Raw genomic sequence first — 575,651 nt, 5'->3', positions numbered from 1 at the left:
TCAATCTATCCAATCAAGAGCCGAGAACCCCGGGCAAAGAGGTACAGTGTCAGTTTTTTTCACCCTTTAATGCATAGGATGCATTAGGGAGAAAAAATGCAAAGGTTTGTTATCCCTTTTTAAAATCTAAAAATTCTTTAATGTGCATAGTGTGGACACGGCTTCACTTGAACACTACCTGTAGCTTTGTCTAGATGGAATAAATAGGGCTATGGTGCATATGTTTGAAAAAGGAAACTGTTTAGAACCATGCTAGAATCGAAATAAGACTTGGTTTTCTTGTGCTTTTATGCTTGTGTAACGTGTGTGTGTGTTTGTTTGTTTGTTTATTTTTTTTTTCTGGACATGTGACATCACGTGGGGGGGGGGTGGTGTTTTTTATTTATATTATTCCCTGTGATGGTGGAAGTGTCCTAAATGCTTCAGCGAGCAGAACTTACTACTCCTCAAGCTTTTTTTTTTTCTGGGTGAGCAGGCAGCATGAGCTCCTAAGGAATGGGTCCTTGATGCTCTGAGCTTGCAGGAAGTGGGTTGAATGGTGCAAAGCATAATTTCTGCACTAGATCAGTTTTTGGTTATAGAGTTATTAGTTAGCCTATCTGCCTTGCGGCACTGGGGTCCTCATTTTGAATCCTGGCCAGGACACTGTCAACGCTTTGGGTTTGCATGGTCTCCCTGTGCTTGTGTGGGTTTTCCTGGTGTATGCAAACTTTCTCAGATGCCCCAAAGGCCTACTGGTAAGTTAATTGGCTCTTGTCTGAATTGGCGTGTGTGTGATATCAGGACAGTGAATTGTAAGCTTTTTTTTTTTTTTTTATATGGGCAGGGACTGATGTGAATATACAATTTGTAAAGTTCTGGATAAAGTGTTTGGCGTTACAGAAATTCCTGTAATTATTTTGCCCCTTATTCAGCTTTGCTTCATCTAAGTCTTGGCATTTCTGGTTGTGTCAGATCAGCAGTCATGTAAAGTTTGCCCATCAGACATCGAAGGCTCCATTCACACTTGGGTGTTATTTTTGCTGTGGTTGACACACAATAAATCATTGCAAGCTTGTTGCTGAAGCTCCTTTTGGGTGACCGCTTCACACATTGCGGTTTGCTGTGATTGCAGCATGGGTTGCCATTTAAGAAGTAATGGCATTGCAAAAGCTTACCACATTTTTCTGCAATTCCAGAATGCCCAAATGTCCTGGAGTTGGGGGGGGCGGGCGTTTGTGGTGAGCAGTAAGCCTCCTCTCAATGACTGGCATTGCTTGTTCTTTTTAGATGCACATCTGAGGCAAACAGTTGGTTACCATTCACAACAGTTTCACGTGTGTGTTGTGTTTTTTTTGTTTTTTAAATTGAGCCCTAGTTGGCAAATTTTATGGAGTGTATTTTTAAACATTTGATGTCCTAACAGTCACAAAATATCTGTTTTTTGAATGAAATCTATTCGGACTGAAAATGTATTGTGAATAAAATCCTCTTTATTTCTATACATTTCACTTTTTTCTTTTTTTGGGGGGGAGTACAGTGATGCATTTCTTGTGCATTTAAATAAAACTAAAATGTTTAATGCATTTGTGAAATATTTTATTTTACTGCTGAAGTCTCCTTTAGGATATTATGATGAAAACATGCAGACGTTGTGTGTGATTATAGCTATACTGTGGTACCTTGGATTACAAGCATAATTTGTTCCAGAAGTATGCTTGTAATCTAAAGCACTTGTATGTCAAAGCGAGTTTCCCCATAAGTCAAACGCAGATAGTTTGTTCCACGGTGACTTCTATTGTATGCAGTACTGCATGTTGCCAGAGGTGGAGGGGCGCCGGAGATGCTCGGATGCACTCGGGAACCAAGTGCATCCGACTGTCACCTCTGCACCTCTGACCAAATGCTGTACTTCACACTGCAGAGGCTTGATTCCTGCTTGTTTTTGCGAGAGAATGCACATAACCGTATTACTCTCCATCCAATGTATTTAGTGTGTGTGTGTGTGTGTGTGTGAGAGAGAGAGATCCCCTGTTAAAATGTCAGGTTTCTGTGATTTAAAAAAGACAAAGATACTGTATTTTTCGCACCATAAGACTCCCCCCCCCCCCCCCCCCAATAAGGGGGAAATGTCCCTGTGTCTTATGGTGTGAATACTGCCCCCCATTGCCGTGTCAGAATCCCAGCGCTTGGCTTCTCTGTGAAGGAGAGAGGACAGGATGTGAGGCGTATCCTGGCAGGTGCATACCAAGGGGGGGGGGGCATTTTGCCCCCGGGTGTCAAAACATGGGGGGGGTGTGTGTGTTAGTAGCTCCGCACCCAGGTCGGGTGTCACCCGCCAGAGGTGACACCATCCCGAAAGCAGTGGGAGCCCTTTTTTTTTTTTTTTTTCTTCAGCTGAACACCCCCCCAGCGCCGTGGTTTGGTCCAGTCTGACTTCCTGCTCCTTGCCCAAACTATGTCCCCAGTCCTCATTTCTAGCTGCTTCCTGGGTACATCTGAGGCTGAGAGCCAGCCAGGGGGGATTGTAATGGCAGTGTCCTCCGCTGCCTGAGGTGAGCTGTTGCTAAGGGGGTGGGAGGTGTGAGCTGGCATGCTATCCATTGCCCATCACCTGAGCTAATGTGATAGAATAGGCTTGAGGGGTGTTTGTGTCTGCCCTGCCACCTTGAGCTGATATGGGGGGAGGGAGGGAAGATTGCTGTGTCCACCACCACCAGATATAGTGTAGCTGAGCTGATTTGATAGGTGGGGTGGAATTGCTTTGTGTCCACCACCCACCTATAGTAGTAAATATAAAATGTTTTAAGTACACCATTTGGTTCCGATTTTTTTTTCTTGTTTTCCTCCTCTAAAACCTAGGTGTGTCTTATGGAGCAAAAAGAATGGTAAATAATTTCAGAACTTTTTCCACCTTTTAATGTGACCTATAAGCTGTACAACAAACTGAAATCCAAAGCTTCAGAGAGATCTTTGTTCAAAGGTATCAGTCAGGAGAAGGGTATGAAATAGGGCTGTTGCTGATCAAAAAATTTCTGTTTGATTAATCGTTTATTTATTTTTTAATCGACTAATTTCGATTAATTATAACGCACATACAGATCCAACTACTTTTAGCTGATCTCCTTGCAGGCTGATTTCCAGTGCAGCTACCAACCACTGGAAAAATGGATAGCAGGATACAAAAAACACACAAAGGCTGTGCTCGATGGGAATAGCATTAAAACTTTTATAGCCTTCAAGTAGGTAACCAAATAAATATTGCACTGGAGATGAAATGGATGTAGCTACATAAACTGTAAAAATTGTGCGAGTAATATCAAACGGTACCAACAGCAGTCATAAAAACATGTAGCTAAGTATGATACTGGTATAAAAATGTGTACAACGATACCGCTGCTGAATCCAGATGAGGAGAGGTTAAAGCGGGGGTTCACCCAAAAAAAGAAATTTTATTATTACATCTAGCAGAGCCAGCATAGTAAGGGCATTAACTTTCGGCTTTTTTTTTTCCCCCGTACATACCTTTTTTTTTTTTTATTCTGTTTTTGCCCAGGGGTTCCGATGACTGCGGGACTGGGCGTTCCTATCCTTCCGTTCGATGATTGACGGCTTGTGAAACAGGGGACCTGTTGCACAACACGCGTCACCAGATGTCAGGGAATATCCGAGCTGCGAGTCGGCACTATACGGCGCCTGCGCAGTCAGCTCTACACGGCGGGCGCAGGCGCCGTATAGTGCCGACTCGCAGCTCGGCTATTTCCGGAAATCTGGTGATGCGCGTTGTGTGACAGGTCACCTGTTTCACAAGCCGTCAATCATCGAACCGAAGGATGGGAATGCCCAGTCCCGCAGTCATCGGAACCCTGAGGCAGGGATAGGAACGCTCACTCCCGCAGTCATCGGAACCCTGAGGCAGGGATAGGAACGCCCACTCCCGCAGTCATCGGAACCCTGAGGCAGGGATAGGAACGCCCAGTCCCGGAGTCATCAGAACGCGGAAGCCCTGGACCAAATCAGAATATAAAGGTAAGTGCAGAGAAAAAAAAACCTGCCGAAAGTATATGCCCTTACTATGCTGGCGTTAATGTTAATGTGTTTTTAGGGTGAACCTCCACTTTAACATCAGTCCGTCGGCATGTAGATGTCCCATGAAGGGAACTATATCTCAACTCCCTGTGGATGGCTGTAGAATCCCAGGTTGATAGAAGGAAGTGTAACAGCCCTTGCGTGTGGCAGATAGTAAGGTCCCGCCGGCATGCAGATATTAAGGCACAGCAAAGGAGCCCTTCAGATGGACACGGCAAGCCCCCCTGGTGTCCGTGACGTTACTGGATCTCCGACAAAACTCCCGGAACCAGGCGGAGAGGTGAGTACCAATCAAAATAAATTTAATCGATTAAAACATTTACGATTAATAGATTAATTAAAAGTTAATTTGCACAGCCCTAGTATGAAATAATTTCCAAGGCATTAAATATACCATGGAACACGGTCATCAAGTGGAGAAAATATGGCACAACAGTGACATTACCAAGAACTGATACAAATTTATGAAAAGACTAGAAGAAAATTGGTCAGGGAGGCTGCTAAGAGACCTACAGCAACATTAACCACTTCCATACCGGGCCTATCCTGGCACTCAATGTAAAAATAATATTTTTTTGCTAGAAAATTACTCAGAACCCGTGTGTGTGTGTGTATGTGTGTGTATGTGTATATATATATATATATATATATATATATATATATATATATATATATATATATATATATATATATATATATATATATATAATCTCAACGTGTGTGTATGTATGTTCCAGCATCACGTCCAAACGGCTAAAGATATTAACATGAAACTTGGCACACATGTTACTTATATGTCAGCAACAAACATAGGTTTGGTGGTTTAACCCTTACCCACCCCCATTTGCCATGGTCGGGGTTTTCCTTTAAAGTCCCATTTCGATAACACTTGGTCACATGTTACTTATATGTCCACTTAAACTATAGGATAGTTAATTTATCCCTTAACTACCCCCATTTGTGAGGGTCGGGGTTTTTGTTTAAAGTCCCATGCAAATCAATGGGAAATGTATGTTCCCACATAACTTCTGTACGCCTGGAGATATTTCAATAATACCTGGTACACATATTACTTATATGCCAAATAAAAATATATGACCGTTAAATTAACCCTTACCTACACCCTTATATAAAAGATGGGTATATTTATATTACTATGATTTTCCTCCCCAAAAGGTTAAGATAGGAAGACCGGGCAACGCCGGGTATTCAGCTAATATATATATATATATGAATATATATGAGAGAGAGACGCAAAATTGTGCGGGCGTAACGTATCTGATTTACGTTACGCCTCAGCAACTTACACGGGCAAGTGCTGTATTGTCAAAGCACTTGCTCCGTAAGTTGCGTCGGCGTAGCGTAAATCACCCGGCGGAATTCAAATTCGGCGGGTAGGGGGCGTGTATCATTTAAATCAAGCGCGTCCCCTCGCCGAACGAACTGCGCATGCGCCGTCCGTAAAATATCCCAGTGTGCATTGCTCCAAATGATGTCGCAAGGACGTCATTGGTTTCGATGTGAACGTAAATGACGCCCAGCCCCATTCACAGACGACTTACGCAAACGATGTAACTTTTTTAAAATTTTGACGAGGGAACGACGGCCATACTTAACATTGATGCGCTGCACTTATGCCACCATATAGCAGGGGCAACATTACGCCGGGAAAAGCCTAACCTAAACGTCGTAACTTTACTGCGTCGGCCACGCTTACTTTCGGGAATTCGCGTATCTAGCTAATTTGCATACTCGACGCGGAGAAAAAAATGCAGTTTAGATCCGACGGCGTAAGAGACTTACGGCTGTCGGATCTAATGAATATCTATGCGTAACTGATTCTAAGAATCAGTCGCATAGATACGACGGGTCAGATTAGAACTTATGACGGCGTACATGGCGCTGCACCGTCGTAAGTCCTTTGAGAATCTGGGCCACAGTTGTTGTTTTTTTTCGGGGGGTGGAAATGATTTGTTTTTTTGTTTTTCTGCCAAGTATGATACCCAGAAGAAAACTAAAATAGAAAACGCAACTAAAAGTAACGACATTACAGGAGCACAATCGACGCAAACAACTGACGTTAAAGATTTTTGTTCAGCAATTGTGATCCTCACAAACATCACAAGTATCGCAGGGATTTTTGAACATAATTCAATCATCCACAAAGCTAGGAACATTGGAGGAAGAGGAGATTGGTCATTTTAGAAATAGCTCACCTATTGATACGGAAAGACCAATATCAGGAATTGAGGAAAAGGAGAAAGAAAAATGGGATATGAAATCATATATATGCTCTTTACCTACTAGGGCAGATATGGATCACTATGTGCATACCGTATTTATCGGGGTATAGCGCGCTCCCCTAAAGTTGCCCCGAATTCCTGTGGAAAAAAGTATTTTTTTTTGTACTTACAGTTTTGGTGTGTTGCGTGGCGGCCTCGTCGGGTCCGGTGTCTGTCTGCGGCTTCGGGTGTCCTCTTCGTCGGGTCCGGCGTCCGTCTGCGGCTTCGGGTGTCTTCCTCGTCGGGTTCTGCGGCGTCCTCCCCGCGCCGAGTTTGAATACTGCGCAGACATATACAGAGCGCAGTACACTCGTGTATTGTCGGCAATGCTCGGCTACTCTCGCGCTGACATCCATGACGTCAGCGCGGGAGGAGCCGAGACTGCCCGACAATACACGAGTGTACTGCGCTCGGTATATGTCGGCGCAGTATTCAAACTCGGCACGGGTAACGGTGTATACTGCGCACCCACGATTTTGCCCTGATTTTCAGGGCAAAATAGTGCGCGGTATACGCCGATAAATACGGTAGGTTAGAAACCTCATATAAAGAAGATCTGAAAGAGCTTAAAACATCTGTGCAGAATAATCAAGAAAAAAATAAATATGATAGATATGAGAATGGTAAAAATGGAATGAAAATTAATACAAGTAGAAGAAAAAATACAAGAACAGGAACAACATTTAAAATGAGCTATAAACACCATAGATGATCAAGAAAATAGAAATAGGAGAAACAACATAAGAATTAGAGGTTTGACAGAAACCGTGAGCTCAAAGGACTTGGAAACTACATTGCAAGATATTTTTAGAGGGCTAATGCAAAGCCCATCTGCAGCAGAAATCATAATTGAGCGTGCATATGAGTTACAGGACTAAGAAAAATAGACCCTAGTAGACCTAGAGACGTTATATGTAGGTTGCATTATCCCCAAACAAAGGATAAAATCACGGCGGCTACCCGTCAAAATAAAAATGTACAATACGAAGGGACGCAATTAATATTCTTCCAAGATTTGTCCAAACATACATTGGACTTAAGAACAGCACTGAACCCCCTTTTAGAATAACTTATAAAAAAATGATATTCAGTATAGATGGAAATTTCCATTCCAGCTGCAAGCTCAACATGAAGGATTAATATTTCTGCGAGCCCTCAGGTTACCAGATGTAAAACTAACAGACTGGCTTAAGGCATACGTTGAGATGGTCCGTCCCAAAAGAAAAGACTAGAATGTTGTTGGGAATTGGGATCTGGGTGGGGGTGGGCAGGAGGGGGGGCTAGGGGGATAAATATCACATGTGATTTCAATTTTGCACATAAATAATGCAATGAACACATTAATTCACTAGATACTTTATTTATTTTGGTTTAGGCATGCAATGTAATAGAGAGATTTATATATAATTCTTTGTTTATATATTTTTTTGTTTTTAATTAAGTTTAGTCAGAAACAATTAACTTTTTTTTTCACAGAATAATTTTACACCTATTCTCCACTGAAAATATATATACATATATTTTTTTATTATTATTATTTTCTCCCTTTCACTGAACCCATTTTTCTTTTGACATTGAATAATTATACACTTTTTTTTTCTTCCCCATACCCCCCATCCCTCTGCCCCCCTTTTACCTTTACCTCTTTCCCCCCACCATGGGGTCCCACTATACATGTTTAGTGACGGAGAATAGGCCTAATGATAAGAAGTTTGATTCTGGGAGTTAAAGGAGAAAGAAATGGGGGGAAAATGAGAAAGGAAGTTGTAAGAGGAGTACTGGAGAGAAATAGAATTAAAATAGAGATACTAAATAAATAAAAAACTGTTCAACCACTTTAAAAGGAAAATAATATGGCAGGATGACCTCTGAAAGGTTGCAGATAGGGTAAAGCAAGCAGCCCAGGTTTTCCCCCCAATAGGGATCATAGGGCCAGATTTGGATACATTTACGTTGCTCCACAGCAGTGTAACGTATCCCATTTACGTTACACCGCCGCAGGTTTACAGCGTAAGTGCCTGATTCACAAAGCTCTTACCTGTAAACTTGCGGCGGTGTAACTTAACTTCGCTCGGCGCAAGCCCGCCTAATTCAAATGGGGCGGGCACCATTTAAATTAGGCGCGTTCCCACGCCGAACGTACTGCGCATGCTCTGTCTGGAAAATTACCCAACGTGCATTGCGCTAAATGACGTCGCACGGACGTCATTTGTTTAGACGTTAACGTAAATGGCGTCCAGCGCCATTCACGGACGACTTACGCAAATTACGTGATTTTTTAAATTTCGACGCGGGAACGACGGCCATACTTAACATTGCTTAGAGCACCTAGGGCTCAGCCCTAATTTTACAACGTGTATCGCGACGGAAACGACATAAAGTTAGAGCGACGGGTAACGCGGATGTTCGTGGATCGCCGTAACTAGTCATTTGCATATTCTACGCCGACCGCAATGGCCTCGCCACCTAGTGGCCGGCATAGAATTGCATCCTTAAACCCGACAGTGTAAGTCAATTACACCTGTCGGATCTTAGGGCTATCTATGCGGAACTGATTCTATGAATCAGCCGCATTGTTAGGAAGGGCGGATCACAGGAGATACGCCGTCGTATCTCTTTTGTGAATCTGGCCCTTACTGAGTAGTAAGTCAGACTTGATTTAAGTCAATATTAGGTTTTGAAGAGTGACAGGAGACGTTGTAGTGAGTGAGTGAGTGTGTGTGTGTGTGTGTGAGAGTATAAAGTAAAAAATGTTTTCTCTTTTTCCTTTCTCCTCTCCCCCCCATTTTCTGTTATTCCCTCAATCATCTATGAGTAGGGTAACATTTTGTTATTTTAATGCAAGAGGCCTTAATTCCCCCTCTAAAAGATCTCAAATTTTAAACATATTTCATAAACAAAAAGATGGTATTATTCTGTTTCAAGAAACACATTTCCGTTCGGATCACATTCCTAAGCTAAAAAATAGTAACTACACCACATGGATTCACAATACATTCTCATAGTCAAAATTATGACGCGTCTCTATTGCGATCCACAAAGATATACCCCACCAGATAATAGAGAATTGGAAGGGTAAGGACGGCAGATCAATAATTATTAAAACCATATGGCACGATCTTTACCATAATCAATTTTTATTTGCCAAATTATGAACAAATCAAAACAGGGATAAAAGTATTTTTGAACACAATGGATAAAATAGAAGGGACAGTAATAATGGGAGGCGATTTTAATTTTGTAATGGACACAAAAATAGATACTACAACACATTCCTATAAAAAGAATAGCCAATTAAAATAATTTAAAGATTTATTGGAAGAGTATCAAATGGTAGATATATGGAGGGCCCAACACCGGACTGAAATTTTTATTTTTTACTACTCAAACATACACAATCATATCATAGATTTTTTTTTTATTAACTACTTGCTGACCGCCATATGCCTATGTACAGAATGGCACGGGCAGGCAGATTGGCATACAGGTACGTCCATTTGAATCTGCTGCCTCTCGAGTGCAGCCGTGGGTCCTGGGAACTCGATGTTCCCAGGAGTCCCGCGACTGTGGTCGGCAAGAGCAGAACGCGGGAATGCCTTTGTAAAAAAGGCATTCCCCTATTCTGCCTAGTGACACTGTCACTGATGACCGTTCCCGTGTAAGAACAGTAAGAATCACTTCCTAGGAAACACTTAACCCCTGCAGTGCCACCTAGTGGTTAACCCCTTCACTGCCAGTGTCATTTTTACAGTAATCAGTGCATTTTTATAGCACTGTTCGCTGTAAAAATGACACTGGTCCCAAAATGGTGTCAAAAGTGTCCGCCATAATGTCGCAGTAACAATAAAAATTGCTGATCGCTGCCATAACTAGTAAAAAAAAAAAAATGATTAAAAAAAATGCCATAAAACAGTCCCCTATTTTGTAGAAGCTATAACTTTTGCGCAAACCAATCCATAAACACTTTTTGACATATTTTTTTTTACCAAAAATATGTAGAAGAATACGTATCGGCCTAAACTGTGGGGGAAAAAAAAAGTTTTTATATATATTTTTTGAGGATATTTATTATAGCAAAAAGTAAAAAATATTGATTTTTTTTTTTTTTAATTTACACTCTTTTTTTTGTTTATAGCGCAAAAAATAAAAATCGCAGAGGTGATCAATTACCACCAAAAGAAATCTTTATTTGTCGGAAAAAAAAGGACGTAAAGTTTGTTTAGGGGCCACGTTGCACGACCCCGCAATTGTCAGTTAAAGCGATGCAGTGCCGAATCGCAAAAAGTGGCCCGGTCTTTAACCACTAAAACGGACAGGGTTTAAGCGGTTAATCAATTATCTCAGATGATGAAGCCCTCTACGGATATAGGGAATTTTCTTTGGTCAGACCACGCTCCAATATTTTTGGAAGGGGGTTCTGATCGTATTTAAAATACCTTTTGGAATATGGAGATTAAATGATAATTTGATTAAGGATAAAAAATGTGAAGATGATGTTCGACAAACGATACAGGAATTTATGCAGATTCATGAAACTTAATACCTCAATTTCCATGCAATGGGAAACACTGAATTGTGAGACTGTTCATCAAACATGGAACAAGACTAAAACAGGACAGAAGAAATCCCAATTATTGGGAGAAATATCAACAATAGAAAAGGTACATAAACAAAGCCTAAACTCATTGGATGCAATAATCTTAAAAGATAAACGCATGGAATTACAAAGTTTGTATGATGAACAGTCCCTGCGGCTGAGAGATAAAAACAGGGCACAATCATATCAATATGGGAACAAAACAGGGAAATTATTGGCCAGAACAATAAAACAACAACAATCCCAAACCTCTATAGTAAAAATCCTTAAAAGCACGGGAGAATTGAGATATGATCATATAGAAATAACTGAAACTTTTTATAAGTACTATTCCAAGTTATATAACATAAATACACAAAAAGATAAAGAAAGGGAGAGGGAAGAAATAAGCCAATATACTGTATTAAGGAAACAGCATTACCCACATTTTCGGAAGACATAATAGAGTATATGGAAAAAAAATTTCAATGAAAGAAATTCAACAAGCAATTTCAGCATTGGTCATGGGCAAAAGCCCTGGACCAGATGGATATACGCCAAGATTTTATAGGGCATTCCAGGATATATTAAAACAATTCCTGAAAACAACATTTAATTCTATTTCGACCGGATAAACATTTACACCACAGGGTATGGAAGCTTATATAACACTAATTCCTAAACCGGAAAAGGACCATACATTGTGTAGTAATTATCAACCAATTTCCCTTACAAAATAGGCTATATTCTAAAATTATTGCCAATCGATTGACACCTATTCTGCCAAAGTACCGTATTTATTGGCATATAACATGCACAGGCGTATAACACGCACATTCATTTTACGAGGGAAGTTTCAGGAAAGGGAATTGAAATAAAGAACTTTGAAGCAAAATAAGGGTCAGTGCGCATCAATGCAGCCTGATCAATGCCCATCTGCAGCCTCAAAATTGACCATCAATGCAGCTCAATCAATGCCAATCTGCAGCCTCCCCATTGCCATGAATGCAGCCTGATCAATGCCCATCTCAGGGAGGGGGCAGGATAAGCGCCGTCAGATTACATACAGCGAGTATCTCCTGTTTACTAGGTGGCCTCTTTAATTCAAAGTCCCGCCTCCTGGACCGGCTTCTATGATAGACAGAACACTGGTCCAATGTCAGCCCATGAGACGGAACTTCCTATTACAGAGGCCGCTGAGTAAACAGGAGATTTTCGCTGTATGTAATCTGACAGCGCTTGTCCCGCCCCCTCCCTGTTCTCTCCGAGGCAGCCCAAATTGCAGTATCGGCGTATAACACGCACACATTATTCCTACACTCAATTTGGGCGTGGAAAAAAAAAGTAAAAATTTCCCATGCTCAAAATTGACAGTGGGAAAAAAATGAAAAATGTTCCCACGCTCAAATTTGACCATGGGGAAAAAAAAGTAAAATTTTCCCACGCTCAAAATTGACAGCGGGAAAAAAATGAAAAATGTTCCCACGCTCAAATTTGACCGCGGGAAAAAATGAAAAATGTTCCCACGCTGAAAAACGTCATCCCTCTCCCTCCCCCCGCTTCTGCACTTTTTTTTTTCTTTCTCTATTTATTGTTGGTTTTTTTTCATGGTTTATACATTTCTTAGATGTGTGTTTGAGAGGGGGAGTGTACAGACCAAATATTTTTTTTTTAATGAAAATCAAGGAAATGTGTGTACATATGAAATGATTTAGATCCAAGGGGGTGGGGATGAGATGGAGAAGGAGGGGGAGGGTAATGAGATAACGGTGGTGGAAGGATGGAGAGTTTAGACTAGGAGAATGGAACAGTAAAGGAAAATGGGAGAAGGGGCCCCCATGGGATTCACCTCTCTTAAATGATAGGAACACCAAGGAAAGTGTAGGAAACTAGACAAGAGACAGTAACATTTAGACAAGAGATAGGGAAGAAGTTTGCATTCCAAAAATTGGAATGACTATATCTTATGTCTGCTTTCAGAAAATGTATACAGTATATAGTATATATATATAGTGATGCAATCTTCGGGCTTAAAATGTATTTATTTATTAATTTATTAAATGTGTGGTGTGCAAAACTTGCTCTGGAAGGGTTAAGGAAAGCTCTCCCACCCGTGTACTTTAACCTAAACAGGACTAGTAGCAGCATTTCAGCTAAATAAACTGCAGGAAAATACGTACATATTGTGAAAATATATGTAGATCTTGATGGGTTATTTTCACTACCTGGGAAATAAGGTAAAGACTAGTGTAGAACTTTCTTTTCCCCTTTTTTTTATTATTTTATTTCTGTAGATAAAAAAAAAATCCTGATGTTTTAGGTTTGAAGAATAATTCCTAGTTATCACTAGGTTATGTAATCGGTAGAAGAGTGTGTCTGCCAGTAGAGGGGAGCAGAGGCTTTCTTTTAAATTTTCTAATGGCATGTGATAGAGAACTCCAAGGTTAAGCCCCTTGTTATCTCTATAATCACTTGTAACATATTAGTAAACTGTTAAACTGTGCTTTAATGGTGTAGCGCCTGGATACTTTCATAGCAGGTGCTGCTGAAAATTTAGAGGGGGTCAGAGAGTTAGTTGCCTTTGACCATGTTTATTTGTATGCCCATGCTTGCTGCCTGGGGACTCTCAGGCCCCCCCAGACGGCAGGTGGCAGCAGTGAGGTCAGGGTCGTGTGGAGACTTCTCCCCGGCAACCAATCAGGAGGGTTGATCGCCTCGCTGTGCATGCTGAGGAGAGGGTTTTAGTGGGCGGACGCCATTGGTTTTGGGTTGTTGCCTTGCCGCCATCCACCTGGGCAGTCGTTCCACCACCCCCGTGTGTGGCCCTCCTGGCCGGGGTGTGTGTGTTGCAGTGTTCCTGGCTCCGGGGCCATGTTGGTCCGGAGCATTAATCTACCTCGTAGACTCAGTAGGTAGACTGAGTCTGCAATTTGCAAGTAGTCCTGGGCTGTCCATCCCGTGGGAGGAAGCCGATTGATGGAGAACCTGTCTTGGGGATATTGAGCACGAGGCTGGTGTCTCAGGAGAGGCCTACTTGCTCATCGAAGGACACTTCGCTTCTGAGAGGCTGGGTGATGGTCGCCTATCAGTTCCTGACATAACTAAAGCTGTTTGAAGGAGATCTGGGTGCTGAATCCAGTTGAGAAGGATTTTGGACCGAAACTATCTCCACCTTTAGGAGGGTCTGTGGCAGAGACTTCACCCTAAAGTTTCTGAGTGACACTCTGGCTGCTAGGCTGGTGAGAGAGGCCTATTCAGATACACTATACCCACCCATGGCTAGAGTGGCGATGAAACGTTGTCGTTGGAAGCAGGACTGTTTCCAGGAACCAGTTACACCTGAATCTGTCACCTTCCATTCCTTCTATCCCTTCACCTTTCTACTATTTACCATTTTTTTTTTTAATCAGAAACAAGTTTATTATATAAAAGTAGGGATACAATCACATAATTGTACACAGACAGATCAATATCATTTGCAGTGTACAGGGAAAAAAATCAGGATACAGTCCTGTACCAGCATATATCAATTTTCCGGCTAATACCAACATACCTAATTGGCATGCCTGCCAACAGAAACATAAATGGAACAGACATGAGAAAATGTTATACTTTACAGTACTGCATGTCATATGTAACATTGCCCTGGGAAACGTAGTCTGACTGTGTACAGCAGCATCACCCGGTAATCTCAGGAGGTAAGAGAAAGTTAAACAAACTGGGGTTAGAGATGAAAGGGAGGAGGGTAGATGGACAATAAAAGAAAGTAAGGATAAGGAAAGAGAAGAAAAAGAAAAGAAAAAGCTGTGGACCACCATCATATTCCCAGCATCTTTTTAGGTTCCCCAATAAGTGATGTAACATGCCCCACTCTCTCCCCACTCACAGCATAATCACATTCCCATTCCTTTGAAAAAAGACATTCTATCCCTGCAGCAATCTGTCTCTCACCAGCTGCAAGGGGCCTAGTCCCGGTACATCTAGCCAAGGCTGCCACATGGAATAGAACTTCTTTAAGGCACCCCGGTGTTGATATGTTAGTTTTTCACGTATTAAAATACTGTTAACCTGTTTCACCCATTGTGTACCAGTTGGCACCCTAGGAGTGATCCATAGTTTAGCAATCTCTTTGCGGGCGAGATAAAGCGATCGTAGCACTGCGGTATGACCATTCGGTGACCGATCAGGCAATTCCAAGGCGCCAAGGAGGCAGACCACTGGATCAGTAATAACTGGTATCTGAAACACCTGAGCTATGGTATCCAGAACAAATTTCCAATACCGAAATAGCTTGGGGCACTTCCACATCATGTGCAGCAGATCTCCAGTTTGTGCGGTGCATTTTGGACACAGGGGGGTGTCTCTGAAGCCCCACTTGTGCAACCTAGCCGGAGTCCTGTACACCCTGTGTAATAAATACAAGTGGGACAGTTTCTGAGCTGCAGAGACTGAGACTAAGGGAGCAGATGTCAGACACAACTCCCAGGTTTCCCCATCTATAGGTCCCAGGTCACGCTCCCACCCACGTCTACAGGGAAGTTTACTGGCATCATGCGTATATTGGAGTAGCCTTGCATAGACCCTTGAAATCATGCCCGCTCTGTCCTCCGTGGAGAGTACGTCTCTCATCAGAGAGTGCGCTACCACAACTAGTCGGGAGAGTCTACTTTCACACTGTACTGCGTGCCTCAACTGCAGATATTGATAGAATTGGGTGTTATGTAAGCCAAAGTCCTCTTTCATGGCAGCAAAAGTTTTAAAAACAGTACCAGAGAACAACTGGGTGACATAATGTATCCCGAGCGTCTCCCATGAGCCAAAGCCCTTCAGTATAAAGAGTTCTCCCAAGTATTTATTCCTCCATATTGGAGTGAACTGGCAGACCGCTTTAAGTTTAAAAATGTTTCTCACATACTTCCATAGTTTGTTCAGTAGGCCTATTGTGGGAAGAGCATCAGGGAACCGGGTAAGACCAGCCTCCAGATACACCAGCGCTGGGAGAGCCGAATCCACTGGGACTATCAATGACCTAATCGGATCAGAGCCATCTACTACTCCCCAATTACCAAGATGTTGGAGCTGTGAGGCTATAAAATAGAACCTAGAGTGTGGGACCGCCAAGCCCCCCTGGTCTTTTGTAAGCTGCAGTGAGTGTAGACTTACCCGAGCTGATTTTCCCCCCCAGATCAATTCCCTAAACTGAGAATCTATACGAGTAAACCATCTATGGGTGATCCAAATTGGAGAGTTGTGAAAGATGTATAGGAGCTGAGGCGCCCATACCATCTTAATTAGGTTGACTCTACCAGTCACGGACAGTGGCAATTTCTTCCAGGCTGAGCATTGTAGGCGAAGTTTCTGTAGCAATGGAGATAGATTTTTGTCTAGGTATTGGAGCGGGAGTGGTGTGACCTGTATACCCAGATAACGAAATTCATCCACCACAGCAATGTCCCTTGCACAATCAGGCAAAGGACCCGGTAGGGGATCTAAGGGCATAAGAACCGATTTGTTCCAGTTGATAGTGAAACCCGAGAGCTGACCGAAGCCAGCAATTAGGTTCATAACATTTTGTAAGGAGCTGTCTGTATCTCCCAAATATATCAGAGTGTCATCAGCGTAAAGGGAGACCACATCTTTCCTAGGCCCTCTCTGAAACCCCACTATTTCCTGCATATGCCTGATATGTATGGCCAATGGTTCAAGAGCCAGGGCAAACAGCAGGGGCGACAAAGGGCACCCCTGCCGAGTGCCCCTAGCAAGACGAAAGGGTTCCGATACCTCCCCATTGACACGCATTCTCGCCGATGGGGAACTATACAACAGCTGAACCCATTTCAAAAATGTGGAGCCCATCCCGAATCGAGTCAGGACTTCCCAGAGATAGGGCCACTCTACGCTATCGAACGCCTTGGCGGCGTCCAATGATAGAACCGCCCTGTTCCCTACATTATCCGGGGGGATTTGCAAATTCAGGAAGAGTCTGCGCAGATTCTGTGAGGTTGACCTCGTTGGAATAAACCCAGACTGATCTCTGTGAATCACCTTTTGTATGCATTTAGCCAACCTGCTAGCCAGAGCCCTGGCCAACAGCTTGACATCACACGTCAGAAGTGAAATTGGCCTATAGGAGTCCGGTGACAGGGGTTCCTTTCCGGGTTTTAACAGGACCACCACAAGGGCTTCATTCATGGATGGGGGAAGGAAACCTGTTTCAAGTGCTTGGTTATAGACCTTGAGAAGAGCAGGGAGGAGTTGGGTTGCATATTTTTTGTATACCTCAGATGGTAACCCGTCAGCCCCTGGAGCTCGACCGTTTTTCGAGTGTGCCAGTGCTTCTAGTAATTCCTCCTCAGTCAGAGGGGCATTGAGCAGGGTAACATCCGAAGCAGACAATGATGGTATGGGGTTTTTGTCCAGGAACGAATGAATTTCGTCCTGGGTGGGGTTAACTTTGGAGGAATAGACTTCCTGAAAAAAAAGTTTGAAGGCCTCTGTATTTTCATTAGTGGAATGGCAGGGAATCCCTTCGCGATTCGTTATCGACGCAATGTGAGAGGATGACTGTTGTGATCTAGCTAGCAATGCTAACATGTGTCCTGTGTTTTCACCCTCTTCAAAGTGACTCTGTTGTAGGAAAAAACTTTTATTTTCGGCTAACTGCATGGATAGGTCTTTAAGTAAGGTTTGTGTTGCTAGCCACGAGCGCCTATTATCGTCCGTGGGGTCAGCAATATATCTGGCTTCAGAGGATCGTACCTCCTCCAGCACCGACATTTCCCATTTCTTTGTGGAAGTTTTTACCTTGGAGATTTCCCTAATAAATTGGTCTCTGAGAAAGGCTTTAGTTGTGTCCCATACCACGTCTAATGTTGCAGTGTTCAAGTTTCGTTCAAGAAAATTTGTGAGGAGTTCCGGGATAGGGTCTGGATCTGGAATAAGCGATAGCCAAAAGGGGTTGAGCTTCCAAAGGGTATTACCCCTACGAGCAAATCATTCCCCAAACCAAGGTCAATTCTGGATAGGCACCCAATAGAGGCAGATTGGCAGGAGTAAACTCTGGCCTCTGGGTTATGAACCCTCCAAACATCCGTAAGGCCCATTTCCGATAGCAAACGGGCAAATGGAGTAGGCCCACCCCCTCCCTGCACCCCCACCCCTCCCTGTGCAGACAATCTATCCCTAGCAGTATCCAGACAATTATTAAAGTCACCGACCACTAAAACAGGTATACCCGCAAAGCGGGCCATGAAATCTGTCAATACCTTCAATATGCTAGATGAAAAGGGAGGGGGAATATATATTTCAGCCAAAATGCATTTAGTGCCGTGTATACAACATAAGATAAAGATATACCATCCATCGGGATCAATTTGCGTTTTCAGGACCGTAAACTGCGTGCCCTGTTTGACCAGGATACTCACCCCCCTCGAGTACACTGAGAAGGTGGCATGAAATTGGTGGCTAAATTGCCTTACCGCAAATTGGGGCGTGGAGGTCGGGGGGAGGTGAGTCTCCTGCAGGCAAATAATATCAGCAGCTATTCGCCTGACTGTGCGAAGCACGGCCAGGCGCTTAACAGGGTTGTTTAATCCCCTCACATTCCAGGACAGAAATCTAGTCAGTGCAGCCATTGTAGTTTAGGAACAGGTAAAACATGCATATTAATGACAATACTATAGTACTGGGTGGCAAGGTGGTAAGTCATTCTGATAAGGAAAACATGGCCACATGACCTTCGGCCAGTGCAAAAGATACGTATCAGGGTGGGGCAGTGCGACATTGGTAGCAGGAATGAGGCAAAGAACATCGTACAATAAACAATTGAGGCAGTCACAGGAGAGGGGCTGGAATCAGGGTGTGAACGGAACATGACGGGTGGTGATGTTCCCACAGCAAGGTTGTCCAGTAGATGGAGAGATAGTAGAAGGAAAAATAAAGTCATAGAACCACAGGCCAACATGGCCAAACTTATGTGCCCGTAGGCAAGGTAGGGCCTAAGCCAGATCCACATGGGGGCAACAGTGGAAGTGCACCAAAGCGTTCGAACTTCTCAACAGCTAAAACAAATAGCCCAAGTGGTAGAGTGTGGACTAAGCATCAGCAGCTTCTCCGCCTTGGAATAGGAGCAAACAGGTATCCATCAGCGATAATTAAATCAGTGTATTACCCGTCCTGTTGAGCGCGGCGTTGGCTGCGACCATCACAAAGTGAATGTTCCTCTCTGTCCAGCCATTGTGCGGCCGAAAACGGAAGGTCAAAAAAATGAACGGAGCCTAGAGCTTCCACTCTCAGCTTGGAGGGATATAGCATAGCATACTTCACATCCAGAGCTCTGGGACGACGTTTAACGTCTATAAACTTTGCACGTTGTTTTTGTAGCTCAGCAGAGAAGTCAGGGAAGCAGGAAATTTTTGCATTATCAATCTTCATGGCTTCAGGTTTGAGCATGGCGTTGCGTAGTATAGCATCCCTATCTTTATAGTGGAGCAGTTTGAACAGAAAGGGTCTTGGGGGGGGCCCCCGGTGGCAGAGGCCGGGAAGGCACTCTATGTGCTCTTTCAACTGAAAATAATGGAGTGAAAGCCTCTTTGCCAAAAGCAGTCACCAGCCAGTTTTCAATAAACTCTACAGGGTTCTTTCCTTCAGCTCTTTCAGGCAGACCAACCAGCCTCATGTTATTCCTTCTCATTCTATTCTCTAATTCCTCTAAACGGGATGAGTGCTGAGTAAGGAGATGGTTGTTGTATGTGACATCCCTTTGCATGGGGGCCATGTCATCCTCTATGGAGCTTATCCTTCCTTCTGCAGCAGAGGTTCTTTCCCTCAATTTTTGTGCATCCTGCCTCAGAAATGATATCTCAGCCTTAACCCCCTTAATGTCAGCAGTTAGGGAGGTGTTGCATGTGGTAATAGCCGCAAAAATGTCCCTGAGTGAGGGCTCACTATCAGAAGCAGGGCTGGGGAGAGACTGCGGCCTAGTGGGGTTGCCGTTAGGTGTACTCACGTTGCTCCACAGGAATTCCAGGCCTCCGCCATCATCCAGAGGGACTGTATCGTCCGCATCGGATGTTCCGCCGGGCATCTCGCTCTGTTTCTCTGGGTGAGCGCCGGGATCTGCAGCCAGTACTCTGGAGAAGAGCCTCTCCGCGCCATCCCTGTGTTTCTCCCTGGCTGTGCGGGGGGCCAGCGCGCCATCTTGGATTGCCATGCTGTCTGCAGCCCGGGCCGCATTTTGCTTCCTAGCCGCCGACATCTTCCTCGGATCTAGGAACGGAAGGCACCGGAATGATCAGGGCACTGCTCCGCAGCGATCGGGCACCAAAACCAGGCAGGACGGGCGACGTAAAGGATGGATGTCAGGATATTCGACGGAGAGAGCTGAAAGTGCGTCCGGTTACATCAGCTGCCTGGCCACGCCCCTCACTATTTACCATTTTTACCCCGTTGGGTAATAAAATCACAGAAAAGACACCTGTCATGTGGACATTGACTTTATTACAGCTCTCATCCAGTACCCCAGACGCGGAAAGATAGAGGTAACGTGCCACCCGAATCAAACCAGCAGCTTCTTAAGGGGTAGTGCTACAATAAGAAAACGGTATACCTGTTAAAATTTAGTTCATAAAATTAGTACATAGAAAAGGTTTCTGCTCAGGCTTCTGCCTCTACCAATTCTTTTACTCTGTTTACAGGCCATCTAATTGGTGATTTAGAGCCTCAGGAACACAGTTTATGTTCAGTTTAATAATACAGTGAATATTGCTGACCTTGTCCACCATAGGTTTGCAACATGCTGTTAATGCTCTGCATACCCCTGCCCGTACTGCTGTTCTACAACCAGTGTTATGCACTGCCAAGTGTTCCACTCCAACCTCTCTAGGGTCAGCCCCACTCAGGGCTATCTTTAATATTGATTGAACCCCGGGGAAAAAAAAATCATGGCCCCCCCCCCATGCAATTTCGCTCTCCACATGTTCTGAGACATACAATAAATATCAGCCAGACTTAAAATCAGTTTACTGTATCAAATCAGGCAGCGATTGCGATTGGTTGCCAGAAGTTACAGTATATCATTACCACTTACTGACTGCTCACCGATTGGTTGCTAGAGGTTACAGCACATCATCTCCTCACTGCAGAGGGGCATGATATACAAATGAAGGCTGCCTCTATTTACATATCAGTGCCGCCAGCCGCCGCTATTTACATATGACTGTTCCCCGATATTTGCATATGAATGACGGTTATTTGCATGTAAACACAGGGTCTGCATGTGAGTCATCTGTACACAACAATAGGGCAGAGCTGGGCAGCTTTAGTAGCAGCACTTTACACTGAGATAACGGGACACAGCACAGGACTAAAACTTCAAGGGACAAGGGAATTTAAACTAGGATAGTTGACAAGTATGAGGCAGCTGGTTTGGGCCCCACAACAATGACAGGGCCCAGGGCAGCTTCCCCTTTTGCCCTGCCTTAAAGATGGCCCTGGCCCCACTTTATCCACTGTCCACTGTCATAATAGACCCGGGGGTTCCTGCTGTCTCTGGCTGACCACAGGCTGTAAATGCAGACTTTTGCACTAGAATTGACTGTTTGTTAATATTGCGCAAAGCAGATTTTTTTTTTTTTGCAAGATGTCTGTTCCCCCAGATTTGCAATATAAACCGCACAACTACAATTAAACCTGGATGGCTTAAGACCATAATTTTAAATAACGATTTGTTTTAATTGCCAGGATGTGCCGGAACAGCAGTTCTTCTTTGATTTGAAGTAGTCGCAAGGAAATAAACGTCACTCAGATGTGAGGGGTCGAAATACTTTGTAAACAAAGTGCACTTAGTTTATAATAGAATTTCAGCTGGTGGATGGCAGCAATCAATACGTTTTTGTTTGAGTGATTCATAATCGGTGTGGTAGCATGGGGATATACTAAAAAAAAAATTGTTTCATTACTTTAAGTGTGGAATGGTTGGAACCCATTGGGGTGATTTAACCTTGCCTTCTGGCTTGGTGTCACCACAGACAGTGGAAGAATCTCCTAAAATAGGCACAAAAAGGTCAAAATCTGATGGGACGTTTCTTCACTTAGGACTTTCAAAAGAATGATTTATCACTGTGGGTATGCCATTATTGGGGGAGTTCTCACTTCCTGTATCTGTGACCTCACAGGAAATGAGGGGAAATCTCCTTTGTGCGTTCACTAATAGCTGCTTCACTCTGTGCAAAGCACAAATATTTGGGTAGAGTTGGATTTAAAAATTGGTTCACTGAATTCTACAGACATCACTTCAGCTTTATTTACTGCCAGTTTGTATTTTGACATTTGGCTAGAAAGTCCTTCTCAATAGTGAAAATAAAACCTGAAAAAAAAAGATATGATTTGTACTTTCAGTAGAACAGTTACACCCCCCCCCCACACACACACAGTCATTCCTGGATTCCTGGTTCTTGCAGCAGCCTCCCGATAACAGGCCACAAGCAGCTTTGCATCCCTTAGCAGCAGCTACTTGCTTGCTATGTCAATCCATTAAAAAAACAGCCGTCTGCAGCCACTATGGGCCTGTCATCACTTTTTAAATGAAATCTGGGGACATATTTATTTTTTACTAGTTATGGCGCCAATGAGCGAATCTATGCCTGTCGCCGCTGCCGTCCACCTTACAGCCTGTCAAGTCTTACTCTCCAGCCACCAGCTACTACTGGGTGTGGAGCGGAGGAACATCACTCCACCAGGGAAGGCAAGGAGATAAACAGGCAGTCGGCTGGCCGGGACTTGAACCAAGGCAGAAGAACATGCGAGCAGAGCTGAATGGGCATGCACCCGAAACAAGAAATATTCCCTCAGCAGAACACAGCAGAATTGAAACCAGAAAGCATAGAGTTAAGCTTTTGTGACTCATCAGGGGTCTTGGCCAATCACAGCCAATTTCACACTGAGTAAGAGTCTTGGCCAATCACAGCCAGCCTTACACATATTTTCTGTCTGGAAAATTCCCAGCACACTTCTAGAACTCATTAGACCAGAGAGAGGAGATCTGAACAGACACTCATCACTCAGAGTTTGGTTTTATGGAAGCAAGTGGCCAAAATAGGTATTTAATACAGTTATATATATTCCTATTGTTAATAGTGTGGTTAGAACTGTATACTGAACAAGTTGTGTGTGTTTACTTGTAGTTCCACCAAACCTCAAACATCAAACGTGCTATCAAACAAACATTACATTTCAATTCCAAACATCACAGCAAATGGTCAAACAAGCAAACGTGCTATCAAACTGCAAACAGCAATATAGAGTGAGTAAAACTATTGATTAAGCCTCAGAGAGATCATAAAGTGTTTAAAAAAGATAAAGTGAGAGTACAGATACTGAAGAAAGAAATATATCTACCATTTTATGTAGAATGACAAGATTGGACAGTTGAACTGCCATTTGTTATGCTTTATTCAACACATGTTTGTACATGGACTGCCTGCTGCGAAATTGTCAGTGTTATATATGAAAAAGCTGAAGTTAATAAAGAAGTTATCTCAAGAGTTTGGTGCGCTCTTTAAACCTACTGCTTCCATAGAACTGCGCTAGAGGGAGTATAGAGTTAGGCCTCTTTCACACAGAGGCGTGCAGCCGCGGTGACGGTATAGCCGCGCTATTTGTAGCGCGGCTATACCGTCGTATTTACCGCGATATTCGGGCGCTAGCGGTGAGCTTTTAACCCCCGCTAGCGGCTGAAAAGGGGTTAATACCGCGGTATTACCGCGCTTTCCCATTGATTTCAATGGGAAGGTGCGGTATAGGAGCGGTGAACACACCGCTCCCATACCGCGGTAAAGATGCGGCTAGCAGGACTTTTGGAGCGCTCCTGCTAGCGCATCGCTTCAGTGTGAAAGCCTTCAGGCTTTCACATTGAACACTATGGGGCATGATTTTTCATGCGGTATAGCAGCGCTATTTTTAGAGCTGTACCGCATGAAAAACGCCTCAATGTGAAAGGGGCCTAACAGATAGCCTTGTTTGAACTAAAAGATCAGAGAAATCAAAATTCTTCTAATGCTACAGCGCATAAAGGCACCTCATAGTGCTGCGCCTGCTACACTTGGTCCAGGGACAATGTCCTCAATCCGGGGACTGTCCCCGGAAACTAGGGATGTCTGGTCTCCCTACTCAACGTGTACATCCAGTTACAGGGATCTGCTAGATCCTGGTCACACTTTTTGCCACATTATTGAGGCCTTATTTTTCTCTGTTTACTGGATACTTTTATAATTAAAAAATTATTTTTCTTCTACCACTAGCACAACTTACCGCACCATGCTGGTTCTGTCTCGCAAGCCCAGAAGTGGAGAAACACCTTGTAGTCAGCATTGGAGAACATGTATGTTTCTGTGAGTAGCCACAGATGTTATCCATCTTCTGAATCCAGAGGAAGGGATGCGGGGCATCCTTCCATGTAGTTAGTAGATAGTATTGTCAATGCCCTGCAGACTTGATTGTGGTTTTTGTCGCATCTCTCCTTGGTGACGTTCACCACCAGGTCTTGCTGGATCTCGGCAAGTAAGGTCCTTCGAGACCTGGTGGTGAACGTCACCAAGGACAGATGTGTTGAAAATACTGTCTACTACATGGAAGGATGCCTCGCGCCCCTTCCTCTGGATTCAGAAGATGCATAACATCTGTGGATACCCATGTTCCCCAGTGCTGACTTACCAATTGTTATGCTACATCCATCTTCCGGATCCAGAGGAGAGGACACAAGGCATCCTTCCATGTAGTGGACAGTATTTCCAACGTCCTGCAGACTTGATTGCGTTTTTTGTAGCATCTGTCCTTGGTGACATTCACCACCAGATCTCACTTGGATGTTACCATTTGTTATGCTACATATTTTCCTGGGTCAAGTTGATGGACATCACTGACTGTTTTTAACAATGTCAAGGCTTATATATGCAAGCTTTAATCTATCAACAGAAGTGATTGGCTTTATTTAAATACACAACCCGTATGAAAGAAATGTACTTCTGAAAAACTTTGGGTGTTCCCCTTGCTGGCCATTATCCTGGCAGTTCAGGGATTGAGTAGAACCCACATATGTTTGACCCTTGCACTATGTTGACTTCTTTGTATCTCAGCCACTATTGCTGCTCATGTTTTTAACAATTTGTCAAATAAAATTTTCATAAATTTTTATATACTTTGATGTCATTTCACCTTTTGACTTTCATTACATAATAATAATATTTGGGCCAGTAAAGTCCCACTTAGGTGGATCTTTCCTATTGTCTTGTATTTGGGATGTGGCCCGAATTTACTGACCGACCCCACCTACTCTTTTCTTGACTCTAATACTAAGGTGGTACACCTCCTACAGAGTTCTGTTAAAATATATAGTATAATACCCAGCCCCACAGAAACATACATGTTCTCCAATGCTGACTAAAAGGTGTTTCTCTACTTCTGGGCTTGCGAGACAGAACCAGCATGGTCTGGTAGGTTGTGCTAGAAGAAACATTTTTTTTAATGCCGCTAGTGACACTAATACAGTGATCAGGGATGATAATGTACAATGTCACTGTGCTAATGACACTGGCTAGGAAGGGGTTAGCATCTAGGGACAATGAAAGGGTTAACTGTATGCCTAAAAAATGTAATGTGTGCTGCTTTTACTTACTAATCTGGCTGTTAGGGAGAAGAGACAGATTATTATGTGCATAGAATTCTGTGTTTACAAACACATAACTCTGATTGGAAGGGAAGGTTACAGCTGAAATCATTGGCTAAAATCTGCTGCAAAACTTGTTCTTTGTCCATGGGCCAGCAGGGGGCGTGCGCATGTGCCCCAAACACAGAAACAAGGTGGCAACGTACATGTACCTGCAACCTGCTTACAGTATATTTACTGTGAGCGGTCAGCAGGTGGTTAAAATACTTTTTAGTTTTTTCTTCCTTTTTTTTTTTCTACGGCTACATTCCAGTGCTGTGTGCTGGTAATACTAAGTAACATTCACACCTCTGCACAGGTGTCCCCCCACAGCCTTGTATTGTAGAGAGGTCTAGGGGGTATGTTAGATGAGGTTGGTTTAATGCTGATTACTGGTTTAAACTCTGGTGCGCGGGCACATTTGGCCTTCCTGCACAATTGCTGAAAGACTTTGAAAACCGATGTTGGTGCAATTGTTTACTTCATGTCTTTTAGAGTGTGTGTGTATTCTATTGTGTTCCTGTGGCATATAAATGAGTGAATTGCATTTTAAATCTCTCAACTTTTGGAATGCAGCCTTTCAATTCTTTGAGATCTGGTGATGTCACAGACAGGTGAGTTCCTGCTAAATGGAGGCCAAACATCAGCTAGGGTTAAATGGACTGATGAGAAAGGCTTTTCCTTGCGATGCATAGAATTATCCACTCCATATGTACAATTTTGCTGTTGACTCTGATGACTCACCTGTTGAAGTTGCGGGTTAGCCTGGTAACGTCACATAGAGAATTAGAATAATGAGCATCAGGGGAGATAATTTCAGTCTCTTGCCCTCTCCTGTTGCCTCAACTCTCACAGCTCATTATATCCCATTAGTTTAAGTCTGTACAGGCAGCTTAGGGCTGTTTGACATGATGACTTTAATTTTCTGAGGGATGAACACGTCCCTGTGATGACTTCATTTTTTCTGTATACTTTCATTTTACAGTATGTATGCATGCATGTGTATAATATAGCATAAAATTTAATGCAACGCTTTTAAAGTTTTACATTTTATGATTTTTACAACAAATGCATGATACAGTAATTGGTAGTATTGCAGGCCTTGTACATACAGGCTTTACCTACTAGAAGAGCAATATGTACAGCAAGCTTTTTTCTTTCTTTTTTTTTCATTTGGAAAATTTCAGCCAGCTCTGGGCAGCTGTGTTGAGGCTTTTAAAGCAGTCCTTAGTTAGTTTAAAGTGGAGTTCCAGTCCCCCAAGTCAATTTTCTTTATTTAAATACTTCCGTAATTCGTTCAACTTTATCTCCACAATTAGCTAGTGCCTATAGTGTGTTCTGATTAATTTCAATTTAAATAAAGAAAGACTACCTTGATCTCAGAAGCTGGCAGGGTCCATGTCCACTGTGGGCGTTTGAAGTCCTCTGGTATCTATTTCCGGAATTAGGTGCAGCTGGCTACCCAGCATTCACCTCCCGATCTCGCACATGAGCAGTAATGTCACCTCGTGGTGCTGATTCCTCCTTACACATTGCCATAGCAACGGTCTGGAATAAACGCAAGATTTCGTCACTAGGCGATTCGCAAGGACTCCTGGGATACATGACGCCCTTGTGAATCGCCTAGTGATGTAATCGCCTAGGCGGGGACTGCCGAAAGTGCATGAGGAAGAAGAATATAAATAGTATTTCCATTTAAAAAATATATAAAAATAATTTGCATTGGGAAACGGATGCTGAAAGGGGATACCATAGATAAAAAGTGCATAAAATGGGTGGAACTCCACTTTAAAGATAAAACACAGATTTTAATGAAGTGCCAACTGTCTTTTTAACCTTTTTCACCTTCACCGACACAAGGGTAATGGCAGAACAGCCCCACCGTGTGTCTGCATCCCTTATGCTTTCTGCTGCTCACTTTCTCCTTGTGTGCCCTCCTGTAGTGCTGCTCTCCTTTAAAGAGGACATGTCACAATTGGCGTATATTCTGTCACAAAGGAACATGTCATCCCTTTATGATGGTACAACACAAAATGTTATGCTTTATATTTAGCAGAAATTTTGTAAGTTTGTTTGTGTGCATTAATGATTTTAGTGTATTAATAATATTTTGATTACAAATTTGCACAAGGCCTAAAAAACCAGCAGCACTATTTTTTTTATTCTGTCAGTTCTGTGCTTTCAGAAAATGTATGGTTTGGGGGGTCTTTTACAAACTCTGAAAGTGGGAAAAATAAAGGTGAAAAAATTGTGAACATGGTCTGGCCACCTGAGATGAGAAATATAAAAAGCAGTATGGCAATGAAAGGGATAAATCACTTTAGTTATGATGTACTGTAGCACAGTAAAGTTTGGAATAATCGTTCTTTTCTAATACCTTTTTGGTCTGTATGTTTGCTCACTTTGTTTTGGACCTGTTCCTCAGCACGATGGTCAATATGATTTACATCCCTTCCTGCAGGATGTTCCACTTCCACTGAGTTGCTGCACTACAGAAGATATTAAAGAGTCCTTTATTGTGCAGGGACATGAGCAGAACATAGAGCTGCTGGACATACCCCAACATACAGATCTCAAGCAATTATGTGGACTAAATGTGCTCACTTCCTACCTTGAACACTAACCCTAGGTTCACACCTATGCGTTTTTTAGTGTGCTTTGCAGAAACGCACTACTGTCCATTTAACATGGTTTCCTATGGTACACGTTCATATGTATGCATTTTTCACCCGGTACATTTTTGGAAAGGGTCAGGACTTGTTTTGTGTGTGTAGTGGTACCCCTATGGGGGCTGCTGATAGACTCTATACCCCACTGGTTACATCGACTACTGCAAATCCCCTCTTACTTCTGACACCTTGGGTTCCATTCTGTAAGGTTGTGTTAGTAATTAGAAACTCACACAGAATCACTCAACCACTCAGATATGTTTACTGAGATAAAGAATGGACACAAAGAACGGCATTAATAAACACAGCTTGAGTATTTCTTGTAACTGGTATACAAAGGTGCTTAATATAAATCCTCTACCAGACCTATGTGAACAGCTATACAGAGAAACAAATATCCAACACCCTTAACACATGTGTTGGATACCTTCCCTCTGAGACCTCAGTACACAGACCAATAATCAATCATAGACATAGTCATACAATCCACAATATTACTTGAGTAATATTGGCTTTCCCTAGGTTGTAGTTCAATGATTTAGCAATAAGATGCGGAGCAGTGGCACTTAACAAAGAGGAGATGGCAAATGTTCTTTCAATTCCAGGTATCTTCAGCTAGTCTGGAGTTTATACTGCAGTGTAATTTGTAATCCAAAGCAAGGAGAAGACATAAATGAAAAAGTGCAAGATGATCTAATTGATGCTTTATGTGAAGAACTAGGTCCACATGTGTGTTCCTCTTTAACTGTAAATAAGAGTGAAGTACAGTACTGACTTCTAGACGCAATGGGAAAAAATAGGCCCCAAGCACCTGTTATGTGATATAAGAAAAAGAAAAGAGAGAAAACTGCGCTGTCAAGTGGTATAAGTATATAATAACTGCCTGCATGACAGATATACTGTATAAAGGCAAAGTGGAAATGGTAAAGTGCGGCGCTGAAAATGATAATTTTGATGTGATCAAAAAATATGAATAGATGAATAAGAAGGTGCTATCTATATGAATTGAACCATTAGACTGCACTAGTGTGCTGATTTCAATATACACACAGAAGATAATAAATGAATATTAATAAAACAACCAAATTTTTTGGCGCATAAAACATAAAAAACAAAAATCCTGATAAACAAAGTGTATAGATGTACAAAGAGATAGATAAATATCTATATTGAACATCAGGATTTTTTATGTTTTATGCACCATTAATTTATATATATATTAATAATTCATATAGATAGCACCTTCTTTTTCATTTATTCATATTTTTTGATCACATCAAAATTATAATATTTAGCGCCACACTTTACCATTTCCACCTGTTATGTGATGTCTGTGAAGACGTAGATTCACATCCGTGGAACTACAGGTATCACCAGCCAGTCTGTAAAATAACTACTCAGCAATACTGTTATCACAAACAGAATGGGCTGCGGCCGCTCACCACTGTGGACATCAGTTGGATGTAGGGTTCCAGACAGAATTCCCTGGTGTCTGTGTCCTGTGGAAATGGCGTGCTACGCTGCGACTCCCGGTGGGCTGAAAGGCACCAAACAAAAAAGTGTAGTGTTACAAAACACAACAGATGGTTTTTGACAATTCCTTTATTAAAAATTGTGTCTTCTATCTCCGGTCTTCTCCCTTTGGGGTTTCTTCTCCCTCTTCTCTCTCTATTGCTTTCTTCTCCCTCTGCTGTTTCTTTTCCATTTTCTCTCTCTGGTAATGTCTTCTTTGTCCACTGCTGCCCACTAAAAATAAAAAACATGGTCACATGGCTGACTCTGTTATGTCGGCTCCCACTGTCTACCATTTCTTATATAGTCATGGGACAGACCATCTGGTGACATCACCCGCAGATCCCACATCACAGATGAAATACAAAAAGTTGTTTGTTATGGTTTACATGCGCTTTACAGGTCTCAATTTTGAAAGTGTTATTAAACCCAAATCGCTGTAATCTATGCAAATTTTCATTGCAGCCTGTAATTTCTTAACTAGGCCCTAATTTCTCTCCCCTTTCCCTTCTTGCTTCCACCTCTAGGGTAACTATGCTGCCTTGCATGGACCCCTGGAGCTCTAGTATGCATGAACAATCCCAGCCAGATCTTTTCACTAAGGTGTCAACGCTGTACGCACCAGTACGCAAAGAACTCTCGGATATCTTTAACTCAAACCTCTTTCCTCCTCCCCTTATAAGGGGTTTGATGGAAGATTTAAAAAGGCATACTGTGTTCATACAGTGGTTAAGCAACACTGTAATTTGCCCCTATTTGTTAGGAAACGGTCGCACATTTAGTATCTGTAACAAGCATTTGATTATCTAAACGTAAGCATTAAGTTTGAATCTGCTATCAGTAATCACAGTAATCTCCCAGCGGGGATGGCTTCCCCCGCCGGAAGGACACAATGGCTCAGTGGGAAGGATTCCTCAATCAACACTGACTGTGTTGATGGGAATCCAGCGATTTGTTTTTGTTTTTTTCCTGCAACACATGGTTGCAGGAAAAAAAATTGTCCATCTATGGCCAGCTTTAGGAGTGTAAGTTAACACTCCAAGCAGCTGGCATTCTGTAACTTTGGAGAGAGTATTTAAGAAAAATTGTGGATATGGAGCTCTCCTTTGTTTTTTTTATTTGTTGTGTTTTGTTTTTTTCCCACTGGCTCTTAACTGATGTTTTCAGATTGTACAGCCTGGGACACCATTTTTCTATGTCGAGTTGGATTCTGGGGTGAAGCTTTTTCATTGAATTATGAAAAAAATCCCATTGCAGTTTGGACGGTAGTACCGTATTTTCCGGCATATAAGACGACCTTTTGTACTTCAAATTTTCCCTCAAAAGTCGGGGGTCGTCTTTTACGCTAGTACCTGTATGCGTGGCGGGCGTCCATTGTTCAAAAGCCTCCTGGTGCTGTTCCGTGATAGGCGGAACACTGTTTCCCAGCAGTGCCTCTGTTCAGTGTTCCGCCTATCATGGCTGTCTTCTCATATTCGGCCTCTGACAAGAGGACATCCGTGATAGGTGGAACACTGAACATAAGGCACTGCTGGGAAACTGAGTGTTCCGCCTATCGCGGAACAGCACGAGGAGGAGGCATGGATTTTAAACAATTAACACCCGTAATCTGATTGAAACTGCATGTCAGGGATAAGGTAAGGGATCATCCAGGTGAGGGATGTAATGGCACGGGAACAGTGCGGCATGGAATAACACAGGAACAGTGAGGCATGTAATGGCACGGAAACATTGAGGCATTTAATGGCACAGTACAGTGAGGCATGTAATGGCACAGTACAATGAGGCATGTAATGACACAGTACAGTGAGGCATGTAATGGCACAGTACAGTGAGGCATGTAATGCCACAGTACAGTGAGGCATGTAATGGCACAGTACAGTGAGGCATGTAATGGCACAGTACAGTGAGGCATGTAATGGCACAGTACAGTGAGGCATGTAATGGCACAGTGAAGCAAGGGGGTCATCTTATAAGGTGAGTATATCCCAAAACCAAGATTTTAGCTGGAAAATTAGGGGGTCGTCTTAAACGCCCAGTCGTCTTATATGCCTGCAAATACGAGTTTATTTTTTGTGTCCCTTACTAGTGCATCAGTCTGTAGCCCACTAAGTCCCCGTTCACACTGACAGACCGATAATGTCCGCCTGTCAGGTTTTCAGGCGGACTATCCATTGCACTCTATGGAGCATTATGATCATTAGATCCAGGCAGTCTGTAGAGGACACACGGACCTGGCATCCGTCTGTTCAGCAGGAGAGATCTCCTGTTGAGTGAGTGGATCTGCTGGCAGATTCCCTCAGTGTGCAAGGGGTCTGAAACACCCAGTATGGGCATTTTATTAGTCTGTATATTTAGTCCATTCTGCGCATACAACTCCTAGGCCTAAATTTAACTGGGTACATGACAAGCATCCGACTTGCATATGGCTCATACTTACAAACTTAGGGAGGCAACCAGAAGTGAGAGGAAATCTTCCCCTAGGAAGGGAAATTCACTCCTGTAAGATATTCTGGGGAAAAGGTGTCTCCACTGAAACTTTAATCACAAACCATGACAAACCAACATTTTCAAAATCCAACTGTCACAGGGACAGAAAGTGAGGTGAAATCTTATGACCAGGGGCACAGACAGCAAAACAAACATTACAGGGGTGTTAACCCTTCCCTATGCTATCCAAAAAATATAATATATACAGTATCTCACAAAAGTGAGTACACCCCATTTTTGTAAATATTTTATTATATCTTTTCATGTGACAACACTGAAGAAATGACACTTTGTTACAATGTAAAGTAGTGAGTGTACAGCTTGTATAACAGTGTAAATTTGCTGTCCCCTCAAAATAACTCAACACACAGCCATTAATGTCTAAACCGCTGGTAACAAAAGTGATTACACCCCTAAGTAAAAATGTCTAGCTCGTCTGCATTGTTGGGTCTGGTGTCTCTCACCTTCCTCTTGACAATACCCTACATATTTTCTATGGGGTTTAGGTCAGGCGAGTTTGCTGGCCAATCAAGCACAGTGATACCATGATCATTAAACCAGGTATTGGTACTTTTGGCAGGTGCCAAGTCCTGCTGGAAAATGAAATCGGCATCTCGATAAAGCTGGTCAGCAGAGGGAAGCATGAAGGGCTTTAGAATTTCCTGGAAGACGGCTGCGCTGACTTTGCACTTGATAAAAACACAGTGGACCATCACCAGCAGATGACATGGCTCCCCAAATCATCACGGACTGTGGAAAAATTTGCACTTAATTTGTTAATCAAGGTCCCAGAGTCTGGAGGAAGAGTGGAGAGGCACAAAATCCACGTTGTATGAGGTCCAGCGTGAAGTTTCCAGTGATTGTTCAGGGGGTTACACTCAGATGTAACTTTACACTCGATTTTCCTTCAGTCAGATCAGTCAGTCAGTGTCAGCGGTGGAGCAGGGCGCTTCGGACCTTCCGCTTACGAGCCTGCTTCCACCCAGACCTGGCAGTCAGAGACCAGGCAGCTGCTAGGCTAGACGCTCCATGAAACAAGCTCCCTGGAACCTGGAATCAGCATCTCGCTCTCCACAAGGACTCCTCTCCTCCGCAGGTAAGACCCTGCCTCTCAGGGCCTGATATCCTGGGGATCCACTGACGGCCGTCCTTATCAGGGCAGCCGTCACACAGACCCCACACTGCGGCTTTCTAGACTACTTTTCGCCGGCATCTATCGCCCGCACGGCCACCCGCTTTCTGGTGGTCCCAAATCACCCCCCCTGGGTGTATTTCCGGCGTTTTTGGGTGTTTTTTCACCCCCGCGCCAGCCTGCTTCATCTCGCGGCCGCCGCACCTTAGGAAAGTCCGCGGCTTCAGCCGCGGCCTACCGGCGCACCGCTCGTTTTTTCCTTACCCTTAATTCCTAAGCACAGTTTGCTTTGGCTATTCACCCCCACATCCCCAGAGGCCCCCTGTTCAGCAACTTTATCGGTAAATAGCTTTTTTACCACGCTGACAGCCCCCCCCCAGCCCGGGTCCTGTGCTTTGCCTGGCAGCCATTATTTTGGTACACCCCAGCAGCAGTGACACCCAGCATCCCCCCCCCTTTTTTTTTCCCCTCCACAAGCCGTTAGTTTTTTGATCCAGGGTTTTGTGCCGATCGCCGTCAGGGATCAGGAAGGAATTTTTTTTCCCTGCCGCAGCACATTGGCCAGCTTGCCCAGGGTTTTTTTTGCCTTCCTCTGGACCAAAAACCAAATCCCAATCCCCTTGAGCTAGGATTCTCGAATCCTCTCTCACCCTACGCCCGCACCCCAGCCCTTGGTGACTGGCAGCAATGGTTAAGTTGCGTTACTCTCCAGAAACCATTTGGGGTCTGAGACAATTCGCTACTACATTGCCTGCCGCCACCACAATAGCTTTAAAATCAGATCAACTTTTGAGGTTCGATCATCGATCGATCATCAAATATTTCAATCATTCAACACAGCTCAAGCACATATCATGTGCTTTGCTTAACACTAGATCAGCAGTTAAACACCGATCAGAAATCCATGATTTCTTACTTCAATACGATCTAGACTGCCTCTTTATTACGGAAAGTTGGCTGTCGGACGATTGCAACACCATTCTCGGAGAACTGGTGCCAGCAAACTATCGCATCTTAACGGAAAATAGAATAGGGCAAAGGGGAGGAGGACTGGCGGTGATTCATAAGTCGCATATTGCAATCATTAAACCGGTCCTCCAAAATCCTCTACCTTTTATGGAAACCCTTACGCTTCAACTTCAAGCTCACTCTCAGGAGACTGTTCATATTCTCCTCTGCTATAGGCCCCCTGGGCCAAAATCGCAGTTGATATCAGCATTAACGGAGTTCATTTCCACCTACACCCTTAGCGGTAAGCACCTTTTGCTGCTCGGGGATTTTAATTTGTGGGCTAACTCCTCACAGGATCCCATCGCGGATGCCTGCATCAACCACCTGGAAGGATTTGGACTTCAACAACTTATACACGGACCAACGCATGTTTCAGGTCACACACTCGACCTAATTTTCAGACATAATCTGAAAATTAACATTGTGGGAAATGAACCTTTGCCATGGACAGACCACCATGCAATCAGCTTCATAATCCCCAGAACTCCATTAGTCAGGAAAGTACCCAAGCCGGTGACAATACACTGGGCTAGATCTCAGAGGAAGCTCCACTCGGAACTCTTCAGATCTACCCTGGGAAACCGAATTGGGGCTATTCCTCCTCAATTAGCAGCCTCAGATACTTTGGATGCCATTAATGCAGCTCTGCTACAGTCAGCCGACTTAGCAGCACCAAAGCGCAAACTCCGCAGCCGGGAAAAAAAGTCCAGCTGGTTCAATAACCAACTGTCGCTATTGAAGCAAGAGCGCAGAAGGGCGGAAGCCTCCTGGAAAAGAAGTCCGTCAGAAGACCATCTCAACATCTACAAAGCAGTAACTACGCGCTATCACAAGGAAATTTTCAAAGCCAAAAAACTTCACTTCTCCAGGGTGATTAACAGCGCAATGAATCGCCCTCGCGAACTCTTCAGGATGGTCACCCAGACCATGAATCCGGGATGTCTAGAAGTCCCCACTTCAGACACCCAAGAGTTCTGCAATGAACTATCGGATTTCTTCATCGACAAAATCGAGAAAATTCGGGTAAGTATTCGGCAAAACAATTCTCCACTCAGCCCCGTCTTCAATCAAAACAACGACCGAACGCCTCTACAATCAACTAAGTTCACTTTGGAACCCATCTCCATCGATACAACAAAAAAATGTATTGGCCTGCTGCGCAACAGCACAGCACCGAATGACATCATTCCCACCAAGCTACTGAAGGAATGTGCCGACATCCTGGCGCCTCCGATCACGCAGCTTATAAATCAGTCATTTAAGGAAGGCATAGTGCCTGCCCTGCTGAAAGAGGGCACAATCCTGCCGATCTTGAAAAAAACTAATTTGGATCCTATGGACCCAACTCACCGCCGTCCCATAACAGGTCTAAATGCTCTGTCCAAGATAATGGAGAAAGTGGTGGTAAATCAGCTGCAACAGCATCTGGACACCCACAACCTACTCGATCCATTTCAATCCGGGTTCCGTCCCGGACACGGGACAGAAACGGCCTTACTGAAAATATGGGACGATGCGCTTGAGGCCGCAGACGAAGGAGAATCATGTCTCCTGGTTCTGCTGGACCTAAGCGCTGCTTTTGACACAGTAGACCACAAATTGCTACTGAGACGACTAACAGAAGTCGCCGGAGTCTCAGAAGATGCCTTACCATGGTTCTCCTCGTTTCTTGGAAACCGATCACAAACAGTGAAACTGGGATCCTTCACATCTGAAAAACGCACGGTGACATGTGGGGTCCCCCAAGGATCCCCCTTGTCTCCAGTGCTGTTTAATATCTATCTTCGTCCTCTCTTTGATATTATCAGTAGCCATGAACTACTTTATCACTCCTATGCAGACGACACGCAGTTGTATTTTCGCATCTGCCACAAAAAGGATCATCATCTAAGATTAGAGAAATGTCTCTCTTCAATAGAAAACTGGATGTCTAAGAGTTATCTCAAACTCAATAATGCTAAAACAGAACTCTTTATCTTTGATGCCAGGCGGAAGAAACCACCGACAACAAACTGGACACCATCTCCCATTCTGGGACAAAGCATCGCACCTAGCTCCAAAGTCAAAAGTCTGGGAGTCACGTTTGACACCTTCATGACAATGGACGCACAAATAGGGTCCGTAGTCAGCGGGGCGCACCATTTGATGCGCCTACTACGCAGACTGATTCCATTTATTCCTAAAGAAGACGTAGCAGTCGTGGTGGGAACAATCGTGAATTCCAGACTGGACTATGCAAATGCCCTTTACCTCGGGCTACCCAAGTACCAAATCGCTCGTCTCCAAGTCGTACAGAATACGGCCGCCAGACTGGTGACTGGGAAAAAATCTTGGGAATCAATCTCACCTTCACTGAGATCCCTTCACTGGCTGCCAGTGAAGGACAGAATTGCATTCAAAGCACTCTGCCTGACACATAAGTGCATCCATGGGAAGGCTCCCAGATATCTATGCGACAAGATCAAACTGCACAATTGCAGTCGCATTCTGCGTTCCACCGACCAAAATCTGGTCAAGGTTCCTATAACCAAATACAAGTCCAAAGGAGAAAGAAGGTTTGCTTTCCAGGGCCCCAGGCTTTGGAATGCTTTACCAACCAGCATTCGGTTGGAGCAAAACCACCTGTCTTTCAGAAGGCAGATCAAAACCCTGCTTTTTTGAAAGGCATGAGACTTAATCAACAAGCGCCCAGAGGCGATTCAGTTCGCATGTGCCGCGCTATATAAATTTTTCATTCATTCATTCATTCACCACAAGTCTTGGGCCATTGGACAGACAGGATGTGCTGTCAAAAAACTGACTACAGTGGGATGGATGTGCTTCTAGGCCTAGTGTGCCCAGTTTGAAATGGGAAAACAGGGGGACTGCAGGTTTTTCACACAAAGGCAGAAATAAAAAAAATATCCTGTTCTCTTTGTATCACAAGTATATGGTGCAACAAGCACATATCGGGAATATGAAATGTTGGGGTAACATTCTTTAAATCAGGAATTGCCCAGAGAAGCTTTATAAATATATGAAACTGATAAAAGTGATAGGTGTTTAAAGCACCTATTCTTTGGGGAAGAGTGGGTACCTATTTCTGGCAGGTATCTGCTTCCCTTTCTGCTGGTATTACCTAGATCAGTGATGGCAAACCATGGCACCCCAGATGTTTTGGAACTACATTTCCCATGATGCTCAACTACACTGCAGAGTGCATGAGCATCATGGGAAATGTAGTTCCAAAACATCTAGGGTGCCATATGATTTTACAGAAGTAGTTTTGGCTGCTGAATGGTCAGAGTGACTGTCAATCAACCAGCAATCAACCAGCATGGGGACTGGTTGACAAAAAAAACATGGCTGCCTGTAGCTCACACAGGAGGGTGACAATGCCTCTGCAGCATTATGAGGCGGTGAGTAAAGCCTGCTATGGATGGAGTGATTTTCTTTCCTGCAACCACAGGTTGCTAGATTCCCCCATCAAGAGTCAGTGTTGGTGGGGAATCCCTCCCGCTGAGCCATTGCATTCTCCTGGTGGGGATGGAGGAAACAGTGATTGCTGCTCTCAGCTATAATAGCCACTAGCAATAATCGCATATAAAATCAAACAGGCTGGTTGTACCCAATTTGATCGATCAGCTTGGGTACATTCAGCCTGCCTATACATTGTTCAAATCTCGGCTGGTCCCTGCTGAACCAGCTGAGATTAAAACTGTCTTTGGCTGACTTTAGGGTTGTCACAGCGGTGGCTGCAAGAACCAGGAGCCATTAATTAAGGGAGAGGATTTTTTTTTTCTATTTCATTAAAAAAAAGTGTGAAACCTAATGGCTGGTGTTATCCGTGTGCTAAGTGGGTACCAATAATCCCTATAATCTTCCAGTTGGCTACACTGTAAATGTCACTCGGTACATTCCCAGCATGCTCCAGATGTTCCGTCCATAATTTATAACTTCACTTGTTAAAGGACATTTCCTCTCTAGTGGTGAATAGCTTCATTGTTCTTCAGTAGTCTGGGCTGTAGAATTTGTTCTTTGGAAAGGAATCTATGGTATAGGCAAATTCCATAGCACATGCCACCCTAATGTCTTCTCTCGGCCTCATTTATGCACAGCCTCTATCACAGAGGATACAAGTCACCAGTGAGCTGACATCATACCGGGCTATGTTCTCTTGCTGTTGTACAATAGGTGCAGCCATGTTGTTATAATATTCATAGACTTTACAGGGCTTCTTCATACCACATGCTTTGGGCTGTGTTGGGCAAAGCAGTCCCAATACATGGATAAGTCTGTGTTTTGGTGTAAAAAATCAGGCAGGCCACATTTTATTGCACTGTAGCCTGCATCACCAGTGCATACCAATATATATGTGCTGTGGCATGAATAAGCCCTAAATGAGTATTTCATGTTTATTTTCACACTATATAGTTTGGGCCAGGCATTAGTTGCATACAGTAAGCAGCACTGTGTTCCGGTGTTCTATCAAATAGTACGCTCCGTCAAAAAGTGCCCGCGCATGCGCAGTACAGGAGGCCGCTCCAGGTGAACAGCTGGCGTGGCGTCACCATAGCGCATGCACACATCAAGCCATTTTTTCAACAGGAGATATCATTTGACAAGCAGAATTTAAACCTATGCAAACAGCAGAGGGATACCGTAGTTGTCAGATTGTGCCTCGCTGTTGCAGGGTGGGTTGTGGCAGTGTTGCAAGGTGGGTTTTGTCTGTGTTGAAACCCACCCTTAGACACAGGCAAAACCCGCTGTTCAACACACCAAACCTGCCCTGCAACACAGACAAAACCCGACCTTGAGCACACTGTAAACCCGCTCAGCAACAACGAGGCACAATCTGACAACTACGGTCTCCCTCTGCTGTTTGCATAGGTTTAAATTCTGCCTGTCAAAACCCTCCTAAGATGTGTGCATGCGCTATGTTGACGTCACGCCAGCTGATCGGAAAATCAGCTGAAGTGGCCTTCCATAATGCGCATGCGCGGGCACTTTTCAACGGAGGGCACTATTCGACTTCCTGTCTGCTTGCAGAATTAAAGAGAGTTGTATTTTTATCATTGAATGCGATGCTTCCTCGGATTTGCCAAGGTGGAAATTGTAATGTCACCCGTCCTCCACTCCTGCGCTCCTGGCATACATCCCTGAGGCTTCATTCACACCTGGGCGTTTTGGGATCAAGGCAGATTCATTGCGATTCTATCTGCGATCTCAAAACACACTACATTCGCAAAATTATGGGTACGGTTTTGCCATGATTTTTATTGCACGGCAATTGTGGCAAATCACATTGCGTGAATCTTGTCACCCAGAAAGTAGCAAAAAATATTATTTTGGGTGACACGCTTCAAGCAATGCGATTTACTGCAGATAAATTGCAGCAAAACCGCATCACGTTTTAGGTTCTACTGAAAATAATGGTGGGAAGAATCGCAGTGATTCTGCCACGATCCCAAAACGCCCAAGAGCTTGAATGCATACAGCCTATGACAACAGTTTAATACAGTGCTCAGTGTTTCAGCATTTTGACAGTTTGCTGGCAATGGTCTGGACGCTGCACCTGCGTTTCCCGCGATTATGCCGATGAGCATGAGGCCTAATGGCAATATATGATGCATTTTGATTTGATTTTTTTTTTTTTTTAAACCCTGTTGATGTGCGATTCTTTCAAAACAATGGAATCTGCAAACAATTGAATAGCCATGACTTCCCTTCCAGTCGGACTTGATCGGTCGGGGTGAACATTTTTGACCACCATTAGAGCGATGTCGTGCTCTCGGGACAGAGCACCTAAATGCAGGAAGGTCCCGTAAAATACGGGACAGTTGGCATCTATGCATTTGATCGGATTGAGTGATTCTACCTTTTTCCCAATGAGAAATCTTTGTACAAACGTAAAATGGAATAAAAAGACCACATTGCAAAAACGTAATATTTTTAATTACGTTTTTTTTTATCTGTGATGATTTTACTAATGCTGTCTTTTCCCTCTTTTTCAGCTCTTTGTTTTTTTTGACACAAACAGCCGCTTTGACCTCTCCAGCTTTTCTTTATTTTGTTACTTAACAGCAGTTGCTACGTTATGTGCAAGCCTGCAGTGTGCTCTGTTTGTCATTTTTTCCACCATACAGGGATTGCCTGTCACTGATTATAGAGCACGGCCTTCATCTGACATCACAAGACATCCTGAGTGTTTCCTCCTGGGGTGCGTTAACACCATTAAAAGATTTCAGCACATTTCTATATTTTTTTTCATGTATTTATACATTTTTTCGTTAAGAAGCAATTCATGGTTATTTGCACAGTTGGCAGACACATTCCCTCAGTGTCTGTTCATCGCAGCACCAGGGCTGTTTTAATAAACCTGCAAAAGGGGTATATAAAGTATAATTAAAGGCAAAACTGGAGTGGAGAGGGATTAGAACGCTTGTCAGTTTTTATTACTGCCGCTGTTAGGAAGATTCGCTTTCTCTATTTGTCCTAGTTACCATTATCATTGAACACGAAAGTAAAAGAAAAACACAAATTAGGTTGTCCCCAGAAAAGTAATAGAGGGGAAATCTTCCAATGGGGACCCGGAGGTTCCCAAGGGATTCTCTTGATTTGCAGGGATTTCCTCTCACTTCCTGTTTTGGCTACAGGGCAGAAAGTGAAGGGAAATCTCACCAATGGGACAAAGATGGCAAAAATAAACCTTACATGAGTTATAACCCTCCCTTACTTTTGCCTATAGTTCTACTTTAACCACTTAAGGACCAGAAGGATTTGCCCCCTTAATTTCCAGGCTATTTTTTGCAATACAGCACTGCATCGCTTTAACTGACAATTGTGCGGTCGTACAACACTGTACACAAACACAATTGATGTAATTTTTTTCCCCCACAAATAGAGCTTTCTTTTGGTCGTATTTGATAACCTCTGCGTTTTTTATTTTTTGTGCTATAAACAAAAAAATGCGACAATTTTGAAAAAAAATATGGGGTAGATTCACGTAGATCTGTGTTTCTTTGTGCGGGCGTAACGTATCCTATTTACGTTACGCCTCCGCAACTTTTACAGGCAAGTGCCGTATTCTTAAAAGAAAGTTGCGGCGGCGTAGCGTAAATAGGGCGGCGTAAGCCCGCCTAATTCAAATAGTGAAGAGGTGGGCGTGTGTTATGTAAATTAGGCTTGACCTGACGTGATTAACGTTTTTCCCGAACGACGCATGCGCCGTCCGTGGAATTTCCCAGTGTGCATTGCTCCAAAGTACGCCGCAAGGACGTCATTGGTTTCGACGTGAACGTAAATGACGTCCAGCCCCATTCATGGACGAATTACGCCGGTCTTATCTAATAGAAATCTATGCGTAACTGATTCTATGAATCAGGCGCATAGATACGACTGGCCGGACTCAGAGATACGACGGCGTATCTAGAGATACGCCGTCGTATCTTGTCTGTGAATCTACCCCTATGTTTTTTACTTTTTGCTATAATAAATATCCCCCCCAAAAAAACACGAATTGCAATAAGCATATATTAATTGGTTTGCGCAAAAGTTATAGGGTCTACAAAATAGGGGATATATTTATGGCATTTTTATTATATATATATATATTTTTTACTAGTGATCAGCAATTTTTTGCGGGACTGCGACATTGCGGCAGACGGACCTGACACTTTTTTGGGACCATACAATGTAAAATTCAGACATACATACACACGGCAGAACATTTTCAACCAACATACACCAAACCACATGTTTTTTCAGCTATTTACAGCCACCCTTTGGGCAACTTCTGCTATTGTTGTCTGATGTTTAGCATTCGGAGCATGCGTGTTTGTACTTTGGATTTTAGTCAGACGGATTTGTGTACACACGATCATATAATCCGATGGGACACATCTTTTGTCAGACAATTTGAGAGCATACACAGCCAACATTTGTTGTCGGAAATTCCGACAACAATTGTGATCGGAACCTGCATACTGGATAGTAACCAGCGTCCTACCCCAACCTTAGCGACCTGAGATGTGCCGTGGTCGCCCGTGAGGGCACGCCTAAAAGAGGGCATACCCTATGAAGGAGTGAATAAAAAAGGGGGATGGGTGGGTGAGCACCCGGAAACTGCGCCGACGTGTGCTGGGAGAAGAGGGCGAGACTAAGAAGCCCCACGCTCCTCCCACAAACCCAGGCAAGCCAATGGCTAGCCTTAACACTTGTGATCGGAACCTGCATACTGGATAGTAACCAGCGTCCTACCCCAACCTTAGCGACCTGAGGTGTGCCGTGGTCGCCCGTGAGGGCACGCCTAAAAGAGGGCAAAAAGAGACACCAGTTTAGGTACAGTAATAGTTTAATGACAAAGGAACAGAACATGCTTAAGCCAACAAAAGCGTGAAAGCCTGCCTAACCTCCGCGTGGGGGTCTGAGACGTACCACTGGAAACATGAGGATCGCCAACGGCCCATGTACTTAATGACATGGGCTGGGACCCCATGCCTGGAAGCTGCGGAGGCAGCGCCAATCCTGAATGAATGCCCCGAGAACCTAACCGGGTTGAATCCCAATCTGCCAATCAAAATCCTAACGTGGGAAATGAACTAGGAAGAGGAGAGGGCCAAGGTAGGAAAGGGAAGCAAGGGGCTCTCGGGTGGAGCCGCGGCACATGAACCCATGAGCCGGTCCAAGACCTTCACCGGACACCAGGTCATGTTGGAACTGTAAAACTTGACGATGAACCCCTGCCCTACCTTCCTCGTCTTATTATTGGGCAGCTGTAATGCAAAATAATCTGGCCACCTGGTGAGATCCCCTCTGCGGAGAACCGGGGATTGGGGCCCCGCCCTAGCTACCTCCCCTGGTCTAAGGAATCCGAAAAAACAGAGGAACACCGCCGCCTCCAGGACCAAGCTGGGACCCACCCCAAAAGGTGACAGGGCCAGCAAATCCGCCAACCCTCGCATCATGGACCCGGAGATTGGCAGACGTGTCACCACCGGCCTCCCTTGCGCCTTCTGGATACCCCTGAGCATGGCTCTGACGGGATAAGCCGCAAACATGGACGGTGATGTAGGTTGTGCCAGGGAAAAGTAATGCTGAATTCCTGCTAGGTACAATTTGATGGTATTATGAGACAGACGTAGACTATCATGGCAAAATGCCATGAAAGCCAATATATAACCGACATCGTACCCCCCGGTGCTAGGGTAACGGGACGTGAAATTACAAAAACACCTCCAAGCCGTGCCATAAGCCCTGTGTGTGTTGCAGGCCAACGAACCATGGATAAGGTCGGCTGCCCGAGACTCGAGGGTTCTTAGTCCAACCTCAGCTGGGCAAACGGCGGCACCGGCAAGCCCCTCCGATCCGCCTCTGGATGCTGCCGAAAGAAACGAGGGAAATCAGACCTGGACAGTGCATCCGCCGCCCCATTGTCCACCCCACTAACAAATTCCCCCCGAAAGTGAAAATTGAACCTGAGCCCCAACCAGGTCAGCCTGCGCATAAATGCCATGATTGCGAGGGAACCTGACCTCCCCTTGTTAATGATAGCTGCAGTGGCGATATTGTTGGTAAAAAACACGACCGTATGACCAGACCATGAGGGCTCCAGGTATACGCTGCGGCCACAATAGGGATGATCTCGAACAAAGCGGATGTCCGAGAAAAGCCCGGGATATCCGCCACCTCCAGAGGCCAGGGCCCAGCGAGTCACTGCCGCCCGAAAATGGCCGCGAAACCCACTGATGCGGCGGCATCGGAAAACACCCTGGGGGAGGCTGGGGTAGGGAGTCGGATGAATAAGGACACCCCATTCCAGTCCCTCAAGAAAAGATCCCACATGAGTAGATCCGCCCTGGCATCGGCTTCCAACCGCACCCTCGAGTTAGCGCCTCGGAAGAGCGGCAGGAGTGCCAGCAGGCGAGAAACAAAAGACCTACCCTGCGGGATAATGCGCATGGCGAAATTCAGCATGCCTAAGAGAGATTGCAACTCCCTCTTAGAACACACTGGGGATCTAACAAAGCCATGGATGACCCCACGGATCCTGACCAGCTTGTCCTGCGGCAGGCTAGCAACCATTCGTACCGTGTCCAATGTGATCCCTAGGAAGGTAACCGTGGTGGCTGGACCCTCCATCTTGTGGGCAGCCAAGGGAACATTCAGATCCCTGAACAGATCAGTGAGCGTGGCAAGATCCCTGGGTGCCTGAGCCGGGCTCTCCAGCAGCAAGGCAAACGTGTCAAACAGCCACGGCTACTTTTGGATCCGAATGTCAACTTGGTTGCAAAAAAGAACTGCCCCCGCCATTTAATGCCGTACCACTGCCACAAAGACGGCATGATAGGGAGGAGCTTGAAGGCATCGGAGACATCCGCCTTGGACAACCAAGCTCCCGCGCCTAACTGCAATATGTGCTGGATGGCAGAATCCACAGAAGCATACTTTAATGCAAACTCCCCTGACGGAACGAGGGAGTTCAAACTGGGAATAGGTGACGAATGAGGAGCAGACAGGTCGTACACCAAGCGATATTTATTTGAAAATTTACTTTTTACCACCCCCACAGGACTCACCCTCCACATCACAAACGGTGGGGGCAAAAACGGCCCAATGACGAAGCCCTTTGCCAACTCCACCCCTAGCAACTCATCAACTAACTCGGGGTTGGTGGTGGCCGATAACAAATTAGCACACTCGTGCGACTGCGCTGGAAGGGTGATAAGGCCAGTATGAAAACCCTCCTCAAACCCTTCCACCAAAAATCGCCTGAGCGCCTGGGAAGGGTGATTAGCCAACCAGAAGTTCAACCGCGGGATGTTCACTAGGCTTAGTCAGGAAGCCCCTGAGGGCTTGACCGGGCAAGCAGTTTTGGGGTGCGCCCTAAAACAAATCGCACAGACGTGCAACAACCTGCATTGGTTATAGTTGCATGTCGTGTAGTTGTAGTTATTACAAAGTTGCGACTTCCCTAAGACATGGATAGGCCTGCCAAGCTTGTCTACTAGGCCCGACGGGCCTGAAGAAGACCCGCCTGACCCAGGCCTGCTGGCCCCAACTGCCTCCAGATGATCAATATTAGGACACCAGTTAGCGGTGTGGGCGGCAGACTGGCAGGTGGCACACGTTTGAGACTTTTGGCTGGCAAAATGCCTGAAAAACAGTTCGGTGTCGATCACGCTCCAACATGACACCACCTGAAACTGAGCCCACATGGCCGCGACTTTGGCGGAGAAGGACCTGTGATAGTCGTAAAACGAGCTACCGCCATACTTGTGGGCCAAATCCACGATCTTATGTAAATAAAGGTCCAACTCCTCCCACCTGGCAGGACTAACCCCACAAAGAATGTCCCTAAAAATCCCGAAGGCCAGGACGAACTCGGCAATGCTGAGTTTGCGGTTTAACCTGGGATCGCGGGTCCTGAGGACCAGAGTGACTAAGCAGTGAGTAGTGACCTTCGCCCCCCCCTTGCATACCAATTCTGTACTCACTCTGGCCCTGCCACCCACCAGCCGGAACCCCTGACCCCGACCCTGAGCACCCCCCTTCCAACATCCTTGGTATAATGCGTGGCTCAGAGGGGACCGACTGACAGTGCACTGTGGGACTACAGGTCCCAGCAAGACCCATGATGCTTGCGGGGAACTACCGCTAACAACCGCCGCCCCCCAGCGATCCCCTGAAGCAGAGGCCAAGACTAGCTACCCGTGCCCCTCCCCCCTACCTAACTGCAGCACTTACCTTGACGCACCTGCAGCGATACTGCCACCTGCAGGGAAAAAACAGACACCCTGCACAAGGGGTGGAAGAAAACAAAATCATACCCAGCATTCAAAACCAGCCCCCTCATCCCCCCCCCCCCCCGCATCCACCTAAGGCTTTCATTACATAGCATAGAACATGGAAGCATCTATTCAATGTATAATAAAAGCAATGGCCAGGGATCCAACAGTTTGCATGTTCCCCAAAATTGCCGGTCCGAGTGACTACCATGCCCCCCCCCCGGTCCGTGTGACGACCAGCCCCCCCGGTCCGTGTGATGACCAGCCCCCCCCCGGTCCGTGTGACCAGCCACCCCCGGTCCGTATGACGACCAGCCCACCCCCCGGTCCGTGTGACGATCAGCCCCCCCAAACATACCTGACCCTACCAGGGCGAAGCAAGGGCGCGCGCATGGAAGGCCGGAGTGCCACCCAAAAGAGGAAGGGAGCAAGGCCACACACCCCCGACACGGGTGAACGGTGCTTGACTGCCCACGATGTCCGGCGATAACGATCGATCGAACGGACGGACGGACGAGGAGGAGGAGGAGGATCCCCGGAACCGGAAGTGACGCGTGCTGACCCCTGCACCCGGAAACTGCGCCGACGTGTGCTGGGAGAAGAGGGCGAGACTAAGAAGCCCCACGCTCCTCCCACAAACCCAGGCAAGCCAATGGCTAGCCTTAACACTTGTCCGATGGAGCATACGGACGGTCAGATTGTCCGACAAAACACGTCAGAACAATTGTTGTTGGAATATCCGATCATGTGTACGGGCCTTTAGAGTGCATATACATTGGAATAGCTTGTGGACTATGTTTAAGGCATTTGATTATGTTGGAACACTTCTAAAAATGCTTTTATGTTTCTAGTTCACACAAGAATAATTCAGCATGTTTCCATTGTCCTGTGGTGTGTTTCCAGGCTTATTTCTGTGTGGTCAGCACATGTGACCCAAGCTAATAATACTCCATGGAAACATTGTAAACGCATCCAAACACATGTAGACCGAAATGTATGACAAATGCACTGCTGGAAATTATTGAAGAACTCCAGTATGTACTAATAACATCTGAACAGCCAGAATAACACTTAGCCACTTTACAAAGCCTGTTCTAAAAAATAAAAACAAATAAAAATTATGAGGTCCCCATGCCTCCAGGGGCGGACTGACCATTCGGTCATTCGGGCAGTGCCCGATGCCTCTAACAACCCATGGGAAAGGTTAGAGTTCTGAGTCTCCTCTGTGGTTCTCTGATACTTAGTGTGCTTGATCCATAGTAAAGTGTAACAACTGGTGTATAAAGACAAGCAAAGAGCCGCACATGGCCTCAGGGCCACAGTTTGGAGACCACTGCAGTAGGCTATAAAAATGCTTGAAAAAGACTGTCAGATCTTATTGACATCATGAAGTCTGCCGGCATTAGGAATTGACAGTTTTTATTTATCAAGCCCTAACATACAGTAGGTTTCCTATAACATCTCATGGTGATTCTAATGACCTCAACTGCTCAAGCCCTAAGGAGGCCCTTCCCCCAAAAAAACGTTGGCTCAGTTTGATGCCCTTAACCAAAAAACATTTCACAAAGACTTCTGAATTATACAAACATTTGTACTAAGTGCTCCTTAATACCCATCCCAGAGTTTATCCCCTGCTGAGCGCTCTTTTTCTTGAACATGAGATCCAAAGCTTTTATCAAGACAATTTGTTCATTTTCCAGTGGGCTCTGAGGAAGTCCTGTGGATGATACTGGCCATCATTCAGCTTTCAAGGGGACAGGTGGCTGGCAACAGAGCGGCGTTACTGCGAGGCACAGCGCGGGAGAAAAGTGTTGCAACAAGAACTGCAGGTTTTAATTTTTTTATTTTTACAGATCTTGGGCAATTTAGTAAAAAAAAATATATCTATCTATATATTATAATATATATATATATATATATATATATATATATATATATATATATATATATATATATAAATTAGAAAATGCACTTTAACTAAAGTAGTAGGGAGAAGGTTCAGAGAAAGATTAGATTGTGGTTAAGTTTATAATGCATTTTATACTTAATTTTCTGTTGGCCACAACATATTGATATAATTGTTCAGTACTATGATCAGTTTGAATTTGTGGTCTACAATGTAAAAAAAAAATCGACCAGTTCCAAATTTTCCTTGCACAAGTGATTACACTGAAATCAAACCAGGCTGATTTAATCTCATTGGCAAGGTTTGCTTCAACTTAACAAATGATTTTTAACAACTTCAAGTAACTGTAATTTAAAAATTTACTATAAGGCACATATTGAGCAGGAACCATCCATCGAGTTAACCAGCCCCCATAGTATGTCTTGCGGGCCACTGTCTCTTTGCTTCGAAATTGTAAAGAAATAAACTATATAGAAAATAAGCCATTTTGAGGAGAAGGTGGGTGTATGCCAACCCCCGACTCAGAGGCATATCAGTGCCACAACATGTTCTAAGATGAGATAGGAACAATTACATCTCGGCATACGATTCCATTTTCCAAAAATAGAGATATCAACTCTGTAACGGCTACATAAATATACCTAAGAAAGTGCATTCAAAGTGTAATAGTCAGTGCACATCAGAGGAGGAAGTAATGGAACAAAGAAAAGGGAAGAGAAAGAAACAGAGCAAGAGAGTAACGAGATGAGTAGACTGAACCCACTTGATCCGACCACCAACCACCGCTCCCCTCAAGAAAGCCCACCTCAAGATGGCAACTGGCGGTAATTAATCCAGGGGCCTGTTTGTTGCCTACTTTTTTTGTGAACCATATTCCAAGAGTTATTTTGTGAACCGATACTGACTTTAGGGTCTCCGCTCCAGCATATCCCCCATTCGGTGTGTGTGTCCACTGAAGTTGCAGATCAGGCTAGGAGTCCACCCTCACTCCATATAATCCACAGAACAAATAGAGAAAAATCCCAGCCACCACACACCATACAAGCCCAGTGTGTATTAACTGATAGCAGCATCAGCCTAACTCCAACCAGGACACGCCCCCTGAGATGTTTTACTTCACGGGGGGTTAGTCATTGAGGTCAACAGATTTGCATTTACTGTCACGCTAGCATGCACGACAATGAAAATTACCTTATTCTCTATGGTGCCTGTGACAGACCTATCCGGGACAGAGGCTTTTGGAGGGGACTGAATGCTAGCCTCTTGCCTACAGATTATGAGCCCCTGGCATTTGGGGGAATGGTGCTCTTTGTGAGCTGTATGCCTGGGGACCCTTGAGGTGGTGTTACTTTGGCTTCAGGTCCATGTCCCCCCAAGACACACAGACTCTGTGAACCCTGTATATGCCATATTAGAAATAGTGACTGATTCATAATGTTGGGACACATACTGTTGGAAGATGCTGATGTCAACTCCAGCCACCTGTCTGTCTGTTGTCTGCTATAATGTAAATTAGTCTAGTATAACTTCTAAGAGTCTTTCACCCATTGTTGGTTGTGCTAATTAACCCTGCAATTGTATGAAGGAGTTCTGTATGATAATGTATATTGTAGTTAGGGAGTCACATCGGCTGCTTTAAGGGATTAGTTAATTTGCTTGTGTTAATTTATGTTTCTGGTTAAAGGTGTATTGTTAGAGTAATATGAGCAGGAGGGGGGAACCTCCTCCTCAACTGTATATAAGACTGTATTCTGGTTCTAATAAACAGTCCATATTCAGCAATCAAACGAGTATTGTCTTGTTTGTAGTTGTTAGTGGTTGGAATATCTGATATCTATATTCAGATTGGTAGGATCGGTATATGACAAAATCACTCAAGTGGAGTGTGGGACGTTTCGTTACAGTGCCTGTTCACATCAATGCAGCATGTTGCACAATGTTTTTTGGAAAGGTACTTGTGTTTCTTTTAGTGAAATAGTGTGTTTTTGGTCCCATAGGCTTAAATGGGACTGCATGGAAAGCGCATGTAAAATGCATGTACCATTTTTAGTGCATTTTTTGCAGAATTTTGGGGTATAAACTCTGTTTCTACCTCCAAGAAAAACCCATAAAGCATTAAAAAACATGTAATGGTGTGCCACAAAAATGCCATGAAAATCACATGATTATGCAGCAGCACTTGTAAAAGCCTAAGCTAAAACACAATTATACCTGTGGCTATTAATAGCTCATTCATTGCAGTCTGCACACAGATAATTATTTAAATTAGAGCTTTTACATTACCTGGCGAGATCCAGACTATGTTCTCTAATTTTAGCAGAAGTGACTAAACTACAAAGGAAATACATTGTGAGACATCAAAATTATTGTGAAATCGTGCTGAAGACACTTGTATACTTTCTGGAATAAAAGTAGGCATATCCTTTGAACCATTCCCTACTCCAACCAAAATTAAAAAAATAAAAAGTTTAAAGCAGAACTAATCTGTATCTGAGCACCACAAACTGAAAATGCTATCTATATCATTTTAAAATATTCAAAGTAAGCTTACCTATCTATCCATGTCCCCATGCTTTATTTGGTTGCAAAATCACTTTGAAAAACACCCCCTAGCATTTCTGGCTGTGGCCATCTTGAGTGAGGGCAGATAATTCATGTAGCATTTACTTCCTGGAATCCATTTGCCCTTAGCTCAGGCATGCAGGCAGGAAGGTGTGCTGGGTGTCCAGTGCACCCCTGTGCCTTTAACGAGGGGTGGTTCTCCCTCCAGACATACCTGTCCTCTATCTATCCATTATTATGCATGTGCTTGCACTGTGAAGGCTCTCAAAAATGTATAGAGTTAGGACTGCAGATAATACTGGGGTGCCGTGAAGTGGCTCTGTAGCTTATGCATATATTTGCAAATGTGTGCAAACTAAACCCATGTTTTTAATGCAAACTGTTAGACAGGACAATTTTGTTGTTTACAGGCTGGTCGGTGAGTTGAGCTGGGAATTTTTGGGGTTTTGTTTTACATGCATCGCCTTCCATGTGCTCCTTGCTGCGAAAGGCCAGTTATAGGTGGGGACAGTGGCCATTTGTTTTGTACAGGATGGTGTCATTAGCTGAAAAATACCCTCCAGTCCTCTGTACTGCAGTGGGGCAGCTCATACAGGCAATGTAACATACCTGTACATAGCGGCTTTCTTCTGGGTTCCCTCGCCCACTGGCTCAGCTGTGGCTCAGTCAACACATCCCAGCAGATTCATGGTCAGCACAATCAACACAGGGCTCTGTACAAAAGGAACAATCTCTCTGATTCTTATCCCTGCAAAGCAGGAATAAGAAAACAAAAAGATACAGTGGAACCTCGGATTGCAAATAACGCAGTTAACGAGCGTTTCGCAATACGAGCACTGTATTTCCTAAAATCCTAACTCGGTTTGCGAGTGTTGTCTCGCAAAACTACCGGATTCAGGCCAAAGAGGTGTGCAGTACCACATTTGGCCTGAGGTGGGGGGCGCCGGAGCCGAACGGAGCCGTTCGGAAAGGCCCAAGGACAGTTCGGCTGACCTCTGCAAACCTCGGAAAGGCTTGTGAACTGAGTCTTTCCGAGGTTTGCCGATGTCAGCCGGACTGTCCTCGGGCCTTTCCGGCCTTTCAGAGGCTCTCCGGCGCCCCACTGCCTCTGGCCACATGCGGTATTGCATGGCATTTTAGTTTCCATTGACTTCAATGGGGAAACTTGCTTCCATATGCGAGTACTTTGGATTAAAAGCATTTTCCTGGAACGGATTATGCTTGTAATCCAAGGTTCCACGGTATTTAGTAAAAAGCAGCAAACATTACTAACATTACACATTGTTAGGCACACATTTAACTCCCTGATTACCCAAGGTGTTAACTCCCTCCCAGTCAGTGACATTATCACAGTTAAGCCCTGTACACACGATCAGTTTGTCTGATGAAAGCAGACCGATGGACTGTTTTCATCGGCCAAACTGGTCGTGTGTGGGCCCTATCGTTTTTTTTTTTATCGGTTAAAAAAAATAGAACACGTTTTACATTTTTTTCTATGGATAAAAAAACGATAGAAAAAAACGATCGTCTGTGTTGTAGTCCATCAGTCCATCAGATTTATATAGGCCCCTGATGACGTCACAGTCCCAGCATGCTCCGGGTGGTGTCGTCACCACCCGGAGCATGCCGGGACTGTGACGTCATCAAAGGCCTATATAAATCATCGCGCACCACACACCCGGCATTACTTCGGGAGAGAGCATCGTGGCAACATCGAAAGAAGAAGGCAGAAGGCGATGAGGAAGACCGGAGCGGGCTGGCAGCTGCTATTAAAAGAGCTGCAAGAAGATAGCAGCGGCCAGCCCTGAAGAGAGCACCGGAGAGCAGGAGAAGAACCGGGGAGAGCGGAGAAGACCCCCCAAGGCAGAAGAAGACCCCTGAAGAACGGAGAAGACCCCTGGAGCTGGCTAATAAATTATTTTAAAAACCTGTGTTGTGTTTTTATTTTATTGACACTTTTCCTCCCGGTGAATGGGTAGGGGTACGATGTACCCCATACTCATTCACGTAGGGTGGGGGGGCCGGGATCTGGGGGCCCCCTTATTAAAGGGGGCTCCCAGATTCCGATAAGCCCCCCCACCCGCAGACCCCGACAACCAACGGCCAGGGTTGTCGGGAAGAGACCCTTGTCCCCATCAACATGGGGACAAGGTGCTTTGCCCCAAAGCACCCACCCCCCCATGTTGAGGGCATGCGGCCTGGTACGGCTCAGGAGGGGGGGGGGCGCTCGCTTGTCCCCACCCCCATTCCTGACTGGCCATGCGGCATGCTCGGATAAGTCGGATCATCTTGATCCGACTTCTGGTGCGACCTCTATTCAAATCAATCGGCTCCCATAGGGAACCATTGATTTTGAATAAAAACAGAAAAACACGGCTGAAAACTAGCACGGCAAAACGTGCATTGAATTCAATGCAAAACGCAGAAAAAATTGCGTTTAAAAACGCCGCTTTTTTCCTGTCGTCTTTACTAGCTTTACAGCCCGTTTTTTAAAACGTCCATGGAAAAAAAGCCTTATTGGGATTTTTTTTTTTTTTACCAAAGACATTGTAGCAGAATACATTTTGGCCTAAATTAATAGAGAATTTGGGCCAGATTCTCGTATACTGGCGTAAAACTATGCAGGCGTAATGTATCTCGTTTACGTTACGCGGCCGCAAGTTTTACGGGCAAGTGCTCGATTCACAAAGCACTTGCCTGTAAAGTTGCGGCGGCGTAGCGTAAATTCTCCAGCGCAAGCCCGCCTAATTCAAATGATCCAGGTAGGGGGCGTGGATCATTTAAATTAGGCGTGTTCCCGCGCCGATCGTACTGCGCATGCGCCGTCCCAAAAATTTCCCGCTAAATGACGTCGCAAGGACGCGGGAACGACGGCCATACTTAACATTGGTTGCCCCTCATATAGCAGGGGCAACAGTACGCGTCGCAAATGCTACGGAAACGTCGTAAATTCACTGCGTCGACCGCGCGTACGTTCGCGAATCTCGCGTAAATAGCTAATTTGCATAGACGACGGGGAAAACAACGTCGGCGACACCTAGCGGCGAAAAAAAAATTGCATCTAAGATCTGACAGCGTAAGAGCCTTACGCCTGTCAGATCTAATGGATATCTATGCGTAAATGATTCTAAGAATCAGTCGCATAGATACGCCGGGCCAGATTAGGACTTACTACGGCGCAAATGGCGTTGCGCCGTCGTAAGCCTTTTGAGAATCTGGCCCTTTGTTTTTAATCTGATATGTTTTATAGTAAAATAAACTTTTTTTTGTTTTTCAAAAATGTTGTCCTTTTTCATTTATATAATAAAAAATAAAAAAACAGTGGTGATTAAATACCACCAAAAGAAAACTGAATAAAAAAAGTGTTACATGCAGATACAGTGTTGCATGACAGTGCAATTGCCAGTTAAAGTAGCGCAGTGGTAAATAGCAACAAAATGGCATGGTCATGAAGGGGTAAAATCTTCTGGAGCTCAAGTGGTTAAAAAACGCATTCAAATCCATGTATTGCAGAAGCTTTTAGGCGCGTCAAGCATTTGAGTGTTAACACATTCCATTGGCAAGAATATTAATTTATTCTGTCTATTAGAGTGCAATACTCACAAATGCGCCTAGTGTTTAGATATATTTACACACATTTAAAATGCTTGTAAACACCATGGACACATAGGCTAAATAGAGGTGCGGCTAAATGCTGAAAAATAAAAATGCTAAACACCTGTAAAAGCAGTGTTTTTTAAGAATGAGGCAGTTTCTAGGCACATCTCAAGAACATAGGGCCAGATTCACAAAGAGATACGACGGTGTATCTCCTGATACGCCGTCGTATCTCTGACTTACACTGGTCGTATCTATGCGCCTGATTCATAGAATCAGTTACGCATAGATATGGCTAAGATCCGACAGGTATAACTGTGTTACACCGTCGGATCTTATTTGTAATTTAAAAATGGCGCGGGGGCATTCCCGCTGATTTACGCTGAATAATATGTAAATCAGCGAGATACGCCAATTCACGAACGTACGTGGACCCAACGCAGTGTTGTTACGACGTTGGTGATATATAAATAAGGTAAAGAAATAATACCTCTAAACTTTACACACAACTAAAACATCCATTAGGAGTGGACCAACACCCATTAGCACCGGCTTTTATGACGGGATGAAAGGTCTTCTTTCAGAAGGCTTTGTACATCTTTGAGTGTGAATAATGCAGTTCCCGTACTTGTTTTGTCTGCTTATCACCCTTAGCACTCACATATCATGTGAACAGTTTGCCTTGTTATTCTTGAGAAATAAGGAAACACGTTTTCATCTGTGGACGGCAAGAGATAGGCCGAACAACAATTTACTGGAATTCTCTCGCCTTTATTGACTCCCGCTAAGGCTTAGATCTCTTCCTCTTTGTCCTGGTGGGCTCTAAGAGAATTTGGGGAATTCTCTTGACGTTTGCCAGAACAATGTATTGTAAGGAAGTTGTAGAGCTGCAGAGAGAGGAAGTTGTAGAAATGTGTTTATCTAGAAGTTTTTATTAGCGTCATACGTAGCGGAGCCAGGAAATAAAACAGGACACTTTATGGATTTGCATAGAAGTAAGAAAAACGCGATGAGAAGCTTGTTTTTTTGCAGGATCATTTCATTAGATATGCATCTTACTGCTTACTTTTGGAACAATCAATTGGACAGGTTAGAATTTGTATTCTAGTCATAATCATCCCAGTTCACCTAAGAATAAAAGCCACTGACAAAGTCTGGTCACCTCCTTCCTCTTCTGTGGTGAACCAAGTATTTATGTTTGAGCAAGCAAAAAAAATTGCTGATTAGTTCATGGGAACACAAATTTTCAGGGTACTGAGTTTATTCAAATCAAGCCGGTATTGGGCCAGTACAATGGCTAAGTGGTCAGCACCTCCACCTTGCAGCACTAGGGCTGTCAGTTCAAATCCCAACCATAGCACTACCTGACTGGATTTTGCATTAATGCAAATAAGGAATTGGGAATGCAATAAGAAATCCACAGAACCTTCTTCACTAAAGGAGTGGCTCCAGCGTATTGACCGCATACCTGAGATGGAGGCGCTGATAAAGTTTCAAAGTACGCAGATATTTGGAGACCCTGGACAACCTTTCGAGGTTCACGTTCATATCAAGATCTACAACAGGCTGGCAATTAATATCTTAATATCTTATTACACCAACACGACTGAAAATCGTCATCTATAAAGTTGCATCCCTCTGTACACTTGGCGATGATGGATGGAAAGGACAGTTGGTGTTGTCCCCTCCCCATTCTTTAAATTCTATTTTCCGGGCGCTGGAGAGGCTGCATTTGATGGGCGCTGGCGGGCTGCATTTTATGGGCGCTTCATTAAAAAGGTGGGGTAGATTCAGAGGAGGGGGCGTGACCGGAAGCCGACCTGGACGGACGCTCTGCCTGAGAGCTCTCCACCAGCCTGCAGCTATTAGGCCAAATTTTCGGGGGAAATCTGAGCCACCCATAAGCACCACTCGATCCTCCTCAGCTATAGGATCATCCCAGCCGCCTTCGGGTGCCTCCTCATCCTTTAGGGACTATTTTAAGCTGCCCGACATGCCGCCAGGCAGACACAGAAAAATGGTTTCCTGACCAGGATGCACGCCCGCCTCTCCCGGGAGTTCCATGACTTCCTGGTGATTGGGGGAGACTTTAACCTAGCTCACTCCTCGAACTGGGACCGCCTGGTGGCGAGTCCCTGGGCCTCACAGACCCTAGCCCTTAGGGATCTAAGCTATTCCGCCAGCTCACTAGGAGACACGCGTTGTTTGATGCCTGTCGGGCTCTTCACCCGGGCGATTGCCAATATACGTTTTACTCTGCACCACATCGTACTCATACTCGTATAGACTACTTTTTCGTAAATAACAATACACTGCGCATCGCGGAGTCGGCCAGCATACTGCCCATATCTTGGTCCAACCACGCCCCCATCATGCTTTCCTTAAACTTAAGTGCTCCCCTCCGCCGGCCCTACAACTGGAGGCTGAATGATTTTCTCCTACAACACGCCCCCTCGAAACTGGAGCTGGAGGCGACCTTACAACACTATTTTGTCGAAAATAACACCCCGGATGTCTCCCCCTCCATCTTGTGGGCAGCCCACAAAGCAGTTCTTAGAGGACGGTGCCTGGCGCTTTCTTCAGCCATGAAGAGAGATGCCAATGCCGCCAGAGTGTTGGCGGTAAAGCAGCTAAAGGCCCTTGAGGCCCAGCTTCTGCTGAAGCCATCCACCGCACTCCTTAAACGGATAGTTGAGGTACGCGCGACACTCCGAGACCTCGCGATAGGCAAGGTAGAGAAAGCACTGATCCGACTCAAGCAACTTTAATACGATAAAGGCAACAAATCGCAATCGCTTTTGGCCAGGAAGCTAGCAGACCGGGCTCCCGCCTCCACCCCACACCAGATAAAAAATAGAGGAGGTGACCTGTTGACCCACCCCCAGGACATAGCAAATACTTTTGCGGACTTTTACACTGACTTGTATAACAAACCAGAGGTCCCACACAACCCCCCCTCGCCCGACCTGACAGCCCGTATGACACGATATCTCGAACAGGCCGGTCTGCCCTGACTTCAGGAGGCGGACCTACAGGACCTAAACGCCCGCATAACGACGGAAGAAGGCCCATAAATCCCCTGGCCCGGACGGGTTACCCTATGAGTATTAAAAGGCCTTCCTCCCCGTCCTGAGTCCCCACATGACCAAACGCATTTCTACACCAGACTCCAATTTTTGGCGACATGCATGGATCCTTCTTGACCTTTATACAGAAACCGGATAAAGACCCTGCCTCCTGCGCTAGTTATAGACCCATAGCCCTGCTTAATTCAGACCTTAAGATCTTTATGAAACTACTATCGATCCGTCTGAATGTTATTCTCCCCGCTCTGGTCCACAAAGATCAGGTGGGCTTTGTCCCTCTTCGCCAGGCAGGCGACAATACTAGGAATGTCATAGACTTGATAGATGTTGTCAACAGGGACGGGGCGGAGGCCCTGATTCTGAGCTTGGACGCTGAAAAGACCTTCGACCACCTGAGCTGGCCCTTTATGGTGGCTACTTTGCGACACATGGGGTTCAGAGGACCCTTCCTGTGGGCGGTACAGAATCTCTACTCTAACCCCACCTCCCAAGTTAGAACCCCTTTTGCCACATCACCCCTGTTTATGATAACCAATGGCACATGCCAGGGATGCCCACTCTCATCCCTACTCTTTGCCCTGAACCCCTGGCGGCGACCATTAGGGGGAATCCGAACATTAGGGGTATTTCGGTAAGGGGTAAGGAATTCAAAACGTACCTATTTGCAGACAACGTTATTCTCACCTTGACCCAACCCAGAGTTTCCCTGCCCAACCTTCACACCGCACTGGAGGAATACGGGACACTCTCGGGATACAAAACAAATGCATCGAAGTCCGCAGCCCTCCCAGTCAACATCCCAGAGACCGAGGTCTGCCATTTGCAGTCGAATTTCCCCTATACATGGGAACGCTCTTCCGTTAAGTACCTGGGGGTGCAGATCACCCCATCCTTTGGCTCCCTTTATCAGGCTAATTTCCCCCTTCTCTTCCGGACGGTTAGAGATCTCCTCCAAAAGTGGAAAGCCCATCACATCTCTCTCCTGGGCAGAATCAAATCTGTTAAAATAGTTGTCCTCCCCAAGCTCCTCTACTTATTTCAGACGCTGCCCATTCAAATACCGTATACCCACTTACGCAGACTCCAGAGCGATGTGCTACGGCAAGGGTCTTCAAACTATGTCCCTCCAGTGGTTCAGGAACTACAATTCCCATCATGCCTAGTCATGTCTTGTGAATGTCAAGAGTTTTACAATGTCTCATGGGATGTGTAGTTCCGCAACAGCTGGAGGGCCGTAGTTTGAGGATCCCTGTGCTACGGTATGTCTGGAACTTTAAAAAGCATAGGATACCCTGTACAGTCATGACAGGGTCGCGGGGGGACAGAGGCTTGGCATTCCCTGACTTTGTTAGATACTATCAGGCCGTCCAGTTGCGCGCAATAGTCTTGTGGTTCCCCCAGAGGTCCAACAACAAATGGACGGAGATAGAAAAAATCTGGCTAGCTCCGGTCCACCCAAATAGTCTCCTGTGGGATGCGAATGTGGAGGTAGACCCCCACCGCCTACTGGCATCGATGTCCCTGCTTCGCAGGCTCTGGCGCTAGCTGTCTTAACCGCAGCTAGGTGCCTAATAGCCCTCAACTGGAAGAAATCCACACCCCCATCTCAAGAGGCCCTCTACGCTAGGATCAAGGATGTGGAACTGATGGAGAAGATGACGGCCAGAATGCCTTTATGTAGAGCAACAATTTTTTTTTAGGTCCTCAGAGAGTTCTTTGCCATAAAGTGCCATGTTGAACTTCCAGTGACCAGTATGAGAGAGTGAGAGCGATAACACCACATTTAACACACCTGCTCCCCATTCACACCTGAGACCTTGTAACACTAAAAAGTCACATGACAGCAGGGAGGGAAAATGGCTACTTTTGTTGCTAGAGGTTTAGACATTATTGGCTGTGTGTTGAGTTATTTTGAGGAGGCAGCAAATTTACACTGTCACAAGCAGTACGATCACTACATTAAATTGTACAAAGTGTAATTTCTTCGGTGTTGTCTCAGGAAAAGATAAAATAAAATATTTACAAAAATGTGAGGGGTGTACTTTCACCCAATTTGTGTTGGAATAAATTGGAATATGGACCGCAAACTTATGGCGTGGTGCTTCAATTTCAGAGCCACTTATTAATCACTTATTAAAATATAAAACAAGGGACAGTTGTGGAAAAATTGGGACAGGCAATGTGAATACAAGAAGGATAGTTGGGATTTCCATTGTTTGCAAGTGCATTGTGGGTTCAGTTCTCAGAATGTCTGCAGCCAATTTAATTAACTCCACCAACATCGTCCGTCAGGTACCAGTTGAATCTCTTTGTGCAGAATAGATCTAATCAGCAACTACGGCAACAAAAGCGCCTTTAATTGCTTCCTCAGTTTTACAAGACACTTCCACAAATTCTGAACGTTGACTGTTCTCTGCCTCAGATCTCCAGTGTTTTGGAATTTTGGCTCCGAGGACCTGAGCACAATAGAACAATAATGCCGCATACACACCATCACTTTATGTGATGAAAAAAAACGACACTTTCTGTGAAGTAAAAAATGACGTTTTTGAAACTTCAATTTTCAAAGACAAAGTTGCCTACACACCATCGTTTTTCTCACAATGTTCTTGCAAAGTGAGGTTACGTTCACCACGTTTTACCATTGAAGCTTGCTTCATAAGTAGCTTCTGGGCATGCGTGGATGAAAAAACTTCTTAGAAAACGACGTTTTTTGCTACACGCGGTCAATTTCTGTGAAGTAAAAAGTGCACTTTTGAAAAACGACACATAAAATTGAAGCATGCTTGAATTTTTTTTGGTCGTTTTTTACAAGACATAAAATGATGTTTTCCCCCACACACGGTCAATTAAAGTGACGTTTTTGAAAACGTCATTTTTTTCCATCACATAAAGTGATGGTGTGTACGCGGCAAGAGAGTAACAAGTGTGTGTCTCATTCCTGAAGCCCTACTGAGGAGAAAATGTACAGCTCCGCGTTTTGTTCAACATTTGGTATCTTTCCATGAGCAGGCCTCACATCGGGCATCCCATTTAGGAGACTGATATAGCACTAGGAGAAATATTTAGCATTAGCATTAAAGGGAACCTATCTGGATAATAATATTGACTGGTGGCAAATGTCACCTTGTCTTTAAAGTGATCTTTTTTTTTAACATGTTTTATTGGAAGTTAAGTAAAAAAACTGAGAGAAACTTCACATTACAAGAATAGGCATAAGCAAATTCATGTACATCGGCACATTAGATAATATTCTCATTTAACAAACACCAACTAAACCTGGTCTTATCCTTTGTGTAAAGTATATGAATTAGAATTCACATGTACTGTAGCTCCGCACAGAATGTGGAATATCTCCTACAGACAGTTTTTTTCCCAACTCTGATGCCACGTACACACGATCGGAATTTCGGATGGAATAAAGTTGTTGCGTAAGTTGCGGCGGCGTATCGTAAATAGGCCCGCGTAAGCCCGCCTAATTCAAATTTGGAACAGGGGGGAGTGTTTTATGTAAATAACTTGTGACCCGACGTGATTGACGTTTTTCACGGACGGCGCATGCGCCGTCCGTGGAATATTCCAGTGTGCATTGCTCCAAAGTACGCCGCAAGGACGTATTGGTTTCGACGTGAACGTAAATGACGTCCAGCCCCATTCACGGACGACTTACGCAAACGACGTAAAATATTCAAAATTTGGCGCGGGAACAACGTCCATACTTAACATTGGTACGCCGCATATACGCCTCATATAGCAGGGGTAACTTTACGCCGGGAAAAGCCTAACGTAAACAGCGTATCTAGCTGATTTACATATTTCTAGGCGTAAATCAGCGTACACACCCCTAGCGGCCAGCGTAAATATGCAGTTAAGATCCGACGGCGTAACAGACTTACGCCGGTCGGATCTAATAGAAATCTATGCGTAACTGATTTTAAGAATCAGGCGCATAGATACGACCGCCCAGACTCAGAGATACGACGAAGTATCTGGAGATACGCCGTCGTATCTCCTTTGAGAATCTGGGCCTGTCAGACTAAATTCTGACTGTCCAAAACGCGGTGACGTACAACACTATGAAGAGCCAAGAAAAATTAAGTTCAATGCTTCGGAACATGCGTCGACTTGATTCTGAGCATGCGTGGGGTTTTTCTCCATCAGAGTTGCACACAGACGATAAGAATTTCCTATCGTTCTTTTTTCCATCGGAAAAAAATAAAACATGTTCTATTTCTAAACACAGATGAAAAAAAACTTTTTTAATCGGAAAATTCGATCGTGTGTACGGGGCATGAGAGTTTATTGTTTATTGGTAATAGTGAGATTAGAATTACATTGGACATCCTACACCTTGTTATATTTCCGTGGGCAACCCCTGTGTTAATACAAGACTTTAATATACGATAGAATGTGATTAACCACACAAAGAGAGATAAAAGGTGAGTCCATTTAAAGGCAATTTGTTTACGATCTAGGAATGTTTTTCTCAAAAGCATCCTCACATACCTAGGGCAAAGCTCCTCCTCCAATAACCCAATAAGACATTTCTAGTGTAAGTGCTACAGTAGAGTAGATTATAAAATAGTAGAGTAGACAATAAGGCTACAACCTGTGACTAGAGATGGCCTGCCGGTTCGCCCCGCAGTCGTTTTGAGGCAAACTTTGCGTGTTCGAGGTCCGCCAAACCGGCGGACATCTGGCGATGTTTTCGGCGGTCCGCAATGTTACATGGGTAAGAACTTTGACCTATGACACATCCATCAGGTGGTGCAGGACAGCAAATTGAGACATTTCAGCACATGGACATACCCCCTACCTTCTAAATAGACCTGATCTGGCGGCCATCTTACATTCTGCTTTTTGTCAGTGTAGGGAGAGGTTGGTGTTTGGAGCAGGGACAGGCTGTATTCAATCAAATAGCTATCTAAAAGGTCCACAAAAGTCCTTTTAAGGACTGGTATAGGTGTGCTATTTGCTGTGCACTATATAGGTGTTTAATACATTCATATACTTTTTGTCAGTGTAGGGACAGTTTGCTGTTTCCAGCAGGGACAGACTGTAGTGACACAAATCGTTACCTAACAGGTCCACAAAAGTCCTTTCAAGCACTGGTATAGGTGTGCGATAAACCAGTGGCCCCCAAAACGACAGATTTTGTAATATGCCTTCTAACACATATACTGCGCTTCTCTAGAGACTTTTGTCACAGGGTCATTTAAAAAATGACAGGCAGAGGAAGAGGCAGGCCCTTCCGCAGGGGTTGTAGGGGTAGGGCAGAAGCACCAGGCCGGAGCCAAAGTGGGAAGTGGCACAATGTTAATTCGATTACGTCAAAGGACGCACCAGACTTGGTTGAGTGGCTCGCCACCAACACCACCACCACCACCTCCACCATATACTGTCCTCTTGAGTCACAGTAATTATTTTCCGATCCGGACATTTCGGATGCGCAGCCATTCTTGGCATTGGATCAGGAAGAGGAGGTAGCAACAGCCGGCACTCCGCAGTCTGACGACAGTACTCAGATCAGCCCAAGGAGGTTGGTGCTTGCTGTTGCTGCCTACTCCAAGATCTCTATTGTTAGTGATGGGGAAGGTAACGTCGATGATGACGTGTCTACAGACGTCACGTGGGTGCCCAAATGAGAGGAAGAGGAGGGGAGTTCAGAGGGAGAGATGGACCAGCAGATAGGGAGGAGAAGCAGGCCGAACTTACATTGCACAGGAGGGACAAACCAGACTCCTAATGTATTAATGTATCAGGAGCGAGCCATCAACCATGTACGGTCACATCTGGCGCTCCCAGGAATTTTTGGGGCCTGTAATGGCCGACACTTACTTCTGTATCCGGTGAATGCCTAATGTACCACCAGCCACAGAATACAAAGTTGTTTGCTGTCCGGTGAACGCCTGTGGGCTAATTTTTGGGGCGGCACTTACTTCTGTATCCAGTGAATGCCTATTGTACCACCAGCCATGGAATATAAAATTGTTTGCTGTCAGGTGAACGCCTGTGGGCTAATTTTTGGGGGGGCACTTACTTCTGTATCCGGTGAATGCCTATTGTACCACCAGCCACGGAATACAAAGTTGTTTGCTGTCAGGTGAACGCCTGTGGCCGTGGGCTAATACTAATGCTAATATGTACTCTCAAAGTACCTGAGATATATTGCCTCTTCTACGCAATTAATACTTGTTACTACAAATACTATATGTACTCTCAAAGTACCTGAGCTATATTGCCTCTCATATGCAATTAATATTTGTTACTACTAATACTATATGTACTTTTTAAGTACCTGAGCTATATTGCCTCTCATATGCAATTAATACTTGTTACAACAAATACTATATGTACTCTCAAAGTACCTGAGCTATATTGCCTCTCATATGCAATTATTACTTGTTACTACAAATACTATATGTACTCTCAAAGTACCTGAGCTATATTGCCTCTCATATGCAATTAATACTTGTTACTACTAATACTATATGTACTCTCAAAGTACCTGAGCTATATTGCCTCTCATATGCAATTAATACTTGTTACTACAAATACTATATGTACTCTCAAAGTACCTGAGCTATATTGCCTCTCATATGCAATTAATACTTGTTACTACTAATACTATATGTACTCTCAAAGTACCTGAGCTATATTGCCTCTCATATGCAGTTAATACTTGTTACTACTAATACTATATGTACTCTCAAAGTACCTGAGCTATCATGGCCCTCATACCTTTCTATTAGTTTCCAGTAAAACTTGTGTATCATAAGTGTATCCTCAAAGTACCTGAGCTACACTATCTCTCGTATGCAATTAATACTTGTTACTACAAATACAATTTACTACGTGCTTGACAGAAATATAAAATACTTATAGGCCTTGTCCTAATTGTTGAACATGTTCGCTCTAACTTTTCTATGCTAGGGGTTGATGCTATTTCATAGCATCCCCCCTAGTGGCCTAAATACATCTCTACATGCTAAGGTTGATATGATGTAGAGAACCCCCCAAACTCCTGTTGCTAGGAGTGACGCCTGGGGTCCCTTACTGATAATCACCTGCATGTAGTGGTGTATTGGGATATTGACCTTGAACTAATTTTAAACGCTAAGCCTTGGCCGCATGTTGTAATGCGTCCATGCTTAGTAGCTCAACGCCTTTCTTTATGTGACACAGAGATGATGTATAGATCCCCCAAACTCCTGTTGTGAAGGAGTCACGCCTGGGGCCTAATAATGAGTTGTCGCATAGAGAATCGCATTGAATTCCTTGCTAACCGCAGTTGTGGTTCACTACGTTCACCAATGCTGTTACAATGTCTAATGTACCACCAGCCACAGAATACAAGGTTGTTTGCTGTCAGGTGAACGCCTGTGGCCGTGGGCTAATTTTTGGGGCCTGCAATGGCTCTTACTTCTGTATCCGGTGAATGCCTAATGTACCACCAGCCACAGAATACAAGGTTGTTTGCTGTCAGGTGAACGCCTGTGGCCGTGGGCTAATTTTTGGGGCCTGCAATGGCTCTTACTTCTGTATCCGGTGAATGCCTAATGTACCACCAGCCACAGAATACAAGGTTGTTTGCTGTCAGGTGAACGCCTGTGGGCTAATTTTTGGGGCCTGTAATGGCCGACACTTACTTCTGTATCCGGTGAATAGCTTAATGTACCTCCAGCCACAGAATACAAAGTTGTTTGCTGTCAGGTGAACGCCTGTCGGCTAATTTTTGGGGCTTGTAATGGTCGGGAATTACTTATGTATCCGGTTTTTCACTTAATACTTCTGGTGGGTCAGTGTCCATGTTGTGGGACTATTTGTGCACAGCTAGTAAGTATTTTGTGGCTGCAAATATGACCTGAAGGTTTTTAATATTCGCCTGCCATTAAAGTCAATAGGGCACGCTGCGAACTTGAGGTTCGCGGACATTTGCGAAAGTTTGCGGTTTGTGTTCGCGAACCGTCCCGTCGGATGTTCGTTCATCATTACCTGTGACCAATAGCGCACTATTGACAAACAGGATCATATCATATGATTATTGTCTGCCCCTGTTTGACTACACCTTAGAAAGTTAGAAGTAGCAATAAGGCCCTCCAGGGTGAGGTAGATTTGGTGAATATAATACAGTGGAGTACGTTTAATATTAACAGAAGGGAAGCCTGTGAGATGAGAAGAGCAAGACTCTGTCTATCCTCACCTGACAGGCTCGGAGAGGACTTGCCAGCACGTTGTAGCAGGGAGCGGTGCAACACTGATTTTAAGGTTCAATATTAGTTGGTAAAGGAAAAAGATTAATCCCTTAGGGTCTTGTGGTCCTCCATAATCCTGAAATAAGTGGAGTTGGGAAAAAGCAGGGTTTTCCCACAAAGACAATTCCAAAAGTCACATCTGTGTATGAGGCCAATTTAGCTTCTTTCCGCGCTGACCTAGCTAAGCTAGCCGAGTTAGGGATTGGTACCTTCTAGTGGCGGTCGCTCATGCCCTTATCCGTGCATCCGGCCCCTAATCTACATGCATGGAGCCAGACGCATGTACTTCTATGAGTTTTTTTTTAAGCACATGATTAAAGCCTGAGTCTCTAATTGGCTTAAAAAAAGGGTGGGCTTGTTGCGCAGAGCACTATTCGCTAATGCCTTCCTGCTTCTCCTCCCTGCCAATCAGGAAGCCGGCCCTGAGACTTGATTGGCCAGGGAGAACTCTCAGGACCCACTTCATGTTTGGCCGGGAGGAGAAGCAACGTCTGTCCGGCTGGGAGCGAGGAGAAGCCTCCTAAGGTAAGGCTGGATTGATCGCCGCCTTCCTGTTCGATTGCTGCTTTACCGTCTGATCGCCGCCTTCCCGTCCATCTCTGGCGGGGTGGTGGTGGCGATTGTTCGAGTGAGGGAGGCAGGTTTTTTTGCTGCCCTCCCCCCCCAAAAAAAATGTTGAGCACCAGCCACCACTGGTACCTTCACTTTAGGCAAGGGTGCAATAGAAGCCTCTAAACCAACTTTTGAATCTGAAGTAATACAAGTACACATCTGGTAATGCCATACCAGCGTCAGCCGTAAGACTTTTTAATGTTAAAATAAAAAGGTGTTATACTTACCTGCTCTGTGTAGGTTCCTACTTCGGCCCCGTACATACGACCGAACATGTCTGCTGAAACTGGTCCGACGGACCAGTTTCAGCAGACATGTTCGGTCGTGTGTACGGCCTACCGGACAATTGTCCGGCGGATCGGACAGTTTCCAGCGGACAAATGTTTCTTAGCATGCTAAGAAACATGTCCGCTGGAAGCCTGTCCGTCGAACATGTTCAGTCGTCTGTACAGACTCACCGGACATGTCCGATCGGCCGAAAGCCCTCGCATGCGTCAAAGTGATTCAACGCATGCGTGGAAGCATTGACCTTCCAGGGCCGCGCTTTCCCCGACTTGTTCATTCCCCGACTTGTTCATTCCCCGACTTGTTCATTCCCCGACTTAGTTGGGGTAGGCGGTACACTTTGGTGGGGGTGGGTCAGCCACACCGTGTGACCTTTGACCTCTGGGAACCCGCCTTCTGACCTTTGACCTTTGGGGGAGGTCCCTGTTCCAAGTCCTGAGTCCTAGCCATATTCTTCAATGGGAAACCCTAACCCAAAGCCAAACCCTAACCTTTGACCTATGAACTTTAACCCTAAGTGCATCTCCACTTAGTGATTCTCCTCACCCTAAACCCCTACCTTTCCCAGATCCCGCTAAGTTTGTTGGAAAAAAACATAAGTGCATCTCCACTTAGTAACTCTCCCCACCCAAAACCCCTACCTTTCCCAGAACCGCTCGGTTTGTCGGAAAAAAAGGAAAAATATTTTTTTTAGGCTCGCTTCGCTCGCTCGCCATGGTAGGGGTGGGCTTGTTGCGCAGAGCACTATTCGCGAATGCCTTCCTGCTTCTCCTCCCTGCCAATCAGGAAGCCGGCCCTGAGACTTGATTGGCCAGGGAGAACTCTCAGGACCCACTTCATGTTTGGCTGGGAGGAGAAGCAACGTCTGTCCGGCTGGGAGTGAGGAGAAGCCTCCTAAGGTAAGGCTGGATTGATCGCCGCCTTCCTGTCCGATTGCTGCTTTACCGTCTGATCGCCGCCTTCCCGTCCATCTCTGGCGGGGTGGTGGTGGCGATTGTTCGAGTGAGGGAGGCAGTTTTTTTTGCTGCCCTCCCCCTCCAAAAAAAATGTTGAGCACCAGCCACCACTGGTACCTTCACTTTAGGCAAGGGTGCAATAGAAGCCTCTAAACCAACTTTTGAATCTGAAGTAATACAAGTACACATCTGGTAATGCCATACCAGCGTCAGCCGTAGGACTTTTTAATGTTAAAATAAAAAGGTGTTATACTTACCTGCTCTGTGCAGGTTCCTACTTCCTCTTTGGCAGTCCCCACTGGGATTATCAGCTTCTCCTTTGTAGCAAAACAGGTGCTAGTGAGTCACGCACTCCCAAGCATCTGCAGGCACACACAGTGCCACCAAGCCACAGCTCCACTCACGTTAAAAGCCTTCTCCTCTTCTGGGAGTGTCCGAGTACTCTCTTTGTTGGCCCAGCTTCTCTGTTCCTCCCTTTACCTCCCAACATAACCTTTTATGTAGATGTCAGGGGAGTGAAATACTACAAAACAGTCATTCTTAGGGGTTGGTTTACTAAAACCGGAGAGTGCAAAATCTGGTGCAGCTCTGCATAGAAACCAATCAGCTTCCAGGTTTTTTGTCAAAGCTCAACTGATCAAGCTGAAGTTAGAAGCTGATTGACTACCATGTATAGTTGTACCAGATTTTGCACTCTCCAGTTTTGGTAAATCAACCTCTCATCTAGGGTTCCTCCAGACAGGGCCGCCATCAGGGGGGTACAGGCAGTACACCTGTAAGGGGCCCGGATGGCAACCCCCTTTAAAAAAAAAAAAAAAAAACCTAGATGGAAACTCCCCCTTTTTTTATTTTATTTTTCTAAAAAAAAATATATTTTTTTAATATATTTTTATTTAATTTTTTATTAAAGCGCCATTTTTTTTAGGGGTCTGGAGGTCCCCAAGGGCCCAGAAATCCCCAGGGCCCCGGATGACAACCCCCCTTTTTTTTATAAAAAAAATTATATTTTTTTATATTATTTTATTTCTTTTTTTCTCTTTTTATTTCTTTTTTATATATATATATTTTTTTTTATTAAAGGGCTATATACTTTTCTTTATTTCTTCTTTTTTGTAAAGGGCCCCCTCTTCTCAATTTGCGGCAGCAAGCCCCCCCCCCCCCGCTTCTCAATTTCAGGCGGCAGCCCCATTTGAACAGAGAGCGAATGTACATGCACTTTTTCTGGGCTATTTGCTATGCAATTTGTTTTACATAAATACACGTCTGTGTGTATGGGATAAAACTATGAGTTTTCTTTCAGTGGAGCGCGTTAATAGCTGGAGCGTTGCCTGAAGCCTGGACTAACAGCTATTTTTTTTTCTTCTATTTTTTCATCTAATTCTGGTTTTCTGAAGCAAGGCAGCTTTGAGGAGCTTCTATTGGTAGTTCTAAATATATTCAACACACATCATTAGTGAAAGAAAGATTTCTTTAGTGATACCGATGCTGCTTGCCAAGTTTCACTTGCCTAAACATTGACGAGTAAGTAAACAGACAAAGGAACGTAATCAAATATTTTTTTACATTTTGACCTACAAAATAGATCAGTCAATTTAACCACTTGACCTCTGGAAGATTTATCCCCCTTCATGACCAAGCCCTTTTTTGCTTTTTGGCACTGCGTTACTTTAACTGACAATTGCGCGGGCATCAACACTACCCAAATGAAATTTATATAATTTTTTTTCACACAAATAGAGCTTTCTTTTGGTGGTATTTGATCACCTCTGCATTTTTTTTTTTTAAATACCGAACATTTTGAAGAAAAAACAATTGTTCTGCTATAAAACCTATCCAGTAAAAAATTACAAAAAATAATTTTCTTCATAAATTTAGGGCAATATGTATTCTGCTAATTTTTTTTTTGTAAAAAATATCAATAAGTGTATATTGATTGTTTTGCATGAAAGTGAGGCCCCGTACACACGGTCGGACAAAACCGATGAGAATGGACCGAGGTTCAGTTTCATCGGTCCAAACCGACCGTGTGTATAGCCCATCGGTCTGTTTTCCTTCGGTCCAAAATTTTAAAACATGCTTCAAAACCGAACCGATGGACCGATGCCCGATCGGTCAAAACCGATGGTTAGTACAGAAAGCATCGGTTCAAAACCCGCGCATACTCAGAATCAAGTCGACGCATGCTTGGAAGCATTGAACTTCGTTTTATTCAGCACGTCGTGTGTTTGACGTCACCGCGTTCTGACCCGATCGGTTTTTGGAACGATGGTGTGTACGCATATCAGGCCGTCAGGCCACTTCAGCGTTGAACCGATGAAAACGGTCCGTCGGACCATTCTCATCGGTTTGGATCGACTGTGTGTACAAGGCCTGATAGCGTCTACCAATTATGGGATATATACTGGAATTTTTATTTATTGAATTTTTTTTATACTAGTAATGGGGGTGATCAGCGACTTATAGCAAGACTGTGATAGTCATGCCGGCAGTCTTACACTAACTGACACTTTGTGGGGACCAGTGACACTAATACAGTGATTAGTGCTAAAAATATGCACTGTCACTGTACTAATGACACTGGCTGGGAAGGGGTTAATATCTAGGGAAATCAAAAGGTTAAATACATTGGCGGCTGGTGCTCAAAATTTTTGGGGGGGCGCAAACGGAAAAAAAAAAAATTGCAGCCTCACTGTGCCCATCACATGCAGCCACTGTGCCATCAAACGCAGCCACTGTGCCATGCCACCAAATGCAGCCACTGTGCCATCAATTGTCACCACTGTGCCATGCCATCAAACACAGCAACTGTGCCATCAATTGTCACCACTGTGCCATGCAACACAGCAACTGTGCCATCAATTGTCACCACTGTGCCATGCCATCAAATGCAGTCACTGTGCCATCAATTGTCACCACTGTGCCATGCCATCAAACAGCAACTGTGCCATCAATTGTCACCACTGTGCCATGCCATCAAACGCAGCCACTGTGCCAATCTGCGCTCCGAGTATAAACATCCGGCAGCCGGAGAAAACCCTATTTTTTTTTTTTTGTGACTGTGGGAGGGGGGGCGGCGCCCGTGCGTCCCTATGGACGGGCCGCCACTGGTTAAATATGTGCCTAAAAATTCTTGGTGCGTTCACTGAGAGGTGCTAAGTTCTACTAAGGGATGTGCTGGGTTTTTTCCCCTGCTTTGTATGGAAACTAGAACCGGCTCATCCCTAGTGACAGGACAGAGCTGTGTATTGTTTACATTCACAGAGCACTGTCTTGTCATCCTCTTCGCTGACCAGCAGGTGGCAGTGGTCAATCATTGGCCGGGCCCGCTGATTGGCTTGTGTTGGGATTAATCACAGCACAGTCAGCGTGGCCCCTACCTGGAAATGCTTGATCATGTATCTAGCACGTTATTCTGTGCAGGAAAGCCACTTTGCTGCCGTACTTCTATCTGAGGCGGTTGGCAAGTGGTTAAAGTTGACCTATCCTCAAATCAGAACCCCCCTTCCCTCCACATACACACATACCTTTCCATCTCACACATTGTAAAAGCTAAATAAAGCAACTAAATGCTTATTTTTGCCACAGAAGACTGCTTTGTGATCCCATGGTGGCTGGCCATATGACTAAATGCCTAGACAGGCTTCTGTTTTACCAAATTGATTGTCAGCCTTGTAAAAAGTCTATGGGGCTTTTTCTAACAATTGGCAGCCAGTAGATGAGAAATGAACAGCTGCTTAGCGTTCCACATGAAAACACAACCTCTCTCTACCTTTCCGGTATTTAACTGAAAGCATGTGCTGTATACACCCATCGGCCACTTTATTAGGTACAATTGTTCAATCACTTGGTAACACAAATTGCTAATCAGCCAATCACATGGCAGAAACTCAATGCATTTAGGCATCTAGATGTGGTGAAGACGACTTGCTGAAGTTCAAACCGAGCATCAGAATAGGGAAGAAAGGAGATTTAAGTAATTTTGAATGTGGCATGGTTGTTGGTGGCCAGACGGGCTGGTCTGAGGATTTCAAAAATTGCTGATCTATTGGGATTTCCACGTACAACCATCTCTAGGGTTTACAGAGAATGGTCCAAAAAAGAGAAAATATCCAGTGAGCGGTGGTTGTGAGGACAAAAATGCCTTGTCAGAGGAGAATGGGCAGACTGGTTTGAGATGATAGAAAGGCAACAGTGACTCAAATAACCACTCATTACAACTAGGGTATGCTGAATACCATCTTTGAATGCACAACACATCGGGCCAGATCCAGAGAGAATTGGAACCGCGCAGTGTATCAGAGATACGCTACTCCGCCGTACCTTACCTGGCGGAATTTCGAATCCTCAACGATTTTGCACCGTAAGTTACGGCGGCGTAGTGTATTTCTGGCGGCGGAATTCAAATCGGCGAACAGGGGGCGGGTTTAATTTAAATGAAGCGCGTTCCCCGCGCCGAATGAACTGCGGATGCGTCGTCCAGAAATTTCCCGCCGTGCTTTGCGCGAAATGATGTCGCAACAACGTCATTTTTTGAACTTAGACGTGAGTTACGTCCATCCCTATTCACGGACGACTTACGCAAAAAATTTCAAATTTCGACGCGGGAACGACGGCCATACTTAACATGGCAAGTCTATCTATACGCCGCAAAATACCAGCTTTAACTATACGCCGGAATAAGCCGACTACAGACGACGTTAGAAAATGCGACGCCCGCGCGTACGTTCGTGGATCGTCGTAAATCGCTAATTTGCATACCCGACGCGGAAAACGATGTAAACTCCACCCAGCGGGCGCCGAAGTATTGCATCTAAGATCCGAAGGCGTACGAAGCCGTACGCCTGTCGGATCTTACCCAAATGCCGTCGTATCTTGGTTTGAGGATTCAAACTAAAGATACGACGCGGGAAATTTGAAAGTACGCCGGCGTATCAGTAGATACGCCGGCGTACTTGCTCTGTGGATCTGGCCCATCGAACCTTAAACTGGAACAAGAAACTGAGGCTACAATTCACACAGGCTCACCATAATTGGACAATAGAAAAAAAACATTGCCTGGTCTTATGAGTCTCGGTTTCAGCTGCAACATTCAGATAGTAGGGTCAGAATTTGACGTAAACAACATCAAAGCATGGATCCATCCTGCCTTGCATCAACGATTCAAACTGGTGGTGGTGTAAGGTGCCAATATTTCATGTAGATCATGATGTTCTCTACTTCAGGTATCTCAAGTCCACAAATAAAGTTCCAGTTCCAAGATATTCAAACTATATGCAAAAAGACAAAAGAAGGAGCACCAAACTTGTGTGTTAACCAAAACACCATTTACTTAGAACAGAGGTCTCCAAACTTTCTAAACAAAGGGCCAGTTTACTGTCCTTCAGACTTTACGGGGGCCGGACTGTCGCCATCATGAGTAGAAATTGTCCCAGCATCAGTTGGATTGTTGATGTCATTGGGGGGGGGGGACTGTGCCCCATCGTTGGAGTCATTGGGAGGAATAGTGCCCCATTGCTGGTGTCATTGGAAGAATAGTGCCCGTTCATTGGTGTCAGTGGGCCTCATTGTTGGTGTCATTGGAAGGAAGGGTCCCCCATCATTGGTATTATTGGGCCCCATTGTTGGTGTCATTGGGAGGAACTGTGCCCCGTTTGTTGGCATTAGTCAATAAAATACTGCCCCAAGGGCCAGATAAAAGCAAGCAAAGGGCCGCAGTTTGGAGACTACTGACTTAGAAGATAAAAACAGGTAATTGTACTCACAAAGGGATATTAAAGAAAGGCTCATAATAAATCTCCACAACAATGACAACCAGAAACACTGTGTATGTCTCTAAATGGACTGGGAAGATGCCACAAATGTCTGCAGATCCTAACACATTTCGTCTGTGGCCCCTCACCTTGAGAGCTCTGAAGAAGAGCGACCAGCTTCGAAACGTGTTACCTGTCCTGCTGTTTCACAGTCACCTCACCACTGTGCATGAGTGAGATCACACAGCACTTTAACGACTTGCCGACCACTGCACGCCTATTTACGTCGACAGAATGGCACGGGCAGGCAGTTTGGCGTACAGGTACGTCCATTTGAATCTGCCGCCCAGCGGGCGTGCTGCATGCCTCTCGAGTGTGCGGCCACGGGTCCCGGGAACTCGATTTTCCTGGGAGTCCCATGATTGCGGTCGGCAAGAGCAGAATGGAGGAATGCCTTTGTAAACAAGGCGTTCCCCTATTCTGCCTAGTAACACTATCGGGAACGGTCATCAGTGACGTGCCACGTGTAGCCAAGCCCCCTAACAGTAAGGCCCCGTACTCACGACCAAACATGTCTGCTGAAACTGGTCCGCAGACCAGTTTCAGCAGACATGTTTGGCCGTGTGTTGGCCCGAGCGGACCATTTTGGGACGGATCGGACAGGTTTCCAGCGGACAACTGTTTCCCGGACTTGTTTTAAAACAGTCCGCTGGAAACCTGTCCGCCCGGACATGTACGGTCGTCTGTACAGACCTACCGTACATGTCCTGCCGCCCGCATCCCTCGCATGCGTCGAATGACTTCGACGCATGCGTGGAAGCATATTTAAGGCGGCCCGCCCACGTCGCCGCGTCATTGTCGCGGCGACACCGCGTCATCGACGCGGCGACACCGCGGACACGCCCCGCGTAATGTTTACGCGCGGGCTTCTGTTCGATGGTGTGTATAGCCATCGAACAGAAGTCCCCGGGCAGTCCCCGGCCAGACATGTCCGATGGAAACGGTCTGCAGACCGTTTTCATCGGACATGTCCTGCCGTGAGTACAAGGCCTCAGACTCACTTCCTAGGGAACACTTAACCCCTGCAGCGCCACCTAGTGGTTAACCGCTTCACGGCCAGAGTAATTTTTACAGTAATCAGTGCATTTTTATAGCACTGATCGGTGTAAAAATGACAATGGTCCCAAAATGATGTCAAAAGTGTCCGATGTGTCTGCCATAATGTCGCAGTCACGATAAAAATTGCTGATCACCGCCATAACTAGTAAAAAAAATATATAAATAAAAATGCCATATAACTTTTGCCCAAACCAATCAATAAACGCTTATTGAGGTTTTTTTTGGTAAAAAAAAGGACGTCAACATTGTTTGGGAGCCACGTCGCACGGCCATGCAATTGTCAGTTAAAGCAACGCAGTGCCAAATTGCAAAAAGTTGCCCGGTCTTTAACCAGACAAATGGTCCGGGGGGGGGGGGTTAAGACTGGTCACGTAGGTGGGGAGGGGGCCAAACTTCTGTAATTCTTGTCTAGTTGAGAAATGCAGAAGTGAGAGCAGGTACATGTCAGAAAAGGGTACTTGCTCCCTGGGGGGGGGGGGGGGGCACCAATAGTGTTACAGTGGAAGGGAGGAGGAGAGGAAAGTTCATGTTTGTAAGTGAAGTTTTGCTTCAATGTCTGCCTAGAGTTCAGCTTTAAATATGTATGCAAAGCTATATTTGCTTTTGACATTGAGCACATGCAAAGAAAATGGAGTGAAAAGCAGTCTGGGCGACCCATAATCACACCAGATAATAATCCGACTGCTCCATTGATTGCAACATCTAAAAAAAATGTTTTTACATTGATGCCGAATTTGCAGCGGCCGGTCAGTGTCGGCGTCAGTAGGATCACCCCCCATACTCCACTGCTGCTGAGAAAGAGAAAATAAATCATTTTTAATGTCAGCAGATCTCTCTTCCCTGGGTGTAATCAGAAGGAATACATCTAGATAAAGCTGTTTCCTGTTTTCTAAAAAATCTCATACATGCGGTCTTTCTACGCCAACTGCCAATTGTACCGGGAGGAAGAACAAGATTTATTTACATTTATTGTTCATTAAATGGGCCTCATTTAAAGCCGCACTCCAGCCAAATATTTCAAATATTTTGTAGTTGTATATTATTGAGCATACTAGCTCATTACAGTATTTAATACTTACCTTAGAACGAGCCGTTGGTATCTCTGCCGGTCCATGCTGAGGGAGATGACATTTTCCCTTGGCGTGTCTTCCGGTTATCGCGGCTCCAGTGCTGTGAGTGGCTGGAGCCGCGATGTTGACTTCTTTCCCGCAATGTATGGCGTTTGCCAGGCCTTCAGCCGAAAATCCCCAATGCGCATGGGCCGCTGGCTCATTGCGAGGGGAATATCTCTTAAACCATAACGGTTTAGGAGATATTTTTTTTACCTAGAGGTAAGCCTTATAGGCTTACCTATAGGTAAAAGTAAAAAATTTGACTATACAACCAATTTAAGCTATATTGTTTAACCACTTGTCATCCTGGCCATTGTAGAATGACGGCCTTAAGGTGGCTCTACAATGTCGGCTCCTCCCGGCCACTGGGGGGGCTGGCGCGCGCACGCGTGCCCGCCGTGTCACTCATGTGCCGATGCGCGTGCCTGGCGTGCCCCGCGATCGGCAGTTACAGAGCCAGGGACGTGGATCTGTGTGTGTAAACACACAGATCCACGTCCTGTCAGGGAGAGGAGACCGATGGTGTGTCCCTTGTACATAGGGACAACCATCGATCACCTCCCCCAGTCAGTCCCCTCCCCCCACAGTAAGAATCACTTCCAGGGAACACATTAACCACTTGATCGCCCCCTAGTGTTAACCCCTTTCCTGCCAGTCACATTTATACAGTAATCCAATGCATATTTATAGCACTGTTCGCTGAATAAATGTCAATGGTCCCAAAAATGTGTCAAAGGTGTCTGATGTGTCCGCTGTAATATCACAGTCCTGACAAAAAAATCGCAGATAACTGACATTACTAGTATAAAAAAATAATACTAAAAAAAATGTCATAATTCTATCCACTTTTTTGTAGGCGCTATAACTTTTGCGCAAATCAATTACTATACGCTTATTGCGATTTATTTTACCAAAAATATGTAGAAGAACACGTATCGCCCTAAACTGAGAAAAACATTGTTTTTGTAAAAAAATTGGGATATTTATTATAGAAAAAAGTAAAAAAATATTGGGCCAGATTCAGGTACGAGTTACGACGGCGTATCTCCAGATACGCCGTCGTTACTCTGAGTGTGCGGCGTCGTATCTATGCGCCTGATTCTTAGATTTCCCTAAGATCCGACCGCCGTAAGTCTTTTACGCCGTCGTATCTTAGTTGCATATTTACGCTGGACGCTAGGTGGCGCTTCCGTATATTTTCGCGTTGAATATGCAAATTAGGTAGATACGCCGATTCAGAAACCTACGTGCGCCTAGCGCATTTTTTTACGTAGTTTACGTAAGGCTTTTTCCGGCGTACAGTTACCCCTGCTCTATGAGGCGTAGCCAATGTTAAGTATGGATGTCGGACCAGCGTCAAATTTTTTACGTTTTACGTCGTTTGTGTAAGTCGTTCGCAAAAAGGGCTGTGCGTAAGTTACGTTCACATCGATAGCATTGACTATTTGCGGCGTAATATGAAGCATGTGCACTGGGATACGTTCACGGACGGCGCATGCGCCGTTCGTAAAAAGCGTCATTTACGTGGGGTCAAGAGTAATTAGCATAAAACACGCCCACCTCTTCCAGATTTGAATTAGGCGGGCTTACGCCGGCACAGTTACACTACGCCGCCGTAACTTACAGCGCAACTTCTTTCTGAATACGGGACCTGCCGCTGTAAGTTACGGCGGCATAGTGTATCTGAGATACGCTACGCCCGCCGAAAGTTACGCTATTGTACCTGAATCTGGCCCATTGTGTTTATTTCAAAATTGTCGCTCTGTTTTTGTTTATAGCGCAAAAATAAAAAATCGCAGAGATGACCAAATACCACCAAAAGAAAGCTCTATTTTTTGGGAGCCACGTCACACGACCGCGCAATTGTCATTTAAAGAGTGACAGTGCTGAAAGCTGAAATTTCACCTGGGCAGGAAGGGGGTATATGTGCCCAGTAAGCAAGTGGTTAACTTCAGTGGAGAAAAGCAAAATCAGATGGATTACAAGATTAGCTATAAATAATTATTCCTGTTTCAACAGATAAGATGTTAAAAATGTATAAATTAAAAAATAAATATACTATATTATTATTATTATACAGGATTTATATAGCGCTGACAGTTTGCGCAGGTTTGGGCTGAACACTTTCAAATGTACAATTAAAACATACATAAATACAATTTTTAATAAACTTAAATAAAATAAAAAAAACACAAACAAACTTACCTCTCTTACCAGCAGGTGTCACTAGTTTATTTACAAAATGTCCATATGTTAGGTTTCTATTTTTCGAGGGTTTTACACAGGACTCTCACAGCTTTCTCCCAAGACGCATGAATTTTTCTAATTGGATGCAAATGGAAAAATGTGAAAATCCTGGGAAAAAGTTGTATGAAAACATTTGTAAATAGACCTTTTAGTGGAAAATATACTGAAAGGCAGTAGTGCTTACTAACCTCAATTGGCATAAAATGCCAGTCTGTTCAGATTTATTTTGTATCTGCAGATATGACTGTAAATTTACCATCATTCACCAAACTGTTACTGCAAAAAACTTTAAAAGTCTAAGTTTATTTTATTTGATTTTTTTAGCTGGTGTTGGTTGATACTGTGCCGCTGGACCAGGTTTGGATCGACAAAAGTTATAACCAATTTGCTTTTTAAGGGCTAGGTGACTATTAAGGCACTGAGGGGGGTCTATACTGATGAGGGGGTCTATACTGATGGGGGGGTCTATACTGATGAAGGAGGGTCTGCACTGAGGAGGGGTCTATACTGATGAATGGGGGTCTGCACTGAGGGGGTGTCTATATTGATGGAGGGGGGTCTGAACTGAGGGGGCGTCTATATTTATGGAGGGGGTCTGCACTGAGAGGGTGTCTATACTGATGGAGGGGGTCTACACTGAGGGGGTCTTTACTGATGGATGGGGGGTCTGCACTGAGGGGGTGTCTATATTGATGGATGGGGGGGTCTGCACTGAGGGGTTGTCTATATTGATGGAAGGGGGTCTGCACTCAGGGGGGTCTATACTGATGGAGGAGGGTCTGCACTCAGGGGGGTCTATACTGATGGAGGAGGGTCTTCACTGAGGGGTGTCTTTGCACTGAGGAGGGTCTATACTGATGGAGGAGGGTCTGCACCGGGGGTCTCTATACTGATGGCGGAAGGTCTGCACTGAGGGGTGTCTATACTGAAGGGGGGTCTGCACTGACAGGGGGGTCTATACTGATGGAGGGGTGTCTATACTGATGGAGTGGTGTCTATACTGATGGAGGGGTGTCTGCACTAAGGGGGTCTATACTGATGGAGGGGGGTCTGCACTGACAGAGGGGGGTCTATACTGATGGAGGGGTGTCTATACTGATTTAGGGGGGTCTGCACTAAAGGGGTCTATACTGATGGAGGGGGTCTGCGTTGGAAGGGAGTCTATACTGATAGAGAGGGGTCTGCACTGAGGGGGTCTATACTGATGGAGGGTGGTATATACTGATGGAGGAGGGTCTGCACTGAGGGGTGTCTATACTGATGGAGGAGGGTCTGCACAGAGGAAGGTCTATACTGATGGAGGAGGGTCTGCACTGAGAGGTGTCTATACTGATGGAGGGGGGGTCTGCACTGAAAAAGGGGGGTCTACACTGATGGAGAGGTCTCTATGCTGATGGAGTGGTGTCTATACTGATGGAGGGGGGTCTGCACTAAGGGGGTCTATACTGATGGAGGGGAGTCTGCACTGACAGAGGGGGGTCTATACTGATGGAGGGGTGTCTATACTGATGGAGGAGGGTCTGCACTGGAGAGCGGTCTATACTGATGGAGGGGGGTCTGCACTGAGGGAGGTCTATACTGATGGAGGGGGTCTGCACTGAGGGGGGTCTATACTGATGGAGGGGGGTCTGCACTGAAAAGGGGTCTATACTGATGGAGGGGGGTCTGCACTGGAGAGTGGTCTATACTGATGGAGGGGGGTCTGCACTGAGGGAGGTCTATACTGATGGAGGGGGTCTGCACTGAGGGGGGTCTATACTGATGGAGGGGGGTCTGCACTGAAAAGGGGTCTATACTGATGGAGGGGGGTCTGCACTAAGGGGGTCTATACTGATGGAGGGGAGTCTGCACTGACAGAGGGGGGTCTATACTGATGGAGGGGTGTCTATTCTGATGGAGGGGGTCTGCACTGGAGAGCGGTCTATACTGATGGAGGGGGTCTGCACTGAGGGGGGTCTATACTGATGGAGAGGGTCTGCACTGAGGAGGGTCTTTACTGATGGAGGGAAGTCTGCACTGAGGGGGGTCTGCACTGAGGGGGGTCTATACTGATGAATGGGGGGTCTGCACTGAGAGGGGTTTTATACTGATGGAGGGGGTCTGTACTTATTGGGGGGGTCTATACTGAGAGAGGGGAGTCTGTACTTAATGGAGGGGGGTCTATACCGAGGAAGGGGGTCTGTACTGAAGGGAGACTATGGTTGCATTTGTTTCCACACTGAGTGACACCAAGCACTTTCACCTAGCAGAAAAAAGGGTCGCTGGTTCGAATCCTAACCATGACACCATCTTCCTGGAGTTTGCATATTCTCCCTGTGCCTGCGTAGCTTTCCTCCCGGTACTCCGGTTTCCTCCCAAGGCATGCTGTTAAGTTAATCGGATCCTGTCTAATTTCACCCTAGTATGTGTATGTATGTGTGTTAGGGAGCTTAGGTTGTAAGCTCCTTGAGGTCAGGGACTGATGTGAATGTACAATATATATGTAAAATGGCGCTATATAAGTACCTGAAATAAATAAATAAATCTTAGTGACGCCACTGAATAACACAGGAAGTCTTACAAGGTCAATAGGTACTTTTTTGCACTTGTTAAACAGATATAACAAACTGGTAAATTTAACAGGGAGCAAATGCTGGACTATATCGTATGAAGTTGGTGATATTGGTGGTGGGGTGTGATATGTGACCATGGATAGGGTTAGAAGTCTATAGTAGGGGTGTTCAACCTGTGGTCCGCGGAGCCCTCTGATGTGGCCCGTGACCTCAAACCAGGAAGTGCATGGTTAAGCACCCCTGGCCTATAGGCTCCTGAGATATACATCTTCTATTGCATATATATATATATTCTGGACTTGGACCTACAAAATTGTAGAGTTGGTATTTTTCCCTCTGGTGCTTAAACAACTTTTGGAGCAGATCTCACTTTCCTTCTTAGCAGAAAATAGGAAAAAAAGACGCTTGTTTCCTGTAATTAATGTTTCCTTAAAAAAAAAAACTGAGATGTTTCCAAAATCGTCACATGCAAAGTTTCACATGTACAGCCACTGAGAAGAGCAACGCTGGTAGTTTTCACTCCTGGCTGAAAGAGCTATTAAAGTTTATGAATATTTTTAGATGGAACAAAACTACTAAGAAAAAAAATGATGGGTCTTTTTTTTTCCCTTTATCATGTACCTTATCCAGTTTGGGTTACCATGACATAGTGTAGATGCAAGTGTAGCCCCTTTACACCCCACCCTGGCCACCCACCATGGGGTGCAGTTTCACAGTCTTGGCTTTCATTGTGGAAAAGTAAAGATGATGGGCACCCATAACTTTTAGTTGAAAATAAAGAAATAACTTTCTTAGCCACAGTCCTTGGAGAAAAGGGCACATCTCACAAATGCTCTAGGACAGTGGTCTCCAAACTGTTGCCCGGTGCCAGATGCAGCCTTTGCTTGCCTTTATGCGGTCCTTGAGGTACCACCGATACAGGGCACTATTCTCCCACTGACACCATAAATGGTGCACTATTCCTCCAACTGACACTAACAATAAGGGCCTGGATTCAAGAAGCAATTGCGCCTGTGTAACCATAGGTTACACAGCGCAATTGCTTACTTGCCCCGGCGTAACGAATGCTCCTGATTCAGGAACCTCGTTACGCCGACTGCAGCCTAAGATATGCGCGGCATAAGGCTCTTATGCCCGCATATCTTAGGCTGCATTCTTGCGATGGCCGCTAGGTGGCGTTCCCGTTGTGCTCAGCGTATAGTATGCAAATTGCATACTAACGCCGATTCACAACGCTGCGCGAGCCCTGCGTACGCAATTTACGTAGTTTCCGTACGGCGGTTTTTGCGTAAGGCTGCCCCTGCGCTGGACGCCATTCACGTTCACTTTGAAGCAAATGACGTCCTTGCGACATCATTTGCCGCAATGCACGTCGGGAAAGTTTCCCGACGGAGCATGCGCTCTACGATCGGCGCGGGAACGCGCCTAATTTAAATGATTCCCGCCCCCTACGGGATCATCTATATTGCGCGCGCTTGCGCCGGGCATTTTGCCGGCGCGCCCACGCAATTTACGGAGCTACTGTAAAAAATGCGCAATTCTACCTGAATCCAGCCCAAGGAATTACTCCTCCCACTGACACCAACAATGGGGCATTATTTCTCCCACTAACACTGACAATGGAGCACTATTCTTTCCATTGACACCAACAAGGAGGGCACTATTTCACCCACTGACACTGACAATGGGATACTATTCCTCCCATTGTCACCAACAATGGGACACTATTCCTCCTACTGATACCATAGTTGCCAACATTTTAAAAAAAATTCCAGGGACACTTTGCAGCACAGCTATGAACATGCCGCCGCGCTCGCGACTTATCAACTGTCATTGCATGCATTTTGTAAACTAAACTTGCGGGGACGGTCGATGGAGTGGCGCAGGGTGACCTACGTGAGTGTGTGTGTTAGTACACCTGCATACACTAACATGACCTGCCCTGCATACACTGACTTGACTACACTGACCTGACCTGACTACACTGACCTGAGCTGTCCTGCATACACTGACCTGACTAGACTGAGCTGACCTGACTACGCTGACCTGACTACGCTGACCTGACCACACTGACCTGACCTGACTACACTGATCTGACCTGACCTGACTACACTGACCTGACCTGCATACACTGACCTGACTACACTGACCTGACCTGCATACACTGACCTGACTACACTGACCTGACCTGACTACACTGACCTGACCTGCATACACTGACCTGACTACACTGACCTGACTACACTGACCTGACTACACTGACCTGACCTGACTACACTGACCTGACCTGCATACACTGACCTGACTACACTGACCTGACTACACTGACATGACCTGTCCTGCATACACTGACCTGTCCTGCAAACACTGACCTGACCTGACTACACTGACCTGACCTGACCACACTGACCTGACTACACTGACCTGACCTGACCTGACTTGCATACACTGACCTGACTACACTGACCTGACCTGACTACACTGACCTGACTACACTGACCTGACTACACTGACCTGACTACACTGACCTGACTACACTGACCTGACCACACTGACCTGACCTGACCTACATACACTGACCTACCTACATACACTGACCTACCTACATACACTGACCTGACTACACTGACCTGACTACACTGACCTCACCTGAATACAATGACCTGGCCTGCATACACTGACCTGACCTGACTACACTGACCTGATTGCATACACTGACCTGACCTGACTACACTGACCTGACCTGTCAGTAGGTGGCATATGCTGGATGGCATGTATTGGTAATTAACCCCTTTGTGCTGCATTAGTGGTACCGGTATCAGAGTTTATGAACCCTTTGATGCTGCACCACATAGGGGCTAATTAACTCTGATACCGGTACCACAAATGCAGCACAAAGGGGTTAATTATCTGCCAGTGGTCACTAATGTATAGTAATGCAATAACCCCCTCCATGCTGCATATTACAAATACCAATGTAACCCCCCCCCCCCAAACAGTTAAACACTTTAGGCATGTTGACACAGTTAAAGGGGAGTTTCACCCTATAAAAAATTTCTAACACTGCATCCAGCCCAGTTGTGCATATAAAATTACACTGACCTTTTTTTTCCCGTAGATATCGTTTAGCCGTGGAATTCACCGCAGCTTCCGGGTAGGGAATCCCGCGGGAGTGGGCGTTCCTATTGACATGCCAATTGATTGACATGCTAAACGACGGCGCACACAGCGCGTCACGACTTCCTGAAGGAAGCTCGGGTCGGCTCAGCTCTATTCGGCGCCTGTGCACCGGCGTCGAATAGAGCCGACCCGAGCTTCTTTCGGGAAGTCGTGACGCGCTGTGTGCGCCGTCGTTTAGCATGTCAATCAATTGGCATGTCAATAGGAACGCCCACTCCCGCGGGATTCCCTACCCGGAAGCTGCGGTGAATTCCACGGCTAAACGCTATCTACGGGAAAAAAAAGGTCAGTGTAATTTTATATGCACAACTGGGCTGGATGCAGTGTTAGAAATTTTTTATAGGGTGAAACTCCCCTTTAAGCCACTGTGATAGTGACTTAGGTTAAGTTTTTAGCTTCTCAAACTTACTTGCACTTTGGCACAGGGCTTCACTGGCTCCTCGCAGGTCTTCACAGCTACACTCTCCTCAGCTCTTTCTTCCCGCCTCCCGGTCTGTGAATGACATCACGCCGGGCGGGACTAGGAAGCTCCTGTCGGGCGGAGATTAATCTGCCTGACAGGGAAGTGAAGGCATCGGTCCGTTCAGTCACAGCACACTCGCACCGCTCTGCTGCAGTGTACCCGCGGCCGGCGGGTGTCACGGCTGTCTTCAGCGGTGCGGAGCAACTTGGCAAGTGGCATTTTTAGCCTCCCCCCCCGCTCAGTCCGCCCCGCCCCCCACCTCCTGGCTGGTTCAGCAGCGGCCGGGCCGGCAGCTCCGCCTTCACCTCCTCTACACCGCAGCGCAATAAGGGGCTCAAAGAGAGGGGGATGGGCTGACAGAGGGGGTGGCTTACAGCGAGGGGTGGGCTGACAGAGAGCGGCAGGCTGGTGAAAGGGCAGATGATACAGAGACCACTGGAGGAGAAGACACACAACGCGCGCCAAGGCATGGGAGGCGGTACTCCGGGCGGCCGCGATCACCCACAGTCCTGTCCCGCCCCACGTCCACATGTGACCAGTCACCTGCTCCACCGGGCCAATCACGGAGCCATATGTCCACTGCACTGCCTGCACGGAACCCATTCAGCTAATCACAGGGCGCCCGCTGCTCGGCTCGCACAGGCTATATGTGACAGTGTAACGCTGATGGCGGCGGGCACCTGCCTTCTCCACTAGCCGGGACAAGTCCCGGCAGGCTAAATTAGCCGGGACTAGGTCCTATTTAACGGGACTGTCCCGTTAAAAACGGGACAGTTGGCAAGTATGTGATACCAGCAAAAGAGCACTATTTCTCCCACTGACAATGGGGAACTATTTCTCCCACTTACACCAACAATGGAACACTATTCCTCCCACTGATACCAGTGTTGGTGCACTATTCCTCCCACGGATCCAATTATGAAACGCTATTCCTTACCCTGATACAAACAATGGGGCACTATTCCTCCCACTAATACCAATGATGGGGCATTGTTTACTCATAGGCATTTTCAACTCACACTGGCCACAGTCTAGCCCCCTCGAAGTCTAAAGGATAGTAAACTGGTCCCATGGAAAGTTTGGAGACCCCTGCTCTAGGTTACGATAGGACTCCAGTACAGTACAATATACATTGAAATATAGCAGGAAGCCATTTCAATTCAATACTAAAACTCCATTGCTATTATTCTTTTAGTGGACATATATAGTATCTTTAGGAGAATTTACCAGCATTACCTGGGACTCCCATACTGGGCTGTACATTAATAAATCTTTAAGACATGTCCTCCAGGAGAATCTACCACCATTAACTGGGACTCCTATCCTGGTCCACACTCTTCAGGAGCAGCGTTATCTCTTTTCTCATGCAAGCAAACCTAGTACAATCTCATAGCTCCCAACTTTTTGAGATGGGAATGAGGGACACCCATCAGCAAAAGTATGCAGACATAGGACACACCTCCTGTCACGCCCCCTAAAAGGAAAATTGCACAAAAAACAAGATTGGTTAAACCCCCAAGCATGGGCGTCCGCTGAACTTTTTCCAGGGGGGGGGGGCATCATTTTACGGTCACCTATGCTCTGCTTCTTTTACAATGTCATGAAGGGGAGGGGCTTAGTCATTATCCCATAAAGCGCAGGCATGTGCCCATGATATGCAGCCTCACTGTGCTGATCAAATTACAATACAGAGGGTGTACAGTATATGTATATAGAAGGGTGGATGGTATTGGTATATAAAGGAAGGAAGGTGGGTATATACAGCTCTATATACAGGACATATGATGTATATCTGCAGTCAGTGATGATGGAGGAATACAGGAAGGAAGATGGGTGTATATAGCTGTATACAGGACAGGACAGATGATGTAATCTTTCCTATATCTGGCACCCCCCTTCACCTGTATATATGTCAGCCCCCCCCCCCCCTGTAAACAAACAGCCTCCTCCCTTGACTTGTACTCACAGCCCCCACTTGTAAGGTCACGGTGGTCTTCCTTCTCCCAAGTCCTGTTTCCACATGTCCCTTTGAAAATACATTACAGGCAGCAAACAAACATGAGGGTGCACATACAGGAAACAGCCAGAGGTGGCAGTAAAGAGCTCTGTAAGCTCCGTGTGGAGCCAACTCACACAAACACAGAGTCAGCACAGCTACAGATGCGAGCATGGCAGACCCTTGCTGATTCCAGGGGGGGGGGTCACTCGCCCCCCCTTAACCCTATAAGCGGACGCCCATGCCCCCAAGTGCTTTTTTTACCACTACTATTCCTTTTGGAATTTAAAAATTCAGCAATTTAGAAATCAAATGAAAGGTTTAGCGCTGGAAAACACTTTTTGATAGATAAAAATAAAAATAATCCTGCGCTTAGGATAATAATTAGAAAAAGCTGCTGCTAATAGAATCCCCAAAGGGGATACTAAGGAGAAAAAAAAGAAAAAAGAGATGGGGGTAGTGGCGCTGCATGGCCCTAAAGAGTGATCTGTCAAGGATCAACAAAAGAAATAACTATTGTCTAATTGTATGTGTATTAATTCCTCAAAAAACAATATTACATATAAAAAACTATTACATGCATATAAACTGTGATCATATAGTGCTATCAATATGGGTGAGCCTTAAATCACTGGTGGGTATAACAATATAGGCATCAATCCTTATACTATGACTACTAAAAGAAGGCTATAGGTGTAGGTGATAAAGTGAGATACTATAATGCAGCCCAGCAAATGCTGCTTAATGTTGTGCCATAAGTGACACATTCATTTTGTCAAGAGGACATTCCACATAACATAAAATTACATATAAAATACCTCAAAAATATATTAACCAATAATTAGAAAAACCAACTCCAAAAAAAGTCCAATAAAGTGATACGGAGGGCCAGATTCAGGTACCTGCACTGCGGCGGCGTAACGTATCTCGTTTACGTTACACCGCCGCAAGTTTTCAGCGCAAGTGCTTGATTCACAAAGCACTTGCCTGTAAACTTGCGGCGGTGTAACGTAAATGCGTTTGGCGCAAGCCCGCCTAATTCAAATGGGGCGTGTACCGTTTAAATTAGGCGCGTTCCCGCGCCAAACGTTCTGCACATGCTCCGTTAGGAAATTCCCCGCCGTGCTTTGCGCGAAATTACGGCGCCCCGACATGTTTTTTGAACGGCGACGTGCGTTACGTCCTTTCGTATACCTGGACGTCTTACACAAAAAAAAACAATTTGAAATTCGACTCTGGAATGACGGCCATACTTTAACATGACTGGTCTAAATCGAAGCCATGAAATAGCAGGCGTAAGTTTGCGACGGGAAAAGCCGACTAGCGACGACGTAAGAGAATGCGACGAACGCGCGTACCTTCGTGGATCACCGTAAACAGCTAATTTGCATACCCGACGTGGAAAACTACGCAAACTCCACCCAGCGGGCGACGGAGTATTACACCTACGATCCAAAGGCGTACGAAGCCATACGCCTTTCGGATTGAAGCCTAAAGCCGTCGTAACTTGTTTTGAGGATTCAGAACAACGCTACGATGCTGCAAATTTGAAAATACGCCGGAGTATCAGTAGATACGCCGGCGTATTACAACTGTGAATCTGGCCCTGAATGTCCAATAAATGATCAGTATTGAAGTTCCATTCATCTATATTCAAATCGGTGCGAGATCTCGCAGTGAAAGGTGTTATATAACACAACAGGTGATCTTGAAGTGACTACAGGTACTCCCCCACAAAGGTCCCCATTTATCAGCTCCAATAACCCCTCCGGGGGTATACAGCATATAAATCAGATATCCTGGGCTTCCACTGTTCTGTTCCTTCGCTCACCAGACTAGTTGTGTGCAGGCATAAGCTCAGAAAGTTGGCAACGGCAAGTCTCCAATTCCCTCAGAAAGAAAAAAGTATGGCTCCCATGGTGTAGTATCAAAAAAATATTTTTATTAACTGCCACCATTAAAAATGTGTACATAAAACTGAATAAAATCTAGCTGCTTCCTGTCTATCCAGGTATTTGCAGAGTACGTAAGCCAAGCTGGAGATCGCAGCGTGCGCTTCAACTGCGTTCCAGCTGACGGTACCCGGAAATGACGTAATGTGCGTAACTCCTCCTTACGCGTTTCGTCATAGACGTTGTCTATGACGACAGTTATCTATCTTTTTGATAGATAAATGGTGCATTTTATATACAACTATATAGATCAGACCAAAATGAGGGACAAATGACGAGGAATGAGGGACAGAGGGACATTGTTTCAGATCAGGGACAGTCCCTCAAAATCAGGGACAGTTGGGAGCTATGCAATCTAGCTACAATCTAGCTAAACCTCAACAGGCAGCCTGTCATGGTCTTACCTCTCTCCTGTCTCCTTCGTTTGACATGTGCTGGCGGCCATCTTGGTTTCTGGGTTTCTTGTAGCCTCCCACCCTGCGGCTCCTCCTTTCCACTGGGAGGAGCTGGATGCCTGGCTCATATATATAGGAGGTCTGTGGCTTCAGTTCCTTGCTTGGTCCTCCTGTGTTCACATGCTTCTAAGACTGCTGCTGCTTCTGGTTCCGATCCTGGCTTCGTCTGACTTCCCTGCTGGTTCCTGATCCTGGCTTCGTCTGACTTCCCTGCTGGTGTCTGATCCTGGCTTCGTCTGACTACCCTTCTGGTTCCTGACCTCTGGCTTCGCAAGACTCTCCTTCGGTTTCACCATCCGTTTGGACTTTTGCTTTACAGCTTGATTTTCAATAAAGCCTTCTTATTTTCACTTATCTCTTGTTGTACGTCTGGTTCATGGTTCCGTAACATTAGGACCAAGCCATGAATTTTGACGGTACAGGGCCATCCTCGCTACCCGCGCTGGTTGCCAGACTTGATCAGCAGGATTACCTGTTGGGTCAGTTCGCCGTGGCGTTGCAAACCCTGCTTGAACGCACGGCTCATTTCGCTCCCGTTGCCGATGGGTCGGTTGTCGCTCCTGGGCCCGCTCCTACTGCCGCTCCGGTTGTTGCGCCAGAGTCTACCCCGACACCTGTTGTTGCGCCTGCGGTGTTTCAGGGTATGACCGGTTCTGCCCCCCTTCCACAGCGATTTGGGGGAGAGCCAACTCAGTGCCGAGGTTTCCTTAACCAAGTGGGCATTTATTTCGAGTTGCTGCCACATGTCTTTCCCACTGAGAGATCAAAGGTGGGCTTCTTGATCTCGCTGCTTTCGGACAAGGCCTTGGCCTGGGCCAGCCCTTTATGGGAGAACAACAATCCGGTGGTTGCCGAGTGTGACGGTATCGGTATGATATCCCCGTCAAGCATTCCCTCCTCTCCATACAAGAACATCACAGGATCCCCCACACATGAGTCAAGACTGGATGCTGGAACCAAGACTGAGTTTAATGTTATAACACACAGCTTATATGTCATTTCCAAAACTGTTACAATGACAAATCTCCGCCCCCCTCACACTGGGGCTTCCATACAGATGAGTAGGCAGACACGACGGAGCCGAGTCTGAAAACACATTTTCTTTAGATAATGACATCAGTGGAGTTGAGTACTAGTTTTACTAAATACATTAACTAGACAACTCGACCCCGCATATAGAGAGATAATTACCACAATGAAGCAATCCGAATAATTAACACAAGCCACATAAACACAGATCTCCTTCACACAACACAATAGATCAATTAACCTTTAGAAATAGTGAGGGGACATTAGCACTTCAATAACCGGATGGTAATCACAATGGCAAGCAGGGAGAGCATTAGACTGAAGCATATAGGCAAATGTATCACACCGAGTTTTCCGGTTTTGTTGCTTCTCTTCGAAAGGTATTCGATGTGCCGGCTCGCGCCGCCTCTGCTGCGAAGCTCCTTATGTCCGTCAGACAGGGTTCACGATCTGTAGCCGAATACGCCATTGAGTTTCGTACCCTGGCAGCAGAGGTGGGCTGGAATAATGAGGCTCTGTTCGCTGCTTTCTCTCATGGTCTCTCGGATGCCTTGAAGGATGAGGTTGCAGCTAAGGACCTACCAGTGGAGCTCGAGGCTCTTATTTCTTTCCTGATTTTGATTGACACCAGACTCAGGGAGAGACCTTCCTTTAAGGAGAGCCTCCTAACAGTTTGGCGCCTACGTTTGCTGTCCCACCCGTGCCTCCCTCTCCTCCCACGCCTCCTGGGGTTGACTTGTCTGGGGGTGAACCAATGCAGCTGGGGTTTGCTCGCCTGTCCGAGGGGGAGAGGGTACTCCGGAGACGCGAGGGCCGATGCATGTACTGTGGTCTCGGTGGGCATTTTCGGTTGGCATGTCCGAACCGTCCGGGAAACGCTCGCACCTGAGATCCTGTCGGGGGCAGATCTTGGGTGGAGTCTCCTCGTCCCCGGTTTCCCGTGTTGATAAACCACTGATCACTGTTGTCCTCTCCTGGGTCGGGGGCTCGGTGACGACCCAGTCGTTGGTGGACTCTGGTGCTGGTGGTTTTTTCATTGATAGTGAGTTCGCTGCCGCCAATTCCATTCCTCTGCAGGCTCGAGGTTCCCCGCTGGCTCTAGAGGCGATAGACGGCAGACCCCTCCAGCCGTCACACGTGACTCATGAGACCCTTCCAGTGGGGATAGCCATTGGTGCCGTTCACAGAGAGTCGGTCTGCCTCCAGGTTATTTCGTCTCCACACTACTCGGTGGTCTTGGGGTACCCCTGGCTCCAGAAGCATAATCCGACTTTCGACTGGAGATCGGTCGAGATCCTCTCATGGTCACCACAGTGTGGGGCTAGTTGCATCCATGGGCCTGTCAAGTTGCTGTGTACTTCCTCGGACTCTCTGTTGCCTCCTGAATACGAGGAGTACCGGGATGTATTCGATAAGGTGTGCGCAGTTGCCCTACCGCCGCACCGCCCATACGATTGTGCCATAGAGTTACAACCTGGTGCCGTTCCTCCTCGCGGCAGGGTCTATCCACTGTCAGTTGCGGAGAATGAGGCCATGGAGGAGTACGTGATGGAGGCGCTGTCCCGTGGTCACATTCGCAAATCCTCGTCCCCGGCAGGGGTTGGATTTTTCTTTGTGAAAAAGAAGGGCGGTGAGTTGAGGCCTTGCATCGATTACAGGGGCCTTAATCGCATCACGATCAAGAACGCTTACCCGATACCCTTGATTTCCGAGCTGTTCGATCGCCTTAAGGGGGCCACGGTCTTTACCAAACTCGACCTGAGGGCGGCATATAACCTGGTAAGGATCAAGGCGGGCGATGAGTGGAAGACCGCGTTTAACACCAGGACCGGTCATTATGAATCCTTGGTTATGCCCTTTGGGTTGTGCAATGCGCCCGCAGTCTTTCAGGAATTCATCAACGATGTTTTCCGTGACCTGTTGCAGCAGTGTGTGGTGGTCTATTTGGATGACATCTTGGTATACTCTGAATCCATGGAGGCCCACATTCTGGATGTCAAGCGAGTGTTGCAACGGTTACGAGAGAACAAGCTGTTCGGTAAGCTTGAGAAATGCGAATTTCACCGATCCCAGGTAACCTTCTTAGGTTACATCATTTCCGCTGAGGGGTTCTCCATGGACCCTGAGAAGGTTTCGGCTGTCTTACAGTGGCCTCAGCCCAGTGGTCTTCGTTCCTTGCAGCGCTTTTTGGGCTTCGCCAATTATTATCGGAAGTTCATCAGGGACTTCTCCATGCTGGCCAAGCCTCTCACGGATCTGACCAGGAAGGGCAGTAATTCCCAGGTCTGGCCGCTCGAGGCCATCCGGGCTTTTGAGGCCCTAAAATCCGCCTTTGTGTCGGCTCCGATTCTGTCTCATCCCAACCCTGGGTTGCCCTTTGTCCTCGAGGTGGACGCGTCTGAGACGGGAGTAGGCGCCCTTCTGTCTCAGCGTAGAACACCAGAGGGTCCGTGTGACGATCCTGTCCTGTTATTTTTATATTTAATTAATTGGATCTCAACTGCGGAGGTTTCTCAGTGTAAACCAAAAGTCACTCTATAGTATGGTTAAGAGTTAATGGTTTATATCATCACAACCTCAGATAGAGCACCAGCATAATCAAGAAAGCTTATTAACTCATAAGCCTTTATAATGCAGTAACGGTTAAAGACACAGTCTATGAATAAGTAGGTATAAGGTTTTTGGTAGCAGTATTACTTAATGTTTCTTACTGAAAGCAGTGCAGATAGAGCCAACACATATATGTATATATATAGCACAAGCTGGGACAATGCACAAGTATATTCAGGCAGGACTTAGATATTGAGATATGCAATTGATAGACAAGCACAGTTCAGCATAGGCTGGAGATCTTAACAATTTGTGTAGAGATACTTGCGGTACTGCTGGTAGAAACAGAGATGGCTACATTCAGGTCTGCAGAGTGCTGGTACAGATGGGAAGCCTGAGAAGCTGATGGCTGAAGGGTGAGCTGATCCCAGTCCTGGATGGACAGACTGTGGGCAGAGGGCTGCAGGGAGCGCTGATCCTGGTGCTGGAGGGATGAAGAGAGTGTCTCCTGACAGCAGGTCCACAGGGCTTTGAGGAGCGGGTCCTGGGTGACGGCAGGGGTCCAACAAAATAGCGGAACACCCTGCCGTCATTGCTGCGCGTTTAAATAGCCCGCACAGCGCGGGAAACGAGGAGTCTCGCTGGGGGCGCGCTTCCGCGTTCCAGCGTGGAACGCAAGCCGCGGCGCACAGGAAGTGACACGCCAGAGTCAGGGAGACGAGCGCAGCTAACAGGATTAGGTAAGGCTGCGCTCGTCCTGTTCAAAACAACGCCAGTAACGTTACATACTCCCCTCCTCAATGGGGCACCACCAGTGCCAATAATAGGTGAAGGACGAGTGGGGTACCTCTGATGGAATTGTCTAATTAAACGAGGAGCATGAATGTGGGAAGAATTTTCCCAAGAATCTTCAAGTTGGGAGTACCCTTTCCAACGTATTAAATATTGAATGCCAGAACCTCTTTGTCTAGAATCCAGAATCTTTTCTACTTCGTATTCTGTCTCACCCAGAACTTCAACTGGTGGAGGAGGTTGGGCAGCCCTGTTGGAAAATGGATTGGGTACATACGGTTTTATAAGAGAGACATGAAAAACTGGATGTATCTTCCAATCAAGGGGTAAACGTAGTTTTACTGCATTAGAGTTAATTACTTGAGAAATAGGATATGGACCTATGAATTGACGACCCAACTTTTTCGATGGTAAATTTAGACGTAGATTTCTGGTAGACAGCCAAACCAGATCACCAACGTCGTAAGAAGGAGGTACTGACCTATGAAGATCATAATTTCGTTTTTGTCGTGTTTGCGCACTTTCTAGGTTTGATCGTATGATTGGAATGGTGTTTTTTAGGGTGGTGAGATAATCGTCTACTGCAGGTACTTCGTTAGAAAGAAATGAAGTCGGTAAACTGTTTGGGTGAAACCCATAGTTAGCAAAAAATGGTGAGAGTAGTGACGAAGAGCTGGTTGAATTATTGTATGCAAATTCTGCATGGGGAAGTAGTTGAAACCAGTCATCTTGGAGATGAGTGCAGTAACAGCGTAAATACTGTTCCAAGATTTGGTTAATACGTTCTGTCTGTCCGTTTGTTTGAGGATGGTAGGCCGTGGACATTCTATGATCAATTTTCAGTGCCTTACACAAAGCTTTCCAAAACTTGGAGATGAACTGAGATCCTCAATCGGAGATAATTTGAGTGGGTAACCCATGCAACTTAAGAACATTGTTTATGAAAGCTGTTGCTGTCTCTAGTGAAGTTGGAAGATTCTTTAAGGGAATAAAATGTGCCATTTTAGTGAATAGGTCTACAGTGACCATAATGGTATTAGCCCCATTCGATCTAGGAAGCTCGACTATAAAGTCCATTGATACAACCTCCCATGGTCTGTTGGGTATTGGGAGGGAGGTAAGTAGACCAAATGGCGGTCTCCTAGAAGATTTGTTGCTGGCACAAATCTCGCAGGAAGAAACATATTCTTGCACCATTTTAGCTAATTGAGGCCACCAATAGTGTCTTTTAACCAGATGTATTGTCTTGGTGATTCCGGGATGACCAGCTAATGGAGAATCATGTAATTGTCTAAGTAATAACAACCGTAATTTTGAAGGGACATACAATTTATTTTTATAAGTGTATAATCCGTCTGTTTGTTTTGTAACACCATTAGGAAGCTCAGAAGTATCTGTGGATATGGTTTGAGAGAGTAACTGTTTAAAGGAAGTAGTTATTCCTATGAATCGGTTATCAGGAATGATAGAATGAGGTGGTGACTCGGTAGAACGGTCTTCATTCATGCGGGATAAGGAATCTGCTTTTAAGTTTTGTGTACCTGGTCTATAGGAGATTTGAAAATCAAATCGATCAAAGAACAAGCTCCATCTCACCTGATGGGCAGACAAGGTTTTGCAGGCCTTCAGATGTTGCAAATTTCGATGATCTGTCAAAATAGTGATCGGATGTGTAGAACCCTCAAGAAGGTGTCTCCAATTGGCTAGAGCATCTCTGATTGCTAGGAGTTCTTTTTCTCCAATTGGGTAATTCCTTTCTGCACTGGTTAAAGTTCTGGAATAGAAAGCCACTGGATGTAAAGGTTCAGACCCATTTTGTTGTTGTGAAAGTACTGCGCCTAATGCGAAATGTGATGCATCAACTTCTACGGTGAAGAAGAATGAAGGATCAGGTAGTAGGAGAATAGGGGCAGTAGTATAAGATTGTTTGAGTGTCTCAAAAGCTGCTTGTGCCTCATTAGTCCATTTGAAAGGTGTGTTTTTACTTGTTAGGGCATTCAGGGGCTTCACAATCTGCGAAAAGTTTTTAATGAATTTACGGTAATAATTAGAAAAACCAAGGAAGCGCTGCAAAGCCTTCCTAGAATGGGGAACTGGCCAGGAGAGAATACAATCAACTTTTGAATTGTCCATCTGTATACCTTCTGGGGTGATTTGGTACCCAAGGAAAGAAACACTGGTCTGGTTGAAAACACATTTTTCGAGTTTGACGTAGAGGCAATGTGTTCTGAGTCTGCCTAAAACCCATCTGACATGCTTAGTATGTTCTTCAAAGGTGTCAGAATAAATCAAGATATCGTCCAGATAGATCACGACACAAACGTCTAGTAAATCACGAAAAATGTCATTAATAAAACGTTGGAAGGTTGCAGGTGCATTTGATAAACCAAATGGCATCACTAAGCACTCAAATAAACCGTAACGAGTTTTAAAGGCAGTTTTCCACTCGTCGCCTGGACGAATTCTGATCAAATTGTAAGCACCCCTGAGATCTAGCTTTGTGAAAATTTTAGAAGTTTGCAGCCTTTCTATTAGTTCTGGAATTAGTGGCAATGGGTAACGATTTTTTATCGTGATGTTATTCAATGAACGATAATCGATTACAGGTCTGAGAGATCCGTCTTTTTTTTTTACAAAGAACATGGCAGCACTAGCTGGAGAGGTAGAGGGTCTAATGAAACCCTTTCTAAGGTTGTCATCCAGGTATTCCTTGAGATAACCCAGTTCAGGCTGTGATAATGGGTAAATTCTCGCAGTGGGAATGGTAGCCTCTGGGATTAGATCAATAGGACAATCATAAATTCTATTAGGTGGAAGGGTCTCAGCTTTGGTTTTACTGAAGACGTCCAAGAAGTCCATTAAATAAGATGGAACACCATTGAAGTTTACATTATTTACAAGAGAGTTATGTGAGGGATAGCAAGTATGTTTGCAGTAAGGAGAATCTAAACAAAGTGAAGTTTTGGACCAATGAAAGGTTGGTTGATGGATGTGCAACCATGGTAACCCTAGAACGACCGGGAATAAGGGGGATGGGATGATGTCAAATACAAGATTCTCCATATGTACCTTATCACATGTAACTAATAATGGGGCGGTTTGAGACAGTACTGGACCAAAGGAAGATTCGGATCCGTCAATGAAAGTGACAGACGAGGGGTTTTGCTTTAACTCAGAAGGAATTTTATTTAAATTAACAAAACTCAAATCAATAAAATTGCCACAAGCACCAGTGTCGACCATCGCGTCAATGGTGGTCCTATCTTGGTCCCACTGTAAAGTAAGGGTGAGAAAGATGTATTGGTTAATATTTTGACGAGTTTTGGGTTTTGTCAAGTTTAAACTACTAATATTTAAGTTGTTACCTTCAGTTTTACTCCTTAGAATGGGGCAGGCAGAGACCATGTGGTCAGGGGCGGAACAGTAGAGACATAGATTGTTGCTTCTGCGTCTCTGTCTCTCAGCTGGGGTCAGTGGGCCCCTAACTGTACTAACTTCCATAGGAATCTCTTTGGGAGGTGATCTAGACCTCCTGATTGGTGCTGGTTGGTAGTAATTAGCTCGTTCAGCCTTTCTTTCTCTGATGCGTCTATCAATTGAGAGGGAGAGATGCATGAGATCTTCCAGGGATGCTGGAATTTCCACACGTGCGAGCTCATCCTTGACGGATTCGGATAACCCAATGCGAAACTGATTCCTGAGAGCTATATCTGTCCATAAGGTTTCACGACACCAGCATTTGAACTCTGAAATATAGTCCTCCACTTGTCTCTTTCCCTGTCTCAAATTTCTGATGGTATTTTCAGCTGTAAGCTGTTTGTTAGGGTCCTCATAGAGTAAAGACATCTCATCTATGAAGGTATTGAGGGCGCCTAGTAGATCGCTGTGCTCTTCAACATAGGCATCTGCCCAGACTCTGGGTTCTCCTTTAAGGTATGAAATTAAAGTCAAAATTCTGACTCTGTCAGAATAATAAGTCCGTGGACGTAAATCAAACATTAACCGACATGAACTGATAAATTGACGAAAATTTTTCCTGTCACCAGAAAAGCATTCGGGGGGGCAGACCTTAGGTTCTGGTCGCTCCCTGGCTTGAGCAAAATTCTGATCCCTGAGGGCCTCATTTTCTAAACGGAGATCAGCCAAATTAGCAGTAAGTGTATCCACACGTTGTGACAAGCCCACTAAATGGTTTGTTAGCTCCGCTGGATCCATAATGTTAAAGGTTCCGCTATTATGTGACGATCCTGTCCTGTTATTTTTATATTTAATTAATTGGATCTCAACTGCGGAGGTTTCTCAGTGTAAACCAAAAGTCACTCTATAGTATGGTTAAGAGTTAATGGTTTATATCATCACAACCTCAGATAGAGCACCAGCATAATCAAGAAAGCTTATTAACTCATAAGCCTTTATAATGCAGTAACGGTTAAAGACACAGTCTATGAATAAGTAGGTATAAGGTTTTTGGTAGCAGTATTACTTAATGTTTCTTACTGAAAGCAGTGCAGATAGAGCCAACACATATATGTATATATATAGCACAAGCTGGGACAATGCACAAGTATATTCAGGCAGGACTTAGATATTGAGATATGCAATTGATAGACAAGCACAGTTCAGCATAGGCTGGAGATCTTAACAATTTGTGTAGAGATACTTGCGGTACTGCTAGTAGAAACAGAGATGGCTACATTCAGGTCTGCAGAGTGCTGGTACAGATGGGAAGCCTGAGAAGCTGATGGCTGAAGGGTGAGCTGATCCCAGTCCTGGATGGACAGACTGTGGGCAGAGGGCTGCAGGGAGCGCTGATCCTGGTGCTGGAGGGATGAAGAGAGTGTCTCCTGACAGCAGGTCCACAGGGCTTTGAGGAGCGGGTCCTGGGTGACGGCAGGGGTCCAACAAAATAGCGGAACACCCTGCCGTCATTGCTGCGCGTTTAAATAGCCCGCACAGCGTGGGAAACGAGGAGTCTCGCTGGGGGCGCGCTTCCGCGTTCCAGCGTGGAACGCAAGCCGCGGCGCACAGGAAGTGACACGCCAGAGTCAGGGAGACGAGCGCAGCTAACAGGATTAGGTAAGGCTGCGCTCGTCCTGTTCAAAACAACGCCAGTAACGTTACAGTCCGCTGCTTCCTTGTGGGTTTTACTCCCGGAAACTGTCACCCGCGGAGTGCAACTATCAGATTGGTGACAGGGAGTTATTGGCCATAGTGCAGGCTCTCAAAGAGTGGAGGCACTTGCTCGAGGGCTCGGTGGTTCCGGTTCTCATCCTGACGGACCACAAGAATCTGACCTACCTTTCTGAGGCCAAGAGATTGACACCACGTCAGGCCAGATGGGCTCTGTTCTTGTCACGTTTTAATTACGTGGTCTCCTACCTACCCGGTTCCAAGAACATCAGGGCGGATGCCTTATCACGGCAGTACTCCGAGCTGTCCAGGGAGGAATCTATACCGACTTCGGTCATACCTCCGAATCAGATCCTGGCCGCCATTCGCACCAGCCTGACCTATCCCCTTGGTGAGCAGATTTTGGCGGCTCAATCTGGTGCTCCCTCTGGGAGACCCAACGGCAGATGTTTTGTGCCTGAGGAGTTGCGCACTCGGTTGTTGCGAACTTACCATAACTCCAAGACCGCGGGGCATCCTGGTAAGAATCAGCTGTCCTGGGCTGTTTCACGTCTGTTCTGGTGGCCTTCCCTATGTTCCGACATCGCCGCATATGTAGCAGCATGCTCCGTTTGTGCCCAAAGTAAGTCCCCTCGGCACCTTCCGTTGGGCCTGCTGCAACCCATAGCCACCGGGGAGCGCCCATGGTCACACCTGGGGATGGATTTCATTGTGGACCTCCCTGCATCCCGAGGCCGTACGGTCATTCTCATGATTGTGGATCGGTTTTCCAAAATGTGCCACTGTGTTCCTCTCAAGAAGTTACCCTCTGCACAAGAGTTGGCCACGATTTTTGCCTGGGAGGTCTTCCGGTTGCACGGTTTGCCCAAGGAGATAGTGTCGGATCGGGGGAGTCAGTTTGTGTCCAGGTTCTGGCGCGCCTTTTGCTCCCAGTTGGGGATTCATCTCTCCTTCTCCTCGGCCTACCACCCTCAGTCCAATGGGGCCACAGAACGATCCAATCAGGACTTGGAGCAATTCCTTCGTTGCTATGTCTCCGATCACCAGGACAATTGGGTTGACCTCCTGCCTTGGGCAGAGTTTGCCAGGAACACGGCGGTGAACTCTTCCTCTGGGACGTCTCCCTTCATGGCCAATTATGGGTTCCAACCTGCCGTGTTACCGGAGGCATTCTCTCCCCAGGATATTCCGGCTGTGGAGGATCACCTTTCCGTCCTACGCGCCTCTTGGGTACAGATCCAGAAGTCCCTTGAGGTCTCTGCGCAGCGCCAGAAACTCCAGGCTGATGGCAGACGAGCGCCTGCTCCTTCCTACCAGGTCGGAGACCGTGTATGGTTGTCCACTCACAACCTCAACCTTCGAGTGCCCACTCCCAAGCTGGCTCCTCGCTTTGTTGGTCCCTTCCGAGTGCTTCGCAGGGTAAACCCAGTAGCCTATGCCCTTGCGCTTCCTCCTGGCATGCGGATCTCCAACGTGTTTCATGTCTCCCTGTTGAAGCCACTGGTGTGCAATCGCTTCACTTCCTCGGTTCCTCGGCCTCGTCCGGTCCAAGTGGGCAATCATGAGGAGTATGAGGTGAGCAATATCCTGGACTCACGCCTGGTCTGCGGTCGGGTGCAGTTTTTGGTCCACTGGCGTGGTTATGGTCCAGAGGAGCGTTCCTGGGTTCCCTCCGCAGATGTCCATGCTCCTGCCTTGCTCAGAGCCTTCCATGCACGCTTCCCTCAGAAACCGTTTTTTGCACCGCGGAGGAGGGGCCCTTGAGGGGGAGGTACTGTCATGGTCTTACCTCTCTCCTGTCTCCTTCGTTTGACATGTGCTGGCGGCCATCTTGGTTTCTGGGTCTCTTGTAGCCTCCCACCCTGCGGCTCCTCCTTTCCACTGGGAGGAGCTGGATGCCTGGCTCATATATATAGGAGGTCTGTGGCTTCAGTTCCTTGCTTGGTCCTCCTGTGTTCACATGCTTCTAAGACTGCTGCTGCTTCTGGTTCCGATCCTGGCTTCGTCTGACTTCCCTGCTGGTTCCTGATCCTGGCTTTGTCTGACATCCCTGCTGGTGTCTGATCCTGGCTTCGTCTGACTTCCCTGCTGGTTCCTGATCCTGGCTTCGTCTGACTACCCTTCTGGTTCCTGACCTCTGGCTTCGCAAGACTCTGCTTCGGTTTCACCATCCGTTTGGACTTTTGCTTTACAGCTTGATTTTCAATAAAGCCTTCTTATTTTCACTTATCTCTTGTTGTACGTCTGGTTCATGGTTCCGTAACACAGGCAAACCTAAACGAGCAACTGCATCACAATTAAGTACACACTATAGAGAGAGATATGCTCTGTTCATATTTCATGTCTGAGGTTTACAACCACTTTAATCACTTAAGCCCTGGACCATTTGGCTGGTTAAAGACCGGGCCACTTTTTGCAATTTGGCACTGCGACACTTTAACTGACAATTGCGCGGTCGTGTGACGTGGCTCCCAATCAAAATTTACGTCCTTTTTTCCTACAAGTAGAGCTTTCTTTTGATGGTATTTGATCACCTCCTGTGGTTTTTATTTTTTTGCGCTAAAAACAAAAATAGAGCGACAATTTTGAAAAAAAATCAATATTTTTTACTTTTTGCTATAATAAATATCCCCCCAAAAAATATATATATATAAAAAAAAAAATGTCCTCAGTTTAGGCCGATACGTATTCTTCTACATATTTTTGGTTAAAAAAAAAATCGCAATAAGCGTTTATTGATTGTTTTTTTTGTGCAAAACTTAGGGCGTCTACAAAATAGAGGATAGTGGCATTTTTATGAATAATTTTTTTTGTACTAGTAATGGCGGCGATCAGCGATTTTTATCATGCTTGCGACATTATGGCGGACACATCAGACACTTTTGACACCATTTTGGGACCATTGTCATTTTTACAGCGATCAGTGCTATAAAAATGCACTGATTACTGTAAAGATTACACTAGCAGTGAAGGGGTTAACCTGTAGGAGGCGCTGAAGGGGTTAAGTGTGTCCTAGGGAGTGCTTGTAACTGTTAGGGGGCGTGACTTGCCGTGACACATCACTGATTGGTGTTCCCGATGACAGGGAACACGATCAGTGACAGTGTCACCTAGGCAGAATGGGGAGATGTTGTGTTTATACTCACATCTCCCTGTTCTTCAGCTCTGTGACCCGATCGCGGGACACCAGCGATGATCAGGTCCGCGGGGTCACGGAGCTCATGGCAGGGTCGCAAATTAAAGGGGACGTACCTGTACGCCCATTTGCGCAGCCGGGAATCGTCGTGCGCCAGTCGGGAATCGGTTAACCACTTGCGGACCGCCCACCATCGTTTTACGTTGGTACTTTGAAGAGGGATATAATTGTAATGGCAGCAGCTAGCTATCATAAACCCAATATCCTCTTCTTCAGCGGGCGGTCCACTTCAAGATAAAAGTGGTCTCTGTGGCGGATTCACCGCAAGATCACTTTTATCGGCGGAGGGAGAGGGGCCCCCCGCCACACTCCGGTGCCCTCCGCTGCTTACCGGAGCCGCCGGCAGTGGCGGAGGCGATCGTGTCTGCTCCCTGGCTTGGCATGGAGACGAGTGAGAGGAAGATGGCCCCACCTGTCTCCGTATCATTACAGGGCGGAAGCGACGTCAAAACGTCACTTCCGCTCATAGCTCTTAAAGGGACATTTTTTTTTCCACCGGCAGTGGCGGAGGCGATCGCATCTGCTCCCTGGCTTGGCATGGAGACGAGTGAGAGGAAGATGGCCCCACCTGTCTCCGTATCATTGCAGGGCGGAAGCGACGTCAAAACGTCACTTCCGCTCATAGCTCTTAAAGGGACATTTTTTTTTTCAAATGACATTTCATTTGGATTCATTGGATTCAATGGATTCATTGGATTTAATAGGGGGCAGGGGCAATTTCAAAGACAGACAATGCAGAATTAAAATTAAAAAAAATTTAATTACACACTCCCGCTCTGCCGTGCCTACTAGCATAGGGGGGTTGTATTTTTCCCATTATCTGTGCCTCCTTCTGATGATCATGTGCTGGTCGGAGCGGAGGGAATATTTCTTCAGTTTCGGGCGCATGTCCATTCAGCTCCACTCGCATGTTCTTCTGCCTTGGTTCAAATCCTGGCCAGCCACCTGCCTATCTCCTTGCCTTCCCTGGCGGAGTGATCTTCCTCCGCATCCAGTAGTAGCCGGGCCCGAAGAGTAAGATTTGAGATGTTGTGAGGTGGGCGGCGACGGGCAGAGAGTTGCTGATTGTTGCCATTACTAGTAAAGAAAAAATATGTCCCCGGATTTCATTTTAAAAATCTGGTCACCTTACCTTAGCCGCACTCCCATTTTTTAAGCGCAGCTGCTGGCGGGGAATGGATTGGCCACGAGTGATTGGCCCGTAAAGATGGCAGCTTTCTGGCAGGCTGACACACATGAATTTGAATCCTAGTCTGAACATGCCCATACCTCCCAACTTTTTGAGATGGGAATGAGGGACACCTATCAGTAAAAGTATGCAGGCATAGGACACACCCCTTGCCAGGGGCAGACTGACCATTGAGGCACCATGCCACTAGGGGGGCCCATCAGGGTTGCCAGGCTCAGTAAAACCAGGGACAGTATGTAAAAATCTGTGTTTTTTTTTTACATCTGTCCCTGATATGTTCCGAAAACTGACATGCTTTTGATGTGAAAATCCCGAGATTTTAGCTGCCCCGCCTATGCACTGCCTCCTGGCATGGTGGCCATCTGTAAACCCAGGGGCCCCATAATCTTCTATTGCCCGGGGGCCCCATGAGTTGTCAGTCTGCCCCTGCCCCTTGCCACACCCACTTAAAGGAGAGTTGTACAAAAAAACAAGATTGGTTAACCCATAGGTGTTTTTTTAACCACAAATTTTTCTTCATATTGGCTTATGGAATTTACAAATGCAGAAATTTAGAAATCAGATGAAAGGTTTAACGCTGGGAAACACTTTTTGATAGATAAAAAGTGAATTTTATATACATCTATATAGATCAGACAAAAATAAGGGACAAATGAGGAGGAAAGAGGGACAGAAGGACATTGCTCCAAATCAGGGACAGTCCCTCGAAATCTCACTCATTTCCTAAGGTTATCTAAACTTTTAGCTTAAATGTGTGGGGAAAAAATGATGCTCTGGAAGAGAAAGGGTTACATGGTACGATTATGGCTTGTGACAGTAATGTGTTTTTTCAATTATGAAACAACAAGTTCTGAGAAACTTGTGATTTTGAAACATATGGGGGGTGGATTCTTGAAATAAAGGTTAAAGGGGATAGTTTGTGTTTTGGGTGGGGCGACAGAAGGTTTGGTTTCCTAAGAATTCCACTCCCAGAATCCTTATCTCCGGGCCCAACTCAGAGACTTGAATCACAGGCAGGAATGAATGGCTGAGCTGATTAGGACATTGCACTAGATACTAATCTCAGGCGGTGTGGGATATATCATAGCTGGAGGACAAACACATGAGTAATAGAGATCAGTAACCCGGCCTCTTCTATTGAAATGGAGTTTACATTACAGTTCCTGAATGTGGGGCAAACCTAAGCGTCACACAAACAGTATAGTGTAAGTTCCTATTCTTTATTAGAAGGAACGGTTGACGTCTGGTTCTCATTTCTATGTTGTTATGTCGGAATATACTACGGGGTCGATGAACTGCGTTGTATGATATTACCACAATTTCCCAGCACTTCCGTCCGGAAGACATCAAGATGAAAAATTAACATGTGTTTTTTAACCACTTGAGTGCCAGTCTGTATAAACTCCTTCATTGCCAGGCCATTTTTCAGTTTGCAGTGCTGTGATACTCTGACTGACGAATTATAAAATTGTAGAATTTTATATGACTTTTTTGAGACAAAGCTGGTGGTATTAAATAACCGCTGTTTTTTTTTATTTTTTATACTAAATATCAGATTTACACTTGCCTTCCTTTTTTTTACGAGGGGGTGCTGATAAGCAGAGGCGTTGCTAGGGGGTGGCTATTGGGGCTATAGCCCCGAGTCTCTTGCTTAACCAGTGGGGCTTGGCCACGGCTGCGGTGGACAGGCTGGCTGCATGAGAGAGACAGAGGAGAGAAGGAAGCGGGCCGATGAACCTCTATGGGGTTCAGGTCAAGCGAGTTTGCTGGCCAATCAAGCACAGTAATCCCACGGTCATTGAACCAGGTTTTGTTGCTTTTGGCAGTGTGGACAGGTGCCAAGTTCTGCTGTAAAATGAAGTCGGCATCCCCATAGAGCTCGTCTGCGGAAGGAAGCATGAAGTGCTCCAAAATCTCCTGGTAGATGGCTGCGGTGACCCTGGACCTTATGAAGCACAGTAGACCAACACCAGCAGATGACATGGCTCCCCAAATCAACACAGACTGTGGAAACTTCACACTGGACTTCAAGCATCTTGCAGTGTGTGCCTCTCCATTCTTCCGCCATACTCCGGCTCCTTGGTTTCCACATGAGATGCAAAATTTGCTCTCATCAGAAAAGAGGACTTTGGACCACTGACCAACAGACCAGGTGTGTTTTTCTTTAGCCCAGGTAAGACGCTTCTGATGTTGTTTGTTATTCAAGATGGAATACGACATTTGAAGCCCATGTCCAGGATCCGTCTGTGTGGTGGCTCTTGATGCACCGACTCCAGCCTCAGTCCACTCCTTGTGAAAATCCTCCCCCAGGCTGCGGTCATCCCTGCTGCTTGTGCCCCTTTTTCTTCTACACTTTTTCCTTCCACATAACTTTCTATTAATGTGCTTTGATACAGCACTTTGGTTACATCCAACTTCTTTTGCAATTAGCTTTTGAGTCTTTCCCTCCTTATGGAGGGTGTCAATGAGGGTTTTCTGCACAGCAGTCAGGTCAGCAGTCTTTCCAATGATTGTGATTCCTACTGAACCAGACTGAGAGACCATTTAAAGGCTCAGGAAGCCTTTGCAGGTGTTATGGCTTAATTAGCTGATTAGAGTGGGACATTTTGAGCCTAGAATATTGCACCTTTTCACAATATTCAATTTTTCGGAGATTCTGAATTTGGGGTTTTCATGAGCTGTAAGCCATAATCATCACAATTATGACAAATCACGGCTTGAACTATCTTGCTTTGCATGTAATGAGTCTCTCTCATATATTAGTTTCACCTTTTAAGTTGCATTATTGAAATAAATTAACTTTTGCACGATATTCAAATTTTTGGAATTTAACCTGTATGTACATGGGAGGAGCCTGTGATACGTATGTACATGGGAGGAGCCTGTGATGAGAGGAGCCTGTTATACTTATGTACATGGGAGGAGTCTGTGATAATTATGTAAATGGAAGGAGTCTGTGATATTTATGTACATGGGAGGAGCCTGTGATACTTATGTACATGGGAGGAGCCTGTGATGGGAGAAGTCTGAGATACTTATGTACATGGGAGGAGCCTGTGATACTTATGTACATGGGAGGAGCCTGTGATACTTATGTACATGGGAGGAGTCTGTGAAACGTATATACATCGGAGGAGTCTGTGATAATTATGTACATGGGAGGAGTCTGTGATACTTACAGGTGAAACTCGAAAAATTTGAATATCGTGCAAAAGTTTATTTCACTAATGCAACTTAAAAGGTGAAACTAATATATGAGATAGACTCATTACATGCAAAGCAAGATAGTTCAAGCCGTGATTTCTCATAATTATGATGATTATGGCTTACAGCTCATGAAAACCCCAAATCCACAATCTTCGAAAATTTTAATATTACATGCAATCAATAAAACAAGGATTGTACATAGAACAATATCGGACCTCTGAAAAGTATAAGCATGCTGATAAGTTTTAAGCCTTACCCAGAAAAAAATGAGCTGGAAGCTGTAAATTGCAGCGTGTACTGGCTTTGTTTATATTCAATGGTGCAAAAATCAAATATAGTGAAACCTTGGATTGCGAGTAACGCGGTTAACGAGCGCTTCGCACTACGAGCATTTAAAAAAAAAATCCTGACTCGGTTTGCGAGTGTTGTCTCGCAAAACGAGCAGGATTCAAACCTCTGCGGTGTGCAGTACCGCATTTGACCAGAGGTGCGGGGGTGCCAGAGCCGAACGGAGCCGTTCGGAAATACTCAAAAATATAAATATTCCATTCCCGAGTATTTCCGAGGGTTTCCAAATGCAGCCCAACGGTTTTCGAGTATTTCCGATTCTCTCTGGCACCCCCCAACTCTGGCCACATGCGGTATTGCATGCCATAGAAGTCAATGTGGAACAAATTATTTCCGTTTCCATTGACTTCTATGGGGAAACTCGCTTTGATATGCGAGCGCTTTGGATTACGAGCATTCTCCTGGAAGGGATATTGCTCGTAATCCAAGGTTCCACTGTACCTATGATTTTAACTTATCTTTCCTTTTCAAAGTGAACATGGCAGCACCTCCAGAAAAATTCATTTTGGTCTGATCCATATAGATGTATATAAAATGCACTTTTTATCTATCAAAAAGTGTTTTCCAGTGCTAGACCTTTCATCCAATTTCTAAATTGCTGCATTTGTAAATTCCAAAAGCCAATATAAAGGAATAGTAGTGTAAAAAAAAAGCACTTGTGGGTTTAACCAATCTTTTTTTTTGTACAATTCTCTTTTAAGGGGGTGTGGCCAGGGGTGTGTCCTATGCCTGCATACTTTTGCTGATAGGTGTCCCTCATCCCCATCTCAAAAACTTTAAATGTGACAGTGATCCCAAAACTTTTTTGACTTTTGCAGGAACAGAGATTTTAATAATTAAAACTGGCCATTTCGGTGTTGAAAGTGAGAAACCCAGTGGAAGGCCTGTGTCTGTCTCTGTGCCTGCAAAGGCCAAACGTTTGGGGATCTACTTTGCTGCAAGCTTTCTCATTTCCAAGTAGTTGTGGATAATGGCACCAACTCTCCCACGTGATATTTCCAGATATGTAGCAATACTTTTGGCTGATTTTCGGCGTTCCCCTATGATCATGTAATGGATGGCTTTCACATTTTCAGGGACAGCGACAGAAACAGGCCTTCCACTGGGTTTCTTACTTTCAACACCGAAATGGCCAGTTTTAAAATGGACAACCCAACGTTTAAAGCGGAGGTTCACCCTCAATACAAACTGCAACATATTAAGACCGGCACAATACATACATGGAAAGTCCGCTATCGATAATTTTTTTAATTATTCAAATACCTTGATTCAGGAGACAATTCAAGGCACTTCTGGGTATCCCTCCTGCGGGACTGGGCGTGTCATTACATTCCAAGCGCCCCAATGTCTCCTGGGAGCACAGCGTCACGCTTCCCAGGAGACGAGTGATAAGACAGATTGACGAAATATCACAGGATTTTAGTCATCACGTGACCCATGAAGCAGGTCACGTGATGATGGGAGATCGAACATTTGCTTGTGGGCTTCACGCTGCCCACAAGCAAAATGGAAACGGCATTAAGAGCATTTTATAAAGTCAGATTTTATGCCAACAGAGTTTGCGGCGCAGTAGAGACATAAAAGAAGTGAGTAATTGTTTTTTAACATAACAAGAGTTTAAGGAACCAAAAAAAAAAAAAAACGTCAGGACCGCGGAACCCCCGCTTTAACTGTTGCATATGAAGGCCCACTGTCACCCAAAGTTTGTAAAATTTCATCAGAAGTGAGGTGCCCTAACGTTAACCACTTCATGGGATCTCCCATCCTGGGCTGGCGTCATATGACGTCCTGGGCTTCCCGAACGCCATGGGGGGCACGTGCGCCCGCCGCATCGCTCGGGAGCCTGTGCGTGTGCCCGGTGGCTGTGTTTCCACCAGCCACCCACGATTGCCCAATAATAGAGCAGGGGCATGGATCTGTGTGTGTAAACACACAGATCCACGTCCTATCAGGTGAGAGGAGACCGATGGTGTGTTCCCAGTACAGAGGAACACTGATCGGTCTCCTCCCCTTGTGAGTCCCCTCCCCCTACAGTTAGAATCACTCCCTAGGTAACACGATTAACCCCTTGATCGCCCCCTAGTGTTAACCCCCTTCCCTGACAGTCACATTTACACAGTAATCAGTGCATTTTTATAGCACTGATCGCTGTTGAATGTGAATGGTCCCAAAAAAGTGTCAAAGGGGTCCGATATGTCCGCCACAATGTCACAGTCACGATAAAAATTGCAGATCGCCGCCATTACTAGTAAAAATAAATAAAAATGCCAGAAATCTATCCCCTATTTTGTAAGTGCTATAACTTTTGCGCAAACCAATCAATATACCTTTATTGCGTTTTTTTTACCAAAAATATGTACCTTATCAGCCTAAACTGAGGAAAACATTTTTTTTTTTTTTTAAATTAGGATATTTATTATAGCAAAAAGTTTAAAACATTGTGTTTTTTTTTTCAAACATATCACTTTTCTTTTGTTTATAGCACAAAAAATAAGAACCGCAGAGGTGATCAAATACCACCAAAAGAAAGCTCTATTTGTGGGGAAAAAAAATAATTTGGGTTCAGTGTTGCATGACCGTGCAATTGTCATTCAAAGTGCGACAGCGCTGAAAACTAAAAATTGGCCTGGGCAGGAAGAGGGTGAAAATGCCCTGTATTGAAGTGGTTAAAAAAGCTAAAAAAAACAAAACATTTATTTTTTCTGATTGTATGAAATGAGGTAGGGAGGGATTTAAATTATGGAAATTGAATGAAGAGGGTGAATGTCATTTTAAATGCATTCTTCAATGAATTCAGAAAAATTTCAAAGCACCTCGAAGCAAGCAGGTAAGATATTAGGGCGAAGATTGCTGCACGAGTTATCACTTCTTAAAACACCTCTAAGCTTCAGGCCAGTGGTAACTACGTTTTTCTGATGTCTTCTGAGAATGCAGGAAGAGGTGAAGATCAAATAGTGTTTAAAGAATAAATATGAACTTCTGAGAAACTAATGCTTTAAATAGCTTTTGTTGTATGTGCAGCCAAACATTTTTATGTTTCCATTAATTTTTTATGAAATATTGTAACCACTTATGCCACGTACACACGATCATTTTTCGGCATGAAAAAAAAACGTCGTTTTTCGGCATGTAGAAAAAACTTATTTTTTTCCAACTTCATCATTAAAACGACGTTGCCCACACACGATCGTTTATAAAAAAAGCTCTAGCAAAGCGCGGTGACGTACAACACGTACGACGGTGCTATAAAGGGGAAGTTCCATGCGGATGACGCCACCCTTGGGGCTGCTTTAGCTGATTCTGTGTAAGTAAAAGACGATTCACGCTTTTCTGTCTGTTACAGCGTGATGAATGTGCTTACTCCATTATGAACGGTAGTTTTACCAGAACGAGCGCTCCCATCTCATAACTTGCTTCTGAGCATGCGCGGGTTTTTAATGTCGTTTTAGCCCACACACGATCATTTTTTTACAACCCGAAAAACGACATTGTTTAAAACGTCGTTAAAAAATGCAGCATGTTCGAAAAAAAATGTTGTCGTTTTTCAGAACCCAAAAAATGATGTGAAGCCCACACACGTTCATTTTAAATGACATTTTTTAAAAAAAGTCGTTTTTTTCATGCCGAAAAATTATCGTGTGTACGCGGCATTAGGCTCCAGAAGGTTTTACCCCCATCGTTACCAGGACATTTTTTTGCTATTTGGCACTGCGCTACTTTATCTGGAAACTACACGCACATTAGACATAAGCGGTTAGTTTCGCTCCGAATTAAAATTCTAACGATTCAGAGATTCGGATGTATCTGAATTTACGAATTTGAATAGTACCGAATTTAAACAAATTCGAATTAGAAAACTTTTCGAATTCAAATAATTTTCCAATTTCCAAAGAGAATAAAATAGAATAGAAAATAAAGGAATAGAGTAGAAAACATAAATTTCTTTATCGTACATCACGGGACACAGAGCGGCATAGTCATTACTATACGGGTTATATGGAGTACCTTCAGGTGATGGACACTGGCAATCTCAAACAGGAAGTCCCCTCCCTATATAACCCCCTCCCATAGAGGGAGTACCTCAGTTTTTTCGCCAGTGTCTTAGGTGTTGGTCATGAATTAGCTTTGCCTCCACGTCCTTGGGACCAAGGCAGGCTAAACGGATCTGTCCAAGGTGCCTCAGAGCCGAAGTGGACAGTACCCGGGCCCCAAGTCGTGGGGGTTTTGCCTATAATGCTTCTCCTTGGAGGGCTGGACCCTGGGCCCAGGACTTTGGGTTTTTTAAAAGTCAGAAGTTCCTGTTGCCAGGGTGCTATATAGGTCCAGGGCAGTAGGTGTTCCTTCCTGGACCCCAGTACCTGAAGGTCTAGTACGCTACCCACGGAGAAGGGGGAAGATTGGACCGCTTGCTATGCAATTGTCCTGCGGCTTGGAGCAGGTAAGGGGGGGCTTGCGGGACTTGGTTCGACGGCAGGCCCCCCGGGGAGATACTGAGGGATTAGCCTGGGTATGCTCTGCATTGGCAAAAAAGCTTCCACTATGTCTGTTTAAGACAGGATGGTCTTATTCTCCCCAGTAGCCGGTCCCCCTTATTGTGTGGTATTTTTGCTGTTGCAACCCTGCATCTAATGGGATAGGGGGCTATAAAGGCAGCCTAACCCATGACAATAGGTCTGTTGGCCTGAGTTGTCTTACCTGTCCAGGGTGTTCCACCGCATACTGTTCAAAATTGGAGCCTCCAGCATTTGGCATGCTTCCTCCCAGCGTGCTGCGGGTGCGGGTGCGCGCGTGTGTGTGCACATAGATATGCGCATGCGCGGAAGGGAGGAGGAGTCAACTACATCAGGAGAAAGGGGGCATCCCCTCCTCACTGTTATCTTCGGCTCAGTTGCAAGCTGAAGGGCTGGAGGAAGGACACAGAGCGGTGGTACTCCGAGGGTGCATGCTGACACCCGGTGGCGTATAAGAGTACTTCGGGTCCGGAGCTTGCTCCCCAGGGACCGTTTTTTTCTATAAAGCCTAATCTCTTGCAGCAGCTGGCAAGCAGCACAATATTGGGGAAAGAAGTAATACTGTTTTTTCCCAGCAGCTTAGGGGCATTAGGAGAACCTATTTACACTATCCATATTTTTGTTTTTACTCCTTGCTACAACAGTGGGTTGTTGTTTTGCGGAGTACCTCAGTATTGTATCATGGCTCCCAAGGGCTCAGGAACTAAGGGTGCAAAAAATGCTAAAAAGCAGAAGGGTTCCCCCTCTGATTCTGAGGATCCCAGTCAGGCTATGCCAGTTCTATCCTTACCTGATAATCCAGAGGAGGTCGCCTTGGATGAGCCATTGGGTGTGTTGGGTGCTTTGGCTGGCCCTAACCATCCCAACCCTGTGTTTGTCACAGAGGATATGCTAGCTACCTCTCTGAGTGGGCTAGAACAAAGATTGACAGCTCTGATTGCAAATTATTTTCCAGGCAAAAAGCGGACTAGCTCCCCATCGCCTAAACTCATATCCTCGGATGCTGAGATTCTCTCCCCTGAGGAATACGAATCTCAGGAGGATCAAGTGGAACAGAACCTGGAGGGTTCAGATATTGAGGAGTCCACCATAGAAGAACCATTTTCAGCCTCCCAGGTGGAGAGTCTGTGGATCCAGTCTTTAACAGACATGGTCCGTTCGGCATTTAAATTGCCTATACTAGGGCCTCAAGTCCCTGCGATGTCTTCTTTGGGCTCCTTAAAGGCGCCGCTGAGTAATGCGCTGTTTCCAGTCCATCCTCTTTTAGAGGATCTGATCTTTCAGGATTGGGTACGGCCTCTACCCTATGGAAGAAAAATTTGCAAAGAAATGGGCACTCCCGGCTGTGGACGCAGCCATCTCCTGCGTGAATAAATCCTTGACTTGCCCGGTGGAGAACATACAAATGTTCAAAGATCCGGTCGATAAACGATTAGAAACGCTCTTGAAGGCTTCCTTTACTATGGCAGGAGCAGTGGTGCAGCCTGCAGTAGCTGCTATTGGCGTTTGTCAAGCGTTAAAGGATCAGACAAAACAGATGTTAAAGGACATTCCGGCTCAGCAGGCACGAGAATTAGCCGACCTCCCCAGAGCCCTGTGTTTCGCGGTGGATGCCATAAAAGATTCCATCCAGCAGGCTTCCCGTTTGTCACTGTTCTTAGTACACATGCGAAGGCTCTTGTGGCTAAAGAATTGGTCGGCCGAGACTCCATGTAAAAAACTCTTAGCGGGCTTCCCCTTTCACGGAGGAAGACTTTTTGGAGAGGATTTGGATAAATACATACAGACGATATCAAGTGGCAAGAGTACGCTTTTGCCAGTCAAAAAGAGATCTCGAGGCCCCACGTTTAAGCGGCAGCTGTCTCCGGCACAGGGGCCTTCGGCCTCCAGGCAGTATCGACGGCCTCCTGCACGATCAAACTTTGGTAATAAGTCGCAGGGACAGGCCTCAGGTGGCAAGAGACCATGGTCTCGCAAGCCAGCAAAACCAGCCCCCAAATCAGCTTTATGAAGGGGCGCCCCCACTCAATCGGGTGGGGGGAAGGCTTTGATTCCTTGCAGAAGTTTGGAAGCCAATGTCCCCGACAAGTGGGTCCTTTCCTTGGTAGCCACAGGCTACAAGATAGAATTTCTGCAGCTACCCCTTCCTCATTCTCAGGAATCAAGAGTTCCAAAAGATCCGGTAAAGAAAGCGTCTCTGCTGGCAGCTTTGGATCGCCTTCTATACCAGGGGGTAATCATAGAGGTGCCAGCCCAGGATCGCGTGCGAGGTTTTTACTCCAACCTGTTTATCATACCAAAGCCCAACGGCGACGTCAGGCCAATCCTGGATCTAAAAGGTCTGAATTCTTACCTAAGGGTTCGCTCCTTTCGGATGGAATCAGTACGGTCGGCAGCAGCTGCCTTGCAGCAGGACGATTATCTAGCCTCAATAGACATAAAGGACGCATACCTACATGTACCAATTTTTCAGGGGCATCAAAAGTTCTTGAGCTTTGCAATCGCAGGACGCCACTACCAATTTGTAGCTCTCCCCTTCGGGCTAGCAACAGCCCCCCGGGTGTTCACGAAGGTCCTGGCTCCCATCTTAGCCAACCTAAGGACTCGAGGAATTTCGATCCTAGCTTACTTGGACGACCTCCTTATCACAGATCACTCTGCTTCCGGCCTAAATCGAGCAGTAGCCCTTATGGTTCAGTACCTCAAGGTATTCGGTTGGGTTCTAAACCGGGAGAAATCGGCCTTGCAACCCACAAAACGGTTGGAATACCTCGGCATGCTGCTACACACGGAACAGCAGAGAGTGTTCTTACCTTTAGCAAAGGTCAAAGGTATCAAAGAATTAATCCAGTTGGTTCTGGGCAAAAAAGAACCGTCCATTCGCTTATGTATGCGATTACTGGGCAAACTGGTAGCCACTTTCGAGGCAGTGCCTTATGCTTAGGTTCACACGCGAGTTCTACAGGCAGCCATTTTGTCGGCTTGGAGCAAAAAGCCACAAGCCCTGGATCTTCCTTTGACCCTCTCGTCAAAAATTTGTCAAAGTCTCTGCTGGTGGCTAAACCCTCAGAATCTTCTGAAGGGAAAATCTTTCAGTCCCATAATCTGGAAGATAGTGACCACAGATGCCAGTCTAAAAGGCTGGGGAGCGGTCTTGGACAGGCACACTCAGCAGGGGACTTGGGCGGAGTCAGAGAGACTACTGCCCATCAATGTCTTGGAAATCAGAGCTGCACGGTTAGCCTTGAAGGCATGGACACCCAAGCTACGAGGGTCTCCGGTGAGAGTGCAGTCCGACAATGCCACAGCGGTGGCATATATAAACCATCAGGGAGGCACGAGGAGTCGAGCCGCCCAAAGGGAGGTGAACTTAATTTTTCTATGGGCAGAGGCGCATGTGCCATGCATCTCGGCAATCTTTATTCCCGGAGTGGACAACTTACAGGCGGACTTCTTAAGTCGTCAGCAACTGGTTCCAGGGGAATGGTCTCTCCATCCCCAAGTCTTTCAAGAAATCTGCCAGAAATGGGGTTTCCCGGATGTAGATATCATGGCATCAAGATTCAACAAGAAGCTGAACAGGTTCATGTCCCGGACAAGGGATCCTCTGGCCTGTGGAACCGATGCGTTAGTTTGCCCTTGGCATCAGTTCAATCTACTGTATGCTTTTCCCCCGTTACAATTACTGCCCCGCCTGCTGCGCAGGATCAGGGTAGAGAGCAGACCAGTGATTCTGGCAGCCCCAGCATGGCCTCGGAGGTCATGGTACTCACTAATCGTGAGAATGTCAGTGGGAGAGCCGTGGACCCTTCCGCTGCGTCCAGACCTACTCTCTCAAGGCCCGATCCTCCACCCTGCCTTACGGCATCTAAATTTGATGGCTTGGCGGCTGAATCCCTGATTCTCAAGGGTAGAGGCCTGTCCAGCCAGGTAATTTCTACTTTGATTAAGGCTAGAAAGCCGGTCTCCAGGGTAATTTATTACAGAGTTTGGAGGGCCTACGTAGTCTGGTGTGAGTCCCAAAGATGGCACCCCCGCAAGTACACCATTGACAGAGTGTTACGTTTCCTACAGCTAGGAGTGGACAAAAACTTGGCCTTAAGCACTATCAAGGGACAGATTTCAGCCTTGTCAGTGTGGTTTCAGAGGCCTTTGGCTACTCACTCTCTAGTTAAGACTTTTTTGCAGGGGGTCTTATGCATTAATCCCCTTATCAAATCACTGCTTTGTCCATGGGACTTAAATCTTGTGTTGTCAGCTCTGCAGAAGCAGCCCTTTGAGCCCCTGGCTGAGGTTCCGTTAGTATTACTAACTAGAAAGTTAGTGTTTTTGGTTGCTATGGCCTCTGCTAGAAGAGTGTCTGAGCTGGCAGCCTTGTCTTGTAGAGAACCATACCTCATTCTGCATAAGGACAGGGTGGTTCTCCGTCCGCATCCGTCTTTTCTGCCAAAGGTTGTGTCCAGTTTTCACTTAAACCAGGATTTGATCCTACCATCCTTCTTTCCAAAGCCCACTTCTAGAAAGGAGGGCTTGCTGCATACCTTGGATATTATCAGGGCCATGAAGTCCTACCTTAAGGCTACAGAAAAGATTCGAAAGATGGATATATTGTTCATCCAGCCGGAGGGGCCAAAGATGGGTCAGGCGGCAGCAAAAGCTACCATCGCTGGATGGATTAAACAGTTAATCAGTCAGGCCTACGGCTTGAAGGGGTTGCCCCCTCCTTTATCAATTAAGGCCCATTCTACTAGGGCCATGAGCGCCTCCTGGGCAGCACACCAACAGATCTCTATGGCTCAGGTTTGCAAGGTGGCGACCTGGTCATCGGTCCACACGTTCACAAAGTTTTACCAATTGGATGTTAGAAGGAGGGCCGATGCAGCCTTTGGGCAGGCAGTGCTGCAGGCTGCGATTTGAGATCCTCGGGATCTGGGGCACCCTTGGTTAATTAATGAATTAATTAATTAATTTTGGTTGGATTTATTATGATTTAAATAGTTTATTTCTGAATTAAGTCTTATTGGTTGAGATGTCTCCCTCCCCTCATTAAAGCATTGCTTTCGGACATCCCGTATAGCAATGACTATGCTGCTCTGTGTCCCGTGATGTACGATAAAGAAAAAGGGATTTTTATATACAGCTTACCTGTAAAGTCCTTTTCTTGAAGTACATCACGGGACACAGAGCCCCCACCCCTCTTATGGGGAAGGTTTTGGGAGGCATACTGCTTGCTACAAAACTGAGGTACTCCCTCTATGGGAGGGGGTTATATAGGGAGGGGACTTCCTGTTTGAGATTGCCAGTGTCCATCACCTGAAGGTACTCCATATAACCCGTATGGTAATGACTATGCCGCTCTGTGTCCCATGATGTACTTCAAGAAAAGGATTTTACAGGTAAGCTGTATATAAAAATCCCTTTATTTTATTTTTTTATTCTACTTTATTCTTTTTGGAAAATTGAAAAACTATTTGAATTCGAAAACTTTTTAAATCGATTCGAAAACGAATTAATGAAACAAATCCCGAAAACAAATTTAACTAAACAAATTTATGTTAATAACAAAGCAAAACAAATGTTTTCATTCTGCACATGTCTAGCGCACATCCAAATTAATTTTATATCATTTTTTTCACACAAATAAAGCTTTCTTTTGGTGGTATTTGATCACCACTGTATTTTTTTATTGTATTTTTTTTATTATATAAATGATATACGTATACACTTGCATGTACGCGATCCAGCGCAATGGGGCCGCCCTACTGCAGTAAAAGGGCGGTGGGCTGTACGCAAGTGGTTAACTAAGTACAGCAGAATGTTTATATTTTCAAGGGTTCGGACGGTCCGCCACAAGAGTTGAAAAATCTGACCATAGGCAAGTGCCAGTGGCCAGTCAGGTGATTGATAAAAATAAAAACCCCCTCAGTATACAAGCAATTACGGTATATAACATGAGAGAAAAAGGGGTGTAGAACTCAAAGATATATAAATGGTGCTCGGAGAATGGGATTGTGACTATAGCCAGTCATAGACACATGATTTTATAGAATGGAAAATGGTTTCTGAAATGTTCCATACTATAACCATAAACATATGACTGGGCCTGCTCACATGATACTGTGTCAGTCTGTGCTGTTTTCTTGTTAAAGCGGAGGTTCACCCTAATTTCAAAGTCTTGCTTAATCACACCGGCTCAGTGTATATACTTAGGTTCAATAAGTTTTTATTGTCAATTTTTAGACAGACATAACAGTATCAACCAGGTCAAGCACCCAACAAAGTGTGACTCGATCAATAAAAGTAGAAACAAAAAAGAAAACAGTAAACAGTTACATTGTCATACCAAATAAGCAAAAAGGTACAAACAGATGTTAAGTAGGCACTTTGATGGTACAAACATATATAGGCAATGCAGTCCAGCATCGGGCAGAGACTACCCGTGGCCTGGCCGCCCCTCTGGGAGCCTGCTGCGGCCAGGAGCCAGGGCAGTAATATCTAGTACATTAATAAAGTCAGGGCTGGGATGCAGGGGGCAATTAGACAGCATGGGGAATGTACCGTACCCCGAGGTTCGGGTTAGTGTACCAAGCCGGTGGGAGACTAATGAAAGAACGGTATGGTCCGCTTGAATGGCCCTGGGGGAGGGCCGGGATACAAAAGGGAAAAATAAATAGAGATAGATAGAGAAGTTAAGTAAAGAGAGGGGCAGAGAAGGAACGAAGGGGGAGGGGGAGCGGCGTGCTCCTCTCCGTGGCAGTCCTCCACAACCTAGGAGGTGGGGTGGGCCGGGACGCAACAGGTGAAGAGGGAGTTAGGCTGGGTTCAGCCTGGATTTAAGCTTGTCTGAGGTAGAGTAATGCCTCCATATATCCCAGGTGAAGGAGAATTTAGCATGGGTGTCAAGGGACTTGGCCTGCAGCTCCTCCATAAGCATAATATTGTTCATCTCACATACCCATTCGGCTGGGATTGGGGGGGTAGGGGATTTCCAATGCCTGGAGACCAGTTGTCTGCCCGCGCTCAAACAGAATTTCAAGAGGGTGTGCTTTTGGAATTTAAGGGAGCCTGGGAGGATGGAAAGGAGGGCTATGAAGGGGGAGGGAGCAAGTGGTTTGTCATAGAGATCTGCATACATCTGAAAAATTGAATCCCAGAAAGGGCGGATTAAATCACACTCCCACCAGATATGACAGTACGTACCTGTGGCAAGGTCGCATCTCCAGCAAGAGTCAGGAGCGGATGGGAACATGACCCTGAGGGTGACTGGAACACGGTACCACCTAGACAATACTTTATAATTCTTTTCTTGAGCATAGCTCGAGATAGAAGACTTGTGGGTGTAGAAAAAGGCTTTGCGCCAATCTGCCTCGCTAATGTCTCTACCAAGGTCCTCCGACCAAGCTGCAGTAAACCTGGGTAAGGAGTCGTGGGTGTGTTCCAAGATCAGCTTGTAAATCTGGGAGAGAGTGTGTCGTGGGGTATCCGGGAGCGAGAAAAGCTGCTCGAAGCCCGTCAGGGGTCTATGGATCTGACCAGTGTCGCGGAGTGATTTGCAGTAGGCTGTCAGATGTAGCCGGGTGAGCCAAGTTACTCGGGAGGGTGTAGAAGGCGCAGGCATGGCGAAGGTCCCAGAGGAAGTATTTACAAAGCTTCAGGCGGTTGGCCAGGAAGCTCTGTCATAGTCGTCTATGGTTTGGGTCGACCTACTCTCCGGGAGGGCAGGGTTGTCGAACAGCGGGGTTAGAGGCCCCGGATCTCAGTGTATATACTTAAAGCAGAAGTAAACCTATCTATTTGATAGTTTAAAAAAAACAGTTAACATTCCCGGCATGCCGGAAATTCTAGATATCACATTTGCTTGTGCTCTCAACCAAACTGTTAAACCATCCAATGGTTGGTTTCATAACTGATCACATGTGCAGCATCGTGGCAGTTGCAGATTAAACAGAGGCCAAGATGGCAGCTTCCTTGGCTGAAAACAATAGGAGGGTTTACTTACACTTTAAAGTTGGCTATGCAAAAATGTATATAATAATGCCATACCGTGTTTGTCTTGTCCGAAGGAGGCACTTCCTGGTTCACCTCCCGTGGGAGTGGGCGTGTCGGTTTATCTCCGATCGCCCAAGGGTCTCCTGGGAGCACAGCGTGACGCTGCCCAGGAGACGATTCTGTACCTAACAAGAAGAACTATTGCGTGATCTGCCCCAGTTTCCCGGAAGTATTTGCTTGTGGGCTTCATAGTGCCCACAAGCAAGATGGATCCATACAGGACACTTTTTTATAAATTATTCTCTAAGGCCGAATGTCGATGCGGAGGGATACAAAAATGAGACACGTGAGTACAAACTTAATTATATGAAGAGCGGTGGATGCACCTAAAAAAAAAAAAAAAAAAGTTTCCCCACGGAACTCCCGCTTTAAATGGCGTGTTCAAAGACTTGTGATTTACAGAGCGTGTAAATGGTTTTCATTCTTATAGGCAGTTTCTCCTACAGATATGCTGCTCCAGACCTAAGATTCATATGGAAGCAGGCAGCGTTTAACCCCTTCACACCCAAGGGTAAAACAAATCTAAAAATCTAAGCTCAATTTTGCAACTTTGACATGTGTTAGTAAAACTGTCCATATCGTCACAACCATAGGCGTGTGCACAGGGTGTGCCAGGGCGCACCATAATCACCCTGTCTGGTGCAGATTCCCCCTGTTTAGACCCCTGATATTTCACCAAAGCCCCTTAAAGGGCCTTTCTAAAAAAATTGTAAAAATATAAAAATATAAACTTCTGACACATTCCACTGCCCTACTGTCACCATTCTCTGTCCCATTGACACCGTTCACTGCTTTACTGACACCAATCTCTGCCCTACTGACACCATCCACTGCCCTACTGACACCAACCTATGCCCTACTGACACCATCCACTGCCCTACTGACACCATTCTATGTCCCATTGACACCGTCCACTGCTTTACTGACACCAATCTCTGTCATACTGACACCATCCACTGCCCTACTGACACCATTCTCTGTCCCATACACACCATACACTGCTTTACTGACACCAATCTCTGCCCTACTGACACCATCCACTGCTCTGACACCATCCACTGCCCTACTGACACCAATCTCTGTCCTATTGACACCCTTCACTGCCCTACTGACACCAATCTCCACACTACTGACACCGTCCACTGCTCTACTGACACCAATCTCTGCTCTACGGACACCATCAGTATATATACATATGCACACACACGCAAATATGTTTGAGACTTGGAGTGCACACCCTAATGCAGGGGTGCCCAACCTTTTGAAGAGCGAGGGCCACTTAAGCAACTTGGTAACCAGTCGAGGGCCACAATGAGCGGAGCGGGCGGATGACAGATCACGGATACTCTATAGGCCCTCCGATCCGCCCAGATGGAAGGGGACGAATTCCCCTCTGTTTTTCAGATTGGTGGTAGGCGGGGTAAGCGGACATTTGTCGCTCTGTAGAGGTGAATTGAGGGTCCCATTTGGTTGGGCTGGTCGTGTAAAAAAGGGCCTAAGGCTGCTTTCACACTGATGTGCTGCGGTTTACCCACACCGCGGGTGCAACGTAGTGCACCTGTGTCTATCCTGCGGGTTAGCTGAACTTTGCCATAGACTCCGCCTGTGGCAAAAGCCGAGGCTGTAGAGGAAGCATCGGCTTATGGGGTTCTGCTCCGCAGCCACTTTCTTCCTCTACCACCAGCTTCATTTACAACACTGATGCTGTGGTATGGCGGGTCGCAACCTGCGATCTGGGCTTGCCAACCCACCATTCCAGAGCAGGAGGTTGAGGGCCACATCAGAGGGCTCCGCGGGCCACATGTGGCCCCCGGGCCACTGGTTGACCACCCCTGCCCTAATGCAATAGACTGTGCACAACTTTGTGTAGCCAGGTGGATTATACCTTTTTTTTTCACTACAAATTGGGCTTTCATTTGGTTGTAAAAGGTAATGGATATCTTCTGATTTCTTATTATTAAATTAAAACTGTCCCAAAACAGAAATATATATATTTATATTTAATTTAGCTGTATATTTCTTGCTATTATCATAATTTACCACCAAAGAACAACCCAAAAATAATTCTCCTGCTCCTGATGTTTGCAGTGATACCACATATGTGAATGTAAGTTAGTTGTTGACGAGCAGGAAAAGGGTAGGGTCGTATCTCTTCTGGACACCTTCCCGATTGAGCACGATTCTGTCTCCTCTCAACAGATGTTGTCAGTCCAGCTGGAGTCTGCTTCTTTCTCATTGATGGAAACTGAGTGCACCCAGCTGGGTAGCCTCACAACCGAGTTTATTATGAACTGCATTACTTCAATTCACGTTTTCTATTGCACCTGACTGTGTGAGTTATTGCCTCGGCACCACGCTGCACCACCCCTACATACATGTAAAACCAGTGGCTTCCCTTCCATCTAATCCACGCGCCCGGTCCCTAATCTACATGCGGGGTGCCGGACGCATGGATTCCAATGTTTTTTGTTTTTTTTGTATGCACATGATTAGAGCTTGAGGCTCTAATTGGCTTTAAAAAAGGGTGGGCCCGGGGCGCAGAGCACTGCGCCCTGAGCCCACACAGTTGTGTGACAATAGTGAATTAATATTCGCCATTGTCTCCCTGATTTTCCTCCCGGCCAATCAGGAAGCAGCTCTTGAGACCCGATTGAACAAGGAGTCTTATGCCGCGTTCACACGATCAGAAATTCCGACAAGAAAACCATGGATTTTTTTTCCGATGGAATGTTGGCTCAAACTTGTGTTGCATACACACGGTCACACAAAATTCCAACCGTCAAGAACACGGTGACGTACAACACTACAACGAGCCGAGAAAAATTAAGTTCAATGATTCCGAGCATGCGTTGAATTGATTCCAAGCATACGTGTTTTTTTTGCGCGTCGGAATTGCATACAGACGATCGGAATTTCCGACAAGAACTTTTCTTGTCGGAAAAATTGAGAACCAGCTCTCAAATTTTTGCTGTCGGAAATTCCGACAGAAAAAGTCAGATGGAGCCTACACACGGTCGGAATTTCCGACCAAAAGCTCACATCGAACTTTTCTTGTCGGAATTTCCGATCTTGTGTACGCGGCATTAGGACTTCCAATCGTATCTCAGGACACACTGGCCAATCGTGCCTTTCCCGTCCGTCCGGGGGGTTCGGATGTCGTTAGTTTAACACGTTGGTGGATGTCGTTAGTTTGTGTAAAACGCTCTTACAAAATCACAAGCAGGAACGCTCGTTCCCACCACGTGAGATCTGAATGGGGGGCGTTAGGGATTGCATTATTGCAGCATCACTGCATTTCTTCCATAATATGAAGAGAAAGAAAGGTAAAATGATCCCTTTGCTAGCTGAGGATCATGGGTGCTCAGGGCTGCACGCCTGCAGTCCATAGTAATTATATGTCTACAGACAAGTCAGCTATGAATAGCAATAGCTGGACATGATCTGCTGCGTGTTCTGTTTATACTGTGGTATGGAACATCTGGAAGGCCAGGCACTTGTTTTCCAGTGGCGTCTAAACAAACTGCTCCAAACAAACAACGTAACTGTCTAAACACACTGAAAATGTTCGCTCATGGTCACCGAAAACAGACAAAAACTCCCAGCCTTTCCCATCGCTTCGCTTTCTCTTCATCCTAAAAAAAAAATATCAGTTCAAAGTGTTGGAAATGGACACATGTGCTCTGAGTTTGCATGGGGCTCTATCACATGGGCAGCCGGGGGCATTCTTACCTCACCCGACCACCCACCTGCAGGCGGATATAGCAGCCGACGGAGACTGTACACGTACGCCAATTTCAGAACAACTTCTCAATACAAAATTCTATTTCTGCTGAAAAAAAAAAAAAAGAATCAGAAAGTGCATGATCACCTGAATGTGTGAAAGCCATTGCTTCCCAACCTCGAAAAAAAAAACTGATCCACCGTGGACTGGTTTTTAGTGGGTGTTTTAAACTGTTGCCCGTGTAAAGGCAGCCTTAGGCCCCTTTTACACGGATGGCTGTTCTGCCACAGTTAAAAGCAGTTTTTTTTCAGATGAAATTCAAGACTCTAGGCACAGCGATCAGCTGCATTTGTACAGTGCAATTAGCTGCGGTTGCGTTTAGCCGCGGCACGATATTGAATGGGGATCTGACTTGGATCCCTGCCAATACCAAGCACTGTGTATGGTATGAATCTTGAGGGGGAACTCTACGCCAAATTTCAATGCTCCGGGTGGTGACGACATAAGGGGGCGGGGTCACTGGGTGATATCCGCCCCCTTATGTCATCACCACCCGGAGCATGATGGGACTGTGACGTCACAAGAGGCCTATATAAATCGGTGCGCGCCACGCACCCGGCATTACAGCGGGAGGAAGCGATGTGTCAACATCGAAGAAGAGGGAAGAAGACGTCAGAAGACTGGGCCCCTGCTGGTAAAAGAGCTGCAAGAAGACAGTGGAGAAGCCCGGCAGAAGGAAAAAGGAGACGAGGGGAGAAAAAGAGACCCCCGAAGTCGGAAGAAGACCCCCGGAGCTGCCTAATAAATGACTTTTAAAACTTGTGTAGTGTGTTTTTATGACTTTTTCTTTCTCCAGGTGAATGGGTAGGGGTACGGTGTACCCCATACTCATTCACCTAGGGTGTGGGGGCCGGGATCTGGGGGCTCCCGGATTCTGATAAGCTCCCCGCTCGCAGACCCCGACAACCAACAGCCAGGGTTGTTGGGAAGAGGCCCTGTCCTCATCAACATGGGGACACAGTGCTTTGGGGTGGGGGGAGGGCATGCGGCCTGGTACGGTTAAGGAGGGGGGGCACTCGGTCATCCCCACCCACTTTCCTGACCAGAGCTGCGTGCTCTGTTAAGGGTTCTGGTTTGGATTAAGGATATTAAGGTTCCCCTTAATATCCATAGCAGACCCAAGGGCCTGGTATGCTCTTGGGGGGAACCCATACCGTTTTTTTATTTGAAATTTGGCTTGGAGTTCCCCCTCAAGCTTCATGACATAGTGCACTGTGATTATCTGTGGTTATGTGCCGATAGCTGCGCCAAATCGCACCTGGACGCATTTAATTCTATTTTTTCTATTCGCACAAAACCGCAGCTAAACGCAGTGTGTGAAGGGTGTCATAGGAAAGCATTGTGTGCTTCTGGCTGCGGTAAAATCCACAGCTAAAAGCACCATTCTATCCGTCCGTGTGAAAGGAGCCTTAGATTCAAATGGAATATAGAGAATACTGCAAAATTTAAGCATATGACTGAAGCTTCGAAAAGCCGAATATATACATTTAAGGGTGCTACTGTACCTGGGTTTGTATTTCTGCCCATCCAGTTATGAGATTTACACGGCTCTCTCACATAGCACATCCCTGTCTGGCAAAGTAGGACACCTGATTTTTCTCTTCTACAATTAATTAACAATTAGATGTCTTGTCCCTCCCCCAGCCTGTGATTGGACAGTCAAAAAATAAGCAGCAGGCAGGTGGTCAAGTACTTGCCGATACCGATACAAAATGAATGGGCTCAAATCACACTGCAAAGAATCATATGTGTATAGGAATAAATACTGCGCTGGTCAATTCAATCATAAATGGTATGAGACCAGCCACGAATGAATAAAAAACATAAAAATAACAAAATAAAAATAACCAGATGAAAAACAAAAAAACAAGCTGCTGCAACTCATATGTTAGATGGACATAAATACAAATGGCTGTGAAAAAAGCAGCGCAGCTTTTTTCACAGCCAAAGAATCATATGTGACTTGAACAAGAATGAGGTGCGATTCCTGCCCGAATTGTATGCGGTTTCCTGCACTGCTTCTTTGTGGACACAGGCTGAAGTCACTATGGCATGCTTTACCCGATACTTGTGCAGTCAGCGGTGATCAGTGCGTGGGGAAGTCACAAGCACCAATCACCGCTGTATAGATTTAAAAGTACCGTATTTATCGGCGTATACCGCGCACTATTTTGCCCTGAAAATCAGGGCAAAATCATGGGTGCGCGATATACGCCGATACCCGCTTTCCCGCCATGAGTTTGAATACTGCGCCCGCATATAGCGAGCGCAGTACACTCGTGAATCTTCGGCCAGTCTTGGCGCCTCTCGTAATGACGTCCTGACGTCCTGAGCGTACAGGACGTCAGTGCGAGAGGCGCCCGAGCCTGCCCGAAGATTCACGAGTGTACTGCGCTCGCTATATGCGGGCGCAGTATTCAAAGTCGTGGCGGGAAACGAGCGGGAGGACGCCGCACCCTCCGAAGATGGACACCGGACCCGCCGAAGATGGACACCGGACCCGCCGAAGATGGACACCGGACCCGCCGAAGATGGACACCCGACCCGCCGAAGACGGACGCCGGACCCGTCGAAGAGGACACCCGAAGCCGCAGAAGGACGCCGGACCCGACGAGGCCGCAGATGGACGCCGCGCAAGACATCAAAACTGTAAGTACAAAAAAACAAAAAATCTTTTTTTCCCACAGGATTGGGGGCCACTTTGGGGGTGCGCGTTATACGCCAGAGCGCGTTATACCGCGATAAATACGGTAATTTCTCTGCTTCTCTCTTCACCCCCCCCCCCCGCAGCTTTCAGCTGCTTTAAAATCAACGGTGATCGGTGCTTGTAACTCCCCCACACAGAGGAATTAGAACTTCACAACTTTTTTTGTCACTCTTGATATTCTAATGCCGCGTACACATGGTCGTTTTTTTTGTGATGAAAAAAAACTACATTTTTAAAAACGTAATTTAAAATGACCGTGTGTGGGGAAAACGTTGTTTTATGTCTTCTGAAAGACGACAAAAAAAAAATTCGAGCATGCTTCAATTTTTTATGTCGTTTTTCAAAACGTCGTTTTTTGTGTCATAAAAAATTACTGTGTGTAGCTAAAACGACGTTTAAAACAACGTTTTTAAACCCGCGCATGCTCAGAAGCAAGTTATGACGCAAGCTTGAATGAAACAGAGTTTTGCCGTACGTGCTGAACGTAACCGCTATTTGCTAGAGCATTTTGAAAAAACGATGGTGTGTAGGCAATGTCGTTTTTTAAAATGAAGTTTGAAAAACGTCGTTTTTTTCCATGCTAAAAAATGATGTTTTTTTTCATCACAAAAAACGTCCGTGTGTACGCGGCATTAGAGGATTTATCAGCACTTCGTGTGGGTTTAATTCAACCTTTGGTGGTGGATTATTGGCTTTTTTTTGTTATATATCCATTTTTTTTCACTTTATGTATTATCATAGTGATTATTTTAGCGCGGTATGAAAACACAGTTTTTATCTACACATCTGCAGATCCCGTGGTCAGTGGAGATTCCTCCATCCATGATATTTATCGTGGCTGGAGGAACCAATTGATTTCTCTCATTCAGCCTCTTTGGAAATCTAAGCGTGTAGGACTAGCCTGGTGCTTTATTTCTGATGTTTAATAGATATAAACTTGATACCAACCCTACTTGACTGTTATCAGTTTCAGGTGTATAATGAAGGACAAAGACACTTTAAAAAAAAAATCTGATTTAAGAAAAAAGACTGCAGTTCCCCTTTAAGAACGAAGTGAAATATTTGATGTTCCTTGTGTTGCTACATTCTGACCTTTTTTGTGAAACTCTGTAAGTAATGCATAAAAGCTGTTTCATGGCTAATTTTGAAACTTGTTTCACTGTGTCATTTTTTCCACCCGTTTTCTCCGACAATAGGCGCATTGTACTGTGTAAAATGCAATGAATTCAAATCAGATCACTTCCTTTTGCCGCTTCCCCTCCCCCCTTTTCTTGCCTTCTTTAATGGCTGTAGCACACCTGCAACGCAAAACTCTAGCTTACTGTATCATCCCCACCCTGATTACGGTACCTTCCTAGTATAGCCTGTAAGGGTGCCAAACTGCACAACATGATTTGGCTGCACAAGGTGAATTGTTTTAAAGGGAACGTTTCGTGGATTTGGACATTTTGAATTTTTTTTTTGCAGTGTGTTATCTTTGAGGTGTTTTATAATGTGATTGGGTATTCTTTGAAAATGAAGCTTTACCTGAGGTAGCGAGCCGGTGCCGTCATTATTTGTCTTCAGGCGAGTTCCAGAGGCGTGGGTGTGGGCCTGCGGACCACGGCTGAAAAAATGGGTGGAGAGGAGCCACAAAAATCTCCACCTCCACTGTATACATGTGCAGCACTACCCCCGAAGGAGCTGCTGGTTTGATTTGGGTGACATGTTACCTCTTGTCTTCTCGCCGTCTAGGGTACTGGATGAGAGCTGTAATAAAGTCAATGTCTTTTTTGGGCTTTTATTACCCAGCCGGGTAAAAACAGTAAATAGTAGAAAGGCGAAGGGATAGAAGAATTGAGAAATGGCGAATTCAGGGTTAACTGGCGTGGAAACAGTCCTGCTTCCAATGATAAATCTCTTCACCACTCTAGTCAGAGTGGGTACAGTGCATCTGGATAGGCCTCTCTCACCGGCCTAGCAGCCAGAGTGTCACTTTAGGTTAAAGTCTCTGCCACAGACCCTCCTAAAGGTGGAGATAACTTCCATCCAAAATCCCTCTCAACTGGATTCAGCACCCGGATCTCCTTCAAATAGCTACAATTGCAGCAGTAACTGACAGGCGACCACCGTCCAGCCTCTCGGGTATGAAATGTTCTCTAATGAGCGAGTAGGCCTCTCCTGCGACACCAGCCTTGTGCTCGGTATCCCTCAGACAGGTTATTCATCGACCGGCTTCCTCCACTTTGGACGGACAGCACAGGACCACTTGTAGGTTCGTAGACTCAGTCGGCTTACTGAGCCTACTAGGTAGATTAATGCTCCGGACCAACGTGGTTCCGAAGCTGGGAACACAGCAACACACACACCCCGGCCAGGAGGGCCACACACAGGGGTGGTGGGACGACTGCCCAGGTGGAAGGCATGGGGTGACGACGACCCACACCAATGGCGTCTGCCCCTTAAATACTCCTCTCCAGCATGCACAGCAAGGCGATCAACCCTCCTGATTGGATGCCGAGGAGAAGTATCCACACGACCCTGAATTTACTGTTGCCCCCCTACCGCCTGGGGGTGACTGAAGTCCCCAGACAGGAGGATAGGCACACAGCACAGCCAGGGCTGGAACAGAGGCCTTAAATTAAACCAAATTAACATGGTCAGAGTTAATTAACTCTCTGACCCCCCTTCTAAAGTTACAACAGCACCTGCCACAAAAGTAGCCAGGCGCTACACATGAGCAGGGCTAACAGCGTGGAGTCAGGGGCGGAGCCAGGGAGGTGGGCGGAAAAATTAGGTTTCGCCTAGGGTGTCAAAAATCCTTGCACCAGCCCTGGAAATGACACATACGTACAACAAATTTGAAAGGCTCTGGATAGGACTGGGTGTCATTATGGGGGGGTATGTAGTAGGTAAAGCTGGACCTGGTCATACATGGATCGACTACAATAGCTCAGCGGGAGTGATTCTCCCATTAACCTTAAATGTGTAAATGGGGGAATCAGGTCAGTTTTTTTTTTCTTTAAACTCGCTGGTTAAATGACAAAAAAAACGGAATCATCTAGGGGCTGCTTTGGGGGACTCTGTAGCAGACGTGGTGGTCCTGTAGGGGATAAGGTTTCTGGAGTCACTGGAGGGCTGAAGAAGATGAAAAGATAAGGAACTGTTTGTAGTCCGTATCAGGTGAGCAGCCTGGGGTGACAACCATGGCTTCTTATTTTCTAAATAGGTTCCTTTAAGCTAGTGCATTTTTGGTTCACTTACCTTTTCCTTCGATTTCCCTTCTAAATGTTTTCTTTCTTTGTTTTCTTTGTCTGAATTTCTCACTTCCTGTTCCTCTTCAGTAAGCTGTTCTGGCTGACTAACCTCCATGGATGATGGTGACAAGCTTACTGAGGAGAAACAGGAAGTGAGAAATTCAGATAAAGAAAAAAAAACATTTAGAAGGGAAATTGAAGGAAAAGGTAAGTGAACCAACAATGCACTGGCTTAACCATTTAATACCCGCACGCCGTCATATGACGTCCAAAACGGGGACCTGTTATCCTGGGTGGACGTCATATGACGTCCTGGGATTTGCGGGGGGATATCTCAATGATGCCTGCACCCAGAGGCATCATTGAGATATCATTTTTTAGCAGCGGCGATCCTGCGCACCGTAAGAATGATCATAGCGGCGGTTCTGCCGCTAGATCGTTCTTACAGGCGGCGGGAGCGGATATCCCCCCCCTCCCGCCGCCATCCGGTGCTTCTTCGTTCGGTGAGAGATGATCGCCGTCCACCGGATGTTTACCATAGAGATGACTGGTGACCAGATGGTCACCAGTCATCTCTATGACCGTCGGAGGCCCGGGCGCGATGTGATGACGTCACGCCCGGGTCCCCGTAAGTAAACAAACCGCAATTGCGGCTAGTTTGAATGAGATCTGTGAATTTTTTTTCATGATCTCATTCTTTCCAGCCTGGAGGAGAGATGTGGGGTCTTATTGACCCCGCATCTATCCTTAAAGAGGACCTGTCACACACATTTCCTATTACAAGGGATGTTTACATTCCTTGTAATAGGAATAAAAGCGATTGAAAAAATGTTTTTTTTTAAAAAAGTGTAAAAAATAAATAAATAAGTAAAATAAAAAATAAATAATAATAATAAAAAAATTAAAATGCCCCTGTCCCCGGTAGCTCGCGCTCAGAAGCGTACGCACACGTAAGTCCCGCCCACGTATGTAAACGTCGTTCAAACCACACATATGAGGTGTCGCCGCGTGCGTTAGAGCATGTGCAACAATTCTAGCCCTAGACCTCCTCTGTAACTCTAAACTGGTAACCTGTAAAAAATGTAAAGTGTCGCCTATGGAGATTTTTAAGTAACGAAGTTTGGCGCCATTCCATGAGTGTACGCAATTTTAAAGCATGACATGTTAGGTATCTATTTACTCGGCGTAACCTCGTCTTTCATATTTTACCAAAAAATTGGGGTAACATTACTGTTTTGTTGCCTATGGTGTCTGCTAAAAAAACATATATAATGTTTGGGGGTTCTGAGTATTTTTCTAGCAAAAGAATGATGATTTGTACATGTAGGAAAGAAGTGCCAGATTAGGCCCGGGAAGGAGGTGGGTTTTAAAGCCCGGTATTGAAGTGGTTAAAGGAACCTATTTAGAAAATAAAAAACGAACCTTTACAACCCCTTTAACAATAATACGTCACAGTGTGCATTCCAACAAAACAGTGATCACATTGTTCACACACAATGGGCCAAATTGTCTGATTGGTAGCGTATAAACAACACGCAATCACCGTTTTGTTGGAATGCTGTTACATAGTGATTGTTAAAGTTGTAACAGAATATATTATAGTATTTAAAGTGATAAGCACTTTCAGCAGCTGAGGTAATCACTTCTTTTCTGCAACAACTTGGATCAACTTGGTATATTCAGCCGGCCAATTAAAACCATGTATGGCCAGCCTTACTGAGTATGCAGCTTCCTTAGCTTTTAATCCTTGCCTGTGTTCCAGTTTACGTTAGTGCCATGACCGCTACCCCATTCTTCCTGTTTCAAGGTGGCGCCTTTCTTTTGCATCTCCCTATGGAGCCACTCTTGCACCGCAGGGCCTAGAACTTTGTCTCATTACACTGTGTACATCAATAGAAAGACACAGCCTTATAACCTAGGATGGCAGGGCACTACTCTTTTCCTCCCTCCTCCTCCCCCTGGCTCCAGGTAGTACTGCCCACTGGTAAAGTGGAGCTTCACTCACTCAATCAACATTGATTGATTCTTTTTAATCCTCAAGCTGCTAGCATTAGTGAATAGATAGGTAAGTATATCATATTTACTTGTGTAGCGCTACCCCCGAAGGAGCCGCTGATTAGTTTGGGATCGGCTTACTGAGTTACCTTCTTGGCTTGGTTTAGGGGTGACATCCGTGGGCTGGATTCAGAAAGATGCGCGCATCTTTCTGCGGGCGTAACGTATCTCTGATACGTTACGCCGCTGCAACTTTGGGCGCAAGTTCTGTATTCAGAAAGAACTTGCGCCCTTTTTTACGGCGGCGTAACGTATGTGTGGCGGCGTAAGCCTGCCTAATTCAAATGGGGATGTTGGGGGCGTGTTTTATTTAAATTTTACTTCACCACGCGTTTTTGACGTATTTTTTGAACGGCGCATTCGCTGTCCGTAAAATATCCCAGTGTACATTGCTCCAAATTACGCCGCAAGGACATATTGGATTCGACGTGAACGTAAATGACGTACAGCCGTATTTGCGAACGACTTACGCAAACGACGTAAAAATTTCAAAACTCGGCGCGGGAACGACGGCCATACTTAACATTAGCTACGCCTCATATAGCAGGGGTAACTATACGCCTAAAAAAGCCTAACGTGTACTCATTTTACTGCTTGATGCCTCACCTTTGCTTGTTGCAATTGTACCTCTGTTATGCATCATTCACCAAAACTAATTCCCCATGTTGGGACCTATAAAGTTAGTTATAAGACCTGTTTGAGGATGCCGACTAATCTGCTGTATCTACCATGCATCCAAGTTATCTTCAAGCTGTAAAAAAATTAATGTTATCATGCGATGATGTCCTACACTCTTGTATGTTTACTTGTCTCAATGATGTATGACACTCTTTTGTATGTATAAAAATTCCAATAAAAAACTTAAATGGAAAAAAAAAGCCTAACGTAAACTACGTAAAAAAATGCGCCGGCGGGACGTACGTTTCTGAATTGGCATATCTAGCTCATTTGCATATTCCTTGCGTAACTATACGGAAGCGCCACCTAGCGGCCAGCGTGAATATGCAGCCTAAGATACGACGGTGTAAGACACTTACACCAGTCGGATCTTAGGGAAATCTATGCGTAACTGATTCTCTGAATCAGGCGCATAGATACGACCGCCCGCACTCAGAGATACGACGGCGTATCAGGAGATACGCCAACGTATCTCCTATCTGAATCCAGCCCCGTGAGTGTAGATGAAAAGCAAGTGTCCAGACACAGAATGAGTTTTCAATGCTTTATTCCAAGGCCCAACTTGGCCAACATCAACATGGCACACAATAGAGAAAGGTTGATGAGCGTAGAGAAACTTTAGTATCAGGCCTTGGATGTGAAAAAGAGCAAGCCTGCTCTTAGCAATAGTGTAACTCAATTCTTTGCCACCCCTATCAGGGTGGGTAAAGTGCCCCCGAACAGGCGACTATCACATGCCTGGCAGCCGGAGCGCCACTTAAAGATCACTGGGAGGAACAGGCCTGTAGCGCCGGCCTGACTCAGAGCCTCTGGTACAGGCTTTATCAATTTGAGGTATGTGAGATCAGGATGAGTGAATCCTCCCAGTCAATTCAGATTTTTTTGTGTCACCAACTGACAGCTTAGGCATACCTGTCATGCGGCGTGGTGACCGGATCCCAGATGGTTCGTCTAGGCCTCCTGGACAACCTCTAGTTCTAGGTTCTCCTTGAGCCGATCCCCCATCGCACAGCTCCCAGCTTAGGATCCTTACAGCAGAAGGCTGGGACTCAGCAAGTCGCTGGGGCCCCTCTCAATATTAGGGTGAGGCTCTGCATGGTGCGTAACCTCAGTGAAGAACAGCGAACAGTGGCAGGTTGCCCCAGATATATCCCCCCCCAGCATGCCCAACGAGTGCAGAACTCCTCTGATTGGCTGCTGGGGAAGGTGGGTCCGTCAGAATCCCCCCCAGCGCCACCTGCCGCCAGGGGGTGATAACGCACCCCCAGAAGCGCAGACTGACCCATAGGACAGATTCCGAATTTGGCAACAACCCAAATCCCCACAAATTATGAATAGGAGCAAACCAATCCTCCCATTCCCCACCAATTTCAGCGCAACGCCCACACTAACAGCAAGGGGGCGCTACACTTGTTTTAAACTTTTTTTTTTATTATTTCTTCAGTTACTTCTAGGTTTCTTACCTAGGTAAATTATGTCATATATCCCATGAGTCTTCAGGAGAGGAGGAGGGGGTTTTCTTAGTTAAGCACACTCCCATGCATTCATGCTTGAGCTAGGGGAGATGGATTCCAGGAAGCAAATTCTACATGAATCATTTGCCCTTACTCAAAAAGGGCAGACTCGATAGACTACTTGGTCTTTTTCTGCCGCCACTTTTCTATGTTATGTAAGATAGCCATGGCCAGAAATGCTAACGAGTTGTTTTTCAAAGAGATTTCACAATAGAATAAAGATAGAGGCATGGATGGATGGGGGAGTTTGCCTTGAATATAAAAAAATGAATGTTTTTGGTTTGTAGTGCCCAGATGTCCAGATGCAGCAACGTTCTGCTTTAACTCTTTCCAGGGAAAACTACGTTCAAAGAAACAGTACTGAACGATCCGTACCTCGTTGCATTGAGCCCTGCTTCACACTGATGCGATTTGTCATGCAATTTGACATTTCAAGATCGCATGACAAGTTGCACCCTATTGCTGGCAATTAAACCATCCAAATCCTTGCGGCTCAAGTCACAGCGGCTTCGATAAAGATTTCTGTACAACTTTTTTGGGATTTCATTGTGACTTGCATTCTGTTAAATTAAGTCACGAGGCTCAATGAAATCAGAGGTGCAATTCGCACTGATCTGCGGTTTCGAAATCGTGTAAACGAGGGCTAAATGTTGTAAACTGCAAGTGCTGGGGTAAGAAATTCAACAAATAGTTTATTATGGAATGTATTATTGTGCTCAATGTGTTAAAGCGGAGGTTCACCCAAAAGTGAACCCCCTGCTTTTCGGAACCCTCCCCCCCTCCAGTGTCACATTTGACACCTTTCAGGGGGAGGGGGGTGCAGATACCTGTATAAGTACCTGCGCAGTCAAGGTCGGAACCATACCGATAGGAAGAACCATATCGGCAGATCACCGGTCACAGTCTCCTGTCATGCAAATTGGATGCGGAGAAACCCGCCTTAATATATGAACTAATACTGACAACCCGGCTACACCTTCTTTCTCCCTTCTGTAGGAGAGGCCGCGTGACAGCTAACGTGGGGATAGCTGGATCTCTGGTGACAGAGCGGAGCAGAGTTCTTCATTCCTGATCATGCTCCTGAGAGATGTTTAGAAGATTAATAATAGTTTATTGGCAGTGGTTTCTGTAAACAATGCTTGCTTTAATGCAGGGCGGGCACAAAAAACAAATAAACTTTGACATTCCAGTTTATGAGATCAGCTGATTGGCTTATGCAGCCATACCAACTTCAGAAACTGGAATTTAACTGTTTATAGTTTATATGAAAAAATCTAGGCAGCATTAAAAGCATTTTGTTCACACCACCAATATATATGTAGATTATATAAAATTTATGGTTGATACTTTTTGTATATGGAAAAATTCGAAATAAAGCCTAAACAAAAACAAAATTAAAATAAAAAAGCGTTTTGTTCAGAGTTCTTCTTTATCCACTTCAATAATGGGCACTTACACCCCCTTCCTGCCCAGGCCAATTTGCAGCTTTCAGCGCTGTCACACTTTGAATGACAATTGCGTGGTCATGCAACACTGTGCACATACTACATTTTTATCTTATTTTTTTTTTCACACAAAAAGAGCTTTCTTTTGGTGGTATTTGTTCACCACTGTTTTTTTTATTTTATTTTTTATAAATAAACAAAATAAGACCAAAAATTTGGAAAACCTTCTTCGTTTTGTTATAACATTTTGCAAATAAATAATCATTCTTCATAAATTTAGGCCAAAATGTATAATGCTACATTTTTTGGGGTGAAAATAACCCAAATCAGTGTTTATAAATAAGTTTGTAGGAAAGTTGTAAAGTCTATAGTAAATTTCTGAAAATCCAGGGCTTTTTTTCAGGGGGAACTTGGGGGAACTCAGTTCCACCACCTCTGGCTCAGACCCTTTGGTGCCTGCTCACCACAATCACTTGTAAACACAGAAGTCTGGTTTCTGTGTTTACAAGTGACAGCTCTGCACTCTGTGTGTAACCCCCTGAACTCTGCACTCTGTATGTAATGCAATCCTGGTATTTAATGCCCCTTTAAGACCCTTCTACTGTTTGTGAAATCTGAACGGGGTCGTGGTTGAGTTCCTGCGCCTATTTTCTGAGAAAAAAAGCTCTGTGAAAATCGATCAGTCCTGATATACTGATGGCTCCACAAAAGTACCCCCCAAATTATCCCTTTCTGGAAATTAGACAGTCCAAGGTATTTAGTAATAGGCATGGTGAGTTTTTTGAAGTTGTCATCTTTTGCCACAATTTTGGGGGAAAATGAAGATACAAAAAAAAAAATTTTTTTTACTTTTTTTTTTTTACATACTGTCACCAGTGCAATACAGAGTCATCATATAACTGGTGTGGCGGCGATCAGGGACCCATAAAAAAAAATCCTGATCACTTCCCCAGAACAGTAGAGTGTTACTATAGTCACAGTCACAATGTGCAAAAAAACACTGCTTAAAAAAAATTAAAGGAACACTTTGAAAACATATCAGATCTCAACTGTGAAAAAAATCTCATGCTGGATATCTATACTGACATGGGCTGGTTAATGTGTTAGGAATGAAAGGATGGCACATCATTTGATGGAAATGAAAATTATCCACCTACCGAGGGCTGAATTCAAAGACACCTCGAAAATCAAAGTGAAAAAATTATGCAGCAAGCTAGTCCATTTTGCTGAAATTTCATTGCAACAACTCAAAATGGTCCTCAGTAGTTTGTATGGCCCCCAAGTGCTTGTATGCATGCCTGACAACATCAGGGCATGCTCCCAATGAGACAATGGATGGTGTCCTGGGGTATTTCCTCCCAGATCTGGACCAGAGCATCACTGAGCTCCTGAACAGACTGAGGTGCAACCTGGCGGCACCGGATGGACCGAAACATAATGTCCCAGGGGTGTTCTTTTGGATTTAGGTCAGGTGAGCGTGGGGGCCATTCAATGGTATCAATTTCTTCATCCTCCAGGAACTGGCTGCATGCTCTCGACACATGAGGCCGGGCATTGTCGTGCACAAGGAGGAACCCAGGACCCACTGCACTAGCGTAGGGTCTGACAATGGGTCCTAGGATTTCATCCCGATACCTAATGGCAGTCAGGGTGCCATTGTGTAGCCTGTAGATGTCTGTGCATCCCTCCATGGATATGCCTCCCCAGACCATCACTGAGCCACCACCAAACCGGTCATGCTGAATGATGTTACAGGCAGCATAAAGTTCTCCGCAGCTTCTCCAGACCCTTTCACGTCTGTCAGATATGTTCAGGGTGAACCTGCTCTCATCTGTGAAAAGCATGGGGCACCAGTGGCGGACCTGCCAATTCTGGTGTTCAATGGAAAATGCCAATCGAACTCCACAGTGTCCGGCAGTGAGCACAGAGCACACTAGAGGACGTCGGGCCCTCAGGCCACCCCCATGAAGTCTGTTTCTGATTGGTCAGAGACATTCATACCAGTGGCCTGCTGGAGGTCATTTTGTAGGGCTCTGGCAGTGCTCATCCTGTTCCTCCCTGCACAAAGGAGCAGATACCGGTCCTGCTGATGGGTTAAGGACCTTCTACGGCTCTGTCCAGCTCTCCTAGAGTAACTGCCTGTCTCCTGGAATCTCCTCCATGCTCTTGAGACTGTGCTGGGAGACCTTCTGGCAATGACACGTATTGATGTGCGATCCTGGAGGAGTTGGACTGCCTGTGCAAACTTTATAGGGTCCAAATATCGCCTTGTGCTCAGGGCTGTGGAGTCGGAGTCGAGGAGTCGGAGGAAATTTTGGGTACCTGGAGTCGGAGTCGGAAAACAATGCACCGACTCCGACTCCGACTCCTACTAAATTTAGATTGGAAAAAAAAAAAAAAAAGCACGTTTAAATGTCCCAATTCACAAAAAGTTATAATTAATGACTTCTCTACTGTAAGAATAAAGACCAATGCATGCAGTGCCTCACGTAACCGCAAAACGAACACGTTAAGTGACCGTGAAGAAGCATGCTTTTCATGTGCTTCACTATATGGCACGCTACGCACAATTAGGAGCTGCGATACTTATACTTTCCATAGTGTTGTGTTCTGCTTTTACAGGGAACGCATGTTAGAGAACCAGTAAGTGTCCAAATAAAAAAATTCCAACAGAAGTTTCCTAAAGCACTAAAAGACGTTGAAAAGTATGATCGCTCATCAAAACTTTTACTGTTGAAGAAGCCACCCTTGTTTATCCAGAGATCGTTAGTGATGTGGCCAGAATAGTTACTGCAATGCCACCCACCCAAGTCAGTGTCGAAAGATTATTTTCAGCCCTAAAAATAATAAAGTCTGACTTAAGAGCCTCTATGAAAGAGGATCTGGCAGAGGCAATTCTCTTCCTTAGAACTCTACATTGAATTGATTTGCATTTGCTAAGCCTAGAACTACATTTCAAGATTAATATAAACCATTTATAGGTTTTACAGATTTTGTTTTTGGTTCATTATAGATAAGCTTTGTTTTTGTTCTAAAACAACCAAATAATGTGGTTTGTATTTTTGAACTGGTAAAGATCCTGTTCCTGATGTTTATGCCTGCTGCTACTATCCAGCCACTTGATTGATTAATATTTTTTTTTTTTATAAAACTTTGTTTTCATTGTGTTTGTCTTTTGCTTAAACTGTGCAATACAGTAGACTGTTGGCTTCCCAGCCAGTAGTCCTGTGGTAGGTTGCGTTTCTTTCCCTCAAGGAATGTATAAAATACATTCGCATATAAATACAGAGGAGTCGGAGTCGGGGAGTCGGAAGTACATAAAACTGAGGAGTCGGAGTCGGAACATTTATCTACCGACTCCACAGCCCTGCTTGTGCTACCAGTAGTGACACTGACCCCCCTCTGTATACACCCCTCCCCCTTTGCTACTTAACTGACCAGATCAATATCCCAGGAGTTCTGATTCAAAAGTGTTCCTTTCATTTTTTTGAGTAGTATATAAATATTTTTTTTTCATTTTTTTTTTATGTTTTTCTTTTTTATACAAATATTTTGCACATTGTGACCATAGTAACACACTGTACTGCTCTGAGGAGGTGATCAGGATTATTTTTTTTGCACACTATGATTGCTAATAACAGTGAACATCCCTGTTATAAACAACCATTTTTACTTAAAGGAGTTGTAAAGGAAAAAATTTTTTCACCTTAATGCAATCTATGCATTAAGGTGAAAAAACATCTGATGATGCCCCCCCCCCCCCCCCCGAGCCCCCATTTTACTTACCTGACCCCTCGAAAGTCCCGCGCTCGGTCCCGAGATCCTCTTCGCCGCTCAGCCTGGCCGCTGATTGGCTAGAGTGGATGGATTGAGAGCAGCGCAGCCATTGGCTGGCACTGCTGTCAATCACATCCAGTGACGCAGGAAGCGGAGGGGCGGGGCTGAGTGATACCGCTCGAGGTATCACGGGAGCGCGCCCGCGAGGACTTATCACCATGCGAGCTCTCTCGCATGAATGTGATGAGTTCTTGCGTGGAGGACCAGAGACAGCCACCGAGGGACCCCAGAAAACGTGGATCGGGATTGTTATTTTAAATATTTTTTTTTCCTTTATTGACCCTTTAATTGAATAATTCAGTGTTTACTATTGTGATTAGCTGTGATTTGCCACAGCTAATCACATGGTACAAATGGGCTGTGATTGACCCTGTCTATACCATGTGATCACTGTGACAAATCACAGAGATCTACACAATAGTACACAATGGATGGCATGAATGCCACCTATTGTGTACAATTGTCATGTGATCTGCTGTGATTGGTAACAGTGATCACATGGTACCCGCAGCGAGCACCATTCAGGGTCAGCATCTATTTCCTGGGCTGAGATTCTGACTAAGAGATGATCCAATCATGTAAATACTTTTGTCCGTGCAGTTCTTGGTTGTGTTCACAAATGCCTGGTACAGATCTGCCCCCTTTTACCTTGTTATTTACTGCAAAGTTACAATGTACAGTCTGATCACAGGGAGGACTAAATAAATGCTGCCTCATGCTTGCGGCAGAGAGATGGAATCATCTCAGTCTAGGCAAAGTCATTGGATGGCAAAACGAGGATGTTTTTTTTAATTCATTTTTTTATGACAAAGGTGGCGCTTTATTGAAAAAATTATATGGTTGCTGTATACTGTGACATGCCAGGAATTTATTTATGCATTTATTTATGCAGTTCCCTTTAAAAGTCTGACTCAGTAACCTTGTGTCTGCATAGTGGTAGACCTTAACCCAATAACTAAAACCTCATATAAGTGTTAACATGTTAACCACTTACGGACCGCCCGCCGCAGGAATACGTCGGCTGTTTGAAGAGGAATACTGTTGTTTTGGTAGCAGCTACCTACCATAACCCTGGTTTTCATCTTCTTCAGTGGGCGGTCCGCTACAAGATAAAAGTGGTCTCTGCGGCGGATTCGCTGCAAGATCGATTTATCAGCGGCGGTTGAGGGCTCCCGTCGCTCTCTGGTGCCCTCTCTGGTGCGATCACATCTTTCCCCTTGCTGTGTATGGAGTGAGGGGAAGATGGCCACCACCCGTCTCCATATCACTGCAGGGCGGAAGCAACGTCAAAATGTCACTTCCACCCATAGCTCTTAAAGGGACTTTTTTTTTAGAATGACATCATTTATTTTTATTGCATTTTAGTCCAAATAGGAGATCTGAGGTCTTTTTGACACCAGATCTTATATTTAAGAGGACCTGTCATGCTTTTTTCTATTACAAGGGATGTTTACAAACAGTGTAAAAATCAATAAAATAAAGTAAAATAATATTTTTTTTTTTAAATCGCCCCGTCCTGACGAGCTCCTGCGCAGAAGCGAATGCATACACGAGTAGTGCCCGCATATGAAAACGGTGTTCAAACCACACATGTGAGATATCGCCGTGATCGTTGGAGCGAGAACAATCATTCTAGCCCTAGACCTCCTCTGTAACTCAAAATATGCAACATGTAGAATTTTTTAAACGTCGCCTATGGAGATTTTTATGGGTAAAAGTTTGTCGCCATTTCACGAGCGGGTGCAACTTTGAAGCGTGACATGTTGGGTATTAATTTACTTGGCATAACATTATCTTTCACAATATAAAAAAATTGGGCTAACTTTACTGTTGTCTTACTTTTACAGTCAATAAAGTTAAACCAAAAGGATAAGTTTACTTTATGTAAATTAGAGAAAGCAAATATAGGTTTGAAACACAGACAAACAATTGCTATGTAATGGCACAATATGATTCTGCAAGGGCCCTTGCGGGAATCAGTAAATAACAATGATGACAATATCTGAGCTAAGAATGGTACCATTCAGTTAAACTAAACTAGTGTAAGCAATCTATGCCCGAGAGCTCCCTCTAGCGGGCAGTCCTGCGAAACAGCTAAGAAACGTCTCGAGACTAGAGTCCACGTTGCGGCCGATTGGTGCACGTTAGATTTATAATCTGCAAGTGGTGAACGATGAAAGGAAAGTGAATAGACAAGGTATCCTAAACAACAACGTTGGTGAACTGATCGCTCGTCAGCGTCGGTCACTTCCGTATAATAACTATAAAGTTAAAGGGCCTCTAAGTTTCAGCTAGAGGCCAACACGTGTCTCCAGCTTGTAGGTTGGCATTAAGGTAACTGTCTGAAAAGGAGGATTGGAAGTCGAGCATATGCTCTCTCACCCGACAGGCCCGATCCGCCTGAGTTCTCCTCAAAAAGGGAGCGTTAGTAGATCACTGCTCCACAGCACAAGGATTCCGGCATCAGGCTCTCTACTGTTTCAGTTGTCAGCTGGGCAGCCTCTCCGATCTCCTGGAACACGAGCTGGGTAAGTGGTCTTGCTTCCGTCTGGTTGGATGATCTTCTGGAAAAAGTTAGGCCCAGGCTTCAGGCCTAACAGCACGGCTGTGTTGTAAGCAGCAGCTCCGCAGAGGAGAAGAAGCAGGTCCCCAGAGAGAGAGATCAGCTACTCCCTTTCCTTAAGTAACCTCCCCCATAAGTCTGTACAGAGGTGTCACATGTTCCAATAACACAGGGCATTGTGGAAAATGTAGTCTGTTTCTCCTAAGAGTCAATGGAGTCCATATCTCCAACTACTTGCAGTCCCACAATGCATAACTTCTTAAAGGTATCGTACATATTTACAAGCGTGAGCAAAGTTCCAGCGGGATTCAGGCCTGTCATTAGACTCTGACAGGATGGCCCCGCTACATAATGTTATGCGAATTGGATGCGGTTAACGCCGCAACCAATTCGCATAGGTGTGAACTAGGGATGTCCCGATACCGATACTAGTATCGGTATCGGGACCGATACCGAGCATTTCCCCGAGTACTTGTACTCGGGGAAATGCTCCCGATGCTTCACCCGATACTTGGGCAGGCAGGGGAGTTGTAAATCTTCTCTCCCCCGTGCTGTTGACTCCCCCTGTCCGTTAGTGCCGTTCTCTCTCCTCCCCCCCGTCCGTCCGTGCCGCTCTCTCTCCTTCCCTTCCCCCGTCCGTGTCGTTCTCTCCCCGCCCCCCCCGTCCGTTCGTGCATTTCTTTACTCCTTCCCCCCCCCCCCCCCCGTCCGTGCAGTTCTTTCCTCCTTCCCCCCCCGTCCGTCCGTGCAGTTCTTTCCTCCTTCCCCGTCCGTCCGTGCAGTTCTTTCCTCCTCCCTCCCCCCCCCCGTCCGTCCGTGCAGTTCTTTCCTCCTTCCCCCCCCCCCCCGTCTGTCCGTGCAGTTCTTTCCTCCTTCCCCCCCCCGTCCGTCCGTGCAGTTCTTTCCTCCTTCCCCCCCCCGTCCGTCCGTGCAGTTCTTTCCTCCTTCCCCCCCCGTCCGTCCGTGCAGTTCTTTCCTCCTTCCCCCCCCCCCCGTCAGTCCGTGCAGTTCTTTCCTCCTTCCCCCCCCGTCCGTCCGTGCAGTTCTTTCCTCCTTCCCCCCCCCCCCGTCCGTGCAGTTCTTTCCTCCTTCCCCGTCCGTCCGTGCAGTTCTTTCCTCCTTCCCCCCCCCCCCCGTCCGTCCGTGCAGTTCTTTCCTCCTTCCCCCCCCCCTCCGTCCGTGCAGATCTCTCCGTCAGTCCGTGCAGTTTTTTTTGCAGTGCCGCTCTCCCCCCTCAATCTGTCAGGGGGAGAGCGGAGGTAGGAGCCGCTAAGCCCGGCTCCTACTTTTTCCGAATGAACAGAGTCGGTGGTCACCGACTCTGTCCATTCATATAACTGAGCATCGTAACCTCCTGTGTTTACGATGCTTCAGTTTATGAATGGAGGAGCTTCCCTCCATTCATTTCAGCTGAAGCAGCTGAGAAAGGGACTGGGGAATCTGTTTCCCTAGTCCCTTTCTCTGTCTTAAAGGGGAGATGGCAGAGGTCTGTTAAGACCCCTGAAATCTCACCAAAGCCCAACAGGGCTGATTAAAATAAATAAATAAATTGCAATAAATATTAAAAAATAAATAAAAATAAAATGTAAAAAAAAAAAAAAAAACACACACACTGACAATTCACCCCCCCCCCCCCTAAAAAAATAATAAATAAAAAAATCACTGTAAAAAAAAAAAAAAAATAGTGAAAAAAAAAAATACTGCCACTGTCACATGACATTTAAAAAAAGTATCGGTAATCGGTATCGGCGAGTACTTGAAAAAAAGTATCGGTACTTGTACTCGGTCTCAAAAAAGTGGTATCGGGACAACCCTAGTGTGAACCCAGCCTGAATGCCAATCAGTGTATAGATATCAGTGTTATATATAGGGAATAGCACTTAGCCTTGGTTCACATTGGAGCGATTTGGCATGCGATTTGACATGTGAAATCGCATGGCAAATCGGCGGCAATTGCCGACAATGGCACTACCCGAATCAGAGTGACGCCACATTTGCGACTCCCGCATTTGCTGATTCCCAAAAGTAGTTTCTTTACTACTTTTGGGTGACTTCTGGGTGCGATCTGTGCAACCCTCTGAAATCGCTGTCAAACTCGTACTGACTTTCATTCTCGCTGTCAGTGTGAACCCTGGGCTAAGTGAGTGTTATTCCATATATATATATATATATATATATATATATATATATATATATATTTCACTGAAATGTATACACTGAGTGCTTTTCCCTAACATTGTCATCTGTACACTAAGAATGTCTCTCTTACATTGGTGACCAGTATGGGTGTTGAAATGCAGGGGCGCATCAGGTTGACGTTATTGATGCATCACAATTCAGCCTTAAACAATTCTGTAACGATGCAGAGAACAGCCGAATCACGATTGCATCAGTGACGTCATCCCAGCGTGCCCCTGTCAGAGTCTTCCCCTCCCTCTTCCTCTCTATGTGTATGTCACACTCACACCGTGTCACGGATTTTGACCTGAAATGTTCAGCGGCCGCTGTAACAAAGTCCCGTCTCCTAGACATGCCCCTGTGATAGACAGCACACTAATCCAATGCCAGGAAATTGAAACGTGTGACGTGTATCATAGGAGCCAGTCTAGGAGGTGGGACTTTTTTTGACAGCGGCTGCACATCCTGGGCAATTCAAATCCAAGCTTCATGACACAGCGGGAGATTGTCGCTCTGTGTGATACAGTCACTGATAAGGCTGCATTTGATGGGCACTGGTGAGTGGCATTTGATGGGTACTGGTGAGTGGTATTTGATGGGCACTGGTAAGGATGCATTTGATGGCCACTTGTGAGATGGCATTGATGAGCCCTGATAAGCTGCATTTGATGGGCACCGGTGAGGCAGTATTTGATGGGCAATGCTTAGCTGCATCATTTGATGGGCACTGGTAATGCTGCATTTGATGGGCACTGGTGAGTGGCATTTGATGGGTACTGGTGAGTGGTATTTGATGGGCACTGGTAAGGATGCATTTGATGGCCACTTGTGAGATGACATTGATGAGCCCTGATAAGCTGCATTTGATGGGCACTGGTGAGGCTGTATTTGATGGGCACTGCTTAGCTGCATCATTTGATGGGCACTGGTAAGGCTGCATTGATGGCCACTGATAAGCTGCACTGGTTTTTGATGAAAACCATGAGCAGTAATCGTGATGCATTGTCAAATGGAACTGTTGACATGATAATCGTAATCGAATTGTGAGACCAGTGAAGATGCGCAGCTCTAGTGATCAGTGGGAAGAATGTTCCTTACATTGGTGGTCAGTCGAAAGAATGCTTCTTACATTGTTGGTCAGTGAAAATAATATAAATTAAAGTAAAGGAAATTGATGTTAAAAAAACAACTGAAAGTCTAACTCTTTGATGAAGGGGGGGGCGCCAAAAAAAAAGATTCTCGCCGAGGGCGCTGGAGACCCTATGTACGCCTCTGGTGCTGGAAACCCGTAATGCGAGAATGAGGCCTTTGTTTCTGTTAGGGTTGCCACCTTTTCTTCAAGTCAAACCCGAACACTTTAGCGGCGCACAGCATTTTTTTTTTATAGTGTAAAGTAAACTATACATATATTTTGCTATTAAATAACATTTCTAATCATATGAAGTTAATAACAAGAGTCCCCCTTTACATCTGGATACATAGATTTCCCCTTTTACATCTAAACTTGCAGAGTTCCCTTTCACTGTAAGGGGGGGCTCTTCAGACTTTGATGTGAGAGAGAACTCTGGTGCCTCTAACATAAGGGATGCTCTGGGAACCCTGATTGAAGGGGGAACACTGAGAACTCTGATGTACGGAGAAGACTCTGCTGTAAGGGGAAACACTGTGGCCTCTGGTGTAAAGGGGAACTCTGATGTAAGGGGTGCTCTGAGAACCCTGATTTGCCTTATTGTACTTATTTAGAGGCAGGAGAGAGAAGGGGTAGGGGGAAAAGGTGCAGATTGAGCCTTATCTCCTGTCTGTGTTTGGGGGGGGGGGGGGTGGTTGTTAATGTTGGCTTTAGGCACCGAGAAAGAGCAACAGACACTCTCAGCTTAGTCAACTGCAAACGGAAACCCTGCTAGGTAGCCATAGTCCGGTCTCAATAATGTGTCCGGGCTTCAGGCAGTCTGAAACCTGGACTCATGATTCCAAACCCAAACTGTCCGGGTGAATCCTGCACAGGTGGCAACCCTAGTTTCTGTGCCTGTATTTTGTCCTAAGCTGCATGCAGGCAGCCTAAAGAGGTGAATGCAATCATAGCGGCTGCACGGACTCAGTCGCATCTCAAAATCTGACAGGCCTGCAGAAGAAGATGTGTGTGTTTGGGATTGTGGACTTGTTTCTGCAAGCCTGTCAAAAAACAAGGACCTCATTCATGTATTCAGTATGTGTGCCAGCATCCGTGTGAATGAGGCCTTAAATGTCATCCAGGTAGGATTTCGATTTTGTGTCTCATGCCTGGTGAGGATCCAGAAATTGTCACTCCTTACAGCATTAAACTGATGGATGGTTGTGCTGGGATCATTCGTATCCTGCAACAGTTTGATCTGCGCTGCAACTTTTATCACTTCACCCGTATGCCAAGTGCTGAATGATGCACGCTCAATGCCAGTGGTTTTTCCATAAAGGTTAATAAAGTTCACAAGGGTCTAAAGTGCATTTCTGACGACCCTCTTGAAGTCTTTCTCAAGAACTGCAGCACACCTCCCCCGATTGTGTCTTAGGTGGTGCTTTTCCTGGAGGAAACTATGTGCTGTCAGCGATGCTGACTCTGGCAGGAAGTGAGAGGCAATGGAAAAAATCACTGGGAATTTCTGGAGTGAGTCATTAAACAGAACACACCTTATTTACATGCCTTCTGTAGGGTGCAGATTGCCTGAACATGAGTCATTGATACCGCTCATGATGTTCTTGATACACCCAAACCAATGAAAATGTTCTTAATAAATTCTGTCTCGTTGTCCTAGTAACAACTAGTATCGCCTGTCAAAGTTATTTTAAAGGGATCATTTAGCCCAATGTTTCTCAATTCCAGTCCTCAAATACCCCCAACAGGTCATGTTTTCAGGCTTTCCATTATTTTGCACAGGTGATTTGATCTGTTTCACTGCCTGAGGCCTAGTACACACGAGAGGATTTATCCGCGGATACGGTCCACCGGACCGTTTCCGCGGATAAATCCTCTCGAGGATTTGCGAGGATTTGGATCCGATGGAGTGTACTCACCATCGGATCGAAATCCGCGCCGAAATCCCCTCGCGATGACGTGTCACGACGTCGCCGCGATGATGACGCGGCGACGTGCGCGACGCTGTCATAAAAGGAATTCCACGCATGCGTCGAATCATTACGACGCATGCGGGGGATCCCTTCGGACGGATTGATCCGGTGAGTCTGTACAGACCAGCGGATCAATCCGTTGGGATGGATTCAAGCGGATAGATTTGAAAGCATGTCTTCAAATTTTTATCCGCTTGAAATCCATCCCAGGGGATAAAAATGATTTAGCCAATCTGCTACAAACTCGGTAAGTACCGCATTTTTCGCTCCATAAGATGCACTTTTTCCCCCTGAAAAAAATGGGGGGAAATGCCTGCGCGTCTTAGGGAGCGAATACTGACCAGGACCGCCGCCCTCGCCACCATGTTAGAATACCGGGCTCCCTGGCTGAGCCTGTCACAGACAGAAGACTGAGCAGGCCAAATGGAGTGCGGCCGCGGCGTCAGCTCGGGCTGCTCTGTCGGATGTGATGACGTCCTCGCCAGGCACAGGTAAGGCTGCATTGTATAACACAAGTCAAGGTGCATTTTATTGGCACTGGTCAGGCTACATTTAATTGGCACTGGTAAAGCTGCATTTCATGGGCACTGGTAAATATTTTAGTGCACCATTTGGTTCAGAATATTTTTTTTTCTTGTTTTCCTCCTTTAAAACCTAGGTGCCTTGTTTGGTCAGGTGCGTCTTTTGGAGCAAAAAATACAGTATATTAGATGGGTATTCAACCTACAACTGATCTTGAAAGTTTTTGGAGACGATGGAAAATTAAATCATTATTAAACTCTCTGTATAAATTCTAATTTCCCTATACTTCTACATAACAAGCCGTGAGTGCTCATTCGTGCTCTAAAGACATCTCCCTGAAGCCCTATTCTCCCTGCAGCCTAAAAACAGTGTGTAGGCAGGTGCAATCTACTTTCTCCATTGCAGGTGGCGCTGTTTCGCAGCTGCACTGCAGTTGGAGAGCAAGTCAAGAGGAACGCGGTTCCTCTATGATTTCCTGGGTCACTGAGGAAGCTATCCCATTGAATGCTGCCACCCCATGTGACTCTGGCAGCCATCTTGGGTCAGGCAGAGCTTTTTTAAGCCCTTGGCTCTCCATGTATTTTGCAAGTGGGTACAGGTACCCTGCCTGTTAGGGACAGAAATAGAGGCTGGGAAAGGTTCCTGATGCGGAGGCAAAAGCGCAGGGCTGGCAAGTTTTCTAGACATCTTCCTGCTTGAGTACAAGATGGCCAGGACCCATTCTGCCCCTCACAACAGGCACTGTCAGTTCAGCTGAATCCTGCACTCTACATGCTGTTGGATCTGTACATTTTCCTTGTTGGGCTGCTTTCCCACCAGGTTATTTGTGAACTGTCTGCATTTATTCAATACAAGTTCTTTCCTCGCACTGGGACTGAGCATGTTATTGCTGCCGCACCATGCTGCACCCCACCTACAAGTGCACCAGTCTCCCCACAGCCTGGGAAAATAATGCGCATACATGCTGTAAGTGTGTTGCCTTACAGCCCAATCTCCCCCGTTGCCAAGATTATAGTGCAAATATATGCTCTTGGGATGTCTCTTTTTGCAGCCACAGTCTCCTCGTAGCCCAAGAACATAGTATGCATGTGTACTATAGAGATGTCTACTTACAGCTCCAGTCTAACCACGGCCTGAGAACATACAGTAGTGTACGTGTGCTCTAAGGACAACTCCTTGGAGCTCCAGGCTCAATGGAACATAGTACCCATGTGTGCCCTAATAATGTGACTTCCCAGCCCCAGTCTTCTGCAGCCAAGAACATAATGCAAATGCATGCTCTAAGGACGTCTATTCACACCCTCAGTACATAGTACACATGAGTGCCCTAAAGATGTCTCCTCACAGTCCCTTTCTCACCACAGCTGGTATCATAGAACGCATGTGTGCCCTAAGGACATTTTCTCACACCCCTAGTCTTAGTCACTGCTGAGAACATACTGCACATGTATGAGCTAAGGATGTCTCCTTGCAGCCACAGTTTCTCCACATGCCCTAAGGATGTCTCCTTGCAGCCACAGTTTCTCCACATGCCCTAAGGATGTCTCCTTGCAGCCCCAGTTTTTCCACATGCCCTAAGGATGTCTCCTTGCAGCCACAGTTTCTCCACATGCCCTAAGGATGTCTCCTTGCAGCCACAGTTTCTCCACATGCCCTAAGGATGTCTCCTTGCAGCCACAGTTTCTCCACATGCCCTAAGGATGTCTCCTTGCAGTCACAGTTTCTCCACATGCCCTAAGGGTGTCTCCTTGCAGCTCCAGGCTCCCTGCTGCTAAGAATATATTGCACATGCGTGTGCTACAGATGTCTCCTAACAGCCCCAGTCTCTCTGCTGCCAAGATTATGGTGCGCATGCATGCTCTAAGGATACCTCCTTGCAGCCAAAGTCCCCTCACAGACTGAGAACAAAGTATGCATGCATGCCTAAGAATGTCTTCTCACGGGGCCAGTCTAATCACAGCCTGAAAACATTGGCCCAGATTCAAGAAGCACTTGCGCCCGCACAACCATAGGTTACGCAGCGCAAGTGCTTACTTGCTCCAGTGTAACGAGTGCTCCTGATTCAGGAACCTCGTTACACCGACTGCAGGCTAAAATCTGCGCGGCATAAGGCTCTTATGCCTCGCAGATTTTAGGCTGCATTCTTGCGGGGGCCGCTAGGGGGCGCTCCCATTGTGTATCAGCGTGTAGTATGCAAATTGCATACTACCACTGATTCACAAGCTTGTGCGGGCCCCGCGCAAGCCAGGTACGGAGTTTCCGTACGGCTACTTTTAGCGCAAGGCTGCCCCTTCTAATAGTAGGGGCAGCCAATGCTAAAGTATAGCCGGCCTTCCCGCGCCGTGAAATTTGAATTTCACGGCGTTTGCGTAAGTGAAACGTGAATGGCGCTGGACGCCATTCCCGTTCACTTAGAAGCAAATGACGTCCTTGCGACGTCATTTGCCGCAATGCACGTCGGGAAAGTTTCCCGACGGAGCATGCGCTGTACGCTCGGCGCGGGAGCGCGCCTAATTTAAATGATTCCCGCCCCCGGTGGGATCATTTAACTTGCGCGTGCTTACGCCGGGCAAATTTGCCGGCGCGCCCTCGCAATTCACGGAGCTACTGCTCCGTGAATCGAGGGCAGCGCAAAATATTTGCGGGGGCGCAGGGCAAAATCGTTGCCCTGCTCCCCCGCAAATATCGCGCAATTCTACTTGAATCTGGGCCATTGTGTGTTTGAGTGCTCTAAGGACCTTTCCTTGAAGACCTGGAACACAATGCACGTGTGTGCTCTCATGCCAGTCTGCCCGTAAACAGGGAACATATATGTCTGCCTACAGCCCCAATTTCCCTGCAGTCCAAGTCCATCCCATGATTCATGGCATGCTGCCATGCTTTAGAAAAAAAGGTGAACTTAGTCTTTAAATCTCTTGGCGTGAGTTTCTGGGTTTGCCCACCTGCTGTCAGGAACTGGATCACCTGCTGGTGGCACTGTGGTTCAGAGAGCAGAAGGACCCAGTTCCGGCGGTCACCACTGGGGATCTCCCAGTAAAGCTAAGAAGGTATTTAACCCCTTCTTTGACTTTCATCAATGCTTCAGTGTTTTGCCTGTTATCCATATACCTGCACACTGATCCCTACCTATGCCCTTAGCTTGTATTCAGTACCCTGTATCTCTGCTCCCTTTGTTCCCAGTCCCAATCATGCCCTGTTCATGTCAGCTTCCCTTCACTTGTACATAGTGTAGAGAGTTAGGTTGCTGGTTTGGTTTTGCTTCAATGTCACATTTATTTTTCACTTTTTCCTGTTTTGCAACATTTCCCACCCACTCTTATGCCCCGTACACACCATCACTTTATGTGATGAAAAAAAATGACGTTTTTAAAAACGTCACTTTAATTGACTGTGTGTGGGGGAAAACGTCGTTTTATGTCTTGTAAAAAACGACCAAAAAAAATTGAAGCATGCTTCAATTTTATGTGTCGTTTTTCAAAAGTGCACTTTTTACTTCACAGAAATTGACCGTGTGTAGCAAAAAACGTCGTTTTGTAAGACGTTTTTTCATCCACGCATGCCCAGAAGCTACTTCAATGGTAAAACGTGGTGGAACGTAACCTCACTTTGCAAGAACATTGTGAGAAAAACGATGGTGTGTAGGCAACTTCGTCTTTGAAAATTGAAGTTTCAAAAACGTAATTTTTTACTTCACAGAAAGTGTCGTTTTTTTTCATCACATAAAGTGATGGTGTGTATGCGGCATTAGAGGCAGTTCACACAGGGCCGCCTGACAAGTCGCGTCCCATTCTGTACATAGGAACCGTTCTAGTAGCAGCGACTTAAGTCGCTCCAACTTAGAAAAAGGTTCCTGTACTACTTTGGGGGCGACTTCCATTTACTTCAATACAGCAGTCATTTTGCAAGTCGCCTCTGAAGTCATCTGCAGATCGCCTTGTCGAGTCGTGAGGCAAGGTGATGAACTGGAACTCAATGTCCAAACAGGGAAGCACACGCGTTGCCACGGCAGGTGGCACACCAATTGTACCACCATTTTATTTATTCAAATGCACATACAAATTTGCACACTACATCTGGGGGTGCAGGACTGCACACGGTGTTCCAGTCCTTCCAGGGTTTTTGTATGCTTCCCTCAATAGGCGGACCTTCCACTGCCATAAAGCCAATTTTAATGGACAACCAGACTTTTTTTTTGTTTTTAGCCCAAAAAAAAAAATTCCTATAGCTTGCACTCCATCTGACCTCTAGAAGAAGATCTCCCCCTTCCATAACATATGCTGATAGCGTGAACTGTGTAAAGGCTGGAATGTGAACACTGGCTGACTCTCTTACAGTAAATTATAGATGTAGAGATCTATTCTCGCACTTAGAATCCAGGAGCCCCCGGATAATGCAAGTGCCTGAGTATAAGACCAGTTTCAAAACTTCCTACAATTAAATGCCTCTTTGGAAAGAACCTCATTCAAGAAAGCCTGTCATGAGTGAAATATAGGGCTATCATTACTGCCCTGATTCTGAAAATGCTAGTGACCTGGCTGGTATACTGAGATTGCTTTCTTAAGCCTAAGTACGATTGTTGGCAGGGGATTGTTTGTTCACAGACTGTTGTCGTAAAATCTTACCGTTAGTACGCTCCTTTTGACAATTGTTGTCCAACTTTTTCGGCCAAAAAATGTTGGATGACAGGCTAGTACTGATAGGTTAATTGGCTTCTGTCTAAAACTGGCCCTAGTATATGAATGTGAGTTAGGAACCTTAGATTGTAAGCTCCTTGAGGGTAGGGACTGATGTGAATGTACAATATATATGTAAAGCTCTGCGTAAATTGATAGCGCTATATAAGTACCTAAATAATAATAATAGTACATTTTCGGAGGACAACGGCTCCACATCTGATTTTTGTATGGTCAGTACACAAGTCCGTCACACAAAAGTCGAAAGTACAAACACACATGCTCGGAATCCGTGCTCTCTAAACACGAAATTAGCAGAAGGGGCCCAAAGGGTGGCGCTCAAGAGCTGAAATTCCTCGCAGTACATCACTACGTTCGTGTTTGTGTACCGCTAGTATACAAGACGAGATCCCGGCACACGCCCTTTTAGACAAAAATCAGACGCTCGGTTAGCCAACAATCAAAAGGCTTAAATCACTGAGCCAGAGCAAGTACATAGGGCCAGATTCACGTAGAATCGCGGTGGCGTAACGTATCGTATATACGTTACACCGCCGCAAGTTTTCATCGCAAGTGCCTGATTCACCAAGCACTTGCGTGAAAACTTACGCCGGCGGCCTCCGGCATAAGCCTGCGTAATTCAAAGGGGCGTGTGCCATTTAAATTAGGCGCGCTCCCGTGCCGGACCTACTGCGCATGCTCCGTTTTGAAATTCCCGCCGTGCTTTGCGCGAAGTGACGTCATTTTTTCGAATGGCGACGTGCGTAGCGTACTTTCGTATTCCCGGACGTCTTACGCAAGAAAAAAAAAATTGAAATTCGACGCGGGAACGACGGCCATACTTTAACATGTGCTGTGTAAAGTTAGGGCAGGTAAAACAACGACTAATTTTGCGACGGGAAACTATACTAGCAACGATGTAACGAACGCGAAAAACCGTTGTGGACCGCCGTAAAACCTCATTTGCATACCCGACGCTGGAATACGACGCGAACTCCACCCAGCGGCGGCCGAGGTATTGCATCCTAAGATCCGACGGTGTAAGAAAATTACACTTGTTGGATCCAAGGGCTATCTATGCGTAACTGATTCTATGAATCAGTCGCATAGATACTCTGAGAGATACGACGGCGTTTCAGAGAAAAAAAAGCCGCGTATCAGAGGAACGCCGTCGTATCTCTTCTGTGAATCTGGCCCATAGATAATAAAGTTTTAAATTATTCAGAACTTAGGCTCGGTTCACACTGCTGTGACCCGAAAGTCCTGCGACTTACAGTGTGATTTTGCCAGGTTGACTTTGGCGCGACTTTGAAGCAACTTCAGGGAATGCCTGTGTAATCTTCCTGTAATGTTGGATCCAATTCACATCATTTAAGATGAGGATCCGACTTCCATTAAAGTGTATGGGCACAAGTCGGATAGAAGTTGCCTTGAAGTTGTACAGGAACCTTCTCTAAAGTCGGAGCAACTTCACGACAGTGTGAACCGAGGGGGATAGCATGTCATGTTTTTTTTTTTAACAGCTCTGTCGGATATAAAATGTATCAGGGCTCTCTCTGTTGTGGGAGCCTGCTGCTGGGTGAAAAGGCTGAGTGCTGATAGAATACGAAGTTCTGTCTGTTTATTTAGGGGAACCATTAAGGGGTACCCTGTTAGGAACTGACCTGAATTTAGTTACTGACTAAACTCACTTATTTATATTATGGACTTGCTATACACAAAGCCCTATTTAGTGTGTCCAGCCAGGGTCACCACAGGTAGTCTCTGGCTTTGTGAACAGCCACGAATAGCTGCAGCCCCTGACAGCCAGTCTCTGCACTGTAGGGATTCAGCGGCTACAGCAATCTGCACACAACTGTCAACCCCAGCCACAAGAATCAGTTTATTCTTGCCGTTGGGATTCACGGTGTAGCTACACACATGTGCAAATACAGCCTAAAGGTATGCTGCTGAAGGACAAAGCCTTTCTTTTGAATGCTTTTAAGACCCGGTTCACACTGGTGCGACGTGCACTCCGATTTTGAGAGCACATGTCGCATGACAAATCGCGCCCCATTAAGTGCAATGGAATCGTTCTAATAAAGCCGCGTACACACGATCAGTCCATCTGATGAGAACGGTCTGATGGACCGTTGTCATCGGTTAACCGATGACGCTGTCTGATGGTCCGTCGCGCCTACACACCATCGGTTAAAAAAACGATCGTGTCAGAACGCGGTGACGTAAAAGACAACGTCGTGCTGAAAAAAACGAAGTTCAATGCTTCCAAGCATGCGTCAACTTGATTCTGAGCATGCGTGGATTTTTAACCGATGGTTGTGCCTACTAACGATCGTTTTTTTCACATCGATTAGGAATCCATCGGTTAAATTTAAAGCAAGTTGGCTTTTTTTTAACCGATGGTTAAATAACCTATGGGGCCCACACACGATCGGTTTTGACCGATGAAAACAGTCCATCAGACCGTTGTCCTCTGGTTAACCTATGGTGTGTACGAGGCCTTAGAGTGACTGGAAAAAAAGGTTTCTGCACTACTTTTGGTGCGACTTTGGCACGACTCATATTGACTTCTGTTAAAGAAATCGTATGCAAGTTGTGTCGAAGTTGCGCTGGGATGTCAGCTTCAAAGTCGCGCAAAATTTGCATCAGTGTAAACTGGGCCTAAGTTTAGATCTGGCATAAGTGTTCCCCACCTAACCTATCCACTTGTTAACTACCCGTGTCATTGTAAAATGGTTTGTCTCAACCCTCTAACTGCTACTTTTGCTAGACAACTTAGTCTGTTAAGGCCCCCTGGTTTTGATAGGTACCCAGCTCCTACTTGCGCTCGGGCCCCCAAGGCGGCCCCTCCCTCCCTGCAATTTTCTGGGACACGTCACAGGTCCAAGATTGCACGGTCATTCACAACGTGGAGCGCGACTCGCGCATGCGCAGGGCGCACCTGGCTGTGAAGCCACCAGCTGTCACAGTCGGGTGCTCACAGTAGTAATGCCAGCACCGTGGACGGGCAGAGAGGAGCGAGGCTTTGGGCGCCCGCATCACTGGACCGTAGGACAGGTGAGTGTGTGTTTATTAAAAGTCAGCAGCTACACTTTTTGTAGCTGCTGACTTTTAATTAACACAGAACCGGGTGGAACTCCGCTTTAAAATACTGACCTCTCCACCAGCTGCCACTTCTCCACTCCTTGTCCACTGCAAGGATTCAACCGTTAGATGAGTGGGATCCTTGATGCCACTACAGGCTGCTGGGTTTCCTCCTGCTGGTTTGTATGTCACAATAGGGACCCCTGAACACTGTGCATTATGCACTCCTGAACTCTGTGGGCTATGCACTTTTGAGCCCTGCACACTGTACGCTACACACTTGTGAGCCCTGAACTCTGTATGTTACACACTTGTGAGCCCTGCACTCTGTACGCCACACACTTCTGAGCCCGGCGCTCTGTACGTTACACACTTCTGAGCCCTGCACTCTGTGAGCTACACTCTCCTGAGACCTGCACTCTGTGCGCTACACTCTCCTGAGTCCTGCACTCTGTGCGCTACACACTCCTGCACTCTGTGCGCTACACACTTCTGAGTCCTGCACTCTGTGCGTTACACCCCCCCGAGTTCTGCACTCTGTGCGCTACACACTTCCGAGTTCTGCACTCTGTGCGCTACACACTTCCGAGTCCTGCAGTCTGTACGCCACACACTTCTGTGCGCTACACACTCCTGAGCCCTGCACTCTGTGCACTATAACATTAATGCTTTATTTTTTTCAAATATTTTATTTAAACCACGAAAAGCGAGTCACCACATAAACAATGTAGGGCATCATTATTACATATAGTACAGTTGTATATCAATATAAACAACAGAATTCAGAAGATTCAAGGTAAAATGGATATAACAATGATGGTGTACATTCTGTATAAGGCTAGACCAGGCACCACTAAATGGCGGACCTCGGTCCGGTTCCGGCCCCAGTAGCCATACCACTCGGACCACAGCCTCGCCAAGTAGTTGCCTGTGTGTCCTCTCCCTGACGCCGGCTCGCTCGCCTGCCTGGTGCTGCTATGTTCACAGCATGGCAGGTGTGCAGGTCTGTCCCTTTGATATGATCGTTGCACTGCTCCCTCCTCACAAAGGGCGGGACATTTTAAGTTAAGAAGCGGGCGATTGATTGCTGGGACCTCCCCGCTGCGTAGCAACCAATCACTCACCTTTAATGTGAAAAGTCCCACCCGGTGTCCAGGGCTGCAGTGCTTTCTGTCTTGTGTAAATAAGGTAGGGCTGTATAGGGAGGAGTGCTGTGCAAGACAGGAGTCTACTATCAAGGGGGGTCTGTAATGTGGGGGGGGGGGTCAGTCCTGTGATTGGGGGGGGGTCAGTCTGCAATTGGGGGGAGGTCGGTCTGCGATTGGGGGGCCAGTCTGTGATGAAGGGTCTGAGATGAGGGGCCTGTGACGTACATAGGAGGCTGCGATGTGGAGGATATCATTTGAAGTCATAGCACCAATATGACCCTCGGACCTCCGCTAGAAGAAATTTTTTCTGACCGGACCTCCGTGAATTTTAATTCACTACCCCTGGGCTAGACTATTCAATTTAGTCCTTAAGGAATAGGCTACTGGTAGTAAGTCCCAGAATCACCTACACTATTTTCCATTGTCGTGGTTTCAAGGAAAAAGGAGGATAGGTAAGGGCAACAAAAGGGAAGGAAAGTAAAGGAAGAAGGAAAGGGTGGGGAGAGAGAATAGAAAATGGAAATGGTGGAAGAAGGAGGGGGGTCCTGGGTTGGAGGCGGTAAGGCTTCTATTCATGAGTTGGCCATTCAATAGTCACGGGCCAAGTAAGGTGAGACCTTCATCAGAGAGGATAAACAAATTCCATAATCTCCACAGCTCGGAGCATCTTTCTTTTTTATGCTGTGCGGAGAGGATGAGATCTTCAAATGTATTAAGATCTCTTCCACCGTACGCAGCCAGCAGCTAATAGTCGGGGGTGATGCATCTTTCCATTTGAGAGGGACACATGATTTAGAGGCAGTGCCGATCCTGACCTCCCTGGGGCCCTAAGCAAAATGACATGGCACATTAAAAATGAGAAGCGGGGGGCGCTGACGACATTGACATGTCACATTAAAGAAAGTTGATAAGTGGGGGTAGGGGGTGTTCTGCTGTCGGAAATTACATCTTACATTAAATTGAGAAGCAGGGGGTGCTGACTTCTTACCTCTTCTCCCATGCAGCCAGCAAGTTTAGAAGCGGGGTGAGGGGGCGAAAATGACTTCTCACCAGGCGGGGCCTCTAGTAATTTGGGGGGCCCTTCACAGCTTTGCGGAGCCCTAAGCGGCTTGCATAGTGAGCCTATAGGGCGGATCAGCCCTGTTTAGAGGCATGCAACAGATGTCTTAGTATTGATTTGTTATATTTTTGGGCTGGAATAGAGGTAGCATGTAGCAAGAAAAATGCAGAATCATCTGGAATGGTGTGATCCGACGTTAATGCTTTATTAGCTGCTGGGAGTTGGGCTTTAAAATACACATGCAACTACACAATATGATGGAGATAGCACAGCAAAGAACACCGATTAGAACTATTTCCAGGATACTGTTAACAGTTCACCAACCAATTTTCACCTGTTGCTGATCATTAATATCAAAAATATTAGCAGAGCAGATACATTACAGTGGTTGTAAACCGCTGGACAGGTTTTTTTTTTTTTGGACCCTGCGATGCATACTAGCACATTATGTAAAACTTACCTAAAGGCGCTCCCATTTTCACCCGTCCTGCTTCCGAATTTGCAGACTCCGGCTCTGTGACTGGTCAGAGCCGTGATGACGTCACTCCTGTTCCTTCAGAGAGCATCCGCCAGTGATGTCACTGGCTGCATGTACAGTAAATATCTCCTAAATGGTGCATGTTTAGGGGATACACTACCTCTAGGTAACCCTTATTATAGACGTACCTATAAGGTAAAGGTTAGAGATGGAAGTTTACATCCACTTTAATGAAGCGTACTGATGCTGCTTCCTTCTAAGGAAATCTTCCAAAATACAAACATTCATAAACAGAAGCCAATTAGCTTATGCAGTGTATTAGAGATGCATTAACCATTAGAGTAAGGGGAAAGTCTCATTATGCGGCAGTTATTTTTGCACAGTTACCTCATTAGAGGCAGCGCTAAAAAACAAATGTATTTAATAATTATGTAAAATTTCAAACCAGTATTATGTATTTTTATATCCAGCCAGTAGGGGAGCTCTATGTTCCCTTTCATGTTTTCCTGGGACTCCTAAAGCACAACTTTACCTAGTTGTCTTTTAAAGAGATCCTGTCACCATGCCATTAATTTTTTAACAAAAATCTTTCAATAAGATTATTTATGCTTTTTGCATATTGTATGCATGCTACTTACCTGTAACATCCTCCCATGTGTAGATATTAGAAAGCTCTGAGACTGCTGCATGTGCATTTTTAATTTATTTTACACTGGAGCCAGTAAAGCAGTGCTTCACAACTCCTGTCCTCAGGGCCCACTAACAGGCCAGGTTTGCAAGATAACTAAAATACATCACAGGTGATATCATTTGCTGCTCATTGATTGCAAAAATCGAAATAAGCTGGCCGGCAAATTAAACGGAGCCCTTCCTCCTTAACGTGGTGACGATACTGCCTGTCCTTCCCAGACGCGTTTCGTCATCATCTGACGTTTTCAATGGGGGTAGGGCTAAGCAGTACTGCTTAGCCCTACCCCCATTGAAAACGTCAGACGATGACGAAACGCGTCTGGGAAGGACAGGCAGTATCGTCACCACGTTAAGGAGGAAGGGCTCCGTTTAATTTGCCGGCCAGCTTATTTCGATTTTAACAAATGCTGTTTTTACCGCGATGTTTGTGAGTACCTTTACCGTACTTTATTAAAACTTTTTTATTACTGAATTACGCTATGGTGCATCCTTCTCTTGTTTCCTAAATCTGCATATGGGAGTGTTATCTAAGCAAGTTCCTGAGTGCTGCTTCCCCCTGAGATCTGATGGATGAAAGGCCGCGGCTGGGTTATAGCCAAACGCACAGTTGGCTTACCCTCTGGTAAGCAGCCCCTCTTACTGGTGAAGGGATCACTTCAGTCAAGCCCTTTTTCTTCACTTTAGCAGTGGTCTGTTAAGGAATATCTGCATGAGTGTGCTTGTTGGAGGATTCGTTTTAACCACTTCCATGCTGTTTAACATTCACTATGGACTGATTAATTGACTATACATCAGTTGATTACATTATTGTAATATAGGGGTCATTCCTTAGAACTGGTATTTTTTGGCGCAGCTTCATTTGTTTTTTATCTTTTGTTTTTTATACAAGTGCAATATTATTTCTTTCTATACAACAGTGGTATGAAGATATTTTAAAATGTAAAGATGAAGATTGATCCACAATAAATCAATGAACCTAACATTTTATCATATTACTCATTGATACAAAACAAGGCAAAGATTGCATTTGACGTACTCAGAAGGTAAGCGTGACATGACTATCTTATATGTGCAGAGGGGTCACAGGATCTCCCCACGTTCTTTTCTTAAATAATAACAGTAGAAAAAGTATATAGTCAGAAATAGTATGGAAAGAGTAGAGGGGGAAGGGAAATTGGTAAGAGGGTGGTTGTGGCTCAGGGATGTAATTATGGGTAAGTTATGATCCAAGGAGGGATTTCCCTTCATTAGAGAGAATAAAAATATAATAAAAAGACTCCAGGTCTTATGTACTTCTCACAGGTATGTTGTACAGTGAGGACCAAATCCTCTATCCTATTCATATCCTCCACCTTCCACAGCCAACTCACTGTTGTCGGTGGGCATTGCTGTTTCCAGTAGAGCGGTATACAGGACTTAGCTGCATGTAATAAGTGCCATAGGATAGGTATTTTGGACAGATGTGGTAGGAAGAATGCCACGTCATCTGGTATCTTGTACTCTGTGAATTTCACATTAATGCGAAGCACATCTCCCCAGAATTTCTCCAAGCTAGGACACGACCATAAGATGTGCAGTAGTGTCCCCACATTCCCCCCCCCCCCCCGCAAAACCAACATCGTTCCGAAGTGGCAGGGTAACACTTGTGTAATCTGGAGGGTGTGAGGTACCATCTGGTCATAATGTTGTAATTAGTTTCCTGTATTTTAGTACGCAGGGATGATTTAAGTGCAAATCTGAAGATGCACTGTTTTTGTGTGTTTTTGTGTGACAGAACTTGCAGTTGAGGTCTGTCTCTGATCTCTCCAGACAGGGGAGACTAGGTTGTTCTGGGGGAGTGTTCAAGAGGGAATATGTTTTAGAGAGAATCTGAAATAAAGGCCCAGCCACAGAGCAATATTCTTCAAAGGTCGTCAGTTGACAAGAAAAATTCTGAGGGTCAGAAATAGAATGTAGAAAATGGTGCAGTTGTATTGCTTTCCAAAATGGAAGTTGGTAAGGGTCCGCAGGCAAACGCCCCACAGTAAAAACTTAGATGTATGGTCAAATCTCATGTTATGTAAGGGCATAAAGTCTGCAGGATGAAGGCCTGGCAGAAAGTTTGAATGGCCGAGGATCGGAGATAGTGGCGATTGTTTTGTTGTGAGGGAGGCTTGCAGTTGGAAGCGTTTCCTCCCAGGTGTGCTCTATACAGGTAACGAGCTGAGATTTTAAGAGAGTGCTCCTAGTCTCAGCTTGTTACCTGTATAAAAGACACCTGTCCACAGAAGCCAAATCAGATTTCAATCCCTCCACCATAGCCAAGACCAAAGAGCTGTCTAAGGATGTCAGGGACAAGATTGTAGACCTACACAAGGCTGGAATAGGCTACAAGACCATGGCCAAGCAGCTTGGTGAGAGGGTGAGAACAGTTGGTGCGATTATTCCCAAATGGAAGAAACACAAAATAACTTTCGATCTCCATGCAATATCTCCCCTCGTGGAGTTTCAATGATCATGAGAACAGTGATAAAAAACACGGGAGAATCTTGTCAATGATCTTAACCTCCCTGGCGGTATGATTCTTTCAGAAAAAAGGTGCTGAAAGCGGTACCATTATTTGCAAGGGGGTGTGTATTTTTTTACATACAGTACTGTAATCTATAAGATAACAGTATACTGTATGTAATGTGTTTGTTTACGTTTTTGAATTTGGCACCGTTCTCCGCTCCCGTGCGTCGTAACGTCGCAGGGAGCGGAGATCGGCGGCACAGGACGACGCTGTGTGAATCGAGCGAGGTCCCACTCGCTCACACAGCGCGGTGGCATCGCTGGATCCAGGGACAAGGTAAGTAAACACTGCCTGTGGATTCAGCGAGGCGAGCCCGAGTCTGACTCGGGGTTACCAATCCTAGCACAAAAATCTAACCCCGAGTCAGACTCGGGAATACCGCCAGGGGGGGGGGGGGGGGGGGTTAAGGCAGCTGGGACTATAGTCACCAAGAAAACAATTGGTAACACACTATGCTGTGAATGACTGAAATCCTGCTGCGGCAGCAAGGTCCTTCTGTTCAAGAAGGCACATATACAGGCCCTTCTGAAGTTTTCTAACGAACATCTGAACGATTTAGAGGAGAACTGGGTGAAAGTGTTGATTTTGGTCTCACCTGACCACAAGCTCTTTGATATCAACTCAACATGTTTGGAAACCCCCATCAAAAGTTGCATCAGTCACACAAGTGTGAATGCAGCCTAAGGGCTCATTCACATGGGCATCTAAAATGCTGCATTTAAATGCATACAGCATTTTATTTTGCACGCATCTAAAATGTAGCACTGTAGGAATCAGGTGTGTCTAAAAACAAAAATGTGCTTCTGGTTTAGCAGCGTAAAAATATATATATATATATATTATATATACATATATATATATATATATATATATATATATATATATATATATATATATATATATATATATATATATCTCAGGAGACAGCTGCATTTTGGGGCTGTACACATCTGAAGATTGTATGCAAGTAAAACGCATTATAGAAGAATTGTACACCTATAAATGCATCTGGATATTTTACACAGGAGCGTCTGCTGGCTCTGCCAACAAGAACCTGCATTCCATGCAGAAAATACACATGCCTGCGTGAGTTATGCCATAGTGTACAATATTTTGTTTTTTTTATAAAAGTGCAGCAACTACATTTTTTTTTTTGATCCCCATAGTTCATTATTTACTAACCACACCCTTTTAAAGCATGCAGTTTAATGCAACAATCTAGAAAACCAAAAGAAACTTTCAAACATTAACTTTGTTGGACATTTTAACCAGAAACAGGTGTGTCTCTGACTTCGACATGTATGGCTTAGGAGGCTTCCTGGAGGGAAGCAGGGGACATGTGTTTCCAATCTGTTTAGTAGGTTACTCCTAGCATTTAGTCATCATTTCCATTCTTCTAAAGAGTTGCTGGATGTTGTGGAGGGGAAAAAAAAAAAAAAAAGTTTCAAAGGCATTTTCCAACCATCACTGGGAGTCTCACTTGTAGATGCAAAAGTTTAAAGTGAAATTCCTTTTCTGTTTTCCCTTACTCTTCAGATATGTACTTAAAGCAGTTTGACCAACTTTTGGAGAGGTCGTCTTAAATGAAAGACCACCCCTTGTTTTTGGATAGTAAAACATTTTTTCTTCCTTCTAACTCTTTTATGACGTACAGCTTGTACGTCCAAATTCATCCGGTCTGCGGGGCACAATGTTATATCCTTCTTTGGCGAGCCCCTACTGTCTTCTGGGACCTGTGAGGATGAGGATGCGCAACAACGCGGGCTCCCTGGACAGGCAAGTGTCCTTATTAAAAGTCAGTAGCTACAGGGTTTGTAGCTGCCGACTTAAAAAAATAAAATTTGTGGGTAAAAAAAATAAATAAAAGGCCAAATGTGTCAGGGGGTCACCGTCACTTAAAGCGGAAGTTTTTTGGGGCAACTCTGCTTTGTGCTCGGTTCACACTTGTGCGATGCAGTACCAGCGTGATTTGCATCGCACCTGAAACGCCAGTGGGGCTGGCAGAGCTTGTGTGCAATGCTCAGAGCAGTGCTACAAGGGGAGGGGCGGCTCACACACAGACTAGCTGACAGGCGGGGTGGAGAGGGGAGAAGACAGAGCAGGGCTGTGGGTAACTGGTTAACAAAATGCTTTAAAAGTGTCCTGGCATTTCAATCCCACCCCCCCAACTTCCAATACCACAGAATAAGGCCCCTTTCACATGGGGCGGATCAGTAATGATCCGCCTCTGTATGCTCACCGGGGATCGCTCCGTATATCCCAGCTGAGCCGGCGCATGACAGGGCGGTCTCCGCACACTGTGCAGGGACCGCCCTGTCTTTTCTCCGCTCTCCCCGTATGTCCGTGTTCATCCGATCCGCTCTGCAGACGGAAGAAAAAAATAAAAAATAGGATTTTCTTCCGTCTGCAAAACCGGATGTTTGCGGAGGCGGACGATTACGGGTGTCAGCGGATGTTCATCCGCTGACACCCGCAATCACATAGGGACCAATGCATGTCCCTTTTTCATCCGCAAACGGATGGATGAAAAAGCAGACATACGGTCCGCACGTGTGGAAGGGGCCCAAGTATAACATTTTTTTTTTTTTTTTAGAAAAAAAAAAACACCACAACTTCATAAATGCTTTTATTTGACTTTGTAGCAACCTTTTGGTTTTCCCTTACAAAAGAACGTAGAGTGGATGAGGGAGAAGTAATGCAAGGAGCTACTTCGTGCTCATGTACTAACAAGGGGAATGTTGACAAGAGGAGAGATCATAGTGTGACAGACAGATGAGCTTGCGGATTTTCCTTTCACAAGCCAGGGTATAGAATAAAAAAAAAAAAAAAAATTATGCAATAATCAACTGCAGCAGAGAAAAATAAAAAATAAAATCAGGTCTCCTGCCCTCAGGTGGACTATAGAATAGAATAAAAAAAAAAAAAAAAAAAAAAAGATCGTTTCTACCCGTGTGGTTCAGTAAAGTATCAAACCAAAAATGAAATGTTAAAAGCAATTGAGATCTAAGAATTTGTGAACTGCATAATATTACATCTGTTTTGGGGTTTAGATATATTTTAAAGGTGATTAAAAAGGTATGGACACCAACAATTTGAAGTGGACCTTCCATCAATATACATGGTCCACTCTGCAAATATGCCTCCTAAAAAAAAAAAAAAAAAAAAAAAAAAAAATAAGTTCTGCACATGGTGATTTAGTACAGCACATTACCCAGGATTCAACCAATTAGGCTACTTTCACACTGGGGCCGCCAAGCATTAGCAGACTGCTCATTTTGGCGGTGCTCTACAGCGACTCGTTTTGTGGCGATTTGGGAGCCCTGTATACAGCGCTCCCAAAATGCCCTGCCCATTGAAATGACTGGTCAGTGCTTCCAAAGCGCCGCAACACGGATGCTTTAAACCCCTTTGGGCACTAGCAGGGCAGCACTTCCAAAGCGCCGCAATACAATCAGCACTTTTAACCCCTTCTTTAGTGCCAATGGTCCAGTGTGTTAGATTGATAGCAATCTTCAAAAAATGTGGTAATTACCGTGCTCAGCACCCTCCATTATTGTGCAGGAGTAATAAGCTTTTGGATTAAAACATTAAAAAGTAGTGACTTACTTAAACTTGGTGTTCAATTAAGAAAAGCCCGTTTACCACTTTGAGGAATATTAAATAGAGTGATTGAGCATAAAAAATTATGAGACCATAATTCATCTGGGTGTATTTTTTTTTTAATTAAGTACCAAATTATGTTCAACATAAGTTATACCTTTGATTAATATTTTAAGAAAGCGAAAGACAAAACAGACTAAACATAATACACAGAACAAAGCCCTTCATAGTATTACCATTTGAGATTACAATATATATATATGAATTTAACCAATCAACAAAATTGTGTACCTTGTATCATTGGTTTTATATTTCAAAAACAGTAACCTTAAAAAAAAAAACTGCTTGGCATTAAAAAAAACAAAAATACAGAAAATATAGCACAACTTTATTTTAGAAAAGGCCATTTGAACACTAAAATTGTTTTTGACATCGATCCCCTGCCCCACCCTTCATGGACCAAGTCCAATATTATACCATCTCCCGGTTGTTTCGGATTGCGCAACAAAGGACCATGCTGAAGATCATTCCAAAAATCTGCAAGAAAGAAAAATAAAAAATCAAAACAAACATCTACCATTCTGTCTTATATCTCATCACTATATTCAATAGAGCTACAAGTTAGTACAGCATCAGGGAAACCCATTTCTACCCCACATTCAAGTATCATTTGGGACTACATTTGTTATCCAAAATCTAAAAAGGTTACCCTTTCGTGGCTGGAGGTCATCACCTAGGTCAGTGATGGCAAAGCTTGGCACCGCAGATGCTTTGGAATTACATTTCTCATAATGCTCAACTACACAGCAGAGTGAATGAGCATCATGGGAAATTTAGTTCCAAAACATCTGGGGTGCCAAGGTTCGCCTTTACTGACCTAGGTGCTGAACCCAACAAAGTGAACCTGTGTCTGGATAATATACATACTAAAGCGGGGGTCAGCAACCTAAAGATCGCGGACAGGTGCCTGATAGATCTCGGTCTAGGCTTGCTGACCGGCCATTCTAGTAGGGATCAACCGATCATGTTTTTTCAGTACCAATATTTCGCCCACCTCTCAGGCCGATATGGTGTGCCAATATTCTATTAATTTAAAACATTTAAACATCCCTTGTGACAGTAATAGGTACCCTTTATGAGGGATTGAGGGTCTATAAGACCCCAAACCCCTCCTCTGCACTTGAAAGTATTCAAAAATGTCAAGATCTGTGTTTTTGAATAATTTGAATATAGAAGCATCGGCTTTATTCGGGTCTTGGGCTAGCTGCTAGACATGCCGGCTGGTTGCTCAGGCCTCCCGATGGGACCGGAGAGCCTGGGCAAGCGGCAGGACAACGTCCCCTCCCGCTGCTTGTAATAACAGCTGATTGGCTGCCAAGCCTCATCGGTTGTTATTACAATAAAGCCAAATTGTAAAATGCCAAAAATGCTGCTCGCAGGACTTTAACGTTTACAAGCGCCTTTTTTTTGCGCTAAAAGACGTCTGTAAGAGCACCTCAAAAGTAGAAGTAGGTGACCCGCATCATATTTGCAATAGTGTGAACCCAGCCTAAAGCGATATTAAATTAAGTCTGCTAGTCTCACACTAAGCTCCCCAAGCCGATAATGCTACTGTCCAAAAGGTGTCTGACTACTTCATCCAGAATGCAGACACCCTAAGGCCTGGTTTACATCTATGCAGGTTGTGACTAATAACTTCACACAGGTTTGTGACACTTTTTAATGTTTTTTTTTTTAGGGTGTATGTGTGTAAAAAAGTATGTGGAACCGAAAAGTCAACTTGCTGCAGGGAAAAAAAAAAAAAGTGACCCATAGGAAACCGTGTTTGTTGATGTAAAAGAGGCAGAGAGCACTACTGTTGAGGGGGTGATGTGAAGGGGTAGTGCTGGGGTGGAAAATTTTACTGACATGATCTTGTTCAGTTTATTGTTGAGTCTGGACCCAGTTGGTCCAAGTTTTTCATGTCCCACCACTCTCCAGAATTAAAAAGTTGAAGGCTTAAAGTGTCAATAAACCCAAAAATGTCTCTTGGAATTTACAATGATGTCCATTAACAGTTTACTTTTCTCTTGCCTCAACTTATATTTAGATCCTGCTGTGCCCAATGTCCTTGACAACATAACAGCAGCCAATGGGGTGGCTGCTGCATTGCCACTCACACTGCACATGCCCCATAAAGTCTCCTTTTCAACGTCTTCATATTGATTCCTCTGTTTGAACGTCTCCACATGACATTTTACATCAGCTAGAGGGGTGGCTCCAATGTTAGGGCTGTGGGACAGCACCGGTAGTAATCATGATTGATAGGGGATTTCTCTCCTTGGTTACCGGTCTCACCTTTCACAAAGCATAGTCTTTAGGGATGATTTACATATTGCTTTTGCTGGCAGCTTGCACAGGGAGCCTCTCTGGTATTATATTGCAGTGTAACACTGAGGTGTGGAGCTAGTGAAACAAAGTCACACGACCACAGTGTACAAGGCATCAAAAACATTTTGTTTTTCTAAAACATGAGACAGACATCCAGGTATAAGATTACATACACACAATATAAACACAGAAATGGTGATAGTGGGTCTAATGGCACTTTAGGTCCACTTGCCAATTTTCAACACAAAGATAAATAACCATATAGGGCTAGAATATGCCAAAAGTCAGACTGAGCTATACTTCTAAAACAGCTGCATAGATTAAAATTTCGCAAAAATTCTAAATCACAATTTCTGAAAAATGAAAATCAGAGGTCCACACAAAAATGGAACCTCCACTTTTCGGAATCCCCCCTCCGGTGTCACATTTGCCACCTTTCGGGGGGGGTGGTTTAAGATACCTGTATTTGCACCCACTTCTGGGCACAGACCTGCAGGGGGTCTACGTCACTTTCCGTCCCCCCTGATGTTTTCTGGGAAACAGACAAGTCCCAGAAGACAGGGACCAGTGAGGAAGCACATACGCAGTAGGGAACCAGGAAGTGAAGCCACAACACTTCACTTCCCGATTCCCTCACCAAGGATGGTGGCAGCAGCATCCGAGGAACGGGTCGGCCTTGGGTGCAGACATCGTGGGCACCCTGGACAGGTAAGGGTCCATTTATTAAAAGTCAGCAGTTGCAATATTTGTAGCTGCTGGCTATTAAATATCTTTTTTAGGTGGACTTCCGCTTTAAAGGGGTGGTTCCCCCTAAAACACATTGCTAACAATAGATTCGTAAGACCCGTTACACTGCGGGTAGGCTGGCCTTTTTTTTTTTTTTTTAGTACATACCGATATCTCCCCGTCTCGTTCCTTGTCGGTGGGCGTTCCTAGTTGATTGACGTTCCTCGGACGGGCGCGTACGTGACGTCACGACTTTCCGAAAGAAGCCGAACGTCGCTGCGCATGCGCCGTATAGAGCCGACTCTATACGGCGCATGTGCAGCGACGTTCGGCTTCTTTCGGAAAGTCGTGACGTCACGTACGCGCCCGTCCGAGGAACGTCAATCAACTAGTTCCGCCCACCGCCTAGGGACGAGACGGGGAGATCTCGGTATGTACGAATAAAAAAAAAAAAAAGCCAGCCTACCCGCAGTGTAACGGGTCTTACGAATCTATTGTTAGAAATTAGTTTTAGGGGGAACCACCGCTTTAGGAAACTTGTTCAAGCGATCCAGAAAGGACCACACAAATCGCCATTTGGCTTCAGGCTACAGTGGCAAATGCAGGCTGAAGAGTTATTTTATCAATGAAGCCAACATGTAGGCATGTGATCACTATGCCACAGGTGACCGTGTTCACATGACCGGGAACCGCCCATGTTGTCGGTCGTCAGTGGGAACTGGAGACATCTGTGACAGCTGGTATTTAGAGCCACCAGCTTTGCAAAAGTATTGGCTGGCAGCTTTTCAAAAGCAAGGACATGCACCAACATCTACCCAGTAGTTCTAAATGGCCCCCATTTGCTGAAGACTTTCTAGTTTCCCTTTCTCTTCACTGCAACATGAGGCTTTGACAGTCAAAATTCACACATGGTGAAAAAAAAAGTTGTGCTCACAAGTCTGGCAGAATTTGATGATTTCTTGGCAATTTTTCTGAGAATATGAATGATAAACATCTTTCACTCATGGTTAGCGTTTGGCTGAAGCCATTTCATTATCAAATAGCTGTTTACTCTTTTTAAATCATAATGACAACAGAAACTACCCAACTAACCCTGAAAAAAAAAAATGTTTACACCAGGGTATGTAAACTTTTGATCAGGGTTATTTGGTTTTTTTGTTTTTTTTTAATCATCACAACAAACCACCCAAATAACCCTGATCAAAAGTTTACGTACACTGGTGTAAACATTTTTTTCAGGGTTAGTTGGGTAGTTTGTTGTCATTATGAGTAAACACAGTTATTTGATAATGAAATGGCTTCAGCCAAACACTAACCATTAGTGAAAGAAATGTTTGTTTTATCATTCATATTCTCTGAAAAATGGCCAAGAAATCATAAATTCTGCCAGGGTATGTAAACTTATGAGCACAACTGTAAGTCTTCCGAATTAGAAGCAACAAAGATGTGGTTTTAAATGGCAACCAGGTGACCCTGACCATATGGAACTGGTCCCCGATGAAGGATATTTCACATTATGATGGCATCTTTCACACCAATTTCATAAGTAAAATTCTTTCTTATGCTCCAGGATTTGGGTTTATTACACTAGTAATGTGGCCATTTTTTCCCCTGCAACCCAGCTGTGGAAAAAGATGTCCAAGATCACTCGCATCAGATGAAGAAAATCCGGTGCATTACACCAAGATATAAACACAGGTAACATTTTACTACACGTCGATTGCGTTACAAAAAGAAAAAAATTGCCTGAATTATACAATTAGAACGATACTTCTTTCCCCCTTTTAAGAAGCTTGGTCAACTTTATTACTTACCATGATGGCAGCAATTCCAATTCCAACAGCTCCAATGATGTGGAATTTCGTGTTGAACACTGTTTCAATTGCTTTTGGACAGGACTGGTAGAAAAACAGAGAATGAATTTAAAAACTATTTTCTGCATACAGTATTTAATGCAAACAGTGTGCCAAATCTTTCATGATGATAATTTTACATGCTTGTCAGCAACCGCCTGACGGCTCACCCATCACATCTCATCATAGGCAGCATCTTTGCCAAGTGCCTGGTATTGGAATATAGCTAAAGGACCTGGACAGTTAAACGATAAGTTCACCAAATAAATGTTTTGTTTTTTCCCTGCAAAAAGTGAATTCCCCCCCCCCCCTCTCAGAAGCTTGCAAAACATTGAACCGGTGATCATTGAATCATGGGGGCAATGTCAGGCTAATGCAACTGAACCTGCACCCCCTGGGCTGTCCGTTTCAGAACTGCAGGAAGGGTGAATGGACTATGGGTGTGCCTTACACACTAGCAGTCCATTGAAACTGTGTGGGAGAAGGGGAGGAGATGAGGGGGTAAGGGAGACTGCTGCATAGTAACCGTTATAGGCCGGCCATACACTGAAATTCACACACACACACACACACACACACACACACACTTTCCCCAATTCTTGGGTTAATGCTACCATCTTCAAATAAATGTACACTGCCTGCACAACCCCCCCCCCCCCCCCACCATGCTGCCCAGGCATAACCCCTCTCATCTGTTTTTTTCTAGCACCCAATGAGAAACACACGAGAGAAAGAAAGAATCTGTGTCCTGTGATATTTTACAGGTAAAAAAAGAAAAAAAATTCTTAATACCATATATCACAGGGTACATTTTAAAGACTACTTGGGAGATGTCCCAAAGAAAAAAAAAAAGAGAACAGGGACAAACCCCACTGCAAAGCCGCCTACAAGACCTTTGGCACAAAACTTGCATCCTCAGGAGTGTGAGCATAAAATAAATAAAAAAAACACACGACTACACACACACACACACACACACACACACACACACGTGTGAAGAGAATACCAGGTAGCAATGACCAATTTGGACAACATTCTTTCCAGGGGCAGAGGGGGGAGAGAGAGCAGTGAAACTCCAGCTTAAAGCCTTTGGACACCTGTAGACCCAGTCATCTGAGTTTTCCTAAAGAGGAGCCTGCAGAACTGCAAGATTTGGGGAAGGGAGGAGGGTGAACTGGGATTTAGGCTTTTGCTTTCAGCCTGAGTAATGTTGCCTACGAAAAAAAAAAACTCCTGGTGGATTCCCCAGGAGTTACAAGTTTGACCCATCACTTTTGTCGTGTTTTTACCCACAGTCGCCCTTCTGGAGGAAGCATCCAAAGACGGTTCAAATAAGTATTTGACTTCAAAAAGGGCAGGTTTTTAATTTGCTTCTTGCAGAAAAGGTTTGCCAACAAACACCAAACTGCCAAATGGAATCCAAGGCTCTCAGAAAATCTTCCAGGAACTGCCGGATGGTAGGATCCTCTGGGTCAGACTCTCCAATTAGAGTACACATTTACCCCCCCAAAAAAACATTAAAAGGGCTTGGCCAACACCAAGCTGAGTGACCACAGGCTGCAGAGCCGCTCCAACCACAGAGAAGGATACCTTAAGGACAGACTCTAGCCTTTTATCAGTTAAATCCTTATAGACCAAAACTTCATCCACTGGGACCATCAGAGTCTCAAGTCAGAAATGGCCAGATCAACAGCCAGAGCACTCCACTTTAGACTTCCTCTGCCATGGGGTATTGACAAGCGAAAACGTTTTTTTTTTTTTAAACACACACACACACCTCTCCTGCATGTGAGGGTGCACTGGAAAAGACTTCTAGGCCGCTACTATGACCCAAAAAAAAAAAAACTGTGGTTTGGGGGGACTGGATTCTGAGAGAGGCAATTTCAGGCTAGAGCATACCACATTTGCCTGAAGCCAAATATAGTCCTGTGTCTGATATAGCCCATACCTCAAGATGCCACCTGGGGGGACTCATTTATAGAGGATTACTGATCAACAGTTTTCCTTTGATGCCTTATCCTCCCACAAAGATTGGAAGCGAGTGCCTATGTTTGCGCCTCAGGCGGTCAAACCAGCGAGAACCCCTGAGAGCTAATAGTGCAATCGAGATATGGCTCGGGAAAAAAACCCCAAACAAACAAACAAAAACAAAAAAAAAACACACTACATCTGACAGAAAGAAAGTGAAGGATTGTGTCCCTGAAACAGTGAAAGTAGCGCCGGGGTCCTTGCTGATTGAGGGATTTGGTAACCCACACCATCTCTCTGCCTACAGGAAGCCATGGTTCTCAGAGATAATAGGCCTGAGAACTCAGAAGGGAGTGGCTGCCCATCTGAGAGAAGCATCTGCTTATGCCAGATCACCTGGGTGATCCCAATACTGGCTGAGCTTGGTGCCCATATATAGACAGATGCACAGGGATGAGGCAGTATGCCACTGGATTAATTGTCTTGTATCCCCCTTATTGCATATTTTGTCAGGTAACTATACAGTTCCAAATGATATCTACCATGATATAGACAAATCCCAACTCCATAGCAATTGTAATTTATGAGTTTCTAAAGCCGCAGGACTTTAAGACCCAGCAGCGGCTATACTGCATATAAGCCCTCATTCAAAATGGCATCAGCTAGGCCTGAAGGTGCGCATTCTCTAAAAACGTGTTGCTTGTTCCCTTACTGCGTCCCGGGATATCATCGGCTCCCTGTCCAGGACCCCAGGAAGAGTCGGCAACCACCAGCACGGACCTTCTGAGTGCCACACCGCAGAAGTCATCTTGACATACAAGCTTAATGGTCGCTATTGCACTTTTGCGCTTGATGCCTTGCGAGTACCTGTATCTACATTTGTAATAAATGACCTTACCCACTACATTTAGATTGGCGCCTGTGTTTCCCCCTCACAGGATTGGCAAGTTGTTCTGGTAATTCTGCACTAGTTGCAACGCATAGCAGCTCTGAATGCACCCATTTGTGAGCCTGAGGCCAGTAAAAATGGTGTTTGTAATGACTTCATTGCGCAAGTGTGCTGTGCTGGACTTCCCCCTTTCGAGCTCTGCAACTGCCATATATAGCACACATAGAAAACCTGATAAGAGTGGGCCCCCACATTGGCAGTGTTCCCTGAGTGGATTGCCACATGTTCCACCAATATCAGAGTCACTCCCTATTCCATAGCTGTAGAGCCAGAAGGCCCAATCTTCACCCACCAAGATGGGCACAACTCAGAAGACCTTTAGAGATCTGGAACCAAGCCCTTAAACAGAAAGTCTTTATAGACACAGCAGTAGGCATATTGATCACCTAAGGAAGCTAGCTAAAAATGGAAGCCGAGCTAGGAGGGGGTTATGCATGGGTAGGGTTTCCAGTCTCTCTGGCCAGTGTATGAAATATGCTCAAAATGTCTGAATCAACTCACTGTATCCTTTGCTTATACTCCATTTAAACCGCTTCGATTTGGGACAGGTTTATTTTACATGAAATACGTTTGACTCCCTGCAGTTCATGTTTTAAAAGTGTACAAATACAAGTTACTGCTTGCTGGCAAATGTTATGACAAGAAGCGTAGATTACCTGCATTTCCAAGTTGGCGGTAGGGCACGTTTCTGTAAGTAGAGCTTCAAAATTCCCAGTGAGTCCACAACAGTTCAACTGTAAAATAAAATAGGAAAAAGTAATTGATTTTATACAGACCATACACACACTATGAGTGAATTACATTTACCCATTGTGTAACTAGAGGGACTATTAATTATTATTTTTTTTTTTTTTTGTGGATGGATGCTCCCTAGTTTCTAAAGCTGGCCATAGATTTTTCCTTTAGGCTTCATGTACACGGGACGTTTTTACCACCTCTTCTGAACGATTTAACTTGACAGATAGTAACCCACGTTTCAAAACGGTCTGTTTTGCCACGTTTAAAATATTATATATATATATATATATATATATATATATATATATATATATATATATATATATATATATATATATATATATATATATATATATATATATATATATATAATTTTTAATGGCCAAAAACACCTTAAAAAATAAATAAAAAAAAATAAAACACGGAACGCTGCTAAATGCGGGTTACCACATTTAAAAGCGTTTAGCGTCTGAAATTTTGGCGCCTGAACTCATTTTTTGCCTTCAAAAGGCCTATCAAAAACGCAACTGCCTAAAAATTACAGTAAATGAACCGTGTACTGTATAGGTAGACATAAGATAACATTGAATGAGTTTGGGGGCAGTTGAAAAAAAGCATCCAACTGCCTCTGAACGTCCGTTTAGCAGCAGCAGTGTACATGGTGCCTATAGTGTTTAGCAGGCGGGCTAAACTCCACACACAAAAAAAAAAAAAGTGGGGACTACACACAAAGGAGTCCTCCATCCACACAAGTGTTCTTCTCCGCTAGAACATTGTATTCAACCAGTGAGAGTCTCCATTGTCAGAATACACCGATCAGTTGTTGCAGGCGATTGGCTGTTTTCCAACATTCTTGTTCGACAGAAGCGGATCATTAGATTGACTTCTATCAAAACAGGATAAGCTACACATGGCTCGAAAGTCAGCTTGTTTTCTTCATAGCCCATCTTCTTTTAGGGGTACCTCCAACAATCCAGCTACATACACCATCTGGTGTAAAGCTAAACACACACAAAAAGAAAACAAAAAAACACACACACACACACACACACACACACACACACACACACACACGCCTGTCACTGGAACAGGAAAGTACAGACAGCAATAATCTCCAACTGCCCATTTTCCCATTTTCGGGGGGTCCAGAAGTCACAAGGACAGAAGTGAAGAAACATAACCCCAAACAGGAGGTCAAACAGGGATAAAAACTATCCAATGAAATAAAAAAATACACATACAAATCTTGGACTATGTGCCATGTCCCAAACTCCTTTGTAATTCCTGTAAGCACTTTTCCAGGCCTAATCGGCCATTATTAGTGCCCAGATCAGACACACTAGTTAAAATGTATACATTGTATTGTTGTATACAGAGTGCGTGTTCCATTATTTGTGTTGATCTCTGGCAAAATAAAAAAAAAAAAATTCTTACAGCATGTTGGATGGTCCTCATGGTCTCCTTTAGAGATGGCTCCGGATTTAGTTTGTACTTGCCATAAGTTTCTGTATAAAAAGTCTGCAGTTCTTGTACAATCTGAAAAAAATAAATAACATTTTTAAAAAAGTGAAATAAAGCATTCTGAAATAAAAAAAATAAAATGTAATTAAATTGTCAAGATCGTCCCCCACTTTACTCAACAGCTGTTTTCAGGGCCCTAGCAAAAAGGCCTAACCCCAACACTGGAATAACGGCTATAGGGGTAATTTTTCATGACCCATTCATATTTATACACCAACACGTGGTAAATGCACATTTTACAGTGCATCACGCATTGTTGGGTCAATTTGAACGACACACCAGTGTGGCTACACAATGCACTATAAAACCCATTCATAATGCACAAAATGTCAATCTGGTGCGCTGCACTGGAAGAATAAGTGCAAAATACTGTACACTATATTGTAACGCATACTGTATCAGCGCAATCTGAACGAGCCCCTTGTAGTCAAATGAGAATGCCCTCAATTTATGGCAATAAAAAAAAAAAAAAAAAAAAAAAGGACTGCATTAGGTTATTTTATTAGATTTATACATTAAAAAAAGGTATTAATATAGCGCCGTCAATTTACGCAGCGCTTTACATATACATTCACATCAGTCCCTACCCTCAAGAAGCTTACAATCTAAAGGTCCCCAAACCCATTCTTATACTAGGGGCAATTTAGACAGAAGCCAATTATCCTACCAGCAATTCTTTGGTGTGTAGGAGGAAACCAGAGTACCTGGAGGAAACCCAAGCATTTATTAATGTGAACTCAGATATTTACTGCCTGTGCTTGTTGGAGATTTTCACTCAGTTTTCTGAAATTTCACTAGACAGGAAGGAAAAATCTCTCTCCATAGACAACACTAGACAAAGGTACTAACATTTCCCCATCCAAAGCCCTTACTGGTGTTCCACCGTTACGTAAAACAATTTCATCATGGGGCAGCCATATCTGCTTTTTACAAACGTAGGATTTGCTTCCCGATTGTGGCCTATTCCTCCCATTTCAGCAGAAAGGGTCTGTCCAATTTGAAGACAAAAGACTCTACAGTACAGTAAAACCTTGGTTTGCGAGCATAATTTGTTCCAGAAACATGCTTGTAATCCAAAAGCACTTGTATATCAAATCATTTTTTTTTTTTTTTTTTTTTTTTAACAGGGTATAAAAGAGAAGAGTCAGTTTTTGTGATTCGGCACTGTGCCGCTTCAACTGACAATTGTGCGGTCGTGGGATGTGGTTCCCAAACAAAAATTGGCATCCTTTTTTTCCCCACAAATAGAGATTTCTTTTGGTGGTATTTGATCACCTCTGCGGTTTTTATTTTTTGCGCTATAAACAAAAATAGGAGCGACAATTTTGGGGGAAAAAAAATGCAATATTTTTTACTTTTTGCTATAATAAATATCCCTCAAAAAAATATATGTAGCGCCTGTGTACTTTCAGTATAGGTGCTATGTTAAATTTAAAGGGGGATGAGAGAGTTACTTTGCTCTCATCTGGTTAATTCCTGTAAATTAGGTTTCTGCCAGGCTGGGCTGTCCTGTGGTTTTTATTTTGTGTTCCAGAGATACTGTTCCATCTCTGGGGGACAGGTGGCACCAGAGGGGTCCAGGCGGTGGCGCCTTCCTGCCAGCAGCCAATCAGAGGGCTTTTTCCCTTGCGGGACATGCTGGGGGAGGGTACTTCTAGGGCGGACGCCCTTTTGATGGGTGGTCTGCTCCTGGTTCTGGGTGCGGCACCCACCATCAGGGTGTGCGCACATCACGGGTCCCGGCGATATGGCCTACCAGGCCGGGGCGCACGTGCTATGCGGAGTTCTCGGTTCTGGGCCCTCATGGCCCAGAGCAATTGAAGCTATGGCGGGGCCCCAGTCATCCACTGGGTCCCCAAAATTCTGAAGAAGATCCCAAGCGAGCTGTAATGTTCGATGGGGAGTCAGTCTGAGGCGAGCCCGGAGGCAGGGGATCCAACAGGGCCTAGACAAACCATCGGGGATCAAGGTAACCGGACACTGACAGTTTGTTTGATGGCAACCTGTCAGTCGATGACCATTTGAGAGACTACCTGAGGGAGATTCAGGCAAATTACAGTACTGAGAAGGATTCGCTCTATCCTCTACGTTCCTGAGTAGAGGGCCTGTGTCAGAGGTTCCACTCTGAATTCTAATCCTATTAAAGCCAAGTCGGTGGCAGAGACTTGTTCCTTCTCAGAGTTCCAAGTGATACCCTGGCTGCCAAGTCGGTGTGAGAGGCCTGTCCAGGTACACTTTACCCATTCCGGCTGGAGTGGCGACGAAGGGTTAAATTCCCATTGGAAGCAGGATTGTTTCCGCCATCCATAGGCCTGAATCTGCAAGTTCTCCTTTCACCAACCTATCTCTATTTACCTCAAGTTAATTGTTTGCCGTGTTGGGCAAAAATAAAAGCACAGAAAACGACACCTTGCTGTTTGGACATTCCGTCATTTGCTATCATCATCCCTAGACATATCACAGAGGTAACCCAATATGCTGACCCAGTCTAACCAGCGGCTCCTGCGGGGGTAGCGCGCCACACACAATAAATATAATATAATATATATATATATATATATATATATATATATATATATATATATATATATATATATATATATATATATATATATATATATATATATATATATATAAAAAAGTTTTCCCTCAGTTTAGGCCGATATGTATTCTTCTACTTATTTTTGGTAAGAAAAAAAAAAAAAAAACACACAAACACACACACAAAGCAGTTGATTTGTAGACGCTATAACTTTTGCGCAAACCAAATAGGGGATAGTTTTATGGCATTTGTATTCATTTTTTGTTTTTACTAGTAATGGCAGCAATCTTTTTTGTGACTGCGACATTATGGCGGACACATTGGTCCCAAAAATGTGTTCCTTGTCATTTTCACAGCGAAAAGTGCTATAAAAATGCACAGATTACTGTGAAAATGACAATGGCAGTAAAGGAGTTAACCACTAGGGGGCGCTAAGGGGTTAAGTGTGCCCTAAGGGAGTGATTCTTACTGTAGGGGGGCGTGGCATCATTGATCGTCCTATATCAGGGAACAGACGATCAGTGTCACTGCCACACAGAACAACGGGGAAGGTGTGTTTACACACACACACACACACACACCTCTCCCCGTTCTTCAGCTCCTGTGAGCGATCGTAGGACACCGCCAGCGATCGGGTCCATGGGTCCCGGACACGGTCACATGCGCGCGCCAGGCTTTTAAAGGAGATGTACCTGCATGTGCCTGTGCCCAGCCGTGCCGTTCTGCCGACTTATATTGTCGGTAAGGGGTCCTTAAAGCGGAGGTTCACCCTCAAAATTAACTTTCCAGCATCCTTAAAGCGGAAGTAAACCCATCAATTTAACAGTTTGAAAAAGCAGTTACATTCCTGGCATGCCGGGAATGCTAACTGTCGCATTGGTTGTGCTCTCAACCAAACTGTCAAACCATCCAATGGCTGGTGTCATAACTGATCACATGTGCAGCATCATGGCAGTTGAAGATTAAACAGAGGCCAAGACGCACCTTAGCAGCCGTCAATTAACTCATCTTTGCTTAGAAACGCCCATTCCCCGCTCGGAGCCGGAAAACAAGGGCTCATATAACGATAAGTACAAGTAAAAAAAAAAAAAAAAAAAACAACAACAGCATACTGCAGATGTTAGCAGTATGCTACAGCTAATGTCAAAAAGTGGATTTTTGGGTGAACCTCCGCTTTAAGTGGTTAAATGTAACCATACTGCTACACTTAGTGGCTCCTCTCTTCTTTTTTATACTCAGTTGTGACATGACGCTACTCTTATATCAAGACATCGCTTGTAGATCAAGACAAAAATGTATTAAACCATTTTGCTCATCTTGCAAAATGCTCTCAAACCAAGTTACTCTCACACCAAGGTTTTAACGGTATCTTATACCTTGAATCAGCCACACTGCTCCTGGGATGCCAACAACATTGTGATCTTTGCCTAGGCTTAAGGTCACATAAGGCAGCAACAGTCCCAGGTTTTTATTCAATAATAAATTTGTGCTTATTTATGTGAATTATAAATGTCAGTTCTACTTCAGTGTTACATCTAAAAACACTAAGGAAGGCATATGCATGTCATATTACCTCTATTAGCTACCTTTTTATTACAGCAATGAAAGCCAACATTAATGAGCACTTTAACATTCCACGCAATTACCAATATTAATTAAAATTGCAACCACATACCTTGTCCTTATTGGCAAAACCCCAAATTCCAGCAGCAATCTCAATGGCGAAAATAACCAGGAGAAAAGCAAAGAACTGTGGAAGGAAAAATATGACAGATCTTTCATTGTTTGGGTATCATTAGAAGTCTGACATGTGTGCTATAGTTCTGACAAAGTGAGTTGTTATGACATGTTTTGTCATGGTAACCTAAAGTCCTGCTTAACAGGCAGCTTTGCTTGTATTGGGCAGGTAATTCTGTTTTACGATCAGCCCTGACACAAAGTGCCTTTTTGCCTGGCATCAGGGGATCTTGAGAAACTGACATACTGTACATGCATGATAAGCATTTCCTGCCTCGGTGACATAAAAGTAAAAAGGCATCAAGTAGTGTTACTAAACCCAGTCCCCTGCATTTACGATATCTGTTCTCCCACAGTACACAGAACATGAAAATTCTATTATTTTAGTAAACATAAACTGCTAAATACCTTTTCTCATCAGCAGTATATAGCAGTTTTAATGTCCATCAGTGTCTGGCCAAGCACTGGTTAAAGCTTGTAGGAGTTTTCATTCGCCTCTGACTGGCCTATGAGGCTGCATGACCCCTGGCCCTCTGTCTGGACAGTGCCGATTGGCCCTGTGATAATCACATGCACCCTCTGAGGGGGGGGGGGGGAACCCTCTCTAGCAATATACACCAAACTGACCATGTGCAGAGTGCCTCCAAGGCTCTGTACTATCAGCAGATGATTGGGGGACTGTGGAAGAAGGGGAGGATCAGAGACGACAGGATCAAAACAGCCTTTTTACACAATGCAGAGGATTAGCCCTTAGGCTTTACTGCATATAGGTTGATTTTACTGGGGATTTAGTAACACTTTAAAGCTATAGAACACTGCTTATAAACAAAAATTACCAATCCTAGCATGCACTCAGACTCCTGAATTGCACCACAGCAACCGAGAAAACCAACCAACATCATGAGAGCCCCTGCACCAATTAGGATGTAGACGCCTGCAAGAAAAAAAAAAACGCACACATTAAAAAAAAGTTACCACGAGCATACAACATGTATTGTGTCCTACTAGGGATAAAGCCCCATTTACTTTTAAATTATTCAGGCAGAGTGAAAGCAGCAGAGGTTGCCTACTGCATTCAGAGCTTATAAAGGGATTCCACTACAGAAGAAGACCTATGTCCCCTGGTGTGTCCAAAATTCGTCTCCCCTTCCGATATGGGTCAAGGTGAGAGCTATATACTGTATAGGGCCACCCAAGTCAATGACGAGCATTTACAACCATGGCACAGATTTTTAAAATTGTTGTTCATCAAACTGCGACACCCTTTTCTTCTCACCTAGTGCCCTGAAACAAACAATGTAGGCCAAACAGCTAGATAGAACACAGTGGAAGGTGAGAACACTGTGGGGGTTAGTTACTAAAAAATTGGTGCACATAGAATCTGGTGGAGCTGTGCCTAGTTACCAACTGGCTTCTAGATTTTGCCAAAGCTTAAAAAGCGGCAGTAAACCCATCCATTCACAGTTAAGAAAAAAAAAAAAAAAAAAACACGTGCCGGAAATGCACAAGTCGTTCCATGTTTTACAATGATAACCATTTATATATGAGTGAATTAAAGTGGAGTTCCACCCATAAACATAACATTACTTCAGTAGTTTTAAAAAAATGTCATTAGTCCTTTATGAATTTTTTTTTTTTTTTAGATGCCTTCAAAGTGTTGTTGCTAGGCAGAATAGTTAATCTTCCCACTTCCTGCACCTAGGTGCTTAATGCTTCCTAACCTACACCGCACAGACTCCTGGAAATGTAGTGGGTGTAACTTTCCAGGAGTCTGTGCATTCCCCAGTCTCAAAGAATCATGTGACTTGGACAGCACAGGTGCTGAAACCTGATCTGACACTGCTTGTGCAGCACTGAGCATGTGCTAGATCTGCAAGGCTGACATCCAGGAAGTCATACAGTCTGGCTTCATGATGCCCACCACTTAAGATGGCCCCAGTCCATTTCTATTTTATAAAGTGTCTAAATGCTGTAACAACCTAACAAAATGGACCTTAGTTTACAGACTAACTTTACTAGAATACATTAAGCTTGTGTATTACAGGGGTATTTATATTTAAAAAATGAAATTGTGGCCGGAACTCCGCTTTAAAGTTGCAGCAACTTCAAAGTACTTAATGCACTACTTTGGTTCAACTTTCAGGCAACTTGAGGGCCATAGATGTCAAGGTTAGCCCTCAAAAGTTGCATGAAAGCCATACCTGACTGTTATACAATGTAACAATTGTCCATTATCACTGGTCAAAGCCAGAGTTGGCAAAACTTTGGAGTCGTAGACGCGTAAATGGAGTCAAATTATGTGGCGGAGAGCCAGCCTGACTGGCTATAAATTGAATGGATCATTTAGCCAGACCTTTTACTACATGGTTGTTGGTAGCTCAAAGGAGACTGCACAAGCCGACTCAGCGAATGTGGTCAGCTTTTAGAATCTTTCAGTTAGTCCTAGTATCAGAAAAGCTTGAATCTCAAGAACGGAATGCACTTACTATACAGGTATTGCCATTATGGGTTAGCTATTGACTAAAGCTCCAGAGCGGTCATGCTTTCTTAGATAACTAGAAAGTGTTGAGCCAAGTAATGTGTGCTAGAAAATCCTGGATTTAGTCTTACCAGTATAAAATGAACTGGCGCTGGAATCTGACTCAAACATGGGCTTGGTCTGGCCATCGAATCGGAGCCATAGTCCTATTGCCAGGACTGCTGTGCCTGCCAGCTGTGGAAAGACAAAAAAAAAATATTTGGTCAGATTTGATACTTCATTGCTAAAATAAAAGGATAAAATACAAAGACAATAAAAAGCAATGCCACAAAACCTGTAGTTTTCCCAGACATATCTGAAAAAATAAATAAAATAAAAAATTGCCTTCATTTCCAGCCTGTGTGAATTTCCTAAAGGCCACCTGTAACGGCACCCCAAATGGGACAGGGGTTAAAGCAGTTTAGGATATTCTATTCCCAGCTACTGAAACACCACAATCCGGCGAACACGACCCATAAGAATTCCCCCATTAACGAGACACACAGCTCTGTTTGAGGTTCATTATTGAGAAATACAGGCTTTTTATTTACAGTTTAGGATACTGTAGTAACCAAATGAACAATGACCCAACTCCACCCACAACATCACACACTGGTTCCTAATGAGCCCCAATACACATATTTTAGTAGACATCCTGACTCTGGCTCTGACCTAATTTACATGAGCCAATTAACTACAGCTGATGATTCAGACACCTGACCTTTAGGCTGTCTGTTAACTCACAATACACATTGGCCCAGATTCACAACAGAGATACGGCGTCGTATCTCATCGTTGTGCCGTCGTATCTATGCGACTGATTCTTAGAATCAGTTACGCATAGATATCCATTAGATCCGACAGGCGCACGTCTCTTACGCCATCGGATCTTAACTGCAATTTTTTTTTAATCGCTAGGTGGCGCTTCCGTCGATTTCCCCGTCGAATATGCAAATTAGCTAGATACGCGAATTCCCGAACGTACACGCGGCCGACGCAGTAAAGTTACAATGTTTACGTTAGGCTTTTCCCGGAGTAAAGTTGCCCCTGGGTCTATGAGGCGCAGCCAATGTTAAGCATGGCCGTCGTTCCTGCGTCGAATTTTGAAAAGTTACGTCGTTTGCGTAACTCGTCCGTGAATGGGGCTGGTCGCCATTTACGCTCACGACGAAACCAATGACGTCCTTGCGATGTCATTTGGAGCAATGCACACTGGGATACTTTACGGACGGCGCATGCGCAGTTCGTTCGGCGCGGGGACGCGCTTCATTTAAATGATACACGCCCCCTACCCGCCAAATTTGAATTCCGCTGGGCGATTTACGTTACGCCGCAACTTTACACGCAAGTGCTTTGTGAATAAAGCACTTGCCTGAAAAACTTGCGGTGGCGTAACGTAAATCAGATACGTTACGCCCGCCCAAATTTACTCCCATCTACGTGAATCTGCCCCATTATCAATAGACCTTCACACAATACAGGGTCAACTAGCACAAGCCACAATGAAAGATCCTTAGAAGTTAGTCTGGATTCAATACACATTTATCACAGTAGCAGACTTAATTACCACAATAGGCAATAGAATGCAATCACATCAAGCTTTATCGTACACTACAGCCAACACACAACATTAACCGCATTAAATGTGACTAGCACAGATCATAGTGGGGTTCTCATTCACCCTGTGCCCCTATTAGAGACACAGGGTGATCTACACATAAGAGGCATTGGGGAAGCTGAAACAGGAGTATCCAATACTTTCTAAGAGCTTCTGGGTCCCATGGGCCCTTCCGTTACACCACCTACAACTCTTTTATGCCAACAATCTATGGCCAACAGTAAAAATTGAAGGCTGTACACTGACAGCAAAATCTCAAAAGGGGCTTATTGGTCACATGAATAACGTAACAAAAATAGGCAATATTGATATGGACAAATCGCTGGAGCAGCGTCAGACTCCTGTATTATCTTCCTACAGCTCTGTGCCCATACCTTTGTAGAGGCTGTCCATTTCAGGGCTGCAGGGAGAGTATGCGACTACAAAAAGGTGCCAATCAGCGCTCTTGCTGTCCATTGAAAACTACAAGCTGTGGTAGGCGGACTTGTAGTTTCTTCATTTACAGATCTTTGTAAAGAAATGATGCGGCTGTGTGGGCAGAGCCCATCACGGCCATGCAGATTTAAAAATGAGATAGCAGCTGTGAATTCCTCTCCCACAGCTGCTGTCACGTTACTAAAGGTGACCCTATCCTTTAAATACCTTGGTTATGGGGAGGGGGGCTGGCCATGCCAAGCACAGAAGCAGATCTGTACTGGCATTGTCAGTGTGCATCTCTGGGATTGCTGATAAAAAAGTTACAGGGCCCCATGCTGAAGCTAAGTGTACCTGTATCTCCCATAGTCGGTTTTGCAGCCATTCTGTGTTGATTGACAGTAGCTCCCTATGTTTCTTCAGATTAGGCGACCCGTCAGAATGTGCAACAGAAGTGATGTTACATCGCCGCCATCTTGCCACACCCTGCACTCCTCCACAGCAAGGATACACTGAGAAGGGGGCAAGCAGACATCTTGTTACACCCACTGGAGTTTTGCATTTAAGGCCCCATTCACACGAGGCGGAATCCGTCGATACGGAGTCCGCCTGCTCCCGCCAGCTCAGCGGGAGATCGTCGGCTCAGCGGAGATCTGCGGACAGGATGACAAGTTCCTCTCTGCTCACTGAGCAGAGAGGGGCTTGTCGGGCACTGCTGTCTCCTATGGAGCGATCTAATGAAAACGGACAGCACGTCCGTTTTCATCAGATCTTACCCGATCCGCCTTGGACGGATGGGGACGTGTCCCCATACGTCTGTTTTTAGCGGATCGGGTCGGATGTCAGCGGACATGTCTCCACTGACATCCGACACTCCATATTGATGCATGGAGCGGCCGTTCAGGTCCGCTGTCAAAACTGACAGGCGGACCTGAACAGTCCCTTCGTGTGAATGAGGCCTTACACTTATCTTTAATTGTAAACCAAGTTAGTATAGTGAAATACAGTACTTAGAACTCCGTCTGACCATTTAGATTTTGAATTTTATAAAAGCAGCGTCAAGCCTGCTGATGTCACAGATTTTCTAATCTGACAGAAGTTCACTCCTTTTAAAATTCAACATCTAAACATTTACATGGAGTTTCAAGTACAGGCAGTTCCCGAGTTACGAACACAATAAGGACTGTAGGTTTGTTCGCAAGTTGCAACACTGTATTTGTAAGTAACTTCTTGGTCAGAACCCTGCATTTGTAAGCGTAATGTCTGTGGGATGTTTCGGGCGCTTATGTTATGTGGGGCTCTTCTGGCCATGCAGTACTGCAGTGTGGGATGTGTCCTGAGGTGTTTGGAGGTATCCAGGACCAGCGTGGCGCACAAGTGGCCACTCGTAAGTAGGAGTCGTTCGTAACTCGGGTGTTCGTAACTCAGGGACTACCTGTACTGTATTTCACTATTTATAAACTCAGTTTACTGTTATAAATGTGTGAAAGTGTAAAATGCAAAACTCCGGTGGGTGCAACACGATATCCACTTGCCCCTTCTTAGTGTATCCTAATTGTGGAGAGGTGTGCGGTGTAGCAAGATGGCGGCAACGAAACCTCACACATTCTGACAGGTCGCCTAATCTGACAAAACAACGGCAAGAGCCTCACTGTAAAAACTGCAGCAGACACAGACCGGGAATGTACTTCCCCACCTTGTGCAAAGTTATACTCTGCAGATACAACCCCCTACTATAAGGAAGAAGGGTGCCAAGGAAAGCTGGTTAAAGTATATGTGATTAGAGTTTAATACATGCTCTCATACTACTGGCTTTTGGAATACTTTTATGTTGAACAGGGCCCGGGATGAATCTTGCTGCGTTCATCTAACCAGTGAACTAAAATGATTCAGATTGCTGGATCGGAGGACACCAGAGCCAGCTCGAGAGCGTCCAATGAGTCAAATCGCTGTTCTCCACCCAGATTTTCCATCCAGATGACTCATCACTCCAGTTTAACAAAAGGAGCCATGTCTCTTGTATTCCTCTTACAAGGAAGGACACATCACTGTACAAACTGGTTCTACTCACTTTCATTCAACAGGTTCGTGCTGTGCCTGTGGGAAACAGATCTCCTTTGTAATTGTTACTAAACATACCACCACTGCCTAACAGATTCCAATACACCCTGTGAGCTTAAAGGCGACCCATACTGAGGAAATAAGCTACCTCTGCCGACCTTCAATTCTGAAAGTTTAGATTGCATGAATGTCATGTTAACCAATAGCTACAAAATGGCAGCCAATGCGTCTCTACCCTTTTCCTTAAAAGAAGTACCTCCCATAAAGCCGCAAAATAATGGGGCAAAAAAAAAAAAAAAAAAAAAAGATTAAATTAAAAAGTCAAATGCTATAACACACACACACACACACACACACACACACACACATCTGGGAGACCGAGCCATGGCGAAGTAGGTCAGCAGCTCAGGCCCCCTCTTCTGCCAAGCCAGTTTCACTATACAAACTCAGTTTACTGTTATAAATAAGTGTAAAATGCAAAAACTTCAGTGGGTGTAACAAGATGTGCGCTTGCCCCTTTGATAGAGTGGCCGGTATCAGTTTGTTTGGGCTGGGAAAACGCCTAATTTAGCTCATTCTACATTGAAACTGGATACAAATACTATTGGGCTGCGGTGTCAGTTACTGTACTGTGGTGTCTTTCCCTCCCAGAAAACAACCCTGTGGTGACCCTAGAGGCTGCTGTGGTGGGCTCCTATGCCACCCCCTGACATCCTGGTTTTCTGGGCACCTCATGCTCATTTTGCACTTACTGGTTTGATGAAAAAATACAATTGTGGTCTGGCACCACCAAGCATGGGCAAAATACTGTAAGCCCGCCACGCACCTCTTGGGGCTAACCCCACTCCGCTTCATTTGCGTATATTGCCTAATCCTCATACATGAGCCTCTAGAAGGATCGCAGCTCTTAAACACATCATTTCTAATGGCACGATAGAGTTTGACAGAACTTCAAAAAGGAATTTCAATTGCCCAACAGGATGTTGTTTCGGCATCTACAGCTTCGGCATGCGGTGCTCTCAATTCTCCACCCATGTCACCCTCAAATCTGACCCTCTGGAGCATCTTTTGACCTCCAGGGAGCTGGTGAGACCTCTGTCCTCAATTTACCATTGCTCACTCTGCTAAATTATACAGGCTATTAAATGGCAGGTAGACCTGTCAGATCCCACTGAGGACTGGGATAATTGCGTGAGCCACTATGGTCTCAGCCAAAGACAGGTTTGCCCAAGTAAAATTTTTGCATAGGGCTTATTACACTCCTGCTCATCTAGCTGGCATATACCCTAAAAAGTTAGTCTACTATGTAATAGAATTCAGTCAACTGCAGGGCAGGCACTCATCACATGGTGTGGGCGTACCCTAAAATCCAGGAGTTTTGGGCCTCTGCTGTAGAAGTAATCATACACGCGACAGGTCCCTTGGTCAGGACCCCAGGATGTTGTTACTTGGGGTGTTGGATACTGCAGAGCAAGGCTACGTCAAGCTCTTTTTCCTCCCATCACCGACGATACCCCCTACCATAACTTCTTGGTGTACAGCCATTGATACAGTGTTACCATTATATGAACTCGCCTATGAAAGTCGCAATTGCCCCAGGAAATTTGATAAAAATTTGGTCGGCATGGATAGACTCCTTGGGTATTTGAGCTGGGACTCAACTGGTTGTTTGTGGCATCTACTTTCATAATCCCCTATGGTTTCCATTGAATTTGTTTCGCCGCCCCCCCCCCCCCCTGGTTCCACTCCTCTATCCTCCCCCGCCCTGCTGGGATCATGCCATTTTAAACCCTTAACCCTGTTGAAATACTGTTTGGGGGGGGGGGGGGGGGGAACGATGACTATAAAACAAAACAAGTTTATGCTTTACATATTCCAATTTAGTTTCAGATGGGACAGCGAAGGTGAAAATGTAAGCGCCACCTGCTGCTTGAGCTAGGGATTTGGCAAGTCTTTCCCTGTTCCCCCAGGCATAAATGAGCATTTAACCCCTTGCAATGTGGAAAAGTCACATCAAGAACGTTTTTTGTTCTCCCCAGAGATAGACAGAGCACAGAAAAGTGAAGGCCTATGGATGGAAGTGCAGTAATATCACCCTAGGACAGGAAGTGTGAGGACTACAGATCCCCACCACTTCTCATCACATGGGGGGCTGAACACCACAGGTGTGAACTGGACTGAGTGACTGATGAATATCAGACACTTTATAGCCTCATGGGGGTGAATCTACCATGGTTGTGTGGCTGGAATCTAGTGCATGACAACCAGTCAGCTTCTACCTTTCATTTCTAAAGCTCGACTGAACAAGCTAAAGCTAAAAGCAGATTGGTTACATTGCACAGCTGCTCCAGTTCTAGTAAATCCCCTCATTGTGCCTAAAATAGCAACCAACACACAACAAGCCACACAGCAAAGTGATATAAAAGTCAGGTGACCGCTATCTGTACTTTTTTTTTTCAAAAGTAACAATTTTGTCCCACCAATGAGGGAATACTACAAAATACAAGACCCATACTAGAGTTGGGAAAAGAGTTTGAAAACAGACTTTTATATCACCGCCATCGAGCCTGAACAAGCCTTGGAACATTCTGCCAGTTTACGTAAGGCCCATTAGACTATACAACAGCAGCTGTATTATTACCATCAGCACAGCCTTTTATTATTGCCAAGCTCATAAATTGGATAAAAACACACGTCTGATCTGTTTATGGGAAAATGTTTTATAGGGAGCCGAAACTCACTAAAAAGGCAGTTTGGAAACTTCACATCTTTCTGCACGCACTTCTACTGAACACAGATTGCAGAGAATATTAGAAAGGCCGCGCTTTTATCTGATTGCAATGGGCAGCACTCCAAATTTATAAGCCAACCACAGTGTTCTTCACGATCAGCTTATTGTGTCGTTTATTTGTGGACGAAGGCGAAGACTGCTTTCACGTTTTTAACTTGTGATGTATATATTACGATTTATTTAGGCGGTTTCAAAGTTTGATTTTTTTCTTCCCACAAAAGCTTTTCTAGTTTGGCCTCTCAACCAGGTTTCAGCGAAACAATGTATTAAAAAATATTGTCATCACAGCTATTTATTTTTTAAAGCTGGCCATACATGGATCAACAATTCAGCTGGATCATCAGGGACCTCTCAAACTTCAATGCATGTGCGGGGAGGCTGGTTGCACAGAGGCAAAAAAAAAAAAAAAAAAAGGAAGTAGTTCCAGCACTTCATTCCCGGCCTGGCCAATAAATAGCCGTAGACCCCAAAGAAGCCAGGGATAAGATGTTGCATCGGTAAAGGGAAGGAAATTGTAGGGTTTAGCTCCACTTCATCCCTGAACGCTAGGATTCTGTCCATCTTGTAGTCCTAGATCCTGCTTCCAATGCTCAATTAAACTGCTATGAATTTTTTAATTGATGGTTTACATTTCAAATAAATGATTGTAAACCTGGCAACATCAGTTCCTTTGGAAAAATGCACTGTTCCCAGGTGCCAGAGTAAGGCAATACTATATGCTGGTGCCAGGGCTCGACAAGTCCTAGGCGCCAGCGAAATCACATCCCCGGTGTCCAGGTGCCGGCCTGCACATCCACTGCTGGCACAAACTCCTCCCACCACCCAATGCCCCGGACATCCACCTCCAGGTGCAGGGCAGCACTTCAGCACCAACCAGTGGCAGAACTACCAGGGTTTCAGTGGTCACACTTGCGACAGGGCCCTGGAGTTCCGGCAACTTTCAGCACTGGGCTCCACTCCTATAAGCCGAGCCTGCATTCCTGTGGTCTCTGCCTTCTCTCCCTCTGATCTCCTTTGCATGTCAGTCATTGGTTGCCAGCACACCCAGCAACAAGCTGCACACACTGGAGGGGAGGAAAAATATCTCTAGAGCCTGTGCCAGTAGCGTTAGCTGTAGAATGAGTTTTGCAGATTTTGCCCCTTTTATTTTTTGAAAAACGATACTCCCACAAAAGCTTATGGCTCAAAATGCTAATAAATGCAAAATAGCCGGTTTTTTCAGCTTTTATCAGAGTTAGAGCGTTTTTTTTTTTTAAATAGGAGTTTTTTCAGCTGTAAAAAAAGTACTAGTTCTGGTCTGGGGTTTACTTCCAGCCAGAAAAAAAACCCTGCCAAAAACCACTGATAACATGCTAGGGAGTTTACTGGCTAAAAAAAAAAAAAAAAAAAAAAAAAAACCCCACAAGTCTGAAACCAAAGACAGCAGCTGTAAAAAACATCCGGTGTGCATGAGACCTTAGGGTTACCAAAAACTATGAAACCAGAGGACAAACCTAAACAATCAAAGCAGGTAGGCCCTTGTACATAGATGGTAGTTCTAAAGGAGATTGTACAATCAGCCCAGGAGGAGGGGAGGACAAGACCTCAAAATGTCCACTTCATGCACTATAAACTTATTAGCCAACCTATTTTATTAAGCTACCTATAAAACCAAACAATCTCAGATTTTTTTCAAAATTATACAAAAAAAAAAAAACACACACCACACACACACACACACACACACACACACACACAGCTCTAGGCTTGCAGAGGCCTTAGGGCTCTTTCACACGTCCGTTCCGTTCGTCCGTTTTTTGGACGTCCGTTAACGGACCGCAATGCTTCCCTATGGGTTAACGTCCGTTAGCGGATGAGCATCCGCTAACGTCCGTTAGCATCCGTCTGCGTTAAGTTCCGTTTTTTTGGACGGAAGAAAACCCTATTTTTCTTCCGTCAAAAAAACGGAACGGACGAAAAATGGATGATCCGTTTACCATCCGATCCGCTAACGCCGTGTGCGGCATTTGGTATGAATCCAGAGGGGGAAGTCCCCGCCGGATTTTAAATAAAAATCCGGCATGGGTTCCCCCCCTCGGGAGCATACCGGGCCCTTAGGTCTGGTATGGGTTGTAAGGAGACCCCCCCTACGTCGAAAAAACGGCGTAGGGGGTCCCCCTACAATCCATACCAGACCCGTATCCAAAGCACGCTACCCGGCCGGCCAGGAAAGGAGTGGGGACGAGCGAGCGCCCCCCCCCCCTCCTGAGCCGTACCGGGCTGCATGCCCTCAACATGGGGGGGTTGGGTGCTCTGGGGCAGGGGGGGTGCACTGCGGCCCCCCCACCCCAGAGCACCCTGTCCCCATGTTGATGAGGACAGGGCCCCTTCCCGACAACCCTGGCCGTTGGTTGTCGGGGAATGCGGGCGGGAGGCTTATCGGAATCTGGGAGCCCCCTTTAATAAGGGGGCCCCCCACCCTAAGTGAATGGAACTTTTGCCTGGAGGCAAAAAGTTAAAGTTAATAAACACGACACAAGGGTTTTTAAAATAATTTATTAGTCTGCTCCGGAGGCCCCCCCCCCCCCCGTCTTCTTTATTAGCTCTTTCACTAGGGGGGGCTTCTTTGACGTCTTCGGGTGGGGGCCGCTCTTCTTCGCCGCCGTAGAAGAAAAAGAAGAAGGAGGAAACCCGCCGGGGGGGGGGGGGCGCTTTTATAAAAGCGACCCCCCCCGGCAGTGGAAGAGAACCAGACGGCGGCGAAGAGCGGCCCCCACCAGAAGACGTCAAAGAAGAAGCCCCCCCCTGGTGAAAGAGCTAATAAAAGAAGACAGGGGGGGGGCCTCCGGAGCAGACTAATAAATTATTTTAAAAACCCTTGTGTCGTGTTTATTAACTTTAACTTTTTGCCTCCAGGTGAATGGGTAGGAGTACGATGTACCCCATATCCATTCACTTAGGGTGGGGGGCCGGTATCTGGGGGCCCCCTTATTAAAGGGGGCTCCCAGATTCCGATAAGCCTCCCGCCCGCATACCCCGACAACCAACGGCCAGGGTTGTCGGGAAGGGGCCCTGTCCCCTTCCCCAGAGCACCCAACCCCCCCATGTTGAGGGCATGCAGCCCGGTACGACTCAGGAGGGGGGGGGGGGGGGCGCTCGCTCGTCCCCACTCCTTTCCTGGCCGGCCGGGTAGCGTGCTTTGGCTACGGGTCTGGTATGGATTGTAGGGGGACCCCTACGCCGTTTTTTCGGCGTAGGGGGGGTCTCCTTACAACCCATACCAGACCTAAGGGCCCGGTATGCTCCTGAGGGGGGAACCCATGCCGGATTTTTATTTAAAATCCGGCGGGGACTTTCCCCTCAGGATTCATACCAAACGCTGCACACGTGTAGAATTGGCGGGAATCCAAGTCGGATCTCCCGTCGCTTCTATGACGTGCTTGCTGGAATGTGCTTTTACTATTCCAGCGAGTGCGAGATGTCGGCACCCTGTCGCCGAGAATCAGCGCGATGCCGTCGTGCTAAAAACACATTCTCGGCGGCAGGCACTGTATGTTAAAAGCCCCCCAAAAAAAAAAAAAAACGGATGGAAAAAAGGATGGAAAAACGGATCAACTGATGAAAAAAAAAACTGAACTGACGTGTGAAAGAGCCCTTAGGCAAAAAATGAGGCCCCACTCACACCCATAATGGGAAAAATATTTCAAGCAATAAAAATTAACTGGGGCATGGGGTAAGGCAATCATAGGAGTGGGGCCAACAATTGGTGTGCTGCAGCCCATAGTGTTCAGATCCACAGCTCATGGAACATTGGCGTGATCAGTGATATATAAAAAAAAAACAAAAAAAAACATAAGAAAAGAAGAAAAAAAGGGGGGTTGTAAACACACACACGCTAACCTCCACTGTGCAGTTCGTTTTGAACAGAGTGGCCCCGATCCTTCTATTTTGAGGTCCCCCAACAGCACCCTTGGCTCCTCCCCACATCGGGAAACCACCTATGAGAAGCACTCTCCCAGGGAGTCTGCACATCAGGGTACTGGGCACACTTTCCTTTAAATGCAGAGTAGCGCAGGAAGCGGCTGTAATAAGTCCTTACTGTCCTCTCTCATGTCGCGCTGATCCCCGGATGCCCCACCCCTCCCGTCCATCTCAGGTGATGTTACAAGCATTCAATGAGAGGAAGGGGCCGCCAGGGAACAGCGCAACATGAGAGAGGACAGTAAGGACTTATTACAGCCTCTTCTTGCGCCACTCTGCATGTCGGCCAATACTCGACCTACCCGTCTGATTGACGTGTAGATTTCCAAGGAGCTGGTGACTTTGCGGCAGAACAGACTGGGAAACAACCACTGTTAAACACTGCAATAGGCAAATTAGGCGGTCGCGAGGCCCCTGTGAGGGCGAGGCCTTAGACGACCGCCTATGCAAACACACACTTTAGACAATGCAAAGTCCTCTGTTCCTGAATGTTGTGCCATCTTTCATGAGCAGCCTCATCTCCCAACAGATGACATAAACCAGATATTGTGCATGTGACCAATATCACAAAAGGTAGTTTATTTACCAGTGTTCTATCCATTTGTGCCTGCCACAATTTAATGCTATGCACACAGCGGGACGGACGGTATTTGTTATATTGTGCCTCGCTGTTGCGCCGCAAGTTTACAGCGAGGCACAATGTGACATCTACGGTGTCCCTCCACTCTTTGTATAGCTTTCAATTGTGTCCGTGAAATGGTATCTCCCGTCGAAAAACCCTCCTACGATGTGCGACTGCGCCATAGTGACGTCACTCCAGCTGGGGTGCTCTTCCGGGTGCACAAAGCGATAGAACACCGGGAAAGGATAGCGTCGTTGTCCCAGAACAGCATACAAATGTTAGTTTTCAACCACAGTGATGAGAAAAATTCAAAAAGTTTTCAAATGAAGGAATTTCTAACAGGGTTTGTGGTTTTCACTTAGGAAAGTCAGTTCGTTACAAAATTTTTTTTTAAAAACAAGTTTTAGAGTACTTTCAAAATGACATTCGCCAAGTCTTCGAAAGTACTGAGAATTTTCATACAAACAAACAAAAAATCTGCTAGTGTATGGGAAGCTTAATTCTCAATACACCAGAAGTGCGGCCCTTTTGTTCTCTGCAGAAGGACGAGGCACCTGAACAGCTCTTGAGGTAGGATTGCGCCAAGTCACTCCATCATACTTGTCTGCCCCCCTATCTCCTCACAAACACAAGACAGCTGTTGGCTGGTCTTGAAAACACATCAATTCGCCTTAAACGGCCTCCATAAAACACTTTCTGGCCCCAGACAACTGCAGAACTCATAAAATGACACGCTATGGAGAATCGTCTATTTCGGGTGTGGAGGTTTTCACAGCCACACCTGTTTGCTGTACAAATGATTTGCACCGTTTCTAAGTGCCATTTATAAACACAGCAGATGGATTATGGCAACCATGACACACAGGAAACCAGTTCACTCCGAGGACAACTGAGAATTTGTATCCGGGAATCAACTTTCTAATGTGTATCAGACAAAAGGGTTAATGCCTGTCAGGATTTTATAGAGGAATTCACTCTCTTGGAGACACCCATTACTCGGAATAAAGGGAGCCAACAAAATAGAAAACAGAGTGGAAATCTTCCAATGGGGACACCTGGTCCAGTCCAAGATGGGATTTCCCCTCTCACTTCCTGCTGTCTGTATAGAACAGGAAATAAAGGGAAATCTCTCCAAACACACACTTTGCTTTAGTTCTATAGATGCTACAACTTCCCCCCCCCCCCCCCACGTTAACACTAACCAGACTTTAACCCCTATTGCTGCCACAGGCAAGGCCATAACTTCAGGGTGTTTTTTTTTCCTATCATAGGACACACAAATCTAACAGGCCGACTATCAGCTGGAAGGGATAGGAAGGCCATCCTAATAGAAATTAGGAGATATTTCCCCTAGTCAGTCCCACCCCCTTCAGTTAGAACACAATGAGGGAACAAAATGAACCCCTTGATCGCCCCCTAGTGTTAACCCCTTCCCTGCCAGATCGGCCTAAACCAGGGATATTCAATTAGCGGACCTCCAGCTGTTACAGAACTACAAGTCCCATGAAGCATAGCAAGACTGACAGCCACGAGCATGACACCCAGAGGCAGAGGTATGATGGGACTTGTAGTTTTGCAACATCTGGAGGTCCGCCAATTGAATATCCCTGGCCTAAACTGAGGGGGGAAAAAAACTATTTTTTTTAGAGATTTTTGGGGGATAATTATAGAAAAAAAAAAAAATTATATTATATATTATATATATATAAAAATTCAAAATTGCCGCTCTATTTTTGTTTAGAGCGCAAAAAATAAAAACCCCAGAGGTGATCGAATATCACCAAAAGAAAGCTATTTTTTTTTCCGCCGCACGACCATGCAATTGTCAGTTAAAGCGACGCAGTGCAGAATCGCAAAAAGTGGCCCGGTCATTGACCAGTAAAATGGTCCGGGGCTGAAGTGGTTAAACCAAAAAGCAAACCTATTGCAACTTACCAATTCTTAGATGCGATTTTTTTTGGCACCTGGTGATCAACACCATTTTTCAAAAGAACAATCTCTCTAGCAAAATGCATCAGATAAAAAGATGAGAACCCATATAACACTAGCAGGGGTGCTTACATTGATCAGCTTTCATTTATGTAAAACTTTTATCCCAAAAAAGGAAAACAATTGTTTGCTGTAACTGCTTAAAAAGCATTAGCTGGTGTTTGGCTTCAATTTGTTAGTGTGTCTTTAAACCAGGGTGGATCTAAAAGCGATGAGGGGGAAAAAAAAAAAAAAGTTTTGATTTAGACCCCTTTCACACTGGAGCGTATTGCAGGCGCTATAGCGTTAAAAATAGCGCCTGCAATAAGCCCTTAAAAATCTGTCCCCATTCACTCCATTTGAAAGTCCGAGGGGCTTTCACACTGAAGCGGTGCGCTAGCAGGACGGTAAAAAAAGTCCTGCTAGCTGCATCTTTGGAGCGGTGCGTTTACTGCTCCTTCTCTGCTGCTGCCCATTGAAATCATTGCGCTGCTTCGGATAATGTTACGTTGAGTAAATCGATACCCAACATGTCACGCTTCAAAATTGCAAACGGCGACAAACTTTTACCCTCTAAAATCTCCATAGGCGACGTAAAAAAAATATGTCTAGGGCTAGAATTATTGCTCTACCAATCGCGGAGATACCTCACATGTGTGGTTTGAACACCGCTTTCATATGCGGGTGCTACTCACGTATGCGCTCGCTTCTGCCCGCAAGCTCGGCGGGACGGGGCACGTTCCTGGCTCCTAACTTTTTTAGCTAGCTCCTAGATTCCAAGCAAATTTGTCAAGCCCGGTTTTGCAATAGTTAAATTTTTGGTAAACTCATTCAATAAATCCAAGCTCTAGAAGTTGAGATAACATGCACTGCATTGATGCATTTACAGTAACCATGCGATGAAACAAAGTTCAGAAATATTCCTTTATCCCATGGTTTTGCAAATCTATGTACACTGCAAACTGTATGATTGAATCGGTTCTGATATCACTGTTATTTGTGTCCAAATCATAAAAAGATTCTAACTACCAGCAAGTCCTTACATTTAAAGAGCACCTGTCATTTCATATCCATCATGGCAGTGCCACTCCACTCACCTACTGCCGCAATATCCCTCACCTTGTTGTGTCGCTGCCACATCACCAGCCTTACCCTTAAAGTGAATGGGACTGTCGGCGAGTCCACAGCGGATCAGAGGAGGAGCTGCTGCGGGACAGATGCTCTTTAAAAATTATGACTTAAAAATCAAGCCTTTTTTACTAGCTATTTAAATCAAAGCCACCCCGATTTAAACCTGCTAGTAGATCCAACACTCCCCTTCAGACTGACAATGCCACTTGGAAAAAAAAAAGTGCCCTTATGCCCCATCCAGAGTGGGAGCACTCTGATACATGAGGTGTGTTACTAGCCAGTTCACCAGGTGAAAGCGATGGGAAAAAAAAAAAAAAGGCTAAAAAATAAATAGAAAAAGGAATGCAGCCACCATATCTAATGGGTTGGTTTTAGGGCCAGCTCACACTACATTCACTTTTACTGCAAGAAAAACACTACACATGGAAAGTAGATCATATGGTTTCCAATGGCATAGTTCACACCAGTGCAGTTCCAGAAAAGTAGAACATGCTGCTTTTTGCTTGCACTGGAACATAGAATGCGCACACACACACACACACACACACACGATGCCGATACAGTGAGAAAAAAAAAAATCTTGGAGGCAGTTGATGTAATATTTCCCCACAATTTTTAACCACTTCTCTACTTTGGCTGTTCTTGAGATTTGGTGTTTAAAAGACTAAAACTGTTTTTTTTGCTAGAAAATTACTTAAAACCCCCAAACATTATATATTTTTTTTCCCCTAACACCCTAGAGAATAAAATGGCGATCATTGCAATACTTTTTGTCACATCATATTTGCGCAGCGGTCTTACAAGCACACTTTTTTTGGAAAAAAAAAATCACTTTTTTGAATTAAAAAATAAAGACAGCAATACATTTGGCCCAATTTTTTTTATATATTGTGAAATAATGTTACGCCGAGTAAAATGATACCCAACATGTCACGCTTAAAAATTGCGCCCGCTCGTGGCATGGCGTCAAACTTTTACCCTTAAAAATCTCGATAGACAACGTTTAAAAATGTTTATAGGTTGCATTTTTTGAGCTACAGAGGAGGTCTAGGGCTATGATTATTGCTCTCGCTCTAACGATCGCGGCGATACCTCACTAGTGTGGTTTGAACACCGTTTTCATATGCGGACGCTACTCACGTATGTGTTCGCTTCTGTGCGCGAGCGCGTCGGGACAGGGCGCTTTTAAAAAAACTTTTCTTCTTTTAATTATTTTTATTTATTTTATTATTTTTTTACACTGGGAAAAAATAAAAAAAATTGATCACTTTTATTCCTATTACAAGGAATGTAAACATCCCTTGTAATAGAAAAAAGCATGACAGGTCCTCTTAAATATGAGATCTGGGGTCAAAAAGACCTCAGATCTCATATTTAGACTTGAATGCAAAAAAAAAAAAAAAATATGTAAATTTGGTCATTTAAAAAAAATAACAAAAAAAAATGTCTCTTTAAGACGCTGGGCAGGACTGATGTTTTGACGTCACTTCCGCCCAGCAATGCTATGGGGACGGGTGGGGTCCATCTTGCCCTCACTCGTATCCCCACACAGCAGGCTGAAGCACCCGATCGCCTCCGCCGCTACCGACAGCTCCGGTAAGCGGCGGACGGCGCCGATAACAGTGATTAGCGTTATCTTTTACAGGACCGCTCGCACTAAAGATGGATATCTCGGTTGTGGCAGCAGCTGCTGCCGTTGCCGAGATAGCCATCTTTAAAGTGCCACCGGGAAGTGGTTAAAGACAGAAATTAGAAGTAAAGAACATCAGATGTGGAGTACCCACAGCCATTAGAGGGTGACAACAGGCAGTCTGCCAAGCTCCATCTTCACACCACTTACTGCACAATAAGCAATGGAGTGCAGACAACTAGAAGCTCCCAAGAGACCTACTACCAGTAAGTAACTCTACAATTCTCCTTCAAGATCTACAACAAAACATTACAAGGGGAACATGGAAGTACACCGATAGTGGCGTTAGATACCCCAGAAGCGCAACTTTTAGAAAGGCATATATGCTCAGCGGCTGCTTTTGTTCTGCATGACTGCTCACTAAAAACAGGAAACACATTCCGAGGTTGCAAAACATTTTATATAGCATGCAAATATGGTTAACGTGTTGAGTTGTTATTCAACGATCAGAATGGGCAAGATGTGCCATCTAAGCAACCTTGACAATACAATGGATTGATGGGACCAGAAGCTCAGAGCATTACCCTCCTGGGACATTCAGACTGCAGTCTCAGGAGCTTACAGACAAAGTCTAAGCACCTGGTTAGAGGAGAGTCACACTATTTTAAGTTAGACATCTACTGTAGGTTTCATACAAACAGGGTGTGTAATAAAAAATAAAAAAATAAAACCAACACACACACTTTCAGCCTGTAAGCACACCTCTAGGTTAGCCCATGTGGCAATATATATATATATATATATATATATATATATATATATATATATATATATATATATATATATATATATATACATACATACATACATACACACACACACACACACACACACACACACACACATACACCTGTAAATGCCTATTAGAAGAAGAGCATTACAAAAAAAAAAAAATTATAATCAGCCAATTTAAGACCCCTGCAAAGATTTCCTGAGCCTTTAAATGGTCTCTCCGTCCGGTTCAGTAGGTTACACAATCACGGGAAAGACTGCTGACTTGACAGTTGTCCAGAAGACAGTCGGCACACCCTCCACAAGGGGAGTCAATGAGGGGGGAGTCACAAAAGATCATTGCTAAAGAAGCTGACTGTTCACAGAGTGCTGTATCCAATCATATTAATAGAAAGTTAAGTGGAAGAAAAAAAAAAAAAAAAAAGTGTGGTACAAAAAAAAGGTGCACAAGCAACAGGGTTATCCCTTGAGCAGCCTTGAGATATTGTGAAGCAAAGGCCATTCAAGAAAGTGAGGGAGATTCACAAGGAGGGGACTACGGCTGGTGTCAGTGCTTCAAGAGTCACCACACACAGACGTATCCAGGACATCTACAGCTACAACTGTCACATTCCTTGTGTCAAGTCACTCCTGACGTCTCACTACAGACGTCAGAAGCATCTTACCTGGGCTAAGAAAAAAAAAAAAAAAAGTGGTCCAAAGTCCTGTTTTCGGATGAAAGTAAATTTTGCATTTCATTTGGAAACCAAGGTCCCAGAGTCTGGAGGAAGAGTGGAGAGGCACAAAATCTAAGTTCCATGAGGTCCAGTGTGAAGTTTTTACATTCCGTGATGATTTGGAGAGCCATGTCATCTGCTGGTGATGGTCCACTGTGTTTTATCAAGTCCAAAGTCAGCGCAGCCGTCCACCAGGAAATTCTAAAGCCCTTCATGCTTCCCTCTGCTGACCAGCTTTATCGAGATGCCAATTTCATTTTCCAGCAGGACTTGGCACCTGCCAAAAGTACCAATACCTGGTTTAATGAGCATGGCATCACTGTGCTTGATTGACCAGCAAACCCACCTGACCTAAACCCCCATAGAGAATCTGATGTATTGTCAAGAGGAAGATGAGACACCAGACCCCAAAAATTCAGATCAGCTGAAGGCCGCTATCAAAGCAACCTGGATTTCCATAACACCTCAGCAGTGCCACAGGCTGATCACCCCCATGCCACACTACATTGATGCAGCAATTCATGCTAAAAAGGAGCCCTGACCAAGTATTGATTACATACAGGGACATACTTTTCAGTAAGCCAACATTTCTGTATCCATTTTTTTTATTGGTCTTATGTAATAATATACCGTATTTATCGGCGTATAACACGCACAGGCGTATAACACTCACCCCAACTTTAAGAGGGAAGTTTCAGGAAAAATACTTTCCACAGCCCCCTGCGTATAACACGCAGGCACAGTTTACCCTCTATTTTCAGGGTAAAAAAGTGAGTGTTATACGCCAAAAAAATACAGTAATATTCAGGAGATACTGAATATTGGAGTTTTACTAGCTGCAAGCTATAAATCAAAATGAAAAGAAAGAAATGCTTGAAAAATATATATCACTGTGTGTAATGAATATACGAGTTTCACTTTTTAAATTGAGTTACTGAAATAAAAAAAAAAAAAATAAATAAAAAAAAGTACTTTTGATGATATTCCCCTGTATTACACACTAAAGACCACTGTAAAAGTAATACATGTTTTACATCTATAAACAGGAACAAAAGATACAAAATCGGAACTTTGGACCCAAAAACGCACACCACCAGATATGGCTTTCACTGCGTAGATAACCTGGTCGGTCAAGGTTTCTGTTTACATTCATTGCACACATTCTAGTTTCAGTTTTGTATCTTAAAAGGGACACTCCATTTCACTAAAGCCCGCCTACACACCAGATGGTTTTATAGCAGCTTTTTCCGGATTATACTATTGCGACCTTGTGGGGGTGACTTGTGTCACCCCCAAGTCGTGCGACATCACAAAATTAAATGGAAGGGAGTCGTCGTATTTTTTTTTTTTTTACAATGCTTTCTTTTTTTTTTTTTTTTTTTTACACCAGGACAGGAAGTGTAAAAGTGTCAGAGATAACAGACAGCAATAAATGATGCGGGATGCTGATCTGTGATATCTCCCAAATAGGGTCAATCATTGCATCCCTTCAAACTTCACATAGCCTGCTCAGACATCTCAGGTGACATTTAGGAAACAGAGGGTAAAGGAGATGTCACGCCAAAGCCTAGAATCCAAAAGCACATTTCAAGGGCCAGCCTCCATCCCTTCCCCACTTTCTTTAGGGCTTGGGGGGTACTGAATAAGAGAGAAAAAAAAAAAAAAAAAAGAAGTAGTACTCCTTCTATAGTAGGGGTCGTCAACCTTAAAGTGGGAGAAGTCAAAGATCACTGGGCACAGAGTTGCCTCCTCACACCCGATTTAAGCCTCCAATTGCTGTACTACCATCCTGCAATCGCATGGGTTGCACAGCAACTGATGTGCTGCATTTTACATGCACCACAAGTGCAGCACTGAGCATTAGCAACATCCCTGGGTTGGCTGCAGGTACACTGTACTGCAACTGTGGTGTGGGTAAACCGCAATGCATCAGTGTGAAAGCAGCCCTATACTAACACGCCCAGTCTATTGCTTTACACGGACCTGAAAATCTCAACTTTCCTGCTACTGGCACCACTTGAGCTCCCTACTAGAGCTCCAACTTTACAATTAGTCCTTCCGCATTGCACTCGGTAGGAAGCTCTGGAGTGGCGGGTCAGCAAACCCAGACTGATCTACTGGTTGCTAACCCCAGGTCTATAGCCTTGTTCACACGAGTGTACTACATCATACACCCATGTAAAAAGCCATGTTTGTGTGCTTGGGGATGCACAGGCAGTCCCATTCATGTCAAATGGGACACAATGATTGAAACGGACAAAGCCGCTGCTCCCAATTTGACAGCTGTGTATGTGCTCAGCCCTGAACGCACACTGTCTGTATTCAGGGACATGCACCGCACAGCTGCCAAATTGGGAGCAGTAACTGTCCATTAAACCATTGCATCCCAATTGATATGAATGGGACTGCCTGCATGGAACATCTGTGCATCCCTGTGCGGGCAAAAAAAAAAAAAAATAGCCCGTACGCTGAAGTATGCCCTTGTGAACGAGGTAAATTACTCTGAAAAAACAAAAAAAAAAAAAACAAAGTTGCCATATTTATCGGTGTATAACACGGACCCAAAATTTAGGAGGGAAGTTTAAGGAAAAAATAAAAACTTACATTTTAAATGCCCATCAATGCAGCCTTATCAGTGTCCCCATCTGCAGCCTTGCCCAAAATTGCAGCATGATGGGTTTTTAAATCTTAGGGCCACCGGTATACACAGAGCCGGATTTCCTGTGTATTCGGCTCCTCTCGCAGTCCCACCCCTTGGCCCGACTCCTATGATGGACAACACTGGTCCAATGGTGGGACTGGGCGTGACTGCGAGTGGAGCCGAGCACACAGTACACTCGTCTATTTTGGCAGCGCTCACTCCTCTTCCCCTCAGTGACAGCGGGGATCGGCATATAACACGCACCCACGATTTCCCCCTTAATACGGTACTTCTAATCAGCCATTTTACTTGAGGTCTAGCCCAAAACAGTTACGTTTTTGGGATAGTGGGGAAGGATTAGAATCAGTCAGGTTTACACTGCTAGCCAAGTCTCCATTTACTGTGGACGCTAGGTGTTCTTCATGCTGTCATTACATTTCCACCAGGTTGTCCAGGTAGCTCTCAACCTCTGCCTACCCCTGTACTAACCAAACTTTGTTTTGTGTTGCCGTTTGAAGAGTTCTACTCACCTCCTGTCTGATAAAAATGTCAGTAGGACAAGAAGTGAAGCCCCCCCCCCCAATATGAAGCAGAGGTCTCTGCAGGAACCAGAGAACACACATTTCAGCAGTTATGGATGCAGGACTTTTCCCTTTCAGAAATGATGAACACCAGCAGCCGCTGGGACTTAGTGGTTGGGGCGATGAGACGCTTGGATAAAAATAAAAAACACTCAGCAGATGAGTTTACTTTAAATTCCCTCAGGGTACATAAATGAGAAAACACATATAGGCTGCTGACCTCCATCTGAAATCGTTAGGTCAGCAAAAGCTACCCACAAATTTTCTTATGAACAGTTTACGTTACAACAAACCTGTGTGATCCAAGCTGAGATCACACGGAATCGCTTCCTGGAGGCCCATGACCTGGCGAGCCGAGGACTGCTCCATTAACCTAATTAGTTACAATGGAAAACCTTTAAGTATGGAGGCTAATTGGTGAAAACCAAAAACCGTAATTGCAGCCACAACAAGATTGGGGGAAGGTATTATGAGAGATAAGAGAGGCATCTGAGATAAGCATAGAAGTGGAAGATCTACAGATGTCACAGAATTACGCAGCCTGACCACAATAAAACTGCACACACACAAAAAACAAACTGAGGGTATGCTAGCATGAGGTCCTCTTCTCTTTAGCTGTTGTCAAAGCAAAGGAACAATCTCCTGTGGGAGGTTGTAGAGGACTTGTTAATGCAAGTAGAGGCAGTCACAAGCTCCAATATGAGCCCATACAGTGGTTATGAACCCTGCCACGCCAAGCAGCGACTGCATCCAATCAGATGCAGTTACTGTTTAAGTATTCTGACAGCCGGAGGAGTCATCTTCCAATTCAATAACCAGCAGAAGAGATTTCAAAATGGAGGAAATCAACAGATGAATGAGAGAAGTCTCAGTGTATGGCCAGATTTACCCAACTACACCCCCCCCCCCCCCCCCCCCCCTTGTCACTGCATATCCACCTGTATAAACTCCATTGGCAGAGCTTTGCCTGGGGGAGAATGTCATTACCCCTCCCCCCACATTACAGGGTTTGGGCCTGGCTTGGCTGTTCAAAATGGTTAATTTCCTAATGGTTAGGAGAACAAATGGCAGCTGCCAATCGAGAAACATTTTCTCGGTGAAGTTCTTTTGAACAGGGAGACACACAGATCCAAGTTTGTCTGATCTGGCTAAGTTTCAATCCATCTATGGCCAACTTTAAACACGTGCCAACCCATTGCTTGAGAAAATGTGGAAACTGCATAAACACATTCAGGCTGTAAAGGTGCGGTAATCCTGTGACGTCTCCTCTCCCAGTAATTACTAACTACAATAGTCTTTTGAAGTCAACAAAAGGAAGAATGCAAGTACTCTAAGGAAGGGCAGAGACCACGACAAGTCAGACTTTGCCAATATTTACTTTTTAAAGTAAACCTCAGCTGGAAGTTCACATCTTTATCTGAAAAAAAAAAAAAAAAAAAAAAAAAAAAAAAATCTGAAAGGAGGGCCACTACTTGTTTTCACACACACACACACACACACACACACACACACACACACACACATATATACATATATACCCCCACACCACCATTGGCGCCGCTGTACTAACCATGCAAGGTTATTCAGCAATCTCCCCCACTGAGCTGTTGTGTTCCGATAGGGGGGACAGCCCACCCACCAGAACACTCTGGTCAGCACTCACTGCCATTGGCTGAGCGCGCCAATTGGGAGTCTGTTGGATGCTGGTTTTCCAGCATACACAATCACATCCGACAAAAGCTGGCTTTTTTTTTTTTTTTTTATGAACTGGTTGATACTGGCCAATCTGGTACCATATGAGAAAAATGTTCATGTTTGTCCCATTGAATAATTTTGCAAGATCAGATTATCATACGATCGTTTCGAAACCTGATCGGGTGCAGTCCTTCAGCCACAGGTTGAAAAGAACGAAAAAAAAAAATAAAAAATCTTGATCCCCCCCCCCCCCCCCACATCAACACAGTGAGTGTTGATGGGGGAATCCTTCCTGCTGAGACATTGAGTTCTGATGGCTGGGAGACCTCCCGCTGTCAGAATACAAGAAAGCCAGATTGGTGACTCAGATTTTCAGCCGTTATGCAATACAGCCTGGTCACCCCTCCCTGCTTCCCCTATAAGTGGACAGCGAAGTGAGCAGCAGACGGATGAGGACAAGTCCTTTCTTCAGCTCTCCTTCTGTCATGTAGAAAACGCAGATTAGAGGGAAGGGCAGCAATGGGAGCCAGTCTGCTATATAGACGATTACAAGAAGCTCATATGCAGACAGATTTAGGTACTTCCATTAGATGCAGTGAGAAAAAACATTTTTAGGATGAGTCATTATTGAATTAATCATTTCTAAACTCGCCTAGAGTTCCACTTTAAGTTGGTTCATTTTATAACATTTGTACAGTGCAGTCAAGGGGCCCGGCAGTTTTAAAATCATGGTGCAGTATAGACAAGGCGAGCTTTGTTTAAATGATGTACCTGTGAGCCAAACGCGATTGCTACAAAGCCTGGCCAAAAATAGTATTGAGTGCCGTGGGCCTTCCTTCATGTGAACTAGGATAGATAGAACACCCAGCGTGCCACCAATATCACAAGCTCTCTCTCATCCATGGCACATAAAAAATTAATGTTTCTTCTTATCTGACCACTGGGACAAGAAAATTTGAAGGCGCAGGATGGAGATTTTTTCCTTTTCTGTCCATGTACACCAGGGGTGCCCAACCAGTGGCCCGGGGGCCACATGTGGCCCGCAGAGCCCTATGATGTGGCCCTCGACCTCTTGCTCTGGGATGGCAGAGCAGCAGTTTTATGAATGAAGCCGCTGGTAGAGGAAGCAAGTGGCTGCAGAGCCACATAAGCCAATGCTTCCTGTATAGTGCCCCACGCCTGTCACAGGCGGAGTGATAACAAATGCATTCCGCCTGGGACAGCAACAGCCAGAAATACCCGCATAGAATTCTTTTGTTAAACGGCAAGTTTACTACTAAATTCACAGTATATATGGATATACATGTGTTTTTTAGTAGGTACGGCTGCTTTCAAACTGATCCGCAGGTGCCATGCAGCTGCGGGTTACCTGCACTGAGCCACAGACTTCTGTTATTACCTGCGGGTTTGTTGCACCTTCAGAAAGTGCGCCACAAGCGATTTGGGCAAATTGCAGCACATCAGTGTGAAAGCAGCCTTAAGCCCCTTTCATATGATCGGTTTGACCCAATCAGACTTACTATTTACCTCTATGGCGCAGCAGATGTATATGGACCTGTGTCCGTTTACACCCGCCTACCTAAAAAAAAAAATATATATATATATATATATGTATAAATAAATAAATAAAAGGGATCTGCCCCCCCTTCCATCTGGGTGAATCGGATTGGATCAGAGGGCCCATAGAGTAGAGTGGGCTGTGTGTGGACACGGACATGTCATCCTCCCGCTCCGCGACCAGTTACCAATTCGCTTAAGTGGCCCTTGCTCTTTAAAAGTTTGGGCACCCCTGATGTACACAGAAGGTTTTTAGCAGGAGCTTCAACCTCCCTCTCCTGAACGCAGAAGAATCTTGTTCAGAATAGAAATGTTGTTATCACTGGCCGCAAAACACAGAAAAATCGCGACACGATTTTGGTGCGGTTAAAGTAGGCCATGTGTACATAAAGCAGTGCGTGTGGTTTTTGCTCAGGAAACTTAATTCAAAAAAACTGAATATTAAAAGCAAAATACATTTTAAAGTACTTTTGATTGACGTTGGTCAAGTAATTGAATATGCTGAGAATTTTCTGTGACTACATTCATACAAATGGTCATTCAAAAACCTATTCGTTGTGACCAACTTAAAAAGGGGTTGTAAAACCCTTGTGTTTTTTCACCTTAAAGGGGTTGGAAAGGTAAATGTTTTTTCACCTTGGTGAAAAAACATCCGACAATATCCCTCGAGCCCCCATTTTACTTACCTGAGCCCTCGAAAGTCCTGCACTCGCCCCAGTCATCCTCCTCGTTTCTGAGCATGGCTGTTGATTGGCTACACTGGATGGATTGAAAGCAGCCATAGGCTCGCGCTGCTGTCAATCACATCCAATGATGCGGCGCGCCCGAGTGATACAGTGAGCGGCAATAGCCCACAGGAACTCAACACCATGCAAGCTTGCACACATGAAGGTGTTGAGTTCTTGCATGGAGGAGACGAGACAGCTGCCGAGGGACCCCAGAAGACCAGGTTCGGGACACTCTGCAAAACGAGCTGCACAGTGGAAGCAGGTATAACAGGTTTGTTTAACCAGTTCCCGACCCCCGCATGTACATATACGTCCACAATATGGCACGTACAGGCACATGGGCGTACATGTACGTCCTTGCCTATTAGCGGGTGGGGGGTCCGATCGGGACCCCCCCCCGCTACATGCGGAGGTCGGGTCCGCTCGGGGAGCGATCCGGGACCACGGCGCGGCTATTTGTTTATAGCCGCTCCGTCGCAATCGCTCCCCGGAGCTGAAGAACGGGGAGAGCCGTATGTAAACACGGCTTCCCCGTGCTTCACTATGGCGGCGCATCGATCGCGTCATTCCCTTTATAGGGAAGACACGACCGATGACGTCATTCCTACAGCCACACCCCCCTACAGTTGTAAACACATACTAGGTGCACCCTAACTCCTACAGCGCCACCTGTGGTTAACTCCCAAACTGCAACTGTCATTTTCACAATAAAGAATGCAATTTAAATGCATTTTTTGCTGTGAAAATGACAATGGTCCCAAAAATGTGTCAAAATTGTCCGAAGTGTCCGCCATAATGTCGCAGTCACGAAAAAAATTGCTGATCGCCGCCATTAGTAGTAAAAAAAAAAAATTTATAAAAATGCAATAAAACTATCCCCTATTTTGTAAACGCTATAAATTTTGCGCAAACCAATCGATAAACGCTTATTGCGATTTTTTTTACTAAAAATAGGTAGAAGAAGAATACGTATCGGCCTAAACTGAGGAAAAAAAATGTTTTTATATATATGTTTTTGGGGGATATTTATTACAGCAAAAAGTAAAAAATATTGAATTTTTTTCAAAATTGTCGCTCTATTTTTGTTTATAGCGCAAAAACTAAAAACCGCAGATGTGATCAAATACCACCAAAAGAAAGCTCTATTTGTGGGGGGAAAAAGGACGCCAATTTTGTTTGGGAGCCACGTCGCACGACCGCGCAATTGTCTGTTAAAGCGACGCAGTCCCGAACTGTAAAAACACCTTGGGTCTTTAGGCTGCATATTGGTCCGGGGCTTAACTGGTAAAAAAAAAAAAAAAATTTACAACCCCCCCCCCCTTTAATGCACAGGTGTCAAACACAAGGCCCGTGGGCCGAATCCTGCAGGTCCTTCTTTGGTCCTCCTCCAGACCCCTACTTTCAAGCTATGCATCCAGCTTCTTCCCAGCAGCAGCATAAGGAAAGAGGATGCACTGTTATGTAAGGGAGACTCAACTTCTGATGGTGGGGTGGCTCTTGACAAATAATGTAAGAGGAGGGGATGCGCTGGACCTCTAATCTTACAGATACAACCGACCCTTTTGAGGACAATCATAATGCGGCCCACGATGAAATTGAGTTTGACACCCCTGCCTTAATGCGTCCTATGCATTAAGGTGAAAAATTTGACACTCACCGGCCCCTTAATTTTACTCACCTGAGCCCCTTCGTTCCCTCGGCGGAGACACACTCTACCTCGCTGCCCTGTGTACCGGCTCTTGATTGGATAGATTGATAGCAGCACAGCCATTGGCTACCGCTGCTGTCATTCAAATCTAATGGAACCGGGGGGGGCTGTGTATGGACACACCCGCAAGGTAACCCCCACCCCGGTAGAGCGCTTCTCCTAGGGGTTTTACCGATGCCAGGAGAGGCTGCGAGTGGGCCACACTGCACACTAGAGGCAAGTATGATATATTGGTTGTGATATATATTGGTAAGTGATAGTTGGTGAACACACACACACACACACACACACACTACACCTCCCAGCGCCGCTGCACTTGCCTCCATGGGTGATGGAGCTTCACGATGCCACAGCCCATGGCAGCGGTCCTGTCATTTGGAAAATTGCACTGTTCTTCCTCTTTCCTTGGGACACCGGGACAGATCAAAACAGTTCTTATTGGCCAGTGTGGTCATGTGCCAGCCCCGACCAGTCAGTACTGATCTGATCATTCCCAGCAATCCTAAAAAAAAAAAAAAAAAAAAACACACTTTTTTTTTTTTTTTGAGACCGCAGAACTGCTGCACCAAGCTACTTAGACAGTGAAGCTGTACCACCCACAGAAGTGCAGAGGGAACAGGGAGGGTGTAGGGCGTTAGCTCACCTTTTCGGAAAAGATGAAAGATCACCCTGTTCACACCTGTGTGCCATGTCACACAAGAGAAATCCTCATTATGATCTACGAAGTTCATTCACACCCATGCAACACACAATTTTGGTGCCATATACCCAAATAGAAGCATACGTATGCAGATGCTTTAGTGGTCTTCGATTCCTCCCACAGAATCCTGGCTCTGCTTAAAAGGAGCAACCTCCCCACCATTAAAACTGTTCCTGTAAAACAGCCGCCCTTGCCCTTTAAGACACAAAAGGCAGCCGGTTCTGCCTGCACAATCCAGCCTTTACGAGGTTACGCTTGTGCCAATGTTTGCGAAACAATGAACAGACCTGTGGGAGGGACTGCAAAACAGCAACAAGCCCTTGCAAATTACTGCCAAGCACCAATGCTTCTAATTATGTGAAACAGACAGAAATAGAGCCGATCCCATGGCTGAGCACAGACACCGGGGATTTCTCTGCAGTCGTGTGCGATACACTGCTTCTTCCCAGCACAACAGACGTGTTTTCACATCTCAGCTCTTAGGTCTCTGTGTTCTAGCGAACAGGATTTTCCCCAAATATTCAGCTATCACATTACTGCACTCCGCCAACGACCATCTGTGTCTAACATGACCGCATAAAAAAAAAAAAAACTGCTATTAGACTTTTTTTTTTTTTTTTTACTTGTTACACAATTTGGCAACTCTGAAATGGAAAACAAAAATTTAAAGTAAAAGTACAAAAAAAAAATCCCAGCCAACTGAATCTAACCAGAAACCACCCGACACAGGTGTGCCCTTGCCTGTCTGACAGTGTCTACCTGCTACCTCCAGCCTGAAACTTCTGCCTCTAGTCACACCTGTGCAGAACCTCAAATTGCGCTGCCCATAGCATAGTTTGATCTCAAAATCAGCCAAATTTAAATTCGACTTTGGCCGTTCCCGCTTGACAAAAGGCATTTTAACAACACTGATGTCATTTTGATACATTCCAAATGCATAGATTGGCATGTCATCTGAAAGAACATTGCTTTCAATTCTGATGCGGCTAAAAATTGGGTCACGTGCGAGTTTGATTTTGTGCTGTGCAAATTCAGATCCATAGACTTCAATAAGACTGGATTTAAATCACAATGTTCACACTACTGCGACTTCAGCTTTTTTTTGGGTTCTATTGGCCAGACAAAAAAAAAAATAAAAAAAAAAAAAAATCGCAGCTGTGACAGATCCCTTCACAAATTCGTTAGAATCGCACTGTGAATTTTCACCACAATCGCACCCAAAAATGGATGCAATTCGCATCACAGCGGTGTGAACCAGCCCCAAGTGTACTGAAATTGTTGTGTCAACAAAATTGTTTTAAACATGTGTGGCGGTGTGACGCTTCCTGAACCCAGTGGAAGACGCAATCCTCATTTCCACTTAATAAAGAGACTATTCTGGGGAAAATGGACAGTTTCTGATCCAATTATACTCACCTAGTGGAGTTGCCCTACTGTTTAAGAAGCTGCAAATCACCAAACACTGTCACCTGTAAAGCTCGGTTCCCATTGGTGCGAAGCGGAAAACCCTGTGAATCCAGTGCGGGCTCCCGCATCGCACCTGACTTGCAGGCAGTTCACACGAACCGCTGCAGGTGTCAATACAATTAATGACACCCCCAGATCTGCAGATCATAGTGCGAACTGTCAATTCAGACAGGAATTGGAGCGCATGGGTGTTCAGATCCGATTCTGGTGCAGACCACAAAAAAAAAAAAAAAAAGTCCAGCACGACTTTAGTCCGAATGCGATGTCACCCATACAACCTGTATGGCGGAATTTGCATTGCGCAGACACGTGTTATTTGCACAGGAGTGCAGTGCGATTCACATGTGATGTCTGACATTGTACCAAGGTGAACCCAGCCTGAAAGCACCAGAATTAGAAATGGAGCTTACACAGTGTTGCGTTTCCCCACTCCGATGGAGGAATGGAGTGATGGGGCAGCACTGTGAAGTCAAGTACAAGCGAGTCATGGGTCAGCTTTCAAAAGACAAATTCTGGCCATACACACGTTCAAAAATCTGTCATTTGGATCATTTGTTGTTTTTAGTCCAGTTATTGGGCATGAATAGAAAAATCGATTTTAACTTTTCAGAGCAGAAAAATCGAAGGTACGGGTTGGAAAATTCTGCTGAATGAACGATAAATTGAAAGGTTAATGTGTTGTCTCGCTCAGACTGTTTGCACTAGACATATGTGACAAAAACACAAACACACAAACACAAAAACACAAAAACACACAAAAACACACAAAAACACACAAACCTGATGTTCATTGAACAATTTAAAAATCGATCAAAATTTGGTCATTACACAATGTTCATTACATATAAAACAAGTTTGAACGATTTTTCAGCGAGTGTATGGCCAGCATTGGGCTCTGTTCGCACTTGTGTGACTCCAAAGTCGCGGGGACCTCTTCAAATTCGCAAACATTCGAACAGGTGCCATAGAAAACAATGGGCTGTAACTTGTCATGCAACGGTCAAAAGACGCATGACAAGTCACACAAGTGACAGTGAAAGTGACAAGTCTTTCCCCCTAAACTTAAAGTGGAAGGGATTTTCTGTTACAAAAAAAAATCCCATGGAGTCCGAACTTAGGTAAGACTTCTACTTTTAAAATGTTTCAACTGGAGTACAGGTCCATATTATTATATGGTAAGGTCTTGTATTTTTAGTTTCCTAATGATAGGCTTGCAAAGAAAAAAAAACACCCACACACAACTAAGTAAACAGTAATAATAGATAATCTATACAGTAGACCAACATGTGTCAATTTTTCAGTGGCCACACCCTTTAGAAGCATGCAAAAATCTCAAGGCAACCCAGTGCAAAGGGTAAAAGGAAAAATGTTACTCATCAATGGGAGACCCAAGACGATGCACACAACTTTCCATGACCCTAAACCTACAGCTTACACTATTGGGTTTTGTTTACCAACACAATCAAACCCCAATATGATAAAGATCAGATCTATGGAGAAAGAGGCAGCACTGAGCCCCCCTTCTCCTCTGGGGGGGGGGGCAGCACTGAGCTCCACTATGGGGGGGGGGCAGCACTGAGCACCCACTTCTCTAGCAGGGCAGCACTCAGTCCCTCCTCTATATGGGGAGCTTAACTGATCCCCCACTCACCTCTATTGGGGGGGGGGGCAAAGCACTGATCCTTCTCCCTTCATTCTATAGGGGCAGCACTGAGCCCCCCCTTCTCCTCTGGGGGGGGGGCAGCACTGAGCTTCACTCTCCCCTATGGGGGGGGGGGGGCAGCACTGAGCACCCACTTCTCTAGCAGGGCAGCACTCCCTCCATTCTATAGGGGTAGCACTGAGCACCCCCTTCTCCACTATGGGGGGGGCACAGTACTGAGCCCCCTCCACTCACCTCTATGGGGGGACACAGCACTGAACCTCCTTCTCTAAAGGGGGCAGCACTGAGCCGCCCCACTTCATTATAGGGGGCACAGTACTGATCCCTCTCCACTCACCTCTTTTGGGGGGGCACAGCACTGACCCTTCTCCCTCCATCCTATAGGAGCAACATTGAGTCCCCCCCTTCGCTATGGGAGGGGGGGGGGGGTCGCAGCACTGAGCTCCGCTCTCCTTTGGGGGGGGGGGAGGCAGCACTTAGTCCCTCTCTATGGGCACAGCACTGAGCCCCCCCTCTCCTCTATGGCACTTAGTCCCTCTCTCCACTATAGGGGCAGCACTGAGCCCCCCCCCTTTTCCTCTATGGGCACAGCACTGAGCCCCCCCCCCCCCTCTCCTCTATGGCACTTAGTTCCTCTCTCCACTATAGGGGCAGCACTGAGGCCCGCCCCCCTTTTCCTCTATGGGCACAGCACTGAGCCCCCCTCTCCTCTATGGCACTTAGTCCCTCTCTCCACTATAGGGGCAGCACTGAGCCCCCCCCCTTTTCCTCTATGGGCACAGCACTGAGCCCCCCCCCCCCCCTCTCCTCTATGGCACTTAGTCCCTCTCTCCACTATGGGGGCAGCACTGAGCCCCCCCCCCCTTTTCCTCTATGGGCACAGCACTGAGCCCCCTCTCTCCTCTATGGCACTTAGTTCCTCTCTCCACTCTCCTCTATGGGAGCAGCACTGAGCCCCCCCCCCCCTTTTCCCTCTATTTACACAGCACTGAGCCCCCCTCTCCTCTATGGGGGCAGCACTGAGCCCCCCTCTCCTCTATGGGGGCAGCACTGAGCCCCCCTCTCCTCTATGGGGGGCAGCACTGAGCCCCCCTCTCCTCTATGGAGAAAGTCCTCCCCCAGCCCCGCTCAGTCCTGTATAGCCCGGCGTCCCCCCTCATGCCCGGGCTCACATCCTCTCCGTCTCCGGGGTCGCACACTCACCCAGAAGATGAAGTTGAAGCCGAAAAGTAGATACTTGACGCACTTGGTCCCTCCTTTGACAGGCATGGTGCCGGAGCTCGGGTGGCGAAGAGTGAAGAACTTGTTGGACAGACAGGGAACAACTCCGTACAGGGTGTGCCGGACTCTCCCGTGTTCAGCCTTCGCAGCCTATCAACCACTTGTTGCAGCGCCCTCTAGCGGTACACTCTCGGCTACAGCCAGGCACCACACCTACTAGCTCCCTCCTCCGACCCATAAAGGGCTGTTTATGAAAAGGAAAACCTGGCGGACTTAGAACAGAAGTGGGGCTGTTGGCTGGCCAATCAGCTTTCAGCTTGTTTTTTTGGGGAAAACCTCACTGGGCACTGACTGTAGGAAACTTCACATTTGCGGCTCTTTTCCCAGTTGTTTATAAATAGTAATATCTGAAAATATGACCTGCTATGGTATATTCATCTCATGTTTTCATGGAGAAAGCAACTCAACCTCCCCTTCCTTACTTTCTTTTCCTCTTCTTTCTTTCTTTCTTTCTCTTACTTCCTTTCTTTCCCTCTGTCTTTTTCTACCATTTTTCTTTCTTTGCCTCTTTCTTTTTCCTTCTTCCTTTCTTACTTTCCCTCTTTCTTCCTTTCTTCCTTTCCCTCTTTCTTCCTTTTTTTCCCCTCTTTCTTTCCCTCTTCCTTCCTTCCTTTCTTTCTTTCTTTCTTTCTTTCTTTCTTTCTTTCTTTCTTTCTTTCTTTCTTTCTTTCTTTCCTTCTTTCTTTCTTTTTTTTTCCTCTTTCTTTCTTTCTCTCTTTCTTTTTCTCCCTCTTTCTTTCCCTCTTTCTTCCTTTCTTTCTTCCTTTTTTCCCCCCTCTGGGCACTGACTGTAGGAAACTTCACATTTGCGTCTCTTTTCCCAGTTGTTTATAAATAGTAATATCTGAAAATGTGACCTGCTATGGTATATTCATCTCATGTTTTCATGGAGAAAGCAACTCAACCTCCCCTTCCTTACTTTCTTTCTTTTCCTCTTCTTTCTTTCTTTCTTTCTTTCTTTCTTTCTTTCTTTCTTTCTTTCTTTCTTTCTTTCTTTCTTTCTTTCTTTCTTTCTTTCTTTCTCTTTCTTCCTTTCTTTCCCTCTGTCTTTTTCTACCATTTTTCTTTCTTTCCCTCTTTCTTTCTTTCTTTCTTTCTTTCTTTCTTTCTTTCTCTTTCTTCCTTTCTTTCATTCCCTCTTTCTTTTTTTTTTCCCTCTTTCTTTCTTTCCCTCTTCATTCCTTCCTTCCTTCATTCTTTTCTTTCTTTCTTTCTTTCTTCCTTTCTTTCTTTCTTTCTTTCTTTCTTTCTTTCTTTCTTTCTCTTTCTTCCCTTCCTTCTTACTTTCTTTCTCTTTCTTCCTATCTTTCTTCCCCTCTTTCTTCCCCTATTTCTTTCTTTCCATCTTTCTTTCTTTCTTTCTCTTCCTTCCTTTCTTTCTTTCCCTCTTTCTTTCCCTCTTCATTCCTCCCTTCCTTCATTATTTTCTTTCTTTCTTTCTTTCTCCTTCTTCCCTTCTTTCTTTCTCTTTCTTCCTTTCTTTCTTCCCCTCGTTCTTTCTTTCTCTCTTTCTTTTTCTCCCTCTTTCTTTCTTTACCTCTTTCTTCCTTTCTTTCTTTCTTTCTTTCTTTTTTTCTCTCCATATTTCTTTATTTCCCTCTTTCTTTCTTTATCTCCCTCTTTCTTTCTTTCTTTCTTTCTCTTTCTTCCTTTCTTTTCCTCTGTCTTTTTCTACCTTTTTTCTTTCTTTCCCTCTTTTTTTCTCTTTCTTTCTTTCTTTCTTTCTTTCTTTCTCTTTCTTCCTTTCTTACTTTCCCTCTTTCTTTCTTTCTCTTTCTTCATTTCTTACTTTCACTCTTTCTTTCTTTTTTTCCCCTCTTTCTTTCTTTCTTTCCCTCTTCCTTCCTTCCTTACTTTCTTCCTTCCCTCCTTCCTTCCTTCCTTCCTTCCTTCCTTCCTTCCTTCCTTCCTTCCTTTCTTTCTTTCTTTCTCTTTCTTCCCTTCTTTCTTACTTTCTTTCTCTTTCTTCCTTTCTTTCTTCCCCTCTTTCTTTCTGTCTTTCTTTTTCTCCCTCTTTCTTTCTTTACCTCTTTCTTCCTTTCTTCCCCCCCTCTTTCTTTCTTTCTTTCTTTCTCTCCATATTTCTTTATTTCCCTCTTTCTTTCTTTATCTCCCTCCCTCTTTCTTTCTTTCTCTTTCTTTCTTTCTTTCTTTCTTTCTTTCTTTCTCTTTCTTCCTTTCTTTTCCTCTGTCTTTTTCTACCCTTTTTCTGTCTTTCCCTCTTTCTTTCTTTCTTTCTTTCTTTCTTTCTTTCTTTCTTTCTTTCTTTCTTTCTTTCTTTCTTTCTTTCTTTCTTTCTTTCTTTCTTTCTTTCTTTCTTTTTCTTCCTTTCCCTCTTTCTTTCTTTCTTTCTTTCTCTTTCTTCATTTCTTACTTTCACTCTTTCTTTCTTTCTTTTTTCCCCCCTCTTTCTTTCTTTCTTTCTTTCTTTCCCTCTTCCTTCCTTCCTTCCTTCCTTTCTTTCTTTCTTTCTTTCTTTCTTTCTTTCTTTCTTTCTTTCTTTCTCTTTCTTTCTTTCTTTCTTTCTCCCTTTCTTTCTTTCCCCTCTTTCTTTCTTTCGCTCTTTCTTTTTCTCCCTCTTTCTTTCTTTCCCTCTTTCTTCCTTTCTTTCTTCCTTTTTTTCCCCCTCTGGGCACTGACTGTAGGAAACTTCACATTTGCGTCTCTTCTTTACATCTTAACTAAGGTAAATAATACATTTAACCATTTCATCATCTTTCACATATATATATTATCATGTTCCCCCCCCTCCTTTTTTCCACCCATGTGTCCCTTATTTTAGGGTTTTTCTATATGAATGTAATAGTGGGTGGTTTTAAAGGTATACTTTTTATAACTAAAAAGCCAAATTAAATGTTATGAGATGTTTAACTCGTGTGTGTTCCTTTCCAGTCGCAATAAATCCTCTGAAGAAGACCTGCAAGGTCGAAACGTTAGGAACAGTTTATACCGCAATATAAATCATTAGCTGTATAACTGCAATATTGTGTACTGTTTATACATTACATGTAAATTCTGTCCTTGTGCCATGCCGCAACTTATTTTCTATTGTGTAATATAGTTTTTGCCCCACCTCTTGACTAAGTAATTTTTATACATGTGAATAAATACCAATTTTTACTACATTGTAATCTACTTTTTCCATCTGAGCTGCCAACAAAACCCAAATGGGAAAATCTCTCTATCACATTTGCGTCTCTTTTCCCAGTTATTTATAAATAGTAATATCTGAAAATGTGACCTGCTATGGTATATTCATCTCATGTTTTCATGGAGAAAGCAACTCAACCTCCCCTTCCTTACTTTCTTTCTTTTCCTCTTCTTTCTTTCTTTCTTTCTTTCTTTCTTTCTTTCTTTCTTTCTTTCTTTCTTTCTTTCTTTCTTCCTTTCCCTCTGTCTTTTTCTACCATTTTTCTTTCTTTCCCTCTTTCTTTCTTTCTTTTTCTTCCTTTCTTACTTTCCCTCTTTCTTTTTTTCCCTCTTTCTTTCTTTCCCTCTTCCTTCCTTCATTATTTTTTCTTTCTTTCTTTCTCTTTCTTCCTTTCTTTCTCTTTCTTTCTTTCTCTCCCTCTTTCTTTCTTTACCTCTTTCTTCCTTTTTTCCCCCTCTTTCTTTCTTTCTTTCTTTCTTTCTTTCTTTCTCTCCCTCTTTCTTTCTTTCTTTATTTCTTTCTCTTTCTTCCTTCCCCTCTTTCTTTCTTTCTTTCTTTCTTCCTTTCTTTCTCTCCATATTTCTTTATTTCCCTCTTTCTTTCTTTATCTCCCTCTTTCTTTCTTTCTTTCTTTCTTTCTTTCTTTCTTTCTTTCTTTTTTTTTCTCTACATTTTTTTATTTCTCTCTTTCTTTCTTTTTTTCCCTCTTTTTTTTTTTGTTTTCCTCTTTCTTTCTCTCCCTCTTTCCTTCTTTCTTTCTTTCCCTCTTTCTATCTTTCATTCTTACTTTCCCTCTTTCTTTCTTTCTTTCTTTCTTTCTTTCTTTCTTTCTTTCTTTCTTTCTTTCTTTCTTTCTTTCTTTCTTTCTTTCTTTCTTTCTTCCTTTCCCTCTTTCTTTATTCTCCAATTTCTTTAATTTCCCTTCCTTTCCTGACTAGTATTCCAATGTTTCTCTTCTCCATCAGTTTCTCTCAATAAGGCTAAGATAATATGACCTAAATCAGGGGTGTCAAACTCAATTTCACTGTGGGCCGCATCAGCATTATGATTGCCCTCAAAAGGGCCGGTTGTATCTGTAAGATTAGATGTCCAGCGCATCCCCTCCCCATATATTAGATGTCAAGAGCCACCTCACCATCAGAATTCTAGTCCCCCACTCTCCCTTATATCACAGTGCATCCCCCTTTCCTTATGCTGCTGCTGCGAAGAAGCTGGATGCATTGCTTGAAAGCAGAAAGTAAGGGTCTGGAGAAGGACCAGAGGAGGGCTGGAGCTCTCCTGCAGCTGCAGGAGAGGTGCGAGGGCCACATGAAATAGCCTGGAGGGCCGTATTTGGCACGCGGGCCTTGTGTTTGACACCTGTGACCTAAATGGTGATGGAGAGGGGCATTGATTGTTAGGACATTGGAGGCTAGAAGGTTGTAATGGTGTACAATAAAAACCTGTGGCTTTGTGTAACTAAAAGCAGGCTTTTACACATTTTTTTACGCATTTTGCCAAGGCATCCCTTAAGAAACCTGATGGCACCCCATGGTGCCTGGGCAACCCTGGTTGAAAAACACTGTCATAGACCATAAAGGTAATCGGAGAGGACCAGTCTCCAAACACCTCTGTTTTAAGCTGGTGGATCTGATGCTGGGCTTCCCCCATCAGTAAAAGCAATCCTGCAGTTAATCAGCAGCTAGGATTGCTTTTACTTTACAGATCATTTCCGGTTGCAAATTTTTAATACCGCTTTTGACAGCTGCAACCATAACTCTGCAAAAGAAGAAACGTATATGGACAGTCGCACTCCAATAAGTCTAAAAAAGACGTGCCCTTTATTGGGTAAAAAGAAATGCACTACAAAAAAAACAGCATACAGTAGTGCATTTCTTTTTACCCAATAAAGGGCACGTCTTTTTTAGACTTATTGGAGTGCGGCTGTCAATATACGTTTCTTCTTTTGCATGCTCTGTGAATTGCCGGCACCTGTTGGTTCCTGAGTGGACATTGATTGCCTTAGGTGTGCTCACCTGGAGCGGCAGTCTTTTCTATCTGCAACCATAACTCTGGTGTAACCACTTGCACATGTATGTAAGAGGTTACTGTGGTCAGCCGTTTGGGATTCCTTGCGGCTTCATAGACAACTGCCCAATGCGCATTCACAAGCCATGCTGTGCTTTGTGAATGGACATGGCGCAGGTCCCACATGGTTGCGGGGGAGGAGAACTTCACTGCAGCGATCCAACCCGAAGTGGGAGTGGGTACCTGTCAAAACCAGATACCTACAAAAATAGTAGGGTAGGATGGCATAAAGCGGAACCTCCCTTTTAGGCCCCGTACACACGACCGGATCTATCCGCTGGGATTGATCCGTGGATCAGTTCCAGCAGATAGATCCGGTTGTGTGTACGGCCTAGCGGACATTTCCCAGCGGATAAAAATCCAGCCGACGGATTCCCAGCGGATAAAAATTTCTTAGCATGCTAAGAAATCTATCCGCTGGAATCCAGTCTAGCGGACTGAACCGGTCGTCTGTACAGACTCACCGGATCAGTCCGTCCGCTCCCATCCCTCGCATGCGTCGTAATAATTCGACGCATGCGTGGAAGTATTTACCTTCCAGGGTCGCGCACGTCGCCGCGTCATCGTCGCGGCAACGGCGCGGCCACGTCACCGCGGATGTATTCCGGCGGACCGTTTCCAGCGGATATCCTCTCGTCTGTACGAGGCCTGATGGTAAAGTTCTGCTTCAATGATACAATACTGCATCTGTGTTATCTTCACATGAACACAATGGGGTTCTTTTTCACTCACATAGCAGCCTTGTGGGTCTCTATGGCTATTGTTACACCACTGATATTTGTGTAAAGTATTGGCTATACATACACTTCTTCTATTGTCTGAATAGCAGCAAATAAACCTCAATACGTCCTAGACAACATTGATATGGCCTTATCTGTTAAGGTCTTCTTTCCAGGAATGTGGTACCTCCACTCCTATCTCAGTTTCTAGTCTAGAAATGTAAACAAGAACTGGTGGTATTTCTTCATTCCAGTAGTAAAAGAGGTTTCTTTGATGTCAGAATTTTATAGAATGTGAAAACGGGTTCATATGACAAGGTGATTGTTATAATAATTACTATACATGCTTCCTTCTTGGCCCTGAACTAATTAAACCAACATTTCTAAATATTGTGTTGAAAAAGCTAAAAATGGTACCAATATTTGAGTTGAGTCTTGAGTTGAATACTAATGCCTTGTACACACGACCGGTACACACGACCGGTTGGTCATGAAAATCGGTCGTGTGTATGCTCCCTAGTAGTTTTCTCAACGAAAAAAACTGCCCGCACAAAAATTGAAACCAGCTTTCTTTTTTCTCATCGTGTTTCCCATCAGTCTTTTTCTGGTCACGAAAAACGGTTGTGTGTATGCTTTTCCAAGGGAAAAAAAAGTGCATGCTCAGAATCAAGTATGCAGCCCAAAGGGTGGCGCCATTTGAAAGGAACTTCCCCTTTATAGTCCCGTTGTACATGTTGTACGTCACCACGCTTTGGTTGGACGGTTTTTTTTGCATGAACGTGTGTATGTAATTCAGGCTGGAGAGCAATCACGTCAGGAAAAACGTTATTTTCCTGCCGAGAAAAATGGTCGTGTGTACGAGGCATAAGGATTAATGGAGTGATTTTTGCAAAACCGATTAGGTAGAAAAAAGATTTTTCTGAAGGCTAAACTCCTGGTATAAACCTAACTGCATAGTTACATTTGCCCATAATAGTTACATTATTGACATTGCTGCCCCTTCCTGCCACCTTGTCGAATCTGGGAAAGCCTTGTTCTCTTTTAAAAAATACAAGGCACTTTGGGAAATGGCAGCGGTGCCAAGCGAGTAACCCCCATTGATATGCAGTGGGGTAGGTGTACGGGACCTGAAAGATAGCAGTGATCACTGTAGTAGTGCCACCTATTATTGTGATTTCCAGCTTACACAATGATCCCTCAGGTATGAGATATGAATACTTACATTGGCCCAGAATGAACTTATTATACTATGCAATTAAGATCTCATCTGGAGTTCAGCTTTAATCGGACAGTACAGGAAAATGGATCTTAGTCTTAACCATGGGTTATGTGTAGCTACTTTCAGGTGACTGAACACTGGCAAGAAAAGACTGCAGCAACATCTCCTATATAATAGTGTTGCTCACGAATATTCGTATTGCGAATATTCGGCTCGAATATGGCATATTCGAGTATTCGCGAATATCTCGAATTTCGCGGCCAATATTCGCTATTCCGAATATTCGCATTTTTTCAATTTTATTTTTAAAACAGATCACATCCTATCGACGTCTAAAAGCATTGCTGGTATGATTAGAGACCCTGGGCCGAGTAGCTAAGCTGAGGCGATCCTTTTATGTTGCCGAATAAAAAAAAAAAAAATTGCGAAATTTCGCTAATGCGAATGCGAAAATGATTGCGAATTTTTGATAACTGTGGTAGGAGAACTCTGATTGGCTCTGATGCAAAAGAAGGGCGGAGAAAGTATTCTCGAATATTCGGAATATTTTATCAAAAAAAAAAATGTTGTGAAATATTTTGACAACTGTGGTAGGAGAACTCTGATTGGCTCTGATGCAAAAGAAGGGTGGAGAAAGTATTCGCGAATATTCAGAAATCGAATATTGGTGATATTTTATCGAAATTTCGCTAATGCGAATGCGAAATTGATTGCGAGATTTTGACAACTCTGATTGGCTCTGATGCAAAAAAAGGGTGGAGAAAGTATTCGCGAATATTCGATTTCCGAATATTCGCGAATACTTTCTCCACCCTTCTTTTGCATCAGTTCTCCTACCACAGTTGTCAAAATATTTCACAACATTTTTTTTTGTTGATAAAATATTCCGAATATTCGATTTCCGAATATTCGAGAATACTTTCTCCGCCCTTCTTTTGCATCAGAGCCAATCAGAGTTCTCCTACCACAGTTGTCCAAAATTCGCAATCATTTTCGCATTCGCATTAGCGAAATTTCGCAATTTTTTTTTTTTTAATAAAATATCACGAATATTCGATTTTAGCGAATATTTCACGAATATTCGGCTATATATTTGCGATATATCGCGAAATCGAATATGGCGTATTCCGCTCAACACCACTATATAAGCCCTCCCACTCCCAGCAAGCCTTAAGTTTTTGCTAGTGGCCTAAGGTGATGTGCTTCTTCTCTAATGAGAGAAGTTTACCTTATTTGAAAATGTTCTCAAGACTAGCCTAGCTGATCGAAAGCATCCTTTATGCTAGGGACATCCCCGGTTTCCGGGGACAGTCCCTGGATTGAGGACACTGTCCTCGGATCAAGTCTGTCCCCGGTTTTGTCCCCAGATTGGATTTAAGCAGGGACTTAGGCTATTTAAAACACAGTCAGTGCAGAATTAATTAAAAAACAAAATTCTGAATTGCACACCCCCGCCCTGTCGATCCTACTAACTTAGGGGGGTCTATTTTTTTCCATTATCTGTGCTCCTTTCTGATGATCATGTGCTGGTCGGAGCGGAGGGAATATTTCTTCTTTATCTCCTTGCCTTCCCTGGTGGACTGATCTTCCTCTATTCCCAACCCAGTAGTAGCCGGGGCCTGGAGAGTAAGGCCGCGTACACACGATCAGTCCATCCGATGAGAACGGTCCGAAGGACCGTTGTCATCGGTTAACCGATGAAGCTGACTGATGGTCTGATGTGCCTACACACCATCAGTTAAAAAAATTATCGTGTCAGAATGCGGTGATGTAAAACACAACGACGTGCTGAAAAAAATGAAGTTCAATGCTTTCAAGCATGCATCGACTTGATTCTGAGCATGCGTGGATTTTTAACCGATGCTTTTGCATACTAACCATCGGTTTTGACCTATCGGTTAGGCGTCCATCGGTTCAATTTTAAAGCAAGTTCTAATTTTTTTGACCGAAGGTTAACTAACCGATGGGGCCCACACACGATCGGTTTGGACCAATGAAAAGGTCCTTCAGTTAGTTTTCATCGGTTTTGACCGATCGTGTGTACGCGGTCTTAGACTTTACAGGCTGTGAGGTGGGCGGCAACAGTGACAGGCAGAGAGTCGCTGATTGTCACAAAAAAATATGTCCCCGGATTTCATTTTAAAAATCTGGTCACCTTACTTTATGCAGATGTCAAGATCAAAAGAGACATTGGCTGAGCCATGGGGGTCTGCACCCAGACCTCCTCTGGAAGAAGATGTAGGGCCATCAGGCTTCAGGCACTAAATCCTGCATGGGCACACACCTTTGCATGCAGTGCATTCCCCCGAGTTGGTTGCAGAGTGCTCAACAGGTCCAGGGCCACGGTCCATATCCCTGAAGATCCTCTCAGGGGTATGTCCATCATGAAGGGGGAAGCCATGGTAAGACTTATCTCTAACATTCTGATCCAACTGATGACGTTATCTGTAAGTTTTAAGTTTCCTTTCCCTCATTCTCAGTGTGCTGTTGCTCCAATCCCCCGGTGGCTTGTTGCACAGTTCAGTGAAAGTCACAAGGCAGGATCTCTATTCTATTACAGGTTGTAGAATGCAGGAGTTGCAAATCAACCCCTTTAGTCTCTCCCATACCTCACAATTTTTTAAGATTGGAATGAGGGACACCTATTAGCAAAAGTATGTAGGCATAGGACACAACCCTTACCACACCCCCTTAAAGAAGAATTGTACAAAAATAAATGAGTAGGTAAACCCACAAGTGCTTTTTTATTTTTTATTTTTACCACTACTATTCCTTTATACTGGGCTTTGAAACACTACAAATGTAGAAATTGGATGAAAGGTTTAGCACTAGGAAACACTTTTTGAAGGATAAAAAGTGCATTTTATATACAATTATATAGATCAAACCAAAATGAGGAGGAAAGAGGGACGTTGTTCCAAATCAGGGACAGTTGGGAGCTAGGGTCTCTCCTCCTGAGTCGGTCTCTAACTTTACTCTTGCAGCTACTGCGCTGCAAGAGGAACTAGACAAGGGAGGTTCTCCAACTGCTTCTGAGGAATTGGATCAGAATGAATTCTGCTGAAATCTCTTCAAAACCACCTCCACTTATACCCTATTTCAACTGGTACACTCATGTTTAGCATTAGAGGAGCCTGAGTCTGCTCACCCTAAGGTCTCTAGCCTAAGTGCTTTAAAAGACCTTCCCTCACATTAGTAGCAGAGTTTGGTTGTTCCTCACCCAGTTTTAACTACTTGCCGACCAGCCGCCGCAGTTATACGACGGCAGGTCGGCTCCCCTGCGCGAGGTCACGTAGATCTACGTCACCTCGCGAGTCAGCCACTGACTGATCCCGACACGCGTGCCCGGCGGGTGCGATCACCACCGGGCACCCACGATCGCTCGTTACAGAGCGAGAACCGGGCGCTGTGTGTGTAAACACAAAGCTCCCGGACCTGTCAGGGTGGGAAATTACCTATCGTCTGTTCATACAATGTATGAAGAGCGATTAGTCTTTTCCCCATGTCAGTCCCACCCCACCTTCAGTTAGAACACACCCAGGGAACATGATTAATCCCTTCCTTGCCCCCTAGTATTAACCCCTTCACTGCCAGTGGCATTTTTATAGTAATCAATGCATTTTTATAGCACTGATCGCTATAAAAATGCCAATGGTCCCAAAAATGTGTCAAAAGTGTCCAAAGTGTCCGCCATAATGTCGCAGTACCGATAAAAATCGCTAATCGCCGCCATTACTAGTAAAAACAAAATATTAATAAAAATGCCATAAAACTATCCCCTATTTTGTAAATGCTATAACTTTTGCGCAAACCAATCAATAAACGCTTATTGTGCTTTTTTTAATGAAAAATATGTAGAATACATATCGGCCTAAACTGAGGAAAACATTTTTTTTTTATATATATTTTTGGGGGATATTTATTATAGCAAAAAGTAAAAAATATATTTTTTTTTCAAAATTGTCGCTCTACTTTTGTTTATAGCGCAAAAACTAAAAACCACAGAGGTGATCAAATACCACCAAAAGAAATCTCTATTTGTGGGAAAAAAAGGACGCCAATTTTGTTTGGGAGCCACGTCGCATGACCGCGCAATTGTCAGTTTAAGCGACGCAGTGCCGAATCGCAAAAAGTGGCCCGGTCATTGACCAGCAATATGGTCCGGGGCTGAAGTGGTTAAAGTGGTTCTAAAAGCGTTCTGAGCATGAAGGTAAAAAAGCTTCTCTGTGCAGCAGCCCCCCCCCCAATACTTAACTCGGCCCCATCGTAATGTGCATGAGAGCCTCAGCTCTCCGGGGACTCCTTCTCTCCTCTTTGACTGAGACAACAGGGGGAGCCATTGGCTCCCCCTGTTGTCTATCACAGCCAGTGAGGCAATGAGAAAAGACAGCAGAAATTACAGCATTCTTACTTTACAGCATTTATTCACACCTGCCTAAAACATTTCCAGAGTACTGTATATGAAGAAAATAACTGGGTGTAAGAGTATTTTCTTCCCCCAAAAAAAGAATTCTTGTCCTCCCACAGATAGGTCTTCAATTTTGCCTGTCACCTGTACTAACCCTGTATATTGACCATGTTTCTGCCTGTTACCTGCCGTGATTCTTTGCCTGTTTGCTAACCAAGGGCCAGATTCACAGAAGAGATACGACGGCGTTTCTCTGAAACGCCGTCGTATCTCTCAGAGTATCTATGCGACTGATTCATAGAATCAGTTATGCATAGATAGCCCTAAGATCCGACAGGTGTAATTGTCTTACACCGTCGGATCTTAGGATGCAGTACCTCGGCCGCCGCTGGGCGGAGTTCGCGTCGTATTCCAGCGTCGGGTATGCAAATGAGGTTTTATGGCGATCCACAACGGTTTTTCGCGTTTGTTACGTCGTTGCTAGTCTAGTTTCCCGTCGCAAAGTTAGTCGTCGTTTTACCTGCCCTAACTTTACACAGCCCATGTTAAAGTATGGCCGTCGTTCCCGCGTCGAATTTCAAAGTTTTTTTTTCTTGCGTAAGACGTTCGGGAATACGAAAGTACGCTACGCACGTCGCTGTTCAAAAAAATTACGTCACTTCGCGCAAAGCACGGCGGGAATTTCAAAACGGAGCATGCGCAGTAGGTCCGGCGCAGGAGCGTGCCTAATTTAAATGGCACACGCCCCTTTGAATTACGCGGGCTTACGCCGGAGGCCACCGGCGTAAGTTTTCACGCAAGTGCTTGGTGAATCAGGCACTTGCGATGAAAACTTGCGGCGGTGTAACGTATATACGATACGTTACGCCGCCGCGATTCTACGTGAATCTGGCCCCATGTCTCTACGAGCACCTGAACTGGCCCTCTGCACATCCAGCTGGCTATGTTCCTGTGAGACACCAGTCCAGCCACCCCCCGTGGACAACTGCACTCCTGGAACCACAGGAACTCATTTGTTCTTCCTTCATATTGCCACCTGTACTTCCTGACCAGTGCACATGGCATTCCTGGGGGCAGCCAGGTTCCAGTAGGCTAGGCTTGCTTGGCTTATAGGAACTTCTATACATTACAGTACATTGGTTTTGATACAATTTATTGATTTATGTGATACACAAGATACAATGTCCAGTAAACAGTATATTCAGTCCAAACATTGAAAACTTCTCACACACATTGTATCGCCATAATCAGAAGGAGTAGCAGAATGTGTTTTGTGTTATAATTCTAAAGCCTCGTACACACGTACGGGATTCCCTGCGGTAAAAAGTCAGCCGGGAAACCCGAGGGGAAAACCGAGAACCTGCTCGGTAAGTTTTTCCCCCTTTACACGACCGGGTTTCCCAACAGGAAAACTGCCGTGAGGTCTTTGGTCGGGAATCCCGGCAGTGTGTATGCTCCATCGCAGTGTTTCCCATAGGAAAAAAGAGCTGTTTTTTTTTTTTTTATAGGGGGTTGCCATCCGGTCCCCTGCTGGCCCGGGGCCCACTACAACAGGGCCAGTTGTACTGGCTTATCAGCGGCCCTGAGCTTCAGCAGCACCGTTACGGACGAGCTGAGCAACCACACTTGCAGGACAACACATGGCAGCTGTGGTCCTAGCACTACTAATGGGTCCCCCACCACGTAGGAGGGCACGGGAGAGTATATACCGCACGCGCATGAATGTCTTTGGCATGGGTGATTTGGAGGTGTATCGCATTTTCAGATTCAGCCCTGCTGCCATCCTGGAATTAGCCACAGCCCTGCATGATGACATCCCCAGCAAGACACACCGCTCACATGCAGTGCAGCCACTGGTCAAGGTACTGGCAACACTGCATTTCCTTGCAAGTGGATCATTTCAGCGTACAAGTGGAGTCGTGGCTGGGATGTCACAATCCACCATGAGCAGATGTGTGCACCAGGTTGTCCCTGCAATCCTCCGACGCATGTCCCACCACTTCATCAAACCCACCCAGGAGCACCTGCGGCAGAAGGCAATGCGGGATTTCTACGAAATTGCAGGATTCATTGATTGCACCCATGTGGCACTACGGCCCCCCCGTGACACAGAGCACATATTCCACAATTAGAAGCAGTGGCATTCCATCAACGTACAGGTGATAGCCGATGCCCAATGCCTCATATGGCACGTCCGTGCCAAACACCCAGGGTCCAGCCACGACAGCTACATATACCGTCAAAGCACCATCCCAACAGAATTCGAACATAATGTGTATGGGAGCAGCTGGCTGGTTGGTGAGTGACATGGGTGTCAGGCATGACTGTCCGACCCCATGATGCAGACATCACGAGGGGCACATGCATGACTAACATCCTCCTGTCTTTTCCCTTCCAGGTGACTCTGCATATGCACTTGGGCCCCATCTCATGACTCCATTCCGGGATCCAGAATCCAGAGGAGAGAGAAGATACAATGATGCACACATACATACACGTGCAGTGGTGGAACGCACATTTGGCCTCCTAAAGTCCCGTTTCCGATGCCTGGATAATTCCGGGGGTACCCTGTTGTATTCCCCAAACTTTGTGTGCCAGATCATCGGTGCATGTTGCGTGCTGCACAACTACGCCATGAAAAAGGGCCTGGAGATTGACATACATGATCACCTGACCCCCGTACCACACAATCCCCCCCTAACCGAGGCTACCCCGTCTGCTGAGGGAAGAGCAGTCAGGAGATGCCTCGTGGTAGGCATGTTTGCACGTTAAACACACACATTCATCATGGCACAAGGAGAATGCATGCATGCACACCACTGTGGTCCCTGGCTCACACACACCACATCCACTTCACATTGGATTAGCCCAAGACCACCATGCAGGACTTGGGAGCAGCAACGCCGCGCCAAGGCTCCAATTATGTCACTGACCATTCATACCACATTCCCACAGTCGTGGGGATAACTTCTCCCCGACAACCCAGGGTGACACACCTTACTGGCAGGTATGTCACCCTCACATTCACACACCAGTCACACTGTAGCCTGCACTACTGACCGTGTGCAGTAATAATTAAAAAAAAAACTCCTCACCGGAGCATAACAAAAATAAAACTCCTCACCGGAGCATAACAAAAATAAAACTCCTCACCGGAGCATAACAAAAATAAAACTTCTCACCGGAGCATAACAAAAAAAAATCCACTCAATTGCCCCGTCGTGGTCTCCGCCTGATGCCACGTCTCTGGCTCCTCACTTGCCTGGGGGCAACTTCAGGTGGGGGTGAGGCAACAGCAGGAGACTCCTCCTTAAGTCTGCCACTCCTGGCAGGTTCTGGCTGCCTGCCCTCCAACGCCAGGGCTATGCGGGTGAGCACCGCGGTGGTCTCTGTGTGCATCCGCAGCTGGCGGGTGGTGGTCTGATGTTGCTGGCGCCTCCTGTGCCTCGCCTCCGCCATATTGGCCTTTACAGCCACTGTGAGGCTCTTGACCTCTGTCACCAGGCGTGAGGTCATGGCCTGCAGCTCCCCAACACAGGTGACAACTGCTGCAATTTGCATTAATATCCTGCAGACAGTCTGGTATTTCTGCTGAGGAGGCCAGGCTGTCTGCGAGACGCTTCATGTCCCGGGCAACAGCACCCACATGGTGGGTCTGGCGGGCCTGATCCCTCGCAAGGGTTTCCTGAATGGCCTCAGGAACACCCCTGGTTTTTCTGGTGGCCTTCCTGGGGGCAGGAGTGGCTTGGGGCCGTGTAGATGGGGAGGCCCGTGAGGATGGTCCCCTGATGGAGGAGGAGGGTGAGGATGGTACCCTGATGGTGGAGGAGGGTGAGGATGGTACCCTGATGGTGGAGGAGGGTTGAGAGGGTTCACTGATGGGGGAGGAGGGTTGAGAGGGTCCCCTGATGGGGGAGGATGGTTGAGAGGGTCCCCTGATGGGGGAGGAGGGTTGAGAGGGTTCAGGGATGCTGGGATTTTCATCCAGGATATAGAACGCGTCCTCCAGGTCCCCGTGCTCCTCCACTACTTCCTCCAGAGGAGAGGTATAGGCACTCTCATCCCTGGATGGCGTGGGTCGCCCTGCAGCGGACGACGGCCCAGCTCCCTCCAGCACATCTGTGGATGACACAAAGCATTCACATGTTGGTGAACCCACACACTTGTCACATATTCCCTTCCACCCCCACACATGCTACACACCGGATAGGAGATAAAACACACTTACCTGACCTCAAGGACTGGTCTCCGGAGTCGAACCCCTCCATGCCCTCCACCTGCTCACGCTGCAGGCATTGGGCGATCATCTCATCCTCCGGGGTCAACCGCACAGTACAGGCTGGTCCTCCTCCCGTGCACCTGGCATGCCTCCTTATCGCACCCAGCTTTTCACGGACCTTACGTTTCAGATCGTTGATTTTTTTTTGGATATCCAGGGGGCTCCTGGTTGCATTGCCCATGGCACTGACCTGCAGGCTGAGCTCCCTCAGGATCTCCTTCTTTCTAGCCTTGCTGGTCTGGTGACTGAGGGCACCATGGAGGTACTTGTCATGTGCCACTATGCCAGCAACAATATTAGCCCTCTCCTCCGGGCTAAAGTTTTTCTTCCTCCTCTCCTTCTTGTCTGTAGTTGCAGCAGCCGCCATCGCTTTGCAAAAGTACCTTCCCTAAGGGGGGGGGGAACAGGATGTACTTTTGCGCCGGACAGGCGCATGTCTGGGCGTATTTATAGGCTCAGCGTAAGCCAGTTGGCCAGTGTATCCCATGAAGTTGGGCCGGCGTAGTTGTGAGCATGCACACAGGGGAGCGATCATACGTCCACTTCATTGCGCATGCTCCGTTCAGGATACGCCGGGCGTATATCACTACTCCACGTTCCGACCATCATTTGCATAAGGTCACACCCACTTACACTTACGCTGACTTACGCCGACGAAATTAAGTTACGCCGGCTCAACGTTAGGAGCAAGTGCTTTGTGACTACTGTACTTGCCTCTCTGAGTTACGTCGGCGTAGCGCATATGAGATGTGCTACGCCGGTATAAAGATGCGCCGATCTACGTGAATCTACCCATTTATATTTTTTAGCTTTAACCCGGATCCCTGCATACTTAGATGTGCCTCTTTTAATCATCAACCATGTGAGTTGCTAAATGTTTTATTGCTACACTTAGAGGCGCCTCTCTTCTCTTTTATACCCTGTAGCTCCTGCTGGATTTTGCTTCTAATCCCCTTGGGGAGGCTTCCATTTGTGGATGGACATTTTATGATTACACAATCTATCACATTGCTATAATCTTTTTATATGCACTCTAAACCGAAGGACCTATGAATAAATGGTTGTGAAACGAATCATTTGAGTTTCCATTATTTCTTATAGGAAAATTTGCTTTGATATAAGAGTGCTTTGGATTGCTTGCAAACCAAGGTTTTACTGTATTCCTCTAACTTATTCCAGAGACAGTTGCACAGGTATCAGTCAGTCTTTCTTTCTATACTCAATTTATTACAGACTTTATATTACAGCTGTGGGTTCCACATAAATATGACTTTGCGTCAGAATATCAATAATCTTAGGTCAGGAGAGCAGGGGACACCAACCTGCGCCTGATTGAAGCTGCAGATGTTTGGGAAACGGCTTGGAAATACACAGACTCCTCTTCTAGATTTACAGAACTGTTTCAGATGATAGGACCCAGAGGAATACATTGTTTTACTCTTTTCAATAAATCTCCTTCAAATTCTTTCCTGCAAAAGCCGCTGGTACAGCTTATAACTCAGCAACAGAAACCTTGCTGTGTTCGCACAGTTTACATACCCGCATGTTGTCAGTGTGTTCAAATCACAGACAAAGGCCAACAAAAATTCAGGTGCTTCCCTGACACAGATTTGCTAAAATCCCCAATTGTTCACATTTGTTTTATTTGTTTTTCTGAAGCAAAAAGCATACGTTGTCCCTGGGCCTCAGCAGGGGTCAGTATCACTTCTTTCTGCATAGAAGAATGCAATGGCGGTGTGTCCATAAGGGCGCCACCCCCTCTCTCCTGCCACCAGGGGTCAAGTCCTGGTGAAAAAAGTGTGGGAACTCCCACCCAAGATCCACTCCCCCACCAAAAAAAATAAAAATGATACGCTCATATGCATAATTACTAAACCGCATGTTTTTTTTTCTTTTCGATCCACTGTACCTTAGTAATCCTTTATGTTACTGGCCGCTTCCTGTATATGGATTCATCAGGTAGTGTGCGGGTATTCCGTCACTTATTCGATGCCGCAATGTCTCCTGGGAGCTTTTGTCATTGTTCCCAGGAGACATTGCGGAGGTCTGCCGCGAGTTATCGCGGGATTTAGAAAGAAGCAAGTTCTTTCTAAATCCCGCGATAACTCACGGCAGACCTCCGCAATGTCTCCTGGAAACAATGACAAAAGCTCCCAGGAGACATTGCGGCATCGAGGAAGTGACGGAATATCCGCACATTACCCCGATGAATCCATATACAGGAAGCGGCCAGTAGCATAAATGATTACTAAGTTTCACCTGCCCCTGACAGTGACTCGAGCTGGGCATCGCCGATTAGTGAAGGATTGGCTCGGGCGGCTCAGCTGCTCTTGGCTGCTCTAGTCCTGCAAAGGGAACTGAGTTCCTGCTGTGAAAAAAGTGCAGGAACTCTGTTCCCACGCGTTTCCGCAGGACTTGAGCCCTGCCTGCCACCCCCTCTATCACCAATAGATAGATTTGTGTATTTCATGAATCTATCTATGGCTACGGTTGCCACCCACTATTCAGGCGCCTGAATTACAGCGGCGGGGGGTGTTTTTGAAGCACCTGATTAGAGCCATAGCCATAGGCTCTAATAGGTGTCAAAAAAGGTAAACAGCGAGCGCTATGCTTGGCGCTCTCGGTTCGCCCAACTGTGTAAGAAAAGCAAATGAATATTGGCTTTCCTAACACTGAACTGCCTCTCACTCAATTTAGGTGCTCGGGTCTGTTATCCATCTCCTGATTGGCTAAAACGACAAGTGCTGTGATTGGACGCTGATTAGGCATCCACTCATAGGAGAGGATGGGAGGAGCGGGCAGGAGAAGACATCGCTGACATAGAGGAGCATGTAGGACACCGCTCGCCACCCGGGCAGCATTCGATGGGTACAGTGGGAGCATTTGATTGCACAAGTGGCAGTAGGGTGACCACGTGTCCTGGATTGCCCGGGACAGTCCCGCATTTTGCTGGTCTGTCCCGGGCACATTCATTCCAGGACAATACAGTGTCCCGGAATGAAACTGACACAGCCACCCCCGGGCCAAACTGATGCCCCCAAAAAAGGCAGCCACATCGCCGCTTTACTCACTGACAGTACTTGTCCTGGCCGGGAAAGCCTGGAGGAGCACAATCCCACCCCCTGCTTGTGATTGGAGAAATCATAAATCCTGCCTCTTGTGTCCAATCACTGTGCTGTGATTCGTTACATCACAAGCTGATTTTTGGGAAGGGAGGGTTTCCCTGAATGGTAGTTTGGAAATGTGGTCACTCTAAGTGGCAGCATTTGATGGCACACTGGTAGCATTTGATGGGGCACAGTTGCTGCGTTTGATGGGCACAGTGGCCGCATTTGATGCTCACAGTGGCAGCATTCGATGGGCACAGTGGCTGCGTTTGATGGTACAGTGGCTGCATTTGATGGGCACAGTGGCTGCATTTTATGGGCACACTGGCTGCGTTTGATGGCACAGTGGCAGCGTTTGATGGGCACAGTGGAACCTAAACTGACACTAAACAATATCTTCATTCTCCATAAATAATCCATACTCCTGTAGCACACCCCCTAAGGTGCCGCAAGTGAACTGGGAAACCACCACCCTGCACAGCCAGGCACACTGAATTTTCAGGCACTCTTACGACAGAAAACAGTCTGTGATTTTTTTTTGTTATTTATTGAGCTTAATAGCTTGGATAAAAATTAAATGTAGCGCCAAACGAAAGAGAGCCACCTGTATGGCAGATCTATTATAGGTCAAGTGACACAGCGATCACAGACCATAGACAGCAAGGTGCTCTCCGTATACGAGCACCCACACTCTGGATGAGTGTTTTAGCTCGAATCTATTGGCACCAAGTTTTTTTAAAAACCTTGATGACAAAAATTAAATAATCACCTCAAGTGATACAGTGAAACAAGTAATCGTATGGTGAGTAGAGGGTCAACGGAATCCGGTAAGAGTACCCATCTTATTTCTAATTATTTGGAGATTGTATCTTGAAATACACATCCGATTCAAGTATTGGAGAAGGAGACCATATCTACAACAATTGTATGGTGTATGGACTACAACCATCAAATACGATTGGGACTGTTTTGCCCATAGTGAATTTCAGTCACTACCTGAATTTTTTATCATAGTTCCCATGTTCACTATGGAGAACGTATAAATGTTCACTTTGTTGTCACATAGATGACTCTTTAAAAGCATATTATTTATTTTAGGGGTCACTGACACCCCTATATAGGTGGTCTATATTCAGCAATATTTGCACACATCTATTTTGGTATCCTATGTAAATGTAGGATTTTTTTCACTTTTGACATCAATTTATACACTTATGTATGTTTGTGTATTTGTATACCCACTATATCACCTATGATGGTCATTTTTTAATATAAAACTTTGTGCCAATTGATTGCGGTTAAACACATCCACTGACAGTGTGTGTGTGTTTCTACATAGCACACATATTGTTGCATATGGTCTGTGATCACGGGGTTACTTGTTTCACTGTATCACTTGAGGTGATTATTTAATTTTTGTCATCACAGTTTTAAAAAAATCTTGGTGCCAATAGATTCCAGCTAACACACTCATCCAGAGTGTGGGTGCTCGTATACGGAGAGCACCTTGCTGTCTATGGTCTGTGATCGCTGTGCCACTTGACCTATAATAGATCTGCCATACAGGTGACTCTCTTTCGTTTGGTGCTACATTTAATTTTTTCATTCTGTTCACAATTATCCTTTTGTTGTGTTGGCGGCCTTATATTTTTCTGTTTAGTTTTGCGCAATATTTTCACTATTTTTATTAATAGCTTGGATAGGGATGGGAGGTTATGGGATTCTCACTTGACTTTTTTTTCTTTCAATAATTTTTATTGGTATTTAAAAATGTTTTACAGAAGAGGATAAAGTACAGTACATCGTATCATACAGCGAATAAATATTGTAAGATTTAGTATATGAATATATGAATGCTGTAATAATGTGAAATAAATCATATAAACATATGAATTAGAACAAGTAAGCTATTGAATTAGTCTTTTATATAAGTAATATTAGTAGTGGATTGTCATATAAATCTAATGAATGCTGTTAAAGAGTAAAAAAAAACATATCCAACAATTGATGAATATATAGGTAATATAACAGAATAGATAAGAGAAAAATAAGAAAACTGGAGGCATTCCGACCCTGGACACCCCATTGGGACTCACAATGTCCAGGGTGGATCCTCCATAATTCTCACACGACTTTATCAACTTCAGGGACAACTTCCTATATACAGTCTCTATATATATCTCCACTCAGAGGCGGCTCTAGGCTTTGTGAGGCCTTAGGCAAAATTTGACATGGGGCCCCCCCACTCACACCCATGATGGGAAAAATAATTCAAGGACAAGAGCTCCTTTCCCCACAACCCTGGCCGGTAGTTGTGGGGGTCTGCCGGCAGGGGGGGGTTTATGGGAATCTGGAAGCCCCCTTTAACAAGGTGGCCTCCAGATCCTGCTCTTTAATACATAAGGGGCGGGGGCCACCCGGTGATGTCACCTGCTAAACCCTCCTCCTTGTGACGTCATTGACTGAGGGCATGCTGGGTCATTGATGTCACAAGGGGTGGTGTCACCGATATTCACTGGTTGCTAGGGACGCTGGCGGCCCTGCTCCTGAGTCAGGGCCCTTAACGCTGCCTGTCCCTAAAAACCGGGGCAATGCATTAGGTAAGTTAGGCGGCCAGGAGGCCCCTGTGAGTGTGAGGCCTTAGGCAACCGCCTAATTTGCCTAATTAAAGAGCCGCCTCTGTCTCCACTTCTTCCTCAAGCACACACTTGCTTACAGAACCCAGCTGGATCACTGTGAAGATCTGACAGTCAGATTAAAGGCGATAGCCCATTACAACCCTAGGCCCCTTGCATGTGTAGCAAAGAAGCAGTGTCCAGCTTGTAAGACTCCTGTGGCTACTGATCCCAGCACCACCTCTTCAGGCACTGCCAACCTGGCTGCAGCTGCCCCTTTCACTAGCCCTCTAGGCTAACTTCTCCTTGCAGTCCTCCAGACTGACACTCACCAGCCCACCCAGGTGACTCGTAGGACATCTCCCAGAAGTGCTCACCTGCTCCTGTTGCCCCCTCTCTTTTCTCCCGTGCCTCCAGGTAGGGCTTCCTCCATGTATTTTGGTAGGAATTTAATTTCCAGCACCTGAGCCCCAGCTCAAGGGGCTGCTCCTCCCTGGCACGACTAATGCTTATTTATGAGGAGGCCTGCCCCCTGCCAGCCTTTTACTGTGGATTGGCTGAGGTCCTCATAAATATTCCAAGAAGCTCTTCCTAGCATCCACCCACTAGGTTTAGAACATTCTCCAATGTCCCAAAAAACAAGGGGAGGTACCAGAGAGACTTTTAGGATGTGTCATCCAGCCCTAAGTCACTAAACCCTGACCCAGATTCACAGCTCAGGCTTAGCCCTGAGCTAAACATAAACTATAACTAAAGGCAAAACTTTTTTATGTTTTGGATAGTGGAGAGTTTTTATTGCTGTCTGTGTCCCCATTAGGGAGATTCCCCCTCTCTATTTGTCCTTTTCACCATTATCACTAAAAGTGAAAGTAAAAGGGTTGTCCCCAGGGGAAATCTTCCAATGGGAATACTAGTTCTGGTGACCTGGGGGTCCCCAAAGAATTCCTTCAATTTGCAGTGATTTCCTCTCACTTCCTGTTTGCTATGGGACAGAAAGGGAAAGGAAATCTCCCCAATGGGACAAAGATGACGAAAAAAAAATTAAATAAAAGATCTGCTGTGCAAATGCCCCAGCATTCACACAGCCATAACGGGTAATACCCATAATGTGTCTAAGGTTTCTTTCCTATAATTGTCAGCTCCATCTAGTGACCATAATGCGGTATTTTCCAGACTGAGGAATTTCAGAAAAATACCCCATTAATGCCACTAGATGGCACTAATGAGCATAGGAAATAAACATATTAAACACATTATACAGATCATTGTGATGGCATAGACCAGGGATATGCAATTAGCGGACCTCCAGATGTTGCAGAACTACAATTCCCATGAGGCATAGCAAGACTCTGACAGCCACAAGCATGAACCCAGAGGCAGAGGCATGATGGGACTTGTAGTTTTGCAACAGCTGGAGGTCCGCTAATTGCTTATCCCTGGCATAGACATTGGCACAGGACATTTTTTATGAATAGACCCACAAATGTACTTGCACATGGCCATATGAAAATAGGGCAACTGGTACCCAGATTCATGCTGGCAGAATCTCACAGAAAGATCCTGTGTAAAAAGTGCTCTGTACACTGTATGCATGTAATGTTTGAGCAACGTTTGCATGTGTACAAGCAGGGCCACTGATAGGGGAGGAGGGCAGTCCTCCCAAACTGGAGTGAAGTGTGCCCCTTCATTTTCCTTTATAAAAGGTGCTACCACTCCAAAGCCCTCTGGTGCTGATAGCCAGCAGTTGCTCTCTCAGAATTTAGCATCTTCTCCCCAGGAAGGCAGAGGTGGTGGGTGGGGCTAGGTGTGTGGCCATCTTCACCCTTTCTCACACAGGTGGCTGTTGCACTTTGGCTGATGCAGCTGATCATCTCTTGTAGCAGACTTGCAGTCTCTGATCATCTCTTGTAGCAGACTTGCAGTCTCTGATCATCTCTTGCAACAGGTCTGCAGTCTCTGACAGCTTTCTGTAACATTTTAATGAAAGCTGCAGATATAAAAAGACTGAAAACAACTTTAGAGATGACTGTACAATATTACAGCATAGTGCCACTGTGACAAACTTGCACCCTTTGTAATAATAATAATAATTTGATAGCTGGGACAGTTTGTGCTTATCCAATAAGTGGCTGGATCTACTATAGAATGTCTCCTTTCATGCATGAAACTCTAGTCATCAACTAGTACACTTTCACCCAGTGTGCAAGGATTCACAGATCCATTTCCTCATATTTTCTGACATCCTAATTACGTCAATGATCAGGGTGTTTGCAATTGCAAAACAGATGATGTCCTGAAATATGCAGTAGCGGTCAGAAGGGGAATTTAGGGTCACCAAGGTCAGGATGACATCATAACCTCATTAGAGAATGACATGTGGTCACAGATATTAAATCAAACAAATGTGTTGTTTTAGATCTTTAAAGCGGATCTCCACTCTAAAGTGGAGTCCCGCTGATCGGCACCCTCCCCCCCTCCGGTGTCACATTTGACACCTTTCAGGGGGGAGGGGGGTGCAGATACCTGTCTACAGACAGGTATCTGCACCCACTTCCGGCCCTACGATACGGGCAAAGGACGGGTTTTTTCCTTACCTTCCGTCCGTCCCCCGTTGTATGCTGGGAACACTCGGCTCCCAGCACACAGCGGGAGCCAATCGGCGGGCGCAGCGCGACTTGCGCATGCGCCGTAGGGAACCGGGCAGTGAAGCCGGAGCGCTTCACTTCCTGGTTCCCTCAGCGTGGATGGCGGGGGGAGCAGCAGAGTGACGAGCGATCGCTCGTGCTCTGCTGCGATCGGCGCTGGACTCCAGGACAGGTAAGTGTCCTTATATTAAAAGTCAGCAGCTGCAGTATTTGTAGCTGCTGGCTTTTAATATATTTTTTTAGTGGCACATCCGCTTTAAGCTCTTAGGCCGGAATCACACTAGTGGTGCGGTGCGAATTTCAGCTCTCTTATCTCTGCAGAGAGATAAGAAAAGTGTTCAGCAGATTAGCAACATTTTAGATGCGAATTTGGAGACCTGGGAGAAGTTACAGGTGAGAGGGGAGTGGGGGAGAAGTGTATTGAGCTGAATGAGAGAAATTCCTGAAGAGAACTGAACACATCTGCGAATTCAGCTGCGTACCCATAGAAGATAATGGGCTTGAATTCGCACCTGAGCCGCACCGCAATGCCTAAAAGACGCACAAGGTTTGGCGGCAATGCACAGTGCGAATGCATCACACATATGTGAACCAGCCTCATTGAAAACAATGTATTTTAAAATGTTCTGCGAATTGGATGCGGTTTAAGCTAAGGTGACCAGATTTTTAAAATTAAATCTGGGGACATGTTTTTTCTTTACTAGTAATGGCGGCAATCAGCGACTCTCTGCCCGTCGGTGCCCGCCTCACAGCCTCTCAAGTCTTGCTCTTTGGGCCCCGGCTACTACCGGGTGGGGAGCGGAGGAAGATCACTCCGCCAGGGAAGGCAAGGAGACAGGCAGGAGGCTGGCCAGGATTTGAGCCAGGGCAGAAGAACATGCGGGCGGAGCTGAATGGGCATGCACCCGAAACTGAAGAAATACTGTATTCCCTCCGCTCCAACCAGAACATGATCATCGGAAAGGGGCACAGATAATGGGAAAAATACACCCCCCTATGCTAGTAGGCACGGCGGAGCGGGGGTGTGATATTCAAATTTTTTATATTAATTCTGCACTGACTGTCTTTGAAATTTCCACTGCCCCCTATTAAATCCAATCTGGGGACAAAACCAGGGACAGACTTGGTCCGGGGACAGTGTCCTCAATCAGGGGACTGTCCCCTGAAACTGGGGATGTCTGGTCACCCTAGTTTAAGCCGCACTCAATTCGCATAAGTGTGAACCTGGCCTTAATCCACTGTGGATCCACTGCTGTAATATGTCATTATACATTTAGGCCAGGTTCACACCTATGTGAATTGAGTGCGGCTTAAACCGCATCCAATTCGCAGAACATTTTAAAATACATTGTTTTCAATGAGGCTGGTTCACATATGTGCGATGCATTCGCACTGCGCATTGCCGCCAAACCGTGTGCGTCTTTTAGGCATTGCGGTGCGGCTCAGGTGCGAATTCAAGCCCATTATCTTCTATGGGTACGCAGCTGAATTCGCAGATGTGTTCGGTTCTCTTCAGGAATTTCTCTCATTCAGCTCAATACACTTCTCCCCCACTCCCCTCTCACCTGTAACTTCTCCCAGGTCTCCAAATTCGCATTTAAAACATTGCTAATCTGCTGAACACTTCTCTTATCTCTCTGCAGAGATAAGAGAGCTGAAATTCGCACCGCACTAGTGTGATTCCGGCCTAAGATATAAGTAAATAGGTTTAAATCAAAACTATATTTGTGCGCTTGCTAAAAAATATTATATATTATATACAAACTAACAAAAAATGATTAAAAAGGACTGCTGCATCTAAACCACCAATCTGGGCAGGATGTGCAACAAACTACAATAAAACAATATTTCAAAGCGCGCTGTCCTTATACAAATTAATACATCTCATAAGAAACACGGTAAAGTGCCTAAAACACATAATCAATATAATGTGTTGTTTTAGATCTTTAAACTCTTAATCCACTGTGGATCCACTGCTGTAATATGTCATTATACATTTAGATATAAGTAAATAGGTTTAAATTAAAACGATATTTGTGCACTTGCTAAAAAATATTATATATTATACATAAACTAACAAAAAATGATTAAAAAGGACTGCTGCATCTAAACCACCAATCTGGGCAGGATGTGCAACAAACTACAATAAAACAATATTTCAAAGCGCGCTGTCCTTATACAAATTAATACATCTCATAAGAAACACAGTAAAGTGCCTAAAACATATAATCAACTCATCATGCTCTGATCCCACAAGGAGATTACTGAACCACTTGCTGCATAGCAGCCACATACACCACGATCTGGAATACAAGAGCTCCCCAAACTCCAAAGCTGAATTAGACTCTATGGAGGGGAATAAAGTACAGAGATATATCCACATAGTGTAGTATTTCACCAATTGATTTTAATAAAACAATTAAATTATATTTATAATCTCCTAGGAATAAAACAGTATGTATCACAAACAGCCAGAAGATCCAAACAGTCTGCCCAACTTGCGGAACAACTTCACGTGTGAGGCCCCTCCCAACGCGTTTCTCTGTACAAGCGTCGTCTGGGGATCTGAGGCTCAACGAAAACGTATTGCACTCAATAAACAACAACCTACTAATCTTGATTGTACATATGATAGGATAATGCCTTGATGATGTTTGTTTCATTGTAGAAGAGGTTTTGTTTTACTTATTGTGCACTTACTTCTGAAATGCGACGGGTGTTTCTGTTTCTAATTGTTTTTTTTTTTAGTTGACCTTCACAATATCAACAGAAATTGTAGAACATTGTTCACGACCGTATACCACCCGTAATCTGCTTTTTAACTACATTGTTCAATAATACTGCTATTGTTACTTCCTACTACTATTTGTATAGCAATCATATGTTTGGGCCTTAAAGCCTGTTTAACAACTATGCATAGTTTTGCGGAAACACACTACAGTCCATTTAACATGCTTTCCTATAGATGTAGTTCACATCTGTGCATTTTATGGAAAGGGTCAGGGACTTTTTTCTGGTTTTCGGTTTCATAGGGCCAGATTCACAAAAGAGATACGACGGCGTATCTCCTGATACGCCGTCGTATCTCTGTTTCTATCTATGCGACTGATTCATAGAATCAGTTACGCATAGATATCCATAAGATCCGACAGGTGTAATTGTTTCACACTGTCGGATCTTAGGATGCAGTACCGCGGCCGCGGCTGGGTATGCAAATTAGGAGTTACGGCGATCCACGACGGATTTTCGCGTTCGCTACGTTGCCGCTAGTCTAGTTTCCTGTCGCAAAGTTAGTCGTCGTTTTGGGTGCCCTAACTTTAGTCAACAAACGTATTGCTGTCTACAGTATGGCCGTCGTTCCCGCGTCGAAATTTAAAAATGAACGTCGTTTGCGTAAGCCGTCCGGGAATACGGAATTAAGCTACGCGCGTGTCGCCGTTCAAAAAAAATGACGTCACTGCGCGCAAAGCACGACGGGAATTGTGAAACGGAGCATTCTCAGTAGGTCCGGTGCGGGAGCGCGCCTAATTTAAATGGCACACGCCCATTTGAATTGGCCCGCCTTGCGCCGGACGTATTTACGATACACCGCCGCAAGTTTCCAGGTAAGTGCTTTGTGGATCGGGCACTAAAACTGGAAACTTGCGGCGGTGTATCGTAAACGGGTTACGTTACACGGCCGCAAATGTATGTGAATCTGGCCCATAGACTTTAATGACTTTAATGGATGAAAAGTGTGTATTGAAAAACGCAAAATGCACCTGCATTATGCAAACTGCAACCTTCATAAGTGTGAATCAGGCCTTAAAGTCCCTTTAAGGGGATTTCTTTCTCCATTTTAGTATTCAGGCTGGATTCACACCTAGGCATTTTTAGTGCTTTTTGCATTTTGCAGATTTGCACTACAGAACATAGGAAACAATGTTAAATGGACTGTAGTGCAAATCTGAAAAATGCAAAAAGCACTAAAACTGCATGGGTGTGAATCCAGCCTAATGTCCTAAACATGTATATTAAGAATAGAAGTTTGGTCTGAAGGAGATTAGGCCAACATCTCAATTAGACTGGATTCACACCTATGCAGTTTTAGTACTTTTTGCATTTTTCAGATTTGCACTACAGTCCATTTAACATAGTTTCCTATGGAACATGTACTACAGAGCAAATCTGCAAAATGCAAAAAGCACTAAAAATGCATAGGTGTGAATCCAGCCTAATGCCCTGTACACACGTTCGGAATTTCCGATGAAAAAAAGTCAGACGGAATTTTCAGATATTCCAACAATGTGTGGGCCCCATCGGAAATTCTGATCGTCTGTGAGGAACTCTGATGGAGAAAAAAACATGCATGCTCAGAATCAAGTCGACACATGCTCGGAAGCATTGAACTTCATTTTTCTCGGCTCGTCATAGTGTTTTACGTCACTGCGTTTTGGACGGTCGGAATTTGGTGTGACAGTGTGTATGCAAGACAGCTTGAACGGAATTCCGACGGAAAATTCCATCGGATTTTATCCCAGGGGAAATTCCGATCGTGTGTACAAGGCATTAGATTGTAAGCACTTATGTGAATTGTTTAGCATTCTAGGTTCATTTTGGAATATTTAGGAGATATACTTTATGTACTATATGTCCAAAGGTTTGTGAACATCTATCACACCTACCGTGTTTCCCCGAAAATAAGACCTACCCCGAAAATAAGACCTAGCGTTATTTTCCAGGAGGGCTGCAATATAAACCCTACCCCGAAAATAAGCACTAGTTAAAATGTTTGTAACATCCTATAATCCACTCTATTACAGTAGTATATAATGTACAATGTGTGTGTTTCTGTGATTTAATTGTGGGGAAGAGAGCTCCGGTGGGTCACAGAAGCGCTGAACGAAGGTATTTGGCACAATTATATTACAGAAACACACACATTATACACTACTGTAATAGAGTGGATTATAGGATTTTACAAACATTTTAACTCCATTTACACTGGGGATTCCTGTCAGGCAGGGAGAGAGAGGGGGAGAAAAGACACCACATTACATGGTTAGACCTACCCCGAAAATAAGCCCTACTGTGTCTTTTGTTGCCAAAATTAATATAAGACCCGGGCTTATTTTCGGGGAAACACGGTACATAAGCTTACTGGACATTCCAAAATAGTAAACATGAATTATCACCCCCTTCTCTACTGGGAAGATGTTCTACAAATTTTGGAATTTGTGCTCATTTTGCCAAAGGAGCATTTGTGAGATCGCCGTCGGGTATTGTTGATGGATGAGAAGACCTGGCTTACAGTTATGTTGCAATTCATCCCAAATCTGTTCACTAGGGTTGACGTTAGGGCTCATCGAACCTTGTCTTTATGGAGCTCATGTTGTGTACAGTCATACTGGAACAGAAAAACCCCGGGAAGTGTTACCACAAGGTTGGAAAAGTACAATTGTCTAAAATGTATTTTTATGTTGTATCATTAACAGCACCCTACACTGGAAACACCTAAACTTAACTGGAAAGTTCTGGCTGTTTAGTATAAAGATTAAATAATAGCGTGTGATTTTGGTGGGAGGCTAAAGTGTAAGTTCCTCTGGTGCAGTGACCTGTGTAATTGGAATAATGTTCTCTATACTACACTGTGGTATATGTCATAGCTATATAAATCTATCATGATAACTACATATGTATCTGTAGCAAGGTATTACCGTTGCAAGCATATTAACGGACTGTAATTTGTGTTTAATAGAAGTTTGGCTCCCTCGGGTGTTTGTTACATGCTAATAGTATTAAAGCTTATTTGGTTCAGTTATTCATGGACAAAGCACTATGGGTATTGTGGTATCAGAGACATTGGGCCAGATTCACGTAGATCAGCGGATCTATAGATCCGCTCGATCTACGTGATTTAAGATCTGCTCCCGCAAGTTTGAGAGGCAAGTGGCTAATTCACAAACCACTTACCTCCAAACTTGCGGCGGCGGATCCTAAATCCCCCGGCGGAATTCAAATTCCGCGGCTAGGGGGAGTGTACTATTTAAATCAGGCGCGTTCCCGCGCCGATTTAAATGCGCATGCGCCGTCCGGGGGAATTTCCCGGCGTGCATTGCTCCCACTGACGTCACTAGGACATCAGTGGTTTCGACGTGAGCGTGACTTGCGACGCGCGTGTTTGTGAATCGGCGTATGCAAACGACGTTAGAAAATTCAAATTCGACGCGGGAAGGCCGGCTATACTTAACATTGGCTGCGCCTGATAAAAGCAGGGGTAAGTATACGACGGGAAAGCCGCTACGGAAACGTAAGAAGACTGCGTCGGGTCCGCGTACGTTCGTGAATTTGCGTATCTCGCTGATTTACATATTATTCAAGGTAAATCAGCGGGAACGCCCCCGGCGCCATTTTTAAATCGAAAATAAGATCCGACAGTGTAACACAGTGTAACACTGTCGGATCTTAGCCATATCTATGCGTAACTGATTCTATGAATCAGGCGCATAGATAGGACCAGTGTAAGTCAGAGATACGATGGTGTATCTGTAGATACACCGTCGTATCTCTTTGTGAATCTGGCCCATAGACTCTATTGCTGTGGGTAGAACTGAGACTACACTGCCCACAAGGCCACTGTACTACTGAAGTGCAATGTGCCACGCATGGCCTGATGGAAAGATTGTTTAAGGCAAGCGCGGTCTCAGCCCGCTCTCTCTGGACGCCACCTTTCAGCCAGCAGGAGGCCTGCGTTGAGGTCTGCTGTGAGTGAGCTTAGGCCCGAGAAGCCTGGGCCTAAACGTTATCAAGGGCAGATCGCCTAGCCAGAGAGGGATCCCTGCAGACGGTTTCACCGATCAAGCCGAAGGAAGATCGATCTACAGCTCACAGCATCCGGAGTCATCCACCCACCGGTACCCAGGGAGCGGCCGTGCGGAGGACCAGGAGCTCACGTTACAGAAAGACTCATCACTGAAGGAAGGTTCCGGACTGAGGAAAACCAGCGTAGCAATGCCTTGTTCGGTGAGTGGGCACTAGACCATCAACTTAGACTGTCATAGATTTCACTTGTGCTTGCTGCGCCGCAAGCAGGGACACACTGCCTTCTAAAAGCGATACGACGCATTCAGTTTTATCACTACATTGTGTGCATCAAGTGTTTGCCTTTTCTTCCATTCTGTTATTGGAATACAAATAAAGAAGTGCACCAACTAACCTAGCAGAAGATTAACTGAATCTTAAAGGAACAGCCGTCTGTTTTCTCTATTCCCACAAGTTGTTACTACAGGACACGCACCATTTGAACTGTCCACTAGGGTGGGGGGGGGGGGGGGGTGGCATTCAGTTGGGAGGCTTGTGGAATCTGTTTTTTTATAACTGCTTGCATCGCATTGTGATTGTAGCATTACCCCCATTGGAGCTGCTGGATTTTTGAGCGGCGTGTTACCTCGTGGCTCCTCCGAATTCTCTAGGAGCGAGTAATGCGTATGTGCATAAACAGAAGTAAAAGAATGTCCATGACAGGTGCTCTTTTGCTGTGCTCTTTATTACCCAGCCAGGGTAAAAACAATAAAACTTGTGGTGAGGAAAGTAAAGTTGAAAGGAGGAAGGATTGCAGATTCAGGCGTAATGATAGAAAACAGTCAAGCTCCCAAACGTAACACTTCTCTGCGCCACTCCCGCCGGAGTGGGATTAGTGTACCTGGACAGGCCGCTCTCACTGACCAGGCAGCCGGAGTATCACTCGGACAATAATAGGAATACGTCTCTGCCACAGACCCTCCTTGGTGAACTTGAACTTGGGAGAAAGTCTCTGCCACAGACCCCTCTCAAAGAGCCTCAGAAGATACCTCTGCCACAGGTCCCCTCTGGGTAGAATTCTTGGAGATATCTCTCCTTTGTTGAGTTACGTCTGGATCTCCTTCAACTTGTCGCCCAGGTACCGACTGACAGGTGATCAATCCCGCAGTGTCCGGCTACCTGTGATCCCATTCAAGCCTTATTGGACTGCCAGCCTCTCAATGGCGCTCCTCAGACCGACTCCCCACCGTACAGAACACAGCTTGGGATCTTCAATATAGGGAACCCAGTCGCTCACTGGATCCCCATCGCTGGTTCAGATGCTCCGGGCCAACATGGTCCCAGAACCAGGAACACTGCGTGGCACGCCAGGTAGGCCATAGTGCCGGGGCACCGTGATGTGACCACCCTAACGGTGGGTGCCACACTGGACAAAAAAGACCCAGAACCAAAGGCGTCTGTCCCATAAATACCCTTCCCCAGCATGCACAGCGAGGACAAACCCTCGTGATTGGCTGCTGGGAAGAGCACCCAAACCTCAACTCCACTGCTGCCACCTGCAGTACTGGGGTTGGAAGAACACCCCAGGACAGCAGAATGAACTCACAGCACAGCCAAGCTGAGACAGAGACCGCAATTTGCTACTAACAATCAGGATCAGAGTCTAACTACACTCTGATCTATATTTAAATTTGACTAGCACCAGTACTATTAAGTACATAGGCGCTACATGATTTTTGCTGTTTTATGCAAGATCTGGTGGAGAGGTGTCTCAGTGCTGACGTCATTGCATTGAGAGAATCCTCCGGGGGCAAATTGCAAATTGCATACTTACGCCGATTCACAAACGTACACGCGGCCGACGCTCGTTTTTTACGTCGTTTGCGTACATCGTTTTCGCCGTAAGGCTGCTCCTGCTATTAGGAGGCGCAGCCAATGGTAAGTATGGACGTCGTTCCCGCGTCGCGATTTTTAAATTTTGCGTCGTTTGCGGAACTCGTTCGTGAATGGCGCTGGACGCCATTTACGTTCACGTCGAAGCCAATGACGTCCTTGCGACGTCATTTACCGCAATGCACGTCGGGAAATTTTCCCGACGGAGCATGCGCAGTACGTTCGGCGCAGGAACGCGCCTAATTTAAATGATCCACGCCCCCTACGGGATCATTTAAATTACGCGCGCTTACGCCGGCCCTTTTACGATACGCCGCCGCAAATTACGGAGCAAATGCTTCGTGAATGCAGCGTAGCTCCAGTAATTTACGGAGGCGTAGCGTAAAAACGATACGCTGCGCCGCCGTATCAGTGCGCGCCCCTACCTGAATCTGGGCCATTGTTTTTTTTGTTTATACCGTAAAAAATAACACCAAAAGAAAGCTCTATTTTTGGGGAAAAAAGAATATTTGGGTACAGTGTTACAAAGCTGCGCAATTTTCAGTTAAAGTAACGCAGTGCTGTATCACAAAAAATGGCCTGGTCAGGAAGGGGGTAAAACTTTCTGGAGGTCAAGTGGTTAAAGCAAAAGATACTATTTTTTTTTTTTATCTTTTGCTTTTAGGAGTAAAGGAGAGCTTTGGGGTCTTAAAGGGACCCTTTAAAGGGACAATATAAAGATTCAAAAAATGTAATAAAATAAATAAAAAATATATATATTTTGGATAGAGTAAATGAGGGTTATAACCCCTGTCAATTTTTTTTCCTTTTTGCTATCTGGGAAGATTTTCCTTTACTTCCTAGCCTTCCACTGACTTAAACGCAAAAACGTTTGTCAACTGCAATACTATGTGAACACTGATCCCCACATGCCACTATGTTCTATCACTTGTGAGTCAGGAACGCACTGCTCCAAGGACTCTTTTTGGAATCGCACTCAAAAGTTTTTGCCTTTAGCCTTACTTAAAGCGGAGGTCCACACAAAACGTGAACCTCCACTTTTCGGAACCCTCCCCCCTCTGGTGTCACATTTGGCACCTTTCAGGGGGGAAGGGGGTGCAGATACCTGTATAATACAGGTATTTGCACCCACTTCCGGGAATAGACTCCCGCGAGAGTCACGCCCCCTCGCGCCCCCCCTGCTGTCTTCTGGGAAACACACTGGTCCAGTGAGGACAGGCCGTGCCGCTCGCGCATGCACAGTAGGGAACCAGGCAGTGAAGCCGCAACGATTCGCTACCTGATTCGTCACCGAGGATGGCGCGCTGGACAGGTAAGGCCCCGTACACACGGTCGGTTTGGTCCGATGAGAATGAACCGAAGTTCAGTTTCATCGTACCAAACCGACCGTGTGTATAGGCTATCGGTCTGTTTTCCTTTGGTCCAAAATTTTAAAACATGCTTCAAAACCGAACCAATAGACCGCTGCCCCATCGGACCAAAACGATGGTTAGTACAGAAAAGCATCGGTTCAAAACCCGCGCATGCTCAGAATCAAGTCGACGCATGCTTGGAAGCATTGAACTTCGTTTTTTTTCAGCACGTCGTGTGTTTTACGTCACCGCGTTCTGACCCGATCGGATTTTGAACTGATGGTGTGTACACATATCAGACCATCAGGCCACTTCAGCGGTGAACCGATGAAAACGGTCCGTCGGACCATTCTCATCGATTTTGTCCGACCGTGTGTACGGGGCCTAAGTGTCCATTTTTTAAAAGTCAGCAGCTGCATTATTTGTAGCTGCTGGCTTTCAAAAACATTTTTTTGGATGGACCTCCGCTTTAAAGTGGATATATACCCAGTGAAGTGAATAACATTAGATGATAAGAGAAAGAGCTAGGAACACACCACTCAAAGCTACCTGTGAGGATCTGATGAGCTGCTGAAGAGATCCGTGTGTCTGCCTGGTCCGCAGCCAGGGAAATCCAATTAAAACAAAGAAGAATGGCGCTACATCTGGAAGTAAAATCAAAATAATTTTTTCGAAAGTCCATAAAATCAAGCGAACATGACAAACATCAATCCAAAAAAGGTGCTCAGTGGACGCGTTTTCCCACAGACATGCTTACTCATTACTTATGAGTAAGTAAACACGTCTGTGTGAAACGTGTCCAGTGAGCACCTTTTTTGGATTGATGTTTGTCATGTTCGCTTGATTTTACGGACTTTCAATAAATTCTTTTGATTTTACTTCCGGATGTGCCTCCATTCTTCTTTAACCTCAGATGATACACAGAGATTAAACAAATCTCCCTACATAAGTTTTATTTCTACACTCTTTGTGTTAGAAATCTCATGAACATATTCGCCAGCACACCACGGATCGTATATAACGTCCAAAAAGTTTTAATGCACAGAAAACATCACAAGAGGTGCACCTGCCTGACGAAGAGGTCCTGTGCGGCCTCGAAACGTTGCACCTCTTGTGATGTTTTCTGTGCATTAAAACTTTTTGGACGTTATATACGATCCGTGGTGTGCTGGCGAATATGTTCATGTGGTTGATTGTTACAGTGCCTAGCTGGTGATCGCTTCAGCACCAATTTTTGTACTTATGAGCCATTTCCCCAGGAAGGTGTGCGATTGGAATATTTATCAGTGTGTTAGACATCTTTCTTCTACTTTCAGCAGTGGGTGGGGAGTCTTGGAATACACTGTGTAAGCCCTGGTTCACATTTAAGCATGCCAAATCGGCGGCAATTGCCAGCAATGACACCGTCCGAATCGGTGCGATGCCGCATTTTCTGCAATTCCCAAAAGTCGTTTCTGTACTACTTTTGGCGACCTCGGGTGCGATTTACATTGACTTCTGTGCAGCAACCCGCAAAGATGTCTCTGAAATCGCCCCTGAAGTTGGGATTGACATGCGGGAATGAAATTGTGCAAGTTCAGCTGAACTCGCCCAATTTTATTCCCGCTGTTAGTGTGAACCTGGGCTGAGAGTTAATTGGTGGAAAGGCACACAATCCTCCACATGGATAGAGGAACAAAGGATAATGCAGAGCTGTAGTCTGAATAGACAAGCTCTCTGCTTATCTACCTCTAAACTCCCTCCCCAACACAAATTTTCAGCTGCTGTTCTCTCATGTGTCGGAGAACTTGTCAGAAGTCACTCTACTGATAACAGAGGAACGGAGCAGCAGAAAGATACGGCACTTAGAGCGTTGGAGAGTGATAAGTAAACACTAGATATATATGTGCCTAGGTCAAATTTCATGAATGGGGTTCACAACCACTTTAAGTTATACGTTAAAGCGGAGCTTGTTTGCATCCTCCACTGCCACATTTGGCACTTTTTGGGGGGGAGCAGGTACCTAGTTTTGACATGTACCTGCTCTCACTTCTGGGTAAGATCACTGCGATGATCTCCGAGTATTTCCAGCTCCTCCTCCTTTCCCCCCACTGCCCTCTGGAACACACATAAGCCCCAAAAGACGTTGGGACCATTCAGAAAGTACAGCACGACTTGTGCATGAGCAGCAGGAAACTGAAGCCTGAAGGCTTTACTGATGGTTTTCCTTAGTTAAGATGCCAATGCCTGCACTCAAAGCCAATTGACGAATCAGCTTAGGGTGCCCATATCACATGATCCCTGGACAGGTACAGTACGTGTCCTTTTATTAACAGTCATCAGCTTCAATATTTGAAGGCGCTGACTTTTTTTTTTGCCCAGACTGGAGTTCCTCTTCAAACAGCTATATTGAATGAATAGGAGGAGAGCATGGTTACTTTAACACATTCTGTCAAACTCACGTGACTGCCTCTCCTCCAACAAATCTGCCGCACTAAGTGCCACTGGCATAATGCCATGCCTACATTTTATGAATGGGCTGCAAAAGGCTGAGTATATAAGGAGAGTGGGTAATGATATTCATTCACTGTTAGCAATCATCTCCTAGTCTTTATTTGTAGGGTTAGTAATATGACATTTATATGTGTTTCTGGCTGTGAAGGAATGAAGCTGTTATAGCTGCAAAGGGTGGGCCAACTCCATATTGAACCCTGCAGACTATTACTGGGATGCCATTAAAGTTAATGGGCCGGATTCAGATATCTGAGCGTATCTGTCCGGCCGGCGTAACGTATCTCCGATACGTTACGCCGCTCTGACTTTGGGTGCAAGTTCTTTATTCAGAAAGAACTTGCGCCCTTAGTTATGGCGGCATTACGTATGTGTTGCGGCGTAAGGCCGCGTAATTCAAATGGGAATGTAGGGGGCGTGTATTATTTAAATGTGGCTTGACTCCGCGTATTTGACGTTTTTTTTTGAACGGCGCATGCGCCGTTCGTGAAAACATCCCAGTGCGCATGTGAACGTAAATTACTTCCAGCCGTATTCGCAAACGACTTACGCAAACGACGTAAAAAATTCAAAACTCGGCGCGGGAAACGACAGCCATACTTAACATAGGATACGCCGCACATACCCCTCATATAGCAGGGGTAACTTTACGCTGGAAAAAGGCGAACGCAAACCATGTAAAAAAAAAGCGCCGGGCGGTCGTTCGTTTCTGAATCAACGTAAATACTAATTTGCATATTCCTCGCGTAAACAAACGGAAGCGCCACCTAGCGGCCAGCGTGATATTGCAGCCTAAGATACGACGGTGTAAGACACTTACACCTGTCGGATCTTAGGGATATCTATGCGTAACTGATTCTATGAATCAGGCGCATAGATACGACCGAGCGCACTCAGAGATACGACGGCGTACCAGGAGATACGCCGTCGTATCTCTTTCTGAATCTGGTCTCATGTGCGTGTAAAGCCAGGTGTCCCAATACTTTTGGTAACATATACACATATACATACACTGTATAAATGGGTCAGAGCTGATCTTTTTCTGCTATCACTCTTCTATGTATCTTTAGAACGCAAAGGGTTATCTTTGTTGTCTTTATGACTAATGCAGAATTATATTTATATGTTTTACATAACTTCCCAACAAAGTGTATTGTTCTCATTGTTATCGGAGAACACTACTTACATGGAACATTCTTCCAAAGGAATGCTGAGAGACAGCCTTCTTTATAAACTACTCTACATTTAGGTCACTCAGAGTTTTCGGTCTGTCTATAAAGAACAACACCTCCGTTAACAACTCCTTCACTGGCCAATGGCAGGCTGTGGGAAAGGAGTTGGTCAGGTTGATCTGCATGCTTGATATGATCTGTGTATTAGTTCATTAAATGATTGTATTCACGTAGTTTGCATGACAGCCAGGCACATCGTTTTCTGAAGGACAGTCTTAATTTTTTCTCATTACAAAGGAATATACAATGATTTATATATTTTCTTAATAAAATTAATTAATACAATTATTTCAATATTTTCTGCCCTCCTTTTGACCAGCAGGTGGAGCTCTAGTCTTCTTTTAAATTGTTCCTATAATGAGAAACCGCTTTTATTGCTTCCTACAACTTCATCACCAGGCGGGCATGCACAGTGCTTGCAGGGGCAGCTGCTGGATGCTCAGTTCCTAGTGACAAAAGCCTGCCCCCAGAACTACATCTCTCAAGAGCCCTTTATCTACTCTTAGGGCTCCATTTATAAAACATTTGTTCGATAAACATCACAGACATTTCTGCAGACTGGAGGATATGTGCTGTAGTTTTCTGAACTACCTAAATAAGAAAATATACTGCATTTTGACCACTAGATAAAGCTCACGTTAAGAGGAATTATTCTATTACAAACTCATTTTAAAAAAATGAGTCCAGTCTGCAGGAATTTGTGTGGCATTCTTCCAATTTTTTTTTTATAAATAGACCCCAAACAGTGTAGGCAAGCTCTTGCTATCCTGGAAAAGAGATTGGTATATACATGTGGAGTGGGACAGAGAGGGGTGGGAATACAATCATTGTTCTGTAGTCCACCGGTAAGGATTGCCAATTCTAAATGAGATCTCAGAGCAGCAAAGGCTCTGTGTTGTCAACGCAAACAGGAAGTCAGGACCACACTGGATTTATTGCATATCAGTATATATCTGTACTTGAAATGGGCCAGATTCTCCAAGATCCTGCGTTGGCGTAGTGTAAGCCATTTACACTACGCCACCGCAACTTACTGGAGCAAGTGCCGTATTCTCCAAGCACTTGCTCCGTAATTTGCGGCGGCGTAGTGTAAATGGCCCGGCGTATGGCCGCGTAATTCAAAGAAGGCGGCTTGTATTCAAATTAAGCGCGCCCCCGCGCCGATTGAACTGCGCATGCGCCGGGCTGAAAATTAGCCCAGTGCGCATGCTCCAGCTCACGACGGAAAACGCCAATGACGCCGACGTGAGCGTCATTGACGTAAAGTCGTATTCAAGAACGACTTAGTAAAACGACGTGACCGACAGAAAAAGACGACGCGGACCCGACGCCATACTTAACATGGCATACCCCTCATATAGCAGGGGTAACCTTACGCTTACGGAAACGACGTAAACGACGACGACGTGGCGCAAATTCGTTCGGGAATCGGCGTATCAGGCTCATTTGCATAGTCAAATGAGACCTGAACGTAAACGCCACCTAGCGGTCAGCGTTGTATTGCATTTAGGATCCGACGGTGTAAGTGACTTACACCAGTCGGATCCTAGCCTAATTCCGGCGTATCTTGTTTTGCGAATACAAAACAATGATACGCCGGCGGGAATTTCGAATTACGCCGGTGTATCTGTAGATACACCGGCGTAACTCTTTTGAGAATCTGGCCCAATGTCTTTAAGTATATAAACCATGGGGAAATGTACATTTATGGCAGAGATGTTCTGATTTTTTTTTGCCTTGACATGTTTTAACCCCTTGTTTACCAAGGTACATTTACGACTTCAAGAATTTAACACAAACTTGGTATTTTTTTTTTTAGCAGTCAGTTGGCTGTCATGTAAAAGTTATTTGGGTGGGTGGCCTAATGTCACAGTAACCAGAAGGTACTGCTGCCAGTGCCCAACTCCCCGCCCCCGTAGATGGTGCAGCCTGCCTTGGTTTTAGGGCTCTACTCTTCCCTTTGTGAGTCTGCAGCAGTGGTAAACTGCTATTGGATGATAAACAGGAGAAGATCAAGGAACATCCATTCCCTGATCTCCTCTACAACGGATAAACCTGGAAGTAATGAGCAATTCCTGCTTTTATTCCCTAGCTACTGTAGCCGTGTAAGCAGCTAACCAAATACCACACATGTACCACACGCTGCGATATTTTAAAGAGTAAAAGCAATAAATCTAGAGCCATAATTCATGGTTAACTCTAAATTGATACCTCGTAAAAGCTTTAAAAGAGTCACCAATGAACAATTTTGGGTACTATAGATTTTTGGCATTTCTTTGGAATATGCAGTTTTAGACCCCTTTCACACTGAGGGCGAATTGCAGGCGCTATAGCGTTAAAAATAGCGCCTGCAATCTGCCCTAAAAGTGCTGCTCGATTGTCTCCAGTGTGAAAGCCTGAGGGCTTTCACACTGGAGCGTTGCGCTAGCAGGACGGTAGAAAAGTCCTGCTAGCCGCATCTTTGGAGCGGTGAAGGAGCAGTGTGTATACTGCTCCTCCACCGCTGTTGCCCATTGAAATCAATGGGACAGCGCGGCTATACTGCCCGCAATGCGCTGCTACAGTAGCGCATTGCGGGCGATTTTAACCCTTTCTCGGCTGCCGCAAATCTGCCCATAGCGTTGGCGGTAAAAAAAGCGGCATTTTACTGCCGACGCTATGGGCGTCTCAGTGTGAAAGGGGTCTTAAAGCTGATGTAAATCCTCTCCTATACCCAGTGAAGTGAACGGCCTCAGATGATACACAGAGATGAAATAAATCATCCTACATAAGTTTTACTTATCTGCAGGCTTCCCCTTTCTCCACCCTTTGAAAAGTGCAGATCGTGTTAAAAATCTTTCTTCATCTATGAGCAGCAGAGAAGAGACTGCAGTTACAGTGAATAAGAGCTGATTGGAAAAACGGGACACACCCCAACTCAAGGGCCGGACTGAAAATAAAAACCAGCCATGCAAATAATTTCATAACGTCATGTTCAAAAAATAGAAATCCATGCATTTTAAAGCAAATTTGAAGAGTGTATTATACTCACCAGTGCTCATCAGCACAGCTTCATCAGTGCCCATCAGTACAGCCTAATCAGTGCCCATCAGTGCAGCTTCATCAGTGCCCAACAGCGCAGCCTCACCAGTGCCCATCAATGCAGTCTGATCAGTGCCCATCAATGCAGCCTCACCAATGCCCATCAGTGCAGCCTTACCAGTGCCCATCAGTGCAGTCTCACAATTTCCCATCAATGCAGCCTCATCAGTGCCAATCAGCTCAGCCTCACCAGTGCCCCATCAATGCAGTCTCATCAGTGCCCACGAATACAGCCTGATCAGTGCCCATCAATGCAGCCTGATTAGTGCCCATAAGCTCAGCCTCACCAGTGCCCATCAGCGCAGCCTTGCCAGTGCCCATCAGTGCAGCATTGTCAGTGCCCATCAGCACAGCCTGATCAATGCCCATCAGCTCAGCTTCACCAGTGCCCATCAGCACAGACTTGCCAGTGCCCATCAGCTCAGCCTCACCAGTGTCCATCAGCGCAGCCTTGCCAGTGCCCATCAGCGCAGCCTTGCCAGGCAATGGGGAGAGGAGAGAGACCGGTTTACACAGAACGGGATCTCTCACTTACCCGGGGTGCGGCCGCTGTGTCACACTAAGTCCCGCCTCCTGGACCGGCTTCTATGATGGATGTCCATCATAGGAGACGGGACTTTGTATGACGGGAAATCCGGCGGCACGTGTCCCACCCTTCCCTTCAGAGGCCGCCCGTGTACCCGCCCAGGATTGGCCCTGCAAATCGCCCCCAGGGCAGGCGGCCTACCGGGAAATCTCCCGATATCCCGATAAGCCAGTCCAGCCCTGCCCAACCCCACATAGGCAGAGGAACATGCAGAGCTGCAGTCTGAATAGACCAGCTCTCTGCTTATCTACCTCTAAGCTCCCTCCCGACACAAATTTTCAGCTGCTGTTATCTCATGTGTTGGAGAACTTGCCAGATTGACTCATGCTGATAACAGAGGAATGAAGCACCAGAGAGAAACGACACTTAGAGCTACGGAGAGACATAAGCAAGCACTACAAATATATGTGCTGAATTTGAATGGGGTTTATATACACTTCAAGGCTTGATATGTTTGGTATCTCTTTACACAATGCAACACAATAGTTTGTATTTTACCAGAAAATGTGTATTATATTGTGTATAACGAAAAATCATTTTAGTGCATTTGTTCCTGAAATACACAGTTGCATAAATATTGTGGAACATACAAAACTGCCACTGCTATGATTTTATTCTACATGACCACTGCTTTCAGAATGTATATGATTGTTTGGGGATTTAAAGTAATTTTCTAGTCAAAAATTAAACTTTTAACATGTGTCTGAGAAGTAAAAAAATTTATAAAAACGTGGTTAAAGGATATCTAAACCCAGTAACAAAAACGTAATATAGCTGCTTACCAGTCCTTAGATGCAGTGCATGCATTACATTTTATTTTCAGTAAATAAAGACATTTTCACAGGCACAGACAAGCACAAACATTGTTACCGTGTTTCCCCGAAAATAAGACCTACCCCAAAAATAAGACCTAGCGTTATTTTCCAGGAGGGCTGCAATATAAGCCCTACCCCGAAAATAAGCCCTAGTTTAAAATGTTTGTAACATCCTATAATCCACTCTATTACAGTAGTATATAATGTACAATGTGTGTTTTTTTTGTAATATAATTGCGGGGAAGAGAGCTCCGGCGGGTAACAGAAGTGCAGAGCGTGGCTATAACGAAGGTATTTGGCACAATTATATTACAGAAACACACACATTGTACATTATATAATACTGTAATAGAGGATTATAGGATTTTACAAGCATTTTAACTCAGTTCACACTGGGGATTCCTGTCAGGCAGGGAGAGAGAGAGGGAGAGAAGACCGCACGTTACATGGTAAGACCTACCCCGAAAATAAGCCCTACTGTGTCTTTTGTTGCCAAAATTAATATAAGACCCGGGCTTATTTTCGGGGAAACAGGGTATTTCCTTCTGTAAACTGCTAATACCCACCAGGCACTTGGCTCCACTAATTTGCCTGGCAGGGGAAGAGGCAGCGCAGAGCACCCAGGCCACATGCCCCACATCTCGTGTAGGGTACCCTGGATCCTCAGGGCCACAATTGTCCTCTCAGCAGCAGCTGGCATCTTTTCCCATTTCTGATGGGAATCATGTACAACAAGAGGAGAAACCCAGAGGAAAACACCACCTGCTGAAATGAACTGCGCTGTATTCTAATGTCATATAACCTAGAGGGGGCAATTAGCAAAGATTTGTGCTGGGGGTGGAGGATTTATGCTTGGAGGAGTGTTGGGGGGAGAAGGAGGTTTTGTGTTTGAAGGGGGGTTGGAGGGGAGAGGATTTGTGCTTGAAAGGGGGGGGGGAGCTGAAGGGGAGAGGATTTGTGCCTGATGGGGGCAGAGAATGTGTACTGGGCGGAATCTTTATGAGAAAGGACAAAGAGGAATTTTGGGCTGAAAGGTGAGGAAGATTTGTGGTTAGAGGGGGGGAGGGTGAGGGGAGGGGGGTTGTGCTAGAAAAGGGGGGGGGGTTTGGGGAGAGGTTTGTGCTAAAAGGGTAGAACATTTGTGCTAAGAGTGGGATTTGTTCTGGAAGGGAGATTGAAGGGAAAGTGGATTTTTGCTGAGGGGATTTGGAGGGGGAAGGATATTTGTGCTGCGGGGACTAGAGGGGGTAAAAAGGATATGTGCTGAGGGGTGAAAATTTCTGCTGGAAGAGGGGATTTAAGGAGTGGGGGAATGTTTGTGCTGTGCTGGGGAGGGGCATGTTGGGGGAAAGGAGAGGATTTGTGCTGGGATAGAAGATTGTGAGGGAGAGAAGGGCAGATTAGTGATGGATTTTTTTAATGAGGGGGAGAGTAGATTTTTGCTGAAAGAGTAAAATAAGGGAAAGTGTGTGTGGTGAATTTTGAACATTTCTGACCCTTGACTCCTGCATCCTATGTAATATTTACTCCTGACCCTTGCACTGTTTGTGTTATATACTCCAAAGCACTGACCAGCACTGACTGCACTCTTTGCATTACTCATCCCTGACCCCTGCACTCTAAAGTATTTATTCCTAAACCTGACCCTGGCTGCAGCAACCCATTATGTACTCCTGACTCGTGCACTCCATGTGATGCACACACCTGAACAGGCCAGGTTTGCAAGATAACTGAAATACATCACAGGTGATATCATTTGCTGCTTAGTGATTGCAGTATTCTAGTCTGCATCTCCCCAAGGTAATACATAAAACCTGGCCTGTTAGTGGGCCCTGAGGACAGGGTTGATGACCACTGCATTATATTGTGCTTCCTCTCCAAAGTGTTCATTGCCTTAAGGCTGCATTCACACCTTGGCGTACCAAATCGCGGCGTTTTGTCCCGCGAATTGCGGCGACAAATTGCGGCGTTTTGTACCGGGATTTGCGGCGACGAAACGCTGCGATTGTGAATGCAGCCTTACCCCCTCTATGGAGATGGTTCACATCTCCTATGCCGAACGCCGAAAGCCGCCTGAAAAAAAGGTCCGGGACTTGTTTTCAGGCGGCAGGCGTGGAGATGTGAACCATCTCCATAGAGGGCAATGTGAAATCATCCCTCCAGCGTCTCAGGGGCGGCTGCGGCGTCGCACTACAGGCGTATATACGCCTAGGTGTGAACAGAGCCTTACAGTTGCTGGTGGCTAAGCAGTCCCTGACTATTTTATTGAAGTTTTGGCATCCTTCGGCGTTCTTCTTTAAGGTAGGCTCAGACAAAGTATTGTCTCTCTTCTACATACCTCCCAACTTTTCAACACTGTACTGTGGGACATTAAAGTTGACAAGCTATTTTTTTTCGGACATTGAAGAAGTTGAGCGGGGGGGGGGGGGGGTTCGGTGCTGTCATGGGGATGCAGAATTTTTTCTCGGGAGGTCTACATTTCAGTTGTTGAGGGGGGGGGGGGCCCTGGGATGCCGATCTTTTTTGGGTCAGACATTCAAGTTGTTGAGGGGGGGGTTATCGCCGGAACAGCCATTATATGCATGTAAACGTCCTAATGTGTATGGACACAAAGGATAACATTGAGTTGCTTCTACAGGCAGAACACAAAACTCCTGTAGAAGCAACGTTTTGTATTCCAGTGTGCATGGAGCCTCAAGCTCCTCTCACCATTAACAGTTTGATAGAGTCCCTTGCGCTTAGGAAGATTGGCCCCTCCAGGCAACCGTAATTTAACCACACCTTCATTTTTTCCTGCAGGTCACTTTCTCCCCGAAGTGTCCCTCATTCTCAAGTTCTAAAGTTGCAAGGCATGCCTTTTTCTATTTTTGGGTTTAAATATAGTTTAAAGTAGTCATTGTTTAAAAATCCTATTGAGTCTTTGAAAGAATGTTCACCCCCTATCAGATGGTTCAGTCCAAAGCTTCAATTTGGGAAACATCAGCCTCATAGCAGGTTTAGATAACCCATATTGCTCTGAGAGCCTTTATTATGTGTAGCGCCCCCTTACTTTCAGTATGGGCACTATGCTAAAGTTAGTGGGGAATGGGGGAGTTATTTTGCTCCCATTCATAATTTGCTAAATTTGGGCTGCTGCCATTTCTGAACTGTCCTGTAGGTCAGTCTGCGCTCCAGGGGTGCCGATCCCACCCCTGGGCGACAGTTGGCGCTAGAGGGGTTCTGGCAGAGCCGCTTTTCCCCAGCAGCCAATTAGAGGGGTTTTCCCTCGTGGGGCATGCTGGGGGAGAGTATATCTGTGGCAGACGCCATTTTTGTTGGTTCTTCGCGGGTTCCAGGTGCGGCACCCACCTTTAGGGTGTGCGCATCCAACAGACCCCGGCGATATGGCCTACCAGGCCGGGGTCGCATGCTACGCGGAGCTCCATGTTGCTGAAAGGGGCCCCAGTGACTCGCTGGGTCCCCGGCTCTATTGAAGAGATCCCAAGCATGTGCTGAACGGTGGGGGATCGGCTCAAGGAGAACCCAGAGGCAGGTTATCTGAGGGGCTTGAACGAACCATCGGGGATCTGGTGACCGGGACATTGACAGGTACACTTCAACTGTCACCCGGTGACCCTGACTTAATTTACTGTGAGGATTCGCTCAATCCATTCAGCTCGTCCAAATACTAGGCCTGTGGCAGAGGTCCCTAGAGCCAGGCCTGTGGCAGAGACCTGTTCCTCCCAGCAACCTTAAAGTAGCGCTTCGGCTGCCAAACTCATGGCAGGAGTTTGTCCGGGGGCACTTCACCCACTCTGGCTAGAGTGGCGACGAACTGTGTTTATTACTACTGAGAGCAGGATTTCTCGCTTCATATCCAGGCCTGATACTGCAAAGTTCTCTACTGCTTCATCAACCTTTTCTCTCTACCTCCTGTTGATGTTGGTCATGTTGGGCCAACAATAAAGCATTCAGAAAACCTTAATTTATTGTCTGGACATTCGCTCACTAATCTACTCATCAACTTCACCCCTAGACAACGGTAAGAGGTAACTTAAAATGCCAATCCCAACAACAACCAGCGGCTCCTGAGGGGGTAGCGCGCTACATATGTATTAAATGATTATTGGTAAAACATAGAATGAATATACAGTAAAAAACAAAAAACAAAACATATATAACAACAGTTAAGCCAAATAAACTAGTAGTCATGCCTAGAGAATACCACCAGATGGACTGCACACTCACAATGTTTTCCTTTGGGGCTCTATAAAGGTTTCCCGTTGTGACTAAACTTCCTTTTAATGTTTGCCAGATACGCATATGCCAAGGCCTTGGAAATATTTTCGTTTGAAGAGAGTATTTTGGCATCTGTCTGTTTTGGTGAATGATGCGTTTCAAGGATTTTGACTTTATATCCTTTGTAAACAAAGCAAAATACACTTTTGTAGCTTTCATCACTATGGTATTGTCCACAGCTTGTTTTTTTTGTTTTTTTTAATGCAAACCTGTGCTTTGCCTATGTATAAAAAAGCAAGGTTTTCTTGAATTAGGGCTTTTTTTCAGAGAATAGGTGCAGGTACTCCCCTCTTCCAAGTCACCCCTTGCCTCCGAGCTCTGTCCCCTGGTTCCACCCCCTAATTTTTATGGAATTTGTATTGCCAGCAACAATAGACCCCCCCAGAAAGAAGAAATATCCCCAGCAACAAAACACCTCCCCCAGAGCAACAGATCAACCCTAGAAACAATAGACCCCTACCAGCAACAAACGATCTCCCAGCAGCCAACATTAATAGAACCTCCAGCAACCAGCAACAACAAGCTCCTTCCTCAACAGTAGATTCCTCCCAGCAATAATTGACCCCTTCCCCAGCAATATAAGACCCCCCAGCAACAATAGACACATATAAGGAAAAAAGTCAGCGCTTACGCCAAACACAATGTGACCCTACCAACCACACCAACCTAATTGCTCAGGGTAAAGGGAAATACAATTCTTTAAAAGCAACTTTGAAGGCAGCCCAGTGGAAGAATAAGAAGAATCTTCTGAGGTTGCTGGAGATAAAGCACAGGTGCCACTCTAAGTGCAGTGTATTGATATATCAGTATATTAGAGTGGCGCCTGTGCTTTATCTCCACCAACAATAGACCCCTCCCGAAATAATAGATCCATCCCAGCAGCAATTGAGCCGCCAGCAACAATAGACCCCTCCCTCAACAATAGATTCCCCCAACAACATTAGATCCCCCTGCAGCCAGCAATAATGGACCCTTCCAGCACACCCCAGCACCCCTTGCCATTACATACATTCAATGCTGGAGGTGCCGGAACTGCGTTCCCGCTGAAAAATGCCCTGGCTTTAATTGCTTCCCAGCTGCACAAATTCTCATTTTCTTTGCTCCCCTGTTGTTCTGTTTATCCACAGATATCAAGGAAAGGAAACCCTGCAGAAGCTCCAAGTTGCTCTACTTTGAGCTTACACAGACATAAATAATTTATCCTCACGACTGCATGACAAAATTGGGTCAATCACCAAGCGCCAGCACTGTCTCATGAGAAGAAGTGGAGTGAGCCACATTAGGGTGACCACGAGTCCCGGATTGCCTGGGACAGTCCTGCATTTTGCAGGTCTGTCCCGGGCACATTCATTCCAGGACAATACAGTGTCCAGGAATGAAACTTACACAACCACCCCCCGGACCAATCTGATGTCCCCAAAAAAGGCCACCACATCACCGCTTTACTTACTGACATTACTTGCCCTGGCCGGGAATGCCTGGAGGAGCACAATCCCGCCCCCTTCTTGTGATTAGAGAAATCATAAATCCCACCTCTTGTGCCCAATCACTGTGCTGTGATTCGTTACAGCACAAGCTGATTTTTGGGAAGGGGGGGTGTCCCTGAATGGTAGTTTGGAAATGTGGTCACCCTAAGCCACATGCTCCTTTATACTATACAAACATCAGGTTTTTCTCCGCTCCAGCTTCTTAAAGTGGAGTTTCCATCCCAAATTTTTTTTTTCATTATTGTGCTCATTAGACCTAAAAAAGTAAAAAAATAAAAAAAAATGTTTTTTACTCATCTGGAAATGCCTGTTGCTATGCGGTCCCACAAAATCTGCCTTTGAAATCACCTAGGATTCTGACATCATCTCCCTCTAATGCTCCTGGGAAATGTGTGTCATAATTTCCCAGGATGCAGTGCGCTGTCCAATTATCACTCCCCAACCAAGACTTCCAGGAAGTAAGTGCTTGTAGGCTTCACAATGCCCACAAGCAAAATGACAATGGTGTGGACATAGTTTTATAAACTATCTTTTTTGAATATCTATGCGGATCAGCGGCGGATTGTAAAATAGTAAGTGACCAGATTTATATTATAAAAACGCAGGATGAAAGGACATACATTTAAAAAACGCTAATTGTGGTTGGAACCCCGCTTTAATGGAGTGACTGAGTGATGTAAAAATGAATATGTTCTCCTGAGGACTCGGAGTAGGGGTAATAAAGAAACACTGTTGCTTTCATAACAGTGCATCTAAAAACATTGGGGGCACTCTATAATATATCAAATCAAATCAAACAAAATTCTAATCCAGTCAGTGCAATCCAGGGATTGTTTAAAATGAATAATATTCCGCCCTAGAGATATTTTCCTTGTTTATTAAATAATCAGTTCCTTTTTCTACAAATAAAATCTTACATTGCCTCTATTTTAAAAAAAATTGCTTGTGGGACTGGGAAAACTCTTTGGAATATGCTTTAGGGAAATCTTAATCCAAGTAAAAGAGCAGTTTCTACAAAAATTCTTCAGACAGCCACTGGACTGCTCTCCAATGGCTAATCTTAACAAATCGACCAAGGATTTTCCCCAACGTCTCTAAAATGACTGTTTTTTCTGGGGTACAATCAAAGTCATACTGCAAAATGTTGCTTGAACTTTTCCTTTATTTTTATATATCTCCACATTGCTTCTATCTTATGGGCTCTTGCTGCTTAAAATGTGGACAATTAGATGCTTTCTGGGCATGACCCAGAATTAAACATTTTTGGAACTCAGTATTGCAGTATGCTACCACATACTTAGCAAACTATCTACCACTGGCCCCTGAATGGCCCCTGAATGGGAGCTTTTTGACCCACTTCATACAATTTCAAGGGGCTGCTCAAATCCTCATTATCATATCCTTTGTAGTGTGGAAAACTATTCTACATAAGGGCATCTACCTCCCTGCCACTATCTTTTTATTTCTAGATAAATTATCATAGGCTTTTCGCATTGGAATGGGTGGAGGCTTCTTTGCATAAGGAATTACAGGTTCAAAAATTCTTCAATGTTTGGGAATCTTTCATCAATGGTATTAACTCAGACTCTTAACCAACGATCCCCCAATTGATTCTGAGGCCTCGTACACACGACCGAGGAACTAGACCGGCGAAACACATTGTTTTGCTCGTCGAGTTCCTTGTTAGACTGTCGAGGAACTCGACTTGCCAATTTTCTCCATTCCCGTCAAGGAAATAGAAAACATGCTCTCTTTTTGGCTCGTCGAGTTCCTCGACAGTTTCCTCGTCGAAAAATGTACATACGACCGGTTCCCTCGGCAAAAAAAAAACCAGCAAGTTAATATACACGTATTGAGATTTTTTTGTTACCAAAGACATGTAACAGAATACATTTTTCGACCAACATTTTTAAACATACAGTAAAAAGTATATATATTTTTTTAATTTTTGGTCTTTTTTATATCAAATCAAATACCACTAAAATAAATCTCTATTGTGTGAGTACAGTGTTAAATGACTATGCAATTACTAATCAAAGTAACACAGTGCTTAATAGCAAACAATGGCTTGGTCATGAAGAAGGTGAAGCTGAGGTGATTAAAATAAAAATAATAAAAAATCAATAATATCATAACACCACCATATTATTTTGTGCTCCACATCCACATCCAAGACTGACATTTACAAAATGTTCTCCTTGTTGGAAATCCATGGGGAATGGAAAAGTCTTCCAATGATGAAGAGTATTTTTTTACCAGTAAAAACTGATAAAACACCTAAAACTTACATAGAGTATGTGTAGCCAGCACTATTGATATAAAAGTGTTAGCAGCCAAATGATCACTGCCAAAGACCATTAGCTAAATTCAATTGCACTCTGTGTGGTTAGGGTGGCTTCTTGCAGGTCTAATATGCCTAATGGCATCTCCTTAGATCTGTGCTGACACGTTTCATCTCACCAACATTGTCTGAAATAAATAATATGGGAGTAGAGAAAAAGAAGAAATAAAAGGGAAAGGTAAACAAGGAGATTTTTCTCATCTACAGAACCGTCCCATGAGTACTTTAGTTAAAGGAGTTGTAAAGGAAACATTTTTTTTGGCTCAAATGACTGTTTACAGGGTATAGAGACATAATAGTTAACTGATTCCTTTTAAAAATAGATAAAAAACAATCATATAATATGCCTTTAGTTTCAGTTTCAGTTTCGTTTTTGCATTTTATGCTGCCTCTGTGCTGTATAGAGCCATAGAGAAGTGAGGGTTTGAAAACGAAACTAGAAGCTCCCAGTACTGTGGTCTAAAGGAAACAGACAACCAGGAAGTGTGCAGAACAGAGCAGAATTACAGCAACATCAGAGCAAAAACGAACAATAAGGACATGAAACCAGGACTGCAGTAAGCTAAAGGAAGCTATTTAGCTAAAAAATAAATTTCCTTTAGTGACCCTATAAATCAGTCATTGTTCTCCTGAAAAGTAGCTTATCCAAGGTTCCCTGTTCTTTCAAATAGGAGAATCGTATCTTATAAAGTGGTTGACCTTTTCTCATTTATTATTATCAACGATAATTTCAAATGTATCATTTAGAATCGAATGGAACGGGGACCTCCATGAATTAACTATTTCTATCCTGGCAGCCAAAAATATGAAGGAGATCAGTTTATTGTTGTGTTTCTGGATCTCCTCCAATGGTTGGTCTAGTAAGGTCATTGGGACTTTTTAAGGTTCGTCTGGGTCAAAGAGTATATCAAATTGTAGACTCTAATCCAAAAAATTCTGACCCACGGGCATGTCCACCAATTATGGTAGTCTGAACCATCCTGTCCGCATCCCCTAAAGCACTTAGGCTGAGGCACTGGGGACATATGGTGCTAACTTAATAGGTACAATATAGCAAGGTAGCAGCACTTTTTAGTGCTAGAGGTATTTATAAGAGATTTGGAGGGATTTTGAGCCAGGTTGTGCTATTCTGCTAAATCTTGGTCCTTGTTCAAGTCCCCCTCCCACTGCACCATATAGAGTAATTCGTGTAGATTTGAGGCCAGAGTAGAATATATCGCAGTAAAATTACCTGGAATCTTGTCAATATTTTTATATAAGTATTCCATTACTGACATAGTGGTCATATCAGAGCTACATTATGTTATATCGTCTGGAAAAAAATATTGATTGCTAGCTAAATTAAATCACACTCTCTGCTGGTGGGACTGTTTCCCACAGGTTGAACATGCATAATGGCATCTCCATATCTGTGTCTGACATGTTTCACCTCACCAACTTCGCCAGAGAGGCCTCTTTGCTGGTAAAGAGGTTTCCAACAGGTCCAACATGCCTAATGGCATCTCCATAGCTGTGCTGACACGTTTTACCCCACCAACTTCGCCAGAGAGGTCTCTCTGCTGGTGAAAGGTTTCCAACAGGTCCAACATGTGTAATGGCATCTCCATAGCTGTGCTGACACGTTTCACCTCACCAATTTCGCCAGAGAGGCCTTATTGCTGGTGTAGAGGTTTCCCACAGGTCCAAATGTATAAATGCAATAAGTTACAAAGCCATCCACAACTCTGCCCCCAGCTACATCACTAGCCTAGTCTCAAAATGCCAACCTAATCGTCCTCTTCGTTCCTCCCAAGACCTCCTGCTCTCTAGTTCCCTCATCACCTCCTCCCATATTCGCCTCCAGGACTTCTCCCAAGCCGCTTCCACCCTCTGGAATACCCCACCGTAATCTGTCAGACTATCTCCAAATGTAACTACTTTTAGGCAATCCCAGAAAACTTTTCTCTTTGGAGAAGCCTACCCTGCCTACACCTATCAACTGTTTTTTTTTATTTTCTTCATCAGCTCATGCTCCGCAGTTATTACCCTTTCGTATCACTTGACCCTCCCTCCTAGATTGTAAACTCCAACGAGCAGGGCCCTCTGATTCTTCCTATATTAAATTGTATTGTAATTGTACTGTCTGCCCTACTGTTGTAAAGCGCTGTGCAAACTGTCGGCGCTATATAAATCCTGTATAATAATACAAATATTTACTAGCATCTCCTCAGCTGTGACTGACACATTTCATCTCAACAATATCCCTGGTGATGCCTCTCAAAAGCTTCATCAGGGACTCCTCTATGCTGGTGGAATGGCTTCCCAAACCATCCAACATGCAAAATGGCACCTCCTAAGCTTCACCTAACTTGGTTCACAATGACTGATAAAGTTGGTGAGATGAAACACTTTAGAGAGTAATGAGGGAATGTCATTAGGTGCATACATGAACATTATTTGTCTTTTTTTTCCTTCTTTCAACAAAAAAATTGATGTTTTGAAACATGCTACTGTAGCTGGGTCCCAAATCTCTTGACATTTAAGGAAGAGATGGTCATATGGAACATATTGCATAAACTCCTATGCTTTTTAGAGCTAAACTATAAAAAAGTCTGCCACAATGCTTAACGGTGAATGAAAAATGGGCACCTTACAATATCTCTTGGTCAAAACAACATTCAAAGCACAGAAGTATGCTGGCTCACCCACTTCAAACAAGGCAAAGTCTGTTGTTTCCTTTGTAACAGAGAATGGCGACAGTCCTCAGGAATGCAGAATGGGTGATGATATATCTTGTTAGGGGCAAAGCATTGAATGAATTTGCAGGATAAAAGTCAAGGAAAGTAGACTGAAGGGGTATCTTTCACCAACATAGCACTTCCAACTACACAACAGGAGTTTCCTGGCGCAGCCATGCTGAATGTAGGCTTGAGAATCTTCAGCTCTTTTCCTACACATTTGATCTTGCTTCTTTTCACTACTCTCAATTCCTTATGTAAAAAACAAAAACAAAAAACATGTCAGGTTACTAGCCTAAACAAATAATTTCAGATTGAGGAACTAACAAGATAAAGGAATTGTCAGAGGGAATATTGTGATCTCTGTGAGAGGAAATAAATACAACGTACATGGACGTTTTATACTTACACATTATTTTGGTTGGAAAAATATTTTTGCTCCTAGGTTGAAATTGTAATGCAGACTTATCAGTAATTTTCTATGCCTGTCAAATCAATCTATGGCAATAGTATATAACTATAACATTTATCTAAAAACAATTTCTAAGCTTCAGTCATGTGAATCTGCCTAAACATGGCCATTGTTTGCCTTGTAGGGAGTACACAGGGATGTTGATGTCACTAGTCTGCTGCAGACAGGAGAAAGCATAACTTTAGTCTTCTTTCCTCAGCCATCACTCACTGAGACCGTACACTGTGAAGCCTCGTACACACGACCGAGGAACTCGACGGACGAAACACATCGTTTTCCTCGTCGAGTTCCTTGTTAGGCTGTCGAGGAACTCGACAAGGCAAGTTTCTCCATTCCCGTCGAGGAAATAGAGAACTTGCTCTCTTTTTGGCTCGTCGAGTTTCTCGACAGTTTCCCCGACGAAAATATACACACGACCGGTTTCCTCTGCAAAAAAATATCTCCCAGCAAGTTTCTTGCTGGTTTTTGCCGAGAAACTCGTCGTGTGTACAAGGCCTAACATTCTGAAAAGTCATAGAGACAGATGCAGCAGCTGGGGGCTAAGCTGTGTGGGACGTATACATGGAAAAGAACATAAATACTACTTTAAAGGGATTGGACTTTATGTGTCTGCATCACCACTTGGGCAGCATCCTAGTACAGAAAATAGATGAGCCTGGATGATGCCTGAACAGAGATGGATCCATATTTCTGTAGAGCAAAAAAGATCAAAGCTTTGAGAAGAGGGTCACTGTGATCTGTTTGCAAGATAATAAATACCTGTAAATAAATATTACACATACGCATTAATAAGCGTTGGCACACTTGATGTAACAAAATATACCTGACCCTAGGACCATTGAGACAAGTAAATATCAGATTTTGAAAAATTTAGCTTGCTGATAAATTGCCAGATTGCATGGAACAAATTCCTAGTTATTAATCCAGATTGCCTGTTGGTGGTTCAGGTCAAGTTTAGGCATGCAAATTAGACTTGCACAGGTCTTGCGCACTTTCCAGCTTCGTCAAATGTCAAAAAAACAGAACCAAAATGTGATAAAATCTGTTTAAATGTCACATAACATAATTCTTTTTTGGGACACAATTCTCAGACAGATCGTTATGTAACTTAGATGTTTGTACTACTACAAACAAATCATTCACACCAGTCAGTTCACTTTATCTGGTTGTTAATTGCAGTAAAGGATTGCCAGTAACAATATGAAGGGGGAGATGTAGGGTAGCCATGTATCCTGCAGATAGTCCTAATGAATGAGCTTGACACAGCCAAGTTGTCTCATGAACCTGGAGGTTGCCAGTAGCTTATATAACGGCTCAATTTCTGCAATAACTACAATTGCATTCAACTAGGGAATGAACAGTTTTATATATATATATATATATATATATATATATATATATATATATATATATATATATACACAGTATATCGGTAGTGTGAGACCCTACCACTATGAAAATGGGCATTAAACTGACACTGGATTTGCTCGAAGCGGCAGTTTGAGAAGCTCTGGAAGGATGATTGTAAACAGAGTGCAGTTCTGTGCTTTCTCCAGATTTAGTTGTTCTTGATTGGGGTTTGAAGGTTTCAAAGAGTATAGGCCGTCACGGAACCTTCGATCAGGTATCTACGCTTTTCTAATTGCTGGCAGCCTGTGTGAGTGCACTGGTGTGCAGTGGCGATATAAGCTTGATGAGAGTTACTGCAGTTGCAGGTGGAGTTGGAGTTGTCGCAGTTGTTGCAGCCAGGAGGGAGGTGAGCTCCTGTCTGGCGACCAAGGCAATATCCTCGAAACAACCCTCCATGTGGGAGAGGTTGCAGGCCATTGGACTGAGAGAGTTGGGCCAGCTAACAGAGTTTTGGAGACTAGAGCTGAGGCAAGTGGAAAAAGAGTCCAAAAATACCAGTGGATATTCTGCCTGTGTGTATGTCGGTCTGTCTGACATGCACAGGTGAACTTCTGTCGGATGTGCATGCTGGAAAACCAAAAGCCGACTGACTCCCAAACAGCACTCTCAGCCAATGGTAGAGAGCGATGATTGTAGTGTGTATCAGGCTTCAGAGTGGACTTTTGCAGCAAGGTACTGCAATTAGAGCTGAGTGAGCTTAAGAGCTTAAGAGTCAGGTGGCTCTGCATTTTTGTTTTGTGTGAGTCTGAAACCCCCTACGTGGGTGAATCGCATTTGTTGGGGTGCTATTTTTGCTAGTCTTTTTAATAAAAGTGGGCTTCCAAGGCCCTTAATTATAGTCCCTGTTTCTCTCAAATATTGTTTACAAATCTGAAATCTGTGTTAGTGAGCACTTCTCCTTTGCTGAGATGATTAGTGCAAATCGGTGCGGCTCTGCAAAATCGTTGTCGCACCGATTGGAACAGTGCCATTGCCTCCAATAGGCTGCAACTTGTCATGTGATTTGAGCTCTTAAATTGCATGACAAATGGATCCAATGTGAACCTAGGCTAAATCTGTGTTAGTGAGCACTTCTCCTTTGCCAAAATAATCCATCCACCTCACAGGTGTGGCATATCAAGATGCTGATTAGAAAGCATGGTTATTGCTCAGGTGTGCCTTTGGCTGGCCACTCTAAAATGTACAGTTTTACTGTATTTGGGGGGGGGGGGGGAGCAGTATCTGGTGTGACCACCATTTGCCTCACGCAGTGCAGCACATATCCTTTGCATAGAGTTGATCGGGTTGTTGATTGTGGCCTCTGGAATGTTGGTCCATTCCTCTTCAATAGCTGTGCGAAGTTGCAAGAACACGCTGTTGTATACACCGATCCAGAGCATCCCAAAAATGCTGAATGGGTGACATGTCCGATGAGTATGCTGGCCATGCAAGAACTGGGATGTTTTCAGCTTCCAGTAATTGTGTATAGATCAGTGCAACATGGGACCGTGCATTATCATGCTGCAACATGAGGTGATGGTCACGAATGTATGGCACAACAACAGGCCTCAGGATCTCATCATGGTATCTCTGTGCATTCAAAATGCCATCAATAAAATGCACCTGTGTTTGTTGTCCATAGCATACGCCTGCCCATACCATAACCCCACCGCCACCATGGGCCACTCAATCCACAACGTTGACATGAGCAAACAGCTCACCCACACAACGCCATATACAGTACGATGTCTGCCATCTGCTTTGTACAGTGAAAACTGGGATTCATCTGTGAAGAGAACACCTCTCCAAAGTGCCAGACATCAACGAATGTGAGCATTTTCCAACTCAAGTCAGTTACGATGACGAACTGCAGTCAGGTCGAGACCCGGATGAGGAGGACAAGCATGCAGAAGAGCTTTCCTGAGATGGTTTCTGCCAGTTTATGCAGAAATTCTTTGGTTATGCAAACCGATTGTTGCAGCAGCTGTCCGGGTGGCTGGTCTCAGACAATCTTGGAGTCGAAGATGCTGGATATGGAAGTCCTGGGCTGATGTTGTTACACGTGGTCTGCGGTTGTGAGGCCGGTTGGATGTGCTGCCAAATTCCCTGAAACGCCTTTGGAGATGGCTTATGGTAGAGAAATGAACATTCAATTCAATGGCAACAGTTCTGGTGGACAATCCTGCAGTCAGCATGCCAATTGCACGCTCCCTCAAAATTTGCGACATCTGTGGCATTGTGCTGTGTGATAAAACTGCACATTTTACAGTAGAGTGGCCTTTTATTGTGGCCAGCCTAAGGCACACCTGTGCAATAATCATGCTGTCTAATCAGCATCTTGATATGCCACACCTGTGAGGTGGATGGATTATTTTGGCAAAGGAGAAGTGCTCACTAAGACAGATTTAGCCTAGATTCACATTGGAGCGATTTGTCATGCAATTTAAGAGCTCAAATCGCATGACAAGTTGCAGCCTATTGGAGGCAATGGCACTGTTCCAATTGGTGTGACACTGATTTTGCAGCGCTGCACCGATTTACAAAAGTAGTTCCTGCACTACTTTTTCTGATTTCTGGTGCGACTTCAATAGACATCTCTGCATGAAGCCACACAGATGTCTATCAAGTACCAGCTGAAATTGCACTGACCTTGCTACTTTGACATCTCGCTACTTCAAGTGAAGTAGCACGATTTCAAAGTAGCATCAATGAGAACCAGGGCTCAGACAGATTTATGAACAATCTTTGAGGAAAATATATTTGAGGACAATATTTGAGAGAAATAGGCCTTTTGTGTACATAGAAAAAGTCATAGATCTTTAAGTTCAGCTCATGATAAATAGGGGCAAACACAAAAGTGTTGCATTTATAATTTTGCTCAGTATATATATATATATATATATATATATATATATATATATATATACATTTATATATAAAATATTTACTGTATGTACTGTATATATTCAACTTATAACTAGATGTATGTATGTGTCAATATACAGTATATATATAATATGTAACCTATAACTGGTTAAGCTGATTCACCATAGATAAGCTGTCAGAATATTCCAATGTTTGCTGCACATCTGCACACATTGGGGTTGATTTACTAAAGGCAAATAGACTGTGCACTTGCCCTCTGCAAGTGCAGTTACTCCAGAGCTTAGTAAATTGAGTAAATCTTCACTTTGCAAAGAATACCCAATCACATGGCATGAAAATAATAATAAAATAAAATAAAAAATTCCAAGGGATAAAAAACACTGTGCTAACAAATAAAAATAATAATAAAAATATGTTAAAATGTCCCCAAATTAATAAGGGGAATAAGCCGTCAGTACCAATTACCTAAAATTCCCAAAGTAAACAAACAATATAAATAAAAACAAGGTACAGCGCTAAGTGAACAATGATATAACCAAAAAATATGTGAAATAAAATTGGTGAAAAGCAAACAACTGTGACATAGAAGTTCCAAGTTATGAATAATGAAATCCATATACTGTGATCCACATCAAATTAAAGTGAATAGAAAGAAGTCCATAAATAGTTATATGCTTCAAGATGAGGTGAAATGAAATAAAATGAAAAATCTTCTTCCATCAAAAGGACACCCAAATCGTGAGATGTTTATAGTCTTCCCGAATAGACTGACTCCAGGCATATATGGTGAAGTGGCAATTCCAAAATACACTCGCTCCAAGAGGTGAGTAGATGATTCAGACTCTCATGGAATGAGAAATAAAGGAAGACCCCATAGCATAATACCGTTTGGAAGCGGGTTTAATAGAAAAGTAAAGTTGCACTTACAATTATGTTGATAAAATGGCGCGGTAAATGTAAGTGTATAGGAAAAGCGGCGTCTCCTCTGATCCTCTCCTGTGTGCTAAGCTCCGTGGTAGCGCGTCTCCGTAAAACAATGTGTGATGACGTTCCACTTAGCTAGGCCTACGCATTTCGTCATCAAAAGACATCGTCGGGGATAGGCTGAAAATAATAATTAACAAAAACAGCATTTTTGCTTGCACATGAATGGATGATGGGATTCAGCAGAGCTTCTGCTCATTTACTCTGAAGCAACTGCACTTGTAGAGTGCAATTTCATTTTGCAAGAGGCACAATCTACAGTATTTGCCTTTAGTAAATCAACCCCAATTCTACACTCTTCTATGGGTCTCTGTAATATATATTGGAATGGGTGCTCTTAAAGTGGTGTTCCAGGAAAAAAAATAATAATTAAAAGCCAGCAGCTACACATACTGCAGCTGCTGGCTTTTAATAAATGGACACTTACCTGTCCTGGAGTCCCTCGATGTTGGCACCGCAGCTGATGTTTCCATCAGCTGTCGGGTGCTGCCGCCGCCAATTTCGGCTTTACACTGGGAACCCTACTGCGCATGCACAAAGCCCTGCTCCTCTCTCCTATTGGTCCGGCGGCAGGGGGAGGATGATGACTGTTAGAGATTTTGAGTTTATTACTATTTTAAGTGATAAAAGTTTCTGAAATCTATATGAAACACATGAATGTTATAATGCAATAGAAATGTTAGTTTCTGAAGGTTATTGACAGAGGACAGAGAAAAGTCATGTGCTGTGTATGTAACTTATATTCTGAGGTACTGAGGTATTGTCAGGACAATGGGTGGAGTTATGTTACTTAATATACACAAATGGGTGTTACTTCTGTGAACAGTAGCATCACCTTCCTTGGAGCGATGCTAAATGTAAATAATGCTTAACTTAGCTTTACAAACAGTATAATAATGCCTCACAAGTAAACATGAGTTAGGAAGATGGCGTAAGGAGCCCCACACTATGGAGAATGTACCATCTGATATCTCTTCCTCCTTCTGAAGCTATCACCATACTACATGTTATCAGCTGTCATTATGTAAGTCTTATCTTGCTTATCTATCTGAAGAATGAACTCACACTTTCTTGAAAACAGCCTGGCTATTGAACTTTGGAACTAAACGCCTTAAAAGAAGACACTATAACACGTGTCTATTCCACTCTTACAAGGATAAAGCCCCGCGATGACGTCACGGGCCGCTGGCCGCTGTCAAAGACTAGAAGGTATCCTGGCCCCCTACCCCCGTAGGGGCCAACTGTGGCACCGGAGGGGGAATCAGATGAGCGGAAGTTCCACCCTTAGGGTGGAACTCCGCTTTAAGCTGGTCAAACACGGATCAAAAATTAGGAGTATGTTTTCTAAAGTGATTTCTAAACAAAATAAAGTGTGGAGGATGGGTGGGTGAGTTTGCACTGAATATTGGTGCTCAGATAAAGTTTAGTTCCACCCTAAAGTGGAACTTTATGCTAATAAATAAAAATGGTTGAACAGGCAGGATTTTTAATGAAGAGACATGCTATTGGGTTGATTTACTAAAGGCTATTACTTATAATAGACTTATTACTAAATAAACTGTACTCTGCAAGAGCAGTTGCTCCAAAGCTTGGTAAATGAGCAGAAGCTCTGCTGACTTTCATCATCTAATCATGTGCAAGCAAAAATACATATTTTTTTCTATTTTTTTTAAACATGGTTTTTACCTCCCTGGTGGTATGATTCTTTCAGATTTTAGGTGCTGAAAGTGGTACCATTATTTTGCATGCAAATTTGGCGTTTTACATTGTAGGCCTGTAATTCTTAGAAATAACTCACTTAAATCTGTCCAAACAAGAGTCTAGTAGACATCTCGGGTATGACAAAGTTTGAAAAACAAAATCATAAATTATAATATAATAAATAACTATAAATAATTATAACAAATAATAATGTAATTATAATACAAATTATTTAATAATGTAATCAAATCAAAAACACTGACATTTTCTCAGTTGCAGAATTGTAGCTGTCATTACTTGTATTGTTTGATGACGAATTTCCCCACAAATCACTATCGCTCAATTCTGCAAGTGATTCTAATTTATTTATCGCTGTTTTCTAGCTGCTCTAAAACCACTGTTGATGTAAAGGGACACTTTTTGGTTTCTATGGACAATCTCCAGTTTCCAGGCAGAAAGAACAGTTTTTATTATATAAAAGTGCATGTAGGACACTGGGAATACCACTAGGGACAGAGGGGATGTGTATTTATTTCATACAGTACTGTAATCTATAAGATTACAGTATACCGTGTGTGTATTGTGTGTATTTACTTTTTTGAATATGGTGCAGATCTCCGCCCCCGTGCGTCGTAACGTTGCAGGGAACGGAGCATGACAGTACACGGGCACTGTGTGAATCGAGCGAGGACACAGCTCGATCACACAGTGGGGAGGCATCACAGGATCCAAGGACAAGGTAAGTAATTCCCTGCCTGTGGACACTGCGAGCGATCCCGAGTCTGGCTCGGGGTTACCGCTTTTGGTTCTGAAATTCCACCCTCCTTCACTTACCTCATCCTTTGATTTTGCTTTTTAATATCCTTATTTCTTCTGAGAAACTCTCACTTCCTGTTGTTGTGTCTGTAACTCCACACAGTAATGCAAGGCTTTCTCCCTGGTGTGGAGTGTCATGCTCGCCCCCTCCCTTGGACTACAGGAGAGTCAGGACGCCCACTAACACACAGCTCCTTTCTCTATCTGCAACGTAGAGAGCGTCCTGACCAGGGCTCAAGTCCTGCGGGAACGCGTGGGAACGGAGTTCCTGCACTTTTTTCACAGCAGGAACGCAGTTCCCTTTGCAGGACTAGAGCAGCTGAGAGCAGCCGAGCCGCCCGAGCCAATCCTTCACTAAGCAGCTATGCCCAGCTCGAGTCATTGTCAGGGGCAGGCGAACCTTAGTAATCCTTTATGTTACTGGCTGCTTCCTGTATATGGATTCATCGGGTAGTGTGGGTGTGGGTGGGAGTTCCCACACTTTTTTCCCCAGGACTTGACCCCTGGTCCTGACTCTCCTGTAGTCCAAGGGAGGGGACGAGCACGACACTCCACACCAGGGAGAAAGCCTTGCATTACTGTGTGGAGTTACAGACAGAAGAACAGGAAGTGAGTATTTTTGAGAAGAAATAAGGACATTTAAAAGCAAAATCGAAGGATGAGGTAAGTGAAGGAGGACTGCACTAAGGTAAAGGAAAAAAAAATTGTATCTTTACAATGTAAAAAACCTTCTGTCAGCAGCAGCCCCCCCCAAATACTTAACTGAGCCAGTTTTACCTCCAGTGATGTGTCCTCATTGGCTGAAACAACAGCAGGAGCCATTGCCCACCCACTGTCCCTGTGTTTTGTTTTGTTTGGTTGGTTTACTTTATCTCTTTGCAGGTGCAATACGAGCAAAGGACGTAGTGGCAGCTGATTGTGTGGCAGTGGTTGGTCTTTTAACGGTGGAAGAAAATACGGTTGAGATAGAAATGTGGGGGGCTCATTGGTGGTATGTGCCCCTCTGGTGTATTCCAGTTACTAAGATTAGCTGGAATACGGTAAGGGTTGCACTGCGGGTTATCTCCGAGCTGGTGTGTCACGGTTGGAGGCCTGGTATGGTAAAAGGTCCTGCAGTGTTACAAGTGGAACAAGTTGGAATTCTGGGTGCTGTCATAAGACTAAGGCCTCGTACACACGATTGTTTTCCTCGACAGAATCCATCAAGAAACTTGGTGGCAGAGCTTTTTTGCCGAGGAAAACGGTCGTGTGTATGTTTTTCATCGAGGAAACTGTCGAGGAACTTGACGAAAAAAAAAACAAGTTCTCTTTTTCCTCGACGGGAGTCTCAATTTCCTCGTTGTGTTCCTCGTCGGGCTGGTTTTTGACGAGAAACACGTTTGTGTGTATGCTTAGAAACCCGCGCATGCTCAGAATAAAGTATGAGACGGGAGTGCACCTTCGGTAAAAGTAGCGTTTGTAATGGAGATAGAACATTTGTCACGGTGTAACAGACTGAAAAGTGCAAATTATCTCTTACCAAACTTTTACTTAACACGCAGTAACATGAGATTAGCAAAAGAAGCCCCAAAGGTTGTGCCAGTGGAATCAAATTCCCCTGCCGTCGTATGTGTTGAACGTCACCGCGTTTGAGAATGACGAGATTTGGTCTTGACAGTGTGTACGCAAAGCAAGCTTGTCAAGTTTCTCGACAAGCCTAACAAGGAACTCGTCGAGGAAAACGATGTTTCATTTACGACGAGTTCCTCGGTCGTGTGTACGAGGCCTCACAGGCTGATAAGTTGTTTTTGTTAATAAAAAGGCTGTTATGGCCATTTGTACTCCAATTCATGTGTGGTCTCATTAATTTAGTTAAAGCGGGAGTTCACCCATAAATTTTTTTTTACCCTTAGATTGATGCTCATTTTGTCTAGGGGAATCGGCTAGTTGTTTTAAAATCAAAGCTGTACTTACCGTTGTAGAGAGCGATCTTCTCCGCCGCTTCCGGGTATGGTCTTCGGGACTGGGCGTTCCTATTTTGATTGACAGCCTTCCGACAGGCTTCCGACGGTCGCATCCATCGCGTCACGAGTAGCCGGCTTTATACGGCGCCTGCGCACCGACGTTCGGCTACTTTCGGAAAATCGTGACGCGATGGATGCGACCGTCGGAAGCCTGTCGGAAGACTGTCAATCAAGAAGGAACGCCCAGACCTGAAGACCATACCCGGAAGCGGCAGAGAAGATGTATCTCTAAAACGGTAAGTACTGCTTCGTTTTTAAAAAAACTAGCCGATTCCCCTAGACAAAATGAGCATCAATCTAAGGGTAAACATTTTTTTGAGGGGGTACTACCGCTTTAATAGCAAGGGGGATGGTGAGTTCTCATGGTCGGGCAGACACAAAACAAGGTGGGACATCTTATCTACACTGGTCATGTAAAACCTCCATAAAAAATTACTTTTAGGAGAAACAGTAGTATATGTACTGAATACATACAATAATATACTCTCCCCTTAGGGTGAGCCATTGATGCAATCAAGCTAACCAAACCTGATTCTACTTCTAAATGACGTGTTTAGAACATAACATCAGCCATACAGAACAAGTAGGTTCCAGTATGATGTTTGCATCCAAAATTCTCATCTATATGAAAGATTGTTTAGATACAAACAGAGCCGGAGCTGCCTATTCACATGTAGATGATACACGAGGGACAGAGCTGGTGAGATCACATCTATTTATAGGAAAACAATGTCATATTTGACAGAGTGGTGACTCGGAATGCAGATTAAACCATCATGTAACTGGAGCCTCTCGCTGGATCCTTTCATACATTATCTGTTATTTTATTATTACACACTGGAGGGTTTGTATATAGGAGAAACACAGAGATGCTTCTAAATACAGACAAGCCTATTATAATGGCACAAGCAACTGTAGTGATGAGAGACATTAGAGATACATTTCTTGATTTGCTCGTTGCTGATTAACCTATTGTATCTGCCAGCGTACCTCTATATAAAATGTTTGGCCAATTGTTTAGACAAGTGCATAGAAGGCATTTGTACGTATTTATCTATATCCAGGGCTTTTTTTCTCAGGCCTCGTACACACGACCGTTTTCCTCAACAGAATCGATCAAGAAACTTGGTGGCAGAGCTTTTTTGCCGAGGAAAACGATTGTGTGTATGTTTTTCATCGAGAAAACTGTTGAGGAACTCGATGAGAAAAAAAGAGAACAAGTTCTCTTTTTCCTCGTCGGAAGTCTCAATTTCCTCATCATGTTCCTCGTCGGGCTGGTTTTAGACGAGAAACATGTTCGTGTGTATGCTTAGAAACCCGCACATGCTCAGAAGGGTGGCGCCAGTGGAATCAAACTTCCCCTTTATAGTGCCGTCGTACGTGTTTTACGTCACCGCGTTTGAGAACGACGAGATTTGGTCTTGACAGTGTGTACGCAAAGAAAGCTTGTCAAGTTTCTCGACAAGCCTAACAAGGAACTCGTCGAGGAAAACGATGTTTCATTTACGACGAGTTCCTCGGTCGTGTGTACGAGGCCTTAGAGTATAAGTGCAGGAACTCTGCCTCTCTGAGTCGCCCCATTTCTCCTCCCCCACCCACCTCCGAGGACATTCCTTGGCTCCACCCCCTGCCCACCTTCCAGTACTGCCCTTTATAGGGAATACAGAACCAAGTGTAGCGCCTGGTTACTTTGCAGAACCGGTGCTATGTTAAATTTAGAGGGGGTCAGAGAGTTAGTTAGCTCCGACCATCTTGATTTGTTCAGATTTGGGTCTCTGTCTCAGCTTTGGCTGTGCTGTGGGTCCATTCTGTCATTTCTGGGGTGCTGATCTCACCCCAGGTCGGCAGGTGGCAGCAGTAGAGTCAAGGGTTGGGCGCACTTGCCCAGCAGCCTATCAGAGGGGTTTGGCCTCGCTGTGCATACTGGGAGAGAGTATTTATGAGGCAGACGCTATCTTCCTGGGTCTCTCCTCGTGTGGCGCCCACCTTTAGGATAGCCAATTCATGCCGCCCCGGCAAATGGCCTTCCGGGCCGGTGTGCACGTGCGACGCAAGGATCATTGGCTTCGGCACCACGTTGGCCCGGGGGAATTGATCTGCCGTTTGGGGACGTTAGGTGGGACCGTCTGGCTAAAATAGACCCCCCTTCCCAGCTACAATAGATTCCCCAACACCCAACATCAGCAGACCCTTTAACACACCCCATCACCCCTTGCACACATTCAGTCCTGGAGGTGCTGCGTTTCCCTGCGTTCCCCCACATTCCTGCTGAAAAAAGCCCTGTCTATATCTATTTAAAGCTGAATTCCAGGTATAGATATTTTTGCATTGTTGCATTGCTCCAGCTTGGGCCAATGTAATTATGCATAGGCTATACCTGGTCGATCGTTGTGGAAGCAGAGAATCATTGTAGTAGTTGTCGCTGCTTCAGTGATCCTTGCTGCCTTCTGGGTCCCATGTTGAGCGGCCCCCTGCTGCATAGTAACCACAGGGGGAGGCTTTCTTGTATTTTTCTCAATGAATACAAGACATTTTGTGATTGGACAAAGTGGCGATTCATTGAGAAAATGCAAAGCGTTCTCTGAATGGCTCCCGTGCCGTACGTGCGCCCTCCTGTGGTTACTATGAAGCAGGGCAGCCACTATAAACAAAAAAAGACCGACAATTTTGAAAAAAATAAATACTGATTTATTTTTATTTCTGCCATAAAACATATCCAACCAAATGTTTAAAAAAAAAAAATACAATTTGTTCTGCGATATGTATTCTGCTATATATTTTTGGTAAAAAAATCCCAATAAGCGTATGTTGATTGATTGGTATTGAAAGTTTTTTTTATTTATTTTTGTACTAGTAATGGTGGCCATCAGCAACTTATACTGCAATATTGCAGCAGACAAATCGGATACTAACTGACACTTTTTGGGGACCAGTGACACCAATACAGTGATCAATGCAAAAAATTATGCATTGTCACTGTAGTAATGACACTGGCTGGGAAGGGGTTAACATCAGGGGCGATCAAATGGTTAACTAAGTGCCCAGCCAGTACTTTCTCACTGTGTGGGAGGTGCTTTGACTAGGGGAAGGCATTGATCCCTGTTCCTGCTTTGCAGGAACACAGGATCAATACCTTCCTTACTGAAAGAACAGCAATCTGTCTTGTTTACATAGGCAGATTTCCATTCTGCCTGTGTACTGTATAATTAGCAGGTGCCGGTGGACATCACTGGGCTCCTGTTGTGTGTGATCAGTGGCACGCGCATGTGCGTCCCAGACCCGGATGTGTTAGATCACTACTACTGCTACGGGCGCAAGTACGTTCGTGAATCGGCGTATCTCGGTCATTTGCATATTCGACGCGTAAACCAATGGAAGCGCCCCTTGCGGCCAGTGTAAATATGCGCCCAGGCTCCGACGGCGTAGGAAACTTACGTCGGTCGGATGAAGCCAAAATTCAGGCGTATCTTGTATTAAGAATCCGTTGCATAGATACGACAGCGCATCTGTTCACTTACGCGGCGTATCTACACATACGTTGGCGTAAGAGCTATGTGAATCTGGCCCTCTCTGTTTTTTTCTTTTTTAGCCTTTATTTAAATTTTTATTTTTATTTTTCTGGTCGGGAAACAGGCCAGGTTTTTAGTCGGGAAACAAGCCGACAAGAATCTCGACGAGAAAATAGAGAGCAGGATCTCTATTTTTCTTGTCGAGATTCTGGCCAGATTTCCAGACGAGAAACCTGAAAGCCTCGTACACATGCTCGGTTTACTCGGCAAGAAAGCTCTGCCAGCAGTTTTCTTGCTGGTTCTTGCCGAGAAAACCGAGCGTGTGTACGAGGCTTCAGTGTTTAATTCCCTATTTTCACCTGACGATCCTACTAGTAATAAACTTCCTGCCCCAGGGTGACAACACTCACAGCATACCTCACAACTTTTTGAGTTGGTGACGAGGGACGCCTATTAGCAAAAGTATTTAGGCATAGGACACCCCCTGCCACCACCCCTAAAGAAGAATAATACACAAAAAAAATTATTAGTTAAACCCAAAAGTGCTTTTTTTTTACCACTACTATGCCTTTATACTGGCTTTTGACATTTACAAATGCAGCAATTTAGAAATTACGTGAAAGGTTTAGCTCTGGGAAACACTTTTTAAAAGATAAAATGTGCATTTTATATACAACTATATAGATCAGACCAAAATGAGGGACAAATAAAGAGGAAAGAGGGACAGGGTTCCAAATCAGGGACAGTCCCCTAAAATCAGCGACAGTTGGGAGCTATGCTCACAGTACTGTATCTCCCATCACTTTTTGTCTCACTTCTTGTCTTATAGCCAAAACAATTAATTTAGGGGATCACTTGGGGACTCCAGGTAACCAGAACTAGCATCCCCATTGAAAAAAAAAAAAGTTTTGCCTTTTGTTAAACTTTAAACGCCTGATCATTCGAAATACCAAAAGCTCATCTTTTTTAATGAATGGGGAAGTTGGGGACAATACAAATTCGCAATGATCAAATCTGCTGTTACTAATTTATTTGTTTGTTAAATTGCAGGAAGCCACTGAGGTGCTAGAGAAAATTAAACAAAAAATGTAAGTTAACTTCTTTCCAAAAAGCCTAAAAGTTAAAAGTACTGTACCAGTTGAAAAGTTCCTGAAGTGCCCTCTGGTGGTTGTCATGGGTACAGACATTCTTTCTCTTGGAAAACATTTTTGGGAAGAGAGTCTGAAGCCTCGTACACACGACGAGGAACTCGACGGGCGAAACACATCGTTTTCCTCGTCGAGTTCCTTGTTAGGCTGTCGAGGAACTCGACAAGGCAAGTTTCTCCATTCCCGTCTAGGAAATAGAGAACTTGCTCTCTTTTTGGCTCGTCGAGTTTCTCGACAGTTTCCTCGTTGAAAATGTACACACGACCGGTTTCCTCCGCAAAAATATCTCCCAGCAAGTTTCTTGCTGTTTTTTGCAGAGAAACTCGGTCGTGTGTACGAGGCTTGAAAGAAAACTCTTCTAAGAGAAATACACAAACACTTATTGTCTAACTCCTTTTGGAAATGTTATTTGTCCAGCTGCCATAATGACCCTGGTTTCGATGAACTCTGAGTCCCAGATGTGGAACAAGAATGCAGGTTAGGAGGATATGTAATATTACTACGACTCCATTTGTGGCATTCTTGATTATCTGGAGCAGTGGAATCAAAGCTCCTGACCTGCATGGGACTGGCATTAATGTGAACCTGTTGCTTTGCCCCACACGGGAAAAGAACATATTCACTTTAAAGCAATGGTGTATGTCAATTTAAAGCGGAGCTCCACCCTCAAATATAACTGTACATCAGGAGTTTTTAAAAAATTTCATTAGTCCATTAACAAAAATTTTTTTTTTTTTACATGCCTTTAAACTGTTGTTGCTAGGCAGATTAGTTAATCTTCCCACTTACTGAACCGCGGTGCTTGTGCTTTCTAGCCTACACCGCGCAGACTCCTGGGAATGTAGTGTCCTAATTTCCCAGGAGTCTGTGCGCTCCTAAGGACAGTACAGGTGCTGTTTACAGCGCCATGTTTAATAAGGGCACAAAGCCCTTACTTTTCATTCATCTGCAGGACGAGAGAGAGAGCAGTGTGGGGATTCTGTTATCATCGTTGTCATAACAACGGGGCGGGACGTTCCTCCGTTCCTCCGCCGCCCGTTGTTATGACAACGGCACAAACAATAGCTGCTACGAGCGGCGCTCTAATGCGCATGCGCGGGATTTAAAGCTTACCCAGCATGCACATCTCGCCGGGAAGAGTGAAAACAATGTACTGGGCTTCAATTGCCCACACAGGAGATGGAAACGCCACATCGTTCTGAACAGCAGTGGAGGCAAGTTTTTTATTATTGTAGACAACGATGTGGTATGTTTGTTGCTCTTTAATGGGAACTTTATCTAAATAATATTTCAATGGCCAAAAAAAAAAAACGTGACTAAGATCATCTGGAAAACTGCAGTCTTTATTAGTATTGATGCTTTTTGTTGTTTCCATCTTACTACTGTTTTTTAAAATATTTGGTGACTATTTTAAACCTGAGCTTTCCATTTCCTGACGCCAACATGGCAGCATACTAGTGATAGAGCTCCGGCTCTTGACCACTCCCTCAGGACCAGTGAATAGCATAAAAAAAGGACTAGTTAGTCAAGAGGCTGAGCTCTATCACTAGTATGCTGCCATGGTTTGGTGTCAGGAAAGGAAAATTATGGTATTTGATACAATTTTCCATTTGACTTTGTAAACATAGATATATTACCTTGTAAAAATAGCAGTGACATTATAACTGAGCTATAGATAGCCTGTACAGCAGTGGTTCTCAACCTGGGGGTCGGGACCCCCTCGGGGGTCAAATGATGATTTGCCAGGGGTCCCCACATCCTGGGCTGTTCCTGAAGCCCACACTGCTCTTCCAGCCTTTTTGACTGATCAGCATTGCCATTCATCCCAATTCCCCGCCAGCACTGCCACTCCCCCCCCCCCCCACCAAGGAGCAAGAGAAGTAATAAAAATAGAGAATACATGGAATATAGAGGAAAAGAGCGGGATGAAAGAAAGAAAAAGGGAGAAAAAGAGCAAGAAAGACGGCTGGAGAGGGATGGGGGAAAAAAAAAAATTTGAATAAAGAGAGATAAAAGAGAAAGAAAGGAGAACAAAGAGAAAGAGTTGTACATCCTAAATGTACCATAAGGAGTTTTAATATTGTATGAGTGGAAGGGATTGCAAAATGTCCGTAGGTTTGGGGGTGCAAATTTCTTGTTTTGCCTTGGGTGCTCACAACCCACGCTACGAAAATAATTTTACTGTTAGGGGTCCCCACAACTTGAAATTTTTTATCAAGGGGTCATGGCATTAGAAGGTTGAGAACCACTGCTGTACAGGGAGCAGAGCTGTGGGAGGGATCCAGCAGGTCCCACCCACTACAAGCTGTTTACAGAGGGGATGGAGGTGCAAGACCAGTCACCCTGCACAGGGAACGAGAGCAGCAATGACTGGTCTTTATTACAGGAAGTTCCTGCACAGGTCAAAGTTCACACTGGATTACTGTACAGATCTGAAGAAAATACACAAAACACACCAAGACTCAAGTAAGGATACACGTGCCTCTTGTATTTAGACAAAATTTACTTATTCCATAATTCAGCCTCAAGCTACATCTGGCAGTGAATTTTCCAATGGAATGTCCATTACTTAGCCGTGGTTGCCAGTTTGTTGTGAGGAATGGAACATTATTGGCTTCATTTACAGAAGTATAGAATTGGCTGTGTTCACTGACTTCTAGAGATAATCCCATTCAGTAGCAATGTCTCTGGAAATATAAAGTGTATGTAAAGCCAAAGATTTTTTTAAAAGGAAATGGTAGAGGAGAGCCTTGAGGCCATTTTAAAATTAATTTATTAAAAACAACATTTTAAATTTTAATCTTTCAATTCTGACTTTGAAACTCTGAATTCAGATTTTTAATCCCACAATTCTGATTTTATTCATACAATTCGGAGTTTAATAAATAAATACATTCAGAATTGTGATATAACGAAGTCAGAATTATGAGTTTGGATAATTTCATAAGTCATAATTTTGTTTCATAAATGTTTTTTTTTTAGAATACAGTAAAACCTTGGTTTGAGAGCGTTTTGCAAGACAAGCTAAATTTTCTCAATAAATTTTGACTTGATATACAAGCGATGTCTTGATATACAAGTAGCGTCATGTCGCAACTGTGTATAAAAGAGAAGAGAGGCGCCTCTTAGTCTAGCAATATGGTTACATTTAATGAAGGTACAACATTTTGTAACTTAGCCTAAAACAGGCACATCTAGATATGCAGGTACCCGGGGTAAAGCTATCCACATAGACCATCCTCCACACCACCATCTACGTCATCCCTTCCACTCTGCGCTCCATGAGTGGTTCAAGCCTCGCTTTCAGATCGCTCTACTGCAGGGTAGTCTTTCTGGTCACGATTGCAGAATGACAGCGGTAAGAGCCGGCGGTGTGAAGGACGGTCTACGTGGACAGCTTTACCTCGGATGCCTGCATACTTAGATGTGCCTGTTTTAATCATCAACCATATGAGTTGCTAAATGTTGTACCTTCATTAAATGTAACCATATTGCTACACGTAGAGGCCCAGGAGGATTAATTCAGCAGAGCAGTTTGATTTGGAATCTTGCCTGAGAGCAGTGGGAGCAAGGAGGACATTTTGAGTATATCAGCACACCCAGGGATTTTCAAGGGGAGAGACTGTCACATGTTGCAAGCTTTCTAAAGTTGTGCTTAACCTTTTTTATACTTGCCCTGGGAGATCTTCAGAGCAGCCAGGAAGGCTAGTGGGGCCTGCAAGCGGTGTAGCTGGGAGCAGATCTATGCAAGGAGAGGATACACTCCTGCATGCAGATTGCCCCAATTTTTGTTATATTTCCAAGATGGGCTGAGAGCTCTTAATCTGTAATAAACTTTTGCTACTAATCTACTAAGGAGGAAAGGAAGAAGTTCAGGCTGATTTTGTCCAGAAAAAGGAAGTTGTCCCCTTTTTGTTGTTGAGATCGAAATAAAAGGGTCGGACTTTAGATGAGGCAATCCCTAGGATTAGGCCTCGTACACACGACCGAGTTTCTCGGCAAAAACCAGCGAGAAACTTGCTGGGAGATATTTTTTTGCCGAGGAAACCGGTCGTGTGTTTCGTAGAGGAAACTGTTGAGAACCTCGACGAGCCAAAAAGAGAGCAAGTTCTCTATTTTCTCGACGGGAGTCTGATTTGGCTCGTCGAGATTCTCGAGAAACCCGGACGTCTGTATGCTAAGAAACCCGCGCTTGCTCAGATTAAAGTATGAGACGGGAGTAAAAGTAGCATTTGTAATGGAGATAACACATTTTTAAAGCTGTAACAGACTGAAAAGTGCAAATCGTCTCTTACCAAACTTTTATTTAACATGCAAACACATGAAATTAGCAAAAGCAGCCCCAAGAGTTTAGCCAGTGGAATCAAACTTCCCCTGCCGTTGTATGTGTTGTATGTCACCGCGTTTGAGAACGAGGAGATTTTGGCTTGACTGTGTGTACGCAAAGCAAGTTGGTCGAGTTCCTCGACAAGCCTAACAAGGAACTCGACAAAGAAAACGATGTGTTTCGCCCGTCGAGTTTCTCGGTCGTGTGTATAAGGGCCTTAGACTCCATCCCCGATGTTTTTGAAACAAAATAATGTGGTGGGACTTTATACGAAGCAACACTGCTGAGTTGAATGCATCAATCAATTAAGCATGGTTTAATTAATACAAAGGAATACTTACATCATTAAATAGCAGAAAGTATTATACTGAATAGTAGCAACATAATCATATAGTTAATAACGTATAGTTATTAAACAGTAGCAATATATTAATTATCTCAACATAATTACAAATACTGCACATGAGGCAAGCAGACCAAAATTGTAATGATAATAACATGTAAACAATGATAGATTGATGCATTATGATAAACTGTATAAGTAGAAATATTAAAACATGATCACTGTGACATTGCATCATAAAAATCTCTACGCGTTTCGTGTTTAACATTACCACTCGTCAGGAGCAGATGCTAGATGTATCTATGATAAAAATTGAGGTTGGTAAATTGGTAAAGATTATATATATAAATGTAAAAAATATAATATATAAGAGAGAGGGAAAAACTTCCGAACACACTCACCTCATTGTAGTATTATACAAGCATACTACAATGAGGTGAGAGTGTTCGGAAGTTTTTCTTACCATCTGTGACTACTCTGGCCAATATGTTTCTTTATTACCTCTTACCACCTAGGGGCCACTCCCTGCTACCGGGGATGGATTTTTCTTCTCATCCCCGGGAGCTGCGACTCTTACTGGGGCCTCCCCTTCCCCTCCCTATTGTGGAGGGCGGGGCAGTCACTCGCTATGGGTCGGCCCCACGCCGACGTGCTGTGCGCATGACGTCAATTTGGACATTATGGCGCCGACACGCTATATATCCAGCTTGCGTGTTCCACGAGGAGGACCAGATGACATAACACTGAGTGACAGGAGCTGCTCAGGCGGCATAGCCGCCCTCCTTTCATTCACGCTGCGTGACGTTGGTGGTTTCCTTTGGCACACGGCTGGCATCTCCTCCCACTATGCACTGGATCAACACCCTGGCTCAATCCACTTACAATCTACTCTTATACATCTTGGATTATTCCTCTTCTTCACTCTCCTAGGTACCCGATGGGTCATCTTTTTATTATGTTCTATGTCTATCACACTCACCTTTCTTGATATTCACACTGGTATGGCCTTTTTCTTCAGTCCTTTGGCTGTATGATTCGTTTACTGTCAATACTTACTGTTATGCCCTGTACACACGATCGATCCATCCGATGAAAACGGTCTGATGGACCGTTTTCATCGGTTAACCGATGAAGCTGACTGATGGTCAGTCATGCGTACACACCATCGGTTATAAAACCGATCGTGTCAGAACGCGGTGATGTAAAAAACAACGACATGCTGAAAAAAACAAAGTTCAATGCTTCCAAGCATGCGTCGACTTGATTCTGAGCATGCGTGGATTTTTAACTGATGGTCGTGCCTACTAACGATCGTTTTTTTTTTTATCGGTTAGGAATCCAATTAAATTTAAAAAAGTTGGCTTTTTTTTAACCGATGGATAAATAACCGATAGGTTTGGACCGATGAAAACGGTCCATCAGACCGTTCTCATCAGTTTAACCGATTGTGTGTAGGCGGCCTTACAGTTATCCTTGGGGATTATATTCAAACTATACGCTACCAAGCAACAATCATACAGACTACAGTCAATCACTGGAGATCCACATTCACTTTCTGGTTACCTGCTGCCACCGTTGTGCCTTTGGTTTATACCACCTCAGCTCCTGGGGAGGAAGTTATCTGTATTTAACATATCCCCTTTTTATCTTTAATACTACTAAGATTATACCAGCATACTACAATGAGGTGAGAGTATTCGGAAGTTTTTCCCTCCTCTCTTATATATTATATATTTTTTACATTTATATATATATATATATTCTTTACCAATTTACCAACCTGACCATTCTATTTTTATTATAGATACATCTAGCATCTGCTCCTGACAAGTAGTAATGTTAACCGCGAAATGCGTAGAGCTTTTTACGATGCAATGTCACAGTGATCATGTTTTAATATTTCTACTTATACAGTTTATCATAATGCATCAATCTATCATTGTTTACATGTTATTATCATTACAATTTTGGTCTGCTTGCCTCATGTGCAGTATTTGGTATTATGTTGAGATAATCATTATATTGCTACGGTTTAATAACTATACATTATTAACTATATGATTATGTTGCTACTATTCAGTATAATACTTTCTGCTATTTCATGATGTATGTATTCCTTTGCATTCATTAAACCATGCTTTATTGATTGATGCATTCAACTCAGCAGTGTTGCTTCATATAAAGTCCCACCACTTTATTTTGTTTCCCTTTTTGTTGTTTGGACATCCCATAAATCCCTTCACCACATCCAAGTTGTTACCCCTAATAAAACATCAGAAACAAAGCTAAGGGACTGACTTCTTGTGTTTGGATGCAAGCAGGGAATGCGTGTTGCCTGGCTGTGCAGAAGTAGGGGAACCAGTCCCAAGAAGCCCCTGCCGGGGTAGTGATACAGTTATATGCTGGTTGCAGTAAGTCTTCTTATCCCAATTACTTTGATTAGATTACTGATTCATTTCTGAAGAAGGGAATCCCCTTTGCTCAAAGAGGCCCTGTCCTGGTTGGAGGTACTACCAACTTTATTATAAAACCCTCTCTTGCACTTAGCAAAGGTTTTGGTTCTCTTATTTACCTAAAGGTTTAGCGCAAAATGCTGTTTGGGGAGGGCCATTTCTCATAACTCCCTCCCTGCCAGCAAAGGGCTATGCTGTGAAACATTAGTACATAATCCATATAATGGTTTTGCCATTCATATCCAGCCATTAATCCTACACATTAGATTACCTGACAAACAGAAAGCCAGTCATGCACACAGAGGTGTTTTCCCAGCGTTATACAATGTGGAGAATTTTATAGAAATGAACGGCGTGGGAATTTTCTTCCCCTAATGACAGGAGCCGTTTTAATACATCCTCACATTGACCTGTGCTTAGATGTATATCATAGAATTGTAGTAGCTACACTGCTTACTTTACTATGTGTGCAGTTATGTTTACTAAAGAGGAAATACCCATAGGAATAGTATCATAGTTATTGTTCAATAAGTCATTTTTCATTGATGTTTAGTCTATTAAGTCATTATGACTCACTTGCTTCACTTAAATAAAAAGCAACAATATATTGTGTCGTTCTTTTCTTTTGGCTCCTCTATAGTCTTCATACCTCATACTGTATATAATATTAAAGCTAAGTGTTATCCTCGCCTTCTTCAACCAGGGTTCTTCCAGAGATTGCTAGGTGTTCCTTAACCACTTCCTTACTGGGCACTTAAACCCCCTTCCTGCCCAGAGGACTTTTTACGATTCGGCACTGCTTTGCTTTAACTGACAATTACGCGGTTGTGCGACGTGGCTCCCAATCAAAATTGGTGTCCTTTTTTTCCCACATATAGAGCTTTCTTTTGGTGGTGATCACCTCTGCGGTTTTTATTTTTTGCGCTATAAACAAAAATAGAACGACAATTTTGAAAACAAAAAATATTTTTTACTTGTTGCTATAATAAATAGCTAAATTTTTTTTTAATTTTTATTTTATCCTCAGTCTAGGCCGATACGTATTCTACAAAAAAAAACCGCAATAAGCGACTGGTTTGCGCAAAAGTTATAGCGCCTACAAAATAATAATTTTTTTTTTACTAGTAATGGCGGCGATCTGTGTTTTTTTTTGCGACTGCGACATTATGGCGGACACATCGGACACTTTTGACACATTTTTGGCACCATTCACATTTATACTGCAATCAGTGCTATAAAAATGCACTAATTACTGTATAAATGTGACTGGCAGGGAAGGGGTTAACACTAGGGGGTGAGGAAGGGGTTAAATGTGTGTCCTATATAGTGTTCTAACTGTGTGGGGGGAGGGGGTGTGACTGGGGGGGTGACCAATCTGTGTCTCTATGTACAAGAGACACGGATCGGTCTCCTCTCTCCCTGACAGCACCGTTGTCTGTGAGAGCCGGCAATGAGAAATTATCTCATATGTAAACATTTGAGATCATCTCTCATTGGCCGCACAGATCGCCTAGCAAACGGTCACTCCGATTGGCCGTTCACGGCGATCTGTGATTGGCTGTGTCCAAGGGACACGGCCAGCACAGCAGTTCCCCGCTGTGCGCTCGGGAGCGCGCGGGGAACGCGGAAAGGGGCGGACGTAAATTGACGGCGCCTCAGAGAAGTAGAACCACCCTGCGGCCATCAATAGTCGTGCGGCCGTCGGGAAGTGGTTAAAGGAGAAGTTTGGGGGTTTAAAAAAAAAATCTGATCGCTCAGTCACTGCTCTCCGCTCTGCCCCTCCAGCCCACACTGGAGCACCGGGCTGGAGAAAGGAAAGAGCGTCTGTCTCAGGCTCTCAGACACATGTCAAACTTATAAAAAGGGTAATTATTTCACTTGCAATCAATATAAGATCTCTTATAGACCACCAATGTAAGGGGGTCCTTTTCCCACTGACAATCTATGTAAGGGGACCCTTCTCTTACTGAGTCTGACTGACCACCAATGTAGGGGGCCCTTCTTTAACTGACAACCCACCTAAAGGGGGTAATTTCTCAATGACCACAAATGTATGGGACCATTTCTACTACAGACTACAAATGTAGGAGGCTGTTATATTGGAATTAAGCCCTAATCTCACCCTAACTTCTGGGCCTAATCTTAATCTATCCCCTGAACCTAACCTTAAATCTAAACAAAGTACCAATATTTAACCCTTAACTCAAATATCCAAACATGTAACCACAACCACTTCTCTCCTAATGTGAACTTAACCCCTAACTCTAATATTATAAACACAAAAACATGTATTTTTATAACAAATATACCATAATGGTCGTCCAAATAATTTCTGATGGCAGAGTTACTATGCTGTCATTAGTGAATTAATCTGTTGCTAATGTTTGGGAGCAATAGCTGTCCCATTATTCCATAGTTACAGAGACATTGGGGTTGATTTACTAAAGGAAAATAGACTGTGCACTTGCAAAGTGCAGTTGCTCCAGAGGGGCAAAAACAGTGATAAAACTTTTTTTTATATAGTTGGGTAGGGTTAAAGGCTATATGTTAGGTTAATATTCAGCTCTTTGAAAACCTATTTTACCAAGTTAAACTTTTTGTCCACAGATTGTTCAGTCAAAATTCTATTTTCAATCGTAGCTTATTTACTCACTATAATTGACATATTTTATCGAAATATTTCCTTTTTTTTTTTTAAATCTAAGTTTTGTCAATCTATGTAAAGGTTTTATGATTTATCCCATGGCTAAACTACAGTATACTTTTTATTTCTTTATTTCCATCTGTCACCTTTTAGGAAAGCTCCTAAATTCCTGTAAGGTGAAATCTCCAAACTGGGATACAAACAACATTTCTAAAACTACTAGCTCTAACTAAAGCACTAAAATACATATACAGTAGTTGTGTCCTGTCCATTTATTTGCCTTAGTTACCCAAATTAGAAAATGTTATAATCCATCTATGGTTTATGGGCTCAGTTCTCACCAAGAAAATCATCTAAATGGAGCTTGAATCTGTTCCCATGTTCTTCTATAATCTATGGGCATACTGATAGGTAACTACCGTCTACCTAGCTTATACCTTATGTGTGGTGATCTGTGTGACTATGGTAGGAACTCTATAAGCTCTTCAGGGGCAGGGACTGATATGAATGGTTTTATGTTCTATGTAGACTTGCACATTTTGTTGAAGTTTAAGAATGTATTATAAATCCATATTTCACATAAAATTTGTGGATTTTGGTTCTAACCAATAGAAACTAATATTTTGGTTATTGTGACATCACAGGAAACAATGGACGTAGATCCAGGTGGAAAATGTATCACTCTGATTGGATGAACACATCAGGAAACAATCACACTATAATTAAAATGTTATTGTTTGAAATATGAATAGCAGGAAATTATTGGTATGTTATTTTGAAAAGTTTAAATGGCAGGTGATAAGAATTTGGCAACTACTATAAATTAGTTAGTTAAAATAGAAGTAACGCAACCATTATCTATAGGAACGTTGGCTATATTTACTATAAGAAAAAAATATTCTATTATAACACTCCACCGTTTGACTCACATCAAAGTATACCAACATTCCAAAGAGAAAGATTTAAACACATACACAAATAATAGACTTTTTAGGAACATATTGAGAACAATTGATTAATTGTTTTTTTCATATAAGCATAAGAAATAATATCTTAAAACAAACAAAAAACATGGCTGAATGTTGGGCAACTGATTATATAACATACCCTTCAATATTACCCCTCATGTTTTATTCATACAAAAATACATTAACAATATACATATTTTCTTTGGTTAAACATTATATACCGGTATCTCTTTCCACCATATTGAATGTACTTACATATGTCTTCATTTATCAACAGTTTCAAAACAGCCAAATGTAAGCAGTTCAAGCAGTCTGACCTGGTGACAGTGAGGAGGAAACAGGAAGGAAAATACACCAAATTCTCCGCCCATGTGCCTTTAAATTAAAAATATATATAGAAGGCTCAATAACATTAATATATTAACCTGCTGGTATTTAATGCCCTGACATTAGATTATATGTTTTATCCGCCTGTAATGCCTTGTACACACGATTAGTCCATCCGTTAAAAAACGATCTGATGGACCGTTTTCATTGGTTAACCGATGAAGCTGACTGATGGTCAGTTGAGCCTACACACCATCAGTTAAAAAATCGATCGTGTCAGAATGCGGTGACACAACGACGTGCTGAAAAAAATGAAGTTCAATGCTTCCAAGCATGCATCGACTTGATTCTGAGAATGCGTGGATTTTTAACACTAAGAAGGCAGCCTATTCATTCACTAAAGATCAATGATAGCACTAAAATGCTGCTAATCCATTCAGTAGAGACCGTTGACCCCACTGGAAATGCAGACTATGAATCAAATGGAGACCAGTGACCTCATTGAGAATGCAGCCTATCCATTCACTAGAGACTGGTGACATCACTGAAAATGCAACCTATCTATTCACTAGAGACCAGTGACATCACTGAGAATACAATCTATGCATTTACTAGAGACCAGTGACATCACTGAGAATGCAGCCTATCCATTCACTTGAGATTGGTGACATCATTGAGAATGCAACCTTTCCATTCACTAGAGACTGGTGACATCACTGAGAATGCAGCCTATCCATTCACTAGAGACTGGTGACATCACTGAGAATCCAGCATATCCATTCACTAAAGACTGGTAACATCACTGAGAATGTAGGCTATCAAATCAATATAGACTGGTGACATCACTGAGAATGCAGCCTATCCATTCACTAGAGACTGGTGACATCGCTGAGAATGCATCCTATCCATTCACTAGAGACTTGTGACATCACTGAGAATGCAGGCTATCCAATCAATATAGACTGGTGACATCACTGAGAATGCAGCCTATCCATTCACTAGAGACTGGTGACATCACTGAGAAAACAACCTATCCATTCACTAGGGACCAGTGACAAGATTTGCGCTCCAAGGTCCCAGACTATGGAATGCTTTACCAACCAGCATTCGATTGGAGGAGAATCACTTGACCTTTAGAAGAAAGATCAAAACTCATCTCTTTTGATATCAAAGGAGACAGGAACAACGAGCGCCCAGAGGCGATTTAATTTGCATATGCTGCTCTATATAAGTTCTTCACTCACTTACTCACATCACTGAGTATGCAGGCTTTCCAATCAATAGAGACCAATGACATCACTGAGAATGCAGGCTATCCAATCAATAAAGACTGGTGACATCACTGAGAATGAAGCCTATCCATTCACTAGAGACCAGCCACATCACTGAGAATACAACCTATCCATTCACTAGGGACCAGTGACATCACTGAGTATGCAGGCTATCCAAACAATAGAGACCAATGACATCACAGAGAATGCAGGCTATCCAATCAATATAGACTGGTGACATCACTGAGAATGCAGCCTATCCATTCACTAGAGACTGGTGACATCACTGAGAAAACAACCTATCCATTCACTGGGGACCAGTGACATCACTGAGTATGCAGGCTATCCAATCAATAGAGACCAATGACATCACTGAGAATGCAGGCCATCCAATCAATAGAGACTGGTGACATCACTGATAATGCAGTCTATCCATTCACTAGGGACCAGTGACATCACTGAGAATGCAGACTATTCATTCACTAGAGACTGGTGACATCACTCAGAATCCAGGCTATCAATTCACTAGAGACCAGCCACATCACTGAGAATACAACCTATCCAATCACTAGGGACCAGTGACATCACTGAAAATGCAGACTATCCAATCAATAGAGACCAGTGACATCACTGAGAATGCAGCCTATCCATTCACTAGAGACTGGTGACATCACTGAGAAAACATCCTATCCATTCACTAGGGACCAGTGACAGCAGTGACTCTGCAGCCTATCTGGTGAGGAGTGACATTACCGAGAATATATGCAATGCAATAATTCAAGAATGTCACAGTCAACAACAAAAGCATATTACTCTACTTAAATGTAGAATAATAAAATCCTTGTTTATCTCACAAACAGCACAGAAGCACTGCAAATTCAGTATAAAAGATAGCATCCTTGTATTAGGAAAAGATGTGGAACAAGCGAGATAATAGAAGTGATATGTTTACCTTGAGTCACTGCCAAGTACACCCGTGTGACTTCATTCTGTCTCTGCTCTGTGCTTAATTGTCTACATTATCCCCGCTGAAAAGCTAATCAGACAAATATTAGCTGTGTACACTGAAATATATTTCAAGGTGTTAGGTAATTGCGTGTATGTCAGCAAGACGCTAATACTCTGCTACAATCCAATTACTTTTTTTATTATTCTTTTATCTTTGCATCTATTTTTATTTTATTTATTTATTTATTGCTTTCCTACATCCATATACACAAAGTATGCTGATCACAATATCTGCAATTATTATGTACTTGTATTGTTTATTTTTGGATCTTTTCTATATACAGTATATAGGATGCTTTAATGGCATACCTGTTTTGTTTTCATATTTGAAGAGAAAATACTCTAAAGCTTAAAGTGATATTAAACCCAAAAAACAAACATTTATTATATTGCAGCTTGGCAGTTCTTAGATGGCTGCATTAGTCTTCTTTTGCAGATCTAGCAGTTAAAGTGTTGAGACTAACCACTTACTACTAACAGTGGTGCTTGCAATAATCAGCTTTTATTTATTTATGTTAAACCTTTCTTCCAAAACTGCTTACAAAGTGATAGCTGATTTTTTTTTTTTCTGTGAACGTCAGGGGGTTCTCTCCATATGAGACAATACAAACATTATATTTCTCTTGGGGTATTAGCATTAAATGTTTTTTTTTTAAATCAAAGCGTCGTTTATTGAGCATAATATAAACGTGTTACAAAAAAAAGGGGTATAAAACGGTGCAACATGCACCACAAGCAAGGATAAAGTACAATGTCAATCATCAATCGTCTAGATACAGTAGAATATTAAAATAAAGGGCTAACCATCCGTGCAATTGCAGAACACAACCGGGGTCATAGCTAGCATACAAGTCGGGTCCTAGAGGTATGGAGAGGTAAATAGTACGGAACTTTATTCATCTGGGGCAACACAGGTGGAGGCTTCACCCAACCATCTATCCCAAACCTTATGGTATTTGTCGGGACAACCCCTGTGAACATAGAGAAGCTTTTTGTAGGGCAAAGGAGCATTTACAGCTCTAATCCATTGCTGAAGGGTGGGGGGGGGGGGGGCCCGCATCCACGTTTTCGCTATCTGAAGCCTGGCCAGGAAAAGTGTCTCTTGCAAAAAGACATTAAGATATTTCTCGGCCTCAGACAGCGAAAAGAGCCCAAGTAAACATTGGCGGGGGCTTAGGGAGAGCGGGGAACCCATACGATCGTGGAGAAATTGGACCACCTGGGTCCAAAACCCCTGCACACAGGGACAGTCCCAGATGAGGTGATAAAAGGAGGCGTTGGGAAAGTCACAGCCCGGGCAGTTGGGATTGCTACCCGGTCTATATTTCGAGATACGGTATGGGGTTAAGTACGACTGGTGTAGGATATAGAGTTGGGTAAGGCGGTCGGAGATTTTGGGGGAAACTAATCTACAATTAGCGAGAACTTCGTCCCAGTCCTCCACCGACACCGCCCCCAGCACGGGTTCCCAGCGGGACTTTGTCCGCTGGAGAGTGGCAGCTGCTGAGGGCGCGAGGAGATATAAATAGAGTTGTGAAATCAGTTTCTTGGGGTCCGAACCCAGCACGATGTCGACAGGCAGCGGGATCTCTAGCACTGGGATATCAGTGCCGAATTGGGTGGCAAGTGCATGGCGGAGTTGAAGATACCTAAAGAGCATATGGTTTGGTAGAGAGTGTGTGTCTTTGAGGGACTGAAAGGTCTTGACCGAGCCGTTAGCAACAACCTGTGTGAGGTAGATAATTCCGCTCTTAACCCAAAGACCACGGTCTGGGACCGTAGCCAGCTCGGGCAAGAGAGGGTTATCCCAGAGGGGTGTGTGAGAGTGCGGGGACGGCGCCTCGCCGACCAATAGGGCGGTTTGCCATATTTTGCGGTGGTGGAAGAGTGTTTGACTCCTGTCGCCTGACCGTTGGAAGCCGCGGGGCACACAGAAGAGGATCTGAAAGGGGTGCGAGACCGGGCCAGGGGCCTTAGAGCACACCATGGCCAGGTAGCGCCCCCTGTCCGAGTGGTTAATATAGTAAAAGTGGGAGAGCTGAGATGCCACATAATAGAGAAAGAGATCGGGGACCGAGGCGCCGCCTTGACTGGTGGGGCACTTCAGAACCCGCCACGGCAGCTTGTGCCTGGAGGAGCCCCATATAAATGAGTTGATAATGGATTCCATGGATTTAAAAATACGGGGGGGATATACAGCGGGGCATGCCAAAAGGCGTAAAGTAGCTTAGGGAGGAGAATCATTTTAACCAGGCTTATGCGGCCCATGACTCCGATGGGGAGGCGGGACCATGTTTGTGTTTTGGTTTTCAGGGTGTGAAACAGTGGCTCAATATTGAGGCGTATATAGTCTTGGGGACACCTAGTGACAAGGACACCCAGATACTTGATAACGTCCGTTCTCACCAGTGGAAGGGCAGCCTGCGCCGCAGTAGGAGGGCCGAGGTCCAGGGGAAGGATGTGTGACTTTGACCAATTGATCTGCAAACCCGAGTATTCCCCGAACTGAGATATAACTTGGAGAGCTGTTTGGAGCGAAGGACCCGCATCCGATAAGTAGAGGAGCATATCGTCGGCGTATTGGCTGAGTATCTCATTAACCCGACCGCATCGCAGCCCGTTAATCCCAGGATGGCAACGCAGGGCTATACTAAGGGGCTCCACGGCGAGGGCATACAGCATAGGCGAAACAGGGCAACCTTGGCGAGTGCCGCGCGAAAGGGGAAAGGGAGAGGAGGTTCTACCATTGACTCTAATGCGCGCCGTGGGGGCATGGTAAAGAAGCTGAAGCCACTTCACAAAGCGAGGGCCGAACCCGAATCTGCCAAGGCACTCCCATAAATATTCCCATTCGACCGAATCGAAGGCCTTGGCAGCGTCTAGGCTAACTACTACTCTAGCGCCCACCTCCGCATGCTGAGCCTGAAGGTTCATGTACAGTCTGCGAAGGTTGAAGGCAGTGTTTTTGTTGGGCATTAACCCAGTCTGGTCAGGGTGTATCAGACTAGTTATAATTTTATTGAGACGCAGGGCGAGGATTTTGGCTAAGATTTTCACGTCCAGTTGAAGGAGTGAGATGGGGCGGTAGGATTCGGGGAGTAGGGGGTCCTTGCCAGGTTTAGGGATAAGAACAATGAGAGCTTCGCGCATGGTGGAGGGGAGCGTGCCCGTGTCGAAGACATGATTGTAGAGCGCGCACAGCCTGGGGACGAGAGTGTCCTGAAAGTGTTTATAGAATTCGAGGGGAAGCCCGTCGGAGCCCGGGGTTTTGGAAGTGGGGAGGCTTGCCATAGCTGTCTCCACACACACAGTAGTGATGGGAGCTTCAAGCATAGATACTTGGTCCGCAGATAGCGTGGGGAAAGTAACATCCCGCAGAAAAGTGGAGAGCTCCTCCGCGGTATGTTGTGAGGTGGAGGTGTATAGCTTCGAGTAGAACGACCTAAATTCGTCAGCCACCTGGTCAGGGTCCGATAGTAGAGCCCCACACGCCGCCCGGAGGGACACAACCACAGGGGGCTTGTGTTCCAGATGTGCCATATAGGCAAGGAGTCGACCGGCTCGCTCTCCGTGTTCGTACATACGCTGCTTACTGAAAAAAATACCCTGACACGCTTTTTCAAGGTGAAGTTGGTCCGTTAGCCTAATTTGTAGCCGAAGTTGGGATGCGGTGTTGTCCGACGGGTCAGCGCGGAAGTCTCGCTCGAGGGTCCCAAGCCGCTCCTCCGCTTGGCGGAGCAGCGACTTGGACGAGGCCTTATGTCTATTGATGCGAGAGGATAGAATCATGCGCACGTGGAGCTTAAACGCCTCCCAAACTGGACCCGCCGCGGCAGAGCCATTATTTGTGGTGAAGAAGCGGTCCCATTCAGCCCCAACGGTGTCCAGGTCAGGGAGGACTCCCAGCCAGAAGGGGTTAAGGCGCCAGGTCTGGGCCACGGGGGGCGACGGGAGCTTGAGTTTGACCCAGTATGGGGAGTGATCAGAAAGCGACCTAGAGTCAAAACCTACCTCAAAGAGATGCGGGAGAAGGGAGGGGGTTACAAGGATAAGGTCTATGCGGGACATTACTGCGCGGGAGGGGGTGAAACAGGAGAATCCTAATTGAGTCGGGTGCCTATGCCGCCAGGTGTCGGTCAGGGCGAATTCAGCTAGAAACTTACCAAATCTAGTGGTCCCCGGCGAGGGACCAACCGGGGCGCTTGGACCCAGTCTGTCCAGGGACGGGGAAATGACCATGTTAAAGTCACCTGCCCAAATGGCAGGCACTGAGGGATGTAGAGCCATATAAGCTACCCCACGCTGAAGGGCCTCAAATTGAAAGGGGGGAGGGATATAAAAGGCGAGGAGGAGTACCTCAAGGCCCCCGATGGTGGCATGCAAAAATAAGTAGCGGCCCTGGGGATCTGACTGTAACTCATGGAGTAGGAACTGCTGTGATCTTGCCACCAGCACCGCCACCCCACGGGAGTTAGAGGTGTGGGGGGCCTGATATACCCACCCCACCCAGGCCTTCCTGAGGCATAGCTGTTTTTGCCCCACTAAATGTGTCTCTAACAAAACGGAAACATCTGCACGCATGGATTTCAAATGTGAGAGGACTGCCGAGCGTTTAACGCGGTCCCCCAGACCGCGCACGTTCCAGGTCACTACCTTAAGGGATGCCATGTGTAGGTACAATAAGAGCAGGGACTGAAAGACCGCCCTCCCAAAAGCCGGGAGGTGGCCAGCAGATCAGGGCACACCAGCGCCTCCACACAGTTATAGGAAGCATATATGGAAGCATAGAGTATCCGGTGGGAGTCACACATCCCCCGGGGGTCTCGCCAGCGACCGACCGGGGGAGGTGCGAGGCCCACCAGGCACTGAGGGGACCGTCTAACATGAGCAAGAGCACTGAGGAGTATTCAATAACAGTTGTGTGACACATTGACATTGACATTTGCAAGGAAAAAAAGAAAAAAAAACACAAAACATAAATAACAACTTCTTGGTCAGCATGAGAACCAAGTCCTGCAAGAACACTGGACCGGCATAGCAGGTTTAACACCCCACCACCCACCGAAAGTCTGGGGATAGGGGCCGGCCAGGGAAACCTCGGCTTAGCGGTGGTTGCCAGGGGTGATGACATTACCCTAAGTCCAGGACAACCAGCGCGATCAGGGGGGGCGACCAAACTGAAGAGCACACAGCGGTGCAAGGGGGTATCCGATTATGTGGGACACCTGTGTGGGTGAGCCGCCCGTGGCTCAAGGTAGGGGAAGCAGCGTCTGGGGGGGTAAGGTGAGGGGTGAGCTGGCCACCAGGGCAAACAAGGATAAGGGGGCAGAGGCAGGCCCAAAGGCAACACGGCCAACTCACGGTTAGGAAGTCTGAGGTGCAGGGACAACGATGCCAAGGAGAAGTATCAAGGTAGGCGCTGAGGGACGGATGGCCAGCACGTCAGGCAAGGGACGGGTGTTCAGGTGTGAGAAGATCCAGCGCCCTCTCGTCGCTCCAGCCAGGATAGAACAGCCTGCGGGTCCTCAAAGAACTGAGCCTACGACCTACGTCACATACGACCCGGAGCCGTGCAGGAAAAAGCATGGCGTATGGTAGGTGATGCACCCGAAGCTGCCGCTTCGCCTCCGTGAAGCGCGCCCTTTTCTTCTGAACCTCCGATGAGAAGTCCGGATAGACAGCGATGGTGATGTTACCAAGTGGGATGTTCCCCTTCTCCCGGGTGAGTCTGAGGACAGCATCACGGTCACGGTAATTGAGCAATTTAGCAATGAAAGTCCTCGGGGGTGCACCTTCAGGAGGGGGCTTGGCGGCTAGGCGATGGGCGCGCTCCACAACGAAAGTGGGGGAGAAGGCCTCTCTGCCGAAGGTTTTGATGAGCAGGTTTTCAAGGTAGGTAGGGGGATCCGCTCCTTCAGAACGCTCAGGGAGCCCCACAAAGCGTAGATTGCACCTTCGAAGGCGGTTCTCCATGTCGTCCTGCTTGGAGAGCACCGCCTGCAGCTGATGCTGCAAACTTTCCACCGAGACCTGGAGCGGGTGTAGGCCATCCTCCACGTGCTCAAGCCTGCGCTCCGTCTCCGACACCCGCTCGCGTAGCTTGTGCATATCGTGACGCATATGGGAGATGTCCACCTTCACCTCTTCGATCCGGGAGGTGAGGGAAGTCTGGCAGGCAGCAATAGCTTCCAGGACCCGGGCGGTATCGCCAGAAGGCCGGTCCTCTCCCCCCAGCAGCATGGCGGCGCCATCTTCCTCCCCCGTGTCCCGCTCACCATGCCGGCCTTTGTCCTGCTTAGCAAGGGCTCCGGGTCTCTTAGGGGGCGACATGTTGGTCCCGAGTATCGGGGGAAGGGGTGGATGTGCCTGCGATCGGTTGGTAGGGAGGATTCCCCCAGGATTCTGTTGAAAGGATCAGCCACGAGCGGAGCTCTCACTCAGCACGTCTTACTCCATGCGACTCCAGACCACGCCCCTCCAGACCACGCCCCCTAGCATTAATTGTTAGTTGCTTAAAGTGGTTGTAAAGCCTAAATCTTAAAGTATTCCTTGCATTAAGGTAAAAAAAAATTACGTTTCAGTATCCCCCCTCACTCTCCCTTTTACTTACCTGAGCCCTCATTCGATCCAGTGCTGTGCACATCTACAGCTCTTCTCTCCCCTCACTTCTGGGGCTTGCTGGCTTTGCTGGGGCCTCGGGAGCCATTGGCTCCCAGTGCTGTCAATCAAAGCCAGTGATGACGGAGCGGGGGGCGGGGCCGAGTCCTGCTGTCTGTGTTAATGGATGCAGCAGCAGGTCTCAGGTGCGGGCTGCTCCTGGCCCCTCCACTTTATTCAGTGCCCCCATGGGAAGCTGCTTCCCATGGGGGCACTGAATAGAGAGGAGGGGCGCAGACGGGAACCCGGAAAAAAGAGGCTGGCGGCCGCTCTGTGCAATTCCATTTTTACGTACCGTAGTTTCACGCTATTCCACGATCGTGCACAATTTTTAAACAAGACATGTTAGGTATCTATTTACTTGGCATAATATCATCTTTCACATTATACAAAAAAATTGACTAACTTTACTGTTTTTATTTTTATAAAAAAATATATTTTTTACCCCCAAAAAATGTGTTTGTATGACCGCTAATACAGTGTGACAAAAAAATTGCAACAATCGCCATTTTATTCTCTAGGGTCTCTGCTAAAAAAAAATGTATAATGTTTAGGGGTTCTAAGTTAGGCTGCATTCACACCTGAGCGTAGGGCGTTCGGTCGTTTTTTCGGGCGTTTTTTTTTTGCGCGTATTCATGCTTATTTGCGCGTTTGCATACAGCGTCTTGCGACGTTTTTGTACTTTGGCGTTTCTTATTTTAGCCAATAGGAAAAATTATCATCTTTTCATCACTTGTTGCTATGTTGGTAGATTTTTTTTAATCTTCTGCATGGGCGACAAGTTCTATTGATTAAAGCGACGAAACGCCCATAGCAAACGCCCGTTGTCGCGCGATACGCTCAATACGCGCGTTTCCCATTACTTTCTATGGGGGAAAAAAAAACGCTCAAACGCCGCTGTCGCGCGATTCGCGCGGCAAAAAAAAGGTCCGGGACTTGTTTGAGCTTCGCGCGACAGGCGTTTGGGCGTTCAGGCATTCAGGTGTGAACAGTCACCATAGGGAATAATGTTAATTCTCCCCTCTGGCGTTTGTGAGCAGTGCGCTTCAGGCGTAAAAACGCCTAGGTGTGAATGGGGCCTTATTTTCGAGCAAAAAATACAAATTTAAACTTGTAAGCAAAAAGTACCAGAAAAGGCCTTGTCTTAAAGTGGTTAAAACAGTGAAAAAACCCTTTCCCTTACCCACTACATCCAGAGTCAACAAGAGCAGTCGGCTGGTCTGGAATGCAACATCTGATCACTGCTATCACTTACTGGATGAGGCACCACAGACTGATGCATGACAGAGGACTTTAAAGGGGTTATAAAGGTTTGTTTTTTATTTTCTAAATAGGTTCCTTTAAGCTAGTGCATTGTTGGTTCACTTACCTTTTCCTTCAATTTCACTTCTAAATGTTTTTTTTCTTTGTCTGAATTTCTCACTTCCTGTTCCTCCTCAGTAAGCTTTTCACTATCATCTGAGCAGGGCCGGTGCTAGCGCAAGGCAACATGGGCACTTGCCTTACGGCGCCAGGGAACAGGGCGGAAAATTGACAGTGTCACTGTGTCAGTGTCTCTCTCGTCTCTGTTAGTCCCAGGATTACACACAGTAGGCATCTCCCGCTGTGTGTATTGGAGCTTAGTGTGTTAACTTTGGCCGTGCTGTGAGAAAAGTCCCGCCCTCCTCCTAGATCAGCTTGCTTGATAGGCAGAACAATGCGTCTATGACACAAGCTGATCTAGGAGGAGGGCGGGACTTTTCTCACAGCGCGGCCAAAGTTTTCACACCACTCCAATATGCCCTGATGTGTGTCAATATGCCCTGATGTGCGCCAAGTGTCCCGTGCCCTGATGTGCCATGTGTCCTGATGTCCCATGCCCTGATGTCCTGTGCCCCAGTCTGCTGTGCCTCAATGTTGTGTGCCCTGATGTGCTGTGCCCTGATGTACTGTGACCTGTGCCCTGATGTGCTGTGCCCTTTACCCTGATGTGGCCTGGTGTGCTGTACCCTGATGTTCACTGTGCCCTCATGTGCCCTGATGTGCTGTGCCCTGATGTGCACTGTACCCTGATGTGTTGTGCCCTGTGCGTGCGTGCACGCTGGGGGGGGCGGCAAAATGCACCTTTGCCTGAGTTGGCAAAAATCCTTGCACCGGCCCTGCATCCGAGCGGTGGTTAGTCAGCCAGAACAGCTTACTGGCTTACTGAACATCTTACTGAGGAGGAACAGGAAGTGAGAAATTCAGACAAAGAAAACAAAGAAAAAAACATTTAGAAGGGAAATGGAAGGAAAAGGTAAGTGAACCAACAATGCACTAGCTTAAAGGAACCTATTTAGAAAATAAAAAAACAAACCATTACAACCCCTTTAAGTAAGGATTTTGGAAGCTTTTTAAAACAAATCTATTTAATTATAATATAGGGTTTATACAGCTCCAACAGTTTGTACAGCACTTTACAAAATTGAGGAAGACAGTACGGTTACCATACAAATCAATGTAAGGGGGGTCAGAGGGTCCTGCTCATGAGAGCTTACAATCTAAAATATATAGATAGAAGTGGGTGGGGGGAGCATTTGGAATTATTTTTACTAGCGTTTGGCTTTAAAGAGAGGGTTTACCTAACTTCCAACTCTGTATATGTCCACCTAGGAGTTATGCCGCGTACAGACGGTCGTTTTTTTGTGATGAAAAAAAACGACGTTTTAAATCATGAAATAAAACGACGTTTTTGAAACTTCATATTCAAAAATTATGTTGCCTACACACCATCGTTTTTTCACAATGCTCTAGCAAAGCGAGGTTACGTTCACCACTTTTTTCCATTGAAGCTCGCTTCATAACTAGCTTCTGGGCATGCGCGGGTCTAAAAACGTTGTTTTAAACATCGTTTTTTGCTACACACGGTCAATTTCTGTGAAACAAAAAACGACGTTTTGAAAAACGACACAAAAAATTCAAGCATGTTCGAATTTTTTTGTCGTTTTTTTGAAGACATAAAACTACGTTTTGACCACACACGATCATTTTTAAAATGTCGTTTTTTTTTCATCACAAAAAACGTCTGTCTGTACGCGGCATTATGGGTGTTTTAGTCCACCTTCGCATGTTACAGATCCTCGTGTAACATTATCCATATTACAAAATGAAAATTCAGTAGGGAGGGCAGGAACCACTCATAATGTCCACTAAAGGTTCCCCTTTACAAACAGAGTCCAAGAGACATAAAATAAAGTACCAGGTGATTAATCTCCTCAGCATCTATTTAAAATGGAAATATAGGATATGGGTGGATGAACCCTTTAAAGCAGAATTTTAGTCTAACACCAACTAGTCTTAAAAATATTCCCTACCTTTTCCTCCTACCTATGCTGCCTACCCTGTGTAAAAAAATGTGTTTACTTGTCTTTTTTTAAGTCTGCTCTTGTCTGGTCACATGATCCCCTGTGGTAGTCAGTGGCAGCTGCAGGGGAGAGGAGGGAATGCTTGATAATGGCTGGGAATGTCAGGATCCATGACGTCACTCCCATGTTTCAGCCATTGTCGGTGCTCCCTCCTCTTCCATGCAGATGCCGGTGACTGATACAGGGGAGCCGGAGCACACTAAAATAGGCAAGTATACACATTTGTTTAAACGGGTTAGGTAGCGTAGGTAGCGGGAGGTGGGGAGGGAACATTTTTACGACTAGTTAGTATTGAGCTGGAATTCTACTTTAGGATCAGAAGCATCAGTGGTTGCAAGGCTCATAAAATCATTTCATGCTGTTTGCTGGTCATAGTTTAACCAAGCTAAACTGATTAACATTACAGAGATACATTAAATGCAAGAACACTAATAAGAGGCTATTAACCATTAACCAGAATCAGCTCTTAAAATGTTGTTGCAATGACAACATAACAGCTATCTTATTACAAAAACATATACAGCATGTAGCGGTTTCCCCAACTTCCAAGTGCCTAATGCCCCAGAGCCAGGGAGATCTGACATTTCTCCTCAGGGTGCAGGTTACTAGGCATAGTGGATGTGGTGCAAGGTGAAAAGATTGGGCGCCAGTCACTTTTGTAAAAATAAACAAAGAGAGAGTTTTATTTCTCTTAACAGATACGTTGGAGAGAGAGGTATAGGACACATATTCTCTCACAGTATCCTACTGTAGATCTTCCAGTTTTACTTACAGTAACCCACTGCAGATCTTCCAGCTTAACTCACAGTATTCCACTGTAGATCCTTAAGCTCAGCTCGCCCTCTTTCACTGAACTTCTTGGACTCTACTGAAGCTTTCCCACCACTCCACTGTCCCCGGCTAGTAAAGCGTCTGCTCCGGTACTCCTTCAGGACTTAATTCTTTACAAACTTACCTTTGGTAACAGGACTGGTCCTCCCGTTGTCGCAGCTGCTTCTCCTTTACCTCCGACAATGATCAGGCTCCCCTTAGGCTGAGTTTCTAGTACATGCGGTTCCAAACAAGAGTTTGGGCGATGCCGCAGGTGGACACCTGATGTAAGGAGGGGCTCCACTGGAGACACCTGATGTAAGGAAGACACCGCTGGGGATCACCTGATGTAAGGAGGACACCGCTGGGGATCACCTGATGTAAGGGGGAGACCACTTTTGTCTGTAATCTCCGCCAAAAGACAAAAAAGTGTCCCTATAGATAGTTTTTGCAATGTTGGCAACTATGGACATGTGTCAAAGATGGTGGATCCAAAGACAGGTATGTGGTGACTCTATCCAAGAAGAAGCAGGGCAGGACCCGGGCAAAGCATGGTGCCAATTGCTGTTCAAACACATGTGTAACAAGCATTTGGGATGCAGAAACATTATGAAGAGTGATTAAGATTCTAATACATTTTGAACCCTTTATTATTCAAGATGGACTTTCTTTTGCTACATCTATGTGAAAATAATGTAAAAAGTGTAAGTACACATATGCTTTATTTTTTGTCAAGGTCAATATATTTTTTTCTTTTTTAAAAGATTTTTATTTGCCAAACGTACATACAGGACATGAGAAGTTGTAGACAAAGTACAGTCATAGGCATATAAAAAAGCACATCAGAGTATATCTAATAGCAAACTCTGCCCTCTGTCTAATTCTGGGCTCAATACATTCTTTAGTACAAATGGCCGTTTTTTGTTTTTTTTAAATAGAACCAAAGTTTCGTATCAGGCATCTTGCGTGGTCATACAAAACCTACCCGCATAACAGCCTAAACTTTATATATAAAAAACATTCAAACATAATACCTAAACGTCATCTAACCACGGAGGTAACGTCCTCCGAACCTGCTTGTGCTGTGTGCTGTTATTCACTGAATCCCTTACATTCACCTCTCCCATGTCATATCAATCACTCATCAGATAATAACAAAAAAATGAAATCTTCTCAATTGTCAGTTTGTACCGTATCTTTAGAATCAATCCAGCGTCCCCAAACTTTAGTAAATTTCTTAGGACAGCCCCTGGATTCGTACGTCATTTTATAGAGTGTGACGTTTGCATTGACAAGGCCTTTCCAGGCAGCTAATGTGAGATGTTCCCTCTTAATCCAGTTGAGAGCAATTAGCTTTCTGACATAATAAAACAGTAATCTTAGTAATGTACGTGTATTATTGCTCATAACCTCATCCTCAATAACGCCACGGAGTCCTAACAATGGACTACAGATACGAACGTGTCAGCAATAAACTGGGTCACCTGTGACCATAAAGGCCGTATTCTATTACAATCCCAGACCATGTGCATAAAAGTACCCTCATTCATTAAACATTTATGACAAGTGGGGTTATCTTTCCTTCCCATTTTATAGAGCCTTACCGGAGTATAGTACATTTGATGCAGATATCTAAGTTGTATCATTTTATCTCTAGCAGAGATAACCGTGGGTGTATAAGAGGTCAACACCTCCTCCCACTGTTTCCCTGTAAGTTCCGGTATAATATTGGTCCACCTTTCTCTAAGTTTCTTTTCCCTTGGGTTTATTCTATCCATGAGTGAAATATAGTAGGTAGAGATCAATTCAGTGTGTTCAGAAGCAACAAGGAGCTTTTCCAGCTTGGAGTTTTCAAGCAGTACTTGTTCTGTCCCAAACTGAGCATGAGCAGCATGCTTCAGTCTGACGTACTGAAATGCCCAGGTGTCGGGCACGCCTAATTCCCTACGTAGTTGTGCAAACGTTTTTAGTTCCCCATTATCATATAGTTGGTGGAGATATGTGAGCCCAAACTTTGCCCACCCATACCCATCCTCCAGATGAAAAAACTCCCTCAAACAGGGATTGAACCACAGCGGGGCATTGGGTGAAAGGTGCAGAGGGGTGTCTGCTATATGTTTTATACAAACCTCCAATATACGTTTGGCCGTGCCAAGCATCTCTCTACCCCCAACCGTAGGGACCTCCCCCCTAAAGAAAAAATTCAATAAAGCTTCATAGGACGTTGCCACCGCTGCTTCGATCGCAATAGCAGCATTGTTCAGCTGTGGAAACATGCGCCGATGAATATGGACTAGTTGCGAGGCCAGGTAGTAGAGGCGCAGATCAGGCACTGCCAAACCTCCTCTCCCCACCGGTAGTTGTAGGAGTTCTAGGGATACTCTGGCCACTCCAGCTCCCCACAGGAAGGACGATAACAGGGAGTTAATGTGGCGGGAACGTTTTTTTGGGATATAAATCGGGGCATTAGAGAGCACATACAAGAATTTTGGCAAAAAAAACATTTTAAAGAGATTTGCCCTACCTAGTAACGTGAGTGGGAGGTCTTTCCATTTCTGGATTCTGTCACTAAAGGACTTAATGATAGGCCACAAGTTCAATTCTGTAAATGAGGTCACCGGTAGGCGAACAGTTATGCCCAAATATTTGAACTGGGGGACTACCGCCAGAGGACACTGAACAGGAAGCCGTAAATTAGGTTGGGGATATACGGGAAAAAGATTTGATTTGGACCAGTTAATTCTAAAGCCAGAGAAATCTCTGAATTCCCGGATCAGTGACACCGCCGCCAATAAGGACGCATCTGAGTCTCCCAAATACAGGAGCATGTCATCCGCGTACAATGACACCCGTTCCTCTAGATCCCCCGCCAGCAGCCCCCCAATTGAGCCATGAGTCCTAAGTTTAGCCGCCAGTGGCTCAATAGCCAGGGCAAACAAGAGAGGAGACAGGGGGCACCCCTGCCTCGTCCCCCTGTGGATCTGAAAGGTGTTTGATATAAGGCCATTTACTCGGATACTAGCCCGGGGATCCTTATATAATAGCTTAACCCAGGAGAGGAATTTTGGCCCAAAGCCCATCTTAACCAGAAGAGAGAAAAGGTAGTCCCATTCCACTGAATCGAACGCTTTTTTAGTGTCCAATGATGCTATCACTCTCTTGCCTGAATTCTCATGTTGAATCTGCAAGTTAACATATAGCCTTCTAAGGTTCATTTGGGTACATCTGCCGGGTATAAATCCTGTCTGCTGTGAGTTAATTAATTTGAGAATCACTGATTGCAATCTACTGGCCAAAATTTTGGCCAGTATTTTGACATCAGAATTGATCAGGGAGATTGGCCTATACGATTCACACTCCTGCGGGTCCTTCCCCGACTTGGGAATCACCACAATCAGGGCTTCACGCATAGATTCTGGGAGTATCCCCTCTCTCTCTGCTGCTGCAAAAACATTTTGTAAATGTGGCGCCAAGTTCTCCCTGTGTAATTGGTACCAGTCGGCCGGAAGACCATCAAGTCCAGGCGACTTACCGGGCTTAAAAGTGGAGATGGCTCCGCATATTTCTTCCTGCGTTATACAGTGCTCCAGGGTAGCACTATCTTCTGGGCTTAAGGAGAGCAGCGATATGTTGTCTAGATAGGAAGTCAGCTCCAAGTCTGTATGTCGGGTCTGGGACTGATAAAGAGTCTCGTAGAACTCCAGAAAGGTATCTAGAATACCAGGAGAATTTCGTACTACCTCCCCAGTGAATCGTCTGAGCTGTAGGACAGTGATTGGAGTATAAAGCGGTTTTGCCAAGAATGCTAGCAGGCGACCACTCTTATCCCCAAATTCAAAGAAAGATCTGGTATGACGCAATTGTTGTTTTGTCGCTCGTTCAGTCAAAAGCAATCTGTACTGTCTCGTCTGGTCCTGCCAATGTTGATAAGTATCAGAGGTTGGATCCTGAATATACCCCTGTTCTGCACTGGTCATCCTACATCCTGCATTTCGTATATCTGAATTTAAGGCTTTAGAGAAATCACCAGTTTCTTTAATAAACACCCCTCGCATAGTCGCTTTAAAGGCCTCCCATTGGTTATGAATCGAGGTCCCCGCTCTGTTTTCCCTCCAGTAGTAGTCAATAGCGGTCTTACATTTTATGGTAATAAACTCTTCCTGCAGCCAGCCTACATTCATACGCCAGTGCCTCCTCCCCTTTGGAGCACCCAGGTCCAAGATAACCTCCATTGGGGAGTGATCAGATAGGGCCCTAGGGAGATATCGAACGCTGGATATGATCGGAAGGCCATCCTTAGAGGACAGCAACAGGTCTATCCTAGACAGTGTCCTATGTGTCTCCGAGTCACAGGAGTATTCCCTGACTCCAGGATTTTTTGGACGCCACACGTCCGTGAGAGCATAGCTCTCCAACCATGAGGAGAGAGTATGATGTGATGCAGAGACACATACGTGTCTCTCAAGATCCACATCCGACACTGCGTTAAAATCTCCAAGCAGCAACAGTGGTCCTTGTGCAATCATCACAGTCTCTCTCAAAACACCCACCAATATCTTAGAGGAGAAAGGTGGTGGGATATACACGCAGACCAGCTTTAGGCAAACATTAAACATCTGACATACTAGTATAGCATATCTACCCTCAGGATCTAGTTTGACCTGTAAAATATGAGCCGCAGCCCTTTTTGTAACTAGGATGGCCACCCTTCTCGAGTATGTAGAGTATTCAGCGTGGAGTAGCCTCATGATATTTGCTTTTTTTAGGGACATAACCCTAGACCCCTGTAAATGTGTTTCCTGCAGAAGGATAATATGGCTTATACCTCTTGATAAAATCAAAAACAAGTGACCTCTTTACCTTCGGGTTCAGTCCACGCACATTCCAGGACAGCTGGCTTACTTTATCCACCATTCAGGCGTAAGAAAAGAACAGACAGGATAGCAATTAGGACAATACCTGAGCAGTCGGTAAATTGTGTACCCATTCTGGAGAGACCAAAACAAAAAATATCAACAGCACACAGCACAATCAAATAAAACAAGTTAACCCTTCCCATCCCACCCTGCACACATCCCCAACATGTTGTGTGCCTAAATCCCATAACTGGAAAAAACAGGTGACCTCGGGGGGGGGGGGGGGGGGGTCACAGGTCAGTGGTAGTAAAACAGCAGCTACATTGCATTATATAGCTTGTCTGGAAGGAGCTAAACAGCATCCATGACAATGTCCAGCCTATCACTGAGAGTCCCTCCAGTGCAGAGGAACCAACCAGCCAATGTAGCCGAAAGAAAAACCACTACAGGAGAAAATAGGTCGTAGTGAAAGTAGTAGCTGTCCAGGCAGTCCACCCAGGAACCAGAGAAAAAAAAAAAAAGGGGGGGGGGGGGAGAAAAGAGGACGGGGGGGTCCCGAAAGTAAACAAATCAGAAAGCAAAAAAAAAAAAGAAATTCACAGGGACTATTTCACAGTTAGTCAGCTTGAAGAACTGCGCGGGACATCGCACAGGAGAGTCTTAGTGTCAGAGAGTTATCATAGGACCATCCCACTTGGGAACAGAAAGGCACGTGCAGATCATGTAACACAGGTGTAAAGCAACCTCAGACTGTCAGTGGTGTGCTGCAGGGCTAGAGCGCCCCCTGGCGTCCATCCAGCGTGAAGCCTCAACTGGAGCATTGACAAAGAAAACTTTACCTCTATCCACAACTCTCAATTTTGCTGGGTATAACATACAGTATGTCAATTGCAGCTCCCTCATCCTTTTCTTCACATGAACAAAACTGGCTCTCTGCCTCTGTGTAGCTGCTGAGAAATCTGGGTATATCGAGATACGGTTACCATTGAATTGCAGGTCCCCCAAAGTGCGAGCCTCACGGAGGATACTTTCCCGGTCTCTAAAATGCAGGATCTTAGCTATCATCGGATGAGGGTGGGAGCCAGGGGGAGGAGGTTTAGATGGAATCCTGTGTGCCTGTTCTATAGCGAATAGACGGGAGAGCGTGGTGTCCGGCATATTTTCTTTAAGCCACAGTTCCAAGAAATCCTCAGGTTGTTTTCCCTCTGCCTTTTCAGGGAAACCTACAAAACGGAGATTATTTCTCCTCTGACGGTCTTCCATTTCTCCCAGCTTGTCACTGTGGGCAGCCACCTCTCTATGCACGGGTTGTACCTTGCCTTCTAAGGGGCGAACTACATCCTCCAGGTCACTAATTCTTTGCTCAGCCTCCGAGGCTCTCTCCCTGATATTCTGGACATCCTGCTTAAGGAATTACATTTCTGCCCTTATGCCATCAATGTGCTCTGTTAGAGTGGATTGGCAGGTGTATATTGCTTCCATAATCTGTTTCAAGGAGGGCTCTCCAGCATCACCTGCCTGCTCCGATTCCCCCTTGTCTCTCTGTGACATCCTGTCCAGAGAGGAGCCCCTTCTTGTTCCCTTAATCCTGCGGGGGAGCTGGCCTACCTTGCCTGTGGTGACGGGCGGGTGTTCAGTGCCGCTGTGCTGGGCATGGCTGGGGCCCTGCGTCTCATCCTCGTGGTCGCCGCCATCTTGGGATCCCCATGCAAAACGGGACAGGCAATCGGCGGCCAAGTCCATGGGTGCCGGCCCGTATTTCACCATCCCCAGCAGACCTGCAAGTTCCAGGCAGTGTCAGGGCGCTGATGCGGTACAGGATCCGTGTCTCTGACACTCAGGATGGCTGTAGGAGAGTTCGTCCCGGCCGGAGCTCCTTCTCAGCGCTGCTTTACATGTTGGCCGCTAGCTCCGCCCCCAAGGTCAATATTTACACTGTTGCGTAAGCACATGTGTCCAACTTCCCCATAATAAGTTTTTCCCCATAATAAAAATTGTGTCTTTATAGTTCATTTTGCTGTGTTTCAGTTTGTTAGGAGGCCAAAAGAGGTCAGTGGCAATGCAGCAAAATGCATGTTACATGCATTTTGAGGCATTGGCTGCAGGTATTAACAAGCCTTGGTCAATAGCTCTATCCACTCCAAATCCTGCCAAAAACACATAATAACGCAAAAAGGAAACGTATGTTGAAGCCTGACAATGCACATACCTATTGCACAAAAAAAAATGCACTGCTACACACACATAGATCTAAATGGGCCTTGCAGGATGGGAACACAAAAGCTACACTTAGCATTCCCTAGTTTTTCTTCCATGTTAAGGATATCTACATTATTACTATTATACAGGTTTTATGTAGGGCCAACAATTTACTCAGCACTATACAACATAAGGGCAGACAGTAAAATAAAATGTAATAGGAATCATAGAGCTTTGCCCGTTAGAACTTACAATCTAAGAGCGAGGGTCAAGAGACATAAAAGGTAATTACTTTGGGGGATAGGCTGATGGAGAAAATAAATGTATAGTTGTGAGGTGGGACTTTACTGAAGAGATGAGTTTGCAGGGATCGTCTAAAAGTGGTAGGCGCTAATCAGACAGATTGGGGTAGGGAGTTCCATCAGATGGAAGAGGCTCTGGAAAAGTCCTGGAGGCGAGCATGGGAAGAAGTGATAAGGGAGCTAGAGAGCAGGAGGAATGAGGAGAACAATTTTGTTGGTATTTTGAAACTAGGTTACTGATGTGACATAATGTGGTACACAAAGTCAGGGGTCTCTGTGTATTGATTTACAGCTGTATGATCCATGACCAGATCTAAGAGGAGAGGTCCCAGCACCCATCAGGCCCACATCTAGCAGGGGCCCTTGTGTAGGTGCACGTTCCGCACAAATTATTTGTTCCCCATCCCATTCTGCACAAATGGTATGTTCCCCCGTCCCATTCTGCACAAATGGTATGTTCCCCCATTCCATTTACCATACTCCCCATTCAGTTAGTGTCTGGCATCCACTCTGAGCAATGAAAGATGGTGTTACTACATGGTGGGATATGTTACCACAAAGCACATTTCCACATTTTTCCTGGAAATCTCTTTCAATGTCTAGAGCTGTGTTGTCCAAACATTTAAATCTCTAAATCTCACAATTCCCCAGCGACCCAAAAACATTTATATTTTATATTTGTTCAGAGTACTCTATTAGCTGGAGAGCTTTTATCGCTAATTCTGCAATTTAGTTGCTATCAGATCCAGCTAAAAGCTTATCTTCATCACTTATGTAAGACACAACAGGGTGTTAATTACTTTGCATTAGCTCAATCGACAAGAGTCAGATAGATCCATATATTTATTACATTTTATGGTAGCTTAGAAAAGGGAAATGAAACAAAGACTAGAAGACATGACAGTGAAGCAGATGTAGTAAGCATGAATATTCCTGGAAAAAAGAGGCCTGCATTCTCTAAAGAAGAATGGTTTATACGAAGCAATTCTTCTATGCTAAAATAATTATTTTGGGTAATGCGGTTTAAACTACAGCTACAGGACTTATTACCTGTAACACAGAGTGTATTCACGTATTATAAAAAAACTAGTATCACGTTATATCAAGGTATCCAGTAACTAACCTGCCCTCCCCCCCCCCCCCCGACACATTTTAATGTCAACTGGTTTTGAAAAAAATTCTACTTGGTATAAAGCACTAAAATAATTGCTTGTTTACAGGTAAACACAAACCATAGTAAAACTTTTCAATCTGAACCTTAGTGCTATATGCGTTCATGTCACATGGGTCTGTCTGGGCCACCAATAGAATTCAGGCCAGATAACCTCTCATTGCATCCCTAGTCTCCTGAAAAGTGTGCAAGCTTAAAAAAGTGTGTATGCCAATATTACACAGTCCAAACTGCTTCAACTTCATTGCCTCCAAACTAGTGAGGTACCCTTCAAAGAGGAGATCTTCAACTTCCAACAAAGGTATATTTTTACTAGTGGTCATGATAATGGGGAGTGGGGGGGGATATTCTTTCTGCTACGTTAACTTTCTGAATCTTTTTAGACCCTCCATAAAATGGAAAGCTTCTTTCATTTATTTACATTCAGTGTAAATAATTGCTTGTTTACAGGTAAACACGAACCATAGTAAAACTCTTCAATCTGTAACTTAGTGCTATATGCGTTCCTGTCACATGGGTCTGTCTGGGCCACCCATAGAATTCAGGCCATATAACCTCTCATTGTGGCCCTAGATATCTCCTGAAAGGTGCGAAAGCTTAACATAGTGTGTATGCCAATATTATACAGTCCTAACTGTTTTAAATTCATTGCCTCCAAACTAGTGAGGTACCCTGAGATCTTCAACTTCCAACAAGGGTATAATTTTACTAGTGGTCAAGATAATGGGGGGGGGGGGGGGGATATTTTTTCTGCTACGTTAAATTTCTTAATCTTTTCCGAACCTCCTTAAAATGGAAAACTTCTTTCATTTAGATCATTCTGTTAACAAAACACGTTAAAGGTCTAACAGATATGCAGTTGGCCTAGACATAGACATTTCACAGAGCAGTGAGTCACAGGAACTTCCTTCACTTTGTGAAATTATTTCCTAAGAAAAAATCCTTCCAAAGAGAAGTACAAAGCAAAGATGTTTCTTGGGAATGTGGACATTGTATGTTTTTCGGAAACATTAAGAAACATCAAAAACTATTTGTATGCTTGGAACCCTATACATAGATAAGCAGCTTAAATGATTGGGCGTGTTTATAAAAGTTATCAATGTATCTTGGGTAATAAGAATTTTTTTAATGGTTGAATCTTTTAAGCCTAATCTTGATCTTTCAAGCTTTGTCTATGGCTAAAACATATCTAAACCCATATACAAAATGTAATACACTAAAAATAAGAGAAGTTCGTTCTTAGCTATTCGCTTTCTTTGGCTTTCTAAAGAATTTTTAGTCATAATATTTTCAGGTAATTTTTGGTACCCCAAACGTTAAAATACTGGCACTGAACTAGAAATCCCTTCAGTCAATAGTTATCGTTAGGCCTCATGCTTTTACAGGTTTGAGCTTTATTTTTCTCTGCCTCTAAACTCCCCTCCATATTAACATACGTGTCCATGCAAACTATACAGTAAGGGCCAGATTCACAAACTGGTTACGACGGCGTATCTGCTGATACGCCGTCGTATCCCTGTTTCTAACTATGCGGCTGATTCATAGAATCAGTTACGCATAGCTAGTCCTAAGATCCGACAGGTGTAATGGACTTACACTGTCGGATCTTAGGATGCAATACCGCGGCCGCCGCTGGGGGCATTTCTCGTCGAAATCCCGCTTAGGGTATGCAAATTAGCACTTACGGAGATCCACAAAGCTTTTTCCCTTCGTTAAGTCGCCGTAAGTGTTAGTTTGCCATCGCAAAGACAGGGTACCTTTTACAAAGTGTAAAGTTAGTACACCATGTAAAAGTGTACCCGTCTTTCCCACGTCGCTGTCAACTTTTTTTTAACATTTTTTTTTCCCGCCGCATCTCTTTTTTACCCGTCGCGATTCACAAAACTCGGCGCAACATAATTTTGCGCAAAGCACGTCGGGAAAATAGCGTCGGGAGCATGCGCAGTACGTCCAGCGCGGGAGCGCGCCTAATTTAAATGGGACTCGCCCCATTCGATTGGGCCCGCCTTGCGCCGGACGGATTTAAGTTACACCGCTGCAAATTTCCAGGTAAGTGCTTTGTGGATCGGGCACTAACTTGTGTAATTTGCGGCGGTGTAACTTAAATCAGAAAAGTTACACTGCGCCCGCTGGCTGTGAATCTGGCCCTAGGTGTTTACAGGGGTTTAGAGGCAGGAAAAAAAACATAATTTATGGGTTTAGGAGAGGAGCTTTTGAGCATAAAACATAGGTAGACGCAAGTAAATCCATCTAAATAAGCGCTAACGCTAGTCGCTTTTAGTTTTTTTTATTTTAATTTAATGACCAGAATAAATACATTTTCTGGCCAATGAAATAAAAAAATTCCCAAACATTTGACGCACCTAAACAGCCTTGAAAAACCGCGGCTTAGCATTTTTACAGCTGCTCTTCTCCTGTCAGGAGCAAAGCGTTTAGAAAAGCCCCAGTGTTCAGAGGCCTTAGACTTCCTTTGTTGAAAAAGTTTGACAAGGAATACTAATGTCTGCTTTAATGATAAGGTTTAAAATGTCCATTACATTGCACAGCTATGCAAAGTAATAATCTTGTACTTACAAATGTTTGGAACATATTGATTAAATAAATAATGCAAAACCCTACAATACCAAAACATGTTTAGTGTTACATTAATTTTCTACTACATGGTTGTGTAAAGTTGCTCTAGATCCATCAGGTCTACATTTATCCAAGCCACTGAATACTTTAGTGAGCGAAGGACCTCATATCTCAGCCTTCATGTGATCTATGAGGTCAGGAAACTGTACAGTGTTTATGTACAGAATATATTGTAAAGATTTGCTTAGTAGTACCAAAATAAGAAAGTCTTTGTAAATCACTTAAATATGAAATATTTAATGAGAATAATTAATATTCACCACTTGTGTCCAGCAGCTTGGAAGGCTCTAGACTGGTATTCCGTCATGTCCTCCATTATTATCTCACCTGTTGGGCACCAGGCAAGGGTCACGTCACGTGAGAGGTTCCCCCTTGGGGTGTGTTTTGGACTATGCTAGAGAGCGACTAGGTGTCTCAGAAGCTCAATATCAAGTCAAGACCTACTGTATGATAGTGAATGCCAGTCTCAGCCTGGACCCCTGACAAGCCCTGCCCCCAATATGTTTCACTCCACCCACCAGAGCTTACTCATGGAGATTCTTTGGAGTATGCTGGGCATTGAATGGTGTCACTAACCCTAGCCCAGGGTAATACTTTGCCCAAAAGAGTGCTCATCAAACCCTGGGGACCAGGCAGAAGCTTTAGTCATGTAAAAACTCTGTGATGATCCATATGTGCCCAGTACCCTAGATACTCCTCTTTAAACTTCTTCATCTTTTGTTCTACACACTTGCTCTGATGTACAGAATTTGTTGAATTTGCAGGGACAGGCTGAGCCACTGCCCACTCCAACAGTCAGCGTACATTTGTTATCTCACTCCCAGTAACAGAATGGGGTCCCGGGGTTGTGGACCTCATACGCGCTCTCATTTAACTCTGCTCTTTCTGTACCAAGTTACCAGTTCTAGATCCAGGTACACAGAGCATTATGGGGCAGTGCCAAAGTCAGTAGACTGTAAATTCTCCTGAAATTCACAGGTTGGGATTAAAGTGGTTGAAACTAGGGTTCGGTACGGACTTTGGTTTTTTTTTGCTCCCGAACCTGAACCCGAATAATTGGAAAAAGTTTGGGTTCGGGTTCGGAGTTCGGGTATGTTTTGGCGCGCTGCACGGCAGCCAATCGCCATTTGTTTTACTACTGTGACTGGGAACTGATCACAGCCATGCCTACTTATGGCATGGCTGTGATTGGCCAGTGCAGCATGTGACCCAGCATGTGACCAGCCTCTATATTAGATCGAGGCACACAGCACAGATCGTCGCTCTGCTTTAGTTATGATAGGGAGAGGCTGCTGCTGTTGCTTAGGGACAGTGTCAGAGAGGTGTATCCTGCTTCAGAAATCTAAACAAGCACACTTTATTTCTTTGAGATCTGCATCATCTTATGGTTTATGGCTCGTCACTGTGCTTTAGTTATGATAGGGAGAGGCTGCTGCTGCTTAGGGACAGTGTCAGAGAGGTGTATCCTGCTTCAGAAATCTAAACAAGCACACTTTTTTTTTCTTTGAGATCTGCATCATCTTATGGTTTATGGCTCATCACTGTGTTGTAGCTATGGTAGGGACAGGCTGCTGTTGTTGATTGAGGGACAGTGTCAGAGAGGTGTATCCTGCTTCAGAAATCTAAACAAGCACTCTTTATTCCTGTGACATCTGCTGTGCTTCTTAGGCCCCGTACACACGACCAGTTTCCTCGGCAGAATTCAGCTTCCGACCGAGTTTCTGGCTGAATTCTGCCGAGGAAACTGGTCGTGTGTACACTTTCAGCCGAGGAAGCCGACGAGGAGCTCGACGAGGAAATAGAGAACATGTTCTCTATTTCCTCGTTGTTCTATGGGAGCTCTCGCCCCGCCGAGCTCCTCGGCGGCTTCAGGGCTGAACTGGCCGAGGAACTCGATGTGTTTGGCACGTCGAGTTCCTCGGCCGTGTGTACGAGGCTATATAGTTTAGTAATTTTGTTCAGCTATAGGGACTGCAATCTATAGGTGACTCTGTATATTTCAACAGCACTGCACCTGCCACCACCTGTGCACCTGTGATATACTGTGTGTGTCCAGTACATAGTTCAGGGACAGGTTCCAGAAATGTTCCTATAGGGACAGCAATCTATAGGTGACTCTGTATATTTCAACAGCACTGCACCTGCCACCACCTGTGCACCTGTGATATACTGTGTGTGTCCAGTACATAGTTCAGGGACAGGTTCCAGAAATTTTCCTATAGGGACAGCAATCTATAGGTGACTCTGTATATTTCACCAGCACTCTACCTGTCCCCTGTGATATACTGTCTGTGCAGTACATTGTTTAGAGGTAGGTTCCTGCTTCTTGCTATAGGTAGATAAATATATAGGTGAATCTCTGCCTATTTCACCAGCACTCTACCTGTCCCCTGTGATATACTGTCTGTGCAGTACATTGTTTAGGGCTGGGTTCCTGCTTCTTGCTATAGGTAGAGAAATATTTAGGTGAATCTCTGCCTATTTCACCAGCACTCTACCTGTCCCCTGTGATATACTGTCTGTGCAGTACATTGTTTAGGGCTGGGTTCCTGCTTCTTGCTATAGGTAGAGAAATATATAGGTGAATCTCTGCCTATTTCACCAGCACTCTACCTGTCCCTCTAGAGCTCTGAAATGCTGTGTAAATTCTGTACTTTGATCAGCTGTAGAGGGGAGAGTACTCCAGATAAACAAGTACAAGTTATGTAAGAGGATTTGTTTAATCTCTGTGTATCATCTGCAAATCACCTGAGCCTAGTCACTTTACTGGATATGGGTAGGGGTTTACAACCACCTTAAACCAGAAGCCTGGAAAGTCACTGCAAATTCAAATTTGACCTAAACCTCTCCCTAGTTATAGGGAGGCCAGGAGGGAGGGGGATTTGTCAGTCCCTCTGTTAAAATCTTACAATATTCAAAACAAAAGTAGAAAGTTTTGGCTTTAGATGTACTCTAAAGTTCAGTTAACCTTTAAAGTGTACTGTATCAATAAACGTTTTTTTTTTTGCTTAATTAATATACCATTACCAACATTTTGTTATACCTGTTTGATAAGTACCAAAAATACCTGCTTAGTGAGTTGCTAACTTCCAGTAGTGAGCTGACAATACGATGCCTCTGCTGCATGGAAATTCCCAGGAGTCTTACCAGCCCTGCCCATGTTGGCTACAAAACATCTCCCCCTCATGTTATGGAGATGAGGACAGCAAGTGGGTGCTTTAGAGTGCTAACTAGAGTTGAGCGAACATTTCTACCCGTGCAAAAGTTTGACCCGAATATCGCCTGTTTGCCGAGTGCTGCACAGTGCATTCTTAGCCCTGCTTGTGCAAAGCTTTGCCCAATCAGGGCACACTGAATAGCTGGTTGTTAAGGAGTGGGTCAGGAAGCCAGCCGCGGCATCCTTAACAACAGATGAGTCATCGGCTGTCAACGGACTTCCCTGCTGACAGTTGAATGAGAAAAGAAAAACATTGCAGACAATGGAAAAATGTAAAAAACATGCCAAAAAAAATGGTGTGGCCCCCTAAAATTCATACCAGACCCTTATCCGAGCATGCAGCCTGGCAGGCCAGGGAAGGGGGTACCAATGAACACCCCCCTGAACTATACCATCATCAGAATCTGGAAGCCCCATTTAACAAAGAGGCCCCCAGATCCCGCACCCCAGGTGAATGAGTATGGGGTACATTGTACCCTTACCCATTTACCCCCAAAAAAGTGTTAAAATAAATAAAGATAGGAAGCAATATTTGACTATTCCTTTATAAAAAAAAGTAAAAGATAATGACCCAGATGTAGATCCATCATCAATGAAAATGACAAGGCTACCGCCGGACCCAAAAACAGAAAATAAAGAGCTCCACCTGCGACAAAGGCTAATCGCTGACTGCAGGCCCCCGCCGTTTGACAGTTCTTATATAGGTAGGAGGCAGGGTCACCTAGTGAGCTCACCTGGTGGCACCGCCCCCTTGGGATGTCACCAGCATGCACTGGTCAGTGACGTCAGAGCATCACCTACCCTTTCCTGCATGCTCGGATAAGGGTCTGGTATGGATTTTTTTTTAAATTTTCTACACAATACCATTGCCGGCAATTTAAATGTCTTTTTTTTTCTTTAACCTGCCTGGCGGTCTTCCCGAGTCTGACACGGGGTTAGATTTTCCTGCTGCGAGCGGAAACCCCGAGTCAGACTCGGGCTTGCCTCGCTAGATCCACAGGCACAAGTTACTTACCTTGTCCCTGGATCCAGCGATGCCACCGCGCTGTGTGAGCGAGTGGGTCCTCGCTCGATTCACACAGTGCCTCCATGTGACGCCGATCTCCGTTCCCTGCGACGTTACGACGCACGGGGACGGAGAACGGCGCCAAATTCAAAAAAGTAAACAAACACCTTACATACAGTATACTGTAATCTTATAGATTACAGTACTGTATGTAAAAAAAACACACCCCCCCTGTCCCTAGTGGTCTGTCCTGTGTCATGCATGTCATTTTATATAATAAAAACGTTTCTTTCTCCCTGCAAACTGTAGATTGTCCATAGCAACCAAAAGTGTCCCTTTATGTCAAAAATAGTTTTAGATCAGCTAAAAAACAGCGATAATAAATTATAATCACTTGCAGAATTGTGCGATAGCGATTTGTGGGGAAATTCGTCATAAAAAAAAAAAAATAATGACAGCAACAATTCTGCAACTGAGCAAATTTCAGTGATTTTGATTTGATTACATTATTGAATAATTTTTATTATAATTATATTATTATTTGTTATAATTATTTATAATTATTTATTATATTATAATTTATAATTTTGTTTTTAAAAAAATGTCATACCCGGGATGCCTATTAGAAGCTTGTTTGGTCAGATTTAAGTGAGTTATTTCTAAAAATTACAGACCTACAATATAAAACGCCAAATTTCCTTGCAAATAATGGTACCGCTTTTAGCATGTTTTTTCTGACAGAATCATACCGCCAGGGAGGTTAATGTAAGTTTTGTTGCAGCAGGTTCTATACACAGTACAGATGCCCCATTTCACAGGAAGACTAATGGGACCCCCCATGTACTATAGTTAAAGGAATTTTTAATTCTTATTGTTTCACTTTAAGCATCATCAAAATCATTGCTCCTTTAACCAGTTAGCAACCGCCCTATAGACGAAATACGTCTACAAGGCGGTTGCTTAACTCTGGGAGGGCGTCAATGTACGTCCTCCCAGAGTCGCGCTCCCGCGCGCCCTGTGGGGCGCGCACACGGGAGTTTCCGTGACCGCCGGGTCCTCCGGACCCGGCTGATCACGGATCACGGTAAATCGCCGCTGATAGCGGCGATTTACCACGTGATCGCTCCGTCCAATGACGGAGCGATCACTAGTAAACAAACCGGCGTCATGTGATGACGCCGGTTCCTCCCTCTCCTCTCTGTACCGAACGGTACAGTGTGAGAGAGGAGAGGGGAGAGAGCGGAAGCAGCAGCAGCTGCTGCTGCGGGCTGGATCTGTGACACATGTAGTCACAGATCCAGCCATCCATCCATCCCTCCCTGTGCAATACTCTGCAATGCCCCCATACTCTGCAATGCCCCCATACTCTACAATGCCCCCATACTCTACAATGCCCCCATACTCTGCAATGCCCCATACTCTGCAATGCCCCCATACTCTGCAATGCCCCAAAATACTCCGCAATGCCCCGCAATACTCTGCAATGCCCCGCAATACTCTGCAATGCCCCGCAATACTCCGCAATACTCCGCAATGCCCCACAATACCCCGCAATACCCCACAATACCCCACAATACTCCGCAATACCCCGCAATACCCCGCAATACCCCGCAATACCCTGCAATACCCCACAATACCCCGCAATACTCCACAATACCCCGCAATACTCCGCAATACCCCGCAATACTCCGCAATACCCTACAATACCCCACAATACTCTACAATACCCCACAATACTCTACAATACCCCACAATACTCCGCAATACCCCACAATACTCCACAATACCCTGCAACGTCGTCTATGGGGATTTTTAAGTAGCAAAGTTTGGCGCCATTCCACAAGCGTGTGCAATTTTGAAGGGTGACATGTTGGGTATCTATTTACTCGGCGTAACTTCATCTTTCACATTTAAGCAAAAGAATGAAGAAAAAATACTAAATGTGCCAAATTTTATAACAGAAACAAAGAAAAATTATTATTTTTTACAGAATTTTCAGTCTTTTTTCTCTTATAGCGCAAAAAATAAAAAACCCAACGGTGATTAAATACCACCAAAAGAAAGCTCTATTTGTGTGAAAAAAAGGACGAAAATGTCATTTGGGTACAGTGTTGTTTGACTGAGTAATTGTCATTCAAATTGTGAGCGCACCGAAAGCTGAAAATTGGTCTGGTTATTAAGGGGGTTTACGTGCCCAGTGGTCAAGTGGTTAAAAACAATATTTTTTAAAACATTTTTCGCATTTAATTCTTCTCCTCAGTTATCATGATCCTTTTTATAAAATGTTCTTCCATATATCATTCATACTCCATCTCATGCATTCGTTCACAAAAAAAAAAGATTGTTCCTCTCTCTTTCCTCCCTCCTCTCCTCCCACCTCCTCCTCATTACTGTTTCACTCCTATAAAAATGTTATTAAGTTTACAGATAATGATCCCTAAGATTTAAAATATGTGGTAAATGTTTATAAATGAAGATGATTTTATTGGATGATTTTTATTGTGTAAACATTGATAAAATTGATAAAAAGATATTGAAAACAAAAACATTTTTCGCATTGATACATTTCCCCCAGGGCAATATCCAGGCCCCCATACCTTTTTTATGGCCAATAGCTTGCACATAAGCCTTCAAAATGGGAACGTTTGATTTTCCAGGTTTGGGTCCCGTAGACTTCAATAGGCTTTGGAGTTCGGATCCAAACTTTTGCGATGTTCGAGAGTTCTGGCGCGAACCAAACCGGGGGGTGTTCGGTCCATCTCTAGTGCTGACACACATACTAATCTTGGATGATAATGCTGCTTTTGCATGGATACAGCACAGTGAGTGAATGCTGTCAACCTAGGATAGGAAGTGTATTACTGAAAGGGAAAAAAGAAAACAAATGCAGCAACCAAACCTCAGGACTGGTAAGCTGAAATCTATTACATTTTTGTTCTTGTGTTTAGATACACTTTAATCAATCATAAATGATTAAAGTGCTTGTAAAGGGTAATGCCTCGTACACACGATCGAGATTCCCGGCGGTAAAAAGTCCGCCAGGAATCCCGGGGGGGAAACCGAAAACCTGCTTGGTCACTTTCCTTGTGTACACACCAGAGGTTTTCCCATCTGGAAAACTGCGGTGAGAGCTTTGGCAAGGAATCCCGCCGTGTGTATGCTCCACTGCAGTGTTTCCCAGAGAAAAACACCTCCAGGAATCGCGGCAGGAAAAAAAGAGAACATGTTCTCCTTTTTCCTGAAGCGATTCCCTGCCATGGATAATACATACGGCCAGTTTTCCCAGCCAAAAGCTTTCATGGTAGTTTTCCCGATGTACCTTCATGTATTCTATGCATGAATGTAAAAGCCTTCAGTATCCATCTCCCCCCTCAACCCCCCCCATTACTTTCCTGATCCTTATCCAGTGACGTGCACAAGAGCATTGTTTCTCCCGGGTCTCTACCTCCTCATTGATTGAGACACAATAGCAGGAGCCATTGGCTCTCACTGCTGTCAATCACAGTCAGTAAAGAGGGAGCAGAGAGTGGGGATAAGCCACGCTCAGTGTCTCTTATGGACACACAGAGGTGACTCAGGAGCGAGCATGCATGATTGTCCCCAAAACAAGCAGCTTGGTATGGGGCCACTCAGCATGGGGGAGGGGACAGAAATAGTAGTAGGGGCCCCGAGAAGAGGAGCATCGGAGCTGCTCTGTGAAAAACCACTACACATAGCAGGTAGGTAAAACATCTTTGTCATTTTAAAAAAAAATCAACACCTTTAGTACAGTAACATTTTAAGCTTGGAAAACCCAATATTTCAGGCTCTAAGAAGTGAGTTAAATGACTTGAAGGCCATAAACTGAGTAGATTAAGCAATGACATAAGGAACATTATGAAAGAGTACATATTACTTGGCGCTGTCTTGGAACCTCCATCTGATGTCTGGATTATTGTTGCATGACTCTTATCAGACTCGTGCAGTCGGAATAAAGGTTCACAAGAGGCCGAACAACATTTCTTGCAGTGTGTCCACTTCCCGGCCTAATTGCGTTAGCACTGTATTTCTTAGGAACACTTTCTTCTTAAGATGCAATCAAATCAAATCTATTGGCATTATAAGAGCATGTTTAGTGATATTGAAGGAGACAGGCAGGGAGAGCCAGTAATAGATAGTGTTTTAGGTTGTGTCTGGCTAATGGCTTTGGTTTAAATACATGAAAAATAAGCTTGGTAGATTGTCAGTTTAAAGCATCAGCTGAATAATAAATGGTGACAGGTATAAAGAGTGGAAGAATGGAATGTGGAGGTGATACCTGTAGCAACTAAATGGATTCCAGCGTTGGTGTTGATTACAAAATGACAGTTAACTGTCATTACGAAATGTTAGTTAACACTTTCGACCAACTACAGCCAAGCAACTAATAACTGAAATATATAGTTCACATGTAAATTGTTTTATCCTCAAGAAAATTTGCATTTGTGTGAAAAACTTGTGTTCAAAGTTAATCTCCAAATAGATGAAAAGATACACATGAATGCATATTCCAGATTTAATAACCCAAAATTAACAGTATTTTTTATGTAAGCAGTACAAGTCATTGAATTTGACTTGGGATATATCTTTTTTCCTTGTACAGCAAAGCTCAGGAGCCAATGAGTTAATGTACTGATTAGTTAATGTGCAAGGAGAATGCCTATGAGAAAGTGAAAAAGAGATGAGCTTGTCAGTCTGCTGTCTCTCCTTCACTGTCCAATTGCAGGTTGGGAATGGGGAAAACACTGTATTAATTAAAGGGGTTGTAAAGGTAAAAGAAAAAATCCCTAAATAGCTTCCTTTACCATAGTGCAGTCTTCCTTCACTTACCACATCCTTCAATTTTGCTTTTAAATGTCCTTATTTCTTCTGAGAAATCCTAATTTCCGGTTCTTCTGTCTGTAACTACACGTAGTAATGGGAGGCTTTCTCCCTGGTGTGGAGAAAGCCTCTTGAGGGGGGAGGGGGCGAGCAGGAGGGTCAGGACATCCACAAACACACAGCTCCTTTCTCTATCTGCAAAGTAGAGAACGACTCCTGACCCTCCTGCTCACCCCCTCCCAACTCAAGAGGCTTTCTCCACACCAGGAAGAAAGCCTCCCATTACGGTGTGGAGTTACAGACAGAAGAACAGGAAGTGAGGATTTCTCAGAAGGAAAAAGGACATTTAAAAGCAAAATCGAAGGATGAGGTAAGTGAAGGAGGAATGCAGTAAGGTAAAGGAAGCTGTTTAGGGATTTTTTTTTAACCTTTACAACCCCTTTAACTGCTGTAGAGAACAAAATCAGGCCCCCTTCCTAGAGGATTTACTAGAGGAAAATAGATTGTGCCTCTTGCAAAGTGCAGTTGCTTTGGGCCCCGTACACACGACCGAACATGTCCGCTGAAACTGGTCTGCGGACCAGTTTCCGCGGACATGTCCGACCGTGTGTAGGGCCAAGCGGACAGTGTTTCGGCCTAGCGGACAGATTTCCAGCGGACAAAGGTTTCTTAGCATGCTAAGAAACTTGTCCGCTGGAAACATGTCCGTCGGACATGTCCGATGGTTAGTACGACTCATCGGACATGTCTGCTGGTTATGACGTATAACCAGCAGCCCGAAATCCCGCGCATGCGTCGAATTGATTCGACGCATGCGTGGAAGCATTGAACTTCCGTGTCAGAGAACGTCGGTGTCTTCTACGTCACCGCGTTCTCTGTCCGTGGGGATTTTGGTCTGATGGTGTGTACACACATCAGACCAAAAGCTCCCAGCAGACATGTCCGATGAAAACGTTGAAACGCGGACCGTTTTCATCGGACATGTCTGCTCGTGTGTACAAGGCCTCAGAGCTTAATAAATGAGCAGAAGCTCTGATGAGTTCAATCGTCCAATCATGTGCAAGCAAAAATGCTGTTTTTTTTTTATAATTATTTTCATTTCATGTGATTGTGTATTCTTTGAAAAGTGAATATTTACCTTATTTACTAATCTCTGGAGCAACTGCACTTGCAGTGGGCAACTGCAAAGTGCTCAGTCTATTTGCATTTACTAAATCAATCCCTATGTAACTTAGAACTGAGGACAGAAATCCCAAACTTTGGGCAAGTAAAACATCTCTCTCTCTCTCTACACCTGCACACAGTTTTTGAAGGAACTTGGAAGGTAGGTTGTTCCAAACATCTAGGAGAGCTAACCACAGATCTTCTGTGGATGTAGGCTGCCTCAAATCCTTCTGTCTCTTCATGTAATCCCAGTCAGACTCCATGGGAGCCAAGCTATCACTATCACTCCTTGTTCTGAAGATAAAGATGGTTCTTAACCTCCCTGGTGGTATGATTATTTCAGAAAAAAGGTGCTGAAAGCGGTACCATTATTTGCAAGGAAATTTGGCGTTTTATACTGTAGGCCTGTAATTCTTAGGAATAACTCACTTAAATCTGACCAAACAAGAGACTAGTAGGCATCCCGGGTATGAAATTAAAAAAAAAAAAAAAATTATAAATTATAATATAATAAATAATTATAAATAATTATAACAAATAATAATATAATTAAAATACAAATTATTCAATAATGTAATCAACTCAAAATCACTGAAATTTGCTCAGTTGCAGAATTGTCGCTGTCATTACTTTTATTTTTTTATGACGAATTTCCCCACAAATCGCTATCGCACAATTCTGCAAGTGATTATAATTTATTATTGCTGTTTTCTAGCTGCTCTAAAACCATTTTTGACATAAAGGGACACTTTTGGTTGCTATGGACAATCTACAGTTTGCAGGCAGAAAGAACAGTTTTTATTATATAAAAGTACATGTAGGGCACTGGGCAGACCACTAGGGACAGGGGGGTGTGTATTTTTTACATACAGTACTGTAATCTATAAGATTACAGTATACTGTATGTATTGTGTTTGTTTACCTTTTTGAATTTGGCGTCGTAACGTCGCAGGGAACGGAGATCGGCGGCACACAGAGGCACTGTGTGAATCGAGCGAGGTCCCGCTCGCTCACACAGCGCGGTGGCATCGCTGGATCCAGGGACAAGGTAAGTAACTTTGTCCGTGGCTGTAGCGAGGTGAGCCCGAGTCTGACTCAGGGTTACCGATAGTAGACAAAAAATCTCACCCCGAGTCAGACTCGGGAACACCGCTCAGAAGGTTAATGACACTGGTTGTATGTTTGGGTTTATTGACCTGCTGCAGAATAAATCTGGAGCCAATCACACACCTTCCTGATGGTAGGGCATGATGGATAAATATCTGCCTGTATTCTGACCAAATCTCCAACACTATTTGCATAAATGTAGCCCCAAACTTGCATGGAACTTCCACTATGCTTCACTGTTGCCTGCGGACACTCTTTATTGTACCGCTCTCCAGCCCTTCGTGAACAAACAGCCTCCTGCTACAGCCAAATATTTCAAACTTTGACTCATCAGTCCAGAGCACCAGAGCCATTTTCTGCACCCCAGTTCCTGTGTTTTTGTGCATAGTTGAGTCGCTTAGCCTAGTTTCCACATTGGAAGTATGGCTTTTTGACCTCAATTCTTCCATGAAAGCCACTAGCCAGACTTCTCTGGACAGTACAGGTGGTTCTCAAAAAATTAGCATATTGTGATAAAGTTCATTATTTTCTTTAATGTACTGATAAACATTAGACTTTCATATATTTTAGATTCATTACACACAACTGAAGTAGTTCAAGCCTTTTTATTGTTTTAATATTGATGATTTTGGCATAAAGCTCATGAAAACCCCAAATTCCTATCTCAAAAAATTAGCATATCATGAAAAGGTTCTCTAAACGAGCTCTTAACCTAATCATCTGAATCAACTAATTAACTCTAAACACCTGCAAAAGATTCCTGAGGCTTTTAAAAACTCCCAGCCTGGTTCATTACTCCAAACCGCAATCATGGGTAAGACTGCCGACCTGACTGCTGTCCAGAAGGCCATCATTGACACCCTCAAGCAAGAGGGTAAGACACAGAAAGAAATTTCTGAACGAATAGGCTGTTCCCAGAGTGCTGTATCAAGGCACCTCAGTGGGAAGTCTGTGGGAAGGAAAAAGTGTGGCAGAAAACGCTGCACAACGAGAAGAGGTGACCGGACCCTGAGGAAGATTGTGGAGAAGGACCGATTCCAGACCTTGGGGGACCTGCGGAAGCAGTGGACTGAGTCTGGAGTAGAAACATCCAGAGCCACCGTGTACAGGCGTGTGCAGGAAATGGGCTACAGGTGCCGCATTCCCCAGGTCAAGCCACTTTTGAACCAGAAACAGCGGCAGAAGCGCCTGACCTGGGCTACAGAGAAGCAACACTGGACTGTTGCTCAGTGGTCCAAAGTACTTTTTTCGGATGAAAGCAAATTTTGCATGTCATTCGGTAATCAAGGTGCCAGAGTCTGGAGGAAGACTGGGGAGAGGGAAATGCCAAAATGCCTGAAGTCCAGTGTCAAGTACCCACTTTCCTATATTGAACTTGGCAGTGTATCATGAGCCATTTTTTTAAATTAAAGTCTTGTTAACAAGACAAAAAAAAAACATTATTTAGTCAAAGCTCCATTATTGTTTGCTCATCATCACCAAAGAATTCTCACATAGTTGCTAGTCGAAAGCTGGAGAAAATTAATCCCTAAATGGAATTTAAAAAGTATTGTATATTATTCATGAAACATCTTTTTTTAATTAAATCCGTTTTTACAAGACAAAAACAAAAAAATCTCTTTTGTCAAAATACCACAATCTAATTTTTGCTTGCTCATTGTAGCAATGAATGCTTGCATAATTGTTGGTAATTTGGAAAAAAATATTCTGAAAAAAGTGGTTTAAAGAATGATTTATTATAAAAAAAAAAAAAGATCTTTTTGAAAGGACATTCTTGTTAACAAGACCAAAACAAAACTTTTGTCAAAGATCCGCAATCCCATTTTTTGTTTGCTCATCATCAGTCATAGCAATGAATTCTCACATAAAATCCTTCAAAGTCTAATCACTCATGAACTTTTTTTTTTTGGTCGTTTCCTCTCATTGTTCCCGTCTGGCAATTAGACCAACTGATTTCTCTGATAGTGGTTTTACACCATTGTGTTTTGATTTGGACGGATGTAACACTCGCCAAGTTATCTTTCCTTTTAATGAACAAAAGTTCCTGCCTTCGGTATACATAAGAGCACTCAGTGACCACTCTGTAGTCCAGCAGTCAAAGCATAGAGTCTTTAGTCATATGGAAATTATGGGCTACTAGAGAGCATTGGGACTGTCATTTTGTTGGGAGTTTTCTCATCTCATACACGTCAAGGTAACTCAAAAATGTTTTTACCATTGTTAATTTTGAAGATAAATTTCAATCTAGTTTAAGTCATAGTCTTTTTACTAAAATGCCATTTTATTTTGTCATATTTTAGTCATCTGAATTGTTTTAGTTCTAGGCGTATTTTAGTTGGCTAAAATCTCCAGTACATTTTAATCGACTAAAAATTTTGAACTTTCAGTCTACTAAAATTCCCAGTACATTTTAGTCTACTTAAATCTAATGATTTTAGTTAAATTGAAAAATGTCTCTATAATTTCCAAACGCATTATATACTCCTTGAGTAAAAATCGAATTACATGTTATTATTAGGGTATTAAGGTTTGAACGTGCACTACAGACGCAGATTTTGCCATTGTGATATATAATCAGTGTTAAGTTAGACATCAAATTTCTATTTAGTTTTAGTCAAAAAGGGTTGATTTACTAAAGGCAAATAAACTGTGCACTTTGCAAAGTGTAGTTTCACTCTGGAAGAGCAGTTGCTTCAGATCTTAGTAAATGAGCAGAAGCTCTGCTGACTTCCATCATCCAATCATGTGCAAGCAAAAATGCATTTTTTTATTTCCCTTGCACGTGATTGGGTATTCTTTTCAAAGTGAAGCATTACTTCATTTACTAAGCCCTGGAGCAAATGCACGTGTAGAGTGCAACTGTACTTTGCAAAGTGCAAAGTCTATTTGCCTTTAGTAAATCAACACCACAGTCTTTTGACTAAAATGCCATTTTAGTTTTAGTTGTATTTTAGTTGACTAAAATAGTGTTTATTTCTTTAATTCCTTTAAAAAAATTACATTTTTAAATAGAAACATACAACACTACAGAATGTATTTTTTTATTAGATTTTGTTAGTTTTTTATTAGAGGATTATTACTTTGTTGACATTCTTACATTTTTAAATAGAAACATACAACAGTACAGAATGTATTTTTTTTATTAAATTGTGTTACTTTTTTATTAGAGAATTATTACTTTGTTGACATTCTTACATTTTTAAATAGAAACATACAACAGTACAGAATGTATTTTTTTTATTAGATTGTGTTACTTTTTTATTAGAGGATCATTACTTTGTTGACATTCTTACATTTTTAAATAGAAACATACAACACTACAGAATGTATTTTTTTTATTAGATTGTGTTACTTTTTTATTAGAGAATTATTACTTTGTTGATATTCTTAAAATCGTTTTTTTTACTACTGTTTATGTTATGTTTTATAGCACTGCACTTACAAGAGTTAGTATTTATAATAATAATATTGACATTTTTTATTGTTGTTACAACAATTATTTGTGTGCATCATATATATCTACATTGGCTTCAAAATGTTTTTACTTTTTTCTGTTTTTCATTTAGCTTTTGCAAAGTTTTTCTCTCTAGAAATATATTACAATGCATTTAATAAGTCAAAGAGCCATGTGCAGATCACAGTAACCCATAATAACCAATAGTCTTTCACTGTCTGAAACCCACATCAACCAATCCTCTTTTACCACTTTGACTGTTCCATGTTGATGTCAGGTGACCTGGTTGATGTCAGTGATTATTGCACTGTGTATGTCTTCAATGCAGTTTGCATTCCTTCACTCACCCTGCTTTTGTGTGCTGGCATGGACATTTTTTTCACTCTAGGGAAGACAATTTGTAATAACACCTCCCTACCAAAAAAATTTAATAATTCACGGAACTACAATTTTTGGAAATAGCTAATTTTTTTTATTAATTCCATACTTTGCTAATTATATATATAAAAAAAACTTTGAGCCTTCAAGCACTGACTGTGACGGTTTTTATAGTTTTCTGTTCCATGGGTGATATCGTGCCCCTTTCTCTTCTCTGAGCTTTTACGTCCAACTCTATTGAACTATGTTAACTATAACTCTGTGATTTTACAACTAAAGATTTCTATATGAAAGTCTAAAGAAGTATCAAATCCAGTAACTATGTGATGCTCAAGTCTCATGAAATAAAAAAAAATCCTTTACTATTTTTGACTAAGTCAAACCACTTTGCAACTTTTAAATAATTTCTTGTTTGTTAACAAGAAAGGGTATTCACAGAGGTTCTATCAAGTAAAATATCCAATTGTCGCTTCTCTATTTAATTATATCGTTTTCAAAGGTTCCTATTTTTAAATTTCACCACAATAACATAAACCAAATACAAGCTGTTTCTGTGATTTAATAACCATTTTATCAAGCATTACGCAAGTTAATGTGTCCTGTTTTCAATGCAGATGAGGGGCCTGCAGGTTATTGTTACAGTGCTGGTCTGCTTACTGACGCCAGGTAAGACATATACAGATAATATAATGACTATATAATTGATATAATTTCAACAAACACTTTTTTAGGAATACTTTTACACATGTGACCAACTTATTTATGCATTTATCTAAACAGACGATAATTTGTATCAGAGCAATACATACATCATGCGGGTACAGGTCAGGAGCTTTAGCAATATTCACTTAAAAAATCAGAATGGACAAATGAAAATGTCATTGCATATAGTGAGTTTTATCAAGGGCAGAGTTTTGGTGCCAGACTGGTTTGAGTATTTCTGGAAGCACTGATCTCCTGGGATTTTCATGTACAAGAGTCTCTTGAGTTTTCTCATCATGGAAAAAAAAGACATCCAGTTCTGCGGATGGAAATACCTTGTTGATGAAATATTTCAAAAGGTAAAACAAAGTATGTTAGAATGCACAACACATCAAAGTTTGAGGTATATGGGCTACAACAGTAGAAAAAGTAGCATAGTCTAAAAAAATCTTGATTTCTGCTGAGGCACACAGATGATAGGCCAGGTCTGTCACTGGATCTAAATCCAATTGAACACCTTTGGGATGTGGCAAAATTAGAGATTCGCAGCATTAATGTGCATCTGACAAATCTGCAGAAAAATCTGTTGCAAATATGAAAGTGGATCAGAATCTCAATTGAAAGTTTGTGAAATGTAGAATCCGTGCCACAAAGACTTGAGGCAAAGGAAGGGCCCTACTCAGCAATAGTATAGTGTTATTAAGACATTGCTTGGTGAATGTATTTCTTTAGATAAAACTTAGTACAATACAACATTTTAAAACAAGGTAATCACTTCCAACATTTATCCCAAAAATAAGCTTTTCATACGTTTGTACATTGTCAATACCTTGCAGATAATTACGGTATGACCCAACAGTTAACTTTACATCCAGGACTACTAATTTAAAGGAAAGACTGCATTTGTACTCTTCTTTACAAGTGACTATGGGTGCATAGTTAGCTACAGGGGCATTAAAGCGCTAGTAAACTGCAAAAAAAAATTGGGGACCCTGTAGGTAATGTCATATTGTGCTAATATGCATCGTATAATAGCATTTTATGACAGACTTACCTTAAAACAAAGCCCTCCAGCGGCATGCTACCACCGCTGACAGGGCTTTCATATTCACCCAGTCTTTTTTCCAGGTTCGCAGGCTCTGGACATTTAAATGGCCGAGCTGCGATGATGTCAAGGCTCTGGTACAGCTCTCTCAATGGATGTCATGCTGTTTTATGAGAGCGCAGTGCACATGCACCAATATTTATTTGTATCAGTATTTTCGAATCGCTAGAGTGTGCGGCCACTGGGTCCTTAATAGCCATGACTTATGTATGAATGTGAACAAACAAGTTCCGGCATTAAGAAAAACAGAAAAAAATACTGCATGGGACCCCTTCAATATGGGGACAAGGTGCTTTGGTGGGGAACCCCCATGTTGAGGGAATGTGGCCTGGCATAGTTCAGGAGAGGGGGTGCTTGCTCGTCCACTTTTCCTGGCCTGCTAGGCTGCATGCTCCCATAGGAGTCTGGTATGGAGTTAGGGGGGACCCCACGCTATTTAAAAAAAAATGGGGTGGGGTTTCCCTTAACATCCATACCAGAACTGAATTGCCTTGTACGGATTGGGGAGGGACCCCAAAGCTGTTTAGCCGCCCACTCCTTAATAACCAACTATTCACAATGAATTTGTTATGTATAGAATGAAACAAATGTATTTGTTTTTTTCATTATAACTTGATTTGTATTTGTCGCCATTCATTTCTATGCCCATTCGGAGATTAGTTTACTGAAAACAATTTTTTTTGTTGAATACCAAATGTAAACTAAACAAATAGCACATGTCTAACATGAGATTAAAAACATCTATACTACGTTTATCCAATGCTGCATATACCTGAACCCAATGTTAAGCCTACACACGACAAGAACCAGCAAGAAAACTGCTGGCAAAGCTTTCTTGTTGAGTAAACCGAGCGTGTGTACAGTACGAGGTTTTCAGGTTTCTCATCTGGAAATCTGGCCAGAATCTCGACGAGAAAAATAGAGAACCTGCTCTCTATTTTCTCATCGAGATTCTTGACGGCCTGTTTCCCGACGAGAAACCAGAGAGTGTGTATACTTACATGTCGCCGTGGAAACCCGCGCATGCTCAAAATGACTTTGACTCATGCACTGTAGCTTCCACAGCATAGGTAGGGTGAAGCAAGATGGCGGTGACAGCATCGAATGTGACGAGCGCATGCTCGTTGTACGCGATGATGTCACTGCGTTTTTGCCTTTTAAGAGAACCGCGGTTCTTTTGAAAGGTCTGTGTGTACACATTCAGGCGGCAAGAGATTCTTGCTAAGAATCTCTTCGGGAAAAACAATGTTTTTTTCCTATCGAGATTCTTGCCCGTGTGTACGAGGCCTAACATCTAAAAAAATATCAAACAACAAATGTAAATGAATATTTGAATAATATGGAGTTGTTTCAGATGCAGAATTGCGCTCAAACGAAATACTACATGGGCAGTTCAATGTAGTATAGTGTGGCCTAAGTTCAAATACCACCAAAGGCAGCACACATGTGGTATAAACACAGTTGGCAACTCTGAATACAGCAGCTTACAGTATATTCTGACAGGCTCCTAAGGACTAATATGACTCATTCACAAGGTAACCTAGGCATGATCCTAGGGCCACCTGGTCCCCTAGGGAGAGGGCCAGCTATAACTGCTGTGCTCCTGTCACACAAGCCAAATGTTGTCTGGTTTCTATTGAACCGGCGGATGCCACCCGATATTTGGCCTGTATGTACGGCCCTTAAGGATCATAGTAACTTTTATTGGGATAACTCATGCTCTAGTCTTCAAATAGGCTCAGGTATATTTTCTTATCATTGGAGTATCTGATTATTTATTTAATTTTGTGATCCTAGGAACTCCACTGGATGTATTTGGAAAGACAGATTGGTCATCGCTCTCACGATGCAGTCTCTTTGGTGAAAACCACATTAGGACATTTGATGGAACTTTTTACAACTTTCTTGGAGACTGCAGCTACATGCTAGCCGGAGACTGCCATAAACATACCTTCTCTCTTCAAGGCATGTATAAATAATTTACTTTTGGCTCATCTACATAGCGATATTTATCAATGTAAAAAAGGATTTACTTATTTAATGTACAGTAGTTTAAGTTGACAGCACCCTGGCCATGTATTTGTGATAAACAAATCCAAGGGAAAGTATTTCCCCAATGCTTAGCAGGGAGCTCCTCTACATCTGTCCAGTAATTCCCACAGTGGAACAGAATATTTCACATAGTGTAACAGAAAATGTTATAGCTAATGCTGGGCATTTTTCAATTTCAGTGGATTACAGATTTGGTAAAAAGAAGAGCATCTCAATGTATCTGGGAGAATACTATGACATTCATATGTTTTTTGATGGAACGGCAACTGAAGGAGAAAAGAGGTAAAAGGAACAGAAGATGTTTATGTTCCCTGTAATTTGTGTTATGAGATGCTGCAACATTTTTATTTTTTCAGTTGTGAAAGTGAATTGCATAGCATATTTGCACATTGTGGCATGCTTACCTATTAGTTGTTCCAGCACTGGAGGCTCCAGGCTTGAAGTCTCTGCTCCATGTTCTCCAAGTTATAAGCTGGCTACCATTCACAGCTTCACCAGATTTTGCACTCTCCACTTTTAGTAAATCAATGCCTACATATGATCTACCTAGATGACGTTATTGCTACAAACTCTCACGTCACCTAGTGGCTGATAAATAACATTTCTCAAATGGAGAACACCACCGGCTGGTACTAGACACCAACTGTATTACCTTGAGCTGAGGAAGTGTCAACTGATCTGTCATTATGACTGTGATGGAAGAGGTTAACTGCTCCTCAGAGAAACACAGACATTTTCTTCCTCCATCATACGTTGGAAAATGGCCATATTAGAAGAGTTTATTGAACTTTAAGCTTAAGGGGCAGCCATCTTGGAAAGCGACAGTGATAAACAAGTGCAGAAGGTTAGAAGGGATACAGAATGGAATGTTCTATGTTTTGGTACATTGAATGACAGTTGTTTTCATTAATGGTTGGCTGCTTTCCCGTCAATTTTAACAGCATTTCCATGCCGTATGCTTCTAATGGGATATACTTGGAAAACGAGGCCGGATATCACAAACTGTCTAGTCACGAACATGGGATAACGGTGAAGATTGATGTGAGCGGAAATGTGCAAATTTTGTTTTCCAATGAACATTTTAACAGAACGTGTGGCCTTTGTGGTAACTTCAATCAGTTTGCAGAAGATGATTTTTTGACTCAAGAAGGTAATTGGATCTTTTTTTATGATGTGAAGCACAGTGGTTGCTTAGTGAAATAACCTGACATGTATCATGTACATCTTCTTAAGCCCCATACACACTATCAGTTTTCCTGCAGGTTTTTCTCTTCAGGTTTACCAAAACCATGTATATGAGGTCAAACCTTAAATGCCCTGTACACACGATCGGTTCGTCTGATGAAAATGGACTGATGGACTGTTTTAATCGGACGAACCGATCGTGTGTGGGCCCCATCAGTTTTTTTCCCATCGGTGAAAAAAAATAGAACCTGTTTTAAAATTTTCGTATGGTTAAAAAACCGATAGAAAAAAACTATCGTCTGTGGGGAAATGCATCGGTCAAAAATCCATGCATGCTCAGAATCAAGTCGACGAATGCTCGGAAGCATTGAACTTAATTTTTCTCTGCACGTCGTTGTGTTTTACGTCACTGCGTTGGACACGATCAGATTTTTAACCGATGGTGTGTAGGCAAGACTGATGAAAGTCAGCTTCATCGGATATCTGATGAAAAAATCCATCGATTCGTTTTCATCAGACGAACCGATCGTGTGTACAGGGCATAAGAGTTTCAATTCGTCTGCAATCAGGCAGGCCCTTGCACTACATGGTTTTGGTAAACCTAAAGAGAAAAACCTGCAGGAAAACTGATAGTGTGTATGGGGCTTTAGTGTCTGGCCCACTTTTTATTAAAAAAACCTGGTCAGCACGAGGCCACTTTGTATGTGATAGAAGAGGTAATATACTTACCTTTCCAACCCTCACTTTTCTTAATATGCCGCCTCTTTGCTTCTTCCCAGTATCTACAAGTATTCAGATAGTTGGATGTGTGGAGTACCTTTTTCTCCCATCACCCACAGTGGTCCTTCCTACCAACTAGTTGTGTATAGAACTATGAACAAGCATGAGAAATTAATGTGCTTGAGGAGTTGTGTCCAGATGACCGGTGCTGATAACAGGCAGGAACTACAGCCCAGACAGATGACACAGGACGTTACATGACAGGAGAGAAGTAAGGAAGGATGAGGTTGTCTACTTTTAAAGAATGAGTTCCAATAAAGATTCCAAAATGACAGAGTAAAGCATAGGATGCATCTTGCATGTTTTACTACTTTCCAGGATGTCCAGTTTTCAGATTTTTCAATTTCAGTGCTGTTTTAATGCATCAATGCATTAAAACTTCACAATCCCAGACAGGAAAAGCAAATAATGGAAGTGCACAAAAGTAATGCACTATTTATATTTAAAAAATCTAAATTGCCTGGAGATATGCCTAACAGTGTATCTAAACGCAAAAACAAAAAATGTATTCATTGCAGCTTATTCGTCATAAAATGTGGTGGTTGCATTTTATTTTTTTGGTGTTTATGTGCAAATAGTAAACTTTTATTCTTAGGGTGACAATGCTCACTCAACCATTTGTATCTGGACAACAGAAAGCGGACAGGGCTAATTTGGGGTTTGTAGAACCTAGTAAAATTCTTCATATTTCTTTATTTATTGGTAAAAAGTATGAGACACAGCAAATGCTTTATGGGGGGATCCCCCTTATTCAGAGTTTGAGAAACAGATGGACCACATTAGAAGACCTGAATTAGGGCTGGATTGAGGATTCTGTATCCTATTAGGCCTCGTACACACGACCGAGTTTCTCGGCAAAAACCAGCAAGAAACTTGCTGTGATTTTTTTTTTGCTGAGGAAACCGGTCGTGTGTACATTTTTCGACGAGGAAACTGTTGAGGATCCCGTCGAGCCAAAAAGAGAGCATGTCTTCTTTTTCCTCGTCGGGAATGGAGAAACTTGCCTTGTCGACTTCCTCGACAGCCTAACAAGGAACTCGAAGAGGAAAACGATGTGTTTCGCCCGTCGAGTTCCTCGGTCGTGTGTACGAGGCTTCAGAAACAAAAATATATGGGTCTAATGCTTTTTACCAATAAACATTTAAAAAGACTTTCTAAGCGAGGGGAACAATTGTGCTGGGCACTCCTTACTGCAAATATAATAGTTGACTATCTGTTGAGCTATTTGTGCATGACGATCAGAGAGGTGTATGCTTAGGACCAGAAAAAGCTCCATATATTTCACATGTTGACCGTTGATTAGCCTCCTCCAGGTAGAACCTTCTCCACTCTACTAATATATATTCACTAGAAGTAATTCCCATCTTCACTACTCCAGTGCTATCACAGACAATCAATAGGACTATGGAACCCTGTCTATCTCCTTTTCACCATAACATGTAGGGGTTTGGTTCTGTTGTCTTCAGAGAACATAGTAACAATGTAAATGCATAGAGCACAGCAAAAAAGATTTCTGGCAGGATCTACAGGTATTTTTTTTTTATCTTATCAGATATAACAAAACACTCAATTAGATACTCAACAGACTAGAAGGGACTAAATCAGAACTTCATTGTTAGAGTTTGCATAGACTTTAACAAGTTAAAGTTGGCCCTAAATACTGTAGGTCAGATTTTTTTTTTTTTGCTCAACCAGGGGGTTAAAAAAAAAAAAAAGATCTGATTCCCTAATCTGCACTCTTGATATGAATGGGGGAATCCTCCCCACTGTAGCATTGTATTCTTAAAGCAGGAAGACTTTCCCACAGGCTGGTTGAACAGAAGTTGATTGGTAGATTGACGTCTATTCCACCACAGTTCCCATACATAGATCGAAATTCGGCCAGTCCCTGCTGAACTAGCCAAATTTTGATCCATATATGGCCAGTCTAAAGCTTATATGCATAATGCACTATTAGTGATTGGATTTACATGTGATTTAAAGGGGTTATAAAGGCATTCCATGCATTGAAGCAGTTGTAAAGGTAAATGTTTTTTCACCTTAATGCATCCTATGTCGAGTTCGCATGGTGGAAAGCTCTTGCGAGGAGGAGCCGAAACAGCCTCCGAGGGACCCCAGAAGACAGGGTTCGGGGACACTCTGTGCAAAACGAGCTGCACAGTGGAGGTAGGTATAACATGTTTGTTATTTTACAAAACAAATTATTCCTTTAAGATAAAATGCCTTCTGTGTGAAGCAGCCCCCCTCAGCCCCCCTAACACTTACCTGAGGTCCCTCTCTGTCCAGCGACATCCACAAGTGTCCGAGATTCTCCTTCCTAATTGGCTGAGACACAGCAGCGGCGTCATTGGCTCCTGTTGCTGTCAATTAAAGTCATCTAGCCAATTAGGGTAGAGAGGTCGCAAAGGCGGGGCTGGGTCAGGCCCCGTACACACGACCAGTTTCCTCAGCAGAATTCAGCTTCCGACCGAGTTTCTGGCTGAATTCTGCCGAGAAACCCGGCCGTGTGTACACTTTCGGCCGAGGAAGCCGACGAGGACCTCGGCGAGGAAATAGAGAACATGTTCTCTATTTCCTCGTTGTTCTATGGGAGAACTCGGCCCGCCGAGGTCCTCGGCGGCTCCAGGACTGAACTGGCCGAGGAACTCGATGTGTTTGGCCTGTCGAGTTCCTCGGCCGTGTGTACGGGGCCTCAGGGTTCTGTGTCTGAATGGACACAGGGAGCTGTGACTCAGCTCAGGGTGCCCCCATGGCAAGCTGCTTGCTGTGGGGGCACTGAAAAAGTGGGAAGGGACAGGAGACAGAAGAGGGACCCGAAAAGTGAAGGATCAGGGCTACTCTGTGCAAATCCACTGTAACAGAGCAGGTAAGTATAACATGTTTGTTATTTTTTATAGGAAAAAAAACAAGCCTTTACAATCACTTTAAGTTTACATAGAATTAGTTAATCAAAATACCGGCTCCATAAACCGCTAATGAAATCAATCATTGTCTGACTCTGAGGAGGCATAGTAGTACCAGTACAATTAGGCTGAATCTGTTCTGCTTCAGTGCAATGTTACTAATATTGGATTGTTAGTACAGTGGCTCTGACCTGAGCTGTCAGTTTGCTGGGTTGAATGAAAAGAAACTAGTAATATGTATGAGGCTTTAGTTTACCACAAGAGTGGAGTCCATTCAACCTCCGATCATGGAACCGTTTGTGCCGTATACTCTCAATTAGTACCCAGAAGGATTCGGAGTCACTGAGGTATTTGTGTTTGCTTATATAACATGGTTTAAAAAATGTAGTTGTGCTTTTAAATTGCATGAATAAGCAAAAGTTTATTATTCTGATCCTGAGTTCCCTTCCTTCCAGGAACGGGTCTATGGGGGTCCCATATGCATTGAGTAGATAATGAAAATTGGACAGCTGCCACAGGACCATGGCTACTGTCCAGAGTTATGAAGACATTGCACTAAAAGCTGCATGCACACCGTTCCTGACACTGAGCAAGAATAACCTACAGTTTACTATAGGCCCCGCACTTTGCTGTAATTAAAGAAAAATAGGGAGTTAAACATTACCTAGTTCCTCGCTTTCCTAAAAAGAAATAAAATAAGACAAAGGGACCTCTTGAAGTGAACCTACAGTAGCATCACATATTCTTTTTTATGTTACGTCACATGCATGCTAACTTAGTAATGTGCATGTTTAACGCATCTAGGAATGTATTACCTTTTACAATAGTCACAATACTCCCCCTGAAAATACCTGCATCTGCTTTTCTCTTTAGAAAGATGGCACCAGCTTTGTTTAGGCATCATCCAGGGCAGAATCTACTTCCTGGACTGAGATGTCAACTCAGAGATGACACAGTCATGGTGTCTGTGCAGTTCTTGATTGTGTCCACCAATGCCAAGGACAGATAAACCCCTGCTGTGGCCTATTACCTTGTAACTATAGCTACAAGTGTACAGCATTCAGTCTATTTTAATATGGGATAGGAGACTGAAGAAATGCTTCCCACTGCCTGCAGCTGACTGATGACACCATTTCAGAATAAGCTTAGTCACTGGAGCTCAAGGATGGCATTTTAACCATGAATGGCACCGTTTTTTTCTGAAAAGTTATAGGGGGTTATTTAAGAAATGCCAATCCGCTTTGCACTGCAAGTGCAAACTACAAGTGCAAAGTGCACTTGAAATTGCACTGAAAGTTCACTTGGAAGTGCAGTCGCTGTAAATCCGAGGGGTAGATCTGAAATGAGGGGAAGCTCTGCTGATTTTATTATCCAATCATGTGCCAGCTAAAATGCTGTTTTTTATTTTCCTTGCATGTCCCCCTCGGATCTACAGCGACTGCACTTCCAAGTGCACTTTCAGTGCAATTTCAAGTGCACTTTGCACTTGTAGTTTGTACTTGTAGTGCAAAGTGGATTTGCCTTTCGTAAATAACCCCCATACTGTTGCTGTTTATATTGACACGTCAGGAAATTATTAATGCAGATTTGTAATATGTTTAATATTTGTAATAAAATAAATAACAAAAAGGTCCACTTTTAACAATTCTTTTAAAAAAAAAACTTTGATGGTTACTTTTGAGGAGATTGAACAAATAATAACAGTGATAACCCAGCAGATTTACAATCTAAACCCTCAAATGTAGCAAACCCAGGCAAAACTAGCTGTTTTTTCTGGTCTTTTTTTAAGACTAATAGGCAATCTTTTATTGAAAAAAGGCTAGCACTGCCATGGGGAGCATATACCAAATAAAAAATGATTTAAAAAATTACAGGGCCAGCGGGGAGAGGGCAACATTGAAAATCCACAAATCCTTTAACCACTTTAAGACCACCTGCAGTAGTTGTACTGCGGCAGGTTGGCTCTCCTGTGCGAATCGCCGCCATTGTACGTCAGCTCACGCAGGCGCAGTTGTGGGCAGGAGCATGCCTGTGGGTCGGGAGGACTCGGTTTCTGCCGGCAACCCACGATCGCCTAGTACAGAGGCGGAATGAGGATCTGCCTTTGTAAACAAGGCGGATCCCCATTCTGACAGATGATATGACAGAGATCTACTGTTCCCAGTGATCAGGAACAGTGATCTCTGTCATGTCCCAGGCAGCCCATCCACCCTACAGTTAGAACAAACCTAGGGAACACAGGTAACCCCTTGATCACCCCCTAGTTTTAACCCCTTCCCTGCCAGTGTCATTTACACATTGATCAGTCCATTTTTATAGCACTGATCAATGTAATAATGTCACTGGTCCCCAAAAAGTGTAATTTGGGGTCAGATTTGTCCCGTTAATAATCGCAGATCGCCGCCATTTCTATTAAAAACAATAAATAAAGGTCCCTATATCTATCCCATATTTTGTAGACGCGATAACTTTTGCGCAAACCAATCAATGTACGCCTATTGGGATTTTTTTTACCAAAAATGTGTAGAAGAGTATATATCGGCCCAAACTGATGAAGAAATTCGTTTTTTTTTTTACATTTTTTGGGGGATATTTATTATAGCAAAAAATTTTTTTTTCAAAATTGTCGCTCTACTTTTGTTTATAGCGCAAACATTTTTAACCGCAGAGATGATCAAATACCACCAAAAGAAAGCTCTATTTGTGGGAAAAATTATATCTAGACTGCTATCTAAGGCTTGGCACTCTGATCCTCTGACTCTACACAAGCTGGTTATTTCAGTGCCATGTCAAAGCTGCACTGTTACTGTTTTGTAGCTATGATACACTCCCCGTCATCATATTCTATTAAAGTACTAACTTTTTTTTGTTTTTTTTACACAGGCATTATAGCAGAAAAGAGCTACGAATTTGCCAATTCTTGGGCACTACACGGGAGTGATAGGAGGTGCAAACGGATTTATCCACCCAGTAACACATGCAACATTTCATCAGAAGCAGCAGAAAAGGTCTGTCTCATTATCTTCTGTATATTCAGTCAGTGTACTTCTACTTGTATAAAAAAAAACTGACCCAAGTATGGCCAGCTTGAAGTATAACTAAAGGCACATTTTTTTTTTTTAATTTTGTATAGAGTGGAAAAGGATTGTCATTGACACCTGTTAGTTATTATTCTAAAGGGGAAGTTCCATGCGGATGACGCCACCCTTGGGGCTGCTTTAGCTGATTCCATGTTAGTAAGAGATGATTCGCGCTTTTCTGTCTGTTACAGCGTGATGAATGTGCTTACTTCATTACGAATGGTAGTTTTACCAGAACGAGCGCTCCATCTCATAACTTGCTTCTGAGAATGCGCGGGTTTTTAACGTCGTTTCAGCCCACACACTATAATTTTTTACAACCCGAAAAACGACATTGTTTAAAACGTTGTTAAAAAATGCAGCATGTTCGAATTTTTTTTTTGTCGTTTTTCAGAACCTGAAAAATGATGTAAAGCCCACACACGATTTCTAAAAAACAACGTTTTTTTCATGCCGAAAAATGATCGTGTGTACACGGCATTAGGCTTTAAAAAGTCTCTGTCACCAGACCTTTTATTTCAACAACAACCTTCCCATAAAATTATAAGTGCCCTTAACATATTCTATGCCCATTATTGACATGTAAAGACCTTCCTTCTGTAGATGTTATGTTGTGGTGTCAGTTAAATGATCAGACAAGCAGTTACAGCCAATGCAACTACTGTAGTACAGGGCTGCCTAATGATAGTTCCTCGAAGAGAACAGAGTATAGAAGAAATCACTAGTAATATATAGCACAGTACACTTCAGTCTAGTGCAAACACAGATACTTTGATTTCCTTTGGGGTAACACCTCTCTCAATGGGGTTGCTGGCTGTAGCTGGTAGCCTATGTGGTCAACTTTAGGCATCTCCAGACAGGCTCCACAGAAGGAGGGTGGAAGGAGTGTCTGGTCTGGGTGTCTAGGTAGCAACAGATGTGAAGATTAGGGGTCATGCCACTGAAAATGAAGTATTCTGGGGCCAGCTTGCGCAGTGCCCACCACAGTGACTGAGGCTTAAGATAAAGCTGCATGCTCTTGTGCTCCCATCCGGCATCATGCATACCAGGAATAATAAAGGAGGGCCCCACACAGGTTTTTAGTAAATCAACCCATTAGTGTCACCAGCTCAAGTGACACGCTATAGTATTCCCCTTCACTTCTTCCCTCTTGAACTACATAAAAAAGTTATGTAATAAGATGAGGGGAGGGGCAGAGGCGCTAGACCAGCACAGACAGTAATTAGACATGCCCTGAAGAGGAGAAGGCTGTATTATGCAAGAAGGGAGGGGCTGTGGTGGAAATTGACTCTTCCTGATGACGTACATTTTTTTGGCAAGTACTAAGGAACATTGCAAGTGACATTTTTTTTTATGGAAAGGAAACCTCTGCAGGTAGGCAATACAAAATAGTAGGGCTGTTACTGATTACAATTTTCGTGTTCGATTAATCTTTTTTTTAAAATCGATTAATCGAATAATTTCGATTAATTATAACCATAATGTCCGCACATCTCCCCCAGTAATGTACACATCTCCCCCAGTAATGTTCACACATCTCCCCCAGTAATTCCCCAGTAATGTCCACATCTCCCCCAGTAATGTCCACATCTCCCCCAGTAATGTCCACATCTCCCCCAGTAATGTCCAAATCTCCCCAGTAATGTCCACATCTCCCCCAGTAATGTCCACATCTCCCTCGTAATGTTCACACATGTCCCCCAGTAATCCCCCAGTAATGTCCACATCTCCCCCAGTAATGTCCACATCTCCCCCAGTAATGTCCACATCTCCCCCGTAATGTCCACATCTCCCCCAGTAATGTCCACATCTCCCCCAGTAATGTCCACATCTCCCCCAGTAATGTCCACATCTCCCCCGTAATGTCCACATCTCCCCCGTAATGTCCACATCTCCCCCGTAATGTCCACATCTCCCCCAGTAATGTCCAAATCTCCCCAGTAATGTCCACATCTCCCCCAGTAATGTCCACATCTCCCCCGTAATGTTCACACATGTCCCCCAGTAATGTCCACATCTCCCCCAGTAATGTCCACATCTCCCCCAGTAATGTCCACATCTCCCCCAGTAATGTCCACATCTCCCCCGTAATGTCCACATCTCCCCCGTAATGTCCAAATCTCCCCAGTAATGTCCACATCTCCCCCAGTAATGTCCACATCTCCCCCAGTAATGTCCACATCTCCCCCAGTAATGTCCACATCTCCCCCGTAATGTCCACATCTCCCCCGTAATGTCCACATCTCCCCCAGTAATGTCCAAATCTCCCCAGTAATGTCCACATCTCCCCCAGTAATGTCTACATCTCCCCCAGTAATGTCCACATCTCCCCCAGTAATGTCCACATCTCCCCCGTAATGTCCACATCTCCCCCGTAATGTCCACATCTCCCAGAATAGAAAGTACACTCACAGGCAGCAGACGATGACGTCAGTGCGCCGCTAATAAGCCGCCGGGTGTACCAAGATGGCCGTGGCTCCGGAGCTAGGCCGAAGCCGCGGCCTTTCCTATGGGCGAGACCGCAAAGCTCAATCCGCGGATCTCGTACTCAATCAAAATTATTTTGATCGATCAAAGAAATTAACGATTAATCGAGGAATTCATCGTTAATTTCCACAGCCCTACAAAATACCTATTTTTTCTGTGCTTTTACCTGCGACTTTTTAAGTTAGTGACATGGTCTCTTTAATACTAAATAGACCAATACTATAATTAAATTTTATAAAATAAGTGCACGCCCGTGGAGGAATTGTTGTGTTAGAATAAAATGTAAATAGAAGTCTTTGTTTATGAGCATCACTTCCAGGAATGCAGATCGCAGTCCTCTAAACACTCGGCTTTTCTGAGGGTGTCCACATGCCAAGCATTTCGCACAATAAGACTAGTTTTGCTGTTCCTTCTCCCTACGCAAATGGAATATTTCAATCACAGTGTTAGCAATCTATTTTCAGATTGGAGCAAGTAGGATCCGCCAACGATGACCTCGACCTCAGCTGCCCAGTATAGCCTCTCCTTGTCTATTATAACTTGTATACCAAGACAATATGTCATTCATGAGCTGACTTATAGATTCATTATTGACGTGTTTGGTGTGTCGGTATTTGAGAAAAATTCATAGCGTGACTGTAAATTGGCATTACATTCTTTTACCCCCCCCCCCTTAAAAAAAATTCGAGCAGGTAGATTTTCATTGTAGGTGAGACTCTTTACTTCTCTTCTACCATATAAGCTTCTGCCTTACCTACCAACAGTTTTCTTCTGCTGGTACACTGAACCACACAATTACAGGTTAGTGAACAATCTTGGCATGTCTTGGATGCAATGACAAATGAACAAATGTCCACATGCATGGGGTCACGTCATTTCGGGCCGTTCATTTAAGATGGACGAAGACACAGAATTTCCTGACGGGAATCGTTTGTTGGTGTAAAATCTGTGGACAGATGTTGGATAGCAGGCTTTAAAATTTTCCGTGGACAATTATCTGTTCTCGGATTTTCCAATTGTGTATACACAAGTCCTACGGACAAAAGACCAAAGTACAAACATGCATGCTCAGAAGCAATGCTCACCAAACATAACATTAGCAGAAGGTGCCCAAGGGGTGGCGCTAAAGAGCTGAAAACCCACGTAGTACGTCTAGTACATCACTATGTTTGTGTTTGTTGGCCGGCAATTGTGTGCTGTTTGTATGCAAGACAAAATCCAGGCACACGCCCTTTGGAAAAAAGTCCTACGCTTTGTCTGTGGAAAATCTGATCGCGTATACAAGGCTTTAAAGTAGAGTCAAATTCATGGACGTAACTGTTTCACAAAAAGGATGCATTCAAGGCATGCCACTGGTCATCTCAAACTTGCCTGTGTGCTTATGTTCACTCTCAACCAAACTTTCAAGCCCTCAAATGGTTGGTGCCATCACTGATAACAAGATTGCACTGTCCCTGGCTGTAAAGTAGGGGAGGTTTCAAATCCAATTTAAAATTGAAATGTGGCTCCTTGACAACTGATGTTCTAGTGGTAGCTCACTCTTATTATTAAAGACAGTACAGCCTGGAAATCACCACCTTCATTGTGGGGGACAACTGCAATTTGATTCCTCTAGGCGCGAGTAAAACATCCATGGCAGTTGGTATCTCTCAAATTTCGGGAGGGGAAATCCTCGCAGCACTCCACTCTTTAGGCCCCAAAGAGAAGACTATACGCCAGGAATTGTCTCAGATATTTAATCACTCAAATATCCATGATACAGAGGGGTTGATTTACCAAATGCAAAAAGACTGTGCACTTTACAGTTGCTCCAGAGCTTAGTAAATGATGTGTTTTATTTTTGACACTTTTTTTCAGGTGAATAGGTAGCGGTACAATGTACCCCATACTCAACCACATAGGGTGGGGGAGCCGGGATCTAAGGGACCCCCTTATTAAAGGGGGCTTCCAGATTCCGATAAGCCCCACACCCAAAGACCCCAACAACCAATGAACAGGGTTGTTGGAAAGAGGCCCTTGCCCTCATCAACATGGGGACAAGGTGCTTTGGGGTGGGGGGTGAGCATGGGCCCCCCCTGCCCCAAAGCACCCACCCCCTCATGTTGAGGGCATACGGCTTGGTACAGTTTAGGAAGGGGGCGCTCGCTCGTCCCCACCCCCTTTCCTGATCTGCTGGGCTGTCTGCTCAGATAAGGGTCTGGTATGGATTTTGGGAGCCGTTTTTTTGGCGTAGGGGGATACCCTTAAAATTCATACCAGACTGAAGGGCCTGGTATGTTCTTGGAGCAGAAACCCATGCCGTTTTTTTAACATTTTGCGCAAACTTCCCCTTCAAGATCATCAGAGCACAAGTCGCATGCAAGAGTCGGATCAGGCAAGACGGCACAAATTTCATGCTGCTTTTATCGCCTATGTCAGAAAACTTGTCAGAAGTTATCAGGGCTACGGAGCAGGAGAAGGCCACGCAACTTAGTGCTTTGAAGAGAGATAAAAAAACACTACAGATATATGTGCCCAGCTCAAATTTCATGAATCAGGTTTACATCCACTTTAACTTACTTTAACAGCTGTTCTGAGGGGTAAGATAAACCATTTAACACTGACAGGTGTTACAATGGTCAACTTTTTTTCATTTGTGTAAAATGGTAATCCTGAAGAAACTGTTGCCATAACTGCTTAAAAATTGTTAGCTGAAGTTCGGCATTAATTTGTTAGTCCAATACATCTGCTTCATCTAACACTACCCTCCCCCCAGATTGAAAATGCTACTGTCTAAAAGGTGTCTCCATTGCTTCTCCATGAAGAGTGGAGACACTGTAAGACAGGAAGTGTGTCACTGGACAAATCACTAGGTAAAACCAAAGGTAAAAAAAAACGCTAAAACAAAAAAACAAATGCAGCCACCCTATTTAAGGATTTTTAAGCTGCAGTATATTACTTATTGTTGTTGTTTTTGGGCTTAATTGCACATTAACCTTCTAAAACTCCTTCTGGAACAAACATACACGTCAGAGCTTTCAGCACCGGAAGCCAACAGCCCCTTGCCAAAATCACACAGCGCTTACATAATGGCGCTGACAATAAAGGCTCCATGATGATTCCGTCGCCCACAGCATTGTTTAGTAAATTTGTCTGCTAGGTACATTTTGGCATGCCTGATGTAAACATGAGTCAGAGGGGATATTTTAATTTACTGGTTAATAAGCTGTATAAAACATAATATTTACAGATTTTTTTGGAGTCCAGGAATACTTTAGGAATTAAACCATTCTTTTACATAAAAAAGCTTTGGAAGGATATACTGTAATTGTGTACAAGTGTAACTCTGCGCTACCCAAGTGTAAATAAAATGAAACAATTACTGTGATGATCAACGTGAGTGGTCAACTGGCTAGATAAATGGTGAAAAACAATAATATAATAATGTTGATGGATGAGCTGCTGCATCCACCCAATTGTGTTCCCACAATATGCAAACAGTATAACAATGTGAAAAATAATGATATAAATGCCAGTAAAGTAAAAATCCATCATATATGCAATTATACACATATACAGTGCTTCACATAATGTGGTCCATTACAGAAAAATATGAAATAATAAAATAAATAAAAGTTTGTTCTCCAAAAGCGATGTGCCAAATATAGTAAACATTTTCCCAATAAAGTGCTGTTTTCGTGCCTATATACAGTTGAATCTGTGTGCTTTTACCTGCTCGTGTCACCTCTATGCTCCCAGAACTCTCACCTTAAAAGACAATAATAATATGAGCCTTATGGTTGTAGTGCTGGAGTGATGTTATGTCAATCTCGGCTTGTTCCAGAGTATCCAGGTGATCTCTTAGTGATGATCCCTTAAAGACTCCTACTTCCACACTTATGCCTCGTACACACGACCGTTTTTCCCGATGAAAACTGAGAGGAGAGCTTTTGGTGAGAATCCCGGCCGTGTGTATGCTCCTAATAGTTTTTCAGACGGGAAAACTGCCCAAAAACCAGTGGACAGAACTAGCTCTTTTTTTCCCGCCGGGAAAACCAGCGGACATTTTTGCCCGGAGTTTTTTGGCAGTTTTCCTATGGGAAAAACTGCGATGGAGCATACACACGGCCAGGATTCCCGACCAAAGCTCCATCGCAGTTTTCCTGTCGGGAAAACCTCTCGTGTGTACAGGGGGAAAGACTTAGCGGGTTCTTGGGAAAAGTTCCCGTCGGAAATCCCACACTTGTGTACGGGGCATAAGTCTTTATGTTAGGGTAAAAGAAATTGATCCCCCATGGTGTAGTATTTTAAAACCATACATTTTATTAAAATAGTAACTCTTACATATAAGAAAGCTTTGTACTGTGTAAATTCAGTCACTTGCCAGTCTCTTGCGGTCCAGGATGCCCTACGCATTACGTCATGTGATGTAACGCATAGGGCATCCCAGACCGGAAGTGATGCAATAAACTGGCAAGTGACTGGATTTACACAGTATGCAAGTACATTGATTCAACTGTATGTATGCATGAAAATAGCACTTTATTGGGAACATTTTGAATATATTATCACTGTTGGAGAACAAATTGTAATTTTCTTTTAATGATTTCATATTTTTCTGTAATGGACCACAATTTGTGAATCACTGTATATGTGTATAATTGTATATATGATTTATTTAACTTTTCTTGCAGATTTATATAGCACTGAAGTTTGTGATACACTTCAAGAGCCTGCGGAACACTATTTTTCACATTCCTATGAATTGTAATTGGCTTGTGTGTGTCCAGGTTCTGTTGGAGCCTCAGATGAACACGGCTGACTTTTTTTTAGGCACTTTTTAGACAGGCCGTTAGATCAGGTCCACTGATAATTTTTTCAAGCAGACCTGGTTGGAAGATAATGTAAACCTATGGGTAGATGGATACAAAGGGATGTACATCCGACTACCTCCGGGTCTATTCAGGTCTGAAAAAAAAAGTGTCCATTTCCAATTTTCTAGAACTAAACATGATGGATCAGATGTATGAGAGGAAGAAAGAGAGAGGCAGCACCATCTGGGAATAAACACAGATGTTTTATTTAATTTCCATAAAAAGTACAACATGACCACATAGTACGCAGTGGTTCAGAAAACGTCTTTCACACTCCTGTGCTTAGTCATTGCTTCTGAACGAGTTGATTAACTAAAGGAAAATAGAGATTGTGCACTTTGAAAAGTGAAGTTGCTCCAGAGCTTAGTAAATAAGCAGAAGCTTTGCTGACTTCCATCATCCAATCATGTACAAGCAAATATGCTGTTTTTTTTTTTATTTTCCTTGCACGTGATTGAGTATTCATTGCAAAGTGAGGCCTTACCTCATTTACTAAGCTCTGGAGCAACTACACTTGCAGAGGGCACAGTGCACAGTCTATTTGCCTTTAGTAAATCAACCCCATAGTGTCCATTATATCCATATATTTCTGCAGTAATTCCAATATGTAAAGTTCTTCAGTGGTTTTGCACTAGTGCTCCTTCACCAAGATTTTCCAAATAAAAAGGCCATATAGTGTAGTATTTATTTAAAGTGGAGCTCCAGCACTCCCATCAAAAAAATTAAAAGTCTGCAGCTATAAATACTGTAGCTGCTGACTTTTAATATTAGGACCAGGGCTCAAGTCCTGCAGGAACGGAGTTCCTGCACTTTTTTCTCAGCAGGAACGCAGTTCCCTTTGCAGGACTAGAGCAGCCGAGCCGCCCGAGCCAATCCTTCACTAAGCGGCGATGCCCAGCTCAAGTCACTGTCAGGGGCAGGCGAACCTTAGTAATCCTTTATGTTACCGGCCGCTTCCTGTATATAGATTCATCAGGTAGTGTGCGGGTATTCCGTCACTTCCTCGATGCCGCAATGTCTCCTGGGAGCTTTTGTCATTGTTCCCATGAGACATTGCGGAGGTCTGCCGTGAGTTATCGCGGGATTTAGAACGAACTTGCTTAAAGAAAAACATGCGGTTTAGTAATTATGCATATGAGCGTATCATTTTTTTTTTTTTGGTGGGGGAGTGGGTCTTGGGTGGGAGTTCCTACACTTTTTTCCCCAGGACTTGACCCCTGATTAGGACACTTACCTGTCCAGGGATCCCGTGGTGTTGGCACCCCAGCCGAGTTTTCAATCGGCTCTCGGGTGCTGCTGCTGCCTCTATTCCAGGGGTCTCAAACTGGCGGCCCTCCAGCTGTTGCGAAACTTCAAGTCCCATGAGGCATTGCAAGGCTGACAGTTACAAGTATGACTCCCACAGGCAGAGGGATGATGGGACTTGTAGTTTCCCAACATCTGGAGGGCCGTCAGTTTGAGACCCCTGCTCTATTCCTTGTGGCTTCATATCTGGTTTCCTTCTGCGCATGCAGGAAGCGCACAGAGCTTTGTGAATGGCCCAGCGGCAGGGGAAGGAGGAGGGGGGCTTAACTTCTGGGGGACTTCGCTTCGGCAAGGTCACACAGAAGTAGGGACGGGTACCTGTCAAAAACAGATACCCCGCCCCCCGAAAGGGGCCAAACGTGGTAGCAGAGGGGGGAGGAAGCCACTCAAAGCTTCCCCTTTTGGGTGGAGCTCCACTTTACCATACCTAAAGTGAAACTATATAAAATAACAAACATGTTATACTTACCTGCTCTGTGTATTGGTTTTGCATAGAGCGGCCAGGGTCCTCCTCTTCTCGGGTCCCTCGCTGGTGCTCTTGGCCCTCCCTCCTGCCAAGTGCCCCCCACAGCAAGCACCCGAGCCGAGCCGTTGCTCTGTGTGTCCATTCAGACATGGAGCTGGGGCTAGGCCCTGCCCCCTCTCTTCTCATTGGCTCAATGCCTTTGATTGACAGCAGAGTGCAGCAGCTGTGTCTCAACCAATTAGGAGGGAGAGTCCAAGACAGCCGAGTCTCTTGTGCAACTTTGCTGGATCGAGATGGGGCTCAGGTAAGTATTAGGGGGCTGAGGAATAGAATGCATTAAGATAAGAAACCTTCCGCCTTTAGAACCGCTTTAACAAAATAGAAACACAAATCCATCAGAAGGAAAAACATTTTGCATATCTTTAGTTGCCTGAAGTTCAGCTTCACAGATGCACCCAAACCTCAGCAAAGAGATAATAGTTAGAGGAAGGTAGTAGAGGAAGGTAGTACAGCAATCAAAATGTAAAACAAAGTCCATTGAAGACCGATCTTACCTAACCAAAACAGTGTTACAAAATAACCAAGTTGAATTCATTTTTTTTGTTCCCAGGACTTCATGCAGAGATGTCAGCTGTTGAAATCATCTGCAGTGTTCGGAAAGTGCCATCAAGTTGTTGACCCAGATCCCTTCATTGCCATCTGTGAGAGAGACATGTGTGAATGTGCAGATGAAGTACACTGCCCATGCCAAACGTTCTTGGAATATGCCCGATCCTGTGCCCAGCATGGCGTAATTATCCACGGGTGGCCAAAGGACACCAGTTGTAGTAAGTTCAAACTGTCTAAACAAAAATGTAAAAAAGATGCATACTCCAGGGTTCCCCAAAAACCTCATACACATGGGCATCAAAATGATGAACTGCAATTGTAACCCTATCCTCCCAATGCCCAACTTCATATCCCCTGGTCCAAAATAGTATATTGGGGGATTCCGTAAAGAAAAATGCTTATTGACACACACACACACACACACACACACACACACACACACACACACACTGTGGCTCAGCTCAACCCCCCTGCTCCTTCCCTCATTTGATTGGCAGCAACAGGAGCCAATGGCAATGTATGAAGGTAAAAAAAAATAATAATCTGGGTTTAGAACCACTTTAAGTCCTGTAAGTTGCGAGATGGGGCTTTCATGTATCGGACTTGTTTTTCCAGCACATCCATACAGGTACTGGAACATTTTTTACCTTAAAGAGGTTGTTAAAAAAAAAAAACCCTGTAAGACAAAGACATCGCATACTAGCTCATTATGAAATACTTACCTTATAACAAAGCCCTCCAGTGGCGCTCGCACACCGCTAAGAATGCTGACATCTTCCCCGGTATTTCTTCCGGGTTTTGCTGGCTCTGGTGCTGTGAGTGGCTAGATCTACAATAACGTTAGTTGTTTACTGCCCTTCAAAAAAGACATGCATATTAGTTACACAGGGATTTAAACAGATAGCTTTATTGCAGACCTTTATTGCATTAGAATTGTATTATGTTTTTGGGTATAGCTTTATTGTGGATTTTTGATTGCATTATAATATAGTTTAACTGCAGAGTTTAAAATACATTAGGATTTTTTTTTGTGGGGGTCTATATATGCCTATTACTTAATTGGTGTTTTATATTAGTTCCTGGTTTTATAATTATATGCCTATTAGTTAATGGGTGTTTTATGTAAGTGCCTGGTTTTATTCATATACTGTATATATAAAAAATATTTTTTTTGAATTCTAATAATTGTATCAATCCCATTTATGAGTTTTCGTAATCCTATAATGATTGTCTGTTATTATTTACAAGAAGAATATACTTTGTGGCAACAATAGGGTTTGTCCGAACATTTTTTGTAACAACACCATGATAATATTTACCAGGCTACATAAATTAAAGGATTACGGAGAATTAGATTAGCAGAACATATATTTTATCATGGAGACAGGAACTGAATACAAACAAGTGCACACTGAATTTAGGCAGAACATCCTGTGATTACATTACCATAGATAACACACTATAACACTGCAGTGCCACCTGCCGGTAGACAGGTATAATGCTTCAATATATATACCGTATAGTCAGTTTATAAGAAACTATGCTGTTGTACTTCCAACAATACTCACCTAATGGACATTTTATTGTTCAAAGATATATGGTTTACACCATTATGGGATGGGCATTTGTTTATGGTAACTTATTTGCACATTAATGGACATGCTTTGTAATTTTTAAATTGTGTCCATACCAAGGTTACAGTAAACCAATCACCAAATATATTGACCCCAGCCCACTAGAGGTCAAATATGTACATAAAAATAATTAATCAACCTGCAGGGGGCCTTACACAAGACTCTGCCTTTCAACTCAATCTGACAGCGTACAACAGCAGTGCACAATTTGTTTCAATCAATAGAACTATAAAAAAAAAAAAAAAAACGGAAAGAAAATCTATGGAAAAAGGCATCCAAATGTTTCAGAGATGGCACCCATGGAATCAGCGAATGTCAGATATTACTTTACAGATATACACACTATTAGCCAGATTCAGGTAGAGTTACGCCGGCGTATCAGTAGATACTCCGAATCTGCGCCGTCGTATATTTAAGCGTATTCTCAAATTGAGCTACGCTTAAATGTTGCCTGCGCCGTCGTATCTTAGCTGTCTGTTTACGCTGGCCGCTAGGGGCGTGTACGCTGATTTACGCCTAGAATGCGTAAATCAGCGAGATACGCCTATTCACGAACGTACGCTTGCCCATCGCAGTAAAAATACGCAGTTTACGTAAGGCGTTTTCAGGCGTAAAGATAAACCACCAAAAAGATGGCGCAGCCAATGTTAAGTATGGACGTCGGAACCGCGTCGAATTTTAAAATGTTTACGTCGTTTGCGTAAGTCGTCCGTGAATGGGGCTGGCCGTAATTTACGTACACGTTGAAAGCAATGAGTCTTTGCGGCGTAATTTGGAGCATGCGCACTGGGTTACGTCCACGGACGGCGCATGCTCCGTTCGGTAAAAATGTAATTTACGTGGGGTCGTGCTTTATTTACATAAAACACGCCCACCTCTTCACAATTTGAATTTGGCGCGTTTACGCCGGCACATTTACGATACGCCGCCGCAACTTACGGAGCAAGTACTTTATAAATACTGCATTTGCCTCTCTGACTTGCGGCGGTGTAACGTAAATGACATACGCTACGCCTGCACAAAGTTAAGCCAGCGTACGTGAATCTGGCTAATTATTGGTTTCTACAGGACATGTGCCTACTTTCATTCCAGGTTTCTTTTCTCTATATTTCTCCATATAGAGCCCAAAAAAAACAGGCCACTATGGTAAAATATTTACTGGCTTCCTTTAATCTTCGTTATCTTAATTGTCCTACATGTCTTCTTTTTTTACAGAGCCAGAGTGCCCACATGGGATGGAGTACAACGAATGTGTGTCCCCGTGTGTTCAGACCTGCCAGAGTCTCAATATTAATGAGGTTTGCCAGGAGAGCTGTATTGATGGTTGTAGCTGTCCAGGTGAGCTTATATATCCAAACACAATCATAACAATGATTTCTACTAATTGATGGGTAAAGTGATTACTGTATAAAGGCACTCTAAAAAAAAAAAAAAAATACAAGTCACATTAGTCTAAAGCCATTTAACCACTTAAGGATCAAGCCTGTTTTTCAGATTTGCCGTTTACAAGATTAAAACATTTTTTATTGCTAGAAAATTACTTAAAACCCCCAAACATTATAAATATTTTTTCTAACACCCTAGGGAATAAAATGGCGGTCATTGCAATACTTTTTGTCACACCATATTTGCGCAGCGCTCTTACAAGCTCACTTTTTTGGAAAAAAAATCACTTTTTTGTATTATAAAATAAGACAACAGTAAAGTTAGCCCAATTTTTTTATATATTGTGAAAGATAATGTTACGCCGAGTAAAATGATACCCAACATGTCACGCTTCAAAATTGCGCCCGCTCGTGAAATGACGTCAAACTTTTACCCTTAAAAATCTCCATAGACGACGTTTAAAAAATTCTATAGGTTGCATCTTTTGAGCTACAGAGGAAGTCTAAGGCTAGAATTACTTCTCTAGCTCTAACGATCGCGGTGATACCTCACTTGTGTGGTTTAAACAGCGTTTTCATATGCGAGCTTCTGCTCGCGAGCTCGACGGGACGGGGCGATTTAAAAAAATGTATTTTTGTTTTCTTATTTATCTTTATTTATTTTATTACGTTTTACACAAAAAATATTAATCATATTTATTTAGGGCTGTGGAAATTAAAGCGGGGGTTCACCCGTACATAAAACTTTTTCCCCCTAGATGGATGCTCGTTTTGTCTAGGGGAATCGGCTAGTTGTTTTAAAATATGAGCATTACTTACCGTTTACGAGATGCATCTTCTCCGCCGCTTCCGGGTATGGGCTGCGGGACTGGGCGTTCCTATTTTGATTGACAGTCTTCCGAGAGGCTTCCGACGGTCGCATCCATCGCGTCACGATTTTCCGAAAGAAGCCGAACGTCGGTGCGCAGGCGCAGTATAGAGCCACACCGACGTTCGGCTTCTTTCGGCTACTAGTGACGCGATGGATGCGACCGTCGGAAGCCTCTCGGAAGACTGTCAATCAAGAAGGAACGCCCGCTCCCGAAGACCCATACCCGGAAGCGACGGAGAAGATGCATCTCGAAAACGGGTAAGTACAGCTCATATTTTAAAACAACTAGCTGATTCCCCTAGACAAAACGAGCATCCATCTAAGGGGAAAAGAGAAAAAAAAAACATCATTTGGTGAACTCCCGCTTTAACTATTAATTCATCGATTAATCTTTAATTTTTTTGATCGATCAAAATTTTGTTACCAACTTGAAGACTATAAAAGTTTTAATGCTATTCCCATGGAGCGCTGCCTTTGTGTGTTTTTTGTATCCTGCTATCCATTTTTCCAGGGGTTGGTAGCTGCACTGGGAATCAGCCTGCAAGGAGATCAGCTAAAAGTAGTTGGATCTGTATGTGCGTTATAATTAATCGAAATTAGTCGATTAATCGATAAAAAAAAAAACGATTATCTAACACAAAAATTTTGATCAGTAACAGCCCTACTTGTATTCCTATTACAAGGAATGTAAACATACCTTGTAATAGAAAAAAGCATGACAGGTCCTCTTAAATATGAGATCTGGGGTCAAAAAGACCTCAGATCTCATATTTAGACTAATATGCAAAAAAAAAAAAAAATGGTCATTTGAAAAAATGACAAGAAAATATTGCTTTAAGAAGCATGGGCGGAAGTGACGTCACTTCCGCCCTGCTATGCTATGGGGATGGGTGGGGGCCATCTTGCCCTCACTCGTATCCCAGCCGAGCAGAGGAGAGGACCCTCTCCCGCCGCCGATAACGGTGATTTTGCTGCGAATCCGCCGCTGAGACCATGGTTTATCGTTGACAGGACCGCTCACAAAAGAGATGGATATCTCGGTTGTGGCAGCAGCTGCTGCCGTTACCGAGATATCCATCTTTAAAAAAATTACGTATATATACAGTGAGCGGTCCTTAAGTGGTTAAATAACATCTATGGGTAAAAGTGAAAATGTTTTATTAATCTACCAGCATATAATTATTGCCCATCTCCAGACAAAACTTTTTTAGTTAGCATTAAACAGTGAGGATGGGCTAGATAGATGCTCATGCCTGTTTTTCTGTCTGTAATCCCATTATGGAAATTTTCTTCTAATTCCTGGTTGTCCACCAGGATGACTATCTGTAATGAGGACAAAGAAAGCAAATAAAGCACCTCTCTTAGTAATAAGGGTTAGGCTTCATGCACACTGCAGCTGCTAAACTCACGTTTAGTTTTTTTTGAAAGCAGATAAATCACGTTCAGGACCAGCATTTCAAACACCAAATGCTTGTAACTGCATGTAAACGTGTGTAAACGTTAAGATGGTATGGATTTTGAGGGGAAACCCTACGCCCAAAAAAAACAAAACAGTGTGACGTTGGGGAAATGGGCCTCTTCCCCACAACCCTGGCTGGTGGTTATGGGGGTGTGATGCAATTGCCTATATGCTTCAGTCTAATGCTCTCCCTGCTAACTTAATGCTGTTGGTTACAGGTAACAGGTGTTTTATGTGTGATTCATCTCTCTCTGTAAGGACTGTTCATATGTTAAATAAGGCTAGCTTTTGAAAGGCCTTTAATTGTGTGATAACCCTGTCTACAACCTAGTGATTCTCAGAGGTGTTAATAGGTGTCAAACTGGAAGCAGACGAAACGTCTGCTTAGGAAACTCAAGTGTGTGAAGGTGGTTTGTTGTGTAAGGAATGTGCAGTGATTAGACATGATAATTGTCGGTCGGTGCCGACCTGTCTGGAATGTTTTAGTAATTAGCCTTAGTGTACAGCTAGAAGAAGAAATCAACATAAATAACCCACGATCGACGATTTTTGAGCTGGTCCCAATTACAATCGACACCACAAAAAACATCATCGGAAGCCTCCGAGACAACACATCACCCAATGACATCGTTCCTACAAAACTTTTGAAAGAATGCACGGACATTTTGGCACCCACCATAACGCACATCATAAACCAATCATTCAGGGAAGGGATAGTCCCTAACAACCTCAAGCAAGGCATAATAAAACCCCTCTTAAAGAAACCCAACCTCGACCCGAAAGACCCAAACCAGCGCAGACCGGTAACAAGCCTCAACACGATCTCCAAGATCATGGAGAAAGCAGTAGTACAACAGCTTCAGCCACACCTGGACGATCACAAACTCCTAGATCCTCTACAATCAGGTTTTCGCCCAGGCCACGGCACAGAAACGGCTCTTCTCAAGATATGGGATGACGCCCTCGAAGCAGCAGATGATGGAGAATCCTGTCTCCTAGTGCTGCTGGACCTTAGCGCAGCCTTCGACACGGTAGACCACAACATATTGCTCACACGACTCAAGGAAGTAGCAGGAGTCTCAGACGCGGCCCTACCGTGGTTCGCATCTTTCCTAGGAAATCGCACTCAGACCGTGAAACTTGGAGGTTTTACATCAGAAACACGGACCGTTACATGCGGAGTCCCGCAAGGATCGCCCCTCTCACCCGTACTCTTCAACATCTACATCCGCCCGCTCCTCAAAATCATCAGCAAACAGGACCTGCGCTACCACTCCTATGCTGACGACACGCAGCTTTACCTTCGAATCACCAACAAAAAAGAACAATTTCATGAACTTGGAAAATGCCTCACACTGATCGACAATTGGATGACTGAAAGCTCCCTCAAACTCAACGGATCCAAAACAGAGCTACTCACCCTACACGCAAATAGGAAATCCATTTCTAGGACCACATGGATACCACCCACCATCCTCGGACAAACCATTGCGCCAAGCAACAAAGTCAAAAGCCTCGGAGTCATCTTTGACGCAGACATGACGATGGATGCACAAATAGGATCAGTTGTCAGCAGTTCTCATCATCTGCTCCGCATGCTACGTAGACTCATCCCCTTCATCCCGGAAGAAGACAGAGCTGTAGTGGTTGGAACTATCATCAATTCACGACTCGACTACGCAAATTCGCTCTATTTAGGACTACCGAAATACCAGATGTCACGTCTACAAGTCGTCCAGAACACGGCAGCCAGACTGGTAACAGGTAAAAAGCCGTGGGAATCAGTCTCCCCGGCCTTGAGATCCCTCCACTGGCTGCCCGTACAGGACAGGGTGACATTCAAGACACTCTGCCTCACCCACAAATGTATACATGGGAACGCTCCACAATACTTAAGCGAGAAAATAAAACCCTACGTCACCAAGCGCGTGCTCCGATCAACCAACCAAAACCTTCTCCAAATTCCTAAATCCCGCTACAAATCGAAGGGAGAACGCAGATTTTCGGTCCAAGGACCTCGGCTCTGGAATGCTCTACCCACTACCATCCGCCTGGAGGAAAACCATCGGGCCTTTAGGAAAAAACTAAAGACCCACCTCTTCTGAAGGACCGGTACGACTCTGGATGTCAAGCGCCTTGAGGCGATTAAGTTCGCATTTGCTGCGCTATATAAGTCACTCACTCACTCACTCAGTGTGTGATTGGGTTGGGTGGAGATTTCATTGTTGCTTCAATGTCTTGGACTGTATAAAAAGCTGAGAAGAAAAACCATTAAAGGCTGTGTTGTTCAAGCAGTAAGCTGGTCTCATGTGTGGCTTTCTGGGCGATTCCAGGGATATCCCTCCTCGTGGAAGATTGGGGTGATTTTCGTTATGGGAAGAAGGGAACGTTGACGGGGATATCATACCGATACCGTCACAATTGGTTGGTAGCAGTGGGATTTTTCCCTTCTATTCCCCTTCACACCCGGATTCCAAGCAGACACTGGAAGAACTACTGGAAGTTCGTGGAAGGATTGCTAGCAACAAAACCAAGCGGGTCATCATAGCAGAATCAATGGAGCTAGACCAGGAGGACGGGATTGCAGCAACGCCAGCAGTACAAGAGATGGAGACACCAGTGATTCAGGAGGAGGAATCGCCAGCCAACAAGCTAATGAGAGAGAAGCTAGCGTGGTTCGGCCCGAACCCAACGCCAGATGTGGTACTGAAAGTGATGGACATGTTAGTAAACGCAGAGCTACAGAAGGATAAACAAATAAGGGACGCAGAGCTACAGTTAAAACTGGCAGCAGTCCAACAAGCAGCCGCACCTTCTACGAACAGTGAGTACAGCACAGCAGACGCAAGGAAGATTCCGTTTAGCGCTTTTAAAGCTTTTGATGAAAAGGACTGTGAGATTGATAACTTCCTGGCGGATTTTGAGCGACAATGTAACCTGCACCGAATAGCTAGAGGAGACTGGGTTGCAATATTGTCAGGCAAACTGTCAGGCAAAGCTTCTGATGCTTTCCGGACCGTGCCAGATCAGGATATTCATAGCTACGCCCGGGTTAAAGAAGTGCTCCTGGCTCGTTATGCAGTAACCCCAGAGTCCCACCGACAGAAGTTCAGGGACTCACGCAAAACCACGAAAGACTCTTATGCGGAATGGGCATGCCAATTGTCCCGGTCGGCCTCTAACTGGGCTAACAGCAGCCAGGCCACCACCGCAGAGGACATTTTGCAACTAATGCTCCTGGAGCAATTTTACAATCACATCCAGACGGACGTCAAGGATTGGGTGAGAGATCGCAGGCCCATGACTCTACCAGAGGCCGCGAAGTTGGCGGATGAATATGCGGATACTCGCAAGACAAACCAGGTCACACCACGGGTACAACCCCCACAACCAATGGCGCCCTCACACCCACCAGCTGCTAGATACCAACCGCCTAACAGACCGATGACATATAGCCCTCGCTACCCACGCCAGGAGGACAACGAACAACGCTGCTTCCGGTGCAAACAGTTGGGTCACTTCAAGCAGAATTGCCCCATGAATGACAACACCAGGTCAAATTGGTCTCAACCTGGGTACCGCCCACCAGCAGCAGCCCATTGTGTAGACTCGGCTTGGGATCCCCAGGAGCTGGGTCAGGAAGAACCATTGGGCACCCCTTACGAAGCCCTCATGGTACAATCTGTTATTACGGACAACAGGGAACACCATTGTCAGCTGGTCATGGGCGACAGCCATGAGCCGGAGGGGCCTTGGAGGGAGCTGGGCAGAAAGAGGCACCGCCAGCTACCCTCCAAGAAGAAGAGGTCCTGGAAGTCATATAACCAGCGGACCTGGGAGGAGAAGAAGCGACTGGAGGAGATGGAATCGCAGCGGGCGCCCCAGATGCGGGCCGAGATGTTCGCCAAGGGCCCACCGGTGGCCCCTTACACCACCACCCAGTTCCTGATGATGAAGGACCACGTTGAAAGCCTGCAGGACATGAGCAAGCAGGATCTGATCCGTGAGTACATAGAGCTGCAGGAGTGCATAAGCCGCATGGAGGAGGAGAACAACCACCTGAGGTCACAGCGGGCTGACCCCCCCAGGCTCCATGAACTGGAGATGGAGCTGGAAAAGCTCAAAGAGGAGAACCGGCGGCTGCGGAGGGAGCAGGGGGTGGCTGACCTTATGGGGCTCTGAGTCCCCTCTCTCCCCCCCCCCCCCGGACTCTGAGCACCAGTGCTACAGCACTTCAACAAATATAACTTTTTCTTTTTATGAATCTCCTGTGATTGTCACTTCAGAGCCATAACCTGCCCCTCCCATAGCGGGACACCTAGATGGCGGCGCACAGACCCATTCGCCATCTTCACACTGACTTCTGGTGACTTTGCAGATCGCACAAAGACTTGGGGACTGACCGACGTGTGATCTGAAGACCCGGTGGCATACCTGAGTCTGAAGCAGTTGCCAAGGGAGGTCAGTCACGCCAAACGGAGTTAACCTCGGACTAAAAGCTCTGAACCCGTCAACCCTACTGGACCAGGGAAGGTCCAACCGGGTTTGCCGGAGCAGGGAGAAAAGGGGGGGCCATTGTGATGCAATTGCCTATATGCTTCAGTCTAATGCTCTCCCTGCTAACTTAATGCTGTTGGTTACAGGTAACAGGTGTTTTATGTGTGATTCATCTCTCTCTGTAAGGACTGTTCATATGTTAAATAAGGCTAGCTTTTGAAAGGCCTTTAATTGTGTGATAACCCTGTCTACAACCTAGTGATTCTCAGAGGTGTTAATAGGTGTCAAACTGGAAGCAGACGAAACGTCTGCTTAGGAAACTCAAGTGTGTGAAGGTGGTTTGTTGTGTAAGGAATGTGCAGTGATTAGACATGATAATTGTCGGTCGGTGCCGACCTGTCTGGAATGTTTTAGTAATTAGCCTTAGTGTGTGATTGGGTTGGGTGGAGATTTCATTGTTGCTTCAATGTCTTGGACTGTATAAAAAGCTGAGAAGAAAAACCATTAAAGGCTGTGTTGTTCAAGCAGTAAGCTGGTCTCATGTGTGGCTTTCTGGGCGATTCCAGGGATATCCCTCCTCGTGGAAGATTGGGGTGATTTTCGTTATGGGAAGAAGGGAACGTTGACGGGGATATCATACCGATACCGTCACAGGGGGTCTGCGGGCAGGGGGCTTATCAGAATCTGGAGGCCCATTTTATGAAAGGGAACCCCCAGATCCCAGCCCTTTGTGAATGAGTATGGGGTACATTGTACCCCTACCCATTCACCACAAAAAAAGGCAGTGTAGTGTAAATAAAAATAAGAAACGGTTTTGACAAGTCATTTATTAAAAATCTTCCTCCAGACTTTTCCCTCTGGTGTTCTACCTAAGGTGTTCTTCCTCTGGTCTTCTTCCTTCCATCTTCTTCCTCTGGTATTCTCCTTTTCTGACCCGGGCCTCTTCCGACACTGTCTCACGTCTTTGTGCGAGCTCCAGTCTCTGTGAGTTCTTATATAGCCATGGGGCACGGCCATCTGGTGACATCACCATGAGACCATGCCCTTGTGCCACCACGCCAATTTTTTTTTTTTTTGGTGTGGGGTTCCCCTTCAAGATCCTCAGAGCACAAGTCACACCAAAATGTCGGCTCATGATGACCTGACTTGGATGCAACTTTTATTCAACTCAATGGGCTGAAAGTTGGATCAGTAGACGGCTCTCATAGGGAACCATTGATTTCGAATAGAGGCAGAGAAACGCTGCTAAAAGGTAACACGGCTAAATGCGCATTAACGCCAATGCAAAAAGCTTCTAAAAGCGCGTTTTTGTAGCTGCTTTTTCCTGGAGTTGGTAGTAGCTTTGCAGCTTGTTTTTTCTAACGCCCGTGTACATAAGGCATTAGGACCACTGTTAGGCTTTTATTGCTTTGTTTTTCTGTTGGGGAGGTTTTTTTTCCGGTGTTACATAAATGTCAAATATCTCCAAGATTTGGACATACATCTGACTGTTAGTTCTTTGTTGTAATTTTTTTGCTTGAGATTTAGTGGTCCTTTAACTGTCTTTATTTTTCTTTACAGAAAGGAAAGTCCTTGATGGGTCTCGGTGTATTGATCCTTCTGAATGTTCCTGTGTACATGCTGGCAAGCGATATCCAACTGGGGCCACAATCACTCTGGATTGTAATACTTGGTGAGCTGAAGATTTTCCATTCTGTCTTCTGCAACTGATCTCCTTTTTGGTTCAGTTTTGTTAAAGGAACATATCTATTGATACATTTGATTTGACCATGATTGGAATATGTGCCTCTAAGGCCTCGTACACACGACCGAACATGTCCGCGGAAACTGGTCCGCGGACCAGTTTCCACAGACATGTTCGGTCGTGTGTAGGGCCGACCGGACAATTTTCCGGCCTAGCGGACAGGTTTCCAGCGGACAAAAGTTTCTTAGCATGCTAAGAAACATGTCGGCTGGAAAGCTGTCCATCGGACATGTCCGCTGGTTAGTACGTCTAACCAGCGGACCGAAATCCCGCGCATGCGTCAAATTGATTCGACGCATGCGTGGAAGCATTGAACTTGCGCGATAGAGAACGTCGGTGTCGTCTACTTCACCGCGTTCTCTGTCCGCGGGGATTTAGGTCTGATGGTGTGTACACACATCAGACCAAAACCTCCGAGCAGACATGTCCGATGAAAACGGTCCGCGGACCATTTTCATCGGACATGTTCGCTCGTCTGTACAAGGCCTCAGCCTCAATGCACACTGGCTTAAAAATCGCTGCTACTACAGGAGTTTTTTGTTCTGCCTGTAGAAGCAGCTCAATGTTATCCTATGTGTCCATGCACATTAGGACGATTACAGGCATATTTTGAGCTCAATGTTTAGAGGGAGAAAAAAAACCTTATGGTTTGCATTTATGATTGGAGCTTTCTGGCAGAAAGAACGCAAGACTCTCCTAAACTCCTTGAAACTTTGTACAAAAAACGCTCTATAGGAACGTGTTTTCCTGCCAAGGGAACTGGCTTTTTTCAAGCCCAGTGTGCATGGAGCCTAATTGCTACCATATGCTACTTGTGTATTTCACAATATAGGGAGCCATTGAGTCTGTATGTGTAGTGATTAACTTCTTTGACTAGCCCACCTTCAGATATATATATTTTTAATTATAAAAAAATATTTAAAAACATTATCGAGCACTACTTATTACTCATCCTCTCTATGGTCAAGGAATAACCTCAACGTCTTCCTCAGCCCTGAGCTTGATTGATGGCCACCCAGCATTATTGAACCCAATCTTATGAGCCTAGGGTGTCATGGATACACTTCATGCGGTGCGTCCAGGGCAGGACTTAGGGTGGTGGGGGCCCCTGGGCTTGAGTCACTTTCGGCCCTACCTTCTATACAATACTTTAAATAGAACAAAATGATACATACACAAGCTATGTTTTCTCCCACTTCAAAAGGGTATGCCTAGGAAAGCAAACAGCATAAAATGAATGTGTGTATGGGGATAAATAACCCAATATCACCACAAAGAGCCTGGCAATGAAAGAGCTTTCGCTGTACCTATCAGATGGAGCAGGATCATATAATTCCGTCGTACGAGCCGTCATGTCTGTCCATCGGTAGTCGCCGCAGCTATAAATAGTGTCATTTGAATGCCCGCACATGCACAGAACAATGACCGGGCGTAATGACATCATCACGACCGCGTCGCATAATGCTTAGTCATCAATAGTAAACATAGCGTTGTCCCGAAGGACATGATGTATACTGCGGATGGGCACAAAAAAATACTGACCAGGGCTCACAGGAGAAAGTTTACCAGCAGTTGGGGGAGAAGGGGAAGAAGACCCTGTAATGTCATGTGACTGGCTTAAAGAAGATGTCAGGAAAAAATATATGTATATAAAAATATGCAGGAAAATTCTGTGGGCAGGTGGGGCAATCCAGTTGGGAGAGGGGTTGTTGGTAATTTAAGTAATGTTACTAAATACACCCAGCAACTTTCCTAATTATCAATGCCAATTAATAAATGCTTATATCAGGTTGCACAGGTACCTTAAGGGACCTCCATGAAGAAAAAAATGTAATTTTGCAATTTGTCGAGCAACACATTATTCTCTAGCACGTCTGTTTGTTGTAGTTTCTGGTAATTGCTGCCTATACATGTCTGTATAACACAAAACTAACCACTTGCCATAATACCTACAGCTAATAAACATATTAAACTGCCATTCATAAATAAAAAGAGTGTTAATTTCCATTCCCATTTTATTTGTCATAATATAGAAAACCTAAATTAAAGCTAAACTCCAGGCAAAGAAGATAAACTCACACAAGAAATAAATATATGGGAGCTGTTTTACCTGTCAAAGGATTTTTATTACTGACCTGACCATCCATTCCTGAGATCTTCACAGCTTTACCGCACAGCAGAGCACTGTCAGCGTGTAACTGCCTGTACATATGAGGTACGAGCAGACAGCTTACACTGACAGTCTGCAAAAGCCTGCATTGCACCCACGATCGGCAATGCTTTGCAGGCTCAAAGTAAAAAATAAATAAATGCACATTTTTTTACCTATTAAAAAGATGTGCATTTATTTTTTTATTTTTTTACAAAGGTGACCTTATCTTTTAACACAAGGTAGACTGTAAAGGTAGTGCAACAATAGTTACCTTTCCATTTCCACTGAATGCCTTTGGGTGCATAGAATACATTCTATCCCCACTGTTCACAGCATGTGGTGGTGAAGCACGTACCTTACATACACAAAAATGTGCTCCTGCTGTAAAAAGCTATGTTGTTTACAAAGTCCAATAGCTCAGGCAGAAATATGCACAGTTGAAACAAGTCAGTGCAGTCCTCAATTCTTCACTGTATGGCTCTGTAGGTTCAATTAGAGGAAGCATGTCTAAAAGCTGCTGACGTAATTACTCTTTGTGCTTTTAAAGTGCTCCTGTTATTTATTTTTTTGTCGTCTGTTAAAGTTTATTTTTAAAACAATGATTACACTGAATATATATATATTTGAATACCTTTATTTGTATGTTTTTTTTAATCCTATCCAGCCAACTAACAGTGCTAAAGCGCTGCGCAAACTGTAGGCGCTACATAAATCCTGTATAATAATAATAATAAAGATGTATTAGAAAAGTTTTCCTACCTCCTTTCATAATTCTGATGTTGAAAATTTTTGACCGCAATTTTCCAATTAACTTTTTAAGCTAATTTACATATTTGTATTTAGCTCCTGCAGAAACGGACTCTGGGATTGCAGTGATAAAGATTGTCCAGGTCAGTTGTTGGGCTCGGAAAAAATCGGAATATTCTGTCCAAAAATTGTATGTAAAGCCAATGCTTTTTCTGGTCTAAAGTAGGGAAGGATTACAACCTGTCAGGTTATTTTATTGTCGGCATCGGGCTGGAGAGATTTCCATTCAATTCCAGTCCTGAAAACGCAACTGAAAGTGAGGGGAAATCCACTCTTATAAAGTTGTAACCATAATGTGCCCATTGGAACATTTCCTTTCATCTTGCTCTAATGATATCTCCAAAATATAGGATTACACCTCACTTTTCTATTTCATTGCACAAGTAGAGAGGATGAAGCTCCCCATAGGCACACAGACAGCAATGCAAAGTTGACAGAGGGTCTAACCCTTTCCCAAATTCCCCTTCTATCCAAAATGAATAAAAAAGTTATTATGATTGTTATATGAGGTCAGTACTTCAGAAGTAACTTTCCTCTAGAGTGACTATGGTTTTTTCCTGTAATGCAATAGGCAATTTGATAAACGTACAGTGTTTGGGTATTACATTTTCCACTACTACACAGAAAGTTTCCAAAGTAGGAGCCAGAACCCCCCCAGGCTGGTTTTAGCTTTTACATTTTGTTGAAAATTGCACACCTTAAACTACCATAATTATTTTAAATTTTATTCAACTCATTGCTCACACACACTACAATTACAAGAAAGGCAGGACTCAGCAATAAATTGCTTAAACACATTTTTACAAGTCAGAGGTGTGTTCTTTTCCCCTTGATAATTGATCTATGAGAAGATAAAGATAGTATTAAAGTTTTTATTCTATTTTCGACATTTTGTAAAAGACAGATGTCTGTCTCGCCTTAAAAACAATGAAAAATATTTACATACAGCATGAGTTTTTTTATTGCTACATTAGTGCCACCTGCAGTTACAATCTGGTACTGTTCCTCATAGCTATGTAGATATAATGACAATTTGTGGGAACATGATATCATAAATCTCACACTAGGTGGAGAATGACAATTTGTCAACTTCAGGAAATGACAGAAGAGATCAAGGGGGTCTATTTATAACTATTTCCACCTATGATTCATGCCGTGTACACAAGATCATTTTTCGGCATGTAAACGATCGTGCGCACATCATTTTTCGGGTTCTGAAAAACGACAAAAAAAAAATTCAAACATGCTGCATTTTTTAATGACGTTTTAAACAATGTCGTTTTTCGGGTTGTAAAAAATGATCGTGTGTGGGCTAAAACGATGTGAAAAACCCGCGCATGCTCAGAAGCAAGTTATGAGACGGGAGCGCTCGTTCTGGTAAAACTACCATTCATAATGGAGTAAGCACATTCATCACGCCGTAACAGACAGAAAAGCGCGAATCGTCTTTTACTAACACAAAATCAGCTAAAGCAGCCAAAGTGGCGTCATCCGAATGGAACTTCCCCTTAATTGTGCCGTCGTACGTGTTGTACGTCACCGCGCTTTGCTAGAGCATTTTTTTTTTAACGATCGTGTGTGGGCAACGTCGTTTTAATGATGAAGTTGGAAAAAACGTTGTTTTTTCTAGAGGCTGAAAAACGTTGTTTTTTACAAGCAGAAAAATTATCGTGTGTACGCGGCATCACACATTTTCTAGTTGAATGCAATTTAAAAATGTGTCAATCTTGGTTAAAAGATGTATGGATTGTCACTTGCCACAACGTCACCTGCCACACGTTGCGGATTGTCACTTGTCACACGTTGCGGATTGTCATCACGTCACCCGCCACACGTTGCGGGTTGTCATATGCCACGACGTCACCTGCCACACGTTGCAGGTTGCCACATGTTGCGGGTTGTCACTTGCCATGACGTCACCTGCCACATGTTGCGTATTGTCACTTGTCACACATTGCGGATTGTCACCACGTCACCTGCCACACGTTGCGGGTTGTCATATGCCACAACGTCACCTGCCACACGTTGCGGATTGCCACATGTTGCGGGTTGTCACTTGCCATGACGTCACCTGCCACATGTTGCGTATTGTCACTTGTCACACGTTGCGGATTGTTACCACGTCACCTGCCACACGTTGCGGGTTGTCACATGCCACAACGTCACCTGCCACACATTGCGTATTGTCACTTGTCACCACGTCACCTGCCACACGTTGCGGGTTGTTACATGCCACAACGTCACCTGCCTCATATTACATATTGTCACTTCTCACACGTTGCAGATTGTCACCACGTCACCTGCCACACGTTGCGGGTTGTCACTTGCATTGAAGGCAGGCAGCAGAGAGATAATGTAATCTCTCTGCTGCACAGTGAGGGCGGAACTGTGGTGATGCAGGAGGGCGGGCAGTGAGAGATGACATCATCGCTCTGCTCCCAACCCCCCCCTGCCTGCGAGTGTTCTGCCCTATCCTGTCACCAGTGCTGCCACGGCTGCACAGTAAGGGCAGAACTGTGGCAATGCAGGAGGGCGGGCGGTGAGAGATGACATCATCTCTCTGCTCCCCTCCGCGCTCACTGCTCCCAATATCTCCCCCGCCGCCTGCAAGTGTTCGCGGCTGCCCGTCACCACTAACAGCAGCGGCGCCGGCTCTCCTCACAGGCAGCGGCGCCTTCCCGCTCACTTGCTGTATGCTTCCCCCGCCAGGCTGCGAGTGTCCCTACAGGCAGCGGAGTGGGCAGAACGGGTTGGCTGGCGGGTGTCAGTTTGCCGCCCCCCTAAAAGTGCCGCCTGATACCATGGTACCACCCGGTCCCATCATAGGGCCAGCCCTGGATAGACACCTAAGAACGTCTTTTGGAATTGGAAGTGCGTGTGTGTACGTGCATGGAGAGGGATGGGGGGATTGAAGTGTATCTAAACCCAAAAACAAAAAATTGAAATATATGGTGGCTGCATTGTTTTAACTCAGGGATCTGAACCCTTTCTAAACTAGGGGCCATCCCAGTTTACTATCCTTCAGACTTTAGAGGGGCTGGATTGTGGGTAGTAGGAGTAGAAAATGTTATGGGAGTAAGCTGTTCTGGCTGACTAACCCCCAGCCAGAATGGCTCGGATGATGGGGGCAAGTTTATTGAGGAGGAACAGGAAGTGAAAAATTCAGACAAAGAAAAAAAACATTTAGAAGGGAAATCGAAGGAAAAGGTAACTGAACCAACAATGCACTAGCTTGAAGGGACCTATTTAGAAAAAACAAACAAAAAACTTTACAACCCCTTTAAGAGTACTTGTCTGAAGAGACTGAATTTCTGAAGATAATAGGACTGTAATTTAGATGATCAAAAAGTGCACTTACTTTGTCTACATAGCCTACGTCATAACAGGTAAAAAAAATCTATTTTAGAAAAAGAAATAAATCAGATTACTGCTTGCATTTTCTATGCCACACTGAAATAGGATAACCATGATCCTATTGGCTGTGGTGAGTGGCCCACGTCTTTCGTCTTTTACCCTGGTATCCTAATGAGCATCACACGAGAACAAATCTTGTAAAAAAGGTCTACATTAATATCTACCTGAAACATTTTATTTTGTATGTTTTTTTTTATGCTATGAAATCATGTTTTATACATTCATTCAAACTAAATGAAATGTTATCTTTCTGTTCAGGAGAATGTTTTGTCACAGGACAGGGTCACTACAAAAGTTTCGACAACAAATATTTTACTTTCAGTGGGATCTGCCATTACCTACTTGCCAAAGACAACACGGACAACACATTTTCTGTTACTATAGAGACTGTGCAGGTAAGAAAGTTTACTACTTGTGAGAAGCCACCAAAGCCCAAGCTCCAATAAAATGTAATGAACTGAAACCTGACTGGTCCTAAAAAGCGCTAAAAAGGACCAGTGACATACTAAGTGGGGGGCGGGCTGCCCCAGGTGCCACACACTGGGGGGTGTCAGCCCCCCCCCACGACTGAAGCAGCGGGCACCGGGCAGGCTTAAGCAGCTTGGAATTTTAGAGATGTAGCAGCTCAGGCTGGAGGATCCACAGCATGATGAACACATTATTTGCTGGAAGGGAGGGGTATGGAGAGAGGCAAGGAGGCGTACTAAGTGTGTGTGTGTGTGTGGGGGGGGGGGGTGCCACACACTGGGGCTGTCCACTGAAGCGGAGACAGCCTGTCAGTTAGTAATCCTGCCAACTCTGTGGCTGTTTACTCCCACGTTGACTGCGCCATGTACTGGTCAAAATGGGGTACTGCAGCGCACACATCCTGAGCTTCCTTGGTATCAGATGCAAATCCTGGTAAGTGACCCGAGCCAAAGGTTTCCATGGGTCCCTGAATGCTTAGGTATCCTGTCTGCATCTTCCGATTTCACATTGGCCTTGTGGTTTTGAAGCAGTTCTTCTTGGTCTCTCTCAAACAGCTACAAAATGCTTAAATCGGAGTTCCACACGTGTTTTAGTTTATAAAAAGTCATCAGCTACAAAAAGCAGAGCTGCTGACTTTTAATAAACCAAAACTTACCTGCCCCACGGTCCAGCGATGCGGCCGCCCAGATGCTCGCTCCTCTCCTCTGCGCCGTCATCGTAACTGTGGGCTCCCGGCCATGACAGCTTATGTCTTTAAGGCCGGGCACGCACTGCGCATGCACAAGTCTTGCTGTGCTCTCCTATTGGCAGGCCGATCTTCTGGGACCTGAGTTGTGTCCCAGAAGATCGCTGGCAGGGAGGGGACACCTAGGGCGAGAGGAGGAGTCGCCTCGGCGGCCAAAAAACGGATGGAGGAAGTGGGACAGGAAGTCACACTAAAAATAAGGTACACTCTCCCCCCCCCCCCCCAAAAGAATGACATGCCAAATGTGGCATGTCAGGGGGCGAGGAGTGCTGAGTATCTGAGAGTTGGAACCAACAATAAATGTTTTATTCTCTTTCTAGCTCTTTTTCTTCCATGTTTCAGAAGGAGCTCTATTTACTCCAGTCTTGGAGAAATCATAATTTTTTTAGATGTGCTTCCACATGCATTTCTAACTGTCTCTTCATCTTTTTGACAAATCCTTTGTTTTTAACAAAATCAGGGATTTCTTTCCCAGGGTCAGGGACTGTCCCCAGAAATTGGAGAAATCTGGCAACCCTACTCCAAAGTATCATTATATCTTTTTACCTTTGAACGGTTGAAACTCTTGTTATGTATTTTCTTCTCTCTGTGTCCCATTGCCAAGGTTTCCCTTCATGTCCACTCTTGGAGACACAACAGAAAGTGGGAATACATCTCCCCAAAGTAAAGAAGTGCTGCTGAGAGAGGTGGATTTTCCATCACTTACAGGCCTCGTACACACGTCCGAGAATCTCGTCAGGAAAACCCGTTGTTTTCCCTGACAAGATTCTTGGCAAGAAACTCTTGCCGCCGGAGTGTACTGACTGTCATTTCAAAAGAACCACGGTTCTCTTGAAAGGAAAGAACGCGGTGACGTCATCGCATATGACGAACATGTGCTCATCACATTCGATGCCGTCGCCGCCATCTTGCTTCACCCTACCTATGCCGTGGAAGCTTCCTCGCATGTGTCAAAGTCATTTCGAGCATGCACAGGTTTCCACGGCGACAGGTAAGTATACGCATGCTCGGGTTTCTTGTCGGGAAACAGACCGACAAGAATCTCGAAGAGAGCAGGTTCTCTTTTTTTCTCGTCGAGATTCTGGCCAGATTTCCTTACGAAAAACCTAAATGGCTCATACACACGAATGGGAATCTCGTCAAAATCAGTTTTCTTGCTGGTTTTTGCGGAGAAACCCGGCCTCAGTCCTATTGATAAAAGTCACCAGAGATAGAGAAGGTGAATTTCCTAAGTTCCGGCACAGACAAAAATCTTTAAAAAAACACTAGGGTTTTTTTTTAATCACATCCCTAATAAAATATAAGTTGAATAAACTTCAGCTTAAAACAGACTTGGCAACTGTCTTCAAAGCACTGTAAACACTATTGTATATTGTACTGAACTTGATGTTATAATTGTTATTCCCGGTACAGATCAATGTTGCATCAGATAGGGCATCCAAGCTGGAAAATAAAGTATAAATAGACCAGGATTTGATCTATGTCTGGGTACCATCACCATCCTTATTAAAGAGCACCTGTCATTTATCCTACTGAAAACAGTAATTTAATGGGACAGGCCCAATAACAGTTCATTCACCAACTTGCCTCAGTTATGTCTTCAGCTGCTACAGAATTGATATTCTATTAAGCTTAAGCCACACTGGGTTTATTTACTTAAAGGGGTTTTAAATTTTGTTTTATATTTTCTAAATAGGTTCCTTTATGCTAATGCAGTGTTGGTTCACTTTCTCCTCGCGCTGCCTCCTGGGAAATGGAAGCGGTGTCTTCTGGGACCTTGTGTCCAAGGAGACGTCCGCCCATTCACATAGCGCCACGCGGCTCGTGCATGCGCAGTAGGTATTCGGGCAGTGAAGCTGCAATGCTTCACTTCCCGATTCCCTCAGCTAGGATGGCGGCGGGGCAGCCGAGACCCGAGCGACTGCTCGGCTTCAGCTGCCGACATCGTGGGCACCCTGGACAGGTAAGTATCCTTATTAAATGTTTCCATAATAGCCAGGCTCAAAGTTACCAACCAAAAAAGCAATAAACCAAATTAACCTGTCTAGCTGTATGCATTAAAAACAGAGGTTTAGTTGCATGTATTTGCAAATACCGTGTACTGCAGTCCTAACTATTAATTTTAAATTCTCTTCAATAGGAGCACAGGAGTGCTAATCAATAGATAAGGGGCAGGTGATCACCTGACCATGCCCCTACCTATAGTTGGTCTAGCAAAAAAGAGCACTGGAAAAACAAAAGAAATGCAAGAGTGGAACCAAACATGCCTACCAAACCAAAACACCACCAAACTAAAGGTGGACCACATCAACCTGGGTCAGCTAGTCAAAAAATGACAATGCATATTTAACTGTCAGTGATAGATCTGTGGAGGCACTTTATTCCACTCCTGAAACGCATCTCCATCCCTGGATAGTGAAAAAAAAGGGGGGGCTAAGGTTGGGACTTTATATGAGGCATGTGATAGAACTACCATAGGCCTCCATCCCTGTAAATGGATAGAAGGGGGGGGGGGGGTTTTGGGACTTTAAATGAGATGCGTTTTTAGCAGTATTCAATTAAGCATATATATGGAATATAATTTTGTTTCCATAATAGCCAGGCTCAAAGTTACCAACCAAAAAAGCAATAAACCAAATTAACCTGTCTAGCTGTATGCATTAAAAACAGAGGTTTAGTTGCATGTATTTGCAAATACCTGTGTAAGCTGCAGGCCCCGTCAAGGCACTCCGTGTACTGCAGTCCTAACTATGAATTTTAAAGTCTCCTCAATAGGAGCACAGGAGTGCTAATCAATAGATAAGGGGCGTGTGATCACTTGACCATGCCCCTACCTATAGTTGGTCTAGCAAAAAAGAGCACTGGAAAAACAAAAGAAATGCAAGAGTGGAACCAAACAAGCCTACCAAACCAAAACACCACCAAACTAAAGGCGGACCACATCAACCTGGGTCAGCTAGTCTCCTTATTTAATAGGTGTCCTTATTAAAAGTCAGCAGCTACAGTGTTTGCAAGAACCATAATATTATAGCAACCCTGCCTGTATTAAATAATCCAATAATAAAGTGGTTGTAAAGGCTATAGGTTTTTTGCCTTAATGCATTCTCTGCATTAAAGTGATACTAAAGGTTCACATTTTTTTTTTTTTTAAATAACAAACATATCATACTTACCTCCATTGTGCAGTTTGTTTTGCACAGAGTGGCCCCGATCCACCTGCTCTCTCTCTCCTCATAGGACTCAGAGGCAGCAGTGGGAGCCTATTGCTCCCACTTCAGTCAATCAAATCCTGTGAGGCGGGAGCGTGGGGAAGGGCTGAGTCACGCTGTGCGTGTCAATAGGAGCACATAGCCTGCCTCAGGATCGAGCCCACATAAGTGCCTTCATAGCAGACAGATTGCTGTGGGGCACTTGGAAGGGAGGAGGAGTAGAGAGTGCTTGCAGGGAACCCCAGAAGAGGAGGTTTGGGGCTGCTCTGTGCAAAACTGTTGCACAAAGCAGGTAAGTATACCATCTATTATCTTATTTAAAAAAATAAACCTTTATAATTACTTTAATTATAAGAAACAGTTGCAATTATTACTATAAAACAAAGACATATGAGCATTTTATGACAGTTTGATGCCACGTTTATATTCCTTGAGCTAAAACCACACAAGCAGTAATGTATTTATACATTTTAAATTGACAGCAACAGTGCCACCTACTGGCCATATAATATTTACATGTCAATCATGTAAATGAAGGAGAGATCACACTACTTTTTAAATAATTGGGTTATGTGTGATTTTTATGTTTGTTTTGGGGAATAGCATTTTTCACAGTAAAATGTTTTGATGGCAAAAATATTATAAAAAAGATTGACATGACGTTTTATTTGTAGTGTGCTGATGACCCAGATGCTGTGTGCACCCGGTCTGCTTCTGTCCGTCTCCTGGACATGCATAATATAACAGTAAAACTGAAACATGGAGGAGGAGTGTCCATGGATGGACAAGATATTATGCTCCCACTGCTGCAAGGTAAATACACCCACACCATAGTATCTGTTGTTTGAAATATATTTACTTTTGTTGTCCAAGAAAAATACTTCTTGTATGATAATGATAAAGCCCAACTGTACTTTTAGTTTACGTCTTTTAAATTTCTTCCAGGTGCATCAAAACGTTGTGCAAAGTCTTAAAGCATGGCTAAAGTCCCCAATTAAAAAACTGTGAGCAGACAGGCTCTTTATTACAGAAGAGACACGTAAGGTCTATTCAGCAATAAAATAAACCTACCTGCCTGTTCATAGTCTTCTTTACAATGTACACTGAGCTGTGCATGCACAGCTCAGTTTACACTCCAGAACAGATCCTGTGTGCCTGGATGACTGAAATGCTGCGCATACGCAGGAGTGACATCTCCACATGCTTTCTATTTTAGCTGATTTAAACTTAAGGTTCAGTTGGGCTAAATTGTGTGCACCTTTTGTGTGATAAATATAAACATATGGGGCCGGATTAAGATACCTCCGCGTATCTGTCCGGCCGGAGTAACGTATCTCCGATACGCTACGCCGCTCTTACTTTGGGCGCGAGTTCTTTATTCAGAAAGAACTTGCGCCCTTAGTTACGGCGGCGTAACGTATGTGTTGCGGCGTAAGGCCGCGTAATTCAAATGGGGATGTAGGGGGCGTGTTTTATTTAAATTATGCTTGACCCCGCGTATTTGACGTTCTTTTTGAACGGCGCATGCGCCGTTCTTGAAAAGATCCCAGTGCGCATGCTCGAAAATCTGCCGCAAAACGTCATTTCTTTCGACGTGAACGTAAATTACGTCCATCCGTATTCGCGAACGACTTACGCAAATGACGTAAACAGTTCAAAACTCGGCGCAGGAGCGACGGCCATACTTAACATTAGCTACCCCTCATATAGCAGGGGTAACTATACGCCGGAAAAAGCCGAACGCAAACGACGTAAAAAAAAAGCGCCGGCCGGTCGGTCGTTTCTGAATCGGCGTATCTCCTTATTTGCATATTCCTCGCGTAATAATACGGAAGCGCCACCTAGCGGCCGGCCTGGAATTGCAGCCTAAGATCCGACGGTGTAAGTCACTTACACCTGTCGGATCTTAGGGTTATCTATGCGTAACCTGATTCGCCGTCCTATCTCTTTCTAAATCCGGCCCATGAACTATTATACTGGTCCTCATGCTGGTTAGAGCCAATGCCTGCAGCTTTCAGTCCTATAAAAAAAGATGTATTGCTCTGTATTGTAGCCGTGGTAGTATTACTGCAGAGAGCCTGTTGAGTCAGTAAAAAGCTACATATAAGTACAGACTAATCTCTCTTGACTTTCAACAGGTTCCCTCCGCATCCAGACTACAACACTGGCATCAATACAACTCTCCTACCGCGATGACCTCCAGATTGATTGGGATGGCCATGGAAAATTACTGCTCAAGGTGAAATGCATTCTTTCATCATTGATCAATCATTGATGACCTTACCTGAAAAAATGGGTTTATCACAGTGTTGGAATACAAAGCTTTAAGCAGTGCCTAACAACCAATCAGGTTCTCTCTTTCTTGTGGTAGCACTTTATTTAGGGATATAACGTATAACCCAAAAACGTAATGGTGAGGAGGGACTAAAGGAAGCAAAATGTCCCACCATTAATATTAACATAGCTCTATAATATTAGGTTGTATCTTTGCTATACACAAGAGGTTCTGAGGGTACAGTTGGTAAATGGGGTGAAAAGGAATGCTTTGCATGGCTTCACCCACTATCCTGAAATAAGTAGTAATCTCCAAATTAGGAATCTTTTATACATGAATAATCCCCCATACAGCCGTGGCCAAAAGTTTTGAGAATGACACTAATATACATTTTTTATTTTACGTTTAAGTCTGCTGCTGCCTTAGTTTTTATGATGGCAATTTGCATATACTCCAGAATGTTATGAAGAGTGATCAGATGAATTGCAATTAATTGCAAAGCCCCTGTTTGCCATGAAAATTAACTTAAAGCGGGAGTTCACCCATTAAACTGTTTTTTCAAACAATCCCCTTAGCTTCATGCTCGTTTTGTCTAGGGGAATCGGCTAGTTGTTTTAAAATATGAGCTGTACTTACCGTTTTCGAGATGCATCTTCTCCGTCGCTTCCGGGTATGGGTCTTCGGGAGCGGGCGTTCCTTCTTGATTGACAGTCTTCCGAGAGGCTTCCGACGGTCGCATCCATCGCGTCACTCGTAGCCGAAAGAAGCCGAACGTCGGTGCGGCTCTATACTGCGCCTGCGCACCGACGTTCGGCTTCTTTCGGAAAATCGTGACGCGATGGATGCGACCGTCGGAAGCCACTCGGAAGACTGTCAATCAAAATAGGAACGCCCAGTCCCGCAGCCCATACCCGGAAGCGGCGGAGAAGATGCATCTCGTAAACGGTAAGTACAGCTCATATTTTAAAACAACTAGCCGATTCCCCTAGACAAAACGAGCATGAATCTAAGGGTAAAAAGTGTCATGTGCGGGTGAACCCCCGCTTTAATCCCCAAAAAAATAACATTTCCATTGCATTTTAACCCTGCCACAAAAGGACCAGCTGACATCATATTGGTGATTCTCTCATTAACACAAGTTTCTGTGTTGACAAGGACAAGGCTGGAAATCACTCTGTAATGCTTATTGAGTTAGAATAACAGACTGGAAGCTTTAAAAGTAGGGTGGTGCTTGAAATCATTGGGCCAGATTCACAGAAAAAGTACGCCGGAGTATCTGCTGATACTCCGGCGTACTTTCAAATTTGCCGCGTCGTATCTTTATTTTGAATTCACAAACAAAGATACGATGGCATTTGGCTAAGATCCGACAGGCGTACGGCTTTGTACGCCTTCGGATCTTAGGATGCAACACTTCGGCGCCCACTGGGTGGAGTTGGCGTCTTTTTTAGCGTCGGATATGCAAATTAGCTGTTTACGGCGATCCACAGGTACGCGCGTTCGTCGCATTCTCTTACGTCGTCGCTAGTCGGCTTTTCCCGTCGCAAAGTTACGGCTGCTATTTAGGTGGTGTAAAAATAGACAGCCCATGTAAAGTATGGCCGTCGTTCCCTGTGTCGAATTTCAATTTTTTTTTTTTGCATAAGTCGTCCGGGAATAAGAAAGGACGTAACGCACGTCGCCGTTCAAAACATTACGTCGGGGCGACATCATTTCGCGCAAAGCACGGCGGGAAATTTCAAAACGGAGCATGCACAGTACGTTCGGCGCGGGAACGCGCCTAATTTAAATGGTACACCCACCATTTGAATTAGGCAGGCTTGTGCCGGACGGCTTTACGCTACGCCGCCGCAAGTTTACAGGCAAGTGCTTTGTGAATCAAGCACTTACGCTGAAAACTTGCGGCAGTGTAACGTAAACGGGATACGTTACGCCGCCGTAAAAGTACATGAATCTGGCCCATTGTTCTTCCTCTGTTAACCATGGTTACCTGCAAGGAAACACGTGCAGTCATCATTGCTTTGCACAAAAAGGGCCTCACAGTCAAGGATATTGCTGCTACTAAGGTTGCACCTAAATCAACCATTTATCGCATCATCAAGAACTTCAAGGAGAGAGGTTCAATTGTTGTGAAGAGAGCTTCAGGGCGCCCAAGAAAGTCCCGCAAGCGCCAGGACTGTCTCCTACAGTTGATTCAGCTGCGGGATCGAGGCACCACCAGTGCAGAGCTTGATCAGGAATGGCAGCAGGCATGTGTGAGTGCATCTGCACGCACAATGAGGCAAATCATTTTGGAGGATGGCCTGGTGTCATGAAGGGCAGCAAAGAAGTAAATTCTCTCCAGGAAAAACATCAGGGACAGATTGATATTCTGCAAAAGTTACAGGGATTACACTGCTTGGGGCTGGGGTAAAGTAATTTTCTCAGATGAATCTCCTTTCCAAGTTTTTTTGGGCACCTGGGAAAAACCCTGTCACGAGAAGAAAAGGTGAGCGCTACCATCAGTCCTGTGTCCTGTGCAAAGAATCCTGAGATCATTCATGTGTGGTGTTGCTTCTCAGCCAAGGGAGTGGACTCACTCACAACATGAATAAAGAATGGTACGAAAACATCCACCAAGAGCAACTTCTCCCAACTGTCCAAGAACACTTTAGTGAGGAACCACGCCTTTTCCAGCATGATGGAGCACCTTGCCATAACGCAAAATGATACCTGAGTGGCTTGGGGAACAAAACATCAACATTTTGGGTCCATGGCCAGAAAACTCCACAGACCTTAATCCTATTGAGCACCTGTGGTCAATCCATACTTACCTGGCAGGGGAGACACCATGATCATGAAGGTGGTTCTCCCAGGGCGAGGCACGGCTATTGCACACTTTAGGCTGTGCTGATCGTGGTTGTCTTCCCTGCTGCTTCTCGGCCTTTTGGCTGGGACTGGGTGTGGTATCTTTCCTTATCAGTTGTCAGCGGAGCGCTGAAGCACCTCCTACATGGGGAGTGTGGATGCATTCCAATGACGTCATTGCACCTGGAAGGATGGTTTCAGCAGGGACTACGCTGTGCTGCCCGACAGAATACTGGGGGCCGGCCCATGGTTGAGTCTGAGCCATCTGGAAGGGTGCTCCTGGTGAGGATGGGTACTGCGCTTGGTCTTGGTCTTTTTGCCGAGTTCTAGTCTGGCCTTCTGGCTGGCTGGTGTAAGTGCTATCTCTGTCAGCGATCCGGTTGGAGGAGCTGGTAATGCCCTGGGATAAGACGGGGTAGAGCCATGCAAATCCGCTGGGTTGACAGAGGGTCTGGAGGGGCTAGTATTGGTGGTGGCTGTTATCTGAGTGGCAGTTCTCCCAAAGAAAACCTTGAAGAGCTCTCTAGCTGGCAGGGGTGGAGGGCTGCACTGGCCGGTCGGGGGGTCGGATATGGAACGAAAAGCCTATGGTGCATGTGCCCCTGGAGTGGCAGTCCAGGGGTATCTGAAGATCACTGTGTGTGAGGGACACATTGATTTAAGATACCACGGTCACTGCACCAGATACACGCTTTTTTTAGCACCTGCCTCCTGGGCCGGGCCTTTTGGCTAGGACCGGAGGAATTTTTTATTCCTGGCCGGAGGGCCTGGTCATTGTTTCACCACAATGGCCACTTCTTTCACTCTCCTCTCCACTATCCCTTCCCCCCACTTTATTTTATTTAAGCCTGTGTTTGTCACTTTTTTGTCTTTTTTTGTTGTGCACGTTTTGTCACTGTGTGATTAGTAGGGTGCGGGTCCTCGGGCCAGCCCTGAACGTCTTGGGAGTGGCTGGACATGGCCTTCTGGCTTAGTTCGCCTGCTCTCATGGGGTCTCCCTTCGGGGGAGCCCCACCTAGTACTGGGAGGGTTCTGTTTCGGCAGTCCCTCCGAGGAAGTTGGGTCCGTGTCGGCTTCGGTTGCTCGGACCACAGTACCTCAGTCCCCGTCTGGAGCCTAACGCCCCGGGGGATCAGGGTTTGGGTCCCTCTTCACAGGAGGACCACTTGACGTTGCACCCGTCTGCACGTTTTTGTGAACACTCTTTATGTGTGTGCACATTTTTTCTGCACCGGGTGGAGTTTTTTGGGTGTGTTCACACGCCATAGGCTAAAGAAAAAAAGAAAGAAAAAAAAAAAAAACTGTGGTCAATCCTCAAGAGGCAGGTGAACAAAAAACCCCCCACAAATTCTGACAAACTCCAAGCATTGATTATGCAAGAATGGGCAGCCATCAGTCCGGATGTGGCCCAGAAGTTGATTGACAGCATGCCACAGCGAATTGCAGAGGTGTTGAAAAACCACAAATATCGACTCTTTGCATAAACATAATGTAATTGTCAATAAAAGCCTTTCGGAACATCTGACAAAAAGATCTAACACTGAAGCAGCAGACTTTGTGAAAATTAAGATTGTGTAATTCTCAAAACTTTTGGCCACTGTTGTATATCTCTTCATGCACGATGATTAGAACTTACTGCCTGAGCTTTATTGTTGTTTTTATTGCTGTCTCCATTTTCAGTTGTCTCCAGTCTACTCAGAATCCACCAGTGGTCTTTGTGGAAACTATAATGGAAATCAGCGTGATGACTTTCTTCCACCAAATGGGCTTGTTGAGGCCAGTGTGGAGGACTTTGGAAATTCTTGGAAGCTCAGCGGTGACTGTGTAGATTTGGTGAAACAAGACACAGACCCTTGCATTTTGAACCCCAAAAGAGGTAATGGTCACAAAGGGTCAAAACAAACTTCTAATCAGGGTTCTTTTTTTAGTGGGAATGTAGAGGAACACCATTCCAGCACTTACAGCACTGAATGCATGTAATGACAAGGGGTGCTGAAGTGTGCTGGAGGGTCTATTAATGCTGGCTGCTTGGGAATCTATTGTTTATAGAGGGGATACATTTTTGTGGGGAGGGGGTCTATTGTTGCTAGGGAGGTTTACTGTTGCTGGTGGGGGATCTATTGTTGCTGGGAGTTGGTCTTAAGTTATGCGAGAGGGGGGGGTCAGTCATTGCTGGAAGGGATCTATAGTTGAGGGAGGGTTCTATAGTTGTTGGCTGCTGAAGGGTCTATTGAAGCTGGCTGTTGGAAATCTATTGTTGCTATGGAGATCTATTGTTGCTGGTGGGGATCTGATTTTGCTGGGGGTGAGTATTAAGTTATAATTGCTGGAAGGAATCTACAGTTGAGGGAGGGTTCTATTGTTGCTGGCTGCTGGAAGGTCTGTTGATGCTGGCTGTTGGGAGTCTATTGTTGCTGGGGGGAGGGGGGGGTGTTACTAGCTGCAGGGGATCTATTTTACTGCTTTTCTTGTTATCATTAACACATTCCATACAAAATACTCAGCATTACGAAATGCTAAAAGTGGCAGTATTGGGAAGTGAGTAGGGGGTTGAACCAAGGAACGATGCTCAGGGTGGGTAGGGGGCGGAGATAATGGGTGACTAAGAAGGGATGAGTTCCTGCAACTATTCTCTGAGAAAAAAAAGCTCTGCTAGCCCTGCCTCTAAGGGCCCTTTCACACGGACGGACCGTTTAGGTCCGCTTGTCAGTTTTGACGGCAGACCTGAACGGCCGCTCCATGCATCTCTATGGAGCATCGGACATCAGCGGAGACATGTCCGCTGACATGCGATCCGATCCGCTAAAAACAGACGTATGGGGATACTTCCCCATCTGTCCATGGCGGATCGGATTGGGTGAGATCTGATAAAAACAGACATGCTGTCCGTTTTCATCAGATCCCTCCATAGGAAACAGCAGTGCCCGACAAGCCCCTCCCCGCTCAGTGAGCAGAGAGGAGCTTGTCATCCGCCAGCTTAGCAGAGATCAACGGACTGATCTCCTGCTGAGCTGGCGGGAGCAGGTGGACTCGGTAGCGACGGAGTCCGCCTCGTGTGAAAGGAGCCTAACACTTTTACTATTATGTTTCAAAATTAATTTTGATCCTCAAATGGACTCTCATTCATTTCCAGTTATAATGAGGCATAAGTAAAGTGTTTGTATGAGCATCAAGTTATATTTATGAACGGTAGGGCATAAAGAAAAACATTTGGTTTCTCAAAAAAAACTTTGGTGCTCCAGGTTAAAGAAATTCGTTTTTTTTTGCTTACAGTTTGTAAAAACATAAAAACGAAAAAAAGGGGGGTGAAGATTGGTTCTTGCAGATTGGCTAATGATTTAGTTCATTTTACTTTTACGAACTGGCCTGATTCAAACTTAAATCAAAGTACCGGTACATTGGTTGACTCATCTCTTGTAATAAGGTTGATATACGAAGATATTTTGGTAGCTTCTACAAATGTGTAGGTGTAAATCTTCACAAACTGTCCAAATTTTTTTTTTTTTTTATTATTGATAATGTGCCCATAATGATATAAAGCATTTCTTTTATGCTCTCTGCAGCCAGATTTGCAGAAGAAGCTTGCTCCGCTCTGTTGGACTCCATCTTCCAGCCATGTCACCATGAGGTCAACCCACTTCCATACCTGAAGAACTGCCGATACGATGTCTGTGCCTGCTCCAATGGAAAAGAATGCCTCTGCTCTGCCTTCTCAAGCTATGCCTCTGCCTGTTCCAGGAAAGGTGTACTTATAGAATGGAGAACACCTGAATTTTGCCGTAAGTTTGCCTATAAATGTTAGTATGTGATTTGTTAAAACTATTTACTGTATGTATCAGTGGCGGCTGGTGCTCCATTATTTTGGGGGGGCGCAAACAAAGCCCCAACCAACCCCCCCCCCCCCCGGTCACTCGCCCACAATAGGTCCTACAGATATATATACAGACAGACCAATAGAAAGACAGACAGGCATTGTGTGGAAATAGAGACAGATGGGATAAATATGCAGACAGATAAATAGACAGATGGAGAAATAGATAAACATTGGGTAGGAGGGGGGGGGGCAGATAGATAGATAGATAGATAGATAGATAGATAGATAGATAGATAGATAGATAGATAGATAGACAGATACATAGATAGACAGACAGACAGACAGACAGACAGACAGACAGATAGATAGATAGATAGATAGATAGATAGATAGATAGATAGATAGATAGATAGATAAACATACAGATAGATGGACAGACAGACAGACAGATACATAGATAGATAGATAGATAGATAGATAGATACATAGATAAACAGACAGACAGATAGATAGATAAACATACAGATAGACGGACAGACAGATAGATAGATAAACATACAGATAGATAGATAGATAGATAGATAGATAGATAGATAGATAGATAGATAGATAGATAGATAGATAAACACACAGATAGATGGACAGATAGATAGATATACAGATACATAGATATATAGATAGATAGATAAACATACAGGTAGATTGACAGATAGATAGATAGATAGATAGATAGATAGATAGATAGATAGATAGATAGATAGATAGACAGATACAGATAGATAGATAGATAGATAGATAGATAGATAGATAGATAGATAGATAGATAGATAGATAAACACACAGATAGATGGACAGATAGATAGATATACAGATACATAGATATATAGATAGATAGATAGATAAACATACAGGTAGATTGACAGATAGATAGATAGATAGATAGATAGATAGATAGATAGATAGATAGATAGATAGATAGATAGATAGATAGATAGATAGATAGACAGATACATAGGTAGATAGATAGATAGATAGATAGATAGATAGATAGATAGATAGATAGATAGATAGATGCATAGGTAGATAATCAAATTCACCTTTCCCCCAGCTTTTCACTCGTAATCTGCTGGTGAAGACAGATACATGTGCCTGGCAGAAGAGGTCAGCCACCAGCATATTACGAGTGAAAAGCTGGGGGAAAAGGTGAAGCAGAACCCCCCCCTCCTCCCCCTCCTCCCTTCACACAGTCAGTTCGATCAGAGCATACAGACTTGAAGCTGTGTGCAGTGCTGCTCGGCGGGACCCTGGAGAGGGGAGCGGGAATCCCGCTTCCAACTGGGGGGGGGGGTGCTGGTGGTGACGGGGCTGGTGGTGAAGGTAACTGCTTACCTTCAATGGCGCCGCTCCTCTGATGCCACAAGCACTCCAGAAACCGGAAGTGATTTAAATGGCACTTCCCACTGACCTCTACTTCGGTCCCCGCTGGCCAATCCCATCACACCACTAGGGCATTTTAACAAATCACTGGAGAGTGGGAGTGTGTGCGGGCGCACAGCTTGCGCCCTGCACACGCCCTAAACACGGGCAAATCAGCTTTCCAGCCTGCAATCAGCTGATTGCAGGCTGGGAAGCTTTCCATAGACCGCCGCATGTCCGGCGCCTGATCACTCTTAAAGTGACATTTACAAAAAAAAAAAAAAAATTTTTTTTTTTTATTAATTTTTTTTACAGCTTGGGGGGGTGGGGGGGCGGCGCCCGAGCGCCCCCTATGGACGGGCCGCCACTGGTATGTATACAGCCATTACTAAACAAAATCACTAAACTAGAAAAAATATATATTGCATTTTCAGCATATCACCAAAGGATAAAGAATTAGCAGTTTCAGCTGTAGTCAGATTACTGACTTTTTAGGGTCAGTAGGGAAAATGACAATACAATGGGGACAATATAGAAAAACAGGCCCTCGGGTCAAGTCTGGCTTTTTGATGTACCTGCTCATTCAGACACGGTCTCCATGCGTTATCTTTCAGGAAAATGTGTGGCACATCCGAATAATATAATCTGTGGAGCAACGTAAGAAATTTACCACCAAAAGACATATTAAAATGCAGTTTAAATTGTTGTGCCCATTCAGGGCAAAGTAACATGTTTTTGGTAAATCCCCGCCCCCAGCACTCCCCTGCTGCTTAAATGCCATGAGCCTAAGGAAATACATACCTCCCAACTTTTTGAGATGGGTATGAGGGACACCTATCAACAAAAGTATGCAGACATAGGACACACCCCTTGCCACGCCCCTAAAAGGAGAATTGTACAAAGAAACAAGATTGATTAAACCCACAAGTGCTTTTTTTACTACTACTACTATTCCTTTATATCGGCTTTTGGAAATTTACAAATGAAGCCATTTAGTAATCAGATGAAAGGTTTAGCTCTGGATAAACACTTTTTGATACTTTTTGAAAAAATGAATGAGGGACATTGCTCCAAATCAGGGACAGTCCCTCGAAATCAGGGACAGTTGGGAGCTATGGAAATATACAATACTTCTGCATATGGGCAGGGGCGCCATCAGGAATTATGGGGCCCCTTACACAGCTTCAGGCATGGGCCCTCCTGGTGCAGGGAACCGGGGGGGGGGGGGGGGTGCTGCGGCCTGAAATGAAGAAGCGGGGGGGGGCTGCCGCGAATTGAGAAACAGGGGGGGGCCCTTTACAAAAAAAGTAAAGAAAAATATATAAAAAAAGGGGGGGTAGCCATCTGGGGACCTCTGGGCCCTTTAATAAAAAGAAAAAAAGAAATAAAAAGTATATATATATTGGGGGGGTTGCCATCTGGGGCCCTTTAATAAAAAATAAAACAAATAAACCTCTGGGCCCTTTAATAAAAAAGAAATAAAAAAAATATATAAAAAAAATAAAAAAACATTTATAAAAAATATATATATATATAAAAATAAAAAATAAAAGAAATAAAAAAAAAGGTAAAAAAAGATTTGTTTTTATAAAAAAAAGGGGGGTTGTCATCGGGGGACCTCCGGACCGACCCCTAAAAAAAAAAAAATTGTCCCTTATAAATATATATATATTTTTTATAAAGAATAAATAAAAAAAGGGGGGTTGCCATCTGGGGCCCTGTGGGCCTCTGGGCCCCTGGGAACCTCTGGACCCCTTACAGGTGTACTGCCTGTACCCCCTGATGGCGGCCCTGCATGTGGGTAATGCTTTGCTGAATGGAAAGCTCTAACTTTGATTATGGAGTGTTTTGGACCCCTGTAGTGAGACCACTGCTTTCACACAGCGAGCAAAGGTCATTCTCTGGAGTCATGCTGGCACTGGCAGGGAAGAGGCATTTCTACTCAGATTGTGACTGCTTTCTAAGTTGTGGACACCCTTTAGAATTCAGTTTAGCTACTGCACCAAAATTATTGATGCTTGCACCAGGTTCTTGTACCAGTCAGAAATATGTACATGAATCTGTCAGAGGTCGGCACTGAGGTTGGAATGTCCATTTGTACTGTTGATATATTGGTAAGGCAATGCACTGACACCTTTGCAGGCATAGTGCTATGTGCTGGGTGTTCAGTGTGCCCCTGTACCATTAAGGAGGGGTGGGTTCCCTCCAGCCCATCTGCCCTCTATCTACTTATCAGAATGCTCGTGCTTCCACTGTGGAGCCTCTTAAAAGTTAGAGGTAGGGACTACAGGTAACAGGGTGCCTTGCCAGGGCCATTTGCAAATGTGTGCAGACTAAACCCCTGTTTTTATGCATACTGTTAGACTAAGGTGACCAGATTTTTAAAATGAAATCCGGGGACTCCATGCCCATCACCGCTGCCGCCCGCCTCACATCCTGTCAAGTTTCTCTCTCCGGGCCCCGGCTACTACTGGGTGGGGAGAGGAGGAAGATCACTCCGCCAGGGAAGGCATGGAGATAAGCAGGCAGGAGGCTGGCCGGCCAAGGCAGAAGAACATGAGAGGAGAGCTGAATGGGCATGCACCCCGAAAATGAAGAAATATTCCCTCCGCTAAGACCAGCACATGATTATCAGAAAGGGGCACAGATAATGGAAAACAATACACCCCCCTAAGCTAGTAGGAGCGGGGGTGTATAATTCAGAATCTTTTTATTTTTTCTGCACTGACTGTCTTTGAATTTGCCCCAGCCCCTGTTCAAATCCAATCCGGGGACAGACTTAGTCCGGGGACAGTGTCCTCAATCTGGGGACTGTCCCCGGTAACTGGGGATGTCTGGTCACCCTATGTTAGACAGGTCAATTTTGTTGGTCGCAGGCTGGTGGGTAAGAAGAGCTTGGACTTTTTCTTGGCCTTTTTTTGACATATGTTGCCCTCCAATGCTCCTAGCTGCAAAGGCCCGTTATAGGTGGGGGCAGTGGCTAACTTTTCATACTAGACACTCCTTCCTCAGTGTGGACACTGCACCCATCACACAGACAGGCCCCTGGCTGGCTTTAGCAAACAGTCCTTTCCATTTTTTTTATCTGTCCGACCAACCTTGGAACGCATTGGTTGTTAGAGGCAACAGACACAGGTTGCTTGTGTCTTTTCAGAGAGTGGACCATAATGTGATTCCTTGTTTCCACAGCGATTGTGTGCCCAGAGGGAAAGGTCTACCAGGAATGTGGAAGTCCATGCAATAAGACCTGTCGGTCCCTGTCCCACCCTGACACTAACTGCAGAGAGTTCTGTATGGAAGGATGTTACTGCCCTGCTGGTCTCTATGCCACCGAATTTGGAGAATGTGTACCTAAATCTGACTGCGAGTGCCACTACGATGGAGAGTTATTCCAGCCTGAAGACGTATTCTCAAATCACCATTCCATGTGGTATGTAATGCATACCTCCAAACTTTTTGAGATGGAAATAAGGGACACCTATTAGAAAAAGTATGGAGGCATAGGACACACCCCCTTGCCACACGCTCATAAAGGAGAATTATACAAAAAAAAAAAAAAAAAGATTAGTTAAACCAAGTTAATATCACTACTATTCCTTTATATTGGCTTTTGAAATTTACAAATGAAGCAATTTAGAACTTGGATGAAAGGTTTAGCACTGGGAAACACTTTTATGAAAGATAAATAGTGCATTTTATATACAACTACCGTATTTTCCGGCGTATAAGACGACTTTCTGGATGCAAAAAAATGCATCCAAAGTCGGGGGTCGTCTTATACGCCGGGTACGGTCTCCGTGCTGCCAGAGTGTCAATGATTTAAAAGACGCTCCTTCTCCTCAGAGTGTTCTGTGATAGGTGGAACACAAATCTTCCCAGCAGCGCCTCTGTTCTGTGTTCCTCCTATCACAGATGCCTTCTCATCCTCGGACGAGATGAGAAGACGTCCGTGATAGGCGGAACACAGAACAGAGGCGCTGCTGGAAAATTTTGTGTTCCGCCTAACACAGGACAGTCTGAGGAGAAGGCGCGTCTTTTAAATCATTGACGCTCGCAGCACAGAGACTGTTACTGCACCGCACATTCAGAAAAAAAGTGAGTGATGGCACTGTTTGCAGTTATTGCACTGGGGGGCAAGTTCAGGCACAGTGGGGGAAAGCTCAGGCACAGAGAGGGGCAATTTCAGGCAGAGAGGGGGCAAGTGATGGCACAGAGAGGGGGCAAGTGATGGCACAGAGAGGGGGCAAGTGATAGCACAGAGAGGGGGCAAGTGATGGCACAGTGAGGGGCAAGTGATGGCACAGTGAGGGACAAGTGATGGCACAGTGAGGGGCAAGTGATGGCACAGTGAGGGGCAAGTGGGGGCAAGTGATGGCACAGTTGGGGCATGTAATGTAATGACTCAGTGAGGAATGTAATGTAATGGCACAGTGAGATTTGAAAAAGCCTGTTTCTGTCAGCGGTTCTGGCTACCCCTCAGCTTCCAGAAAGACTAGTAAGAAGGGGGTAGTCTTATACGGCAAGTATATCCCAAAACCAACATTTTTCCTGGAAAATTAGGGGGTCGTCTTTTACGCCCAGTCGTCTTATACGCCGGAAAATACGGTATATAGATCAGACCAAAATGAGGGACAAATGAGAAGACAATCCCTCGAAATCAGGGACAGTTGGGAACTATGATGTAATGGATAAATCTGAGATATTTACATGACATAAATCCAAAGCAGTGTAAAAAATACACCATTAATATATATCTGTATATTATTCCAAAGGAAGAAGATAGTTCATGTGATGTGATGTGCAGACAGTGATAAAACAGCACCACCCAGTGGCAGCGAAGTAACTTAAATACTAATAACATTATTAGCCGGATTCAGAAAGACTTACGCCGACGTATCAGTAGATACGCCGTCGTAAGTCCGAATGTGCGCAGTCGTATCTATGCGCTCATTCTTAAAATGAGATACACCTGAATTTTGCCAAGATACGACCGACGTAAGTCTCCTACGCCGTCGTATCTTGAGTGCATATTTACGCTGTCCGCAAGGGGCGCTTCCGTTTATTTACGCGCCGAATATGTAAATGAGCTAGATACGCCAATTCATGAACGTACTTGCGCCCGTCGTTTTAATCTACGTCGTTTACGTAAGGCGTTTTTCCGGCGTTAAGTTAAACCACCAAAAAGCTGGTCTAAGTCGTTTAGGGTATGGACGTCAGAAGTGCCGTCGGATTTTACGTCGTTTACGTAAGTCGTACGTGAATGGGGCTGGGCGTAAGTGAGGTTTCACGTCGTACGCATTGAGACATCATATCGTAGGGAGTATTTGCAACGTGATTCTTCGCATGCGCTCGCATGCGCCGTTCGTTCGGCCATGCATTCACATGGGGTCACGATTCATTTCAATACAACACGCCCACTACCAGCCTACTTTGAATTACGCGGGCTTACACCGGCCCATTTACGCTACGCCGCCGTAATTTAGGGAGCAAGTGCTTTGTGAATACTGTACTTGCCTCTCTATGTGAGATGCGCTACGCCCGCTTAAACATACGCCGCTCTACGTGAATCTGGCTATTTCTCTTTTCTTTTCTTTCTGGGGTTGCTTATCCCAGGCTTCACCCTTTTTAACTAACGTGATCATACTCTTCAGGAACAGACCCAGTGCACTGAGTGTTTGTCATGCAAGATAGAGAGAACAGTGCTCTGCACAATTCAAAACAGTTCAGTTTCAATCCTTTGAACCTTGAGACAGTCAGGATAATGATTTCTGATTGGTTCCTGCATGTTGCACAAAGCTCATTGCTGGTAATGTAGTAATTTTAATTATCATTGCCTCTTTCAGTTACTGTGAAGATGGATTGATGCATTGCATTGCTACTGACATCCCCGGCTCCTATTATGCAGATGCATATTTTAGCCAATCTGCCAGAGGTAAGTATTGTGTAAACTGATGAAAATCGACCACTGTAAAGAATCATAAGTCACTGGAACAATATATACCATCCTCTGACTATACAGATTACACAGCAACCAAAGGCAGTAGCTTGATCAATGAATTGTAATGCTTTCCAGGAAACACTGCAACTGTGCTATATGTTATCTTTGAAGTGGCGTTCCAACCACTCAGCTAAATACATTATTGAAGTGCCTACATCAGTGGTGTATTTAGGTTTTGTGCTTCCCTAGGCTTGACTAAACTCATGCAACCCCTAATTTAAATATGATCCACCCTTCCTGTCAACAAGGTCACACCTCTTCCTGTTTAAGACCTGCCCTGAAATTTTCCAGTGGGGACACTAGTTCTGAGGACCTTGTAGGGGGGGGGGGGATTCCCTTTATCTGCAGAGATTTCCTCTTACTTCCTGTTTGGCTATGGGGCAGGAAATGAAGGGAAATTAACGGATGGCAAAAAAAAATAAAAAAAATAACAGGGGCTATAACCATCCCTTACTTTATGGGGGCACCAGACCAATGTGTCTTGTAGCCCAGTCCACCTCATAAGACTCGCGCTGCGCTAAAAGTGTAGTGCAAGCCGGCGGGGACTCTTTTCGTGCTGCCCCTGCAAAGTTCTGCCCTAGGCCTGGGCCTTGTGGGCCTTGTTGGCCTAGGCCATAATACATCATTGGCCTACATACAGTATATGCAAACCAGTTACATGACTTTAACTGCTTATGTGATCAGCTTCTACTGTTTACTTCATCAATTTGTATTACATTCTACATGCCTCAGTGTCCCAAATACATATTTGTAAAGAGAAAAAGTATGGCCACGGTAAGGCCTTACCACCATATAAATAGATAACCCCATTACTTAAAATGATCTTGTGACATCATTTGTGCTCTAAAATCTTGGAATTCCAGAGAATGTTCTGGCCAGGTGTTCCCATCTCCACCACGGAGCTCTCTCTCAGACAGACAAAGTGTGTAATGCTGTGTAGCGCTACCCCTGAATGAGCTGCTGGTTAAAATGGGTCTACTGTTCTCTGCCACAACCAAGTACAGATTTCCCCTTTACACTACAGATCATCCCCAGTATAGATCCTCTACCCCTTTCTTGTACAGCTCTCCTCAGTAGAAATCTTCCCACACAGTAGAGATCAATCTCCACTTATTACACATCGCCCCCAGTACAGATCTCCATCCAGTACAGATGCCCTATATAGGTCTTCCTCTAGTACAGACCCCCCCCCCCCCAGTACAGTGATCCGTAGTCCCTGTCACTGGTGCAACTTCTCACAGTATAGACACCCCTCCCACTAGTACAGCTCCCCCAGTACAGATCTACATTCCACCCCCACCATTACAGCTTCCCCCAGTAGAGATCCCCCCAACCCCCACCAGTACAGCTCCCCCTAAATACAGATCTCCCCAACACTAGTAGCACCAGTACAGCTCCCCACAGTACAGATCCCGTCTCTCCACACTAGTACAGCATTTTTCAGTACAGATCCCCCTTTTCCCTGGATATTTGAGCGAAGGGACGTTGGCCATGAACTTGGGATGCATACACACGGCAGAACATTTCAGCCAACATTCACCAAATCGCGTGTTTTTTCAGCTCTCTATCACCACCCTTTGGACAACTTCTGCTAATGTTGTCTGATGTTTATCATTGGTTCGGAGCATGGGTTTTTGTACTTTGGATTTTAGTCCGATGGATTTGTGTACACACGATTGGATGATCCGACGGAACACATGTTTTGTCGGACAATTTGAGAGCATGCACAGCCCACATTTGTTGTCAGAAATTCCGACAACAATTGTCCGATGGAGCATACAGACGATCGGATTGTCCAATAAAACATGTACGTCGGACCATTGTTGTCAGAAAATCCGATCGTGTGTATGGGCTTTTAGAAGAAAACCTGTTAGTGTCTGCAAAAGATTTGAGACTGGGGCAGAGGTTCACCTTCCAGCAGGACAATGACCCTAAACATACATCCAGGGCCAATCTGCCCAATAGGCTCACTATGCAAGCCGCTTAGGGCCCCGCAAAGCTGCGGAGGGCCCCCCAAATTACTAAATTACTGGTGAGAAGTCATTTTCGGCCCCTCACTCCGCTTCTCAAATCGCTGGTTGCATGGGAGAAGAGGTAAGAAGTCAGCACCCCCCGCTTCTCACTTTAATGTAAGATGTCATTTCCGACAGCAGAACACCCCCTCCCTCCACTTCTCAACTTTAATCTTTAATGTGACATGTCACTGTCAGCAGCGCCCCCCCTGCGCTTCTCAACTGTAATGTGACAAGTAATTTTGCTTAGGGCCCCAGGGAGGTCAGGATCGACACTGATCCAGAGCAACAATGGAATGGTTTAAATCAAAGCATCACCACACTTACACGCACTCAAAATTGGGTTAACATGCATGCACTTTGACCACGCGGTCTCTAAAAAGAGAGGCGAAGGACTAACGGGGCTGGTTGGACTAACGGGGCTGGTTGAGCGGGCTAGATCCTCTCACTCCCTAATAGGGAGTCCCTCTGCCCCGTTGGGCTCCAAAGCGGAGCAGGTAGGGTGGGCTGTGTGGGAGGACCCCCTCACACACGCACCATTGCCACCCGGGGCATAGAAAAAGGTGGCAGATTGCCTCTGGGGGAGGCCTGCCTACTCCCAACTCCTGCAGTCCGGCTCCTCTCTCGAGTACACGCACAAAATACACTTTAAAAAAGAAAAAAAAAAGAAGAGAAGGGAATCAAAGGAAAAGGTAAGTGAACCAACAATGCACTAGCTTAAAGGAACCTATTTAGAAAATAAAAAACAAACCTTTACAACCCCTTTAAGTTAATAGAAACTTGTACTGAGGAAGACTTCCAGGCCAACCTCACCATCTGCAACTGCTACCTACCTGACCTATGACTTTGCTCTGACTTTTTTTGCATACACCTTTGGGGTCAAGGACTTTGAAACTACGGAAACAAGAGAGAAAGAGACCATAACTGCCAATCAACTAGCATGTTCAGAGGATTAGTAATGGCAGACTAACCTCCATAATATCTCTCTCATGACTGGACTTCCTTCATAAATCCATATGGTCATCTGCAAAAATTCTATTACCATTTAGGGGCCGTCATCCTGGAATTGGGGGGATCCAGACCATTCTGTGCCTTATTAGGTTTCTTACTCATGTAAGCCTGAATCAACAAGGCAATAATAGCCTGACATTTAGTTTTAAGCTGAGTTCATGTTATATGAGGCATAAAAATATGGAGACACATAGATTTATGGCTATAGAAGATGGCTAGGTCAGCGACTGTAAAAAAAAAATGGCCAAAGGGGACACTGAATTGAAATCCATCCCTGACTGTAATGATTTCATAAGTTTAACAAGCACACTAGGAATTGTTCCTGAATTGTCATGGTACGCCGCTAAAGAGCAGAACATCCAGGGCGTATGGCTGCGTTCACCAGTTCAGAATGTTCTAGAATTATACAGCTCCATTTTATTACCGTGTTTGCTGACTGACAGAACATCCACATGACACCCAGTCCCCACGGGTGGAAAGACTTCATTTCTATCCAAGAACACGTAAATAAAACAATGCATTATATCACATGGTCCACGTTGAAGGTTAACAAGTGTGTGGCCTGAATGATGAAGCACTGCTAGAGAGGATTATATACATACTGTATATCAAGGTTGATAGGAACTTTTGGCTTGAAAGGAAAGGTCTAATTTTAAAGCTGAATTATATGTAAGGCTGGGTTCATACTTATGCGAATTGGAAGCAGGGTTCCTCGCATCCAATTCGCATGACAGGAGATGGTGACCGGCTCTCAATGGAGCCGGTTTACACATCTCTGGGGCTGAATGAACCGGACCCCTGCTGTCAGCCGCATCCGAATCAAGTGTGAGCCCAGCCTAAAGGAGCTGTTTTTGCTGCCAAAGGATTTGTATTTCTGTACACACGGTCGGTCCAAACCGATGAAAACGGACTGAAGGACCTTTTCATCGGTCCAAACCGATGGTGTGTGGGCCCCATCGGTCAATTATCCTTCGGTCAAAAATGTTAGAACTTGCTTTAAAATTGAACCGATGGACGCCTAACCGATAGGTCAAAACCGATTAGTATGCAAAAGAATCGGTTAAAAACCTGCGCATGCTCAGAATCAAGTCGATGCATGCTTGGAAGGAAGCATTAAACTTAATTTTTCTCTGCACGTCATTGTGTTTTACGTCACCGCGTTGGACTCGATCGTTTTTTTAACTGATGGTGTGTAGGCACATCAGACCATCAGTCAGCTTCATCGGTTAACCGATGACAACGGTCCTTCGGACCGTTGTCATTGGATGGACTGATCGTGTGTACGTGGCCTCAGAGTTTTACACAGCTCTGCCACACAGCACAGCAGGGTAGGAGACCTGATTTTTCTCTTCTTTACCTTAGGAACATTTGCAGGTATTGTCCTTCCCCCAGCCTGTGACTTTACAGTGACTGTAATTGGCCAACAAATAATCATAGCACAGTGATGAGTTCATCTCTCTGTCGTTCTATTCTCTCCTTCTATCAGTATGTTGATAGTACGTGAGCTCTGCAGCTCTTTTTGCTTCTTCTGCCTTTCCCAGTTTGGACTCTGCTTTACACTGACTGCAAGGGGCTGGGACCAGGTCAAATCCAGGTTCAAACACTGAATCACTTTAAAAAATAAATTTAAAGCTCCATTCACCCTTGTGCAACTTGTCATGCAACTTTGGTCATTGAAGTCGCATGACAAGTCATTCCTCATGTTTTCCATTGATAACCATTCATATATGTGCGACTTAAAGTTGCAGCAACTTCAAAGTAGTTCATGCACTACTCAGTGGCGGCTGGTGCTCAAAATCTTTGGGGGGGGGGGGGGGCGCAAACAAACGGAAAAAAACAACATAAATTGCAGCCTCACTGTGCCCATCAATTGTTGCCACTGTGCCATCAAACGTAGCCACTGTGCAATCAAACGCAGCCACTGTGCCATCAAACAAAGCCACTGTGCCATCAATTGTCGCCACTGTGCCATAAATTTTCACCGCTGTGCCATCAAACGCAGCCACTGTGCCATTAATTGTCATCACTGTGCCATCAAACGCAGCCACTGTGCCATCACACGCAGCCACTGTGCCATCAATTGTCGCCACTGTGCCCATCAAATGCAGCCACTGTGCCATCAAACGCAGCCACTGTACCATCAAACACAGTCACTGTGCCATCAATTGTCGCCACTGTGCCATCAATTGTCGCCACCGTGCCATCAATTGTCGCCACTGTGCCATCAAACGCAGCCACTGTGCCATTAATTGTTGCCACTGTGCCATCAAACGCAGCCCCTTTGCCATCAATTGTCACCACTGTGCCATCAAACGCAGCCACTGTGCCATCAATTGTCGCCACTGTGCCCATCAATTGTCGTCACTGTGCCCATCAATTGTCGCCACTGTGGCCATCAATTGTCGCTACTGTGCCCATCAATTGTCGTCGCTGTGCCCATCAATTGTCGCCACTGTGGCCATCAATTGTCGCTACTGTGCCCATCAATTGCTGCCAGTTTCCGCCGGAAAAATGCCGCCAGTTTGCCACATAAAATGCCACCAGATTGCCCCATAAAATGTCATCAGATTGCCCAAAATAAACGCCAGATTGACCCCCCTGCCCCACACTTACCTTTTTTGGGTCAGCCATCCTCCTCCACGATCCCTCTATGTCTTCTCCCGCCCTCGATGTCGCTTCAGTCAATCAGGTAACCGGTAACCAGACCCGGTGAACCTGATTGGCTGAGACGCGTGTCAGTGTTAACCAGGGAATGCACAACCAAAACACACCCACCTCTGTTATTCAGATGGCCGGTGCTCAACAGGGGGCCGGCCACCTGAATAGTGGGCGGCAGCTGCGACAATACACAGATTCATGCAATGCATGAATCTATGTATTGTTGAGTGACAGTGCAGGAGAGAGGGGGCGGCGTTCCTGCGCCCACTATGGACGCACCACCACTGGCACTAATTTGGTCCAACTTTCATGCAACTTGAGGGCCATAGACTTCAATGTTGAAAATTATGAACACCTCTAAATGGGATTGCCTTCAAAATCCCATTTATAGGTATTCATAATTTTCATATATACAGGGATGATGGCAATTCACACGCCAAGCTGTATGAGTCTTTAACTTCTTCTAGACTTCAATGTTAACCCTCAAAAGGTGCATGAAAGTGGAACTTGAATGTTATACAATGCAACAGTTGTCCGTTATCACTTGTCAAAGCCAAAGTCATATCCAAGTTGCACCCATCCAAGGTTGTGTCAAAGTTGCATCAAAATCTGTGCAACTTTGGAGTCATACAAGTGTGAATGGAGGCCAATGGTGCATTAGTGAATACATTATTTTGTCTTTTGTATCTACCTGAAGTTCAGCTTCAAAATAAACCAGCCATGGTTTAACTATTATTGCTAACCTCCGTTTGAAATTGTAAATTGCCTGGCTGTTAGTTAGCACTGACATGGTGATCACATGGCTTTTTTTATGACACAAAGCCAATGAGATTTTCTGGTTTACAAACAATCTGTGTGTCAGTTTGAGGCTTATTTCTGTGAAATCTTGGAGAAGACTAAATTGTTCATTTCATATCCAATAGCGCCCTACCTAACTATTTTTAATTTGTTTGTAAATTCCAGTAAAAAGAAGTTTGGTGTGCCGACCTCCAATGAGGAAAGCGGTTTGCTCACCGGATGATCCAACCATAAGAGGAACCGAATGTACCAAAACTTGCCAGAACTATGAGTTTGAATGCCCAAGATCCTCCTGTATTTCTGGCTGCCTGTGCCCTGAAGGAATGGTAAGAACCTCCAGAAATGTTATTTTCCTTTACATATACAGCATGTAGAGCCGTACTTAACATAAGGACTAGTGCCCACAGTAGCAAACGGGAACCAGAAGCCTTAAAGGAGAAGTCCAGCCTGAGCTCGTTTGACTGGACTTCTCCTATGGGTCACAGGAGTGCAATTTGTTTTGCACTCTTGTGGCCCATTTTGAGCAGAGAGCGGACTGAGGTCCATTCTCTGCTGAAGTCACAGGAATCAGTCCAGGCACCGCATCATCACAACAATAAAGTCTGGATCCGCCGGCTGCCTGGACTGATGCCTGCCCCAACCGCTCCCCGCCCTTCCACAGCAGCTACAAATACACTGTAGCTGCTGACTTTTAATATAAGAACACTTACATGTCCAGGGATCCCGTGATGTTGGCACCCCAAGCCGATTCGTCCATCAGCTTCGGGTGCAGGCGCCAGCATTGCAAATAAGGGAAGCCTCCAGGCTACCAGGAAACCTCAACCCTACTGAACACCTTTGGGATGAATTGGAATTCTAATGGCAAGTTACATCTTTTCATCCAACCTCAGTACCTGACCTCACAAATGAATGGGCACACATTCCTACAGACATACTTCAAAGTCTCTGTGCCTCTTTATGACTATAGGAGCTTCCAATCTTCTGGGAAGGCTTATCACAAGACTTTGAAGTATGTCTGTGGGAATGTGTGCCCATTCATTTGTGAGGTCATGTACTGAGGTTGGATGAAAAGATGTAGCTTGCAATCAGAATTCCAATTCACACCAAAGGTGTTCAGTAGGGTTGAGGTCAGGGCTCTGTGCAGTCTACTCAAGTTCTTCCATCAAACTTTCTTTTTAAAAATCTGGCTTTATGTACAGGGGCACAGTGATTCTGGAACATAAAGGCTCCTTCCTCCAGCTCTTTAAACAACACAATTGTTTAAAATGTCTTTGTATGCTGTATTATTACCAGTACCCTTTACTGAAAACACCTGAACTCAATATTTGGAGGGGGTCCACATACAGTTGGCTATATAGTGGGTAGAATTGACCCAAGAAAGGGAAACAAAGAAGATCTAGGCAATGCCCTCAAAGTCACCAGGACAGAGAAAACTTGGAAATCTTCCTAACGGGAACATAGGCAACTTTCAAACAGAGTAATTCATTAATAAAGCTTCAAGCTCATAGTAAATTTGCCTCAATTTATCTCAAGCTGCTACTGGATTTCCCTGTGGCTGTCTTTGTAAATCTCCCCCCTCTGCTTCGATTTATCCTGTAGTTCTTCCAACCTGGAATTTTATATCACACAGCCTTAGTCCACCGAATTAGTGGGAATCTACAATAATTAAAGTTTTTCCTTCCAGTTGACAGATGGAATTAATCCAGAACACATACAGTACAAGTGACAAGTGATTTATAGTCTTATGGAGGTTAAACTCAAAAGCACATCTGGTTTTGTGTGCGGTTCCCCCGTTTTACAGATGCGTAATGTGAAGCACGCCGAGGTCAGCAGACTTGTTATAGACGTATAATGACCGAGTTCACAGCTAGTCCCAAGGGCCTCTACGTTAAGGAAGATTTTCTCTCTTGTAGTGAAATATTAAGGCATGATGTTGGATGTGTGTTATAGTCATTGGCCCGGATTCACAGAGAGCGGGTGCACATTAAGCCGCCGTAGGGCAAATAATATACGCTACACCGACGCGGCGCAGAGAGGCAAGCATGGAATTCACAAAGCCAATGCTTCCAAAACTGCGCTGGGTTTCGAAGGCGTAAGTCGGTGTAGGTGGAAGTGGGCGTGAGCCATGCAAATGAGGCGTGACCCCATGCAAATGATGGTCCGAGCGCCAGACAAGTACGTTTAACGAACTGCACATGCGTCGTGCCGTGGACGCATTCCCCTGCGCATGCTCACAACCACGTCGGAAAAACTGCCTAAGATACGCCGGATCACTGCCCACGCCATGAACGTATCCTACGCCCAGCCAGACTCATGTCCAACGTAAACTACGCAAAATACGCCGGCTTGTATTCCTTGGTGCAGACCTTTGCATGTCTGCTGCTGGGTTACACCTCCTTTATGGGGCTTAACTTTACGCTGGACGTTTAACTTACGCACACATCGCGTAGCCTGCGTTGGGCGCACTTACGTTCGTGAATCGCCGTATTTACCTCATTTGCATATTTGAATAGAAAATCAATGGGAGCGCCACATGCGTCCAGTCTAAATATGCGCCCACGCTATGCCGGCGTAGTCAAGTTACGTCGGCGGGATGAAGCCTATTTTTAGGCATATCTTAGTTTGTGGGTCCGGCGCACAGATACGACGGCGCATATTTGCACTTACGCGGCGTATCTTGAGATACATCGGCGCAAGTGCTTTGTGAATCCGGGCCATAGTTTTTAGTTGCCCATAGCAAGCAGTCAACCTTTCTCTGTCTTTTCTACAGTCCATGGTTTACAAAATGAACAAGGGTCCTAATTGGTTTCTATAAGCAACAAGGATTTTATTTTACTTAACACCCCATAAATGAGCCTGTCTGAGCCTTTTTGTGTTATTGCGTTCTTATCCAAAACAGAAGATATTTTCTTACAGAAACCAATCAGATCAAGGCTGGGTTCACACTATTGCGAATTTGATGTGGGTTTAAGCGCATCCAATGTGCATGTCAGGAGATTATGACTGGCTCTCAATTGAGCTGGTTCACACATCTCCGCAGCGACTCTGAAACCAATTACACAGGAGGCTTGTGCGTCGTCTGGTCCATTTTAGGTTCGAATTCAGCCAAAAATTCGGACTGAAATCGGACCTGAAATAGACAACAGGTATGCATCGGACCCCTGTTGTGAGCCGCTCCATACAGCAGTGTGAACCCAGCCTTAAACTTCCAGAGCAGGTCCAGTTAAAATATAAAGTAAAATATAATGACCTATGTTGTCACCAAAAATGATGGGAAAGAGGGTACCTGAAAAGCCAATCCATTATCATCCATCATTTTTCTGACCAATTAAATGTTAACTTTTTTTATCCTGAGTTGTTTTAGAATAATGCATTCTATTCTGCCCATTCCTATTGGCTAAAATAGGCAACTGAAATTCCTTTATGTAGAATAGATGATTTATTCAACACAACCTTGCAAGAAGCAATGATCAAATGCAAAATAGTGTAATCCAAAGCAGGGGCGGACTGACAACTCATGGGGCCCCCGGGCAATAGAAGATTATGGGGCCCCAGGGCTTACAGATGGCCACCAGCATTACAGAGGCGGGGCAGCTAAAATATCAGGATTTTCACATGAAAAGCATGTCGGTTTTGGACATATCAGGGACAGATGTAAAAAAATTAGGGCTGTTACTGATCAAAATTTTTCTGTTCGATCAATCGTTTTTTTTTTAATCGATTAATCGGGCTAATTTCGATTAATTATAACGCACATACAGATTCAACTACTTTTAGCTGATCTCCTTGCAGGCTAATTCCCAGTGCAGCTACCAACCACTGGAAAAATGGATAGCAGGATACAAAAACACACAAAGGCTGTGCTCGATGGGAATAGCATTAAAACTTTTATAGTCTTTAAGTAGGTAACCAAATAAATATTGCACTGGAGATAAAATCGATGTAGCTACATAAACTGTAAACATGGTGCGAGTAATACCAAACGGTACCAAAAGCAGTCATAAAAACATGTAGCTAAGTATGATACGGGTATAAAAATGTGTACAACGATACCACTGCTGAATCCAGATGAGGAGAGGTTAACATCAGTCTGTCAGCATGTAGATGTCCCATGAAGGGAACCATCACAACTCCCAGTGGATGGTTGTAGAATCCCAGGTTGATAGAGGGAAGTGTAACAGCCCTTGCGTGTGGCAGATAGTAAGGTCCCGCCGGCATGCAGATATGGAGGCACAGCAAAGGAGCCCTTCAGATGGACACGGCAAGCCCCGCCAGTGTCCATGACGTTACTGGATCTCCGATGGAACTCCATGAAGGCCCAGAAGCCGGCGGAGAGGCGAGTACCAATCAAAAGAATTTTAATTGATCAAAAAGATTTTGATCGATCAAAAAAATTAAAGATTAATCGATTAATTAAAAGTTAATTTGCACAGCCCTAAAAAAAAAACACAGATTTTTTCATACTGTCCCTGGTTTTAATGAGCCTGGAAACCCTGATGGGGCCCCCTAGTGGCATGGTCAGTCCACCCCTGATCCAAAGAGACCAATCAAATAGCAATGTGCCAAATCACAGGTTCAAAGTTGAACTTTATATTACTGTAAAATAATGCTAAGAGAATGAGTATCTATAGAAGCTTTTATTTCAACGTATTAACTGCACAAGCAATGCTAAACTTAAAGGGGTATTCAAATAGCACAAAGCAGTGGGGTAGATTCAAAGAGCAATTGTGTCTGCGTAACCATAGTTACGCAGCGCAATTGCTTACCTGCGCCGGCGTTACGAATGCTCCTGATTCAGGAACATCGTTACGCCGACTGCAGCCTAAGAAATGACTGGCATAAGGCTCCTTATGCAGTCATATCGTAGGCTGCATTCTTACGTTGGCCGCTAGGTGGCGTTCCCGTTGTGGTCAGCGTATAGTATGCAAATTGCATACTAACGCCGATTCACAACCCTACGCGAGCCCTGCGTACGCAGTTTACGTAGTTTGCGTACGTCGGGTTTCGCGTAAGGCTGCTCCTGCTAATAGCAGGGGCAGCCAATGTTACGTATACCCGTCGTTGCCGCGTCGCAACGTTTAAATTTTACGTAGTTTGCGTAAGAAAATCATGAATGGCGCTGGACGCCATTCACGTTCACTTTGAAGCAAATGACGTCCTTGCGACGTCATTTACCGCAATGCACGTCGGGAAAGTTTCCCGACGGAGCATGCGCACTACGCTCGGCACGGCAACGCGCCTAATTTAAATGATCCACGCCCCCTACGGGATCATTCAAATTGCGCGCGCTTACGCCGGGTATTTCGCCGGAGCGCCAACGCAATTTACGGAGCTACTGCTCCGTGAATCGAGGGTAGCGCAGATAATTTGCGGGGGCGCAGGGCAAAAACGGTGCCCTGCGCTTACGTAAAAACTGCGCAAATCTTACTGAATCTACCCCAGTGTAACTATTAAGGGGGCTTTTCCAGGATCCTTACAATGAGTTTGCCGCAAAGTGCATCATGCAATGAAATTAATATAAACATATCACACTGCAACCAAATGCAGTGGTGTGAATGTAGCCAAATGTTTTTTTTTTTTTTTTTTAAGAATGATTTTCAGAGACCCAAACTATTGCCAACTAAAATATTTTTGGTAGGCATAAATTTCTTTTTTACCACTAGGTGGCAGTCCTGTGACAGAAACCATCATTTTGTCTGAAATGATAGCTATGTTTTCTTGATCTTCAAAATATTTTCTTAAGATTGTGAGAAAGGAAGGGAGACATATAAGGCTTAGAAATCCATGGTTGTGAACACAAACAGCCGTGGCAACTACAATAGACATACTTCATTACGACTTAGATTTAACAAATTATATTAGAGACTCTGCAAAGTTCTGTTTTAAATTTCACAATGCTCTTACTGCAGTAACAATGACGCGCATAATAGAGCACTTTTTAACATTCGGGTCGGATATCCAACTATTGCTGGTTTGGAAATCTTCTGAAATATGTTATGCAACAGCCTAGGCTTTCCTTTGTGTGATGATATAGAAACCAGGCTTGTTAAACTCTGCAAAACGCTTTCAGCAATCGACAGGAAAATGTCCTTGTCATTTTTTTCCAAAACCATATGGAATTTCAACCCTCCTCCACCCTAGGCAATGCGAGTAGAAGTTCTCCCCCCCCCCTCCCCATCCCTACCCAGAAACCAGTCACAGGGCACAGCGCGTCTAGCGCATGCACAGTGGGCAGCCAGCTGTAAACCCGCAAAGGACTAATTACTAAAAGTAATTAAAAAAAAAATAAGGGCTCATTCAGCATGTTGTGGTCAGCATTTGGACGGCTCTTTGGAGAACTTTTGACAGGTGGTCAAAGGCATAATGAGCTAATATGCATCACATACTAGCTCATTATGAAATACTTACCTTAGACCAAAGCTGTTGCAGCGGCCTCCGCACACCAATGTGACCGGCGACATGTCTCCCGGAGTTATTTTCGGGTTCGCGGGCTCCGGCGCTGTAATTGGTCGGAGCCGCGATGACGAGTGCAGGAGTAAGGCCTCGTACACACCATGGGTTAACTAGAGGACAACGGTCTGATGGACCGTTTTCATCGGTCAAAACCGACCGTGTGTGGGCCCCATAGGTTATTTAACCATCGGTTAAAAAAAGCCAACTTGCTTTAAATTTAACCGATGGATTCCTAACCGATTGGTCAAAACCGATCGTTAGTAGGCACAACCATCGGTTAAAAATCCACGCATGCTCAGAATCAAGTCGACGCATGCTTGGAAGCATTGAACTTCGTTTTTTTTCAGCACGTCGTTGTGTTTTACGTCACTGCGTTCTGACATGATCGTTTTTTTAACCGATGGTGTGTGGGCGCGACGGAACATCAGTCAGCTTCATCGGTTAACCGATGACAACGGTCCTTCAGACCGTTCTCATCGGATGGACTGATCGTGTGTATGCGGCTTTAGCCTTATTATAGGTTTACCTGTAGGTAAAAGTGGTGTAACAGGGTTTACAATCACTTTTCCCTCCCATTACCATGTTGCAACCACGTGCATTTCACACGTCTGTGGGGCACTCGCAGAGCCGCACTATTCATTTGAATGGATCTTGTTTGCCAGGGGTATAATTTCTGCCATGGCTGCAAAGCATAGCATCACAGACATGGCATGTGCACACCCCTAGCCACTGCCTATCTTGCTAAAGGGGGTAGTGGTTGGTGGGCAGTAAAAGCACAGCACAACTGTGGGGTTTTACTCCCCCACTAGCCGCACGTGTGAATGAGGACGCATTCACACAGGTACTCTGGATTTAGGGTGACCACAATTCCAAACTACCATTCAGGGACACCCCCCCTTCTGAAAAATCAGCTTGTGCTGTATCGAAGCACAGTGATTGGACACAAGAGGCGGGATTTATGATTTCTCCAATCACAAGCAGGGGGCAGAGATTGTGCTCCTCCAGGCATTCCCGGCCAGGGCAAGTGCTGTCAGTGAGTAAAGCAGTGATGTGGCAGCCTTTTTTGGGGGCATCAGATTGGCCTGGGGGTAGCTGTGTCAATTTCTTTCCGGGACACTTTATTGTCAGACCTGCAAAATACGGGACTGTCCCGGGCAATCCAGGACACGTGGTCACCCTATCTGGATTGCTCATACATCTGGAGCCGTCTGTTACTCTAAGTGGACTAAGTGGCAGAATGTTCAGGGTAGCACGCCTGGCAAATTAGGACCTGCAGTTGTGCTCATACATATGTTGCGTCCAAATAGAATAACATGAGCTGACTGCAGACGTCAGACTCCAGGCGTCTCAAGCCACATAAACAAACCACTGATTCACACTGTACAGGCCACAGCACCCATGTGAATGAACCCCAAGACCTCATTCACACTCCGGGCCTTTTCTTTCACTTGCGAGTGCCGTGACTGGAGGCCCCTGAGCCAATGGCCCCCGGAAGTTAGAGGGGCAAAGATGGATGTTGCCGGGACATTGCGGGCTTCATTTGCAGGTAAGTGGCACATAGTGTGCTAGTATGCAATGCATACTAGCACATGATGATTTTTCTTTGCAGGGAACTAAAGAGAAAGTAAAACCCACCAGGGTTTACTTCCTCTTTAATACAGTTACCGTATTTATCGAGGTATTGCGCGCACCTGCGTATAGCGCGCACCCCCAATCTAGAAGGGAAATTTTAGAAAAAAAAAATACTTACAGTTTGAATGCCCCTCGTTGGTGTCTTGCCCGGCATCCATCGGCGGCCTTGTCCGGTCCGGCGTCCATCTGCGGCCTCGGTGGTCTCCTCCCTCGCTGTCTCTCAGTCGAATTCCCGCTTCCCACGCTGAGTTTGAACTGCGCCGCCGACATATACCGAGCGTAGTACACTCAGGCACGTTCGGCCACGCTCGGCTTCTCACACATAAAGGCTAGGAGGCGTCACAGAGCGTGACTGCGAGCGAAGCCGAGCCTGGCTGAAAGTACCCGAGTGTACTGCACTCAGTATAAGTCGGCGGCGCAGTTCAAACTCAGCGCGGGAAGCGGGTATCGGCGTATATCGTGCACCCACGATTTTGCCCTGATTTTAAAGGGCAAAAAAGAGCGCAGTATACACCGATAAATACGGTATATCTTTTAGATTTATTAAGTATTTTGTATTTGTGTCCGCTATGAATGATTTTACTTTTATCAAATATGTAACTTGATCGTGGGGGAGACTTTGTCAGTTAGGTTGTATGGGGCCCTGTGATTTATAACAACTGCTCTGGCACTGGATCCCTGGATAAGTGAGTGGCTGTTTATTAAAAGTCAGCAGCTGCAGTTTTTTCAGCTGCTGACTTTTAATTTTTAAACAAATGATTGAAGAACCACTTTGAGTAATGAGGCATTAAGTGGACAGCACTGGGGCAGCTATAGAAATGCCCCAGACCAGGAAAACCCTGTACTTTGTACAGCAGGGGTGATAAAAAAAAGTAATTGAAATTCTCTCCTTCTCTGGGCCAGTACTCACAGTCTTAATTCCTAACTTTTTGAGATTGGAATAAGTGACACCTATCAGCAAAGCTATGCAGGCATAGGACACACCCCTGGTCACGCCCCCTTAAAGGGGAATTGTACAACAACAAAAAAATTGGTGGTTTTGAGATCTCCTGAAAGGTGTTATACAACAGCCTCAGTTTTCCTCTATGACTGTGAAAGTGTAGGGTAAGGCACAAATATGGCCTGTGGTATTTCCCCTAGCTAGCCACTAGATTTCCCCATAGGTGGATTGTGAACTAGGACTTTAGGAGTCACTGGAGTTACGTGGCAGCCCAGCTCTGGTAGAGTGGCACCATGTAAAGGAGGTGGTAGATAAATAAAGTTTAGCGGGAAGCTAATAGAGTAATAGCTGTTACTGGGAAAGTGGTCACCTGTATTTTCTGTGGTTGGACCTTCAAGGCTCAGGATGTATTCACCAGGCTTTTACTGTGGTGGTTCTGCTTTGGAGGGGAAGTCTGGTGGTGCTAAAGGATTACTCACATCACCCTGCTGGATACTGGACTCTGGGACACCCCTCCTGTAGATACCGTCCTCTCCTCCTAACTCTACTGTGTGAACTCTACTATGGACAGTTTGTAACTTTAAAGCTGTGTGCAGTAACACCTTGTGAAAGGCATACTTGTATACTATGTTATTAATTTACAGTGGGGATCGAAAGTTTGGGCACCCCAGGTAAAAATTTGTATTAATGTGCATAACAAAGCCAAGGAAGGATGGAAAAATCTCCAAAAGGCATCAAATTACAGAGTAGACATTCTTATAATATGTCAAAAAAAGTTAGATTTTAGTTCCATCATTTATACTTTCAAAATTACAGAAAACAAAAAAATGGTGTCTGCAAAAGTTTGGGCACCCTGCAGAATTTATAGCCTGCACTGCCCCCTTTGCAAAGCTGAGACCTGCCAGTGTCATGGATTGTTCTCAATCATCGTCTGGGAAGACCAGGTGATGTCAATCTCAAAGGTTTTAAATGCCCAGACTTATCTGACCTTGCCCCAACAATCAGCATCATGGGTTCTTCTAAGCAGTTATCTAGAAAACTGAAACTGAAAATAGTTGACGCTCACAAAGCTGGAGAAAGCTATAAGAAGATAGCAAAGCGTTTTCAGATGTCAATATCCTCTAATTAAGAAATGGCAGACATCAGGAACAGTGGAAGTTAAAGCAAGATCTGGAAGACCAAGAAAAATATCAGACAGAACAGCTCGCAGGATTGTGAGAAAAGCAATTCAAAACCCACGTTTGACTGCACGATCCCTCCAGAAAGATCTGGCAGACACTGGAGTTGTGGTACACTATTCCACTATAAAGAGATACTTGTACAAATATGGTCTTCATGGAAGAGTCATCAGAAGAAAACCTCTTCTACGTCCTCACCACAAAAATCAGCGTTTGAACTTTGCAAATTAACATATAGACAAGCCTGATGCCGCGTACACATGATTATTTTTCGGCATGAAAAAAAAATCGTTTTTCAAAAATGTCATTTAAAATGATCGTGTGTGGGCTTCACATCATTTTTCAGGTTCCGAAAAACGACAAAAAAAAATTTGGTTAAGATCAGTGCGTGACAGACAGCCCAGAAATCTCAAAGAACTAGAAGACTTTTGTAAGGAAGAATGGGCAAAGATACCTCAAACAAGAATTGAAAGACTCTTGGCTGGCTACAAAAGGCGTTTACAAGCTGTGATACTTGCCAAAGGTGGCAGTACAAGATATTAACTCTGCAGGGTGCCCAAACTTTTGCAGACGCCATTTTTTTGTTTTCTGTAATTTTGAAAGTATAAATGATGGAAATAAAATCTAACTTTTTTTGACATATTATAAGAATGTCTAATCTGTAATTTGATGCCTTTGGAGATTTTTCCATCTTTCCTTGGCTTCGTTATGCACATTAATACAAATTTTTACCTGGGGTGCCCAAACTTTCGATCCCCACTGTAGTAAACTCTTGAATGGTCACTTTATGGCATAGTGAGGTATGGAAGTAGGAGTGGCGCTACCTTAATTAATACATGAATGTAAAGCAGGGGTCAAGTCCTGGGGAAAAAAGTGTGGGAACTCCCACTCAAGATCCACTCCCCCACCAAAAAAAAATGTATACGATCCACTGTACCACTGTAAGCAAGTTCTTTCTTAATCCCGCGATAACTCGCGGCAGACCTCCGCAATGTCTCCTGGGAACAATGACAAAAGCTCCCAGGAGACATTGCGGCATTAAGGAAGTGACGGAATACCCGCACACTACCCGATGAATCCATATACAGGAAGCGGCCAGTAACATAAAGGATTACTAAGGTTCGCCTGCCCCTGACAGTGACTAGAGCTGGGCATCGCCGCTTAGTGAAGGATTGGCTCGGGCGGCTCGGCTGCTCTAGTCCTGCAAAGGGAACTGAGTTCCTGCTGTGAAAAAAGTGCAGGAACTCCGTTCCCACGCGTTCCCGCAGGACTTGAGCCCTGATGTAAAGTGCAAAACTAATAATGTGGATAATGGATTTACCCTATTGGTGTAAAGTGCACCTGTGCTTGATATGTGAAAAGACAAATGAGATAATACAATATTAGGGTAAAAAGGTTAAATACAAGTACAATAGTGCACATTAATAATTATAAACGTCCATGTGCTACGTATGTGTTATTAGTGATATCCCAATCCAATAAGATAAAAATAAAAATAAGTATAAATATAAAAATAAAATGAAAAGTGCTTTGTGCTTTGTGAACATCTATTTCCATATTTCACACAGTGACCACTTCAAACTGTGCTCCTGTGAAATACGGAAATAGATGTTCACAAAGCACAAAGCACTTTTCATTTTATTTTTATATTTATATTTATTTTTATTTTTATCTTATTGGATTGGGATATCACTAATAACCCATACGTAGCACATGGACGTTTATAATTATTAATGTGCACTATTGTATTTGTATTTAACCTTTTTACCCTAATATTGTATTATCTAATTTGTCTTTTCACATATCAAACACAGGTGCACTTTACACCAATAGGGTAAATCCATTATCCACGTTATTAGTTTTGCACTTTACATTCATGTATTAATTAAGGTAGCGCCACTCCTACTTCCATACCTCACTCAATTGATTATCTCACTTAGGTTAAATAAATTACGTAGGGGCAGCTGCTTAATTAATCAAATTTAAATATAAGGGTGTAGAAACCCCATATATATACGGTAATCACTCACTGACAATATTTGTTTCCATTGCGCGGATTCATCCACACTATTTCATACTTTATGGCATAGACTTCTCTTTCCTCTAACCTGCACAGGAACAATTCCCCTGAAACAGACCTTCTCATTGTGGTTACAATTGAGACCATTACCTGTAGCTTGTCAGTCATAACCTGGCCACACCTAGTCATACCATTGATTTTTGGATTGGCAGCACTGCTTCTGCTGCTAAAACTCTCCCATTGTGAGCTGCAGTGTCTGGGAAGTGAAACACAACAGATACAAATGAAGACTTGGCTCAGTCAGGGAAGTTAAATAAAGTTTTTGGTTTAAAAGAGAAGTTTGAAAAAAAACAAAAAAAACAAAGATACGTACTTACCCAGGTTGTCTGCAGCATCGGTCTGATGCTGCATCTGTCCCCCCGTTGTCTCTAAAACCGAATACTAAGAGATCAAAGACTGCTGATTGCTCAGTTCTCGGTCCTCAGTGAGCAGAGAGCTGGTAACTGTCAGTCACTCTGCTCTGCCCCTAAAACGCTCGCTGGAACACCAGGCTGTAGAGGGGGCGGGAGCAGTGTGCTGAGAGGCAGAGCCAGCTGCCAGTCAGGAATCTGGGTTGATCCTGACATTAAAGTCTGGTATTTTTTCAAAACCTGGACCGGCTGAGTGACGTCAGCCAACAGTGGACTTTAGCCCGCTGTTGGCTGAATACAGGTCACAGGAGTGCAGAACTAATTGCACAACTGTGACACACAGGAGAAGTAGTTTAATTTATGAAGCCTGTCTATCACATAGTAACTGGATTGGGGACTTTTTTTAGACTTTCATTCAGAAGTCTATTTTTGTATTTGAACAGTGAGAAACAGTGACAGTACTCTATTGGTTGAATTTCTAGGTCCGCCACAATTTCAAGTGCATCTATCCATCCAGATGTCCATGTACTCATGCAGGAAAGGAATACGCTCCTGGAGAGTCAGTGGAAATTGACTGCAACACATGGTTGGTATACCTTTTTTCTTTCTTTTATTAATGTATATTTCAATGACACATGGCATAAAACTTTAAACAGAAAAAGGAATTATTCACATCAGTTCCCCAGAAGTGTTTTAACATATTGTACCTATTAAGAATACACAAACAGCCTGATGCCTGAAGAAGGAATCTAAGTTATCTTGAAAGCTTGCATCTTTAATAAAGTGAAACCCAACTCCAGGAAAAGTCTTACTTATTTTTGCCTAGGGGATGGTAAAAGCTCTTTAAATTACCCCCATGTTTTAGCAATGGACTGTCCCTCAACATCCTCACAACCATTGCACACACTGTTCCATTCTCACAAGTTCCATTATCACAGGTTTTGTTTGACCTTCTGAATTACTAGTGGAAGATGCTTCTCTGCAAGGAGACTTGGAACTCCTTAGGATTGCCACACTGGCGAGAGATGACAGGCAAGCTACAGGGGGAAAAAAATGCTAAATTGCAAGAGCATATTTAGAACCAGGTAGAATGTCACAGCAGGCAACAAACAGATAATCAGGAACCAGGAGGGAAGTCAGGGCAGGTAACAGACCTACAAAGTCAGGAACTAAAAAAAAACAGAGCAGACAGCAGACAGACATATTTAGGAGCATGGTGGGAGGAGAGGGCAGGCAACAGACATATGTGGTCAGGACCCAAACTGGAAGTCAGAGCAGGCAGCAGACAGACATAGTTAGGAGCTAGGTAGGAGGAGAGGGCAGGCAACAGACATATGTGGTCAGGATCCAGACTAAAAGTCATAGCTGGCAGTAGGCAGATATAGTTATGAGCACAGTGGGAGGAGAGGACAGGCAACAGACAAATGTGGTCAAGACCCAGACTGAAAGTCAGAGCTGGCAGCAGACAGACATAGTTTAGAGCCAGGTGGGAGGAGAGGGCAGGCAACAGACACATGTGGTCAGGACCCAAACTGGAAGTCAGAGCAGGCAGCAGACAGACATAGTTAGGAGCTAGGTAGGAGGAGAGGGCAGGCAACAGACATATGTGGTCAGGACCCAGACTAAAAGTCATAGCTGGCAATAGGCAGATATAGCTATGAGCACATGGGAGGAGAGGACAGGCAACAGACAAATGTGGTCAAGACCCAGACTGAAAGTCAGAGCTGGCAGCAGACAGACATAGTTTAGAGCCAGGTGGGAGGAGAGGGCAGGCAACAGACACATGTTGTCAGGACCCAGACTGAAGGTCAGAGTTGGCATCAGACAGACATAGTTAAGAGCCAGGTGGGAGGAGAAGGCAGACGACAGACATATGTGGTCAGGATCCAAACTGAAAGTCAGAGCTGACAATAGACAGACATAGTTAGGAGCAAGGTAGGAGGAGAGGGCATGCAACAGACATACATGGTCCGGACCCAGACTGGAACTTAGAGCTGACAGCAAACAGACATAGTTAGGAGCCAGGTGGGAAATCAAGGCAGGCAGCAAACAAAAATAGTTATTAACAAATTGGGAAGTCAAGGCAGGGGGCAGAAAGAAACATTCATAAACCAGGTAGGAGGTCAGGGTAGGCAGCACACAGACAGGAACCAAATGGTAGGTCAGAGATGGCAGAAAGGAGATGAATAAAATATACAATGGCAAGCATTAGCATTCACTAATAAAATATTATACATTAAGCTCATCATAATCACACACATATATGCTTCAATAAAACTAGAAAAGAACTATAATTACCCTTTAATCCCTTACTGACTACAAAATGTAGATATACACTCCAATTCAGGTACACCATACAGGGTGGGAAGAGATCTACTCTTCCACAATGTGTTAGTGTATGTGTATTGTGTACCCAAACACATTTGTAGAAGCAATGGCCACAGAATTGCATTCTGGAGTTTGCAGGAATATATATATATATATATATATATATATATATATATATATATGCATACACATTCACATGCATCACATCAGCAGTCACAGTAAATTGTGCAAAAATTGCAATAGCATGACACAGGGCACAAAATACCTCCAGTCATGAAGGGGTTATTGGACGGATTGATCAAATTGTATTTATTATTGCACGGTATTTTCCTCAGTACAAAACGCCTTGCTTTTATGAATGCTTGTGTACAGCTGACTCCCCAGTCACCATAATAAACAGTAAACACACTTCTGATAATGTCCCATTTACCCTAAATCTGCTGTTAATTTGGAAACATATCAGGAACAAATAACCTCTAAATTGCAGAGAAAACATTGTTGCTCAACTATAGCCCTATTGTATTTCATGACCGGCCTTTTGGGTACGATAATGCATTTTGTTAAATGCATCTCATAAATTCGGAACATTATTAGGGCGCAACTGCATAGTTCAGCTTATTTTTAAATAAATAGTTCTCTACAAAGGTAACTAAACATCTGTTGTTTTCTATAGTGTTTTTTCTACATACATTCTATGGAGGGAAACAGCAAAGAAGGTCAACGAGAGCATAATATTTTCAAGTGCTCATTAATGTAACCCCCCCCTCCCCCCACCACCAAAAAATCCTAGATTTAAAGGGAATGTAAACTGTTTTCTGACAGACTTCCATGGCAGCATACAGTACGTTTGGGTAACCCCGCCCTCGCTCCTACCCCATCGGACCCCACTTCTATACATTTTCAGGCTGAGGCAGAGGCCGCATTCCTTTTTTGTCCTCCTCTCTCATAAGGACCATTTTGTATGACATTTCCTACCTTCTGGAATTCGTGGGGACCCCAGGGCTTAAACTGTGCTGAGAAGGATCCTTGTGGCTTTCTGCCCAGTACTGGTAGTGTTTTTATCCATACTGGGTGGCAATCTGAGGTGGCCTTGGCATTCTATAACAACAAAAGATTTGTTCCTCCCATATGCAGGACCACCAAAGATAACTGGTTCCATGCCATCAATATTGGGATACTTCTAGCATGCTCTCAAGCTACAGCTCAGGCCGCGTACACACGACTGAGAAACTCGACGGGCGAAACACATTGTTTTCCCCGTCGAGTTCCTTGTTCGGCTGTCAAAAAACTCGTCGAGCCAAATTTTCCCATTGCCCGTCGAGGAAATAGAGTACATGCTCTTTTTTTGGCTCGACGAGTTTCCCGACGGGTTTCTCGGCGAAAAGTGTACACACGACCGGTTTTCTCGGCAGAATACGTCTCCCATCAATTTTCTTGCTGGATTCTGCCGAGAAAACCGGTCGTGTGTACGCAGCCTTAGAGTAGATATTTTATTGAAAGGCAGAGCCGGAACAGGACTGAATTAGTCCCTGGCTTCCTATATTTTTTGGAAAATGCAACAGTGAGATCCCCCTGTTATAATTCCCAACTTAGTGCCTGCCTGTGTCTGTTCCTTCTATTACATTCTACACAATGTAAAATATCCCCCCCCCCCCCCCCAAAAAAAAAAAAGCCAGACTGCATGGTAAAAGCTTAATAATGGGCACAATGTGTGTGCACTTGCAAAAATTTAGTGCTGAGATTTTACCAGCAGAGTGGGAACAGTATAGTGTGGAGTGGGAATTCGCCCCCTAGAGGGCAGGCTAGAGACCACAAGCCAATAAAGTGGTTGCAAAGGCTCAAAGTGATTGTAAAGTCATTTTTTTAAATATAACAAACACAATATACATACCTGCTCTGTGCAATGGATTTGTTTTGACAAACCTTTTGAAAAAGGGGGCCACACCCCAAAATGCATAACCACGCCCATTGTTATTACATATTAGCTATTAGGTGCATCAAGCAGTAGGAGGGGTCTGTTATTGTATACAAAGTCTTTCCACCATGATAGAAAGAGCACCTCTCCCTCATTCTCATAACTCTAATATAGAGAAGAGTCAAGGGTCAAAGTTCTACACAATAATTGTCATATTAACATGTTGTGATCGTCTTGATGCACCTTGTTGGTTTGAGGATTGCCATATACCTCCCTACCTTCATTCTTAAAGCCCATCTCTGGGCTATTTTCATTTAATTGGACCCCCGACCTATGAAAAAAATACAAATAGCAGCCCAAACTGCAATACTCAATTTCAGACTGGAGTATACTTTTTCCACCACAAGATGTCCTTGGTCATTCAGAAGACTGGGGACACAACATGAGTGTACGGCATCATTGGCTTCACTACTGCAGCTTCATGCACTTATGGTGAGTGACACTTATGAGTTATGGCACTGATATAATCATGTCATCACTACTCTCTGCATCATTGAGGACTGGCCAGCATCGGAAAGAGGATCCCACAGCATCACCAGCCTGAAAATTTCAGAAAAGATGAGTATAAGAATCGAATAACAGATAGCTTGGGAGACCTTCAGAGGGGGTTGGGAAGGATGTGATTAGGGGAAAAAGTTCAGCGTTCAGATGTCGAACATTACTTTTGGGTTTCAATGCTTTCTGGGTCACAGGCCTTGAACAAACATATAACAAGTGATATCAACATGAAGTTAGAGTTCTTGTTCTGTTCATCATTGGAAAACCTTGGTCCCAAAACCATGGAAGTTTAGGAGCAAGTAGCACTGTATTATTATAGGTCGGGGTCAAAACAAGCCAGTAGTTTTTAATTTTATATGTGTTTTTTATTCTTTCAGTGTTTGCAGAGACAGGAAATGGCAGTGCACAAACAAAGTGTGTGATGGCACATGTTCAGCCATAGGAGTATCCCATTACTTGACATTTGATGGTATGAAGTATAGTTTCCCAGGTGACTGTCAGTACGTCATGGTTCAGGTAAGTGTTAATATGACGTGGCATTGTCTGAAGTTGTGTTAGGCCTTGTACACACGACCGAACATGTCCGCTGAAACTGGTCCGGACAGTTTTCCGGCCTAGCGGACAGGTTTCCAGCGGACAAAAGTTTCTTAGCATGCTAAGAAACTTGTCCGGTGGAAACCTGTCCGTCGGACATGTCCGATGGTTAGTACACCTAACCATCGGACCGAAATTCCCTGCATGCGTCGAAGTGATTCGTCGCATGCGTGGAAGCATTGAACTTCCTGGTTCGCGCACGTAGCCGCGTCATCGTCGTCGCCGCAACGTCACCACGTTTTCTGTCTGCGGGGAATTTGGTCTGATGGTGTGTACACACATCAGACCAAAACCTCCCAGCAGACATGTCCGATGAAAACGGTCCGCGGACAAGGCCTAAGAGAATGAAAAAACAATATCACACTAATATCACACTAATGGCATTCTGGTTTATTTATGAATGTCTATTGCATGGTGGCGTGTGTATGCCGGAGTGCATGCCATATGTCAATAAACCTCCGGTCCCTATAAAGGTTTATTTTATTTGCCAATAGATGTTGAAGTATTAAAATGTACTGGTCATCAAGCTGTGTGTATTTGATAGTCATTTACATGAAACTGAAGGTTAATAATTCCTAAGGGCATTACTGATAGTAGCAACATGATGGGGCTTTAACCATAAATGTCCATAACAATGTATCAACCGAACAGAAAAAACAAACAAACACATATTTGCTAAAATATAAAAAATATCCAGGCAAGCCTTATGATTAAACAATCCACCAAAATGTACTTTTATATGTGGCTAACGCTATCATGACATACAGGAAATGCTCTAAGGTTGACATTCTGTTTTTCTTTAGGATTACTGCAATGGAGAAACTGGATCCTTCCGTATGCTTGTTGGCAATGTGGGCTGTGGTTTCACGGGAGAGAAATGTTCCAAAAAAATTACGATTTACTTTAGAAATGGTGAAATTGAGCTGGCAAATGAACAGGTCTGTATTGCAGATAAACAGATAAACAAGCATTCTTAAAATGTATGTAAACCTTAAATCTGTTTTTTCTAGTACGTTTGGCATTATGCCTCACTGTATACAATTTTCTTAATGTTGAATTCTAGCCGTCTCTTCAGTCTTGCACAGTTGTACAAGCTCCTCTCCTTTACTGAAATTACTTACACTTAGTTCACTGCACACTGTGAGCATTCACAATGTGCATTAGAAACTCCAGCAAGTAGTGGTGGCTCATCCATTAGGGGCGCCTGGGCACCTCCCCCTCTCTCCTTGCCACCCGCTATATGCAGTGGATAGATCCATGCAGTGGATAGATTCATTCCCTTTTCATGTGTCCAGCTCCTTTCAGGGAAATGGGTGCATGAATAACATTGGCACCTGATTAGAGCCAGAGGTTCTACAATGCTTCAAAATAGGAATAATGAATATTCGCTGTTGCAACACTGATCATCCTCCCGGTCAATTGGGAAGCAGGTATGAAAGCCGTACCAGCTCCGACCACTGCTCTCACCGCTCCGCATCCAGAGTAAGCACAGCGGTGGTGGGGGGTTGTCTGGGGGTGTTAGTGTCACGCGCGTGGGGGGGGGGTTGTGCTAGTGCTGCTCCACTGTTGCCCTAGGGGCGGTTGTTTGCATCCCTCCCCCCCAAAAAAAAACACCAGCCGCCACTGCCAGCAAGTCAGATAGTGCCCTCCTCATTTCTTGGCTGGAGAAAGTCCAGCATTATCTAGTTCTTTTCTTCCCAACCATACTGACTTTAATCTTTTCAATTATGGAGGCTCAGCATAATTCTTTTGGGGAGAGACATGGTGAGACGCAGCCCTCTCACAGTCCCACATCTGGAGGGCAGATCTCAGAGCGTTCAACAACTTGCAGTCACCTGCTGTTGTTTTCCAGTCTCAGATTCCATGGGTTTGTTTTGTTGAATGTTTTCTGGAACTATAACAGTCATGACTCAAACCCAACGGGATAGCACTCCAGCCAGAGCCACCCTTCCATCCATCTGAGGTAATAATCTAGCTTTCCAATGGTGTGGAATTTGACTCCTGATTCCAACATGGCATCCACTGTAGATCTAGTGCTGTGGGCCCACTCTCTCTCAAATTTCTTCCTTGGGGCAGAGCTCTTCTTCCTTACTGCCACTTGTAAGCAATGGACTTCCAGAATTCTGAGTACTCCCAGTACAATGAGCAAGAGACCACCAGGCTCTTGTTCCATACTGTTGCACCCATAGGCAAAACTATCAATTACTCTTCTTATGACAACCACCTAACTATCCATCTCACCACCTTCCTAATATAACTTCACACAGGGTGCCCCTCTCCTAGCAGGAACAGGGCTTACACTTAACCCACATGGCTTCTAAGCAGAATCTCACTCTCCAGCTCTGGAGACATCTAGGGGCCAACCAAGGGAACTGCAACAGGACACACACATGCCCTACTCTACAGCACTTCCTGTTGCAGGTGGACAACACTACATCACTGTCTATTAGTTAGCCCGCTGTGCATTCTTCTTCAATTTGTCAGTGAGCTACCTATCAGATCTATAAGATAGGCAAACAAACGGAGAACTGAAGAAGCAAACACAACAGGCCTACTGTTGTCAGGTTTATGGTTTTCATACACTTTAAAAAGATTTTGGTTGGTTGGTAGTTTTGCTAACATTTTCTAGGATTTTAGCTGGGGGGTCTGGACTGACAATATTTTTTTACGTTATGATGTTTTTACACGTTCCAAGGCATCCACATATGAGTAAACTAACATAAGCCACTTACACTACTGCAAAGCAGAAACATTACCCGTGTTTCATTGAAGGCGGATGAAGCTTGGATGTTGTACAGGGGAATAGGAAGTTCTGGGAAGTTTTACATGTGTCCATTAACTGAAAAGCCCCTTATGTTACTTATTCCACTTTTATACAATATTGACTTTTTTCTTTCGTTTTTTGAGACTGTTTGTGTGTGAACTACATAATATGCAATTTTTTTGTTGGTAATTACTCCTCAGGTCACCATTAGAAAACCTCTGAGTGACGAGACTGGTTTTGATATGCTGCAGCCTGGGAACTTCTTTATCCTCATACTTGGAAGTGAAATATCTGTAACTTGGGACAAGGGGATGAGAGTTTACATCACTTTGAAGGAAACCTTAAGGGTAATAAAATGTCAATTCCTATTGCTTTTACCCAGTTTTAGCATGCATCTACAAAAATATAAAAGGCCATTTTATGGCTTGGTTCAGCTCAGCTTACAGATAATAATTTACAGTATATGGGACAGAATGTAAAAAAAAACGAGAAGATGCTTTGGGGCTCAAAAATAGAAGTAAAGAAAAGAAACACAAATGCTTGGTCAACCACAATATCTTCTTGTTTTTGCTTAATTTTCTCTTATAACAATAATGAACAACTTAAAGGAATTTTGTTTTATCTGTTTTATAAGTGCACAACAAATACCTAGTGACTGTGATATCAAGCAAGCTTTTCTGTGCTCTCTGCCTCTGTGGCTTGTTATCTGTTAGGCCGGGTACTCACGACCAAACATGTATGGTGAAAGCGGTCCGTCGGACCGTTTTCACCATACATGTCTGCCAGAGGGCTTCTGTACGATGGTTGTACACACCATCGTACAGAAGTCCGCGCGTAAACAATACGCGGGGCGTGTCCGCGGTGTCGCCGCGTCGATGACCAGGTGTCGCCGCGACAATGACGCGGCGACGTGGGCGGCCCGCCTTTAAAATGCTTCCACGCATGCGTCGAAGTCATTCGACGCATGCGAGGGACGGCGGGCGCCTGGACATGTACGGTAGGTCTGTACTGACGACCGTACATGTCCGAGCGGGCTGAATTCCAGCGGACTGTTTTAAAACAAGTCCAGGAATATTTGTCTGCTGGGAAAAGGCCCGGCGGGCAAATGTTTGCTGGAATTCGGCCCGCTCGCGCCTACACACGACCAAACATGTCTGCTGAAACTGGCCTGCGGACCAGTTTCAGCAGACATGTTTGGTCGTGAGTACGGGGCCTTACAGTTGTTCCTGGTTCTTTCTGTGGACTTCAAAACACCCCCATCCCTATGTTATGGAAAGGGTAGAGGGAAATATGTTCTGAAGTCCTGCTCTAGGGTGACAACAATGTACCTCTATAGATATAGTACAGTGGGTGAGCACTGTCACCTAAAGACAGGACGTGTGTTACCTGCAGGATAGCAGGGTGCACATAAGGGAAATAAAGCCTGAAAACTACTAATGCAGGTCTTGTAAGCTGTAAAATAGTACATTTTTGTTTTTGGAGTTAAGTACACTTTAACGTTCACCATACACTTTGGTAGATCAAGCTGTCAATGCTTCTGTTTCTTGACTTGGACATCCAACTGACAACAAGTTTATCTGTCCACAATGACAGCCAAACGTAGCAGACGTTTGGCATCTGCTCTGATATATAGGGGAAGATACCAGGGACCATGGCCATCATATGACTGCTTCATCCATTCAATATTTGTCAGATACAAAAGTCAGGATAGGCTCAGCAACCCAGAGCACATGTTATATGCAAATGCTGACCTTTCTTCATTACTCATATATTGGGAATCTATAATAGTTTTAGGTCATTCTAATTGGTTTATTTATTTTTTAGAATAATAAGATTATGTGTTTAGCTGTTTTTGAACAAATAGTCTTTTATTCATATATAAAAAAAAAGATTCCGAGAGCACTGTAGGTAAACTAAAAAGAGCAGTGGAACTAATCCCATTTCAGGCAAAATCCCTCTGATCAAAACTTCAGATAGAGAAATGGAGGTGGATGGGAGGGATGCAAATGGAGTGGAGGAGTCCCTGCTCTGATAGTTCATTTGCTGTGTGTGTAGATTTCAGTTTGAGCCACTGAGCACTGTGAACAGGCCCTTTCCAATAATAGAGGGGTTTGTGTGCTCACAGGCCCCAGCTATAGATCTTATACCTGTTTTAAATAAATAATCTTTGTTTTACAAAGTATTTCTTCATGTATAAAAAGTGATTCCGAGAGCACTGTCGGTAAGCTAAAACAGTGAAACTAATCCTATTTCAGGCAAAATCTCTCTGATCGAAACCTCAGATGGAGCAATAGAGGTGGATGAGAGGGTTGCAAATGGAGCGAAGGAGTCCCTGCTCTAAAAGTTAATTTACTGTGTGTGTATATTCCAGATTGAGCCACTGAGCACTGTGAACAGGCTTTTCTAATATAGGAGTTTGTGTGCCTACAGGCTAAAGCTATAAATCTTATAGCTAGCTGTTCTAGAACTGTTTTAAATAAAAATTAAAAAATGTTTTACTAAGTATTTCTTCATATCTAAAAAAGGATTTCGATTGCACTGTAGTCTAAAAAACAAACAAACAGTGGAACTAATCCCAATTCAAGCAAAATCCTTCTGATCGAAACCTTGAATGGAGCAATAGAGGTGGATGGGAGGGATGCAAATGGAGCAGAGGAGTTTCTGCTCCTCATTTATTTATTGTGTGTACATTTCAGATTGAGCCACTGAGCACTGTAAACAGGGCTTTTCAAATAGAGTAGTTTGTGTACTTGCAGGTTCCAGCTATAAATTCTCTCTTGATCTTGAATAATATTATTCAGAGGACATTTCTTTAATTCAGGGGAAAACTAGAAACCAAGTATTACTACCAAGCTATGAGCAAAGTACATATGGTTTGGTATATAGTGCATGATTCATCTTTTTAGCACACTTGAAAGACTTTATTCCCCTACAGGTGCATGTGTTCAAATAACCCATTAAATATAATACACAAAATTAATAAACTCTACCTTAAAGCTGCAAAGTTTGGCTGCATATGATCATTTAAAGTGTGATGGGTTTGTGATATAGGTGTCATGTCTTGGTCACAATTCATGTGTTGTGTCACAAACTATTTTTCTTGAAGTGTTAAAACGAATGTCAGCCAAAGTGTGACTGTGATTGACAACGGAGCAGCTCTCTCACTGTGCTTGACCCGACCTGTGAAACACACACCGCAATTATTCATTCCCACTAAGCTGTTATTTATTACTCCTAGAATTGGCTGTTTCTGACCCTGAGTTATTTCTGAGTTGAGTGGCCTCAGTATCAGCTTAAAGCCTAGTAATTTTCCTCTATTTCCCTGCTACATTTACAATTGAAAACAAACATATCTTAATTTCAAGTAAATTTCATGTGGGGAGTGCTGTCCTTATTTCCCTTCTCAAGAAGTGGCAGTGGATGGTCTTTACTGCTACATAGGAGAATATTCACACATTATTCCATGCATGCTTAGACAGTGAACCAAGTCTGAGGGATAATGCTGAGCCTAGGGCATCTTGTTGCCCAATGTGCAGCCCAGTGTACAATCTCAATAGGCCTTAGGTGCCGAGATGAGTTAAATCCCATGTGCGGGAACTATGTCATTTTGGGCCAGACAGCCAACTTGGCTGTAGACACTGAGCAGAGAAGACCAAAGATGGCAACAGCAATGACTAGGAAAACTGCGGATATCGCATCGCTGGAGAGGGCAATTTGAGAGGTAAGTGCAATGGACTTCGCTTTTAACAATTTTACCATCAGTGTCTGACCTCACAAATGCGCTTCTGGAAGAATGGTCAAACATTCCCATAGACACACTCCTAAACCTTGTGGACAGCCTTCCCAGAAGAGTTTAAGCTGTTTTAGCTGCAAAGGGTGGGCCAACTCAATATTGAACCCCACAGACTAATGCCTCGTACACAGGATTGATTTTCCTGGCGGTCAAAAGTCCGCCGGGAAAACCGAGGGGAAAACCGAGAACCTGCTTGGTTGCTTTTCTCCGTGTACACACGGCCGGTTTTCTCGACAGAAAATGTAGAGAATCGCGGTGGGAAAAAAAAGAACCAGTTCTAATTTTTTTGCTCGCGGTTTTCCCGACCAAAAGCAAACATGGCAGTTTTCTAGTTGGGAAAACCGATCGTGTGTACGAGGCATTAGACTGGGATACCATTAAAGGCATCCCAATACTTTAACCACTTCCAGACCGCCGCATGTATATGTACGTTGGCAGAATGGCACGTACAGGCACATTGGCGTACCTGTACGTCCCTGCCTAGACGTGGGTCGGGGGTCCGATCGGGACCCCCCCCCGCTACATACGGCGGTCGGATTCCCGCGGGGAGCGATCCGGGAAGACGGCGCGGCTATTCGTTTATAGCCGCTCCGTCACGATCGCTCCCTGGAGCTGAAGAACGGGGAGAGCCGTATGTAAACACGGCTTCCCCGTGCTTCACTGTGGCGGCGGCATCGATCGAGTGATCCCTTTTATAGGGAGACTCGATCGATGACGTCAGTCCTACAGCCACACCCCCCTACAGTTGTAAACACACACTAGGTGAACCCTAACTCCTATAGCGCCCCCTGTGGTTAACTCCCAAACTGCAACTGTAATTTTCACAATAAACAATGCAATTTAAATGCATTTTTTGCTGTGAAAATGACAATGGTCCCAAAAATATGTCAAAATTGTACGAAGTGTCCGCCATAATGTCGCAGTCACAAAAAAAATCGCTGATCGCTGCCATTAGTAGTAAAAAAAAAAAAAATAATAAAAATGCAATACAGATATCCCCTTTTGTGTAAACGCTATAAATTTTGCGTAAACCAACCGATAAACGCTTATTGTGTTTTTTTTTTACCAAAAATATGTAGAAGAATACGTATCGGCCTAAACTGAGGGAAAACATAATTTATATATATTTTTGGGGGATATTTATTATAGCAAAAAGTAAAAAAATATTGCATTTTTTTCAAAATTGTCGCTCTATTTTTGGTTTATAGCGCAAAAAATAAAAACCGCAGAGGTGATCAAATACCACAAAAAGAAAGCTCTATTTGTGGGGAAAAAAGGATGCCAATTTTGTTTGGGAGCCTCGTCGCACGACCGCGCAATTGTCTGTTAAAGCGACGCAGTGCCGAATTGTAAAAACCCCTTGGGTCATTTAGCAGCATATTGGTCCGGTCCTTAAGTGGTTAAACAATATAGTGCATATTGAGTTTTTTTTTTACAGGAATCTCTATTTAAAAAAATTTGATTATACATTTATTAAACTTAAAAAAAGTGTTATATTTACACGACTAAATCCTATGTTAAGTTAAGTGATTTATACTGTATTCTAGTTCTGCTCTTTGTGATAACTGACATACTGAAGAATTTGAGCCCAATTTCCATATTTATTCCATTACTTATTTTAGTTTAAAACTTTGAAGTAATGCAAATGAAAATCATTTAGTATATATAATGCTGGAGTTCTATAAACCAGCCTGCTTTAAAGATAAAAAGAAAAGAGAACAAAACAACTCTATAATTCTCACATATAAGTTGAAAAAATAGAAATGTAAGAACAAAATATCTTAGTTGTTTGAGAGAGCCTGCTATTTTGCTCTAATAATAAAATAACACTCACTAAAATGTTTTTTCTGTTGGTTTAACCAATGTTGACTTGTTCTACTCCCAGGAGAAAGTCTGTGGTTTGTGTGGAAACTTCGATGGAATTGAAAACAATGATTTAGTAAGCAGTCATAATCAGGTCGAAATTAATCCAAGCAACTTTGGAAATTCCTGGAAAGTGAATCCTCATTGTGCTGATGCTGCAATGGTGAGTCCAAAAATTAGATAATTCTGATATTTTTATATAAAAAAAAAAACATTTATGTAAAGGCTTTTGTTATACAAATATAGTTTTAGAGCAGGAAGACAGATCACACAGTGGATTGAAATGTCCTAGAAGCAGCTGGCTAACACTAGCACAACATTTAACTGAAAAATACATTTTAGGTGGATCGACCCTGTAGTATTAGTATTAAAGAGCATAGTGGGTCTATTCTTTATATACCTGTCATGTCTTGCTGTCATGGGTGCTGGAAATAAATCTATGTACTCTGTACATTTCTGCATAATATGCTAATGCTATAATCAATAATTACAATTTACAAATTACAATACACATGTAATGGGAGGGCCAGTGGAACCCAGAATCCCTTAAAAAGTATGGGATACCCTTATTTCAGCTCCCAATGCACTGCTTATGTCTAAACCACCCTTTGTCAAATAGGGGCATAGGGTGACTGAGAAAATATATCTTGGACTACTTAAAATGTGACAGTAATATTTATCCACAATATCTCCCAGGATATATGTAAAGACTATTCTTGATTTGTTTGATTCCGAACTCAACATGTTAATTGAAAGAGGCTGATGTGTTCAACTCCAACCACCTGTCTGTCTGTTGTCTGTTATAATGTAAATAAATCTATGATAACTTCTATGAGTTTTTCATTGTGGCTTGTGCTAATTGACCCTGTAATTGTGTGAAGGAGTTCTGTGATGATTGGTGATAATGTTAATTGGGTCTTCTGAGCTACAAGACAGCAAGTCTAGTCTAAAGGTCATGTCATGTCATGCCTGTAGTCTTTCAATAAAGATAGATATTCCTGTTTGACCTCCAACACGGAGCTTTGTCTCGTATTTGGGGGAGAATTATTCGTATGGGTTTCTCCTTCGGCTGGTTGGAGTGTTGGTAGCTGCCTTTGTGTTCGGGAATGTAATATCCTAAATGACTTTAACCCCTTTCATACACGGGGTGTCGTTACAACACACTTCTGTTAGACATCACCCCTCCCCAGATGTGCAGCTTATCTGAGATTGTACCGATCTCCTCCAACCAAGCAGCCCCGTCACCTCACTCACAGTGACTAAAATCTGTATGTTGTTACTGGATACAGGAAGCTCAGTACTTATAAACCAATGCTTGTTCTCCTCTCAAGACCTCATTTCCTTGCGGGCTTCTCCTGCCAAAAGTATGATGGGACCGCGCAACAAGGTGAAATATAAGGTTCATTTTAGAATAAAATAAAAACTATAGCGGCGCAATTTAGAAGAATATTACAATAATATGATGCTAATAGATGGATTAAAAACAATTAAAACAAGCTATATGTCATTGGAACTTCGCTTAGCCTTTACCTACCAAACAGCACCACCTCTGCTGGGCAATGTTAAAGTGGTTGTAAACCCACAAAAAAAAACCCCCCGCAACACAAAGGCATAATGAGCTAGTATGCATAGCACAGAGAATGTAGGTTCCTTGCAGAGCATGGATAATTCTGTGTAAGTGCTAAGTGTTATAATACTGATTATTCTCCTTGTACAGTTCTCCACTGCGGTGTCAATGCCACTCTGCCAAGACAATGTTCTGAAACAGGCAGCAGTAGAACACGCCTGCAGCATCCTCATAGGTGACATATTTCTAACATGTGAGAAACTGGTATGTATATATATATATTTATACACACAACTGAATCAGCTTTAAAATAACAATTAGTCTAGAAATAACACATCAAAACAATTAACTTTTTTTCTTTTAATTGCTACTTTGTTCTGTAGGTAGATCCAACACCATATTATGAGATTTGCACGTATGACACTTGCACTTGTGAATCGATTGGGGATTGTTCATGCTTTTGTGATTCTATAGCAGCTTATGCACATGCATGTGCACAGAAAGGAGTGGTCGTGCAATGGAGATCATCACAACTGTGTCGTAAGTACAAAAAAAAATTAATGTTTCTTTCCTACTGAATGTACTGCTTCAGACTTCATGACCACAATGTACCGGCACAAAATGTGACAAGCAACCACAACTAACGATGAACAGCTGGTTACAGCAGGCACGGTTGATAAAAATTTAAAGGAGCATTCCAAATAAGACTGATATTTCTTTGATGGAAGGACCTTCATGGACATAATCCGCCACTGTGACAGGAGCTCCAGTAGCAAAACCTCTTTAGCTGAGTTCTTAATTGTAATCAAATCTGTACTTAGCACATGCAGGGGAAAGTAATAGATTTGTTTTAATTCCTATCCAGCAGCAATATTCATCTTTCCTTTGCTCTCCTTCAGCTCTGTTCATCAGCCAGGAGTGAGGACAGGAGTGCTGTCTGCCCAGTCCTATGTGTCAATGCTGGTCACTAAACAATAGACATGTGCACACTGAAATATTTTGTTTCATCCAAAAAATTAATTCATTTAGTTTACTCCCGAAATGTTTTTTATATTTAATTTTGTTTCATTAAAAAATGCATTCTTAAATCCGAATGAATTAAGGTCAAATCTGTCATTGAAGGCTTATGGTGTCTGTTGAATGTTCTAAGAATATTCGACGGAGCAGCTAAACTGTACGACACCACAATTGTACATTTCTGGTCGAATGTTCCGCCTACAAGCTATTGTAGAATTCTAATGTTGTATGACACTAGTAATAATTATATTTATAAATTATTATTACTAGACAACCAAAATTCGAATTCTTCTATAGCATTTGACCGGAAATGAATGATTGCGGCGTCGTACAGTTTACCTGCTTGTCGAATCTTCTTAGAACTTTCGACAGACACCATAAGCCTTCAATAACAGATTTGACATTTGTATGTTTTTCTCTGCTTTGTCGAATCTTCGTCGTTCACGTCGAATGGTCTACCCCCAACACTGTCTCTATAATGTCAAATGTTTTCTCTATATGTTGAATCTTTCCTCTCTATGTAGAATAATCTTGGACTAATAGAGTTAAGGTTAGGCACATTCGACCGCAGATTCGATAGACACAGATTGCTATTGTCAGAATCATGTCGAATCCCCTATCTATATCAAACTGTTGTAGCAACGAAAACGAAAATAAAGCATTTTTTTATGTTGGATCTTTCGGACGTCATTGGATTCGATGTGAAAGTAAATGACGTCACATTCCTATTCACGAACGACTTACGCAAACGACTTCATCCGATGAAGCTGACTGATGGTCTGTCGCGCCTACACACCATCAAATAAAAAAAAACGATTGTGTCAGAACGCGGTGACGTAAAACACAACGACGTGCTGAAAAAAACGAAGTTCAATGCTTCCAAGCATGGGTTGAGTTGATTCTGAGCATGCGTGGATTTTTAACCAATGCTTTTGCATACTAACGATTGGTTTTGACCTATCGGTTAGGCATCCATCGGTTCAATTTTAAAGCAAGTTCTAATTTTTTTGACCGAAGGTTAAATAACCTATGGGGCCTACACACGATCGGTTCGCTCAATTTGCATTTTGGAAATTGATAAAAATAAACAATTAAAATATATATTTTTTTTGTTTAATTCTTTTTTTATTGAAATAGGTATAACATCTTAAAGTACAACAAGCATCTGAACATGTAGTACCCCACGGGGAACTGAACAAGATATGTCAAGGAGACAAATTAATTCCATAGTTCTCAAATTAGTGGGACTTGTTGTACAGAACACTTAAGTAACATATGAATAACATTTCAGGCGTAGAGTCGCCAGAAGGGTGGAACAAATAAGGAAAAATAAAGAAATAATAATAATAATAATTAAATTAAATAATAATAAAAAAAAGCAATAAAACAGTAAATTGCAAGTAAGTGCAATAGTGGAACAATGGGCCAGATCCACAGAGCAAGTACGCCGGCGTATCTACTGATATGCCGGCGTACTTTCAAATTTCCTGCGTCGTATCGTTGTTTTGAATCCTCAAAACAAGATACGACGGCTTCCGGGTTAGATCCGACAGGTGTACGTCTTCGTACGCCTTCGGATCTAAGATGCAATACTTCGGCGTCCGCTGGGTGGCGTTTTCCGCGGCGGGTATGCAAATTAGCGATTTACGACGATCCATGAATGTACGCGCGGCCGTCGCATTTTCTAACGTCGTCTGTAGTCGGCTTTTTCCGGCGTATAGTTAAAGCTGGTATTTTGCGGCGTATAGATAGAATTGCCATGATAAGTATGGCCGTCGTTCCCCGCGTCGAAATTTGAATTTTTTTTTTTTGCGTAAGTCGTCCGTGAATAGGGATGGACGTAACTCACGTCTAAGTTAAAAAAATGACGTTGCGACGTCATTTCGCGCAAAGCACGGCGGGAAATTTCTGGACGACTTATGCGCATTTCATTGGGCACGGGGACGCGCTCCATTTAACCACTTCAGCCCCGGACCATTTTGTTGCTAAATGCCCAGGCCAGGTTTTGCGATTCGGCACTGCGTCGCTTTAACAGACAATTGCGCGGTCGTGCGACGTGGCTCCCAAACAAAATTGGCGTCCTTTTTTTCCCACAAATAGAGCTTTCTTTTGGTGGTATTTTTTTTTAACAAAAAGATTTTTATTGATGTATAAACAGAGTATATATACAGTTGCCAGACATTGGTTATACATAGATCAGCAGTAAATGCAATTTAGAAACCTGAAAGCAAGTTAAAACAACACATAAGGTGAACGTCTATGCGTGAGCGCGTACTCCCTGTATCCAAATTGACAAGAAAGGAAAATGGTACATAGCTGGAGATAAAGAAAAAGTTTTTTTAGAGGGAGGGAGACGAAGTGCAGATCTCAGATTTCAATAAATACGACAACATTTGTATACCCCAAGTAACCCCCAGGACCCCCCCCCCCATACAGAAACACACATGTTGGGGACAATAGCAATAACACTCATTCTACACTTGATACGGATATAAGTTTCCCTAACAGGGCAAGAGGAGGAAGACCTCCACCACTGTACCACGAGATGTGTATTCAGGGGGAAAGAGGGATGGGGTGGGGTGGAGGTGGGGGGGGGGAGAGGCCTCCATTGCCGGATCCAAGGATCTTCGTGGCTCCTGCCACCGCCCCCATGTGACCCAGCGTGGCTCCCAGTGCAACCAGCCCCAAGACCCAGGAACACAGAGGAAATGAAGGGGGAGGAAAGGGGTGACCAGGCCATCCCGAGATGCCTTCCAGCTAGTCTAGCTGCAACTTTTCTGCCTTTACCCAGGCCGCCCAAACCTTTTTGAATTTCCCGGGGCAGTTGCGACCCATATATGTGAGTTTATACAGAGGAAGGGCCGCATTGATCAGTGCCCTCCACTGCTGCACCGAAGGGGGATGGGCCTCCCTCCACTTTAAGAGAATTGCTTTCCTGGCATAGAAAGCAGCGAAGAAGATGAACAATTTCTTTGACTGGGTGCCCGGCAGTGTATCAACTATACCTAAGAGCAGTGGCAGGGGTTCACAGGGTACACTTATCTTACTGACGGATTGAATCACACTCATCACCCCCTGCCAAAAGGCTTTCATTGCGGGACATGACCAGACCACATGGAAAAAGGATCCCTCCTGTTCTCCACATCGTGGGCAGGTGGGGCTCCGCTGCGGGTATATTTTGGCCAGGCGCTGGGGGGAGTAATAAGCCCTGTGCAAGAATTTCAGTTGGATAAATCTATCCCTGGCAGACACCACCAGGGTAAGATACTGTTGTATCCCTTCTTCCCAGTCGTCATCAGCCAGTGTTGGAATGTCCCCCTGCCACACCGAGTATAGCTGAGAGACCTTAGAGGTGTCCAGTCCTATCAATAGCGAGTACAAGGCGGACAAGGGTTTAGTCTCGTCCTCCGCCCTCAGCAAGCGTTCCACCCCTGTAGTCTCCAGAACCACCAGGTCAGGGAATTGCGATTTAAAAGCATGACGCAGCTGAAGAAACCGAAAGAACATCGGGTTCGTGAGTCCCTTCCTCTGCTTCAATTCATCAAAGGTGAGTAGCCTACCTGACGGGGCTATGTCCGCTAGCGTCTTTACCTCAAAGCGAGCCCATAGGGCCGGGTCAGGTATGGTGTGGAAATGTAATAGTCGCGGGTTCCCCCATAGCGGAGTACGCGGAGAATAGCGACCTGGGCCCTGAACTACATCCCATACCCGCAGGGTAGTCTTCATAGAGGGTGTGACAGACGGGCTGGACCTAGGTCCCCTATAAATCAGATTGCGGAGTTCAGAGTAGGATCCCAGAAGCGCAGCCTCCAGAGTAGCAGCCGGGTTGGCCGGTTCCTCCGAAAGCCACCACCTGAGTGTGACAAGGACAGCCGCCCAATAGTACTTCTGGAAGCATGGCAAAGCCAGACCGCCAAGAGTGACCGGCAACTGCAGGGTGGACCTGGCTATTCTAGGAGTGCCTCCATTCCAAATGAAGGAAGTGATCACGGCATCCAGTTTCTTGAAAAATGTGTTGGGAATAGGGACGGGGGTCTGTCTAAAAATATACAAAAACTTCGGCAAGACAGTCATCTTGACCAGATTGACCCTCCCAACCGGGGTAAGGGGTAGTGTCTTCCAAGCAGCGCACCTCTGAGTCAGGAGGGACAGGACCGGGGTCAAGTTGAGGGGGATAAACTGTCTTAGGTCCCTGTGGATCTCCACCCCCAAATACCTGAATTGCAATACCTGTCTCAAAGGGGTGCCCGCCGTGACCGCCGCCTCTGGAGACATTAGGGCGAAAACGACCGACTTCCCCCAGTTAATGCGAACGCCGGAAAACCTGCCAAAAGTGTCGATAAGCGCGAGGGCCGCTCCAAGGGAGACAGCGGGTTCCCTTAGATACAACAGTGTATCGTCCACGTAAAGAGATATTTTTTCGTGGATCGGGCCCACAGGAATACCGCGCACCGCCGGGGAGGAGCGAAGGAGGATCGCCATAGGCTCTATAGCCAGAGCAAATAGGCCAGGGGATAGGGGGCAACCCTGCCTTGTACCCCTGTTTAGGCAAAATGGTTGGGAGAGAACCGATCCGGTACGGACCCTAGCAGTGGGCGCCCTATAGAGGGCCTGCACCCATGATACAAACCTGGGACCAAAGCCGAACCGACGCAGGACCTCCCACAGATACGGCCACTCTACTGAGTCGAAAGCTTTTTCCGCATCCAGGGAGGCCACAACGTCGGACTCGGCCAGGGCCCCTTGAGCACCCAAAACCGTGTACAACCTACGGAGGTTTATATCCGTGCCCTTTCCAGGCATGAAGCCGGTCTGATCCTCATGCACCAACGTCAAAATAACCGAATTAAGACGCCTGGCCAGAACCTTAGTGAGGATTTTAGCATCTGCATTCAAAAGCGAGATAGGCCTGTATGAGGCACACAACTCGGGGTCCTTGCCCGGCTTAGGGATCACTACGATGACGGCCTCCGCCATAGAAGGAGGGAGACTGCCATCTTTGAGAGACGCAACCACCATAGCCTGAAGCCTTGGGGCCAGCAACTCCCCGTGCTCCTTATAAAATTCTGGGGGAAGGCCATCCACCCCAGGTGTTTTCCCCGCCTGCAACTCCCCCAAAGCCTGCTGCACCTCCTCAAGGGTTATTCCACTGTCCAGGCGGGTACGGGCCTCATCCGAAAGGCTCGGAAAGGTTAGTTGTCCCAGAAAGGAGTCCAGCTCCTCTCCAGTGTAGTCAACCCTGGACGAGTATAGCGCCTCGTAGTAGGAAGCAAAGCATGCGTTGATGGCCACAGGGTCTACCTCAACCAGTCCGTTAGTATTTTGAATCCTAGCTATGGCAGTAACGGGTTGCTGCTCCCTAGCCAACCAGGCCAAGAGGCGCCCCGTCTTCTTCCCCTGCTCAAAGATGCGCTGCGTTTGGGCCAACTGTCTCTTCCCCGCCTTGGCCACCCTAAGAAGCATAGCTTCCCGATAGGCTGCCTGCATGTCCACGTATGTGACTGGGTTTTGGGTCGCCACATATTGGGCCTCTAAGTCTTGGGCTTTAGCCTCAGCTTCCTCCAAACAGATAGTGGCGGCCCTGCGCTCCCGAGAAATAACAGTCTGATAACACCCCCGTGTAAATGCTTTGAATGCATCCCACCTGTTGCCCTCCGTCGTGGATTCCTCATTGTCACCCCAAAACTCAGAGATGCGTCTGGGGATCTCCGCCGCCACTCTCTCATCCGAGATCCAGTAGCGAGAAAGTCGCCACAGTCTCTCCGATGGGGGCGTTAGGGTCTGTATTGTTAGGAGCACGGGCGAGTGGTCCGAGATACCTCTGGGGAGTATCTGCACCTCCCTGACCCTCGAGAGCATTCCCCCACTGGCATACACTAGATCTATCCTAGACATAGCTCTATAGGAGGTGGAGTGGCAAGTATAGGCTTTAACATCCGGGAACTTCCAGCGCCAAACATCAGTAAAACCGTACAAGGAGGCCTATCGCCGCAGGGGAGAGTCAACGGTAACATCAGAGGACAGCCTATCCATGGATGGGCTTGGGACCATGTTGAAATCCCCTGCAATGATGATATTCTCCGTAGGATACGTGGCCAATATAGGAATCAGGGATTTCAGGAGGGATATTGTAGCCGGTGGCGGTATATAGATACCCAGAATTAGCATTTCAACCGTGTCCACCACAGCATGCAGGAGCACGTATTTACCCTCAGGGTCAGTCTTAACGTCTAGCAGGGAGTAGGACAGGGACTTGTGGATCAATACGCTAACCCCCCTAGCATAGTTGGAGTAGGTGGCGTGGTACGAGTGACCCACCCATTGCTTTCTCAAGCCTAGAATCTTCCTTCCCGTCAGGTGAGTCTCCTGCAGGAGGCATATATGGGGAGAGTATTTCTTGAGGTAGGCCATAACCAACGATCTTTTTATTTTGTCATTTAGCCCGCGGACATTCCACGAGACTAGCCTAATGGGAGCCATTGGGGCAGCTGGGATAATAACAGTGGAGCCAGCGTGGGAGAGGGTACCCCCCCGACCACACATAAACCGTCACCTCAAGAGCATTGGGCGCCCAGCCTAAGCGCCCCGAGGAGGCCGAGCTAGGCACCCAAGGCATATTACTGCATGTATTAGTCTGGCAAACAAATTGGCAACTCATAAAAACATCAAATAATAAAGAAAAAAACATGAAAACATAACCAAACCGCCCCTCCCCCCCACCCCGCACGTCCGGGAAAAAGACCGGAGTGCATAAACCCCAAACCAACCCCATCAAACAGTAGGAAGGTCTCCTATGGGAGCAACTGGCAAGGCGACCAATCCAGAGGTACCAGAAGAGCAAAAACCCGGCTCCGCAGCAACCTCGGAAGAGGATACCGCTCCCAGACCCATACAGAGCACTGGATAACATTGGATCCACCCATAGCATAGTGATTGAAATATGATCATCTTAAACGAATGTAAAACATAAAAAATTAAAGGCACAAAACGGTTCTCCTAGTCTACACTAGGGGCACACACTTAAACATTATAACGTTACAACCCATGTCCCGGTCAGCATCAGCTCGGAAGAGCCCCACCAAACCCCCCCACCCCCCAACTGTTCCCACTCCCGATCTGTCCTGAGTCCCCCATCCTCTAATGCACCTCCACCAAACCTGAGGTCCAGCAGGCCGGCACCAACAGTGCCATGTGTGTTACCCATGGAGGGTCATGCGAGGGAACAGGCAATGGACAGGGGGGGAGGAATTGGCGGGGGCCTCTGGCCACGCACGCCATAAAGGCACAGCTCTGTCCCCCATTCCACGTGGCAGGTAGCGAAGAGAGCAACGTTCATGTGCAGCCACTTTTAAGGGGAAAAATCAAAATAAGAGGGGGAAGGGAGCAGGGTGGGGATCACATCCAAAACAACACAGTTACCGATGCCGGGGCAGGGTGTCCAGCCAGTGAGAAGCTTCTTCCGGCGAAGTAAAGTAGCGGGTGGACTCGCCGTCAATGACCCTCAAGCGAGCCGGGAACAGCATACTATATTTCAGGCCTTTAGCACGGAGCAGCACCTTGACATGGTCGAATGTCCTGCGAAGCCTCTGGGTGTCCAAGGAGTAGTCCGGGAACATCATCAGCCGCGTGTTTTCAAAGCGGAGTTCCCCCACTCTCCTGGCCTCTCTCAGCGCCAGATCCCTGTCGCGAAAGTTGAGCAGATGGAAAATAAAGGTGCGCGGGGGGGCCCCAGGCACGGCGCGGCCCGGTGGCATCCTGTGGGCCCTCTCAGCCACGAAGTGCGGGGAAAATTGGGCCTGTGGCAGCAAATTCCTGAGCAGAGTTTCAGTGAACGCCGTCGGGTCTTGGCCCTCCGCCCCCTCCGGGAGACCCACCACACGGAGATTATTTCTCCTGCTGCGGTTCTCGCTGTCTTCTGCCCGCGACTCTAGGGCCTTCACTCTCACCTGGAGAGTATGTATGGAGGCACGGTGATCGCGGATGGAGTCCTCCGAATCCCCGACCCGCCGCTCCGCCTCCCCCAGCCGCTCCCGTATGCCATCCAGGTCCCTCCGCAGGAGCCCGAGGTCCAGCTGCAGGGTGTCAATCTTACCCGTGAGGGTGGTCTGGCAGCCTTGTATCGCCAGCATGAGCGCCTGGAAGCGGTCTTCCTCCGATGCGTTTGCCGGGGGAGGCGCCGTCTGGGATGCCATGTGCGCGCGGCCTACAGGAGTCAGCGGCAGTTTCGGCTGGGGACTTGCTTTAGTCGTGGAGCCTCCTTTCCGTCCAGAGCCGGCCTTGCCCTTACGCATACCCGAGTGCCTCCAGCTTCAATCAGGGTAAAAGGTAGTGGTGGATCCCTGGAATAACGGGTAAACGGGTCGTGATGAGCGGAGCTCCTCTAGCACACGTCCGTCTAGGTCGCCATCTTGGCCACGCCCCTCTTTTGGTGGTATTTCATCACCTCTGCGGTTTTTATTTTTTGCGCTATAAACAAAAATAGAGCGACAATTTTGAAAAAAAATTCAATATTTTTTACTTTTTGCTATAATAAATATCCCCCAAAAACATATATATATATAAAAAAAAAATTTCCTCAGTTTAGGCCGATACGTATTCTTCTACCTATTTTTGGTAAAAAAAATCGCAATAAGTGTTTATCGATTGGTTTGCGCAAAATTTGTAGCGTTTACAAAATAGGGGATAGTTTTATTGCATTTTTATTAATTTTTTTTTTTTTACTACTATTGGCGGCGATCAGCGATTTTTTTCGTGACTGCGACATTATGGCGGAAAACTTCGGACAATTTTGACACATTTTTGGGACCATTGTCATTTTCACAGCAAAAAATGCATTTAAATTGCATTGTTTATTGTAAAAATGACAGTTGCAGTTTGGGAGTTAACCACAGGGGGCGCTGTAGGAGTTAGGGTTCACCTAGTGTGTGTTTACAACTGTAGGGGGGTGTGGCTGTAGGACTGACGTCATCGATCGAGTCTCCCTATAAAAGGGATCACTCGATCGATGCAGCCGCCACAGTGAAGCACGGGGAAGCCGTGTTTACATACAGCTCTCCCCGTTCTTCAGCTCCGGGGAGCGATCGCGACGGGGCGGCTATAAACGAATAGCCGCGCCGTCGTCCCGGATCGCTCCCCGAGGTAAGCCGCACGCAGCGGAGGGGGTCCCGATCGGACCCCCGACCCGCTAGAAGGCAGGGCTGTATATATACGCCCATCTGCCTGTACGTGCCATTCTGTGGACGTAAATAGGTGTGCGGCGGGCGTTAAGTGGTTAAATGAAACCCGCCCCCAACCCGCCCAATTTCAAATCCGCCGCCAGAAATACACTACGCCGCCGTAACTTACGGCGCGAACTCGCTGAGGATTCGAAAATGCGCCAGGTAAGGTATGGCGGCGTAGCGTATATCTGATACGCTGCGCTCAACTTAATGTATGTGGATCTGGCCCAATGAAACAATTGGTCGGTAGCAGAATATGGTCTGAACAGGAGTATTTAGCATATAAAATATATATATTGAAAGCATTCTTACTTTACAGCATTTCTTCACAGCTGAACAGTACTATATATATATATATATATATATAAATAGGTATAAACAGTATACAGCGGGGAAATTAATTATTTGATCCCCTGCAGATTTTGTAAGTTTGCCCACTTACAAAGAAGTGAAGGGTCCATAATTTTTAACGTAGGTGTATTTTAAATGATAGAGACAGAATATAAACTAAACATCCTGAAAAAACACATGATGCAAATTTTATAAATTGAGTTGCAGTTCAGTGAGTAAAATAAATATTTGATCCCCAAAACATGACTTAGTACTTGGTGGGGAAACCATTGTTGGCAAGCACAGAGGTAAGATGTTTCTTGTAGTTGGTTACCAGGTTTGTATATATCTCAGGAGGGATTTTGGTCCACTCTTCTTTACAGATCGTCTCTAAATCCTTAAGGTTTCTTGGCTGTCGCTTGGCAAGTTTCAGCTCCCTCTATAATTTTTCTATATGATTAAGGTCTAGAGACTGGCTAGGCCACTCCATGACCTTAATGTGCTTCTTCTTGAACCACTCCTTTGTTGCCTTAGCATTATGTTTTGGGTCATTATCATGAGTAGAAAAAGGTTCTCATCCAAGATTTTACAAAACACGGGCCCCCCAATGTGGCAAAGTCTGCCTGTACCTTTAGCAGAGAAACAGCCCCGAAGCATAATGTTTCCATCTCCATGCTTGACTGTAGGGATAATATTCTTAGGGTCATAGTCAGCATTTTTCTTCCTCCAAACACGGCGAGTTGAGTTAATATTAAAGAGCTTAATTTTGGTCTCATCTGACCACAGTACTTTCTCCCAACCCTTGTCTGAATCATTTAGATGTTCATTGGCAAACTTCAGACAGGCCTGTACATGTGTCTTCTTGAGGAGGGGGACCTTGCGGGTGCTACAGGACTGCTCGTCCAACATCAGTGCCTGACCTCACAAATGCGCTTCTGGAAGAATGGTCAAACATTCCCGTAGTCACACTCCTAAGCCTTGTGGACAGCCTTCCCAGAAGAGTTTAAACTGTTATAGATAGCTGCCAAGGGTGGGCCAACTTAATATTGAGGGATGCAATTAAAGTTTATATATATATATATATATATATATAACTGTAACGGCCACCACCGTTTACGATATTCCCATTCCATCGCCCACGTCAGCTTATCTGACACTCCACAATCCGACAGGCACGATCCATCCCATTTCCCCAGAAAGACAGAGACTCACGCAGCTCTGGTACTGGTTTCAAAATGTATGAACCCTTTTAATGGTAACTTAGCTTTTTTATATACAGTTTTAGAAACCAAGTGAACAATGAATCAACTCCACCCACAAGGCACTTCAATACACACTCTTAGACAATGACATTCAGTTGAGTTAATTATCCCTCAGACGTCCGGACTCCGATACTAAGTGATTCACCTGCATAATAGACATTTCTATGTCAGACGTTTTGGCACCAATTTAACATGACCTAATTACTACAGCTGAGAAGTCAGACGTTATGACTCTCACCACATAGTATCATCAATAGACTTTTCACACAACACACATAATTGACATGCTAATTCCCTACCCCTGAAAGGAGACATCTGACCTTTAGACTGCTAACTCACAACACATATCTATCATCAATAGCATCTTCACACAAACAGTGTTATTAGCATACATAATGAAAGGTCTTGGAGCAGACCCAATTAACACCTCAAAAGCATGTGTCCCCCCATTGAATGAAAACACTCCTTTTGGAGTCAGACTTTAACAACTTGTAATATCTCAAGATATCCTGCAATATATGAATTATCATTAATGTCCAATCTCATGTAATCCGAGATATCAGTTCTCAGTCACCCTATGCCCAAAAGGGGCACAGGGTGAACCTAGACCCAAGAGTCATTAGTGACGCTGGCACAGGAGTAGCCCTCATCCTTCAAAAGTCTCTAGGTGTCATGGGTCATTCCGTTACAATAATGTTCAGGGGATTGTGGATTGGTTAGTGCATGTGTCAGGTTTTATTACTTTCTTTTTCTCCTGCCCCATCTGCATCCCCTCATTTATTGTCCTTGTGTCATCAGGATCAGGATAGAAAATGAGGGGAATTCTCCCCAATGTCTATAGATGTGTTTGCAATGTGTTCATTACCAAACATGTTGACATTGTATAAGGAAAAGCTATCACAAATTTGGAATTGTCATTAGTTAAATGTATGATCTTAAACTTAGATTTTTCATATGCAGAGCACAAGGATGGTGTACCAGGCTTGTAAGTGTTTTCTTTCCCCCCTGTACAGCTCAGAGTTGTGAAGAGAAGAATCAAAAAGAACTGGAGTATGTGTGTGAATGGAGGTATAACAGTTGTGCACCAGCTTGCCCAGCAACCTGTCAACATCCTGAGCCCTCAAACTGCCCTCTGAAGTGTGTTGAAGGGTGCCAAGCACACTGCCCACCTGGTAAGTTTTTCACTTTTGCACTGTGCATTATCGTATTGCATAATGCAGGGAGATTTGGTTGGGTATTCTGAAAATAAAATTATTTATATGGTATATATTTGTCTTTTATGTATTTTATCATTAACCTTTATTACAAAGACTGAATGATTCTATGATACTTTGTTTGCAGAACTTGAGGGCATTCTAATAAGAAATGGTGACAGCTTCTTTCCAAAACATACATTTAAACATGTTTCAACTGGAGGGTCGGGATGGAGATGTTCCCTCCTATGAGTCATCCAGCCGTGTATGTGCAATTTGCGAAGAAAACCCAGCACTGCCTTTCTCTATGCCTGGGTTCAAACTGCAAATGGATGCGGCTGACAGCAGGAGTCCGGTTCATCCCTGCTCCCCGTTTCAGGGACGAACCAGGAACCCAAATTTTTGCCTGAATTTGGACCTGAAACGGAGCCAAAGATCCGCAGGACTCCTGTGCAATGCGCTCGGCAGCCACCCCAGAGATGTGTGAACCGACTCCATTGAGAGACTGTCACAATCTCCTGTCATGCAAATTGGATGCAGGAGATAAAATGGAGAGTAAGCCTAGGTTCACATTAAAATGATTTGTCATGCGATTTGGGAGATCAAATTGCATAACAAGTCGCAGCCTATTGGCGGCAACGGCACTGTTCCAATTGGTGAGACACCGATTTTGTGGTGCCGCACCAATTTGAAAAAGTAGGGCCCAGGGCTGTCTTAATGAGAGGGCGCACCTGGGCACTGCCCAGGGGCCCCAGCTGCATTGGGGGCCCCTGCACTTTCCCCAAAGCAGATGGTCCTTGAGCCCACGCTGCCCCGAATTTGGGGCCCCCGTGATGGCACTGAGAGTAATAGATGCAAAGGGGAGGCAGTCTGCCTCCTACCTATTTTATGTCTGTTTACCTGCAATGTCATCATTGTAGGGGCCCCAGAGCATTACTTTGCCCAGGGGCCCATGATGCTATTAAGACGTCCCTTTCACACTTATACGACTTGTCCCACGATTTGTGATGGCAAAGTAGCATGACAAGTCGTTTCCCATGATTTCCAATGACAATCATTCATATTAGTAAGACTTCAAGTCATTCCGACTTCAAAGTGGTCCCTGCACTACTTTGGTCCAATTTTGATGCCACTTACACAAGCATTCCCTGAAATCGCGGCCGCGAACCGCACCAAAATCGTGGTAAAGACACACGGCTTTAAAGTCGCAGTAGTGTTAAAGGGGCCTAAGGTTTGAGTTCCTCCTCAGCTTCATCAGGCTGTGAACGTGTTCTGAATAGCAAATCAAATAGTAACCCTCTCACAGCATAATGTGAAAAGAAAAAAATTGCAAAGCACAAAAATTACTAAAAGCACTGTAAAACAAGAACTCATCCAGCTTGCTCTAGGTATTGTGTAAAAAATCACCTTCAAAGTTCAAAACAGACACATTGAAATCACACACTGATATTACAACTTGTTTTACCAGCTTTCTGCATAGCATATGTTTCCTAGCTGTTAAAGACAACCTCTAGAGTCTTTGCTGTGATCTTTGAGAATGAATTACTTTATACTACAAGCTGCTAAATGGGTCAATGAGGGTGTGTTTTAAAGCTCATGTACTGCTTGTTAAGAATATGCTAAAACTTTAATGACCACACCCTGGATGTTGTTGCACTTTAAAAGAGAAGTATAAAGCCTCGTACACACGGCCGAGGAACTCGACGTGCCAAACACATCGAGTTCCTCGGCCAGTTCAGCCCTGAAGCCGCCGAGGAGCTCGGCGGGACGAGAGCTCCCATAGAACAACGAGGAAATAGAGAACATGTTCTCTATTTCCTCGCCGAGCTCCTCGTCGGCTTCCTCGGCCGAAAGTGTACACACGACCAGTTTCCTCGGCAGAATTCAGCCAGAAACTCGGTCGGAAGCTGAATTCAGCCGAGGAAACTGGTCGTGTGTACGGGGCCTTAGATGTATTTATCTCATATTCATACTTACCTAGGTGGATGCAGCATCGAACCGCTGCTACATCTGTCCCCTGGCTCTTCTTCACTGAGAATCAAGCCACCGAACACTGCCGATAGCTCGGTTCTCTCACCTCCCCAATCGGAGTTCTGCTTGCTGTCAGTCAGTCAGCATCTCTCCTGTTCTGCTCCTCCATGCTCACTGGTGCGCTAAGCTGTTAGGGGACGGGAAGCGGCCGTCTCAGCTGCTCACTGCCATCAGTCCAGGTGCCTCGGGGATCCAGACTTCCTAAGACGGGATGATGCGGTGCCTAAACTGATCCTGGTGACGTCAGCAGAGAGCAGACTTCAGTCCGCTCTCTGCTGAAAACGGGTTACAGGCGTGCAAAACGAATTGTACTCCTGTGACCCATAGGAGAAGCCCAGCCGAATGGGCCCATGCTGGACTTCTCCTTTAAGCCTAAGTTCACATTGCTGTGGGTTAGAAATCGTGCAAATTCAGCTTAACTCACATAATTTCAACCCGGCAATGCAGTCTGTATTCGGGGGCAATTTGACAGACATCTGTGCAGGTTCCTGCACAGATGTCTATTGAAATCACACCCAAAGTCACCAAAGGTAGTGCAGGAACTACTTTTGGCAATTGGTGCGGCACCGCAAAGTCGGCGTCGCACCAATTCGGACAGTACTATTACCAGCAATAGCTGCCGATTTGGCATGCGATTTGGCATGTCAAATCGCATGCCAAATCGGACCAATGTGAACCTATGCTCAAGGACATTTACATCTCTCACTGCAAACAGTCACATAAGTTGGTTCTTAAGGCAGTGGCTTTGACACCTCTGTTCTACCTTTAGGGCCCTTTCACACTGATACATTTTTTCTGTTTCAAATCCTATGGAACTTTTCACACCACTGCGTTACAGGTGCAGAGCGTTTTGAAATGTCTTGCATCCTGCATCTTTGGTGCGGTTTTGAAAACTGCACCAAAAACACAGCTTCCCATTGAAATAAATGGACATTGCAGTAAAATCGTGGTAAAAGAGCGGCACAATTTTGCTTCTTTGAGTCACATGTCCATTTTTCATAGGTGCAGGCAACTCAAAAACGCACCAGAAACACACAGCAAATGCATCTGAAACACAGCAAAATACCGCGTTTTATAGATGTAGGTGCGTCCTCGAGTCACCAGGCCCTCTTGAGAGACCTGCCTTCATTCTGGCTCTCCTCAGCACAGGTCCTCCCCTGGATCTTCTCCATTTAGCTTGGCGTCTTCCACACCAAACAAGACCGCCTAAGGACCACCTCAGGATTAGTTGGCCCCAGACAGGTTTCTAGGCCTCCTTGCAGAGCTCACTTCAGCAGCATGTCCTCAGGCCAGGAGGGCCTGAGGCAAGAGAGTGAGCACATGGCCCAGCTCAAATTTATATCCCAGAATGCACCAGCAGCCAAGAATCTCCTACTGGGCTGGCTGGAAGTAGACCTAATATTCATAACTCAATCCTAGTTATACTATCTATCTATACTGGCCTGTGGTACCAGTGACACCTACTGGCAACAGCGAGAAATGCACTACCTGATTGAGATTAGGGAAAGACCATATACTGTACAATCAGTCTGAGCTGCCTACAGCCCAGCCAAAAACTACATTTACATGATAGCCCCAGTTTTAGGACCAGGGGGCTACATTCACATATAACAAAATCCTATAAATACTAACTGCAATAATATGCAGAAAGCTGACGATCTTTAAAACAAACTGTTGATGCAAAAGAGAATTTTCAATCTTTTTGGTAGATGCATGCAGGCTAGCTACACCACACTTGCGCATGCAAGAACAAAGTCAAAAACTGTTGACAAGGACTCTTGACAACAGTCTCCAAGAGATGTAACAAGCAGGAGAGGCAGCCGTCTAAACTCCACCTTATTATAGAAATGTCACTTTTTAGTGGACTGTCCCTTTAACACCATGATGAATGGGTCCCCCCTGTTGCCAGACTAAAGGTTGAATCCTAAATGACATGCTGGCTTCTTCACTGCTTGTTCTCATATGGTTGAACATCTAAGATAAGGATCACGAACAGTGGAAACACTATGCAAATGTTCTGCTCGCAAGCTGCCCCATTATCAGCAACAGTTGAAGGAAACCGTATGAAATAATTTGTAACAGCCGAACAGATGGCTGTTTAATAGAATGGATAAATATTGCTGGCTGCGACTTCTGAAAACACATTCCAACATCCATAAGTATTTGTGAATAACTTTTTATAGGGTGGGGAAGGAATGCTTTTACTGGTTATCTAACTCTTTTATTTCCCCCTTTTAATATAATTATAAAAAAAAAAAAAAGAATAACTTGCATATTTTTCCAAGTTTTACATTTTGTATGAGCATATTTAGAGCAGCTATACATTAATAGTGTTTAGAAAGTAATTACAAGCAGTGCTGGGACAAGTTCAACCAGCGCCCAGGGCAAAGATGCCAAACTTCGCTCTCCCCCATTCATGATGTACATCCTTCGCCCATCTATCACTAGCTTGTCAAAATCACTGCCGCTATCTCTACTCCTGTCAGCCAGAAGGAAGGAGCCCTCATCCCTATAGTAAACTATTGCGCCCAGGGCAGCGGGTCCTCCTGCCCACCCCCTGCCCCAGCCCTGATACGAGCCTATACAAAAGCATTGCAAGTACTCATAAAGGCTCCCCAACACACTGGAAGAAAATATTTTTCAGCCTGCTGATTTACAGTGCTAAGGTGGAGTATTAACTTTTACCAGGTTGCTGTCTCTGATCTCAGTGGGAAATATCCACTCACTCTAATCTACTGGTCCTTGTAGCACCAGGACAAGAAAAAAAAGAAACTTTGATCCTCATTATCGAAAAACGCAGAGAGCGTAATGAGGTGCAAACTTTCTCTCCACTTTCTGACATTGTGATTGCCAGGACAGGAAATGAGTAGAAATCTGTGGGGACACAGATAGCAAGAAAAAAATTGGGAGAGATTCTCACCTCTCCCAAAAGTGATAGAAAATATAGAGTAATGGTTAAGTATTAGGGTTAGGTGAAATACTATTGGTTAAAGTGGTTTTAAAGGCAGAAGTGTTTTTACCTTACTGCATTCTCTGCATTAACCACTTCAGTCCCAGACCATTTGGCTGGCCAAAGACTAGGCCACTTTTTGCGATTCGGCACTGCGTCACTTTAACTGACAATTGGCGGTGGTGCGACGTGGCTCCCAAACAAAATTTACGTCCTTTTTTCCCCCACAAATAGAGCTTTCTTTTGGTGGTATTTGATCACCTCTGCCATTTAAATTGTTTGCTCTATAAACAAAATAGTTGCTATAATAAATATCCCCCAAAAATATAAAAAAATTACTTTTTTTTTCTCAGTTTAGACCGATATGTAATCTTCTACATATTTTTGGTAAAAGAAATCGCAATAAGCGTTTATTGATTGGTTTGCGCAAAAGTTTTGGGGGCAGATCCACATAGATCTGCACCCGCGCAGCGTATCTGAGATACGCTACGCCGCCGTAACTTACCTGGCTTTGGTTTGAATCCTGAAAGAATTTGCGCCATAAGTTACGGCGGCGTAGTGTATCTCTCGCGGGGGAAGGGCGCGGAATTCAAATGCGGCGAGTAGGGAGCGTGTTTCATTTAAATGAAGTGCGTCCCTGTGCCGAACGAACTGCGCATGCCCCGTCCGTCAAAACTCCCAGGGTGCATTGCTCCAAATGACGTCGCAAGGATGTCATTGGTTTTGACGTCCAGTCCCATTCACGGATGACTTACGCAAACAGAATAACATTTTTAAAGTTCGACGTGGGAACGACGGCCATACTTAACATTGCGTACGCCACCAGATAGCAGCTTTAACTATACGCCGAAAAAAGCCGAACGGAAACGACGTAAAAGAATGCGACGGCCGCTCGTACGTTCGTGGATTGTCGGAAATAGCTAATTTGCATACTCGCCGCGGATTACGATGGGAACGCCACCCAGCGGACGCCACAGAATTGCATCTAAGATCCGAAGGCGTACGAAGACGTACGCCTGTCTGATGTAACCCAGATGCCGTCGTATCTTGTTTTGAGGATTCAAAACAAAGATACGACGCGGGAATAGTTTTATGGCATTTTTACTAATAACTTTTTTTTACTAGTAATGGTGGCGATCAGTGATTTTTATCGTGACTAAAGCTCTGCTTTAAGGTTAATTTTAGAGGTTAGTTTAAGATATAGCGTTTTGGTGAGGGTAGGGTAAGTGATAGGATCAGTCTAAAGCTGGCCATGCACAGATTTTTTATTTATGTTTTCATTTGTCCTGCAAACTCAGTAAATAATAGCTAATAGATTCCTCTATACAGTAGATGTCCGAATCTCCCACTGCAGATATTGCGTTCCCCCGATCATTGGCTACATCTGATTGGATGCAGCTGCTGTTCGGCCAACAACTTTTTCATCTAGCTTCTTCCAATTTACAATCGATAATATCAGGCATGAGGCTGGTGACAGCATCACTAAGTAACACATTACATCTAGTTCATCAGAAGCCAGCTTTAAGATTAGGTTAAAGTCAAAGGTAAAGGACATGTGAAGAAACAATTCATTAGTAAAGAAACAATCCAAAGTAACCTAGTATTAGTTTTATGGAAGTAGTTTTAAATACATTATGGGGTTGATTTACTAAATCTGGAAAGTGTAAAATCTGGTGCAGTGGTGCATGGTAGCCAATCAGCTTCTAACTTCAGCTTGTTCAGTTACGCTTTGACAATAAAATCTGGAAGCTGGTTGGTTTCTATGCAGATCTGCACCAGACTTTGCACTCTCCACTTTTAGTAAATTAACCCCTATGTACATTACAGTATTTCAACCAAGGTGATTGTTTCTTTGATTCCATATAAGTTATGTCTAAAGGCAACAGGTCCTTTGACTCCCTTGCTGTCTTCCAGCAGAGACATTGAGGAAAACAAAGCTGAATTTATCTGTATATACAGTTATCATTGTTTTTACCTGGTTGCAGAGATAACATAGCTTAGGTACTGTGTATTTCCAGAATGAGCATCTATTCGTCATTAATATATTTTTTTCCCCTCAGGTAAAATTCTAAATGAAGTATCAGAGTCATGTATTGACCCCAAAGACTGTCCGGTATGTGTGGTCGGTGGTCGCCACATCCCACATGGAAAATTTGTATTCCTGAACCAAGATGACTCCAAAAGCTGTCAGCAATGGTAATGTTTCAGGCTTCTGTATGGGGCCCAGCCTTTATTTTTAATAGAAGAATGACTAAGGAAATAAGTCTTCTACTCTCCTTATTTGCCTATGTTTTCAAAAGGCAAAATTTAAGTGGAATTCATTATTGGAATGTTGCTTTTTTTATCTGCTTTGGGGAAATTTCCTCTCATTTCCTGGGAACCAACTGTCTACCAATTGTCATCAACCAGTGAGAAATTTGACCAAGGGAGCACAACCACCAAAAAAAACATGTATTTTTAATAGGGTAGGGAAGGATTAACCTCTATAAGATTTAATTTCTATCCGTAATACCACTTTTTTTTCCTCACTTTCTTTCCTGATGATAGGTAGTCTTGCAAACAGGAAGTTAGACAAAATCACCCCAATATGAAAAGCTGGTAGCAAAAAACAAAAACAAAGATAAATTAGCAGATAGTATGTGACATTTGTTTGAAAAAAAAAGGAAAAACACTATGCTACATATTTTTATTTGTATTTGTATTTTTGCTGTATTTGATCAATATATGTGTTTAGCCACTTTCATTTGTTATCTCGTTTTTTTCTGCCATTTTTTTCTTTCTATAAAAAAAATTATAATAATTAAATATGATAATGATCTTTATGAGAGTCAATATGTTCAGGATAGATGGAAAGAGCAGCCATTTAAAGCCAATTGTACCAAAAACCTCCAGAGACTTCAAAGCATCAAAGAGGCAACATTTTCACTGAAATTGCAGGGAAATGTGAGCTATATTTTGATTATTCCCTTTACTAATTTTTATCACTGATATCAAACCAGTACAAGATAAATTCCTAATGGTTAGTACAATTATTTTTCTTTGTATTTGGCACGGTTTTGATGAATAAAAGAGCATGTATCGCTACAACCTGTATAAATATTCTATTTTATATGTCTCCAGCCAATGTCTAGATCAGACTCTACAGTGTATTCCTTGTCCGATAGACCACACGATAGACCACATAACAAAGACAAACAGTTCGACCCAGGAGACTTCTCCTGAGGAGGAGGAGGAGGAGGAGGAAGCTCCAGTCCCACCAGGAACTTATAACTGTGAGAAAGCTATGGACTTGGTTTTCCTGGTAGATGGCTCCTCAAAACTGTCTGAAGCTGAATTTGAAATTGTGAAGGACTTCATTGTCAGTATCCTGGAGAAAATCCGAATCTCTCAAAAGCGTATCCGTGTTTCTGTAGTCCAGTATCATTCTAATCTCACACCAAAATTATTTCATCTCAAAGATAAATTAAAACTTGCTGACATGGTTGCTAAAGTAAAAAACATGAAATACTATGGAAGTTCCACGGCTTCAACTTTTGAGGCTCTTAAGTATGTTTCACACTATGTTTTTCCAGAAGCTCCAAGGGACAACGCTCCAAAAATGATTATGTTACTGTCAGCCAGCAAAAACCAAAAGAGCATCGGCAGCTTAATGAAAACTGTACTAAAGCGGAAAATCACTGTAATTCCAGTTGCCATAGGCCCTAATGCCAACTTAGAAGAAGTCAAATTGATTCAAAGTAAATCAATTCACAACAAACCCTTTATAGTGCCAAATGTCAACAACTTACCAAGCTACAAAGATGAGATTATTGATTATTTGTGCGGTTTAGTCCCAGAGCCAACAAAGAAAACTCCTACACCCTCTACTCCCACCAAAGAGTCAATTGTTCCTGCACCGTTACCTCCTGGTAAAGAATTATTCTTCCTAATTGAAACTTCTAAGAACATCACAAAGGAAAACTTTACTCAGACATTAAATTTCCTTGAGAAGCTGGTTTGGGAAATGGATATGAGTAAAGAAGTCATATATATTACCATTATCCAGTATTCATACACAGTAACATTGGAATACAGGTTTACAGGAAGAGAATCAAAACAGGATATGATTCAGAAGATCAAACAGATTAGATACAGAAGTGGAAATGCTACCAATACAGGAAAAGCCTTGCAATATATAAGCCATGAGAGTTACAGAAAAGGCTATGAAAGCTCCAGCCAAGTTCCTCGTCTTGTCTACATGATACAATCCAACCCTCCTACTGATACGATAACAAAACCTGGGAACATGACCGTTACTCCTATCATGATCGGTCAGCCTATACCAAAAATTGACATCTTTGATAGTTCCTTATACGTGGAAAGATACGACCAGCTTCTTAACATAACCAAGAAGGTGGTTAATTCTGTTGCTGAACCTGTTCCACCAACACTACCCCCCACCCCCAACATAACCCCAGGTACAGTTCTACATGTCATTTTCTACTGATTTATTTGTTTATAGCACTGTACTGTAGATAACATTTTTTGAATTATTTGAAATATACTTTGCTTTTTTATGCATATTTCAGCCCAAGAGCTTAAACTACACAGGGCACCTGTTTTCCCTCCAGAAATATGTAAACCAGTGCATTTAGTAGTTAGTAGTACACAGTCTCATTCAGCTGGTTTGTTTTGTAATGTTAAAGCGGGGTTCCAGGCATCATTTTTTATTTTTTTTTGCAAGCTAAAATAAATCACATTAAATAGTCCCTAAAATATATTAATAGCTCCCCAATCGTTCCAGAAATCATTGCAAACACTTGCCTTATATCCTCCAGCTCATGTTGTGGCCGTATCCATCATATGTGTGGGCATGTGATGCCCAGTTCCTTTTTCTTCCTGGTTTTCAGGGAGAGGTGCATGCTGGGCGACTTTTAGGCACAGTAATGCCCAGGGACTCTTTGAAAATGAGTGTCATAATTTCCCAGGAGGCAATGGGGTCTTAGGACAGGAAGTTGAACCACCAAGGACCAGGAACTAGGCAGATTACGAAATATGCCTGATAACAGCCAGATAGAATTGAGTTTTTAATATTTTTTTTTTTACATTAAAGGCAAGCAGTTAATAGAAAATTCATTTTTTGGGTGAAACTCCACTTTAAAGAGGTTACACTGTTCATCCAAGTAGCTTCCTCAGTTGTGAGTTCCAGGAATATAGCCCATCATTTATAGCCACCCAACTAAGTCACTATAATCCGACCACCATTAAATGTGTGAAGTCAGATGTTGATCATCTAAGAACAGGATGGGTGGTAAAAAAAAATTGTGAAATCACCCTTTACTGATGAAATAATCCAAATCCATGGTATCATGTAGTCTGGGAGCTGGAGATAGGTGCTCGCTATCAAAGCAGCCGTCTTCTTGCTAGCTGGGGTTTCAGGTGGCTGTGCGCCCTGTTAAACATTGCAGCCAGTGTTAGGAAGATGGGACAAATGTGTGTTTAACTGTCAGCTGCCTGTTGAAACCAGGGAATGGCTGTGGGCCAACCCCATACAAATTGTGAAATGGCAAAACGGCAGGACATATCATGTTCGCATGTCGATACCACATAGTGCAGCAGTAAAGAGGGATTTCAGTGTAAAATTCCCCTTCAAGCAGGCATGCAGGAGTCGGCATATCGCCTCCCAATCACCTGCTAACCTTGGGTCAGCCTCTGCTGCTGACAAAGTGAATCACTGTGATCTATGTAAAGAGCCTTTCATGCAGATGGACATGTAATTAAGTGCTGCAGCATGCAGTATATATATATATATATATATATATATATACATTTATCGCAATGGGAGGACATAGTTCTACTTTAAATACTGTCCATTATGCTTTGTTTCAAAATATGTGCTCAAATATTTCCATTTTCCTTTTTTTCCCCCACTGTTCTAGTGCCATGTATGAGACCCATGGATGTGATATTCTTACTGGACGGCAGCATGAACATCATGAAATCAGAGTTTGAACTCATGAAAACCTTTGTCAAGAACTTTATTTACAAGGCACATATTGGTAAGACTGGCATTAGCATTAACATATTTAGATTTTAAAATAAAATGTTGTAGTAGCGTACGTGTGTGTATATATATATATCTATATATATCTATATATATATATATATATATATATATATATATATATATATATATATATATATATCTATATATCTATATCTATATCTATATATATATAGATATATATATACATATCTATATATATACATATATATATATATATATATATATATATATATATACACACATATATACACACACATCACCAGTAGGTAAAAATAGTTATCTATGCAAGTAATCAGGTGGATCCCCCAAAAAACGACTGAACAAATCAATATATAAAACAAAAGGGGTTACAGCGCAGTAGGCATAAACTTATAGCCAGTCATCCAACAACTTCAGGCATCCTTGCCCTTATTTAGTTACCAACCTGCACCATGCAGTAAAAATGGAGATATGAGTGCTCAGGTCCTAAATATTTTTATATATACAACACATGAGATACTAAGTAGGCCATCTATTAACCCTTAGCTATAGCAAACGCTTGCTTATACATGGGGATTCTTGGTTCACATATATTGCAATACTGTACCTGTTAAAGCTGGCCAACTGCATCAAAGTGATCTGTCTCTGACCAGTCACTACTCTATCCGGCAGATTTTCCAACTCCACACGAGAGGATTTATCCGCAGATACGGTCCAGCGGACCGTTTCCACGGATAAATCCTCTCAAAGATTTCCGCAGATTTCGATGCGATGGAGTGTACACACCATCGCATTGAAATCCGCGCGGAAATCCTCTGCCGATGACGTGCCGCGCCGTCGCCGCTATTATGACGCGGCGACGGGCGCGACGCTGTCATATAAGGAATTCCATGCATGCGTCAAATCATTACGACGCGTGCGGGGAATCCCTTTGGACGAATGGATCCGGTAAGTCTGTACAGACGAGCGGATCCATCCGTTGGAATGGATTCCAGCAGATGGATTTGTTGTGCATCACAGCAAATATCCGATCTGCTGGAATCCATCCCAGAGGAGATTTCTCCGCGGAAACAGATCCGCTGGCGTGTACACACCATAGGATCTATCCGCAGAAACCCATTTGCTGGGATTTATCTGCGGATGGATTCTATCGTGTGTACGGGGCCTAACTTGCTAAAATAGAACTCTTGAGTATGTGGCTATTACGTGGCAAAATGTGGCAGACACTAGTGGAGATGAAAAAAGCTCTGGATTAAAATAAAACCATACACATCTACAATGGTTTAATACACAAAGTTTAGAAGGGTGGACAGCACAAGCAGGTGAAAATTGTTATCTGTGTAGGTAACCAGGTGGACCCCTGTATAAGAAAAACACCAAACTGATTACTATTTAATACAAAGGGGTTACAGCACAGTAAGTCAACTTAAAACATATCCAAACCCAACAACAAAAATGTAATACGTTGCAGCTTACCAGTCCTTAGATGATGTGGCTGCATTAGTTTAACATTCTCAGGATTTTGCCCCTCTATTATTTATCATTATTTATTTAATATTATTTTCATTTGGTAATCTTGCAAATAACATGCTTCCTGTCCTAGGGTGACTATGCCCACTCAATATTTTATATAACTTTGGCCAGTTTAAATTAGAAACCACACTGCATTTCACTTTAAATACATTTTTTTGTGTTTTTGTTTTGTTTTTGTGTTGCAATTTTTTTTAGTTGTACGTTCCTTTATTTCATTATTTATATTTTTATTAAAAGGACCTGAAGAAACACAGGTGGCAGTTCTTCAGTATGGATGGACACCTCAGCTGGACATTGCATGGACAGACCCCCAGAACAAGGAAGGCTTGATAAAGATGGTGGATACTATGCAGAAAATGGAAAGTGGACCTAGCAAAATTGGTAAGCATTTTTGCTAAAAAAGAGAATACCAAACACAACCCACCTGTACGGCATTTAATTGTCCAGGCTGAGTAATCTGGGCTGCTGGGGGATATTTATTATATCAAAAAGAAAAAAATATAGATTTTTTTCAAAATTTACGCATTTTTTTTGTTTTTAGCGCAAAAAATAAAAACCACAGAGGTGATCAAATACCACCAAAAGAAAGCTTTGTGGGGGAAAAAAAGGATGCAAATTTTGTCTGGGTGCAGCATTGCATGGCCGCGCAATTGTCAGTTAAAGCGACGCAGTGCCAAATTGTAAAACGTGCTCTGGTCAGGAAGGGGGTAAAATCTTCTGGGGCTGAAGTGGTTAATCACATGTCCTATGCCAGTGATGGCCAACCTGTGGCACACGTGCCGCTGCCGGCACGCCAAGCCCTTTCTGTGGGCACGCCATGAAATTAGGAAATCACACAGTGAAGCACCGAATCGTCCACACCGCACCGCAAACTACATCTCCCATAGTTCTGTGGGCTAGCGGTGACGTGCCCAGTGGGAGTGACAATCAATAAGCGCCCGGGGTGACGAGCGCAATCATAGAAGCCGTCTCGTCCACACTTCTAATAACTGCTCCGCCCACCACCGCGTCTCAGCTAATCAGTATCGCTGTAACCCGCCCTCCTCCTGCAGCCCGCCACATTTGACAAGAAAATGCAGGCAGAGATGAAAGCATGGCTGAGCTGTATTGAGGCGGGCAGGAGTGTGCTCTGCTCGGCTGTCCTCTGCACTTACCATGTTCCAGAGCCTTCTTCTCCTCTGTCAGGAACTGGAGCTGCTATGACTCTGACAAGGAGTGAGGCAGAGCCGACTTTCTGTGATGTCCCCCCCAGGCCCCCCTCCCCCTTCTCCGGAAGCAAAATTTACAGTTTTAATTCTGTGTTGGCACTTTGAAAGAAATAAGTTGGTTTTGCATCGCGGTTTGGACACTCGGGCTCAAAAAGGTTCGCCATCACTGTCCTATGCTCTTTGAAGGTTCTCCTTTACATCTGTTGTGCTACAAATAGAACTAATTGTCGTAAAGAAAGGCCACTGTCCCCCTGGAAGAAATAAAATCATCTGAAAAATGTAATTAACATAGTCTGCCAAAAACCTTACAAGCCGTGCTGTGCTTTTTAGGAATAAAGTGCCATGGATCCACCCCGTAATAAATAGTTACATTGTAAAATTTCGATTTTTTACAAATAAAAAAAAAAAAGGTTATAACACATCCGTTTATAAACTTTAAAAAATGAAGCCTATTATAGTTTCCCTTTAACAGCCTTATAACTTCTTAATACAAAGTAATCTGTAGATCATGGTATCTATATAATGCCGCCAATTAGGAGCAAAGGACGTACTTTAGCAAGAGAAGAAAAATCAGCATTCCATTATCTATTGGCAAGTTTACTAACAGCAGCAGCAATACTCTTCTGAGATATTGGAATTCTGTAGTGCTTAAAAAGTGCATTTTTATGTATTAAGCTAAAGCCAAAGTGATATATATTCATTTAAAACATGTCATTAAAGAGTCTAATTCAGTTTTATGGAGCACATAGAGGACGCCAAGTGTAAAACATCTGTAAGCAAGACTTAATGGGTTGGCAAATGACTGAAATGCTAAATTAAAGTGATTTACATGTTTTGTACAGCTTATTTTTTTCCAGTGCAGATAATAATGCTACATAAACTAGATGTTGAATGGGAATTTCCATTGCACCTTTTGGTAGAAAAAAAAAATAGTTCAAAGTGGTAGGTTTTTTATTCTTAATTCCAGGCAAACCACTAAACCTACAGGTGATTGTGATAGGATGGTTTACTCTAAAGCCTCGTACACACGTTCGTTTTTCTCAGCAAGGACCAGCAAGAAAATTGCTGGCAGAGCTTTCTTGCCGAGTAAACCGAGCGTGTGTACGAGGCTTTCAGGTTTCTCATCTGGAAATCTGCCCAGAATCTTGACGAGAAAAATAGAGAACATGTTCTCTATTTTTCTCGTCGTGAGATTCTCGCCGAGAAACCTGAGAGTGTGTATACTTACCTGTTGCCATGGAAACCCGCGCATGCTCGAAACGACTTTGATGCATGCTTCCTAGGCATAGGTAGGGTGCAGCAAGATGGTGGCCACGGCATTGAATGTGACGAGCGCATGCTCGTTGTACGCGATGACTTCACCACGTTCTTTCCTTTCAAGAGAACCGTGGTTCTTTTGAAACAAGAGTCTGTACACTCGGGCGGCAAGAGATTCTTGCCAAGAATCTCGTCAGGGAAAACAACGTTTTATTCCTGACGAGATTCTTGCCCGTGTGTACAGGGCTTCAATGACTATAACAAGGTGCATTCTATATTAAGGTGTGTTCACACTACAGTCACTTGGCTGACAGTTTTCAGGCATATTGCAGCCAGTTCTGTGCCCTGCAAAATGAATGTATCCATTAACACTTGGAGGCTGGGAGTCGGGTGAAACCCACCCTACCAGCACACAGAACCCACCCTCTTCTGTCTGTTTTGCAGGAGAGCTAGCATACTTTCTAACACCCTTTTTTTTGATGTAACAAAATGTAATGGCCCATGTATACTGTTAAGTTTTAACGCACATAGTCCAATGTGCTAAAATCTATGTGGCTTGGTTCTCCATAATATACATAAGGGTCTAAAAACGTAAGTCTTGTGAGCTGCTATATTCTTATTTTAAAACCTCAGCAGCCACTCTCATCTTGTTCAATGAAAATTGAATAACACAAGGCATGGCGCTATTTAGTGCAGAGGTCTCCAAACTGTGGTCTGAGGGCTGGATGTGGCACATTGCTTGCTTTTATCTGGCTCTTGGGGCACTACTTCTCCAACTGATGCTAATGATGGGGCAAAATTCCTCCCAATGACACCAATAATGGGCACTATTCCTCCTACTAATACCAATGACGGGGCACTATTCCCTTAACTAATACCAACGATGGAGCACTATTCCTACCATGAATACCAATGATGGGGCACTATTCCTCCCATAAATACGAATGTAGCATTATTCCTCCCACTAATACCATTGATGGGGCTTAATTCCCCCTACTAATATTAATGATGGGGCACTATTCCTTCCATTAAAACAAATGATGGGGCAAAATTCACCCAACTCATACCAATCATGGCTCACTAATACAAATGACAGAGAACTATTCCTCCCACTAATACCAATGATGGAGCACTATTCCGCCCACTAATACCAATGATGGAGCACTATTCCGCCCACTAATACCAATGATAAGGAACTATTCTCCCTACTAATATCAACAATGGGGCACTTTTCCTGCCACTGACGCCAGTAATGGGCATTATTCATTCCACTTATACCAATGATGGAGCACTATTCCTCGCACTAAAACCAATTATGGGGTAAAATTCACCCAACTGATACCAATGATGGGCCACCAATACCAATGTTAGGGCACCTTTCTCCCTATTAAAATAACAATAAATAATGGGCTATTGCTTACTCTCATTGACAGAATGGCATTTTCTACTCCCAGCCCCCCCTCAAGTCTGAAGGACACTAAACTGGCCATTTGTTTGGAAAGTTTGGAGATCCCTGCTCTAGTTTAAAATCAAACCAATATTACCTCCATCATATATAAATAAATGCATATGAAAATAAATAAAAATGAAATTACAACATTTTGTGAGCAAATCAATAGATCCAACATCAAATGAAAGAAACAAATAAACAAAAAAACGTATAAATGTCTCTATTTTTCTCATACATGTCTCTGTTTTCTTTGACAGAGACATTTATGAATTTATTCAATTTTTTTCATTCAATGTTGGTTCAATAGATTGCTCACACATTTTTGTAATTTCATTTTTATTTATTTTCCTATGCATTTATACATAGGGGCCCATTAATAAAACTCATTGGATGAATGCCACACACATTTCTGTATTAAAATTTTACATAACTAGAGGATTTAAGACATAGTGAATGATCACAGTTATCAACACAGTGGTGGACATTAACATTTAAAAACATTTTTATTAAATAATTTTCTTTCTTTCTTTTTATATTCTATAGGAGATGCACTGCAATATGCAGTCCAGAGTGTGATTTCGGAAGTGCATGGAGCAAGACCTCTCTCATCTAAGATCGCAATTATCCTTGTTGCTGACAAATCAGATGATCAAGTTAATGATGCAGCCAGCTCGGCTACAGCAAACAGTAATATTCTGACCTCTTTATTTTACTCCTTAACAAGGAATTATTCCCACAAATGCACTAAAAATACAAGTCAGAAGTTATCTGCAGCTCCTAACCTTTTCCCCAGATTCCTTCAGATTGTATGTGGTCAGTGGTGGACATACCCATTCTGCAGTCTGTAGGGTTTAAAGCATGGGTCTTCAAACTACGGCTCTCCAGTTGTTCAGGAACTACATTCCCATCATGCCTAGTCATGTCTGTGAATGTCAGTGTGTTACAATGCCTCATGGGATGTGTAGTTCTACAACAGCTGGAGGGCCGTAGTTTGGGGATCCCTGGTTTAAAGGCTTTTTAATATGGTAAGGAATGGTGGGACTTTTGCCCCAGGTATTTTAATCCAGGGTTTGTAAAACACTGGATTAGGGCTGGATTCAGATACATTGGCGTATGGGCCGTCCATAAAATATCCCAGTGTGCATTGCTCTAAATGACGTTGCAAGGACGTCATTGGTTTTGACGTGAACGTAAATTACGTCCAGCCGTATTCGCGAACAACTTATGCAAACGATGTAAAATATTCAAAACTCGGCGCGGGAACGACGGCCATACTTAACATTAGCTACCCCTCATATAGCAGGAGTAACTATAAGCCGGAAAAAGCCGAACGCAAACGACGTAAAAAAAAAGCGCCGGCCAGTCGTTCGTTTCTGAATCGTCGTAAATCCTCATTTGCATATTCCTTGTGTAAAAGATACGGAAGCGCCACCTAGCGGCCAGCCTGAAATTGCAGTCTGACGGTGTAAGACACTTTCACCTGGCGGATCTTAGGGATATCTATGCGTAACTGATTCTCTGAATCAGTCGCATAGATACGACCGGCCAAACTCAGATACGACGGTGTATCAGGAGATACGCCATCGTATCTCTTTCTGAATCCGGCCCTAGATCTTTGCTTATCTCATGATCCCCAACTTTCTCCTGCATATACACACTGGAAGATTGGTTGATGTTTGAGGAAAGAAGGCATATTAAATTAGGCAGTTTCCTTAGAGACACAGTTGCTACAGAGGACTCACAATATCATTCTTGTGGTAAGGACTGAAGAGGACCTTCCCTTCCTGTTTCTAGTAGCCTTAAGCTGTTTATGCATTCCCATTTGCATTTGCTTTTATGGCGAGAAAAGCAGGCAGAACACAAACAGATGTCTATGTATACAAGACCTATAGTCTAAAAATATTTCTTCTACATTTTTTAACAGTACAGGCGGTCCCCAGGTTACAAACAAGATAGGGTCTGTAGGTTTGTTCTTAAGTTGAATCTGTTTGTAAGTCTGTTTGTAAGTCGGAACAGGTACATTTTTTAGGTGTAGCTCCAGCCAGAAAAATGATTGTTAAGCTTTTTGGATAGCATAGGGAAGGGTTCACACCCCTGTAACATTTGTTTTACTGTCTGTGCCCAGAAGATTTCACCTCACTTCCTGTCCCAATGACAATTGGGTTTTGAAAATGTTGGGTTGTTGTGGTAAAGCCTCAGTGGAGGTACCAGTTTCCCATAATATCTCTTACAGAGTGAATTTCCCTTCCTAGGGGTAGATTTCCTCTCACTTCCTGTTGCCTCTCTTCGTTTGTAAGTCGGATGTTTGTAACTAGGGGACCGCCTGTAGAGGCAAAATAGTGCTATAGAAATGGTGCCATAGACACTACTGAAAGAGCTTAGAAAACTGAAATTACCAGCTTAGTCAGGCCAATTCTCTTACTCTCTCTGAACTTTGATACTGGCCTTTAGTAAAACTATATAATCAATGGAGAGGTATTCATCATGTGACTGGCATCGGAGGGGTGAAGATTTACAAGGATTCTAGCAAAAGTTTCTTTGCTTTACCTTTTTTGTATTTGTAGAAAAACAGGTCTAATTTATGGGCGAGACATTTACTTTGGTCAATCAGTGCTGGTTACAACACATCAATTATGTAAGGGGCATTGGTATGAGGGCGCAGGTGGAGTAAATGGGTTGGTTAATGGTAAGATTTGGTAGGACACAGAGGGTGTGAGTAAATGGGTTGGTTAATGGTAAGATGTGGTAGGGCACAGAGGGTGTGAGTAAATGGGTTGGTTAATGGTAAGATGTGGTAGGACACAGAGGGTGTGAGTAAATGGGTTGGTTAATGGTAAGATGTGGTAGGGCGCAGAGGGTGTGAGTAAATGGGTTGGTTAATGGTAAGATGTGGTAGGGCATTTAATGAAATTGTCTATAAGTGTCCTTGGAGTTCCTGCCAGTGCCAGAGAGGGACTCTTGCTGGGTGGAACTATGGCAGGACAGAATGCATGTATAAGGACCAGCAGCAAGAAGCAACAAAGAAGGGTCCAAACTCTTTCTCTGGTCCGTAACACCTAGTGTATACCATAGCCTCCTTAATCTGGGACTATTAAAATTATGTAATGCAGTAGTTGTTTTAGGTGTACATGTGCCAGGCGTGCTTGGGCACACCCCAATCACTAGGGTTTCCGACCATCTGGAGGGCTGGCTTTAGTTGTCTAAGCTGAGTGTTGTGAGACTCTCCCTCACACTTCCCACAGCCACCACAGTTCCCCCCCACTTGCACAGACCTGAGAGGAGAGAGGACTCAATCTGCTCCTCCTGCCTCTACCCCTCTGGGTCTGCCCATCTACACTCCAAAACCCAGTGTGCTGTGTCTCAGATACATCATGCCAACATCATGCCAGCTGTTGGCATGATGTATCTGCCAACAGCTTGCAGATACATCATGGATAAAAGGTGCTGATGCCTGGGCCTCCATCCAAAGGTGAGTGAGCTCATCATCCACTGTATGTGACTGAAGTCTCCCCCTCCCTCCCTTATCTCTCCTGCCTCCTAGCAATTGAGTACACTAAGGTAAGGGGGACTCAGATGTAAGGGGTGCTCTGTGGACTCTAATGTAAATAGGGCTTTGGGAACCCTGGTTTAAGGATGCAGATGGGGGCTTTGGTGAGCAGAAACCCCCTTACACCAGAGTTCCGCTTTACACCAAAATCCACATAGTTCCCCCTTAAAAAAAAACGTGCTGTGGGCCACTAAAGTGTTTGGAGGAAATGTGGCAATCCTCACACAGACAGCAATTAACACATAGCTTCTAATGCTACGTACACAGGACATTTGAAAATCTCTCTCTCTCTCTCTCTCTCTCTCTCTCTCTCTCTCTCTCTCTCTCTCTCTCTCTCTCTCTCTCTCTCTCAAGCTTGTTGCTTGCATTAGTCAAAAGTGCAAAGATGAGACTAATCAAAATTATGCATGTATTGTTTTGGCTTGTTTGTCATGTTAAACCACAGGTCTAAAATTATCCCTGACTTCTCTTTTTTTTATCCAGGAATATCTGTTTTCCCAATCGGAGTTGGATCCCGCTATGACGAGCATGAATTATCCATCCTAGCTGGGCCCTCTGCTATCAACAAAATCACAAAGCTGCAACTTTTTGATGACCTGCCAACTATTCTCCTGCTGGGAAATGACTTTATAAACAAGCTGTGCTCTGGTAAGTCTAGCGATGTGTATACAATGCCCAATAAAGGCCTGTTTTTGGACATTAAGGGTGATATTAGACCTATTCTGCAGGTAACTGATCTGTGTATAGGTTTACCTCAATCTAGAATTTAAAGAAAAAAACTGTCTGAACAGCTGAGATTGAAGATGTGGCTTTCAAGATATCGTATTCATGTATATGGTTCCTCGTCACAACTCGTTATCAACAGTAACAAACCTTTTACTAGTAAAAAAAAAAAAAAAAATGCCATAAATCTATCCCTTATTTTGTAGATGCTATAACTTTTGCGCAAACCAATCAATAAACGTTTATTAAGCTATTTTTTTTTTACCAAAAATATGTAGAAGAATACGTATCGGCCTAAACTGAGGACATTTTTTTTTTTTTAAATTGTGATATTTATTAAATCAAAAAGTAAAAAATATTGTGTTTTTTTTCAAAATTGTAGCTCTTTTTTTGTTTATAAAAAACAGAAGATGCAATCAGCGCAAAAATATTACAAAAATAGAACCCCCCCCCCCCCCCTTCCTTCTTATGCAAGCTGAACACTAAAATAATAACACAAATTCCAGTGACAAAGATAAAACGAAAAAAAGTGCAGCGCAAAGTGTAAAACGAAGAAATAATGAAATAAAATCTAAGCGTGAAACATCACGGTAATTAATAATAATAATCATCAGTGAAGTCCATAAAACAATTACCGTAAGTGTAAATGAATATTAGGTGATAAGCATGTAACAAGTGAAAGAGTCCGTAAGAGATAATCCACCAGTGAGAAGATCCACAAAAGGTGACAGTCCCTCCACCCAAGGCTCTCTAGGTACTCTCACGGTGAGTCTCACCTCCAGAAACAGACCCCTGAATTACCAGGTAGTCAAAACAAGCAGATAACCAGATCGACCAAATCCTCATAAGAAATCCTCCTTTATACAGGTTGCTTTAAAACTCCTCAGAGACAGCTAGTATTTCTCTAGGCCCAGCAGGCAGAGTATATGCATAGGAAACAGAGGGAATGATCTAAGTGCTCACCGTTTGTTAAAAAAGGCATCGGCATTTATTTAAATTCAAACTACTTACAAGCAGATAGGCATACACAGCATGTAGTAAAAACGTGGGCCTGACAGCAGAGCGGGTGACATCATGAACGGCTGCTAGAAACCCCCGTACGCGTTACGGTCAATTGAACTTCCTCAGCGGGGCGCAAAAAATATATCCTGCAAAGGTGATCAAATACCACCAAACGAAAGCTATATTTTTAGGGGAAAAAAACATAAAGATTTTATTTGGGTACAGTGTTGCATGACCACGCAATTCAAGTCATTCAAAGTGCGATAGCGCTGAAAACTAAAAATTGGTCTGGGCAGGAAGGGGATGAAAATGCCCTGTATTGAAGCTGTTAAAGGAGAATTATAAAAAAAAAAATAGTTACCTACTTCAGCCCCGGACCATATTGCTGCTCAATGACCGGGCCAATTTTTTGCGATTCGGCACTGCGTCGCTTTAACTGACAATTGGTCGTGCGACGTGGCTTCCAAACAAAATTGGCGTCCTTTTTTTCCCACAAATAGAGCTTTCTTTTGGTGGTATTTGATCACCTCTGCGGTTTTGAGTTTTTGTGCTATAAACAAAAATAGAGCGCCAATTTTGAAAAAAATGAATATTTTTTACTTTTTGCTATAATAAATATCCCAAAAAATATATAAAAAAAAAAAAAAATTTCTCAGTTTAGGCCGATACGTATTCTTCTACATATTTTTCGTAAAAAAATATGGCAATTAACGTTTATTGATTGGTTTGCGCAAAAGTTTTAGCGTTTACAAAATAGGGGATAGTTTTATGGCATTTTTATTAATATTTTTTTTTTACTAGTAATGGGGGCGATCAGCGATTTTTATCGGTACTGCGACATTATGGCGGACACTTCGGACACTTTTGACACATTTTTGGGACCATTGGCATTTTTATAGCAATCAGTGCTATAAAAATGCATTGATTACTATAAAAATGCCACTGGCAGGGAAGGGGTTAACACTAGGGGGCGAGGAAAGGGTTAAGTATGTTCCCTGGGTGTGTTCTAACTGAAGGGGGGGTGGACTGACTTGGGGAAATGACAAATCGCTGTTCATACATTGTATGAACAGGCGATAAGTCATTTCCCCCCCTGACAGGACCAGGAGCTGTGTGTTTACACACACATCTCCCGGTTCTCGCTCTGTAACGAGCGATCGCGGGTGCCCATCGGTGATCGCGCCCGCCGGGCACGCGCGCCAGGATCAGGGACCTAGGTCTGATCACCACAGGGTGACCCTGATCCTCTTCTTCTGGGGTCCCTCAGAGGCGCTCCTCCTCTTCTCGAGTGCCCACATGGAGAGCTGCATTCCATCGGGGCACTTGTGCGGGTGCGCTCCTGAGTCCTGCTGTGTCCATTGACAGAGACAGCAGGAGTAGGCCCCGCCCCCAGCTCCCGTGTCACTGGATTTGACTGTCAGCAGCGGGAGCCAATAGCTCCTTCTGCTACCAATCTATCCAATGAAGACCTGAAACAGCGGCTGGGCTGGTCCCCATTGCTGGAACGATCGGATTCAGGTAAGTAAAAGGGGGGCTCTGGGGGGGCGGCTGGTGCACTACAAAAGGTTTTTCAAACCTCAAGGGTTTATAACCCCTTTAAGTAAAAATATAGCACACAAAGTAAAAAATGAACTGTTGGGAGTGAGCTTTCTATCACAACACTGCTGGAATATGCTGGTAGAATCAATTGTTTTCTCTTTATTCACTAAGTTACCTTTAGATATAATATAATTATTATTCTTTTTTTTTTTTCAGACTCCATCAAAGTGTGCACTGATGACGATGGAAATCAGAGAAAGGTACTTTGAGATTGCGATGGGTGAGATTTACTAATGTAGCTCTGCATAGTAACCAATCAGCTTCTAGGTTTTATTGTCAAAGCTTAATTGAACAAACTGAAGTTAGAATCTGATTGGCTACCATGCACAGCTGCACCGGATTCTGTGCGCATCAGTTTTAGTAAATTTCCCCTTATGTGTCTTTATTTGAAAAAAAACTGTAACATGTAAGTTGCCACTAAACTTCTTCTGAAAATGCTAACTTCTTGACTATCTCTGGCTTTAGTACTGTCGGTGACAGACAGTGATGGACAAGATAAGGAGTTTACAACAAATTAAAGGGGAGTTCCACCCACAATTTCACTTTTTAAATATAAATACCCCTGTAATACACAAGCTTAATGTAGTCTAGTAAAGTTAGTCTGTAAACTAAGGTCCGTTTTGTTAGGTTGTTAGAGCATTTAGTTAGTTTATAATCTAGAAATAAACTGTGGCCATCTTAAGTGTGGGCATCATGAAGCCAGACTGTATGACTTCCTGGATTTCAGCCTTGCAGATCTCGCACATGCTCAGTGCTGCACAAGCAATGTAATAGGTTTCAGACAGGTTTATTTGCAAGGACTACTGGGATACATGAGACCTATCCCAGAAACCCTTGCGAATAGCCCTGTGACTTAATAGCCTAGGCTAATAAGAAGGAGGAAGTAATGAAGGACTACAAAATAAAGGTATTTACAAGCAACAAAATAAATAAAAATTGTCCATTCTGAACACTATGAGATTAGGGCATGCAGCACAGACAAACATAAAAAAAATGGGTGGAACTCCACTTTAAGTCAGAGTATATTCATGTGTATGATCTCCATACTTGATCCAGGTCAACATTGGGGTCTTTTTATCAGCATGCCAGCCAGGCAACTAGCATTTTCATCATCTTGTGTTAAACAAGATTAGAAGCTAGGATAATATTTACCAGTCTGACACTGTTGACAGCTGCAAAGATCTAACATTTTGTTATAGGGCCACCTAAAACTATAGGGTCCTGCCATACTTACATAGCATTTTCCAGAGGTTACCAAACTATATTTACAATTAATTTCCAGAAGAACTTCCTGAGTGTTTCTAGCTGCATGAAATACTGTATAGTCAGAAAAAAAATGTGGCTAGATCCCAATGCCGATCCTGACCTCCCTGGGGCCCTAAGCAAAATGACATGTCACATTAAAGTTGAGAAGCGAGGGGGGGGGGGTGTTCTGCTGTCGGAAATGACATCTTACATTAAATTGAGAAGAGGGGGGTGCTGACTTCTTACCTCTTCTCCCATGCAGCCAGTGAGTTGAGAAGCGGGGTGAGGGGCCGAAAATGACTTCTCACCAGGTGGGGCCTCTAGTAATTTGGGGGCCCTCCGCAGCTTTGTGGGGCCCTAAGCGGCTTGCATAGTGAGCCTATAGGGCGGATCGGCCCTGCTAGGTCCCATAACAGTTTAACAGTTTGCTATGGCTAAAGCCTGCCATAGACGATTTGAATCTCGGCCGGTTCAGCAGGGACCGGTTGATATTCGAACCATTTATGGGCAGGTTGTTTATACCCAAGTTGATCGAGCGATCAACTTGGGTGCAGGTAGCCTATCGGACTATTCATGTGATTATTACCAGCAGCTATAGCCGCTGGCAATAATCACTGTGTGTTCTAACTGGTGGGGTGACAGATCTTCTCTCCCCCTGCTGGGGGGAACACAATATTTCTGACTGTGTTGATGGGGGGGAATCGTTCAAGAGTTACAGGAAAGAAAATCGCACTGTCTATGGCAGGCTTAAGGTTATGTACTTGGATAGATAGATGGATAGATAGATAGATAGATAGATAGATAGATAGATAGATAGATAGATAGATAGATAGATAGATAGACAACAATTAAATGTGGTCCCCCAGCAAATGCAGAATATATTCTCATTGTGTTAGAGGAAGATCAATTAGAGAGGAATACTTATCTTACTTCACACTCCTGTGGTCTTCCTCCCCACTTTTTTCGGTAGTGACAGTCCTTCAAGGCAGATTATTTTGGGTTATATCACTACCCCTGCTTTGACATCATTAATCACAACGCAGGACCAGTAAGTGTAGCATGTGCATGATGACATTGAGGTCGTGTCCATGTTCCTGGGTAAGTATTCCTTCCAGTGGTCATCAACCCTGTCCTCGGGGCCCACTAACAGGCCAGGTTTGCAAGATAACTGAAATACATCACAGGTGATATAATTTGCTGCTCAGTGATTGCAGTATTCTAGACTGCATCTCCCCAAGGTAATACATAAAACCTGGCCTGTTAGTGGGTTGATGACCACTGCCTTAAACAAAACAAAACAAGCATTATTTTTTGTAGAATTTTATTTTATTTGGCACGGCCTGAGTTGAATTTTTTTATCTGCAGCTTTTGTTTTGAAGGTGCATTTGATGGTTCATTAAATATCTTCTTCCTCTTCTAGGCCGGAGAAAGTTGGATCCTTTCAGACCAGTGTCATACTGTCAGATGCCTGCCAGATGGTTCCACCAGTCTAGAAAGTCACAGAGTGAACTGCATGAAGATCCCAAAACCAATATGTGACAATAACCTGCCTGCCATTAAAGTTGAAGAGACGTGTGGCTGCCGCTGGGTGTGCCCATGTAAGTGTTCATCTTTGTCTCTTATAAGGTCAGGGCACCAGCAGTGATTGCTGCACCTGCCGAATAAGATCAACCATAACTGCTTCTTATTCATGCATGCTGTGCTTTCTGCCCAGACAATGCAGTAGCGTCTGTATGCTTGATATCAGCTATTGCTCATACTAAGAAACCAATCTGGCCTGACTAGTTGGAGTCAGTTATAAACACTGCTCTAGGTTGGTAACCTAAGTGGGGTTTTGAAACTGCACATTTTTATTAGACTCGGGCACACTAACATCATCATATACAATGCAGGACCTGCAGTCCTGCATTGTAAGGGAAGATGCTGAATGCCCACTATACAACCTGGAGCATCAGGGAGTGGGAAAGAGCTCCTGCCACTGGGGAAGAGAGTGATAAAGTGAGTATAGTTAAATTTTTTGTTCCTTGTAGACAAAAGGAACATGTAATCCCTGCAGTGCTGGAGGAAGCCCATTTCATGGGTTATTTTATATTTAAATTATGTTACAACTGAAACTTGTTTACTGTTGTCACCAGACATCTTCCAATGGATGTCTCTGGAACAGGAAACACAATTACATTTTCCTATGGGTCCAAAAAAGTAAAATGATGTACTTTAAAGTGGTTGTTAACCTCAGTCATGAAATCTGAACTAAGCACATAGCAGTACTACATCTGTAGTGTTTACTTATCTCTCTCCAAAGCTCTAAGTGTTGTTTCTCTCTGGTGCCTCGTTTATCAGCATTAGTTACTTCTAAGAAGTTTTATCGACACATGAGATACATTTGTGATGGGGAAGGGAGCTCAGAGCACAGCTTGTCTATTCAGAATACAGCTCTGCATCCTTACTTTGTTTCTGCGCAGTGTGTGGAGGGAGTTCCTCCAATTAGCTCTCACACAGGGTAACTGCAGCTCTTCATCTCCTCCTCTCTGTTCCTCACATATGCAGAAGGATTTTATCACAAATCCGCACTTTTGGAATGCAGGGAAGAGATGGCTGCAGATAAACACGTAAAACTTATGTAGGAGGATTTTTTTATCTCTGTGTGTTACCTGAAGCTATTCACTGGGTATATTAGAGGATTTACAACTGCTTTAAGTAAGACTCATTTTCTTCATACAGGACTATGTGATTCAAGGTTAGGATACCCCTAGGCAAAATGGCATCTTGAAAACTGAACTAGTCATGGCATAACCATGTACACCTAGGTGTTGATTTACTAAAACTGGAGCGTGCTAAATCTGGTGCAGTTCTACATAGAAACCAATCAGCTTCCAGGTGATCCAAGTCTTATAGCTCTCTTCTGCACAGTTCCTCTGTTATCAGCCTGAGAACTCCTGACATATTTTTTGACTTTTTAGACAACAGCAGCCTGAATCTTTTGTCAATCTTTTGTCAAAGGAGGTTGCTAAAATAGATTAGCAGAGAGCAGCTCCTATTACAAAACAGCTCTGAGAGTCTCTGCCTATGATAAGAGGGGGTGTGTGCCTTTCCTCCAATCAGCAATTTTATCTATCTTGGCTGTATGCCCAGACATCACACTTTGTGTTAAACAGGAAGAGAACATCTCCTAATAGGATCTCAACTTTCTAAACAGTATATAAATGTGAAGACAGCAGATATAAATATAAAACCTATGTAGGGAGATTTGGTTAATCCCTGTGTATCATCTGTTTACTTAACTTGGTGTATGGAGGGTTTATATTCACTTTAACTGAACAAGTTAAAGTTAGAAGCTGATTGAATATCACGCACAGCTGCACCAGAGTTTGCTTACTCCCGTTTCTTGGAGAGCTTCCTCCTAGGCCTGATTCACACCTAGGCATTTTTTGTGCTTTTTGCATTTTGCAGATTTGCACTACAGTTCATTTATCATGGTTTTCTAGTGAACATGTTCTGCAGTGCAAATCTGCAAAATGCAAAAAGCACTAAAAATGCATTGGTGTGAACCAGGCCTTAGACCCTATACAAACTATACAACTTTTGTTGTCTGATTTACTTTAGATTTACCATAACCATGTAGTGTAAAGGGCCTGCTTGATTGCATACAAATGGAAACTTTTAAGGTTTGATCTTATATTATATGGTTTTAGTAAATCTGAAGGAAAAAAAAAATCTACAGAAAATGTTATAGTGTGTATCCAGCTTGAGGCTGGCCATACATTATACAATTTACTTGAATACATTTTCTTTAGATTTACCAAAACCATATAATATAAGGCCAACCCCAAACACTTTCAATCTGAATGCAATCATGCAGGCCCTTGTACTACATAAATCACAGGTGTCAAACACAAGGGCCGCGGGCCGAATTCGGCCCTACAGGCCATTTCATATGGCCCTCACAGCTGCAGGAGAGCTCCAGCCCCCCTCTGGTCCTATTCCAGACCCTTATTTTCTGCTTTCAAGCAATGCATCCAGCTTCTTCCCAGCAGCAGCATAAGAAAAGGGGGGTGCACTGTAATGTAAGGAAGAGTGGGGGACTCAACTTCTGATAGTGGGGTGGCTCTTGACATCTAATGTAAGGGGAGGGAATGTGCTGGACATCTAATCTTACAGATGCATCCGGCCCTTTTGAGGGCAATCATAATGCTGATGCGGCCCACGATGAAATTGAGTTTGACACCCCTGACACAAATGAAGGAACATTTTAAGGAAATTGAACAAGAAAATTGTATAATGTATGGCTAGCTTATGGTAGGACTGTTATTAAAAGTATAAAATGGCTGACAGGTTCACTATATATATATATATATATATATATATATATATATATATATATAATATATAATTATATTCAAGCACTTATTTTATCTAGCTTTCTTACTTTTTGTATGACCAGAAGTGCCTAAACTTGTATGTTGAAGGTCATTAGGTTCCTGTATTCTTTGCATTTTGTTTTAATAGGAGGTGGAGCATCATTGGTAAGGTGACATTTTACCAAGCAAAGTATTAATAACGTATTTCTTACTCAGGTGACAGTTTAGGAAAGATACTGATATTTTTCTATTACAACAGTCTTTGGCTTGTATATTAACACTTTGCCTCCTCCCCCTAATAAACCTAGTGCTAACCTGATTATATAGAATCTCATTCAGCACCATTCTGAATAAAATACTGGCACCACCAAGGCCAAAAATCCCATATTATGAAATATTGAAAGCTCTGTTTAGACAAAAGAGTTATTCAAAATTCTTGGCACCATTTGCAGTGCTACGCTCGATGTCATCAAGGATGTCAGTAACTCCTACATTCTTACATACATTCTGCTGATTCTACTGTTCTGTACTCATAATATATTGTGCCAGCAAGGCCAATGGATTCCAGTAATACTGCCTCTTTATTAAAGTGCACTGTCTATACATTTAATGGTTTTGTCCAGGGCGTCATGAAACGACAATGAGTACCATTTATTCACTTGTGAAGGGTAGCTATACTAAACTGTTGAAAAGAGAACGTAAAGTAAAACACACATTCAGTAACAAATGCAATGGCAATTTTTTGGTGAACCCTTTGGAAGAAACATGGCTCATTACAAGCATAAACATGAGTAAGAACAAATATCAATCAAAGAGGACCTTGCCCAATAAGAATTGTGTATCAAGCTCATACAGGCAATGCCACTGCTTTATACAGTTAGTAAAACAGCATATACAGTATACCCAATAATAACAGCAAACAAAATTTTAACAAAAATCCCTGTGTCAGCCACAGAGAAACTGGGAAAAGCCAGCCTTTATAACCTGCCCTTTATGCCTTTTCAATCTATACATTCTGGACAATCTCCAGAGGTCATGAAACCAATAAAGCCATGATAGTAAACAAAGCAGGGAATTAGACTGGAAACTCGATAGAAGCTGGGAAGTTCAAGATTTGCACTCTCACCTCCAGCATTTACTAGTTCCCCAATCCCACCCCTTTAGGGAAAAAGAGCTAATAACACCCTCCTCCCCATAACCATAAATAATTCACTTGTTTAGAAAGGTAGTAATAAAAAAAAAGCACCAGTAGGTACGAGTCATGGCTTTTTTTTAGCTGAAACTCACTGAACTGAAGCTCTCTTGCCTACCACTATCACCTGTAAACACAGAAGTCACCTACAGTGGAGGTACTAGGGCCGGTTGGGTGATTCAGCTTAATACAGCAACAAAAGTAAGATATGTGGATGATGGTGGAGCTTTTAAGGAAGGGGGGTGCATGGCTGGAGAGGTCAGAGCTGAAGATGGGTTAAAGTAGGATTTAGATGTAAGTGTCTGTGGAAGAAGGCTGAACTCTGCACTCTCTTTGTAGTGCACCCCCGAACTTTGCACTCTGTATGTAATGCACTCCTGGTGTTTAATGCCCCTTAAGACCGTCCAACTGTTAGTGAAATTTAACCACACTATTAACCCACTATGTGATGAGGTTTGGAGGGTTCCACTGTCTTAACTGAAGCAACAATACAGGAAGATAACATACATTTCTTAGGCAAACCCCTCCCACCCACAGAGCTGATTGTTGTTTGATTGACCACTGGAAAGCCTCCTGTCCTGGAGGCAACTTGATGTTGCCTTGTACTGTCCTGGAGGCAACTTGAAGTTGCCTTGTAAGTTGCCTGAGGATTCATACTCAAGTCGTGTCCAAGTTGCCTCCCAAAGTCGTGTTGCCCCTGTGTGAATGGGCTCTAAAGGGTAAGGAAGGTTTTTTGTTTACCTTGTTTACTATGACAGTTGTGCATCACATAATAACCTAATTTGGGACCTGTTTAGATTTTTATACAGGAGCCTTTAGTTGTACCTTTACTCTTTGGCTGAATATTTGCATTAAACTTTTTTTTCTGGTTCCCTTTCCAGGTACCTGCAAGGGAAGTTCCAACAGACACATTGTAACCTTTGATGGTCTAAACTTTAAACTCATCAGTAATTGCTCTTACGTGTTGTTTGATGACAAAATGAACAATGTGGAAGTCATTTTACAGAACGGTGAATGCAGTTCACTGAGCCATCAGACCTGCATGAATTCTGTGAAAGTGAAGCAGGATCAGGAAGAAGTAACACTGTTCAACAACATGCAGGTATAGTAGTAGTGAGATTTCCAGGACAGCATACTAAAAAAGCCAACCAAAAAATTAATTCTTAACAAAACTTAAAGCAAAGATATAAAAGAGGCACCAAGTGCTACCAAAGCATAGGTCATGGCCAAGGTTGCCTTTACAGAAATATGTCAAGATTTGAATATATCTTTAAGAGGCCCGTATCTTTAAAACATTTTAATGAGTTATTCTCTTCTTGTGCGTTTTAATCTGAAATCCAAGCAGATAAAAAAATGCAAAATGAATGCAGATAATCATTCATTCATTATTGAATGTATTTGTTTTAATGCCAAACAGTGTAATGGCGCATACACACGGTCAGAATTTCCAACAACAAATGTTCGATGTGAGCTTGTTGTCGGAAAATCCGACCGTGTGTAGGCTCCATCGTAGATTTGCTGTCGGAATTTCCGACAACAAAAATTTGAGAGCTGGTTCTCAAATTTTCCGACAACAAAAGTTGTTGTCGGAAATTCCGACCATGTGTACACAATTCATTGCCTCGGAATCATTGAACTTCATTTTTCTCGGCTCATCGTTGTGCGTCACCGCATTCTTGACGTTCGCAATTTCTGACAACATTTGTGTGATCGTGTGTATGCAAGACAAGTTTGAGCGAACATCGGTCGGATAAAAATCCACGGTTTTGATGTCAGAATGTCCGATCGTCTGTATGCGGCATAAGGCTCCATTCGCACTAGCGCGACTTTCCGTGCGACTCTGACCTAACATTATACTCAATGGATCTAAGTTACATCAAAAATCACACCAAAGTAGCGCAGGCTCCTTTTCAAAATCGCTGTTACTTAACGGGCCCCATTGAAAAGGAAGGCAACAACTTGTCATGCAACTTGTCTTGTTCAAAGTCCCATGACAAGTCACACAACTATGAATGGAGCCTAAATCTCTGAATATGGCTTGGTATCAGCAGCTTGTATTTCCTGTACAGGTTAGTTCGAACTATGAGGGAGGGAGAAGCAGAAAAAGGAGGAAGCATGAAGACAGGAGAGAGAAAAGAGTGTCAGGCCCCATACACACCACCGAGTTTCTCGGCAGAATTCAACAAGAAACTCGATCGGAGCTGGATTCTGCCGAGAAACTCGGTCGTGTGTACACTTTTCGCCGAGGAAGCTGACGAGGAACTCGTCGGGCCAAATAGAGAACATGTTCTCTATTTCCTCGTTGTTCAATGAGGAAAGTTGGCTCGCCGAGATCCTCGGCGGCTTCAACACCGAACTCGACGAGGAACTCGATGTGTTTGGCACGTCGAGTTCCTCGGACGTGTGTACGGGGCATCAGAGAGATGAGCTCATCAGTGTGCTGCTTCTCTTTTCACTGTCCATTCTGGGGCTGAGCTGTGTGGTAGAGCTGTGTAAATCTCAGGACTGAATATACAAAACTATAAATAGAAATACTCTTTCTAGTGAAGTCTCACCATGTGTGCTATCATCTCATTTGATGGACATCTGCATTTAGTTAATCAAGTAACAAGTGGGTGATTAAAGTGGTTGTAAACCCATTACAACCACTTTAACCTACAGGTAAGCCTAGATTAAGGCTTACCTGTAGGTGCAAGAAATATCTCCCAAGCCTAAAAGGTTTAGGAGATATTTGGAGAAAGGACAGGCACCGATGTCTACAGCGCATGCATCATAGACAAAGGCACAGGCGCACTGAGCGTGCCATTTCCAATGGCGATCGTGCCGTGACTGACGGCTCCCGTGCCAGTCACAGCACCGGAGCTGCGATACCCGGAAGTCACTCCGGGAGAGATGGCAGCGACGGAGGAGGGGAACGAGGACTGCTGCGGGGGCTTCCATCTCAGGTAAGTAATTCATAATGAGCTAGTATGCTATTTTTTTTAGAGAGGGTTACTTCCTCTTTAAAGTGGAAGTAAACCCATCAATTTAAAGGGGTTGTAAAGGTTCATTTTTTATTTTCTAAATAGGTTCCTTTAAGCTAGTGCATTGTTGGTTCACTAAACTTTTCCTTCGATTCCCTTCCAAATGTTTTTTTTCTTTGTCTGAATTTCTCACTTCCTGTTACTCCTCAGTAAGCTTGCCCCCATCATCCGAGCCATTCTGGCTGGTGGTTAGTCAGCGTGCTCACCCCCTCCCTTGGGACCACATCCCTGCGGGATGACATCATCACTGTGCTGTACATAGCCTGTGCAGACAACAGAGCTGTGGGAGGGACTCAGCAGGCCACACCTACTGCAGGCTGCCTGCAGAAAACGACAGGAGGGGGCGGAGACAAGACCAGTCACCCTGCACAAGGAGAGAGAGCAACAGCAACTGTTTTTTATTAGAGGAAGCACCTGTAAAATAACAAAGTGTCACACTGGATTACTGCACAGACATGGAAGAAATACACAAAGCACACCAAGTTTTCATCTTGTATTTACACATTATTTGCTTATACTTGAGTACAGCTTCATTATTTTGACAGTTTTAGAAAATTACAATAACTGCAGAATAAAATGCACAGGTAATTTTTAATAACAATAAATTCTAATATGGCTTGTGTAGCCATTTTTTTTTGTTAACAAAAGTGTTTTCCTTTAAGTGAACTAAATTGGGATTTAGCAATAACTCACAGACTGTAGTCAGAAGTCTCCGGTTTGCAGGTTTTTATTGAGTCCGGGACATGTAACGTTATCTTGTTACATAATAAAGAATCTTAGAGGGGCTGTTGCTCAACACACAGCACCCAATATAACATCATACAGAACTTGCTGACTTCCCTGCGACCTCTGGCAGGGTGACTGCAGCAAGTGAGTAATCTCTGCTAAATAATGATGCACTGCACAAAATATCCCAAACAGCCAGAAAATAATGTCTTACAAAGCGCTAAGGAAAACATTGCTTTACTACGACAACTTAGATTAAATGGATTATTGCCAGTTTCTACGAGTGCATGTTCATGTTTTTTTGTGTTGTATTATTATGAATGTGTAGGTGTGGTGTTGGTAGCACTATTGATTAGAAGTGTACGTACAAACAACACTTTTTTTTTTTGTATTTGAATAGAGTGGGAAGGGTTATAATTTCTTTCATTGCTTTCTGTGTCCCTGCTAGGGTGACCTGGTGATCATTGTCACTGAAAGAGAAAGTTAAAGGAAATCCCAAATTTTCTTTTAGCACCAGAACAGGAATAGAGGAAAATCTCACTATGCAGACACCCGTCATAAGTGTCTGAAGCCCTGTACACACGGCCGGGATTCTCGTCAGGAAAAAAACGTTGTTTTTCCTGACGAGATTCCTTGCAAAATGTTCTTGCCGGCCGAGTGTACACACGTACGATTCAAAAGAACCGCCGTTCTTTTGAATGACACGAACGCAGTAAAGTCATCGACTACGACGAGCATGCGCTCGTCACATTCGATGCCGTCGCCACCATCTTGCTTCACCCTACCTATACCTTGGAAGCTACCGCGCATGCGTCAAAGTAATTTCGAGCATGCGCGGGTTTCCACGGCGACAGGTAAGTATACACACGCTCGGGTTTCTCGGCAGGAAAACACTGCCGAGAATCACGATGGTTCTCTATTTTTCTCGTCGAGATTCTGGGCAGTTTTCTCGACGAGAAACCTCAAAGCCTGGTACACACGCTCGGGTTACTCGGCAAGAAAGCTCTGCCAGCAGTTTTCTTGCTGTTTCTGGCTGAGAAAACGTGCGTGTGTACGAGGCTTAAGAAGTGATTTAATTTTCTTAACCATTTTTTTTTTTTTACCAAAATCATGTAGCAGAATACAGATTGCCCTAAATTACTGAAGAATTTTTTTTTCCATTTTTTTATTGGATATGTTTTACAGGGCAGCCATCACAATATTTGGGGGCCTTTACACAGCTTTAGGCAGGCCACCCCTGGAGCAGAGAAACGGGGGGCTTCTCTCTCCTGCAAGATGATAAGCTGGGGGGGGGGGGGTTGTGGGGGCCCTTAGAGGTGTAATGCCCATACCCCCCTGATGGCAACCCTGATGTTTTAGAAAGTAAAAAATTTTTTTTTTTTTTTTTTTTAATTGTGCATTTATTATTATTTGTGCATTTATTATTATTTGTGCATTTAATATAATTTTTTTAACAAAAGGTGAGCATAGCCTTTAATGCAGCTCACATTAACACACAAAATAACACTACCTTACAGTGCGTTGCCTTAGAGAAAAGGGAACATGTCTTATTTTTTGTGCATTATTGTATGTTGTCAGCTCATTCAACATGAGTGTCCTGCAAGGTGGGACACCTTAACGCATGGCAGTGTGTTACATTCAGACCTCGTACACACGACCGAACATGTCTGCTGAAACTGGTCCGCAGACCAGTTTCAGCAGACATGTTCGGTAGTCTGTACGTCCGACCGGACAATTTTCCGGCGGATCAGACAGGTTTCCAGCGGACAAATGTTTCTTAGCATGCTAAGAAACATGTCCGCTGGAAGCCTGTCCGTCGGACATGTTCGGTCGTCTGTACGACTTACCGGACATGTCCGCTCGGCCGAAAGCCCTCGCATGCGTCAAAGTGATTCGACGCATGCGTGGAAGCATTGACCTTCCAGGGTCGCGCACGTCGCCGCGTCATCGTCGCGGCGACGGCGCGGCCACATCACCGCGTATCCTGTATGTGGGGATTTTGGTTTGATGGTGTGTACAACCATCAGACCAAAATCCGGCAGCGGACATTTCTGATGAAAACGGTCCGGCGGACCGTTTTCATCGGACAGTCCGTCCGTGTGTACGAGGCCTAACACATTTGTGTTTGCACAACACAAATTGGAGGGAGGCTTAATCCTTGATATTATAAAAATGTTGCTTTATATAAACCCCTGATCATATTCGCTTATTAGGAGACTTTTAAGGGCTTGTTTATACCATATGCAGTTGTGTGGATTTTTTTTTTAATCGCATTCCGAAGGCAAACATACCATTGTGTTCAGTTACAGGTATTTAAAAAAAAGTACTGCATGTAAAAGGAAAATGTGTTTTCATACTAAACATAGATTTTTGTAGCAAAGGAAAAAAAATTACACCACAAACTCATTACAAACACGTTTAAATGCATGTGAAGTGGAGTACTCTGAACGTGGGCATTGTGGTGTAAACAAGCCTCAAGTGTACAGGGGTATTGATGGGTTTTACAATTCTTACAATAAATTAAGATTTTTTAAAAGGGATCACTGTTTTAGACCAAATAATGTGGCATTTATAAAAAATATTAAATGTATTAAAAATCTATGTTTGTAACCTCTAAAAAAAAAAATTAACTATTTTTTAAAGGTATCTGTCAATGGAAGATCAGTCACCGTGCCACATCACAGCAGTGTGTTTGAAATTGATGTATATGGAGCTGTCATACATGAAGTCAAGATTCCTAAACTAGGATTTGTGTTGACATTTACACCATCAATCAATGAGTTTATGCTGCAGCTTAATCCCCACGTGTTCTCTTCAAGTACATCAGGACTTTGTGGTAAGTACTGCATAGATAGATAGATAGATAGATAGATTGATAGATAGATAGATAGATAGATAGATAGATAGATAGATAGATAGATAGATGGATAGATAGATAGATAGATAGATAGATAGATAGATAGATTGATAGATAGATAATTTATTGTCATTGCAATATAAATTCACAATAACATTTCTGTCCTACTCCACCCATAAACAAACCATAAAAACAATACATCACACGCTAATTTATAGTACATACAGTAAATCAAACCAATATAAAAAATACTAAAACATTCCCTTTTAGATATAAGAACACCTGTTATAACACTATGGAAAGAATTTACCTCATCTAGTTGACTAGACTGCTTGTTCCCTCCCGGATACATATAGTAAAGAAAGGTTCCTCAAGTTGGGATTTTAAATGGACCCCAAGCAGTAATTGATATAAAATGTGCAAGTTTATTCAGAAGTATAAATGACATACAACAAGACAAAAGTTGCCGATAATGAAAACAAAACACATGGATGGAGAAAAGATATAAGCTGAAAAAGAACCCCGTGTGCTGTCAACCGACAAAGCTTCCAACGCGTTTCAAAAACACATACAGTGTAGATCTTCTTCAGGGAATATACGGACTTGAAAACTTTAAAAGCTGAGACTTAAATCCGAAGTGTAAACATTCCACTGACAATAGACAAACACTCAAGGGATGAAGAGTAAGTGATCCGTCAGGGCTAAACAAAAAGGATGCCAGCCAAGGTATCATGGACCAGTATTGTTCCATATATTAAACTCGATTACTTAAAGCGGGGGTTCCTCGGGTTTTCGTTTTTTTTGGATCCTTCTGGCGCTCTTACCTTTGGTAATCGGCAACTCGTGTGTTCCAATCGTGTAGCCGCAGCATTGTTTTTGTCCCGCAAACGATACTTTATAAAATTCATAGATAGACGTTTCCATCTTGATTGTGGGCACTCTGAAGCCCACCAGGATGTCCTTCCGGGATACGATGAATGCTGACGTCCCAGCATTCACCGCTCTATCCCACGCATGTGCAGTGTTGACGGCGAGCGTCGCCGTCAATACTGCACAGTTGCCGAATCACGTGACCCGAGAGATATCGCGGGATTACAGTACAGCGCGTCTCCTGGGATTCTCATCACTCACTCCCAGGAGACATAGCGCTTGTCAGGGAAAAGATAATACACGCCCACTCCCGCGGGGAATGGATGACTGACACAACACTAAATGTGGCATTACAAAGGTAAGGAATCGGATAAAAAATAAAAATGAAATTTAGGGTGAACCTCCGCTTTAATGGGTTAGCTGCAGCATATCTCAGCTTTTGCATGAGATTATAGCCTATGGGGGGTGTGTAGCCAACCAAAGCTGTATTCCTTTAGTACTCGATAGACTCAGTCATTAAAGACAGCATATCCAGAGATGACCATAGGAAGGTCTATCCTATGGTTCAGATCCTTGTAGCCTCTTGTATAAGGAGTGTAATGGGTCCCTACGGTTATCCTTGCACTGCATGTCATTTATACTTCTGAATAAACTTGTAAATTTAATATCAATCACTGCTTGTGGTCTGTTTAAAATCCCAACTTAAGGAACCTTTCTTTACTACCTGTTATAACAATAACAATGTTTGCGTAGGCCTTAACCTCAGCTCAAATCAACTCTTCCACTAGTCAACTAGAGGACTGCTTTTTCCACCCAACGCAGCCTTGGAAAAGGCATGACAATCGGGTGGATGTGGCTTTAGCTCTGATTGGACTGGAGGCTTGAAATTATGAGGCTCAGAAAGAGCTTCTTTGTGTTGTCAAAATATACATACCTCAAGATACTATCTGTGTTGTAATTACTACTTGTTTAGAGCAGGTTTACTGTAATGTTGCACTCTTCTGGTTAAATCATATTAAAGAAAATTTCATTTTTTTTTTATTCCTTGCACAGGTGTATGTGACCACAACCCAGGTAATGATTTCACACTAAGGGATGGCTCGGTAACTAGAGACAGTAACCTTTTCATAAAGCAGTGGACCTTGTCTGACCATATGGGTAGAGTATGTGAACCTATAATAGAAGATGTCTGTACCCATCCTTCCAGCCCCCAGTGTAACATCCTGCTCTCCAAAACATTTGAGGCATGCCACTCCAAGATCCAACCCAGCACCTACTTCTCCCTGTGCCAGGAGAGCAGCTGCCATGGACAAGACTTCTGTGATATCATTGCCGGATACAGCCACCTTTGCCGAATACACGGCGTGTGCGTAGACTGGAGAACAACAGACCTTTGCCGTGAGTACACTATGTCTTACTTATCTGCAGAAAAACATGACTGAAGTAGCAAAAGCATGATCTTTAAATAGCCATATCACCGCTTACGGTAAAGAACTTGCAAAGAACTGGTTTGCTTTACTCTGCAATCCCTAGCTACATGTAGTTACTTTCCTTCACTCCTCCACTGCTCCATTCAGTGCTGGGAGCTGAACGAAAATCTCGGCATTTCCAGGTATAAATCTCATACCCATCAACTGTCAGTCCAGAAAGAGTATGACACTTCCAGTGTCACCTCTGTACATTATAAGTGACACCAAATATTAAAGCTGAAGTTTAGGTATAGCAATTTTTACATAGTTACATTGGTCCAGCTGAGACAAATGTAAGTTTGCATGAATCAAATCTATGGGATCTGGCAGCACAGGTACCAGGGTGGCCATCACTAGTCTCTGCTTTGTATTAATTGAGAAAATCTAAAGTGTTCCCTAAATGGCGCCTCTGCCAAGTGAGTGACCTTTTGTGTTCAGTAAGGGTTCTAGAAGCCAGTGGAAATTGCTGTAGCTGCAGTAATTTCTAGCCTTTCTTGTAGTAGTGCAATAGTACAAAGGAGGCGCTCTGGTGTCAGGGATCAGCAGCAAGGATGGCCAAATCTGCGTAGCTACACTAGTAAACTAGTGTTACTATGTTGATGGGGAAAAAGGCCTCATCCCCACCACCCTTCCCCCCCAGATCCTGCCCCCCTATGTAAATGGATTTGGGGTCGTACCCCTACTCATTCACCCAAAAAAGTGTCAACATTTAGAAATGTTTTTAAAAAAAAACTGTCCAGCAATGTCTATCCTTTCTCGATCACAGCGTAAACGGACCGAACAATCAAAATCCAACAACTCCGCCTGAATCTTTTTGGCGATGACACATGATGTCAGAAGGGGGTGGGTCACCCATTTAAGTCACTGAGTTGCCATGCCCTCAGCTATATAACAGCTGTCATCGCGAAGAAGATTCAGTCAGCGGGAGCCATGGAGGAGGAGTTGTTGCGTTTTTTTGGGGGGTTCGTCAGCGTTATCGAGGATAGATAGACATCGTGGGACAATTGTTTTTTTAAAATAAAAGACTTGTCCTAAATTGTCTACATATTTTACCCTAAACCCATTCACATGGGGGGGGGCTGGGATCTGGGGGTCCCCTTGTTAAAGGGGCTTCCAGATTGCGATAAGCCCCCTGCCCGCAGACCCCGACAACCACCGGGAAAGGGTTGTGGGGATGAGGCCCTTGTCCCCATCAACATGGGGACGAGGTGCTTTGGGGGCAACCTCAAAGCATTCTTCCCATGTTGAGGGCATGTGGCCTGGTAGGGTTCAGGAGGGGGGCGCTCTCTTGTCCCCCCTCTTTTTCTGCAGCCTGCCAGGTTGCATGCTTGGATAAGGGTCTAGTATGGATGTTGGGGGGGACCCCTAAGCCATTTTTTTTATTCTGGCGCAGGGTTTCCCTTAAAATCCATACCAGACCTGAAGGGCCTGGTATGGATTTTGGGGGGAACCCTACGCTATTTTTTTTAATTTGGCACAGGGTTCCCCTTAATATCCATACCAGACCGAAAGGGCTGGGTATGGATTTTAGGGGGACCCTCACACATTTTTTTTTAAATTTTGGTGCTGGGTTCCCCTTAATATTCATACCAGACCCAAAGGGCCTGGTAATGGACTGGGGTTTTTCATGTTCTTGTCCCATAGACTTTAAAGGGGTTGTAAAGGTACAATTTTTTTTCCTAAATAGCTTCCTTTACCTTAGTGCAGTCCTCCTTCACTTACCTCATCCTTCGATTTTGCTTTTAACTGTCCTTATTTCTTCTGAGAAATCCCCACTTCCTGTTATTCTGTCTGTAACTCCACACAGTAATGCAAGGCTTTCTCCCTGGTGTGGAGTGTCGTGCTCACCCCCTCCCTTGGACTACAGGAGAGTCAGGACACCCACTAACACACAGCTCCTCTCTCTATCTGCAACGTAGAGAGCGTCCTGACTCTCCTGTAGTTCAAGGGAGGGGGCGAGCACGACACTCCACACCAGGGAGAAAGCCTTGCATTACTGTGTGTAGTTACAGACAGAAGAACAGGAAGTGAGGATTTCTCAGAAGAAATAAGGACATTTAAAAGAAAAGTGAAAGGATGAGGTAAGTGAAGGAGGACTGCACTAAGGTAAAGGAAGCTATTTAGGAAAAAAGAATTGTACCTTTACAACCCCTTTAATGGTGTTCGACTGGAACATTGGGCTCATCGCTATTCCGTAGTAAAGGTAAACTGTTATTAATGTTCTCATTATAAGTTATTTTGGATTGCCAAGCTTTGTTTTTTTTTTTTTAAAACATCTCACTTTCCTATACCTGCACACATCATTGTCGCTATTTTCCTTTATTGTCCTCCTCTGCAAACCCCCCTTTCATCTCTACCATAAATCCCCTTCCCATCCCTTTACCACCTATTGTTGTAACATCATGCTACCACTGCTGAAGTTTTAAAGTGGTTGTAAAGGCAGAAGGTTTGTTATCTTAATGCATTCTATGCATTAAGATGGAAAGCCTTCTGTGTGCAGCAGCCACCCTCAACCCCCCTAATACTTACCTTTGAGCCCCATCTCTATCCAGCAATGTTGCACGAGAGACTCGGCTGTCTGAGGCTCTCCCTCCTCATTGGCTGAGACAGCAATGAAGTACTATTGGCTCCGCTGCTGTCAATCAAAGTCAGTGAACCAATGAGGAGAGAGAGGTGGCAGGCCGTAGCTCAGTGTCTGAATGGACACACAGAGCTACGGAGCTGTAGCTTGGCTCCGGTGCCCCCAAATCAAGCTGCTTGCTGTGGAGGCACTCAACAGGAGGGAGGGGCCAGGAGCGCCAAAGAGAGACCGGAGAAGAAGAGGATCTGTACTGCTCTGTGCAAAAACACTTCACAGAGCAGTTACGTATAATATATTTGTTATTTTTAAACAAAAAAAATGTGAGACTTTAGTTTTACGTTATGGGCCTGTAAAGTCTGATATACATACAGCCAATGAAAATGGTCCATACCACCAGGCAGTAATGCAGACACCCAGAGAAGGTCCCAGGTAACCACACATTTAGGCAAGTAAAAATGATATTCAGTCAAGTTTAGTTTAGTTTTTTTTATTTCTGCATCAATTAGCTGGGGGGGGGGGGGTATTGTTGTTTGTGGGTAGCGGGATCCCTGGCCAGAGTTGAACTTCAATTCTTTTGACTGGGATGTGTTTTAAAAAAAAAAATAAAGTATTTAAAAAAGAAAAAAAGACAGTAGTTTAGTATAGAGAAGCAGAGATTCTTTAATACTGTACAGTATCTTCTGGATTTTCCATTGCCTCATATGACACAGCTAATATCCAGCATTCTTTTTAAAACACATTCAGTCTCAGCATGTTTTAGGTGGAATCACCCATATTAAATGGGGTTTCCCTTTTTTACCCTTTTAGAAGTGTGAGCTCTACATGACTGATAAGATAATAACACCTGATGCCATCTGTCTGCACTAGGACAATATACAGTAAGCCTTCTCATTACAGGACACCCCTGAGTAAGATAGCATGGCTGTGTCACCGCTTGTATCTCAGCCTAATGTGAATCACCCCAGTGGAAAAAAAATATCTGTATAGGTTATAAGTATCTAAAAGTCCAAAATCGGAATATGCTCTGCATATATATATATATATATATATATATATATATAAAATATAATACACAACAACTTTCAAAAGGTCTTAGTCCTATAAAAAATAATATATCTATATCTAGATCTATCTATCTATCTATCTATCTATCTATCTATCTATCTATCTATCTATAGATAGATAGATAGATTAAAAAAAATCAGGGAAGTGTATTCCCTACAGTGCAGCTAGGTTTTGAGTGTAAACCCAGGAGCAAAAATATATTATATATTTCAGCTTACCAGCCCTTAGATGTGGTGGCTGCATCAGTTTTCTATTTTCAAGTAAAAAAGTTTGCTCCAAGTACAGAAAATACCCTTTCTTCTTATCAGAAATGCAGCGTTCTTCTCATTTCCTGCGTGCTGAACTAATTCTGAATTTATACAGACATAAATGCAACAACCATTCTCATATATATTAATGTGATTAGTGGTTCTGCCACTAGGTGGTAGTGTGTGTTATGTTTAATACCTTCAAAATTTATGAAACAAAAATAAAATAAAAATACCTGCCTAATATAATATTCCTCCTGGTAGAAATACATACGGTAGTTACAATGTAATTCCCTGTCTCTGTGTTATTGTTGATTTTAATACAGTCGCTCAGTTCTCAGAGCTCTGTGAGCAGAGAACCTCAGACTGTCAGTCTTTGCTTTGCTCCCTCCTCGCTCATTGGAGCGCTGGGTCGTGGAGGGGAGGCGAGGGGCGGCCGGCTCAGGCTCTCAGTGGGTCGCTGAGAGCCTGAGCCGGGTGTCAGTCTAGGCACCTGGTGGATCCTGACTTTGTGTATGTGATCATGTGGACCTTGTACCGACTTCTGTGATGTCAGCAGAGAGCAGACTTCAGCCCGTTCTCTGTTTAAACCGGGTCACAGGAGTGCAAAACGAACTGCACTCCTGTGATCCATAGAAGTACAGCAAAACGAACTTTGGCAGCACTTCTCCTTTAACCAGGGGCGGACTGACAACTCATGGGGCCCCCGGGCAATAGGAGATCCTGGGGCCCCCTGTCCCCGACCATGTGTTCCCACCCGTACTCAAGCCACACCCACACAAATCATATTGTACTGCCCACACTACATGCGTTCGTCACAGAATTTCTCTACACTATGTTCAAAATAAAATGGTAATTATAGAATATAAATAAAAATAAACTTATATTAAAGAAAGTGCAACAACGATACATTTCCAAAATGAAAGTGATTGTAAAGGCTCTCTTTTTTTAAAAAAAAATAACAAACATGTCATACTTACCTCCACTGTTCAGTTCGTTTTGCACAGAATGGCCCTGAACCTGGTCTTCTGGGGTCCCCGCGTGGTTCTCACGGCTCCTCCCCCAATCAGATAACCCCCTAGGAGAAGCGCTCTCCCAGGGGTTACCTTGAGGGACATTCTTCCCACTGACCCCCAATGCAAGGAACATTCTTCTGGTGACCACCAATGCAAGGAAAATTCTTTCTGGTGACCACCAATGCAAGGAACATTATTCGCACAGACCACCAATGTAAGGAACATTCTTTCTGCTGACCCCCAATGTAAGGAACATTATTCGCACAGACCACCAATGCAAGGAACAATTTTTTCTGGTGACCCCCAATGCAAGGAACATTCTTTCTGCTGACCACCAATGTAAGAAACATTCTTTCTGCTGACCACCTATGTAAGAAACATTCTTTCTGGTGACCACCAATGTAAGAAACATTATTTCTGGTGACCACCAATGTAACGAACATTATTTGCACAGACCACCAATGCAAGGAACAATTTTTTCTGGTGACCACCAATGTAAGGAACATTCTTTCTGGGGACCACCAATGTAGGGAACATTATTCGCACAGACCACCAATGCAAGGAATATTCTTTCTGGTGACCACCAATGCAAGGAATATTCTTTCTGGTGACCACCAATGCAAGGAATATTCTTTCTGGTGACCACCAATGCAAGGAACATTCTTTCTGCTGACCACCAATGTAAGGAACATTCTTTCTGCTGACCACTAATGTAAGGAACATTCTTTCTGCTGACCACCAATGTAAGGAACATTCTTTCTGCTGACCACTAATGTAAGGAACATTCTTCCCACTGATGGTTCTTTTTGTCCAAGTGTACAGATATATCAGTGTTGTATACAAGGAATAGCTCTCAATATACAGATATCAGTGTCAGGGAAAACACTCAGTGTATAGATGTCAGTTATACACCAAGTGCTATTCCTTATGTGTTACACTGACATCTATACACTGATTGTTTTCCCTGTCACTGATATCTGTATATTGAGAGCTTTTCCTTGTATACAACACTGATATATCTGTACACTTGGACACTCAGTGTACAGATATCCGTGTGTCATGGAATAGCTCCTGGTAGATGGGCACTGGGAAGGAAGGAACACTTAGCCTGGCTGATGATCACAGACACTAACCTGCTGCTCCAGACAACAAGGCAGGTCAGGTGACTGTCTCCGACATGATGACTGCACTGTGTCTTCCCTCTCCAGCCTCCAGCTCTCTCACTGGCTTTCCCCCGCGGCATGGATGTATACTGTGGCCCCGCCCCTCTGCTGAATTCCCTAGGAGGATAGGTGGCCAGAGCGCCTGTCACTGCAATAATCCTCATGGCTCCATGATCGCTCTGTAATCCTGGCCAGCATCTAGTCCTCTCATACAGCCTCATCATCTGCAGGCAGGGTTGACATCACTCACTACCTCTGCGGTGCACAAACTTAGCTAATCTTACATAATAAACTGTGGGCACATCCAGGGGCAGACTGAGCCAGCCCGGGCCCTCCCACCACCGGGGCCCTCGGGAACTGCCCGAATGACCGAATGGTCAGTCCGCCCCTGCCTTTAACTGATCCTCCTACCCTCAAGGTAAAGAAGATGAGGTGAGGAAGATATGTTTGAAGTGCAGCCTGGGTGACAATCATGGCTCCCTCCATAGATACAGTGGAAAAGTGAACAGTGTTGCCCAGGGACAGAAAATTGTGTTATTCACATAATTACCACGGTACAGTAAATAAAAAAATGCCTTAAAAAAAATAAAAACTGATAAGCCAGAAAATATTAAATTTTTGTTTAAGGGTTTAGATATGCTTTAAGTGCCGGTTCACACTGCTGCACTGTGAATTTGTTCTGTTTTTTCAGTCCATTCTGAGGTGTGAATTTACTGCGAATTTACCACGTTTTTACCGCGATTTGAATGCAAATTTCAGGAGTGGGACATAGCTGTCATTTATGTTCTAGCCAATGGAATCATAATGTAAAAAAAAAAAAGGGTGTTAACTTCCAGGGTTTGTGGAGAATAGTGTGGTGGAATTCGCACATATGTGAACCATCAAATGCGATTCCAGAACGATTTACATTGATGTCTATGGAGACTGTAGGCCAGATTCATGTAGAATCGCGGCGGCATAACGTATCGTATATACGTTACACCGCCGCAAGTTTTCATCGCAAGTGCCTGATTCACCAAGCACTTGCGTGAAAACTTTCGCCGGCGGCCTCCGGCGTAAGCCCGCGTAATTCAAAGGGGCGCGTGCCATTTAAATTAGGCGCGCTCCCGCCCCGGACCTACTGTGCATGCTCCGTTTTGAAATTCCCGCCGTGCTTTGAGCGAAGTGACGTAATTTTTTCGAACGGCGACGTGCGTAGCGTACTTTCGTATTCCCGGACGTCTTACGCAAGAAATTTTTTTTTTTAAATTCGACGCAGGAACGACGGCCATACTTTAACATGGGCTGTGTAAAGTTAGGGCAGGTAAAACGATGACTAACTTTGCGACGGGAAACTATACTAGCAACGACGTAACGAACGCGAAAAACCGTCGTGGATCGCCGTAAAACCTCATTTGCATACCCGATGCTGGAATACGACGCGAACTCCACCCAGCGGCGGCCGAGGTACTGCATCCTAAGATCCGACGGTGTAAGACAATTAAACCTGTCGGATCTAAGGGCTATCTATGCGTAACTGATTCTATGAATCGGTCGCATCGATACTCTGAGAGATACGACGGCATTTCAGAGAAACGCCGTCGTATCTCTTCTGTGAATCTGGCCCTAAATTCGCAAACGCTCTAAACTCGTACAAGACCCTTTTTTTTCCATTGCATCGCATTTGGAGAGAAATCGCGAAGCATAGATGTGAACCACCATCATGGAAAACAATTACTTTTTGGATTACATGCGAGTCTAGTTTGTGTTTAATGCATCGCATTCTGTATCAACTCGCACAAGTGTGAACCGGCACTTAATCATGGAAACATAAGGAAGGTGCAAAATTCTCCTAGTCTTATGCCCTGTACACACGATCGTTTCATCTGATGAAAACGGACCGATGGACTGTTTTCATCAGACGAACCGATCGTGTGTGGGCCTCATCAGTTTTTTTCCCATCGGTGAAAAAAAATAGAACCTGTTTTAAATTGTTCTTATGGTTAAAAAACCGATAGAAAAAAAACGATTGTCTGTGGGGAAATCCATCGGTCAAAAATCCATGCATGCGCAGAATCAAGTCGACGCATGCTCGGAAGCATTGAACTTCATTTTTCTCAGCACGTCGTTGTGTTTTACGTCACCGCGTTGGACATGATCGGATTTTTAACCGATGGTGTGTAGGCAAGACTGATGAAAGTCAGCTTCATCGGATATCTGAAGAAAAAATCCATTGGTCCGTTTTCATCAGACGAACCGATCGTGTGTACAGAGCATTAGAGACATATAGAATTCAGCTTTTGTGTATCCAGGATCACACAAAGCCTAAATATGGTCCTCATCTTCTGTACGTCACTTCAAGTACGCAATCCCAGCAAAGTTTCAAAGATACATCGATGTCATCCAGTTAAAGCAACTGTAAATATTTAAAAATAGAATATCAAATTATCAAAGAGAAACATGATTTTATATTTATATGAATTAAATGTATTTTTTTTTCTCCATAATGAACTACATACCAAATTAGTCTTTTCTGTTTAAAGTTCAAATAAAACACACATGTATTTTTTTTATTTTTTAAGTTTCTTTTTTTTTTTGCACATTAAGGAATACATGATATGTGCATGACACGCATTGATCAAAATCTGTGTAATTATAATGAACTGCATGTGATTGCAAAATATTGTATTAATTCTCCTCTAGAGGAAAATGTTAATGCGAGCAGATTTAAAACATAACTCCAGGCTACACAAATATTGTGTAGGTGCGATCACATGCGATGTCTGTTTAATGCGACTTCAGCCATACAGTTGTATAGGACACGATGACGCGCGCGGGAGCCCCGTTTCCGCCACGGTCTCTGAAGGTCCGACACTGTAAGCTTGACTTTATAGAATTCATGCACCGATGATGTCATCAGCTGCATGCACTCTGAATATCATAAACAGTGCAAAGGGTTTAAATTAGGGGGTGCACGAGTTTAGTCAGGCCTAGGGCAGCACAAAACCTAAATACAAAACTACTGAGTAAAAGGGGATGTTATTTCTTGTATGGGGTTGATTAGTGTGTAGCTGCATTCGCACCTGAGCATTTAGGGCCAGATTCACAAAAGGGATACGCCGTCGTATCTGCTGATATGCCGTCGTATCCCTGTTTCTATCTATGCGACTGATTCATAGAATCAGTTACGCATAGATATCCCTAAGATCCGACAGGTGTAATAGTTTTACACTGTTGGATCTTAGGATGCAGTACCGCGGCTGCCGCTGGGGGGAGTTTGCGTCGTAAACCAGCGTCGGGTATGCAAATTAGCAGTTACGGCGATCCACGAAACTTTTTCCCGTCGTTACGTCGCCGCAAGTGTTAGTTTGCCGTCGCAAAGATAGGGCACCTTTTACAAAGTGTAAAATTACTACACCATGTAAAAGTATACCCGTCTTTCCCACGTCGCTTTTGAATTTTTAAAAAATTTTATTTTTTTTCCCGGCGCAAGTCTTTTTTTCACGCCGCGATTCACAAAACGTCGGTGCGCCGTAATTTCGAGCAAAGCATGTCGGGAAATTTGCGTCGGGAGCATGCGCAGTACGTCCGGCACGGGAGCGCGCCTAATTTAAATGGTACCCGCCCCATTTGAATTGGCCCACCTTGCGCCGGACGGATTTAGGATACACCGCCACAAATTTCGAGGTAAGTGCTTTGTGGATCGGGCACTTAGACAGAAAATTTGCGGCGGTGTAACCTAAATCGGTTACGTTACACTGCGCCCGGGCTACGTGAATCTGGCCCTTAGTTTTCAAGCAGAAAGTTGCGTGTTTTTACCACAATTTTGACACAATTTTTACCACATGTTTGCCTCGTTGTTGCTGCGATTTTGTACAGGTCAGAAGGTCACCAATGTAAAAAAAAGCAGAAAAACTGTATTCTGCCCAAAAAGAAGCTCATGTACTTTTTTTGAGCTTCAGGCGTTTTGCTTCAGGTGACAAAACGCTCAGATGTGAACAGGTGCCATTGAAATTAATAGGATTTTGCTTGTTGGGTGTTTTAAGAGTTTTTTTTTTACGAGCTGAAAACGCTCAGGTGTCAATGCAGCCTATATAATACTGACCTCTGCACTGTACAACACATATTTCTGACCCCTGCACTCTGTTACACAGTACTGACTTCTTAACTTTACATTACTTACTTCTAACCCCTGCACAGTGCGTTACACAATATAAGTTGCGTTGCACACTCCTGACCTAGGCCCAGATTCACAAAAGACTTACGACGGCGTATCTCCACGTACGGCGTCGTAAGTCCGAATGTGCGCCGTTGTATCTTTGCGACTGATTCATAGAATCAAATACGCCTCACTGTTGCCAAGATACGAGCGGCGTAAGTTTACGCTACACCGCCGCAACTTACGGAGCAAGTGCTTTGTGAATACTGCACTTGCCTGTCTAATTTGCTGCGGCGTAGCGTAAATAGGATACGCTACGCCCAACTAAAGATACGCCATTGTATCTGAATCTGGCCCCTAGGGTTTACCTGTTAGTTACTGGTAAACCCTGCACTGTGTATTACATACTACTGGCCAGTGAATGCCGCAATACTTACTTGACCCTTCGGCCTAGTACACACGAGAGGATTTATCCGCGGATACGGTCCAGCGGACCGTTTCCGCAGATAAATCCTCTCGAGGATTTCAGCGGATTTGGATCCGATGGAGTGTACTCACCATAGGATCGAAATCCGCGCCGAAATCCCCTCGCGATGACGTGTCGCGCCGTCGCCGCGATGATGACGCGGCGACGAGCGTGACGCTGTCATATAAGGAATTCCACGCATGCGTCGAATCATTACGACGCATGCGGGGGGATCCCTTCGGACGGATTGATCCGGTGAGTCTGTACAGACCAGCGGATCAATCCGTTGGGATCGATTCAAGCGGATAGATTTGTAGACATGTCTACAAATTTTTATCTGCTGGAACCGTGAAATTCCCGCGGATAAATATCCGCAGGAATGTACACACCATAGAATCTATCCGCTGAAACCGATCCGCTGAGATTTTTCAGCGGATGGATTCTATGGTGTGTACGGGGCCTTACACTCTGCATTACATATAGTACATAGTATGTAATCTGAGTGCAGACATACTACTACCCTCTGAACTATGTGTTACCTACTACTGGCCCCTGAACTCCTCAAATCTTCCTTGCTTTTAATGGGTGCTTGCTTGGACTATCTCTTCAAAAAAAAGCATGCTGGACCCTGGTGATCTATGATAGCTTTCATGTTGTTCAGGTAGATCATCACCTCTCCAGGGTGGCTTGCCCCTGATGTACACTATTTATACTTTTTTTTGCCCCGTGGTTCAAATGTCTAGTATATCCACACAAATACACAAAAAAAAACAAAAAAAACCCTTCTTTATGTTTCAGCCATGAACTGTCCAAGTACCATGGTGTACAACCACTGCCGCGTAGGATGTGACAGGGACTGCACAAGCATCCACAATGCAACAGACTGCTCTGACCACCCAACAGAAGGCTGCTTTTGCCCAGAAGAAAAAGTAACGTTACATGGAAAATGTGTCTCGGAAAGTGCCTGCACCCAGTGTGTTGATATTGATGGAACTCAACATGAGGTATGTCAAGATACTTGTCACATTTAAAGAAAAGTTCCAATCTAAACCAAAAAGGTTGTTGTTTTTTCAGAAACTAATCAAGGATTATACTATGTGTTGAGCTTATATGCAGAAAATGCTTAGTGTAGTTCTTCTATAAGAAGCTCTGTGGGTCAGTATCGGGTTGATTCACATAAGGCAAATAGACTGTGCACTTTGCAGTTGCAGTTGCTCCAGAGCTTAGTAAATGAGGTGAAGCTTCACTTTGCAAAGAATAACTAATCATGTGCAAGAAAAAAAAAAAAACAGCATTTTTGCTTGCACATAATTGGACGAGGAAAATCAGCAGAATTTCTGCTCTTTACTAAACTCTGGAGAAACTGCACTTGCAGAGCGCAACTGTACTTTGCAAAGTGCACAGTCTATTTGCCTTTAGTACATCAACCCCTATGTGTCTATACTTATGCAAGCTCATCTGAGACAATTACAAGCCAAGGGAGAAAGGATTTCTTGTGTGTAGCAGATATGCAATAGAGGACATTCTGCCCTCCTGGCAAGGATAAAGAAAAATTATGGAGCTGCTTGGATCAATCTTGAAGTGGTGAGGGCTGAAGGGGTTAAAGGATGAGTAAAGATAAACATTTTTTTTTAAAATAACAAACATGTTATACTTACCTCCACTGTGCAGCTCGTTTTGCACAGAGTGCCCCCGAACCTAGTCTTCTGGGGTCCCTTGGCGGCTGTCTCAGCTCCCCCTGCAAGAGCTTTCCACCTTCATGGGAGCAAGCTCGCATTGGTGGAAAACTCTTGCAGGCGCGCCTCCTGTGATACAGCGGCGGCCATAGCCGCCGACTTATCACTCGGCCCCGCCCCCCAGCGCGCCGCGTCATTGGATGTGATTGACAGCAGCGCCATCCAATGGCTGCGCTGCTTTCAATCCATCGAGTGCAGCCAATCAACGACTAGGCTGAGAAGTGAGGAGGATGACGGGGACGAGCGCGGGACTTTCGAGGGGTCAGGTAAGTAAAACGGAGGATTGGGGGGGGGGGGGGCGGGACAGTACTGTCGGCTGTTTATTCACCTTAATGCATAGGATGCATTAAGGTGAAAAAACATTTACCTTTACAACCCCTTTAATAACATGGCATTACCAAATCTGTGCAGCTATTATCAATCAATTACTACACATAATAAGTATACATCAACACAAACAACCGAAAACCACAGTAAAATACAGGTGCATCTCAAATAATTAGAATACCATCAAAAAGTTAATTTATTTCAGTAATTCAATTCAAAAAGTGAAACTCATATATTATATAGATTCAGTACACATAGAGTGATATATTTCAAACATTTCTTTATTTTAATTTGATGATTATGGCTTACAGCTAGTAAAAACTCAAAATTCAGTATCTCAGAAAATTTGAATATTGTGAAAAAGTTGTGAATTATTGTAGACTCATGGTGTCACACTAATCAGCTAATTAACTCGAAACCCCTGTAAATGTTTCCTAAATCGTTTAAGCGGAGGTTCACACAAAAAGTGAACCTCCGCTTTTTGGATCCCTCCCCCCCTTCCGGTGACACATTTGGCACCTTTCGGGGGGGGGGGGGGGTGCCGATACCCGTGGGGAATCCAGCCTGTGACGTCACCTCTCAGTCTGGTTCAGAAGGTTACACAATCATGGGGAAGACTGCTGACTTGAGTTGTCCAGAAGACAGTCATTGACACCCTCCACAAGGAGTGTAAGTCACAAAAGGTCATTGCTATAAAAGCTGGTTGTTTACAGAGTGCTGTATCCAAGCATATTAATGGAAGGTTAAGTGGAAGGAAAAGGTGTGGTAGAAAAAGTTGCACAAGCAATAGGGATAACCGCAGCCTTGAGAGGATTGTGAAGCAAAGGCCATTTAAGAATTTGGGGGAGATTCACAAGGAGTGGACTACGGCTGGTGTCAGTGCTTCAAGAGCCACCACACACAGACGTATTCAGAAAATGGGCTCAACTGTCACATTCCTTGTGTCAAGCCACTCCTGAACCAGAGGCAACATCAGAAGTGTCTTACCTGGGCTGAGGAGAAAATGGTCCAAAGTGTTCTTTTGGGATGAAAGTACATTTTGCATTTTATTTGGAAATCAAAGTCCCAGAGTCTGGAGGAAGAATGGAGAGGCACATAATCCAAGTTCCATGAGGTCCAGTGTGAAGTTTTCACATTCAGTGATGATTTGGGGAGCCATGTCATCTGCTGGTGATGGTCCACTGTGTTTTATCAAGTCCAAAGTCAGCGCAGCCCTTTAACACGAAATTCGAAAGTACATTGTGCTTCCCTCTGCTGAACAGCTTTATGGAGATGCTGATTTCATTTTACAGCAAGACTTGGCACCTGCCCACACTCCCAAAAGTACCAATACCTTGTTTAGTGATCAAGGTATTACTGTGCTTGATTGGCCAGCTAACTCGCCTAACCCAAGTCCCATAGAGAATCTGTGGGGTATTGTCAAGAGGAAGATGAGAGACACCAGACCCAACAATGCATACAAGCTGAAGGCTACTATCAAAGCAACCTGGGCTTCCATAACACATCAGCAGTGCCACAGGCACTCCATGCCACACCACATTGATGCAGTATTTCATGCAAAAGGAGCCCTGACCAAGTATTGAGTGCATACTATACTGTACATGGACATACTTTTCAGTAAGCCAGCATTTCTGTATTAAAAATCCTTTTTTATTATTTATGTAATATTCTAATTTGCTGAGATGTTGAATTTTGGGTTTTCACTAGCCTAAAGCCATAATCATCAAAGTTAAAAGAACAAAATGCTTGAAATACAGCAAGGTCCATATACATTTAGACACATGCACGATTTTTTCAGGTATTTACCAAAACATGTTCAAGCTATAAAATATGTGGGGGACAAATAATGAAATAGGGTAGAGTACTACACAGTGACTAGTGAAGATAATACTGTGTAACATAAAAATAACAATGAATCACAAAACAACGGTTCTCAATAAAAGTCCAGTGCTCTGAAAAAAGTCCAAATCCGGCACAGTTCTGCCGTGTATGGGTGTGTTTCATCAAAAGTCAGTCTCCAACAGTGCAAGTGTTGTATAAATAATAATACACAAAATACACACTTTTAAGGAAAAACACACGGAAGGTAGTTCTAGAGAAAGTATATATAAGACCCTTGAATCCGGAGTGTGAGTGGGATAGAGTAGTTGAGCCAACACCAAGATTACATATATACACCTCTGGTGTGCCCAGCTGCTCACCTCAAGTTGATCGCAATATCTCCAGATCAACCTGGTCTGGATGTTTATGGTCCACAAGTAGAGAAATCTCCGTCCAATGTGTCATATGAAAAAGCAAAAGTAAAAAGACAACAAAAAGCTGATGGTGAAATAACGTCACAACGGGGGCTGTTAATTGGGGTCTTGACGGGTGGGAGTGCACTCACATGTAGGTGAGAGATCTCAGGCTCATCTCCACGAGTACCGAACTCGTAGGTCCCTCTATATTCCCTCTATTTTCTCCCCCACTAGGTCTTGGAGGTCGTGGGCTAACTGTTTGGTCTCTCCAAGGGTTCAGCGTGTGTGGAGATGTCTCAGCTGTTATGGGCTAAAGGTGACTCCTATTCCTTTTTCAATGCCTAAGATGCAGCGCTCGCATGGCATGATGATGGAGAAGAGGTGAAAAAGAAATATCCATAGTGTAACCCAGTCAGCGGTACAAACAGTTTTATTAAAAACAGATTAAAAACTCACATAAAAAGTTCAGGAACTCAGCAACAATCCCACGAGTGGCGAACTCGTATGCCTGTTCGTCGGATGCTGGGGTGTATCCTGCCTGCCAATCCCGACGCGTATCGTCACGGTCACGTGACTTCCCCTGATGAAGTCACGTGACCGTGACGATACGCGTCGGGATTGGCAGGCAGGATACACCCCAGCATCCGACGAACAGGCATACGAGTTCGCCACTCGTGGGATTGTTGCTGAGTTCCTGAACTTTTTATGTGAGTTTTTAATCTGTTTTTAATAAAACTGTTTGTACCGCTGACTGGGTTACACTATGGATATTTCTTTTTCACCTCTTCTCCATCATCATGCCATGCGAGCGCTGCATCTTAGGCATTGAAAAAGGAATAGGAGTCACCTTTAGCCCATAACAGCTGAGACATCTCCACACACGCTGAACCCTTGGAGAGACCAAACAGTTAGCCCACGACCTCCAAGACCTAGTGGGGGAGAAAATAGAGGGAATATAGAGGGACCTACGAGTTCGGTACTCGTGGAGATGAGCCTGAGATCTCTCACCTACATGTGAGTGCACTCCCACCCGTCAAGACCCCAATTAACAGCCCCCGTTGTGACGTTATTTCACCATCAGCTTTTTGTTGTCTTTTTACTTTTGCTTTTTCATATGACACATTGGACGGAGATTTCTCTACTTGTGGACCATAAACATCCAGACCAGGTTGATCTGGAGATATTGCGATCAACTTGAGGTGAGCAGCTGGGCACACCAGAGGTGTATATATGTAATCTTGGTGTTGGCTCAACTACTCTATCCCACTCACACTCCGGATTCAAGGGTCTTATATATACTTTCTCTAGAACTACCTTCCGTGTGTTTTTCCTTAAAAGTGTGTATTTTGTGTATTATTATTTATACAACACTTGCACTGTTGGAGACTGACTTTTGATGAAACACACCCATACACGGCAGAACTGTGCCGGATTTGGACTTTTTTCAGAGCACTGGACTTTTATTGAGAACCGTTGTTTTGTGATTCATTGTTATTTTTATGTTACACAGTATTATCTTCACTAGTCACTGTGTAGTACTCTACCCTATTTCATTATTTGTCCCCCACATATTTTACAGCGCAAGTATTTCACTTGACACATTTACTTCACTTTAGTCTATTGAGGTAGACTTTCATATATTTGCAGCAGTATTTTTTAGTTTCCAGTTCGCCCCTCCCCCTCCCCCACCTTTCAGACAGCGCAGGAGTTCACGCTTAACCATGTTCAAGCTATAGTTTTATAATGGATATGGACTGAAAGTGCACAATCATAAGTTTAATTTGAAGGTATGTACATCCAAATCATCGGAAGAAGGGTTTAGGACTTACAGCTCCTAAAGCCTTGTACACACGATCGGACATCAAACAAAATTTCCCTTCGATTTTTGTCCGAAGGGACTTGTCCAGTCACACCCATAGCATCCCTCCCTGTTCAAGGGACTATGGCCCCATACACACGACCGAGTTTCTCGGCAGAATTCAGCCAGAAACTCGGTTCAGAGCTGAATTCTGCCGAGAAACCCGGCCGTGTGTACACTTTCGGCCGAGGAAGCCGACGAGGACCTCGGCGAGGAAATAGAGAACATGTTCTCTATTTCCTCGTTGTTCAATGGCAAAAGTCGGCCCGCCGAGTTCCTCCGCGGCTTCCACACTGAACTCGACGAGGAACTCGATGTGTTTGGCACGTCGAGTTCCTCGGACGTGTGTACGGGGCCTAAAAGTAATTGGACAATTGATTTAAAAGCTGTTTCATGGGCAGGTGTGGGCTACTCCTTCGTTATTTCTTCATCAATTAAGCAGGTAAAAAGTCTGGAGTTGATTCTAAAGCCCCATACACACGATGAGGCCTCGTACACACAACCGAGTTTCTCGGCAAAAACCAGCAAGAAACTTGCTGGGATTTTTTTTTGCAGAGGAAACCGGTCGTGTGTACATTTTTCGACGAGGAAACTGTCGAGGATCCCGTGAAGCCAAAAAGAGAGCATGTCTTCTTTTTCCTCGATGGGAATGGAGAAACTTGCCATGTCGAGTTTCTCGACAGCCTAACAAGGAACTCGATGAGGAAAACTATGTGTTTCGCCCGTCGAGTTCCTCGGTCGTGTGTATGAGGCTTCAGACTTTTTGACAACAAACTTCAAAATGAGCAGGTTTTCAAAAAAATCCGACCACGTGTACGCTCCATCGGACAAACTTTTTTGGTTTTCATCGGACAAAAGTTCCCTCTGCAAACAGACAAACTTTTCGGCAACAAAAGTCCTACGGTGCAAAGTCCTGCCGTGTGTACAGAAATCCATCGGACTTTAGTCCGAAGTACAAATACCCATGCTCAGAACCAATGTTAAAATCAACCAACAATAGCAGAAGTTGACCAAAGGGTGGCAGTAAAGAGCAGAAAAAACATGTGATTTTGGGAAAGTTTGCTGAAAAAGTCCTGTTGTGTGTATGCATACCAAGTTTGCAGCCAACGCCATTCGGACAAAAATCCACAGAAAAGTTTGTTTGAAGTCTGATCGTGTGTATGGGGCTTAAGTAGGATGCATTAAGGTGAAAAAACATTTACCTTTACAACCCCTTTAAGCACCCAGTTTTGTGCAAATGTACCTGAGGAATCGGATCTGCAGACATCCCCAAAGAGCGACCCTCCTTCCCCCTTACTTCCTCCCCTACTACAAACCACACCCCCCTTTTTTTCCTCTCTTTACTTTGTTCTATCCTTTTTCCCCCTACTTAGTCCACGAAAGCTGCCTTGCTATATCTGGTAACTAACGATATGATCTTGTGCGGTAATTACCCCAGCTCAATCTACGTCAAGCTCCAAGTTGAATATTATGTTAGAATGTTTCTCTTCTTACATGATTCTGATTATCTGGCTCAATTACGTCTGTCTTTTGGCTCTATGTAATGCAATTTCTATGCTTATACATGTGTTGAAAAATATGGAAATATGATGCAGTTTCCGATTCTTTGATTAAAATGTTTAAGTCAATGTTTCATACTATTCTCTGTAAGAAGTGTTTCCATAGATAAAAAATATTTATATATGTGAGAAAAAATATATATAACAGTCCAATGATGTGAAATTCATGCATGAAGAACAAACTTAAGCCTCGTATACACAATCGGATTTTCCGCAGACAAATCCTCAGATTTTTGTCCGAAGAGCGTTGGCCAGGAACTTGTTTTGCATACAAACGGCACACAAATGTCGGCCAACAAACATGAACGTAGTTACTTACTAAGTGGTTTTTCAGCTCTTTAGCGCCACCCTTTGGGCACCTTCTGCTAATGTTGTGTTTGGTGAGCATTGCTTCCGAGCATGCGTGTTTATACTTTGGACTTTTGTCCGATGGACTTGTGTACACACGATCAAAAAATCTGACAACAGACCGTTGTCCACGAAAATTTTTAAAGCCTGCCATCTAACATTTGTCCATGGAAAATCCGACAACAATTGTCCGATGGAGCGTACAAATGGTCAGATTTTCCGCCAACAGGCTGTCAACACACAATTCCCGTTGCAAAATCCGATTGTGTGTACGAGGCTTTAGTCAGTTCAAATGAAATAGAGCAATTAGCCATTCACCAATCTAGTGAATATATTGAAGAGATGACCAAACACCTTGTGCTTATATTGAAGAGATGACCAAACACCACAGGAAACAATGACCTCTTACCAGATAAAAATTGATCCCTATAATAGAGATCAAGTAAGCATGTTGGTAACAAGCCTCCAGATAACCGGCAATGCCTTCAGCAAACCGCCATCTTAAAAAAACTTGGGGCCAGATCCTCAAAAGGGATACGCCGGCGTAACTGCTGTTACGCCGTCGTATCCCTGTTTCTAACTATGGAACTGATCCACAGAATCAGTTTTCCATAGTTAGGCAGAAGATCCGACATGTGTAAGGGACTTACACTGCCGGATCTTAGGATGCAGTACCGCATCCGCCGCTGGGGGCATTTCGTGTCGAAATGCCGCCTCGGGTATGCAAATTAGCACTTACGGAGATCCACAAAGCTTTTCAGCTTCATTTTTTCTCCGTAAGTTTTAGTTTGCAAACGCAAAATTAGGGCTGCTTTTACAAAGTGTAAACTGTTTACACCTTGTAAAAGCAGACCCTTCTGTCCAGCGACGCGATTTTTTTTTTGTTTTGAATTTTTTTTTTTTTGCCGTATCTTTTTTTTTTCCCGACGCAACTTTATTGACCCGTCGCGATCCACAAAGCTCGGCGTAACGTAATTTCGCGCTATGCACGTCGGGAAAATGACGTCACGAGCATGCGCAGTACGGCCGGCGCGGGAGCGCGCCTAATTTAAATGGGAATCGCCCCCATGAAAAGAGGAACGCCTTGCGCCGGCTGAATTTAAGTTACACAGCCAAAAATTTCTAGGTAAGTGCTTTGTGGATCGGGCACTTAGGTAGAAATTTTAAGGCAGTGTAACTTAAATGGGAAAAATTAAGTTACGCCGGATCTTTGTGGATTACCCCCTTGGTCACTCCATAGGTCCGCATGTCAGGCCGGACAGCATACACATAACACTATGTTAACTTTTATTAAAAATGAAAGGTACTTACAGATGTAGATAAAAAATCAGCATGTAACATAAAGTAACAGTGCCTCACCAGCATCACTTGGCAGGCACGATGACGTCACTGGTCGAGCCACACACCAATCAATTACTTTTACAAAACTCTACATTAGATACTCCTGACCTCTGCATTCAGATTACATACTACTGACCTCTGAGCTCAGATTACATACCTCCGAACTTGTGTTCATTAAAAACCTAACTTGAATATAAGCATTTTTGGCTGGTCCTCTGGGTACTAAGGGCTAAATGTTTACTTAGTCCAGGGGGTAAGGAGTAGGCATAAATACGTATCTAGGTTCACACTGTTGCGGGTGTGGGAGTGTAAATCACACGCAGTCCTGCACCTGCAAGACAAAACGGGCTGCTTTTATGTAGACACGCGGGGTGCCATTAATTGTTAATGGCACCCCTACACATGCAGCACATTTTTGGGTGTATGAAACCATGTGTGGTTGCATTTTAGGAAAGGGTGCAGGAACTTTCCCCTGTATTTCCAGCAGGTACAGCAGTCTATTCAAATAAAAAGGCTTCTGTACCCACGTAAATGTGGAACGCAAGGAAAGCAACAGTGAGAACTTAGCCTTATGCCTCTCTTCTCTGACAGCCAGTGCTCTTCTCCATTCCTGCAATGTGGGTGAGCCCTCAACAGCCTGACAAACAATGCAGGACCACTGGTCCTAGATTGTACCTGATTATGTCATCAAGGGGGTGGTCGCACAAATGTGATGCGGTACAGCTTTTGAAAGAAAGCCCAAAGAAGCGAAGAATAAGGTTTCTGTCTATTTCTTATCCCCTAGACAAGGGGTCGCCAAACTTTCTAAACAAAGGGCCAGTTTTTTAGTGATTCAGACATGAGGGGGGTTGGGCTGTGGCCAATTGGAGTAGAAAATGTCCTGGCATCAGTGGGAGTAAATAATGCCTTATTTTTGGTATTAGGGAAATTATTGGTGCCCCATCGTTGGTGTTAATGGGAGGAATAGTGCCCCTTTTGTTGGTGTCAATGGGAAGAACAGTATTGTCCATATTCCCATTGCACACGTTCTTGGACATCATCAGTAGCGGGTGATGTAGCAACTACCTGCTTGTCATGAAACAATGCACATATTTGCCAGCACACTGGGAATCATCAAATATCGTCCAAAACTTTTATTACAGAAAGTGGGAGGAATAGCGCCCCAATGTTGGTGTCCGTGAGAGGCATAGTGTCTCATCGCTGGTGTCAGCGAGAGGAATAGTGCCCCATAGTTGGTGTCAGTGGGAGGAACAATGTCCCATCGTTGCCGTCATTGGAAGGAATAGGGCCAGACAAAGGCAAGCAAAGGGCAGTAGTTTGGAAACCACTGCCCTAGACTACAGAAGCTTTTTCTCTTACCCAGAGATGAAGCCACAAAATGCCAAGCAGTATTAAACTCAACAATGTAATATATTACAGCCTACCAATCCTTAAATGTCGTGGCCGCATACGTTTTTTTTTGGCTTTAACCCCCTTTATTTCACATGGTGATCCTGCCAGCAACAGACTTTCTGTCTTAGAGTGTTTGGATTTTGGATGCAGTAAAGCAAACACCTTTGGACAGAAGCATTATCAGTCTGAGGAGAGGGTAGTGTTATGCCGCGTACACACGATCGTTTTTCATGACGAGAAAAATGCAATTTTTTAAATTGGTCATTAAAAACGATCGTGCATTTTTCTCGATGTGAAAAATAGCCATTAAAACTTTAGAACATGCTCTATTTTTTCTCGTCGTTTTTCATGTCGTCGTTTTTCACGTCATGAAAAACGGTTGGGTGTAGGCTTTAACGACAGAGAAAAAAACGCACATGCTTAGAAGCAAGTTATGAGAAGATAAATGTGCATAATCAGCCCAAAGGGTGGCACCAATCGAATGGACCTTCCCCTTTATAGTGCTGTCGTACGTGTTGTACGTCACTACGCTTTGCGCTAGCATTTTTTTTTTCACTATAGTGTGTATGCAAGGCAGGCTTGACAAGAATCACGTCGAGAAAAAAGTTGTTTTTTTCCATGACATAAAAAATGGTCGTGTGCGTGCGGAGCTTTAGACTCGCAGATTTAGATGGATTTGATTAGCAAATTACCTTCAATTACCTAACACTTTATAAGCACTTTATAAGCAGTTAATTAGCCAGATTCAGAGAGGTTTACGCCGGCGTATCAGTAGATACGCCGTTGTAACTCTGAATCTGCGCCGTTCTAAATTTAAGTGTATTCTCAAATTGAGATACACTTAAATCTAGCTAAGATACGACAGCGGGCGCCGTCGTATCTTAGCTGTCTATTTAGGCCGGCCGCTAGGGGCGTGTACGCTGATTTATGCCTAGAATGCGTAAATCAGCGAGATACGCCTATTCACGAACGTACGCTTGCCCGTCGCAGTAAAGATACGCCGTTTACGTTAGGCGTTTCCGGCATAAAGTTAGTCCAACAAAAAGCTGGCCCAGCCAATGATAAGTATGGAGGTCGGTCCCGCGTCGAATTTTGAAATTTTTATGTAGTTTGCATAAGTCGTCCGTGAATGGGGCTGGGCGTCATTTACATTCACGTCGAAACCAATAAGTCTTTGTGGCGTAATTTAGAGCATGCGCACTGGCATATGTCCACGGATGGCGCATGCGCCGTTCGTAAAAAACGTCAATCACAACGGGTCACGATTCATTAGCATAAAACACGCCCACCTCTTCACAATTTGAATTAGGCGCGCTTAGGCCAGCACATTTACGCTACGCCGCCATAACTTAGGACGCAATTGCTTTGTGAATACAGCACTTGCCTCTCTAACTTACGGCGGCGTAGCGTATATGCGATACGCTACGCCTGACTAACGCTAGGCTCTCCTACCTGAATCTAGCTAACAGCCAACAGTTTTACAAAAATAAATAAAAGCAGATCATCGTAGGCACCCCTGTCAGTGAACAATGGTTTGTGCTAACCCTCTAACAGCTTGGTCTATTAAAAAAAGTTGAAAAATAACAGACTTACTGGCCAGATCACCAAGTAAAGAAATAAAGGGAATAAGCCTAAGCAAAGCAGATGAATGCATCCACCACATGTAAGAATTGGTAAGCTGCAATTTCATATTCATTCTTGGTTGCGGATTTAATAAAAAGCTGACGGGAAGTTCAGCTTTAGCAGCTGTTTAAAACAACTGAATATTAAACAACGTTTTTTTTTTTCTTCTTTTAATTAGAGATTGGTTGACAGGCAATTTCTGTAAGAGTATACATTAGGAAGTTACTCATGTATACATTAGCAATGATATTATCTCTCTTGCAGCTAATTAATTGTTAATATCTTCTATTTAGCATCTGGAACGCTGGATTCCCAACTCTCAACCATGCACTATCTGCATTTGTCTGGATAACAGGATGATTAACTGCTCACCCAAGCCGTGCCCAACCGTCGAACGTAATCCAGCCAATACATATCTGTTTCTCAGAACTCCTGGTTAAGTGATGAAGTGCTAACAGCCTATTAATGTCTCATTTTATTTCAGCAATCACTTGTGGCCCTTGTGAAATTCCAAAGCTGAAGAAGACTTCCGATCAATGCTGCCCGGAATATGAGTGCGGTGGGTACTTTGTTATTAAACCCTTTCAATGCCAGACGTGCTGGGTGTATTTTTGGTTTTCCGTCTCTGGTCAGAAGGCTGGTTGTTATGTCAGATGTAGTTTGTGTTGCATTTAGGACCCCTCTGTGTTGTCACAAAACCATGTACAGGCGCTAGCATGGGACTCATTGAACGAGTGAGTAACTTGTATAGCGCTACAAATGCAAACTAAATCGCCTCAAGGCGCTTATTCTATCCAGTGTCGTACTGATCCTTCAGAAGAGGTGGGTCTTACGTTTTTTCCTGAAGGCCCGATGATTTTCTTCCATGAGGATGTTTGTTGGGAAGAGCGTTCCATAGCCACGGTCCATTCAAGGGTGTAACTATCTACGTCGGGCCCTTCTAGCAAATTCTTCAAAACTGAACCCAAGGCAAATAGATAAACTACTAAAAAGGGAGCTCTGGTACCTGTCAAATATTTTTTAATTTCTCTATACAGTGGAACCTTGGTTTACAAGTAACACGGTTAACAAGCGTTTTGAAAGACAAGCAACTTTTTGAAAATAATTCTGACTCGGTTTGCGAGTGTTGTCTCGCAAAATGAGCAGAATTCAAGCTAATGGGGTGTACGGTACTGCATTTGGCCACAGGTGCGGGGGGGGGGGCGCCGGTTCAGAGCCATTTGGAATTACTCAGAAACACTCGGAAATACTTAGTTCCAGAGCGTTTCCGAGCCTTTCCAAGGGTTTCCGAGATCAGCCGAGCTGTCCCGAGTATTTACGAGGCTCTCCGGCGCCCCCCACCTCTGGCCACATTGCATGCCATAGAAGTCAATGCGAAACAAATTATCTTAGTTTCCATTGACTTCTATGGGAAAACTCACTTTGATATGTAAGTGCTTTGGATTACAAGCATTCTCCTGGAACTGATTATGCTTGTAATCCAAGGTACCACTGTATTCGTTTCTGAGGTTTACATATCTCTGCCTCACTACTCACCCCTATATATCATTATTATTATTTTACAGGATTTATATAGCGCCAACAGTTTACGCAGCACTTTAGAATGTAGAGGGGGGACAGACAGTACAATTACAAAACAGTTCAATACAGAAGGAATAAAAGGGCCCTGCTCATGGAGCTTACAATCTAAAGTAGGGTAACCAGACATCCCCAGTTTCAGGGGACAGTCCCCTGATTGAGGACACTGTCCCCACACCAAGTCTGTCCCTGGTTTTGTCCCCAGATTGAATTTAATAGGGGACAGTCAGTGAAGAATTAAAATAAAAAAATTACCGTAGATTACGCTCCCCATCCAGTAGTAGCCGGGGCCCGAAGAGTAAGATTTGAGAGGCTGTGAGGTGGGCGTCAACGGGCAGAGTCACTGATTGTTGCCATTATTAGTAAAGAAAAAATATGTCCCCGGATTTCATTTTAAGAATCTGGTCACCTTAATCTAAAGGTATATATAGTTAAGTAATGCCAATGGGTCTCCTTCCTGCCCCAGCCTATGACTGGACAGTGAATGAAGAAGAAGCACAGTAATAAATGAATCTCTTTGTCACTCTATTTTCTCCTGCTATCAGCATGTTCCTTGTCAGCACATGAACTGATTGGCTCTTTGTGCTGCTTCTCCTTCTCTCAGTCTCTCTCTGTACAGTGGGATGCACGATTTTAATATAGAATCAAGTTAAAGCGATAGTAAAGTCTATAAATATTAAAAATGTTTCCCCCTGCAAGGCAATATCATAATGAAATCATTATGAAAGACTTACCTTAAAATGAAGCCCCCCAGCGGCAGACTGTTACTATTGCAGAGGCTCCCATCTTCATCCGGTCTACCTTCAGGATTTGTGGACTCCGGCCGTCTGACTGGCCGAGCAGTGATGACATCACTTCCTCACATGCGTGTGGGAGTCTCGGCCACGGCACACAGCTCTGAAGGAACAGCACGGGTTTACCTTACCTTTAGTAACGTCACCGGCTGCTGCTTGCTGGAATATCTCCCAAACGGTGCATGTTTAGGAGATATTCATTGTACCTACAGGTAAGCTTTATTATAAGCTTACCTGTCAGTAAAAATAAACAAGGAGCTTTTACAACCACTTTAATATACCAATACTGTTATATTAAAATAGTTTAAATTACGTATTGTAATAAATCTAAAGGCAAATTTTTATTTTTTTACATTTTGGATAGAGTGGGCAGGGCCCGCTTTTTTCCATCTGTGTCTCATTAGGAGATTTCCCTTCACTTCCTATCCTGTGGACTCAACAGGTAGTGACAGGATATCATTCCAATGTGGGGGAAATCCCCTTTAAGGCTTCATTCACACTTTGCGTTTCTGGAATGTACAACAAAGCACAAAGAAAATGTGCATTTTGCTGCAGGTTCGGAAACATGCTGAAAACGCGCATTGTGCTTGCGTGCTCATTAATTGTCAATGGCACCCCAAGTGCAGTTAGCAGATGCGTTTTGCCAAGTGGGAAACACGTAACAAATGCAACAAAATATTCACTGCAAAATGTGCCACGTTCCATGTGCAAAAAGATTCTGGAGCTTCTTTGGCTCATTTGTCATCCATAGGGCAGCCCATTCAAGAGAATGGACTGCCCTATGCGCGACGCATGGAAACAGGCAAAAAAGAGAGCAGGATCAAAAGTTCCCACTATGCAAAGATGTGAATGTGGCCTTGGGGGCTCTTACATACTTATGCAGAGGCCTGTGTTTTTCTTCCAGGTAATCCCGCGCATGCTCGTGAAGAGTTCGACGCATGCGCGGTAGCATACAAGTTTAGTGTGGGGTGTAGCAAGATGGCGGCGACGGCATCGAATGTGACGAGCGAAGGCTCGTCGTAGTCGATGATCTCACCACGTTCTTGCCATTTAGAAGGATGGCGGTTCTTTTGAATGGCCGTCTGTATGAACGGCTTGGCAAGCCACGCTTGCCTGGAATCCCGTCAGGAAAACCAACGCTTTTTTCCTGACGGGATTCCCGGCCGTGTGTACAGACAGGGCTTATGAAGAAAAAAAAAGTGAAAAAGTGCAATATGCATAAAAAAGGGTATCGTCCCCTCCCAGCCCTCACACTGTCGAAACCATGTTTTTTTACTGTGTGGGACATTATGAACTCCAGTTTTGGGCGGACATCTATATTCTTTTCTTCATATGATACGTTCATATTGAATCATTCAAAAATCGAATATCTCCCTCCCAGGTTATAAAACACTTTGTTTTGTTCAGTGATTTCTGTGGGTTCGGAAATGTCTAGGCTTTGGCAGATGCAGAGCACTTCCACCGTAATATTTCAGTGGAAAATATTTTTGTCATTAGAACTGACTCAGTGTCTATCTTGTGCAGAGGATTCCAAGAATGACACGTCAATCGCTAAAGCACGCCAAACACTAATTCCACTCAGATAATAAAGTACAATCTGTTGTCAATGTGTGTGGCTTTTGTTTGTTTGACATTCAGCTTTTTTCATAATTTCGTTTTTACACGTACCTTGAGGCCAGCAGAAAAATGAAAAAAAAAACCTTCAGTACCTGCCTTCTAAAGACACGTAGGGCCCCAAATGTCATAAATAGGCAAGGTTCTTGCTGCAGTCTAATCTATGGGCCGGATTCAGAAAAGAGATACGACGGCGTATATCCTGATACGCCGTCGTATCTCTGAGTCCGGCCGTCGTATCTATGCGCCTGATTCATAGAATCAGTTACGCATAGATATCCCTAAGATCCGCCAGGTGTAAGTGTCTTACACCGTCGGATCTTAGGCTGCAATTTCAGACTGCGGCTAGGTGGCGCTTCCGTATGTTTTACGCAAGGAATATGCAAATGAGGATTTACGCCGATTCAGAAACGAACGACTGCCCGGCGTTTTTTTTTACGTCGTTTGCGTTCGGCTTTTTCCGGCGTATAGTTACCCCTGCTATATGAGGCGTAGCTAATTTTAAGTATAGTCGTCGTTCCCGCGCCGAGTTTTGAAATTTTACGTCGTTTGCGTAAGTCGTTCGCGAATACGGCTGGGCGTAATTTACGTTCACGTCGAAAGCATGACGATTTGCCAACGTCATTTGGAGCATGCACACTGGGATTCAGTTGCGGCCAGCGCATGCGCAGTTTGGTCGGCGCGGGGACGCGCTTCATTTAAATGATACACGCCCCCTACCCGCCGAATTTGAATTTCGCCGGGTGATTTACGCTACGCCGCCGCAACTTTACAGGCAAGTGCTTTGTGAATAAAGTACTTACCTGAAAAACTTGCGGCAAAGTAACGTAAATGAGATACGTTACACCAGCAGAAAGATCCGCTGATCTTTCTGAATCTGGCCCTGTGTTATTAATTATATGTAGACCCCAAACAGTGAATGTAGGACCTTCTTTGGGTTTCTCATCCCACAATTTGATGGCCTTTTGGTTAAACCACAAAGCTTGGATGGAATTTGTTTTTGTTTTCTTTATATAAAAGGTATGACTTTTTGGGTGTCTTTTTAGAGCAGTTTCGATTATTTTTTTTTCATTTTGTGTTCTTTGTAGTTTTTCTTATAGTTTTTTTCTGTTTTGGTATTTGATCTTTTTTGAGTATTGCTGCTCTTACTGTTATATTTTACGTTTAAACTTTAAAAAAAATATACATGTTTAAAACACTTTTAGCAGCTTGCAAAAAGTATTAGTTTCCCTTTCAGAATAAAAATGAAAAAGCAAATTAACACCTCACACTCTCGCCAACCACCCTCCCTCGCCCCCAATCCCCCCCCCCCCCTGGTCCCTGCTGCATTTACCTTTATGAGTGATACAGTTTCACCATTCATGCAACCCGATTCCTGGGGTTTGAAAACCATACTGTTCTTCCTCTTTTGGTTTATCAAGACAGTGAAACTGTATCACCCACGGAGGTAAGAACAGCAGGGACCAGTGAGGTATGGAGGGTATAGGGCAAGGTTTATCACCTTGGGTGGAGGAACCCTTGGCAAAAATTTGAGATCTTGGGGAACCACTGAAATAATGGTCAGATCTACAGCTTGTAATTCTTTTTTTTTTATTATTCTGCACTGACTGTCTTTGAAATTGCCCCAGCCCCCTATTTAATCCAATCTGGGGACAAAACCAGGGACAGACTTGGTCTGGGGACAGGGTCCTGTGGGGCCACTGTTTTGTGCATGCTCCCAGGAGCATGCTGGGGCTAGAAATAATGGGACATATAGTCCTGAGGAGGGGGATTTTGTAACTTGTGATAACCTCAGGTCAGTGTGGTCAAATGAAAGAAAAAAGTTTATCCCTTTTAAAACACTGCAAGTACACCAAAATAAATGGATCTAGAAATGCAGCATGCTTCTAACTTCCTGTGTGGACTGGCAACACAGGGCTTGAAATTAAACTTTCCTTACATTATTGCCCTGCCTGCTAGTCTCCAGAACTCTGCCTGCCCCCCACCTCCCTGTGTTCTGCTTCATGAATACATTGATTTGATTCTCAGTAAAACAGTGCTGCTGCCTTGAAGCCCAAGAGCCTGTCTTGTGTGTAGGGAAGGGGCTCTTAGAAGATGTAGTTCTGGAAGCATGCTTGCATCCGTAGGAACTGACCTCCCAAAAGTCACCCCTGAAAGAATTTTTCAAGCCTGGTGGTGGCATTACAGGGGGCAATAAAAGCTGTGTTTTGATACCGGAAGTAAATGAAAGAAAAAAATCATGCTGGAGCATGCTCTAGAGCAGTGGTTCTCAACCCTACTAGTGCCGTGACCCCTTGATAAAAAATTTCCCAAGTTGTGGGGACTCCCAACAGTAAAAAAAAATTGTAGCATGGGTTGTCAGCACCCAAGGCAAAACGAGTAATTTGCACCCCTAACCCACAGACAATTAGCGCTCCCTTCCACTCGTACAGTATTAAATCCCCTTATGGTACATTTTAGGATGTACCACTCTCTTTGTTCTTCTTTTATCTCTCTCTATCCTAATTTCTTTATTTTTTGCCATCTTTCTTGTTCTCTCTTATTCTTTCTCTCCTCTTTTCTTTGTTCCCCCTCTTTTCCTTTTCCTTCCATGTATTCTCTATTTTTACTCATTCTCTTACTCCTTGGTGGGGAGTTGGGATGAGTGGTAGTGCTGGGGAGAGTTCTGATCAGCCAACTTAGGGGTGTTCTTGATCAAGGTCATCTGCTGATCCGAGAACTGTCGTAGGGACTTTTAATGGCATCTATAAGTGTTATTCACTGTGTCTTCAGGTTCAAGTGTCTCGTAGCAGTGACACCTATGCCGAAATCAGGATATAGGGTCTCCTCCAGCCCCTCCCACTTCACATTCCTCACCACCTCTAGTCTCTGCCCCCCAACCATGCTGTGAACAGAATGGACGGCTGCGAAGAGACTGAGTGGGGGGGTGTGGGCTCCAGGAACAGCCCTGCTGGGTGGCCGTGAAAAGGCTGGGAGAGCAGCGCAGGCTTCAGGAACAGCCCAGGATTCGGTGACCCCTGGCAAATCGTCATTTGACCCCCGAGGGGGTCCCGACCCCCAGGTTGAGAACCACTGCTCTAGAGGCAGGGGTAATTTGGGTAATGCCTGGACATACACTTTATGTAGTCCACCCCCATCCTTTTCCCATGGGCAGCATGACAGCCAATGGCTTTATTTACATAACAAGACAGCCTGGGCTAAGAAGCATCCCCCCAAGTGCCTAATATTCCCTTTAAAGGGTTATTTTTCCTTTATTAAAAAAACTGCCTATGCAGGTAAGTTGCATCAGTGGATAAAACTAATTGTGCAGCTTTAAACGCAGTTGAAAAATACACTTGCTATAAGTGTAGGCCTTTTAAATAACTCCCAAAGCCCAAAGTCTAAAAACTAACACAGATGGCATCATCCTATCCTGCCTTGTTGCTAGGATGTAGCTAAGAGATTCCCTGCTATTACTGCTTCCCCCCATCCCATCATCACAGGAGCAAGCTCTCACACACCCCACAACACGTGTGGTGCCCACTATCTCCTCTGTTACAGCATCACTGAGCTCAGAGCTCCTGCGACAGGGAAGAGAGTGTATATGCAGAAGGTTTTAAAGTAGCTGGGAGTGCCATAGAAGCATCCTAGCAGCAAGACAAGATGGGGGGGGGGGGATCTCTGGGAGTTTCTCAGTCAGGCTTCGAGAGGTATGTAAATGGCCTACACCTGCTGTATTTGACAAAGATTCATAGTTTGTTTTTATCCACACGTGCCCCTTACCTACATAAGCACTCCCCACTTTAAAAAAAAGTGCACTTCTTAAAAAACGATTCCCCCTGTATGCAAAATGTGTTAATTTTCTCATTAATAGCTGTCAGTTCACATATGAGAATCACTGAATCACTTTTTTGCATTCCGTCAGTCTGGCAGGAATATATTATTAAATTTTTTTTCTTCACACGTTTTCTTTGACAATTCATAATCATTTCTACACCTCTGAATATCCTACTGCTTTGTTATTAAAGACTTGGGCGAGACTTTAGAGAAGGACCCGAGGGTAAGGTGAGGATTTGTGTTGTATTTTATATACAACGAAAGGTTGCATCCTGTTCCTACAGGTTAATATTGTCGGGCTACTTGATGTTTTTCTCATCCTGGATGGTAAATAGACCTCTTCCCGTGAGGTTGCCATAACAATGAACAAAGCAATATTATTTCGTAATTTCAAAAATCACTCCTTACATACAAACATTTCAGAAGTCTTCCTTAATCCCTTTATTTGACAAATTTTACCTTCCTTCCTCTCAGATCTGTTGGAAAATGTTTGTCATGTAGACATGCAGAGTCTTAATCTATTGGCTAGGTGTGAAACCAAGGCCCTCCAGGCTCTACTTGTTATGTTGGGGCTTTGTTGAGGACTGTCTTTGAGCCTAGTTGGATTATACTCCTTTGATTCTTTGTATGTTTTACATCAGATTTACTTCAACACCTACATTTGCTTCCTAAGAGCCCATTTCACTTCGTTTTTTTCGAGAGATTAAACCAAAAGAGACACTGACACTGTACAAACAAACAGCTAAGAAGGTACTCTACTAAAGAGGTCCCACCACTAAAGGGACCTGTGGTGGTAAAGAGCGGAAAAGGGGACTGTCCTCAGGAAACAGGAACAAGTGGTCACCTTACTTTAAAGCTGAACTCCAGCCTTACTATCAGTCTTACACACTTGTACAGACTCCTCTCCTATACTGGGAATGTTCACTCTAATTTCTCCGCACACTGAACTACAGATTCTCATTTCCTGGCTGGAGGACTTCCTCCATCATCTGACACTTTCCTTCCAGGCATGACTGCCCCTTTCATTAGCTGAAATTAAGTTCTTTCATTCATGGAGGCTCAGCATGAAATGTGGACACTACTTAGGGTGGTCTACACGCAAATGCAGCCTGCCTAGGAACACCCACTTTTTCAGACTGACAGCCACCCATTAAGGCATTTGGATATTTTCATAACTCTTTTCAAAGAGCCAATCCACTGCTTGCATCAGGGCTGAGGGGAGTATTGAGGCAATGTTCTGTAAGGTTTTCAGGAAGCTATGTACTGCACCCTACCCACCCCTCCTGCTGTCATGATCTGCCTGCATCGAATACAGAAATACAGAGACCCAGTGATGACCATAATATAAAGCTGAAAAGGTTTTATTTGAAAATGTCATTAGCATGTTATTGAGAGGGGGCAATGACACAGGAAAAGCAAAATATAAGCTGATTGAGCTTCAACTTCAAGTAATTGATAATGACAGCTTGAGAACTACACTTTAGCCTCGTACACACGTACTGGTTTCCCGGCGTTTTCCCGTGTGAACGAGGCTTAAGGGAACTTCCCAGGAAGTGTCGGTCCAGTTGGTACAATTCATTTTCCTTGGGGTTTAGTTAGCTGTACACTTAGAATCAGTTCACACTGGGGCGACCTGTCAGGCGACTCAGCCGCCTGACAAGTCGCGGTCCGCAGTAGTCAATGGAACCGTTCTAATAGGAGCGACACAAGTCGCTCCGACTTAGAAAAAGGTTCCTGTACGACTTTGGGGGCGACTCGGGGCGACTTGCATTGACTTCAATACAGAAGTAATTTTGCAAGTTGCCTTGAGATCGCCTTGCCGAGTCGCCCCCAAAGTTGTGCCGCCTGTGTGTGAACCGACTCTAAAGATGCATTATTGTTTATAAATCCCTTTTACATATTTATACCATTATTAGGGGCACCAGAGGTGTGGATTTAGTCTCAGGCCTGCAAAAAAATTATTTAGAAAAGTGTGTGTGCATTTGTGTGTGTGGAGATTTTTTTTTTAAAATAGAATTATTCTTTGACAATCCTAATCAATGCTATGAAACCCAATATGTCATTTTGTTAACATTGCTTTTTCTTTATTTTTTTCCACAGTTTGTGATAAGAGTACCTGTAACTTACCTCCTATACCACACTGTGATGATGGAATGACACCCGTACTTACCAACCCCGGAGAATGCACGCCGATCTATAGATGTGGTAAGCTTCATGTATATAATTCGTTTTTTTATTTACCCTAGCGATATACTGTGTGTATGTAGAGTATGTCTCCACCAGCTTTGTACATCTAGAGAGTGACATTTAATGCCCATTCTTTTTTTCCAAAATAGCTCAAGCTCTGTCAGATTGGATGGAGAGCGTATGTGAACAGCAATTTTCTAGTCTTGCCACAGATTCTCAATTGGATTTAGGTCTTGACTTTGGACCATTCTAACACATGAATATGATTTGCTCCAAACCATTCTATTGTAGCTCTGGCTGTATGTTTAGGGTAGTTTGACCCGCTAGAAGGGGAACCTCCGCCCCAGTCTCAAGTATTTTGCAGACTCAAACAGGTGTTCTTCTAAGATTGCCCTGTATTTGGCTCCATCCATCTTCCCATCAACTCTGACCAACTTCCCTGTTCCAGCTGAAGAAAAGCATCCCCACAACATGATGCTGCCACCACCATGCTTCAAGATGGGTATGGTATGTTCAGGGTGATGTGCAGTGTTAGTTTTCCACCAAACATAAGGATGTTTTACCAAGCCTTTGCGCCATGATTCATGGCGAATCGGTTGGAGCAACGGCCGTTTTGGCATTTACTAAAGGAATGCACTGGCAATGCAGCACAATTCCTTATTTACTATAATGCCGAATGCGCCCAGGAGGGGGCGCATGGTGCGCCCCTATGGACCTGGCACACGGCATCTCGAAATGAATGAATAAAAGTGTTTGGAAGTGAGTTTATTATGGGGGGAATGTGGGATGATGTGGGGAAGTGTAGTGATGTGTTTGTGTAACATTTACGGCCTAAAGTGAAAGTGACTTTTGTAAAAACGAGTCACTGCGCCTGCTAGACATTTAAACCTACGGGAGGTTTATTTTTGTACTGCGCATGCGTGAGCAAAAATTTCGGACATTCAGGCACGCCGCTTCACTACGCCGGCAAAATATCAAGTGGCGTAGCTGCCTTTGCGTGGCTTGAAGCGGCGCACCTGAATGGCCGAATATTTTTTAGGTTACGCTGACCATGAAGGGAAACTCTGTGCCAAATAAAAAAAAACGGCGTGGGGGTTCCCCCAAGATCCATACCAAACCCTTATCCGAGCACCTTTAATAAGGTGGCCCCAGATCCCCCCCCCCCTGTGTGAAATGGTAATGTGGTACATTGTACCTCTACCATTTCACAAAAAAAATAGTGTCAAAAATATAAATAAAGACAAGAGCCGGTTTTTGACAATTACTTTATTAATGTCTTATTTCCGCTCCTCTTCTCCCATGTTCTTCTTCCTCTGCTTCTTTCTTTCGTCTTCTCGTCCGCATCTTGCATCGGCTTCTTCTTTTGTGCATTCGGGTTTCTTCCTCCATCTTCTTTCTCAGCTTCTTTCTTTCGTCTTCTTGTCCGCATCTTGCACCGGGTTCTTCTTCCCCGAACGACCTGCTTGCAATTGAAGTTTCCACTGTGTGACGTTCCTGTTCTTCTGACAGTACTTTTATCACTGAGGATGCGGCGTCATCCGGTGACCCCGCCCCTCTCTGACGCACATGTACTACACTTTACTTCCCTATGGCTTACCCTGTGGCGTCAGAGGGGGGCGGGGTCACCGGATGACGCCACGTCCTCAGTGATAAAAGTACTGTCAGAAGAACAGGAGCGTCACACAGCGGGAACTTCAATTGCAAGCGGGTCGTCCGGGGAAGAAGAAGCCGGTACAAGATGCGGACGAGAAGACCAAAGAAAGAAGCAGAGGAAGAAGAGGATGGATGAAGAAACCTGAATGCATAAAAGAAAAAGCCAGTGCAAGATGCGGATGAGAAAACCAAAGAAAGAAGCAGAGGAAGAAGAAGATGGAGGAAGAAACCCGAATGAATGCAGAAAAGAAGAAGATGGAAGAAGAAGCGCGGACCCCAAAGCATCCTCCCCATGTTGAGGGCATGTGGCCTGGTATGGTTCAGGAGGGGGGGGTGCTCTCTTGTTCCCCCCTCTTTTCCTGCGGCTGGCCAGGTTGCATGCTCAGATAAGGGGTCTGGTGTGGATTTGTGGGGGAACTCCACGCCATTTATTTTTTTATTTGAGGTGGAGTTCCCCTTAAAATCCAGACCAGACCTGAAGGGCCTGGTATGGATATTTGGGGGGAACCTCATGTCATTTTTTTTTAATTTGACGGCGGGGTTCCCCTTAATATCCATACCAGACCTAAAGGGCCTAGTAATTGAATTTAGGGGGACCCCACACTTTTTTTTTTTTTTTTTTAATGAATGAATTTTCTCTGAATTGCTGGGAGCCGACAATTCATTATAGCCGCGAGTCATTTTTAAATGATTTTTTTTCCGTCAGAATGTCATTTTGTGCAGGGACAGTTCTAACCACGGGAAACACGCGCTAATTTACATGCATATTATACACCCCCCCAGGTACGAAATTAAAAGGAATATTTAACTTTTATTGTTGCACTTTAAGCATTATTAAATCCACTGCTCCCGAAAAACGTCCGTTTAAAAAAATAAAAAATGCATTGATACATGTCCCCTGGGGCAGGACTCAGGTCCCCAAACACTTTTTAGGACAAAAACTAGCATATTAACCTTTGAAATGAACACTTTTGATTTCTCCCATAGACATTTAAAGGGAGTTTGGCGGCTTTACATATTTATTATTGCATTGCGCCCTCTGCTGCACCGGTTTATACGCTCAATTAAGGATTTATCCTATCCGGCGCACCAATTAAGCCATGAACTGCCGCAGCACATTGTTTTTAGTAAATCAGCCCATAGTGTTTTGCTTTTAGGTCAAAAAGTAAAATTTTGGTCTCTTCTGACCAGAGCACCTTCTTCCACATTTGCTGTGTCCCCCACATGGCTTCTTGCAAACTGCAAACAGGACTTTTTATGGCTTTCTTTCAACAATGGCTTTCTTCTTGTCACTCTTCCATAAAGGCCAGATTTGTGGAGTGCACGACTAATAGTTGCCCTGTGGACAGATTCCCCCACCTGTGGATCTCTGCAGCTCCACCATGGGCCTCTTGGCTGCTTCTCTGATTAATGCTCCCCTTGCCGGCCTGTCAGTTTAGGTAAACGGCCATGTCTTGGTAGGTGTGCAGTTGTGCCATACTCTTTACATTTTTGAATGATAGATTGAACAGTGCTCCGTGAGATGTACAAAGCTTGGAATATTTTCTTATAACCTGTCCCTGCTTTAAACTTCTCTACAACATTATCCCTGACCTGTCTGGTGTGTTCCTTGGCCTTCATGATGCTGTTTGTTCACTAAGGTTCTCTAACAAACCTCTGAGGGCTTCACAGAACAGCTGTATTTATGCTGATATTAAATTACACACAGGTGGACTCTATTTACTAATTAGATGACTTCTGAAGGCAATCTGTTCTACTAGATTTTAGTTAGGGGTATCAGAGTAAAGGGGGCTGAATACAAATACACGCCACACTTTTCAAATATCTATTTGTAAAGAAAAGTGAAAACCATTTATCATTTTCCTTCTACTTCACAATTATGTGCCACTTTGTGTTGGTCTGTCACATAAAATCTCAATAAAATAAATTTACGTTTTTAGTTGTAAAATTTCAAGGGGTATGAATACTTTTTCAAGGCACTGTATATATTCACACACACACACACACACACACACACACACACACATTATATATATATATATATACATATACATATATATATATATATATATATATATACATATACATATATATATATATATATATATATATATATATATATATATATATATATATAATATCACTCTAAAATATATTGTACTTCTGCAGTAATTACAGTTACAGGCATATTTGATATCATCATCATCATCAAGAAGTTTGAAATTACATTATTTTACTATTAGTCTATCACAACACACATACAGTTTATAATATACTGTATATTTTTGTGTGTGATTCTGCATTTATCCCCATTGATCTGGCTGGTATTATTTAGGTAAACCTAATACTTTAACTGCCATAAATAGGGATTTCTGGAAAAATCCATGTTCCGCTGCTTGTTACAGGGCTCCGTTTACTAAGAGACGTCTTTCAACAGTTGACCTTTTGGTTTGAATTTGCTTCATTTTATATGTTGCTGTGAAAAGCGTTCATTCCCTTTATCCCAGTGTATTATTCACCAAACCCCAGTTCCATACCACCAGCTTGGCTGAGGATTTGCTCCACACATTCCAATGCAGTGAGCTTCCACAGCGAGGCAATAACACCACAAGCAAGGCTTTTCACACGGGAAAGTTGGGAAAACTCCAGAGATCCTGGACCAGCGGACAAGCATATGTTACTGAGTGTACACTAGACTGGCTGTCAAATACTACAGCTGCTCCACCAGTCACACCTACTGAAAATGTATATCTATGTATAAAATCAGGAAACATTTTCAGCTTTGAAAGTCTGCGAACCCATGAAATCGGAGCAAAAGGGAAGCTCTCGCCTTTAGGAGACCCCAACCGGGCCTTATCTCTGACACTAATTAGGGAATTTGGTTGCTGTGGGCAACAGTTCCAATTATGACCTGATGTACCTCCTAGCTTTAAGAGACAGAAAACATGATACTCTGTAAAGGCAAGCAGTTTTAATGAAAAACACGCCCCTGATTACTTTGTCATCAGAGTGAACAGATTTCATCACGCGTGTTACTGTCTGATTGTCCGTAGGATCTACCAACCGGTTAGCTCTCCTGCTCTGCTGCACTGGGGTTGTTGATTTGAATCCCACCCAGGGCACTTCCTAGAGGTTGAATGTTCTTCCTTCTCCCTGTGCTTGATGTAGATTAAAGTGACATAAAAATCTGTTTTTTAAAAAATATATATATATTCAAATCGTTTTCTTAACTCAAAATAGTACATTATATTGCTCTCAGACTCTTCCAAACTCGTTTTTAATTTCATTGCTGCTTTGATCTGACTTCCAGTTAGAGGGTGGCTATATTCGTTCTCTATGGTCCCACGGCTGGAAGCCACCAGCACTTGTTCGCTCCCGAGATGAACTGGTGGCTACTATAGACTATGGGATTTGTAGTGTGCATAGAGTAGTGCACACGACTTCAAGTATTTGCACTGCTCGTTCTAAACACAATGGAAGTTAGGGGTGGAAATCAGAGGCTTAGGAGCTTAAAGGGGACATTAAAAGGGGGCAAAAAGGCACAGTAAGAGACAATTTCAAATAGATAATAGAAAAATAGATATTAGGGCCATTAAAGTAGAATTCCAGGATAACCCTAACTATCCCTAAAAATGCTCCCCCCCTTCCTAAAACCTATGCTTACTAACCTGTTTAAGAAAGATGCATATACAGTACTGTGCAAACGTTTTCGGCAGGTGTAAAAAAATGTTGTAAACTGATGCTCCGTACACACGTATGGGTTTCCCGGTGGACTTTTTACCGCCGGGAAACCCGAGGGGAAAGTTGAGAGCCTGCTCGGACAGTCTTTCTCCCTACACACGGCCGGGTTTCTTGACAGGAAAACTGCCATGAGAGCTTTGGTCGGGAATCTCTGCCTTGTGTATGCTCCTCCACAGGCTTTTCCCATAGGTAAACCACCGGGAATCCCGGTGGGAAAAAAGGAAACATGTTCTTATTTTTCCGGCCGGGATTTCTGTCAGTTTCCCTCCATGGAGCATACACACGGCCAGTTTTGCCAGCCAAAAGCTGTCATGGCAGATTTCCCGAATGGAAAACTGGTCGTGTGTACGAGGCATAAGAATGATTTCAGAGAAAGAAGTGCAAACCCTCAATTTCTTTTGCAGAAATGCAACCCCAAACTTGCAAGGAATCTCCACCATGCTTCACTGTTGCCTGCAGACACTCATGTTATTGTACTGCTCTCAAACTTCTCCTGAACAAACTGCCTCCTGCTCCAGCCAAATATTCCACATTTTGACTCATCAGTCCAAAGCACCTGCTGCTATTTTTCTGTACCCCATTTCTTATGTTTTCATGCATAGTTGAATCACTTAGCTTTTTTCCACGTCAGAGGCATGGCTTTTTGACAGCAATTCTTCCATGAAGACCATTTATGGCCAGATTTCAATAAGACGGTAAATGGGTGTACCTGAGTCCCACTGGTTTCTGCGTGTTCTGATTTAATGGTACCAATGAATATCTTCTGATGTTGAAGAGAAGTAAGCAAGAAGTATCTTTCAGCTGCTGCGTTAAGTTTCCACTGCTTCCACAGTCCTCAGCCTTGCCCGTTTCCTTGTGCTTCTTAAAGAAAGCTTGAACAGCACATCTTGAAACTCCAGTCTGCTTTGAAATCTTTGCCTGAGACACATCTTGCAGTATAACTACCTTGTGCCTTGTCGCTGTGCTCTTACCATGGTGAATGGCCTGTGACATGAAACTGTCTTTCACAACCTCATTTTTAGTGGCAGAGTTTGGCTCTTCCTCACCCTGGTTAAAGTCTCCGACACTTATTGAAAGTGTTACTAAACCCACAACAGTAAAATCAGTCTTAAATGCATTAAAGCTTGCTTGTTATATTCACTGCATCACTCACTGTGTTTATTCAAACTGTGTTTACTATGCTTCCGTTTATGAATAAACAGAAGCCTCTGTACAGAGTGCTTCCTGTTCATCCGTCTGCAGTGCAGCTGAGGCTTCAGAGAAAGGATTGGAATCTATGTCCTCAGTTCCTTTCTGTCTCGAAAGTAAGACATCATTGCAGGGGTGTAACTATAGGGGTTGCAGGGATCGCAAATGCGACCCGGCCTGATGCTTCAGAGGGGCCCTTGCGGCTCTCCTGTCAGATTTTTCTGCTCCTTGAAAGGAGGGGCAGAACAGTGGATCGGCTTATAGAAGAACCCCTCCATTATGCTTCTGGCTCCTGCAGTCGCTGAATGCCTGAGGGAGGGAGAGGAGAAGAAGTAGGCTTTCAGCGGCTGCAGGAGCCAGAAGGATAATGGAGGGGTTTGGTTCTTCTATAAGCCGCTCCACTACACCTCCTATCCAGCATGGTCCAGGTCATCCACCTCTCAGCTCCACCCCCTCGACTCTGGCTCCCGCAACTCCAGGCTGCCACTCCCGGGTATGTCTTGCTTCCATGCCAAGTGCACAAATGCATTCCCTACCCCCCTTCTGTCACAGTGCCCCCCTCCTGTCACACTGCCCCCTTCCTATCACACTGCCCCCTCCTCCTGTCATACTGCTCCCCGGCTGTCACATTGCCACCTCCCTGCTGTCATACTGCCTCCCCTGCTTTCATACTGCCCCCCCACTGTCATACTGCCCCCCGCTATCATTCTGCTCCCCCCCTACTGTCACACTTCCCCCTGATGTTATACTGCCCCCTCCTGTCACACTGCCCCCTGTCATACTACCCCCCATCCTGTCACACTGTCCCCCTCCTGTCATACTGTCCCCCTATTTTCATACTGCACCCCTCCTGTCATACTGCCCCCCCAGGCCCCCTTCTGTCGGGGGGGTGGGGGCCCTTCATGGTTTCTTGCACCGGGGCCCTAAAGGTTAATTTTACGCCTCTGCATCATGGGTCTGTTTAGACCCATAATATTTCACAAGCCCACCAACAGGGCTGTGAAAAAAATATATAATTAAGGGATCATTTACATGGATTCTCTGGCCCATACAGTGGTTTGTTCATGTGGCTGGATCTGCCTGTTACTCTATGGGTACCCAAGGACTGTAAAAAATACAGTCGCAGGTCCTAATTTGACAGGTGTGCAGGTTAGAGCCGACTCGCTATCTGTGTTTGGGGCCGTACACCTGCACCCACATCCATGTCAAATTAGGACCTGTGGCTGTGTTCATACAGCAGCTGTGACCCCATAGTGTAACATAGGCTGCCTGCACACAGCTCCAGCTCAGGTATTCAAAGGGTCTACTTTCACCAGGGTTTGGCAAATGCTGTAGAAAACACCTATACTGGGCTGATGTTTATAAAGCTCTGGGGAGGGAATTAAAAAAAATAAAAATAAAGGATCTGTTGCAGATGTTGAATATGTCACACCTCAGATCTGATCCATAAATATAAATCTAAAATAGGCTTTACTTTTTGGGCTTCCAGTATTGTTAATCTGTGCACTGCACACTTATGGGTTAAAATGTGTTGACACATTTGCCAACTATTATATTTAGCAAAAATGTTAAAGATTATATTGTGTATGTGTCTCGGTTTTGATCATCCATAGTCTTCTTGACACCTTTCCGTGTTATGTATAAAATTTCTAAATTGATTATATGCCTCTAGATTATGTTTTGTGCCCAAAACTCAGCTGGGAGCACAAAAAAGCTGCAGAGAAATTTCTTCTCCAGAAGATGGCGCTGTTTCTTCTATCTCAGTGATGGTTTTCAAAATCAAGTGTTACTGTACTGTTTTAGGAGGCATCTGTATGTGTCTAATATGTGTCTTATGTAGCGTAATGTAAAAACTTATATAACAAAAATATGTAAACTATTCTGTGATATGTAAATAGTAAATGGTCCTTAATAATATATTAGTGACATTTTTGATGAACTTACAAACCTACTTAGTAAGGGAAAAATAAATGTACAATGACCCACAGCATCAAATCAGAATTAATCTTTCAATCCCGGGGCGAATCCTTTTGTTTTGACTTTCATAGATAGAAGATAATAGAGGAAAGTATTATTGTTGGATATGTTTCATATCAGTTCATTAACTTGTAGCCTTAAAGTATATCTAAGAACACATTGATAAAACTATACTATATGGACATTAAAAAGTATTCACACATTCTTAACAAGCTAGAAAAGATCTCACTGACCTCTATATATGTTTGTAATATTAAATAATTAATTCTCAAAAATCTTAACAAAGACTAAAGTCAATTTTCTGACAGCTTCTAAAAACACCTACTGTTTGTTTACATTAGATGGATGACATCCTGCCAAGATTCTAGTGCAATGAAAAGTAATAGGAATTTTTATTTTTTATAAGTGCCTCTGTTGGGAAGATTGAAGACGCATTTCTCCACAATGCATATAGCTATAGAGGAGAGTGGGGGCTTGATTTAACCACTTCCCGACCGCCACATGTAGATATACGTCGGCAGGATGGCACATACAGGCACATGGGCGTACCTGTACGTCCCTGCCTAGACGTGGGTCGGGGGTCCGATCGGGACCCCCCCCCCGCTACATGCGGCGGTTGGATTCCCGCGGGGAGCGATCCGGGACGACGGCGCGGCTATTCGTTTATAGTCGCGATCGCTCCCCGGAGCTGAAGAACGGGGAGAGCCGTATGTAAACACGGCTTCCCCGTGCTTCACTGTGGCGGCTGCATCGATCGAGTGATCCCTTTTATAGGGAGACTCGATGGATGACGTCAGTCCTACAGCCACACCCCCCTACAGTTGTAAACACACACTAGGTGAACCCTAACTCCTACAGCTGTCATTTTCACAATAAACAATGCAATTTAAATGCATTTTTTGCTGTGAAAATTACAATGGTCCCAAAAATGTGTCAAAATTGTCCGAAGTGTCCGCCATAATGTCGCAGTCACAAAAAAAATCACTGATCGCCGCCATTAGTAGTAAAAAAAAAAAAACTATCCCCTATTTTGTAAACGCTATAAATTTTGCGCAAACCAATCGATAAACGCTTATTGCGATTTTTTTTACCAAAAATAGGTAGAAGAATACGTATCAGCCTAAACTGAGGAAAAAAACTAATTTTATATATGTTTTTGGGGGATATTTATTATAGCAAAAAGTAAAAAATATTGATTTTTTTTCAAAATTGTCGCTCTATTTTTGTTTATAGCGCAAAAAATAAAAACCGCAGAGGTGATCAAATACCACCAAAAGAAAACTCTATTTGTGGGGAAAAAAGGACGCCAATTTTGTTTTGGGAGCCACGCCGCACGACCGCGCAATTGTCTGTTAAAGCGACGCAGTGCCGAATTGTAAAAACCCCTTGGGTCATTTAGCAGCATATTGGTCCGGTCCTTAAGTGCTTATCACGTTCAAATGTTTACATACTTTAGTGTGCATAGTCTGGGAACAGGTTCAATTTAAAGACGTTTAAATACATTTCTGTAAGCTTGGCAGAACAGCAGGTCCACCAAAAGACTTGCAAAAAATAAATCTTGGATTTTGAGCATTAAATGTAGCTCATATCCAAAGACCAACTTTACAAAATTGCAAGTGTAACATGGACTATACAGTGCCTCAGATACCCTCTGTTTAAAAAGCCTCAAAAGTGGTTAGCTTTAATTATAATGCCATTTGTTTTATGTTCATAGAGTGCAAAGTGGAAGCATGTCCTGTACCCCCAACCTGTCCATCCCATAAGAAGCTGACAACGACAAGCACAAAGTGTTGTAATGAGTATGAATGCAGCTGTATGTGTTCCAACTCCACAAATACCTGTCCACCTGGATACATCTCCTCCATTCTGACCGATGATTGTGGCTGTTATACCGTTACCTGTACTGCAGATCAGGTGAGAAGTGCTGCCATTTTTTACAGCAAGGAGAACCCAATACTGTTAAAGATGATTTCTAATTAAAATATGAGAAAATATTTACAAATTAAACCTTATACTGATACTTATATGTCCATTAATAAATTCCACATGAAATATTGATAATCTTAATAATTTAATTTCATACCAAGTAAGTGCAGTAGGTTTTTTCAGCTCAGTACTGTGCTGTGAGATAGGCCTGAAAAGCAGGGAGATCAGATTAACTAGACTGCAGGGTGGTACTGAGGAGGAACTTAGCCCCTCCCTATGGAAGACAGGACAACCTGGCTTTGTCATTCTTACATGGGATCCTACATGCCTTAAGAAAGCCACCCCTCACTCAGCGTTGAAAAAAAAAAAAAACATGTGTAAAGTCTTATGCCCCGTACACACGATCGGAATTTCCGATGGAAAAAGTCAGACGGACATTTTCCATCGGAAATTCCGACCGTGTGTATGCCCCATCAGAGTAATTCCGATGAATTCCATTGGAGTTTAGATAGAGAAAATGTTCTATTTTACTCTGTTGGAATTCTGATGTGAGTTTGGCCAGGCAAAAGCCTGATCGTGTGTACGGGGCATTAGACTTCAATTTCTTAAAAAAAAAAAATCCAAAGCCTACATAGAAAAACCTCCTGCCAGTATGATGCAGAGAACAACATTTTCAAGGTGTATAGAAGCAGTGGTCTATCTGCAAAGATCTGGCACCTCCCTCATCTAAGTCTGAGCTTGCGCTTTCCAATGACCATGAGGTTTACTAATAGCAGAGCTGCAGGTCTGAGTCAGCAGGTGGTGTGTGGGACTTCTGTGGAGATACCACTGCTTCCACACAGAGAGAAAGGGTCATTCATTACTACATTATGCTGCTTGGAAACCGGCCCATTCTTTTGGGGTTGTAGCTGCTTTAAAAAAAAAATTATGTAGCTGTAACACTTTGCACAATAATTCAAGCGCTATAGGCTAAGCATGTGGCATCTTAGACCTTAGATTGTATTTAGCTGTATTTAAACGTAAAGTTCCTTTGGACTTTAAAATGGGACCAGGCCAAACATGTTGCTTATTTTGAGTAAGTTAGCACAAAGGTAAAAACCTCTCTCCGTTTTCTTCATATTTGCCTTTGTCTTCATTTGGAAGATTTACCCATTCTTTCTGTCCTGGTAACTGATGGTAATTGGAAAGGACAAAAACTACCTTTTTTACTGTTTAAGAAACAAGAGCCAAGGTGGAATGTTCGCTCAATTTGGGGGACACTTCTTCACTTACTGTCATGTCAAAGGACCGAAAGTGAGTCAAAATCTGAAGACAACTCTTCCCCACATTATTCAAAGCTAGAAAAAAAGGTTTTGGATAAAGGTCTATGTTAAATAAAAGCAATTAGAAAAATGTACAATTATTTCACTTCTGAAAACTGTCATTTGTTTGCAATGTATAGGTCTGCGTCCATAAAAATATTGTGTATCGCATTGGAAGCCTGTGGGAGGATGGATGCCAGGCCTGTAAGTGTACTGACCTAATGGACTCGATCACAGGACTCCACATAGTTGAGTGTGTTAAAAAGCAATGTAATACAAACTGCGGCCCGGTAAGTACTTTAGTATGATTATGCCTAGAGATACTGATATTTATTGTATAGCTTTTATGTTGGCAGTAAGATAGGACAGGAACTAGACAAGACCTGATATTTGCCATACATCTTCTCACTCTTTCCTCTCCCCTTCCAGTGTTAGACTGACAGAACTGCTAGTAACTTCAGTTAAATGGAGTTCCAGACATATAGATAGATATATATTGGAAATACAAGTGTGATTTCTTTTGCCTATCAAGTAATAATATTCTGTTCAGTCAGTCTTTTGATCCTGGTACCTCTGCCAAGAAGCACAGTTAGGTGCTGGTCCACCACAGCGATTAAAGTGATTCATAAAAGACATAGTGATGGGGTCTAGTTCATGCCCATTTCTCAATGCATGGTTGCTCCCTCACTGCTCCTTCTGTGCTAGCATTTGCAAAATACGTTGGCACATGGAGTATGAGTTAACCCATGTGGGCAGGTTGAAATAGTTATGCAGGCGCTGTCCCAGACGGGAGGGTAGACATTAATGCCTTAACCGGTTCTCAGGTCTTTTGGTGGGTTCTTCTCTGGGTCCAGCCCCCTATTCTATCCACTATCTAATAACATGTGGTATATAAATATTAGACAGTGATCCGGTAAAAGAGTTCCATCCAAGGGACAGAGTTTGGGGAATCCCCCGCAAGGGGAAATTCAGAGGGAGGTAAGAGTGGGAGAAGGATGCTATCCCCAACTGTTCAAAGGTAGAGCTATCGGAACTTGGGGTTTGCCCTGAAGACACCAGCACTGGTCTATGCCTGTAATTGCTGGACTACATCTTTACAGGCATGCCGGGACAGCACTGAAGCCTGTAGTTTGAGTTAGGGAATTGGAAATAATAATGCCTTTGTCTGCTGGACTGTGAAAAAAATGTTACAGTGAAGGTGTACATTGTCCGAAAGTTGACTGGAGAACATTTGCAGTGCAAGTGTACATGGTGTACATTCATCTCTGAAGGGGAGGCCTGGCTTAAGGTTGAGTATTCCCCCACGAAAGCCTCAGCCTTGTCCAAGAGCATAGATGAAGACGACAAAAAAACTACCCCATGTGTGTGAAGTAAAGTGACTCTGTATTAGTGCCTAACATAGCCCATAAGAACCCACGCAGGGAAGGCCTCTCATGTGACCAGTGAGTTAAAGGGAAACATGGAGGCTGTGACAAACAACCACTCAGCTACTGCTGTAGACCCTCACCTGCCAGCTGGTCTATACACAGAAATAAACAAAAACCAAAAGGTTGACGCTGCGCTAAATTAAATATTGAATTATAAATGTAAATAGCTGCTAGCACTAAATTGTGTACAACAGGATTGATGATGTCAGTCCCTCTCATGTGACAGTGTTTGAATTTGTTGATCAGCAACAAAAAGCTTGTAGTACAACTAGGTCACAGGATAGACTTGCGCATACTCTATTACCTGTGACCTGAATGAGCAAAGTAGTAGCATTTCTTTAAGCAATACAGACTGGTCCAGGATTTACCCCAGCCTGTGACTAACCAGAGAAGGAGCAGCAACACACTGTCATCCTTCTGCTCTTTCCCTGTGTAAACCTGCTCATAGATCACACCATACCAAGCAGCAGACCCGGTTTGGCTCCTAGAGCTATCCTTTCCCTTTTCAGCCCTAATGTGCTGCATTGCAAGGGTTACAGGAATCTAAAATTAAGAGATCTCGGTTTTAATGCCTGTGTCATGCAAAACGAAATAAAGTATTTTCTAATTCAGGCATGCCTGGATCACATTATGTTTAATTTCTGCCTGGAGTTCAGCTTTCAAAGATATTTAAGTGCTACATAGTGCTAATGTTGTTATCTGTCTTGAATAAGCATTCATCTTGAATTTTTTTTTGCTGGTCAAATGTTTCTCGAAAAGTGGAGTATTCGGATCAGATAGCACTTGGATTAGTTCTCAGTGGGGGCCACACTGGTCTGCAGCCAGGGGATCTGTTCCGACTTCTTTTCAGGGTTTACTGCTGCCATCATGCTTTTGTGCTGATTTGCATGGAGAGTATATCCCTCTTCCGCTTTTAGATGAGAATACGCTGCCTAGACCTTCAGTCTTTAGGCAAAAAGTGGAGATCTAGTGCTGGGCTTTCTTATTAGACAGTTTGATATAAATCACAAGTAAAGTGTAAAAGCACACTGGGGGGAGAACCTCTGGTGGAATCCAGGATGGAAAACGACCTAGGGGTCCTAGTAGATGATAGCAGCAGCTTGGCATTGCATGCCATGGCTGAGCCTATCAAAGCAAACCGAATATTGGCATGCATTAAAAGGGGGATTAACTCCAGAGTTTAAATGATAATTCTTCTGCTCTACAAGACTCTGGTTCGGCCGCACCTGGAGTATGCTGTCCAGTTCTGGGCACCAATCCTCAGGAAGGATGTACTGGAAATGGAGAGAGTGCAAAGAAGGACAACAAAGCTAACAAGGGTCTGGAGGATATTAGTTACTGTATGAGGAAAGGTTACGAGCACTGAACTTTATCTCTTTGGAAAAGAGACGCTTGATAGGGGATATGATTTCAATTTACAAATACCATACTGGTGACCCCACAATAGGGATAAAACTTTTTCGCTGAACTTTTTGGCCACTCATTAAAATTAGAAGAAAAGAGGTTTAACCTTAAACTACGTAGAGGGTTCTTTACTGTAAGAGCGGCAAGGATGTGGAATTCTCCGGTGGTCATTGATGGTTTCAAGAAACTATTATATAAGCACCTGAACAACCACAACATACAGGGATATACAAGATAATACTGACATATAAAATCACACACATAGGTTGGACTTGATGGACTTGTGTCTTTTTTCAACCTCACCTACTATGTAACTATGTAATGTATTAAATATTTATCATATGAAATCATATCAACTATTAGTGTATATGTAAAGAAAAAGAAAAAAAAGGGTTTTCAACAGATCAGTTTCTATTCTTGGATACGATGGCCACTTATCAGATATTTGCTCGGAGATAGGCATTTTTTTTGATCAAGCACAACAATTTCATTGATCACCACGTTAGCACTGAAACTAAAGTTGCATATCTGACTATGGAATCTATAACAATTTGCTGAGTTGCCCAAATGAAATTAAAAGAAAAAAAAAATTATCTAGTTAACAAAATCTTAGTGTGCGACTTTCGAAAAACCCATTGCCTTGTAAACGGAAAAATGACTGGCTGTTATTTAGGAGCAAACGAGGTGCCAGGTCCGGGCTTGCCGCGATATAGGCACAAGTCTGAACGTTTATAAACACGGATAGTTCCGCTTGATTAATTCAGCAGCCTGTCTCCGAGAAAGCCACCACTTTGTCTACATGGTTGGAGCTCACTAGAGAAGCTTAATGTGGGCTTGATTTAAGTTTATAATCTATTCCAAAGCACTTCTCGGCTAAAAGTGTGTTGATTTTACTGAGAATGTTTGGGAATATCTGCAGGGGAACAATGAGTACGCTGTGTTTTATGACCTCTCTTTCGCAAGTGCTTCAAAGTTTTTCCTCTCTTCCAACACGTTGTAATTGGAAAAGCAGCACAGTGTAGAAGGACCGGGTGAGACACTTAGACCGTGCATGGTACATCTCCTTGGGTGGTCAAGGGTGCATGTTATTATGTGTGACGGTGCCTTGGGGTACACACAGCCCCTTGCCATTGTTTTGTGCTGGTTAATTTACTGTGCTGTCAGAAATAAACTACAGTTCATTCTTTAGGATTTTCATTGGCGGCATTTTTTTTCTAATCTGCTTTGAGTTTCTTACAGTATACATTTGGCTGAAAATTATATTGGTATGAGAAATAATTTATTTAAAATAACCTTTAGGAAAATGGGCGCAATGGGTGCACAGGTGGATTGTCAGTGGCAACCAATCAGAGCCATTCTTGCCTGCAGTAAAAAGGTGATATGGGGAATTTGATTGGCTGCTTTATTTTATATAAGCCATAGTTTTTATAAATGCAATTTAAAACCTGAAGGCAGAATCCAAGGACCCAACTAAATGCAACTATGGGGCAGATCCACAAAAGAATTACGCTGTCGTATCTATTGATACGCCGCGTAATTTTAAAGTTCCCACGTCGTATCTTTGTTTTGTATCTACAAAACAAGAAACGACTGCATCTGGGATCGATCCGACAGGCGTACGTCTTAGTACACCGTCGGATCTTAGGTGCATTTTTCCGCCGGCCGCTAGGTGGCGTTTCTGTCTAATTCCGCGTCGAGTATGCAAATAAGCTAGTTACGGCGATCCACGAACGTACGTCTGGCCAGCGCATTTTTTTACGTCGTTTGCGTTCGGCTTTTCCTGGCATATAGTTAAAGCTGCTACATGGTGGCGTATTCAATTTTAAGTATGGCCGTCGTTCCCGCGTCAAAATTTGAATTATTTACGTCGTTTGCGTAAGTCGTTCGCGAATAGGGATTTGCGTAGAATGACGTCACCGTCGTAAGCATTGGCTTGTTCCGGTTTAATTTCGAGCATGCGCACTGGGATACCCCCACGGACGGCGCAATGCGCCATTCAAACAAAACGTTGTTTACGTCGGGTCACAACGTATTTACATAAAACACGCCCCCATCACATAGTTTTGAATTGCGCGCCCTTACGCCGCGCATTCTTTGAGGATTTGAAAAAAAGTTACGGCGGCGTAGTGTATCTTAGATACGCTACGCCCGGCGGGAATATGCGCCGCGCTACGTGGATCTGCCACTTTGTATTCATTAATAGATAATAAAATGCATTTTTTTAATTAAATCAGTGTAAGTTATTAATTATCAGCATCTTGGAGTTTTTGTACAGCAGACAGGCAGAGGAAGCATCAGCTTCAATAACTTGTGTGTTGACAAGAAATATGCTCACAGGTGGAACGAGCAGAGAGAGATGAGCTCTTCTTCTTCAAAATCCAGTCACAGTCTAATGCCTTGTACACACGATCAGCCATTTTTAAAGGGGTTGTAAAGGTTTGTTTTTTATTTTCTAAATAGGTTCCTTTAAGCTAGTGCATTGTTTCCTTCGATTTCCCTTCTAAATGTTTTTTTTTCTTTGTTTTCTTTGTCTGAATTTCTCACTTCCTGTTCCTCCTCAGAGAAACAGGAAATGAGAAATTCAGACTAAGAAAAAAAAACATTTAGAAGGGAAATTGAAGGAAAAGGTAAGTGAACCAACAATGCACTAGCTTAAAGGAACCTATTTAGAAAATAAAAATGAACCTTTACAACCCCTTTAAGGCAGTGCATTGTTATGGGGCCCAAAGCAGCTGCCTCATACTTGCCAACTATTCCAGTTTAAATTACCTCATCCCTTGAGGTTTTAGTCCCTTGCTGCGTCCTGATATCTTAGTGTGAAGTTCTGTTACTAATGCTGCTCAGCGCTTCCCTATTGTTGTGTACAGATGACTCACCTGCAGACCCTGTGTTTACATGTAAATACTGGCATTGATATGCAAATAGTGGTGGCATTCATATGTAAATAGAGGCGGACCGGCAGCAGTCATATGTAAATAGAGGCGGTATGCATATGTATATCAAGCCCCCTTGAGGTAATTTCCACCATCACCTATACTGAAGGCTGCCCACTGGGGAGATAAAGGGACATGTTTGAAAGTCCTGCTTGCAACTGTGGTCATTAAAGTGTCACTAAACCCAGTAATATGAAAATAGTTCATCTGCCTGCCCACAGCTTATAAATCTTCTTTTTACATTAAAATATTGCTACTATATACCCTTTTTGGCTGATCTGTATACCACGGTCACTGATAAACTGTACAGTTTCTCCAGTGCTGAGAGTTCAGGCAGGAGGAGATTTCCACTGCAGCTTGTATAGCATGTGCGCTGTCAATATCATGTGACCTGGCTAGTTCAGCTCAGGGACCCAAGAAAATGTTTGCCCAGGGTCCAATCAATATTAAAGACGGCCCTGCAGAAATGTCTATGTTTTGCCCTCCACCATCCAAAAAAGGGGACACCATGTGCAACTGAGGGCAAGACCGCACTCACCGTGTCACGATCAGGCATCAGGCTCAGAGGCCAGTAGCTATAGCAGTTGAAGACAGGTGTACAGACACTTCTGGCAGATGACACAGGGTCACCTGAGGTGCAGAGTCTAAGCGCTAACCGGTGTTCACCAGAGCTCCTGATGGTGGAGATGGATTTTACTGCTTGTTAGCACCAGGTCGCAGTCCTCAGGATTGCCCCACCAGGAGGTGAGCAAGCTGGGGTACAATAGCAGATAAGCAGATAAGGATGAAACAGCAGCATGGTCAGTAAACAAGCCAAGGGATCAATCACGAGTGGCTGCAGGTTGGGATCAAGCAGAAGAGTAGTCAAAGAGCAGGCCGAGGGTCAAACACAGGTGGTTGCAGATTGGGATCAGGTAGTTGAGAAGTCCAGGAACAGGCCGAGGGTCAAACACAGGTGGTTGCAGGTACAAATGGCAGCAGAGCAGACAAATCGGAAGGCACTGGCTGGGAAGGCACAATAACCTGGCAAAGAGGAAGTGCTGAGACAAGGCTTATATCAGGAAGTTTGTGGGAGGAGCAAGGGGTTCAAGGTTCAAGGCAATCAAGACACAAGGCAGGAATGTCCAACGGATCAGATGGGTTTGTCTAGCAGATCAGACAGGGAGCTGTCCAGCATCCCAGATAGCTCAGTGAGAAGGTTCACTGCCAGACACAGCCGAGGTCCCAGGTTCAAGTCCAGGTCCTGACACACCGCCTCCATAGCTGCTAATGCAGCAAGTTTTTGGGACATCCAGCTCCATCCATCCACCTGGGGTCCTGATGTCACATTGTCCGAACTGGCAGCCATCTGTAAGTTCACTGCTGTACACATTTTTATTACTTGGCATTTGATTTTTTTCTGGTGTGGCTTGTTGTGTGAGAATTGGGGAAGGGGAGGGGCGGTGCATGGTGCAGATGGTCATGGGAGAGGTTCGGCGGCTGTTGTTGGACCTCCTGATGGGTGGGGGATACCAAGGAGCGGCTGGGTGGCAGGGCCCCAAAATAAATGAGTTTGTGTGGTCAGGTAGGTCAGTGTAGGAATCAGGTAGGTAAGTGTAGTGGTCAGTGTGGTAATCATGTAGGTCATAGTAGTGGAAAGGTAGGTCAGTGTATTGGTCAGGTAGGTCAGTGTAGGAATCAGGTAGGTCAGTGTAGTTGTCAGGTAGGTCAAGGTAAGAATCAGTTAAGTCAGGGAAGGAATTAGGTAGGTCAGTGTAGGAATCATGTAGGTCAGTGTAGAAATCAGGTAGGTTTGTGTAGGAATCAGGTGGGTCAGTGTAGTGGTCAGGTATGTCAGTGTAAGAATCAGGTAGGTCAATGTAGGTATCAGATAGGTAAGTGTGGAAATTGTGTAGGTCAGCGTAGTGGTCAGGTAGGTCAGTGTTGAAATCGGGTAGGTTTATGTAGGTATCAGGTATGCCAGTGCAGTGGTGAGGTAGGTCAGTGTAGTGGTCAGTTAGGTCAGTGTAGGAATCATGTAGGTCATTGTAGTGATCAGGATAGGTCAGTGTGGAAATCATGTAGATCAGAGTAGAGTGGTCAGGTAGGTCAGTGTAGGAATCAGGTAGGTTTGTGTAGGAAGCAGGTAGGTCAGTGTAGTAGTAAGGTTGGTCAGTATAGGTGTCAAGTAGGTCAGTGTGGTGATCAGATATGTCAGCGTAGGAATCAGGTAGGTCAGTACTTTTGGAAGAGACTCAGGGTGTGCTAAAAGTACATGGGTTAAGGGGCAAAAAATACTTACATTGCCCTGGGCACTGACAACCCATGTTATGCCACTGCCTGGTAGTCAATGACCTAGACAGAAGGTGATGGGATATCCAAAATCTTACAGTTTTTACTGGAATAGAAGTGAAATGAAATATTTCAATGGGAAGACATGTTCTGGTGACATCTTTCTATGAGGGGATTTTCAAGAACAAATTAAAGTATTTTCTTGTGATTTTGTAATATAACAGTAATATTTTTATACCCAGCACTCAGTGTATGAAGTGCTATGCAAAACTATGGTTGGTGATTTCTTTAGTGCAGGATACCTAATTGACAGAAGAATATTGATATTGATTAATAGTTACACATAATATATTCACAATGATGTCTCTGCATAAGTAAAGAGCTTTAATGAGATTTGTTTTAGAACATACAATATTAAAGAAGTGCATTTTACACCGTGTTATTGATTCCACTGAGTATCAGAGAGCATTTTACACTGTAAAACCACTAAGAACATGAAAAAATGTGATACTGGTATAGCCAGATTCACCAATTAGTTTACAGCTCTCTTTTACTGGAATAGAAAAGTAAAAATATTACCGAAGGAAAACTTTTTTGTAGGTTAGGATAGAAAGGTTAAGGGGGTTAAAACTCTGCTGTTTGTGTCTCTGTTAGGGTTATTGACCCTCTTTAATTGTCACGATCATCAATGTCACAGGTAGAGCTCTCGAACATCGCAAAAATTTGGACCCTATAGTCCTATGGGACCCGAACTGGAAAAATAAAAAATTAATATGCAAGTTATTGGCCATAACAAGGGTATGGGGTCCTGGCTACTGCCCTGGGGGACATGTACTAATGCAAAATGCAAAATAAAACGTCTAAAAAGATTGTTTTTAACCGCTTGCCAACCAGCTGCCGTCATTATACTGTGGCAGGTTGGCTCTATTACGCAAATCGCCGTAGATGTACGTCGGTTCGTGTAATAGATAAAGTGGGCGCATGCAACACAGTGCTGGTGCCGTTGCGCGTGACCAGCGGCCGCGATGTTCGTCGGCCACACGCGATCGCTCCACAGAGATCCAGAAGGGGGATCTGTCAATGTTAACAAACAGATCCCTGTTCTGTCAGGGGAGTAGAGAGAGATTGTCTGTTCCTAGTGATCAGGAACAGTGATTCCTCTCTTCCTCCAGTCAGTACACTCCCCCACAGTTAGGAACACCTCCCAGGGAACACATTTAACCCCTTGATCACCTCTAATGTTAACCCCTACCCTGCCAGTGTTATTTATACACTAATCGGTCCATTTTTATAGCACTGATCGCTGTATAAATGTCACTGGTCTCCAAAAAGTGTCAAAAGTGTCCAATCTGCATGCCGCAATGTTGCTAAAAATTGCTGATTACCGCCATTACTAGTAAAAAAAAATAATACCAATAAAAATGCCATAAATCTATCCCCTATTTTGTAGACACTATGGGCCAGATTCAGGTACGGCGGCGCATATTTGAGTCAGAGAGGCAAGTGCTGTATTCTCAAAGCACTTGCCTCCTAAGTTACGGCGGCGTAGCGAAAATGGGGCCGGCGTAAGCGCGCGTAATTCAAATGAGGATGAGGGGGCGTGTTTTATTTAAATGAATGGTGACCTGACGTGATTGACGTTTTTTTACTAACGGCGCATGCGCCGTCCGTGTACATATGCCAGTGTGCATTGCGGCAAAGTACGCCGCAATCACGTATTGGTTTCGGCGTGAACGTAAATTACGTCCTGCCCCATTCACGGACGACTTCGCAAACAACGTAAAATTTAAAAAAATTTATGCTGGAATGACGGCCATACTTAACATTGGCTACGCCACCTAGGGGGCAGCTTTATCTTTACGCCGGCATACCTCTTACGGAAACGGCGTATCTTTACTGCGACGGGCAAGCGTACGTTCGTGAATCGGCGTATCTACTCATTTGCATATTCTACGTCAAACTCTATGGAAGCGCCACCTATCGGCCAGCGGAAATATTGCACCCTAAGATACGATGGCGCAGGCCGTTGTATCTTAGGTAGGTTTAAGTGTATCTCAGTTTGAGCATGCACTTAAACATACGACGGGCTTGGATTCCGAGTTACGTCGGCGTATTTACTGTGAATCTGGCCCACTAACTTTTGTGCAAATCAATCAATATACGCTTATTGAGATTTTTTTTTACCAAAAATATGTAGAATACATATTAACCTAAACTGAGGAAGAAATTCGTTTTTTTTATATTTTTTGGGGATATTTATTATAATAAAAACATTTGTTTTTTTATTTCAAAATTGTTGGTCTTTTTTTGTTTATAGCGCAAAAAATAAAACGCAGAGGTAATCAGATACCACCAAAAGAAAGCTCTATTTGTGGTGAAAAAAAGACAAACATTTTGTTTGGGTACAGTGTCACACGACTGTGCAGTTGTCAGTTAAAGCAGGGCAGTGCTGTATTGCAAAAAATGTCCGGGTCATTATGGGGGTAAATCCTTCCTGTCCTTAAGTGGTTAAAGGAGCAGTGATATTAATGATGCTTGTGAAAGTGAAACAATAAAAAATGAAAAATTCCTTTAGGGAAGTCTCCTTAGTCTGCCTGTAAAGAGGTGCATCTGTGCCGTGTATAGAACCTGCTGCAGCAAAACTGACATATATGTATAAATAAAAATAAAAAAATACATTTACATTTTTCCTGCCAGCTTTCTTTATTTTGTAAACAACGGCTTGGGGAGCCAGTCTGTATGATGAGGTCACAATTTAGTGCATTCGGAACAAGATTAGAGATTTTTTGGGATCAGTTCTGGTGTCTCTTTGGCAGACTTTGGACTGAAATAACACATTTTTACACCACAGTGGGAAAGTCTTATGTGAAGAGGCCAAATTATAGTACAGTATAGGCCCAAGTTCATGCGGAAACGTGACTGTCAATTTGTTGTTTATCAGTGTTATCCCCTCTCTGTATGCTCATGTTCCTACCTTTCCCAACCTCAGAATAAACATCAGAATCAAGTAATGGCTGTACATCCTCAAGAAGCAAGTGGCTGACACTGTGTACGAATAATTCAGCTGACTCCTCAATGCATGATGCTGGGGCTATGGCAGGAGTAGCTGTGGACAAGGAGGCAGAATAAGCCAATCTTGCAGCTGTGGTGGACTGCACACAAGTATCAGCTTGGGTCATAGAGTATGAGGAGGATGGTTTGGTAAGCCAGTCCACCTGAGGACTACATGCTTGCCTGTGGACACAGATGCTGCTGGCCCCCTCATAGTGGCATTGGAACATCTGCCTCTCCTTGTTGACCTTGCAAAGATGATGGGGACGTTATTACCCAAATTTAATAGAAACTGGGAAATGTATGATTGGGTGCACGTTTTTGAATGAAAAGCGATGCACTTTAAACTGAGGAGCCTTGGGCAATTACATCATATGTGGCTAATCAAGGTGATCACATGCCTGACGAAGGGGTCCTGCGCGACTCCGACACATTTTTTGTTATTAAAACCTTTTTGGACGTAGTTTGACGATCCTTGGTGTGCTGGCGAATATGTGCGCTTAATCAAGGTGGAGGTCACTTCCCTAGCACTGAGATGATAGTAGAGAATATTTTATGAAGTACGGATGGGTGATCCATATCATCATAGCATTTTATAGTTTTATTTTTTCCTTAGATGGGCTGGTCTTATCTATTTTGTATGTTGATATACTTTATAAGTCTTTTGGATGTCTTCTTCCAAGAATGGTATCACTTTCCCAGCTGGCCAAAAAATTAGTATTGTGTACAGATTGCTGTAAAGCCTGTAATACCTGGTATATTAAGGAGATAGTGTGAGTAGGGTCTTTGGATCAAGGCTGTTTTTTCTTTTTCAGGGAATTGTAAAAAATGTATTACATTTATGTAATTTTGGCAATGATTTAGTTGTGTGGCTTGTGAAAGTTTTATTTAAAATTTTTGTGGCACAAAAGAAGAAAGAGAGGTTAACCTTTATGTAAGATGGAATTGTGCAGCTGTTCTTATTCATGTGTGCAGTGCACCTGAAAACTCTATGTGTACAGGATGACTCAGGGCTTTCTGTATTATTACAACCTAACCTTCAGATTAATTACACTCCAGCCGCGTGACGAGCACCTGGATCCCTGTGAAAACCTAATTTGTGTTTGTGTTTTATTCGGGTGACAAAGCCAATCAGCAGACAGTAGTCCAAACAAGGCAATGTGGAAGTGTGCTGGCCAGTAATCTCGATGTCTCTTTTAATAGGAACAAGCATTTTTTATAGAAAAAAATAAATGGCACATTACAATAGAAAGGAAAGTCTATTTTTGCACCTGTACCTACAGGTAAGCTTATAATAAAGCTTACCTGTAGGTACCATAAATATCTCCTAAACATGCACGGTTTAGGAGATATTCACACTGCATACAGCCGGTGATCACCAGTGCATGCTCTCTGAAGGGAAAACATACCCGTGTCTTCCCTTCAGAACCCCATGCCGTGGTGACGTCGTTACAGCGCGGCCAATCAGATGGGCGGATCACGCAAACCCGGGTGAAGATGGAAGCCCTCTCAACGGTGACAGCGTGCTTCGTTCTAAGGTAAGTATTTCATAATGTGCTAGTAAGCAATGCCTTTACCTGGCAGGTACGTTTTACTACCCCTTTAAAGTGGTTGTAAACCCACTTAAAAAAAAAAAAAAAAATAACACCTACAAGACAAAGGCATAATGAGCTAGTATGCATAGCAAGTCAGACTGGCATTTTTTTCTAGGAAAGTCCGACTGTGTGTAGCCTCCTTGTACACACGGTCGGACAAAATGTCCGATCGTGTGTTACAGGCATTAGGGTTTACAACCAAACAACAAAAATGTAATATATTGCAGCTTACTAATCCTTAGATGTGGTGGCTGCATTAATTTTCTTTTTAGGCCTATTTTCCCCTTTATTTGAGCTGGTGATCCTGCCAGTAACATACTTCCTGTCTTAGGGTGGAAAGCAGCATTATCAGTCTTGGCAGAGGGTAGTGTTACACTAGCAGATTTAGATGGACTTGACTAACAAATTGAAGATGAGCTCCAGCTAACACTTTATAGGAAGTTACAGCCAACAGAGTTTTCCTTTTCGAATAAAGGTTTTACATAAATGCAGTAAATAAAAGCTGACCATTGTAGGCATCCATGTCAGTGTTAAATTGGTTGTCCTAACACTCTAACTGCTGCTTTGTCTGCACAGCTTGGTCTTTCAAAGTAAATTGAAAATAAACAGATGTACTGCCTGGATTACCAGGTGAAAATAAGAATTAAGGGCCAGATTCAGGTACCTGGGCCGCGGCGTAACGTATCCCGTTTACGTTACACCGCCACAAGTTTTCAGCGTAAGTGCCTGATTCACAAAGCACTTACCTGTAAACTTGCGGCGGTGAATCGTGAAGACGTCCCGCGCAAGCCCGCCTAATTCAAATGGCGCATCTACAATTTAAATTAGGCGCGCTCCCGCGCCGAACGTTTTGCGCATGCTCCGTTCGCAATTTTCCCGACGTGCTTTGCGCGAAGTTATGGCGCCCCCACGTGTTTGTGAATGGCGACGTGCGTAACGTACTTACGCCGTACTTACGCCAAAAAATAAATAAAAAATTAACGGGAACGACGGCCATACTTTAACATGGCAGGTGTAAAGTTAAGCAATGAAAAAAATTGCTTAACTTTGCGACGGGAAAAAACGACGTTACGCACGCGTGTAGGTTCGTGGATCGCCGTAAATGCTAATTTGCATACCCGACGCTGGAAAACGACGCGAACTCCACCCAGCGGCGGCCGAAGTATTGCAGCCTAAGATCCGAAGGCGTACGAAGCCGTAAGCCTGTCGGATCTTAGCCAAAAGCCGTCGTATCTTGTTTGTGAATCACAAATTAAGAAACGACGCGGCAAATTTGAAAATACGCCGGAGTATCAGTAGATACTCCGGCGTATTTGTTCTGTGAATCTGGCCCTAAAAGCCTAGAAAAAAAACCTTATGTAGACACATCTAAGAAATGGTAAGCTGCAGTTTAAAGCATTTTTGTTTTTGGGTTTAATACTACTTTAGGCTTGGTTCACACTAATGCGGGCTGGGCATCACACGTTTGCTCAGGCACGGCAGCCCATGCATTTCAATAAACAGGCAGGAAGGCTGCCGCTCCAGGTGAGCACACTAGAACAATCAATGTCCACTCAGAAACCAATGGGTGCCGGCAATGCACAGGATATGCAAAAGAGGAAAGATATGGACAGCCGCACTCCAATTTCTTAAAAAGACGTGTCCTTTATTGGGTAAAGGAAAAATGCACTACAGGTATCAGCACACAGTGGGAAAAACACCTGACGCGTTTCGCATTGGATATCAATGCTTAGTCGTAGCTATGACTAAGCATTGATATCCAATGCGAAACACACAAAAAAAGGTATATGCACCTTTTTAAGAACTCAACTGCAGGAAAACCGCATGGTCATGACTTTTCCTGCATCCGTAAACGTGTTGTGGGCTGAAATGCGTGGGGCTGCCATTCAGAATGAGCCCTGTGTGCCTTGCAAGAGCAGTGCGATCCCGCAACTGTAATGCAAAGCCGTGCGAACCGAGCCTTAAGGCAAAATTGTATCATGTTCCCAAAGTGTATTTGCTTTTGGGTTCTCTTAATTCATATTGCTGTAGTCTTCCTCATTTGTTCTCAGTGTGTCTGGATTGCTATTTTTACTTCGCTACTTACATGAAAATGCTAAAAATGCATTTTTTTTGTAGCAAAAGCAACGCAACTGTATTTCTTTAAAACTGGACTCCAGGCAGATGAAAAAATACGAATGAAAGTAGTTCTGAATTCATTGATAAATCATTACATTTATTTTGTTTCATGCAAAAGCAGTGTATGGCTTGGTGCAAATTTCTTTCCTGCAACCATGGGTTGCAGGAAAGAAATGAAGAGAGCATAGGTTTAGGGGACTTTAAATGAGGCCAATCATAATGAACAATCAATTATATACATATAATAGTTATTTTATTGCATGATAACAAAATACAATATAGTAGACAATATACAGACATGATGGAATGTGCGTAAAAACATTTAATTAGTCATATTGACTAATTCATCATAGTACCATAGGACTATGTAAGTTTAAATAACATTTCATAGATAAAACCAAACACCAAACTTCATAACAAGACAATCCAAACATATGTTCTAAGCATCCTATAACTCTACATGTTTCATGGATTGGTCTCCATCTTTTCAGGAGTAGATGCAGAAAAGGGAATCTAGATTTATTATATGAAGAAACTAAAATAATTAATATATGTGGTGGGCATATACCAGAAAGGTTATTAAAGGGGTAAAACCCTAAGGCCTCTTTCACACGGAGCGGACCGTTTTTGTGTCCGCTCCGTGTGTGTCCGTCGGCTCAGCGGGGATCCTCCGTAATCCCCGCTGAGCTGTCGGCGGACAGGGCGGTCCCCGCACACTGTGCAGAGACCGCCCTGTCTTTCCTCCGCTCTCCCCTATGGGGAATCGGATGAAGACGGACCGTCTGTCTGTCTTCATCCGATACATTCCGCCGGACGGAAGAAAAATAGGGTTTTCTTCCGTCCGAAAAAACGGATCCTGACGGACGCGGATGGTTGCGGACGTTAGCGGATGCTCCATCCGCTAACGGACGCGATCCCATAGGGATGCATTACAAGTCCGTAAACGGACTTGTAATAAACGGACGAACGGTCCGCTAATGTGAAAGGGGCCTTATACTTACATACTAGCTCAATAAAGAAGAGGAAAGGAAAATTCTGGCATCCCTGTACATTGTATATGAGGGAAGCATCAGAGAGCGTCCGCAGGAAAGAAACTTGCTCGATATGATAAACTTCAATAAAAATCTATTGTTGAAAAAAAAAAATATGATAAACTTCAATAAAAATCTATTGTTGGAAAAAAAAAACAGACAGTACTGAGAGGGGATTCAGCAATTGTCTTCACCTAACGGGGGAAGCCGTACCTATAGCAGCCACTAGCGATAATTGCAAGAGAATCGAGCAGGCTGGTTGTAGCCAAGTTGATAGATCGATCAACTTGGTACATTCAGCCCGCACATTAACTGTTTGAATCTCGGCTGGTTCCTACTGAACTGGCCAAGATTCAAATCTGGTATGACCAGTCTAAGTCCCTAAATTTGACTTGGCATCACTCTCTTGAAGTTCCTGTACACCAGAGCTAAAAAGGGGGGAGAAAGAAGCAGCACCACTTAGTTCATGTACTGACAAGGAGCATATTGTTAAGAGAAAGTAGAGTGACAGAAAGATGATCTTATCACTGTGCTGTTTCTCCTTCACTGTCCAGTTACAGACCGGGAATGGGTCTATGACAGCCTTGGCACAAAGGTGGTGGGTTGAATGATGCCAGCCATGATTCAACCCAAAAGAAAGCAGTATTTCTTGAGACAGCTCCAGATTGAAGGTGAGTTTTGCAGCAGAAAGCTGCTTTGTTATTTTATCTTTTAAGGCAAACAGTTGAAAATACATGAATTTTTTCATGACGGAAATATAAAAAGAGGAATATCGAATGAAGGAATAACTTTTGTATGAAAAATCTAAGTGCATTTTGATAAACATGAAACAAGTCAAATAAAGTCATGTATAAAACATTGTTTATGATACAAAAATAAAAATCAATGCCAAATTCTCTCCTGGGATCTTAAGAGATTGCAACACCAGCAAGTAATAACCCGGGTCATAATATGTAAAGGTACTTCTTATCCTAGGTCACCGATCAACTCTAACTCTGCACGACATTTTAGTCGTTAATTTTGGTAAGAGAAGAACACCATGCATCACAAATCTTATTGTATTTTTTGGGGCAATGAGTTTTTCCTATAGCAATATGTGGTTCATTTAGTAACACTTCAATTGCACTTCAAGGTGCTTTAAATGCAGCTAGTACAGCTTGATGAATCTGGACCTATAAAGCAGACAGGAAAACAGAGAATAAAAACTACTAATCTACACTAAAACAGTACATATAATGGATATACTGAAATACTTTGTAGTACATGCTCCTTGAATTTAAAGAGACTATTTTGTGAAAAATTATAACTTGTTGAAAGCAGTCAATATGAAATTAGATATTTTTATTTTTTTTACTAATGAGCTTTAATCTTTTTTAGGGTTTCAGATATGTGACGCAGGAAAACGAGTGCTGTGGGACATGTAAGCGGGCAGTGTGTGAACAAGAGATGCCTCACTTTGCAGGACATAAAGGAGATTTTGATGAATCTGAGAGCACAAGCCATTTTTATAGTGTAAGTAAATTTATTTTTGATTTTTAAAGAGAAACAAAACTCTGGAAGCTGTGCTCAAAAGAGCAAGCAGAGAGCAATAGAAGGGGAGGGAAATTAAGTGGGCCCCCCAGGTAGATTACTTACAAGAAAGCATACAGCTAGAGGCACATTGGCAGGGACCACGGACCACCGAAAGACATCACTGTCGGGAGCTGAGGGGACTGGTCCAGAGGCGACACACATCACAGGGGCGGCAAACCAGGCGGATCCAGAAGCACAGGGCATATCTACCACTGTATTCGAATCAACGACATGCTTTGCTCAAAGTCCCACCTTGTGTTCTTATTTCTAAAACTAAAACCACTGCCTTGTTGATGAGTAGAGCTCTGGGTTTGTGGACATACCAGAAAGCACCTTCCCTAGTGGTCCTGCTACCCAGACCTGTGTTGGTTAACTATAGCGCCCATTGTAATCTTTTATAATAGTTACTAGTAATTTGAAGGTTTTAGGACTGCAGAAAATGATTGATATGATTGATTGATACAGTATATATATATATATATATATATATATATATATATATATATATATATATATATATATATATACACACATACATATACTGTGTGTATATATATAAAAATCTTATGATAATATTTAACAAAACAGCCCATCAAGCTTAATTTTACAAGCTGACGGAAATAGAATCATGTACATTTCACCTCTACATTGATCATTTTGGCTTGCTGCAGGTCGGTGCACGGTGGGCATCTCCATTGGATCCTTGCATCTTTAATGAATGTACACAAGTGAATGGAGAAGTGTTTACTCTTCAGAAGAATGTGTCTTGCTCTGACATTGAGACCAAGAACTGCCCAAGTGGTTATGAACTGAAGTGTGTTCATGGAGCAGAGTGCTGTCCCACTTGCCGTTGTGGTGAGTCTCCATTTTTTTTTTAAATCTGTTACCTTGACATCTATTTTGTGGGGGAGGCAAATATTTGTTAAAAATATCTGTGATTGATATAATTTTGTTTTTAAATTATATAAAAATAACAGGACTAATTTTTTTATAATCATTATGCACTTAGCAGACTTTTTACACAACAGGGAACCATTTTAATTGTAGCCAGGGATTTGATGCTGGGTGCACATCCATATTTACCCCTGTTTTTGTCCCTGTCTGAAAGTGTAGTGTGTTTTAAATCAATCAAAGTCCCTTCTATTGATCATTGTCTGGTCTGCGGAAATTCACAGACCAGTTACTTGAGCAAACAAAAACATTTTTTTTTTGGTTAGCACCCAGTTATGCACTACAGTGATTTGTTACATGTCAGACTCCCTGCAAGGTAGTTGATGTAAAGGCCAGTAGTTGAAATGAAATGTATTACTTGGTAATGGTGACATCATCACCACAAGATATATCTGTCATTTCTTAGAGATTGGGGAAATTCATAAGTAATTTACATAGAAATAGCACTACAATACATGACTAGGGTTTTACAATTGTTCACAACCCCTTAGCAAAAGGTACCACTACCTATACCCAAATTATCCCCCTTGTACTCAAATGATGAGAACAATACCATGGAGACATTTTGGCCGCAGTGCCATTTATTAACAAATTACCAAATGGTAACATTTCTTTCAAATAATAATAATAATAATAATAATAATAATAATAATAATAATAATAATAATCATACTCAAATAACCATAACATAAAGGTTGCTGATCTTAGGAGGTACAATGAACCAACATCAGGTTTGTGTCTGCGTAACTACTTAAACATCCCTAGCCACACTACCCTAACTCGGATAGAACCCAACTTTCCACAAATACCACCTAGTTACAACTTCCCAGTTAACCCACCATTAACTGGGATACAACAGAGGACTCCATGCCTTAGATGGGTCCCTACTTTGAACTATTACAGAAAATATGAATGTCTCGGATGACCGCAACCGCCATTACATTATGACCAACACTAAAAGAAATCCAATGCAAAGGGTGGGGAGGGTGGGAAGTTTATTTTACGTCCATTGGTTCCAACGGCTTTGCCGCCTCTCCCAAACCCACCCAGTATGCCTTCTGCAGCTCTCCTATTCTCTACAAATTGACCAATCCTGGTATTTTTTTTTACTTTGAGCCTCTCTTAAAAAAAAATACTTATTTATATGCAGTCTAAAGAGGGTCCAGCTGGGGAGAAGCCTGTATAATCCCAGCTGTCTTAGGACCAAGCTGTCAAACTGACATCCCAGCCATAGTGATTACACTGCAGTTTTTATTATTTATGAACTACTTTTATTCCCAACAACAAATTTGGTAAGCAAAATATTAATACAAATCTGGCTCTTTTTTACCATACCAATAGTTACAAAACCATCTCCACCTCCACCTCGCTTTATTGCATGTCATTTCTGCTCCCTACACCAGCTCAGTCACAAAGAAAGTGGGCATGTAAGCTCCATTCATCTCAGGCCAGGGGTACACTTTGGCAACATTGCCTTATGTTCTAGAGGACCCTGTTTCTGTAGTTGATTGTACTAAGTAAAATGTTTTGAAATTATAATCTGTATTTCTCAGATCGCATCCCGGGCTGTCTTCTCAATGGAACTATTATTGGGGTAAGAAAAGATTTATTTAATTAAAGCTTTATTTAAATAAAGCAAAAGTCATCTGTTAACTGGATAAAAAAAAGGCAGAAGCAGTTTGGGGGATATACAATTCATATTTGTGTCATTAATAAGTTTTACGTTTTTAATGGGCACCTAATGCCTCGTACACACTATCGGAATTTTCGATGAAAAACGTCAGACAGACTTTTTCCATCGGAAATTCCGACCGTGTGCATGCCCATCAGAGTTTTTCCATCGGAAATGTTCTCTTTTCCTCCGATGGAATTCCGTCGGAATTCCGATGTGAGTTTGGTCGGTCAAAAGCCTGATCGTGTGTACGAGGCATAAAGAAACTTTTTCTTTTCCAATATGGGTATAGTAAGGGAAGCAGACAAACAGAGGGCGAATCTCTCTGAACTGGGCACAGACATCAATAAAAACGGACAGGTGTTCTAATCCATCTCCACTCTAATTAAAACTAAAAGTTTCAACTTTAGTTATACTTTAAACAATTTCTAATCCATTCGAGTTTAGTCTGTCAAACCTAAAGTGACACTACAATTCTATTCATGTACAGTATGTATTCTTAATTTTTATAGCAGGTATCTTTAGGTGGTTTTACATAGGGTTAAATATCTTCTATTGTACCTCGAGAGACATGAAATCCAGGAAGCTCTAATATGCAAATACTGACTTCAGTTAAAGCAGAGGTTCACCCTAATAACATGTATATCTGACCAACTTCCTTACATTCGTAACAAGTATAGTCCGCAATTTTTATTTATTTTTATGCTTTACGTACCTTGTAATCCACCTTTTCAATCTACTTCTCCCCGCGGGAGTAGGTGTTTCTATGCCTAGGGGGATTGTCATCTGGGAGGTCGCCCAGATGACTGACGTCTGTTCCCCCGGCGGTTAAGGCCCCCCCCCCCGTATTGCGTAGGCGCGCACAAGTTACGGGTTTCCAAAAGAAACCGAACATGGAGAGGTCAGATATACATGTTATTAGGGTGAACCTCCGCTTTAAGTGCTTTCCTTCACCTTTGATGCTTTCAAATTTATCAGCCAACCCATTCATCACTTTGTTCAATAGCATGGTTCAGGAGGTAGAAAACAGGGTTAAGCACCAGCTTCTTAGGTGGATTCAGTATTTCCCAAGGTTTCCATGCTCCTGTAGCTCTCTAGAAGATAACTAAAACCATGTACTTTGAGGTTCATATTATGAGTGTTTTTTCTGCTCTTTTCCCCATGTCCGACTGTTCTTACCATGGAGAATCTCATTCTTTCTAATTGTCCTTGTTCACACTTTTTTTTTTATTGAGAGTATTGAGATGTTTTTAGTCACATTATCTTCATTAGGTGTGCATGTAAACACATGATATGCATGTTTTCATGCATTTTGTATATCTGAAAATCTTCTCCTCCTTCAAACTGCTCTTCTCCCATTTGCTCAAAGGTTGATGTATGTGTAAAAACGCTTGTAAAACGCCTGTAATACGCCTGAAAAAAATGCTTCAAAATCCCCAGGAATATGCTCTCCTCAGGTGTGAATGCAGGATTAAGGCTACATTAACATATGAGCATTTTGTATAGCAGTGGTGGTGTCAGGAACGTTACTTACCGAGGCCGAGATGCCAAGGTGGACCAGGAACTGGATAGCCGAAGCTCACTGGAGGCTGTTCAGAAGCACACAGGAAATAGTCTAAACAGAAGGTGCCCACGGGAAACAAGGTTGGAGATAATACCAGGAACGAGCCTGGGTCAGGGGCTGAAGCAAGCAGAATATCCAAAGTCCAAAGCCCAAGGTCAGGGAATAAAGAGATCAGGTAGTCCAAGTCCGAGCCAGGGTCAAAGGGTTACAGAAAGCGACAATCCAAAAGCAGGCCAAGGGTCAGGTAAACAAGATATCCAAACAAGGTTTTCAGCAACAAGGTAAATCCAGAAGCTGTAACGAACCAGCCATTTGCAAAGAGGAAGGGGCTGGCTTAAATAGGCCGCTCAGGCCACTGATTGGTCCAAAGTAGCACGAGTTCAGAACCAGGCTCCGACGGACAGCAAGAAGAATATCACTGAGCAGTGGCTCAGAGGCAAAGACCTGGACCAGCAACGGAGAGGCCCTGGGTTCAATTCCACCCAGAGCAAACTGGGGGACGACCACGCCTCGCTGTCTGTTTGGCATGGTAGCGATCGTGACAGTTCCCCCCCCCTTAAAAACGCCCTCCGGGCGTTGGAAGGAGCTTCCTCATAGGCACAGTCTGTAAAGTCCAAACCACCCTCTTCACTAGAGTAGCTAAACACATCGTCCGACAGGAGAGATATGTTGCCATAGGCATCCATGCCATACACACAGTTCTCATCCAAACCATGGGGAAACAAAGCACCAACAACAGAGTCCGAAGACTTTTTCTTTTTCTTTTTGGACTTCGTTGCTTTTGAAGTTCTGGTAGGGGGTGCACTCACCGCTTGCAAAGCTTGTTCAAACACTACTAGATCCTGCTTACGGACCATAATACCATTTGAGGCATATGTACAGTCAGGTGGAAGAACTTCACTTGGGGACACCGGAGCTGAAACTTCAACTGGGGACACTGGAGCCGGAGACACAGGAACTTCAACCCGAGACACTGGAACTGGAGACACTGGAACTGGAGACACAGGAACTGGAGACACAGGAACTGGAACTGGAGACACAGGAACTGGGGACACAGGAACTGGAGACACAGAAACCGGAACTGGAGATACTGGAGCCGGAACTTCAACTGGGAAGGTAGGTACAGTTTCTGAGGTATAGAAAAAACTCCCAATAGTACCCACCTGAAGAACCTTTGGCCGAGATGGACGAGTTGGGCAGAGAGATATAAGGTGCCCGCTAGCACCACAATAAAAACAAAGTCCAAAGCCTCTCCTCCGCTCTCTTTCTGTCTTAGATAGGCTGGACCGGATGGCCCCGATTTGCATGGGTTCCTCATCCTCCAAGGTAGGCGTGTGTGCATCCACAGGAATGTCAAGACTTTGTGGTGGGGGAGCTTCGTGGCTGGGCACATACAGAGCTTCATAGCTTGGCACATACTGGGCTGGCTCGATGTCATAACTGTACTGGGGCTTCCTGTCCCTGGATACCCGTAGGCCACGTGAACTGAGAGCAGACCTGGAAGTGCTGGTCTTCTTGGAAACAGGAATGTATGAGTCCAGAGCAGACATGAACGTTTCCCAGCTGTCCAAGACTGGACTCTTTTCCTGCAACAGCAGATGAGCCCATGATTTGATCTGCCCTGTTAGCAAGTTGATGGAAGCACGAACCTTAACATAGTCCGTGGCATAGGTCCTAGGTTTAAGGGTAAACAACAGCTCACAATCAGTTTTAAAACACAAGAAGGATGCACGGCTACCATCAAATTTCTCTGGCATGACAACAAACGGCTCAGAATATGCTGGTTCCGGGGCTGGGCGTGCTGTCCCTTTAAATATTTGAACTTCTTGTTGTAGCTCCAGAATGGTATGGTTCAGGCTGGAGACTTGCAGAGCCAAGGAGGTGAGCATTTTGTACGAGTCCGTGGACTCCATGTTATTGGTCAGTCCATTATGTAAGGGCTTACCTTCTTGCAGTTTTTGAACGGCATCAGTCAATACAGACACCTGTTGACACAGGGCTTCAAAGGGTGAGCGTGCCCTGTCGGCCTCAGACATCGGGGCTGGTTCGTATTGTCAGGAACATTACTTACCGAGGCCGAGATGCCAAGGTGGACTGGGAACTGGATAGCCGAAGCTCACTGGAGGCTGTTCAGAAGCACACAGGAAATAGTCTAAACAGAAGGTGCCCACGGGGGCAAGGTTGAAGATAATACCAGGAACGAGCCGGGGTCAGGGGCTGAAGCAAGCAGAATATCCAAAGTCCAAAGCCAAAGGTCAGGGAATAAAGAGATCAGGTAGTCCAAGTCCGAGCCAGGGTCAAAGGGTTACAGAAAGCGACAATCCAAAAGCAGGCCAAGGGTCAGGTAAACAAGATATCCAAACAAGGTTTTCAGCAGCAAGGTAAATCCAGAAGCTGTAACGAACCAGCCATTTGCAAAGAGGAAGGGGCTGGCTTAAATAGGCCGCTCAGGCCACTGATTGGTCCAAAGTAGCACGAGTTCAGAACCAGGCTCCGACGGACAGCAAAAAGAATATCAGTGAGCAGTGGCTCAGAAGCAAAGACCTGGACCAGCAACGGAGAGGCCCTGGGTTCAATTCCACCCAGAGCAAACTGGGGGATGACCACGCCTCGCTGTCTGTTTGGCACGGTAGCGATCGTGACAGGTGGCTTTTCACATATTAGTGCATAAATGCCTGTAGCTCAACTTCTGTTGCTCCAAAAGCTATGTGAGCTACTTTTAAAGCAGATTTGGGCATTTGCATATGCATATTTCAGGTGTTTTTAGCTTAAAAGGACTGGTCTCCTCCCCCTTGTGTTTTCCATTAGCAAAAACAAAAATGCCTAAAGCATGTATATGCGTATACCTTGAAAATGCTTGTATAACCATGCAAAAACACTGAAATAAAAATGATAATGTTTTTTTTATGGTTTACAGTATCTCACAAAAGTGAGTACACCCCTCACATGTTTGTAAATATTTTATTCGACAACACTGAAGAAACTACACTTTGCTACAGTTTAAAGTAGTGAGTGTACAGCTTGTATAACAATGTAAATTTGCTGTCCCCTCAAAATAACTCAACACACAGCCATTAATGTCTAAACTGCTGGCAACAAAAGTGAGAATACCCCTAAGTGAAAATGTCCAGAATGGAGTTCACCAGAGCTTCACAGGTTTCCACTGGAGTCCTCTTCCACTCCTCCATGATGACATCACAAAGCTGGTATATGTTAGAGACCTTGCGCTCCTCCACCTTCCGTTTGAGGATACCCCACAGATGCTCAATAGGGTTTTGGTCTGGAGACATGCTTGGCCAGTCCATCAGCTTTACCCTCAGCTTCTTTAGCAAGGCATTGATCGTTTCGGAGGTCTGTTAGGGGTTGTTATCATGTTGGAATACTGCCCTTCTCAGGGAGGGGATCATGCTCTGCTTCAGTATGTCACAGTACATGTTGGCATTCATGGTTCCCTCAATGAACTGTAGCTACCAAGTGCCTGCAGCACTCATGCAGCCCCAGACCATGACACTCCCATCACCATGCTTGACTGTAGGCAAGACACACTTGTCGTTGTACTCCTCGCCTGGTTTCTGCCACACAAACTTGACAAAATTTGAACCAAATAAGTTTATCTTGGTCCCATCAGACCACAGGACATGGTTCCAGTAATCCATATGTCTTTAGTCTGCTTGTCTTCAGCAAACTGTTTGTGCACTTTCTTATGCATCATCTTTAGAGGTTTCCTTCTGGAAAGACAGCCATGCAGACCAATTTGCTGCAGTGTATGCAGCATATGGTCTGAGCACTGACAGGCTGACCCCACCACCCCTCCAACCTCTGCAGCCAAGCTGGCAGAACTCCTACTTCTATTTCCCAAAGACGAACTTTTGAATATGACGCTGAGCAAGTGCACTCAACTTATTTGATCGACCAAAGGCCTGTTCTGAGTGGAACCTGTCCTGTTAAATCACTGAAGCTCAGTTTCAGGGTCTTGGCAAGCTTCCTATAGCCTAGGCCATCTTTATGTAGAGAAACAATTATTTTTTACAGATCCTCAGAGGTGCCATGTTAAATTTGAATCAGTATGAGAGAGTGAGAGTGATAACACCAAATTTAACACACCTGCTCCCCATTCACACCTGAGACCAGGGCTCGAGTCCTGCGGGAACGCATGGGAACGACGTTCCTATACCTTTTCCACAGCAGGAACGTCGTTCCCATAGTAACCGGGGCGCGTCTGTCCTCCCCTCCCTCGGTCCGCCTATTCCTCCTCCTCCAGCGGCTGCCGTAACAAAGTCTCGGCTCTAGTGGTGGGGTGCAGTTCACCCTAGCACCTGCAGAGGTGGGGCGCCAAAGTGCCATAATGCTCCCTTCCATCCTCCCTCTCCTTGTTTGTTTCACACACGAGTCGGGCTGTATCTGCTTGTCTTCCTAGCTCATCCCCCACTCGGCCGTCTGTCCAATCCAAATTCCTCCTCCCCTTTGTTTCCGCCCACAGTCCAGCCTGCATGGAGCCTCCAGCATGGACTTATATGACTAACCAGAGTTGTAAGGTACGTGAGCTATCTGCAAAACCCCCTCTCCCCCCTGAATTATTTTTTCTTTGCCTCTGCTTCTCTCTCATTTCTTCCCCGTGCAACGGGGGGGGGGGGGGGCGTTGCGGTAATTGTGCAGACTGAGGGAGTAATTGTGAGGGATGGGGGATGGGGGGGAGTAGTTGTGCAGACTGGGGGATGGGGGGAGTAGTTGTGCAGACTGGGGGATGGGGGGGAGTAGTTGTGCAGACTGGGGGATGGGGGGAGTAGTTGTGCAGACTGGGGGATGGGGGGAGTAGTTGTGCAGACTGGGGGATGGGGGGAGTAGTTGTGCAGACTGGGGGATGGGGGGAGTAATTGTGAGGGATGGGGGGAGTAGTTATGCAGACTGGGGGATGGGGGGGGAGTAGTTGTGCAGACTGGGGGATGGGGGGAGTAATTGTGCAGACTGGGGGATGGGGGGAGTAATTGTGCAGACTGGGGGATGGGGGGAGTAATTGTGCAGACTGGGGGATGGGGGGAGTAATTGTGCAGACTGGGGGATGGGGGGAGTAGTTGTGCAGACTGGGGGATGGGGGGAGTAGTTGTGCAGACTGGGGGATGGGGGGAGTAATTGTGCAGACTGGGGGATGGGGGGAGTAGTTGTGCAGACTGGGGGATGGGGGGAGTAGTTGTGCAGACTGGGGGATGGGGGGAGTAATTGTGCAGACTGGGGGATGGGGGGAGTAGTTGTGCAGACTGGGGGATGGGGGGAGTAATTGTGCAGACTGGGGGATGGGGGGAGTAGTTGTGCAGACTGGGGGATGGGGGGAGTAGTTGTGCAGACTGGGGGATGGGGGGAGTAGTTGTGCAGACTGGGGGATGGGGGGAGTAATTGTGCAGACTGGGGGATGGGGGGAGTAATTGTGCAGACTGGGGGATGGGGGGAGTAATTGTGCAGACTGGGGGAGGGGGGGAGTAGTTGTGCAGACTGGGGGATGGGGGGAGTAGTTGTGCAGACTGGGGGATGGGGGGAGTAATTGTGCAGACTGGGGGATGGGGGGAGTAGTTGTGCAGACTGGGGGATGGGGGGAGTAGTTGTGCAGACTGGGGGATGGGGGGAGTAATTGTGCAGACTGGGGGAGGGGGGGAGTAGTTGTGCAGACTGGGGGATGGGGGGAGTAATTGTGCAGACTGGGGGATGGGGGGAGTAGTTGTGCAGACGGGGGGATGGGGGGAGTAGTTGTGCAGACTGGGGGATGGGGGGAGTAGTTGTGCAGACTGGGGGATGGGGGGAGTAGTTGTGCAGACTGGGGGATGGGGGGAGTAGTTGTGCAGACTGGGGGATGGGGGGAGTAGTTGTGCAGACTGGGGGATGGGGGGAGTAGTTGTGCAGACTGGGGGATGGGGGGAGTAGTTATGCAGACTGGGGGATGGGGGGGGAGTAGTTGTGCAGACTGAGGAAGTTTATTTGTTAAAAAAAAGTAGTACATAAAACACACACATGCAATTTAAATTTTTTTGAGGCGGGTGGGGAATCTTGGGTGAGTTCCCACACTTTTTTCCCCAGGACTTGACCCCTGCCTGAGACCTTGTAACACTAACGAGTCACATGACACCGGAGAGGGAAAATGGCAAATTGGGGTGTACTCTTTTTTGTTGCCAGTGGTTTAGACATTAATGCCTGTGTGTTGAGGTTTTTTGAGGGGACAACAAACTTACAATGGTATACAATGGTATACAAGCTGTAGACTCACTTTTTTACATTGTAGCAAAGTAGCATTTCTTCAGTGTTGTCACATGAAAAGTGCTAATAAAATATTTACAAAAAAATGTGAGGGGTGTACTCACTTTTGTGAGATACTGTATATGCTGCCCAAAGCTGGCCCTAAAGGGATCAGAATTCAACAGGTTCAGCAAGGGCCACCTGCATTCTGTCCAGTGTGTGGCCGTCCCTGCTTGACAGAAGTCATTCATGATGGAGAACTTTGTCGATCAGCAGCTGCAGCCGCTGATCAGTGTATTCTGACTGTGACAGGTCCTGCTATTATATTTGTGTGGATGTAGTAGTGTGAACTGTTATTTTTGGGGTTTTTCATTTACCCTGTTGGCAGATCCCCAAGAAAATCTACCTGTTAATGGCCAGTTTTAAAAGTGCTATCTTGCAGACTACAGGTTTGCTTATAAGGAACGTCAACTGAAAACACAGCTCACAATGAACAACAGAAGCATCTGTTGTGTCAAGGGAGCTTTTTCCTGGTATAGACCTGCTCGGGCGTGACAAACTAAGGAAGAGAAATGGCCACACACAATGGCTATGATTATGATTGCTGCATGAACACATAGCACTTAGAGACATGACAACACCTGGAGAGTAAGCTGTTTTTCACACAGTAGTAATGGAGTTTCTAAAATTATAAAGGGGTTTGCTACATGGGCAGTTTACCTAGAAATACGGGAGTTCCTTACCTGGTGAAACCTTGGTAAAAAAACACATCATGCAACTACTTGGCCATGTTGTTTGGAAATTAATTTTATTTTTTTCAACTAAAAATAAGATGCATTACTTAATAACACAGATCAAGGGAGTAATTAAGATTGGCAGCAGATGTTTGGTTGCTAGGGAAGGCAGCCTCATTCCCCAGAGGAAGGCTTTCTCGGTTGGCCATACCTGTACCAGTCATTATGTAGAATGAATTGTGTTCAATACTTCTTGTCCTGTGAACATTTCTCTGTTGCATAGGATACCCAGACATCACAGGAGCAGTAAATACTGCTTGTACAGTAAAGTGCAAAGTTTACTGTGTGGGCAACTGTCAGTATCAAGTCTGATAGGCAGAGGTGTGATGTTTCAGTGCATTGTACTGCTTACTTTTCTATTACTTTCTTTAAAGCATCAGTGCATTGTACTGCTTACTTTTCTATTACTTTCTTTAGCGTTAGTGCATTGGGAAAAAAACAGCAGTCACTTTGCTTACAGTAGTGTGAATTAGCCCTCAAGCACTGTGTAGTATTGCAAAGCTGTAATGAGCAAAAATTGTTACCTACCATAAAGTATGAGAATTGTATTTGCTCTAATATGCAAACAATAAATAAAAAAAATATATATAAACACAGCATAAATCAATATACAGTATATAAAGTCCAATAAAAAAGTGTTTTCTATTTCCAAGCATAAATCAGTGCAGATAGAAAATCCAGGGAAAACTCCAATGTGATGAATCAATATTTAGCTATTTGTGCTCCCATTAACAGTCCAAAATTATTCAGTGAGGTGATTTCCCAGTGATCCACACCACCATATATATATATATATATATATATATATATATATATATTATATTGTTTACATATCAGAGCAAAAATAATTGTCATACTTTATGATACTTACAAAGCATGGTTCACTTACTGTATATATTATTTGAGTGTTTAAAGGGCTGCCACCAATTTTGAACTGCAGCTGGGATTTATACATTTTTATTATGTTTAAAAATATTTTTTTCAAACATATTACACACATTGGTGAAATATTACTTGATCAGATAGCATCGGTGCTGTAAAAAATTGCTATATTTCAATATTTTAAATCAAAGTTGATTTCACGTACACATCTATGTGATACAACTGAAAATACATCCCTCCCTCAAAAAAAACGGAGCTTCCCTGTAAATACATGTGTTATGATAAATTTGTTTTAATCCATAATGCCCCATTCTCTGGAGAGTGTAAAATCTGGTACAGCTGTGCATGCTAGCCAATCCACTTCTAACTTCAGCTTGTTCAAATAAGGGTTGACAAAAACAAAAAAGCATGATTGGTTTCTGATGATCTGCACCAGATTTTGCGTGCTCCAGTTTTAGTAAATCAACCCCATTGCGTCTGCACATATTGGTAATAAAAACGTACTTACAAGTTACTGGTGTTGAAAATATGTGTGTCGTCTATGCTTCAACATTTTATACTTTATTTTCCAGCCTGAGAAGACGTTAATGCTAGATGAATGCTCCTCCTGCGAATGTAGCATTTCCAGAGGACCAAGTCCAACTTATAAACTGTCCTGCCAACGGACTACATGTGATCCTTGTCCGCGGGTAAGGAATATGTAATAAATAATTATTAAGTGATGACATAATGCTTACTCATCATTTTGTGTAGTGTCTTAAAGCTGAACTCCAAAAAAAGCAATTATTGTCTAAATACAAGATCCAAGTTTATACTTTCTTGAATCTTTGGTGTGCTTTATGTACTTCCCCCAAATCTGTGCAACAATCCAGCATAGAACATGTCTTCCTGTGATAAAGACCGGTCCTTGCTGTTCTCACTACTTGTGCAGGGTGACTGGTCTTGACAAAGGATTTGTCTGTGTTTTCCACAGCCACCAGTCAGAATTGGATTTTCACAATCTGTCATGCTCAGTCTTGTATGAGAGTGGTACATAAAAGGCAACGCAGACAGTTTGTATACATGTAGCGGTACCCCTGTAGGTCAAAGAGTTCAATCTTTCTTTTAATCAGACCAGAGCATTTTTTTTCTCATGGTCTGAGAGTCCTTCAGGTGCCTTTTGGCAAACTCCACGGGCTGTCATGTGCCTTTTACTGAGGAGTGGCTTTTGTCTGTCACTCTACTATACAGGCCTGATTGGTGGAGTGCTGCAGAGATGGTTGTTCTTCTGCAAGGTTCTCCTCTCTCCACAGATAAATGCTGGAGCTCTGTCACAGTGTCCATAGGGTTCTTGATCACCTCCCTATGGCCCTTCTCCCACGATGGCTCAATTTGGCCAGGTGGCCCACTCTTGGAAGAGTCCTGGTGGTTCCAAACTTCTTCCATTTACAGATGATTGAGGCCACTGTGCTTATTGGGACCTTCAATGTTGCAGAAATATTTCTGTACCCTTTCCCAGATCTGTGCCTCAATACAATCCTGTCTCAGAGGTTTACAGACAATTCCTTCAAATTCATGGTCTGGTTTGCGCTGACATGCTGGGACCTTATTTAGACAGGTATGTTCCTTTCCAAATCATGTCCAGTCAACTGAATCTACAATAGGTGGACTGCAATCAAGTTGTAGAAACATCTCATTGATTTTTAGTGGAAACAGGATGCACCTGAGCTCAATTTTAAAGCGGAGGTTCACCCTAAAAACACGTATTTAACATTCCATTCAGCATAATTCCAACATTTACACTATGCCGTTTTTTTTTTGCTGTACATACCGTCTTATTGTTATTTTCCACCCGGCTTCCGGGTTCTCACTCCCGCGGGAGTAGGCATTCCTATGCAGAGACTAGATGATTGAGGCCTTGTGAAAAACGTCCTCCCGGCGCATAAGGCGCGTCACCAGTTTTCCGAAAGTAGCCAAACTGCTAGTCGGCTCTATACGGCGCTATACGGCGCCTGCGCCTGCCGTGTAGAGCTGACTGCACAGGTGCCGTATAGAGCCGGCTACTTTCGGAAAACTGGTGACGCGCCTTATTCGCCGGGAGGACGTTTTTCACAAGGCCTCAATCATCTAGCCTCTGCATAGGAACGCCTACTCCCGCGGGAGTGAGAACCCGGAACCCGGGTGGAAAATAACAATAAGACGGTATGTATAGCAAAAAAAAAAAACGGCATAGTGTAAATGTTGGAATTATGCTGAATGGAATGTTAAATACATGTTTTTAGGGTGAACCTCTGCTTTAAGGCTGAATACTTATGTACATATTATTTATTTTTATTTTTTAATACATTTGAAAATATTCATAACAAACTTCTTTCACATTGTCATTATGGGGTATTTTTTGTAGAATTTGAGGAAATAATGAATTCAATCAATTTTGGAATAAGGCTGCAACACAACAAAATGTGGAAAAAGTGAAGCGCTGTGAATACTTTCCGAATGCACTGTATATATAGCATATTGCTATTGCCTAATGCTTAATGATAAATCCAAGCTGGACTCCATTATGGTAGGGAAGGTGAAAGCTGCTCAGATCCCCCCATGCTACAGCATGGGTTTCAGAATTGCTGAACCCTCATATCCACTAATAGGAAACCAGGCGCTCTTCACCATATTCTAGTACTTGCCCATACAAAGTAAAGAAACAAATTCACTTAAAATGGACCTTCAGTAATTTTTTCAACTTTCCATCTATTAAATCTTCTGCCCTTGTTGTTTTAACTTTCGATAGTAAAACATTTTTTTCTGCCAGTAAATACCTTATACAGCCCACTTCCTGTTTCGTATCTGGTTATTAGCCTAGGCTTATGACATCATGCACAGCTCTCTTTCTCACTCTTGTGAGAGTTTGCCAGGAATGTAGGGGGGGTGAGTCATAAGAGGACCAATGAAAGCTGCAGGGCTGCAGAGCTGGAGGTGTGCCTCTGTGTAAATCCAGGAAGTGAACAGGCAGCAGCTTTAGCTGCCCACAGTTACAATTGTTGCAGCCAGACTCAGTGGAGGGAGATTTCTGCAGCATATTTGGCCAGAACAGAATCACAGTACGGTATATATAAACTACTATTCAAAGTGGTTGGACAGAAGCTTCAGAATGGCAAAGATGTTTTTTATTACAAATTATGTGAGCAGACTGCAGTTCCTCTTTAAAGCCCAACACCACAGGAGCAGCCCCTAACCTCAAACATTTGAACATTATTCTTGGTTAAACTTGTTTCCTTCTTTTATTACAGAATTATCTTTTGCAAAAAGTTAAAGGCGCCTGTTGTGGCAAATGTATTTTGATGTCCTGCACCATCAGGATGACGAATGGAAATCCAGTTAATATAGAGGTAATTCTGCACCCCTTAAGTAAAATTTGCTTGATTAGAAAAAAAAGGAGACTTGGGTTATGTTTTATTCCTCCATATAACTATATTTTTACTACAATATAGTTTTATTGGAAAACAGTGAACATAGTACATCAAGACAATGTCAAGCAAATTACAATAGGAATACAACATACTACATTGCCGTTACCATAAATAGTTTGTACAGTATACCTATATTGCATGTAAGATAATAACCCATCCGGGTCATACAGTCCTGTCCGATTCAGTAAATTTGCTCAGAAAATAAGAAAATATATTGCAACGTAACACTGTTATGCCTGTTCTGAATTCAAATAAAATAACCATATCAAGAGAAGATATAGAATATAAATGGAATATATAAAGCAGTGGTCTCCAAACTGCGGCCCGGGGGCCAGATGCGGCCCTTTGCTAGCTTTTTTTCTGGCCCTTGGGGCGCTATCAAATACACTGATACCAACAATGGGGCACAATTCTTCCCAATGACACCAACAATGGGGCACAATTCCTCCCAATAACACTGAGGGGAGTCACTTTGGATAGGGGATTTGTGCAACCCAGCTTAACAATGGGGCATAATTTAGCCCAATGACACCGAAGATGGGCACACTTATGCCCACTGAAACAAATGATGGGTTGTATTTTTCCCACCAACGTAGGGACCTTTTCTATTCCCAATAGACACAGTACGGCCCCTCCAAAGTCTAAAGGACAGTAAACTGGCCCTTTGTTTAGAAGGTTTGGAGACCCCTGATATAAAGTATAGGAAAAAGTAAGTAATAAATAGATACATTTTAGATATATCATGAGATTGTCAGAGGTTCACTCATAATTCAGGTATTCGTAAGGGTCTTAAATGCTTCAGAATATTTGAAGACCAACCACACTCTCCATAAAGTGTTGAATTTCTCTATATTTTCGTGGGCTATAGTTCTTATTTCCTCCATGTCGTAGATATTATGTACGTTAAAAAGCCATTCCCTGATAGTGGGTGTTATTGTGGTTTTCCAATATCTTGGAATTAGGGCTTTAGCAGCTGTAAGTAAAACATCCACATAAATATAGAGTGCTGGCCGTAAACTTTTTTCAAATCATCCCTGCTGCTTCTTCCCGGGAAAAAAAATATTGTGAATGCATATATAAATTTCATAGTATGCATGGACTTGATACTAGAGACACTTCAGACAGATTTAAAAGACCCAAATTATTGTAACTCTGTATTAATTATCATCATCATTTTATTCAGTTGCCATGAGGTCCTTGGGCCCACTGGCTTTTACAAAATGTTGTTGAACCTTTTAAAGTGCCCTTCAGCTCCAGTTTGTAAATGTTGAACACAGATTCTAATGTGAGTACTGGTTGTCACTTTAACCACTTAAGGACCGCCTAACGCCGATATACATCCGCAGAATGGCACGGCTGTGCACAATCACGTACCTGTACGTGATTGTATAATGCCCAGCCGTGGGTCCCGGTCTGAAGCTCCGTGACCACGGCCGTGGGACACGATCGCCGCTGGAGTCCTGCGATTGGTCCCCGGAGCTGAAGAACGGGGAGAGCTGTGTGTAAAACATTTTTAATAGTTATGGCGACGATCATCGATTTTTATCGTGACTGCGACATTATGGCGGACACATCAGACACTTTTGATACCATTTTTGGACCATTGTCATTTTTACAATGACCAGTGCTACAAAATGCACTGATTGCTGTGAAAAGGACACTGGCAGTGAAGGGGTTAACCACTAGGTGGCGCTGCAGGGGTTAAGTGTTCCCTAGGAAGTGATTTTTACTGTTAGGGGGCGTGGCTACACGTGACACATCACTGATGACCATTCTCGATCACGAGGAATGGTCATCAGTGACAGTGTCACTAGGCAGAATAGGGGAATGCCTTGTTTACAATGGCATTCCCCTGTTCTGTCCTTGCCGACCGCAATCGCGTTCCCGGGACCCACGGCTGCTAGGCGGCAGATTTAAATGGTCGTACCTGTTCGCCAATCTGCCTGCCCGTGCCATTCTGTCTCTGTAAATAGGCGTGCGGCGGTCGGCAAGTGGTTTAAACACAATGGTAAAAGATCATAATAGCCACTGTTGTTATTAATTTAGCCCCCACTGCTCTGGGGTGTTTTAAATAAAAACAGCAGTTTTGACTACATAAACACTATAAAAAACTTACCACCTTTTGGTCTTACTCTAAACTATGAAAGTACTAAAACATATACAGTATATAGCAACAAAGGCAGGTGAATTCCTAGTGTAGAAAACAACATCCAGCTCTCTGTGATGTCATTTAAAAAGGAAAACAAATTCAGTCCAACTGTAATTAGTGTACATTTGAAGTGATAAGATGTTGAAACTACTAAACAATATAGTGTTATTAAAGGATAAGATGTTGGGCCCCTGGAAAAACATATGCATACCATGAGGAGATGTAATGAAAGGTGATCCCATCTGTTTATCTGTTTTTTTCATTGACACTTTCCTTTCCAGCCCGGCAAATCCATACGGGATGGCTGTAACACCTACACCTGCAAAGCTGATGAACAAGGAGAGTTGACCCTGGAAACTGTGGTGACAACTTGCCCACCATTTGATCATCAGAAATGTTTGGCAGAAGGGGTAAGTGTTGTATAAATTCATTGATAGCATAAGGCTCCATTCACATCTAGGCGGACGAAATCGCGGCGTTTTGTCCCGCGAATTGCGGCGGCAAATAGCGGCGTTTTGTACCGCGATTTGCGGTGAAAAAACGCCGCGATTGTCCGCCTAGATGTGCCCCTAGGATGTGCCCCTCTATGGAGATGGTTCCCGCCGAAAGCCGCCTGAAAAAAAGGTCCGGGACCTTTTTTCAGGCGGCAGGCAGCAGGCGTACGGCGTTCGGCGTGGAGATGTGAACCATCTCCATAGAGGGCAATGTGTTTCCAGCCCTCTGGCGGCAGCGGCGTCACACTACAGGTGACAAAACGCCTAGGTGTGAATGGGGACTAACTATACTAAATTGACTTTCTGAAGGCAGAAAGAAACGATATCACGTTGTAGTAGTTTCTTGCCTAATCTAGCTATCTTCCTATTAAAAAAACAAATATCAGTATTTTGACTGCTAGTATCACTGGGATATTATATATAGCCCCGGGGCTTAGGGTTAGGGTTAGGTTGAGGCAAAGGGTTAAGTTTAGTATGAATAAGGTTCATGTTAAAGTATATCCATTTTCCAATTTGTTTTTAAAGTTTTGGATTCAAATGGGTTATAGGACCGCTGTCAGGTTTATTTTACTAAATGTTTCCCAGCTGGAACATTTCCCCTTTGCTGTTTATTATGGTGGTCACTATCATCGGAACAAAAGTGTTGACAAATATTACATTATACAGTTGTCATGTCTGCAGAAAATGTGGGGAGATCTTCCTATGGATATACCTGTCCTAGAAGATTGATACTTTCTAAAGTGTTGGTTTCTAAACAGATTTCATGGTGATGCAATGTTTAGGTCTTGCCAGTGGTGGCATGTTTGTGGCGGGAACCCCCCCCCCCCCGCGCTTGCTTTCTGCCGGTCGGTCCGGCACTTACCCCATCTAGGTGGCAGGTGACAGGCAGCGGCCCCTGTGTCCTCTCCTCCATCATGAGAGCTTCCACTGTGCAGCGTCTCCCCTCCTCCTAGGCATCCAATAGGATTGACTGTCATTTCAGCCAATCGGGTGACGAGTCCTGATTGGCCTGGAGGAGGATCAGTGCTACAATACCGAATATTTATTCGCTATTGTAACACACCTGGGTGGGCTCGGTTTACATTCTCTGTGCCCCAAGCCCACCCTATTTTGAAGCCTTTTAGAGCCTCTGGCTCTAATCAGCTGTTTCAAAACCCCGCCCCCACCATTGCAATCCATGCATCTGCTGTCCTGCAAGGGGCCGGATGCATAGATAGGGGTGGCAGCGCTCGTGCCCCCAAAATGGACGGGCCGCCCCTGGGTCTTGCTTATATTGTATACTGACAAACTTATACTGCATATAAAAATATAACTTCCAAATGAATCTGTTCCTCATTATTAGGGTAAAATTGAACAACTCGGAGACTCCTGCTGTGAAACATGTAAGTATACATATCACCCCAGTCACTACTCTACTACTTTCCTAATGCTAATCTCCTTTATGAAAAGACCCGATCAAGTACATTTTTGTGTTTATGTGATATTCTAGGTCAGGAACCAGAATGTAAGCAGGTTGCCGGGGTCCTGAAGTATGTAAGAGTCGATGACTGTGTGACGGAAAGACAGCTAAATATACACTACTGCGAGGTAAGATACAAAACAGATTCTTATACAACTTAAAGAGTACGTACTCCAGCAGAAAAGACTGTATAGCCCAAGCATTGGGTGATTGCTGTTTCTACAACATGGCTAATAAGCACACACTAAGGAAATGTAAAATGTGTACAGGCATAAGATGACACTGTTTGTGTTGACCAGATCCAGTGATAATCTTATGATCCATAGCATCATTGATGAGCAATTCCAATTACTACTGTCCGCTACTATTACTGTCCGCCACCCCCTTCTTGAGATACGTAGCATGGTCGTTGTCTGCTGAGAGGAGTCTGGCTGCAGACTGGAGCTACACTCTAGACAGGAAACATGTGACCATCACTCATTGTTTTTGTTTTTTTAATTCAACTTTAATGTACCAAACAACCAATAGACACAACTCGAATGTGTGGAGGTCACAGGTTTACTGTCTAGAGTGGAGCTCCAGTAACTCCAGTCTGCAACCAGATACTGTTGCATACAAGCAGTTATCAGACAGCAGTGAAGGGGTTAATTTTGTTAAAATTTTTAAAATGTAAAGGGGCACTAAATTTTTTTTTTTACTATAACTAAAGTGTTCTCTTTTCAGGAACACTTAGAATTAAACTTTGTTCCCTGCTTGCAGCATGCAGCTCACCGCTCCTTGTGAGATTTTTGAGCTGTCAGATCCAAATTTGTGGGTGTCTGTGTGCCTCAGACCCTGAGGCAGCCAGGCACCCACATTAACCCCCAATTGCTGTCTTATCTGGCTGCAGACTGGAGCTACTGGAGCTCCACTCATGAAGGTAAACATGTGCCCTCCACTTACTTGAATTGTGTCTATTGGTTGTTTGTTGCATTAAAGTTGATTTAAAAAAGCCACCAGGTGATGATGGTGGTTAAAGGCAGTTGGATGTTCTATAAATACAGTCATGTCATTTACCCAGAGACAGTTCTTTTTTACAAACCCTGACCATTGTTGCTGCAGTATGGACAATTCAGATATAGAGTACACACAGATCTATGAATTTCTATATGTAAAACAAGGCTGCATCATTGAAACTCTGACAAGAAGTGAAGCCTGTCCACACCTGCCTCTGTAGCCGCAGGTGCTGTAATTTATCCTCAAAGATCACTACAGAGAATCTTAAATTGGAATTTTAGTAATTTTCCCAACAACTTAGAAATATCTACTGTATGTTTACATTAGAGAGGGCTGCCAGATTTCCATGACCCTAAAAAAAGGAATAAAGCAACCATGACCTTAGTATCTTTGTTGTGAACTTTAAAGAGAAGCACGTTGTTTTTTTTTTATATTCATACTTACCTAGGTGAATGCAGCATTGCTCCGATGCTGCATCTGCCCCCTACACCTCTGCACTGAGAACCGAGCGATCAAACACCACCGATTGCTCAGTTCTCTCAGCTCCCTGAGCAGGGAGCTGCTGACTGTCAGTACCAGCTCTCTGCTCTGCCTCCTATGGTCTCACTAGAGCGCTGGGCTGTGGAGGGGGCAGGGGCAGCCGGCTCAGGTTCTCAGCGGCTCTCTTAGAGTCTTAGCAGGGTGCTGGTCCAGGCATGTGGGCGGGTCCCAACTCCACAATCTTTCCCGAGCCTGGATCAGCTCTGTGACGTCAGCTTCAGCCCACTGTCAGCTGAAAACGGGTCACAGGAGTGCAGGAAGAACTGCACTCCAGTGATCCACAAGAAGTACAACCAAAGGAGCTTTGGCTGTACTTTTCCTTTAGGGATTCATCTCTTCACAATGTCTGCAGCTTTAGGGGTTAGTGAGGGTTGTTTTAAAGTACTTTTACTGTGTGTTAGGAATATTTAAATAAGGTTTGATTGTCAGAAATGTCTGGCAGTGGGGAGAGTGTGGAATAAACTTGTCAATAGGACAGAGGTCAGTGAGGGTTTGTTTAGATCTTTTTTTTACTGCTATATAACTTTATGTAAATAATGCCCATAGTGTGGACTTTAAAAGCAAACTGATACAGTAAATAGCGAAACTCTAAAATCCTGCTCTGTTATCTCTCATTCAGCCTTTTCCAAAAATTCAGGGACTGTAATGTACAAATAGCAACTTCATTTAAGACATGGAATTGCCCCTTCCTGCCTCCTACTCCTTATTACTGCCCAGAAACCTTGATGAGCAACACCACTGATCAGTGGTGAGCTGCAGAACGTGGGGAAAGACGAAGTGCTGTTGACCTCCTGGTTGAATTTGGTATCTGCATATTAGCGGATCTAACTGAGATCTATGTGCAGACACTTGGAGGTTTCAGCTATACCATCCCAGAAGTTTACAATTCCACTGACTAAAGGTGCTAGATGTACATTAAAGCCTACTACACACGGTCGAATGTTCCATAGAAGCCGGCCAACATTTGGCCGTGTGTACGGTGGCCGGTCCGGCAGAAGTTCTGTCGATGGCTCATGACAGAAAAAGTCCTTCCGACCTGCTCCCTATCAGTGCTCTCAACCAATGGCAGAGAGTGTCGACCGGAGTGTTTTGGTGGCGGGGCTGTCCCCCTGTCAGAACACAATAGCTTAGCAGATCGCTAGGTTAAACGAAAAAATATCAGTTGTGTGTACGAGGCTTAATTTTACCTTTATTTAGTACTGTGTATATATATATATATATATATATATATATATATATATATATATATATATATATATATATATATTGGAGATATGTTGTCACAATGTTATAAATCTGTTATAATTTTATTTCAGGGCAAATGTACCAGTAAATCCATCTACGCAATAGAGACACACCGCATGGAAGATCAATGCATTTGCTGTTCTGCCACCCAAACAGAGCCAATGAAAGTGCCCCTGCGATGTGCTAATGGGACCATAGTAGAACATGAAATCTTACAAGCCACCAACTGTGAATGTCAGTCTCGTAAATGTACCACTATCAACTCTGCTCCATGAGACAATTATTTAATCTCAATTGCTAAAAAGCTTTTTTTTTACCCAACAGCAACCTATTTGAAATAAACTTAGTTTACTACTCAGGCTTCCCTGGGTAACTGTACATAAATGCTGTTTGCTCTGTAGTCTCATGCACTTGTCATCTTGTACAATCATGTATCATTTACGTTTTCCATGTTCTCATACAACCTAAATTTATACAACACTCATTTTATTTTGCAAGGTATGGTGGGCTACTGTGGAGAAATTGAGCACACTCCTAACTAGCTAAATTCAAAAAGTGAAAATTTGCTGCTTATAGGGCCTGTTTTTTTTCATGTGTACCCTAAGACTTGTGCAGTACTGCTAAAAGCTAAGACATTTGGGATGTATATGCATCTAGTGTAAGACCTGGATTTATTACAATCCACTTAAAAATACCACGTTCCAAAATATTTTGCACATTTTCTATTCTTTGATCTGGGTTTCATTTCCATCTGTCCGCAAAAAAATCTATGCATACCCTTAAAGTGGGCCTGAACTTAAAAAAAGTAAAGATTTCCTATGTTACAATAAATATTTTTAAATGTTAATTTATGCATTAGCAGTGCTCTGAAAAAAACATACATTTTGTCCTGAATTCCTCCTGAAATGTATCAGTGCACTTCCTGAAATGGAAGGGTGCCTAAGTACTCTTGTACCTACAACCTCAGAGCTGTCTGCAATGTGAGGTGTAAGGCATTTCTGCTTCTGCTTGCTAGTCTCATGAGCATTGGAATAAGATTGGTTGACACTCACTGTTCTGCTTGCTGGAGGCTCTGACATGAGGAAGCAAACCCATGCCACACAGAAACACAGTGCAGAATAAGGCATGGTAAATTAGTATCGAGTGGTTATCAGCTGCAGAGAGACCACAGGCAATACTGGTGACTATTTCTTTCTCTTCTGTTTATGTTTCTTTTTAGTTATTTTTTGTGTTTAAATGAAACTAAATTTGTCATGTTGGAACATTAAATAAACAAAGTAATCTAATACAGTCATGTGTGGATCTTTGAAGATTAACATTGAGTACACTACATCATGGTAAAAATTTTGCTGGTTAAAAAAATACAATTGAGTTGTTCTTTTTTTTATTGTTATAAAGAGAGCAGCCATATTGAAAATGCGTTGTTCATCAGGAGAATTACAAACGAAAAAAGCAGAGCCATCAATAGGCAGCAAGGAGCAAGTCTTTAATACATACAATTTATTATTGCTAGACCTAGGAGATCTTGTTTTTTGAGACTGTTAAAATATTTGTTTTTGTAAAATCCATTCCTTTTCATTGGTCTACAATTACAATTATTTTCAGAATCGTATTAGAATAAGGAATATTTAAAAAGTCCATTGTATATTGTATATACTTATCTTTTAAGGTGGTAATATCATTTGCCCGGTTTTGTGGTTGATAAATGCAGTCTGCTGGGATTAGGGAAAATGTTATATTTTATTTTAAGTACATTGAAATGGACTTGAAATGATGAGTAAAGCATTGTAATTGTCCTCTGAAAATCTGTAAGAAATCCATTTGTATTATCTATAAAAAGATCTATTTTAAAGCGAAAAAAAATTCGAATGAAGATTTATGCTTCAAGGTAGATCGCCAAGGCTTGTTTCCACAACAACCCCAAATTTTCAAAATTTGTCATTGGGACAGAAAGTGAGGTGAAATCTTCTGAATAAGTGCACAGACAGCAAAAAAAACGCTACAGGCGTGTTAACCCTTCCCTATGCTATCCAAAAAGCTTAAAAAGCTTTTTTTTTTTGGCTAGAGTTACACTTAAAAAATGTACCTGTTCCGACTTAAAAACAGATTCAACTTAAAGCGGAGCTCCGCTGAAAAAAATATATTAAAAGCCAGCAGCTACAAATACTGCAGCTGCTGACTTTTAATATTAGGACACGTATCTGTCCTGGAGTCCAGCGCCGGCGCAGCAGAGGACGAGCGATCGCTCGTCACTCTGCTGCCCCCTGCCATCCTTGTGAGGAAACCAGGAAGTGAAGCGCTCAGGCTTCACTGCCCGGTTCCCTACGGTGCATGCGCGAGTTGCGCTGCGCCTGCTGACTGGCTCCCGCTGTGCTCTGGGAGCCGAGTGTTCCCAAAACACAATGGGGGGGGGGAGGTGACGTCCTGCCTGCAGACTATGGCCGGAAGTGGGTGCAAATACCTGTCTTTAGACAGGTATCTGCACCCCCCTCCCCCTGAAAGGTGTCAAATGTGACACCGGAGGGGGGAGGGTTCCGATCAGCGGGAGTTCCACTTTAGGGTGGAGCTCCGCTTTAAGAACAAACCTACAGTCCCTATCTTGTTTGTAACCCGAGGACCTCCTGTAGTTAACTTTCTATGCTCTCTGCTTGTGCTGCCTTCTATTAGTTACATGGAGTAATCAGTTAGTATGGAGTACAGAATACCTCCTATCTATGGTATTGAAAAGAGAAGAGAATGAGGTGTTCAGTAGTCCTAACACACGTCCTGTCTTGGGGTGACAACATTGCACCTCCATAGAAACTGTACAGTAAGTGAGCATAGTATCAAGGAAATCAAGGAAAAGAAGAATAAAAATAAAAACTAATTTAGCCACCACCTCTGCAATATATTATATTTTTGTTCTTCGGTTTAGATGCCTGTCTGCGCACGGACAGGCCAATATTCATCCCGACCAAATTTATTGTCTGTTTACAGTCTCCACAGGCAGAAAAAAAAAAGAATGCTTAGACAAGTTGAGCAATCCATACACTGTGCAATGCTGATACTTTGACAGCCGGTGCCGTCAAAGGCTTGGGTGGTGCATTGTATGTTAATTCAAGTTATCACAGTCTATTCTACTATTCAGAATAGCTTGCAGTCTTGTATAAACCTGCTCCAAAGAAACAACTAAAAAGATAGGAAATATTTTTGAATTATTTTTAGGTATGCTGTATGAATACATGCTGTATGAATGAATGAATGAATGAATGAATGAATGAATACACATAACAAACAACCCAACATTAACCACTTCCTTACTGGGCACTTAAACACCCCTCCTGACCAGACCAATTTTCAGCTTTCAGTGCTCTCACACTTTGAATGAGAATTACTCAGTCATGGAACACTGTACCCAAATGATTTTTTTGTCATTTTTTTCATACAAATAGAGCTTTCTTTTGGTGGTATTTGATCACCTCTGGGTTTTTGATTTTTTGCGCTATTAATGAAAAAAGACCGAAAATTTTGAAAAAAAAATGATTTTTTCTTAGTTTCTGTGATAAAATGTTGCAAATTATTAATTTTTCTTCATAAATTTTGGCCACAATTTATACTGCTACATGTCTTTGATAAAAATAACCCAAGTTTTTTGGAAATTATTTGGTCTGTGTGAAAGTTTTAGAGTCTACAAGCTATAGTGCAAATCATAAAAAATTGTCACATCTGATCAGACCTGATGTACTGAAGGCCTATCTCATTTCTTGAGACCCTAACAAGCCAGGAAAGTACAAATGCCCCCAAAATAACCCCTTTTTGGAAAGTAGACATTCCAAGGTATTTAGTAAGAGGCATGGTGAGTTATTTGAAGTTGTAATTTTTTCCCAGAATACTTTGCAAAATTAAGATTTGTATTTTTCATTTAAAAAATGTCTCAAAATTGTCATTGTAATAGCTTATTTCTCTCACATGGCATGTGCATACCACAAATGACACCCCAAAATACATTCTGCTACTCCTCCTGAGTAAAACGATACCCCATGTGTGAGGCTTTTTTTTACTGCCTGGCCACATACAGAGGCCAAAAATGCAGGGGACGCCATCGGGGGTTTTAGGAGCATAAATTGCACATCTAACTAGTTGACTACCTATTACACTTTTGAAGGCCCTGGAACACCAGGACAATGGAATTACCCACAAAGTGACCCCATTTTGGAAAGCTAACACCCCAACGTATAATCTATGAGGCATAATGAGTCTTTTGAACAGTTTATTTTTTTCCAGCAGTTTTTAGAATATGTGGAAAAAAAATGAAAACACATTTTTTTTACACAAAGTTGTCCTTTGATAAGATATTTCCAACACATAGCATGTACATAGCAAAAATGACACCCCAAAATACATTCTGCTACTCCTCCTGAGTAAAACGATACCCCATGTGTGAGACTTTTTTACTGCCTGGCCACATACGGAGGCCCAACATGCAGGGAGCGCCATCAGGGGTTTTAGGAGCATAAATTGCACATCTAACTAGTTGACTACCTATTACACTTTTGAAGGCCCAGGAACACCAGCACAATAGAATTACCCACAAAGTGACCCCATTTTGGAAAGCTAACACCCCAACGTATAATCTATGAGGCATAATGAGTCTTTTGAATGGTTTATTTTTTTCCAGCAAGTTTTTGGAATATGTGGAAAAAAAATGAAAACGCATTTTTTTTACACAAAGCTGTCCATTTATAAGATATTTCCAACACATAGCATTTAGATAGCAAAAATGACACCCCAAAATCAATTCTGCTACTCCTCCTGAGTACAACGATACCACATGTGTGAGACTTCTACACAGCCTGACCACATACAGAGATCCAACATGCAAGGAACACCGTCAGGTGTTCCAGAGACACATAGCATGCACATACCAAGAATTACATCCCAAAATACATTATGCTGAGCAAAGTGTAAAAAACAAAAGATTACCTGTGGTAATAGTAGCGCAGTTCTACACATCAGGATAGCACTGGTCCAGGCAGCAGGCAGGGACTTGGTCAGCAACGTCCAGGCAGGGATACTGCAGGTGGTCAGTTCATGCAACAGGCAGAGGCATGATGGCATAGGTCCTACAGGCAGCAGGCAGAAGGAGGGCCTCGTTCAGGACAGAATGGGGACAGGGGTAGAGGCTTCTCCCACCCAAATCTCTTTGAAGCCTCCGGGCAACCAGACCCTAATCTAGCATGAGAAAACAAAAAAGTTTTCTTCATCCAGAAAAACTTTTCTGGCGCCCCTCACATATGTGAGACCCCTGTGTTCCCACTAGTCCAGTAGCAGGGTACAAGATCAGTCCATGAGGCAGGCAAAAGGCATGGTCAAACAGTCCGAGGTCAGTTCCAGATCAGGCAGAGGCATTACAAAATCGTTAGGCAGAATCGTGGTCAAAAAACAAGCCGGGGTCAGTTACAGGGCAGGCAGTGGCATAAGGGGTGTATAGGTGAGTAAAGGCAGGAACGGAGGATTAATAATTTAGTTTGGTATGGTAACGTCGAAAACACTCAGTTATACAGAGGCCGGGTTGGGAAGGACATTCGGCACAATAGTAAGCTGAGTCTCGTCTGACTCCATCACTGGAACACACCTTGCATCTTTTTTGAGCTCGTCGGCCTGATGCTGTGGGAGGGACCTTATCTGGGAAATGTCGTTCGCAGAGTCTACTTAGAACATCTGATCGAATGTTTTGGGGCAGGTCGTTCGGGAATATCAGGGAAGTGGTAATTTCCTCCTGGGAAGGGTAGGGGGTTTTGGGTGGATTTACGATAAATGATATAAGAATTGTAGACGGCCAATTGAAAAAAATAAATGGCTACTTTCTTGTACCAATGGTACGTGCGTCTTGTGGCCAGATATGGTTCCAACATTTGGTCGTTAAAATCGACCCCCCCCCATGAATAAATTGTAGTCCCGGATACATGTTGGCTTTTGGATGGTGGTGCCACGCCTTCTGCGGGTTTCTACAAAGGAATCGTTGTGGATGGAGGACAGCATGTATACGTCTCTTCTGTCCCTCCACTTCACTGCAAGAACCTCCTTGTTGCGCAGACTCGCCGATTCCCCTTTCCTCAGCTTCTTATTTACAAGGCCTTGAGGAAAGCCTTTCCGGTTCTTTCTTGCCGTGCCACAAGCCGGGGTCTGCTTCCGATGAAGGTTGTGGAACAGGGGAAGAGACGTATAAAAATTATCCACGTACAGGTGGTATCCTTTATCCAGGAGGGGGGTGATAAGTTGCCAAACCACTTTTCCACTTGTTCCCAAGTAGTCTGGGCAATCGGGGGGATTCAGCTGGGTGTCCTTCCCTTCATAGACCAAGAAGGAATACAAGTACCCTGTGGCTCGTTCACATAGCTTGTAAACCTTCACCCCATAGCGGGCTCTTTTGCTTGGAATGAACTGTTTGATTTTAAGTCGGCCACAAAATTTTACTAGGGACTCGTCTACACAAATGTGTTGTTCCGGTATATATTTGGGGGAATAATTCAGAAAAATAATTTAATAAGGGGCGAATTTTGAAAAGCCTGTCAAAATTTGGGTGGTTTCGGGGAAGGCACTGGGTGTTGTCGTTGAAGTGGAGGAACCGCATTATCATGAAATATCGGGTTCTGGGCATTGTTGCCGAAAAGATTGGCATATGATAAATGGGGCGTTTGGACCAAAATGAATGCTTCTCATTTTTTGGGTTGAGTCCCATACAAAAGGTGAGACCTAAAAAAATCCTGAACTCCTCCACTGTTAGGTCTCTCCAATGGAAGGGACGGGCATAGGACGATGTGGGATTGTTGGTGATAAACTGTTGGGCATATAAGTTGCACTGGGCCACAATGCTAGAAAGCAGTTCCTCAGTTAAAAATAAATCAAAAAAATTAATTGGGGAAAAATTTTCTGTGTCCACCTGGACTCCTGTCTGGGCAGTAAAAGGGGGAATGTTGGCTTCTCCGGAATTTGAAGGAAGCCACAGGGGGTAATGAAGGGCATAGGGAAGGCTTGCATGGGTCCTTGGCCTTTGTTGCCGAGGTACTGCGGTACTGGTGGATGGCACTTCAGTATTTGTGGATTGCACTTCGGTGCTGGTGGATGGCGCTTCTGTATTTGGGGATGGCATGACGGTGCTGGTGGATGGCATGATGGTGCTGGTGGATGGCATGACGGTGCTGGTGGATGCCACTGCCTCCTCACCAGAACGCCTTCTTTTGGCGGGCTGACCATCTTCCCCCTCTGAGCCTGTCGCTGTTCCACTGCTGTAGACTGGTTCATAGACTACGTCCGAATCGGAATCCAGCTGGGAATCGGAAGACGAGAGCCCCCCGTTGCTCTCGTCAGTTGCGGCAATAATTGTATATGCCTGCTGGACGGAGAAGAGGCGTTTTGACATTGTTGCTGGCGACAGGTGGGCACTGATAATTGGTGGGCACAGGTGGGCACAGGTGGGCACTGGTGGTACAGGTGGTACTGGTGGGCACTGATACGCACTGATGTGCACTGAGGCGGCAGGTGGGTACTGGTGGCACAGGTGGGTACTGGTGGAACAGGTGGGTACTGGTGGCACAGGTGGTACTGGTGGCACAGGTGGGCACTGATACGCACTGATGTGCACTGAGGCAGCACTGATCACAGGTGGGCACTGATCACAGGTGGGCACTGATCACAGGTGGGCACAGATCACAGGTGGGCACAGGTGGGCACTGGTGGGCACAGGTGGGCACTGGTGGTACTGGTGGCACAGGTGGGCACTGATACGCACTGATACGCACTGATGTGCACTGAGGCGGCAGGTGGGTACTGAGGCGGCAGGTGGGCACTGATCACAGGTGGGCACTGATCACAGGTGGGCACTGGTGGCACTGGTGGTACTGGTGGCACAGGTGGGCACTGATACGCACTGATGTGCGCTGAGGCGGCACTGATCACAGGTGGCCAATGATCATAGGTGGGCACAGGTGGCACTGGTGGTACAGGTGGGCACTGATATGCACTGAGGCGGCAGTGATCACAGGTGTACACTGGTGGCAAAGATGGCACAGGTGGGCACAGATGGCACAGGTGGGCACAGGTGGGCACAGGTGGGCACAGATTGCACAGATGGGCACTGGTGGCACTGGTAGCACTGGTGGCACTGGTAGCACTGGTGGCACAGGTGGCACTGATAGCACTGGTGGGACTGATTGAACACTGGGCAGTGATTTGTAAAACTTTGTATCGTTTTTTTTTTCACTCACAGTATCTCTCTCTCCTCACACGCGCTGTCTGTGTGAGGAGGGAGAGACGGCAATGAGAGATGATCTCATATGTTTACATTTGAGATCATCCCTCATTGGCCGGAAAGATCGCGCTGTAAATAGCCGCTCTGATTGGCTATTTACCGCAATCTGTTATTGGCTGTGTCCAAGGGACACGGGCAGAACAGAAGTTCCCCGCCGCGCGCTCGGGAGCGCGCGCGGGGAACGCGGAAATGAGCTGCCGTCAATTGACGGCGGCTCAGAGAAGTAGAACCACCCCGCGGCCGTCAATAGTCGTACGGCCGTCGGGAAGTGGTTAAACATGTGCAGAACAAAATAAATTGTTTCATTACGTTACTAATTTAGTTTAGTTGCATTCATAACAAAATTCCTTTTCAACTGGATTCAAATAGCCGGATTCAGGTAGAGCAGCGTACATTTGAGCGGGCGTAGCACAGCTCATTTGCGCTACGCCGACGTAAAATAGAGAGGCAAGGCCAGTATTCACAAAGCACTTGCTCCCTAAGTTACGTGGGCGTATCATAAATGGGCCGGCGTAAGCCCACCTAATTCAAATTAGGAAGGTAGTGGACGTGTTGTATTAAAATTAGCCGTGACCCCATGTTAATGAATTCCCGAACGAACGGCGCATGCTCAGAATCCAGTCGAATTTACGCCCTAAGATACGACGGCTCAATGGCAACGACATGAACGTAACCTACGCCCAGCCCCATTCACGTGCGACTTACGTAAACGACGTAAAATCCGATGGCAGTTCCGACGTCCATACCCTAACATGACTTAGACCAGCTATTTGGTGGTTTATCTTTATGCCTGAAAAACGCCTTACGTAAACGAGGTAGATTACAGCGACGGGCGTAAGTACGTTCATGAATCGGCGTATCTAGGTCATTTACATATTCGACGTGTAAATCAACGGAAGCGCCCCTAGCGGCCAGCGTAAATATGCACCCAAGATACGACGGCGTAGGAGACTTACGCCGGTCGTATTAAGCCAGAATTCAGGCGTATCTAGTATTGAGAATAAGGCGCATAGATACGACGGCGCATCTGTACACTCACACTGCGTATCTGTAGATACGCCAGCGTAAGTCTACCTGAATCCGGCTAAAAGTGTTCAAATCGAATCTGAATAGAAAAATATTGAATCCGTTCTAATTCATAGTTAAGAATAGTTGGTTGGTATGGAACAAGGCGAACAAGGCATTCATGTGAACTCTGCAGACCCCCATCGTATGGAATCACGGGGGGGGGCTCCACATTGCACGGATTTGACTGCATCTGGCAGATCTCTTGCTTCGTTTGAACTTTTCACTCATCCACTTCTCCATTAGATCTTCAATGCCAAGAGGACTAAATGTGTCTGTAGTGTGGGTGATCACTTGCTGCAAGCCTCTGGTCCAAGAATCCTGAGATTGCTCTTTGTGCATTAGGAATGAGTTTATGTCGCTAGGCACCTGCCAACAGACTGCTCTGGTGCCCAGTTTATTTACCGTTGGTGGGAACCAAAAATGTCAGTCTAGATTCCAGATTCAGATAAGCCCCCCACCTGCAGATCCCCACAACCACCACCCAGGGTTGTAAGGAAGAGACCCTAGTCCCATTCAATATAAGGACAAGATGCTTTGGGATGGGGGGCTCCCGTGTTGAGGGCATATGGCCTGGTATGGTTCAGGAGGGGGGGTGCTCACTATTTAAACAAAAATAAAAAATACTGCGCTATCTCATAAAGATTAATAATAAAGCCGCTAACACAGCAAAAGAGATCAAAAGTTGCTAGTAAAACATATGTGGCAAAAAGTGCAGCGCTAACTGTGTATCAATTGTGATAAAACAATCTAAATTGTATCGTGCAAAACCACATGTGAACTAATGGTATTGGTGATAATTAGAGTCCATAAATCCTTGACTGGATAAATGAATTGAATCCAACTATGTTGAGAGACGTTCAATAACTGGATAAACAAATAAAATCCAATGGTGAGAAGTGAAAAGTCCACCACCACTTATGACAAGGGGCTTACCGGATGGATTGGACCCAGAAAGGCATATACCTACTAGGCCAATCATACCATACACGTCTTGCAATTCGGTAATATTGAAAAAAGACCTCAGGCAGACAATTCAGGAGTGGTTCCCAGCAAGCAGCGATATTCAACAGATCACAAGGAGGGCATATCGATTATTCAACCGATGAGTATGTAAAAGAAGAAGTGGGGTGCACATAGCATAATTCCGCAAAAATCAAATATTTATTTTAAAAAGAGAGTAACTCACATTTGCAATGTTAAACCAAGCTCATAAAAATAGGGTAGCAGGAACAACAGCAGTCCATCCTGACATGTTTCGTTACAATATGAACTTCATCTGGGGTGCTGTCATCTTGCTACACTTACCCTTAAATACATCAGAAGACCCTCATGTTCACATCATGGCTCCAATAGGAAGCTGGTAGTAATCACACACCACTTCCTGGTTAGTGAAAAGATGGAGACTGTGGCGTGTGTGTTAAGCCTCACTTTCAATACAGGAAGTATGTCAGTGAGGGAAAAATAAATAAATAATAGATAAACCAAAAAATGAATCGGATTTACCAAAAGCTAAAGCAGTAAGCCAATAGGGCTTAAATCGCTGCTGACTTCAGCCAATAAAATACAGTATGCCAATTATATTAAACTATCATGATAGGGTCCCCTATCACAGCATGTCACATGATCCAGAAACCAAGCCTCATTCTCATATCGAGGACACGGCTGAGCGTTCCAAGTCATCATTGGTGGATTGTGGTCACATGATCGCACCTCCAAACACATGATCTAGAAGCCAAGCCTCATTCTCATATCGGGGAAATGGCTGAGCACTCCAGGTCCTCATTGGTAGATTGCTGTCACATGATCGCACCACCAAGCCTCAATATGAGGCATATCAGTGCACTCCAAAGGGATCTAGGAAACATTAACCCCGTGCGATGGTGTAAACACTAATATACAATGGGGAGACATAGAGAAAAGGGATTAATTGGGCATATAGGCACCTACATCTCAATAGAGATATCCAGAGATTAAGGAAGCCTTAAAAAACGGGAAAAAATTTGCCTGCCTAGTCCCACTATTTGACCCCCCTTTCCTGACCTGCTGGGCTGCATGCTCGGATAAGGGTCTAGTATGGATTGTAGGGGAGGCCCCAAATGTTTTAAGTTGTTACGTTTTTTTAAGTTTGTCTGAATTTCTATTTCAGAACAAAACTAACCACACATATCTAGCACACATATTGTGGGGGTTTTCCAAACTAGACTACAAAAGTGGAACTATGCTTTAAAGCAAGACAGTGATCCCCATCGCATGGGGGGGGGGCTCCACTTTGCACGAATTTGACTGCATCTGGAAGATATCTTGCATCGATTAAACTTTTCACTTATCCACTCATCCATCAGATCTTCATTGCCGAGGACCGAATGTGTCTGTAATGAGGGCGATCGCTCTGGTCCAAGAATCCTCTGAGATTGCTCTTCGTGCACCAGGAATGAGTTTATGAGGATGATGCTGAGATGACCATCACTGTCTAAACATCTGCCTCCAAAGAGACCCTTTTTGGAACATTCTGTGAAGACCCTGGCCGGGTCATATGGCCACATGCTCTGTTGACCTTTCTTTAATTACAGGGTCCTAATTAAAGATATTGGGAGGTGGTGTCATGCTTTGGATTACTTAATGGTGGTGGATGATCATTGCATACAGGGATACTGTTGACTGTTATGAAGAGGACTTTCTCTCACTTAATTATATTTTGCTCTTGGACAATTTGATTATTATTTTTTTTCACTTGTATTAATTTCACTAGTCATACAATTATTAAGTAGAGTGACTCTTTTAAGGTTTACTATCTCCGATTCCCACTGATGGTAACCAAACAAAGGAGCGTGGTCACCGGTGACAGCGAATGGTATCGCCCCTTTGTTTATTAAGCGTTGCTAGGCATCCGCCGACCCAGTTTATTTACCTTACCCAGATTCAGATAAGACCCCTGCCCGCTGATCCCCACAACCAACACCCAGGGTGGTAAAAAAAAGACCCTAGTCCCCCTCAATATTTGGGGGGAGCACCTGTTCCAAAGCACCCTCCTGTGTTTAGGGCATATGGTCTGGTATGGTTCAGGAGGGGGGTGTTCACTCGTCGCCTCCCCTTTCCTGACATGCTGGGCTGCATGCTCGGATAAGGGTCTAGCATTGATTTTAGGCCCAATTTTTTTATGTTTTTAATTTTTTTTTAAGTTTGTCTGAATTTCAATTCAGAATGAAACAAACCACACATATCTAGCAAAAATATTGTGGGGGTTTCTCAAACTAGACTGCAAAAGTGGAACTACTCTTTAACCCCCCTGGCGATATTCCCGAGTCTGACTCGGGGTTACATTTTTGTGCTGCGATTGGTAACCCCGAGTCAGACTCGGGCTCGCCTCGCAGAATCCACAGGCTTGGTTTACTTACCTTGTCCCTGGATCCAGCGATGCGGGTGCTCGCTCGATTCACACAGTGCCTCTGTGTGCCGCCGATTTCCGTTCCCTGCGACGTTACGACGCACGGGAGCGGAGAACGGCGCCAAATTCAAAAAGGTAAACAAACACCTTACATACAGTATACTATAATCTTATAGATTACAGTACTGTATGTAAAAAATACACACCCCCCTTGTCCCTAGTGGTCTGCCCAGTGCCCTACATGTTCTTTTATACAGTATAATAAAAACTGTTCTTTCTGCCTGCAAACTGTAGATTGTCCATAGCAGCCAAAAGTGTCCCTTTATGTCAAAAATGGTTTTAGAGCAGCTAGAAAACAGCGATAATAAATTATAATCACTTGCAGAATTGTGCGACAGCGATTTGTGGGGAAATTCGTCATAAAAAAAATAAAAGAAATGACAGCGAAAATTCTGCAACTGAGCAAATTTCAGTGATTTTAAGTTGATTACATTATTGAATATGTTTTATTATAATTATATTATTATTTGTTATAATTATTTATAATTATTTATTATATTATAATTTATAATTTTGTTTTTAAAAAAAAATCATACCCGGGATGCCTACTAGACTCTTGTTTGGACAGATTTAAGTGAGTTATTCCTAAAAATTACAGGCCTACAGTAAAAAAAAGCCAAATCTCCTTGCAAATAATGGTACCGCTTTCAGCACCTAAAATCTGAAATAATCATACCGCCAGGGAGGTTAAGGCAAAACAGTGATCAGGTTATGAACATTTACTGCATATCAAGCAATAATACGTTTTATATTAAGCAATACTATGCTTTAAAAGAAGCCTTATGACCTA

General features: G+C 44.0%; 2 protein-coding genes, 2 long non-coding RNA genes and 1 pseudogene across 4 annotated transcripts; 3 read left to right on the top strand and 2 right to left on the bottom strand.

Moving 5' to 3' along the window:
• Positions 1-22,860: 22,860 nt before the first annotated feature.
• Positions 22,861-25,116, top strand: LOC120930867. The gene is made up of 3 exons (XR_005747760.1): positions 22,861-23,023; positions 23,109-23,227; positions 24,225-25,116. It is a non-coding gene; the product is annotated as an uncharacterized LOC120930867 (long non-coding RNA).
• A 4,764-nt stretch (positions 25,117-29,880) lies between these two features.
• LOC120932633 lies at positions 29,881-49,210 on the bottom strand. Its single transcript, XR_005748023.1, has 2 exons — positions 49,018-49,210; positions 29,881-30,042 (listed from the first exon to the last, which is right to left on the bottom strand). It is a non-coding gene; the product is annotated as an uncharacterized LOC120932633 (long non-coding RNA).
• A 114,081-nt stretch (positions 49,211-163,291) lies between these two features.
• CD9 (CD9 molecule) lies at positions 163,292-212,002 on the bottom strand. The gene is made up of 8 exons (XM_040345155.1): positions 211,763-212,002; positions 180,209-180,311; positions 178,435-178,532; positions 177,537-177,611; positions 173,233-173,334; positions 171,717-171,794; positions 168,105-168,188; positions 163,292-163,731 (listed from the first exon to the last, which is right to left on the bottom strand). The coding sequence occupies exons 1-8, from the start codon at positions 211,826-211,828 to the stop codon at positions 163,666-163,668; spliced, it is 672 nt and encodes a 223-aa protein (XP_040201089.1). The 5' UTR covers positions 211,829-212,002; the 3' UTR covers positions 163,292-163,665.
• Positions 212,003-328,757: 116,755 nt separating this feature from the next.
• VWF (von Willebrand factor) lies at positions 328,758-563,348 on the top strand. Its single transcript, XM_040345153.1, has 52 exons — positions 328,758-328,890; positions 331,143-331,194; positions 334,133-334,300; positions 334,567-334,669; positions 335,329-335,537; positions 342,139-342,263; positions 352,057-352,273; positions 354,905-355,027; positions 363,462-363,573; positions 366,641-366,687; positions 370,277-370,413; positions 375,115-375,253; positions 376,579-376,679; positions 381,243-381,438; positions 383,126-383,341; positions 387,982-388,222; positions 390,636-390,724; positions 397,435-397,595; positions 410,385-410,488; positions 415,081-415,219; positions 416,101-416,235; positions 418,262-418,408; positions 423,740-423,880; positions 425,435-425,548; positions 425,668-425,824; positions 438,125-438,283; positions 445,346-445,481; positions 446,406-447,742; positions 449,204-449,323; positions 451,081-451,224; positions 455,302-455,445; positions 458,789-458,953; positions 461,786-461,829; positions 464,295-464,472; positions 469,306-469,526; positions 474,817-475,009; positions 476,954-477,298; positions 488,845-489,050; positions 500,761-500,863; positions 500,952-501,026; positions 510,370-510,474; positions 520,730-520,929; positions 522,383-522,532; positions 539,450-539,584; positions 540,316-540,499; positions 542,149-542,189; positions 552,302-552,418; positions 554,996-555,094; positions 557,606-557,734; positions 559,161-559,200; positions 559,308-559,405; positions 562,130-563,348. Exons 2-52 carry the CDS (start codon positions 331,143-331,145, stop codon positions 562,331-562,333), a joined length of 8,445 nt encoding a protein of 2,814 aa, XP_040201087.1. The 5' UTR covers positions 328,758-328,890; the 3' UTR covers positions 562,334-563,348.
• On the top strand, positions 379,521-379,673 carry LOC120933882 (annotated as a pseudogene).
• Positions 563,349-575,651: the final 12,303 nt, after the last annotated feature.

This window comes from Rana temporaria, chromosome 3 (genome assembly GCF_905171775.1).
Source record: "Rana temporaria chromosome 3, aRanTem1.1, whole genome shotgun sequence".
Taxonomy (NCBI): domain Eukaryota; kingdom Metazoa; phylum Chordata; class Amphibia; order Anura; family Ranidae; genus Rana; species Rana temporaria.
Note: the sequence above shows the minus strand (reverse complement) of the source record. Positions and strands in the feature narration are given on the sequence as shown.

Coding starts and splice junctions, on each gene's coding strand:
- CD9 (XM_040345155.1), bottom strand. CDS start 211,828: ATGCCTGTCAAAGGAGGGACCAAGTGCGTCAAGTATCTACTTTTCGGC. Junction 171,795..173,232: donor TGAGGACCATCCAACATGCT/GTAAGAATTTTT, acceptor TTTATTTTACAG/TTGAACTGTTGTGGACTCAC. Junction 168,189..171,716: donor CCGCCAACTTGGAAATGCAG/GTAATCTACGCT, acceptor TTTTTCTACCAG/TCCTGTCCAAAAGCAATTGA.
- VWF (XM_040345153.1), top strand. CDS start 331,143: ATGAGGGGCCTGCAGGTTATTGTTACAGTGCTGGTCTGCTTACTGACG. Junction 334,670..335,328: donor GCAACTGAAGGAGAAAAGAG/GTAAAAGGAACA, acceptor CAATTTTAACAG/CATTTCCATGCCGTATGCTT. Junction 410,489..415,080: donor GAAATTGACTGCAACACATG/GTTGGTATACCT, acceptor TTATTCTTTCAG/TGTTTGCAGAGACAGGAAAT.